The sequence below is a fragment of the Macaca fascicularis genome, chromosome X (genome assembly GCF_037993035.2).
Source record: "Macaca fascicularis isolate 582-1 chromosome X, T2T-MFA8v1.1".
NCBI lineage: Eukaryota > Metazoa > Chordata > Mammalia > Primates > Cercopithecidae > Macaca > Macaca fascicularis.
Genome location: NC_088395.1, coordinates 50,509,961 through 51,086,676, shown reverse-complemented (window position 1 = coordinate 51,086,676; position 576,716 = coordinate 50,509,961). Strand labels below are relative to the sequence as shown.

General features: G+C 39.9%; 2 protein-coding genes, 2 long non-coding RNA genes and 3 pseudogenes across 8 annotated transcripts; 3 read left to right on the top strand and 4 right to left on the bottom strand.

The window, feature by feature from the left end:
• The first annotated feature begins 604 nt into the window (after window positions 1-604).
• LOC123570887 (uncharacterized) lies at window positions 605-963 on the top strand. Its single transcript, XR_006695101.1, has 3 exons — window positions 605-666; window positions 777-812; window positions 913-963. It is a non-coding gene; the product is annotated as an uncharacterized lncRNA (long non-coding RNA).
• Window positions 964-12,445: 11,482 nt separating this feature from the next.
• LOC102124315 (acyl-coenzyme A synthetase ACSM6, mitochondrial-like) lies at window positions 12,446-20,914 on the bottom strand (annotated as a pseudogene).
• Window positions 20,915-126,014: 105,100 nt separating this feature from the next.
• LOC107128440 (uncharacterized) lies at window positions 126,015-129,342 on the bottom strand. The gene is made up of 4 exons (XR_001487623.4): window positions 129,273-129,342; window positions 128,486-128,533; window positions 128,285-128,343; window positions 126,015-126,714 (listed from the first exon to the last, which is right to left on the bottom strand). It is a non-coding gene; the product is annotated as an uncharacterized lncRNA (long non-coding RNA).
• Window positions 129,343-179,866: 50,524 nt separating this feature from the next.
• LOC102123919 (high mobility group protein B1 pseudogene) lies at window positions 179,867-180,647 on the top strand (annotated as a pseudogene).
• Window positions 180,648-195,727: 15,080 nt separating this feature from the next.
• BMP15 (bone morphogenetic protein 15) lies at window positions 195,728-203,098 on the bottom strand. The gene is made up of 2 exons (XM_005593597.5): window positions 202,403-203,098; window positions 195,728-197,779 (listed from the first exon to the last, which is right to left on the bottom strand). Exons 1-2 carry the CDS (start codon window positions 202,728-202,730, stop codon window positions 196,926-196,928), a joined length of 1,182 nt encoding a protein of 393 aa, XP_005593654.3. The 5' UTR covers window positions 202,731-203,098; the 3' UTR covers window positions 195,728-196,925.
• Window positions 203,099-298,516: 95,418 nt separating this feature from the next.
• SHROOM4 (shroom family member 4) lies at window positions 298,517-546,260 on the top strand. Of its 5 annotated transcripts, XR_006695453.3 has the most exons (11): window positions 298,517-298,809; window positions 426,772-426,923; window positions 484,297-484,431; window positions 486,954-489,444; window positions 494,945-495,006; window positions 514,984-515,805; window positions 520,242-520,422; window positions 524,513-524,782; window positions 526,091-527,355; window positions 544,190-544,266; window positions 546,099-546,260. XR_006695453.3 is itself a non-coding variant. In XM_045384065.2 (9 exons), the coding sequence occupies exons 1-9, from the start codon at window positions 298,693-298,695 to the stop codon at window positions 526,358-526,360; spliced, it is 4,500 nt and encodes a 1,499-aa protein (XP_045240000.2). In that variant the 5' UTR covers window positions 298,517-298,692; the 3' UTR covers window positions 526,361-530,070. The 5 variants fall into 5 exon arrangements, 2 of the variants coding, with proteins under 2 accessions (XP_045240000.2, XP_015298960.3); XR_006695454.3 differs by lacking the exon at window positions 544,190-544,266; XM_045384065.2 differs by lacking the exons at window positions 544,190-544,266; window positions 546,099-546,260 and having other exon boundaries at window positions 526,091-530,070.
• On the bottom strand, window positions 472,816-472,916 carry LOC123571444 (U6 spliceosomal RNA; annotated as a pseudogene).
• Window positions 546,261-576,716: the final 30,456 nt, after the last annotated feature.

Genomic DNA, 576,716 nt, shown 5'->3' with positions numbered 1-576,716 from the left:
GATCGTGCCACTGCACTCCAGCCTGGGCGACAGAGTGAGACTCCGTCTCAAATAAATAAATAAATAAATAAATAAATAAATAATAAATAAGATTTACCAATGACCAACAACTGTGAAGTAATAAAACGTTTCCTGACTCCACTGCTGGCAGATTGTGTTGAAACTCAGTTTACACAAACTTCTAAGGATGATTGTCATCATCCTTAGGAAACTGCATTGTTGTAGGATCAGTCACATCCTTAGAAAGGACTATGCCTGTTTATAAGCCCAGTTGTTCTTCCCTGTGAAATACAGTAAGGATATTAGTACAAGGAGAATAGAGATTTATGATAAGTGATGCTCAATGAAGGATAAATTAAGGACATACTGAGAGTAGGTAAGGAAATTGCCAACTCAGAACCCAGCAGGCATTAAATAATAGATGAGGAATCAATATAGCAACAGTTTTTTATCATACTGTATTTTTATAACCATGTGAAATGCGTTTTCTATCTATGGATAGATTGTGTAAGGGTACAGTTGTGAGGATAACAGGAACATGACAGGTTATTTAAAATCATACTTAAAATGGTGCTTTACCTGATAAAAGTGATTCTAAACCATAGGAAAATAATGGAAGACACAGAAGAGCAGCAGAGGTGGGTAGAAGACTACTACAGATGCCAGGTAAGGAGCCTTCTTCCTAGCAGTTGCAGAATCCTTCAGCACTGATGCAAATGATCTCATGGCCCTTAGACTCCTTAAACATATGGTTTCTCATGTGCTGGCTTTTTCAGATCGCCACTTCTGAAAGAAAGGCTCACGACAACTAGGTAAGTTTTATTTTTTTCTTTCTTTCCTTGCTTTTGGACATAATCGGCCAGGTACGGCAGGACGTGGATGTATTTTTCTCCCCACATCTTTGTGTTTAAGCCTTGCAGAGGGAGATGGAAGAAGAGAAGGCTGCCTACAAGCAGCACAGGTAGGTAACTGTGATGGACATTTTTAAGGATGTTTTTGTTTTAAGACAAAGCTTTGAGTGTCTAGTAAAGAACTTATTCAAGTTCATTCTTTCTCTGTCTCCAAGACAGGAAGTGATTGAAAAACAGAGAGTGGTTTCCAGCTGCATCCATGTCCCTACAAAGGACACAAACTCATCCTTTTTTATGGCTGCATAGTATTCCATGGTGTATATGTGCCACATTTTCTTAATCTAGTCTGTCACTGATGGACATTTGGGTTGATTCCAAGTCTTTGCTATTGTGAATAGTGCCGCAATGAACATACGTGTGCATGTGTCTTTATAGCAGCATGATTTATAATCCTTTGGGTATATCCCCAGTAATGGGATGGCTGGGTCATTCTTAGCAAACTATCACAAGAACAGAAAACCAAACACTGCACGTTCTCACTCATAGGTGGGAACTGAACAATGAGATCACTTGGACTCGGGAAGGGGGACATCACACACCGGGGCCTATCATGGGGAGGGGGGAGGGGGGAGGGATTGCATTGGGAGTTATACCTGATGTAAATGACGAGTTGTTGGGTGCTGACGAGTTGATGGGTGCAGCACAGCAACATGGCACAAGTATACATATGTAACAAACCTGCACGTTATGCACATGTACCCTAGAACTTAAAGTATAATAATAATAATTTAAAAAAAAAAAGAAAAGAAAAGAAAAGAAAAACAGAGAGTGCTGGAGAGACACATTAGTCAGAAGCCAGCTAGTGGACAACCAGGCCTGGAGAATCTTCCCCTAAGAGGTAGGAGCTCACTGTGAAGGCAGCCATGTAACTTCTGCTGTACAATCCACACACTCTGCTTCTCCTTTTGGGGGTGAGGGGTAAGGGTGGAGGGTAATTGTTATCTTGCCTGTAAAGAGTTTTAAGCACTTACTAAAGAGAACAGTTGTCTCACTGGGTGTCAGGACACAACTCAGGCCCCTCCACTGACTGTGGATACCACGCCACCCTGAACTTTTGGTTACTTTTAACTGAGGTGATGAGCCTAGAAGGGAAATGGGCCTGCTCCACTTCCCACCTTGAGTCAGTGTGAAGACTTTATTTTTCTTTCATTTGAGAAAAGCAACACCAATAACATTTTAGAATTGGAACTGTATGTCCTAATGAGAGAGGAAATTTTATTGCTATGTCTTCGTGAATCAATATTGTACAATAAGATATGTTTTAGGAAAAGAGGCATTTATTTACTATTTTTGGATCTTCCTTTATTATTTTTGTTTGTTTAAATTGTTTATTGTGAACTATACAATTCCATTAGTAATAAATTTCTATGCAATTTTACTCCTCTAACATTTTAAGTGTAACCCTAAAACTTCACAGTTAATTCCCATAGCTCTTACCTTTTCTCATTACTATTATTAGTCTCTTTAAATCATTTCTGTTCATTAATATTTATAATACCTGATCTGATATGAAAGTTAGATTAAATATGAATCCAGAGAATTGTGAATGTCCCGATGGCTTGAAAAAAAGGAGCAGGGCTATTCTTGTCCAGGGTTTATTGATACTCTTTTTATCCATGAATGCTATTTTAATTTTTAGTCTGTGCTTAATTTATAAGTAGTTCCCTCTGATATGTACTGGGAACTTCTGATTTAGAGTTGATTTCCAGCTAGTTTGAGCCCTACTTGTTCGCAGTTAGTTGATTTGTTAAGACCAGGGCTCTGTGGTGTCTCTCAAGGACAAGGGTCCAGAGAGTTCCAGGGTCCTCTGTGGCATCTGGTTAACAAACTCTGTAACTCTGGTAAGGGACCTGCCTGTGGCAAAGAGAGTGACATGGCAGAGGTGGACATGGAGGGTTTCTTATTCTGCAAAGAGCATGCAAGCCAGAATAAGCCCCGATCCCTTCTCTGGCCCTTAGCAGATTCAGGACCTCATTTAGTTCCCATGAGGAACAGCAGCTGCATCCCAACTGAGAACACAGAGAAGATAAAGGTAAATGCTGTGGTCATTTTCACTGTGCCTACTTCAGGACACTTTTGTCTTTTCATACAGCACCCTCTCCTGGCCTTGTATCTAGTTCGTGTGTTCTGTGGTATCTTCTCTGTCTCTTTACTTTTCAAAAATCAAAATATTCCCCCACAAGGCTTCAGTCTTCTCCATACCAAGCTGGTCATCTTTGGTGGCACTTCCAGAAACCATAAATGCTTAAGGGCCAAGGACTGAAGAGCTTTAACTGTTCTGCTTCCAGAAATAACATGAGAAGATGCCACTTAACTCCAGTGCTGTAGGTCTCATGGCCCAATAGACCCTGACTGATCCTTTTTACTCAAGATGTTGCTGAGTCCCCGCCCCACATATGTGGGGATTTTTTGTTGCTGTTATTTAATTCCTATGGGGTAGGTGACTAACTTTTAGAGTATCTGCTGTAATCCCCATAAGTGAAAAATATGAAAGCTCATTCATCCAGTATTAATATGTGCTTTGTGCAATTCTGAATGCTCTTTGACAAAGCAAATTCCGTAATTCATCACTGTCCCATGTCTGTTGACAACTTTGCTATGCAAAAATGCCCCCCTCCCCATCCAGTGGTGCCTTTGATCGAGTACTCTAGTTGTCAGAGGTTTTATATTTGTAATAGAAAATGTACACTGGATGTGAGATAGTGAAGAGTGAAAGTCACTAATTACCTACAAGGACAATTCCCAACAAAGGCCTTAAATTATGGTCAGCTAAGCTGTTTCTTATGTGGTCCCTGTAACTTTCATAGCTGGTGAGTCCTCCGATCACACATGACAGGATTTCTGCACTTGAAATTAAATCACAGTTGTTTTAATTCTGTTATTTAGAATTCCCATCTCATTTTTCCATGGACAAAATTGTTCTTTATGTCATAGTGTATTTAAAATTTGGTAATACCTGTGAGTTAAAATAAATATTATAGCTGTACTTAACTAACTTCTATAGATTAGATTGTTCTATCAGAAAGCCCTTTCCCAGTTCCCCTGCAGGACGTCAGTAATTCACATCTCCCCAGAGCTCTTTGTGCCCACAGGTTGTATCTCCAGAGAGGAGAAGACCCTTTGTCAGGAAGGGAGACAGAGGGGGACAAGAGGGCCTTGCAGGTAGAGATGGGATCAACTTCCACTCTGTCTCTTGCAATCTGTGTGACCCTTGGTGAATTTTCTCCTTCTTCTGGGATCTTCTTTCCTGTGATTTAGTGCAGAATGGCCACACTGACCTTGCAGCATTCTGAGAATCAGAGATAGGACATAAAAGGCCTGTAAAAAGTTCTCCCAAGAGTAGCTGTGATTTGTGTATGAATAATGGGCTTTTCATTCCTCCTTTTCTCTCTGTTTATCACTTGCCAGGAACCAACTTCAGTGATGGTGGTGAGGGAGGGATGTGAGTACACCTGGGCTAGACACTCATGTGTCTGGACTAATGCTGTTTTATTACTGCATAATGACTCTGTCTTCCCTGGAACAGGACCTAGAGTGCCTGCGTTTACAGACAGACACAGTGGCATGTGGTGACAGCAGGTTATCCTCATGGCTTCCCTTCACACCCCAGCTGTCCTCAGGACTCAGTAGAAGGGAGATTTTTTGGCACTGACACTGCTATTTTGAAACCTGGTGAAAGGAAAGGTGCCAGGGACTGTCACCTGTTACATGGGGTGCAGCTTGCATTGGTGTTGGTGTTTTTGTCCATCATATTAATGCGTTTTGAGACTTTTCTTCCTTCTGCTCTGCAGGTCAATATGGCATCAGAAGGGCCCCTTTCTCAGGATTGCCCTACTTGCTCTACTGCATGGCTGGCCCTTCAGGACCATTCGTGGGCTGCCAGACAACTCCTCTGCCTGGGTGGCCTCTGGGAACACGACCACTGCCTCCATGCACACCACTTGGTATGTTGATCTGAACAGTATGGACTGACTTTTAAAGCGGATTTATCTTTTTTTGTTTTCCTCATTGAGTGAATAGAAAGAAATGTCACAGATGGTACTGCAGGACTTTGCAGTACAAGGGTAACACTGGCTGGGGATGTGGTTACTTTTTTTTTTTTTTTTTTTTTTTTTTGAGATAGAGTTTCACTCTTGTTGCCCAGGCTGGAGCGCAATGGAGCAATCTCGGCTCACTGCAATCTCCACCTCCCAGGTTCAAGTAACTCTCCTGCCTCAGCCTCCCAAGTAGCTGGGATTACAGGCATGTGCCACCATGCCGGGCTAATTTTTTTGTATTTTTAGTAGAGACAGGGTTTATCCATGTTGGTCAGGCTGGTCTCGAACTCCTGACCTCAGATGATCCGCCAGCCTCAGCCTCCCAAAGTGCTGAGATTACAGACATGAGCCACCGCGCCCGGCGACGTGGTTACATTTCTCAAGTTTCTGAGGACTCACAGTGGGTTGCATCATCTCCATCACGAGCAAGGCAGCAGGTATCTCTTGTAGATGAGGAAAGAGATTGCTTATAGAAGCCACAAATACCAATTTTGCAGGCATGTATGGAACCTTGACAAAGTGGCCAGCTCTGTGAGGGATGAGATGCACCCTTGACTTACAGTGCTTCCTATGTCCTGCAGCAGAGAGACACACAGCAAAGGGCAGGGATCCTGTGACCATCCATAATGGAAGCACGAGTGAAGGGCCCCAGAGTGCAAAAGAGGAAAACAGATTCTTCTGAGAATAAAGAGGAGGGTGTGGAAGAGAGCTAAAGTGAGGAGATGTCACATGGGGGGTTGTTGAACTCACTTAGGTGGAGCTGGAAGGCCGCTTCTGGCAAGTACAAGCAGTGTGAGCAGGAGCATAGTGGCTGCGTGAGGGCCACAGCAGAGCCATTATGGGAGAGCTCAGATGGCACAGTGTAGACAAGGGAATTTTCCTCCCAAGAAGTTCCTTGTTGCCCTAAAGCCTTTAGTCCATTATCTGCAGGAAAGATGATTCTTTCCCCGGATGTGTGAAGGCTCTGGATCAGGGTGAATGAATGCCTAGAGGTCTGGGAAATGTAATTTGGTTCTATGAGGGGACCCTGTCTGCCTGAGTTTATTATGACTCAAGGAGACTAACAGTGGTTCAGTGGAGCTGCGGCCTTGGCCTTCAGAATGAGACTAACTCTCGTGGGGAACTGAAGGCCTGGCAGGTTGGGTCTCAGCTCATTCCTGGCACCCTCTGCTTCTCACCTCTGACTCCCAGCTTTGTATCTCCAACATTGTCATGCAAAATTGTCACCCTTCCCTCTGTCGCTGCTGTCTGAGCCCAGACACCAACTTTCAGTGGAGCTCAGAGCCTCAGCTTTCTTATAAATGAGCTGGGGATGATGTGGTTGATGAGGTCATTGTGAAGACGAAGAGACCAAGCCCATAAAGAAAACATCTTGCAAAATAGCTTACAGGTGTTAGACACTCACCCCCTCACTGTTTAAATGAAAATATTCCCACTCAGAAGATCATCAAAAGATGTTCGTTGAAGTTCATTAGATAAACCATAGGCTGTAACAGCTCAGGCCCAGAGATTTCCAATCCCTGTTTCAAAAGATAAGGCATAGCCCCTGTCTCCACGATTAAAATTCAGATTCTACCAGATAAAAGAAAAGATAATTATAAGAATATGTACACAGTTAAATTGTAAGACCTATACCTGAGACCCGTAGATAATTGCTTTCCATGGCATATAGACACAGATGCAGCCACACACAGAAGTATTTATCAGGGGCACAGAAATTTTATAAAGGACAAAGTGTATATAAGGCAAAAGAAGATCACATGGAAATTCTTCTTCTTTTTTTTTTTTTTTTGCCTTACAGGACAAGCTGAAAATTGAAGAGGCCCCTGAGCTGTGACAGCCATGCTGTGGCTCCTACATAATTTGGAAAAAGTATCCAATACATTTTATGCTCCCTGCCCAGTGCTGCCTTGTCTGTCTCTAATCTTCCGTAGTGTTTCTCCTAATAAAGGTTTGCAGTCCTATCTGTCTGGGAATCTGCTTCCTTAGGACCAGATGACCCTCCAGTATACCAGGTGTGATTCCTCATACACTGTTCAAACCCGGGCAGATATTGCAATGCTGGCTGCAGAAGCAGGGTTGCCCTTTGGGTAGTGTTGACTAGGAGGGCCCCAGGGGGGCCTTTTGGGGTTGGGGAACATCCTGTATCAAGCCATGAGTGGCGATTGTGCTCATTCATTTTAGAAATGGTCATTGGGCACCTGGTGGCTGCCAGTCACAGGGGTTCCTTGTGATAAGATAGACAGAAATGTATCCCCATGAGGTGGCTGATTTATCTCAATAGGGAATAGAAGAGGGACCAGCAGCAGCTGTGGAGCCAGTGATGAGACCCTGCAGAAGCTCAGGGTTTGTCAGAGCCCTATCCCCACTGAACCAGCTGCCCCTAGTAGTACCAAATGCAGGTGGGTCTGACAGAAGCTGAGCTGGGAGCAGATATTTCTCAATAAGTTTTGTGTCCCTCCACCATCTTTCTGTAATTTTTAAATTGTGGCATGTACAGAGGTTGATGATGAGAGGCTCCCTCTGAACAGGACTGGAGAGGAGCACAGAGCATGGGGGGTGAGATTTGTAAGAGAAAGGGACACTCAGAGAAAGAATGAGAGTGGGGGAAGAGAAAGGGGGTAGGGGGAAGGACAGAGAGAAAGAAGGAGAAAGAGAGAGAGAAAGGAGGGAAAACGGAGGGAGCAGAGAGAAGCAGAGAAAGAAAGAACTGAGAACAAAGGCCCAGGTGAGGGGATAGGTTGTATCACTATTATTGTTCAGTTCAAAGAATTTTTTAATTTCCATCTTGATTTCATTGTTGACCCAATGATCATTCAGGAGCAGGTTATTTAATTTCCATGTATTTCTATGGTTTTAAGGGTTCCTTTTGTAGTTGATTTCTAATTTTATTCCACTGTGGTCTGAGAGAGTATTTTATATAATTTCGATTTTCTTAAATTTACTGAGACTTGTTTTATGGCCTATTGTATTGGCAGAACCCACCCCCAATATTTCAACGTAGGTTCTTTCTATTTTCCATAAGTGTTGGCCAGTTGAGAAATAAAGAGAAAGAGTACAAACAGAGGAATTTTACAGTTGGGCCTCCAGGAGTGACACCACATATCAGTAGGATGGTGATGCCCACCTGAGCCTTAAAGCCAGCAAGTTTTATTGAGGATTTCAAAAGGGGACGGGGTGCAAGAACAGGGAGTAGGTCACAAAAATCACATGCTTCAAAGGGCAAAAAGGAGAACAAAGATCACATGCTTCTGAGGAAACAGGACAAGGGCAAAACCAGAAACTCCTGATAAGGGCCCAGCAAAGATCGGAAGGCAAAGGGCAAAAGCAGAATTACTGATAAGGGTCTATGTTCAGTGGTGCACGTATTGTCTTGATAAACATCTTAAACAACAGAAAACAGGGTTTGAGAGCAGAGAACTGGTCTGACCTCAAATTTACCAGGGTGGAGTTTCCCAATCCTAGTAAGCCTGAGGGTACTGCAGGAGACCAGGGTGTATTTCAGTCCTTATCTCAACCACATAACACAGACACCCCCTGAGTGGCCATTTATAGACCTCCCCCCAGGAATGCATTCCTTCCCCAGGGAGTTAATTATTAATATTCCTTGCTAGGAAAAGAATTTAGCAATATCATCCCTACTTGCACGTCTGTTTATAGGCTCTCTGCAAGAAGAAAAATATGGCTCCATTTTGCCTGACCCCACAGGCAGTCAGACCTTATGGTTGTCTTCCCTTGTTCCCTAAAATCGCTGTTATTCTGTTCTTTTTCAAGTTGCGCTGGTTTCATATTGTTCAAGCACACGTTTTACAATCAATTCGTACAGTTAATACAATTATCATAGTGGCCCTGGGGTGATGTACATCCTCAGTTTACGAAGATAACAGGATTAGGAGATTAAAGTAAGACAGGCATAAGAAATTATGAAAGTATTATTTGGGAACTGGTAAATGTCCATGAAATCTTCACAATTCATGTTCCTCTGCTGCAGCTCCAGCTGGTCCCTCCATTCAGGGTCCCTGACTTCCTGCAACACTATTATATGGTCTATCTTGGAGAATGTTCCATGTTCTGATGAACAGAATGTATATTCTGCAGCTGTTGGGCAGAATGTTCTGTAAATATCTGTTAAGTCCATTTGTTGTAGGGTATAGTTTAGGTCCTCTTTTACATTGTTGGTGGGAGTATTAGTTCAACCATTGTGGAAGACAGTGTGACAATTCCTCAAAGACCTAGAGACAGAAATACCATTTGATCCAGTAATCCCATTACTGGGTATATACCCAAAGGAATTTAAACCATTCTATTATAAAGATACATGTATATGTATGTTCATTGCAGCACTATTCACAATGGCAAAGACATGGAATCAACCTAAGCACCCATCAATGGCATACTGGATAAAGAAAATGTGGTATATGTACACCATGTAGCCATTAAAAGGAATGAGATCATGTCCTTTGCAGGGACATGGATGGAGTTGGAAGACATTATCCTCAACAAACAAACGAAAGAACAGAAAACCAACCACCACATATTCTCACTTATAAGTGGGAGCTGAGTGATGAGAAAACATGGACACATCGGGGGGAACAACACACAGTCGAGGCTGTCGGAGGAAGGCGTGGCAGGCGGGAGAGCATCAGGAAGAATAGCTAATGGATGCTGGGCTTAATACCTAGGTGAAGGGATGATCCGTGCAGCAAATCACCATGGCACAAGTTTACCTATGTAACGAACCTGCACATCCTGCACATGTACCTCTGAACTTAAAAGTTGAAGAAAAAAAAAGTCACACTTAAACACATAAACATGTATTTATATATTTAATAAATATGAAATATTAAACAATGCATAATATACTTAATAGACAAAATATTAAACAATATATTATATATTTATAAATATAAAATTTTATATATATACGCATATATATGTGTATATATACTTAAATGATCTCTTCTGAAGGTTGAAAGAGGCCAAAGTAGGTAGGGCTTAAAAACAAGGGCTTCTACTGATGGTTTTGGAACCTTATAAATATACTAAAAGCCACTCAGGTATATATTTAAAATGGTGAATTTTACAGTATATGAATAATATCTCACTTAAAACATTTAAGCAAGTAGCTGTGTGACCTTGGCAACTTGTTTAGCTTTTCTACCTTGACTGATTCATTGCACATTCAGCTTATTGTCTTACCATGAGAGAGAAGGCAGGATGAACATTGGGTGACCATGAGCTGTATTGGCTCTAAAGGCCTTGGAAGGTCTGGATCGTCCCCACCTCTCCAGTGACTCCTGCATCCCAGCCCCCTGACCCTCTGTAGTCTGTGCATTAACCCTCGGAGGGTTTCTCTGGTGCAACCTGATCCCTTCCACCCAAGATGCCACCTCCCCCACCTGGTGAACTCTTATTTGTCCTTCAGCTCTCAGAACAGGAATTTCTTAGGGAAGGTTTTCTTAATTCCCTAAAAGAAGTTAGATTATTTGTAATATACCTTCACTGAGTTCTGGTCTTCACTTCAGAGCAATTATTTCTGGTTTTGGCTATACTTCTACTGCACAATTCTTTGATTAAATCTGCTCTGCTACTCTGCATCCCCGTGAAAGTTGTTGTGGCTTGGCTTATCACAATGTCCCCATGCTTAGGAGAGTGTGGGCTTTCCATAAGTGTTCATGGAATGAGTGAGTGAATGAATGAATCAGAAATCAGGCACAGAGAAAGACAGAGGGCCCTCTTACGACTCCTTCAGTTGTTCTATAGCATAGTTGTATTGGAATCTAGGTCATGTGACTTCTAGTCAAAATATCACATTTTGTCTGATATTTTAAAACATAAGAGATGATCACTCCTAGCCATTACTTTTCTGACCCTATGTACAATGCCCCTGTCTTTCTAAGACTCACACCACTTACCTTTACTACCCTCTACTACTCCTGGTTGCTATAATTTCCCAATCTCCCAGTCATTCCTTATTCATTAAAACCTTCATCATGAGGTTCACGATCTTTCCTTTACTCCATGTGCCACCATCATTCTGAGTGCCTCCTACATGTATATGAATGACCAGTCCTACCCTCTGGTCTCTTCATTTATTGACCCTGATCTCTAGGGAGTGTCATGACACTTAATTCACCTGTGGTTATACCCTTGTGTTGGCATCACCTGCAAATGTTCTACCTCTGAAATCTTAAGTCTATGTATCTCACTTTTTGACCACTATTGCTATGGACTAAATTGTATCTCTCCCAAATCCATGTGCTAAAGCCCTTCTCCTCACTGTGATGGTATTTTGAGATGGGGCTTTTGGGAGGTAATTGGCTTTAGATTAGGTCATGAGAGTGATGCCCTCATGATGGGATTCCTTCCCTCATAAGAAGAGACACTGGACGTGGGGGCTCGTGCCTGTCCTAAATACTCTGGGAGGCTGAGGCAGGAGGATCACTTGAGGCCAGGAGTTTGAGACCAGCCTGGGCAACATAGTAAGACTCTGTCTCTACTAAAAAATATAAATAATCTCTCTCTCTCTTTCTCACTCTCTCTCTCTCTTTCTCTCTCTCTCTCTCTTTCTCTCTCTCTCTCTCTCTCTCTCTGTCATGTGAGAATACCACCAGAAGTTGGTAGTCTGCAACGCAGAAGAGGGCCCTCCCCAGAACCTGACCATGTTGGCACTCTGATCTTAGACATCCAGCATCTACAACTGTGAGTGAAATAAGTTTTGGTTGTTGAAGTCACCCAATCTATGATGTTTTGTTACAGCAGCCTAAGCAGCCTAAAACAACTACCTTCAGTCATTCCAGCTCCTTTGACATCCCCAGTGCCTTGCCTTCACAAAACTTATCTGCCTTTTCTTGAATTCTTTTCCTTCCCCAGTCAGCTTAGTTTCTTAGTCTTTCATCTTAACTATTTTCTTTCCAATATCACTAGATCCCTTGCCCATTGCCCTTTTATTGGATCTTCTTGGCACAACTTTAATCCTGCTTCAATCCAACTGTTCACTTTCACAATGCTTATATCTGTGTTTTAGAGTGATATTGGAGAAAATCATGCAACTACATAGATTAGTGACTTTGAAGATTAATGCTCAGCAACCTCAAATGTGCTCTTATAATTACCCATTTCTCCTTTATTTTCACAATCTGCTCTTTCTTCTGTATTCAGCAATGATCATTTTAAACATCTTCCACTCAGAATTCTATCACATCATTTTCTCATTCTCATCAGGTGACATTGCCTCATACTTCACAGAGTAAACAGGAATTGTCAGGTGGAAACTAGCTCAACTACCTGCTGTGAAAACTGTAAGTTTATAAGTTATCTGTACTTGTAATTCTTTGTCTTGCAATGAAAGGCGGGGAGGGGTCCCTTTAGATTAAAACAATTCCTTTTCCCGTGCGTCAGATCCAGTTCTGCATTTCTAGTGTGTGCTAGTGCTCTGAGAATGTGTGTACATAGTGAATGGACAAGTTTGGTTTCTGGCTGAATGGTGAATCAGCATCAACCTACAGTTGCTGTCTTGCCATAGCCTTCATAGATGTTCAATTTAGTGATGTGTTTCCAGTCCTCAGTCACCCCAGGGCTGATGGATCCTCCTACAGCCACACAAAGCTTCGGACTCTTAAATCTGTAGCTGCAGAGGCATCAAAAGTTGTTCTTAGCCTTAGTGAGTATTTCTACCAATAGCAGGTCTGTTGTGAGAAAGAAACTTGCAAAAATGATACAGATATTGCCAAGTATGTAGGAGGTACTCATTAAGTGATAGTTTATGTTCTTATTACTAGTCTTTTAGATTATTCAGACACCCCAGTTACATCAATCTCTATGAAGACTCATTTACTCTTCTGGACAAGTAGTATTCATGTTAAAAGTAAATCAATAAGTATTAACTGATGGCAGGAAGCCAGCCTTCGGTAGAAACCCTTCTGAGTTCTATTACCACCCCAAAAGCCTTGCCTGTGTATAAAGAATGTGTCAGCAATGGTAAGGTAAAGAAAGAACTAATTTTCTGAAGTCTAGAGATGGAGAGACAGCCACCAATTTTACAAACTGAGCTGAAAGTCTGGATATTATGAGAAGTTTCCATAGGGCCCCAGACATAGAATAGTAGTGAACACTTTATGAACCCACAATTCATTTTATGTGTATTTTATTTTGGTAATGGTTGAAGGTTCCAGTGTGGGAAGATGATTAGAGCAAAACTCTTCATGGTCTCAGATAGAGATAGAATGATTATGTATTTTGAACATAATAGTGTCAATTAATTGTTATGTGGTAGCTCATCTGTATTAGATAATACTTGCCCACCCAGTTAGGTCTTGAGACTAAGAAAGATCAGAACTGGAGAACTGTTTCTGAATTAATTCCAAAGGCACCATCTTATCATTGCCTTTTTATTGTTAATTTTAGGGTACAAGTGAGAGTTGACTATTTGTAAAATTTTAAGTCCTTTTCTTTCAAGAGTATAAGAAATAATCTATCTGGGCACAGTGGTTCATGCCTGTAATCCCAGCATTTTGGGAAGCAGAGGTAGGAGACTTGCTTGAGCCCAGGAGTTCAAGACCAGGCAACATAGTGAGACCAGGTCTCTAGAAAAAATGAAAAAAAAATATCCAGGTGTGGTGGCATGCACCTGTAGTCCCAGTTACTTGGGAGGCTGAGATGGGAGGATCCCTTGAGCACCTCAGCAGCCCAGGCAACAGAGCAAGTCCCTGTCTCAAAAAAAAAAAAAAAAAAGAAAGAAAGAAAAGAAAGAATCTGAACATTTTATATGGGATGACATGTTGATGAATAAAGATATACTGTATTTTAACTTTTTTTAATTGCTCCATAAAATGCCAATGAACTAGACATTTGTTTATGTCATCGTAATTTAATATGTTGCTATTGTTTGCTACCACAAATGCTCCCTTCATAGAGTATATGTCCTTGCTCACACAGCTGAAGTAAAATTTAGAGTTAAATTATTATTTAGCAAACTCTAAGGCATGACACAATGCTTTGGAACCTGTGATTTCTCATTAATCTTTAGTGATGATTAATCTGGGCACAGACTCCACAAAACATTGGCAATTCCACTTTTCAGTGGGTACTCTAGAGAATTCTAGGATATGTGCAAAGATTCTTATTTCAGCAGCTTGGAAAAGATTCAAGTATCTTTGATAGGTACTTGGGGCTCATTAACATATAAATCATACTAAGGAATACTATGCAATGATTAAAATATATTGCACATGTTATCATAAATAGAGCTCTAAGGAACAGTGTGGAGTGAAAATGCAGGTTTTACTATGATATATATGGTATGATACCATCTATATAATCTGATCCCAATATTTCAGTATATTGCAATGAAGATAGGTAGATAAAGATAGATATGAATTTATTTTTAAAACATCTAAAAGGATTTACATTCAATAAAGAAGGTGGTCTTCATTTTTAATATTTACCTTATTTACAAGTAATGCATTTGTCTTTAATGTTTATCTTTTTAAAGGGAGGTATAATTCACAAATTGATTAAGCAAACTCAACTTTATGATTATAATTTAGTTTTATATTCTGGACTCCTCTGGAGCCAGAAGATATGGCCTTGAATAGTCACAAGATAATAAAAAAAATCCCACACTCTAACAAAGTTATTGTCATAAATGGCAACAAGATAGGTGTGTTAATGAAAGATAGGATTGGATCTACTTCAACAAATTGAGGGTTTCTAATCTATTTATGATACCATGAGTGGAAATGGACTCTCTCCTGAAAGATCCTCTCTTACCTGGCGAAACACTTGTGCTGAAGCAGTTCCTGGTACATCAGTGGATTTGCAGATAGAGTGTTGGTGGAAGACCTGAACAGAGCCTGGGACCACAAGGAAGAAAAACCAAATCTATATGTTAAATGGGAAAGATAGTGAGACCGTGGTGGGGAAGGTTCAGGGAAGATGGCCACTAACTTTGAGACTCAGCTGGGGCATACCCTTTGTCTTGGAGATTTAGTGATTCTTCACCCTCCAGACCTTGGGAGAGAATTTAGCTTCAGCTGTGTGAACCTAGCAGCTATCATGTTATTCACTGATATCTGAATAGATACACAATGAGGCATTTACTTCTGGATCCTAGAAGCCTTATTTTGATCTTTGTTGCTTCGAATAATAAGCCTGGATATTGTCAGTAAAATTGTGGATTGTGGAGGCACTTAAGAGGTTAGCACAACAGCTTAGAGATTGTGCTGTGGAGTCCAATAGACCATGATTGCTTAATGTCTAATTCCACCTCTGTGATTCCTTGGGCTAGGTATTTATCCTCTATGAGACTCAGTTTACCCAGTTTTTCCCTTACAGGGTTGTTGGGGAGATGAAATGAAATAATGCATATGAAGTACTGGTGAGTAGTCAATGATAGTAACTGATATTAATATTGTCTTCTTCAATATCATTATTGTCTTTTAAAAGTTTTCTTTTCAGGCCAGGAACAGTGGCTCACGCCTGTAACCCCAGCACTTTGGGAGGCCAAGGTGGGTGGATGACCTGAGGTCAGGAGTTCGAGACCAGCCTGGCCAACATGGTGAAACTCTGTCTCTAGTAAAAATACGAAAACTAGCTGGGCATGGTGGCGGAGGACACCTGCAATCCCAGCTACTTGGGAGGCTGAGACAGGAGAATCGCTTGAACCCGGGAAGCGGGAGGTTGAGCTGAGATCACGCCATTGCACTCCAGCCTGGGCGACAGAGCAAGACTCTGTCTCAAAAAAAAAAAAAAAATGTAGTGAGCCGAGATCATGCCATTGCACTCCAGCCTGGGCAACAGAGCAAGACTCTGTCTCAAAAAAAAAAAAAAATTTCCTTTTGAGTGATACAACTGAAGTAGCCAAGTCCTCCCAATTCCAAAGGCCCTAGAGAAGTGAGAGGGCATTGCTCTCAGAAGTAGGGAGAGCATCTTTATGTCAAGATCACACTCCAGATTTAATTCTTGATTTGCCCCATTTGGGGCATGAGCCACTGGGCCATTGCTAATACCTCTTTCTGGCCTTTGCCCCATGTCCCACAACAAGGACCTGGTCTTACATTTAGAACAGTCTCAGGACAGAAAATTGGCATGTGACATAGAAACACACGGGCTCCTTGGAGCTGAGCTCCCAAGGCAGTACTTAGAGATAAAGATCCATCAAAGGCATCACTTAGACCACAAAATACTTGTTAGCTGGAGGTCCATCCACCATCTAAAGAGGAATAGGAAAGCCATTTGGATTTTCTCATGTTAGTACTAGCAACAATAATAATTCTTGCTATTATCAAGCACTAACCTGTGGAGAGAAACAAGGACCACCCGAATGGAAACAAACAAAGGCTATGAGACTAGGAGGCTAATGGAGTCTCCTTAAATTCTGTGGTTATCACTTAACTGGTATGATACTGCCTTCCAGGAATCATGGCTTTCAGGGGTCTCTGAAGTGTCTCTGAAGTGTAATTAATAAAATTGATTAATGATTTGAATAAATGAATGATCTCCTAAACCATTTTAATAAATGAGTTAGAATAGTTTCTCCTATTCTAATTCTCTACCTGATATCCACTGGCCATTATAGCTTGTGAGAGTCAAAGCCTTTGAGGTGAGTATGAACATCACATACACCTATTTCCCCTAAGGGACTTTTGGGTAGAGTTTGTTAAGAGAACTTGAGTGTGGAGTCACAACACACAACCATTTATCTTACACAGAATTGAATGTAAGGTCGGTAAACTTAACCGCAGACAAGCCAAACTAAAACAAATGCCACCCAATTAATTACTTAATTGAGTATTCAACCAAAGAGATTGAAATGAGTTTCAGCATCCCTTGAATTTGCCAAGAGAGGCATTTACTTCTGAACTCCAGAAGCCTTGTTTTGATCATTGTTGCTTTGAGTAATAAGCCTGGATATTGCCAGTAAAATTGTGGCAATTTTACTGATGCTAGAAAGAGGCATTCGCGTTGGCCCAGTGACTCATGCCCAAAAGTATTCGTGAGCTACTTAAATAATGTTTTTAAAGGGGTAGTGTGATGACATGTGATTCTCATCTTAGAATCTGACTCTAGAACCCCAAACCCTCATAAATTGTGACTCTATCTCTGTGTTTATTACTACATATAGTGGTCAACACAATTATTCACCCTGGTGCTGGTAGCACTGAAGAACAAGTAACATCCAACGGTGCGTCTTTGGGGTAATCATCCTGGATCCCTCCTCAGCTGCATGGATTTACTGCTCTTCCTCTTTTTTCCACATACTCTTAGATTTTTTATCTGTAGTAATCTGCTTTTGATCCTTTGGTATACACCCTCCCACCCTGCTTTCAGCCCTGTTCCTTCTCTCAATATTGATGTTTTCTGCAATCTTGAGTAACGAACTCTTTTCTTAGCTTTAGTCTCATGAAACTCTCCCTTTACCACCCCAGAGAAGAGCTTTCAAGCCTGAACAGAGTGTGTGAGGACTATATCTGGAAGCCTAGCTGAATTCCATTCCCAAATCATACTGGGAATACTCGGCCAGTTTAGAAGCTCCCATTGTCCCATTGGTGAAGAATATAGCCATTGGATGTTGACTTTTGGTCCCCATGAAGGTCTGCTTTGGAGGTACAACTCTATAAATTACAAAAGATGCAAGCAAACAGCAAGGTTCTAAATTTAGGTTCTCTGACCTACAGCCTAGGCTCCTGGTTTGGTAATCTTTTATTTTTTAAAATAACAGCTAATATCTTGGTATATTGGGGGACGATTTATTAGAGGTGCAGCTGCCATTTTTTCCCTTAATTTTTTTGCATTAATTTCTGTTGGATAAGTAATATACGATGCCTTTATGTTTCAGCCTTATTTTTCTCAGTAAAATACCCTCTATTTACTCAATTGCTCAAGGCAAAAATCTGTAATAATCCTTATTATCAGTCTTTCTTTATCTATCTACTTATCTACCCAGCTATCTATGCCACATCCTAACCATTGGCAAACTCTGACAACTTTACCTCTACAACATGTCACAAACCTGTGTCTCATCATTATCTGTACTCAGGGCTGGGACTAAGGTGGAGCAAGTGAAACATTTGTGACAGACATGATTTTTAAGGGGATACCAGCAAATTCAGTAGTCAAGATAAATAATATTTTATCAAAATATTTTTAAAATAATCAAAACTAATGTCAAAAATTAATAATAAAATATCCAAATTTAATTTAATTAATTTATTTATTTTTGAGATGGAATCTTGCTCTGTCATCCAGGCTGGAGTGCAATGGTGTGATCTCAGCTCACTGTAACCTCCGCCTCCCGAGTTCAAGCGATTCTCCTGCCTCAGCCTCCCAAGTAGCTGGGACTACAGGGGCCTGCCACCACGCCCAGCTAATTTTTACAATTTTAGTAGAGATGAGGTTTCACCATGTTGGCCAGGCTGGTCTTGAACTCTGACCTCAAGTGATCCGCCTGCCTTGACCTCCCAAAGTGCTGGGATTACAGGTGTGAGCCACCGTGCCTAGCCACAAAATTTAAAATAAGTACATGACAATGAACGCTCCCAAAGTGGTCAAGTATTCCCCATATGGTTTAGGAATGGGATTCAATCAAGCCAGCTTCAAGGTATAGTTCTCACACAGCCTGTAATCCAACCAGGCAGTTGCATGACTCACCTTATTTGGTCACCCTAATCTTGTCTCTGCTTCCAATAAAATTGTATTTATAAAAATAGAAGCAGGTGATCTGTCAGCAGAAGTTTGCCAATATGATTTTTTTAATTAAAAAATTAAATTACTGTATTAAAAACATAAAATTTATAAAATTATAAACAGATGATATACATATATAAAATAAATATGTAAAATTATATACAAATTTTTAAACTTCAATTATGAAAATTATTTTATAATTTGATTTTTAAAATGTATTTAAAAATTAAAATATTATTTATCTTGATCACTGGATTTTTCAGTGCCCCTTTATATTTTGTGCCTGAGGCGAGTTCCTCATTTGCCTTGCAAATTCCCAGTCCTGTCTCCACTGCCACCATCATGGTCTACAACAACACGGCTTCTCAATTGGATGACTGCAATAGCCTTCTACCAGCTCCCTTTACTACCTGTCTTGTCGCTCATTGTTCAGACAGCAGTTGAAGGAGTTTTTTAAATGTCACTCAGATCAAGTCCTTCCCCTCCACGTTCCACAGACCACTCCTACATGACCTACAAGACCCGCTGTAATCTCGCTCTCCCTTGCTATTTAACCTCCTCTCCTCCCACTCTCTTTTCCACTCACCACACTTCAGGCACCCTGGTATTCTTTCTGTTCCTCAAACAAGTCAAGCTCCTTCCCACCTCAGGTCCTTTACCTTAGTATTCTCTCTGATATTATTCCTAGATATTCAAAAGGCTGGCTCTATATTATTCAAATCTCAGCTTGTCCTCTCCTAAGAAGCCACCAAATCTAAAATAATTCCCCCATCTCCACATAAGATCACTCTATTTAATTTGCCTGTTTTGGTTGGGAGTTTCTTTTGGAAACTGTATTACCTTGATGGTTTATGTGTTTTCTTGTTGTCCATTTTGTTGTCTAGAATATAAAATCCATGAGGGTAGGAGCTTTGTCTGTCTTGTTCACTGTTTTTGTTTTGTTTTTTTTTTTTTTTTTACATCTCTGAACACTAAAATATTACTCTCTAAAGACCGCATTTATAATTATCAAACTTAATACAGTAGTCCCACCTTATACTTGGGGGATATGTTCCAAGACTCCCAGTAAGTGCCTGAAACCACAAATAGTACTGAACCCTATATACACTATCTTTTTTCCTAAACATGCATACTTATGATAAAGTTTTATTTATAAATTAGGCACAGTAAGAAATTAAAAACAATAATTAATAAAATAGAACAATTACAACAATATACTGTAATAAAAGTTGTGTGAATGTGATCTCTCTCTCTCTCAAAATATCTTATTGTACTGTAGTCAACTATTTTGGACCATGGTTGACCACAGGTAACTGAAACCACAGAAAACAAAACCACAGATAAGGGGAGACTACTGTATTTGGCTAACGTGAGGATAAATATGGCATCATTTTGTTGTTTTAATATGTATTTTCCCATATCCCAGTGCCAGTGAGTTTTTTTTATTATTATTTGTTTAAATTTAAGGGATACAAGTGTAGTTTTGTTACATAATGGTGAAATCTGGGCTTTTAGTGTAACCGTCACCAAAATAGTGAACATTGTACCCATTAAGTAATTTCCCATTATTCACCCTCTCAAAACCTCCCACCTTTGCGAGTCTCCAGTGTCTATTATTCTACACTCTATATTTGTGTGTACACATTATTTAGTTCCCACTTATAAGTGAGAACATGCAGTATTTGACTTTGCATTTCTGTTATTTCACTGAAGATAATGGCCTCCAGTTCCATTCAGCTTGCTGCAAAAGACATAATTTCATTCCTTTTAATGGCTGAATGGTATTCCATTATATAATTATATATATTTTTATATATAAGCTTTTTATTATGTTTTGATATGTGTTTATATTTTTATCACCTATTTTTTTACCATCTCAGAATGAATGCTCAAGTATGAATCAGAAGATGAGACTTTCACTCAGACTGAGAACTTGTAGGCCAGATCAGGGATTCTTCTGTTGGTGGTGTTGGGGAGTTACTCTGTTTTTTTGTTTTTTGTTTTTTTTTCAGGACTAGAAATTACCATTAAGCTTTTCATTACAACCACTCACACCACCTTCTCATACAACATTCTGTCTTCCAAAATCAGACATTCTGTTGATTTAAGTTTCTCTTTTTCAGTGTCCACTTACTGAATCATCTCCTTGAAAACCAACCACCCATCATAGCACTTATCTGACACCAGGAGCTTGGTCTTCAAGGTAGGGCAGTCGAACATGGCAGAGTCCATGAGTGGAAACATAGCCTCACTGGCCACAAAGTATTGGGCTTTAGACATGTGTAATTGATAGCAAATTTCCTTGGCAGTCAGCTGGAGACTCCCAGGCACAAAGATGATTCCTGAAAAAGTCACAAATAAGGCTTCATACATATCTTTTGAGCAGAGAATATTTCCTCAAACATCCTGGAATGTACAGATGAGGTCTCTGGAATACCCCCTCTCTTGGGAGTTTGTCCTCTGTATTGGGGCAGCAACATGATGGTGGCTGGGGAAGAACTGAGACATGCAGGAGACTGAGCTCATTGAAACAATCCAGTGATCAGTGGCTCTGCTGCTGTTATCCTTTCCCCTGGAGCAGTCCTAAATTTATATGGTTAGGCTTCAGACCACTAGTTACTTGAAATATAGCCTGATTTTGAAACTGTGATGCAAGGGGGTTGTGGAAACTTCCTCTTTGTTGTTTCCTCCTGGCTTGAGAATGGCTTGTGCTATGGATTTCTGTATTTGCATTGGAGACGAAAAACAACAACAAAAACAACTTCCAGCCTTTGGCTGTTTCTGTAGATTCTTTTGCATCCGTCTAACACCTACTGGGGGCCTCCTATGAGACTGGGACATACTGGGTGCATCTGTGTGCCAGAGGCTGTTCTAACAGAGCCTTCTCTTCACTTTTCAAGCTTGGAGAACTAGAATACTTCTAGGAGAAACTGATGATGACGTTGCTTGTCTTTCAATGCTTATACATCCTAATATAGACATACTGATTTTGGAAAAGGATCTAGTTAACCAATGCAGGCGTTTCCCACATACCCCACCTTAACTTCTGCTTCTCAAATGGAAATTCTTGGGCACCATAAAAAAGTCATTGTTCATAGTAGCCCAAATGTGGAAACAATCTAAACAATCTAAAATATCTATTGACTGATGAATTGATACACATTGCTATTGGCCTCCAGCTCCTTGCCCTGGTAACTTTCCTTAGTTATTCTTGTAAGTCCTACATTTTGTAGCTATTGCTATTGGAGCAAAAAATTGTCCAGGACCCCAAATTCTACACCTTACAGCATGGCATAGATGGTTTTGACTTGGAACTTTTTAAAGAAGTTGTCAGTGGTCATCTATCACAGATCCTGAAAAGACTTTATAATGCACTCAGGAAACAGCTAATATGAGCTATGCTATTTTCATACGATCTTACCAGGAAAAAATAGTTACAAAAGATACCCAGAAAAGAAATGAAAATGTACTATATGGTATCACCGAACATGAACTAGTTATATTTTAGAATATATCTGCTCCCAAATTTTTATTTTATTGTTTTAGAAGAGTTCGACGATTTGTAAGTGGATTAATTAGTTGATCCAGACACAGTGTTAGATGCTGGGGACTCAGAGGTGAAGCAAATACTGCCCTGGCCCTCGAGGACTTCACATAAATCACCAATTGTAACTACCTGAGGTATTGGAGATACAAAGCACCCAGACTGGCTTGAGAGAGTAAAGGAAGTCTTCCAGAGCAGGTGATGGTAGAGCCCAACTTGGCAGCAAAGTGAGAGTTTTGCCAGGTAGACAAGGAGGGGAAGGAAGGAATGACAGGAACAGGGAAGCGGATGGGCAGGTAAGTGTAAGGAACCATGATAGGCTTCTTCCACCTGGTACTTTCAGGAGACTATGAGTAGGCCAGGTTTTCTGGAGTGAGGTATAAAGTGACAGGGCAGGGGGAATGCTGAGAGATTTGACCAAATAGAATCATGGTATTTTAAAAGCAAAAAGCCAAAAAAACATCACCACCTGCTGAAAAATACACAAATGTTTTCCTCCAAACTTAGAGAAGAAAATACAAATCCAGCCCCTGCCTCCCTCTCTGCCCTCAGCTGCCTCTTCCTGCTTCCTCTCTCATTCTGCTCCAGTGACACAGGCTTCCCTGCTTGCCAGCTGGATTCCTGACACCAAGGGAACCTCCTCTGGTCTCTAGCAGACTCCAGCATGGACTCAGACTAGATCTTTCTATGACCTTCAGGGTCTTCTTCCCTAATACCCGCTTTCCTTTCTTGAAGCTCTCCTGTACCATGTTTGTCTCAGGCCATGTGAGCTACTACTCCTTTTACTATTTTTCCACATAAACCCAGATGACTAACAGCACACTAGTAATTTCACCATCATTGTAATTTGCAAGGACCTTTTTAAAGGAGGAGAATGATCCTAGAACAAAATGTTTTGTGAGGTAGTGAGCTTCTCATCACCAGTGATGTTCCAGCAGAAGTTAAATGCCCGTTCCCAGGGAAGTTGTAGGAAGGAAGCACTCACTGGGTGGGATCACATAGGGGACCTCTAAAGTCCCATCTGCCTCTTAAGATTTTATTCTGACCGGGCATGGTGGCTCAAGCCTGTAATCCCAGCACTTTGGGAGGCCGAGAGAATGGCGTAAACCCGGCAGGCGGAGCTTGCAGTAAGCTGAGATCCGGCCACTGCACTCCAGCCTGGGTGACAGAGCGAGACTCTGTCAAAAAAAAAAAAAAAGATTTTATTCTAACTGTACACAAACACCTAGACAGACATTTATCTCATAATTAAGCAAAATATATAAAATGTAAGTTTTTCAAATAAACAAATTTTGAGGGGCTGTGTTTTATCAAAGGGATCAGTTTGGGTGACTTTAACTAGAATCGTAAAATATTACAGGTAAAGGGGACTTTGTCCACTTTGTTTCCCAAAACAAGAATTCTTTCTAATAGAACATTTTAGCACAATTACATTTTGTTTAGAATTTGACCTCGGACATAGTAGGAGATAAATATATATTTGTTTAATGAATATATAGCCAAAGAAAAAAATGTGATTTATACAACTTTTCAAAAATACAGCTATTGTTCCAAGGAAGATTCAAGTGTACAGTTTTGGCTGAGAGGACCCAGTTTGAGAAGCTGCTGTTGAGTGCAATAACAATAGTGAAAGGTGCTTGTTTTGTTTAATTTTGGTCTCATTGTTTGGTCGTTGTTAGAGAACAAAAGGTCAACAGTATTTTCTGATGACAATTATACTCCTTTTAAAAATGTGGATCACCAATAAAACTTCCAAAAGAAAACGTCTTCCCACGTCCTTAGGTTATGGAAATACCTATCGAGGTGTTTGAGGGGAGGCATGGGGTCTCATAGTTCCCTTATTCAGAATGTACCTGCCCTTATCCCTTATACATATGACCCATCCCAAGCCTCAGCTGCACTTCACCACCTGGTGAGTGGAGAGGGTGCCAGGCATGGTAAGCACAATCCCCACAGGCAAGCCCAGACAGTAAATGTCAGATCTGTTGGGAGTGGCATGGGGTTGAGATTATGAGGCTCATACCTATTTCTCTAAACTCAACACCCTGGTGGCCAATCTTTTCAAGAAATAGGAGGGAGAATTTTGAATGGACTCTGGATTCATCAGGCAGCTTTTAGGGTCCCTTAGAGACCCTTCCCTGTGGCCTCATCTTCTGCTCCACCTATCCCTTTATCATAGAGATTGCTACCTCTAATACTGGGGTGGGATCTACATTTTCAAGGGACAGTTCCTGGCACACTGACTTGTCAAGTTCCAAATGTCACAGCCTGGGAAAACTCGAGACAACTATAAAGCACGTTAATGCCGGAGCAGTGGGCCCTACGGCTTCAGCAATTTGAATTCATGATTACAAAAACCAGAAAAGCAAAGACGCACTGCGGTGCTCAACATGAACCAAAACAAAAATAGACTCAGCATTTTTAATGTTTTTATGACTAGAAACAGAATCTATGCATACTGTACAAAGTGAACAGAAAACAAACATTAAATTAATGCATAATCTGTGATTTTGTTTTGTGTTCATCTGTATTTTCAATTTTTGTATAATGTCCATGTGTTTGAAATAATAAAATAATGAGGCATTTAAAACTAATTACTTTCAATGTTCACATAATTTTGTACTTATGTTACTTTGTTAGCAACTATTCCTTTAAATTCAGGATTCTGGATCTAGTGGGCCCTATCAGGTGGACAAGAAACCATAGTGAGAGAAGGTGAGGACTCTTCCCTGAGTGTCTAGAAAAGTTACCTGAGCAGACTCAGGGCATCTCGGACTCATCAGTACCTGCTGGTTGCTGCAAGGTGAGTGGGAGGTCTGCTGGCTGAAAGAACCAGAGGAAGGCCGGACACCTTGCCCTTTCTAAGAACACCCTTGTTTTTTTTTTTATTATTATTATACCTTAAGTTCTAGGGTACCTGTGCATAACGTGCAGGTTTGTTACATATGTATACTTGTGCCATGTTGCTGTGCTGCACCCATCAACTCGTCAGCACCCATCAACTCGTCATTTACATCAGGTATAACTCCCAATGCAATCCCTCTCCCCTCCCCCCTCCTCCCTCCCCCTTCCCCATGATAGGCCCCGGTGTGTGATGTTCCCCTTCCCAAGTCCAAGTGATCTCATTGTTCAGTTCCCACCTATGAGTGAGAACATGCGGTGTTTGGTTTTCTGTTCTTGTGATAGTTTGCTAAGAATGATGGTTTCCAGCTGCATCCATGTCCCTACAAAGGACACAAACTCATCCTTTTTGATGGCTGCATAGTATTCCATGGTGTATATGTGCCACATTTTCTTAATCCAGTCTGTCACTGATGGACATTTCGGTTGATTCCAAGTCTTTGCTATTGTGAATAGTGCTGCAATAAACATACATGTGCATGTGTCTTTATAGCAGCATGATTTATAATCCTTTGGGTTTATACCCAGTAATGGGATGGCTGGGTCATATGGTACATCTAGTTCTAGATCCTTGAGGAATCGCCATACTGTTTTCCATAATGGTTGAACTAGTTTACAATCCCACCAACACTGTAAAAGTGTTCCTATTTCTCCACATCCTCTCCAGCACCTGTTGTTTCCTGACTTTTTAATGATTGCCATTCTAACTGGTGTGAGATGGTATCTCATTGTGGTTTTGATTTGCATTTCTCTGATGGCCAGTGATGATGAGCATTTTTTCATGTGTCTGTTGGCTGCATAAATGTTTTCTTTTGAGAAATGTCTGTTCATATCCTTTGCCCACTTTTTGATGGGGTTGTTTGTTTTTTTCTTGTAAATTTGTTTGAGTTCTTTGTAGGTTCTGGATATTAGCCCTTTGTCAGATGAGTAGATTGCAAAAATTTTCTCCCATTCTGTAGGTTGCCTGTTCACTCTGATGGTAGTTTCTTTTGCTGTGCAGAAGCTCTTTAGTTTAATGAGATCCCATTTGTCAATTTTGGCTTTTGCTGCCGTTGCTTTTGGTGTTTTAGACATGAAGTCTTTGCCCATGCCTATGTCCTGAATGGTATTCCCTAGGTTTTCTTCTAAGGTTTTTATGGTATTAGGTCTAACATTTAAGTCTCTAATCCATCTTGAATTAATTTTCGTATAAGGAGTAAGGAAAGGATCCAGTTTCAGCTTTCTACTTATGGCTAGCCAATTTTCCCAGCACCATTTATTAAATAGGGAATCCTTTCCCCATTTCTTGTTTCTCTCAGGTTTGTCAAAGATCAGATGGCTGTAGATGTGTGGTATTATTTCTGAGGACTCTGTTCTGTTCCATTGGTCTAGATCTCTGTTTTGGTACCAGTACCATGCTGTTTTGGTTACTGTAGCCTTGTAGTATAGTTTGAAGTCAGGTAGCATGATGCCTCCAGCTTTGTTCTTTTGACTTAGGATTGTCTTGGCGATGCGGGGTCTTTTTTGGTTCCATATGAACTTTAAAGCAGTTTTTTCCAATTCTGTGAAGAAACTCATTGGTAGCTTGATGGGGATGGCATTGAATCTATAAATTACCTTGGGCAGTATGGCCATTTTCACGATATTGATTCTTCCTATCCATGAGCATGGTATGTTCTTCCATTTGTTTGTGTCCTCTTTTATTTCACTGAGCAGTGGTTTGTAGTTCTCCTTGAAGAGGTCCTTTACATCCCTTGTAAGTTGGATTCCTAGGTATTTTATTCTCTTTGAAGCAATTGTGAATGGAAGTTCATTCATGATTTTGCTCTCTGTTTGTCTGTTACTGGTGTATAAGAATGCTTGTGATTTTTGCACATTAATTTTGTATCCTGAGACTTTGCTGAAGTTGCTTATCAACTTAAGGAGATTTTGGGCTGAGACATGGGGTTTTCTAAATATACAATCATGTCATCTGCAAAGAGGGACAATTTGACTTCTTCTTTTCCTAACTGCATACCGTTGATTTCTTTCTCTTGCCTGATTGCCATAGCCAGAACTTCCAACACGATGTTGAATAGGAGTGGTGAGAGAGGGCATCCCTGTCTTGTGCCAGTTTTCAAAGGGAATTTTTCCAGTTTTTGCCCATTCAGTATGATATTGGCTGTGGATTTGTCATAAATAGCTCTTATTATTTTGAGGTACATTCCATCAATACCGAATTTATTGAGCATTTTTAGCATGAAGGGCTGTTGAATTTTGTCAAAAGCCTTTTCTGCATCTATTGAGATAATCATGTGGTTCTTGTCTTTGGTTCTGTTTATATGCTGGATTACATTTATTGATTTGCGAATGTTGAACCAGCCTTGCATCCCAGGGATGAAGCACACTTGATCATGGTGGATAAGCTTTTTGATGTGCTGCTGAATCCGGTTTGCCAGTATTTTATTGAGGATTTTTGCATTGATGTTCATCAGGGATATTGGTCTAAAATTCTCTTTTTTTGTTGTGTCTCTGCCAGGCTTTGGTATCAGGATGATGTTGGCCTCATAAAATGAGTTAGGGAGGATTCCCTCTTTTTCTATTGATTGGAATCGTTTCAGAAGGAATGGTACCAGCTCCTCCTTGTACCTCTGGTAGAATTCAGCTGTGAATCCATCTGGTCCTGGACTTTTTTTGGTTGGTAGGCTATTAATTATTGCCTCAATTTCAGAGCCTGCTATTGGTCTATTCAGGGAATCAACTTCTTCCTGGTTTAGTCTTGGAAGAGTGTAAGTGTCCAGGAAATTATCCATTTCTTCTAGATTTTCTAGTTTATTTACGTAGAGGTATTTATAGTATTCTCTGATGGTAGTTTGTATTTCTGTGGGGTCAGTGGTGATATCCCCTTTATCATTTTTTATTGCATCTATTTGATTCTTCTCTCTTTTCTTCTTTATTAGTCTTGCTAGCGGTCTATCAATTTTGTTGATCTTTTCAAAAAACCAACTCCTGGATTCATTGATTTTTTGGAGGGTTTTTTGTGTCTCTATCTCCTTCAGTTCTGCTCTGATCTTAGTTATTTCTTGCCTTCTGCTAGCTTTCGAATGTGTTTGCTCTTGCTTCTCTAGTTCTTTTAATTGTGATGTTAGAGTGTCAATTTTAGATCTTTCCAGCTTTCTCTTGTGGGCATTTAGTGCTATAAATTTCCCTCTACACACTGCTTTAAATGTGTCCCAGAGATTCTGGTATGTTGTATCTTTGTTCTCATTGGTTTCAAAGAACATCTTTATTTCTGCCTTCATTTCGTTGTGTACCCAGTAGTCATTCAGGAGCAGGTTATTCAGTTTCCATGTAGTTGAGCGGTTTTGATTGAGTTTCTTAGTCCTGAGGTCTAGTTTCTTTGCACTGTGGTCTGAGAGACAGTTTGTTATAATTTCTGTTCTTGTACATTTGCTGAGGAGTGCTTTACTTCCAATTATGTGGTCAATTTTGGAATAAGTGCGATGTGGTGCTGAGAAGAATGTATATCCTGTTGATTTGGGGTGGAGAGTTCTGTAGATGTCTATTAGGTCTGCTTGCTGCAGAGATGAGTTCAATTCCTGGATATCCTTGTTAACTTTCTGTCTCGTTGATCTGTCTAATGTTGACAGTGGGGTGTTGAAGTCTCCCATTATTATTGTATGGGAGTCTAAGTCTCTTTGTAAGTCTCTAAGGACTTGCTTTATGAATCTGGGTGCTCCTGTATTGGGTGCATATATATTTAGGATAGTTAGCTCTTCCTGTTGAATTGATCCCTTCACCATTATGTAATGGCCTTCTTTGTCTCTTTTGATCTTTGATGGTTTAAAGTCTGTTTTATCAGAGACTAGTCTTGCAACCCCTGCTTTTTTTTTGTTCTCCATTTGCTTGGTAGATCTTCCTCCATCCCTTTATTTTGAGCCTATGTATGTCTCTGCATGTGAGATAGGTCTCCTGAATACAGCAGACTGATGGGTCTTGACTCTTTATCCATTTTGCCAGTCTGTGTCTTTTAATTGGAGCATTTAGTCCATTTACATTTAAGGTTAAGATTGTTATGTGTGAACTTGATCCTGCCATTATGATATTAACTGGTTATTTTGCTCGTTAGTTGATGCAGTTTCTTCCTAGCCTCGATGGTCTTTACATTTTGGCATGTTTTTGCAATGGCTGGTACCAGTTGTTCCTTTCCATGTTTAGTGCTTCCTTCAGGGCCTCTTGTAAGGCAGGCCTGGTCGTGACAAAATCTCTAAGCATTTGCTTGTTTGTAAAGGATTTTATTTCTCCTTCACTTATGAAACTTAGTTTGGCTGGATATGAAATTCTGGGTTTAAAATTCTTTTCTTTAAGAATGTTTAATATTGGCCCCCACTCTCTTCTGGCTTGTAGAGTTTCTGCCGAGAGATCTGCTGTTAGTCTGATGGGCTTCCCTTTGTGGGTAACCCGACCTTTCTCTCTGGCTGCCCTTGAGATTTTTTCCTTCATTTCAACTTTGGTGAATCTGGCAATTATGTGTCTTGGAGTTGCTCTTCTCGAGGAGTATCTTTGTGGCGTTCTCTGTATTTCCTGGATTTGAATGTTGGCCTGCCCTACTAGGTTGGGGAAGTTCTCCTGGATGATATCCTGAAGAGTGTTTTCCAACTTGGTTCCATTTTCCCCCTCACTTTCAGGCACCCCAATCAGACGTAGATTTGGTCTTTTTACATAATCCCATACTTCTTGCAGGCTTTGTTCATTTCTTTTTCTTCTTTTTTCTTTTGATTTCTCTTCTCACTTCATTTCGTTCATTTGATCCTCAATCGCTGATACTCTTTCTTCCAGTTGATCGAGTCGGTTACTGAAGCTTGTGCATTTATCACGTATTTCTCGTGTCATGGTTTTCATCTCTTTCATTTCGTTTATGACCTTCTCTGCATTAATCACTCTAGCTATCAATTCTTCCACTCTTTTTTCAAGATTTTTAGTTTCTTTGCGCTGGGTACGTAATTCCTCCTTTAGTCTGAGAAGTTTGATGGACTGAAGCCTTCTTTTCTCATCTCGTCAAAGTCATTCTCCGTCCAGCTTTGATCCGTTGCTGGCGATGAGCTGCTTTCCTTTGCAGGGGGAGATGCACTCTTATTTTTTGAATTTCCAGCTTTTCTGCCCTGCTTTTTCCCCATCTTTGTGGTTTTATCTGCCTCTGGTCTTTGATGATGGTAATGTACTGATGGGGTTTTGGTGTAGGTGTCCTTCCTGTTTGATAGTTTTCCTTCTAACAGTCAGGACCCTCAGCTATAGGTCTGTTGGAGATTGCTTGAGGTCCACTCCAGACCCTGTTTGCCTGGGTATCAGCAGCAGGGGCTGCAGAAGATAGAATATTGCTGAACAGCGAGTGTACCTGTCTGATTCTTACTGTGGAAGCGTCCTCTCAGGGGTGTACTCCACCCTGTGAGGTGTGGGGTGTCAGACTGCCCCTAGTGGGGGATGTCTCCCAGTTAGGCTACTCAGGGGTCAGGGACCCACTTGAACAGGCAGTCTGTCCCTTCTCAGATCTCAACCTCCGTGTTGGGAGATCCACTGCTCTCTTCAAAGCTGTCAGACAGAGTCGTTTGCATCTGCAGAGGCTTCTGCTTTTTTGTTGTTGTTGTTGTTGTTGTTGTTGTTGTTGTTGTTGTTTAGCTGTGCCCTGTCCCCAGAGGTGGAGTCTACAGAGACAGGCAGGTTTCCTTGAGCTGCTGTGAGCTCCACCCAGTTCGAGCTTCCCAGCGGCTTTGTTTACCTACTTAAGCCTCAGCAATGGTGGGCGCCCCTCCCCCAGCCTCGCTGCTGCCTTGCGGTTAGATCGCAGACTGCTGTGCTAGCAATGAGGGAGGCTCCGTGGGTGTGGGACCCTCCCAGCCAGGTGTGGGATATAATCTCCTGGTGTGCCCGTTTGCTTAAAGCGCAGTATTGGAGTGGGAGTTACCTGATTTTCCAGGTGTTGTGTGTCTCAGTTCCCCTGGCTAGGAAAAGGGATTCCCTTCCCCCTTGCGCTTCCCAGGTGAGGTGATGCCTCGCCCTGCTTCAGCTCTAGCTGGTCGGGCTGCAGCAGCTGACCAGCACCAATTGTCTGGCACTCCGTAGTGAGATGAACCCAGTACCTCAGTTGAAAATGCAGAAATCACTGGTCTTCTGCGTCATTCGCGCTGGGAGTTGGAGACTGCAGCTGTTCCTATTCGGCCATCTTCAACACCCTTGTTTTTATAAGCTTGGGCTTATAAAAAAACACCATTGACTGAGTGGCTTATCAACAACAAATGTACTTCTCACAGTTCTGGAAGCTGGAAGTCTGAGATCAGGATGACAGCGTGGCCGGATTCTGGTGAGGGCCCTCTTCTGGGCTGCAGACAGCTGACTTCTCCTTACTTCTCCTTGTACCGCCACATGGCAGAGAGCAGAGAGAGGAAGCAAGCTCTGTCTTTACTCCCATAAGGACACGAATCCCATCCATGAGGGCTCCACAATTATGACCTCATCTAATCCTAACTAGCTCTCAAAGGCCTCACCAGCTAATATCCTCATACTACGGGGCTAGGTATCAACATATGGGTTTGTGAGGAACAAAAACATCCAGTCCATAAACACCAAGATCACCCAGTCACTGCCACTCTCTAGGATTCTGGGAAACAACATCTTTTGTATCTCCCAATGGTCCAGCATACCAGTACAGGGAGCTATTTATTACTGGCAATGGCCAGGTCTTTCTTATCTACAGTGTATCTCCCTCCTCTGGGGTTAGGGATATGTGGTGGGTGGAGGGGTGAGAAGTGACAGACAGCCGAGGAAGGCCATGAGCAGCAAGGAGCAAGGGAGAAAGTGTACAGCTGCATGAGGTGGATAAATAGAGGGGCAAAACCCTGTGACTGATGACCTCAGTGACTATGCAGATCAAGTTCCTGGGAGATGAGCATAACTTTAGATCCAGTACCAATCAGGTTCCTAGGTTTTTCTGGCTCCCATGGGTGGTTCCCTCATCCTGTCAGAGTGGACTTCATGCTCATCTTTTTCGTATTGCTGGGTATTCAGGACATTTTGTTTGGAGGTCCACAGATCCTGTTGATACAGAAGGATTGCCAGAGTGCAGACCACCATAGCTGCCATGGAATTTTGCTTTAGTGAGAGAGAACAAATAAATGGAGAGCTAGTCCATGTAAATGGCCTGGAAATTTCTATAGCTTTGAAATGCACAGTCTCCCAAAATTGATCTATATACTCAATGCAATCCAAAAACTCTATATTTTAGTGTGTGGAAATTAATCCGATTCTAAAATTTATATAATATTCAAATGTTCATGAAAAAGAAGATTCATTTTAGAAAGAACCAGGTGTGAAGTTGGCATGGTGCTGACATGGACTCATTTGCATATGAAATACTTCATTAATGATAATTCGGCATTGCAGACCACGGGAAATTGACTGTCCAATTTGAATATTAAATGTCCACCAACAGAGGCATAAATAGATGCAGTTTTGGCCTATTATCATAATGGAATGCTAAGGAGCAATAATGAAAATGATTTTTACAACTATAATGATGGGTAGGTGAAGCCAGACACAGAATTATGCATACCTTCTGATAGCTTTCATATATATCTAAGAAACGTGGAAAAATGAAACTCTATTTCTTCAGAGATGCATGTGTAGTTGGAAAATTATACAGCATAGCAAAGAAGTAATTACTAAAAAAGAATAGTGGTCACCTCAAGGAGTGAGGGTGGAAGATGCCAGGAAGAGGCACATGGGGAACTTTGAGAATGCTAGCAGTGTTCTAGTTCTTGACCTTGGTAATGATCTATAGGTGCTCATTTTTACACGCATATTTATATTTCATTCACATGTTGTGTATGAGTGATATATCAGAGGGATAACAACACATTTGAAAATTTTAATGTAGTGAATTAACAAATATTAGAAAAATATAACTCAACAAACTTGACTCATGAAGACACAGAAATTGTGAATAGACCTATAGCCATTAAAATAAATGAGTGGGCAATTTAAAATACTTCCCCCAAACAGCAAAAGCAATAATAAAATACACTAGGCTCACCAAATATTACAGAAGAAAATAATCTCAATTTTATACAAAGTCTCCTAAGGAACATATGAAAGAAAGAACATTTCCCGATTTATATCATGTGATAATGATAATTTTGATAATAAATATGACAATGGACACATAAATAAAGGGCAATAAGAGATCAATCACACTGATGAAAATAAATGGAAAATCCTCAAGAAAACATTGGTAAATTAATTCAGCAATCAATACACGAAAGAATATATCAAGACCAAGATAGCTCTATTAAGAAATAAATTTGTACACTCCACTATATTATTAGAATAAAGCATGGAAATCATTTGATTACCTCAATACATTTAATCATACAGCATAGCAAAGTGTTTGATAAAACTCAAGTATAGCAAATTATACAGCATAGCAAAGTGTATGAAAAAACTCAAACTGCATTTAAAATAAAACATTGCCGATATCTAGTAATAGAAAGAAGCTAATGATGTACGTCCTCAAAAATTAGGTGGAGGAGGAACATACTTCAAAATAATGAAAGCCATATATTAAAACCCACAGCCAACATCACACCAAACAGGAAAAAGTTTAAAGCAGTTCCTAAGTACTGGAACAAGCCAAGGATGCCCACTTTCACCTCTCCTATTCAACATGGCACTGGAAGTCTTAGCCAGCACAATCGGACAAGAGAAAGAAATAAAAGGTATTCAAATTAGAAAAGAGAATGGCATGATGTATTACATATCATGAAGGGTGTTGAATTTTATCAAATGCTTTTTTTGCATCTATTTAGATGATCTTTTTTTCGTTTTTTATTCTGTTTAAAAGTCATGAATTACAATTATGTTTAAGACGATTATTTTGAGTTCTTTTTTAGGCAATTTATAGACTTCAAATTCTTTTAGTAGTTTACTGAAATTTCATTTGTTTCCTTTGGTGCTGTTATATTTGCCTCATTCTTTGTGATCCCTATAGACATTTATTGGTGTCTGTCATTTGAAGGAGCCAACCCCTCTTTCAGTCTTTATGGACTGGTTTTGACTGACAAAGACCATCTCCTCTTGGGTCCTCAGTCTGATGAAATTGCCTCCAGGATCACAGTTGAGTGGGGAGGGAGCCACGACATGTAGCTGCTACAGGTTCTGCAAGCAGGGTCTATGGTTGGTGGGCTTGTTAATTCAAGAGGGCCTGAATCCAGTTTGGTCTCTAGGTGAACTTGACTGCTTTTAGGATCTAGTCAGTAGGGCTGGTGCTGGGACTAGGGTCCACTTCAGGACCCATACACTGAAAGTCTGTAGCCTGGTTACACACAGGGGTGGCTTCCTTCAGATCTGTGGGAGGGCTCCAGCTAGGTCACTGTGTGGGCCCCAGGCAAACAGTACTGGCTTTGGTCTGCAGGTAAGAGAGGCTGGATCTGAGTCATAGAGCTGCTTCAGACTACTGCCTACATTGAAAATAGCCCTCCTTGGTTGTTTCTGTGTTATAAAAATCAACTAAATATCATGTGAACATTGATCAGGAGACAATACCTGAGGAAATGTTTTTAGAAGTCTCTTAGTAATTTACTGGCGCCTCCCCATGGAGAAAACAATGAATGCAACACCCTTGCTCAGATGTCAGTTGTGTGAGTCTCTGAGACAGGCCTTTTGCCTCCCATATGCCAGGTAATAGCTGGTTCTGATTGGCAGCTCTTTTTCAGGAATAGACGCCAATGAAAGGGAGATAGGAAGGGAGGCCGGCCAAGTGTCAAAACCCTTCCCAATGGGTAAGGCATCCATCTAGTCTCAAAGGGGCTTCTGATGTTGCTGTCATTTTCCAAAGTGCCTACTGTAGATTTTTTTGTTAATAGTCATCTCCTGAAAACAAAATGTAAAAACTAGATGGATTCTGAATTTTGACTAATAATTGTTCATATGAAACCCAAAATGAAATTTAGTTACGTTAGACTAGATTTTTTTTTTATCACTCTCCCTATCAGGTAGTACTATGCATTCCAAAAATTATTGCATGTACAATGTGGTCACACTGGAATTAGAGCTTCATTTCCTGAAGTAAACAGTGTTGCAATAACTTGTATAGGTATTTATAGGTCCAAGTTATTGCTGTTTTCCTTGATAAAGACATTACCTCCTCTTTACTGAAGAGCATCATCAAGTATATTTTATCAAATATTTTGCAATCTTGCTTCCTTTCTTATGTTTATATGTTATTTATCTTGAAAAAATGTAAGACTCACAGGAATTTGCAAAAATAATACAGAGAATTCACTTGTACCTTTCACCCTTCACCCAACTTCCCCAAAATATAACATAACCATGACAGATAATCTTGGTGTATTATAAAAGTCAGAAAATCTATAATGGCACCATACCATCAATTCACTTACAGGCCTTATTCTGATTTCACATTCCTGTATTTACTTTCTTATGGTATATATGTGTATGAGATGTCATTTGTACATATTTGTGTAACCATCATCACAGTCATGATATAGAAGTGTTTTATCACAACAAAGACTGTTCTGGTTGTTCCTCTTTTACAGCCAAACTCTCCCTCCAACACTAACCTTTGGAACCTAGCGATATCTTTTTAATCAGTATAATTTTGTCACTTCAAGAATAATTACAAAAATGGAATAACACAGAGTGTGATCACTTGAGATGGACTTCTCTCACTCGGCGTAATGCCTTTGAGATTGTTCTAAGTGTTGCGTGTATCAAATAGTTTACTATTACTGTTGAGTAGTATTCCATTCTATGGATGTGCCACAATTCACTTATCCAATAACATTTGAAAGGCATTTGGGCTATAATTTTTAAGTGTAACATTCTGTAGCATTAGTAATATTCACAATGCTGTACAACCATCACTACTATTTATTTTCAAAACTTTTCCATCATTCCAAGCAGAAACTCCATACCCATTAATTAGTAACACCCCGTTGCCTTCTCTCCCTAGACCTTGAAAACCACAAATTTACTTTCTGTCTCTATCAATTTGCCCATTCTAGAGAATTCATAGCAGTAGAATCATAAAATATTTGTCCTTTTGTGTCTGACTTATTTCACTTGGGAAATTGTTTTTAAGCTTCATCCATGTTGTGACATGTATCAATCAGAAATGTATTCCTTTTTATGGTTGAATTCTATTCCATTGTATGTGTATGCTACATTTTGTTATGCATTCATTCGTTGATGAACATGGGTTTCTACCATTTGACTTTTTGGAATAATGTTATAATGAACACGGACATATAAGTATCTGTTCAAGTTACTGTTTACCTTTTTTTTCCCCACTAATTACCTGGGAGTGAAATTGTTGGATCATGTAGCTCTACGCTTACCTATTTGAGGAACCACCCAATTTTTTTCCACAGTGTCTGCACCATTTTACACACCCACCAGCACTGAATGAGCATTCCAATTTCTCCAAATCCTCACCAACACTGGTTATTTTCAGTTTTGTTTTTTTTTTAATTGTGGACATCCTAGAAGGTGCAGTGATATCCCTGCACGTTTGGTTTCAGCTTGCATTTCACTAATGATTAATGATGTTGAGGTTTTATCATGTGTATATGAGTCATTTCTGTATCTGCCTTGAAAAATGTTTATCGAAGTCCTATGTCATTTTTAAAAATCGGGTTGCTTGTTTGTTGTTGAGTTGCAGGAGTCCTTTACATCTTCTGGATAATAAATGCTTGTATGAAATGTATGATTTGCAAATATTTTCTCGCATTTTACAGATTTTCTTTTCACTTTCTTGATAATAACCTTTGATGCACAAAAGTTTTAATTTTAATGAAGTACAATATATCTGTTTTTCTTTCGTTGCTCATTCTTTTTGTGTCATGTCTAAGGAGCCTTTGCTGAATCCTAGGCCATGAATATTTACCCATATGTTTCCTTCGAAATTTTTTTTTTATATATACTTTAAGTTCTAGGGTACATGTGCATAACGTGCAGGTTTGTTACATATGTATACTTGTGCCATGTTGGTGTGGTGCACCCATCAACTCATCAGCACCCATCAACTCGTCATTTACATCAGGTATAACTCCCAGTGCAATCCCTCCCCCCTCCCCCCTCTCCGTAATAGGCCCCGGTGTGTGATGTTCCCCTTCCCGAGTCCAAGTGATCTCATTGTTCAGTTCCCACCTATGAGTGAGAACATGCGGTGTTTGGTTTTCTGTTCTTGTGATAGTTTGCTAAGAATGATGGTTTCCAGCTGCATCCATGTCCCTACAAAGGACACAAACTCATCCTTTTTGATGGCTGCATAGTATTCCATGGTGTATATGTGCCACATTTTCTTAATCCAGTCTGTCACTGATGGACATTTCGGTTGATTCCAAGTCTTTGCTATTGTGAATAGTGCCGCAATAAACATACGTGTGCATGTGTCTTTATAGCAGCATGATTTATAATCCTTTGGGTATATACCCAGTAATGGGATGGCTGGGTCATATGGTACTATGTGCTGCTGAATCCGGTTTGCCAGTATTTTATTGAGGATTTTTGCATCGATGTTCATCAGGGATATTGGTCTAAAATTTTCTTTTTTTGTTGTGTCTCTGCCAGGCTTTGGTATCAGGATGATGTTGGCCTCATAAAATGAGTTAGGGAGGATTCCCTCTTTTTCTATTGATTGGAATCGTTTCAGAAGGAATGGTACCAACTCCTCCTTGTACCTCTTGTAGAATTCAGCTGTGAATCCATCTGGTCCTGGACATTTTTTGGTTGGTGGGCTATTAATTATTGCCTCAATTTCAGAGCCTGCTATTGGTCTATTCAGGGATTCAGCTTCTTCTTGGTTTAGTCTTGGGAGAGTGTAAGTGTCCAGGAAATTATCCATTTCTTCTAGATTTTCTAGTTTATTTGCATAGAGGTGTTTATAGTATTCTCTGATGGTAGTTTGTATTTCTGTGGGGTCGGTGGTGATATCCTCTTTATCATTTTTTATTGCATCTATTTGATTCTTCTCTCTTTTCTTCTTTATTAGTCTTGCTAGCAGTCTATCAATTTTGTTGATCTTTCCAAAAAACCAACTCCTGGATTCATTGATTTTTTGGAGAGTTTTTGTGTCTCTATCTCCTTCAGTTCTGCTCTGATCTTAGTTATTTCTTGCCTTCTGCTAGCTTTTGACTGTGTTTGCTCTTGCTTCTCTAGTTCTTTTTTTTTTTTTTTTTTTTTGTTGTTGTTGTTGTTGTTGTTGCCTTGATTTTATTGTATTAGGCTATGAAGAGCACTGGCTGTGATGAATATATAATCTGGAACAAGAGTTTGCATTTGGGACTTGGAACTTTGGTAGGGTAGACAGAAAGATGAAAAGAAAGATTTTTAAAAAGGCATGTAGAGGGTGGAGAGAGAGAAGTGTTAAGAGAGACCACATTCTCTGTCTAAGCAAGATACTAGTTTTTATACATCAGAGAATACTGAAGACCCATAGATGGTTCTAAGGCTAATCTAGTCATTTGGCACTAGAAAGTGGTTTCTAGACTGTGCTAAAACTGTTGACCCAAGACGTTCTTTTATTATTATTATTATTATTATACTTTAAGTTCTAGGGTACATGTGCATAACGTGCAGGTTTGTTACATATGTATACCTGTGCATGGGAGGGGGGAGGGATTGCATTGGGAGCTTCTCTAGTTCTTTTAATTGTGATGTTAGAGTGTCAATTTTAGATCTTTCCAGCTTTCTCTTGTGGGCATTTAGTGCTATAAATTTCCCTCTACACACTGCTTTAAATGTGTCCCAGAGATTCTGGTATGTTGTATCTTTGTTCTCATTGGTTTCAAAGAACATCTTTATTTCTGCCTTCATTTCGTTGTGTACCCAGTAGTCATTCAGGAGCAGGTTATTCAGTTTCCATGTAGTTGAGCGGTTTTGATTGAGTTTCTTAGTCCTGAGGTCTAGTTTGATTGCACTGTGGTCTGAGAGACAGTTTGTTATAATTTCTGTTCTTGTACATTTGCTGAGGAGTGCTTTACTTCCAATTATGTGGTCAATTTTGGAATAAGTGCGATGTGGTGCTGAGAAGAATGTATATCCTGTTGATTTGGGGTGGAGAGTTCTGTAGATGTCTATTAGGTCTGCTTGCTGCAGAGATGAGTTCAATTCCTGGATATCCTTGTTAACTTTCTGTCTCGTTGATCTGTCTAATGTTGACAGTGGGGTGTTGAAGTCTCCCATTATTATTGTATGGGAGTCTAAGTCTCTTTGTAAGTCTCTAAGGACTTGCTTTATGAATCTGGGTGCTCCTGTATTGGGTGCATATATATTTAGGATAGTTAGCTCTTCCTGTTGAATTGATCCCTTTACCATTATGTAATGGCCTTCTTTGTCTCTTTTGATCTTTGATGGTTTAAAGTCTGTTTTATCAGAGACTAGAATTGCAACCCCTGCTTTTTTTTGTTCTCCATTTGCTTGGTAGATCTTCCTCCATCCCTTTATTTTGAGCCTATGTATGTCTCTGCATGTGAGATGGGTCTCCTGAATACAGCAGACTGATGGGTCTTGACTCTTTATCCAGTTTGCCAGTCTGTGTCTTTTAATTGGAGTATTTAGTCCATTTACATTTAAGGTTAAGATTGTTATGTGTGAACTTGATCCTGCCATTATGATATTAACTGGTTATTTTGCTCGTTAGTTGATGCAGTTTCTTCCTAGCCTCGATGGTCTTTACATTTTGGCATGTTTTTGCAATGGCTGGTACCAGTTGTTCCTTTCCATGTTTAGTGCTTCCTTCAGGGCCTCTTGTAAGGCAGGCCTGGTGGTGACAAAATCTCTAAGCATTTGCTTGTCTGTAAAGGATTTTATTTCTCCTTCACTTATGAAACTTCGTTAGGCTGGATATGAAATTCTGGGATTAAAATTCTTTTCTTTAAGAATGTTTAATATTGGCCCCCACTCTCTTCTGGCTTGTAGAGTTTCTGCCGAGAGATCTGCTGTTAGTCTGATGGGCTTCCCTTTGTGGGTAACCCGACCTTTCTCTCTGGCTGCCCTTAAGATTTTTTCCTTCATTTCAACTTTGGTGAATCTGGCAATTATGTGTCTTGGAGTTGCTCTTCTGGAAGAGTATCTTTGTGGCGTTCTCTGTATTTCGTGGATTTGAATGTTGGCCTGCCCTGGTAGGTTGGGGAAGTTCTCCTGGATGATATCCTGAAGAGTGTTTTCCAACTTGGTTCCATTTTCCCCCTCACTTTCAGGCACCCCAATCAGACGTAGATTTGGTCTTTTTACATAATCCCATACTTCTTGCAGGCTTTGTTCATTTCTTTTTCTTCTTTTTTCTTTTGGTTTCTCTTCTCACCTCATTTCATTCATTTGATCCTCAATCGCTGATACTCTTTCTTCCAGTTGATCGAGTCGGTTACTGAAGCTTGTGCATTTGTCATGTATTTCTCGTGTCATGGTTTTCATCTCTGCCCATTCGTTTATGGCCTTCTCTGCATTAATTATTCTGGTTATCAATTCTTCCACTCTTTTTTCAAGATTTTTAGTTTCTTTGCGCTGGGTACATAATTCCTCCTTTAGCTCTGAGAAGTTTGATGGACTGAAGCCTTCTTCTCTCATCTCGTCAAAGTCATTCTCCGTCCAGCTTTGATCCGTTGCTGGCGATGAGCTGCGTTCCTTTGGAGGGGGCGATGCACTCTTATTTTTTGAATTTCCAGCTTTTCTGCCCTGCTTTTTCCCCCATCTTTGTGGTTTTATCTGCCTCTGGTCTTTGATGATGGTGACGTACTGATGGGGTTTTGGTGTGGGTGTCCTTCCTCTTTGTTAGTTTTCCTTCTAACAGTCAGGACCCTCAGCTGTAGGTCTGTTGGAGATTGCTTGAGGTCCACTCCAGACCCTGTTTGCCTGGGTGTCAGCAGCAGAGGCTGCAGAAGATAGAATATTGCTGAACAGCGAGTGTACCTGTCTGATTCTTGCTTTGGAAGCTTCCTCTCAGGGGTGTACTCCACCGTGTGAGATGTGGCATGTCGGTCTGCCCCTAGTGGAGGATGTCTCCCAGTTAGGCTACTCAGGGGTCAGGGACCCACCTGAGCAGGCAGTCTGTCCTTTCTCAGATCTCATCCTCCGTGTTGGGAGATCCACTGCTCTCTTCAAAGCTGTCAGACAGAGTCGCTTGCATCTGCAGAGGTTTCTGCTGCTTTTTGTTGTTGTTGTTTAGCTGTGCCCTGTCCCCAGAGGTGGAGTCTACAGAGACTTGGCAGGCCTCCTTGAACTGCTGTGATCTCCACCCAGTTCGAGCTTCAGAGGGCTTTGTTTACCTACTTAAGCCTCAGCAATGGTGGGCGCCCCTCCCCCAGCCTCGCTGCTGCCTTGCGGTTAGATCGCAGACTGCTGTGCTAGCAATGAGGAAGGCTCCATGGGCGTGGGACCCTCCCGGCCAGGTGTGGGATATAATCTCCTGGTGTGCCCGTTTGCTTAAAGCACAGTATTGGGGTGGGAGTTACGCGATTTTCCAGGTGTTGTGTGTCTCAGTTCCCCTGGCTAGGAAAAAGGATTCCCTTCCCCCTTGCGCTTCCCAGGTGAGACGATGCCTCGCCCTGCTTCAGCTCTCGCTGGTCGGGCTGCAACAGCTGACCAGCACCGATTGTCTGGCACTGCCCAGTGCGATGAACCCAATACCTCAGTTGATAATGCAGAAATCACCTGTCTTCTGTGTCGCTGGCGCTGGGAGCTGGAGGCTGGAGCTGTTCCTATTCAGCCATCTTTCCGAAATTTTTAATAACTTTAGCTCTCATATTAAGGCTGTTGGTCCCTTTTTAGTTATCTTTTATACATAGTGTGGTGTAGGGGTCCAATTTCATTCTTTTACATGTGGTTATCCAGTTGTATCAGCACCATTTGTTAAAAAGAGTATTATTTTTCCACTGAATGGACTTGACACACTCGTCAAAAATCAGTTGTCTGTAGATGTCTGTGTTTATTTCTGGAACCTCAACTCTATTCTATTGATTTATATGTCTATGCATATGCCAGTACCACACTGTTTTGATTACTGTAGATTTCTATTAAGTTTCCAAATCAGGAAATATGAGTCTTCTAATTATTTTACTTTTGCTCAAGAATATTTGGGAGAATTGGGATTCCCTTACAGTTCAATGGGAATTTTAGGATTGGCTTTTCCATTTCTGAAAAAATAAAAAATCCTATTGCTACTTTGATAGCTATTGCATTGAATCTGTAGATTGCCTTGGGTAGTAATGTTTTGTTTTGTTTTGTTTTTCTCTGCCTCCCCCCTCTGCCCCCCAAGATGCAGTTTTGCTCTTGTTGCCTAGGCTGGAATGTAATGGCGCCATCTCGGCTCACTGCAACCTCTTCCTTCTGGGTTCCAGCGATTCTCCTGCCTCAGCCTCCCGAGTAGCTGGGATTATAGGTGCCTGCCACCATGCCCGGCTAATTTTTTGTATTTTTGGTAGAGACTGGGTTTCACCATGTTAGCCAGGCTGGTCTCAAATTTCTGGCCCCAAGTGATCCACCCACCTCAGTCTCCCAAGATGTTGGGATTATAGGCGTGAGCCACCCTGCCCGACCTATATTGTCATCTTTACAATATTAAGTCTTCCAGTCCATACACATGAGATAGTTTTCCATTTATTTAGGTTTTCTTTTGTTGTTTTCAGTAATCTTCTGTAGTTTTCAGTGTGCAAGTCTTTCACCTCCTTGATTAAATTTATTTGTAAGTATTGTATTCTTTTGGATGCTATTTTAAATGGAATTGGTTTACTAATTTCCTTTTCAGATTCTGATACTAGTGTGCAAACACAAAAGTGATTTTTGTGTGTTTTTCTCGTATCCTCAACTTTCCTGAATTTATTAGCCTTACAATTTTGTGGACTTTTCTTAGGAATTTCTCTATATAAGACCTTATCATCTGTGAATACAGATAATTTGACTTGCTCTTTTGGAATTTGGATTACTTACTCTTGTATCTTACCTGATTGCTCTTCCTGGAACTTCCAGTAGTATGTTGAATAGAAGTGGTTAAAGTGGGTATCCCTGTCTTGTTCCTAATCTTAGGGGAAACAATCTTTCACCCTTGGGTATGATCCTAGCTGTGAGTTTGTCATAAATGCCCTTTATAATATTGAGGAAGCTTCCATTATTTTCTAGTTTGCTGCATGTTTTTATCATAAAAGCATGATAGATTTTTAATGCATTTTCTGAATCCATTGACATGATCGTGGTTTTGCCAAGACCAGCTTGGTCAGGAAGACCCTAACCCAGTGGTGGCACTAGAGGAATTAAAGACACACACACAGAAATATAGAGGTGTGAAGTGGGAAATCAGGGGTCTCACAGCCTTCAGAGCTGAGAGCCCCAAACAGAGATTTACTCACGTATTTATTAACAGCAAGCTAGTCATTAGCATTGTTTCTATAGATATTAGATTAACTAAAAGTATCCCTTACGGGAAGGGCCGAAATAAAGGGATGGGTTGGGCTAGTTATCTGCAGCAGGAGCATGTCCTTGAGGTACAAATTGGTCATGCTATTGCTTATGGTTTAAGTACGCCTTTAAGCTGTTTTATGCCCTGAGTGGGCCAGGTATTCCTTGCCCTCATTCCAGTAAACCCACAACCTTCCAGCATGGGCGTTATGGCCATCATGAACATGTCACAGTGCTGCAGAGATTTTGTTTATGGCCAGCTTTGGGGCCAGTTTATGGCCAGATTTTGGGGGGCCTGTTCCCAACGTGGTTTTTCTTCATTATATAAATGTCGTGCATTATGTTGATTGATTTTTGTATGTTGAAATACCCTTGAATTTCTGGAACACATTCAATTTAGTCATGGTATACAATTCCTTTAATACTCTGTTGGATTCAATTTGCTACTCTTTGCTGACTTTTTTTCATCCATATTAATAAAGGATATTGGTCTATAGTTTTCTTTTTTATGATCCCTGTATCTGCTTTTGGTGTCAGGGTAATGCAGGCTGGCCTCATAGAATGAGTTAAGAAGTGTTCTGTCATCTTCCAATGTTTTGAAAAATTTTTAAAGAATTGGTGTTAACTATGTTTTAAATATTTGGTAGAATTCATGAGTGAAGCCATCTTGGCTTGGAGTTTTCTTTCTTGAGAGGTTTTTGATTACTGATTCAATGTTTATACTTGTTACAGGTCTTTTGAGGTTTTCTCGTTCTCTGTGAGTCAGTTTAAGTAATTTATGTGCTTCTGGGGTTTCTCTAATCCAGATTATCTAATTTGTTGACATACAATTGTTCATAGTGTTCTCTTATAATCATTTTTATTTCTGTAATGTCTGTAGTGATGTTCTCACTTTCATTTCAATTTATGGTTATTTGTGTCTTTTCTTAAGTTGTAAGTTGAGCTACAATTCTGTTGTTTTTTTAACTTTCTATTTCATTTCTCTCCATTCTATTCTTGGTTATTTCTTTCCTTCTACTAGCTTTAGATTTAGTTTTCTCTTCATTTTATAGTTTCTCAATGTATAAAGTTAGGTTGTTCACTTGAAATCTTTCTTTTTTGTAATGTAGACATTTATATTACATATCACATAAATTTCCCTCTGAGCATTGACTTCATGGCAACCTATGCTTTTTATCATGATTTTTTCTCATTTTCATTTCTTCCTATTTTCTAATATGCTTTGTGATTTCTTATTTAATCCATTTATTGTTTCAGCATGTGTTGTTTACTTTCCAAATATTTGTGATTTTTTCCAGTTTTCCTTTAGTTACTGATTTTTACTTTCAGTTGTGGTCAGATAAGACATTTTGTATGAGATCATTCTTTTTAAATTCATTGAGGTCCAGTGAAATAAAAGAGGACACAAACAAATGGAAGAACATACCACGCTCATGGATAGGAAGAATCAATATCATGAAAATGGCCAGACTGCCCAAGGTTATTTATAGATTCAATGCCATCCCCATCAAGCTACCAATGAGTTTCTTCACAGAATTGGAAAAAACTGCTTTAAAGTTCATATGGAACCAAAGAAGAGCCCGCATCTCCAAGACAATCCTAAGTCAAAAGAACAAAGCTGGAGGCATCACGCTACCTGACTTCAAACTATACTACAAGGCTACAGTAACCAAAACAGCATGGTACTGGTACCAAAACAGAGATCTAGACCAATGGAACAGAACAGAGTCCTCAGAAATAATACCACACATCTACAGCCATCTGATCTTTGACAAACCTGAGAGAAACAAGAAATGGGGAAAGGATTCCCTATTTAATAAATGGTGCTGGGAAAATTGGCTAGCCATAAGTAGAAAGCTGAAACTGGATCCTTTCCTTACTCCTTATACGAAAATTAATTCAAGATGGATTAGAGACTTAAATGTTAGACCTAATACCATAAAAACCCTAGAGGAAAACCTAGGTAGTACCATTCAGGACATAGGCATGGGCAAAGACTTCATGTCTAAAACACCAAAAGCAACAGCAGCAAAAGCCAAAATTGACAAATGGGATCTCATTAAACTAAAGAGCTTCTGCACAGCAAAAGAAACTACCATCAGAGTGAACAGGCAACCTACAGAATGGGAGAAAATTTTTGCAATCTACTCATCTGACAAAGGGCTAATATCCAGAACCTACAAAGAACTCAAACAAATTTACAAGAAAAAAACAAACAACCTCATCAAAAAGTGGGCAAAGGATATGAACAGACATTTCTCAAAAGAAGACATTCATACAGCCAACAGACACATGAAAAAATGCTCATCATCACTGGCCATCAGAGAAATGCAAATCAAAACCACAATGAGATACCATCTCACACCAGTTAGAATGGCAATCATTAAAAAGTCAGGAAACAACAGGTGCTGGAGAGGATGTGGAGAAATAGGAACACTTTTACACTGTTGGTGGGATTGTAAACTAGTTCAACCATTATGGAAAACAGTATGGCGATTCCTCAAGGATCTAGAACTAGATGTACCATATGACCCAGCCATCCCATTACTGGTTATATACCCAAAGGATTATAAATCATGCTGCTATAAAGACACATGCACACGTATGTTTATTGCGGCACTATTCACAATAGCAAAGACTTGGAATCAACCGAAATGTCCATCAGTGACAGACTGGATTAAGAAAATGTGGCACATATACACCATGGAATACTATGCAGCCATCAAAAAGGATGAGTTTGTGTCCTTTGTAGGGACATGGATGCAGCTGGAAACCATCATTCTTAGCAAACTATCACAAGAACAGAAAACCAAACACCGCATGTTCTCACTCATAGGTGGGAACTGAACAATGAGATCACTTGGACTCGGGAAGGGGAACATCACACACCGGGGCCTATCATGGGGAGGGGGGAGGGGGGAGGGGGGAGGGGAGAGGGATTGCATTGGGAGTTATACCTGATGTAAATGATGAGTTGATGGGTGCTGACGAGTTGATGGGTGCAGCACACCAACATGGCACAAGTATACATATGTAACAAACCTGCACATTATGCACATGTACCCTAGAACTTAAAGCATAATAAAAAATAAAAATAAATAAAAAATAATAAAAAATAATAAAAAAAAATTCATTGAGGTCTACCATAGTCCTATGCCATAGGTCTTGTGGCTTAACATATGTCCTATGCTTGAGAACACTGCATATGTACTTGAAAATAATGTGCATTGTGTGGCTATTGGGTGGATTATTTTGTATATATCTGTTATATCTAGTCGGTTTATGCTGTTATGTGTTTTCCATTTAATAATTGAACATGAGGTTTGAAACCTTCAACTATTGTTTTAGAACACTCTATATTTTTTTCTTTTAAAATGGTCAATTTTTGCTTCATATATCATGGATCTTTGTTATTAAGTACACCTATGTTTGTCAATGGCATAGTTTCCAGATAAATTTATCCTTTGATCACTGTATAATGTCCCTCCATGTCTCTTGTGACAATTTTTTACTCAGTTCCAAAATGCTTGATATTAGTATAGCTACCCCAGCTCTCTTTTCTTTGCTGTTTGCTTGGAATCACTTTTTGCTTCATTTCACCTTCAACTTGTTTGTGTTTTGGAATCTACAGTGCGTCTTTTGTTGGAAGCATATAATTCATCATGGCTTTAAAAAAAATTATTCTGGCAATCTCTTTTGGTTAGAGAACTTAATCCATTTTTACATTTTTTTCATATTTTTAATTTTCAAATAAAAATTGCCTACATTTATGGGGTACAATGTGATGCTTCCATCCATGCAGGTATATATTGTGGAATGATCTAATTAAATGATCTAATTAAATATCCATCACTTCACATATTTATTATTTCTTCCTAATGAGATCATTTAAGTTCAGTCCTTAAATAATTTTCAAGTAGGTAATACATTATTATTAACTATAGTTACCATTCTGTGCAATAGATCACCAGAGCTTAATCCTCATGTCTAACTGAAATTTTGCACCCTTTGACCAACGTTTCCCTTTCCCCATACACCCACTTCAAGCCTCTTGTAACTACCATTCTACTCTCTACTTCCATGAGTTTGCCTTTTTGAGATTCCACATATAAAAGAAACTGTGCCATATTTGTCTTTCTCCTCCTGACATATTGCACTTAGCATACCATCTTATAGAGTCATTCATGTTCTTACAACTGACAAGATTTCCTTCTTTTTTATGGCTGAATACTATTTCATGGTATATACATACCACACTTTAAAAATTTATTCATGTGCTGATGGGCACTGAAGTTTCCTTTCCTTGGCTATTGTGAATAATAATGCAACGAACATGGTAGTGCAGTCATCTCTTTGACATACTGACTTCATTTGCTTGGCTATAGATCCAGAAGGGGATAGCAAGATCATTCAATAATTCTATATTTCATTTTTGGGGGCACCTCCATACTATTTCCCAAAATGGCGGTGCTAATTTACATTCCCACCAGCAGCATACAATTTTTCCCTTTTCTTCACATCCTCATCAACTCTTATCTTTCAATTTTTTGATAATAGGCATTCTAACATGTATGAGATCATATCTTATTACACTTTTAATTGCATTTATCTGATGATTTGTGATGTTGAACATTATTTGATATATCTGTTGGCCATGTGTATGTCTTCTTTTGAGAAATGTCAACTCAAGTCCCTTGCCCATTTTTCAATTCAATGATTTGTTTTCTTGTTAATGAGTAGATTTTCATATATATTTTGGATATAAACCCCCCCTTTTTTTCCTTCAATCCAATGCCCTAACTTTTCAAACAGGCTCTCCCTAACTTTTTCTGTGAGTCTTTAGGAAGTCTACTGTATGTCTCAACCATAGCATTTTGCCCAAAGAAGCTTCAGGTTTTAGTTATCTGCACATTGTTTTTCAGCAACGACTGCTGCTTTCCCACTCTTAGTGGATTCTACGTTAGTGAAACAGAGATGGGTGCCTGTGTCACTCCTTAAGGCAGCTCCCAGAAGGTTGGGACGGACAAATGGAATGATTTGTGAGTATGATCTATTCTGCTCCTTCTAGAATCTGGAATCAGGGTTTCACACTAGCAACACAGGCTACCATCTTTAAAATGGCTGCAGAGCCATGGAGAGGGTGGGGCAATGTGAAGTAAACACTACAAAGCTTTCCTACCATTTCAAGTTTGCTTACTTTTTGATTCACCACATTTTGTTTTTATTGCTATAAAACTTTGGCTGTTTGCCAGTGTCTGACAAACTTTGTTTTAACAACTTCTGCTTAATTTTCAGTGTTACTGTGGAGAGACAGGTGCTTGGAGCTGCCTACTTCACCATTTTTTGATGCTTTATCCTCAACATCTTGAAAAAATCTTGTCTAGAGTTCCACCCTTCTGTTTTTCATTCACTCTCTCATTAATACATAAGACTTCCTTATTCTCCATATCTTCACTGTCATACCCACTCAGCAACACAGAACCTTAAATGAACCCAAACATCTATCCTGTCTTACCTTCGTTGGAACTTTCTTACCCACCTGGATAAAATTACACAGCCAGTCATACTGGTTCCAGTCTAGATTTGTGATCACCAATTGCAAGTGGATTTTCCACTATGCTAAACAATCATACAATATGGATCACATGTCAGCAAATCTTTTCAATTTATGCAAGAACTCTTCTGAGCCTGTTCATTTCTCCTGAAACTTTTGACCATGGGCTCCTGTTTGCCTCTTCACTCTTAAAAGATCACTCTATCTCATATCTCAAGGATCAGTAAAGGTCATTGTATGGGAAATCTCTTAACATCCTCTAGGATGTAGGAATTACACTTCATCTGAAACATCTTCTTATCCTTCTCTCCCATTGCAATGGAAGAGGATTTCTCACTCTGACCAAAGGCCAATGCCTACAACTCTGTACCAGATCCCATTTTTCTCTACCTTATCAGGAAATGTCTTCTATCATTCATCTCTTTGCGCTTCACTATTCTCTGTCTCTTTTCTATACCTGTTCCCTCTAATCAGCACTTAAAGAAGCTCAATTCTCTCTCATCATTTAAATAAATAACAAAGATCAATAAGCAAGATCGTGCCATTATAAGAACATCTTTTATCAGGTGTGGTGGCCAAGTGGTAAGGCATTGGTCTCGTATAATCACATCTTTCTCCTCCACTGTTTCAAAAATGTTACCTAGGTTTGGATTTTCTACTTTAAAAATATTTATATTTTTCCTTCTACAATTAATACATGAGTCAATATAATTTTATGTTTAAATTTTAAACAGAACAATTAAATCTGTTAATCCTTCGGGACTATCCATTATGCATGCCACCTTCCACCCCTCCAACCATATGTAACCACTCTTGTTAGTTTAGTATGTCTCCTACACACCTTTTTTCCCATGCCTGTACATACATTTAGATGTATAATTAGAAATAGCCGTATTTTTCTGAAGAGTATTTTTAACAGTAATAGCATCCTTGGGAGTACACATGTAATGGCCACAATAATGCTCCTTGCAAAACTCTGCCTATAGAGAGTGTAATTGACAAAAGACGTCAGCTGCTGTGCTTGTAAATGCATTTCTGTGTTGGTGTCGAAGGCAAATGTCCCATTGGCTTATCTGAGCCAATGACCAAGTGTGGCAGGGACTTGTTCTTTTTTTCTTATTTTTTACATCTTTATGTATTTACTTTTATAGATTTAGGGGGTACAAGTGCAGTTTTGTTACATGGATATGTTGCATAGTGATGAAGTATGGACTTTTAGTGTAAACGTCATCTGAATAATGTATGCTGTACTCAGTAGGTAATTAATCATACCACACTCTGCTTTCACCTTCCAATCTTTCTGAGTCTCCAGTGTCTAGTATTCCAGGCTTTATGTCCATGTGTACACATTTTTTAGCTCCCACTAATATATGGACATTTGGTATTTGACTTTCTGAGTTATTTCACTTAAGATAATGGCATCCATTTCCATCCAGGTTTACATAAAAGACATAATTTTATGTTTTCTCATGGCTGAGTGGTATTCCATCACATTTTCTTCATCCAGTTGTCCACTGATGGACAAGTTAGGTTGATTTCATGTCTTTGCTATTGTAAATAGTGCTGTCAAAAACATACGTGTGCAGATGTCTTTTTTAATATAATAACTTATCTTCCTTTGAGTAGATATCCAGTAGTGGGCTTGCTAGATTGAATGGCAGTTCTATTTTTAGCTCTTTGAGGAATCGCCATACTGCTTTCCTTAGAGATTGTACAAATTTACATTCCCACCAACAGTGTATAAATGTTCCCTTTTCTCCCCATCCTCACAAACATCTGTTATTTGTTGACTTTTTAATAATAGCCATTCTGACTAGTGTCAGATGGTATCTTATAGTTTTAATTTGTGTTTCTCTGATAATTAGTGATGCTGGGCTTTTTCATATACTTGTTAGCCACTTGTATGTCTTCTTTTGTAAAAGGTCTGCTCACATTTTAATGGATTTTTTTCATTGTTGAATTGTCAAAGTTCCTTGTAGATAATGGATATTAGTCCTTTGTCAAATGCATGGTTTGCAAATATTTTCCCCCATTCTATAGGTTGTCTGTTCACTCTGATCATTATTTCTTTTGCTTGGTTTAGCTATTTGGCTTAATTAAATCTCACGTGCCTATTTTTCTTATGGCTTCATTTGCTTCTGGGGTCTCAGTCATGAATTATTTGCCTAGGCCAAAGTCCAGAAGAGTTTTTCCTAGATTTTCTTCTAGAGTTTTCTTAGTTTCATGTTGTACATTTAAGCCTTTAATCCATCTTGGTTAATTTTTGTATATGTTGAGAGATAGAAGTCCAGTTTTATTCTTCTGCATGTGGCAATCTAACTTTTCCAGCACCATTTATTGAATAGGGTGTCCTTTCCCTAGTGTATGTTTTTGTCAACTTTGTCAAAGATGAGTTGGCTGAGGGTATGTGGTTTTATTTCTGAGTTATCCATTCTGTTCCACTGATCAATGTATCTATTTTTATATCAGTACCATACTGTTTTTGTTACTATAGCTTGTATTATAATTTGAAGTCATGTAATATGATGCCTCCAGCTTTGTCCTTGTTGCTTAGGATTGCTCTGGCTATGCAGACTATGTTTTGGTCCCATATACATTTTAGAGTAATTTTTTCCAATTCTATGAAAAATGACATTGGTATTTTGATAGGAATTGCACTGAATCTGTAGATTGCTTTAGGAAGTATGATCACTGTAACAATATTGATTCTTTCAATTCAGGAACATGGGATATTTTTCCACTTGTTTGTGTCATCTACAAGTTCTTTCATCAGTGTTTTATACTTTTCCTTGTAGAGATCTTTCACCTTTTTGGTTAAATGTATTCCTAGGTATTTTATTTTTTTGTAGCCAATGTAAATGGAATTGACTTCTTAATTTGGTTCTCCGCTTGATTTTTATTGGTGTTTAGAAATGCTACAGATTTTTGTATGTTTATTTTGTATCCTAAAACTTTACTAAGTTCATTAATCAAATCAAGGAGTTTTTTGGAGGCGCCCTTAGGGTTTTCTAGGCATAAGATTCTACTTTGGGAAATTCTAAAATTCAAATGGACTGGTATAAATTTTAAGAAAAAAAGGAGGCACAAAGAGGGAGCTTTAGATTAAAAGTGACTGAAACATATACATTTTAATATGGGCCAATTACACTATAATATTTAATGATGCACACTTAGGTGATAAAAGCTTTTAAAATGCACGGAAGTGATAACTTTATAAAATTTAAGATAGTTGTTATTTTTTAAGGGAAAGAGAGTGCTGTAATTGGGATGGGGCACATGTAAAGGCTTCTGGGGTGGCTGGTAAACTTGAATTTCTTGACTTATGTTGGTCACAAGAATGTTCACATTAAAGTAATTCAATAAGCTAATAAAAATAAGATTTGAAAACAAAAGATTATATCATCAGCAAGCAGAGATCATTTGCCATTATCTTTTCCAATTTGGATACTTTTTATTTCTTTCTCTTGCCTGATTGTGTTGGCTAGGACTTCCAGTGCCATGTTGAATAGGGGGGTGAAAGTAGGCATCCTTGCCTTGTTCCAGTTCTTAGCAAGGATGCTTTCAACCTTTCCCTCTTCAGTGTGATATGTGGTGTTTGCTGTGGGTTTTCATATACAGCTTTCATTACTTTGAGCTATATTCCTCCTATGCCTAGTTTGTTGAGGATGTATATTATGAAGGGATGTTGAATTTTATCAAATGTTTTCTGGCATCCATTGAGATGCTTACATGATTTTTGTCTTTAATTTTATTTAAGTCATGAATTACAATTATTGATTTCCATATGTTGAGCATTGTTCATCTCTGGAATAAAATCCACTTGGTTGTTGTATATTATCTTTTTAATGTGCTGTTGGATTCAGTTTGCTAGTCTTTTGTTGAAGATTTTTGCATCTAGCTTCATGAGGGATATTGGTCTGTAGTTTTGTTGTTTTTGTTGCATCCTGGTCTCACTTTGGTATCAGGGTGATACTGGAATCATAAAATGAATTAGGGATATTCCTCTTCCTCATATTTTTAGCACAGTTTCCATAGGATTGGTACCAGTTATTCTTCATATGTCAGGTTGAATTTGGCTGTGGTTCCAGAAAATGGTCCTGTACCATTTTTTGCTGGAAGATTCTTTATGACTGATTCAATCTCAATCTCACTAGATATTAGTCTGTTAAGGATTCATATTTCTTCCTAGTTTTATCTTGTAAGGTTGTATGTTTCCAGGACTTAACCATTTCCTCTAGGTTTTCTAGTTTGTGAGAATAGAGATGTTCTTTGATCATCTTTTGTATTTCTGTGATATGAGTGGTAATGTCTCATTTTACATTTCTGATTGTGCCAATTTGAATCTTCTTTCTTCTTGGTTAGCCTATCAATTTTGTTTACCTTTACAAACAACCAATTTCTCATTTTGTTGACCCTTGGTATATTAGTTGGTTATCTCATTGCTCTAAAGGAATACCTAAGACTGAGTAATTTACAAACAAAGTAGTTTTAATTGGCTCATAATTTTGTAGGCTGTATGGGAAACATAGCAGCATCTGCTTTTGGAGAAGCCTCAGGGAGCTTTTACTCATGGCATTTTAGGCAAAGCAGGAACTGGCATCTTGCATGGCAGGAACAGGACCAAGGGGGTGGGGAGGTGCTATGTACTTTTTAACGACCAGATCTCATGAGAATATGCCCACTATTATAAGAACAGCACCAAAGGGGAAATCTGCCCCCATGATCCAATCACCTCCCACCAGGCCCCACCTCCAACATTGGGGTAACAATTTGACATGAGATTTGGGCAGGGACACAGATCCAAACCACATCACCTCACCTCTAGCCCTTCCCAAATCTCATGTCCTTCTACATTGTGAAATACAATTATGCCTTCCCAACAGTCCCCCAAAGTCTTAACTTACTCCAGCATTAACTCAAAAATCCACAGTTCGAAGTCTCATCTGAGAGAAAGCTAATACCTTCCACTTATGAGCCTGTAAAATAAAAAACAAGTTAGTTACTGCCAAAATGCAATGTCATTGGGTAAATATTCCCATTCCAAAAGGGAGAAATTGGCCAGAAGAAAGGGGCTACAGGCTCCATGCAAGTTTGAAACTCAGCAGGGAAGTCACTAAATCTTAAAATTCCAGAATAATTTCCATTGACTCCATGTCTCACATCCAGGGCATCCTGGTGTAAGGGGTAGACTCCCAAAGCCTTGGGCAGTTCTACCCTTGGAGCTTCCAAGGATTCAGTCCCCACAGCTGCTTTCACAGGCTGGTTTGAGTGCCTACAACATTTCCAGGTACAGGGTGCAAGCTGTTGGTGGATGTACCATTCTGAGGTGTGGAGGACAGTGGTCCTCTTCTCACAGCCCATTAGGCAGTGCCCCATTGGGGACTTTGTGGGGAGGTGACTTCAACCCCACATGCATTTTTCCTCCATACTCCCCTAGCATAGGTTCTCCATGAAGGCTCTGCCCCTGCCACAGGCTTCTCCCTGGACATCCAAGCTTTTCCATACATCCTCTGAAATCTAGGCGGAGGCTCCCAAGCCTTATGTCTTGCACTGTGTGCACCCACAGGCTTAACACCACATGGAAGCTGTCAAGGCTTATGGCGTACACCCTATGAAGTAGCAGCTTGAGGTGTACCTGGGCCCCTTTGAGTCACAGCTGGAGCTGGAGCTGGAGCTGGAGCAGCTGGGACACAAGGAGCAGTGTCCCAAGGCTGCACAGGATGGTGGGGCCCTGGGCCTGGCCCACAAAACCATTCAGTACTCTTGAGCTTCCAGATTTATGATGAGAGAGGCTGCTGTGAAGGTCTCTGAATTGCCTTCCAGGTCTTTTCCCCATTGTTTTTGGTATCAGTACTTGACTCCTCTTTACTTATGCAAATTCCCACAGCCTGCTCCTGCCCTGAAAGTGGGCTTTTCTTTTCTGCAACATGGCCAGGCTGCCAATTTTTCTAACTTTTATGCTCTACTTCCCTTTTAAATGTAAGTTCAAGTTTGAGATCGTTTCTTTGCTCACACATATGAACATACGTTGTTAGTAGCAGCCAGGCCATACCTTGAATGCTTTGCTGCTTACAAATTTATTCTAACAGATACCCTAAGTCATCATTCTCAAGTTCAAAGTTCCACAGATCCCTAGGGCAAAGGCACAATGCCTCCAAATTCTTTGCTAAAACATAACAAAAGTGACTTTTGTTCCAGTTCCCAATATATTCCTCATTTCCATCTGAGACCTTCTAAGCCAGGACACTGTCCATATCGCTATCAGCATTTTCGTCATAACCATTCAACAAGTCTCTAGGAAGTACCAAACTTTCCATCATCTTCTTCTGAGCCCTCCAAGCTGTTCCAATCTCTGCTCATTACCCAATTACAAAGCTGCTTCCACATTTTCAGGTATCTTTATAGCAATGCCCTTCTCCTTAGTGCCAATTTTCTGCATTAGTCCATTTTCACATTGCTATAAAGAAATAGCTGAGACTGAGCAATTTATAAAGAAAAGAAGTTTAATTGGCTCATGATTCTGCAGGCTGTACAGGAAGCATGGCAGCATCTGCTTCTGGGAAGGCCTCAGGGAGCCTTTTACTCATGGTGAAAGGAAAAGTGGGAGCAGGCATCTTACATGGCAGGAGCAGGACCAGGGGAGAGAGGGGAGATGCTACACACTTTAAACAACCAGATTTCACAAGAACTCACTCACTATAATCAGAACAGCACCAAAAGAGAAATCTTCCCCCATGATCCAATCACCTCCCACCAGACCCCACCTCCAACATTGGGGATTAAAATTTGACATGAGATTTTGGCAGGGATGCAGATCCAAATCATATCACTTCGTATTTTTATTGTTTTCATTTTCATTTCATTCTGCTCTGATCTTTTTATTTCTTCTGCTAGCGTTGGGTTTGGTTTGTTTCTTTTTTCTTGATGAGCATTATTCTGGATGAGTGATATCAGATTGTTGAGCTGTGACTTTCCTATTATTTTAATGTAGATGTTCAGCACTGCTTTTGCTTTATCCCAGAGGTTTTGTTATACTGTGCCTCTATTTTCATTCATTACAAAACATTTCAAATTTCTGTCTTAATTTGATCATTGGCCCAAAGATCATGCAGAAGCAGGTTGTTTAGTTTTGATGTATTTGTAGAGTTTTTCCAGGTCTAGTAGCATTTGCTTTATGAATCTGGGTACTCCAGCATTGAGTGCATATATATTTAGGACTGTTATATCTTCTTCTTGAATTGATCCCTTTATCATTACGTAATGAACTTTGTTTTCCTTAGTAACTGTTCCTAATTTAAAGTCCATCTATCTCTAGGCTGCAGTGTAGTTGAGAGCCATGAACAATACCTGTCCCAGAGCTCACTGCCAAAATGGCTGTGATGAACTTATTCCGTCAGACCAAAACACACAGCCACCAGCTCTCCTGCTCTCCCTGCATGAATGCTGCCACCACATGTAAGAGGTTGGGAGGCACCTTTCATGCAGCTTGGTGGCCACACTGCCAGTAGGAGCACGTATCTTTCATAGGAGGAGCAGGACCTAGCATTTGCCCCTAGCAGCCCCAGAAATGCTGTCCCCCAGCATGCCCAGGTCAATTTCCCATGGAAGCAGCCATGGTTCTGTCTGTACCAGTAGCGGGGAGGAGAGGAGAAGTGCCCCTCTCCCTGCCTTGGCTTGAGCACTGAGGCCACTTGGCAGCTGCAATGAAACTACACTCCTCCTTTGCAGAGTGTAGCACAGCCCCTGTGTCTCTGCTGGAAGTGACACCATCCCTGAGAGCTCACAAGCAAGGAGCTCTTGTGCACTGGAAAACGCATGAGCTGCTTTCCTTTGTCCCAAAAATTGTTCCCTCACTGCATTACACTCTCCCTTCCTTTATAAGCACCAGTCCAAAGGCTAGACCACTGAAAATTCTGTAGCTCCCCTGGGTCTGGCCACCCCTGTGCAACTGTGGCAATCCGTGTGGGCCCTGGGGAATGGCTGTGAAAGGGGGTGGTTCCTGTAATGTGGACAGACAGAGGCTGAGGTTCCCTGGGCAGAAAATGCTCCCCTGAGGACTACGCCTGTAGTATGGCACCCGCAGCCACAGTTCTGGTCCTGGGGAGGGAGAGCAATGGGGAGGGAGTTGGTAGTGTGGTATAAAGACCTCAAGCAATCCCTAAATCACCACCAACATTAGTGTTTGGGTCTATATGGGCAGAGGAACTCTCTTACAGTTTGGATACCAGTGGTCTGCCACAGAGCCAAGAGGACCCAGATCATTCCAACCTACCACTTTGATGAAATGTCAAGTCGCTTGGGATGCCTAGACAATCCCTTCCAGCCTCTTGCTACCTTCTTTTTCTGTGCCCCAGCTTATTCCCATTAGTTTTCCACTAGGCTACAATACTTTCCCCTTGATAGTTTATTCAAGTTATGATTATTCACGTGTGACTTTGGTTCTTCTTTCTGAGGATAACTGTTGTCCAGCATTTCTAGTAAGCCATCTTGGACCTATCCTGGAACTTGTTCTTGAGGAATAATTATTCTTGAGAGACATAGAACTTAGTTCTGAGAACCAACTAATGACTGAAGACTTCCTGAGGACTTTTCCAAACGTTTCATAGACTACAGGGTAGTCTAATACACTTCCACTCAAATTTCTCTCTATCCTCTCAGGCTCAGATTTGCTTCATGATTGATGATTTCCTCAGTTTTACATTAACCCCTCCATATTTTCCTCATACAAACATCTCCCCTTTTAAATACTTGCATGTTTAATACAGCCTTCATGTCTGCTTCTTGAAAAATTCAAATAGTACAAGGACTGGTTTGGAAAACAGGTGCAAAGATAGGATTTGGAACTGGCTCATCTACTTCTTTGCAGGCAAAGAGGATGGCATCTTTATTCATGGGTGGGGCACATAACAAAAGATGATGCCTCAAAGCACAAATGGTTCTAAAGATTTCGACTGTGGTGACTCGGGCACATATTCCTATTCAGGGGAACACTGTGATAGGTACAGTGGTGCTGATATCTGGAAACTATTGGTAGGAATATGTCTACGAAGAAAGTGTAATTGGCTGGTAATTGCTCAGTTGTATTGATGCTTGCAAAAGAAAAATGAAAGACTGAGAGCTGGTAACCGTCAGTTAATAGTAAATGTGAGAACCAGAGAGCCTCATTATAGGATATAAAGAGGTCTTTATCACCTATATTGGAAGAGAAGACACTGTTAATAGGCAGTCTGAAGATGCAATTATGAGATTATAGAGCTCCAGAAATGTTTGAATGCCAATCCAAGGCAAGATTGAGATTCTAAAAACTCTGAAGAGGTCATCAAGATGGTCACCCTGGAGGAAGTTGCCTCTGTAACCACCTTGGACCCTCTGAGCATGCAGAAGTGGCCCATCCTCTCCTTGTAAGGACTAGAAATTCCACTTTGTGGAAAATGCTGTAGGATTTTCACCCGCATGAGGCAGCAGGTGACCACTCATAAGCTACCCTTACCTCTGACCTTGGATACCAGGATGAAAAATAAGGTTGAATCTCAGCATAATGCAAATGGTGACATTCTGGGCCTAATATGGAAAGAAAGAGACTATAGACCTCACAAATTACAAAGATTAGCTGGCATATACTGGCAGAAAGCAGAGGAGTGTCCTTGGAAGTGTGTCTTGTGAGGGATTAGTTAAGCAGATTAAAATATAAGGCTGAATATGCAAGAATTCTTTGACTTAGGGGTGCTTCCTCAAGGTATGGGAGTAAATACACCAGCAAGAGCCCCAGGAAATGGTGAAAATTTACAGCTGGATGGTTCTAAAAACCCTGAAGAAAATGGCCAAATCTCAGTGAAATAGAAATGCCTGAGTTCCCCTGGAAAGAAGATATAAGAAAGAATAAAGAAGCTGAAGGAGGTGAGAATGCTGGAATGGATAGATTATTTAAAGCTAAAAGACACTTGAGAGGATTGTGTTTCTTCAGCGGGCCTAGAGAACAACTGATTCACCAAAGCCATGAGGAATGCACTAGTGGGAGGAGCACTTAAATCACTAGGAAATTTGAGGGTAGCTCTTTCCTGTAGGCCAGGGATGGTGATGGGAGAAATGGTCACATATTAATGAGCACAGCTCAGTATTGATAGTGTTTTTTGAATACCTGGAGTAACAGAACTATGTTGTGGCACTTTGCTGCTATAGGCCCAGAGACCACAATTACTATAATGATGAAAAAGTTCAGAAGGGCAGTGAATATGGCTTAATCTGCAGGGAATTGTAAAGATGACTAATAGATAATGGTATTCCTAGGGGCAAAATAAACAGGTGGTGTTTAGCATGTATAACAGAAAAAAAGAAAAAATGGGGAAGCAGAGGGCGAAATGCAGTCACTCCAATAAAAAGTCATAATTCCTTGCTCAGTTTCCAGTTCTGAGCCAACTTTCTGATTTGAAACCGACTGACTGAAGAGGTGATTAGCTTTGTAGGAGTAAGGACACTGCAAACCATGATAAGTATATGCTATAATGATTCTTCTCTTCTACAGAGGGATCTATGGCCATATAGGACACTGGATGGAATGACCAAATAGTTCAAGGAATTTTAGACACAGGTTCAAAGTTGACACTGATACCCAGAAACCCAAAATGTGTATAATGCCTATTTCTTAAAGTAGGAGTTCATGGGAAATAGGTAATAAATGGAATCCTGGCTAAAGTCAGCTCACAATGTACCCAATGTAAATCCAGATTTATCCAATACTAATTTCCTGGCCATTTGCTCAGTTCCTGAGTTCATAGTTGGAATCCAAATAATTGGCACCTAGAATTAACCCTACCAATCAATATATAAGAGCAAATTTATTAGGAAGATTATATCACATTATCATGTAGGCTGGGAAGTCCAGAGACAGGCTGTCGGGAAGCTGGAAACCCTGGGATGCTGGTAGCATGCCTCACTCCAGGTGCCAATGCCTCAGGACCAGGGAAATTGATGATGTAACTCTTAGTCTCAGTCTGAGGCCAAAGGCCTGAGAACCTGGGGCTCCACTGGTGTCAATCCTAGCATTTAAGGACCCCAGAGTCTGGAGTTGTCAAGGACAGAAGAGGAAGTGTGTATACCAGTTCCAGAAGATAGAATGACACATTGGTCTTTTCCATGTTGGTTTTTCCCCCTCTCTGGGCCCCTGACAAATTGGATGATGCCTACTCACATTAAGGATGGATCTTCTCCAGCTAGGCCACTCAGACACACATTCTAATCTTCTATTGAAATGCCCTCCATTTCAATAGGCACACTCCAAAAGAATTTTTCATGATGCTTCTAGGTGTTTCTTAGTCCTGTCAAATTGACATCTAAAATTAATGATTTATACAGATTTCTGGGGAGTGGACAATACCCTAGCTGTCTAGCTTGGGGCCTAGAAAGAAAATGATTGAAAAATCAGAGACAACGAGGTGTGAAATAGAAGCATGTGGTTTGCCATGTTGGAATGGAAACCACGTATGAAGATTTTTGGACCATACATTAACATCCATCACAAAGTATATACCATGGGAAAGGAATTGAAAATCAAATAAATAAAATGATTCAACCAGTTGACATTAGTCAGCCCTTGTCAGCCACTGCCAAACCAGCAATGGGCACATGAATAAAGTGTGCATGGTGGCAGAAATGGAAGCTTCATACAGGTCCAATGGTATGGACCCCCACTTACCAAGACCAATATATAGTCTACTGCCTCTGGGTGTTCAACTTGCCAGCAACTAGGACCAACTCTGAGTCCCAAGTGTTACACTATTCCTTGTTGTGGACACTTGAAAACGTTGGGCCTCATCTATCCTGGAAGGGCCAGTGGTTCATGTTCACAGGGATTAATCCCTATCCCAGCTATAGATTTGCCTTCCTTGCCTGCAGCACTTCACCCAGCAGAAATACTCAGGAGCTTATGAAATACCCCGATAGACAGGCATGGGATTTCTCATGGCATAGCATCTGATGAGGGGGCCCATTATATGAAAAAGTAGGCACAGCATTGACTATGGGATCCACTGGTCATATCACATGCTACAAAATCCAGAGACAGACATTCTCAGAGAATGCTAGAATAATCTCAATGCGCAACTGAAGCACAATTCAGAGGAAACACTCTGGGAGGATGGGCTGCCATCTTTCAGGAACCAGTGTATTTATTAAATCAGACAACTTATAAGGTGACTTTACCTCAGTAAGGAGGACACATGGGTCCAGGAACCTAGCGGTAGGGGCAAGAGTGGCCCCACTTACCATCACTTCTGATCACCCATTGTGGATTTTGTACTCACAACTCTGTGTTCTGCACTGTTGGAGGTCTTGGCTCTAAAGAGACTTTCTGGTTCACTCTTCTTGGGGAACACAGAAAATGCCCCATTGAACTACACGTTATAACTTCCCTATACCTCCTATCATCATTTGGGACTGGTACTCAGCAGCTAGCAGGTGCGAAGAGGAGTCACCATACTGGCAGGCTCCAATCAGGAGGGAATAAGGTTACCACAACACAATGAGGGCAGGGAGAAATATGTGTGAAGCCCGGATGATTCACTTTGGTGCCTCCTAGTACTCTCTTCCCCCTTGTAACTATGAATGCACATGTACAGTCATCCTGAACTGAGGATGTTCCCCAAACCTTAGTAGAGAAGTTGATCTGTGTGTGTAAGTAGTGGACAGTGGTGGCCAGGAGAATATGTGTCACAGACCTCCTACAGGGAGCATAAATGACCTTTAATCTTATCTTGTCATCCACTTCTCAGAGTACACAGGACAACACAACATATCATTGAACAATTTGCTTTGTTTCACTGAACAATGTGTCTTGGAGAATAATTCAAGACAATGTGTAGAGATAGCACATTCTTTAAACAACCACATATTATTCTCTGATTGATAGACACCTAGGATGTTTAGAAATTTCCACTTTTTACAAACAAAGCTGCAGTGGATATTCTTATACATGCTTCTTTGTGCACATGTTTTATTGAGACATAATGTACATATTTGTGGGATACATGTGGCAATTTGATATATGCAACGTGCAATAATCACATCAGGGTAATTGAAATATCCATCTCCTCAAACATTTATCATTTCTTTCTGCTGGGAACTTTCTCTTCTAGCTATTTTGAAATATACAATAAATTACTGCTCTGTAGTTACCCTCATGTGCTATGGATCACTAGAGATTATTCCTTCTTTCTAACTGTATTTTTGTGCCTGAATACAACCTCTTTTCATTCCCCTTCCCCCTACCTTGCCCAAACTCTGATAATCACCATTCTACTCTCTACTTCCATGAGATTAATTTGTTAGCCCCTACATTTGAGTGAGAACATGCAATAGTTGTCTTTCTGTGCATGTTTTATTTCACTTAAAATACTGTTTGTCTTCCAGGCTCATCCATGTTGCTACACATGACAGGATTTCATCTTTTTATACAGCTAATGATATTCCATTGTGACTGAAGGAGGTGGAGCAATATGGCAAAATAGAAAGATCCACTGATTGTCCCCCCCCCCACGAAGACACCAAATTAACAACTATCTACAAAGTAAAAACACCTTACAAGAACCAAAAATCACGTAAGCACTCACAATTTTAATTTCATATCGCTGGCTTTAACTTCATATCACTGAAAGAGGCACTGAAGAGATAGAAAAAACAGTCCTGAATCACTGATGCGACCCCTCCTTAAACCCCCAGAAGCAGCAGCGTGGTATTGACAGCATCTTTGGGTGTGGGGGGAGGGAGAACTCAACAACTGTGAGGCATTGAACTCAGTGCTGTTCTGTTAAAGCAGGAAAAAAAAAAAAAAAAAAAACTGGACCAAGCTCAGCTGACACCTACTCATCACAGAGGGAGCATTTCAATCTGTCCTAACCAGAGTGGAATCACGGTCTGCCTGCAGACCTAACCACTGAGGGCCAAAAGTGCTCTCGGTCTCTAAGTAAAGTTGATAGGCAGTCCAGGCCATAAGAACTGAGACTCATAGGTGGGTCCTAGGGCTGAACGAGGCCCAGAGACAGTGGACTAGGGGCGGGGGGCATGGCACAGCTGGGGCAGCCAAGAAAGTGCTGGAATCACCTCTCCCCTAAACTCAGGCTGCACAGCTCGGGACTCCAAAAGAGACCCTCTCCTTCTGCTTGAGGAGAGGAGAGGGAAGGTGGGGAGGACTTTGTCATGCATCTTGGATACCAGCTCAGCCACAGCAGTATAGTGCACTGGTCAGTCAAGAGGCCCCCCTTCCAGGCCCCAGCTCCCAGATGACATTTCTAGACACACCCTGGGCCAGAAGGGAATTGCTGCCTTGAGTAAAAAGATCCAGTCCTGTCAGCATTCATCAACTGCTAACGGAAGAGTCCTTGGGCCCTTAATAACCAGTAGTGACACCCGAGTACTACGTCAAGGGCTGCAGGCGAGCCTCTGAGACTTGCTGGCTTCAGGTGAGACTCAGCACATTACCAGCTATGGTAGCTATGGAGCAAACCTCCTTTTTCTTGAAACAAGCAGAGGGAAAAGTAAAGGGGACTTTACCTTGCACCTTAGGTACCAGCTCAGCCATAGCGGGGTAGAGCACCAAGTGGGTTCTTGGGGTCCCCGATTCCAGGACTTGACCCTGGTATGGCATTTCTGGACATGCCCTGGGCTAGAGGGGAGCCCACTGTCCTGAAGGGTGAGTCCCAGGCCAGGCTGCATTCAACACAAGCTGATTTAAGAGGCCTTGGGCCTGAAGAGAACATCAATGGTAGTCTAGTAAGTAGTACTCCTCGTGGCCAGGGGTGTCAGTGGCTATGGGGTGAGGCTCCTCTGCCTTTAAAAAGGGTAGCGAAGAGTGGCAAGGACTTTGTCTTGTGGTTTGAGTGCCAGCTCAGCTGCAATACAATAGAATACCAGGTAGACTTGTAAAGTTTTTGACTCTAGTCCCAAAATGTTGTCATAGCTATTATTTTTGTGAGGTTTGTCTTTTAGTCTTCCTATTCAAAATATAAGTGGTATCCACATTGCAATTACAGTGTTAGAGTATTCTGGATTTGTCTGTGTACTCACTATTAGCAGTATGTTTTATACTTTCAGATGATTTGTTGTTCATTAATGTCCTTTTCTTTCAGACGTAAGAACTTCCTTCATTTCTGGTAGGATAGACCTGGTGTTGACAAAAATCCCTCAGCTTTTGTTTGTCTGAAAAAATCTTTATTTCTCCTTTACGTTTGAAGGATATTTTGCTGGATATAATACTCTAGGATGGAAGGTTTTTTTGTTTGTTTGTTTGTTTTGTTTTGTTTTTTTTCCTGCGTCACTTTGCATGTCATCCTGCTCTCTGCTGGCCTGTAATGTTTCAGCTCAGAAGTCTACTGCCAGACATCAGAGCTCCTTTATAGTTTGTTTCTTTTGTCTTGCTGCTTTTAGAATCCTTCTTGATCTTTGACTTTTGAGAGTGTGATTATTAAATACCTTGAGCTAGTTTTATTTGGGTTGGATCTGCTTGACATTCTATGATTTTCTCACACCTGGATATTGATATCTTGCTCTGAGTCAGAAAATTTGTCTGTTGTTATTTCTTTGAATAAACTTTTTTACCCCAATCTCTCTCTACCTCCTCTTTAAGGCCAATGACTCTTAAATTGACTGTTTTGTGACTGTTTTATATATTGGAGACATGCTTTATTATTTTGTATTACTTTCTCCTCTGAGTGTGTTTTTATATGACCTTTCTTCAAGCTCACTAATTCTTTCCTCTGCTTGATCAATTCTGCTGTTGAGAGTCTAATGCATTTTTCAGTTTGTCAATTGAATTTTCAGCTGCCTTATTTCTGCTTGATTTTTACAAATTATTTCAATCTCTTTGATAATTTTATTTGCTAGAATTCTGAAATCATTCTTTGTGTGGTCTTTAACATTCATTGAACTTCCTCAAGACACCAATTTTGAATTGTCTGTCTGAAAGTTAACATATGTCCATCATTCTTGGATGGGTCACTGGAGCCTTATGTAATTAGTCCTGTGAGGTCGTATTTTCCTAGATATTCTTGATGCTTGTGGATATTCATTGATGTCTGGGCATTGAAGATCTAGGTATTCATTCCATTCTCAGCAGTCTGGGCTTATTTGTACCCATTATTGGTGAGAAGACTTTCCAGGTATTCAAAGGGAATTGAGTGTCATAATGTAAGCCTCTAGTCACTGCAGTCATATTAGCACTAGGGGGCTCCTCAAGCCCAGTAACGCTATGACTCTTCCGGACTCCTAAAGGCACCCTCTTGGTGGGTTTGGGTAAGATCAGGGAGAATTCCCTGAGCTATCAAAGTCTCTCCCTCCTTCCCTTTTCTCATCAAAAGGAGTCTGTCTCCATCCTGGGCTCCCTGGAGTAGGGGATGGGGTGATGACAGCACTCCCTTGGCCACTGCTGCTGGCACTGTGCTGAATCACATCTGAAGTCAGTATAGTACTGGATCTCACTCAAGACCTGTGGCAACTACTACCTGGCTAACACTGATGTTGATTCAAGGCCCAAGGGCTCTTTAGTCAGCAGGTGGTGAATTCTACCAGGACTGGGTCTGTCCCAACAAGGCAGCAGATTCCCTTCTGGCCCAGAGTAGGACTAGAAATGCCATCTAGGATCTAAAACCTGGAATCAGGCGCTTCAGGAAGCTGCTTGGTACTTTACATTACAGTGACTGAGCTGGTACCCAAGTTGCAAGACAACATCCTCTGGACTCTTCTTTCTCCTTTCCCAAAGCAGAAAACAATCTTGTCTCAAGCTGCACTGCCTGGAGTTTGGGGAGGGGAGACATAGGTACTCCCGTGGTCACCAAAGCTGGTGTCTCACTGGGTGGTGTGTGTGCACCCCAAGTCCGCTGCCTCTGAGTCCAGTGCAAAGAATTTGCCTCTGGCTGGGGCTGGTCTAATTGCTTTCTCTGTGGGCACCAGCAGAATTATGTCCTTTTTTGTGTTCCACTGTGACAGAACAGCACTGAATTCCAAAGCAAAGTCCCATAATCACTTCACTCTCTTTCTCCAAAGCACAGATTATCTCTCTGCATGACACTGCAGGGGCATTAAGGACTGGTGGTATATTCAATGCAAAACTATGTTTCCTAAATTCTTAAAACCTCATTCCTTGATATTATGTTAAAAACAGGTGCTGTGATTACTAACTTGATTTTTTTGGTTCTTATAAAGTGTTACATTAAACGGAGAGTTGTGTAATTGGTGTTCCTGCATGGAGACAATCACTGGAGGGTTCTATTTGGCCATGATGCTTTCACCACTCTCAATTTTTTTCTTTATCTAAAAGTTTGTCAATTTTGTTTATCTTTTCAAAAAAAGTAATTTTTTGCTTTATTGATATTTTGTATTTTTTAGTCTAAATTTTATTTATGTTTTGCTCTAATCTTTATTATTCTTTTCTTTCTACTAATTTTGGGTTTGGCAGGTCCTTGCCTTCTAATTCCTTGAGGTCCATAATTAGGTTGTCAATTTGAAGTCTTTCTACTTTTTTGATGCAAGCATTTATTGCTATAAACATCCCTATTAGTGCTGCCTCTGCTGCTTACTATAGGTTTTGGTATGTTGTTTCTCCAATTTTAATTGTTTCAAGAAATTTTAAAAATGTTCTTTTTAGTTTTGTCATTGACCCTTTGGTTGTTTAAGAGCATCTTGTTTAATTTTCATGTATTTGTGAATTTTCCAAATTCCTCCTGTTTTTGATTTCTAGTTTCCTAGTGTTGTGGTAAGAAAAAATACTTGATATGATTTTAATGTTTCTGTACTTATTAAGGCTTACTTTTTGGAATAACATATGGTCCATCTTGCAGAATATTTCATGTGCTCATGAGAAGAATGTGAATTCTGTAGCAGTTAGATGAAACATTCTGGAAAAGTCAGTTAGATCCATTTGGTTTAGAGTATAGTTTAACTCTGACGTTTTGTCAATTTTCTGTCTGGATGATCTGACCAATGCTGAAAATGGGGTGTTGAATTCCACTACTATTATTGTATTTCAATCTATCAATATTTACTTTATATATTTGGGTGCTCTGGTATTGGGTGCATATATATCAATGTATCTTATTGCTGAACTGACCACTTCACCATTACATATTGAACCTTCTTTGTCACATTTTACTGCTTTTGGCTTCATGTGTATTTTATCTGATAGCAGCATAGTTACTACTGCTCTTTTTGTGTTTCTATTTTAATGGAATTTTTTTTTTCTGTTTCTTCACTTCAAGTCTATGTATGTCTTTATAGGTGAAGTAACATTGAGCATATAATTAGGTGCTGGTTTTACCTATTCATTCACACTGCCTTTTAATTGGATAATTCAGTCCATTTACATTCAATGTAATTATTGATAGGTAAGGACCTTCTACTGCCATTTTATTACTTGTTTTCTGGTCATTTTATAACTCTTCTCTTCCTTTCTGTCTTTTTTTTTTAACTGTCTTCCTGTATGGTTAGGTGTTTTTCACTGGCGGTGTGTTTTAATTCCTTTTTTTTTTTTTTTTACTTTTAAGCATATCTGTTATAGATTCTTGCTTGTGGTTACCATGAGGCTCACAAAAATATCTCTATAGATTTATTACAGTTATTTCAAATTGATGATAACTTTGATCACAAGGAAAAAAACTCAGCAACAACTAAACAATTCTACACTTTAACTCTATTAACCCACATATTTGCGGTTGCCTCAATTCTTTTTATGTTATATCTATTAAGCAATAGATTTAGTAGGTATCATCAGTTTTGAAAGATTCGTGTTTTACTCTTCACACTAAAATAATGTGGTTTACACATCACAATTACAGTATTAGAGTATTCTAAATTTGCCTGTGTACTTACTTTTATTATTGAGTTTTATAGTTTCAGATGATTTCTTGTTTCACATTAGCATCTTTCTCTTGCTAATTGAAGACTCCCTTTAGCACTTATTTTAAGACAGGTCTAGTGGTGATGAATTCCCTCAGCTTTTGTTGGTCCTGGAAGGTCTTTGTCTCTTTCATGTTTGAAAGGTAGCTTTGCTGGGTATAGTATTTTTAGTTGTTGTTGTTGTTGTTTTTCCTTCAGCATTTTGAGTATGTAATTCCATTCACTCTTAGCCTGCAGGGTTTCTGCTGAGAAATTCACTGTCAGATCAATCAAAGCTCATTCTTATATTATTTGCTTGTTTTCTCTTGCTGCTTTTAGGATCCTCGCTTTGTCCTTGACCTTTGAGATTTTGCTTATTATATGCCTTGGGGTAGGCTTCCTTTGGCTGAATCTGTTTGGTGATACTTAACCTTCCTGTACCTGGATATTTATATATTTCTGTAAACCAAAAATAAAATTCTAAGCACCCCCCCAACCATCCGATTGGACTTCCTCCTCAGCCACAGCTCTTAAAATTTAACCTGAGAGACTGTTTCAGGCCACGATGGGACATGGGAGTCAAACATGCCTCATTATACCTCTCCCGCATTACCATAAACATAGACTTTAAGTCTGATAAGAAACATTTTACAACCTATTCCCTCTGAAGCCTGCTAGCTAAAAGCTTCATCTTCATGGAAAACTTTGGTCTCCGCAACCTCTTATCACAACCCAGACATTCCCCGGACCAAATCAATGTATTTATTAAATGTATTTGATTGCTGTTTCATGCCTTCCTAAAACGTATAAAAGCAAGCTGCACTCCAATCACCTTGGGCACATGTTCTCAGGACCTCCTGAGGGCTGTGTCACCGGCCAAAGTAACTCATATTTGGCTCAGAATAAATCTCTTCAAATATTTTTACAAAATTTAACTCTTTTCGTCGACATTTCTCTCTGTTTGAAAAGTTTTCTGTTATATCTCTTCGAATAAGCTTTCTACCCCTTGCTCTTTCTCAACTCTCCCTTAGAGGCCTATGACTCTCAGATTGTTTCTTTTGAGGCTATTCTCTTGATCTCATATGCATTATTTGTTTCTTTTCAATTCCTTCTTTCCTCTGACGGTGTATTTTTCACTTAGCCTGTCTTCAAGCTCGCTGATTTGTTCTTCTGCTTGACCAGTTCTGCTATTGAGACCCTCCACGTATTTTTCAATTTGGTGATTGTATTTCTCAGTTCCAGAATTTCTGTGTGTTTTTAAAATTATTTTAATATCTTTGTTAAATTTCTCTGATAGATTCATTAGTTGCTTTTCTGTGTTATCTTGGCGTTCAGAGTTTCCCTAAAAGTGCTGCATCAAATTTGTGATCTTAGAGCTCACACATTATCATCTCATTAGAGTCATTAGCTGTCTCCTTTTCTTGACCATTTGGGGAGGTCATGGTTCCCTGTTTGCTCATGTTTCTGATGGACGTATGCCTATGTGTTCGTGTCAAGGGAATAGTTTTTTATTCCAGCCTTCACTCTCTGGCTTGGTTTGCTTTTTCTAGAGATTTTGTGTCAATTGACCACTGAGTTCCCTTAGTTTGAGACTGCCGCCTTCTTTTCGACACTAGATGGCACGCTAAGCCCAGGATTCCTTGGGTTGTTGCAAAATTTGGAGCACTGACTGTCCTGGACAGGGGTTCACTAAGAAGATACCATGGGTCTGTGGGAAGGCTGCCTAGCAGTCTGTGCCCAAAGGATCTCTGTATTGTGCCACCCACTGTGTGGTGCTGTTAAACAGCCTCTCTGATTTGATGTCTGTTTTGTTGGGATGAAGAGTAGCCGGTGATTTTCGTGTGCAGGTTGGTGCTAGCCACACCTCCACCCTTTCTCTAATTGACCTCAGGATTTTCCACCCGGTAGGCATTTGTGATGCAGGAATCATTTTCTTGTGAAGGAACCCAACTTTGTAGGGAAGCTGGCTATCTACTTCAATCTCACTTTTTCCAGTATAGAAATCATGAGTCCAAGAGACTTTTCTGCATAGTGCTTGAGGGAAGAACATTGAAGTTACAGAGCTCATTTCTTTTACCTTCTGCTCATGATTTTTCACTTATCTGTGGCCCTAGGAATCATCACAGCCTTGGTTTTTAGTTTTAAGGTATTCCTAGTGTTCATCTTGCACATTTATCATTATAATTAACGCTTTTGAGCATATTCTGTGTTTATCCCTAGACATTTTAGTATTGCTTTCATTGAATTCACTAAAGAGTTTGCATAAAATCCTTACGTATTCCATATATTTATCTTTGGCTTTTACCAATAGTTTAAATATTTTCTTCCAATTTTTCTCAACTATTATCTTTACTTGTAAGATATTTCAAGTCTTATGCTGTCAAATTTATTAGTTTTCTTTATAAATACTTTTATCTTCTTTAAGCAATCCTTTTCTATCTTTAGGTAATAAAACTACACTCATTTATTTTATAAAATGTTTATAGCTTTGAATTCACATCTAGGTATTTATCTGGCCTTGTCCATAAATATTTTCCAAAATGGATAGCCTATTTTCCCAACACCATTAAAAGAAACTATGCCACATTTCCCCCACTAACTTACAATGGCATGTCTCTTTACAGCTTTAAGTGATGTTTTATGCTTTTTTTCTATAGTTCTTGCATGTATATGCTTATAAAGAAAATTGATTACTTTGGGGCTATTGCCAGTGTATGGTACAACAATTGCTATTTGTAGAATGATACAGAAGTCTGCCTAGATTATTTAATAAGTTAAATAGAACTTATTAGCTCTGAAATCTTAATGGTTGATTTCTTCAGATTACCTAGGTAGGAAAATAATCCAAACTTTTATTTATAGTCTCATTAACTGACAAGATCTTTATTGTACTAATGAATGTCAGTGGCAATTGATATTACAATTGTTTTAAATGTTAAGTATAGTGATTCCTATAGCTTTTTGATACATATAGTTTTTATATAGTTAAGGACACACCCCTATTTTATTATTTTTTTTACCAGTAATAAAGGTTCAATGTTTCAATACTTACTTCAATACTAAGAATATTAAGTCCACTATTTGTATTTTCTCACCTCGTATTAGGCATAGGGTTTCAGCTGACATGGACACCTGGAGATCTATAGTGTCATGGCAGTTGGAAAGGGTTTAAGAGTGTAAAAACTGCCTTAGGTCTAGAAATTGTGAAAGGGTTTGTGCTTTTTTATTTGAGCAGCTTCCCTCAGACCCCTGGTTATTTCCACTTAATTTTTTTTTTCTGGTACAAGCAAAGTATTATCCTTGTAATCTGTCTTTCTACTTTTTGCATAGGGACACTATGTTCTATTAATCATCTCCATGACTCTCTATACCTCCAACCTCCTTGGCCGTTAATTTGCATATCATTATGACAATGTGAACCTTTGGTTTCTGGTAGTTAAGAGCTGCCACTTCACTATTGTTTCAGGGTCTTATATTCCCAAATCCTGCAACAAGCCAAGATCTTCAGCAGCATCTCCTATACTCAGCTCCTACATTTAGTACAGAAGAGGCAAGTCACTATTGAATGTCTCCAAGATTCTAGTATCTCCCTCAGCAGTGCATTCTTTATGGCTTCAGTAGATGGTGTGTGTCCTCTGGTCTTTTGAATGGAATGTACTCATCTGGAGGGGCTTCTGTTCACACACAGTTTATCAATTGCAGCACGTACATATCCCTGAGTCCTTTCATCCCTTCCAGCACAATATGCCACAACAATTCTTGCATTTCAATCTCACTTAGCATGGGCCATTACATTTTCAATGCTCCTATGAGTCATTCTACTAATGAGTTTGTACCATCTACTGGTGTCATTAGCAGTGTATTAAATCCTACATCTTAGGAGACTGCTCCCAAGTCAACAAACTCTTGCTTACAGAGTTTTAAGTTATGACACCCAAATCAAACATTCTTACAATATACCCCTCAGCTCCTTTCAGTACATACAGCCTAGGTTTTAAGTAAGCCAGAATGACCTTCAAATAATAAAAATCTAACTGTGGCATCCCAGTGCTGAATCCCTTCCTGCCTCCCCATTAATCTCAAGATAAAGTCCAAAACATTTCTCATATCAAACATGGTTTTGAATGGTCATAACTGATCTATCTCTCATTTCATCTTTCACTGGTCTCCTTCCTGCTCACTATGCTGTAATCACACTAGAAGTATTGCTTTTTATTTTGATTCCAATAGGCCCAGTTCCTCACTCAAGCCTTCCAAAGAGTTATTCTCTCGGTCTGAGGAACACCTCCCAACTTCTCCCACTGTCCTTTGCCTGACTAATTCATGTTCACCCTTCCAATTTCAACTTAATCACCACTGACTCAAGCAAGCTTCCCCCTGATCTGATCTCCCCTACAGTATGTCAAGACCTTGTGATATTCTCCCATAGCTTCCTGGACTTTCATTGTGTATGTGAATCCCAATTTTACTTACTATGACTAGTTTAATGCCTGCTAAACTGAAAGCTCCATGAAGGTAGAGATTCTGTCTGCTTGTTTACTTCTGTGTCATTAAGCTTTCTCTTCCTAAAATATGCCTGCATTCTTTGACAGAAAAGTCTCTTTGCAGGTTTTTCAGACTTCTAATCCTGGTTCTTACTCTCATGTGATTCACTCTGGGTTTTCTTCCATTCTGTCCTATAGTTGCCTAAAGAAAACAACAATTACTATTAACATCACAATAAAAATGATCACCAACAATGATTGTAACATCTAAACTAAAAGTTCCATTCCCTCCCTCCACAGAACAATGACCAAAAGATAGTTGCAAAACTCACAGTGGTCCACTGTCACCTTGCTCTGATTCTATTCCAATGCATACTCAATCAAATCTTCTGTATGTCAGCCTCTTTTCCAATTTAAGCAAAAACAGGAAACACCAGAAATTACCCAGAGCCATTCTGTTAATATTCCTCAAAAAGTACTGTTGCAACTTATATGCAAATACCCAAATGGAGAAAACATCATTTGCCCAACTGCCTAATTTTACATTCTGTGATGCCCATACCCACAAAGTGCATGAAATTTTACTGTGATAATAATATCAAACAACAAAAATGACACATTAACAAGAGCAAGTAAGTAAATCTTTTACAAGGAAATAAATCTTGTTAGAATTATTTCCATATAATACTATCTTTTCACCATTCTTTCTTATTTAAACTTTCCATTGGTTTTAAACATGTTAACTCCAAAATACACTTAGTTATTCACACCTAATTGCAGTTTCATTCTCACTTGAATTGAACAGCTTCCTTACTGTGGCATTTTGTCAGCTGTGCACAGCTGCTCAGTTTTTCTCTTTCCTGAAGGATCCTCTCTTGAAAAACTAAGCAATTCCCAGGAGAAATGAGATTCCACGCGCTTGTAAATACCAGGAAGATAAAGCATCCCTGCTGGTCTGCAGCCATCCTGAATCCAGCAAAGCTTCGTCTTCCACCCTCCCACTCCTGCACCTAAGATGGCACAATAAGTGGTGAGTGAGAACATTCCATCTCTCATCCTGAAATGTTACAGGGGTCAGGAAAACATTTTCTGTTTGTGGATAATAATATGAAGGATTACCTAATAAAGGATGGAACCTAAAACATTATGTCAGGTGTTCCATCATATCCCAACTATCCCATCAAAGTGAAAATGGTCATTTCTGCAAAACACACACTTAGAAACACACACTTAAAATAATATGCCCAACATTTAGACACTTACCTATATCTTAATAAAGACCCAATTCCTAAGAGCATTTTGTATTAGAACAGTTGTGATGTTGCCTTATCATGCCGATAGAAATATTATAGTCATGAAAAACCATGGACACATTTCTATGGTTTTGAACTGTTTAAATTCCCATGAAGGAGGAGACAAAAAAAAGGGATGAGAAAGCCATATTTCACAGCAATTTCTCACCATATATTCACACTGAAATATTCATCTCTTGCCAGTGTGGACACAGCCACACATTCAAAATCTCTTGGAATTTACTCAACAGGGGCTCATCCATCCAGTCAGCACTATATTTTTGGTTTTGTTTTTATTTGCCTAAGAAAAAAAAAAAAAATCTTCACTGAGCTCCCAGGTTAACAAGTAAAATTCGTAAAGCAGTTCCCAGGATGCATTATAGTCATCTGCTGTAGTCCTGCTTCCCACATCAGCCAGAGAGACTCTGTAGTAAAGAGGCCATGATTACACTCTCCTGTATCTTTAGCCTCAAGGACAGGTTCTGGACCAATGTACCTATTTCCTCTGCCTGTCTTTAAGGCAGGGGCTCCTCAAGTGTGGTCCGCTGGCCAGCAGCACTAACATCACCTAGGACTTTGTTAGAGATGCAGATTATCGGGCCTCACCCTAACCTTCTGCATCAGAAACCCTGGGCTTTGCAGGGCAGACATCTGTTTTTTAATAAGCCCTCTACATAGAAAGTGTATTCTGATGCACGCTCAAGTGTGAGAACCAGCGTTTTCAGGAATGAACACCAAATCACAAGATAATGAAAAATACGTATAATAAAGACTCTGATTTACCTACATGTTAGTGATATTGCTATAGTTTGTGCACTGCAGGAATATTCTGTATCAATTACGGTAAGCGTAATCATATGGGGCTACCAAATACTCTGAACAAATGGAGCATATACTATATTCGTGGATTGCAAGTGTCATTATTGCTAAAATATAAATTCTCCTGATGTTAATATACAATTGTAATACGGTCCCGTCCAAAACTGACACATTTTTGTGGAATTTGACAACAGCTTCTAAAAGTGATAAAGAAATTCAACACATAAAGTGTAGGCAAAGCAATATTTAAGAAGATGAACAAAGCTAAAGAACACACACTACCAGATGTCATAAACTTTCCAGGGATATCATGATTGAGAGTGCATGGTATTGGTATAAAGAGGCACACAACCTCATTAATCCCCAGGGCAACAGAAATTGAAGTAACCACTGACACCACCAGAATGCTGTCTCATAACACGTGTTGGGGAGAATGGGAGGCAACCTGAAGAATCATATATTGCTGGTGGGAGGGAAAGTTTGTAAAAGTACTTCAGAAAACTGTTGTGCAGAATCTACTAAAACTGAGTATATATATGAACTGTGACTGAGCTTTTCCAATCTAGAAGGAGGAGATGGGGTAGTGGAGAAAAGTCTGTCTGATTCCAGCCCAGAATAATAAATTGCACAGTAGAAGATGGGGATTTCAAATTGTCCCAGTGAGAAAGGATTAACCTCAAACACTTAAAACGCATCCTTGTCATCCGGGTTTTTGGAAGGATCAGTACACAATCTTACCGTGGGAACCTGCTCTGAAAGGCTGTAATCTGGCAAAACCCTTGCCAAGAGAAAGGTCCTCATGGGGTTGTGAAAAAAAAATTGCAGTTATTCTCTCCTACGGATTGCTCCTTGCTCCAACACAGACCACCCTTCAGTCTGACACAGCATTAGAAAGCCCCTTTGATATGGTTTGGCTGTGTCCCCACCCAAATATCATCTTGAATTCCCACGTGTTGTGGGAGGGACCTGGTAGGAGGTAATTGAATCATGGGGGTAGTGTTTTCCTGTGCTGTCCTTGACATAGTGAATAAGTCTCATGAGTTCTTACAGTTTTATTTATTTATTTATTTATTTATTGAGATGGAGTCTTGCTCTGTTGCCCAGACTGGAGTGCAGTGGCACGATCTCTGCTCACTGCAAGCTCTGCCTCCCTGGTTCACGCCATTCTCCTGCCTCAGGCTCCCGAGTAGCTGGGACTACAGGCACCTGACACTATGCCCGGCTAATTTTTTTTGCATTTTTAGTAGAGACGGGGTTTCACTGTGTTAGCCAGGATGTTCTCCATCTCCTGACCTCGTGATCCACCTGCCTGGGCTTCCCAAAGTGCTGGGATTACAGTAGTGAGCCACCACGCCCTGCCGAGATCTTACAGTTTTATAGAGGGGAGTTTCCCTGCACAAGCGTTCTTCTCTTGTCTGCCGCCATGTGAGAGGTGTCTTTCACCCTCCGCCATGATTGTGAGGCCTCCCCAGACACAGGAAACTGTGAGTCTATGAAATCTCTTTCTTTTGTAAATTGCCCAGTCTCAGGTATGCCTTTATCAGCAGTGTGAAAACGGACTAAAACACCCCCCTAGAACAAAGTCCTCATCTCAGCCACTCACATGTTGCAGCCCACCCTGCCCAGAAACACGTGCTCACTCTCCTCTGAGTGTGGACTCAGGGTCAAGTGGAAGACATCACACAAAATCTCCTCCAATGAATACCACTCCAACCTCAGCATCCTAGAGAGGTGGATAACACAGCCCTAGTTCTCATCATAGACTTCAGAGACTCCAGACCAGGTGATTTAGAGTGCAGGGGGCTTATGGGTGTTCCTGAGCACTGGGCCTGTCCTCTGCATGACATAACAGCCTGCATATCCTCATTTATGAGCACTGCAGAAAATGGATACCCTGTCTCATGCACATGTTTTTTTCTCATTGATGCCACCTTGTGACCTACTTCAGCTGCTACTGCCCACTGGCCCTTATCCAGCCTAGCTGGCAAGAACTGTTGTGCATGTGTTTCAGCTGCTTAGGAAGGGGCCTGAGTCATCTTTGTACCTGAGGTCCTTGTGCAGTGCCTGGCGCACAGCATAAGTGATTGGGGGTGACTGGAGAATCCAGCATGCACCCATCATTTACCGGGTCATCACAGTGGGAATAGAGAGAGTGTTGTGAACTGCAGTTATGCTTCGTTATTATCTGGTCATTTAAGAAGGAACACTAATTGTTTCCACTTCAGCTTGCTTGCTGAGCAACTGAGCTGTTTAACTTTAGAGGGTCCTATCACCAGGCTTCATGCTGATTTGCGAAAAAACTGCTAAGGTCCCTCTGTCCTGTCTCCCTCTGGGTTCAATGCAAAGTACACAACATTGAAAACAACTGGAGATTGTATATGATATCAGGAAGGCAAAAACATGGAAGTAAGAGGCACCAAGCCCCCTAGTCATGTAGATAGTCTGACTGATAAAGGAATAAAATCCACCTACCAGGAAGACCCTAACCTGAGAATGGTTTTGAAGCTAGGAAAGCAAATGTGTTGAGACAGAGAACCCCTTGTGTTGTAAGATGCTGAGAAGCTTCCAGGTAAGGGCAGTAACAAAGATCCCTTTCCTAGAGGACAATCTGGAGCTGGGCCTGGAAGGAGGGCAGAGACATGGCTTTGGGAAGAGTGGAAAGTCAGGGCCTGTGAACAATCCCGAGTGGAATGAGGAAATGCAGGGAATGGCAGGGGGTCCGCAACCTGCCTGTTGAGAGCAGGAGAGATGAGTGGACTAATGCAGAGTGTGTATTTGTGTGTATATAGGAAGCAATTAAGGATAGATAAGTCGACAAAACAAGAAAGATGATTGTGAGATGTAGTTGGGTTGGCGTGGGGGAGGTGTAAGTATTTGACAGTGCTTGAAAGCCAAGCACAAAATTGCAGTCTGTGCAGACAGATGCCTGTGTAGAAATACGATGGGGAGGCCTGCATCCGAGGAAGGCTCTCCTGACAGAGGGCTTTGCAAAGAGTTTATAAGGAAGCCCTAGGATTGTGGGGGTGAGTGTCCAAGCTCACTAGGCTGAGAAGGAAGAAGAGGTACTGAGTGGGCCAGAGCCCAGGCTCACAGCCCCCTGCTCAATTACAGCTCCTCTGCCATCCTAGTCTTCATGGTCTGGGAATTACGCAGAGTAAAATAATTGCTACCATTTTTTAAAGAAATTATTCAGGTGGATAAAAGAATTATGCCAACGAAATATCTAGAAACAACAGTTTAATGTTTTTATGTGGATACTGGACTTGAAGGAACATGGACCAAGTTCAGTCATGGGCTATCTAGTGCAGATGGCGTGAGAACCTTTAAGGTACTTAAAGAGTGATGGCAGAGAGTGGCGGAGTAGTTTAGGGAATGGAAATGGGTACTCTCAGCCTTGGACAAAAGGGGCCAGGTGGGGGTCCAGGAAGGAGGACTTGTCTTCAGACAAGCAATGGATAGAGCAGACACAATAGGATATGTAGGCCATGAAACTTCAGTGTGCATGGTGGGATAGGGTTGAGGCAAAACAGGGGATTAAAAAGTGCCGTTTGGGTACAAGTAGGGTCCAGGATTGGGACGTTGGGTGCCCCACAGTTATAGAAGGGTGAGTAATAAATGAGTAGAGGTATGACTCTCTAATGAGCTGATTTGGTGTTTGGGCAACCTAACTACCTTACTTGTAGCAACTTGAATACTAATGTGGGAAGGGCATAAGACAATAGTTTGTCTCTGAGCATATCAGGGTGGCTGTTACTGGGGTTGTGATGATCTTGTGTCAGTTCCAGGGTTTATAGTGAAGATGGCGAATCCAGTGGCATTCTGAATTTAATGTTAAATTCTGACATTATGAAATAGACAGTAAACATATAAAAACACTAATCATTAATCATTAGCAATATGAAAAGACTCATCAATTCATCATATGAAAAGATACTAATCATTGATTCGTTAATCATTAGGGAACTGTGAAATAAAACCACAGTGTAAAACAATTACACAAACATTGACATTCGCAATGTGAAACCACATTACACAGTTTTCACAATGTGAAACCATTACACAAACACCAGAATGGCTAAAATAACATTGAAGAAAAACAGCTCATTTTGGAGAAAATATAGAGCACTCAGGACTTTCTCATATGGCTAGTGAAAGTAGAAGTTGGTATAACCACATGAGAAAATCTTTTCCCTGTAACTATTAAAGCTGAGCAAATGCATATCCTATGACTCAGCAATTCAACTCCTAGGTATATACTCAACAGTAGTGAGGGTGTATGTTCAGGAAAGGACATGTAAAGGGGTATTCATAGCAGCATTATTCATAATGGTCATAAACTGGCAATAACTCAAGTGTCCATCAACAGTGGAGTGGATAAATAAACCACCTCACAGTGACATTGAGCAACTTGTGTTGCTCTCCTTTTCAACAAGTTGCCTACTTAAGACTCTTCTATATTTTGTCAGCTTTCCACGATTAAATTTGTATTGCTTTAAAACAATGCTGAAAGAAAAACTAAAGGAAAAAAGCCATATAAACCCCATATTTATTATTTCTACTGAAACAAAGTGTCTGGGGCTCCAGACAAGGCCATTTGAACATTTGATCTTTCCAAGCCACACTGCTCGGTCAATCCAATGGCCTTGTGTCAAAGCACTCGACCTTCAGAGCTCCCCTCACAGGGTTCAGGTAATCCCTTGTGCCTCTCCCATCATTCACAGATGTTTCAAGTTCACTCACTAGACGAGATGTGGGTTAGAAGTCTCTAATTAGACATTCCTCTTTCTGAAGACAACCTCCTCTCCCACCAGCCTTCCTAGAGAACTGTTCCTGTTCTTCATCCACGTAGGAACCTCCATCTGTCCTGTTGTCCTTCACCTGAGCGAATGGCTCAAGCAGGTTGGGCCCTAAGTGTTCAGAATGACTTGCTGTAAGGATTCTGGGAGTCTGAGATTACCTTGAGGTTAACCTTGGGCTACCTGGGGCACTCCTGTGTTCTGTATTCCTCCCACTAGGTCAGGCTTACAGCTGACCTCTGAGATGTTAATCCCTCACAACACACACACACTGCTTAATGCTATTCACTGTCTTGTGATGTCTTAGGCCATCTGTGGAAGTGAGGAAGCTCTGTCGTTCTGAGGAAGTGGTAAGAGAGCTACCTCAGCATCCCTGAGTGGGTTCAGGAGACTGGCTGATCCTGAGCTTGTAAAAGTGCCAGGTGAACCTGGCTAACACGGTGAAACCCCGTCTCTACTAAAAAATACAAAAAAACTAGCCGGGTGAGGTGGCAGGCGCCTGTAGTCCCAGCTACTTGGGAGGCTGAGACAGGAGAATGGCATGAACCCGGGAGGCTGAGCTTGCAGTGAGCTGAGATCCGGCCACTGCACTCCAGCCTGGGTGACAGAGCGAGACTCCGTCTCAAAAAAAAAAAAAAAAAGTGCCAGGTGATACCAACATGATAGGAGTGCAGTCCTCAAGGCACTTGCTGACTTTATCCCTCCTGCTCATCCCTTCTCCACCTTCTGCCCATATCCCATTGCCCAAGTTGTTTTGCAAATCTTGCTTTTGGGAGCGGGCAATGTGTGGCATGGGTCAAGACCCACTCTATGGGGACTATGAACTGAGAGAAGGCAGAAACAAACTTTCCTTGCTGATGTCAGCCGTTCTCTGAAAATGGATGAAGGGTGTGAATTTGAACAAATTCCAGGGAGGAGAGAGTGAGGACGACTGTCCCCTAGATTATCCTCCGGTATTTGGAAATCTTCCTTCACCTGGGAACTGAACGGGGCTATCTTTTCTTTTTTTCTTCTTTTTCTTTTTCTTTTTTTTTTTTTTTTTTTTGGGAAACAGGGTTTCTCTCTGTCCCCCAGGCTGGGGTGCAGTGGCATGATCATGGCTCACTGCAACCTCAACCTCTCAGGCTCAAGCAATCCTCCCACCTCTCAGAGGCTTTTAGAGAAGCAAAACCTCTTCTCTGCAAAAAACACAAAATCCTTGCACTGAAGGCAGTTCTCCATTCTTTGCCCCACATCCACAATATGTCCACAACTTTTGCACAGCATATCAAGTGGCTGTTGAACTGCTTTTATTCCTTCCAGTTGCCTGCAGCAGTTTCTAAAATTGCTTTCATTCTCAAAGAACTACAAATAGAACTATCTTTTGATCCAGCAGTTCCATTACTGAGGATATACCCAAAGGAAAATGAATCATTCTACCAAAAAGACACAAGCACCCATATGTTCATGGCAGCACTATTCACAACAGCAAAGACATGAAATCAACCTAAATGCCCATCAATGGTAGACTGGATAAAGAAAATGTAGTACATAAACACCATAGAATATGACATAGCCATAAAAAAGAATGAAATCATGTCCTTTGCAGCAACATGGATGCAGCTGGAGGCCATTCCCCTTAGCAAACTAATGCAGGAACAGGAAACCAATTATCACATGTTTTCATTTACAAATGGGAGCTTAACATTGGGTGCACATGAACTTTAATGGAAACAGTAGACACTGGGGACTATAAGAACGGGGAGGGTAGGAGAGGGGCAACGGTGGAAAAACTACCCATTGGGAACTATGCTCACTAGCTGGGTGACAAGTTCAATCATATCCCAAACCTCAGCAGCACACAATATACCTGTGTAACAAACCTGCATGAGTACCCCCGAACGTAAACTAAAAGTTGAAAGAAAAACAACCAAAAATGCTTTTATTGCTAAATATGTTCATCCTGCCTCAACACTTCATTTCATTTTCCAAAAAGTGAAAAGTACCGAGCTCTGATTTTCATATAACTTTCTTTCCTCACCTTTCTTAAGTGGTTTATCGCTGACAGATTCCACAAAATTGTTCTTCACCCCAAAATTCAAACATCTATAAATATTTGAGTGAAGTACTCAAGGAGCCATTAGGCTTAGCACATTTCCGTAAGTACAGAGAGTAAGGAGACAATTAGTTCAAACAGATTTGGACACTTTATTATGCATTACATGGCAGGCCACACGAGCTTCATGTTTACATCAGTTGCTGTGGTTCCCCAAGTCCTGCCTTATGGTCTGTGTCACTGCTGAGGAATTCTGAGCTTAGAAATCACCCAATCTTATAAGCGCACTGCTAGCAAACCTGACCCAATGTTGCCCTGGAGGAAGTCATTATCATTATTATTCTGGTTTGGAAACAAATCTGTCCTTTGACTGAGAGAGTGACATTAACTTTATCTCCTTGAAATGTCTCTGGGTTGGGGAGGAGACTCAAGCATTATTACACTGGAATGTAAGCAAATACAATTCCTGACCTGGAACAGCTTTGCAAATATCCTCAAACAAAGCTGTAAATGCCATTTGTTCAGAAGATGTGCAGAAACACCAGACTCATGCCTTTGGGTGCGGGGGCGGGGAATGCCACTTGGCTCAATGAAAAAAAAAAGTCATTTAAAAATTCAACATTCAATCTAGAAATTTCATTAAGATTGAATGTTGAATTTTTTAAATGAATTTTTAAATGACTTTCTTATGTAAATTAGGAACAAAACAAAGCATGTTTAACTTGATAGGCATGAGAATTAAAAGGCAACAGTGTATTAGATGGTGAAACACCAGGATAATTCCAACAAAGGCAAGCAACCTACATGCCTGATATCACCACTTCGGTCAAGACTTTACTGCAGATTCTACCAAATTCGCTAAGAAAGGAACAAAAAGAATAGATATGAATAATGAATAGAAGAGCAAAATTTTATCACCATTTTCAGAAAATTTCATCATCCACCAAGAGAAATAAAATGTAGGAGAATCAATGGAAAAATATCAAGAGTTTATTGAGTGGGAATTATATCAAATAACTATACAAAATTTTACAGTTTTCTATATGCAACCTATCACAAATTAGAATAGAGTAAAAAAATGAGTGCATCCCAAACAGTAATTTTAAATAATAATATATCTGCAAATAAACATAGGTTAAATGGTTCCATTGTTAAACAGATGAAAATGAAAAACTTTAACGAAGACCAAGAAAATTCTGAACACATGAATATGTCATATTCTAATAAAAACTGTATGAGATATGAGAAAATGTTTAGGATTATAATTGAACTTAAAAGTGACCTGGACAAATAAATACACAGCTATGTAACAGCTATAAAACCAAGACCAGCCAGGCGCAGTGGCTCATGCCTGTAATCCCAGCACTTTGGGAGGCCAAGGCAGGAGGATCACCTGAGGTCGGGAGTTCGAGACCAGCCTGACAAACATGGTGAAACCTCATCTATACTAAAAATACAAAAATTAGCTGGGTGTGGTGGCTTGCGCCTGTAGTCCCAGCTACTCGGGAGGCTGAGGCAGAAGAATCGCTTGAACCTGGGAGGTGGAGGTTGCAGTGAGCCAAGATCATGCTACTGCACTTCAGCCTGGGTGACAGAGCGAGACACTGTCTCAAAAAAAAAAAAACAAACAAACAACAACAACAAAAAAAACAAAAAAATCAACAACAACAAAAAAAACCAAGACCGGACTGAAGAAAAGCAAATAATGAACAAGGAATTGGCTTAAGTGAGAGCAAAGTTAATGCAGCAGTTAAGCAGTGTGGTTCTGGATTAGGAACTGACAAATTGTTTAATGGAAAAGGATAGCAGGTCCAGAAATCAATCCCCGTATACATGAAAATGTCACACACACACACACATGCTATAGGGGAAGGGAAAGGAAACGAGACACAACAAGTCTGACCGCATTCTGGAGAAGCAGCAGAACTCATTCCTGCAGAAAATTTTCTTACCTTCAGAACAAATGAGGCTCTATAGAGCTCCGTCACCACCAGCCCTGCTGTCAGCCCTAGAAGATCCCAGAAAGGGGAGGCCAACTGACACAGGCAATGAATGCATCCTCACTCCTCCTCAGGAGACTGGGAGGTAAGGGTGTTGGTTTTAGGAGCAGAAGCCTCAGATCAGCAATGGATCCCGGGCCCTGATTGCAGCCAAGCGGTTGACCCCGGCATGAGAACCCATGCTGTACTAAAGCCAGACATAGCGGGTCCTGGAGTCTGGCTGGCCCCTGCTGTCATCCCCTGGAGACCCCAGGCAGGATGAGATTCCTCAACTTCCCCAACAGAGGTCTCCTGGAGGTGAGAGCCATGGTCTGAGGGGCCAGGCCTCAGATCAGTAGGAAAGAGAAAGTCTATTCTATTCCAGAAGTCACGGTGAGGACCCCGAGTGAGTATTCAGGGGATCAGTCACTCTGGAGCAGAGAGGATGCCAGAGTCCCACTCCTGCTGTCGGCTCTGGAAGGCCCGGGCAGGGGTAGCAAGATGAAATGTTTCCTTTCTTCCCTGCAGGTGTCTCAGGATGGTGAGGCCTTGGGTAAGTGCTGGTGGAGGACTCAGTTCAGCAGAAGGGAGGTTACCCATTTCCTGCCAGATATCAAGGCACAGACCCTGGGTGAGGATGAAAGGCACAACCCACCCCAGAACAGAGGTGGTCCCACAAAATCTGACTTCTGTGGTCAGCCATGCGAGGCCGCCAGTAGGGCTATCTCACTGAGGCCTCCGCTGGTTTTCTCCTAAAGAGGCTCTCTGTGTGGCTCGGACTGGATCTAAGGGGTTGGCCTCAAGTGAACAGAAAGAGGAGACCCAGGTCCTGCTAGGAGTCTAGCTGAGGAGTCTGAGGGAGGATGGAGGAGACCAAGCAAACCAGAAGGTGCAGAGATCCTCACCTGTGCTATCTGCTCTCAGAGGCCCAGGGTCGAGGTTACTGGAAGACAGGCATGATCACTTCCTGCTCGGTGTTTTCTCTGAGGTGGGGCCTGACAGCAAAGGCATCAGGTCAACACAGGAAGGAATCCCAGATCCTACCAGGAGTCACAGTGGAGACCTGCAAAGTTCAGCAGCCCCCAAGACCACCCCCACATCTTACACCAACTGCAAGTTCAGGTGTCCCCAAGCCCCACATCAGGTTTGATAATGTGCTAGAAGGACTCACTGAACTCACTGAAAGCTGGCATGCTCATGGTTATGGATTAGTACAGTGAAAGGATACAGATTAAAATCAGCCAGAGGAAGAGGCACATAGGGCAGAGCCCAGGGAGTTCCAGGCACAGAGCTTCCAGCATTCCTCTCTGCGTGGAGTCCCAGCCAACACTAACTTCTAGGTAAGACAGTACACATGGAGTATTGCTAACTCCAGAAGCTCACCTGAGCCTTTGTGCCCATTGTTTTTACTGAGGCTCAGTCAGGTCGATGTGGTTGAAAACTGAGGTGATGAGGTTAGGTGACTAACCTCAGTTGTTAGCCCCTCTGGAGGTCAAGCTAATACCATGTGACCCAAGACTGCCATCATAAGTCATTTGCAGCATAGACTATCCAGCACGGTCCAAGGTTTCCAAATAAACATGGACACGATGATCAGGCAGGACATCCCGAGGGCTTAGCGACTGCATCCCGGGAGCCACAGCCAGACCTCTCTTTGGTCAAGAATTTTTCTGTAGGCATTTCCTTGGACAATGTAATCTTTTACCACATGGTACAATAGAAGAACTAAGGGGGCCACACATGTCTGACCAGAGGGGTCTCTGCATAACTCCAGCCCTGGCCTCAGCCCTGGGAGGCCCTGATCAGAGCTGTTTAGCTGAGACCCCTGTTGCTTCCTTTTCTGGACTCTCATGGAGTTGAAGGCTTGGTTTGAAGGGGTTGTTCTTAGATCAGTAGATTGGATGGAGCTCAGGCCCTGCCTTGAGTTGAGGTAAGGACCCTTATTGAGGATTGAGGGGACCACCACTCCAGAGTAGAAGAGAACCAGCACAATCTGGCCCCTGATGTTCACCCTGGGAGTCCCCTACCTTCACTCTCTCCTCAGAGATATACAGGAAGTGACAGCCTTAGTCTAAGGGGACAGTCCTCAGGTCAGGAGATGGCAGGGAGTGCAGGCCCTGCCTGGTGTCAAAGTGAAGACCCTGAGTGAGAACCAAGGGGACTGCTCACCCCATCACACAGTGGACCCCATGGAGTCCCACCCCTGCTGATCCCCATCAGCTGATCCTTATCAGCTCCTGGGAATGGCTTCCTTGAGCCTGAGGCATCCGCCCAACTCCTCCTTGGGGTCTCAGGTCTCAGGATATAGGCCAACAATGTATGCAGGGCATTTCTCACTGTGAACACCTTCAGAGCCCAGGAATAGAGCTCAGGTATTCCATGGATCCTACCAAGTACAGCCTCAGTGTCCAGGAGTATGAGAGATTTAGGTAGCTTCGATCCATGAGACTGAGGTGCACCCCAGAAGGATAAATCCACTTCAGTCCTCCTGGATATTCCCACCCCTCCACAGAAGGAAGAGATGGTTTCAAGTTCTCTCTTAATTCTACTGCTGGTATTTGGGGGTTTTCGGTTGAAGGGTAAAATTGAGTTTTCTCTATTGAGGGTGAAGACTGTGGTGGTTTGACGGGGGCAGCCTCAGATTGAGCAGGACACGCCCTTCCAGCCACCAAGGCGAAGACCCCTGAATACAGGCTGAATGTGCCACCATCTGATGCTCTTCTGTCAAAGCTGGGAAGCCCAGAGAATGACTGCTTGCTACTGAGGAGCTAGTTCACTGTATCTTCTAGGGTCTCAGGGAATAGAGGGATCAGAAGGACGAAAGTCTGGGTCAGTATTCTAAAGTACAAACAGCAGAGGCAGCCTTCCTCCCATCCATGGGAGAGCTTGCTTGCTGAGGCCCCTCACACTACCAGGCCTGAGGTGAGAACCAGGCTCTTGAGGCTGAGCAGGAGGCCTTCTCCTTACTCTCCTGTTATCAGATCACAGGCCACTAAGGGGAAACCTGCTGGTGGGACACTCAATGCTCCTCCATGTCCTTGGAATCCCCATTTCACCTCCACTGCCACCTTACCTCCCTCAGGGAACCTCTCAGTTGAGGGAGAAAGGAGCCATGAGGAAAAGCAAGGGCCATGTGCCCCATAGGCCCCAACACTTGCTAAGTTCAGGCCCAGGGACTTCTTGAGCAGTAATGTGGCTGAGTTGGAGGTGCTCCTGCTGCTCAAGAACCAGAAGAAGGAGCCCACCCAAAAGGCAGAAATGCTGAGGCACATCATCCAACAGCACATGGATCACTTCCCTGAGGTCCTCAGCAAAGCCTCTGAGAGCCTGGAGTACTCTTTGGCCTCGAGTTAAGGAAGTGAACATGGATGCCAGGAAGCAATGTGACACCCTCATCAACAAAGTGCAACTTTCCTCTACTGAGGGACTGAGTGAGTAAAGGCTGGGGCTTGCTCCAAACTGGTATTCTAGACCTAATTTTCATGGAGGGCAATTTTGCTCCTGAAGAGGACATCTGGAATTTGCTGAGAGAGCTGAAGATGCTGAGGGGAAGCATATCACTTTTGAAAGGCCCAGAAAGCTTTTCATTGAAGATGTTTTGCAGCAACAATATCTGAATTTGAGGTAGATGCCCAACAGGGATCCTATATGCTACAAATTCCTGTGGGGCCCTCACGACCACACTGAACCCAGAACAGTGTACATTTTGGGGTTTGCGGACAAGATTATTCACGTTGACTTCTGGTCCTACAAGTTCAGTGTGCAAAGAGGCACTGAGAGAAGATCAGGACAGAGTCCAAGCCAGGATTTCAGGGAATAGGGGTATTAATGCCATGGAGTGTGCAAGGGCCAGGGCCATTGCCAGTGGTACAACTGGTGCCAGTGCTATGGCCAGCAGCAAACATAAGTCTGGCTGAGGCAGGTAATTCACTCTGTGTTTAAAGTAGGCACTCAAATATGCTGTAGTGAGAAGTAGTGAAGGGCTGCATGTGTGAGGGGAACACACATGGTATTCCATCGCTGTTTGCTATGGACTGAATTGTGTCTCCCCGGCATTTATATGTTGAAGCCCTAACCCCCAAAGTGACTTGGAGGTAGAGCCTGGAAGAAGGTAATTAAGGTTAAATGAGGTTGTAAGGGTGGAGCGTTAATTCAGTAGGATCATTGCCCTTCTAAAAGGGTAGTAAAGTTGCCAAACGGCTGACAAGATGCCAAGTGGCAATGCCTTCTGGAGTGGAGATCATGTGTTCTAGAGGAAAGAGATTTAGGGACCATGAATAGGGTTGGGCAAGGAAGGTTTACAGGTATCTAAATATGCGAATACGTGGAATTCCTTTCATGTGACGTAAAATGTCTGCTATACATAAGATTCCTACACTTCTATCATTAACAGAATTATTAAATATGCAAAATGACTAGGCATATTAGGTTTAAATAAGCAAAGCAAAGGTATGTGTCCTGTTTTACATAAGCTAGTAACACCTCTGAAAACTCCTAAAGCAATGAGTGTGATAACCACCATGAGGGGAGTATAAGCTTTCATCTGGATTCAGGTCTGGTCCGGAGTCTTGGGGGAAGCAGTTTCCCTCAACCATGGACTTCTTCTCATCCTGGTATTGGGGCTCCAGCCACCTTACATTTGGTATTAGGTATTGGGGCCGAATTCCAGACCTGTGCAAGTGCCTTTTGTAGGTGGGATATGTGGATCCAACAGTCAATGACCCGTAACCTAGCAATACATGGTTTAGTCAGGAGTACCAGGAATGGGCCTTTTCTGCAGGGCTTGAGGAAGTCTTTTAGCTGGCGTCTTTTCTAGTAAATGAAGTCTCCTAGCTAGAGGTCATGATATCAGAGTTCGTCTTTTGATGGATGGCCTAGAAGGATTCCACAACCAGTTTATGGTTAGTCGTTGAAGCCTTAACAAGTCCTTGGCAGTAGGTCAGGAGGTCTCCTTGTAACAGTAGAGTAAAACATTCCCTCAGTTAAATGCATGGACTGGCCTGTAACAATCTCAACAGGGGGAAGTGGTGTTTTCCAGAGAGGGTAGACAGCAGGATCAACAGAGCTAGAGGGAGAGCCCTAGGCCAGGGCAGATTAAGAGTGTTCGTAATCTCAGGCAATGGGCTCTTTATTATCCCAGTGACTCATTCTGCAAGCCCAGAAGACTGTAGGCGCTGGATACAATGGAAGTGTTGCAGAAAAGGCCAGACATCATAAACTTATTTTAACACTTGGCTAGTAAACTGGGGTCCACAATCACTGTGGAGTTCAGTGGGAACTCCCCAAGTGGGGATAATTCTCTCAAAAAGAATTTTGGCTAATATCGTGGCCATGGCTTTTCTGCAAGGAAAGGCCTCTACCCAATGGGAATACATATTTATCATCTCAAGTACATACTTGCATAGAAGTAAGGAGGGGTACTAGTTTGCAAAAGGGCCATTTGGCAATGGGAATTCTCTGGGGGTAGCCTTTGGGGGCTTCAAATAACAGATTCTGCATCATTTATAGACTTGAGAAGCAACCACTTGGAAAGGACCCCAACTGTGCTGTTTTCCCCACTGGATTATTTTGCAAGGCTCCAATGGGTGAGGTTATGTTTAAAGGCAAGGGTGGCTTTTTGTAAATTTTGCAGATTTTCTGGAAGCACGGGATGAAATTTAAGTCCTTTCCATAACTGGGATTATAATTTGTAAGTATAACCCTGTTTTGCCTATTTTTCCTTTTTTGCCATCTGCGGACATCTTTTGAGACCTAGAGAGTCTGGAGACAAGTTTTTTGGAAGAAACAATGGGTAAGGGTAGGGTTTGAATGGAAACAGGGATAGCAGAAGTGGTACCGTTTAGGGCTACAGTCTTGGCTATAGCATCAGCAGGTGGTTGCCCCTACTATCTTTGGTATTCTCAGAGGAGTGACCTTGGATTTCAATAATAGGGCTCTAAGAGCCAAAATGGCATCAAGAAGTGCCCAAACATGATCCTTATTTTTGGTAGGCTGTCTAGAAGAGGTCAGAAAGTTTCTCTGTTTCCAAAGTCATGAACAACCCCAACAGCGTATCTGCTGTCTGTGTAAATGTCTGCAGTTTTATCTCTGGCTAACAGGCAAGCTGGGGTAAGCACATGTTATTCTGCCTGTCAGCTTGACCAGGTAGTAACACGCCCCCCTCATTCATGAATGAGAAGGGAAACAGGAAGGTCATAATTAGGGTGTCCCAACATGAGAGGCAAGGACAGCTGATGCCTGAAATTCTTAAAGGCTTTTTGGCCATCGGTAGTACAAGTGAGGGAGTCTGGGGAGAAGCCTCAGGCAAAGTATATCAAGATTGTGTCATCAAAGAGAAATTAGGGATCCAAGCTCTACGGCAGACCACAAGTCCCCAGAAACCCCTAAGTTATCTTTTACTATTGGGCAAGGGAAAAGAATATATGCCTTGAAAGCTGGTGAAGTCAATGTTTACTCCTGATGCTCAAGGAACTTGATGGAGTCCCAGCAAAAATGTCATTTGTCTTAGAGCCTTGTGTGCCTTAAGGGCTAACTGGTGAAGTAAGAGGCGAGTGTCAGTGTGGCAAGCCTTTTGAGAGAGGGAGCATAAAAGCAAGTCATCAATATATTGTAATGGAGTCAAATTATCTGGGAAGGTTATTTCTTTTAGGTCAGCCTGCAGAATCTGGGAATGGTGGGAAGGGCTTTGGGTATATCCTTGGGAAAGCACCATCCATGTAAATTGTTAGCCTTTCCAAGGAAAGGCAAAAAGAAACTGACTTTTGGGGCTGACAGGAGGACTGAAGAAGGCGCTGCAGAGATCAATAGTGGAGAAACAGTGAGTGTCAGGAGGAATCTTGTGTAAGCGTAGTTATGGATTAACACAACAGGGTGTCAGGGACAGACAATGTTGTGGATAGCCCTAAGATCCTGGATGCATCTCCATTCACTCACATTAGGCTTACAGACTGGCACAACGGATGTATTACGGGGACTGGTGTAGAGGACTATGAGTCCCTGGGAAATGAAACCGCTGACTATAGATTCTGTATCAGCTCAAGCTTCAGAATTGAGGGGACATTGTTTTCAAATTGGAAGAGGACTGTTAGTGTCTATCTGTATAGAAATAAGTGATGCTGAATGGATCAGGCCAACATCTGTATCCACTTTCACCCAAAGGGTTTCAGGCAGTTGTTTCAGAACTGGCTGTTCAGTAACAACTGCATAGCTAGAAACTAGCAGGGAGAAGATATGGGTGACACTGGAGGCTGAAACCTTGGCGGGGGAGAATTCTAAGATGATATCTCCCTTGTGGGTGAAAGAAATGTGGGCTTGGTGTTTTTGAGAACGTCTCTCAGGTGGATTGGGGTAGAGAGGACAACAGCAAACTGTGTTGGCCGGCAAGGGGCCCTAATTGATAAGAAACTAGCTCAGACTTAAAGACAGTCATAGTTTGGTTAGCAACCCTCACTATTTCAATTGTTTGATTACTCTGAGGCGGGGGATCTGAAAAGGAGTTGAGGTAAGCACCAAGAGCAGAGCTCCAGTGTTGACTAGAGCTTGGATTAATTTGCTATTGATTTTAAGACCAGCTTCTCCTACTTAGTTATCTGAAAGGAAAGAAAAAAATCCCCCTAATTTCCCCCAGAGAGTCCTCAGTTTTACCCAACAAAAACTTCTCTTATAAGTTCTCGCGAGTAGGAGGGGTTCCTTGCCTTACTTGGGAACTTCTGAAGCCATTGTTTGTATTTTTCCCAATCTCATTTTAGATAGCCAGGACCTTTACAGGAAAAGCAAATCATGCCCTTTAAAGTAGACAAGGTTACTGTTTTCTGTCTATTTTGTGGGACTTGCCGATGTGAGGCTTTGAGTTGTTGAATATGTAAGGCCACAAGTTTAGCAGTCTTTTCCTCATTTCTGCTTTAGCCTCTTTTTCTTTTTGCATGGTTTTTAAGAGGCATTCAGCCAGGGAAGCTTTTCCTGGGGTCTCTTAGAAGCTTAACAGGGATTATGTTGTTTAGCTAAAGCACTAAGGGCTTCATTGAGACCTGAAAGGAAAAGTGAATTAAAAAGATTTATGGTATTATCAGTTAGACCTTTGATACTATGGTTTTGTTGGAAAGTTTTAAAAACTCAGTCAAAGTAGTCACAACATAGGCTCACTTTCTTTCTGAATGCATCACTGAATAGCCTTCCAGTCAATTTTTTTTCTGGAAGGAGCATCAGAATGGATTTAATGAATTTAGCAGGGATTTTGCTCGCTGTCTTGCAGGCCCTTTCCCCAGTAACATGAAAATCTTCTTGGGGCCTATCCCAGTTACATAATCCAGTCTTCAGACCCACTTCACTCGCTGCCTGGACTGAAAGACAAATGTCTCTTTTTATTCAGATCCAGCTTTTTCTGGAACTGTTCTTGGGACTGTCCCTTCATTTCGCAACCTTGGCAGATCTGAAGAGCAGAGGTGACTCCGAGCTGAGTCTACCCACCGTCTTCTCCTGGACAGATGCAGACCCATCGTTCACCACAGGATCACCCTGGGCTGATGTGGTGCTCTCTCCTCAGTGCAGCCCACCAGGGACAGCACAGATCCCCCCACTCACCTCTGGTGATTTCAACCTGATAGTGGTTAAATACTCCTTGACAAACACAAATCCTGTCATGTCACTCTTCTGACTTAACTTTGCCAATCGTTTCCCACTGGCCTTAGAATAAGGATCACAGTGCTGATCATGGCCTCCAGACACTGAGTGCTCCTGTTGGCTCCCCTTTCCCGTCCGGTCCACCCCAGTTGCCTGCCATCTAGTCTGCTCTCTTGGGGACGCAGCAGACACTAGGGTGTCTGGGGGATTGCATACACATTCTCTCAACTCATCTACACAAAGCCCACTCTTATCACATTTTCTAAGACTTTGTGCAGCTAAATCCTTAAAGGTCATGTAATTTCATATTATGAAAATTTCATAACTTCATTCTTCAAAAGACAAAAATAAAATGTTATTTGGCAAGTCATCTGTGAGAATAACCCTCAATTTATAAATCAAGAAAATAGTAGCTAAATACAGAGTCCATATTTAGGATAATTAGTGGAGAAAAATGAAATCTCAATGCTAAGTGAAAGCCTAATTGAAACAAAATTTATCATTAAAATTTCTTAAGAATTAAATGGATAGCATATTGCCTTGCTATATTCTTATCTGTGTGTATGTATATATGTGTGTATATATGTGTATATGTGCATATACGTAGACAAGTTGCAAGATATTTCAGGTTTAAACACTGATGTTTACATAATCAGTCGATATAGTTAATTGATAAAAAGTCCCAGTACACATCCTGACAATCTATATAAATATTTAAAACAGCTTTTTTATACAGTGAACAAGCAGTACAGGAAACAGATAATTGTTCAGATGACTTATTAATATTTATGGATATTGAAATGCAGTGAGTAGGTGTAATTATTATGTCAAAGTTTTTACAGGACTTAGGGCAAGTACACATCCAACAATAAAATTTCACCTCATCTCAATGAACCAAATGACTGGCTCTGTCACCCACTGTGGGATGGCAAATTCTTGGCCCCATGGACCTTCCCCAGAAACTCTAGTTCAGCAGGAAAGTTCCCATAATTTAGAATATCATAAGGAAGGAAAAAAAATACCCTAAAATATATTTCTTTGACATATTTGGAGATTATATAAACAGAGCCAGCAAGAAGAGGTAGTCCTGCAAACCTGTCTTTTGTGGAGGAAATTTGCATGTGTAAGCAATTTGCATAAACTCAGCCAAGCCTTCCCTAGTTGGGTCCTAAGAAAGAGGAACTAAGATTCTGACACCTTAAAGATTGGAAAGCAACACTTACAGTCTATTTTCCCTGAGGGCTGCTACCTGTGAGGGTTCTTCTACATAACAAGACCACCCTTGCCAGCCAGGCCTCATTTTCTCTCCCTCCCATAACCTGTCTTGCCACTATAACCTGTTTTACCACTATAACCTGTTTGTGGCCATTCCCTAAACCCACATTTTCTCTATAACCTCTGTGATGCCCCTGTGTACACATCAATAAAGTTCCTATGCCTTTGCTGCAATTAATCTGCCATTTGTGAGCTGATTTTTTAGCAAACCTTCCGAGGGCGAAGGGGACACTTTCCCTTGGCTCCTATAGCTTGACGCTGTGAGCAGGCTCTGCTCTCCTGAAACCCGCAGCCAAGTCAATCCAGGTCCCAATGAGCCATCAAAAGGGTAAGGATTTCTTACCAGTCAGGCTCCAGACCTCTGTGTCTCTGTGGAATCTGGTCAAGCAGACAGTCAATATTGTTGTTTATTTCTTTTTCTTCTCCAAAATCTTGATTAATAGGAGGAAAGGATTTGTTTGACTAGTCTTGGTCCAATGACTCTGATATACTTTTTGGTACTTTGTGGTTTGAATATTCATAATGTTTGATCCCTTTTCTCCCAGAAATAGTATTTTCCTTTGTCTTTGTCTTTGTGTGTCCTTCTGTCATAAACAGGGGTATCATTTTAGGTTCTCTATCATCTTGTTTGATGTCCTTGAAAACTTAACTTGTGACCAAGTGGAAGGGCTCGCTTTTGGTATCTGCCATCTGGGCAGCGTGATTTTCAAGTCGCATTGGGTAGCCAGTCTCAAAAAGGCTCCAAAATTGAGATGTTTTGTTCCAAATATGTCAAGCTCTCAGAAGAGTTTGTCTTAAGAAGTTCCATTTCTACACCACTTTTGTCATCTCAATGCTTGTTGCCTGGTTAGTGCTGAAGAAGTGCAAGCCTAGGCAGGCCTATGCAGTTTCACAGATTAAAAGGTCTGTGAGTAGAACCCTCCCTCACAAATTTTGGGTTGCCAAAGGTATACACCAATCTATAGTAACAAGAGTCCTTTGCTATCTGAACCTATTACTGGGAGAGTTTTTCCGGGTGGGAGTCTTTGGGTTCGCTTCTCTTATGCCATCTCCAGGAAACATCTTTTTTTTTGAACCTGGGCTCTCCATGAAGAGGCTTTTGGATTGAGTCACTATTGAAGTAAGTATGCCATTGGAAATTCAATGGCCAGAAGGTGAATCTTTTAAATTAGATTCCTACATATTTTTAAAAAGACTTTTGAGATCTCTCATTCTAAACAGTTAATGGGAAGATCAAATTCAAAGAAAGACATGCAATAGTGTCATGACCAGCCCTAGAAATCCTCTTGACATAATTAAGAGTAAAAATCTAACCTAAACAAATTTAAAATCTTTGTCAGCTCAAACTGCCTGCTTCGGATTCCCTGCAGGATTAAAATGAATGTTGCTCCTCCTGTTGTCCGGTAGTTCCAATTCCACACTTTCACAGCCATGGCCTGGGTGTGATTTCTGCTCAGGGAACCAGTCCCTATTCATTTAATATTTGTGTGACTTTTAATTTCAGAGGTACCCACTTACATGTTTGGAGATGTCTTGTGAATCCTTGGTTAAGTCACAACCGTGGTCAAGGCTTATTGCTTTCATTTGGGAGGGTACTTCTGTTGCAAAAAAAAAAAAAAAAAAAAAAAAAAAGTCAGAACTCAGAAATGCCAGCTACAATTTATTAACAAGAGATTTTAAAAGATTTTTTTAAGAGCTCTATAGTCAAAAGTTGACTTAATTAAAACTGATATTTAGGCTCTGTGTTTATACATACATATTGTTTAAGGCCTCTATTCTCTCTCTGTAAAACTTCTCAGTCAATTGAATTCCTGTCTTCTTAAACCTCGGCTAACCATATTTGCTCCCTCTGTCTGCTTCTCCATCTATTCTGTGTGTCCCTCCTTCCCCTTGCCACTTTCAGTGCCACAGGAGGGGACCTAAAAACAATTCTAACTGCCTGGGATCCCTTAAGGGAAACAGAAAAGGCAACACAGGCTTCTCTTTTGGGGAGGAAACTTTGTTTATCCTCATGGAATCCCAAGAATTGTAAGTGGAGAGATTCAAGTCTGAAGCTCTACTCTCTTTTGCACTAAACTACTTGATCTCTTTGGCTATTAGGTACATACATGTGCACATATAAATGTTATATGTTGTGTCTACATATATGTATATGGTCATACATATCTTTACATATTATCTACACATGGTATCACAATAACCTGAATGAGTACTCATAAATTAAATGCATAAGACCAAATATTTTTTCAACTTTACGTGACTTGAATAAATGTTTTGGTAAATAAAACTAGATTGTTATTGTTGGTTTAATAAAAACAACTATGTCTTCTGAGCTAACAACAAAATATACATGTACTTAACTTTAAGGTTCTTACTTTCATGATACTTGCCTAACATACACTAATATAAAAATGGCTAATAGAAAATTTCACTTGTGATGACTAGGTTTTTCTAATGTCTCCTAAAACTGCCTAAACATAATTGTTAAAATTAAATGAATAAAATAGATGTAAATGAGATAAAAGTTTATAAACGAACTTTTCACAAGAAAGATTTATGATATGCTTACTTAGGTTTTTTCAATGCTTTTTGTAACCACACCCTTAGAGTTTTGCTAAACTAAATTAAATGATGGGTTAGGGCTCCCAGACGCCATGGAGACTTTGGAACAAACTGTCCCTTCATCAGAGACTAGTCCAGCAAGAAAGTTCCCATAGTTCATAATATCATATTGAAGGAAATAAAAATGTATACCACAAACATTGGCCAGATCTAGGCAAGATTAACTGAGAGTCTGACTCTTCCCTTCACCCCTGCAATATGACGCTAGGTATTTTCTTTTCTCATCCAAGAAAACCTGCTCCAGGGATTCCCGAGCAAGATGGCCAAATAGGAATAGCTCCATTCTGCAGCTCCCAGTAAAACCAATGCAGAAGGCAGGTGATTTCTCCATTTCCAACTGAGATACTCGGTTCATCTCACTGGGACTGGTTAGACAGCAGGTGCAGCCCACAGAGGGCAAGCAGAAGCAGGGTGAAGTGTCACCTCACCTGGGAAGTGCAAGGGGTCAGGGAACTCCCTCCGCTAGCCAAGGCAAGCCGTGAGGGACTGTGCTGTGAGGAACAGTGCTATCCCGCCCATATACTATGCTTTTCCCATGGTCTTCACAACCCACAGACCAGGAGATTCCCTTGGGTGCCTACATCACAAAGGCCCTAGGTTTCAAGCACAAAACTGGGCAGCTGTTTGAGCAGACACCAAGCTAGCTGCAGGTTTTTTTCATACCCCAGTGGTGCCTGGAATGTCAGTGAGACAGAACCATTCACTCCCCTGGAAGGGGGGCTGAAGCCAGTGATCCAAGTGGTCTTGCTCAGTGGATTCCCCCTGCCTATAGAGCCTAGCAAACTAAGATACACTGGCTTGAAATTCTCCCTGCCAGCACAGCAGTCTGAAGTCCACCTGGGAGGCTCCAGCTTGGTGGGGGAAGGGGCATCCTCCATTACTGAGGCTTAAGTAGCTGGTTTTCCCCTCACGGTGTAAACAAAGCCACCAGGAAGTTCAGACTGGGTGGAGCCCACCACAGCACCACAAAGCCACTGTAGCCCGACTGCCTCTCTAGATTCCTTCTCTCTGGGCAGGGCATCTCTGAAAGAAAGGCAGCAGCCTCAGTCAGGGACTCGTAGATATAATTCCCATCTCCCTGGGATAGAGCACCTGGGGGAAGGAGTGGCTATGGGCACAGCTACAGCAGACTTAAACGTTCCTGCCTGCTGGCTCTGAAGAAAGCAGCAGATCTCCCAGCACAGCGCCTGAGCTCTGCTAAGGGTCAGACTGCCTCCTAAAGTGCGTCCCTGACCCCTGAGCCTCCTGACTGGGAGACACCTCTGAGCAGGGGTCAAAAGACACCTCATACAGGAGAGCTCTGCCTGGCATCTGGTGGGTGCCCCTCTGGGACAAAGCTTCCAGAGGAAGGAGCAGGCAGCAATCTTTGCTGTTCTGCAGCCTCCACTGGTGATACTCAGGCAAACAGGGTCTGGAGTGGACCCCCAGCAAACTCCAGCAGACCTGCAGAAGAGGGGCCTGACTCTTAGAAAAAAAACTAATCAACAGAAAGCAATAGCATCAACATGGAAAAAAAAAAGGACAACCAAGCAAAACCTCTATCCAAAGGTCACCAATGGCAAAGACCAAAGGTAAATCCATGAAGATGAGGAAAAACCAGTGCAAAAAGGCTGAAAATGCCAAAAACCAGAAAGCTTCTTCTCCTCCAAAGGATCACAACTCCTTGACAGCAAGGGAACAAAACTGGATGGAGAATGAGTTTGACAAATTAACAGAAGTGGGCTTCAGAAGTTGGCTAATAACATACTCCTCCAAGGAGCATATTCTAACCCAATGCAAGGAAGCTAAGAACCTTGATAAAAGGTTAGAGGAACTGCTAACTAGAATAACCAGTTTAGAGAAGAACATAAATTACCTAATAGAGCTGAAAAACACAGCACAAGAACTTCATGAAGGATACACAAGTATCAATAGCCAAATCGATCAAGTGGAAGAAAGGATATCAGAGATTGAAGATCAACTTAATGAAATAAAGTGTGAAGACAAGATTAGAAAAAAGAATGAAAAGGAACAAACAAAGCCTCCAAGAAATATGGGACTATGTGAAAAGACCAAACCTATGTTTGATTGGTGCACCTGAAAGTGACAGGGAGAATGTAACCAAGTTGGAAAAGACACTTCAGGATATTATCCAAGAGAGCTTCCCCAACCTAGCAAGACAGGCCAACATTCAAATTCAGGAAATACAGAGAACACCACAAAGATACTCCTCATGAAGAGCAACCCCAAGACACATAAGCATCACATTCACCAAGATTGAAATGAAGGAAAAAATGTTAAGGGCAGCCAGAGAGAAAGGTCGGGTTACCCACAAAGGGAAGCCCATCAGACTAACAGCGGATCTCCCTGCAGAAATTCTGCAAGCCTAAAGAGAGTGGGGGCCAATATTCAACATTCTTAAAGAAAAGAATTTTCAACCCAGAAATTCATATCCAGCCAAACTAAGCTTCATAAGTGAAGGAGAAATAAAATCCTTTACAGACAACCAAATGCTGAGGGATTTTATCACCACCAGGCCCACCTTACAGGAGCTCCGGAAGGAAGCACTAAATATGGAAAGGAAAAATTGGTACCAGCCACTGCAAAAACATCCCAAAATGTAAAGACCATTGACACTATGAAGAAACTGCATCAACTAATGGGCAAAATAACCAGCTAGCATCATAATGACAGGACCAAATTCACACATAACAATATTAACCTGAAATGTAAATGGGTTAAATGCCCCAATTAAAAGGCACAGACTGGCAAATTGGATAGGTGTCAAGACCTATCAGTGTGCAGGAGACCCATCTCACGTGCAAAGACACACATAGCTTCAAAATAAAGGAGTGGAGGAAGATTTTCCTAGGAAATGGGAAGGAAAAAAAAAAAGCAAGGGTTGCAATCCTAGTCTCTGATAAAACAGACTTTAAACTGACAAAGATCAAAAAAGACACAGAAGGGCATTCCATAATGGTAAAGAGATCAATTCCACAAGAAGAGCTAGCTATCCTAAATATATATGCACCCAATACAGGAGCACCCAGATTCATAAAGCAAGTTCTTAGAGACCTACAAAGAGACTTAGACTCCTACACAATAATAATGGGAGACTTTAACACCCCACTGTCAATATTAGACAGATCAACAAGACAGAAAATTAACAGAGATATTCAGGACTTGAACTCATCTCTGGACTAAGCAGAACTAATAGACATCTACAGAACTGTCCACCCCAAATCAACAGAATATACGTTCTTCTGAGTACCACATTACACTTAAATTCTAAAATTGAACACATAATTGGAAGTAAAACACTCCTCAGCAAATGCAAAAGAATGGAAATCATAATAAACAGTCTCTCAGACCACAGTGCAATCAAATTAGAACTTAGGATTAAGAAAGTCACTCAAAACCACACAACTACATGGAAACTGAACAACCTGCTCCTGAATGACTGCTGGGTAAATAACAAAATTAAGGCAGAAATAAATAAGTTCTTTGAAACCAATGAAAACAAAGACACAATGTACCAGAATCTCTGGGACACAGCTAAAGCCGTGTTTACAGGGAAATTTATAGCACTAAATGCCCACAGGAGAAAGTGGGAAAGATCTAACATCGATACCCTAACATCACAATTAAAAGAACTAGCAAGAGCAAACAAATTCAAAAGCTAACAGAAGACAAGAAATAACTAAATTCGGCCGGGCGCGGTGGCTCAAGCCTGTAATCCCAGCACTTTGGGAGGCCGAGATGGGCGGATCACGAGGTCAGGAGATCGAGACCATCCTGGCTAACACGGTGAAACCCCGTCTCTACTAAGAAATACAAAAAATAGCCGGGCGAGGTGGCAGCGCCTGTAGTCCCAGCTACTCGGGAGGCTGAGGCCGGAGAATGGCGTGAACCCGGGAGGCGGAGCTTGCAGTGAGCTGAGATCTGGCCACTGCACTCCAGCCTGGGCTACAGAGCGAGATTCCGTCTCAAAAAAAAAAAAAAAGAAAAAGAAATAACTAAATTCAGAACAGAACTGAAGGAGATAGAGACTCGAGAAACTATTCAAAACATCAATGAATCCAGGAGCTGGTTTTTTTGAAAAGTTTAACAAAATAAATAGACTGTTAGCCAGACTAATAAAGAAGAAAAGAGAGAAGAATCAAATAGACACAATAAAAAATGTTGAAGGGGAGATCACCACTGATTCCACAGAAATACAAACTACCATCAGAGCATAGTATAAACACTTCTACACTAATAACTAGAAAAATCTAGAAGAAATGAATAAATTCCTGGATACATACACCCTCCCAAGACTAAATCAAGAAAAAGTCAAATCCCTGAATAGACTAATAACAAGCTCTGAAATTGAGGCAGTAATTAATAGCCTACCAACAACAACAAAAAAAGCCCAGGACCAGACGATTCACAGCCAAGTTCTACCAGAGTTACAAAGAGGAGCTGGTACTATTCCTTCTGAAACTTTTCCAAACAATAGGAAAAGAAGGAGTCCTCCCTAACTCATTTTATGAGGCCAGTATCATCCTGATAAAACCGGGCAGAGACACAACAAAAAAGGAAAATTTCAGGCCAATATCCCTGATGAACATCTATGCAAAAATCTTCAATAAAATACTGGCAAACTGAATCCAGCAGCATACTGGAAAACTTATCCACCACAGTTAAGTCGGCTTCATCCCTGGGATGCAAGGCTGGTTCAACATACACAAATCAATAAACATAATCCATCACATAAACAGAACCAATGAGAAAAACCACATGATTATCTCAATAGATGCAGAAAAGGCCTTCGATAAAATTCAATACCCCTTCATGCTAAAAACACTCAATAAACTAGGTATTGGTGGAACATATCTCAAAATAGTAAGAGCTATTTATGACAAACCCACAGCCAGTATCATACTGAATGGAAGCATTCTTTTTGAAAACCAGCACAGGACAAGGATGCCCTCTCTCACCACTCCTATTCAACATAGTATGGGAAGTTCTGGCCAGGGCAATCAGGCAAGAGAAAGAAATAAAGGGTATTCAAATAGGAAGAGAGGAAGTCAAATTATCTCTGTTTGCAGATGACATGATTGTATATTTAGAAAACCCCATTGTCTCAGCCCAAAAACTCCTTAAGCTGATAAATAACTTCAGCATAGTCTCAGGATACAAAATCCAAGTGCAAAAATCACAAGCATTCCTATACACCAATAATAGACAAACAGAGAGCCAAATCATGAGCAAACGCCCATTCACAATTGCTACAAATAGAATAAAATACCTAGGAATACAACTTACAAGGGATGTGAAGGACCTCTTCAAGGAGAACTACAAATCACTGCTTGAGAATATAAGAGAGGACACAAACAAATGGAAAAATATTCCATGCTCATAGATAGGAAGAATCAATATTGTGAAAATGGTCATATTGCCCAAAGTAATTTATAGATTCAGTGCTATTCCCATCAAGCTACCACTGACTTTCTTCACAGAATTATAAAAGCTATTTTAAATTTCATATGGAACTCAAAAAGAGTCCATATAGCCAAGACAATCCTAAGCAAAAAGAACAAAGCTGGAGGCATCACACTACTTGACTTCAAACTATACTACAAGGCATACTACACTACATGTATACTATACTACAACTATACTACAGTAACCAAAACAGTATGGTACCGGTACCAAAACAGATATATAGACCAATGGAACAGAAGAGAGGCCTCGGAAATAATAACAGAAGAGAGGCCTCAGAAATAATAAACAGTATGGTACTGGTACCAAAACAGATATATAGACCCATGGAACAGAAGAGAGACCTCAGAAATAATACAACCATCTGATCTTAGACAAACCTGACACAAACAAGCAATGGGGAAAGGATTCCCTATTTAATAAAAGTTGTTGGGAAAATCCGCTAACCATATGCAGAAAACTGAAACCGGACCCCTTCCTTACACCTTATACAAAAAGTAACTCAGGATGGACTAAATATTTAAATGTAAGACCTAAACAATTGCAACAAAAGCCAAAATTGACAAATGGGATCTAATTAAACTAAAGAGCTTCTGCACAGCAAAAGAAACTATCATCAAAATGAACAGGCAACCTACAGAATGGGAGAAAATTTTTGCAATCTATCCATCTGACAAGGGGCTAATATCCAGAATCTACAAGGAACTTAAACAAATTTACAAGAAAAAAACAACCCCATCAAAAAGTGGGCGAAGGATATGAACAGACACTTCTCAAAAGAAGACATTTATGCGGCCGACAAACATATGAAAAAAAGCTCATCACTCGTCTTTGGAGAAACGCAAATCAAAACCACAATGAGATACCATCTCACACCAGTTAGAATGGCGATCATTAAAAAGTCAGGAAACAACAGATGCTGGAGAGGATGTGGAGAAATAGGAATGCTTTTACACTGTTGGTGTGAGTGTAAATTAGTTCAACCATTGTGGAAGACAGTGTGGCAATTCCTCATGGATCTAGAACTAGAAATAGCATTTGATCCAGCAAGCCCATTACTGGGTATATACCCAAAGGATTATAAATCATTTTACTATAAAGACACATGCACACATATGTTTATTGCAGCACTATTCACAATAGCAAAGACTTGGAACCAACCCAAATGCCCATCAGCGTTAGACTGGATAAAGAAAATGTGGCACATATACACCATGGAATACTATGCAGCCATAAGAAAAGAATGAGTTCATATCCTTTGCAGCGACATGGATGAAGCTGGAAACCATAATTCTCAGCAGACTAACACAGGAACAGAAAACCAAACACCGCATATTGTCATTCATAAGTGGGAGGTGAACAGTGAGAACATATGGGCACAGGGAGGGGAACATCACACACCAGGGCCTGTCGAGGGGTGGGGAGCAAGGGGAGGGATAGCCTTAGGAGAAACACGTAATGTAGATGACGGGTTGATGGGTGCAGCAAACCACCATGACACGTGTATACCTATGTCACAAACCTGCACGTTCTGCACATGCATCCCAGAACTTATAGTATATATATATATAAACCTGCTCCAAAGTAGCATTGTTAACCTAGCTATTCCTCAGGTAGGAGTGGAACTACAAAAAACAGGAACATCTGTACAACATGAAACGTTGTGAATATCATAAAAGATAAAATATGGAACACTTGGTAAAAAAAAACCTTATGTATTAAATATGCTCATTCGTATGCAAATATATGTAAATATTAATTGAAATGCTGGCCGCACAATGGAATCTTAAATCAAGAGGGCCTAATAATACGCCATGAAAATGATGAGAACTGATATGGTTTGGCTATTTGTCCCCTCCAAATCTCATGTTGAAACGTGATCCCCAATGTTGGAAGTGGCCCCTTACAGGAGGGGTTTGGGTCATGAGGGCGGATCCCTCCTGAATGGCTTGGTGCCCTCTGCATGACAATGAGTTCACAAGAAATCTAGTTGTTAAAAAGACTCGCAGATCTTCCCCCACTCTCTTGCTATCTCTCTCCTCATGAGACACACTGGTTTCCCTTGCCTTCCACAATGAGTAAAAGCTTCCACAGGCCTCACCAGACAGAGATGCTGGAGTCATGCTTTTTGTAGTCTGCAAAACCATGAGCCAAATAAAGCTTTTTCCTTTTTTAATTTATCAATTACCCTCATCAAGTATTCCTTTACAGCAACACAAAATGGACAAACACAACAGCTGAGCAATATTTCAGTTCAGATCCCAGCTAAGCCCTGCTGTCACCCTATGATCTTGGGCCATAGACTTGGGTCATAGCATTACACTCTTTTTCTCTAACACAGGCATTTAGAGAAGAACTTTCCCAGGTGGCCCAGGATTCAGTGAGATGAATTATGCAAACCTGTCACTTACATGGGCATATGCTCCAAAGAACTAAATGCAGGGATGGGTATATATAGGTATAGACTCAAAAAGACTAAAAACACCCATATGTATAGCAGCAGTAATCACAATAGCCAGAAGTTGGAGGCAACACAAGTGCCCACCAATAGATGAGTAGATAAACAAAATGTGGTATATAATATTATTCTGCCTTAAAAACAAAGGGAATTCTGACACATACTGCAACATGGATGAAACGTCAGACATTATGCAAAGAGAAATAACCAAGGCACAGAAGGACAAATATTGTATTGTTCCGCTTATCTGATCTACCTAGAGTAATCAATTCACTAGGACATAAAGTAGAGAGGTAGTTTCCAGTGGCTGGAGGAGAGAGGAATAAGGAGTTAGTGTTTAATGAACACAGAATTCCTGTTGGGGATGATGAAAAAAGTTCTGGAGATGGATGGGAGTGATGGTACATGACCACTGTAAATGTGGTTAATGCCATAGGACTGTATAATTAAGATGATTTAAATGGTAAATGTTAAGTGTATTCAATCAGAAAGAACACAGGAATGAAGTACTGATGTATGTTGTAACATGGATGAACCTTGAAAACACCTTAAGTGAAAGAAACCAGACCCAAAAGCCACATACTGTATGAGCCAATTTATATGGAATGTCCAGAACAGCAAATGCATAGAGTCAGGAGGAAATTAGTAGCTTCCAGGGACTGAAGGAGGGGGAAATAGGAAAGGACTTCATAATGGGTACTGAGTTCCCTTTGGAGGTGATAAAAATGCTCTGGAACTAGACAGGTGGCTGTACAACACTGTCAGGTGTTAAATTTCACCAAGTTGTGTACTTAAAAATGGAAGCCATCATTCTCAGCAAAGCAACACAGGAACAGAAAATCAAACAGTGCATGTTCTCACTCATAAGTGGGAGTTGAACAATGAGAACACATGGACACAGGGAGGGGAACAACACACACCAGGGCCTGTCAGAGGATGAGGGGCAAAGGGAGGGAGGGCGTTAGCACAAATATCTCATGCATGCGGGGCTTAAAACCTAGATGACGGGTTGATAGGTGCAGCAAATCACCATGACACATGTATACCTATGTAACAAACCTACACATTCTGCACATATATCCTGGAACTTAAAGTGAAAAAAAAAGGTTACAATGTTGAAATGGTGAAATTCATGTCAAGTAAATTTAGCTCAAACATACTCATCTCTTATATTTATTTCACTGTGCATAGGATTTGTTCCTCAAAGGACATGGTGCAAAGTTGCAGCCTTCCTGAGCCCTGGCCACAGCCCAAAGTCATAAGAGATAGAACTCTTTATTATGAACTAGTGGCTTTCATGGCTGGACAACAAAGCGCAAAATAGTGCCTTGAGACTGACTTTTTGATTGACAGGCAGGCATCCCTGCCCCTGTCCTCTGCCACCTGCCCTGACAGTTGGGTACACATCCCCAGGACCTATTTCCCCTTCTGCAAGAAAATGATTTGCAAGGACCTTATGGTATAAACCAACCAGTGAGCTCTCCTGGGCATACCCACTCCTGGAGTATTCCCACAGGGCTTTCTTCCCTCCCACTCTGCTCCCCTCCACCTACCCATCAATGCTGCACAGCCCCCGAGTCCTTGGCACTCAGTCAGGCAGAAGGCATCAGGCTATGCCAGAAACAGCCAGTGAAGGCTGGTCACTGCTGGTCATGGCCAGTTCAGACTGGTGAAGCCTGGTCAATACCAAACAAGACTGATCAAAGCTGGGCACAGTCAGTCAAAGCCAGTCAAATACGGTCAATTCTGGTCACAGCCAGTGAAAGCTGGTCATGGCTAGTCAAGACCAGTTCATTGCAGTCATGGCTGGTATAATGAGTCCCAGACAGTCAAGACTGGTCTAGACTGATCAGAACCTGTCATGCCCTGTCACAGCCTGTCAAAGCCAGTCAAGACCAGTTGATATCAGTCAAGGCTGGTCACAGGTCACATTGGGAGTCAGTGTCAGGTTCAGAATCTGGTTTAGGGTTTAGGGTTAGGGTTAGGGTTTAGGGCTAGGTTTAGTGTAGGGCTTGTTATGGGGTTGTATTTAGAGTTAGGGTTGTGGTTATAGTTAGGACTAAGGCTAGGGCTAGGGCTAATTACATGGTAATCAGCAAAAATAAATCACCAATAAATAGTTGGTTTCCAGAAAAATAAAATAGCAAAGTATAAAGATGATTATATCCTGGCTTTTGCCTTCTCTTTCAGTCTGGTTTTCTACAAAATTGAGCGATATACACATGGATTTCCTTAACTTTGCAAGGATGGAGAAAGAATAAATGCCTGATAGATGACATAACGCCCATTTCATCATTTATTCATCAGACATTGATTGAATACCTGCTGTGTGTGAATTGATGTGCTAAGTGTTGGAGTTTGTGCATTTCCCCCCTTATACTACATACACTCAACACAGGACAGTTCTGGCCACCAAATGAGAGAATTTTTCACACATTAACAAATTTTCCTATTATCTGCAGACACCGGCTGGACGTCCTACAATTCAGTCCAATTCCATCACTAACTGGAGTTAGCATAGATCCCGCACTTTAAGGGTGCAGTCCCACAAGACTGCCTCCCACCCTAGATGCCAATCTTAAGCCCCAGGTTTTCACCTGTACTTCTAACTGACTGGCTATCATTCAAGGTTCCTATGACTAGGCTTTGATAATTTGCTAGGACAACTTACTGAACTCAGGAAAACACTTGTTACATTTACCAGTTTATTATATAATGAAGAATATAATGATATAGATGAACAGCCCTTGAAGAGATACATAGGGGTGAGGTCTGGAAGGGTCCTGAGTGAAGGAGCTTCTGTCCCTATGGAGTTGAGGTGTGCCACCCTCCTCGTTCATAGGTGTGTTCACCGACCTGGAAGCATTCTGAACCCATAGTTTAGGGACTTTTATGGAGGCTTCATCACGCAGGTATGGTCTATTATTAACTCAATTTCTAGCTTGTGTCCCTTTCCCCGAGGATAGGAAGTGGAGCTGAAAGTTCCAAGCCCTCTAACCACGGCTTGGCTTTTCTGGTGACCGGTTCCATGCAGGAGTCCACCAAAAGTTGCCTCATTAGAACAAAAGACATTCCTATTACCCAGAAAATTCAGGCTCTGTGTCAGAAATGGGGATCAGAGATCAAATATTAGAACAAGAGATGTTCTGTACACTCCTATTGCTCAGGAAATTACAAGGGTTTTAGGAGCTCTATTCCAGGAACTGGAGACAGGAGACGAAACATATATTCCTTGTTATATCACAATATCACAAAGGTATAAGGGTATATGTCATCAAAGAGAAAGATAGAAAATTATAAATCTGAAATTACTAATATGGGTTAAAGGGGATAAAAAGGGACAGTGGAGGAAGAAGGTTAAGAAGAAGCAAGGCAAATTGTTTTAATTGTTCACAAAAACCCAATGTACATGTTAATCACACATATATATTGGGTGCATTTGTGTTCGTGTGTGCATATATGGAAGAAGAGATGCATTAAATGATGGTCACTGTATTTGTTAGCGCTGCCAAACCATATTACCGTCAACTTAGTGTCTTAAAGCAAAACTCATTTATTAACTCGCAGTTTTTCATGGCTCAGAAGGCCAGGAATATCGTGGCTTAGCTGGGCTCTCTGCTTAGGGTCTCGCAAGGTTGAGATGAAAATGTAGGCACGGATGCATTCCTTTCTGCAGGCTCTGGGGAAGAATCTACTTCCAGGCTCACTCAGGTTGTTGGCAGAATTTAAAATTTCTTGTGGTTGTAGGACTCGGGTTTCCATTGCTCACCCACGGTCAGCTGGGTCCTTTTTCTGAGGAACTTCGGACTGCTGCATTCCTTTTCACACGGCACCCCCACCTTCAAACCAGCAACGACCTGTTGAGGCCTCACGCTTCAGATCTCTGATTTCCTTTTCTGTTCCTACTTGCTACTTTTAAGGGCTCAAGCGGCTACATCAGGTCCACCTGTATAATCCAGTATAATAGCCCTATCTTAAGCTCAGCTGCTCAGTAACCTTAATTGCATGTGTAAAGTCCTTTTTGCCATGTAATAAAACGTATTTCTGGGAGTGAGCCCTGGGATTGAGGATCTAGGGGCCAAATTTCTGCCTGCCACAGTCAGCAGAAAATTAATTGCAGTCACCTCCAGGCAGAACAATTTCAAATGGTCTCTAATTTTAACCACACGCATCCCTGAGTTGTTTCACTTTTGAAAATAATTCATATGTACTCATTATAATCAGGAAAAGTAGCAATTTATTCCAAAGAAAAACAAAGGGCACGGGAGCAAGAGCTTGGCTCTTCATTATAGATTAGAGTTTGGTAGGCAGGGAGAGGGCGTGTTCTGTAGGTCCCCTGTGGCCTTGTGTCTAGAGGAAAGGATCCCATCCCTTTCTCGCTTAAGACTATCCAAGCACTTCCCTTACTTTCACAATCTGGGAAATGATAAGATTCATTTTTGTGAATTTAAGTCTAGGTGGAGATCTGTGTGTCGCTCCATACCAGGTGCCCAAGATGATATACTGGGCCTTTGAAGCAGGTTGGAGGACTTGAATTTTTCAAGGCATTTCCAGGAGACCACTTCCAGCAGAGTCCTAAGGAAACAAGCAGCCCCCAAAAAGCTCCAGTTTTTCACAGTCCTTTGGGAGACGTCAGGAGGACTAACTCCCAGGTATCACATGTCTGGTTTACAGGCTGGTAAACTTCCTCCCCTGGCCACTCTCAGGCCCAACTAGAGGGAGAGAAAAACAAGCCCACTGGTCTGCTGGTGTTTTCTGGGCTACAGGTTACTATTTCCTGGAATTCAGTCTTCCAGGTCAAAAAAATCCCTTATGTTTTCCCATAAGGGATTGTTGTAAATCAGGTGTGTGAGGGATGGCAGGAGTCCTCCACATCCTTTTCAGTGACCAGTGAAGTGACTGACTTGAATATTCTGTGTGAAGGAAGGGGTAGTCTATATTCTATCAGGAGCTCCCTAGGGTTGACAGTGGGGAGTGTCCCTTGAAGTTCAGTACTGTGCAGGGATGAGCAGAGCAGCAAGGGCTATGCCTGGCCACCTTTGAGCAGGGGCCACACCGAGCAGAGGCCTCTGTTTAGGCGAGACTTTACAGAGACACTGTCAATGTTCCTGATATGGAAGGAGCCTGCTATAGGACCGTCCTTACGTGTAGGGTAGAACATAAATTTATACAAGGAAAATGAAAAGGAAAACATGTTCTCATGTGTCTATACTTCCTCATCTAAATATCTATCTCTACAGGGAGCATAGGCTGGAGTGTGTATAGCAGTGACAGCTCTTGCAGGGGTGTGTAGGGTCAGGAGATATTCCTCATTTTACACCCATTTGCCATCTGAATGTTTTTCAGCTGGTGCTTATATTATGGCAGAGAATGACCATGGCATGAATGTCAGGGCCTAGCAGCCTATCTTTCAGTTTTGTCTCTTCCCTGGTCTCTGGTCATGACCACAGGCTTAGCAGTCTCCCAGCCTTTGGCTGTCCTCTCAGTCCTAGGCTCAGCAGCCTCTGCTGTTCTAAACATATTGTTTGCTCCACCTCAGGGGAAAGAGTGAAGGGCCATGAAGTGGTCATGAGGCTCCTCTCCACCTGACATTGACCCTCAGCTGGATTCCACAGGCATGTGAGGCAACTGGGCTTTTGAATTCACATAGTAGTCTTCTTCAAAATCCCTGGCTTCTTTTCCCCAGAGGATCTGGGAATGATGAGAAATGAGTGGAACCAGCCAAGGAGGGGAAAGGCATCTTCATTGTGAAGTATGAGACTGAAAGTGAGTGGAAGGTCAGTGGAATAGCACATATGATACTGAGGCTCTGGGTGGAAAGCAAGTGGTTACAATTGAGTGTGTGTTTCCTGGAGCCACAGTCCCTTAGTTTCTGCGCAGTCCAACTGCTAAAACACTGTGTGTGTTCCTTCTTTGCTCCTAAGTTGACCCCACTGTCATAGCAGTCTTTTTCTTAAATAGATTTATACTCATTGTGGCATTGTCGAGAAAACTATTCAGACGCAAGCAGAGCTCTATTGCATAAAAGATACAGATTCATAAGGAAAATTAGATTCATGTCTCTTTTCACCACCACATCCACAGTCCCCACTCATTTCTGTATTAAATCATTCCAGTCAGAGCAGCCCACTATGTAAATTCATCCTGCATTCTAATCAGCACGGCCCAAAAAGCAAAGTGGAAGGAAAAAGTACAGCCCTAAGGCATAGGATCACAGAGTAACAGGGACAAGTATGTTCTTATGCTCATCCACCCACAACCTCTACACCTCCAGATCACCCAGCCCACATCCACCACGTCTCAAGCAAGCACATATCCTTCTGAAAAGATGCAATAAAATATGTGGAGCCAAAAGAATCATTTAAGTATTGACTTCCAATATTTAAAAGGGAGGCTGGAGGGCAGTCGACTGGCTAGGCAGAGATAGCTTTATTACTCTTCACATTTTTCTGTTTTACCACTGCCCCAATCTCAGGATTTGAAGGTTTCAAGAGGGCCAAATTCCAAAGCAGAGGGTGAGCCGACCTCTGGAGAACTGCAGCAGCCAGAGTTCTCCAGAGGGACGAAGACAGGACCAATAAGATATATTTGTATATATATAGCAGGGAGTTTAATAGGGAGAAATGGCTCACACGATTATAAAGATGAAGTCCCATAATGCACCCTCTGCAATCTGGGGAATAAGAAAAACCAGCAGTATAGCTCAGTCCAAGTCCAACCACTTTAAACCCAGGGAAGCTAATTTGCAGTCCCCAGTCTGAGGCTAAAGGCTTGAGATCTCCCGGGAGGCTGCTGGTGCAAGTCCCAGAGTCCAAAGGCCATGGATCCTAGAGACCATTGTCCAAGGAAAGGAGGAGAAAATGATACCCCATTCCCAAATGTGGGAGAGAGAGAGAGAGAGAGAGACAGAGACACACACAGAGAGAGAAAGAGACACAGAGAGAGAGAGAGAGAAAGAGAGAGACAGAGACACAGAGAGAGAGAGAGACAGAGACAGAGAGAGAGAGAGAGAAAGAGAGAGACAGAGACAGAGAGAGAGAGAGATAGGAAGTCCCCTTCTTCTGCTTGATTTGTTCTAACTGCACCAGCAGCTGATTGGATGATAACCACTCACATTAAGGGGGCTCTTCCCCTCCCAGTCCACTGTTTCACGTCAATCGCCTCTGGCTACACCCTCACAGGTACACCCAGAGACAATGCATCACCAGGCATGGAGGCATCCCTCAACCCAGTCAAGGTGACACTAATATTGGGTGTGCTCCCGCCTTAGCAAGAAGGAGAGATGGGTTGAAAGTGAGGCTGAGGCTTGGGGTAACACTCTCACCTCCTGAAAGCAGCGAAACATGACAATAATCTCTAGAACAGCAGTCATTCAAGACACACAAGGATGACAGATGGGCAAAGACTCATTCAGCAAAACTCCCTGAAACAGTAAATTTTCCATGGAGCCCACCACACCAACTGAGAACTGAGGGATTAGGTGAGGTTGCTTCATCCCACAAACAAGAGAACACAGACTCCTCCCACTGATCCTTCCTTGGGAGGTCTGGGCAATCAGGTTTGCTATACGGGAAGCAGCAGCGACATCACCAGGTCATGTAGGTCATGCTTCCAGGAAGACGTGATGAGCTAGTAGTTCCAGAAAGGAATCCCTGGCAATCACCATTTGAGCTTCTTGCCATGCAGGCTGCAATGCAGTGAGCAGTCCAGGCTTTTCTATAAGGTGCCTTTGCCACCCTTAGTCTTCATACTGGACCTTAAAGGTGATGCACTGCTGGCCAGTACCATGTCTGTGTTCATTTCTCTGAACTTATCCCCATCTTTCCAGCTCTAGTTTTCCCTTTTGCTGGTCCTCCCAGCCTTGTCTGGAAGTTTTAGACTCAACACCATGTTTTAGTTTGCTGAACAGAACAGGAACAACAACAAAAGCCCAAACTGAGGAGAGGATATTGAAAATTCTTCCAATTCATTTTGTTGTGCTAAAGCCTACACTGTTTTTCAAACATTTCACAACCTCTCTCATGATTTGTAGAAGAAAACATACGAGAAACAAGCATGTGAATATCATGAGATTTTTATCATGCAATATAAAGGAGTGTAATACACACATATATGTTAATATATACACACAAGTGTGTACGTGTCAAGAAATAGAACATTACAGCTTCCCAGGTGCTTCCTGAGGTCTCTTCACACTGGCTGCTCCTTCTAAGTCTGTCTGCATTTTTATTTTAACCATATTATTAAATATGTATCAGTAACATAACATATAAAGTATATGCACACTTAAAACAGTAACTATAGGGCACACATCACTACCTAAAGAACAGAATATTTCCTGTAATTTACAAACCGCTAGTATGTCCCTTCCTGAACACATCCCATTCAATCAAATCTAAACATACCCACTTCCTGACTTTTGTAAAACTCTCTACCCTGCTTTCATTGATACTTTCTACCATCTTCATTTGCACCCTGAAACACTATAGTTTTGCCTGTTCTTAAACTTTTTAATGCGCAATTATACTGTTAACTTCTTTCGATTTGCAACTTTTGCTCACTCTAATTAGGGTCGTTTATCTTGATGCTAGCAACCATAATTTCTTTATTTTTTACTGCTGCGTATATTTCATTCCATGAACATTCCATAATTTACTAACCACTTCTAATAATGAGGAATATTTGTATTGTTTCCAGCTTCAGACTATTATCAAGGGATGCTATGAACATAGCAAAAAACCTTCATATTAAAGGATCTCCATAGGTATTTGGAATTTTAATTCTCAATGTGTCTAATGTTTTGAATGACACTTAGCTTTACTACTTTTTAAATTCTCCTATACATGTATAACCAAAAGTAAGAGAGTTTTAATATTTTGACAAAAATATTTAAAAGTCACAGAATGAGCACAACTTTTCCTTTGGTTATTGAGATCGCGTGGTATGGTTGCAGTTTGCACAGTGATTTGCATGGTCCTCCGCTAGGTTCAAAGCAAGGACTGCCTGTACTAGTAAAACTCCTCCTACCTTTTTCTTAATCTTTGGAATTTGTGGCCTGCACATCACTGTATCATAGTTAGAATCACCTTGTCAAAGGTCACACAAAAACGATCGCTTGGGATTTTGTTTGTGGTCACATCGAATCTTTAAAATGATTCAGAGAAAACTGACACTAATACAACATTAAGTTTCACTGTCAGTGAACAAAGTACATCTCTCTATTAACTGAAGTTATCATTTATTACTATCTGTATTAGTTTGCATGGGCTGCTGTAACAAAGCACCACATCCTGGGTGGCTTAAACAACAGAAATGTGTTCTTTCACAGTTCTGGAAGCTACACGTTCAAGATCAAGGTGTCGGCAGGGTGGGTTTCTTCTGAGGGCTGTGAGGGAGGATCTGTCCCATGCCTCTCTCGTAGCTTCTGGTGGTTCCCTGCCTTGTGGCAACTTAACTCCATTCTTCACGTACCATTCTCTCCGTGTGTATGCCTGCCTGTGTCCAAATGTCCCCTTTGGATAACAACACTAGTCCTTGGACTTAGGAGCCCACCCTGCTCTAGTATTAACCAACATCATGTGCATATTTCTAGGTATTTGTTACAGCAGCACCTCACTTCTCAGTACAAGAATCCATTCATTTGCTATGACTGCCATAACAAAGTACCACAATTGATTGGCTTAAACAACACAAATATATTGTCTCACAGTTCTGGAGGCTAGAAGTCCAAAATAAAGGTGCCAACAGACTTGGTTCCTTCTAAGGGGTATGAGAGAAGGATCTGTTCGAGACCTCTCTCCTTGGCTTGTAGATGGCTGTCTTCTTCGCATGTCTCTTCATGGGGTCTTTCCTCTATGTGTGTCTGTCTCTGTGTACAAATTTCACCTTTTAATGAGGACTCTGGCCATACTGGAGTAGGGTCTGTCTTAATGACTTCATCTTGCTAATTACACCTGCAATGACTCCATCTCCAAATAACGCCACATTCTGAGGTACTAGGTGTTACAACTTCAACATAGGAATGGTGGCCGGGAGGGGCACAATTCAACCTATAGCAGGAGTATCTCTTAAAAAAGGGTTATAGGTTTTTTGGGTTTTTTTTTTTCCCCCATATAGGTCTTCACTGTGTTGGATTTATTCCATGTACTTTCATCCGTTATCATTTTATTGCCTCTCCGCTTAGACTGCATCCTTACATATACGCTCTTTGATAAACAACGTGATTCCATTAAGCATTTCTTTTTTCAAGTGAACACGATAAAAGTGAGCTTTCTCAGTAGAGGCTGGTGGAGGAACAATGAAGGGGGAAGAGACATTCCTTCCATTTCCAGCAGAAGCAGGGTGAGTGGTATGGGTGAGGCCATTAGGAGGAGCTATAACACAACCACCGGCCCAAACTACAACTTATGCCATGAGGTATCCTTCCAAGTGTTTCTTTCCTTGTGTACTTTCCCCTAGCCCTATGTGTCATATCAAGTTTCCATAAATCTCATAGCTACTCTTGATCACAGTTGAATAATTATTTCTATTAAACTAATATGTTTAACCTGCTATGTAGTTTCTATCTTTTGATTAGAACCACGCTGATTTCTGATATTATTGTTAGTATATTTTAATTTATTCATTCTCTATCACTCTTTTGCCTATGTATTGATTTGTAAATTTTATGTGTGTATGTATATGCATACACATATATCATCTAGTAGTGATACTTTTGTCTAACAATTTATGTATAAGTTATTTTGATTTTTCTAGTCCATTACCAAATCACTTATGAATAATGACAGATTTGCTTCTTCATTTGTAATCCTTACACTTTTATTATTCTTGCCTTTGCTAAGTAAATTAAGATCTCCGATAGAATCATCAAGGGTTACTATTTCTCAATCTCAAAAAGAAAGCTTTAAATATTTCAAAATGTAGTAGGATACTTACTTATTAAAGTTATTTTTTAAAGATATCCTTAATCTGGTTAAGTAACTTTCTCTTCATAGATATCTGAAAAGTTTTATTATGAATGCAGCTTGAGTTTATCGAACACTTTTTTACTACATGTACTGAAATAATTACATGATTTCCATGCTTTGGATTAATATGGTGGAGAACACTAATTTATTTCTAAATGATAAACCATCTTGGTCTTGATATGTTATTTTGTACATACATTGCTGAATTTAGTTTGCTAATATTTTCTTGAGGATTTTCCATCTATTTTCATGGGTGTGATTGATCTCTTATTGCCTTTTATTTTTGTGTCCATCATCGTATTCACTATTAAAATTTTACCACATGATATAAATTGGAAAATGTTCTTTTTATCATATGTTCCCTAGAACACTTTGTATAATATTGGGATCATTTTCTCCTTTAATGTTTGAATAGCCTAGAGTATTTCATTTTTGCTTTTAATTCTTGGGACAATTTTTAATTACCCATTTATTTATTTTAATATTTATATACCTCTTCATGATTTCTGTATCATCTTGTGTCAAGTTTAAGTAAGATTTTTCAAACATTTGTTAATACATTCAAATTTTAAAAACTATTGCCATAAGATAGTGCATATTTTCTCATTATGTTTCTTTATCCCTGTGATATATTATGCATATACAAATATGAATGAAATATAAATACACATATAAAAGATGAACATACAGTCTTATATTTCAAAATACATATGCTTTTCCTTTAAAATTTAAGACCATCCAAAATGAATTTTCGTTTCTAATGTGAGGGAGAGGCCTAGTTTTCTCAAGACTAATTATGGAAAAGATAGTCAATTTCCCATGGTCTGCAGTGCCATAATTATCATTAATTAAGTTTTTCATATGCAAATGAGTTTGTATCAGCACCAAGCTGATTCATACCTTGTTCTTTCTCAAATTAATCTTCTTTTTCATGCACATTTGGATTTTACATAAATTTTAGAATCAGTTTATCAATTTCCACACATTAAAATATAGAGTTTTTTTGAATTGCACTGAATAATATGTAGATCAATTTTGGGAGACTACGCATGTAAAAACTATAATTTTCCAGGCCATTTACGTGGACTATCTCTCCACTTATTTATCCTCTTTTTCACTCTCAGTAACATTCTATTATTTCTACTCAAATTGATTTATGTATTTTATGAGCTTTTCAAATAAGTGTGCGTTTTAATGTAAGAGTATATTATTTTTCCTGCTTACATTACTGAAGTATAATTTTAAATCACTAAAGTTCACTTTTCTTGTGTACAGTTCTGTGAGACCTGACAAACACATACGACAGTAGGCCCACCACCACAATCAAAAAGTAGAACAGCTCCTTCACCATCAAAAACTTCCTCTGTAGAAAAAATGCCTCTATAGACAAATCCTGCCTCATCCCCTGGTCCTAGCAAACTGGCTGCTCCCAAGAGAAGCCCATGGCCAAGAAGTTGTCCTGCTGAAATCAAAATTCAAGTGGAAGGAAGTGGCTTACTTGGTGTCATAGGCGACTTTGTCAGCAGAAGGGGGAAACCATGACTGATGACCTCTGGGTTTGGAGCTGACATATTCTCTCTCCTCATTTAGCATTCCTAACAGTCCCTTCAGTGCTCTCATCCTACCTCTGTGGTAGCTTCTTCTGAGGAGCCTTCACTGGCTCCTTTCTTCTTCCTGCAAGAGATTCTCTCTCTTCCCATTGCCTTGTCAACAGCTACTTCTCCTTGAATTTTCAACCTACTTTCTCAGAGAAAGCATTTTTACCTTTCCTCGAATCCCCGCCCACCGAGATTTGGTAAGTCCATACTGTTCTACACTCCCAACAGCATCCTATATTTTCCTTGACAATAAACTTTTTCTACTTAGAATTGCTAGGTAAACATTTTGTAACAATTTGTTTCATTGTAAAATGTGTTTAATGTCTAAGTCTGAAGCACTAAGCTCTATGTTGCTGTTCTGTGGACCACAGTTGTCAGAATCCACTACAGGATCTGGCACATGGGCATTGTTTAAGGATGTGTTTTAACTGGCTGACTCTGATATATCCATAATGATGTTACCCAAGGTGCCATTCTTGGCAATGCCTCTTTTTTTTCCCCTGCTATATTCCCTTTTCTATTTTTCACTAATCTCTTCTTCATCTTTCCATTTCATTAGACTTATACTTGTTCAGTTCAGCTCAACTATGTCCATGATGTTAGGCAACAACTGTGGATCACTCCTCTACCTGATCCTTGCCCAGCCCCTCTCCAGATTTAGGTATTTGACTGTCTCTAGAAATCCCCATTTGGAAGGCTGATAGCACCCATTGGAGACCATTGAACTGTTTCCCTAACTCCACTCCTGCTCTACGTCCTATCCAAATTTCCTCCTTCCCCTTGTGTGCCTAAAATCTCAGTTCATGATACCATCATGCAACCTGTCTCCTGAGCTGGAACCTGGAACTCATTTTACATCTTACCTTCTCACTACTATCTGTTCACCAACTTTGGTCATTCCTACCTTTCTTTTTTTTTTTTAAGAGATGGAGTCTCACTGTGTTTCTCAGTCTGGTCTTGAACTCCTGGCCTCAAGTGATCCTTCTGCCTCAGCCTCCCAAAATGCTGAAATTACAGGTGGGAGCCCAGCCCATCCCTAAATGTAACACTCTCTCAACTCTATTTCCACTCCTCCATCCATCTCCACTACTACAGCTGCACTCTGGCAATCTTTCTGTATCAACAGGATCTGTGGACCTCCAAACACGATGTCCTGAATACCCAGAAATACACAAAGGATCAGCATGAAGCCCACTCTGACAGGATGAGGGAACCACCCATGGGAGCCAGAAAAACCTAGGAACCAGATAGGTACTGGATCTGAAGTAACTTATTTAGACATTCATTGCAGATTCCCCACCTTCTCTCACTGTGGTTTCTGGTCCAGCTGATAGGGCCCACTAGATCCAGAATCCAGAATTTAATGACATAGTTGCTTACAAAGTAACATAAGTACAAAATGATGTGAAGGTTGAAAGTAAATAGTTTTAAATGCCTTATTATTTTATTACTACAAACACATGGACGTTATACAAACATTGAAAATACAGATTAACACAAAACAATAAAAACTGCAGATTATGCATTATTCTTATTTAATGTTTCTTTTCTGTTCACTTTTTACAATATGTGAAGGTTCCATTTCTAGTCATTAAAACATTAAAAATGCTGAGTCTATTTGTGTTTTGGTTCATGTTGAGCACTGCCAAGGGTCTTTCCTTTTCTAGTCTTTTGTAATCAGAATCTCAAATTGCAGAAGCCATAGGGCCCACTGCTCCGGCATTTGCTTTGTAGTTGTCTCGAGTTTTCACAGGTCGTGACATTTGGAACTTGACAAGTCAATGTACCAGGCAATGAAGATGGCTTATCTGATGGGAGACTGGTGTTCTTTTCCAAGTAGCTGATATTATGCTAGAGTCAGCATCATTTAAAAAGCAGGTACAACAGGAACTGTCCCTTGAAAATGCAGATCCCATCCCAGTATTAGAGGCAGCAATCTCTATGATAAAGGGATAGGTGGAGCAGAAGATGAGGCCACAGGGAAGGGTCTCTAAGGGACCCTAAAAGCTGCCTGATGAATCCAGAGTCCATTCAAAGCTCTCCCTCCTATTTCTTGAAAAGATTGGCCACCAGGGTGTTGAGTTTAGAGAAATAGGTATGAGCCTCATAATCTCAACCCCATGCCACTCCCAACAGATCTGACATTTACTGTCTGGGCTTGCCATGTGGGGACTGTGCTTACCATACCTGGCACCCTCTCCACTCACCAGGTGGTGAAGTGCAGCTGAGGCTTGGGATGGGTCATATGTATAAGGGGTAGGGGCAGGTACATTCTGAATAAGGGAACTGTGAGACAACATGCCTCCCCTCAAACACCTCGATAGGTATTTACATAACCTAAGGACATGGGAAGACGTTTTCTTTTGGAAGTTTTATTGGTGATCCACATTTTTAAAAGGAGTATAATTGTCATCAGAAAATACTGTTGACCTTTTGTTCTCCAACAACGACCAAACAATGAGACCACAATTAAACAAAACAAGCACCTTTCACTATTGTTATTGCACTCAACAGCAGCTTCTCAAACTGGGTCCTCTCAGCACTTGAATCTTCCTTGGAACAATAGCTGTATTTTTGAAAAGTTGTATAAATCACATTTTTTTCTTTGGTTATGCATTCATTAAACAAATATGTATTTGTCTCCTACTATGTACCAGGTCAAATTCTAAACAAATGTAATTGGGCTAAAATGCTCTATTAGAAAGAATTATTGTTTTAGGAAACAAAATGAGTAAAGTCCCTTTTACCTGTGATATTTTAGGATTCTAGTTAAAGTCACCCAGAAGGATCCCTTTTATAAAACACAGCCCCTCAAAATTTATTTGAAAAATTTACATTTTATATATTTTGCTTAATTATGGAACACTTATATCACATTCTTTTAATAAAATTTTAATGTCTGTCTAGGTGTTTGTGTACAGTTAGAATAAAATCTTAAGAGGCAGATGGGACTTTAGAGGCCCCCTATGTGATCCCACCCAGTGAGTGCTTCCTTCCTACAACTTCCCTGGGAACGGGCATTTAACTTCTGCTGGAACATCACTGGTGATGAGAAGCTCACTACCTCACAAAACATTTTGTTCTAGGATCATTCTCCTCCTTTAAGAAGGTCCTTGCAAATTACAGTGAGGATGAAATTACTAGTGTGCTGTCAGTCATCTGGGTTTATGTGGAAAAATAGTAAAAAGAGTAGTAGCTCATATGGTCTGAGACAAACATGGTACAGGAGAGCTTCAAGAAAGGAAAGCGGGTATTGGGGAAGAAGACCCTGAAGGTTATAGAAAGATCTGAGTCTGAGTCCATGCTGGAGCCTGCTAGAGACCAGAGGAGGTTCCCTTGGTTTCAGAAATCCAGCTGGCAAGCAGGGAAGAAGACCCTGAAGGTTATAGAAAGATCTGAGTCTGAGTCCATGGTGGAGCCTGCTAGAGACCAGAGGAGGTTCCCTTGGTTTCAGAAATCCAGCTGGCAAGCAGGGAAGCCTGTGTGACTGGAGCAGAATAAGAGAGGAAGTAGGAAGAGGCAGCTGAGGGCAGAGAGGCGTTGGATTTGGATTTTCTTCCCCAAGTTTGGAGGGAAACATTTGTGTATTTTGTAGCAGGCGGTGATTTCTTTTTTTTTTTTTTCTTTTTTCTTTTTGCTTTTAAAATACCATGATTCTATTTGGTCAAATCTCTCAGCATTCCCCCTGCCCTGTCACTTTATACCTCACTCCAGAAAACCTGGCCTACTCATAGTCTCCTGAATGTACCAGGCGGAAGAAGCCTATCATGGTTCCTTACACTTACCTGCCCATCCGCTTCCCTGTTCCTGTCATTCCTTCCTTCCCCTCCTTGTCTACCCGGCAAAACTCTCACTTTGCTGCCAAGTTGGGCTCTACCATCACCTGCTCTGGAAGACTTCCTTTACTCTCTCAAGCCAATCTGGGTGCTTTGTATCTCCATTACCTCAGGTACATGGAGTTAACATGTATGCAGCTGAACAGGTAAAGCCAGAAGACCACAGTGCTCTCTGATGAACATTCCAGATATTACCCTCAAGTCTTCCACCTAAATGGATTCATTCACTTATTCAGCAAACATTTATTGAGCACCTGATAAGTGCCAGTTAAATGGTCAGAATCCATAAGTGAAAAAAGACAGCGGAAGGTATTTGTGCATTGGAGGAAAAAGTCAGTTAGCAGATTCCATTTGAAGGCTCTCCCTCGGACTTCAAGATGTGCTGAAGGGCCTCTTGTTTGGCCCATGGTTTCTCCAAACACTGATTAACAGCTGGAGTGGCATCGCTGCTGGGTGAGGAGGGGAAGTTGTAGGCTCAGTAGCCTTAACTGAAGGAAAAAAGGGAGTTCTGAGTAGAGCATGTCTGTGAGTTAGTAAGTGAATTCCATGGGTCAGGCTAGGTGGACCAGAAGCACAGGCTACACTGAACATGCTACTCAATGCATTCCAGAGATTTGAATGTTCCCAGGCAGTGGGCTGCTGGGTACCAGAATGGTGAGAGTGCTTTGCAAAATAGGGTTTTGATGGGTTTTTACAAAATAGGGTTTTGATAGTCCTAAAGATGATTGCATATATATTAGGAAGCAAGGAGTGTGGAGGCAACTCCAGTCTATTCTTCAAAGGGCGGCAGCCACAATGAAAAGAGGGGTGTCCCAACTGGGTCATGAAACAAAAGTTCCCATGGACAGTGAAAGCCTGCCTCTGCGAGGCAGTTCTGTGAAAACTGAATGTGAGACAGAAGTGAGAAAGAGAAATAGGGACAGAATGTCACAAACTGCAAACTACTTTGACAACTTTTTCATCACTTCCAGCATGCATTTGTATGACAGACCCAGAAACACTTTAAAGAGCAAGAAGTGGAGTGAAATGAATGATTAGTGTAGACCTACAACACTCTTGGGGAAAATACTATGTACGAAGCAAGAAAAACAAAACAAAAACGCAAGGACTTGCCTCACTGGAGCTCAGCCTGGTCAGATATACCACAAAGCAATTCACCTAAGTGCAATTCAGGCTATGCTAAAGGGACATACCCCATTCCAGGGCAGCCCAGAGGAGGAAAGGCTGACTGCTGGGTTGGTTGGGAAGGCTTCTTAAAGAGAGGACATCTGGGTTAGAGCTTGAAAGATTGGTAGAAGGCTTTCCAGGAAAGGAATGATTCATGGAGAAAGGTTTTAAGATAACCTAAGCTGAAACTTTGAATGTTTCTTCATCTCCAAGTGGGGGATGAAGGGGAAGCCCATATTAAAGATTCCTTTTCTTGGGTATTCAATTAATTATATCCCAGCCTTCTATTTTGCTCATCAGCTGGATGGCCATTAGGTGGCAGCACAAAGTTAGAAATTGTGTACCCCTGAGCCATTGCATGCCTTTGCCTACAACTCTAATAAATCAGGATGCTTTTAATTAACATAGTACAGAAGCCAGGTTTAGCTCTCTAAAAAAATTAGCAAAATCCTGCTTTACAAGATTATGCAGGGTGTCGCAGAACCCAGATTATGTCTGCAGAGGCCCGTGATGGAATTCAAAGCGCTGACATCTATTCTGAAGATCTCACAGAGCCCATGAGGTGCAAGTGTAAGCTTCAAGCAGGATGAGAGATTGGGCCTGCCAGTCAAGGTCTATTGGGTATTCAGAGCAGCAGGTAGCCATGTAAGAAACAGCATCCCAGGGCAACACTGCCACAGGGGCACTCACTACACTTAGGATATCTGCTTGACAGAGTGGACAACAGTGACATTACCAGTCCCCTACAGTCATAAGATTGTAGGATGTGGTATCTGGACAGGGTGCCATAGATAAAGAGTCCAGTCTTTCTGTAATGGATGCTGTGATGTATCATCCAAATCCCTCTTGAGGACTAAATAACTTATTTCCCCTAACTGCTGGAAGTGCTGCCTGAAAATAGCTCTTTGGGAATTTCCATTCTTTGAAGACAGCTGTCTTGCACAGGGCAGCACTAACCAATGACCGCCTTATGGGAGAGGGTGTAAAAACCTTATCCCTGATCCTCTGGCTCCAATTTAGCATGACCATCTCAATTCCAGAGGGCTCTATGAGGTGACCTGCAGCCTTTGTTGAGGCTGTATCACAGTTCAGCTTCTCCCTCTAGCCAGTCTAGCTTCTTTCCTCCCTCAACGGGTGTCAGTTCTGATAGCACTCCCAATAAACTTCCTACACACTAAGCTCTGGCTCAGAAGCCGCTTCCCTGGGGAGTTTAATCCCACCTTTGTTTTACTTGTGGGGAAACTGAGGCAATTTGGAGGGTCATATTTCAAGGAAAATTATAATTCTAATAAGAATAATACTTAAAGACATGTCGAATCTTAAATGAGGATATCCCCAAGGGCAGGGGGTTGCCTGTTTTCTTCCCTACCATAACCCTACCACCTCCATATAGCAGGCACTCAAGAGATATTAAATAAATATGAGACTAGGTTATACTTCTCAATGTCTCTGGTCAGGTGTTTTCTTGTTGAAATCCCATAGCTGTCTTCAAAGGATACATTCCTCTCTATCTCCACAGAGAATGAAAGGAAGCCTCAGAGCACCATGACCCACTCTATGCCAGTCTTTGGGTGCATAGACTATATTGCCTTCATAAGACTGTCAAACTGAGAATAGATGCCCAAACTATATTCTATTCATGGACATTGGCTGGAAGAATGCAAATATTAAGACAGACCATGTCTGCATTATTGAGGCCAGGAGAACTTAGTTGTATCTCTTAATTAGTGCAGAGAGCATTCCTCTGACTTTCACAGAGATTGACCTTGTTAGCACACTCTTAAAACTGCCAATTAAAAAAATCTGATACAGCTAGAAAAAAGAATGGTGTAGGAAAAGCAAAGTGTTACAGCCCATAGCAGATTAAGCATAGTTTCTGCAATAAATGATGATTTGTTCAAATCTAAGTACTGCTGCTTTATCAGCAGACTGACCCTGGGAAACTTACTTAACCTCTGCCTTAGTTTTTTCATCTAGAAAATGGGGAGTGAAAATAATAGTATCTCCTTGAAAGTTTTGCTGTGAGGATTAAATAAGTTAATATATGTAATGTGTGTAGACAGTACCCAGTGTATAGTATTTATGGGCTGTTATTTATTTATAGAATCCTATATATCACATTCCAAAGAGAATATAGGTACTGGATTATGTATTCAAGGAGCCTGCAGAGTCTTGGATGTCCTTTGCTTTAGGATTATCTGACTCTGTGGCTCTGAGTGTGTGGCCCAAGAATTTGTATTTTCAATATGCCCGCTGAAATTTGAGAATCACTGCTTTGCCATTTCAGTAGCCTAATATAGTATCCTTTAAATAAAAATTATCTTACAGCCTTTGTGTTAATGCTTAACCCCAGGAATGCTAACCAGGGCCTTCCTAATTAAGCAGTAAGTTATTTTACTATCTGTATGTGTAAGAATCCCTGAGGAGACCTGAATTGGATTGGCTTGGCCCTAACTGAATTCTAAGTAAGGGCAGATAACTAATAGCTGACAGTTGGTAGCACCAAAGTTCCAGCAGTGTTCTTTACACTGGTCAGTAGGTCATAGAGATGACCGCCATGATAGCATCTTCCTTTGCAAAAGTTTTCAACAGTTGCTTAGGAGAATTCTTTCATGGAAATCCATCTATGAACTCATAATGGAAGTCAATAGGTGTCATGGAATTCACTTTAAATGCTGTTTAGAGTCTTCCATATGAGCATTTGTAGGAAGTAATATATCCCACAAAACAAAGTATATATGTTTTAAACCTCAAGGTTTTTGAAAGCAAATGTAAATAATATTGATTCTATGACCAAGTACCCCATTCCTACTGGCAAAGAAATCAGATGGCTACAGGTTTATCTTTTACCCTTGTGAAAGTGATTTGAGACAGACTAGCTTCTTGATTGATATTTGTACAGTTTAAACCATGTTTCTTATTTTATTGTCAGTTTCATACAAGACCAAATCTAAAGCTAGATAAAAATTTAATCTATCTAACATTTACTCACTCTGGAGTGAAAGTCTATGTTCCTAGCAGCCACTTGCTTCTGGATGAACCCCAAAGATTTGGACTAAAATTAGACTTTGGGATTTTACTGGAAGAAAAATTACTAAAAAATGTCCCTTAGTGTTTCCAGGAGACAGATTTCAGGACTTTTAGTCTCAAAAACTGACCCCAAGCCTGAATTCCTTCTAAGTAGTCCAAAGGTCCTCAAGGAAAGCAAGTTGGTTCAGCAATCCTCTAGTTAGGTTCTGAGCCTGGAGATGGTTTTAAGAATGCTACAATCTGGGGGTATTTAGAACAGGTCTAACTTCTTCAGGCGTAGTTGTCAGCTATCTGAACCCCAGGGCATCTCTGGAATGAGCAAATTTCTGACCAAGTCACAAGGCATCTGCACAATTCAATTGTGTAAGCCTCTTCCATGTCAAGGCTCTTGGAGGCTTCCATGATTTTATAACATCTTCTCTTCTACATAGCTGCAAATTGATGGATGATTTGGCTCTAAGAGCTTTTCTTCACTTTTAGTGTGATTGTCTTTAACATTGCCTACATATAGAACTTTGTTAAACATGTGCACTGCAGCAGTGTAAAAGACACAGTCCTGGTTTCCAGAATTTAGACTTCTATGAATTACGTTTACCTGTTTAGCTCCCACCGCTCCAGAACTCTGCTCCAGGGGACTTTTTATTTCATTGTTTTCCACTTTGATCAGAACATGTGCTTTGATACATGATTCACATACCGAACAATTTATTCATTTACAGTCTACGAGTCAATGTTTTTTTAGTATATTTACAGAGTTTTACAGTCATTGGCACAACCAATTTTGTAACATTTTCATCACCCCATAAAGAAAGCTCATACCCATTAGCAGTCACTCTCCATTCCCCCTGCCCTCCAGCCACTAGCAGTGACTACTAATCTATTTTCTGACTCCGTAGATTGGCTTATTCTTGACACTTCACATGAATGGCACCATATATGTGATTTTCTGACTGGCTTCTTTCATGAAATGTAGTATTTTTAAGGTTCATCCATGTTGTGCCATGTACCTCAGTACTTCATTCCTTTTTATAGCCAAATGACATTTGAATGTATGGTTATACCACATTTTATTTATTCATTCATTAGTTGAACATTTGGGTTGTTTCTACCTTTAGATACTATAAATAATACTGCTATAAGCATTTGAGTACAAGTTTTTGTGAAGACATACGCTTTCATTTTTCTTAGCTATATACCGAGGAATTGCTAGGCCATATGATAATTCTAGATTTAACCCTTTGAGAAACGGCTGGACTGTCTTCCAAAGTGACTGCACCATTTTATATTCCTGTCAGCAGTGTTTTAGGGTTCAAATTTCTCTACGTCCTCACCAGTGCTTCTTATGATCTTTTTGATTATAGGCATTGTAGTATGTGTAAAGTTGTATTTCATTGTGGTTTTTATTTGTATTTCCCTAATGACTAATAACATTGAGAATCTTTTCTTGTGTCTGTTGGCCATTTGTGCATCTTCTTTTGAGAAATGTTGATTTTGACCCTTTTCCCATTTTTTTCTTTTTGTTATTGAGTTGTGGGTACTTTATAGATTCTGGGTGCTAGGCCATTACTCAGTGTATAATTTATAAACCACTTCTTCCATTGTGTGAGTTGTATTTTCACTTTCTTGATAGTGTCCTTTAAAGAACAAAAACTCACAATTTTGATTTTGATAAAGTTCAATGTATCTATGTTTTTCTTTTGTTGCTTGTGCTTTTGGTATCACATGTAAGAAACTATTGCCAAATCTAAGGCCACGAGGATTTACCCCTATGTTTTCTTCTAACAGTTTTATAGTTTTAGCTATTACACGAAGGCATTGATCCATTTTGCATTAATTATTGTATCTGATGTTGTTGCACGACTTTTCCTTATTTCAGCTAAAGATGGGGTCCTCTGTCCATGGCCACAAAAATTCAGGTTTGAATGGTGAGTAAGACAGGGTTTTATTGGATGTAAAGAAAGAAAGGGGGGAAACAGGGACTCTCACAAGGCCAGAGTCCCTGCTAGAGCGCTTGCCGCTCAAAACTTGAATCCCAGGTTCCACACAGAGAGAGAAGGAGCCAGGCTCCTCCCTGCTGCAAATGGCATGAACTTCCCAAGGCTCCACCCCAGTGTGCAGGCTGGTTGGAGATTTTCCTGGGACCGCCTCCCACTTGGCTGTCTCATTCCCCCCTCTAAAGAAGCACATCCAAGTGCCCTTGAATAAGGGTAAGTATGAAGACCTATCTTAACTGCTTCCTGCTGACAGGGGTGCTGTTTTGGGGAAACGGCAGTCAAAGCTCCCTCAGAGGCCTATGTAAGGTTCTGAGCAGAAGGGGCCATCATCAGAGGCTCTGGTTGCATGGCCACTTCGAGTTTGATGACCTGAAGGAAGAAGAGACAAACCAGTTTATTAGAAAACATGTATCAAGTTGAAACAAGGGAAGGGGTAAGGGCAGCTCAGAAATCCTGAGGCCTTTTACCAGTTTGCACATGGAGAGGGAGGCCAAAAGCCTGACTGGTAAAAAACACTTTACCCTTTTGCTGGCATATTGGTCTTCTGGGTTCTCTTCCCCTAAGCCCAATCCTAAGCCAACCAGTTTAAGGTTTGGGAAATTAACTCTTTCCAGTTTGGAGGATGTATCTGAGGGGAGTGTCCCATATTACAGAGACACAATTACCTATCTGTGAAGAGGACAGAAGAGGAGAAAGGAAAAAAGAAGGTGCCTTTTAAAGGAGTCCCAGGGGTTCGTGATGCATTCAAAAGGGGTACAGACTGCAGATGAATGGCTACCCTTCTAGAAAGAGTGAAGCAGGTATCCCTGGTTCCCTTCTCCTCCTAACTGATACCTGGGGTACGTGAGGGAAAGAGGGAAAAGCATCGTCTTTCCCTCTTCCATCCTTGCATCCCTGAGTCCTGGCGACCATGGCAGGTCCCACCATGAATGTCACAGTGGCTTGCACCAATGAAGCAGGGGACGGGTGGGTAGGGGGTGGGAATCACCCACTCTTACCCACATATGCCTTATCTCCCCTGCTTTTCAGTAGCCATGGATTCTCTACACCTCATTTTTGCCATGGATACTAACGTGGCCTTTATCCATGAAACAGGAAGCTTGGGCTTGGCTTGATGGGCAGGCATCAGTCATGCTCACCTGCCCTGTGCCTTTTAACTTCCATTATCATCTGCCTCTGGATCCTTCAGATCCAGTTTTCTTTCCTAGGACTTTAACCCAAAGCTTGGAATTGAGTTTGGGACAAAAATGTGTCTCAGGGTGGGGGATTGCATGGACTCCTTATTATAAGCTGAATGCTAAAGTGAAACTGTGGAATTGAGTCCTCCTCCAGCAAAGGAGAGAAAAGGATGTCTTGTGACATGCCCAGATAACTGGTGGCTATAGTCATGCTTGCTAGGATTTCGGTGCATGGTGCTTGGCTTGGTTAGCTCCTTTGGTCTTACTTTCCCAAAAGGAAACCCCTGAGTGATGGGCACCCTATTTATTCCAGTCGCCTGGCAGGATTTGTAGGATAAGTTCTCAGAATTAGAATATTGATCCAGATTTCTACATTACCCATCCCTTTTGTTCTTTCTGAGCTGAAGTTGGAGATTGCTGGTTGGTTCACAGGAACAATCAGGGTTAGTCAAACATGTAGGCAAAAACTTAAAAACAACTAGTGAGTTTAGAATTTGGTGACAAATGTGTAAGTGTTGAAACATAATTTTTCTCTCTCTCCAGTCCTCATTTTTGTTAAAAAACCAAATCATCCTGGGACTGAGTGGTTTGCAAAATAGACTTTAGTCTTATACTTGGCCTGATTATTTGCATAAAGTGAAGCAAGAAAAATTATTTCTACAAAGGCCTTTTAGATTGTCTGTGTTGGAACTCTGTTCCCCAAGGGATCTCATACAAGACCTTTTAAAGCCAAGTCCAGCCATGGGTTTATCCTGAAATACCTGTGAGTTGGATGATCCTCTCCTCTTAAGGTCCCAAGATAAACTCGGAGCTCTTGGACCTGTTAGAAAGTGACATTCTTTATTGACCACAGGTCAGGAACCCTGTACAGGGACTGTGTAGATGAGGGTATGAGGCCAGTCACCCCATTGGGCTTCTATCAGCTCTGCAAGTCAAGCTTGACTCCTTAAAGGGAAGCATACCCTTCCAGTCCAAGCCTTGGTAAAATTACCACCTTCTCCAGTTGTGCTCTGTGCAAAAGAAAAATGGATTCTTACTGCACTGATACAAACAACTATATTGCCACAAGAACACTCCAGATAGTTTTCAAATTTAGAGGAACCAGGCAGAGAGAAACAAACATGCTCTAAATTTTGCTCACAGTGGGTATTACCTTACTCAATTATTAAAAGGCTATAAATAGTTTAACATAAGTTTCCTTGACTCTGAAAAACAAAACATGGATCAGCAATATTCCAAGCAAGTCTTAGAAAGATTGCTTCAGATTTCTGAGTTCAGTCCAGTTAGTTAACTCTTGTTTCTCTTGATATTCATGAACATTTCAGCTCTTCCTGAATCCTGTACATTTTCCTTTATTCCAATGCTACAATCTCCAAAGTTATCAGAAACCCAATTGTCTCAATCAAAAATTGTATTTGAGAGCACCTGTCAGAGTCCTATAGCTTATTATAAACCATCTTTTGAAAGGATTAAAACAAGACAACAATTGTCTGTGAATAGCAAAATGTCTAGAGCAGTTATAGTTAGAAACACAATTGACAAAGAAGTTTGGTTATCTCCATGGTTTACAATAACGACATAGCAACCTTAATTATGATTGATAGCATATACTTAGACGTTAGAATTTTAGAAATCCCATACAATTTTGGAACATATATTAGCATTATTCACCAAGATATAACCTAAAGAAGATTCAACATCACCTTTGGCAATCCCATGTACCTAAACATGTCAAATAATCCTGTTTACCTCTCTTTCCTGGACATTCCAAGGGTCCTCTGGACTATCTGAAAATTGTCAAGAAAGACAATTTGAAACTGAAATCTGATTTTGGGAAGACTTAAATATGTTGAAAGTACTTGACATTATGAAATAGAATTCCAGATTACCACAAGTTATTTATTTTTCCAAGATGATGACTCATAAATTTTAAAGAAGCAAAAACCTTTTATAACCCTTTTGAATTTAGTCAACACGTTCACACAGAGAACTTCTTCTGCGAGATCAGTTTCTACAATTCTTCCACCACTTGTTTGAACCCTCAGTTTTTTCCTAATTTAAAACCATCTTTTAACCCTAGGCAAAAATTTACATTTCTATGCCTTTTTGTAACCTTTTACTAAAAAACACATTTTACTGTGCTTACACTTCTTGCATGCAAATTTATTTTCAGTAGTTTCAATTACATGTTATAATGGTAACTCCTAGCGATTTTTAACTTTAAGGTAAAACTTGTTAGTTTGCTTTAATTGTGCACTATGGGCAGTCAAGGTCTGACTCCAGCATAATGAAGGGCGCAGTTAGTTCCTTATGTCCCCAGGCCTTACCAATTGTGAAGCAGGCAAGGCAGATAGTTCTCAAAGGCCAAAAAGCAGTTTGTAACCTTAAAACATTTGGCAAACCTCGCATCTGACCTGCATAGTTTGTTTCATCTATTTACATTTTAATGATACCTGCATTTTACCAATAATCTTTAAGGCTGTTTTTATTTCTCAAAGATTAAAGTCACATGAACTGAAAAGTACCCCAGTTTTTATCTTCCCTTTTAAAAATATTTAATCCAAGTGCTTGTCTTTCTTTAGGCCAAATTAATTAGCGCTCATTTTACAGAAATCATATACAGTACATACACAGACAGGCAGAAAAAAACCCAGTAGCTGGATGGGGCCCTTTAAGAGACAGAGCTAGGAAAATATGCAGATATGGAACCAGAAAGGGCTCATTCCCTGAGGCAGGATTGCTAAACAAAGCCTTGCCCCCAGAGTTGTAAGTCCTGCCCCCAGAATTACAAGCCATGCCCTCAGGCTGTAAAACAAGATGGAGGCTTGATTTCACAACCTAAACTTTGCAGAGAATACCAACAGTGATAGTTGGGTTGGGGTTGGCCTATCTTCTAAAAGAAAAAGAAAACTTTAAAGGTTAACTTGTTGATAGGGTAGAGAAGGGGAAAGAAAAAGGGTTTAAAAATGCCTGGGGAAGAACCTTTTATTCTCATGCAAGTGGTTCCTCCACCGGGGAGAGAAGCTTAAGCTTAATTACTGTCCAGTGGAACCAGCCAGCCGGCTGTGTGGGACCCTTGGGCCATGCATCCCAGCCCCAGCACGGAGTGGGGAGCGGCAGGCAGCTGCGGCTCACCAGTCCATCTGGAAAAAGGAAGGAAAAGGCCATGAAAAGGTCCCCTGCCCGGGAGGGCCGGGGGTGGGGGCACTGTTTCCCATAAGCTCAGAAGTCCCAAGATGAAAAGGTTTAGGAGCAACTGTAAGAGGTTTTGAGTCCCCACGTTGCACGCCAAAAATGTTACAGGACTTTTTCCTTAGTTCAGCTAAAGATGGGGTCCTTTGTCCCACAGCCATGAAAATTCAGGCTTGCAGACACTTTGAAGGGTAAGACAGCTTTTATTGGGTGTAAAGGAAGGAAGGGAGGAAAAGGGACTCTCACAAGGCCAGAGTCCCTGCTAGAGCACTTTCTGCCCACAGCTTGAATCCTAGGTTCCACACAAGAGGAGGGGCCAGGCTCCTCTCAACTGCAAAAGGCACAAAATTCCTGAGGCTCTACCCCAGTGCTCAGGCCAGTTGGAGTTTTTCCCAGGGACACGCTCCCATCTAGCTGTCTCAAGGTGAGTTAGAGTCTGACCTTATTCTTTTGTATGTGGCTATTCAGTTGTCCCCGCACCACTTGTTGAAAAGGATATTCTTTCTCCCATTGAATTGTTTTGGAACCTTTGTCAAAAATCAGTTGATTGTAAATGTGAGAGTTCATTTCCGGACTCTCAATTTTATTCCATTTATCTTTATTTTATCCTTATGCCAGTGCCACATTGTTTTGATTATTCTTGCTTTGTAGTAACTTTTGAAATCAAAATGTGTGAATCCTTCAACTTTGTTCTCCTTTTTCTAGATTTTTTTGGCTATTCTGGGTCCCTTGAGTTTCCATAAGAATTTTAGGATCACCTTGCCAATTTCTACAAAGAAACATACTATTATTGTGACAAAGACTACATTGAATCTGTAGACCACTTTGGAGAATATTACCATCCTAATAATATTAAGTATTCTGATCCATGATGTGGGATATGATGAGGTTTCTCTTCAAATAGCCTGATCAATCCTTTATTCTTTAATTCATAGTACCCACCCCTTTCTCCTTTTTCTCTTTTCTGCCTTTGTTACATACCAGGACACGGACACGCCACAGTACCAGGCTTATCAGTACCAGCTCACATTCCTTTCCTTATCTGGAAGGGAGACTAGCTCTCTAGCTCATTGCAAACACTCCTTCCCCTCTTTTTTCCCTCTCTCCCTTATATGCCCACCTTATCTTTAAAAAGTTCAAATATCTAGCCAACTGGGATTAGTTCAGGTTGTGCGACCCGACCCTGGCCAGTGGGTAAAGGGTACAGGGGCAGGACTTGCATCAGGAATAAAGGCTCTCGTGCCCCTTTGTTCAGGTGTGCTCTCACGGCGACTGGCCAAGGAGAAGCACCCCTTTACACAGAAGTAAAATTGCTTTGCTAAGAATTCTTTGTTTGAGTGTTCAATCTTCTTAGGATTTTGAGCTTTATTCCCAACAATGAGCATGGGATGTTTTGCCATTTATTTATATATTCTTTAAATTTTTTAAACGAAGTGTTGCAGTTTTCAGTTTACAAGGCTTGCACTTCCTTGGTTAAATGTATTCTTAAATATTTTATTCTTTTCGATGCTATAATAAGTGGAATTACTTAATTTTGTTTTAAATGTATTAATTGCAAATGTATAGAAATTCAGTTGAGTTTCGTACATTGTTCTTGTATCTCAGGGAATTTTAAGGGTTAAGCTTACAAATTATATATCCATGTAAGACAAGCTGCATTTATGTGTATTGGTTGCTTAGAAAATTTAAGATAGAAAATTTTTTATCTTGACTTGACCAGAATAATTATTATACAACAATAACTTCTGGGGAAATACATAGAAATGGAAGAAGAAAAGGAAATCAATATTTTTACTGCTCTATTTTGGGCCATTTTAGATGCATTTTCATATCCAAAATTTTCAACAGCCCTACGAAGTACTGTTAGCTTCATTTTGAAAATGAGACTGGGGCTCAAAGGGAATTAATAACCTTCCCAAGGTCACATGGCCAAGATGTAGCTAACAAGATCATGGTTTATCTGGGAGACTGTGTCTTCACAGAATAAACTCATTATCTCATCACAGATTGTGTTGACCTGATAAAATTCTATATTCTCCCCAGGTTCTGTCTTCTGAAACTTCAACAATTCAATCAAAAGTTCAAGACATGTATGCTGAAAACTTATAGTGTTGAAAGAAATTAAAGAACACCTAAACTAATGGGAAGACATCCAGTGCTCATAGATAGAAAAACTTGATAACGTTAAGACGATAATACTCTTTAGAGTGATCTATGAATTCAATGGAAATTCTATCAAAATGTCAGTTGACTCCTTTATAGAAATTAACAACATAATAATTAAATTCATATCGAAACTCAAGAAACACAGAATAGTCAAAACAATCATTATAAAGGAAAACAAATTTGGAGGGCTCATAATTCCCAACTTCAAGTCTACAGGAAGCAGGACATATGATGCCCTGCTTATTGGCATAATGATAGACATCTAAAACAATAAAATATAACTGAGAGTCTTGAAATGAGCTCTCATGTTTACAATCAATCCAGTTTGACAAGGGTGCTGAAACAATACAATGAGAAAATAATAGTCTTTTCAACAAATGGTGCTAGAACAACTGAATATCTACATTTAAACAAACAAACTTGAGCCTCAATCTCACACTATATGCAAAAATTAACTCAAAATGAATAAAGGTCTAAATACCAGTGTTTACATTATACAAATATTAGAAGAAAACATAGGGGTAAATCATAGGGCAATGGTTTCTTAGACATGAAACCAAAAGTACAAGCAACAAAAGAAAAAAAATAGATAAATTGGACTTTATCAAAATTAAAATTTTTTAATGTTTCAAAGGACACTATTAAGAAAGTGAAAAGAGGTCAGGCGCGGTGGCTCACGCCTGTAATCCCATCACTTTGGGAGGCCAAGGTGAGCAGATCACCTGAGGTTCGGAGTTTGAGAACAGCCTGACCAACATGGAGAAATCCCATCTCTACTAAAAATACAAAAATTAGCTGGGTGTGGTGGCACATGCCTATAATCCCAGCTACTTGGGAGGCTGAGGCAGGAGAATCGCCTGAACCCAGGTGGCAGAGGTTGCAATGAGCCGAGATGGTGCCATTGCACTCCAGCCTGGGCAATAAGAGTGAAAGTCCATCGAAAGAAAGGAAGGAAGGAAGGAAGGAAGGGAGGGAGGGAGGGAGGGAGGGAAAAGAAAAGAAAAGAAAGAAGAAAATTCAAATAATGAAAGATGATATATACAAACTATATATTGGACACGGGACTTATCTCTAAAATGTACCTAAAATGTATAAAGAATGCTTGCAACTCAATGATAAGAAGACAAATCACCCAACTGAAAAAATAGTAAAATGATTTGAAAGAAGATATACAAATGGTCTATAGGTACATGCAAAGATGTTTAACATTAGTCATCATAAAAATGCAAATCTAAACCATAATAAGATACTACCAGTGTCCATGAGGATATAGAGAAATTGAACCCTTATAAACTGCTGGTGGGAATGTAAAATAGTACAGACACTCTGGAAAACAGTCTGGCAGTTCCTCAAAAAGTTATACCTAGAGTTGCCATTTGACCTAGCAACCAAGAGAAATGAAAGCACATGTCCACACAAAAACTTGCATTAGGATGTTTATAGCAGCAGCATTCACAAAAGCCAAAATATAGAACTAACCCAAATATTCATCAACTGATTAATAAACAAAATATGATTTTCTTTATAAAACCATATGATTGAATATTACTCACCCATAAAAAGGATTGAAGGACTGATACATACTACAACATGGATGGACCTTGAAAACATTATGCTATGGGAAAGAAGCCAATCACAGAGGACTGCATATTGTATGATTCCATTTACATTAAATGTGCAGAATAGGCAAACCTATAGAGACAGAAAGTATATCAGTAATGGCCTAGAGCTGATGGGAATGGGGATTTAGGGGTTATGGATAAAGAATACAGGATTTCTTCATGGGGTTATGAACGGGATCTAAAATTGATTGTCCTGATGGTTACACACTCTATGCATATACTAAAACCACCTAATTGTACAGTTTAAATGGGGAAATTGTCTGGCATATAAATTATATTGCAATACAGCTTTTATAATCAGGGAAGTGCTAGATGGATAAGGTATGTTCCAAACTAGCCATGGCTGATAATACTGAATTACTAGCTCTTGACAGGGCTGTGATACGTGATTTTGCAAATTGTATACTCTGCAACTACAGGAAACACCATTTTATGGACTACAATGTAAATGGTGCCCCCTGAAGTTGTGCAGTATACAATACACACAGCCTTAAGCTTCAGTTCTGGCACTTAGGAGAAAAATTCTGAGGCTGATCATTATGGGTGACCAAAGCTCATTTCCAAAAATTCAAAAGAAAACTAGTTTTCAAGTAAGTGGCACAGAAAGTAATTTTCCCCACACAGCTCTTTAACTCAGCATTCAGGCAACCATTATGCTCCCTATCTTTTATTCTTTTTATCCTTTTGAGGCTTTTTGGCTTTCAGCTTAAATAATGTATAATTAGCACAGCATCAAAGGATATTTTACAAGTAAATAGGTATACCCATAATCCCCCATCCTGAACACAATTGCTTTTATTTCTCTAGATCTCCTTTCAATCTTTATTCATATGTGCATATACTTTCTTACATAGCTGTAATTATAGTGTATACACAGTTTGGTTCCCCTTTTACCATTATTTTATAAACACTGATCTGTGTTGCTTTATAGTTTTGCATTTATTGTTTTAATGGATGTATAACATTCTTTCCAGTTAATGTACCATAATGCACTCAATCTTCTCATTCCCTGAATGCAGGACAATTAGTGCAATTACACAACAGCCACAATATGGAAATGACTACATGCAAGGACTCTGATCTATTTTTTTCTTTTCTGCAAAGCTCTTATCATCATCTGTGCATATGACCTCATTTACTTAGTTATTTTTATTATTATCAATTAGTCCTATTTTGAAGTTAATCAAGAAGAGCAAGGCCCCTTGTCTCATTTGTTCACTGATGTAGCCCAGGTCCTAGAATAGTAACTAGCACATAATAGATGCTCAATGAATATTTGTCAAATAAATGAATATTAAACCATTCTCTTAGGCTCAATTCCTAGCAGAGAACTGTCTTAGTCAAAGAGCATAAATCTTGGATTTTTAGCAAGAAATTATAGGAGAATTTTTCCCAACTCTGTACTGTCCAATTGGACCTTCAATTAGAGTCAAGAACACATGATTCTGGAGAGAGTACTTGGGTCTTTCACCTACAGCCCTGTGGTCCACATTCAGCGCCCTAGTTTGTACACAATGCACATATCTTGAAAAGATTAAATGGGTTGGTTGAAAGAGAAAATGACTCTTTCTCTATTGAACATAAGAGTTTGAACTAAGGCCAGGCTGATAGCAGATGTATCATATGTCATTTAAAAGCCATCTTTGAAAAACAGACCCTCTTTTTCATGGGAATAGGCTCAGCACCAATCACAGGAACCATACACATTGTGGCTCCAATATTTTTGGGGTTGACAAGTCATCTAAACTCCAGAAGAGTTTTCATGAAGAAGTGGACCTTAGCACATAATTTGGATACCTGAGCACAGGTCCATTCTTTGGAGCAAAATGGTGATTTATCTACCAAAAAAGGGTCTTGCCCCCACTCCACACTATGATCCCACTCTTACACTTGCCATTCTTGCATTTGCCATGTTGTCTGTCACAAGGAAACACAAAGACTCCATGTATCTGGAAACTGGCATGAGATGCCAGTAGAATTAGAGAAGGAGCACTGGATGAGGAAAGAAAAGCATCAACATTACTGAGTCATTACTATCTGCCACACCCTTCCATCCTTTATTGTTCAATACAACCCTATGAAGTAGGAATTATTTTTGTACCTATTTTAAAATTGAAGAAACTAAGGAACAGAGAGGTGAGGTAACCTGTCTAAGGTCACAGGGCGAGTGCAAGAATAGGGATTCAAACCCAGGTTTGACTTACTTCAAAGTCATGTTTTTTCTGTGGTAGCATTAAGAGATCATAATGCCACTCATAGGAGTGACCCTGAATGGCTTAAAGACCATGAGCATTTCCCTTTTCTCTTGGGGGCCTCAGTTTCCCTTTCTATACAAAGAGGAAGTTGGACTAGGTGATTTGCTAAATGTTCTTTTTGGTATCTAGTCCCATTTGATTATCACAATATCCTATGATAGAAATTGGGAAACTCTTATTTTCATAGTCTCCATTTTATAAATGAACAAATGGGGGTTCAGAGAGGTTTTGTGTCTTGTGTATAGTCACATAACTAGTTTCTGGGAGAGTCAGATGAACCTAGGTTTCTGAACTTCTAGATTGAAGTATCACAGGTCACCTGGCCCATGTTATATCACTCTCTTTTTATTTCTTCTCTTCATTGTGGGAAAATTCCCCATTTTCACAAACTAGAGTTCACATTAATAAAATGTTTATACATTGCAGTATGATTTGTAACCCTCATGCACTTTCTCTTAATCTGAGTGTGTCATCAGTTAGAGGTTTGTTCTTGTTCCAGGGATGAAATAACTAATTAAGTCACACCTTGTCCCAAAGGGTTTTGATGGATAGAAGTGATTTCTAAAATGTATTGGGAACCTACCATGTATATTCGACCCTGGACATCATTTCAGTATCTTCCAGGCTTTTTCAATAAGGAGAATCTCTGGAGAACTCATTAAAAATACACATCCCTACAATCTACCAAGAACTATACATTTGGAATAAGAATATAAGTTTGTTGGGAAGCTGAGGCAGGTGGATCACCTGAGGTCAGGAGTGCAAGACTAGCCTGGGCAACATGGTGAAACCCCATCTCTACTAAAAATACAAAAATTAGCTGGGCGTGGTGGCTTGCGCCTGTAATCCCAGCTACTCCAGAGGCTAAGGTGGGAGAATTGCTTGAACCTGGGAGGCAGAGGTTGCAGTGAGTCGAGATCACACCATTGCACTCTAGCCTGGGCAACAGAGCGAGACTCTGTCTCAAAAAAAAAAAAAAAAAAAAAAAAAGAATATGAGTTTGTGAGTTTGTAAGACATACCCACACACAATGCATCCTCATCATGAGCTAGGGCTGATTTTTAATTAGTATGGCTGACCAGTTGTTTTTTTTTTTTTTACCAGAATACATTCTGATTGATTGGAGACCATGCCGTACCATTTATCATGTTTTCTGAATATCAGCAAGTAAGGTAGGGATCAAATACATTCATTTGACAGAAGAGGAACTAAGGTCCCAAGTGACTCAATAGCTTGCTCCACATCACACATATTAAGCAGGTGGCAGGGGGAGGGCCATGCTCATTTTCAAACTGCAATAAGTAGTCACTGCCAAAGAGAGCAGGCCATGTGGTATGTATCAATTAGAGTTTTTCCAAGAAACAGAACTAATAAGAAATATATACATAAATAGATTTATTTTAAGGAATTAACTCACATGATTGTGGTGGCTGGCAAATTCAAAATCTAAAAGGCAGGCCAGAAGGCTGGAAACTCAGGCAGAATTTCTATGTCACAGTCTCAAAGCACAATTCCTTCTTTGTGAAGAGACCTCAGTTTTTACTCTTAAGGTGTTCAACTGATAGAATCAGGTTCATGCACATTATCAAGGGTAATTTCCTTTACCTAAAGTCAACTGACGGCAAATATTAATCACATCTGCAAAAACCCTCCATAGCAAAGTCTAGATTAGTATCTGACAAACAACTGGGCACCGTAGTACAGTAGTCCCCCTGCTTATCTACAATTTCACTTTCTGTGGTTTCCATTACCTGTGGTCAACCATGTTCTGAAAATATTAAATGGAAAATTCCAGAAATAAACAATTCATAAGTTTTAAGTCATGGGTCATTCTGAGTAGTGTGATGAAATTTCTTGCCATTCCGCTCCATGCCGCCCAGGCCATGAATCATCCCTTTGACACTGCTTGCCCATTAGTCACTTAGTAACTGGCTTGGTTATTAGATGACTATCGTGGTATTAGAGTGCTTATATTCAAGTCACCCCTATTTTACTTAATCATGGCCCCAAAGTAAAAGAGTAGTGATGCTAGCAATTTGGACGTGCCAAGGAAAAGTCATAAAATGCTTTTTTAAGTGAAAAGCTGAAAGTTTTTCACTTAAGGAACAAAAGAAAAACTGTATGCTGAGGTTGCTAAGATCTGGAGTAACAGCAAATCTTCTATCTGTGAAATTGTGAAAAAGGAGAAAGAAATTCATTTAGTTCTGTTGTCCTGTCCCACCTCAAACTGCAAACGTGATGGCCATAGTGTTTCACAAGTGCTTAGGGTAAAAAAGGCATTACATTTGTGGGTGAAGGACATGAACAGAAACATGTTCCAATTGATGGCAATTGAGTTCAGTACTAACCACTGTTTCAAGCATCTAATGGGGGTCTTGAACATATCCCCTGAGGATAAGTGAGAACTACCGTATAGCCAAATTGACACATAAAATTAACAACCACGGGGTATTTGAGGGAGTGGAATGATCTGAGACAGCATGGATTTGAGCCCCAGAGACAAATTCTGCTGCTCCCTCACTAAACTGCTGGCCCTATCCCTATTTGTTTGGGCTTTTCTATATATCCAGTTTCCCATGGCTGGAGCCTTCAGACTTAGTGACTCAGCTAGATTTAAAATGCAGCGGCTGTTATACCAGACTGTATACTGTTACTAGAAAGGCAACTGCTAAGGTTGGGAGCAAAGAGACAGATCAAAGTCCTGCTTCTAAAGGACCCGAAAAATATGAGATTCCCTGTCTTCATCACATCTCTGTCATCTAATAGTTTCCTCATTTGTAAAATGTAGATAATAGTCATATCTGCCTCTTAGGGGTTTCATAATGATGAAATGGAATTTATATACGTAAAGTGCTTAGAACAGTACCTCACATGAAATAAACACTACATAGATGTCAGGCTTTTTTTTGTTGTTGTTATCATTAGCAGCATCCTAGGTAGGGCCCTCTATAGAAGTATAAATTCAGCAAGTTTGTGTTCAAGGACCTCTTTAGGCATTGGCCTCTTCATGAGCTCCAGTGGCAGCACCTACAGGTAGCTTCAAGGGCTTTAGCTCTATTCCTCCATATCAGCATTAGCTACCCTCAATGAATATATCAGATGAGTGAAAATGGTGTGATGGCCACATTAAAACAGCACAAATAAATCCTCTAGCCTATGCCCACTTCCTATTGCTCTTTCCACCCTATTACCAATCTCTGATAAAGCTTGGAATCTCCAAAGCTGGCCACCCAATGTCTATACATTACTCACATAAACTGGACCTCTCCTTGCCAAAACTCTATGAATTAAGAAACATTATCCTTCGGAAACTGAGGCCCAAATAATAAAAGGGATTTGACCAAGGTCACAGTGCTAATAAATGGAAGAGAAGGAGTTTGAACTCAGATATATGACTTCACAACCATGTTCTAACCCCCAAACCACATGAACTCATCCTAAGACGCTCATGGATTAAAATGGCTTAACTCCTTTCTTTTTTTTCTTTTTTCTTTTCTTTCTTTCTTTCTTTCTTTTTTTTTTCTTTTTTTTTAAGACAGAGTCTCGCTTTGTCACCCAGATTGGAGTGCAGTGGCACGATCTCGGCTTACTGCAACCTACGCCTCCTGGGTTCAAGCAATTCTCTGCCTCAGCCTCCTGAGTAGCTAGGATTATAGGCTCCCGCCACCATGCCCAGCTAATTTTTTGTATTTTTAGTAGAGATGGGGTTTCACCATCTTGGCCAGGCTAGTCTTGAACTCCTGACCTCATGATCCACCCACCTCAGTCTCCCAAAGTACTGGGATTACAGGTGCGAGCCACCGTGCCCAGCCTAACACCTTTCTTATAAAGAATTTGTGGGCCAGGTGTAGTAGCTCACACCTATAATCCTAGTACTTTGAGAGGCTGAGGCAAAACGATGGCTTGAGCCCAGGAGTTTAAGACCAGACTGGGCAACATAGCGAGACTGGCAGGCCAGATCTCACTAACATAGGCCTCCATTACAACTGTTCCAGCACTGACTGAGTAGCTAGGTTAAACATTAAAAGCTGATTGAGCCAGTGCTCTTATACAAAGGCTGGAATGTAACAAATAGCCCACCAAGAGTTTTCCCTAGGCTTTTCCTGGGCCTTCAAGCATGACAAAATAATGAAGGAATTCTTAACAGGACCCTTTTAGAATTAAACAAGTTTTACTGTGGGTCTGAAGAAACTCCCCAGGCCTCCACAAACAAGTTTATTGAGGTCTAAAGGAACTCCCCAAACCTTTATGATTTAACAGGAGACAAGATAAGGGTAATCGCCCTAGCACCTAGACCCATTTAGATTAAATATACTTACTCAGGCTCCAGAAGAAGGTCTTCAGGACTCAGACCTTAGTTATAGATTAAAAGAAGTTAATCACTTATTGTCTTTAGATGAATGCACACTTACACATAGACATACAGCTTAGAAGGTATATAAGCTCTGGAAAACATTGTACTTTTGAGTTGATCTAGCAATAATTTCCAGGCCTTCTCCTTGTAACTGGCTGCAGAAATAAAAACCCTCTTTCTCCCCAGTTTATCTGCATCTCGTTATTGGGCCACGAGAAATAGCAGCCTGACTCTCAGTTTGGTTTGGAAACAACATCACATTTAGCATATGTTCTTGGTAATATCGTACATAAATTCATTTATAATGAACTTGTCATATACAAATTCATTATAAAAGTTTAATTTTTTTTTTTTTTTAAAAACGAATTTGCACCAGGCATGGTGGTTTAGGCTTGTAATCCTAGCACTTTAGAAGGCTGAGGCAGGAGGACTGCTTGAGCCCAGGAGTTCGAGACCAGCCTGGGCAACATGGTGAAACCTCATTTCTACTACAAATACAAAAATTAGCCAGGCATGGTGGTGCAGGCCTGTAGTCTCAGCTACTCAAGAGGCTGAAGTGGGAGAATCACCTGAGCCCAGGAAGTCAAGGCTGCAGTGAGCTGTGATGGCACCACTGCACTTCAGCCTGGGTGATAGGAGTGAGACCCTGTCTCAAAATAAAAAAAAAGAATTTGCATTTTTAAAAGAGGAATCATGTAGATGTAGAAGGCATGAATCTGAAGGAAGGAATTTCTTTTAATTAAATTACAGATTGTTTAAGGTATGGGAAGAATCTTGATAAGGTGGATTCAAAAAATAGACAAAAAATGGATGACTTCAAGAATTTGACAGTTACTTTGATCTTTATCATAAATAATTTTAGCATATGTTCTTGGTAATATCTTATATAAATTCATTTATAAAAGTTTAAATGTTTAGGCAGTGGGAAGAGATTTGGAGGCAGTAGGTCTTTTAAGGGTGCCCTTAAACAGTCATATACTGTATATATATATACAGTATGTAAGGTGCCCTTTCCAGTTATATAAAGTCTAGACCTTAGACTTAAGGTGCTCATTGTACTGACAAACCAGCTCAACTGGAGGCAGAATATAAAGAAAATTTCCTTATAACCCGTGGCTTGGGAGAGGAGTGATAGCAGAGACTACTGGAGATTCTAGTGTTAAGGTTGGTCTCTGTAATGTTCTTTCTAGGCACGTACTCTGCCAGTCTGCAAAGAACTCGAAAGTACTTTGAATTACTTTGGGACTTGCCATATCTTAGCTAAGCTGTCAATGTGGAAAATCACAAAGTAATTACGAGTGCTTTCACTGTCCTTCTAAATTAGGCAATAAATAGGATGAATCACTGAATGAGACATCAGTACTTTCCAAGCTCTCTGCAGCATACTGAGAAAGGTAATTATTGAATGAAAAGCAAAGAGCCACCCAAGCAGACGTAGCCTCAAAGAGTGTGTATGAAGGGGAGGGGCTTTAGAACACATACTAGCTTTAAAGTATTGGCATTTCACAGGTCAAGAAACATAACAAAATATTCTCAATATCCAAATACAGCTATAAAAAAATGTCCCTCATAACTACCTTCCACTGCCCCAGTCAAACACAGCTTCTGGGAAGCCTTTGCCAATACTGAAGATCCCACAAAGAATCCACCTACCAGTCTTAGTCAGATCTCACTGCCATAACAAAATACCATAGACTAGATGGCTTAAACAACAGAAGTCTATTTTTTCACAGTTCTAGAGTCTGGAAGTCTGAGATCAGGGTGCCAGGATGATTGAGTTCCTGGTGAGGACTCTATTCCTGACATGCAGATGGCCTGTCCTCTGTGCTCATACAAGGGAGCTCTCTTGCTCTCTCTCATATGTATATATATACTCGAGACAGGGTCTTGCTCTGTTGTCCAGGCCTGAGTGCAATGGCACAATCACAGCTCACTGCAGCCTCAAACTCCTAGGCTCAAGTGATCCTCTGGCCTCAGCCTCCCGAGTAGCTGGGACCACAGGCATGTACCACCATGCTCGGCTAATTTTTTCTATTTTTTGTAAAGACAAGGTCTGGCTATGTTGTCAGGCTGGTCTAAAACTCCTGGGCTCAAGTGATCCTCCCACCTCAGCCTCCTAAAGTGCTGGGATTATGCACATGAGCTACTATGCCCAGCCATTCTCTTCTTTAAGGACACTAATCTCATCATGAGAACCTCACCTTCATGACCCAATCTAACACGAATCACCTCTCAAAGACCTAATCTGCAAATATCATCACATTGGGGGTTAGAGGTTCGATTTATGAATTTGAGTGGGACACAAATATCCAATCCATAACACAACTCTTCTCATTTACCAGACCCAAAACACCACCAAAACTAATAGCATTGAACAGTTGGGGGTCTCTCTTTGCAGTGAAAAATAGACTCACATGCAAACCTCATTTTTATCACACTGCCTCCCTGTTCAGAAATTTCAAATTGTTTCCTTTACCTGTCAAATCAAGTCAAGTTCTGCAATTCCTCAACTTTTGTAATGAGATGTTTCATGATCTATTTTACTTCTATTTCCCATCTAAAAAATTCCTTTAGGGGATTCATTACCTTTCCATGGAGTTGAAATGTGGCACTTTTAATGATTTGCAGTTTGAACTATATAAGTGCAATGCCAGTGTTCTACTTCAGATGGTAGTTTGCAATTTTTCTGAAACAGATATTTGATTTAGCATCATTGTGGAAGCTGGTGTGCAGGACTCAGACTCGCAGCTAGTCAAGGCATCTCATTTGCCCTTTAGTATCCACACCATGATATAGCTCTACTGCTCTCCCCAACATTCATTCACATAAGTATCACCATCTCCATTTTACAAATGAGGCAATTAAATAAATTAAATATGATGTGTTCACTCAACAAACATTTATAGAGTGCCTGTTCTGGAAATTGGGGATACAGCAGTGGACAAAACAGCTATTCTAGAACTTCTGTTCTTAAGGGGGAAATAGTCAAGTAATACAATAAATAAGATAGTTGCAGTGAAGAAGTGCTTTATGAAAATCCAATGTCTAAAATCTTAAGGCCGGGCACGGTGGCTCAAGCCTGTAATCCCAGCACTTTGGGAGGCCGAGACGGGCGGATCACAAGGTCAGGAGATCGAGACCATCCTGGCTAACCCGGTGAAACCCCGTCTCTACTAAAAAATACAAAAAACTAGCCGGGCGAGGTGGCGGGCGCCTGTAGTCCCAGCTACTGGGGAAGCTGAGGCAGGAGAATAGCGTAAACCCGGGAGGCGGAGCTTGCAGTAAGCTGAGATCCGGCCACTGCACTCCAGCCTGGGCGACAGAGCGAGACTCCATATCAAAAAAAAAAAAAAAAAGTCTTAAAAGAAATAAAGGATGAGAAAATGACAAGGTGAACAAAGACAAAATTACAATTTCAGCCCAAAACAAATCAGATATCAGAGATGCAAACTGTTAGACTACATCACACAAAAGCACCCAGTGCAATGAAGCAATTCTTGAGGTGATGTTGTTGAAGTATATTTAACGAAACAGAATATAAAACCCTATTAAACATAGCTTTTACAAAAAATGTTTTATGGTTTTAAAATATGCACATGAAAATAAGACTGGAAAGATATTCATTGAACAATTATTTTTTATCATCTATTATGTGTAAAATACTATTCTAGTCACATTGGGGATATAGTGGTGCACAAGAAAGACAAGGTCCCTGCCCTCAGAGAGCTGAAATTTCAGTGGTAAAAGGAAAACAAACAAGTGAACAAATGTAGGGATTACATAATAAGAAGTGGTAAGTGCTCTGAAGGTAATAGAACAAAGCAATGGAAAGGGTTAAGCTACTTTAGATTAAGTTGTCTGAAAAGGACTATCTGAGGAAGTGGCATTTGAGCTGAGACCTAAATTAAAAAAAAAAAAAAGTGGGCAGTCATGCAAAGATCTTAGAGAAGAGCATCCCAGAAAGACAGCACGTCACAAATGCAAATCTCTAAGGAGTAATTGCATTTGCCTTACCCTAAGAACTGAAAGACGATGCATGGGGCTAGGATGATACAAGTGAGGGATAAGGATATGATATAAGTTTGAAGAGAGAGGCAGGGGTCAGATCATGTAGGATTTTGTAGGCCATCTTAAGGAGTTGGTTTTGTTTTAAGTAAAATGAGAAACCCACTCAGAGGTGTTTTGTTTGTTTGTTTGTTTTGAGACGGGAGTCTTGCTCTGTCGCCCAGGCTGGAGTGCAGAGGCACCATCTCGGCTCACTGCAAGCTCCGCCTCCCGGGTTCACGCCATTCTCCTGCCTCAGCCTCCCGAGTAGCTGGGACTACAGACGCCCGCCACCACGCCCAGCCAATTTTTTGTATTTTTAATAGAGACGAGGTTTTCCCGTGTTAACCAGGATGGTCTCGATCTCCTGACCTCGTGATCCGCCCACCTCGGCCACCCAAAGTGCTGGGATTACAGGCACGAGCCACCGTGCCTGGCCCCCACTCAGAGGTTTTTTTTTTTTTTTTTTTTTTTTTTTTGAGACGGAGTCTCGCTCTGCTGCCCAGGCTGGAGTGCAGTGGCCGGATCTCAGCTCACTGCAAGCTCCGCCTCCTGGGTTTATGCCATTCTCCTGCCTCAGCCTCCCGAGTAGCTGGGAATACAGGCGCCCGCCACGTCGCCCGGCTAGTTTTTTGTATTTTTTAGTAGAGACGGGGTTTCACCGTGTTAGCCAGGATGGTCTTGATCTCCTGACTTCGTGATCCGCCCGTCTCGGCCCACTCAGAGGTTTTAAGTAAGGGAGTGATATAATCTTATTGAGGGTTTTTATGATCACTCCAGTTGCTATGTAGAGAATGGTTTGCAAGAAGGGCTACACTAGAAGAAGCAACATGAGCAGTAAAGAATCTACTGCAGGAGTTCTGATCCTGGGTAAGATAGAGTGAGCATGCTTCACCCTGTCTGCCCCCAGAACACAACTATCAAACCAGGACAGAATACATGGGCAGCTATTTGACGCGTCTGAAAGGTAAACAGTAGCAAGACAGAGAAGGAAAGACACCAGTTAGTAGAATTACCAGTGTATCAGCAGTGAGTTTACTTTTTATTTTACCCCTTTTCCCTTTAATATTCCCTATCCTGAACTCAGTACAGACCAAAACGCAGAAGTGGGCACCGGGTAGACAGAGAGCTCCAGGAGAAGCCCTCTAGTACTGTCTCGAGGGTCAAAAATGGTAGCTCCTAATGCTCAGAGAGAGTGCAGAATTCCCATTTTTCCCCTCTTTCTTTTTTGTTCTCTCATGTCTCAGACCCCAGGAAATCTTGTGGTATAAATGACAAAACCTCAAGAACCAAACCTCAGAGGGAAGGGAGCCAATCCTGTCCATTTGATGGAACTGTGGTCCTAAGAGGGTGGGGGTAAACACGTGTTAACCTTTTCCTCTCTCTGCCCCTCCTTTATTGGGCCAGGAAATGAGCCCAATCACAAAAGTGAATGACAGAGAATCATAAACCAAGGTTATGAGAGAACTACATTTCTGGCTGAAGGGCCAAATAAAGGAGACTCAAGGAAGCAAAAAGCACCAGAAAGGTAGCTTGGGAAAACAACCTATGAAGTTTTTTTCATATGAGTTCCAGGGCTCACATGTGAGCTGTGCATGCATGAATCTGATCTTAATTAGCCTACCAAATATTTTGAGAACTGAAGTAACTGATAGACCACTCCCTAAGACTCAGACTGGCTACGGAGAGTGGTGCACTCACAAGACAGATTTGAATAGCACCACAAAGTCTATGAAAGCTTAACTGCAATAGGAACGATGAGCAACAGAAGGCAAATTGGTACCTGGGGCCAGAAGTTAATCAGGTTGATTGCCTACTATAGCAAAACATCAACATTCTCCATAGAGTTTAGGAGAGACCCAGAGTTTCATAGCAATTTTCAAAATGACAAGATAAATCTGAAGTTACTAGACGATTAAAAACCTCAAAAATTCCAAGTGTTGTGGGAAATAAACATGAAAACAGAAATGACACAAATGTTTGAAGTATCTGACAAATACAACTATTATAAAAGTGCTCATAAAAGCAATCTTATTCTTGCAACAAATGTAAAAATAGAGTGTTGGTGTGGCGAACAGACTTTAAGGTGGACTCCATGATCCCCACCTCCTGTTATGTATGCTTTTGTATAACATAATCCCCTTGAATGTGAGAAAGATCTGTGACTTTGCTTCTAATTAATAGAATATAGCAAAGATAATCGAATGTCATTCCCATGGTTATGCTATGCTATATGAAAGAGGTGATGGGATGCTACTCCTGTGATGAAAGACCCCATCTTGCTAGATTTGCTCTCTTTCTCTCTTGCTGGCTTTGAAGAAGCAAGTTTCCATGTTTTGAGGCAGCCTATGGAGAGGGCTATGTGGTAAGGAATTCCAGAGCAGCTTGTAGGAGCTGAGCATGTCCTCTAACTGGTAATCAATAAGAATCATGACCCTCAACCTAAGAGACACAAGGAAGTAGATCCTAACAACCAGGGTAAACTCAGACCTAACACCAGTCAAGCCTCCAAAGGAAAACTGGGCCCTGGCCAACATCTTTCACAACAGTTCGCCTTTCACTACTTACAAAAGAATAAGGAAATATAAACTTACGAGTTTACAAAGATTGTTTTGCCAACATCTATTTGCTGGGTTTTTTTAAACGTTTATTTTAGGTTTAAGGGTACATGTGCAGGTTTGCTGTGTAGGTAAATTGTATGTCACAGGGGTTTGGTGTACAGATTATTTCATCACCCAGGTAATAAGCATAGTACCCGATAAGCAGTTTTTCCATCCTCACCCCTCTTCCACCCTCCACCCTCAAGTAGGCCCCAGTGTCTGCTGTTCCCTTCTTTGTGTCCATATGTACTCAAATTTTAGCTCCCACTTATAAGTGAGAACATGAGGTATTTGATTTTCTTTTCTTGTGTTAGTTTGCTTAGGACAATGGCCTCTAGCTCCATCCATGTTGCTTCCAAGCACATGATCTTGTTCTTTTTGATGACTGTATAGCATTCTATGGTATATATGTATCAGATTTTCATTATCTAGTCTACCATTGGTGGGTGTTGACTCTACGTCTTTGCTGTTGTGAATAGTGCTGTAAGGAACACGCACATGCGTGTGGCTTTGTGGTATTTATATTCCTTTGGATATGTACCCAATAATGGAGTTGCTGGGTAGAATGGTAATTCTGCTTTGAGTTCTTTGAGAAATTACTAAACTGCTTTCCACAATGGCTGAGCTATTTACAATTCCCACCAGCAAGGTATAAGTGTTCCCTTTTCTCTGCAACCTTGCCAGCACCTGTTATTTTTTGACTTTTTAATAGTAGCCATTCTGCCTGGTGTGAGACGGTATCTCATTGTGGTTTTCATTTGCATTTCCCTAATGATTAGCAACGTTGAGCGTTCTTTTCATATGCTCGTTGGCTGCATGTAGGTCTTCTTTTGAAAAGCGTATGTTCATGTCCTTTGCCCACTTTTTAAACATTTGCATTCTCAGAGCCTTACAAAGAGAGAAGAAAGAGAGTGCTGCTGAAAAAACATTTTTGAATAAATAATGGAATAAATTTTCCCAAGTTTGGCAAAGATATAAACCTGCCCATTCAAGAACCTGAGCAAATCTCAAACAAGATAAACCAAGAGAAATTCATGCCAAGAAATATCCTAATCAAATTGCCAAAAACCAAAGACACACAAAAAAGTCTTGAAAATAGCCAGAGAAAAATGGTCCATCGCATATGGGGAAGAAAGGATTCAAATGACTTTGGACTTGTCATCAGAAACCACAGGAGACAGAAGGAAGTGGCACAACATTTTTCAAATGCAAGAAGAAAATATTTATCAATTCCAAATTTATATCCAGTGAAATAATGTTCAGGGGAAAGATGTGAAATAAAGATGTTCCCAGATAAAATAAATCTAAGAGAATTTATAGCCAGCAGATATGCTTTAAGAGAATTGTGAAAAAGCCTTTTCAGACAGGAAGAAAATGTTACCTTGAAAGAAATGTGGAACATCAGGGATGAAGGAAGAATAAAAGAAACAGCAATCAATTGGGTAAACATGATAGGCCACTTTTCTTGCATTTTAAAAAATTGTATTTAACAGCAAGAATCATAAAAATGTCTGATGAGTTTTCAGTATATTTATATATATGACAATTAGCATAAAGACAGCAGAGTAAAGGAACCTATACAATAACAGCTTCAACATTCCAAATAGAATAGTAAAACATTGCATCTAGGTAGATTGTGAAAGTCAAGTATACATTTTTAAATACCTAGAGCAAGGGTCATCAAGTTTGGGACTATAGGCCAAAACCACCCTTGGTTTTTCTTATTGTGATAAGCTACACATAACAGAAAATTTACCATTTTAAAGTGTACAATTCAGTGGTATTTAGCAAATTCAAAAGGTTGTGCAGCCATCACTACTCCCATTACAGAGCATATTCATTACCTCAAAAGGAAACCCCATACCCATTAAAGCCATTTCCCTTTCTCTTTTTGCCCCAGTTCAGTACCTGGCAACCACTAATATGCTTTATATCTCTACGGATTTCCCGTTGTAATATTATAATGTATAATAAATTTATGTTAGGTCTTCATTCCCATTTCCTGGCTCACTGGTCCTAAAATCCTTGGAATCTCCAAAGTGATCTCCAGGAAGATAGGAAGGGTGAAGTTTGAATTGATTACCAATGACCAACGATTTAATCAACCATGCCTGTGTAATGAGGTCCCCATAAAAACACAAAAGGACTGGGTTCAGGGAGCTTTTGGGGTCATAAACACATCCACATACCAAGCGGGTGGCATGAAAACAGAAGATCCTGTGCTCAGGACTCTTCTGAACCTTGCCCTGTATATCTCTTCATCTAGCTATTCATTTGTATCCTTTTAAATACCCTTTGTAACAAATTATTTTGTAATAAATTATTAAGTGTTTCCCCGATTTCTGTGAGCCACTATAGCAAATGATTGAACCTGAGAAGGGAATTGTAGGAATCCCCAATTTACAGCCAGTATGTTAGCAGTTCCAGAAGCCCAGAATTGCAATTGGCCTCTAAAGTGAAGACAGTTTTGTGGGAATGAGCTCTTAAGCGATGGGATATAACTCCAGGTAGATAATGTCAGAATTGAATTGTAGAGTACCCAGTTGGTGTCCACTGGAGAATTGCTTAGTATAGGAAACATATACATGGTGTCAAAACTACTGAGAGTATTGTGAGAATAGTAGAACAGACAGTTTGTGTATACACCTATTCTGGATATTTCGTACAAATGGAATTGTACACTATGTGCCCATTTTGTGTACAGTTTCTTTCAATTAGAATGTTTTCAAGGTTTATCCATGTTGTAAATGCATCCATACTTCATGTTTATGGCTGAATATCCCATTGTAGGATATGCCATATTTTGTTCATCCACATATCAGTTGATGGCCATTTGTGTTGCTTCCACGTTTTGCTTATTGCACACAGAACTACCATGAACATTTGTGTACATGTTTCCTTTGAATACTTGTTTTCAAGTATTATGGGTGTAACACCAGGAGTGGAATTTGTGGATTATGTGGTAATTTTATGTTGTACTTATTGAGAAAACTCTACACTGTTTCTCATAGCAGTTGAACCATTTTATATTCTCACCAGCAGTGGTATAAAGGTTCCAATTTACTCCACATCCTTGCCAAAACTTAAGATTTCCCTCTTTGTATTATACCCATCCTAGAGAGTATAAAGTGGTATCTCACTGTGGTTTTGATTTGCATTTCTATAATGATTAACGATGTTGAGTATATTTTGATAGGCTCGTTGGCCTTTTATATGTCTTAGAATTCTCCAGAGATACAGAGTAGTGCATACCCTATTAGTATATACATACAGTATATATCATACATTAAAACATTCTTTCTCAATTTAATGATAATGGCATCCTTCTCAAAAAAATGAATTGATATAGGTGTATGGGTTTAACTTTTGAACTCTCAATTCTATTCCATTGATCTATATGTTTATTCTTATGCTAGTATCACACTGTTTTGATTACTGTAGTCTGCAGTAAGCTTAGAAATTGGGAACTGTGGGTCCTCCTACTTCGGTTTTTTTTTTTTTTCCCCAAGATTGCTTTGACTATTTAGGGTCCTTTGCAATTACATATGAATTTTAAGATGAGATTTTCCATTGCTGCAAAAGAGGTCATAGAGATTTCGATAAGATTGCCTTGCATCTGTAGATCGCTTTGGGGAGTATTGCCATCTTAACAATATTAAGCCTTCAAACCCATTAACACAGGATTAGTTTCCATTTTTTGTATGTCTTTAATTTCTCATCAATATTTGTAGTTTTCTATGTACAAGTCTTGTACATTTTAAAAACTTATTCTTAAATATTTGTTATGATGCCACTTCAAGTGGAATTATTTTCTTAATTTCCTATTTGTATTGTTGATTGCTAGAGTATAGAAATACTGATTATAGTGTGATTTATTATACCGCAACTTTGCTGTATTTTTATTAGCTCTAATCATATTTTGAGGATTCATCACAATTTTCTATATATAAGATCATGTCATCTGTGAATAGAGATAGTTTAAACTTTTTCTATACAATTTGGATGCCTTTTATTTCTCTGTGTTGCCTGATTGCCCTGGCTAGAACTTCCAGTATGACATTGAATAGAAGTGGCAAATGCAGGCATGCTTGTCTTAGCTCTAACATTAAAGGAAAAGCTTTCATACTTTCACTACTGAGTTTGATGTTAGCTGTGGGTTTTTCATAAATGCTCTATGTTGAGGAAATTGTCCTCCTTGTTTTTTGAGTGTTTTGTTTTTTACCATGAAACAGTGCAGGATTCTGTCAAATACATTTTTTCCATCAATTGAAATAATGTGTTTTTCCCCCATTATTCTCTTAATGTGGTTTAATTGATTTTTGTATATTGAACCACCCCTGCATTTGTGGGATGTATCCCATTTGGTCATGGTAATAATCCTTTAAATATGTTGTTGGATTTGGTTTGCTAGTATTTTGTTGAAGAGTTTTGCATCTGTATTCGTTTGGGATATTGACTTGCACTTTTTTTTTTTTATTATACTGTCTTTGTCTTGTTCTGGTTTCAGGTAAATGCTGGCCTCACATAATGAATTAGAAACTGTTTTCTCCTCTATAGGTTGGAAGAGTTAGAGAAGGATTGGTGTTAATTCTTCTTTAAATGTTTGGTAGAACTCACCAGTGAAGCCATTTATTTCTGGGCTTTTACTTCTTGATTGGTGATTCAATTTGTTCACTTGGTATAGGTCTGTTCAGATTTTCTATTTCTTTTTTTTTAATTATTATTATACTTTAAGTTCTAGGGTACATGTGCATAACGTGCAGCTTTGTTACATATGTATACTTGTGCCATGTTGCTGTGCTGCACCCATCAACTCATCAGCACCCATCAACTCGTCATTTACATCAGGTATAACTCCCAATGCAATCCCTCCCCCCTCCCCCTCCCCCGTGATAGGCCCCGGTGTGTGATGTTCCCCTTCCTGAGTCCAAGTGATCTCATTGTTCAGTTCCCACCTATGAGTGAGAACATGTGGTGTTTGGTTTTCTGTTCTTGTGAAAGTTTGCTAAGAATGATGGTTTCCAGCTGCATCCATGTCCCTACAAAGGACACAAACTCATCCTTTTTTATGGCTGCATAGTATTCCATGGTGTATATGTGCCACATTTTCTTAATCCAGTTTATCATTGATGGACATTTGAGTTGATTCCAAGTCTTTGCTACTGGGAATAGTGCTGCAATAAACATACATGTACATGTGTCTTTACAGTAGCATGATTTATAATCCTTTGGGTAAATACACAGTAATGGGATCACTAGGTCAAATGGTATTTCTAGTTCTAGATCCTTGAGGAATTGCCACACTGTCTTCCACAATGGTTGTACTAATTTACACTCTCGCTAACAATGTAAAAGCATTCCTATTTCTCCACATCCTCTCCAGCATCTGTTGTTTCCTGATTTTTTAATGATTGTCATTCTAACTGGCGTGAGATGGTATCTCATTGTGGTTTTGATTTGCATTTCTCCTATGACCCGTGAAGATGAGCATTTTGTCATATGTCTGTTGGTACAGCTAGACATTTTCTACTGAGAACTGCTTCAGTGAATTCTTATCATTTTAGGTCGTCTGGGCATTTATTTTAAATATAAATTTAACTTTTCCTTACCAGAATCAGGGCTCAGTCACCCTTCACACGATTTCCAGTTTTTTTTTGTTTTTTTGTTTGTTTGTTTTTTGAGACGGAGTCTCACTTTGTCACTCAGGCTGGAATGCGGTGGTGTGATCTCAGCTCACTCCATCTTCTGCCTCCCGAGTTCAAGCGATTCTTCTGCCTCAGCCTCCGGAGTAACTGGGACTACAGGCGCGTGCCACCACACCCAGCTAATTTTTGTATTTTTAGTAGAGACGGGGTTTCATCATATTGGCCAGGCTGGTCTCGAACTCCTGACCTCGTAATCTGTCCACCTCGGCCTCCCAAAGTGTTGGGGTTACAGGTGTAAGCCATCGCGCCTGGCCACAGTTTCCAGTTCTATATCCTCCCCACCCCCAGTTTCATAATGTGGTTGATCCAGATATGTGTCTTAGACAACTTCCTCTTCGTGATCACTTCTCTGTAAGACAGCTAGATACAATCTCTTGACTGGCTCTGCTGACCCCCACATCCTGCATGCACTGTGCAGGTATGCCACAGTGACCACCTCTCAGACACAGCATTACCTATTGGAATTCATGCCTGATTGCTTTAAACCCACCAATTAAAACTTCCCGAGGGAAACCTGTTTGGATACTGCCCTGGATCAATAAAGGTATTGGCCTACCACTCATGGTCTTTCTCTTAAAATCTTTATTTTCATCTTATGTCTCTCCTAATCATTGAAGGGATTCTTTCCATCTTAAAGAACCTAAATTAAAACATCTGCTTTTGCAGGATCCCATGAGTTTTGGTATGTTGCCTTTTCATTTTCATTTATGTTTAATTCTCGAATTCCTCTTGTGATTACTTCTTTGACCCATTAGTTGTTCAGATACATGTTAATTTCAACATATTTGTGATTTTTCCGTTTTTCTTCTGTTAATGATTTCTATTTTTATTTCATTGTGGTTAGAAAATATACTTTGCATGATTTCAGTAATTTTAAAAGTATTGAAACTAATTTTGTGTTCTAAAATCTTATCTATCCTGGAGAATATTTCATGTGCACTTAAGTATTCAGCTGTTGTTTGGTATAGTCTGTTAGGTCTAGTCGGTATATAGTGTTATTCAAAATCTCTATTCCTTATTGACTTTTTTCCAATTGCTCTATCCTTAATTGAAAGTGTGGTATTGAAGTCTCCAACTATTATTGTAGAACTGTTTATTCTTAGACAAGCATATAAATTGCACATCTTCTTGATGAATTGACCTGTTTAAAAATATATACTATCCTTTTATGTCTTTTTAACAATTTTTACTTAAAGTCTATTTTATCTGATATAGTACTATAGCCATCCCAGCCCTCTTTTGGTTACTATTTGCATGGAATAGCTATTTCAATCCTTTTACTTCAACCTATTTTTTCCTTTATATTTAAAGTATACATTTTATAGACAATACACAGTTGGATCATGTTTCATTTATCCATTCTGTCAATCTCTGCCTTTAATTGAGGAGAATAATGCATTTACATTTAAAGTAATTATAAGTACTTATTTCTATTATTTTGCTATTTGTTTTCTGCATATCTTAGACTTTTTGCCCTTCATTTTCTCCATTACTACCATCTTTTGTGTTTGATTTTTTTCATAGAGTGACATTTTTCTTCTCAATTCCTTTTCTGTACATTCTAAAGTTATTTTCTTAGATACCTTGGGGATTATAGTTAACATCTTAAATGTATAACCATTTAGTTTGAATTAATACCAATTTAGGTTTGCTATTACACAAGATCTGTTTCCATAGAGCTCCATCTATACCCCTTTATGTTGTTATTGTCACAAATTGCATCTTTATATATTGCGTTCTTATCAACATATATTTATAGTTATTGTTTTATACATTTAATTTTGTAATAAGATAGAAAAAAGAGGAATTACAAACTAACAATATAGGCTCACGCCTGTAATCCCAGCACTTTGGGAGGCCAAGGCAGGTGGATCATTTGAGGTCAGGAGTTCAAGATCAGCCTGGCCAACATGGTGAAACCTCATCTTTACTAAAAATACAAAAATTAGCAAGGTGGTAGTGATGTGCGCCTGTAATCCCAGCTACTCAGGAGGCTGAGGCAGGAGAATTGCTTGAGCCTGGTAGCTGGAGGCTGCGATGAGCAGAGATTACACCACTGCACTCCAGTCTGGGTGACAGTGAGACTCTGTCTCAAAAAGCAAAAACAAAATTTAAAGAACCTAACAATATAATAATACTAGCTTTTATATCTACCTATTAAACATAAATAGATTGCTATGACAAATTGCCAGACACTGTGTGGCCATAACAAATTACCATAAATTGGGTGGCTTAAAACAACAGAAATTTATTCTCTGTTCATTTTCTTCAAAGTTTTGGAGGCTAGAAGTCTGATATCTAGGTGTCATCCATGTTGGTTTTTTCTGAGGACTCTGAGACAGAATCTGTCTGATGTCTGTCTTCTAGCTTCTGGTGACAGCTTGTAATCCTTAGTGTTCCTTGTCTTGTAGATGCATTACTCCATTTCCTGCCTTCACCTTCACATAGCACTCTCCCTGTGTGCTCACACAACATTTTCTTATAAGAACACCACTCATTGCATTAAAGCCCACACTGTACCAGTAGAATCTTTTCTTAACTAATCACATCTGCGATGATGTTACTTCCAAATAAGGTCACATTCTAATATATTAGGAGTTAGGACTGCAATATAACTTTTGAGAGGACACCAGCAACCCAAAATATGTATGCAGCTACCTTTACTGGTTTTCTTTATTTCTTCTTATGGTTTAAAGTTACTGTCCAATGTCCTTTCCATTCAGCCTAACAGACTTACATTATGATTTCTTGTAGGGCAAGTGGCAAACTTTTATAAAAATCTTGCAATGTCCTGATTTCTCCCTCATTTTTGAAGGATATTTTTGCTAGATGTAGAACTCTTGGTTGACAGACTTATCTTTTAACACTTTAATATATCATCCACTGCTTTCTGACCTCCATGGTTCCTGAAGAAAAATTGGCAGTTAATCTTATTAAGGATACCTTATATGCAAGGAGTCACTTCTCTCTTGATGCTTTCAGGATTCTTTGCTATTGCTTTCAACATTTTTACTATAATGTATTTTAGTATGGTCTCTTTAAATTTATGGTACTTGAAGTTTGTGGAGCTTCTTGAATGTGTAGATTCATGTTCTTTATCAAATTTGGAAAACTTTTGGCCATTATGTCTTCAAACATATGTATGTTGGTATGCTTTATATTATCCTGCAGTTCCCTTTACAACTATTCATATTTCTTCATTTTTTTTTCTGCTTCTCAGACTGGAAAATTCCAAATGACTCATCTTCATATTCACTGGTTCATTTGACTATTCAAATCTTGTACTGAATGCCTGTAGTAAATTTTTCATTTCAGTTATACTTTTTGTTCCAGAATTTCTATTTACTTTGTATAATCTCTATCCCTTTACTAAAAATTCTCTAATTGGTGAGATCTTGTTCTCCTGATTTCCTTTAGTTCTTTGCCAATGCTTTCCTTTAACTCAATGAGCTTAATTAAGATAGTTGATTTAAAGTGTAAGTCTAGGAAACTCAATGCATGGGCTTCCTCATGGACAGTTTCTGTCCATTTATTTTTTCATGGTGAATGGGTCATGCTCCCTTGCTTTCTTGCATACCTCATAATTTTTTTTAATAAAAAAATGGGTATTTTGTATATTATTACATGAAAATCTGATTCTTCTTCCTTTACCAGGGTTAGTTTTGCTTCGTTTTGTGGGTTCTGGTTATTCATTTGATGAGTTTCCCAAACTATTCTAGTCTTTGTCAAGTGTGATTTTCTAAATTCTCTGTTCTTCTGGCTTAGTGATCAGCTAGTGATTTGATAGAGAGGTCTTTAAATTTCTGAAGCCAAAAACCAAATTTCCAATCTCGAAGCTAGATTGTGTGTGTGTGTGTGTGTGTGTGTGTGTGTGTGTGTGTGTGTGTTTGCATGTGTGCATGTGCGCACTGAGGCATGCTTGCCACATTCTCCCAGGCAGTTTACAACATTTCTCACACCTTCACTTCCCGCTTGTGTAGAACTTGAAGAGAGAGCTCAAAGCTTAGTGCCTTCTTCCCAAGCCCCCCCAGCAGTCTGCCATGGGCATGTATATGACCTCCTAAATTCTGAGGAACATGTGGAAGCTTCTCAAAGCCTTTATTCTCCAAGACATCTTCCTTCCTAGATTGTTCTCACAGGATTCTTAATATGTTTATTATTTGGCCCTAATTGATGTCTTTTGCCCCAGGTCACAGCAGCCAGTTCATTTATTTTTAAATGCTTTAAACAAATTCTTCTTTTATAGTTGCTTCTCTTCCCTGAGAGAATTCCTGGTTAGGTTCCATAAAGATAAGGCATTTGTGTTACTCCTTCAGAGAATCACCAAACAGGTCAAAACAGAAAACCATAGTTCTTTAGAACAAGTTCATACTGCTTCCTCTGGCACCAGAAACCCACCACAGGAATGTGGGCTGACATCTTCCAGACTGTCACTAAGCCAGGGAAAGGGGGATCAGGCAAGGGTAAGTGAAAATGCCACAAAGCTCTCCTACTGGGTTTTCAGTCACCTTTTCCTTAAAAGACAAAGATTATCAGATTAGATTTCTTTAAATGACTGAAGTATATATTATATACAAGAAATTCACTTCAATTACAGGTAGGTTAAGTATTAAAGGATGGAAAAAGATATAGCATGAAAACAAAAATCAAGAAAGCTGGAGTGACTGTATTAATATCTGACAAAGTAGACATAGACTGCAAAACAAATACTATTTTACAAGAGTAAAGAAGAACACTATGCATTAATAAAATGGTTTTTCATTAAGAAGTTATGGTAAATAAAATGTGCATGCATTAATGACAGAATTTCAAATAAAGCAATAACAGAACTAAAAAGAGAATGAGACAAATCAATCTACACAGTAAATTAAATGTGTATGCCAGTAATAACATAATTTCAAATAAAGCAAGAACTAGCAGAATTAAAAGGAGAAATAGGCAAATTAATCCACAATTATGCCTGGAAATTTCAACATGCTTTTCTTAGTGATAGACAGAAAATCAGCAATGATGTAGAATAAATGAATGATGTTTCAAACTGGATCTAATCAACATTCATAGAATTTTTCACTCAACAATAGAATGTAAGTTCAAGTGTACGTGCAATACTCATCAAAACAGACAATATTTTAGGTAATGAGACAAAATTTAGCACACATAATGCAATTGAAATATATGAAGTATGTTCTCAGGCATAAATTTAAGATAATTAAATTTAAAATCAGTGACAAAATGATAACAGGAAAACTTCCAAACATGTGAAAATTAAATGACATGCTTATATGGGACAAAAAGAAAGTCTCAATCAAAATCAGAAAATATTTTGCATTGAACAAAAATAAAATTACAACATATAAAATGTGCACCATGCAGCTAGAGTATTACTTAGATGGAAAGCTACGGCATTAAATTTCTGTTAGAAAAAAAGGAAAATCTGAAAATTGTAATCTAAAGCTTCCCCCTTACATAAGCAGAAATCAAGAAACAAAATTAAAGCTGAGTTTAAAAAATAATAACTGTAAGGGCAGAAATCAATACAATATGAAAAGAAAATTAACAAAGAATCAATTAAAGCAGAAGCAGTCTTTCTGAAAAGATTAATAAAATCATCAAGTCTGTAGCAAGAATAAAATAAAGAGAACACAAATTATCATCATCAAGAATGAGAGAATATTACTTCAGGTCATACAGATTTAATTGTTTTATTGTTTATATAATATTTGTACATATTTATGGGGCACATGTGCTATTTTGTTACATGCATAGAATGTATAATGATCAAATCAGGATATTTAGGATACCTATCATCTCAAGCACTTATCGTTTCTATGTGTTGGCAACATTTCAAGTTCTCTCTTCTAGCTATTTTGAAATATACAATACATTGTTGTTAACTATAGTTACTCTACTCTGCTATCGAACATAAGGACATATTCCTTTTACCTACCTGTATGTTTGTTTCCATTAACCAACCTTTCTTCGTGCCCCACCCCACCACACATTTTTCCCAGCCTCTGGTAACTATCACTATACTCTCTACCTCCATGACATTAACTTTTTTAGCTCCCATGTAAGAGTGAGAACATGCAGTATTTATCTTTCTGTGCCTGGTTTATTCAGCTTAACATAATGACCTCCAGTTCCATCCGTGATGCTGCAAATTACAAAACTTTGCTCTTTCTTATGGCTGAACACTATTCCATTGAGAATATATGCCTAGTTTTCTTTATCCATTCATCCATCGATGGACACTTAGGTTCATTTCATATCTTGCTTATTATAAATAGTGCTGCAATAAACATGAGGGTGCAGGTATCCCTCTGATACACTGATTTCCTTTTCTTTGGATAAATAACCCATAGTGGGATTGTTGGATTGTATGGTAGTTCTATTTTTAGTTTAAAAGGATAATAATGGAATAGTATGCACAAATATACACATGTAAAGTGACAACTTAGATGTAATGGGCCAATTTCTAAAAAAAGAACACAAACTATATAAACTCCCTCAAGAATAAATAGGTAGTTGAAATACTCTGTGACTATTTAAAAAATTGAATACTTAGTTAAAAATCTGAAAACAAAAATTCAGGGAAATTCATTAAATTTGTAGAGAAAAGTAACACCAATTCTACATAGTATCATTCAGATAACAGAGAAGGGAACACTTCTCAACTAATTTTATGAAGCCAGCATGACTCAAGTCCCAAAATCAAATTGATTACAAGAAAAGAAAACTTCAGAAAATGTATTATTTATGAATGTCAAATTTTTCTAAATGAACTTTTAGAAAATGAAATCTCAACATTAAAATGATAATATAACTTTAACAAGCTTTTTAATGCACACAATGACTTAATAGATTCATTTCTTCATATTTATTTTACTAGGTACAGCCAAATAACATAGACAATGGCAGAACTTCCATAATGGTGGAATAGGAACCTCCGTAAATCTGCTCTTCTAGCAAAGCAATGAAAATATTGCCAATTTATGAAAATCAACATTTTCCAAAGTCTCGTCGTTCATAAAAGGTTTGAAACAATTTGAAGATCATTTATTCAAGAAAACCTATTGAACCTTAATGAGAACAGCAGTGTTTGGGGTGTGTAACCTGGCATCCTTAATTGTGAGAAGGAAGACTTGGAGAAAAACAGGTCTGTTGAGTAACAGCACCAGAATTCTACTTTGGCCATGATGAATATTTGATGTTTATTATATATCCAATTGCTTACTTGATATTTCTACTCACATGTCTATGTCTAAAGTTGAGTGGAAGATCAGAGCTATGGATATAAAATGTGGAGTCACGCAAATGTTATTTAAAACCACTGTGCTAAGCAAGGATTTTCTTATTCAAGGCCTTCCTGGTTGCTTCATCTATGTCATCCACAAAGCTCTGTGAGAGGTATAGAACTTAAAACTGCCTACTATTGCCCTGAGAAATCTATATTTTACTTCAGTGAATTTCCAGGAATGTAATTCTAGCTGAGGAGGTGGCATTAAGTGAACAACTAACAAAGCAGAATGTCTATATATGATGACAAGGTGGGAATTAAGAAGCAGAAATATAAAGCAGGTGCAACATACTAATGAAAGCAGCCTATCTGAGCCACAGGCCTAGCAAAGTGGCCTCTTGGGTATAGCAGAGACTATCATATGTCAAACTATTGGAGAAGCAGAGGAATCATACCTGTATGCTTGACTATGTACCTTTAGATTTTTCTATGCCCTTTACTGTAGCTATTGGCCTCAGTCTTTCTGGTCACGTTTGCTATTGATGTAGAGATTGCTGAAGGTCCAATAAGCAGAGCAAGTGGGACAGTCAAAAAAATGGAGGTGATGGCTAGGCCTAGACTAGAAGATGCCAATGTCTATAGTTGATCCCAGTTCTATTGCCTTTGGGATGTTATTTATTGGGTCCTTCAATCTTTCCATACTGTGGAAGGGCTGGACCAGCAAAACACCATGTATTGTACAATTTTACCAAAATACTGTTATAATACAAAAGTATTTCTGTAATAGACCCATTTACCATGTCTGGGAATTTTCTACCTTTTGAATCTAGATGGAAAGCAAAATTTGCCTACTATCATGGAAGTTACAATTATGAGAAATTTACTTTCCCATCTTCCCTCTGAGGATGTGGGCACATACTCCAGACTGGGTCAATCAGACGCACCCATTCTAGACCCTGAATCAGAAATCAGTGACACAAAGAGAAAGAAGAGAGAATAATATTTTATTTCATGAGCCAGTAGGACAAATGGCAAGAACATTCAATTTCAAGAATATCAGTACTGGGGTCAAAGGTATTGGCAGTGAAACACTGACAATCACTTTGTAGCAGTGAAGATGGCAGCAGGATATGCACAAAATTAGTTCTGTGGAATGACTTTTGACTTTGCTTTTGTGAATCTGTTTTGTTCAGCCACTTTCTCCAAGTCTGTTTCTCTAGCCTTCTTTGAGATTCCATAAGGTTCAGTATGTTTTCATAACTTTTTTTCTATTCAAAATAGCCAGAGTTGATTTTTGTTGCTTGCCATCAAGAACCCTGATTGATATATCTTACTTCCATTCGAATATATAAAATATATTTAATAAATGGAGTTTTACAAAAAAAGAAATCCTACATACTCTAGGATGGCAGTCTCCTACACTGGAAGGCAACAATTTTGTTTCTGGTGGATGATCATAACTGGAAAGTTTGGACAAAATTTCACATTAAAAACAACTGTAAAAATGAATAGGGCTTATTTTATTATTATTATTATTATTATTATTTTGAGACGGAGTCTTGCTCTGTCGCCCAGGGAGTGGCACGATCTCGGCTCACTGCAAGCTCTGTCTCCCGGGTTCACGCCATCCTCCTGCCTCAGCCTCCCGAGTAGCTGGGACTACAGGCACCCACCACCACGCCTGGCTAATTTTTTTCTTTTCTTTTTTGTATTTTTAGTAGAGACAGGGTTTCACCATGTTAGCCAGGATGGTCTCGATCTCCTGACCTCGTGATCCGCCCGCCTCGGCCTCCCAAAGTGCCGTGATTACAGACGTAAGCCACTGCGTCCAGGCGAATGGGGTTTCTTTTTTAAAGTTTTCTTAACACAACAAATAACTGACAATACGGAAAGAAAATTAACAGTAAAAATGGAAGGGAAACTAAGAATTCAGAGAGGTAAATGATTATGAAAACTGTTTTATTTAGAAGTTTCAGGTAAAATAAATCAAAACACAGGGCCCACATAAGATAGGAAATCTAACAGTAGTGCTTTTGCACAATAATCTAGGACTTCAAAAGGCTTCAATATCTGGGTGAAGGTGAAGTGGAAGTCGGTCAAACTTCATTTGGAATCGCATCCACAGTTTGATTTGACTGGGCCATCTGGGAAAAATCAGAGCTTTAACCTTATTAACATGGTCCTGAACTGGGACTATCCCTCTAATAGAAGCACATGTGAATCCTTTTTGAAGGAAGATACTTTCATTCTATGATTTAAATTATGCCTATAAATAATATAATATAGTGATTGGCTATAAGCATAGATAACCAAGAACTAGGAAACAAGATACCACAATAAAGAACCAGTAAAAACAACAGACAGAAAAGCCCAGATACACAAAGACTGCTTTAGGAATTGGAGTAATGAGAATTTACAGATGCGAAGCACATGCTTAATTTTTTGAAAAGAAATTTTTAAGCTTAAAGATTTCTGCCCAGAAAAGGAAACCATAAAAAATTGAGGTAATAAATTTGAAAAATAACAAAATAGGATTTATGGAAATCAAAATAACAATAACTAAGAGTTAAAACATTCACGGGATACTAGATCCAGCTGAAGAAAGAATTAGTGAATTAGGAGATAAGTCAAAGATACTGTTTAGAATGCAGAATAGAGAGACAAAAGATGGGTACTACATAATAGATAAAAAAAGACAAAGAGTCCAGTAAAAAGACTAAAATATATTTAATCAAAGTTTGAGAAAGAGAATAAAAAAGGAAAAAATCAGAGGCTGCACATGGGGTATATGTTCCAAGACTGTCAGGGGATGCCTGAAACTGGCTGGTACTGAGCCCTATATATACAAATATATATGTATTTACATATGTATAAATAACACATACAAAATACGCATATAAATGCATATACGTCTTTATAGAGAGTATTATTTATTATGCTTTATTATATTCTATATAAATAGCAATATATATTTATTTGTATTATTAATTAAAATATATTAATAATTAATATAGATTATACATATAAGTATATTATATATTATATACACATAGGTAAATATGTATTTATATTTATATATAAATGTATATTATATACACTTATAAATATATATTATTTATATATAATATATATCTATTATATATAATGCATATATACATTTATGTATAATACATTTATAGATAAAATATAAATGTATATACAAATATATATGTATATTCACATATATACACATATATATATATTTGTCTATATATACATACTCATGACAAAGTTTAATTTATAAATTAGGCACAGTAAGAGATTAACAGCAATAGCTACTAATAAAATACAACAACTATAGCAATATGCCAGCATCACTACTCTTCTACTTTGGGGCCACTAATACATAAAATAAGGGTTACTTGAACACAAGCATTATATCATGCCAGTCAATCTGATAACCAAGATGGCTATTAAGCAAGTAATGAATGTGTAGCATGTACAATGTGGATATACTGGACAAAGTAATGTTCCCTTGCTAAGTAGGATGGAATGGGATGGCATTAAATTTTATTATGCTACTTGAAAAAGCATGCAATTTGAAACTTAGGAATTGTTTGTTTCTGGAATTTTGTCATTTAATATTTTTGGATCATGGTTTTGACCACAGGTGAGTGAAACCATGGAAAAACGGCACATAATGGGGTGACTACTGTATTTGAACAGGTTATTACTGAGAATTTTCCAGAATTGATGAAAACACCAATCTACATAATCCAGGAAAATTAATTTTTATAGCAGAAGCCTGATTAAAGACTCTCTGTTGCATATGTTGTAAGTCAGAAGAAATTTCTTAACACATATGCAAGAGATCTACGCAAATATTTTTTAACCAATATATCAGTAAGAGAAAGAAACACAAAAAGCCAGCGTAGGAAATATTAACAAGGGGGCAGAGAAAGAGGAGCCTGCAAAAGAGAAAAATTATCCTAGGGATGTAATAATCAAGAGAGCAGTGTCATAAAAGAAGAGAGGAATGAGGAGAGTTTCAAGAAGAGAATTTCTTGCATAGTTAACAAGACCAAATAGTATTGATTAGTCCAGCCAGACAAGGAGATAAAAGCACTCATTAGATTTAGAAACAAGGAGGTCATTTTTTGACCCTGTCAGAGCAGAGCCAATGGAATGAGAGAAGAAAGCTGACTGTGAGATTTTGAGTGGGAGGCAAAAAATTAGAGGCAGTGTGAGTTGAAATCTCTAAGAAACTTGGTTTTGAACAGGATAATGGAGAAGGGGGAGGCAAGTTGTTATGAAAGTTTATATTTTTTTAGGATGAGATTCAAAATGGAAGCCCATGAGGAGTCACATTAGAGTAGGAGGCTGATTGTACAGAAAAAAATAAGGAATAAATTAAAGTGCTAAATAGCTGATAAACTGGAAGTGAATAGCATAGAAAGAATAAGGCACAATAGTGAGCAGATAAAGAGATAGAAGTGACAAAATCCAGTAACACTGAGCACACCCAGTACCAAGATCTTGGTTGTTAGTAACATTTTCCAACAAAAAGGGATCCTTAGATGAATGGCTGATTCTAGGTCTTGGTCAGAGTATACATAAGACAAGCATCTTATAAAGCCAAAAAGCAAGGAAATGCTCAAAATTTTTAAAAACCCACATATCTATGGATGAGTGTCAAAGGGACACAGGAGCCAACTGAAAGAGTTCCCAATATCCAAATCTGAAGCAATTTGGGCAACAATATAAATAACATAGTATATAACAAGTAGAAAATAAATACCTATTAGCCCACACTTACATATATAAATATATAAATGGAGGACAACAGACAAATTTCCTGTGGAGAACTCTAAATAATTTATGTTGTTATTACCCTCTCAAGAAAATGGAGACTTGTTTCCAAAGAGTACAGAATGAAAATGGGGCAGGAAGAGTAATTTTGCAGTGGAGAAAGGTGTCAAATGCTCTCTCAGCCAGGTGATCAAGTAATTAGGAGATCCACAGTAATAAGTCACATTGATAGCATGTATGCTTGATATATGAGAACTGCACTTTACCTTTGTTATCTTCCTCCCTGAAATCCATAACCCCAGTGTAATCATAAGAAGCATATCACACAAATCCCAGTTGAGGAACATTCTCCAAAATTCCTAACCAGTGCATCTCAAAATTGTCAGCATCATCAGAAACAAGGAAAGTCTGAGAACCTGTCACAGCCAAAAGGAGCCCCAGCAGACATGATGACTAAAGGCAATGTATTGTCTTGGATGGGATCCTGGAACAGAAAAAAAAAACATTCAGTCAAAACTAAGACAATCTGAATAAAGTATGGATGGTAGTAAATAATAATGTATCAATAAGGGTTAATTACTTTTAAATGTATCATACTAATGTCAGATATTAATAGGGAAAACTGAAACAGCGTTATATGGGAACCCTTTTTGTACTATCTTCACAACTTTTCTATAAATCTAATACTATATAAAACTAAAGTTTTGTTATTAAAATCATAGTAAAACTAAAAATAATGGAGAAACTAAGATAAACAAAAGCTGAAAGAATTATTTACTAGAAGATCTGCTGTATAAGAAGTACTAAAAATAATCTTTCTGGGCTGAAATGGAAAACGCTAAATAGTAACTCAAATTGACAAGAAGAAATGACAAGCACCAGTAAAGGTAGGTAAATATAAAACAGTATAAATGTATTTCGGTTTGTAACCCTATACTTCTCCTATCTGATTAAAGAGACAATTGCATATGTAAAGTACAATTCTAAAACTGTTCATGTGTTTATAACGTATAAAAATGTCTTTTGTATGACAAAAGTAGCACAAAAAGTAGAAAATAGAGCTATACCGAACCAAAGTTTTTGTAAACCTTTGAACTTAAGTTAGCATTAACCAAATTAGATTGTTTAAGATGCTAACTGTAAATTCCAGAGCAAGTGTTAACAAAATAACTCAAAAATGTAACACAGGAAATCACAAGGAAATTAAAATGGCATGGTAGAAAATATCTATTTAATACAAAAAAGGAATAATGCAGGAAATCATACAAAAAATGTCTCTAACCACAATGCAATGAAATCAGATATCAAGAACAGAAAGAAATTTAGAGACATTGTCAAACATGTAAAAATTAAACAACCCAGTCCTAAAAAACTAATGGATCAAGAAGAAATCACAAAGGATATTTAAAACTACTTTGAGATAAGTGAAGATGAAAACACCATGTTTCAAAACTAATGGGATGCAGCTAAACCATAGTTTAGAGATGAATTTATCACTCTGAATGCCTATATTTAAACAGAAGAGGCTGGGCACAATGGCTCATTCCCGTAATCCCAGTAATTTGGAAGCTGAAGTAGGAGGATCGCTTGAGCCCAGGGGTTCCAGACTGGCTTGAGCAACATAGCAAGACCCCATATCTCTACACAAAATTTAAAAATTAGCCAGGCATAGTGGCACACACCTATAGTCCTAGCTACTCGGGAGGCTGAGGTAGGAGGATCCCTTGAGCCCAGGACACTGAGGCTACAGTGATCTGTGATCACACCACTGCACTCCAGCCTGAGCAACAGAGTGAGACTCATATTTCAGAAAAAAGGAAAGAAGAGAAAAAGAAATCTCAAACCAATAGCATACCATACCACCTTTAAGAAATTAAAGAAAGAGGAGCCATAAACCCAAAGCAAGCAGATGGAAGGAAATAATAAAGATTAGAATGGAAACAAATGAAAGAGATAACAGAAAACAACAGAGAAAAAAATGAAACCAAAAGTTTGTTCTTTGATAAAATTTAAGAAAATTGACAAGCCTTTAGATAACAACGTTATTATACCAGTAGGACCTCATGTGGCAGGGTGAGGCCAACCTGTGGTATTGATCTTGATTATGCCCTTTAGGGGTTCTGGATTTAACCAGTTAAAAAGAAATCCCATTCACCACAAAGGTCTATCTTAGAAAGTCATGTGACTTTTTACTTGTTTTCATACTTTAAAAAAACTAATTCAGGCACAGCACAACTCTGGCCACTTAGTTTAAGCTGACCTGAAATCCTTTTGGGACTCAGCCAGTGTCATGATAGCATGAGGACACACAAGAAGTACAGTCCCAGAAGGCTCATGTAGTACCCCTAGAAACAAAGAGTTTATAATTATTAGGGTACCTCAAGTAGGACATACATTAGGCAGTACAGCTTATCAGGACCCCAATGTAGCCTCCATAATGGGAATTCCTGCCCTAAGGTTCCCAGTCCAGTCCAAAAAATTAGAATTAGTCTTGATTTCAGAGAAAATGACTAAAGTACTCTGTTCCAAACAGGTTTGCTTGCACATGACGTCAGTTTATCAACTTTAAAAGTATGGACGGCATTTGGAGGTATTCTACACAGAAGGTACAGGATCTGGGGCCACCCATTGCTATCTGAGTCAGCATACCAACAGATATGATCTTAGGCATTGAAGTTTACATACAAAGCACTTGCAGCTGTTTGGAAAGACAGCATGAGGAGTTTTCCTTCAAGACAAAGGGAAAGCTTCAAGGAATGGTTCTGAAAAACAGAGATCATTAATATCTCCCCTCCCCACTCCTTCTCATGTCTCCACAGGTGGCAGGGTTTTGATTTTTTCCCCACTTTTACAAAATCAGTGTGTTCCATTCAATTATCAAAACTTTACATTTTCCTCAAACATATTTTTACTTCTCACTCAGACCTTTTTGATAGAGGCAGGAGGCAGACAAATGCCTAGGCAGACAGGGTAGGGTCCCTGGTGAGACCCCACCTCCAAGCCAAAGACAGCTTAAAGCCTGAAAGCCAAGCTACAAGTCAAATTCACAGACTGGATTGAGAACCTGTTTTCCCATTTGGTGCACTTTCCTCTGATTGATCTCCCCAACGCTTCTCCTATTTTACCTATACCTACACTTCCCTAATTGTTTTTTACACTGATATGCCCACCTTTGAGTGGTACCTTTAACATTTTTTGCATACTCACAAATCCATCAGCGCTCACTCCTTTATTGTAAGCCCATAAAAGCTGTGGACTCAGCCACAGTGAGAGAGAAAGCACCTGACTCCAGGTGGGGGATCACCCGTATGTCCCCTCTCCACTGAGAGCTATTTCCTCGCTCAATAAAATTATTCTCTGCCCTTCTCACTCTTTGATTGTCAGTGTATTCTCATTCTTCTTGGACACAAGACAAGAGCTCAGGACCCACCAAACATGGGTACAGAGAAGGCTGTAACACTGTGGCCTGCTGCCCTCCACCAGCAGAGGGCAGCTGCCCCATGTGACAGAAACAGTGGCAGGGCCGAGCCAGCCCCAAAGCTGTGGGTCGAGGCAGGGCAAGGGCGTTGCCAACTGGGTATCTCTGGATGGCAAAAGTGATCAAGAAAAATTCTGTGTCATTTTCATCCGGGCAGGTTGTATGCAGGAAGGACAAAAGCATTTTCACAGGAAAAAAATATATACAACATAACCAGAAAGATACATGTCATGACAAAATTTTGAGTTTCAACACTTTTCAAGATGGTTTTACATAACCTCACACCCCTTTTTGTCCTGACCACTTATCCAAGTGGGCAGCCTAGAAAAGCAAAATCTCTTTCTGGGGAGAGCTGCGTTAAATAAACTGCCTTACTGAGATGTGTGCACCAGGCAAACAGTAAGGGAAGTAAAGTTAGGCCATCAGTTTATTGTTGCAAACTGTAATTACTCAAGAAAGTAAAACAAATCAACATCAGTGAAACACCCCTAAGAACGGGTCAAGTGTCCAATCTGTCATGAGTGGGCAGAGGATTCATATTCCTTGTAATATGTCCATCCCTAACTTATAATTTGAGGCAGGAATCACAGGTTAGGAACACAACTATCCTCTGCATCAGAAATGTAAGTCAATCAGCAACTCAATCTTAGATGGTTTCATCAGAGAACAAGCCCTTCCTCATGGGCATCTGCAAGTGATCCAGATAGTCCATCCAGCATCAATGATGTTTTCATAGACTAGGATCCCGCAGAAGGGTGTTTAAAATATACAATAGAGTCCCAGAATCAGAGTTCTGCTAATTGAACCTATGTCTGCTTTCAGTTACGCACAGCTCCTGCTCAGGCTGAAACTGTCCGTAAAAGGCACTATCAGCTTAGAGTCAGGTTCAGGTAATTAAGATCTGTGAATTAAGAATTCCAAAAACAGCCAGTGGTTTTTCTTCAACAGCAGCAAAGTCAAAATGTTGCAAAAACAGATAACCATGTTCCAAGTCCAAGGGACAAGCAAGGATCCCATAAACCCTTAGCGTCTATTTGACTCACTCAAATATAGGCAGTGGGAAATCATTAGCCTTTAAGTATCAGACTCTGACAGTCCATTTGCAACATAAAAATTTCTTTTTAAAACTCTAAAAGTATATCTCCATCTAAAAATTGTCTCTTATTTCGTGTTGTTTGCCCTTTCCCAGAGGTTCCAATAGACAAAAATCATAGCAAATAGCATCAGCTAGAGAGATTTATTCTGTTTGCAATACTCAAAGCATTTAAGTTATAATATTCTCACTGGGGCAAAAAGAAAGCAAATTATGTCCCATCAACACTTTCTTATATTGAGGAAATGTCTCTAGAATTTATGAAATTATAAGAATTTTATTATACATCTTTCTATGAACTGAATATTTGTGTCTCTCCACCCATCAAAAGTCTGGTTTTGAATCCCTAATTCCCAACGTGATGGTATTTGGAACTGGGGCCTTTGGGACGGGCTTAGGTTTACATGAGATCATAAGGATGGACCGCCCCTCCCCATGATGAGATTAGTGCCCTAATTAGAAAAGGAAGAGACCAGAGCTTGCTCTCACTCCTTGCCATGTGAAGATACAGCACAAAAGTAGCTGTCTGCAAACCAGGAAGTGAGCCCACCACACTAGACACAGAATCTTCCAGCACCTTGATCTGGGACCTCCCAGCCTCTGAAACTGTGAGATATTAATGTTTGTTGTTAAATCTGAATCAATGGTATTTTGTCATAGCAATGTAAACTGATTGAGACACATTTAAATGCAATAGTCACAAAAATACAATGTGAATTTTTACAATTCTCTCCTTTTTTTCTCACTGCAAACCCCTGGCAGTAAACTCAGCATGTACATTGTTAACATGGTTGCTTGGAGATCATTACCAGGATTCAAGATGTGTGTATTTGGGGGAGTCGAGGAAGAAGCTGTTCCGATATCTCACTGGTTTGCTCCCCGGCCCCCGCCTTTTTTTTTTTTCTCTCTGGCTTATCTAAAGCTTTGCTCTAGCCATGGGAACAGATTAAACTTCTTGTCCTGCCACTTGAAGGATAGAGCAATGTAAGTTTTTAACATTTTTGACCCACCCAAAGCTTACCTTTGGAAATGTTTGGGCTGTTTTTCCTTCCACCTGGAGGCAAAAAAACAAAACCAAAGCCATTACCTGGTTGCATTTCTTTTTTGCCCTTTAGGATGACTAAAAGCAGCTAAGGAATCCAGCAAATCAACTCTCAATATAATATACCCCAGTAATAAAACAAATGACAAATCACATGAACATCTCAATAGACACAGCAAACGCTTTCAACAAAATTTATCACCTTTTTTTTTTTTTTGAGACGGAGTCTCACTCTGTCACCCAGGTTGGAGAGCAGTGGTGTAATCTCAGCTCACTGCAACCACTGCCTCCTGAGTTCAAACAGTTCTCCTGCCTCAGCCTTCCAGGTAGTTGGGATTACAGGCACCCGCCACAGTGCCCAGCTAATTTTTGTATTTTCAGTAGAGACGGGGTTTCACCATGTTGGCCAGGCTGGTCTCGAACTCTTGACCTCAGGTAATCTGCCTGCCTCAGCCTCCCAAAGTTTACAGGCGTGAGCCACCGCGCCTGGCCCCATTTTTATGATTTTTAAAAAACTCATCAAACTAGGAATAGAAGGAGATACCCTCACTCTAAAAAGGACATTATGAAAAAAGTATTTCTAACATAATACTTAGTTGTGAAAGACTTGATACTTTCCCCTTAAGATCAGGAACAGACAAGAATGTCTGCCTCCAGCAATTCTATTTAATATTGTACTGGAGGTTCTAGCCAGGGTAATCAAGAAAAGAGAAATAAAAGACATCCAGATTGTAAATGAAGAAATAAAACTATATTCACAGATGAGATGAACTTGTATATAGACAATCCTAAGAAATCCACAAAATATTTGGAGCTAATAATTGAGTTTAACAAAGTTGTAGGATGCAAAACCAAAGAGGGTTGGGCACAGTGGCTCATGCCTGTAATCCCAGCAGTTTGGGAGGCTGAGGCGAGCAGATCACCTGAGGTCAGGAGTTCAAGACTAGCCTGGTCAACATAGCAAAACCCCATCTCTACTAAAAAGTACCAAAAAATGAGCCAGACATGGTGGCATGTTCCTGTAGTACCAGCTACTCGAGGGGCTGAGGCAGGAGAATTGTTTGAATCCAGGAGGCGGAGGCTTCACTGAGCCAAAATGTTGCCACTGTACTCCAGCCTGAGCAACAGAACAAGACTCTGTCTAAAAATAAATAAATAATAAATTTTTTTTTTAAGTGAAAAAAATTAATTGTTTTTCTATTACTAGCAACGAACAATCTGAAGATAATTTTTAAGAATCCATTTCAATACCATCAAAAACAATAAAATATTTGGGAATAAATTTAACAAAAGAAAGCACATGACTTCTACACTGAAAACTATAAAAAAAACTTTGAAATATAGATCTAAATAAATCAAAAGATACTCCATTTTCATGGATTGGAACACTTAATATTGTTAAGATGGTGCTACTTCTCAAATTGATCTATAGATTTAACACAATCCCTATCAAAATAGCAGCTGGCTTTTTGTTTTTTTGTTTTTTTTTTTGTAGAAACTGTCAAACTGTTTTGAAAACTCTTATGGAAATGCAGGGGAATCTAAGTATTTTTAAAAATCATGAAAAAGAAGAACAAAATTGGAAGACAACACTTCCCAATTTTAAAACTTACTACAAAGCTACAATATTCAAAATTGTATGCTAATGGAATATGGATAGACATATAGATAATGTAATACAATTGAAAGTCCAGAAATAAACCCTTATAGTCAACTGATTTTCAACGAGGGTGACCTGACCATTCAATGTGTGAAAGATCTGTCTTTTTGGCCAGGCACAGTGCCTCATGTCTGTAATCCCAGCACTTTGGGAGGCTGAGGTGGGCGGATCACAAGGTCAGGAGATCGAGACCATCCTGACTAACACGGTGAAACCCCGTCTCTACTAAAAATACAAAATTAGCTGGGCATGGTGGTGGGCGCCTGTAGTCCCAGCGACTGGGGAGGCTGAGGCAGGAGAATGGCATAAACCCGGGAGGCAGAGCTTGCAGTGAACAGAGATCGTGCCACTACACTCCAGCCTGGGCAACAGAGCCACACTCCGTCTCAAAAAAAAAAAAAAAATCTGTGTTTTCAAAAAATAGTGCTGGGACAACTAGATATCCATATGGAAAGAGTGAATTTGGACCCCTACCTTACACTCTATGTAAAAATTAACTGAAAGTGGATCATAAACCTAGATATTGAACCTAAAACTATACAACTTAGAAAAAACATAGTGGTAAACCTTTGTAACCTTAGATAAGGTAATAGATTTTTAGATATGACATAAAAATACAAGCAACAAAAGAAAAAATAGGTTGGATAGACTTCATTACATTAAAAATTTGCATGCCATAAAGATACACAAGACAAAAACCCACGGAATGAGAGAAAATATTTATAAATAATATTCGATAATGATCTAGTATATAATTTATGTAAAGAGTTCTTACAACTCAATAATAAAAGATAAATAACCCAATTAAAAATGGACAAAGGATCTGTATAGATTTTTCTCAAAAGAAGTTATACAGATGACCAATAAGCACAGGGAAAGAAACTCAGCTTCATTATTCATTTGGGAAATGTGAACCAAAAATCACAATAAAATACTACTTCACCTCCACCAGTACAGCTAAAATAAAAAGACAGACAACAAGAAAATTGGTGAGGATATGGAGAAATAAGGATCTTCATGCATTTCTATTGGGAATGTATAATGATGCAGCTGCTTTGGAATACGTTTTTATAGTTCCTCATAATTTAAGAATAGAGTTACCATACGGCCTAGCAGTTCTGTTATTAGGTATATAGTATATACTCAGGAGAAATAAATGCATATTTTAACACAAATACTAATACGTGAATTTTTATAGCAGATTGATTTGCAATAGCCAAAAAGTAGAAAAAAAAGTCCATCAACCAATGAATGGATTAAAAAATGTGGCATATCTATACAATGGAATCTTGTTCAGTAACCAAAAGGAATAAAGTACTGATACAAGCTTAAACGTAAATGAATCTTAAAAATATTATGCTAAGTAAAAGAAACTAGAAACAAAAGGCAACACAGTTTATGTGATTCCATATATATGAAATAACCAGAACAGGCAAATCCATAGAGACTAAAAACATAATAGTATTTGCCAGGGGCTGAGGGGAAGGGGAAATGGGGATTGACTACCAATTGGTATGAGTTTCCTTTTGGGGTAACAAAAATGTTCTGGAAATAGTGGTGATGGTTGCGCAACTCTGTGAATACACTAAAAAACACTAAATTATGCATTTCAGTGTTGATGAATTTTAAGATATGTGAACCTTTATAAAATAAGAACCAAAAAAAACACTTTCTAAATCATGGTATATTATATATGTTAATAGGGCCTTGAGTTACAGAGGTGTATGTATTTGTTAAAATTTGCCAATAGTAGAGTTGTGAGTTGTGCATCTCACTTGACATAAATTTTACCTCAAGAAAGAATAAAGCACATATAAATATTGATCTCTAGTTAACTACATGCATATCAGAATATCCAGAGTTAAAGTATTCTGATGTGCAACTTTCTTTGAAACGAATCAAAATAAGTTCGACTGTTGAATGGACAGAAGGATGAATAGAGAGATGGATATCTAATAAACCAAATATTGCTAAACATTGTTGGTAGAATCTAGGTAGTGAGCTTATGGATATTCAATTTATCATTCTTTCAACTTTTCTGTATGTTTAAGATGGTTCATATTAGTCAAGATAGGAGGATCATTTGAGGCCAGGAGTTCAAGACCAGTCTGGGCAACATAGCAAGACCCCATCTCTTCCAAAAATTAAAAAAAAAAAATAACCAAGCATGGTGACACATGTGTGTAGTCCCAGATACTTGGGAGGCTGAGGCAGGAGGATTGCTTGAGACCAAGAAATCGAGGCCACGATCACGCCATTGCACTTCAGCCTGGATGACAGAGTGAGACCCTGTCTCCAAAAAGGAAAAATATTCATATTAAAATGTTGGCCAAAAATGACTCTGTTTTATCTATAACACATGTTAATTACTGCATTTCTTATCTACCAAACTTACTACATTCATTCACCAGATATCTATTGAGGGCTCTATCTATTTGCCAGGAACTGTTCTAGATATACTGGATACATTTATGAACGAAACAGACAAAACTCCCTGCCTTAGTTGCTAGTGGGATTCAAACAACAAACAAATAGAAGTATAACTTGTCAGGTATGGGCAAATACTATGAAGATAATTAGAGTATCAGGAAAGAATTATCCATACTAATGCATCTACTTCCACATCTTCCTCACTCTTCAATGTCTCATAATCTACGTTTTATTCCCACCATGTTAAACTTCTTTTTTTTATTTTTTTATTTTTTATTTTTTTAATTTTTTTCCTTTTTTTAATTTTTTAATTTTTTAATTTTTTATTATTATTATACTTTAAGTTCTAGGGTACATGTGCATAACGTGCAGGTTTGTTACATATGTATACTTGTGCCATGTTGGTGTGCTGCACCCATCAACTCGTCAGCACCCATCAACTCGTCATTTACATCAGGTATAACTCCCAATGCAATCCCTCCCCCCTCCCCCCTCCCCCCTCCCCATGATAGGCCCCGGTGTGTGATGTTCCCCTTCCCGAGTCCAAGTGATCTCATTGTTCAGTTCCCACCTATGAGTGAGAACATGCGGTGTTTGGTTTTCTGTTCTTGTGATAGTTTGCTAAGAATGATGGTTTCCAGCTGCATTGGCGATCATTAAAAAGTCAGGAAACAACAGGTGCTGGAGAGGATGTGGAGAAATAGGAACACTTTTACACTGTTGGCGGGATTGTAAACTAGTTCAACCATTATGGAAAACAGTATGGCGATTCCTCAAGGATCTAGAACTAGATGTACCATATGACCCAGCCATCCCATTACTGGGTATATACCCAAAGGATTATAAATCATGCTGCTATAAAGATACATGCACACGTATGTTTATTGCGGCACTATTCACAATAGCAAAGACTTGGAATCAACCCAAATGTCCATCAGTGACAGTCTGGATTAAGAAAATGTGGCACATATACACCATGGAATACTATGCAGCCATAAAAAAGGATGAGTTTGTGTCCTTTGTAGGGACATTTTAAACTTCTTAATAAAACATAATCATTTTTCTTCAGTCCTCACTGCTCTTCTCCACAACCCGTCAGTAGCATTCAACATTGTTACCCACTCCCTTCTTAAATGTAGACCCCCCTCTGATGCTCCACATTTAGCTGCCTTCTTATAACTCTCTTTAACTATGGTTTCATATACCTCCACAGCTTCATTTATCAGATATTTCCAGTTCTGACTTATCTTCTACATCCTAGATTGGTATTTTAACCACCAGAAACACCTTTATTTCTAGACATCTACCAGTACCTGAAACTTCATATGAACAAAGACAAATTCATCATTGACCCCACAGGACCATTTTGTTCTCTGGGTTTAATATATTTAGAGATGGTACTACTCAGGGTACAAAATTCAATTCTACCTTGGTCTTATTTTCTCCCTCAGAACCAACAAGTCATGGAAGGCTGCCCTTTATTTCTTAGTGATATCACTCAAGGACCCAGGCATCCTAGTAACATAGGAATACAGGAATCTGAACAATAACCTCATAGCCTGTACTTATTTCTCAGCTTTTCTGGTACCCATTTGGGACTTGCAGCCCTCCCAAAAGTGATACTATAATCCCTTTGGATTGGAAGAGGATGTTCTACCAGACAGAGATGTAAAGAGCATGGTCAGCAACAGCTCACATAGAAGGAATCTTGATGAAAGCCCAATAAAGTACCATCTCTTCCAACTTGGCATGGTGATCACAGCTGGTCACTCTGTATCTCAGTTTTCTCATCTGTAAAGTGAGAAAGATCGAATTTACCACATAGGGTGGTTATGAGGATTTAAAGTCTTAATACAGGCCTACCTTGGAGATATTACAGGTTTGGTTCCAGACCACCACAATAAAGTGAATATTTTAGTAAAGCAAGTCACACAAACTTTTTGGCTTCCCTGCCCATATAAAAGGTATGTTTACACTAATACTGTAGTCAGTTAAGTATACAGTAGCATTATGTCTAACAAACAATGTACATACCTTAATTAAGAAATACTTTATTGCCTTAAAAAATGTTTACAGTTGTCTGAGCCTTGAGTAAGTTGTAATCATTGCGGAGATGAAGGGTCTTGCCTCAATGTTGATGGCTGCTGACTGATCAGTGTGGTGGTTGCTGAAGGCTGGGGTGCCTGTGGCAATTTCTTACAATAAACAATAAAGAAGTTTGCCACATCGACTATTTCTTTTTTATATATATTATTATTATTATTATTATTATTATTATACTTTAAGTTCTAGGGTATATGTGCATAACGTGCAGGTTTGTTACATATGTATACTTGTGCCATCAGTGACAGACTGGATTAAGAAAATGTGGCACATATACACCATGGAATACTATGCAGCCATAAAAAAGGATGAGTTTGTGTCCTTTGTAGGGACATGGATGCAGCTGGAAACCATCATTCTTAGCAAACTATCACAAGAACAGAAAACCAAACACATAGACTATTTCTTTCACAGAAGATTTCTCTGTAGCATGAGATGGTGTTTGATAGCATTTTACCCACATTCTTTCCAAAATTTGGAGTGAATCCTCTGAAATCCTCCTATTGCTATATCAACTAGGTTTATATAATATTCTAAATCATTTTCTGTTATTTTAATAATGTTCACTGGATCTTCACCAGGAGTAGATTCCACTTCTCAAGAAACCACTTTATTTGCTTCTCCATAAAAAGCGACTCCTTATCCATTCAAGTTTGATCATGAGATTGTGGCAATTCAATGACATCTTCAGGCTCCATTTTTAATTCTAATCTCTTGCTGTTTTGCTACATCTTCAGTTACTTTCTCCACAGAAGTCTTAAACTGCTCAAAGTCATCCACAAGGGTTGAAATCAACTTCTTCCAAACTCCTGTTAATGTTAATATTTTGACCTCCTCCAATGAACCATGAATGTTCTTAATGGCATCTAAAACGGTGAATTCTTTCCAGAAGGTTTTCAATTTACTTTGCTCAGACCCATCAGAGGAATCACTATCTATGGTAGCTATATGTGTTTCTTAAATAATAAGACTGAAAGTCAAAATTACTGCTGATCTATGGGCCGCAGAATCACATTGTGTTAGCAGGCATGACAATAACATTAATCCCCTTGTACATCTCCATATAGCCCTTGCATGACCAGGTGCATTGTCAATGAGCACTAATATTTTGAAAGGAATCTTTTTTTCTGAGCAGAAGTTCTTAACAGTAGGCTTAAAATATTCAGTAAACTATGCTATAAACAGATGTGCTATCATCCAGGCTTTGTTGTTCCATTTATAGAGCACAGGCAAAGTAGATTTTGCATAATTCTCAAGGGCCCTAGGATTTTTGGAATGGAAAATAAGCACTGGCTTCAGCTTGAAGTCACCAGCTGCATTAGCCCCTAATGAAAGAGTCAGCCTGTCCTTTGAAGCTTTGAAGCCAGGCATTGATTCCTCTCCAGCTATGAAAAACCTAGATGACATCTTCCAGTATAAGGCTTTTTGGTTAGGCTTTGGCTTAAGAGAATGTTGTGGCTTGTTTGATCTTCGATCCAGACACTCAAACTTTCTTCATATCAGCAATAAAGCTGTTTTGCTTTTTTATCATTCATATGTTCACTGGAGTAGTACTTTTAATGTTCTTCAATAACTTTTCCTTTGCATTCATTACTTGACTAATTCTTTGATGCCAGAGACCTAGTTTTTGGCCTATCTTGGCTTTTGATATGCCTCCTTCACTAATCTTAATCATGTCTAGCTTTTGATTTAAAGTAAGAAACATGTGATTCTCTTTCTTCCGCTTGAACACTTGGGGGCCACTGTAGGGCTATTCATTGGCTTAATTTTAATATCATTGTGTCTCAGGAAGTAGGGAGTCCTGAGAAGAGGAAGATAGATGGGGAAATGATCAGTTGGAGCACTCAGAATACATACAACATTTATTAAGTTGACTGTCTTATATGGGTACGGTTTATGGTGCTCTGAATCAATTACAATAGTAACATCAAGGATCATCATAACTGACATAATAATGAAAAACTTCGAAATATTCCAAGAATCACCAAATTGTGACAGAGACATGAAGTAAGCACATGCTACTGGAAAAATGACACCAATATATTTGCTTGATACAGAGTTCCCACAAACATTCAATATGTAGAAAACACAGTATCTGTGACATGCAATAAAGTAAAGGGCTATAAAATGAGGTATGTTTGCACACACAAAGATTTTATAACAACTCATGGCATATATTGTGCCATATAAGTGTTAGCTGCTGCTATTATCACTATTATAATATCTGGATTTGACTCATTATTTTTAAATGTGAGTTAGTCTCATTCCTTGGATTGTAAGGTTAAAAAAACTAACAAGAAATGTCAATACTTATTTCATGCTTACTATACGTGAGACACCATTCTAAATACCTTACATGCATTGGTTTAATCTTCATAACAGTGTTATTAACAAACTTAAGGTTTGTTATTTTTCTCATTGCATAAATGAGGAAAGTGAGTTCCAACTCTAGCTATCTTCTTTGTTTAGGCCTCAGGAAAAAGCAATCAATGGAACAGCTACGGAATAAGGTGAGCCTATATGTATTGAACATGTTGTTAATGAACAAGTTAAGAAGAGACTGTGCAAAGCAACATGAGCGATTCCATTGGTTTTAAGAAAAAGTTCAGGTTACAGAGTGGAGAGAGCGAGGAGGCTGCATCTGGCTCCCACTCTCACAGCCACTGCAGTACATTGAGCTCCATAGAGACTGCTCCAGGGCAGGTGAGAGCCAAACAGGCACTGAGTGATTCTGCCTTGCTGAGGAAAAATAATGTAGGCAAAGGAGATCCTAAGAAGCTGAAAGGCAAAATGTCATCACATCATATGCAATCTTTGTGTAAACTTCCTGGGAGGAGCACAAGAAGCAGCAGCCAGATGCTTCAGTCAACTTCTCAGAGTTTCCTAAGAAGTGCTTAGAGAGGTGGAAGACCATGTCTGCTCAAAAGAAATGAAAATTTGAAGACTCAGCAAGGGTGAAGACTCAATGGACATGGCCCATTATGAAAGAGAAATGAAAATCTATATCCCTCCAAAAGCGGAGACCAAAATGAAGTTCAAAGATCCCAATGCACCCAGGAGGCCTCCTTTGGCCTTTTTCATGTTCTCTTCTGAGGATTGCCCCAAAATCAAAGAACATCCTGGCCTATCAGTTAGTGATGTTGCAAAAAAACTGGGAGAGATGTGGAATTACACTGCTGAAGATGACAAGCACCCTTATGAAAAGAAGGCTGTGAAGCTGAAGGAAAAATACGAAAAGGATATTGCTGCATTTGGAGGTAAAGGAAAGCCTGATGCTGCAAAAAAGGCAGTCATCAAGGCTGAAAAAAGCAAGAAAAAGAAGGAAGAGGATAAAAAAGAGGAATATGAAAATTAAAAAGGTAATAATGAATAAGTTGGTTCTAGCAGTTTTCTTATTGTCTATAAAACATGTAAGTCCCCTGTCCACAACTCACTCCTGTTAAAGGAAAAAATTAAAATATAAGCTGTACATGATTTGTTTTTAAACCTTACAGTGTCCGTGTGTGTGTGTGTGTGTGTGTGTGTGTGTGTGTGTGTGTGTGTGTGTGTAGTTATCCCACTACTGAATGTGTCTTTAGATGGCCACAGACTGCCTGGTATGATATGGGAGTTGTAAATTGGCATGGGAATTTAAAGCAGGTTCTTGTTGGTGCACAGCACAAATTAGTTATATATGGGGATGGTAGTTTTTTCATTTCAGTTGTCTCTGGTACAGCTTATATGAAATAGTTGTCCTGTTAACTGAATACCACTTTAATTGCAAAAAAAAAAAAAAACCTGTAGCAATTTTGTTGACATTATGAATGCTTCTAATACAATTTTAAAAATTAGTATTGTAGTCCTTTTCATAGGTCTGAACTTTTTCTTCTTGAAGGGAAACTAGTCTTTTGCTTTTGCCCATTTTGGATCACATGAATTATTACAGTGTTGATCCTGTCATATAGATAGCTGATAAAATGCTTTTGTCTACACACCCTGCATATCATGATGGGGGTAAATAAAGTTAAATTGAGATAGTTTTCATCTATAACTGAAGCTCAAAAACCTTAATCAGTTGATAAATTTCACATAGCCCACTTATATTTACAAACTGAAGAGGAATCAGTCTACTTATAGCATGGGATTATTAAGATCAAACATTTTGAAAGTCCATCCTTTGAAGCACTAAATAGAAAAGTGCATTCTAATCTTTACATGAGGACTCTATGTTCTTTAATTCCCATTACCATATAACAGCAATTATATTTTGCAGTTCTGACATTAAAGAAGACTTGAGACCGTATCCCCAAAAGGCGTGAGCTTAAAATATAAGACTGCCCTATTACATTTTTACTTGATATTTGTAAAGACTATGAAAATGCTGACTGTAGATGTCTTTTCCCATTTATCTAAATATGAACTGCTCAGGAAACTCAAAACTCTCCATTAAAAGTATTTTTAATTAATTGGATCAGCTTTTAAAATGAAGATGCCATGTTTAAAATAGGTTACATTTTCCTATATTACGGCTTGCCCCTTTATAAATCAAATAGGAGGAAAGAAGATACAACCTTTGCAACTCAGTATGAATTATGTGATTTATTTAAATAATTTTTCTTTACAAAACCCAAACTCATTCATTAGTCATATTTATCTGTTTAGCAGTTTAGGGAACAATTTGGAAATTTTGTTTATTTTGATATTATCATTTTCTTAAAGTGCCAGTATGTTAAAATAGCATTCTTGTAATTTTACATGCTTTTGTGATGGAGTGCTATTTTGTTATTAATTTCGACTTGGATTCTTCTCATTTACATTTGTTTGTGTAATTTCAGTAGGGATAATGAACATCTGAGCCCTAGATGATACTAATAAACTACTAATTACAGAGTTAAAAAACAGTTCACCTACATATCTGTAAGTTTATACAAGAGTTCTGGAAGGATACACAATAAATTGGTAACAGAGACTGCCTCTGGACAGTAGGATTTCATATTTTTAGTACTATTGGGATATTTAACTAGGCATATGCATTACTTTTATTATTTTGAAACTAATTTATTTTTTAATGCACCCTTGTTAGGGACCCAAAGCCAGAGGCACCTTGCTCAGCTGTGCCCAGATTCTTGATCTGTAGAAACTAAGATAATAAACACTGTTTCAAGCCACTAGGTCTTGGGGTAATTCATTAGGTAGCAATAGACAACTAATACAGATTATGTCTCATCATTGCATGTAGTCATTCCATAGAGTCAGAGACAGTGTACACTTTAGGGAACAATTTTACAACAGATAACAATTGTAAAACAACTCTGTGTCCAGCTATGGGAGGCATAATAGTATCGTGGCTAAGAGCAGGGACTCTGAAGTCAGACCACTGGAACTCAAATTCTGGTTCCAGCCCTTATCAGCTAGATGAACTTGTGCCATCTATGTGACCTCTGGGCTTCAGTTTTACATCTGCAAAACAGAGGTAATAATAAGAGCCACTTTATAAAGTGGCTGCAGGGAATAAACAATATAATACTTGTAAATTATTTAAAATATTACCTGATTAATAAGTATTTGATACATACTGCCTATTATCATTCTTATGAGGATGATAAGAGAAGGTAGAATTTTTGGTTTTGGACCACCAGGATAAAAGAAAATAGTAAGAAGTAAGAAATTCATACACAGGGATCCTTCCTAGTAACTCGCTCACTCCTAGTTTATGAGGGGATATAAAAGATGAGAAGACCGCAGTGTGTGTATACTCTAGAAAGAGAAAAAAAAATCCTTATGTTATTGGAGAATGTAAGACCTGTGGTGAATGGAGAAAGGCAGGGAGATGCAGCATATGATGCAAGGGTTCTGCATTCCTGTGGGATAGGAAAATTTGTGAACTGATGTTAAATGTACAGGTCTAGAGAATGTCCATAAGAAGCACAGTCCTTCTTCTCAGCACTGCCCAGCTGTTGACAGACACAATGCATGTATGTCTATCAAGTGGAAGCATGAGATGAAGTAACAAAAGAAAACCATTTCTTCTACCTTGTTACACTGAACTCTTCTCAAAATCAGAGCCTCCTCCTCCTTCATTTCTTCTTTCTTCTTCCTTCTTCTTTTTTATGACAGGGTCTTGCTCTATTACTCACACTGGATTGTAGTGGTGTGATCATAGCTCACTTTGGCCTCAAACTTCTGGGCTCAAGCAATCTCCTCACCTCAGCTGCCTGAATATCTGCGACTACAGGCATGCAATACCACACCCAGATAACATTTAAAAATTATTTTGTAGATATGGGATCATATTCCCCCCAAGGCTGATACATGACCCAGGCTGGGAGAGCCATCTTCTAAGTAAAATAATTCCCCATTTATTGTAATGCTGTCTTGACAAGTCCTACTGCTACTAAGAAGTATACAGGACAGACCTAGGGAACAATGAACACATAGTAACAGCACTGATGGTTTTGTCTCTCCTGATGGTTATGTCTCACGTATTACTTTCAGCCATACCCAGCTTGATATAAAGTGTATATCCTTTTAGTAATATACAATAAAATATGCTATAACCAAAAAAATCAATTATGCCAATACTTACTTAGGCCTACTTGTACAGAAACAAGAGACAACAAATGAATTGCTCAACACAAGTGGTTTATCACCCTTCATGGTTCTGTCTACTTTCCCCATGGTCTCAGCCCCGAAGTTTTTGACTACACAATATCCATTCCTAAAAACAAAAAGCAGAAAGTCATATGAACCCTGGGAATCCTAGAGTAAGGTACTTAAGCTGTCAATAGCAAGAGAGAGGCCAAGACAAAGTTCTCACCTGCAATATTTGGTTACACACTCTATGATCCAAATGTGGAAAACTCAACAAATTTTTCCATAAAAGATTCTCTATAACAGGTCATCCTAGACAGCTAGAGATGCTTGGCAGTCCCATGCCATCTAATGGTTTTGCCACAGATTCAAAGACAATAGTATCTTCAGTTGGGTTTGTCAATATCTGAATAAAAAAGGGATAAAGGAGAAAGCAGGCTCAATCTGATGCTTATCTCCCATCTCACCTACCTCCCAAGCCTTAGCATTGTGAAGTTCTATCAGACTTAACAGCTGAGGCTCCAGAAGCAGCAGCAAAACATGGCATGACTCCAGTAAGGTACAGTGTGTAGGTAGTGCTGGAAAATAATCTTGGCAGATATCAGCTGACCTTTTGTCATCTCAATAAAAAGTACTTAGTGAGTCTCTTTGTACTTGGTAGCCCATTCCCACACCTGCTCTTGAGATTGATTCTTCCATCTAACAGATATTATTCAAGTATTTAATTCATTGCTGGTGTCTGGAAATCTGTTTGCCCCTGCCTCTCTGACCCCAACTCCCCCCCATCTTGCTTTCTGATATTTTTCCATTGACCCTTCCAGGCCAGGTAAAAGCAGTAGGTTCAAGGTTAGTTTTCTGTTTGCTGAGAGAAAACCACTTGAATCCACAAAGATGAGAAAGAGATTTTTAAAAAACCATTGTATTGGGAAAAGTCCACTGTAGGGAGACCATCTACTCCCTTCACATTAACACTAGCAATGAACTCTATTTTCAAATGAAATTGCACATGTGATAGATAGTATTCAATCTGTGTGTGTGGAAAGTGGGACTGTATGTATGCCTATATGCATATAAGTAGATAAACACTCTAGTCTCTAAGGCTGTTTAAAACTTTATAGGATAAAAAATAGCCTATTATCTGGGGAAATCCAGTTATGTCTGTTAAATGAATGAATACAGAAGACATGGAGATATGAATCTTCAGGGCAAGTTGCAGTGGGGCTAATAGAAGAATGCTTCAGGAATGGTGGAGCAAGAAACACCAAAAATCTGCTCCTCAACAAAAACAATGAGAGACCTGGCAAAAATTATCAAAACCAACATTTTACGAACACTAGAATTAATCAAAGGCTTGCAACAATACAATGAGCATTTGTTCAAGAAAAATGGCCAAACCTCTATAAGAACAGTCAGCTTTATGGCATTTTAACTTGTTCTATTCCAATCCCCCTGTCCTTAGCTCTACAGTAGCCTTGAGAACCGATAGCCTGACAACTCCAGTAGTTGTGAAAATCAGTAGGCTAGCAGCCACTGGAGGGGACAGACTAGCTTGGAGGTCTCAAAACAAGTCCCATTCCCAGAAAATTGTCAGTATTTGACCCATCACTATTTAACAATTCCTTGGAAACACCACTCACATGATTCATCTTTCTTTGACATGCCTCAGAGCTTGTCCCATGCAAAGAGCCTTTTTTGTTTATTTGTTTAATAGACTTATTTTTAGAGCAGCTTTAGGTTTAGAGAAAAACTGAGCAAAAGTACAGAGAGTCGAAGGAGGAGTGAAGAAAGATGCCAGAATAGGACTCTTTAGTGATCATGCTCCTAACAGAAACATCAATTCAACCAACTACCCACGCTCAAAAATACCTTCACAATTGCTAAGAAAACCAGGTGAGATATCACAACACCTAGAGGTAACACACAAATAAGAAAATACACATTGAAGATGGTAGAAAGGACAGTTTTACATTACCTGAGTCACCCCTTTCCCAACCACAGGCATCAGAGTGTGGAAAGAGATACCCTTTGCTTGGGTGAAAGAGAGAAAAGTGAGCATCAGACTTAACTTTGGATGCCAACACTAGATCTGCCACAGTAAAACCCTGCAACGGGCAGACCCCACAGCCCCAGGCCCCAGGCAAATACCCATGGACTAAGTTTGTAGACTTGCCCCAGCACCAGGCTGGACATTACAACTCCAGACTCCAGGCCAGTATGGTAGACTGAATCTCTGGTTTTCCCTACTGCCAGGCCAACCTCAGTGGCTCCAGGCTCTGGACCACCCTCAGTGCCAAGCCAGCACCAGGCTTTGGGCCCACACCAGTGCCAGGCAAGCGCCCCTCAGACCCAGTCTCCAGGACATCCAGGGCCAAGCCAACCCCAGGACTCTTGGCCTCAAACTTCACCCAGCACCCAGCTGACCTTAATGTCCCTAGCACAGGACAGCACCCACAACCCTAGTCATCAGGCCAGCACCAATAGACCCATCCTCCAGGCCAGCCCCTGAATATATAGGCCCCAAACCTGTTCCATGTTTTAGACCAGCCCAGAGCTGTGTCAGCCCCCACACTGCCAGGATATAGGCCTGCTCCAATCCATATATCTGATAAGAGGATAATATTCAAAATATACAAGGAACACAATTCAACAGCAAGAAAACAAATAACCTGATTAAAAAGTGGGCAAAGAGCCTGAATAGACATTTCTCCAAAGAAGACATAAAATGGCCAAAAGGTATATGAAAAAATTCTCAATATCACTATTATCAGCAAAATGCAAATCAAAACCATAGTAAGATATCACATGTGTCAAGATGGCTATTATCAAAATGACAAAAGATAGAGTGTTGGCAAGGGAGTGAAGAAAAGAAAATACTTGTACATGGTTGGTGGGAATATAAATTAGTATAGTCACTATGGAAAACTGTATGGAGGTTCTTCGAAAAACTAAAAGTAGAAGAAGTACCATATGACATGGTTGGGCTCTGTGTCTCCACCAAAATCTCATGTTGAATTGTAATCCCCAGTGTTGGGGGAGGGACCTGGTGGGAGGTGATTGGATCATGGCGGCAGATTTCCCCCTTGTTCTTCTTGTGATAGTGAGTCCTCATGAGATTTGGTTGTTTAAAAGTGTGTAGCACTTCTCCCTTAGCTCTCTCTTGCTGTCATGTGAAAACGTGCTGGCTTCCCCTTCACCCTTCTGCCACGATTGTGAGTTTCTGGAGGCCTCCCCAGCCATGCCTCCTGTAATGCCTGTGGAACTGTGAGTCAATTAAACATTTTTTAAAATAAATTGCACAGTCTCAGGTAGTTCTTTATAGCAGTGTAGACCATACTAATACACTGTCTGATCCAGCAATCCCACTTCTAGGTATTTATCCAAAATATTTGAAATCAGTTTGTGAAAGATGTCTGTATTCCCATGTTCATTGGCTATTTACAATAGCCAAGTTATGGAATCAACCTAAGTGTCCATCAACAGATGAATGGATAAAGAAAATGTAGTATATGTACACAATGGAATACTATTCAGTCTTTAAAAATAAGGAAATTGTCATTTGCAACAATGTGGACGAGATTGGAGAAAATTATGCTAAGTGAAATAAGCCAGGTACAGAAAGATAAACACCATATGATTACACTTGTATGTAGAATCTAAAACAATTGAACTCATAGATACAAAGTAGAATGGTGGTTGCCAAGACTCAGGGGTGGGGATGCTGGAGAGATGATAGTCAAAGGCTACACAATATCAGGCAAAAGAAATAAGGTGTTTGATATCTATTGCACAGCATGGTGAATATATTTAATAAAGTATCGTTAATAAAGTTAATATTCACTATGCATGGTACTGTACATTTCAAAATTTCTAGGAGAGTAAATGTAATGTTCTCACCACAAAAAGTGGTATTTGTGATAACAGAGATGCTAATTAGCTTGATTTAATCATTTCACATTATACTTATAAATTATACCATATTGTACCCCATAAATATATGCAGCAATCAATTTTCAATTCACAATTTTTTTTAAAAGACAAAGGATGAAGTGTTGACAAGGATGTGGGCAAAAAGTAACCATTGCACACTGTTGGTGGTAATGTAAATTATTACAGTCATTATGGAAAATAGTATGGTGGTCCCTCAAAATATTAAAAAGAGAATGACCATATGATCCAAAAATTCCACTACTGGATATATATCCAAATGAAATGAACTCAGTATGTTCAAGAAATATCTGCACTCCCATATTTATTGCAGTGTTATTCACAATAGCCAAAATATGGAATCAACCTAAGTGTCCATCAACGGATGAATAGATAAAGAAAATGTGGATATGCTCTAACCTTTTTTCAACAACAGATGCTGGAGAGATGTGGAGAAATAGGAATGCTTTTACACTGTTGGTGGGAGTATAAATTAGTTCAAACCTTGTGGAAGACAGTGTGGCAATTTCTCAAGGATCTAGAACTAGAAATACCATTTGATCCAGCCATCCCATTACTGGGTATATACCCAAAGGATTATAAATCATTCTGTTATAAAGACACATGCACACGTATGTTTATTTCTGCACTGTTTGCAATAGCAAAGACTTGGAACCAAACCAAATGCCCATCAATGATAGACTGGATAAAGAAAATGTGGCACATATACACCATGGAATACTATGCAGCCACAAAAAAAGGATGAGTTCATGTCCTTTGCAGGGACATGGATGAAGCTGGAAACCATCATTCTCAGCAAACTAACACAAGAACAGAATACCAAACACCGCATGTTCTCACTTGTAAACGGGAGTTGAACAATGAGAACACATGGACACAGGGAGGGGAACATCACATGCCAGGGACTGTTGGGGGTTGGGGGGCTAGGAGAGGGATAGCATTAGAAGAAATACCTAATGTAGATGACAGGTTGATGGGTGCAGCAAACCACCATGGCATGTGTATACCTATGTAACAAGCCTCCACGTTGTGCACATGTACCCCAGTACTTAAAGTATAATATAAAAAAAAAAAATGTGGTATATATACACAATGGAATACTATTCAGCCATTAAAAAAAGAAATCTCGTCATTTTTGACAATGCAGATGAACCTGGAGGATGGAAAACATTATGCTAAGTGAAATAAGCCAGGTAAGAAAGCCAAATACTGCATGATCTCACTTACACATGGAATCTAAAAAAGGAGTTGAACTTACAGAAACAGAGAATAAAATAGTGGTTACCAGGTGCTGGGGTGGGGAAGTGTTGAACAAAGAATAAAAAATTTCAGTTAGATAGCAGTAATTTTAGGAGAGCTATTCCATAACATGCTGACTATAGTTAATAGCAATACATTGTATTCTTGAAAATGCTAAGAGACTTTGTATTCTCACCACAAAAGTGTTATGTGAGGTAATACATGTTTTTTTTTTAATTTATTTTTTATTTTTTATTTTTTTGAGACGGAGTCTCACTGTGTCACCCAGACTGGAGTGCAATGGCATCATCTCGGCTCACTGCAACCTCCACCTCCTGGGTTCAAGAGATTCTCCTGCCTCAGCCTCCCAAGCAGCTGGGATTACAGGTGTGCGCCACCATGCCTGGCTAATTTTTTTGTATTTTTTAGTAGAGATGGGGTTTCATCATGTGGGCCAGGCTGGTCTCGAACTCCTGACCTTGTAATCCACCCGCCTTAGCCTCCCAAAGTGCTGGGATTACAGGCGTGAGCCACCACGCCTGGCCGGTAATACACGTTAAATTAGCTTGATTTAGTTCTTCCACAGTGTATATTTCAAGTCATGTCGTACATGGTATATTGCATGCAACTTTGTCAATTTAAGAATAAAAACTTAAAAGTACAGAGCATTCCCATATACCTTTTTCTCCCCAACACATCTTTCAGCTTTCTCCTGTTATTAACATATTTCACTGGTGTGGCACATTTGTTATAATTGATGAACCAGTATTGACACATTATTAACTGAAGGCCATAGTTTACATTAGGGTTCATTCTTCCAGTTGTACAGTTATATGGGTCTCGACAAATATATAACATGGATCTATTATGGAATCATGCAGAAAAGTTTCACTGCCCTAAATATGCCCCATGCTCCATGCCTCCCTCCCAGCAAACCCATGGAAACCATTAATCTTTTTACTGTCTCTATAGCTTTGCCTTTTTTCTGAATGTCATATGAACGGAACCATATAGTATGTAGCCTTTTCAAACTGGCTTCTTCTGTTTAGCAATATCCAGTCAAGGCTCTTCCATGTCTTCTCATGGCTTGATAGCCATGTTGTTTTTATTGCTGAATAATATCCCATTGTATACATGTGCCACAGTTTGTTTTTCATTTACCCATTGAAGAATATCTTGGTTACTTCCAAGTTTTGGCAATTATGAATAAATCTGCTATAAACATTTGTGTGCAGGTTTTTGTGTGAACATAAGTTTAACACAAATAAGTATCAAGAAGTGTGATTGCCAGATTGTATGATGAGACTGTAGTTTTATAAAACTGCCAGACTGTCTGCCAAAGTGGCTATACCATTCTGTATTCCCACCAGCAATGAATGAGAGTTCCTGTTTCTCCACATCCTCTTCATCATTTGATATCAGTGTTTTGGGTTTTAGCTATTCTAATAGGTATGCAGTGGTACCTCATCGTTTTAATGATATATGTTGTTGAGCATCTTTTCATATGCTTATTGCCACATATATGCCTTTTTTTTTTTTTTTTTTTTTTTTTGAGATGGAGTCTCTCTCTGTCACGTAGGCTGGAGTGCAGTGGCATGATCTCAGCTCACTGCCACCTCCACCTCCTGGGTTCAAGCAATTCTTCTGCCTCAGCCTCCCAATTAGCTGGGACTACAGGCACGTGCCACCATACCCGGCTAATTTTTGTATTTTTAGTAGAGATGGGGTTTCACCATATTGGCCAGGCTGGTCTTGAACTCCTGACCTCGTGATCCACCCACCTCGGCCTCCCAAAGTGCTGGGATTACAGGCGTGAGCCACCATGCCCAGCCCATGCCTTCTTTTTTGAGGTGTTTTTTCATGTTTTCCCCATTTTTAATTGATTTTCTTACTGTTGAGTTTTCAGAGTTCTTTATATATTTTAGATACAAGTCCCTTATCTAATATGTTTTGCAATTTTTTTCAGTCTGTGGCTTTTCATATTCTTAACAGTCTTTCACACAACAGAAGCTTTAATTTTAACAAAGCCCAACTTATTTTTTCTTTTTTAGATAATGCTTTTGGTTTTGTCTCTGAAAAGTCATCACGTAACTCAGTTATTTATATTTTATCCTACGTTATCTTGTAGAAGTTTTAAAATTGTGTTTGACATTTATATCTATGATCTATTTTCAATAGATTCTTATTGAAACTATAAGGTCTTTGTCTAGATTTGTTTTTGTTCTAGCACCATTTGTTGAAAAAATTACTCTTTATCTGTTGAATTGCCTTTGCTCCTTTGTCAAAGATTAATTCACTGCATTTGTGTGGATCTATTTTTGGGGTTTTCTATTCTGTTCCATTGATCTATTTGTTTATTCTTTCCCCAATACTACAATGCCTTGATTACTGTAACTTTAAAGTAAGTATTAAAGTCAGGTATCTATAGTAAACCACAGCTAACATCATAATTAATGATGAAAGACTGAATGCTTTCACTCAAGATCGAGAACAAGAAAAGAATGTCTGCTGTCACAACTTCTATTCAATGTTGTATTGGAAGTTCTAGCCAAAGCAATTAGGCAAGAATAAAATGCATCTAGTTTGGAAAGAAAGAAAGTAATACTATCCACATTCCCAGATGATATAAACTTGTTTACAGAAACTCCTAAGAAATCTACACAAACTATTAGATGTAATAAATGAGTTCAGCAGGTCTGCAGGGTATAAATTCAACACCAAAAAAAAAAAAAATGAATTGTATTTCTACACATTAGTAATAAACAGTCTGATTTAACAAAATGTAGAAAACAATTCCATTTATAATATCATCAAAAATAATTTTTAAAGCTTAGGAATAAATTTAAGTATGACATATACTAAAAATGTTAAAACATCATTGAAAAAGTTAGAGTCCCTAAATAAAAAGATATCTCATGTTTATAGATCAGAAGACTTAACATCAAAATGGCAATACTATTCAAATTTGTCTGTAGATTCAGTGTAGTCCCCATTGAAGAAATCCGGTTGGTATTTTTGCAGAAATTGAAAAGCTGACCCTAAAATTAATATGGAAATGCAAGTGACTCAGAAAAGCCAAAACAATCTTGCTAAAGAATAAAATATTTGGAAGAATCACACTTTCCAATTTTTTTTGTTTTGTTTTTGAGACAGGGTCTCACTCCACTACCCTGGCTAGAGTGCAGTGGCCTGACCTCAGCTCACTGCAACCTCTGCCTCCCAGGTTCAAGCCATTCTCATGCCTCAGCCTCCCCAGTAGCTGCGATTACAGGTGTATGCCATCATACTTGGCTAATTTTTGTATTTTTTTTGAGTAGAGACAAGGTTTCACCATGTTGGCCAGGCTGGTCTTGAACTCCTGGCCTCAAGTGATCCACCTGCCTTGGCCTCCCTAAGTGCTGGGATTACAGGCATGAGCCACCACGCTCAGCCCACACTTTCCAATTTCACAATTTATGACATATCTACAGTTATAAAGACAGTATTGTCCTGGCATAATAGACATATAGATCAACGGAATAAACTTGAGAGTACAGAAATAAACTTATATTTATGTTTTTTGGTTTTTTTTTTACACAGGTGCCAAGACAATTCAATGGAGAAAGATTAATCTTTTCAATAAATGATGCTGGGACAACTGTATAACCACATGCAAAAGAATGAAGTTGGACCTTTACCTCACACAGTATGCAAAAATTAACTAATATAGATTTAAAACCTAAATATAACAGCAAAAACTATAAAACACTTAGAAAAAAATAGGTGTAAATTTTCATGACCCTTGGATTATTCCATTTTTCTCCAATGATACCAGAAGCACAAGCAGCAATAGATAAAAATAGATAAACTGGGCTTCTTCCAAATTAAAACCTTTTGTGTTCAAAGAACACCATCAGGAAAATTAAATAATCCACAGAATCAGAAAATATTTGTATATCATACCTCTGATAAGAGATTAATATCCAAAACATATGAAGAACTTTTACAACACAACAAAAGACAACACAATTTTAAACTGGGCAAATGATTTGAATTAGACATTTATCCAAAGATGATGTGCCAGTTGCCAATAAGCACATGAAAAGATGCTCAACATCATTAATCCTTAGGGAAATGCAAATCAAAACCACAAGGAGGCACCATTTCACTTCCACCAATATGGCTAGACTATAAAACACAGACAATAATGAGTATTGATGAGGATGTGGAGAAATTGGAACTCTCATACATTGTTGGATTATAAAAGGGTACAGCCACTTTGAAAATAGTTTTACAGTTCCTCAAAATGTTAAATATACCAGATAATTCACCATTTCTACTCCTAGGTGTATACACAAGAGGAATGAAAATATGTGTCTACACAAAAACTTCCCATGAACATTCATGGCAAGATTATTCATAATAGCCAAAACATAGAAACTTGAACTTCCATCAGACTGGTGGATAAAAGTTTGGTATATCCTACAATAGAATATTATTTAGTAACAAAAAGAAACAAAGTATGGATATATGCTATAACACAGGTGAATCTTGAAAACATACTAAAGCAGCCAGTTACAAAAACTAAATATCATGCAATTCTATTTATTTAAATGTCCATAATCCAGAGAAAAAGAAAGTAGACTAGTGGTTGTCAGGAGCTGTTGGTAAGGGTTGGGGGAATGGGGACTGACCACTAAAAGGCATGAAGTTCCTTTTGTGGTAAAATTAGATTGTGGTGATATTTGCCCAAGTCTGTAAATATACTAAACACCACTGAATTGTACACCTTAAATAGTAGCTTTTACAGTAAATTACACCTCAATGAGTCAGTTTTTAAAAAATAAGACTAATACCTCCTACTTCATAGTGCTCTTGGGAGAATTAACTGAAGACATGAAATGTGTTACAAGATTAGGCCAAATATTTTATGTAACTGAAGTTCTGCCTGCTTCCCAACTTTGCCCAGAATTGGTTGTGACATACTACCAAGGTAAATGCAAAAGAGATCCACAATCAGACACAAGTTTAAATGCCTGCTACTGCTCCTTTTGCACCCATACATTAAATGAAGTTCCAGCTTACTCATTGGGACTGTTGGGACAAGGTGGACTTGCTTCCTACTTTCCCTTTCCAGATCAAGTAACAATTTCTCCCTACCTACATATGGGCAGACGGGCCCCACCCCCACCCACACACCCTCCTCCACTAGCAAGCATGTATTCTTCCTTTCAGAGGAAGGTTTGAGGTACGGAACCCTAACTTTGGATTGGATTTGAGAAAAAGTACTGAACTGAAGCAATACTTCAAAGAAAAGAAAGAATCCATAACATCATCCTAAGTAACCAAGTAACCCCATCCAGACAGTGTTTTCCTTGGGTATTCTGATAACTCAGGGCTTAATAGATAATAAGGCCAATTAATCCTGAACCCTCCATAAACAGATTAAGTTTCCTATGTACTCAGCACTCACAAGGCTAGGAGATCGTGACTTTCTGAAAATCCTTAAGAACCAAGATGCTGAACTCAGGATCTGGTCCTATAATCAAAGGTCCATCTTCAGGCCTGTTAGATATTTGTGTCTACCCCAAGTAGGCTGGGGAAATGCCTAGACTGGAAGCCCATAGTTCCCCTCCCAGATAAATTTGCAGCATATGTAATGATGACAAGAACTGCCTTACTTAACGTAGCTATTACATTCTATTGTAATTTAAATCATGATTTTGAAATAGTGGGATACAATAATCATCTTACTTGATATACAAAGTATTTTATATTATGTTGATTCCCATGGAAAAATAAAATATGTGAAAAATTGAGATGTTCCATGTCAGGAAGAATGCATTGCTCACAAAAAAATGTCATAATTGTGTGTTTGTATTCATTAAGGACCTACTAGGTGCCAGGCTCTTATAGAAAAGGGTAAGATGCAGTTGAAACTCAAAAGGGGCTCCATCTTTTTGCAAGGACATATATACTAGAGCATATTAAAGGCAGGTACAAAGTGCTATATGACCACAGAGGGACACTTAAGAGACTTGCAAGATATTCAGTCTAGCTGAAGATGGACCTTGATTATAAGACCAGATCCTAAGTTTAGCATCTTGGATCTTAGGGATTTTCAATAAGTCATGATCTCCTAGCTTTGTGAGATCTGAATACATAGGAAACTTAATACACACCTGAGGCTGGTGTGTCAAGGGGACATTGAGAAGATGAGAAATACCTGAGTTGATTCTTAACAATACAGTAAAGAAGGTAGACAGGCAAACGGATGTTAAGGAATAGCTCCTCAGTCACAAGAATAAGACTTGTATTTATACACTTGCAAGATATTCAGCCTAGCTGGAACCAGCTTTTGAAGGGAATGGTAAAACAAGTTAGTTTACAATGAATAGGTAAGAAACATAGGGATTTGACAAACACACAAACCTACCCTAAATCAGTCCCATCCCATGAGAATTGCCATAAGACTAGTCAAGAGCAATTGGGTGGGGAAAGACTTACTGGGTTTCAGGGGCTTCCCTAAAGGGGCACCTTGGCGAGGGCTGATGGCTAGCAGTGTTTCCTTAAGAGAGAAGAACTTCAGAGGATGTTCCAGCCCTGCCCCTCAGGGATTAGGGTTGAAGTCCTAGCCATAGCTAAAGAGAACAAAGGAAATAAATTCCTTCCACTCTCTCTCAATTCTAAAAACAGTCAAGATTTTCTTCAACAACAAAATGATTTATTTGCAACAAAACCCAGTCCCATCATTTAAATACAGTATAGGAGTAGAAAGGAGTCACACTACAAGCATCATTTATTTCAAGGCATCATTCCATGTCTCCCAAAGACAACAAGCCCTTCTCCCTCAGAGACCCAGGTCCAGATTCAAACTGAACACATGAAACAGGCAAGCCCAGAATAAAGTCAGCTGCAGGCCTTCGCAGGTTTCACCCTTATCCCATAGTCCTTCCTTCACAGCCCTCAAATCCCCTGCACTCCCAATCAGGCCAACTCCCAGCCTCTGAGCCACCAGGGAACTTTCTTTGTGGGGTAATTTACAGGGGTTTAAGCATCACATAAGGAAAATACTCTGAACTCTATTGTTTCATAGAATACTTAAAAATAACTCCCCCATTCATAATGCTAATCAGCAATGACAGATTTTCTCTTCTTCACCATAAATGCAGGTTTGAAGTAGATTATCTCAGACAGCTCCATAGTCTAGTTTCCTTATGGGCTTCATTAAAGGCTACTGTACTCACCTAGGACAGGAAAGAATCCCAGGTACTTTTCCCAGATTCAGAGGCTAAGAGGAAAAGCCCTGCTTGTTTAGAAAAAGATTTCCTTCCTTCCATCCCCTCAAAACATTTCTATAAAGACTGTTACCTGAAAATTTTCCAGTCTGTCTGAGAAAAGTTTTAGAAGGTATTACAAACACGGAAGCAGGCAATTTGTCTGATTAGCTACTAGTAGTTTCTAGGACATAGGAGGCAAGAAGGGCAGTATAAAATCCCAAGCTATTTTCACCACCCCAAATCTTCCAGAGCTTCAGAATATGGACACTAGGAAAAACCCACCTTTCCCAAGCTGGGAAAAGTTGGAAAATTTCTGAAGTTCTACCACTACTGACTGCTGACTTTTGACAAAGCCCCAAGGAAAATAAAATAGAGGACATTTTACCCAAGCATTAAGGGCTCTGATTAGTGGTCAAACTGTACTGATTCATGCTAGGGGACTGGTATCAGAACTGTTTCTATAAACTGACTAGCTCACAAGTGGGGGAAGAGACTTAAGTAACACTTAAGGCAAGAAATATAATGTACAGATTGGTACAGGATTACTTGCAGCTTTAACACTGATATTTTAAACTCTCCTCTAATTTCCTGGGAAACTTGAGCTAGCTGTACTTTTGCTGTCATCTGCATGTACAAGACTGAGCAATCATACCCTCATATTCCTTGTACAAAATACTCCCATTTGCCTCAATCATAAGGACGCTAATTGGAACATACTTATACGGGACACAGGAGGGCCGAGGGACACTCTGGTCCACCAACTGATTGACAAGGTTCTGAATAATGGCATGATTGGGGGAATTGAGATCATCGCGTAGTACTCGGAGACAAGTTCCTTTACAGTAGTTTGGGGTGTAGAAAGGGGGAGCAATGATCCAGTGATCCCAACCCAGCTGGCGGAAGCTGACTTGGAAAGGGTGGAGGGAACACTGGTTATTTTCAGGCCCACTACGTTTTGAGGAAGAGGCAGTAACCTCAGCTGAGATACCATCTGCTTGTCGGGTTCTCCGGAGAAGAAGAGATTCCCTTTCCATGAACTCCTCCATGCCCCTGGGAAGAAGTTTAGCCTTCTGAATGCTTTTATGAGTATCATTGAAATACAGTAACAAGAAGGCAATGTCCAAGGACGAAGTGCCATGCCAGAGCTCAAGACCATCACTATATTTTTGCTGCTGACACATAAAACGGAGTCGTAGGATCCTGCGTCCCTTGTTATTCCAGAATCTTTGCTGAACATGTTGTGTGATATCCATCTCTTTCCAAGCATTAGACATCAGGGAAGATTTTGGCAAATCTCCTTCTGAGGAAGGAAAGTGCTTGGTTGGGCTTTTCTGCACCCAGGGCTCCACATGGCACGAGAGATTGAAGCGAGATAGTTGGAGATGACGGCGGTAAACCACAGTGGCTCTAACTAGTTGGTATATTCCTCGGTTTGGTCTGAGAGGAAAGCCCAGGATCTGTATATGCCAGGTACCTGCAGAAGTAAGAGGGAACAAGAGCAGAGGTTTAGCTTCTTACCTCCTAACCTGAATCTTCCTCACAAACTGGCTTGATATAGACTGATAGCTATAATCAGCTCTAAAATTAACTCAAGGTAATGATACTATCATTTATTGAGCACTTACTAATATACTAGATGCTTTACATGTATTAGTTCTTTAATCCTCAATAGTCTTATGAGATAGTTACTGTCCCCATTTTGTAGATAAGGAAATTGAGGCTCAGAGAAGCTATGACAAAGGACACACAGCCGGTATCTGGTAGAGTTAAGATTTGAACCCAAGTCTGTTTTTCTTTAGAGAAACTATCTCACTGTTAGATTACTTACCATGCTGGGCTCAGGGGGAAAAAACTCAAATATAGAATTATCTTATGTGCATACTGTATGTAGGGGAGAAGATCAATATTATTATTAGTTGACTATTAAATGTGTCCATTTAGAATTGTTGAAACATACATGGATTAAGAAAGAGTCTCATGTCACATCAGTATACAGATGCAGCTTTGGGACAACAATTCAGTATTGGGTGGTATGGCCTGCTATAATTACAAACTCAGGACCAAGGCACTACAAAATAATTTTTTCTATCATCTTCTAGTACAGACAGCTATCTTACCACTTCTGCCTTTCATCTACTTCAAGAATTGCTTCTTAAGCATCTTTTCCTCCTTTGGCCCTTAATCTCTCTCTTTACCATTCCTTGCTTGAAATTGTTCTCCATTTACCTCATTCATTTTACCACTATTCCTCTAAATACTATTTTCAACAGAGTCTTGATCACATAAATATTTTGTTTGCTGAGAAGTCTACTAAAAGCTGGATGCTGCTTCGTGAATAAGAGCTTTAATCCAAACTGTAGTGCTGACACCCAACGGCCAAAGGATTGAAAGGTTGCATCCATGCTGCTCCAAACTTCTGCGCCCCCTCCTGGCAAACGTCAAGAGCAAAGATTACAAAAGCCTTGCACCTCAGGAAAAAGCCACCTCTCATCTTCCGACATCTAATCAGTAAATAATTCCATGTTAATTTGTATATTATTCACCTAGTCCTTCTCCACAGAATCCACAAACCTGGAATTCTTCATTAGTTGTGGCATTTTTAACACAGAAGTTCTTTTACATCTTGATGTTCCAGATTTTTTTTTTTTTTCAGTCTCACTCTGTCACCCAGGCTGGAGTGCAGTGGCACAATCATGGCTCACTACAGCCTTGACTTCCCAGGTTCAAGAGATCCTCTCACCTCAGCCCCCATGAATAGCAAGGACTACAGGTATGTGCCACCATGCCCAGCTTTTTCTGTTTGTTTTTTGTAGAGACAGAGTTTTGCCATGTTGCCAGGCTGGTCTCAAACTCCTGGGTTCAAGCGATCTGCCCGCTTTGGCCTCCCAAAGTGCTGGGATTAGCTGCCCTTTGAGTCACTGCACCCAGCCCCAGAATATCTTTAATAGTTCAAATTCCGGCTGGGTGCAGTGGCTCAAGCCTGTAATCCCAGCACTTTGGGAGGCCGAGGCAGGCGGATCACCTGAGGTCAGGAGTTTGAGACTAGCCTGGCCAACATGGCGACACCCCATCTCTACTAAAAATACAAAAAATTAGCTGGGTGTGGTGGCAGGCACCTGTAATCCCAGCTACTCGGGAGGCTGAGGCAGGAGAATGGCATGAACCCGGGAGGCAGAGGTTGCAGTGAGCCGAGTTCATGCCACTGCACTCCAGCCTGCCACTGCACTCCAGCCTGGACGATAAGAGTGAAACTCCATCTCAAAAAAATAAATAAAAGTTCAAATTCCAACTCATGCTTAATATACCCTTGGGTTTGGGGCACTAGACATTATTCACACAAATCCAAGTCAGGCTTGTATTTGCTTTCTCAAGTTATTCCACACTCCCATCTTACAGTAATCTTTCTTAGAGGCCCACCCTTAAACCTGCTCCACCCTGGCTATAAAGGAACCCAACCCAAACCTCTAGCAGTCTGTCTGGGGAGGAACTGCCCTTTTCTTTGAGACCTTGACATCACATGTTTCCTGAAGCAGGATGGGGTTGCTAAGAATCAGAGCCAGGAAGGGTCTGGTCAGAGCTTTTCAGGGAAAGGGCTGACTCACACATCCTGTGTGATTGAATCTGTCATCTGTCTCTGGATCCTTTCCAGAGTCCCTAGATACCAGTATATTCCACAGTGAGACCAGGATACATGCCTAATTCTAGGCATCCTCCTCTCTAGTCTCACATCATCTGTACAAGCCTATTTTTTTCTTAATTTTTGGGTTTTTTTTTTTTTTTCCTTGAGACAGGGCCTCACTGTCACCCAGGCTGGAGTGCAGTGGCGCAATCATGGCTCACTGCAATCTCAACCTCCCAGGCTCAAATGATCCTCTGATCTCAGCCTCCTGAGTAGCTGGGACCACAGGTGTGTACCACTACCCCCAGCTAATGTATTTTTATTTTTTGTAGAGACATGTCTCCCTATGTTGCCCAGGCTGGTCTCAGACTCCTGGGCTCAAGTGATCTTCCCATCTTGGCCTCCCAAAGTGCTTGATGTTTTGCAACTTTCTGCTGCACTTAGGATCCAGATCCCTTATCACAGCCTAGAAGTCCCTGCTTCTCATTAGCCTCATATCCTGCCATTTCCCACAGTGTTCATGAGGATCCAGCCATACTGATTTTCCTCTGTTCTTCAATTGGAACAAACTTGTTTTCACCCTCTAGGCATTTGCACCTGTTGTTCCTCTGCCTAAATCAGGCTTCTCCCTACTCTTCTTATACCTAGTTTATCTTGTAGATCTGAGCTCAAATGGCACTTCTTCAAAGATACATTCCCTGACAACTCCATGGAAAGGGAAGGTTTTGTTGCCATTCTCTACCTTAACAACCTACTTCATCCTTTGAGAGCACTTAACCACAATTTACGATTTAACTGTATGTGCTTATTTGTCTCCCCTATGAGAACATATGCTTCATGAGAGTAGGGGTTTTACCTATCTTGATCACATCTGTATGCCTAGTACTCAGTAGATGCCAAATGAATATTTTTCAGTGAATCTCTACCCACACCATTTTCTCTTTCCTAAATCAGAATGCACTTATCTGCCTCAATGCATGGCCTCTTTGCTCCTTCTGCAAGGTCAATTTCAAGTACTATCTCCTTCATGAGGCCTTCCCACAGTCTCTTCACTTCAAGCAATGAACCATTTCTTCTCAAAAGTCCTGGGAGCCCTACTGTTTATCCTTTCCAAAGCTCTTGGCATACTGTAACATTATTATGTAATTATCTATCCATTCCACTATACTGGGAACTTCTAGAGGTCGGGAAAGTATTTGCTTCTATATACCCAACCCAAACACACTGCCTGGCACTCAATTAAAATCCAATGGGGAGTCAGAACAGCATGATGATTAACACACAGGCTTTAGTCCTGACAGCCTGGGTTTGATGCCTGGCTCTAGCAATTACTAGTTGTATGACATGGGTAAGTGACTCTGATCCTCAGTTTCTTCACCGATCAAGTAGGTATGCTAATACTACCTACCTAATCTGGTAGTTGTGAGGATTAAGATAAGTTTATAAAACATTTTCTGCAATGCCTGGCACACAGTAATCTCACAGTAAGGGTTAGGTACAAGAATATTTATTGTTTTGCTTGGGGAGGGGGTTAAGTCCTGTCTCTTTTCATCTCTGAGACTAGTGAAGGCCACTGATTGATCTCACTAGGTTCCCAAGAATTCCTTGAAGTTGATGACTGTTTGCATTCCCTAGAGAGTCCTACACTTCAATAGCCCACTGCTGTCCTGGAACAATATCTGATGCAAATGTTAAAAGCAAAATCAATCATGATGGGGACAAAAAAAAGTTCCAAAGTACACAGTACCAGAATCCCAAAGTAGCAGTATGGCCCAAGTACAAAAACTGCTGGGGGTACAAGGATATTGGAATACTACATTTAAAGACTTAAGAAGTTACTGACAGACTTTAGAATCAGACAGACTTGAGCTGAAATCCCATCTCTGTGACCCACTATCTGTGTACCATTTGCAAGTTACTTAACCTCTCCATGCCTTAGTTTTAAAATTAGGCTAATTGCCTCAAGACAGCTAAGATAGTAGCATTCATTAAGAATTAAATACAGTAGCAGATGCTCACAGAGCCAGGTACACAGACCCTCAGATGTTAGCTTATTTATGTCCTTCCTGAGGTCTTAGAAGTTTCCCCAACTCAGCAACCTGTACTCTAAGAGCAAAACGCCACTTAAATTGCCCTCCACAAGAATATAACTGGATATGTCTCAATTACAGTTTTCAGAACTATCACAAGCAATAAAAGTTTCTGTGAAAGATAGGTGATGACACATCACTCAGTTGTCCTGGGGCCTGGGAAAGATTTCTCAGTAGGCACCAAGGCAATCTGTTAAGTTGATGCCCTAAAGGGAAGTAGGCTTGGCTCTGGCTTCTCCCAAGCTTACCATCCTTTGAAAACCAAGCCTAAAGAAACAATCTGCGCACAAGGCAACAAAGCCTGACAGTAAATCCACCAATTCCCTTTTCTCTAAGCTCTTCTCCACTTCTCTCCCTTCCAGGGCAGTATGGGGGCATAACAACTCACCTCTGCGAGGCCTTGCCACATTGGTCAAAGGCTTCACCAGCCTCACCATGGTGGCCCCAATGGTGCGGTTCTCTCTAGGGTGCCCATGTGAGTCAGCTGAACGCCGGTACAACTCCAGCATGTACTGCAGTGAATGCCCTAGGAGCCGGGGCTTCGTTGGCTGTTCGTCAGGGGATTCTTCTAGCAGCTCCTCAATCAGGGGCAAAGTAGGGGCCTCAGCCAGGAGGGTAATAGAGGACTGCCGTCCTTCTGCCATTTGGGCCCTGTGTTCCATGAAAAGGACCAGCTCACAAAGAAAAAGAATTCTAAGAATACTGCGGAGGACCATCTTGAAAGGCTTAGTGTTCAACAACAGGCCCCAACACAAGCCCAAGGGACGTCACTCTGACCGTTTCCTTTCATGCAGATAACTGCATCCTGGCTCCACAACCAAGGATGGGGCAAGAAAAAGAAAGGCAGGCAGACCCTATGTTGCTTTCTCTAAGAGGATCTCCTGGGCCAAAGTTTCCTCATAACTTGGCCTGTTTGCATCAGAAGAAACAGAAACAGAAGGTGGGACAAGGCAGCACGTCCCTCCCACTCTCCCGGGCTGAGAACAAGATAGTACCTATTGAGAGGCTGAGGTAACCTAAAAGGAGAGGTCCATTTCAGGACCCACTTCCTTAACTTATCCACTAGAGTGAAAAAAAGCAGCCTGATCCTACTTGCCCCTACAGCCTTAAAAGTAGTCCCTTAATCCATCCTTAAAGGGCCAGAGGCCTCCTGTTCCCATCCTACTTCCATGCCTCTAATGCAGCATTTCTCAAAATACTGTCTGCTAATAATCTGCAGTGAAACTATCTGGGGTGATTATTAAGAATGACTCCTGGGTCTGAACCAGGATTCTCTGGGGTGGCGTCCAGAAATCTGGGTCTTTATGAGTCCTCCAAGAAGTTCCTATGAAAACCCAAAATGTGGAAACTACTGAGTATGGCTGCTGGAGCTTGAAGAAGATGCCATAACAGTGGTTCCCAATCTTGGCTGTAGATTCAAATCATCTGGGAAGCTTTAACTATTATGAATGCCTGGGTACCATTCTGATGTAATGGGCCTGGGTTGTAACTAGTGCATCAGGATTTTTTTAAGTTCACAAGTGATTTTAATGTGCAGCCACATTTAAAGACTCTGACTTACAATTTTCTGGTTTACCATGGAAGGCGTTGAGATCCTGATTGGGCTTCATTAGAGAAGCCTGAGGAAGTGGAAGAGTAATCTATGGGAGCTAACCTAGCCCAGATGGTTAATGTGAAGCAGCAGGGCTCAGCCAGTTTTAAGGTTGCCTCAGACCAGGATTCCGCAGAAAGATAGTAGGTATAGTCCTGGCCATACCGAAGTAGAAACATATGGGGATCTGGAGAGAAACTGGGGAAGCAGGTCAAGACCTGGCTGTAGGAGATGATGAGTCAGGCTTGATTTGTGGGAGGTCTTTACCTTACACCAGGAATATCTATGGACAGACATTATCGTGAAACAGGCATGGACTTGGTAATCAGGCAGATCTGTGTTTGAGTTGCAATTCTGTCCCTAACTGTAATTTAACCCTTCCAAGGCAAATTTCTTCACTACTCTACACCTTAGTTTTCTCATCTGTAGAAATGGAGATAACAGGTTTTACCTCACAGGTTGTTGTGAGGACACAAGGAAATAATCTATGTTAATTGCACAAGGCCTAATTAGACACAAGACATAGGGTTACATGTTCAAATTTATTTGTTCTCTCATCTGTTTTTTTTTTTCTAACGTGACCTTGGGCCCTGGCATGTAGTGTAAAACAAAAGGCATAGGATTAGGGGTCTTCTACACCTGGACTCAAATTTCAGCTCAAAAACTCGTTAGCTGGGTTACTTTAAGCAAGGTTTCTCCCATACTTAGTTTCTTCATCTATACTGCTGGCTCTTTCAGAGAGTTGTTGTAAGGGTTGTATTGTATAATATACAAGTAAGGGATATAAACAGATGATTCACAATAAGCAAAATTTAAATGGTCAAATGTATGAAAAGATGTACTGGAAATCGGAAAAATGCAACTGAAAACCACATTAAGACACTATTCACACCCAGTATTGATAGCACAATAAATGGATTGATAGTACATTAAAAGTCTGGCACTATTAAGTTCAGGTGAGGATATGGAGCGTAAGTATAATATATAGAATACCTACATAGAGAGATATGGAACATCTCACACTGCTGTTGAGAGTGTGATTGGGTATAATCATTTTGGAGAGCAATCTGGCATCACCTCTGTTAAGGTTGAAGATATAAAATTCAGCAATGCTATTGCTAGAGCAGTAGTGCTTTTAGATATTTTTGTCTGTGACTTACAAAGATGAATACATTTTACATTGCTACCCATTACAAACACAAGCACACACCCATATATACCTTGAAGTAAATCTTTTCTGAAACAATACTTATTCTTACAACATATTGGAAGAGGCAATACAATTGACCCTTGAACAACATGGGGGTTAGGGGTGCTAACCCCCCCCATCTCCCATGCAGTCAGAATTTGGTATAACTTGACCCCCCAAAAACTTAACTACACTTCAACCTTGGACAACATGGGTTTGAACTTCCTGAGCCCACTTAAACACGGATTTTTTTCCCACCAAACATGGATCAAAAATACAGTATTCGCAGGATGCAAAACCCACTTACATGGAGGACTGACTTTTTGTATGCGTGGATTTTGAAAAACAGACTGCATGTGACTTGAATATGTGCAGACTTTGGTATCTGCAGGAGGTCCTGGAATCAATCTCATGTATACAGAGAGGAGGGATGACTATACCAATAGCCAGCTGTTGGCTAGAAGTCTTATGGATAACAATCAATTAACATATTTTCTATGTCCTATGTTTTATATACTGTATTCCTACAATAAAGTAAGCCATAGAAAAGAAAATGATTTTAAGGCCAGGGGCAGTGGCTCACACCTGTAATCCCAGCACTTTGGGAGGTCAAGGAGGGAGGATTGCTTGAGCCCAGGAATTCGAGATCAGCCTGGGCAACATGCTGAAACAACATCTCTATGAAAAATACAAAAATTAGCCAGGATGGTGCATGCACCTGTGGTCCTAGCTACTCAGAAGGCTGAAGTGGAAGAATTGCTTGAGCCATAATGGTGTCACTGAATTCCAGCCAGTCTGAGTGACAGAGTAGGACCCTGTCTCAAAAAAAAAAAAGATTTAAAAACATAAAATACATGTACAGTATTGTACTGTATTTATCAATACTCTAAGTTTTACATCGTCTGTCTGAAATGGCAGGTAACCACAGCTGCAGATCTCAATCTATAATACATATTAAGCAATTCAACTTTTTGTTGGAATGTCATGACTTTGCTTTTTAGAAGCACTTCTGGCAGCAGTAGTGGCACTTCATGTGAGTCACACGGTGTTATTCATGGTTTACAATATTGCATTAAACACGATGAAACGTACACGGTGAAACGTACAGGAGAACTAACAGAGATGGCTTTTTTTTTCTTTTTTGAGCCAGAATCCCACTCTTTTGCCCAAGCTGGAATGCAGAGGCACGATCACGGCTCACTACAGCCTCAAGAGGGATCACTTTTTATCTCCATATGCAAGTTATTGTTAAAGCGGACCGCTCAAGGGGAGATGATTAGCATCACATGGTGGCATTTTAAGCAGATACTCTCAACACTTGAGCTCACCACCATGGCCACAGGAGGTGGGTACATAATTTTATGCAGTTATGATTTAATACTGAATCTCTACATTTGTTTACATTTCCCTTGACTGTGAATGGCATCATGTATGGTCTGTGGGTGTGCAAATTTTGATAAATTTTAACTTTTTATAATAGATTTGTGTGTATTTTATGGTAGAAAATAATAAAGTAGACTAGTCTGTACATATATTTATGCATTCATAACATATGTAACTTTTTCTTAAGTTTTTTTATATTTACAGGCTACACAGTTCATCTGCAATTTTTACCAATTGTTGAAAATCTCCAAAAATGTTCTAACATATTTATGGAAAAATATCTGCAGTTCAAACTCATGTTGCTCAAGGGTTAACTCTATATCATGGCGGGTGAGAACACAGCTGTGGAGGCAGAATCCTAAATTTAAACTCCAACTCCACCACTTGTTAGCTTGATCTTGGATAAACTACTCAATTTTTCTGTGCCTCAGTTTCCTCATCTGTAAAATGAAAATCATAGCCTCTCTGTGCTACAATGTTCTAACATGTAAAATGGGATTTTTGTGAGGATTAAATGAGTTAATAGAGGTAAAGCATTTAAAAGAGTGCCTGGCACAAAGTAAGTACTAGATGTAGGTTAGTTATTATTACATTTTATGCAAGCTGAATTCCCCAGAAAGCTGGGGCTCAACCTGCTATGCCACTTCTAGCCTCAGGAGTTGTAGAACGGCAGCCAAGAAGATGCTGTACTCTATTTCCACACAACTCCCTCATTTCCTAACCCCTTCTCTGCTTCCCAACATTTTCTTTGTTCTTTAACCTCTGTTACCAATTTGAACTTCCTATCTTGCTTTTTTTTTTATAGTTTAATGTATTTTAATAGCAAACTTACAGGAACAGCACAGAAGACAGACAGCATTAAAAACATGTACTTGCATGTAGGACAACTCAGAAAAGTATAGTGAATGGATGGAATCTACTGTATGATAAAAATGCTACAAACATCATTTAGTTGTCGTCGATAAGAAATTAACCTGTTTTAAAAAAATCCAAATGCTGGCATTGTCCACAAAAATTTAACAGGTTTATTTATAATTATTATAAAGTTGAACCGCCGAAACTTGTTCACTGAAACATTTTAACTTGGATTAATGCTTTACGTCTCCACACTTATATTAAAAATGAAAATGGAAAAACTGCTGATACCTGGTTTCTGTCCCCTATTTTTCCACTCGCAATCATATAGTTAGGCACATTTTGACCCCATGGGGGAAAAAAAAAAAAAAAAAAAAAAAAAAAAACTAACGTTCAGAACTACCAATAACAGGAATAAGCGATTTTTAAAAAATTTTTGTTAATGAAATGCTTCCCATCATAGTGGACTGTGAAACACGTTCTCCACGTATGCGGCGTGCTAGCTGGATGTCTTTTGGCATAATTGTTACACGTGTGGCATCCATAGCACACAGGTTGGTGTCTTCAAAAAGGCCAACCAGACAGGCCTCACTTGGCTCTTGCAAAGTACCGATAGCTGCGCTCTGGAAGCACAAATCTGTTTTAAAGTCCTGAGCAATTTCTCGCACCAGACGCTGGAAGGGAAGTTTGCGAATTAGAAGTTCAGAGGACTTCTGATAACGTCTAATTTCACGGAGTGCCACAGTACCAGGTCTGTAACGATGAGGTTTCTTCACTCCTCCAGTAGAGGGCGCACTCCTGCGAGCGGCTTTTGTAGCCGGTTGCTCCCTGGATGCTATACCACCGGTAGATTTGCTGGCAGTCCGCTCTGTAAGAGCCACGGCGTAGAGACCTCCTTACTTACCCGCCTTGTCCTTCGGCTGCAGCTCAGCAAGCAAGAGGCGGCGCTGGTGTTGGAGAGCGACAATGGCGCGGCTGCGAACACCACTCCTATCTGTATTTATTTATTTATTTTATTTGAGACGGAGTTTCGCTCTTATTGCCCAGGCTGGAGTGCAATGGCACGATCTCGGCTCACCGCAACCTCCGCCTCCCTGGTTGAAGCGATTCTCCTGCCTCAGCCTCCCAAGTAGCTGGGATTACAGGCACGTACCACCACGCCCGGCTAATTTTGTATTTTTAGTGGAGACTGGGTTTCTCCACGTTAATCAGGCTGGTCCCGACCTCAGGTGATCCGCCTGCCTCGGCCTCCCAAAGTGCTGGGATTATAGACGTGAGCCACCGTGCCCGGCCCACTTCCTATCTTTCTATTCAAAACAACTACATTAAAAAAGAATTCAACACAACTACATAAAAAAAAACAAACAAAAAAAGATGTCAGAACAACTAGCAAGAGGTCCATATAGAGGTTTGGGGCATGGTTTTCTTTGATGTTTCAGTGATGTTGGATTGGGTTTTACATATGTCAAAAACATTTCCTTGCCATCTCTTTTTGTAGTGGGATTTTGATACAGGATCATAAGAAGTAGAAAGAGAAAACATATTACACTGGAAAGAGCATGATTTGGGTTTAAATTCCTGGTTCTGTTATTTTTTGGCCAATGCTTAACCTCTCTGCTTCTCAGTTTTCTCAACTGTAAATTGGGGATATTGTTTGCACTTCTATTAAATGAGGTAATGTATCTAAAGTATCTAGCAAGTAGATAATCCTCAAGTGCTCAATTTTATCATTAATAGCGTGTGATTTTAAAGTATACATAAAATATATCTGACTGAGGCCGAGTGTGGTGGCTCAGGCCTATAATCCCAACACTTTGGGAGGCTGAGGCAGGTGGATCACTTGAGGCCAGGAGTTTGAGACCAACCTGGGCAACATGGTGAAACCCTGTCTCCACTAAAAATACAAAAAATTAGCTGGACATGATGGCACGTGCCTGTAATCCCAGCTACTCGGGAGGCTGAGGCAGGAGAATTGCTTGAACCTGGGAGGCGGAGGTTGCAGTGAGCCGAGATCGAGCCACCTCCCTCCAGCTTGGGTGACAGAGTGAGACTCTGTCTCAAAATAAATAAATAAATAAATAAAATATATCTAACTGAAGGAAGCATCTTCTCAGCACCACAGTGGAATTCCATCCCTCTACCCAACAGGGCTTCAGGAGACTCGCCTGGCTGAGTCTCCTATTATTATCTATTTTCATTTTCTAAAATGGATATTAATAGCACCATTTTAGAGGGTTGTTGTGAGAATGAAATAGATTTATGCATGTAATATGCATACTTCGTTCTGGACACTACAGTCAACTTTCTTATTTTCGGAAAGATACAATTTATTTCAAAGAAAGAATAAAAATCCAACCCTATTCTTATCATCAGACTTGAAAAGTAGTTGACAATTGTTTTCTGGAAATGCCCCGTGGTGGGCCCAATGTATGCAACAGCCCTAAACCCCCAGAAGAGGGCACCAGCTGTCTCTCTAGCCTTCTAGTTGATGGGGGATAGGGAGCAGCTGTTTAAGAGGTGATCGGAATAAGAGCTACAAAAGGATAGATACCAGCCCTTCCTGCTTTCTTAGAAAAGGCCAGTATGTGAAAAAAACTAATTATAAATCAGACAGTTTAGGAGGTGATTACTGACTTGACAAAAGGACACAACAAAATGGATCACCGCAATTTGCTCTGAATAGCAGGAACCCTTAAAGCTCAGTATGGGTTTCTTTTTCAAACTACAATGTGCTGGGCACACTAGTGAAATGCATGAAATTTACAAAGAATTGATTTTTATCTAACTTTTCAGAATACGGCTATTGTATTAAGCACACATGTATAATGGAATTCTTCCTTTAAATGATCATGATTTACATTTTCTTGCAATTGCATTTATTCAGCAAATATCTAGTAATCACTTCCTATGTGATTGTGTTAGGTGTTACCATGCAGGCTAAGAGCTAGGCTACTTGGTTTAAATTCCAGCTCTATCACTCTTAGCTTGGTAATTTAGGACAATTGACTTAATCTCTCTGTGCCTTAGCTTCCTCATCTAATAATAAGGATAATAATGGCATCATTTTAGAGGGTTGTTGTGAGAATGAAATAAGCTAATACAGCTATTAAGTTGGCGCAAAAGTACATGGCGCAAAAGTAAGAATGAAATAAGCTTATACCGCTATTAAGTTGGCGCAAAAGTAAGCTTATACAGCTATTAAGTTTTGCCATTGAAAGTAATGGCAAAAACTGCACTTACTTTTGCACCAACTGAATAATATGCATACTTTGTTCTAGACACTATACCAGACCCTCAGAGTACAGAAATTAACAGGACAAGTCCTCTATCTGCAGTGCTCCCAGGCACCATGCTAGGCACTGGGGTTGGTTGAGGGACACCAAGATAAAGGTTTCTATCTCAAGAAAATAACAACCTGGATCAGGACATAACAGGTAGGAAACATTCCCATAGCCATGGCATTTCCTCTGATTACTATTCTGAGTTCCCGAGAAATGGACCTATTTCCTGGATAAGTTTTATCTTAAAAGTAATTTTCATTTTCCATAAAACAAAAGGGTATGAGGGTATGTTGTATTATATAGAAGTGTTTATTGATTTGACACTAGGCTACATTATTTTACATATTATACTTTGTTTAATCTTTATATAAATTCTATGAGGTTAAAGCATTATTATTCTCATTTACAAGTGAGAAAATTGAAAATAAGAAGAAGTAACTTGCCCAAGGTAGTAGCACAGCTCTCAAATGGTAGAATCCACTAGGATTTGGACCCAAGGAAGGCTGACTCTTCTTGTACCTGATTAGTTGCTATATAAGCTGTCAATGAGCATTTGGCACCTTAAGAAAGCACATTTCCCCTGTAAAATAATCCCACAGAGATTTCTGAACATGGTACCAAAATCTAAGTTCTGTGAAGTCAAAGATCATGCCTATTTTATTAATTATTGTAGGTGCTCAATAAATATTTGTTGAACAAACGGTTGCAGTAGGAGCTTATCATTCTTTCAGAAATCTAGGCTGATGGGCAGACTCTTGTTGAATATGTTGTAATGTATACTTAGAGAAAGCTCTTCTGAGTTTTGAAGTGCAGGAAAGTCTGAAACAACCACATTTCTCAATTCTTTCAATCCCATTTAGAAAAAAAGTTAATATTGCCTGTATTAAGAAGCCCTTGTGACTCTCTCAATCTCTAAAGATTCTAGCAGCCCCAAGACAAAAAGTGCCCCCTTTGCCATGCCTAGGTAGGAAGATTCACTGCTCCCAGCACTTCGAAATGGGCATTGCACCAGCCTCGCTAGCACGAAGACCAGAGCAGTTCTAACCCAATTGGAGTTGGTTCAGGTCCAGACTCGGATGGAGCCAAATCAGCCTCAGGTCCTGGACTCAACGCTAAAACACGCTCATCAGGCCTCAATAGTATGCCAGGCATTGTACTGGGTAGATGCTAGTGAAACCCAATATAACAAGCAAAACAAGTGCAAAGTCCTGAGGATGCAGAAGACCTGTGTGGATGGAGCACAAAGAAGAGAATGGGGGAAAGAGTTCCAGGTAAGAATGGTGTGATAGATAGGAGCAAGAACATGCATGGCCTCGTAAGAGATGCTGCTAACTTTTGTTTATCTTTCTGAAAATTAAAACAAGGGTGGACAAAGTAGAAAAAGGCACTCCTTCTGGGTAGATAGAGCCCTATAAATGCATGGTTTAGCAAGGAGAACACAGGCTGGGTTTCTGTCCTCACATGCCCCTTTGACAGGGTACGTTTGTGTTTTGCTCCAACTGCACAGCCATGCATAACTACTCTATTTATAAGGCTTTTGGCCTTCCCTGTGCTTTAGCCTCACTGGCCTTCTGGTTTTCTTTCAGTTTTTCCAACAAACTAGATTATCTTTTGCCTGAAGATCTTTACATATATTGTCTCCTTTACCCAGAATATAATCTCCTCTCGCCTTCCCTAGGGTACTCTCACTCAGCTTTCATCTCTCAGCTCAAGCATCTCTTCCTTGAGGAACTCTTCCCTTAGTCCCTAGGTAGGATCTAAAAAGTATTTGAGGAATATGTGCAATAAAGTTGACACTTGAATTGGGTCCACAGTTACTAATTGGGTTTTGATAGGTGGAGAAAAGAAAGTTGCCATTCCAGGATCAGTTCAGAATTTTTCAAATATTGCCTTGAAAATTCTAAGACGGACCTGAAGAGCAGTGTCATCTCTACCATAGGTCTCTTATGGAGAGTTGGGCAGCATTTGTAAGGCACAGCAGTTGTAAGAAATAAGTTCTGATACAAGTCACTGATACTGATCATCTACTGTATATTGGATCCTTTGCGCATTTGTTTGTTCATTAATTACAACTGTGAAGTAGGTACTGTAATTGTATTCCTGTTTTACAGAAAGAGGAATTGAAGTTCAAAGCAGTTAAGTGATTTAAGTGGGATCAAACAGTTATAATGAAAGGCAGATTTGCACACAGGTCTCTTGACTTCCAAGTCCTCGGCCTTTGTTACACCTTTGAGGAGTCTGTACTTATCTTCTGCAGCACGTCTCAGGCTTGGATTCCCATGCTGGATCTCCAGAATCTGGTCTTCAGTGTGGCAACAGAGTTGCTTCTATCCAACAGTTCCTACGAGAGCTCCTCATGATGTTTCTGGGATCTTTAGGCTGAAGGGGGTGTCCAAGTAGAGAATCTCCAGGAAGAGAAATCTAGAAACAGAACCTTGTAAACCTTAGCATGAAAGTGCAGAATTTTAACTGTTATCTTGCTTATAAGCCATAATAACTCCCAGGGAAACCAGGAGAGTATTTATTTTTTAGCCAAGTAAACAAGCAAGAGCTAAGCATGATGATCTCTGAAGATCCTTTCAGCCTTCTCATGGACAGCATTAGCTGGTGTAGCCATTGGAGTTTTTGGTCATCGCTGGATAATCAAGTCATCAGGAAAACATCGACCATATTCCCATCCTCTGGCCTCCCTCCCTCTGGTCTCAGTAGCCATTTATATATATAAAATATATATATAAATTTTATACTAAAGCAAATGACTAGGCAACTAACTTCCTAAGAAGACTGTTCTTCCCCTAAAAGTCCTACAGAGACTGGCTGCATAATTATCACTCCATTTTCTATTGTATGTCAGCTTCCCAGGGATTGGGCATGGCTGAATAATAATGGAGCCTGGTCCAGAACAACTCAGTATAGGGAAGATGTTCTGGATACTTGGGCAGAGAAAAGGGAGGTTTATAACGGGCTCTTCAAGCACTCAGCGGCTATTCTGCTGTTCTGCAGATCTATAACCCCTGTCTTCATCTCAAAAACCAGTGTAGAGTTTGGTGTTGAAATGAAAAAGACCTAGGGCTTGGACCTAAACCATGTACTTGAGACCAACAGTGGGGAGCATAAGGATTTTTTTTTTTTTTAAAGGATGGTCACTTTCTCTCTCTAAACAAATCCTGACACTGTCCTACTGAGTCAGACAAGGTCAGAAATGTCTCTGTCTTACTTTTCACTTCTGATGTCTGGAAGAAAGTAGACAGGTTAGTGTTTCCCTTTCACTGTTCATAAGAAGTGTTCCTTTCCCCTACTACTATGACAAAACTTTTGGAAAGACCAGAGCTTACAGCTCCCATGGACCCAGGAGCCAGAATCTGGAACATAACTACCAGGTGTCACGAGGTTTGGAAGCATATATTCCTTATGTCAGATTTTCCAACTTGGGCCCTGAGTTTAACTGCTCCATTTGAACCACGAAGAGGGTAACTCCAGCTCTCATGTTGAAACTGAAAGTTGAAGAAAAAAACAACCTTGTGAACAACTGATTTCGCCCCAGATAAATTGATTGCCAAAATTGGAGACAATCCAAAGCTTCAGCCAAGTCTCTAAGCAAACTTCAAATGTTTTAGATTCTCAGGAAAATATAGTGAATATTTTTATTGTGTTTTTCCTTTTGACTCTTCTCAGGTTAAAGAAAAGCTGGTGAAAACCCTAGGGAGAGGACTGTGGGCAAAAGAGAACAACTTAGTATAATGCTTAGCTCAAACTTGGAGGATAAAAATGACTTGGAACATTGTTGAGAACTTTACTGAGTTCTGAAAGATAGCTTTTTTTTTTTTTTGAGACAATCTTGCTCTGTTGCCCAGGCTGGAGTGCAGTGGCACAATCTCAGTTCACTGCACCCTCTGCCTCCAAGGTTCAAGCGATTCTCCTTCCTCAGCCTCCTGAAAAGCTGGGACTACAGGCGTGTGCCACCACACCTGGCTAATTTTTGTATTTACCTTTTAGTAGAGACAGGGTTTCACCATGTTGGCCAGGCTGGTCTGGAACTCCTGACTCCTGACCTCAGTTGATCCACCCACTTCGGCCTCCCAAAGTGCTGTGATTACAGGCGTGAGCCACCATGCCCGGCCATCAAAGATAGCTCTTAATCTTTCAGAGTATCTATTCATCAGACCCTGAAGTAGGCTCCCAAACTGAGAAAGCCCTTCCTCTTTAAGAGAGGAATATATGCTTTTTGAGAAAAACTTGTATTCATTCACTCATTTATACATATATTCACTGAACAAATATTTATTAACTGCCTGCTATGTGTCAGTTCTCAGTGTTGAGGGCATAAACAAGAGCAATAAACAAGAGCAATACTTGTTTATTTACAGTCAAGTGGTGAAGACAGACATTATGTAAACAATCTCACAAATAAATACTTAAAATTGTGATAGAGTGTGTAAAGGAAAATTTTAAATCCTCAGGACCCCCCAAACTTCTAATGCAAAAGGGAAGGTCATTGCAACACACTCTTCCAAATGAATAGCTGTTCCTAACATATTATGCATCATCTAGATCTCCACGGAAAGGTAAAAGGTCTCAGATATCTGGGAAGGACTGCCCGCCCCCATGACTAAGTTATTTGCTGGCCTTCCATAAACAAGGATATGCCACATGTGACTTTAGGTCTACCATCTAAGTCTAGCTCCTAATACTAAAGTCTGTTTGATTCTACACTGATAATGTCATTACAAGCTTATCCTCCCAGGTGTAGAACAAAGTCAAGACTCCTTCCTCCACCTACCTAGAGACTTCTGCATAATTGATTTATCTTTTACTCCTTTTTTCTTTCCAGACATTCACTTTATCTTACATAAAATGTAGATTTACTGATCATTAACTAATGTCTCACAGGAATGCAACTATTCGCCCAAACACCTACCTGCCTCTCTTCCTACATGCCTTCCCTGCTTTAAGGAAGTATACAAATACAAAATCTCCTGAGAACCTCTTTGGAAAAACAGCCACGGATGTATCTGTGATTCGTGTTCTTCGCAGACATGCCCTAAAATAAACCGCAGTGATTGAGACTTATACCTCAGTCACTCATTTCAGTTGTCAAGAGCTATGAAGGGAAATTATGGGCTCCCCTGGGAAAATAAACCAGCAGGATATGAAGGTGGGATGGAAGAGAGAATTTACTCAGGTGGGTCCAGGAAGATTCACTCAAAGAAGAAATATTTAAGCTGGTATGTAAAGGTTAAGTAGGAACTCACCAGGTAAAGATTTGGAGGAAGAATATTCCAGGAAGAGGATACCCCAATATAAAGACTCTGAGGCCAAACTTTTGGGTGTCCTGGGTGTCCCAAAGGAATTGAAAGAAGGCAAATTTGGCATGAGCACACAACATGAGATAAGGCTAGAGAATTAATCAGTGGTCAAAGTATACAGCGACCATTTAGACAACACAAACAATTTTGGATTTGGGAGAGCAAGTTATCAAGAATGATCAAATTTTGATATGTTGCACTGGAGGAATGGGGTTCCATGTTATTGAGTTGTTGAGCACTGGGAGAAATACATGTTTGGGGACAAAAAGAGATAATGATTCACACAGGAGATGGAAACACTGGGTAGGAGAGGGTGGTTCCCTGACAAAGGCCCCACCCACCCTCAAGCCTGAGACCCATGGCCCTAAGTGAGAATAGGCATTTCTGCTTTCATGCCCGAAAAATTGCCTTTTGGCCCATCATACCCCCCATCCTGTATCCGTATGAACCCTGAACCCCAGGCTCCAGAAGCAGATGAGCAGACAAGAAGACAAGGAGACAAGCAGATGAATGGCAGAACAATGCAGCAGAGAAAGAAGAGGAGGAATGCCTGAACGTCAAGAGGAGTTCAGCTAAGGGCCGTCATCAGAAAGGAGTTTGGCCACTGGACAGCCAAACTCCAGTGGAAGATCATCTTCCCACTGCATCCCCCCTGCTGGCTCCCCATTCATCTCACTGACAGCCACCTCCACCACTCAATAAAACCCCTGCATTCATCCTTCAAGTTCATGTGTGACCCGATTCTTCCAGGAAGCTGGACAAGAGCTCAGGATACAGAGAGCTGTCACACCGACCCTCTGCCCTTGCAGAAAGGCAGAGTGTCCACTGAGCTGGTTAACACTCAAGCTGTCCATGTACAGCAAGGCTAAAAGGGCACACTGTAACACACACCCATTTGGGCTTCTGCACCTGTCTGTCTGCTCCCCCTCCCATAAGGGGTTTGAGCAGTGGCAGTGACAGAACAGATGAGTCGCACCCCTGTTGCATGGCCTGTGAGGAGTGTCAAGGAACTCTCCTGTTTCATCTATGAGTTTGATTTTGGTTATTTTGATTTCAAGAATATTGTTAAATAGGTGACTGGATACACAGGCGTACCTCATTTTATTGTGCTTCTCTTTATTGCTCTTTATTACACTTCACAGATATTGTGGTGTTTTTTGTTGTTGTTGTTTTGTTTTGTTTTTACAAATTGAAGGTTTCTGGCAACCCTGCGTCATGCAAGTTTATCTTGCAGTTTTTTTTTCAACAGCACATGCTCACTTCATGTCTTGTATCACATTTTGGCAACTCTCACAATATTTCAAACTTTTTCATTATCATTGTATCTGTAATGATGATCTGTGATCAGTGATATTTGATGTTACTATTGCAATTGTTTTGAGATGCCATGAACCACACCCACATGAGGTGGCAGACTTAATCAATGTTGTCAGTTCTGTGTGCTCCACCAACAGGCCATTTCCCTGTCTCTCTCCCTTGCCTCCAACCTCCTTATTCCCTGAGACACAACAATATGGAAATTAAGCCAATCAATAACCATACACTGGCCTCTAAGTGTTCAAATTAAAGAAAGAGTTACACATCTCTCACTTTAAATCAAAAGCTTGATTAAGCTTAGTGAGAAAGTCGTGTCTAAAGCGAAATAGAATGCCACATTAGGCCTCTTATGCAAGTTAGCCAAGTCGTGAATGTAAAGAAAAAGTTCTTTTATTGATACATAATTGTTCATATTTATGGGGTACATGTTTTTTTTATGCATGTATACAATATGTAATGATCAAACCAGTGTACTAAGGATATCCATCACCTCAAACATTTATCATTTCTTCATGTTGGGAACATTTTAAACTCTCTCTTCTAGCTATTTTGAAATATAGAATAAATTACTGTTAACGGTAGTTACCCCACTGTGCTATCAAACATTAGAATTTATTCCTGTTATCTAACTGTATGTTTGTACCCATTAACCAATTTCTCTTCATCCCCTCCTTTTCCAAGCCTCTGGCAACCACCATTCTACTCTCTATGTCCATGAGGTCAACTTTTGTAGCTCCCACATATGAGAGAGAACATGTAATATTTATCTTTCTGTGCCTGGCTTATTTCACTTACCATAGTGATCTCCAGTTAAATCCATGTTGCCACAAATGACAGGATTCCATTTTTTTATGGCTGAATAGTATGCCATTGTGTATATATGCCTCATTTTCTTTAACCATTCATCCATTGATAGACACTTAGGTTGATTGCATATCTTTGTTATTGAGAATAGTGCTACAATCAACACGGAGAAGCAGGTATCCCTTTGGTATACTGATTTCTTTTCCTTTGGATAAATACCCAGTAGAGGGATTGCTGGATTATATGGTGGTTTTACTTTTAGCTTTTTGGGAAACCTCCAGACTGTTTTTCATAATGGCTGTACTAATTTACATTCCCATCAACAATGTGTAATTGATCCCTTTTGTCCACATCCTCACCAGAATTTACTATTTTTTGTCTTTTTGATAATAGTTATTCTAACTGAGGTGAGAAGATATCTTATTTCGGTTTTGATTTGTATTTCTGTGATGATTAGTGATATTGAGCATTTTTTTCAAACACCTGTTGGCCATTTTTATGTCATCATTTGAGAAACGTCTATTCACATTCTTTGCTCTTTTTTTAATTAAAAAAATTGTGGGTACATAGTAGATGTATATATTTATGATATTCATGGGTTATGTGAGATGTTTTGATGCAGGCATGCAATGTGAAATAAGCACATTATGGAGAATGGGGTATCCATCCCCTCAAGCATTTATCCTTTGAGTTATAAACACTCCAATTACATTTTAAAGTTATTTTAAAATGTTCAATTAAGTTACTATTGACTACAATCGTCCTGTTATGTATCAAATAGTAAGTATTATAAATTCTTTCTATTTATTTGTACCCATTAACCATCCCTGCCTCCCTGCCCACCCCCACTACCCTTCTCAAACTCTAGTAACCATCCTTCTACTCTCTATGTCCATGAATTCAACTGTTTGGGGTTTTAGATCCCACACATAAGTGAGAACATGCGATGTTTGTCTTTCTGTGCCTGACTTATTTCACTTAACATAATGATCTCCAGTTCCATCCATGTTGTTGCAAACGACAGGATCTCATTCTTTTTATGGCTGAACAGCACTCCATTGTGTATAAGTAGCACATTTTCTTTATCCAGTTATCTCTTAATGGACACTTAGGTTGCTTCCAAATCTTAGCTATTGTGAACAGTGTTGTAACATACAAGGGAGTACAGTATGTCTCTTCGGTATACTGGTTTCCTTTCTTTTGGGCAAATACCCAGCAGTGGGATTGCTGGATTATATGGTAGCCCTATTTTGAGTTTTTTCCAAACTGTTCTCCATAGTAGTTATATTAATTTACATTCCTACCAACAGCATATAAGGGTTCCCTTTTCTCCACATCCTCACTGGCATTTGTTTTTGTTTGTTTGTGTTTTGAGATGGAGTCTCGCTCTGTTGCCCAGGCTGGAGTGCAGTGGTGCAATCTTGGCTCACTGGAACCTCCACCTCCCGGGTTCAAGCAATTCTCCTGCCTCAACCTCCCGAGTATCTGGGATCACAGGCACCCCCCACCATGCCTGGCTAATTTTGGTACTTTTAGTAGAGACAGGGTTTCACCAGGCTGGACTCGAACTCCTGACCTCAGGTGATCCACCTACCTCAGCTTCCCAAAGTGCTGGGATTACAGGCATGAGCTACTGTGTCTGGCTGCCAGCATTTGTTATTCCTTGACTTTTGGATCTAAGCCATTTTAACTGGCATCAGACTATATCTCATTGTAGTTTTGATTTGCATTTCTCTGATGATCAGTGATGTTGAGCACCTTTTCATATGCCTTTTTGCCATTTATATGACTTTTTTGATAAATGTTTATTCAAATACTTTGCCCATCTTTTTATTGAATTATTAGATTTTTTTCCTATAGAGTTGTTGAGCTCCTTATATATTCTGGTTATTAATCCTTTGTCAGAGGGTTAGTTTGCAAATATTTCTCCCATTTTATGAGTTGTCTCTTCCCTTTGTTGATTGTATCCTTTGCTGTGAAGAAGCTTTTTAATTTGGTATGATCCCATTTGTCCATGTGTACTTCGGTTGCCTGTGCTTGTGAGGTATTGCTTAAGATGTCTTTGCCCAGACTAATGTCCCGGAGATTTTTCCCAATGTTTTATTACAGTAGTTTCATAGTTTGAGGTCTTTTGCTCACTTTTTAATGGGATTATTTGAGATTTTTTTGGTTTTGTTTTGGTTTTTGCTTTTGAGATGTTCTATTTCCTTGTATATTCTGTTTATTAGTCCCTTGTTGAATGAATAGTTTGCAAGTATTTTCTCCCATCTACAGGTTGTCTCTTCTCTCTGTCAGTCATGTCAATTGAAGAATGATGAGGTTCCTAAATTTGGAAAGGAGGGCTTTATTTCTCATAAAAGAATGAAGCCTGCAGGCTGACCATCCCACAGGCTGGGACATGTAGCCTCTGGCCAGAAGCCAAGAGCAAGCACTCTGAGGGAGGGAAGCATAGGACTAAAATTTATGCTGAATGGGTTGGCTAAGTATACATATTGAATAAGCTATAGGAAGAGTCATGAATAATTTTTAAAGGAGATGCATGCACATGTGCAATTGAGCTTCATGCCTCTTCATCAGTCACATGTACAAAAAATGGAAGTGTTAGCATTATCCAAGGGTGGAGTTTTTGGACCTCTGACATCAAATGGTAAAGCAGAGGACATGAAAACCCTCATTGCACATCCTCTGTAAACTGGCCAGAACCACTCCCTGGTCAGTGGTCTTTTATTAGGAAGAGATGCATTATGAAGCTGGTGAGCTGTCATATTGAAACTGCAAAGGCAGGGAGTCTGGTCGTGGCCTCAGATGATTGGTTAAAGATGATAAAGGAATGAGTCATCCTTTTCTCATTTTCCAGAGCTAGTTTCTGCTCAGTCCCTAGGAAAGAATTCTAGTTAAAGGTTAATAAAGAAGGGGCATACTCAGATATATCCAACCCCCCATCCATCATGGCCAGGAACACAGTTTTTAAGGTTTATCTGGAGTGCCCTTGGCTGAGAGGGGGTCTTTTCAGTTAGTTGGGGGACTTGGGATTTTATTTTTATTTCTCAATTATTTATTTTGCTGTGCAGAAGCTTTTTAGTTTACTATACTCCCATTTTATCTGTTTTTGTTACCTATACTTTTGAAGTCTTACCCATAAAATCTTGGCCTAGACCACTGTGCAGAATTGTTTTCTTGTATTTTCTTCTAGTCATTTTATAGTTTCTGGTCTTACGTTTAAGTCTTTAATCTATTTGGAGTCAATTTTTGCATATAGCGTTAGATAGGGGTCTTGCTTTATGCTTCGGTATATTAATAGGCAGTTTTCCCAGTGATATTTATTGAAGAGGGTATCCTTTTCCCAATGTATGTTCTTGGTGCCTTTGTTGAAAATCAGTTGATTGTAAATGCATAGATTTATATCTGGATTCTCTATTCTGTTCCATTGGTCGATGTGTCTGTTTTTATGCTGATACCATGCTGTTTTGATTACTATAACTTTGTAATATTTTTTGAAGTCAGGTAGTGTGATGCCTTCGGCTTTGTTCTTTTTGCTCAATATTGCTTTGGCTATTGTGGTCTTTTGTGCTTCCATATTAATTTTAGTATTTCCCTTTCTATTTCTTTGCAGAATGTCATTGGTATTTTGATAGGAATTGCATTGAATCTGTAAATCACATTGGGTAGTATGGTCATTTTAACAATATAAATTCTTGCAATCCATGAGTATAGGATATCTTTCCATTTGTTTGTGTCCTCAAGTTACTTTCATCAGTGTTTTATAGTTTTTATTGCTGAGGTCCTTCACTTCCTTGGTTAAATTTATTCTGAAGTATTTGTCTTTAGCCGTTGTAAATGGGATTGTTTTCTTAATTCCTTTTTGAGCTAGTTCATTGTTGGTGTGTGGAAATGCTACTGAACTTTGTATGTTAATTTTGTATCTGGCAACTTTACTGAATTTGTTTATCAGTTCCAAGAGTTTTTTTGGTGGAGTCTTCAGGTTTTTCCAAATATAAAATCATTTCATCTGCAAAGAGAAACAATTTGAGTTTCTTTTGTCCAACTTGGATGCCTTTTCTTTCTCTTGCCTGATTGCTCTAGCTAGGACTTCCAGTACTATGTTGAATAAGAATGATGAAAGTAAGCATCCTTGTCTTGATTCAGTTTTAGAGGAAAGGCTTTCAGCTTTTCCTCATTCAGTATAATATTAGCTATGGATTTGTCATATATAGCCTTTATTATGTTGAGGTATGTTCTTTCTATGCCTAATTAGTTGAGAGCTTTTATCATTAAGAGATTCTGAATTATATCAGATGCTTTTTCTGAATCTATTCAGATGATCATATGGTTTTCATCTTTCATTTTGTTGATGTGATATATCACGTTTCTTGATTTGCATATGTTAAGCCATCCTTGCATCACTGGGATAAATTCCACTTAATCATAGTATATTATCTTTTTAATGAAATTAGATTTCATTTGCTAGTATTTTGTTTAGGATTTTTACATCTATATTCATCAGGGATATTGACCTGAGGTTTTCTTTTGTTGTTGATTCCTTGTCTAGTTTTGATATCAGAGTGATGCTGGCCTTGTAGAATGAATTAGGAAGAATTCTCTCCTTATCATGTTTTAGACTAGTTTTAGTATTGATGCTAGTTCCTTATAAGTTTATCTGTGTTCTCTTGTATTTCACTGAGTTACTTTAATATTATTATTTTTAATTCTTTTTCAGGCATTTTATAAATTTCTTTTTCTTTTTTAAATTTCTTTTTCTTTAAGACCTGTTACTAGAGTATAACTGTGTTGCTTTGGAGGTGTCATATTTCCTTCTTTTTTCATGTTTTTTGTGTACTTACATTGATACCTGGTGTAACAGTCACTGCTTCTAATTTTATGAATTATCTTTCATAGGAAAATCTTTTTTCATATAGATGTGTTTGTAGTGTTGATTGGATAGGGTTCTTTGGCTGTGATTCTGGGTGGGCACAGTTTGTATTTTCTGTATGATTTCTTTGGCTCTAATCAGTGTCAGTGGTGTCTGTGGGTTGGCTGCAGTTATTAATGGAGGCTATGATGAGGTTTTTCTGTGGATGGGCATGCCAGGCAGGCCAGTCCTTAGATACTAGTGGTATTGGCAGCAGGCCAGGCATGCCAGTCTTCAGACCTCCAGGTGGTGTGCTCAGGTGCCAGGATTGGCAGCAGTGGGCCAGGTGGGCAGAGCCTCAGGCCCTCAGGTGGTGTCTGTGGTATCAGTGGTGGTAGTGGCAGTGACGGGCCAACCCTCAAGCCTCTGAGTGGCTGCTGTAAATGTCAGCGGTGGTTGAGGGCTGAGCAGGGAAGTTACCATGCCCCCAGGCAGCATACACATATGGGTGCTGGTGGCAGTAGTGGCAGACTGGACAAGCCAGTTCCCAGGCCCGGAGGAGGCATGCATGGCCACTGGTGGTGGGGTGGAGTGGGGTGGTCTCACCCTCATGCCTCTAAATGATGTGCATGTGTGTCCATAGAAGTAGGCAAGGCGAGCCTATCCCCAGGCACTGGGACTACATGCATGGGTTCTGGTGGCAGCAGCAATGTGGGTGGGCAGGGAAGACCTGTCTTCAGGTCCCTGAATGGCATGCATGGGCACTGGTGGTTGCAAACGGGGTGGTTCCATCCTCAGACCCAAGGACAACATGTGGTGGTGCCAACAGTGGTGGTGGCAGGTGTGTTGAACCTGTACTAAGGCCTCTCAGTGGTGCTCACGAGCACCAGCTGTGGTGGGCAGGGCAAGTCAATCCCCACGTCTCAGACACTGCATTCGTGCACCTGCAGTGGTGATGGTGGGAGGGGAGGTCTGTGCTCCGAAAAGTGCATGCGCAAACTGGTCTCTAGGCACCTTGAAGGCACATGCAGGTGCATGGTGGCCCTGCCACTGTAGGGGGCAGTGTTTCTGGCAGTAGCAGTAGCCCCAAATAAGCAACTCTCAGGCTATGGTTAGCACGTATTTCAGCTCCCTTTGTTTGAGGGGCAGCCGCCCTGGTACACTGCACTGCCCATTCCCTGGGTTTTAGAACACTGTGTGGGCTAGAATGCTGGTGCCTCTGCTGCACCACTGGGTCTAGCCAGCATCAGGAGGCTGCAACCCTCTGGGTGGGTGTGGAGGGATGTCAGGAGGGCTCCAGAGATGTAGGATATAGGAGCTGTTGGGTCCCAAGGCAGAATGTTGTCTATGGGGGCTGGGCTGTCAAAATGGTGCCACGCTGCAGCTGCACTTCTGGAGGTGTGTAGGACCCAGCTTAAACAACCTCTCGAAAACAATGCTGCTACATGGACTCCAGGCAGCTTCCTATACTAGTTTCAGGGCCTGCAAGGGCCAAGGGGCTCTCCTGTGGCTGAGATTACAGGAGGCTGGAGGAAATGCAGACTGCTGAGGATCTCTCCCTTACTTTTTTTCTGCAATGCTCAGTTCCTCCTGGCTGTGAGCCAATTCTAGCCAGGCAAGATGCTTTACTTCCCTCTCCTTCCATGGCTTAGAGGTTTCCTGTCACTTCTCTGCTGAATTCCAGTGTTCTCTTTTAGAATCTCTATTTGATGTGTTCTTATCTACGTACTGTTTTGGTCCTTCTTTGCAGGTGAAGTGAGCGTCTGGTGCCTCTAGTCAGCCATTTTGAAGCACACCTCCCAGGAAAAGTTCTTGAAGGACATTAAAAGTGCTACTTCAGTAAACACATGAATTATAAGAAAGAAAAACAACCTTTGTGCTGATAAGAAGAAAGTTTTTGTAGTCTGGATAGAAGATCAAATGAAAAAAAAAAAAAGAAGAAGAGCAAATCACCCACAACATCCCTTTAAGCCAAAGCCTAATCCAGAGCAAGGCCTGGACTCTTCAATTCTCTGAAGGCTGAGAGAGGTGAGGAAGCTTGCAAAAGAAAAGTTTGAAGTTAGCAGAGGGTGACTAATGAGATTTAAGGAAAGAAGCCATCTCCATAACATAAAAGTGCAAGGTAAAGCAGCAAGGACTAATGAAGAACCAGCTGAAAGTTATCCAAAAGATCTAGCTAAGATCATTAATGAAGATGGCTACACTAAATATCAGACTTCCAATATATACCAAAAAGCCTTATATTGGAAGTAGATGCCATCTAGGGCTTTCATAGATAAAAAGAAGTCAATTCCTGGCTTCAAAGCTTCAAAAGACAGGCTGACTCTCTTGTTAGGGGTTAATGCAGCTTGTGACTTTAAGTTGAAGGTAGTGCTCACTTACCTTTCTGAAAATCCTAGAACCCTTAAAAATTATGTTATATTTACCCCACCTGTGCTCTGTAAACGGAACAACAAAGCCTAGATTACAGCACATCTGTTTACAGCATGGTTTGCTGAATATTTTTAAGCCCACTGTTGAGAACTACTGCTCAGAAACAAGAAGATTCCTTTCAAAATACTAGTGCTCATTGACAATGCAACTGGTCGTGCAAGGGCTCTATGGAGATGTACAAGGGGATTCATGTTATTTTCATGCCTGCTAACACAATATGATTCTTCAGCCTATAGATCAGGGAGTGATTCTGACTTTCAAGGTATTATTTAAGAAATACATTTCATAAGGCTATAGCTGCCAGTGATTCATCTGGCGGATCTGGGTAAAGTAAATTGAAAACCTTCTGGAAATGATTCACTGTTCTAAATGTCATTAAGAACATTCATGGCCAGGTGTGGTTGCTCACACCTGTAATCCCAGCACTTTGGGAGGCTGAGGCAGGCAGATCACTTGAGGTCAGGAGTTTGAGATCAGGCTGGCCAATGTGGTGAAACCCCAACTCTACTAAAGCTACAAAAAAAAAAAAAAAAAAAAAGACCATGCATTGTGGCATGCACCTGTACTCTCAGCTACTTGGGAGGCTGAGGTAAGAGAATTGCTTGAACCCAGGAGGCAGAGGTTGCAGTGAGCCGAAATCGTGCCACTGCACTCCAGCCTGGGCGACAGAGCGAGACTCCATCTCAAAAGAAAAAAAAAAAAAAAAAAAAGAACATTCATGATTAATAGGGGAAGGTAAAAATATCCACATTAACAGGAGTTTGGAAGAAGTTGATTCCAACCCTCATGCGTGACTTTGAGAGATTCAAGACTTCAGTGGAGGGAGTGACTGTAGATGTGGTGAAAATAGCAAGACAACAAGAATTAGAAATGGAGCCTGAAGATTTGACTGAATTACTGCAATTTCATGATCAAACTTGAATGGATGAGGAGTTGCTTCTTATGGATCAGCAAATAAAGTAGTTTATTGAGAAGTGGAACCTACTCCTGGAGAAGATGCTGTGAACATTGCTAAAATGGCAACAAAGGATTTAGAATATTACATAATCTTAGTTGATAGAGCAGTGGCAGGGTTTGAGAGGACTGACCCTAATTTTGATAGAAGTTGTACTCCGAGTAAAATGCTATCAAACAGCATGGCATGCGACAGAGAAATATTTCATGAAATAAAGAGTCAGTAAATGTAGCAAACTGCCTTGTTGTCTTATCTTAAGAAATTGCCACAGCCACCCCAGCCTTCAGCAACCACCACCCTGATCAATCAGCAGCCATACACTTCAAGGCAAGACCCTCCACCAGCAAAAAGATTAGGACTCACTAAAGGCTCAGATGATCGTCAGCACTTTTAGCAGTGAAGTATTTTTAATTAACGTATGTACTTTTTTAGACATAATGCTATTGCATACTTAATAGACTACATTATGGCATAAAGATGACTTTTATTTGCACTGAAATCTAAAGAATTCATGTGACTTGCTTTATTGCGATATTCACTTTATTGCAGTGGTCTGGAACCAAATCTGCAATATCTCTGAGGTATGCCTATACCATTCTGAAGCTCAGAAGAGAAATCTAGAAGTATAAAACTGGTATTCATTGACATATACACTGTTATTGAAGACATGAGAATGGTTGAGTTCATGTAGATAAAGTACAGGGTGAGAAAATGAGAGAGCCTAGGGTGAAACTGGATGATGCCAACATTTGAAAATTGGATAAAGATAAGAGGGACAAAGAGGCAGGACAAGAGCTAGGAGGGTGCCGAGCCCAGAAGCTAAAGAAAGACAGTGTTTCAGGAAGAAGAAAATGATGAACTGTATTGAATTACGCACAGCAGTAAAGAAAATGAGAGCTAACAAGTAACCATTAGATTTAGTATCAAGGTCATAGAAAACTGGTGATAGTTCTGTCTGGTGAAGTGAAGTAGCACTAATGTGATTGTTTTGCTTTTGAAAGTGAATAGGAGGAAAGGCAATGGAAAAAGGCTAGAAAATCCTTATAGAAGTGTTGTTATAAGGAGAGAAAAGCGGTAGCTGAAGGAAAATGTGGGGTCCAGAAAATTTTTTAGTGGGAGAAACTTGTAAGTGCTCATGGGAATGTGTCATGTACCAATTCTATTTTTCAAGATCCAAAAACCAGAAATTGGTTAAGGTTAGGCCATAGACAGAAAGCTTGGGTCCATAGCCAACAAAAGCAGATTTCCTTGGGGTGCCCTGATCAGACTCAAATAGACTGCTCTCGATTGCTTTTAAATAAGCTATACTTAGTTTCTCTAGTGTCCCCTAAAGAAAGAGGTGTTTATCTGTAAGTTTAATAGGCTAAGGCCCTGTTTTTCACTTGGATGATATCTTAAAGCTGTCCTTAGTTTTGTTCAAGATCGTCTATACTGTGACTCTAAGAGTAAGCTTTCTAAAGCACATGTCTTATTATGTCACTGTCCTGCTTAACACATTTCAGTTGTTTTCCACTACCTTCAGGATGACATCGCAAACTTTTCAGAAAAACAAACAAGGCCTTTCTGATCTGATCTGATTCATAAATATTTATCAGACTTCATCTATGTTCATATCCACATTTGCATCCTATTCTCCATTCGAACCAAAGTACTAACTAACTGTTCTTTCAACCAGCCAATCTCTCCCTTAATCCTCCCTGCCATTTTTCATGCTGTTTGCCTTGCCTAGAACGCCTTCAGCTGAGGTGCTCAACGAAAATTGGTAAATAAATGAATAAACAAATGAATGAATGAGATGACTTTACCTCAGTTTCCTTGGCACTTTTTGAGAGGAGCTATACATAGTAATGAGTGCAGTGTTTATTTTGGGAAGCTGAAGGATACTTAAGTGGTGGGACTTCTGGAAATCATTGAGGTCCTCACTGCATTAAACCATCACTCCTGTTAGACTGTCTCTGGATCATATCCCATGAGAGTTTCGTTTTCCTGAGCAAGGGATTGGTATTACTAGAAGTCCCTGAGGGAGGAAGAAGTGCTAAAAAAGGAAGAAAGGCCCAGGCAGAGAAACTGGAAGTGGGAGGTAGGTGATGGGAAACAGTTAACAGTACAATTTTGCTCAGAACTGATGTTGTTGTGATGGCACGGGAACAGAAACAAGCCAATTTAAAATATAAGTAACTACAGGGTAAAGGTTGATTTGCAGCTTAAAACATACTTTAAGCAATTTTAATCATCCTGCTGTTGAGCTAAAAAGCAATTAAAATCACCTTTACTCTCCATTCCAGATGCCCAAGATAAAGAACTAAGTAGAATACAGCAGGAGGGTTCAGACCATTTCCAAAGATAGACCCCTTCCAGGAGATCCCTTTGGGTTTGAGACACAGTGGCGTGGGTATGTTAGGATCCCCCAGCAGAGACAAGTCCATGAGATAAACAGATCCAGAAAGTCACAAGCTTTTCATAGTCCTCGTGGAGGGCCAAAAGGAGATCTGGCTCACAAGTATCACAAACCTGGTGAACAAGCCAAGAGGCTTCCTCCTCTGGTCACTTTCAGGCCTACCTAGAAGGAGATCAAACTCACCCAGTCCTATGGGCTTTTTGGAGCTGACTAGGTTTGATATTTCTGGGATTTCAGTACCCCAGATCAAAAGATTCCCACTCTTCTGTAAGAACTGTAACAGGAGACAGGAAGTAAGAAAACAAAACTCCATTATACTTTCCCTCTGAAACTCTACTCCTTGTCAACTACTAAACATACCTTCCTTCCACTGGCCAATTTTATTAGTTATTTGAGGAAAAGGAAATTCGAGGATTGGATAGGAAACAGAACTTGAGAAGACATATGATACAAATAAGCTTTACGGTCCTGTTTAAAACAATCAGTTCCCATAGAAGTTGTTGAAGGGTGGTGGTGGAAAAAGTATGGACCTTGAACTTACTTTATTCCCATTCCACTTATGCCAACTTATTACCTACATGACTTTGAAAATGTCCCTCACTGGGTCTCAGTTTCCCCACCTGTAAGATGAAGTTATAGTGCCAATTTCACTTATATGAGGGTTAAATTCCTGGTACCCAGGAGGTAGTCAATCAATGCTAGTTAATTTTTCCCCTATTTATGGAAAATGATGGGGTGGTAGGTAAATCCTGTTCTGAGGGACAAGGATTTTGAAGTCCTGAGGTCTGAGTTGAGCAGAAAGGGCTTGGGTAAGTACTTAGATGGGATTTGTAGAGGGGAGGGTCATTGAATTGATAAAGTACAACTCTAGTTGGGAATTATTGTATGGGCACCTTCTATATAAACAAGCTAAGTTTGGAGGGTAATATGTAAGTGAGTGATGTAACAGGGTCTGTGACAGCAAAAATTCGGGATTTTTTACCCTGCCTGGCTCAACTTTGCACGTATGCTGTCTTGTATATACCATTCTGTTTTCTCAACTCTAGTAGCTTTCTAAACAGACCCAGAACCCTCCTGCCCCAACTCCCACCATCAAACCAAGCTTTTATATAGACTAATAATTATTTGCAAACTATGAATCTCTGGATACTCCGTGGGGAAAGGAAGAGGAGGGTGAAAATTGAGAGAGAGATAGAAAGACAGGGTGTCATTAGCAGGAGAACGAGATTTAGAAAACAGCACTGGAGAGGTGCTCTAAAAAGATGTTTTGCATAAGAAAGGATATGCTTTGGCATTTAACTTGTGGAATTTGAGACCAGAAATCATAGCTATCTATTTGCCAAGAGTGGAAGCTGGTTGAATGGTCCAATTGGAGAAACTTGCTTTGAGCCACCTAACATACAGATTGAAAACATGAGTTTATATTGTATGACATGGACATGTTTACAGGATTATTAATGGTTTTGTAGCTATGAGTACAGCTAGGAGCATTTGAAAATGATTGTTGCCCTGCCATCAATTGAGTGATACTTAAATTGCTCAACTGCTTATGTAAGAAACTCTACAAGTAACCATCTTAAACATGCTTTCCTCTTAATGTTTCTGCTCCCTGGAGATCTATTTTTATCTCTTTCTTTCATTTCACCATCAAACATCTGGCTTCATAATTACTTGTTCAGTGACTTCGGCTCCTGCCATTCAACCTGTACTATATCTCAGAGGTTTCAGTGACCTCCACATGGTCTAAATCTCTGTCTGCCTCCTTCTTGATCCCCTAACTTTGCTGATTTCTTCTTCTTTGAAACTTCTTTTTCCCCTGGGCCTGGGGAGGGGCGGGGAGGGCAATAAGTGTAGATGTTCACTTGGCATGGGTGGGTCAAGAGGGTATTCTAAGCATGAGCAAGAGCATGGGAGAAAAAGCGAGCCCACACTCCATTTAGGGAAATGCAGGTTATGAGAGATAACTAGAGTATAGCAGGAGAAGTGTGGCAGGAAGCCAGAGAGGTTGGTAGAGGTAAGATCATGAAAAGCCTAGTATCTTTGCTGAGGAGTTTAGGAGCCTAGGAAGCCATTAAAATATTTTAATCAAGAGAGCAACAGATGTAATTTGTACTTGAAGAAGTATTCCCTGGCAGTGGTGAGGAGGTTGAATTGGAGAAAGGCAATTCCAATGAAAATCTAATAATAATTTCTTGAAGCCTGAAAAAATAACATATACTATGAAAGTAAACAGGCAAAATAATTAAGAAAATTGTACAAAAGGCCAATTAATAAGGGTCAAGAAAGGCAGACACTAGAAAAATAACCCTGTGGTTAAACCCACTATGATGGTTACTTTTATACATCAACTTGAATGGGCCACACAGTACCCATACATTTGGTCAAACATTCTGATTGTGTCTATGAGGATGTTTCTCGGTTAGATCAACATTTAAATTAATAGACCGAGTAGAGCAGATTGCTCTCCCTAATGTTGGTGGACTTCATCCCATGAATTAAAGGCCTGAATAGAACAAAAAAGCTGACCTTCCTGCAAGTAAGATGGAACTCCTCCTGCCTTCCTTCTTGAACAGGGACATCTCCTCGTTCTGCCTTATGACCCAAACACTGAAACATCTGCTCTTCCTGGATCTTGAACCTGCCAATTCTCAGACTGGAACTTACACCATTGGCTCTCCTGGTTCTTACGTCTTTGGACTTGGACTAGAATTACACCATTGGCTCTCCTGGGTCTGTAGCTTGCCAACTGCAGACCTTGGGATGTCTCAGACTCCATAATCACAGGAGCCAAATATATATATGCATATATATGTATATATGTATATGTGTATATATATACACAATATATATACAATACATATATGTATGTATATGTTTATATGTTTATATACATATATGTATGTGTATTTATATATAAATGCATTCTTGTTAGTTCTGTTTCTCTAAATAACTCTAATACAAATTTTGGTACCAAGAAGTAGGGTGCTGCTGTAACAAATATCTAAAAATGTGGGAGCAGCTTTGGAACTGGATAATGGGTGGCGGCTGGAAGAGTTTTGAGGTGCATGCTAGAAAAATGGATGTTAAAGGCAATTCTGGTGAGGTCCTGGATGAAAATGAGGAAAAGGTTATTGGAGACTGGAAGTAAAGCAGTCTTTGTTTGCTTTACTTGGCAAGGAACGTGGCTTCATTGTGTTCTGGTGTTTTGTGTAAAGTAGAACTTGTGAATGATGAAATGGATATTTAGCAGAGAAGATTTCTAAGCAAAGGTAAAGCCTGGATCCTCCTTACTGCTTATAGTAAAATATGAGAGTAGAGAGATGAATTGAAGAAGGAATTGTTAGGCAAAAGGCACCTTTTGCCTAACACTCTACCCACTATCCAATTCTAAATAACTTAGAGAATAGAAAAATTTTCAATTTTTCCATATTATAAAAAAAGAGAAAGCTGTTTCTGAAGAGGACACTAAGGGTGTGGCTGAATAATCATTTGATAAAGAGATTATGGGTACAACACATGGATTTAACCAACTATCTCAGCAGAATCCAGGAATAGAGATGGGATTATACTGGGAGAAACATACCAGCTGGAACTAAAGAAGACAGAAAAAAAAATGAGACTAAATGAAGGAAGGCTGTTGGATTTCTTAGGTCCTACAAGACCAGACCATAGAGTCATTCACATTCAAACTGCGAACATGCACTATTCTTCAAGAAAAGGGAAGAATGACCTACCCCAAAGGTGATTCAGAGATCATCATGTCTGCCTCTTTGGTTTCAAAGGGTGGTGCCATTGTCTCAGTTTCAACTGAAGCTAAACAGCTTCTAAACAGAGACATGGGGGTGAAGCCACTGCCCCATTGGGTCTGGAAGGTGGATATCAAGCCAAAAAGGATGATTCTTGATTCTTAAGATCTAATAAAACTTGTCCTGCTAGGCTTCGGATTTGATTGGGACCCTGCACCCCTTCCTTCTTTCCTACTTATTTTTATCTTGTGCCTGTCTCATCATTGTATTTTGGAAGCACATGACTTGTCTGGTTTCACAGGTTCACAGCTGGAGAGGAATTTTGCCTCAGGATCAATCATACCTAATTTCTCACCCATCTCTGATTTAGGCGATATTTAGATGAAACTTTGGACTTTAGAATTTAGAGTTGATACTAAAATTAATTAAGAGTTTTAGGGCTGTTGGGATAATATAGAGGTAGTTTGCCTGCTATAAGGACATGAATTTCAGAGGCCCAGAGATAAAATGCTATGAACTGAATGTGTCTCCCCAAAATTTATATGTTGAAGCCCTAATACCCCACGTATTGCCTTTAAGGAGGTGATTAAGGTTAAATGAGGTCATCAGGGTAGAACACTGATGTGATAACTTGCATCATTATAAAACAGGAAGAGACACCAAGTATCTCTATTTCTCTCTCCTTCTCTCTCTCTCTCGCTCTCTCCCTCTCCATCTCTCTCTCTCTCTCTCTCTCTCTATCTCCCCTCACGTCCCACCATGTGAGGACATAGACTTGCTATGTCTATGCCCTCATAGACATGCTATGTCTATGCTATGTCACAGGCAGCCATCTGTAAGCCAGGAAGAATTTCAGTCTTGGACTTTCCAGCTTCCAGAACTGTGAGAAAATAAATTTCTGTTGTTTAAGCCACCCAGTCTATGGTGTATTATTATGACAGCCCGAGCAGACTAAGGCACCCACAAACCCTGATGCTGCATTGCTTTGGTTCAAGTCCCAGCTTTATCATTTGTTGAGCAATTGAACTCAGATTATTGATTTGGCTTTCCTCTGCATCAGTTTTCTCACCTCTGACATATATTTCCATGTTTCTGCACAGTTTTTGTAACTATCCTTTTAATTTTGTATAGCCTTTACCCTGTTGTTTTGTTTTAGATGTTTTTCCGTATTTTTACTATTATAAAAATATCCATAGATAAAGTCTTTTTTTTCTATTAAATTTTTACTTTAGAATTGACTTTCAGGAGTGAGTTTGCTAGATCAAGGAGTGAGATTATTAGGCCTGGGGAGGAATTGGCTTTTTCCCATGGTCATAAACCATCCAAACCACCCCACATGACAAATGTCATTACTAGCCCTTTCAGGCCAATGTTTGAAAGTCAGTTTCTGGCAGGGTTATTAACTTGGAACTATCAGGCCTAGATCAGCAGGTTTTCCTCTGTTCTAGGAGTAGAATCCAGAATTGCTATCTGAGAGGATCAGGGTTGGATCTCCCTAAATTGCTTCTTTGAGCCTAGATGGAAAAAAATTGGAACCAGTAGTAACCATTTTGATTAGGATGGCTGGTTGTATCAGCTACCCATAGTCTCTGGGAAATGAATTTCAGTTTTCAGAATTGGTCCCTTCTTATCCATAAAAGGGAAGCCTCCCACACAAGAATGCTATGCAGACAAGTAAATATCTGCCCATAATGTAAAAAGATACAAGTGTCTAAAAATATCTTATTTGTATAGTGATATTCCATTAGAGCACAGTTCAATAGGACCTGAACTCAGACATACCACTTGGCAAGTGCACACAGCCTCAGAATTTATAAAGCACTTCTACTTCCATTATTCCATTGATCCTTACAACAAATCTGTGAAATAGAGACCATTAACCTCTATATTGGTTAGGATATAATAGGTTATGCTGAGATGACAAACAACTCCAGAATTTTAGTGGCTTAAACCAATGAAAGTGTGTGTGTATGTGTGTGTGTGTGCATGTGTGTGTAATACACTCATTCATATCCATTGCCAGCCAGTGGAGGACTCTGGTATATGTCACTTTTACACAGAAACCCAGGCCGGTGGAGGTACTATCATTCGGAATGTTGTCTAGTAGTAGCGTTAAGAGAAGACAGAGAATCACACGATCTCTTAAATGCTTCCACCCTAAAGTGACACATGTCACTTCTACTCATATTTCATTGGTCAGAGCAAGCCATATGGCCATATCTAGCTTCAAGGAAGAAAAGAGGTATAACATCCCTGTATTACTAAAAGTAGAAAGGAACTGAATATTGATGAACAGTAGTATTTTCTACCACAGTCTTCCTTTACAGCTGATAAATCTAAGGCTCAAAGGACTGACATGTTGAGGGAAGCAGTTTGAAATTATAGACTGAGCTTGCAATAAATGATTTTTAGCTATTGTTACTAAAAGACATCATGCTTTCAAGGGAGAGAAGGTTTTCAGAAGCTGAGAACATGGGAACACAGGTTTTGGAGCCAAACTTTCCTGAGTTCAAACCCCAAATCATGCCACTTACTAACAGAGTTACTTCAAGCAGGTGACATCACCTCTCTGACCTTCCGTTTCCTCATTTATAAAATAGGAATAAAGGATCAAAAGGAAAAATTTGCAAGGTTGATGTGATGATTCCCTCACATATCGGTCTTTCGAGCCTTAGAGTTAAATGGAGTTTATGTGGATGAAGTGCCTGAGCCCAAATTCAGTTATTCTAACCCCAAATTTATCCCTTTACCCCCTTTCCTCTGCTAGGTATGCCAGAACATAAGCATCCTGTGGAGCAACTCTTGGTCTGATTCTTCGCTGGCTTTCTATCTCCCATTGTGACATGTGAATAGGTGAGAGGATAGAAAGAAGAGGACAATTTGAGACAAGAAGGACAACCATTATTACCATGAGTTCAGAAATGCCTTTGCATACTCTGTTCCCTCTCTTTGCAATGCCCTTTCATGTCTCCTTTGCCTAGCCAACCTCTACTTATCCTTTAAGGCTTAGGTCAATTCAATCACTTTTTTGGGATGTGTTTCCAGATTCCCTCATGCTGAGTTCGATGCCCCTTCTCTGGACCACCCTTCCAAAAAAAAAAAAAAAAAAAACTATGTGCCTAGATCTATCTCCTTAGCATGATGCTTTGTAAAGGTTTAGCACACAGCAAGTGCTTAATAAATGTTTATTTAATGAATGGATAAGTGCTTTGCATGCCATGCAAGTCCTTGTTGATTTTTCTGTCTGGCCTCAATTTCTTGTTTCTTTCTTTCTCTTTCTTTCTTTCTTTCTTTCTTTCTTTCTTTCTTTCTTTCTTTCTTTCTTTCTTTCTTTCTTTCTTTCTTTCTTTCTTTCTTTCTTTCTTTCTTTCTTTCTTTTGAGACAGGTTCTCGCAGTGTCAACCAGACTGGAGTGCAGTGGCATGATCAAGGCTCACTGGAGTCTCGACCTCCCAGGCTCAAGGGATCCTCCCAGATCAGACTCTCGAGTAGCTGGGACAAGTGTGCACCACTGCGCCCAGCTAATTTTTTTCTATTTATTTTTATTTTTGTAGAAACAGGGTCTCACTATGTTGCCCCTACTGGTCTCGAACTCCTAGGCTCAAGCAATCCTCTTGCCTCGGCCTCCTAAAGTACTGGAATTACAGGTATGAGCCTCTCTGCCTAACCTCTGACCTCATTTCTCTCCGTCTATCTCCTGATCTTGCTCCACCCATTCCCCCATTACCTCAAAACACACACTTGCTATTCCAGAAATACTACAATTTTTAAGGACCCTGGAATCCGTCAGTCTCTTTAGGCCTCCGCCTTTGCAGATGCTGCTTCCTCTGCGTGACATGTTCTCTCGCTATCTGGCTGCCTTTCAAACGCTTAGTCATTTTTTAGCAGAGGCTGAGGACATGGTAGTCTGCCACATGGGCTGTGAACCCAGGCTGCCTAAGTTTGAATTCCAGCTGCGGTCATTAGCTGTGTGATGTCAGGCAAGTTGTCGAACTTCTCTAGGCCTCTATTTCCTCATCTATAAAACAAGGCTAATTAATGTACCTACCTAATAGGCTTGTTATGGAGATTAAATGAGTTAATACATTTAACTGTTTACAAGAGTACCTGGTACACAGTAACCTCTATATAAGTGTTTGCTATTATCATTTAAATCTCAGCACAAACACTACCTCCTTTGTCTAAGCTGGGGTCGTAAATTGGCAGCTTCCAGGGCATGTTTTATTAGGACCACATGGTGTTTAATTTTTTTTTTTATTACAATGCCCTCCAGTTTGGTACAAACCCTACCACTCCCTGCATCCACCTGTTTGATTCATTGGCCTGGTCCTGAAGGCTTTGGGTTTGCAATCTGGAGCAAGCACATATCTTTCCTAACCGCATCAGATAGAGTCCCTACGCTCAGAGCATACCTTCATTAAAGCAATTCTATAGCCTTGTAATCGCTTTCTTGTCTGAGTCTTCAATCCACCGTGAGCTTCTTGCTTATGAGGATGGTGGTCTCAGTATGGCTATTACCTAGAATGCTGTCTTGCACAAAGAAGTGCTCAGTAAATGCTTGCTGACTGACTGAATGAAATAGTTAAGGTAGCCTCTATTGTCAGTGAAGAGCAGGCATCTGGAGAGAGCTGTAGGGCTTCTTTGCAGGCGTGCCTAAACTCAGAAGCCATCCTCAGAGAGCTTTCTGTCCTTGGCTGAGAGATTTAAAGAACTCTCTTTAACCCCTTTCCTCCGAGGCCATATCTTCTCTGACAGTCATTAATAGGATCAAAATAATGAGACTTAGCCACAAAAGCTAAAGAAGCAAAACACAGCACGACTTCCTTTGCCTTTGTAAGTAATTTGGAAGTTGTCAGGATAAGAGTTTAAGTCTCCTAAATGAGAAAGACACGCATTCTTTTTTGAAGATAATAAGCTCAGGGTTTGCAAGAAGTTGTCCCAAAACAACATTCCATCTTTGGAAGTGATAAAATTTTTTTTTTCTGAGTTAGGAGAGTCAGGGTGTATTCATAAGTTAGTCAGTTAGGATTCTTGGCTGTGTAACCCAGGACACGGGTTAAAGGGGAAGAGCAGGCTTCTTAGATTTACTCCACTCTGTGCTGGGCAAAAGTATCTTTGAATGGGTGTATGTACATTTGAGAGTGGTGATAATGTATGTCACACATCCTTAATGGCAACAGTGAGATCCAGTGGAAAGACCACTTGATTTGGAGTCAGACAAAGCTGGGTTGGAGTCTATGGCAAATAGACTTTAAGGTGGCAACCACTGTCTCCATCTCCTGGTGCTCCTGCCCCTGTGTAAGCCTTTTCCCTTGAATGTGATTGGAACCTATGTCCTGCTTCAAACCAATAGAATATGACAAAAGTAACGGAATATCACTTCTATGATTATATTCTGTTTTATAAGATACAATCTTGCTAGCAGACTCACTCTCTCCCCCTTGGTGACTGTCAATAAATGAGCTGCCCTGAATCCTGCAGCCACAAAGAACTGAACGCTGCCAACAACCACACAATGAAGACACAGATTGTTCCTTAATCAAGCCTCCAGATGAGCCCCCAAACCTGGCCAATACCTTGGTTGTGACTTTGTAAGGCTCTAAGCAGAGGACTTTGCTAAGCCATGCCCAGACTTCTGAGCAAAGAAACTCTGAAATAATAAATATGTAAAGGTTTAAGCTGCTAAATTTGTGGTGATTTATTATACAGCATAGAAAACTGACACAGAGTCCTAGCTCTACCGCTCCCTGGAAGTGTAACTCTGGGCGTGTGATTTCCCCTCTCTTTGCCTTGATTTGCTCATCTGTAACATAGGAAATGATGACAATGTAATTGCTCGTTCTGGCTCCCTTCTAGAAGTACTGTAAAATCCAATGAATGTGGGGTTTCTTTGTAAATCATAAAGCATTGTACTGATATGAGAAATAATTATTGCTTTTCTTTATAGACTCTCTAGGGTCTAGCAGTTAAAGCAGGTCACCTGGAAAAAAACAAAGAGAAGATGGGGAATAAATAACCAAAAACTATAGTGGCCATAAAACTGACACTGGTTTGTCTGGCCCAAGTTGTAAAATACACTTTTATAAAAAAAACAGTCCCTGGGGGGCAGACTGAATCATCACAAGCTGTTTGAAAGTCATCCTAGCAGATCCTGAAGGTGCCTGGCTCCTTTGGCCACACACTATCCAATGGTTCGGTGCAATGCCTCACCCTCTTTCTCGCCATCCACCTCTCTTCCAAATCCTCACGTAAAAGTCAGCTCCAAAAGCCATTATCCAATAGCCTCATTCTTCCCAGCTGTTGCCAGGTGGAGTACAAGGCTGCTGACAGCTAAGGGAGGGTTGAGCGTCTTTCAGAGACAGACCAGCAGTTCATATGGCCACTCACAGCGATTCAATCTGCATACCCGAGTTAAGGAAAAAATGTTTGTTGCATGCTAGGGTCACCAGACCACTTACACACGTTGGTCATCAGCCTGCTCTTCCTTGAAAGTGGTAGAAATGTAGGTGTTATTCAACTGACCCAAGCCCATTCTGCTTCTTAGCTTGGCATTGTGCATGGTTTTCAAAGCTCTACATGCTCAAGCCCACACTTCCCTCTTCTGCATCCTCCATCCAGGCATCTTCTGTCTCTTCCTCAAACACTGGCTTAGGACCTACTCTTAGCCAGTGGCACGCTATCATAAAACAGAGAAACCTATAATAATAATAATAGTGTCTACATGCTGGGTACCTTTCTAAGTTTATAGGATATATTAATTCATCCAGTCTTCACTATGACAATCCTATTAGGAATGAACTGATACTATAATTTCCATTCTGTGGGTGAGACTATCAAGTTTCATATATCACTGGAAAAATATAGTAGTGTTCTGATTTGAACTCAGATACATTGAGGATGAAGGCCATGCTCTCAGTCATCACGCTATGGTTTGCTTTCTGTTTTCTTGTCTATCTCTCCCTTTAGACTTTGAGCTCCTTTTGAGCATTAATTTTATGCCCAGTGCATAGTACAATCCTTGGCACATAGTAGTGCTTAATAAATGTTGATTGAATGAGTGAAAACATGAATGTATAGTGAAAAGTGTACAGAACTTGGGGTCAGAGAGCCTACTGTACAGTCTGGAATCTATCATTGAATGATTCCTGTGGCTTTGAGTGTGTGAGTTAACCTTTCAACCTTTCTGTGTCCAAGTGGCATAGTGTTAGCTGAACACAGTGGCTCATGGCTGTGATCCCAGCACTTTGGGAGGCTGAGGCAGGAGAATTGCTTGAGTCCAGGAGTTTGAAACTAGCTGAGGCAACATAGGGAGACCCCATCTCTAGAAAAAATAAACAAAATTAGCCAGGTGTTGTGGCATGTGCTTGTAGTCCCAGCTACTCGGGAGGCTGAGGTGGGAGGATCGTTTGAGCCCTGCAGTGAGCCGAGATCACGCCACTGCACTCCAGCCTGGGTAACAGAGTGAGGCCCTGTCTTTGTCTCAAAAAAAAAAAAAAAAAAAAAAAAAAAAAAGCAGGGAGTGGTGACTCACAACTATAATGCCAGCACTTCAGGAGGCTGAGGCAGGCAGATCACAAGGTCAGGAAATCGAGACCATCCTGGCTAACATGGTGAAACCCTGTCTCTACTAAAAATACACACAATTAGCCGGGCATGGTGGCAGGCACCTGTAGTCCCAGCTATGCAGGAGGCTGAGGCAGGAGAATCTCTTGAACCCGGGAGGTGGAGCTTGCAGTGAGCCGAGATTGCGCCACTGCACTCCAGCCTGGGTGACAGAGCCAGACTCCATCTTAAAAAAAAAAAAAAAAAAAAAAAAGCAAAAGCAGCAACAACAACAACAACAAAAAACAAATAACAGTGTTTACATATTTAGGTTTACATAGGAACCAGGCTGCCTATGTTCAAAATAAGGCTCTACCACTACTGGCTGTGTGACCCTGAGCCGGACTTTTAACCTTTCTGGGCTTCAGCTGCCTATTCTGAAAAATTAAGCTGATTGTAATAACCAGATAATGGGTTTGCTGTGAGGAAAAATATGAGTTAATACATACATAGTGCTTAGAACACTGTCTGGTACATAGTGCCTCATGAATGTTAGTCATTAACGTTATTATCGTGCTTTAGCATGCTCACAAATAAAAATCAGGATAAGAATAATTATCTCACCAGGCTGTTGTGAGGATTCAGTGAGGCAACAGTTGTGGAAATGCCCTGTCGTGTGAACAGCACAGTGTAGATGCTAAAGCTAAACTTAGTAACTGTCCCAAAACATTTGCTCAGGTCCTGAAGCTTTGGTTCAGTGTAGCTTAGCTTCATACTCACAAAGGAGAGGCAAACTCCCAAGAGTCTGGAGAAAGCCAGTAGGGATGGCATTGCCAAGGCTAAGAGGTCCACAACTTCTAGATTATGTGTGATCATGGTGTTATACCTCATGTAGGCCATGGGCTACAGAGTCTGCTGGTTGTCTGGCATTTGTCCCTTTAAAAGGCCAGGAGGTGGTTAGGACTTGGTAGAAAGAGTGCCCAGGAACAAAAAGGAACAGGCTATATCAAGCAACATGTCAAGGAGAGAGGATCTGTGAAGCCTTAGGAAAAGGCTCCGCCCTACGCATCTTAGGTCTCCACTGAGAGAGGGGAATGACCAAGGCAGAGAGCAAATGGGGGGCTTGGACACTGTGAGCAAGAGAGAGCAGTGGGGAGGAGGACAACGAGTCAAACAGCAGTCCAGCAACTCTGGTTCTCAAGAAGGAAGGGAGTAGGCAGGAAAATAACCACACATTGCTCTAACATCTTGGGCTAATATGTAGGCAGTACCTGAGGAGATTACCATACATGCTAGGATTTCCAGAGACAATGACAGCTAAATTTTGTTTAGAATGTAGACCCGTTTTGATCTTCTTAGGACAAGTGTCTCATTCACCCAGCCTCACTGAGGGCAAGAGGAATCCAGTCACTTTAAGCAAGCAAAACACATTTTTTCACAGTGAGGAAAATGTGAAGTGTCTGGAAAATCCCCACTTGGGTTCTCAGAGCCCCTTACTGCTGGCAGCTGCTGACTGGGGTTTGAGATGGACGGTACAAAGGAGACAGAGAAGGAAGGGAGGGAGAGATTTATGGACAGGCCAGAACAAGAAACTGATCCAAAGAAGGCTGGGTTGAGTATAAGAACGTACAATGCCTGGACTGGAACCAGAGATAACAGTGAGTGCAGGATGCAACCATTCTTCCCATGTGGAAGCTGGAGCAGAACTTGCAGTATTTTCTTTTTATTTTGTAATACCCACAGTGACTAGCATAGGGATGGCCATGCAAACACTCCACTGACAGTTTAATAGCAAAAGCGCTGCTGAGCAAGGACTTAGTGCAGTTTGGAAAGCCTAGGAGACCTCAAACTAGGTGTGAGAGCTGTGTTCTACATCTTGTATAATTTTGATATGATTACAACAAAAATATATCGCTAGAGCTATGTGGCTAGATGCTTGGCTGGCTGAATCTGTTGCTCAACAACTGGATTTTAATATGGATATTCTGAGCCCCTAACTGGGGCCTAGCCTCAGGAGAAGGGGATTATAGCAGATAAAAAGAGGTTGAAATCTAGTCCTTGCTACCTAATTGGGAACAGAAAACAAACTCTCTGGCTCCATTACAAAATATACTGAAGGTCCATATGAGTGGGCTCAGAGACCACAGGAAGGTGAGAGTGGACTGGTGCTGGACCTTGAAGGATGGTTAGATTTGTGAAGGTGGGAGAGAGAAAAAGTAGGGAAGGAGGGGAAGAGGGTACTTCAGTAAAGCCATGGAAGCTAGGACGAGCATAGTCTGTTCTAGATACATGATCTTCATGCAATGTAACATTTAATGCTTATTCAAAACACTTTCTTCACTCTTTGATCTAACAAAGGATTTGGCTAGATAGTTAGGAGAGTAGTCCTGGGTCGGGAAACAGCACCATGGTTCATTATTCTGGGTTTACCACTACACTAATTACCTATACGACCTTAGACAGTTCATTTACTCTCTGTGTTCTCTGCTTTCCAATCTGTAACAATAGAGGATGGAGGGCAAAAGTAAGATAGTTCCTACAGTCTATTTCGGCTTCAATCATCACAGAAGTGTTTTCCATAGGTTAGTATTCTCTAGAAACAACTAGAGAAGCTTGTAAAGAATGCAGATTTCTAGAGATTCCGGTTTATTAGACCTATGATGGGGCCTGGGAAAATGTATTTCTCACAAGGAACACAGAAGATCCTGCTGCATGTGACTCATATGTGACTGTGAGGCCAACATCTTATAGGTTAGTATTCAAACAGATGTTAAAGACTGTTCCTGGGGTTCTGGGTGGCTGTAACAGGAGTCTCAGATCTCCTCTCCCCCACCCTTGGTCTAGTTCAGAATAAGCTGTCACTCACCATTTAGGGACACCAACGTGGACCACTCAGCTATAATGTGTCAAGGAAGAGTGATGCCTCTTTTCTACACTTGTAGGGGCCTGGTGCTGACTGGCCATAGTCAGTCCAAGAAAGACTATGAATGCCTGGGCGGAATGGCCTGAGCTGCCACAGAATGGGGCCAGGCACCCAGACTCTTAACCTGAAGGAAATTTCACGCTCTTACCTATCCCTCCCTCATCCACATGCTCCTAACAATGCTGACCACCCCAAGGAACACATATAATAGCCCTATGAAGTGAACAGGGTTTCCTAGATCTAATCAGAGGCAGTAACACCAAGAGCTAAAGCCCATGACAGCCTGAGCCCATTCTGCTTAAAGGATTAAAGCTCAGATTCAGGATGGTGGGCAGGGGAAGGGGCCACAGTGTGGACTTGGGACCTTGACTGCTGCTGGAGAAGTAGCCCGTGTGTCTTTGGGAGGCAGAGGTTCCAGACTCCCATCCTGTACCCCATAGGCTTCCCTTGGCCACCCAGGGAAGAGGTAGAGCTGGACCTGGGCAGCCAAGAGACAGACAGAGCTGACCCAAGGCACGAGAGTGTCAGGTGCAGAAGAAACCTGCAGACCACCTGTCCTCCTTGGTCAGCCCTTCTCCCTCCAGGCCCTCACCAGTCTCAGGCTAGAAAAGCTTTCGGATCACCTGTTGCCACCCTCTTTCCCTGCTGCCAGCCTTCCCTCCCCAGCCTTCCTGCCAAGGGCTCCCCATATATCTTCCAAATGAACTGGGATGGACCTGGAAGCTCCCTGCCTCTCTCTGTAGGCACAGAATTCCACTTGTCAGAGCATTCTTCCTGCTGATGAACCAAGCCTGCTCCCCTGTGACTTCCTCCTACTCACCCAAGTTTTGTCCTCGGACTACCACCCAGACAGGACTGCTCCTTATTCTCAGGCATGCCCTTCACATATTAGAACACAGCAACCTCTGCCAATCTTGCTCCACAGCTAGGCTTCTCTTTCCTAAACAAAATACTCTGAACTTTTTCAGCCAGTCTTTATCAATGCCAAAGGAGCTGATGCTTCTACTGATGTCTGAGAAGTACTACAGTGAGGTATATAAATGTCCAACTTGGGCAACTTGGGTTTGATTCAGACCCGTAAAACTTTGGGTAAGTCATTTTGCCTCTCTAAGACTCACTTTCCCATGTATGTGATGTTTTTCTTTTTGGTAATGAAATGTGTTTACATGCTATGCTACCTTGGAGGACATAATGGCAAGCGCTTATATGGCTAATTATGATTTTTTCTAGAAATCCCAACATGGCCTTAATAGGCTTTCAATTCCTTTAGATAGGTACCCAATGCATTCCTTGTATATGTATGCATATTACATACATGTGCATATACAAGGAATGCACTGGGTACCTATCTAAAGGAATTGAAATCAGTATGTTGAAGAGATACCTGCACACCCATATTTATTGCAGCACTATTCATAATAGACAAGATATGGAATCAATATAAGTGTCCATTAATGGATGAAAGGATAGAGAAAATGTGGTACCTATACACAACGGAGTAGTATTCAACTATAAAAAGAATGAGATCTTGTCATTTGCAACATGTATGGAACTGGAGATCATCATGTTAAGTGAAATAAGCCAGGCACAGAAAGACAAACATCATATGTTCTCAGTTATCTGTGGGATCTAAAAATCAAAACAATAGGACTCATGGACATAGAGAGTAGAAGCATGGTTACCAGAGACTGGGAAGGGTAGTGGGGAACTGGGAGGAAGGTGGGGATGGTTAATGCGTACAAAAAATAGTTAGAAAGAATGAATAAGGCCTACTATTTGGCAGCACAACAAGGTGGCTATAGTCAACGATAAATTGTACATTTTAAAATAACTAAAAATGGTGTAATTGGATTGCTTACAACACAAAGAATAAATGGCTGGGTGCAGTGGCTCACACCTGTAATCCCAGTGCTTTGGGAGGCCGAGGCAGAAGCATCACTTGATCCAAAGAGTTTGAGACTAGCACGGGCAACATAGGGAGACCCTATCTCTACAAAAAACCAATGCTTGAAGGAATGAATACCCCATTCTAGATGATGTGATTATTTTACATTGCATGCTTGAATCCAAACATCGCATGTTCCCCATAAATATATACACCTACTACTAACAAAAATTAAAATTGAAAACTTTTACGAAAGAAAATGTGGTATATGTATACAATTAAATACTAAAGCCTTTCTTAAAAAGGAAATCCTGTCATTTGCAACAAAATGAATGAATCTAGACAATATTACGCTAAGTGAAATCAGCCAGCCACAGAAAGACAAATACCACATGATCTCACTCATATGTGGAATTTTAAAAAGTCAAACTCATAGAAGTAGAGAGTAGAATGGTGATTATCAGAGGCTGGGAGTGGGGGATAGATAGGGAAAGGGGAAATGCAAATCAAAGGGTACAAACTTCCATTAGACAGAAAGAATAAGTTCTAGTGATCTATTGCACAAAATGACTATAGTTAATAATAATGTGTATTTCAAAATTGTGAAAAGAGTAGATTTTAAATGTTCTCACCGCAAAGTAATGATAAGTATGTGAGGTTATGGATATGACTGGCTCATCTGGGGTAACATTTAGCTAACAAGATGTCATTCATGTTGTAACATTTGCTCTTGTCATTGGTTATATCCTTAATTTTGCATGTTTCATGGTTACCGTTTTTTTATCCCTAATTTCCTAATTTTATCCCTAATTTCCTAATTAGGGATAAAATTTCCTAATTAGGGATAAAATTTCCTAATTTTATCCCTAATTTCCCAAATGTATCAATGGCTCCAAAGTGGTTCATTCAAGTACAAATGCAGTTATGAAAATCAGTAGTAAATAAAGGTAACATTAGAAACATAATGAACTTGACTTTGGGGTAAATATAGAATGTGAAGATATATGCATGGGGACTGGTAAATGTGCAAATATTATGACAATATAACAACTTTAAAATGCCTCAGAAATTAAGGAGAAATTAAAACAATGAATATCTAAACACTGACTTTTATTGGGTGGAGATTATGTCTGTTATAAAACTTTATCCAACGATGCCACCATAGCTTTCATAACATTTTCATACAAAGCACAGGGACCTCTCTGGTAGTCAGCCAAATGTTTCCAGAAAAAGCAGAAATAATGCTTTTCCATACTACATTGATGCATATTATTACTAAAGGGAGATAACAGGCCCAAACCACAATGATATCAACCAAAATTTCACTGCTTAGAGTATATGCACTAGTTCTAACAGTATTTCCAAGAATTTATAATGCTAATGAAAGAGTTTATGGCTACTATTATATTCAGAAAAAGTTCAGAATGAATTTTTGGCACAATTCCTTTATCGCTATCTTATGTTGGATAATATTATTGGATTAAAGAACAATACATGAATGTGAACATGCTATGGGATATTTTCAATTGGCATATGTGATACACATATGCAACGGAAATGCTAGTGAACATTTATTCCATTTATCATTCAGAAACAATCCTTCAAGAGAAGATAATATTTACTTACTTAAAGATCATCTGTGATATGTGAATCAAGACTGGAAAAAATCAGGCTGAAATTAATATTGACAAAGCAGCAGCTATGCATACAATAAGGAAGGATGCTGCAGCCACATGAATAAAGAAGTTGTGCCTGAATGTCAATTCATACTTAGTTGTAGTCAAAGAAACATTAATGGTTGATAATATCTCTCATGACTTTGATTCAGTGTTGAAGAAAAGAGTCAATATTGGAGTTATGACAATGTATCTCCTATCAAGTGTTCATCTTTTCACGATGCTAAGTGAAGAAATGGGTAGCATAGCAGATGTCTATTTTTTTCACACTGATTTATGAGAGCTATCAAGGGGAAAGATATTCTCCCAAGTTTTGTGAGGGGTGAAGCATAAAGCACTTCTTCACAACAGTGATAACACCAGAAAAGATTATCTGTATGATTTCAATTGAATTGTTCATGAGGTGTAACTTGGCATATATTCTGTATTTTCAACAGCCTGAACTTATCCCTTCAGGGCTTAAATATTAAATGTTATGATATCAGGATTTCTTTGGATTACTGAAATGTGATACAAATGGTTTAATCAGCAAGAGTTTGATTTGGTGATTATCTTCCCTTAATGAATAAGATAATTTGGCATATTTTAAAAACTTCATCCACATGCTGTAATGAAATGTAAAAAAACACCTTTCAGAGCTATACGCAATCAAAGAAATAATTAGATTCATCTTCCAAGTTGAAACATTTCAACCTTTCAGCTTTTAATTGTGAAATGCTTATCATTTTCATGTCTAATGAAGTATTGAAAGTAGTCTTTAGAGAGAAATCATTCTATAATTTCTATGTTAATGTTCCATTCAAATATAAATATCAAAAACTGTCTGTCAAAGCCACCAAATACTCACTGCCATTCTCAACAACTTAAATTCATGGATCAAAATTTTCTTTTTTAGTGAAAATACAGCTAAGAAAAGAACCCAAAGGGATATCAAATCTAACCTATAACTCAGTCATTATTTATCTAGATATAACTGTCTTGGTGAAATATTGCAAAGAAATTATCATTATAATAAAATTATTATCATTAATTTTTAAAAGTCAGTTTCCTTGTTCTTTGTTAAAGCTTGTAATGAATATTTGTGTGTGTGCGTGTGTGTGTGTGTATCAAAAGCATGGAAAATACTAACCTATATAATATGAATTGGGGACTGGGAAACCTCCAACCCAAAAATATCCCCGCATGCCTGAATTTCTGCCGTAAGAGTTTAAAAAAAAAATTTATAATCAAAATGAAAATCCCACTGACACACTGGCACATTAAGCTTCTATCATTTTCAATGCCATTTTGCAGGTGAATTGATTAGATCTTTTTCCAAGTAATTGATAGATTAGAACAAATTTTTGTAGGGAAAAAGATGGGGTGGGAAAGACAGGCTAGACCACAGGATTATAGTCATCATCTAGGATGCTTTGAAACAATACTGATATCCAGTCTCCACCAGAGACAATTGATTTTCCTAAGTCCCCAGATGATTCTGTCATGCAATCAGAGTTGAGAATCACCGGCCGCTGGTCTACATGCTTCCAGCCAGTTTTGTTTTAACGTCGAGGTGGGGTTAGGGGTAGGGGCTCTTGGGCTCCTGTCAGAGCTGCAGGGGAAAAAACACCTAGCAACAGAAAAGGGGAGACGCTGGGAAGAGAAGAGGACACTAATAAAAGGGAAGATAGAAGGGGCCTTGTAATAAAACTGGTTTAATTTTCAGTTCAAATTTTATCCTAATTACTTAGTTCAGATAGAATACATATGGTCTCTTTCAATTTTCTAGAGCAGTTTGTAAATATGTCAGTTGTTTCTAGGGGGAACTAGCTAAGAAATTTAGCAGTAACCTCAGCAATGTATGTAAGCAACTCCCTCCTTGAGGCACTCTTGTGGAAGGATGGAATGCGAAGTGAACTCTAATAGGGAAGCGGGGGTGGAAATACACACACACAAGGAAAACTGTCCCGGCAAAACAGCTATAAAACTTTGTATGACTGGAGTAAACCTAATAAGTGGGGCATTTTTTCTTTTACTCATGGAAAGGAAGAAGGAAGAAATGTTAGAAGAGAGAAATCACCTTTCTCTCCTTTACCTCCTTGCCTCCACTTAAGGTGTTCTTTCAGGCTATGAGAGGGAGAGACAAAATAGAAAGGAAAATTCTATCTGACAGCAGAGATGAAGGCTGAAGAGATTTTGAGGCTGAAAAAGAAGTGCAGGTTAGCCTGCCAGGAAAGGCGTTCCTTTCCAAAATATGGCAAGGAAAGGAAATTAAGGATAAGAGAAAGGAAATAAATATACCTAATTGTATCCAATGGCTTGCTTCAAAGTTGCCCTAAAGTATCAGCTTTTAAAGGGAGGTATTTGTTTAAAGTTCTCTTAAGATTGGCCATATGTTTGATATAAGGAGGCGGGGCACTGAATTGTGCTTTTAAATCTTATGGCCCTGAATTCAGAATTCTCATGTGACTCTCCAGAAAGACACATGCCTTTCTATTTATCCTTTGATATTGTGCACAGACCACCCACTGTCCAAGACCAGCCTCCTGAAATGGAGAGGGCTCTTCAAGCAGCATGGCATAGTGCAAAAGCCTGGGAGACTTGGGTTTCAGACAAACCTGGCTTCAAATCTCAGCTCTTCTCTCATAAGCTGTGTGATATTGGGCAAGGTATTTGGCCTTCCCGATTTGCAACTTCCTCATTTATAAGATGGGGAAATGATAGTGTCCACCTGTTGGTTTTTGTTTTCAGGATTAAATGAGATGATGTACAATAACAAGCTTAATATGTAGTAGGTGCTTTTATAATTACAATACCCCAGGTATTGAGCTGTATTTCCTTTTTGTTCTTTTCAGTACTAAAAATGTCCTGTGAGGACGGAACCCAAAATTAAGGAAGATCAAAAATATAATGTTGAAATGAGGAACCAGTAATATGCCCAATTCACCACAAAGGCCACTTGAGTTTGCAAAGGTGAGACTTTTCTGGCAGAGTATAATTGCTACCACCTTTTTCTTGTATGCATCAAATCTGAACCCGAGTCCATTTTCTCTATTTGGTTAAAAGAAGAGTATTTAGGCTGGTCACAGTGGCTCACATCAGTAATCCCAGCACTTTGGGAGGCCGAGGAGAGTGGATCACCTGAAGTCAGCAGTTCCAGACCAGCCTGGCCAACATGGCAAAACCCTAACTCTACTAAAAATACATAAATTAGCCAGGTGTGGTGGCTTTGCGCCTGTAATCCCAACTACTTGGGAGGCTGAGGCAGGAGAATCGCTTGAACCTGGGAGGCGGAGGTTGCAGTGAGCCGAGATTGTGCCACTGCACTCCAGACTGGGCAGCAGAGCCAGACTCTGTCTTAAAAAAAAAAAGGAAGAGTATTTATTATTTATAAACTGGACACTTTATAAAGAAGGTCAAATTGTTGATTTCACAAATATCAGACAGTATGGCTCTCAACATAGCTCTATAAAGACCATGTTGGTCCAGGGATATCCAGCTCTTAACAGAACAAGCTGTTTTTCTCACCAGTTCAAAGTGAATTATGAAGATAATTTTTAGCAGTAAGGAAGATTATACAATGAATCAGAGGCATTCTGTTTTGGGGCTATCTAGTGCTTGAGGCCACCAGGTAGAGTTTCTCTCCGGGGAACCATGAAATCACCTAGCAGTCCTAAATCCTCTTGATCATATTACAGCTACAGTTGACCAGCAATCCTTATCTCACCTTGTTATACCTATTCAGGCTGCTTCTGAGTCACCAAGTAGTCCACAGATAGAGCTACCTGCAGTGATATGCTACAGGCCCACACCTGCTCATAAAAGCTGGTACTTATATTTTCAGGAAGATTGCAAGGAAGCTATTAAATACAACCATTATTCAAAATTAAATTATATAAACTTACAATCAAATAAAGAGAATAAATACCCACTCATCATTTATTAATTATTTTACTACATTTGCTATTATCTATGATTTTGAAGTTGTTTGTATCTGTTTTTATCTATGTGGTGGAAATCCTATACGAAGGCTTGCATCTCTTCTCAACTCTGCATTCAGTGATGCCACATTGATAGCTTGAAACTGGCCATGGTGGGAGTATTTACAAGAAGGAAAATGACAAATGCCACAAATTACAGCCCTTTTCCCCAGAGAGCTGGTTGTTAAATATTTGCCAGCATACCATTGGACTTATCTCCCTCAAGTCTCTAGGGAGTATAATGGCCATCATCTCAAGGGGAATACTAAGACCTCTCTGCATATCTCTATGACCCAAATGGTATTTCCTGTACAGCCTTGTAATTGACTGTTACTCTTTGCTGCCCTCTTCACATTCTCTCTGTCTCCTCCCCTCCCCTCATAATGTCCTTCTGTCATTTCTGTCTCCTGCCTTTATAAAAGTATCTCTTTGTATCTCCTCTTACTGGGAGCATATGTTGGATTCATTTCTCCCCTTTAAACCCTTAAGGAGCTCCAAACCCTTTTACATGCAAAGAAAGAAAGAACTCTGGCTTGTACTATAATTGAACGGAGATATGCTGGCTATATTATCCATTTATTTATTCATACATTCATACAAATGTTTTAATAAGCATTTACTATGTGCCAAGCAGCTAGGTACTGAGAATCCTCAGTAAAAAATAAGACATGGTCCTGCTCTTAACCTCACGGTCTAGAAGGGAGACAGACAGGCGAACATAAAATAATTCAATATGATAAGTACTGAAACAGAAATATGCATCGAGTGTCATGGGAAACTAGAGGAGATAAGCGCTAAACTTTTCTTGAGAAGATAGGGACTGGGAAAGATTTCACAGAAGTTATATCTGGATTGGGTATTGAATGATGAGTAGACATTCTTAAGGCCACAGAGACATATAAGGGCATTCTGAGGATCGTAAACAAGGACTTGGTGTACGGGGGCATGGCAAACATTGTAGTTCAAACTTTTCAGACTTAAGAAAACTTGGGCTAAGTCAATAAAGGCTTGAGGAGGGATAAAATACAAACTAGAGTGTCTCTGGGGATCTAGCTATATAGGAAAAGAGGCATGGTCTTTTCAAGGTACCACAGTATGGCTGAAACAGTTCCAATATTTTTCTATTCTTATTCTCAAGATTCAAAAAAATTCCTGAGAGAGGGTGTGTTTGACATACTTTGTATTATATGCCCACCCATGCCTTGGCTAGGGTTGGACATAGCACTGATTGACAGTACTACTAAAACTGTACCCAACTCCAGGAAGAGTTCCCTGGAAAGGAAAATCATGGCGTAGGTATCACAAGAAGCGGGAATGGATGCTGGTTGGTCAAAATCAAAAGGTATCCAGTAGTGTCGTCTAATTCAAGTGGCATCTCCAGCTGTGGCTGTGTCTACTCCTAAGTTCTAGTTTCTGATGACAAACTTTCCCTCCATTGTTATAGCTTTTACCTGGAAGTCTCTGCAATGAACTTGGCACCTGAGCTATAGTAACACTACCTCCTTCCTGTCTTCTTGCAGCCCTAGTGGTAGTAAGCAGGTTTCTACTATTGCTAATCTCTGAGTTGCCTCGCTTTCTCTTCTTTGGCCTTTCAGCCCTCCCAACATGTTTTCTCTATTGAATTTCATCTACTGAACATGTGATACGGGCTCTACTTTTTTAACTGGTATAGTTCCTATTCCCTTTGCCAGGCTAACAACTGACAAAAATCAACAAAAGGGGCCACTAGGCTCAGAAGAGCCCACATACCAAGGCTGCAAATAGGGCTATTCCATTTACATACCTGGACTTTAACCTGAGAACCACTAGTGCTGAGCAAGATTGGCAGAGAAAGCTGAAAAATCACAGTAGTGTATCAAGGGCAAAAGAAATAGCTATGAACTGTAACCAAACATTCACTAAGCTGTTGTTTTGTCCTAAAACTCCATGGGGGGTATTTTAAAAATGAGTTTTCCATTGACTTAGTTAATTATTACAGGCCTTTTCTTGTGACCTTGTCCCTTTTTTTGGAAATAAATGCTTTGTTGTTGTTGTTTTAGAGTAGAATAATGCTGTGTCTCAGCTCAAAGCCTGTGTGTGGGGTGTGGTATGTGGTCTCTTAGGGAACCACGTGAGTGCAGCGGTCTGGGTGTACACACTTTCAAGCCTGGTGACTCCAGTTTAGACTTTTCATCTCTGACTTTTATATAGGAGAACTCTGACCCTAGACAGTGAGGCTGGAGATTTTTGCTGTCTCATCAGGCTAGTTCTTTCCTCAACCCAATCGAGTCCATTTCTGCATGATTTGTCATTATTGGCCAAGAGAATTTAGGGCCAGCTAGGGGAGAAACACCTGGGTTGGCATTAGGGCAGGATTGGGACTTTAAACTCCTTATGATCTCCATTAGTCACCCTCAGAGTCCCCAGAAAAACATACAACCTAATTCAAAATAGTATGCTTGCTATGCAAAAGCTTCAGAACAAATTCCCTAGTTTGCTCTCACCCTGCACATTTACAAACAGAACGATTATCCAAGCTTCTTCTACTTGGAAACTCGGGTATCTCCATTTCCCCAGAACATCATTTATTTGAGAATTACTTGAATTTCTTTCAATCTCTGTATTCGGGGTCTATGGCCTTTTATATGACTATTATTATCAGCAACCCTGTCTCTGTAGAGTGGGGTTAAGCCAAGATCTGTGTCCATCCATAGCTGGTCTGGCTTTCTTTACTTAGATGTTGATTCACCTAGGTAAAAGTCCACTAATATAAGGGTTGTGGAGCCACTGGTGAATGGCATGACTGTCTTCTCCACTTGGGAGCAGTAGGAAAGGGAGACATGAGTGGAGGTCGACTCACTACTGGACACCTGTTCTGGATTTCTCAAAGAATCCTGGTATAGTGCTGCCAGATGTTGCCACAAAGTTTCTAGCTATGCCATTTGGAAAATGAGCCACATATTATAGGCCACATGGCAGGTCAGACCAGAGGTTCTCAAACAAGACCTTGCATCAGAATCACCTAGACGGCTTATGGGAGTGTCTGTCCTTCAACAAAAATATTGTAAAGCAAGCAAAAACTATCAGAATCAATAGGGTGACTACAGTCAACAATAATTTATTATACACTTTAAGATAACTAAAAGAGTATAATGGGATTGTTTGTAACACAAGGAAAGGATAAATACTTGAGGTGATGGATGCCACATTTACCCTGATGTGACTGTGTTAGGCCATTCTTGCATTGTTATAAAGAAATGTTTGGGATGGGATAATTTATTTTAAAAAGAGATTTAATTGATTCACTGTTCTGCAGGCTGTAAAATCATGGCACTGACATCACGTGGCTTCTGAGAGGCCTCAGGGAGCTTATACTCAAGGTAAAGCAGCAACAGGCACATCACATGGCAAAAGCAGAAGCAAGAGGGAAAGAGTGGTGGGGTTGGGGGAGCGGGGGAGAGGTGCCACACACTTTTAAATGACCAGATCTCACAAGAACTCACTCACTATAGCGAGGACAGCACCAAGCCATGAGGGATCTGCCCCCATGATCCAATCACCTTCCACCAGGCCCCACCTCCTACATTGGGGATTATAAATCAACATGAGGCTTGGGTGGGGACAAATGTCCAAACTATAACAGTTATTATTATGCATTGTATGCCTATATCAAAATATCTCATGTACCCTATAAATATATACACCTATTATGTACCCAAAAATACTAATTTTTTTGAAAGAAGAACAAATTTATCAGAATTCTGTAAAACAATTAAGGGTTTACAGCAACCAATCAAGTGAATGCTTAATTATGAAAAATGCAACTTCAAAGTGGTAGGGAAGCTTTGTGGCACTTTTACTTGCCCTCCCTCACCTTCTCCTCTGTGCAGCAGTAGTCTTAACTCGCATTCCCAGTGTGGGATCTTGGTCCCTGGTTCCCGAAAGAGAAGAGGAGACCTTATTTCCAAGCTACTGGGTATGTCTATTCTAACCTGTCTAGGGGCTACCTGAAGGATAGACACAAGGTGCTCATCTCTGTTTCACTTGGTTTGAAATTCAGGTTGAAAAAGCATTTCTCATTTCTTGCAAACACTGAAAGTTGAACTGACAATGAGTTTGGCTCAATGCCTGAGCCAAAAGATTACTTTTAAAATTTACAATTAGCCAGGTACAATGACTCACACTTGTAACCCTAGCATTTTGAGAAGTGGAGGTGGGAGGTTTGCTTGAACCCAGGAGTTCAAGACCACTCTGAGCAACATAGTGAGACCCTATCTCTGCAAAAATAAATAAATAAGAAAATGCATAGCTGGGTGTGGTAGTGTGCATCTGTAGATTCAGCTACATGGGAGGGTGAGGCAGGAGAATCACTTGAGAATCGCTTGAGCCCAGGAGTTCAAGGACCCAGTAAGCTATTGTACTCTAGCCTGAGTGACAGAGTGAGACCCTGGCTCTAAATATATATATATATATTAGATTGTTTAAGGCCTGGGAATAAAAGCTGGGGAGAGTTTCTTTGGGAAATTCAAACATTCAAAACGCCACTCATACAGGGGAATTAAGAAGGCCACATGCATGCCTAGGGAGAGGCACATGCTCAGAAAAGAGCTGAGATACCCTTAAACTTTCACCTTGGGCTGATCATTAGCCAGTCTGCAAAGACTGGGAAAGGTATTTCTTTATTTGTTTGTTTGTTTGTTTGTTTTAAGCTATGGACGTTCAAGGAAATCGCTGTCAAAACACTAGTAGCTGAATATAAGCTAGGGAGCAGACACTTCAGTGAACACACACAACATACCAAAACGTATGGGATGCAGCAAATGCAGTGCCTAGAGGGAAATTTATAGCTGTAAATGCTTACGCTAAAAAAGAAAGACTATCTCAAATCAATAAAGTAATTCTATACCTTGAAGAACTAGAAAAAGAAGAGAAAACTAAAACAAAAGCTAACAGAAGCAAGGAAATAAGACGAGAGTGGAGAAAAAAAAAACAGAATAGAAAAACAAAAAGAGAGAATAAATGAAACCAAAAGTTAATTCTTTAAAAAGGTCAATAAAATTAACACATATTTAGCTATCTGATGGAGAAAAAGAGAGAAGACAAAAATAAATAAAATATCAAGTGGGGACATTACTACTAATCTTATAAAAATAAAAATGGATTATAAAAGAATACTGTGAACAATTGTACACTAAAGTATTTAATAACCTAGATGAAGTAGATAAATTATTTGAAACACACAAACTACCTAAACTGATTTATCCCAGGAATGGAAGAGTAGCACAATGTAGAGAAAAATCAATCAATGTAATAAAACACATTAATAGGTGGGAGAAAAAATCCACATGATTGTCTCCAATGATGCAGAGAAAGCATTTGCAAAATCCAATACTCTTTTATGATAAAAATCACTCAGAACTAGGAATAGAGGAGAACTTCCTCAACATGTTATAGGGCATTTACACAAAACCATAATGAATTCCATACTGAACTGTGAGAGACCGAAAGCTTTCCCTTTAAGATCAGGAACGAGACAAAGATACCCACTCCCACTACTGCTATTCAACATTGTATTGAAAATTCTAGCCAGATAAATTAAACAAGAAAAAAATTAAAGGCATCTAAATTGAAAAGAAATAAGTAAAACTATCTCTACTTGGAGATAATATGATCCAATGTATATGAAATGCCAAGGAAACCAGAAGAAAACTATTAAAGCTAATTAAAGAATTCAGCAAAGTTGCCAGGTACAAAACCAACACACAAAAATCAGTTGTGTTTCTATATACCTGCAATGGACAATCTGAAAAAGAAATTAAGAAGGCAATTTCACTTACAGTGGCATCTAAAAGAATAAAATACCTAGGACTAAATTTAACCAAGCAGGTGAAAGACATGTGCAGTGAAAATTATAAAACATAACTGAAAGAAATTAAAGACCTAAATAAATGGAAAGACACCTCATGTTCATGGGTAAGAAGACTTAATATTTTTATGATGCCAGTACTACCCAAAGAGACTTACGGATTCAACACAATATTTACCAAAATCCCAAAAGCTCCCCTTTTTTTGCAGAAATGGGAAAGCATATCCTCAAATTCATATGGAGCTGCAAGGGCCCTGAATAGCCAAAATAATCTTCTAAAAGAACAAAGTTGGAGGACTCACACACCAGACTTCAAATCTAACTAAAAGTCTACAGTAATCAAAACAGTGTGCTACTGGCATAATGAGAGAAATATAGATCAGTGGAATAGAATTGAGAGCCCATAAATAAACCTGTACATCTATACCCAGTTAATTTTTGACAAGGTTGTCAAGCCTATTCAATGGCGAAAGAAATAGTATCTTCAATACATGGTGTTGAGACAACTAGATTTCTACATGCCAAAAAAAAAGGGGGGGGCTTTACACTCCTACCTCAAACCATGTACAAAAATTAACTCAAAATTGATCAATGACTTAAATACAAGAGTAAAAATCATAAAATACTTAAAAGAAAACATTGAAGTAAATCTTCATAACCTCAGATTTGGTAATGGATTCTTAGATATGCCACCAAAAGCATGAGCAACAAAAGAAAAAATAACTAAATTGGATTTCATCAAAATTCAAAACTTTTGTGCATTAAAGGGTGTTATTAAGAAAGTAAAGCCAGGCGCAGTGGCTCACACCTGTAATCCCAGCACTTTGGGAGGCCGAGGTGGGTGGATCACCATTGGTCAGGAGTTCAAGACCAGCCTGGGCAAGATGGTAAAATCTCATCTCTACTAAGAATACAAAAATTAACTGGGCACAGTGGTGCATGCCTGTAATCCCAGCTACTCGGGAGGCTGAGGCAGGAGAATCACTTGAGCCCAGGAGGCAGAGGTTGCAGTGAGCCAAGATTGTGCCATTGCATTCCAGCCAGCCTGGGTGACAGAGCGAGACTCCATCTCAAAAAAAAAAAAAAGCAAAAAGACAACCTACAGGATGAGAGAAAATATTTGAAAATCATATATCTGAGAAGTGTTTAATATTCAGAATATACAAAGAAAACCTACAACTTAACAACATAAACAACCCAATTGAAAAATGTGAGAAGGACTTGAGTAGATATTTCCTCAGAGAAGATATATAAATAGCAATAAACATATAAAAAATGTTCAATATCATTAGTCATTAGGAAAATGCAAATAAAAGTCACAATGAGATGCCTCTTTATACCTACTAGGGTGACTGTAATTTAAGAAAATGGAAAATATTCAGTGTTGGCAAGAATGCGGATAAATTGGAACTCTCATACATTGCTGGTGGGAATGTGAAATGGTTCAATTACCATATAAAATAATTTGATGCTTCCTCAAACATCTAAACGTAGAATTACCATATGACTCAATAATTCTATTTCTAGATATATATCCAAAATAATTGAAAATTGTTTTCAAACAGACACTTATACACTACTATCCACTGCAGCATTTTTCACAATAGTCAAAAGGTGGAAGTGGCCGGGCGCAGTGGCTCATGCCTGCAATCCCAGCACTTTGGGAGGCTGACGCGAGCAGATTACCTGAGGTCAGGGGTTCGAGACCAGCCTGGCCAACATGGTGAAACCCCGTGTCTACTAAAAATACAAAAATTAGCCGGGAGTGGTGGTGTGTGCCTGTAATCCCAGCTACTTGGGAGTCTGAGACAGGAGAATCGCTTGAACCTGGGAGGCAGAAGTTGCAGTGAGCTGAGATAGTGCCACTGCACTCCATCATCCTAGGTGACAGAGCAAGACTCCATCTCAAAAAAAAAAAAAAAAAAAAAGAAAAGAAAGAAAAAGAAAAGGTGGAAGCAACCCCAGTGTCCATCAGCAATGAATAAATAAACAAAATATAGTATATATATATGATAGAATATTATTCAGCAATGAAAAAGGAATGAAGTTCTGATACAGGCTTCCACATGGGTGCACACTGAAAACACTATGCTGAGTGAAATAAGCCTGACACAAAGGACAAATATTTTATGATCCCACTTATGTGAAATATCTACAAAAGGCAAATTCACCGAGACAGAAAGTAAATTAGTAATTACCAGCATCTGGGGTGCAGGAGAATGCGGAGTTAGTTGCTTAATGCTTATAGAGTACCTACTTGGATTGATAAGAATGTTTTGGAAATAGATAGTGATGATGATTGTACAACATTGTGAATATAATTAATGTCACTGAATTGTACACTTAAAATAATTAAAATGGCAAATTTTATGCTATATATATTTTACCATAACAAAGAAGAGAGGTGAGGAGGTGGTTAAATTGGATGAGAAAGAAATGAAAACAATGAAAGTAACTTCCCAGTTGCAAAAACAAACCCCAAAACTTGAAAATGCAAACTGATCTATTGTGACATGAGGAAATTTTGAGGGGTGATGAACATAATCATTATGTTGATTATGATGATGTTATATATACATATACAGACACACACGTGTATATATGTATATATGTGTATATGTATATATACACACACACGAGAGAGAGAGAGAGAGTCATCCCTTGGTATCCACAGAATATTGGTTCCAGGATCTCCCACAAATACCAAATCCACCGATGCTCAATTCCTTATGTAAAATGGCATAATATTTGCATATAACCTATGCACATCCTCCCATATACTTTAAATCATTTCTAAATTACTTGTAATACCTAATACAAGGTAAATGCTGTGTAAATAGTTGTTATACTTTATTTTTTATCTGCATTATTTGTATTGTTGCATTGTAACTTTTAAATTTTATTCTTTTCAATATATTTAATTTGAAGTCAATTGAATTTTTGGATGTGGAACCCACAGATACAGATGACTAACTGTATATATATGTATATATTTCCAAATTATTAAATTCTACATTTTTAATATATGTAGCTTATTATACACCAATTATACTCCCAACAAAATATTTTTTTAAATTAAGCTTATTACAAATCAGTTTTATTAAAGGTTTCGGGTCTATGTTAATAACAAGGTAGAAGATAGACCCAGTCTCTGCTATCACGGAGCTTACATCCTAGTAGGGGAAATAGGCTTTAATCAAATACTCACATGAACCACAGCATATTATAAATTGGGATATGTTCTAGGAAGAAAAATTATGTGGAGCTCTGAAAGCATATTTATGTGGGGCATCTTCTAGTCTGGGACTGAGTAGGGAAGGCTTTCCTAAGCAAATGTCCTTTGAATTGAGGATTGATAGATGAATAGGCATTCATTCTATGTGGATTAATGGAAATGAAGGGATGGGGAAGGGGGCAGATTTTTAGTACAGGGAATAGTTTATGCAAAGGCCCTGAGGTATAAAAGTGCTTGGCATGTCTGAAGAACTAAATGAAGGCCCGTGTGGATAAGGCATAGTCATCAAGAAAGGGTGGTAAAAGGAAAGACTGAAAAAGTAGGCCTACTCTGGTCATGCAGTATCATATAAACCATATAAAGATTTGAGTCTTTATCTTAAGAAAAGTATGAAGCCATTGAATGGTTTTAAATAGAAATGAAATGTTAACTTTGAAAGGAACACTCCGGCTGCTATGTGAACTGTAGGACAAAAGTAGAGTGAAAGAAACCAATCAGGAAAATACTGCAATGAACGGTTCAGGCATGAGATGACAGTGGCTTGATCCATGGTGGAAGTAGCAGAGTTGGCAAGAAGTGGACAAATTGAAGATATTTTTATGAACTAGATGAGAGAATGGGTTTTGAGGAAAAAGTTATGCCTTGCAATAATTATTGTCAAACTATAGCCTGCAGGCCGAACTGGCCCACTGCCTGTGTTTGCAGAAGAGTTTTATTATAACACAGCCACATCCATTCATTTATATATTGGCTATGGCTATTTTTGCGCCACAACAGCAGAGTTGAGTAGTTGTGACAGAGATTATATGTGGCCCTCAAAGTCTTAAGTATTTACTGTCTGACTCTTTACAGGAAAATATTTGCTGATCCCTGATCTAGGATGATGACTCTAGGTAACCAGCTTGTATGACTGGATGATGGGTAGGCGGTGCAGGTAGAAAGAGAAGAAGGTAGAGAGGGAGGGAGAAAATATGGAAGGAGCAGCCTCCTGGGGGAAGAAGTGTAGTAATACAAGGAGAATAAAGGATGTGAGGAGTGGTCCTCAGAAAGAGAAGGAAAAGGGCGGAGTTGCAGCTTCTGTTTTTGCTCAACTGTGGTGGTTGAGTGTTGTCAGGGGTGCTGGTATTCAGGAGACCCTAAGATGCTCTTTGCAGACCTCAGAGATGATGCTCACTGATGCTGATTCCAATCACAAAATCTCTCTCAAACACTGCTGTGAACACTAGTTAATGAAAATCCTGTACTGAATAGCAGGGCAAGGGGGTGTTTCTTAGGTAAAACCCCTGAGTATAGTTTGGATCATCTGAGTGCAACAGAGGTAAGGGGTGAGACCTTAGGAGCCACAGTGCATATACATGTATGTGCCCGAAGTGTTCAGACAGCTCAGAGAACTGAATGGGAGGCTGGTAAGAAAGGAAGAGAGATTTATTTTCATGCCAACATTATTTTTATTCAGTGGCTTGGTTAGGGACATTTACAGAAGACATAAAGCAGGAAGGGCAATAACTAAGGTGGAGAATGACTCAAAATCCAAGTTATAATGTTTATTGAGTTCTTAGTACATGCTAAACTCTGTTCTAAGCATTTGACCTGTGTTATGATTCCTTATAATAATGCAATGAGGACAGGTGCAGTGGCTCACACCTGTAATCCCAGCACTGTGGGAGGCTGAGGCGAGTGGATTGCTGGAGCCCAGGAGTTCAAGACCAACTTGGGTACCAGGGCGAAACCCCATCTCTACTAAAAAATTTTTAAATGGCCGGGTGTGGTGGTTCACGCCTGTAATCCCAGCACTTTGGGAGGCCAAGGCAGGTGGATCACTCGGGGCCAAGAGTTAGAGACTAGCCTGGTCAACATGGCGAAACCCTGTCTCCACTAAAAATTCAAAAAATTAGCCGGCCATAGTGGTGCATGCCTGTAGTCCCAGCTACTCGGGAGACCAAGGCAGGAGAATTGCCTGAACCCAGGAGGCAGAGGTTGCAGTGAGCCAAGATCATGACACTGCACCCCAGCCTAGGCAACAGAGCAAGACTCCATCTCAAAAATAAATAAATTAAATAAATAAATAAATAAATAAATATTAGCCAGGTGTAGTGGTGTGCACCTGTGGTCCTAGCTATTTGGGAGGCTGAGGTGGGAAGATCACTTGAGCCCAGGAGGTCAAGGCTGCAGTGAGCTGTGATTGTAAAACTGCACTTTAGTCTGGGTGACAGAGCAAAACCCTGCCTCAAAAAAAATGCAATGAGGCAGGTGCTCTCACTATAGCCATTCTACAGATGAGGAAACTGAGTCATAGAGTGATGATGTAACTTGCTTAGGATGACACAGCTAGTAAGTAGTAGGAGTAGAATTGGAACTCAGACAGAGAAAGCATCTGCTCTTAGTCACAACATTATGAACCCAGATAAAGTCAAAGAGACACCTAGCCTTGGGGACAGGAAGACATTCTAGAGAAAAATATCCCAACTACACTTGGAAGTTTTACCTAAGAAACACACCCTTGCCCTGCTAGACAGCACAGAGTTTTCATTAGCAAGTATTCATAGCACAGAGTTTGAGATTTTATTATTGGAATCAGCATCAGTGGGCATCAGCTCTGAGGTCTGCAGAGAGCGTTTTAGGGTCTCTTGAATTCCAGTACCCCACCCCAACACTCAGCTTCCAGAGTTGAGCAAAAACAGAAGCTGCAATTCTACCTTTTTCCTTCTTTTTCCAAGCTGCTCCATTGCCTTTCTGAGGACATGCTTTTCTTTCATCAGGTGCCCAGATGCCATCAGTTATCTTCCTCTGCATACTGAAACCACCTTTGCAAATTATGACTTGAGATAACGAAAGAGATCTAACCTAACTAACTTCATCTTGCTTCTAACCTCCAAATTGTCCTTATTCATTCCTGGGCGTAGGCTGAACTAACTTTGGGAGGAACTTCATTTACACTTTTATAATAGTTTATAGTTTAAAACAAAGATGATAACAGCCATTTCTCAAAACAAACCTTCTTGCCTGGGGACTAGATTGCCTTTGTAGGACTAGCATTAGCCACAAGATTAGAAATTATGATTTAGGAGTCGTGCAGCTAGAGGCTACAAGATTCTGACCCCCCCTAAACTGCTCCTAAGATCAGTGCTTGAGATATTTTGCAGACCCTGCACTTGATGGATCAGATCAGCTGCCAACACCCAGATTGATAAACTGGCTCTTCTGATCTTGAGGCCCCCACCCAGGAACTGACTCAGCGCAAGAAGACAGCTTGGACTCTCTATGATTTAATCTCTGACCTGACCAATCAGTACTGCCAGCTCACTGGCTTCCCCCACCCACCAAGTTGTCCTTAAAAAGTCTGATCCCTGAATGCTCTGGATTTGAGTAATATGCTCCAGACTGGTTTGAGTAATAATGAAATTCCAGTCTCCTGCACAGCTGGCTCTGAGCGAATTACTTTTTCTCTATTGCAATTTTCCTATCTTGATAAATCAGCTCTGTCTAGGCAGTGGGCAAGGTGAACCCACTGGATGGTTACAAACTTGGGAGCTTATCTGGGATTGCCCTTGTGGCTACCTGCCCATGGTTCAGTAGCCCCCCTCTGGCGATTGATCCGGAGGCCAGCCCAAGTGGCCACCTAGCTCTCTTGGACTAGGATCTGACTCTGGTTCTCTACTGGTGGGGTGCTGCCAACCCAATGTGCATTGGATTTAATTGCAATGGAGAAATAGTCCTAGGAAGGCATCCCATAACTGTAGCCCCATATAGAGGGTGTCTGTCTGTAGCCCCATTGCGGGGTGACTGGGTTGGTAAGTATCCTAGGCATTGCCAACGCCTCTTTCCTTCTCCTGACTGGCTCTGTAGCCCTATGGTGGGGTGTCAGTAGCCCCATTGCAGGGTGTCAGTTTGCAGCTCCACCTCAGGGTGTGTGTCTTGGTTTGGCTCCTTCAGGGGTCTCGGTTTGTCTGTAGCTCCATTGCATGGTGTCTGTCTTGGTTCAGCTCCTGGGGGGGTCTTGTTTGGCTTTCCCTAACTAGTAGGAAGAGTCTTGGTTCAGGAGGCTTCTCAATCAGGAAAATTTGGGGAAGATTTCTCAGACAGAGAAGAGGAGGATAGTTTGGAAGGGATACTGTTGGAGTTCTTGGTTAAGGATCTGATTTGGAAGGCCTTCTGTCTGTCTTGTCTTTGCGTGCGTTTGTATATGCGGAGGGAATCTCAGAAGGAATTGCTGATGGAAGTCCAGCAGGCCTAACACAGGGAACACTCTTATTTGTCTGGTCACATTCAAAGCCCTAAAAAAAGCTCAACAGGCTTGTCTCAGGGTGACTATCTGGTCTTTGCCTTGCCCAAAGATCACCCATTGTGAATTATTATTTGGAAGTCATCCCTCCCCACCTGGAGTGGATCAAAGACAACAGGGACCAACAGAAGAAAGTCTGAACTTTGCCAGGTTGATACTGGGTGCTGAATGAGGTGACTAGTGTCTGTTTTGTTATATGTATTTTGTTGGGATGGAAAATGTTAATTTGGTTCCCCATGCAACCTGTTGGGCAACATCTTGCAAAACTGACAATCTTTTGCCTATGTTTCCATAAAACAGAAAAGGGTGATTTTCTTTTGTAAAGTGGCTCAACTCCTACAGCTACAGTACAGTGAGCAGGGTCATGAAAAGCCACTCCATTTTTCTGGAAGCTACAGAGAAAGGGAACCTGGAAACCCTGTATATCAGCAAAAAGGGTAAGAAATTCTTACCAGTCTACCAAAACAGAGATATAGACCAATGGAACAGAACAGAGCCATCGGAAATAATACCACACATCTACAGCCATCTGATCTTTGACAAACCTGACAAAAACAAGAAATGGGGAAAGGATTCCCTATTTAATAAATGGTGCTGGGAAAATTGGCTAGCCATAAGTAGAAAGCTGAAACTGGATCCTTTCCTTACTCCTTATACGAAAATTAATTCAAGATGGATTAGAGACTTAAATGTTAGACCTAAAACCATAAAAGGCCTAGAAGAAAACCTAGGTAATACCATTCAGGACATAGGCATGGGCAAGGACTTCATGTCTAAAACACCAAAAGCAATGAAAACAAAAGCCAAAATTGACAACTGGGATCTAATTAAACTAAAGAACTTCTGCACAGCAAAAGAAACTACCATCAGAGTGAACAGGCAACCTACAGAATGGGAGAACATTTTTGCAATCTACTCATCTGACAAAGGGCTAATATCCAGAACCTATAAAGAACTCAATCAAATTTACAAGAAAAAAACAAACAACTCCATCAAAAAGTGGGTGAAGGATATGAACAGACACTTCTCAAAAGAAGACATTCATACAGCCAACAGACACATGAAAAAATGCTCATCATCACTCACCATCAGAGAAATGCAAATCAAAACCACAATGAGATACCATCTCACACCAGTTAGAATGGCAATCATTAAAAAACAGGTGCTGGAGAGGATGTGGAGAAATAGGAACACTTTTACACTGTTGGTGGGACTGTAAACTGGTTCAACCATTGTAGAAAACAGTGTGGCGATTCCTCAAGGATCTAGAACTAGAAATATCATTTGACCCAGCCATCCCATTACTGGGGATACACCCAAAGGATTGTAAGTCATGCTGCTATAAAGACACATGCACATGTATGTTTATTGCGGCACTATTCACAATAGCAAAGACTTGGAATCAACCCAAATGTCCATCAGTGACAGACTGGATTAAGAAAATGTGGCACATATACACCATGGAATACTATGCAGCCATAAAAAAGGATGAGTTCGTGTCCTTTGTAGGGACATGGATGCAGCTGGAAACCATCTTTCTCAGCAAACTATCGAAAGAACAGAAAACCAAATACCGCATGTTCTCACTCATAGGTGGGAATTGAACAATGAGATCACTTGGACATAGGAAGGGGAACATCACACACCGGGTCCTATTGTGGGGAGGGGTAGGGGGGAGGGATAGCATTAGGAGATATACCTAATGTAAATGACGAGTTAATGGGTGCAGCACACCAACATGGCACATGTGTACATATGTAACAAAACTGCATGTTGTGCACATGTACCCTAGAATTTAAAGTATAATTAAAAAAAAAAAAAAAAGAAATTTTACCAGCCAAGTTTCTGGTCTCTCTTTCTTTCTCTCTCTCTCTCTCTGTGAGTGTGTGTGTGTGTATAAATGGTAAACATCAATATTTGTTTTCTCTGCAAGAGTTTGATTGACAGAAAAAAGGATTTGTGAGACTAGTCTTAGGCTGTAGTAAATCTGGTGCACTTTGTGCTAAGAATTCATCTTTCCGTAATGGAAAGAGAGGTATCACAGGATAGAATGTGGGCTTAGGGCCCATATAAACCCGCTTTTCAAGCCAGCCTAGCAGTCTGGTCAGTTACAAACTTTACAATGGGTTCCTGAAACCAATACAGGATGAAATATCTCTGTCTTGTTTTGTATCCTTAAGAGCTTAGCCTTGTGACCATGTGAGGATATTTTCTCTTGGCTTCTGCCATCCAGAGGACAGGAATTTGGGGGTTCATGTCATAGCCCTAAAAATTATCTTGAGCAGTTAAAAGCCTTTGCAAGCTTGAAATTGGCTGCTCTAGACTTCTTCTGGGAAAAACAATGGAAACTGCTCAATGCTGTATAGCTCAGTAGCTAAGCCTTTGTCTTTTTGACAATGGCAGCCTGGATTCAATTCTTGGCTTCTGGAATAATTCATTTCTGGTTTGTTATTTGTGTAATTTTGCCGTTTATTGAGGATTTTTTATTAATCCATCGATAGCTTCTGTTCTTGTCTTGGTAAAAACAAACAAACAAGCAAACAAACAAAAAACTGCTTACCATCCCTTTGAGACACTGTATGTGTCCATGGTTAAGTCATAACCTCAGTTAAAACTTATTAATTTCACATGGGAGGTTGCCTGTGGTAAAGTTCAAAAGCCAGAAATATTGACTGACTGTCCTGGCTAGAGTCTGGTAATAAAAGTTTTTAATTTTTTTTTTTTTAACAAAAGGAGCTTTGTGGTTAAAATCTTCTTAATTAAAAATGGATATCTGGCTGGGTGCAGTGGCTCACGCCTGTAATCTCAGCACTTTGGGAGGCTGAGGCGGGTGGATCACTTGAGGTCGGGAGTTCGAGACCAGCCTGGCCAATATGGTGAAACCCCGTCTCTACTAAAAATACAAAAATTAGCTGTGCGTGGTGGCACATGCCCATAATCCCAGCTACTTGGGAGGCTGCAGCATGAGAATTGCTTGAACTTTGGAGACAGAGGTTGCAGTGAGCCGAGATCACACCACTGCTCTCCATACTGGGTGGCAGAGCAAGATTCCATTCCACCCACCCCCCAAAAAAGGAACTAATTTACAAGCTATATGTATTTAAAAGGGCTTTATCTTTTTCCTCTTCTTGGATTCTGTTTTTCTGGAAAAAAAGTTTTGTTCTTCTTGGTAGACTGAATTGTTATTCTCCATTTTGTCTTCTTGCCGCTCTTGATGCCTGCATGAGAGAACCTAAGATAATTCTAACAGCCTGAGACTCCTGGGGAAAGCAGAGCAGGCACCACAGAGACCATTCTGGGAAAAACCTCTGTTTTCCTCACAGCAGACCAGGAAGTGAAAGAGAATAGATCCCTCTCAAAATATAAGGTTCTGTTCTGTTTTTCATTGCCTTAGTTGATGGTTTTGACTTTTGCGGGTGTCAGAAATTACTTTGCATTATGAAAGAAGCTTGGTATGTAATAACTAGGTAGGAAATAGTTTTGGGGATGGTTAATGGCAGTTAATGGGGGGGATACTTGGCTCTTTGATGTTTCGATTAGAGAAGCACACTCTTGGCCACCTGGCATATATGGAAACATCCCCAACCCCCACTAAGAGATGAGACTTCCATGGGGGATGAGCTGATTACAAAATGGGCTGATTGCCTTGCAATGAAAGGCATGGTAGAAGCACTGCACTGTCTTCTCCCATAGTTTTCCCTCCTTTTTGGGGATCTAGGATCCAGTAAAAAAAATGGCACCCTTAATTTTGGGGATCTGTCTTTGCCTTTCACCTGTGTGTCTTTATTAGGCCCTAGAAACTGCATGGTTTCCTAGCCCTGTTTCTCCAAGAGCTCCACCCTGAAACCAGTAATCCAGTAAAGAAACTGGCAAATGAAAAATCTTACAACTACTGGATCTTCTGTCTGTTTATTTATATGTGTTGTGTGTGTGATGTTTATATAAAAGAGCTCTAATTAATTGGCTTAGGAAAATAAGCACTTAAGTCAAATATTTTCTCATAAAAATAGAAAATTTAGGACTGGGCATGGTGGCTCATGTCTGTAATCCCAGCACCTTGGGAGACCAAGGCAGGTGGATCACCTGAGGTTGGGGGTTTGAGACCAGCCTGACCAATATGGAGAAACCCCATTTCAACTAAAAATACAAAATTAGCTGGGTGTGGTGGGGCATGCCTGTAATCCCAGCTGCTCAGGAGGCTGAGGCAGGAGAATTGCTGAACCCAGGAGACGGAGGTTGCAGTGAGCCAAGGCCTCACCATTGCACTCCAGCCCATACTTAATTGTAAAATATGCGATTTTCTGACCTAATTAATCCTCTAGACATTAGGCCCTCTGAAGTTCAAAAATGACACATTTGGCTTATTTGGTATAAAAATCATACAGGAAGCATTGCCAAATATGAAATGGTGTTTGGCTTTCTGTGGGCTATATTTGTGTAAATGTGTTATTGTTATATGTTCCAAAATTATGTGAAACTCCTATTATTCTGATATGAATTAGTGTATGTTATCAGTAATAATTATAATTGTTAGGTTAAATTATTGTGTGCCACAGAGGTAACAAATTTCCTTGTCAATTATATTTAACTGTGGCTGCCCTAATCTTTTTGTCTTGTTTTGATCCTGTTTAAATGATGGTTTTATTTTATTTTATTTTATTTTGAGATGGCATCTCACTCTGTTGCCCAGGCTGGAGTGCAGTGGTGGGATCTTGGCTCACTGCAATCTCCGCCTCTCAAGTTCAAGCAATTCTCCTGCCTCGGCCTCTAGAGTAGCTGGGACTACAGGTGCATGCCACCACGCCCAGCTATTTTTTTTTTTTGTATTTTTAGTAGAGACGGGGTTTCACCATGTTGGCCAGGATGGTCTCAATCTCTTGACCTCGTGACCTGCCCACCTCGGCCTCCCAGAGTGGTGGGATTACAGGCGTGAGCCACCACACCCAGCCTAAATGATGGTTTTATAATCAGCTATGAAACTCAATCAGGTGCTCTTAAATGCAAGTTTCTGATTGATAACTCTGGAAATCATCACATTAGAATAGAGGAAAAACTTTCAAATAGAAGGCTGAAGTAATCTTTTTTGACTTTTCCCTTAAAACATTGCTAATCGTTTTATGTTTTCCAGAGTCAAGAAAGTTTTCTTTTGAACTATTTACAGCTTTTAACAATTAAGTAAAATATACTCCTGCAAACAAAATTTGGAGCATATTTGTTTCTCTCCACCTGATTTCTTCAGAATTTGGAAACTATTTGTGAGTATTCTCAACTTATGGCAGTATAGTTATTTACATATATGCAATAAAAATCTGTTTTCTTTTGTAACAGACACATTTGGAGAAACTGGTTATTTTACCAAGGCTTTCATTGGAATGGTATGGTTTCTTTAAAGAATCAAAGTTGGCTGGGCACGGTGGCTCACACCTGTAATCCCAGCACTTTAGGAGGCTGAGGTGGGCGAATCACCTGAGGTTGGGAGTTTGAGACCAGCCTGGAAAACATGAAGAAACCCTGTCTCTACTAAAAATACAAAATTAGCCAGGCATGGTGGTGCATGCCTGCAATCCCAGCTACTTGGGAGGGTGAGGCAGGAGAATCGCTTGAACCTGGGAGGCAGATGTTGCCATAAGCTGAGATCGTGCCATTGCACTCCAGCCAGGGCAACAAGAATGAAACTCCATCTCAAAAAAAAAAAAAAGAAAAGAAAAAAGAATCAAAGTTGATTTACAGAACCAATAATAGCCCCTTGGGGAATCTGGCCTCATACCTTGTCTACACAGTCCCTGTACAAGTTTCCTCACCTGTGGTAAGTAAAGAATGTCACTTTCTGAGAGGCCCAGGAGCCCCAAGTTATCTTGGGACCTCAAAAGGAGGGGAATTCACCCAAATCATAGGTATTTGAGGGTACAAACTCATGGTTGGGCTCAGCTTTAAAAAAGTTTTATATGAGATTCCTTATGGAACAGAGTTCCATCAAAGCCAATTTTAAAAGTCTATGTGAAAAATAATTATTCTTGCTGAACTTTATGCAAATAATCAGGCCAAGTACAATAAGACTAAAGTTTATTTTATAAACAAATCAATTATATCATGATTTGTTTTTAATAAAAATGGGGACAAGGGAGAGAAAAATGATGCTTCAAAAGAAAAACTATAGTACACCTCTTGTTAGCTGTTCTTGAGTTTTTTCTGCAGTTTGGACTAAATCCTAAATTCTTTGTGGGCTACAAGTCCCCAAACTAATGCTTTCAGATCTTTACTTTCAAAACTGGGAATTGCACTACTTACCCTAGTACACATTATTTACCTTATAGTATGCTGTTTCCTTAAATGTGGTACTAAAACTATAGATGACAATACTAATACCTTCAAGATGCAAGCCTTGGAACCCCAGCCAGGCCTGCATGAGTACACTCAGACAGTTGCAAAGTGGTTCTAATCTTCTCACCTTGGGGTCAATACCTACCTCCACTACACCCCTGATCAGCAGGAAGAAGTTGGAGCAGTCTTTGCTCTTTTTCCATCTTCATTAGCCAACACCTTAAGATTAAGGTGTTGTAAAACCCAACGGGAGGGATTGAAACCACCTTTGCAAAATTATGCCTGAGACAGTGAAAGAGATTTAACCTAACTGACTCCGTCTTGCTTCTAACCTCCAAGCTGTCCTTGTTCATTCTTGGGCGTAGGCTGAGCTAACTTTGGGAGGAACTTAGTTTATACTTTATAGTTTAAAACAAAGATGATAACAACCATTTCCCAAAACAAAACTCCTTCTTGCCTGGGAACTAGACTGCCTTTGTAGGACTAACATTAGCCAGAAGATTAGAAATTATGGTCTGGAGGCTACAAGATTCTGACCCTCCCTAAATTGCTCCTAAGATCAGTGCTTGAGATATTTTGCAGACCCTGCACTTGATGGATCAGCTGGCATGACCCAGATTTGATAAACTGGCTCATCTGATCTTGTGGCCCCACCCAGGAACTGACTCAGTGCAAGATGACAGCTTGGACTCCCTGTGATTTCATCTCTGACCTGACCAATCAGTACTCCCAGCTTATTGGCTTCCTCCCACCCACCAAGTTGCCCTTAAAAACTTTGATCCCCGAATGTTCAGGGAGACTGATTTGTGTAATAATAAAACTCTGGTCTCCTGCACAGCTAGCTCTGAGTGAATTACTTTTTCTCTATTGCAATTTCCCTGTCTTGATAAATCGGTTCTGTCTAGGCAGCAGGCAAGGTGAACCCACTGGACAGTTACAATACCAGCTGCTTAGCTAGAAAAAGCCTCTCCCTTCCTCACTAGACAGGCTACACAAATCACCACACTGGCTCATCAGATCGTCTGCCCTCAGCCCTGATAAAGCCATGCCCTGGCGGTTTGCACTGGCTGCCTTTTCTCCTCACTTGCTATATCGTTGAAAGGCCAGCCAGACCAACAGCAAAAAACGAAAACAAACAAACAACAACAACAAACAAAACCCAACCCTCCCAATAACAAGATTTGAAATACCTTGCCTTGCCTGGGCCCCAGGAAACAAGTTCCAGACACCACCTCCACCCCATTTACCTGTCCCTGCTGTCACCCCCTACAATACCTCACACACTACCATCCGTTCAGAAGCCCATATGGTGTCTTCATTTCAAGGTCATTTTCCTAGTCACCTTGCTCTTCTTTTCAGTTAAATTTCCTGGAATGTCTCTGCTTTGCCTGAAGCTCATTCTGCTTGCATTTCTGAAGCCTCCTTCCTGGTTGCTATTTTCAAATCAACCTATACCTGAAGAACTGCTTGGAACTAGAATTGGTATGGCTTTGCCACATCTCTACGTAGATCAGAGATTTTATCCTTTTTAATAGTCTTTCATCTCCTTCTTTTCCCTCAGGCCTTGTCCTGTTTTCTCAATGTGTAGCATATTTGAATTTCATGGTGAAGGGCAAGGTTAAACAGAGTCCCTTCCACTTCTGAGGAGTCAAAGAACATAGGTGTCATTGCTGCCACTGCCAGTTCTGCCTGCCTGCCCGGAAGCCTTAAAGCCTGTTTATTGTGTCTGGTATAAAGTACATACCCTAATTCAAGGAGCTTAACAATCAACATGAATCACATTTAGAAATCTAAGATTCTGAACATAGGCCCAAAACACAACCTAGCAGGGGTTATTAAGGGATGATGAAACTTAGCATCAGCCTGAATAGAAAAGGCTTGAGGGCTTCAACCTCAGGCCTCAGTGCAGTGTAGTGTAGCTGCCAAAAGAACAGTGAGGATGTAGTTTTATAACCAAAAGTATGGTGTCCATAGCAAGGAAGATGACGGTCTTACACAAGCCCAATGTACAGCCAGTATATGATGGCATGGTCATACTGAGTGTTAAAATATTAAAATCCTTCCATGCCCATTAGTAAATGGCAGCAGCTGAGAACCCTCCAAGTTCCTCCTCTGTCACCCTAGTGATCTCCTGGACCCTTGACTTTTCTACAGATCAGAAATTAGTGGGTTAGTGCCAGACCCAACAGAAATACCGTGGGACTTTCATCAGTGCTCACCCATTCTGATGCATTATGTCCATGCTTTAATCAGTAGGGGTGTCCAATCTCTTGGCTTCCCTGGGCCACATTGGACAAAGAAGAATTGTCTTGGTCCACGCATAAAATACACTAACACTAATGATAGCTGATGAGCTAAAAAAAAAAAAATCACAAAAAAGTTCTTAATGTTTTAAGAAAGTTTACCAATTTGTTTTGGGCCACATTCAAAGCCATCCTGGGTCACATGTAGCCCATGGGCAGTGGTTTAAACAAACCTGCTTTAATGCATTATTAAATAAGTTGAATATAATCTAAATACTTGCATTATCACCCCATGTCCTACTTTACCCCATCCCAATGAAAGTACACCAGTTGAGGATGACAGCAGTAACCAGGAAAATCACTTTATAAAAAGCAGTAATAAAAGCAAACCCTCTGCTAAGTGTTTTATATGCATGAGCTTACTTAATCCTCATTATGACCCTATGAGGTAGAAACCAATATTTCTGCTTTTATGCTTGGAAAACTGCATCACAGAGAGGTGAAGTGACTTACCCAAAGTTTCACAGAGAAGGTGGATCAAACCCATGCTACCCAACTCCATTTATATGAAGTTTCCAGAAGAGAAAAAATCAATAGAGACACAAAGTAGAAAAGTAGCTGCCTAGGGCTTAGGTGGTGGGGAGGAATGGGTTACAAATAAGTACAGGATTCCTTTTTGGGTTCATGAAAATTTTCTAAAATTGATTGTGGTGATGGTTGGGCAACTGTAAATAAATGGAAAAAACTAAATTGTGCATTGTAAGCAGGAAACTTGTATGGTATGTGAATTATATATCAATAAAATTGTGTGGGAGAGGGAGGCAGGGAGCAGGCTTGGCTCACCAGCAGGAAGAACGTTCTGACAAGTGGAATTCTGTGGCTGCAGAGAGAGGGAGGGAGCTTCCAGGTCCATCCTATTTCATGTGGAAGATACATGGGGAGCACTGGGCAGGAAGGCTGGGGAGGGAAGGCTGGCAGCAGGGAGAGAGGGTGGCAACAGGTGATCTGAAAGCTTTTCTAGCCTGAACCTGGTGAGGGTCTGGAGGGAGAAGGACTGACCAAGGAAGACAGGTAGCCTGCAAGTCTCTTCTTCACCTGACACTCTGGTGCCTTGAGTCAGCTCTGTCTGTCTCTTGGCTGTCCAGCTCTAGTCCTGCCTGATCCCTGGGTGGCCAAGGGAAGCCTGCGGGGTCCAGGATTGGAGACTGGAACCTCTGTCTTCCCAAAGACACATGGAATGCTTCTCCAGCAGCAGTCAAGGTCCCAAGTCCACACTGTGGCCCCTTCCCCTGCCCACCATCGTGAATCTGAGCTTTAATCCTAAGAGCAGAGGAGCAGAATGGACTTAGGATACCATTTACTCTTGGCAGCCAAAGCTGTATAAATGTGAGCTACTGGGATGAGACTAACTTTTACCCTTGGCCATTCTCAAACTATAGGACACCTTCTACTTGAAGAATAGAATTGGAAACTCCCTAACTTAACTCCAGCAAGCTGTGTAATCCCTGTATCCAATAAGCCCCACCTTGACTTTAGCATAAATGTAGTAGCAAGAGCATGACTTAAGGAAAAGGCCAAGAATACAGGTTATCACCTGGTTTGCAATGTGACCAAAATACCAGTGTTACTAGTGTCATTGATATACTTTTCCAAGGGCAATGATAGAAGATTTTAGAGACTTAGTTAAATCATCTCTTTGCAATGCTATGGTATTGGCTGTCCGCCTAATTATCGCTGGCAGGAAGATCTCAAGGAATTCAAGAATTTTCTGTGGCAGCATTAGAGGTGGACATGGAATTGTTAGCTAAGAATGCTTTCCTAGGCCGAGGACTGATACGCTCTGCACAGTGATTAAAAACCTGGAGTTAAAAATATCAACATGCTTCTGTGATGGTTTGTGAATAATCACTGCCCCGAGCCCCTCATGGACTCCCTTGGTCCTGGCCACTCAGCCTCTCCCTCCTTAAGTTCCTCCTACTCCCCAACTTGATCCAGTGACTACAGGACCATGACTAACAGAAAGGGGCCTTCCAAAACCCAGCTCCTACTGAGACCAAGGGTGGTTAAAAATTTTGAATATTACCACCTAATTAGGTCTCAGGTCTTTTGTCTGGCAGAGGAAACACGAGACTTGTGGTCAAGCATTTCCATGGCAAAAAGCCAAATTTAGAAGAATTCTATTGTACTGTACATAGAGAGGAAATATGGAGTTATTTCTGTCAGGAAGAAAAGTCAATGAAGGGCTAGGTCCTAATTCCCAGCATCGTGACCTGAAGTGAGACACTTAAGCTCTTTGTAACAAGGTGAATTTAATATTATAAAGCTTAATTAATATGTTCCAAGAGTTTATGATGAAGGACAGGAAAAGTTTTTAAAAAGTCTTTCAGTTGGGATTTGTTAATTACTGTTATTATTCCTCTGATAGGCTTTAGTACAGTATATTATGCCAGTTTTTTCATAATACAAGGATCCTCCTTGAAATACCTGTCAAACTTAATGATAATAGTTAAGCATTTATTGAGCACTTACTCAGCCAGACACTATTTTAAGCACTTTACACATAGAACCTAATTTAATACAACAATTGAGGTAGACACCACTATCGTCACTATCTGATGTTGAAGAAATTGAAACCCGGAGATGCTTTAACTTGCCCACATTGCTCACCTGGTAAGTGGCTAAACGAGGGTTTGAACTGAGGCAGTCTGACTTCAGAGCCCACGTGTTTACCCACTATGCTGTACTTATATGGTCGAACAGGCCGTACTACGATATGCCAGAGTACTTTCACATAAATTACCACCATGTACTCCTCCAACATCTACCTTATTAAGGCATTCATCATCACCTTCGTGTTACAAATAAAAAAAACTGAAGCTCAGAGATGAAGCCACTGCCCCTAAGGTTACCCAATCAATAATCATCAGAACAAAAATGCTGTAAAGGACAGTTTATTGCCACAATTGGAATATGGAATATTCCATAAATGAAATGTAGACTGTAGGTTATATTAAAGTAGCATATAAATGTTAAATTTAATGATATTGATAATGGTATGAGGATATGTAAGAGAATAGTGAAGTATTTATGATTAAAAGGGCTATGATACTTACAACATACTCTCAATAGTTGGTTCAGGAAAAATCAACTATGTGTGTGTAGATAGATAGATAGACAGATGATAGAGTGAGTGGCAAATAATAAAGGAAATGGGGAAAATGTTAGCAATAGGTGAGTCTGTGTAAAAAACATATGAGTACTCTTTTTTGTTCTTATTCTCATATTTTTTTCTGTAAACGTGAAAATATATTCAAATAAAGTATTAACAAATACAGCTCACAATCTATCCCATCCTATTTAGAAGCCCTCTCTGCTTAGTTTTGTAGAGGCTCTCATGGCTCCAGAATAGCGAAAGATGTCACCTGTGGATTTATAAGTTTTGACAAATAGAAACTCACCACAATTATTAGTGGGAGATCATCCAGAAGAATAGTTACTCAGGAAGCATTTATTGTGTTCCAGGCACTGTGCTGCATACATGTTGGGATAAAAGGCAACTAAGGCAAACTTCTTGCTCTCAAGAAGTTTGTGAACAGACACGTAAGCTATGTGTCAAGTGCTATAATTAGAGGTATGCACAGGTTCTAGGAGAAGCCAGAAGAGAGATACCTTATTCAGCCACGGGCGAGGATCAGAGGTAGTAAGGAATGTGGAGAAGTCAGGAAACATTTCCCAAAGAAGACTCTCAAATTAAGCCTTGAAGGGTTTTGCCTGGTGAACAGTAGGATGGGAAAAAGGACATTCTTGGCAGATTGTAAGAAACGAAAGAGGCAGGGTAGTAATTAAGAACACAGACTGTCTGGTTCAAATCCCAAATCTACCACTTATTTTACTGCATGACTTTAGGTAAGTTCGTTTGTCTCTCTCTGTCTCAGTTTTCTCATCGGCCACATGGGGACGATGACAGTGCCTACCATATAGGATAGTTGTTGATGATTAAATTACAAGATATGATACATTTGGGCCACTACCTGGCACATAACAGGTGTCCAATAAATATTAGCTCAGTTCATGTCCCTTTCAGGAAACTAAAAGTTTCAATCAGTGAAGTGCAGGGTTCATAGCAGGGAAGGTAGAGAGACAGGAGGGAGGATGTGATGCCAAGTTAAAGAATTTGTGCTTTAGCCTAAAGGTGATGTGAATTTATTGAAGAGTTTTAATGACTTGCTCTATTAATAATTTAGAAATGCTTTAGAAACGTCCCTCTGGGCTGGCCGCGGTGGCTCATGCCTGTAATTCCAGCACTTTGGGCAGCTGTGGTAGGCAGATCACTTGAGATCAGGAGTTCGAGACCAGCCTAACCAACATGGTGAAACCCTGTCTCTACTAAAAACACAAAAATTAGCTGGATGTCACAGCGGGCACCTGTAATTCCAGCTGCTTGGGAGGCTGAGGCATGAGAATCACTTGAACACGGGAGGCAGAGGTTGTAGTGAGCCAAGATTGCTCCACTGTACTCCAGCCTGGGCGACAGAGTAAGACCCTGTCTCAAACAAAAACAAAAACAAAAAAAAAAAAGAAAAAGGAAGAAAGAAAAAGAAAAGAAAAGAAAAGAAATGTCCCCCTGGTGTGGAGAATGAAGAAGTATAAGAATGCAGGCATGGAAGGGTCATTGCATCAACTCAGATGAGAGGAATTGAGGGTCTAAGATAGGAGAGTGGGGCAGAGTAGTTACTAAAGAGAGAACATTTTCAAGAGACATCATGAGAGTAAAAGTCAATGTTAACTCCCAGGTGGAAAGGGGCTCCATCCTTTGAGATAAGGAACAGAAAAGTAGCGGGATTTTGGAAGTCAGGGGGCAGAGATGATGAATTGAGTTTTAGCCGTGGTAAGTTTGAAGGGCTTGATGTACAGATGTCTAATACACGACAGGATACACAAGGTTGGGGTTTGCTATCATTTAAGATTCACAAAGCAAATTTTACTATTTTCTACCTGTGTGACCTTCAGTTAGCTATATACCTTTGCTCCATTTCCTCAATTATAAAATGATTGTGATGATTAAAATGCCCTAGTGTAAGTGAAAAGCACTCAATAAAGTGTGATGTATGATACAGATGCCAGATATTTCTCTTTTGGGGAGAACTGACACAGAGGAAAAAAAAACCTTGATTCTTGGGTCATCTTTTAGGAAACTTTTCCCCTCTGGAGGAATAAAACAGCCAAGAATCCATAGGAACAGACCTGCCTGTCCTAAGCCTGTGTTTTCCTCCCTTCCTAATCTATCTAGACTAAAAATAGTCAGATCAGAGACTTGGAAATAAGTCTCAAATGAAGCAGAAGAATCCAGAACTGAAATGAGGGGAATACAGAAGGCAAAACTTGAGGTAGAATTCAAAGATTCTGAGGGTATGTCACCTTTATTGAGATTTGACCAACTCCCAGAAAATAATGGTTAAACTCCAGACTCTGACTTTTGCAAAGTGCTTGGTTCTCATCTACCCTTATCAAGGTAGGTATGGTTTGTGACTATAGAGGCCACACAAGAGGTATCCTAACTCTCAGTACCACAAACTAACTTTTCTCTGTAAATCCTTAAGGGCTTGTCTACAAAAATTGTACCTTCGCTCCAATGACCTTGCCTCCTAGTTTTCCTATGGCAGTCCTCACAAGCCCCCAGTTTCTTTAAGAATAACAGAAAGAAAAATAACTATTTACGTTTCAAAACTGACTCTATCTGTAGAATGTGAAATATCTGGGGGAAAGAGTACACAGTGTTTCTTTTCAGTTCAGCTTGGCAGAGATTCACTCATTAATTGGTATTTTTATTGGACTCACATTTTTGTTGTATCCTCGATATGGGGATATGTGACTCTGATCTTTGAATCAATCATCTTTGAATCTATAGGCTCAATATATATACACCCGTTTCTCAAAACTTCTGTTCTTTTTTGTATAGGTGATGAGGAGCTTTCCTTTCCTTACCTCTAAAACACAAACATTAATACTTATCTTGGGAAGACTAAATAAGATTATATGTTGAAAGTCCATACCTACCACATTCATTCAAAAAATATTTACTGAGAACGTACTATGTGCCAGGCCCTGCATATGCATTGAGGATTGTCAGTGGACAAAGACAAATATTCCTACCTTTATGGAATTGATACTGTAGTGTGAGAAGTCTGATGAACAACTCAATAAATAAAAGTATAATATGACAAACAATGATAAGTGCCATGGAGAAAAATAAGACAAGGTATGGGGCTAAGTGAGTGCTGATCAGAGTTGGAGGCCACCACACAGCAGATGTTTCCGAAATAGTAGTTATTTCTGTTAGGGCTCTTCAGTGTCTACACCTCAAGCATTCCTTGGATCCAGGTCCTAAGTGCTTGCAACAGTTCAAAAACATGTATCAAAACCTAAGTATGGCTCAAGCACGTGATAGGTTTTAGGGGGTATAAAGATGAACAAAGCATGACCCATGGCCAGAAGTATCTTTTCAACATATTGTAGTAAGTGATCAAACATGGGATGTGGAGTACAGAGGGTAAAGGAAAGTCATTTAGCACAGGCAAGAATCAGGAAAGGTTTTCAGGAGGTGCTGATGCCTAAGCTTAGACTCAAAGTTTAGGCATCCTGAGAGAAAAGGAATTGGAAGGGTGACCTTGGCAGAAAATAAAACACAACCAAAGTTACAGGCGAGGTGAGTAAGAAGGAACTACATGAAGTTCATGGAATGGAGAGTGGCAGGAGATGAAACCAAAGAAGTAGGCATAAGTCAGGGCATGGAAAGTAACGTCATAGACATCACTCAGAGGTATAGAAAAACACTTTTTTTCTACAAAGCAATCTTTGTAGGATAGATTACAAGGAAGTCAAAACTAGAGGCAGAGAATCCAGATAGGACACTACTAGCATACTCCAGGTGGGGGAAGATGAGAATGCTACAGAAGATAGAGAAGAAAAGATGGATTTGAGAAGTATTAATATTTAGAAAGAAAAATTGGAAGGCCTTAGTGACTGGTTTACCTAAAAAATGAAAACTCAGTAGTGACTCCCAAGTTTCTGACATAGGTGACTGAGTGGATAGTAGTGCTATGATGGCAAGTACAGAGCAAATGATGGATTCCTTGGTGAAAGATGATGAATTTAATTTTGGACCCTCTAAACCACATTCAATGACTTATTTTCAGAAGCCACTCTTTTGGGACTTGGTGTAATATAAGGTTTTATAGTCAGGTATATGTGGGCCTAGACTATACTATAGAGGTAATAATAAAAATTTACCTCATAGGATAAGGAAGACAAAGCTTTATAATGCACATGAATTGCTTAGCACAATGCCTGGCAAATAGTAAGTGCTAAAAAAATGTAGATTTTGTATTAGCTATTATCATTAGGCCCATTCTTCTCTTCTCTTCTCTTCTTTTCTTTTCTTTTTTGAGATGGAGTTTTGCCCTTGTTGCCCAGGCTAGAGTGTAATAGCGCAATCTTGGCTCACTGCAAACTCCACCTCCCGTGTTCAAGTGATTCTCTTGCCTCAGCCTCCCAAGTAGCTGGGATTACAAGCATGCACCACCACGCCCAGATAATTTTTTGTATTTAGTAGAGACGGGGTTTCACCATGTTGGTCAGGCTGGACTCAACCTCTTGACTTACAGTGATCCACCAGCCTAGGCCTCCCAAAGTTCTGGGATTACAGGCATGAGACACTGCACCCGGCTAGCCCTGTTCTTTTCTAGCCTCAAATCATACCTCCCACTTTTGCTCAACTCTCCTAAAATTGCTCTTAAGGTTTTCTAGCTGACTTGCCTCTGACCTCTTAGTATACTTCTTTGGGAGCTGCCCCAAGGATTTCTATAATCTGCATTAATTATCCTGTTTACTTTCCAGTTTCTTCGTGGTTTTGAAAAGAGCTTCCTCTCTATTCTGCAAATGTTTTCCCTGCTGAATCACCATCTCATGCTCCCCTTGACCTTCAGATTACTGTGCTTTGTATTGCTTGCTTAGACAAATTTTTAGCAGGTACTTCTCTCCAGGCACCAATCTGATCAGTATCAGCATGATCACTAAATACTCCCTCCATTATCTGATAATTTGTTACCAGAAGAGACTGCCCAGTGCAACATTTTTGATGACGATACTTACCATACATTTAACACCTATTTGGCTAGGGGTGAGACATTTATTCTCCCAATTAATCCCTATAAACCCTCTGAGGTAGGTACTAGTATTATCTCAATTTTATAGCCAGAAACTAACACATATTCAGCATTTGCATGATACCAGGTACTATGTCTTATTCTGTTTGGACTACTATAAAAAACACCATAGGCTGAGTGGCTTATAAACAACAGAAGGCTGGGTGCAGTGGCTCACACTTGTAATACCATCAATTTGGGAGGCAGAGATGGGAGGATAGATTGAACTTAGGAGTTCGAGACCAGCCTGGGAAACATAGTGAGACCCTGTCTCTACACAAATATATAAACAAATTAGCCAGGTGTGTTGATGCGTCCCTGTGGTCCAAGCTGTTCAGGAGGTTGAAGTGGGAGAATCACTTGAGCCCAGAAGGTTGAGGATGCAATGAGCCATGATCACACCACTGCACTCCAGCCTAGAAGATATAGCAAGACTCTGCCTCAAAAACATAAACAAACCCAGAAATTTATTTCTCATAGTTCTGGAGGCAGGGAAGTCCTCCAAGATCAAGGTGATGGCAGGTTCATGTCTCGTAAGGGCCAGCTTTCTGGATCATAGATGGCCATCTTTTTGTTGTGCCCTCACATGGCAGAAGGGGCAAAGGAGCTCTCTGAAGCTTTGTTTATAAGGGCACTAATTCCATTTATGAGGGTTCGCTATGACTTAAATCACCTCCCAAAGGCTCCACCTTTTAATACACTTACATTGGGTTTTGGATTTCAACATATGAATTTTGAGGGGACATGAACATTTAGTCAATAGCATACTATGTTAACATTTTGCATGCATTAACTTATTTAATTCTCATACCAATTCAAAATGTAAGTACCATTATTAGCCCCATTATTCAAATGAACAAACTAGGCCTTAGTGTAGATAAGTTAAAGTAACATGCTTAAGGTCACACAGCTGATAGTGACAGTTCAGGGATGGAAATACGAGCATATTTGCTCCTATGTCCTGCTGTATGCCACAAGGGGACAAGAAAAAGAAGGACTGGGAAGTGGGAGCCTGGCTGAATATGTATGTCTGATTGGATGAGTGGATATGGCTACTGTACATTTTTTTATTTAAAAACAAAATTAGGTCAGTTTCTTAGATGGTGTTACTTCTAAGGTGATGATCAGGATGATGATCAGGAAATAGAGTTAAAAGGCTGGAATTTGAAATTCCTTCTCCAGCTCCTTCCCACTCCTCACCATCTACCCAAACACACATTAAAACTTCTAATTCTGACATCAGTAATCAAAGACATTGAGTGCGGAGGAATAGACTATACTTTGACCCACATCCTAACATAAAAATTTTCATTTTCTGCAGTCCTTTCTAGATTGTATCCATATAATACAATTTTACATTGTTGTAACTGCTTTGTAACATATTCATTTAATATTTTAAAGTAAATCTTTTATCATTCATATTTCATTTACTGATGGGCCCTAATATATATCAAATTGCTCAACATTTAGATTATTTTCCATTTCTCATTAGCAAAAGTAATATTGCACAGACAGTATTTGTGTCTATAGGCTTTTGTTTTACTTCTGCGAAAGTCTGTCCTTAGGACAGAATCCCCAGAGAGGAATTGTAGTATTGAAGGGCAGGACCATAATTATGGTTCGTAAAGCAAGTCACCAAGCCACTTTCCCAAAGGATTGGACCTATTTGCATTGTAGTTGTAAGAATGCAGGCTCATCATGGCAAATGGGTTTTTTAGTAGCCATTTTTCTTTCCATGTTTTTAGTTCAGTTTAATCTTTATTGCTTCTATGATAAGGAATATACTCAAAATAGCAGGAAGGCGTCAATAAAGAAAAAATTACAAATAAGGAATGAAATAACTGGCTACAATTTTAAATCCATTTCAGGTATATTTGTGTCCATGGGGTCTCCCAGCAGTCTAGCATTTCAGTACTTTTCAGATCTACTTTTCCATAATGAGATGGCAGGTGGAAGTACACAAAGCTTGGCAGGAACCCCAGTTGGAAAGCTTAGGTTGACAGTGGGAACGGACATTAGCTAGTGTTGGGGGACCTGGTGAGTGCTGTAACCAAGACACAGAAGGCAAAATAACAGTTTGAGGATGGACTCATAAAGATCTTTGGCATCAAAGTTTTCTCCATTTTGTAATTAACCCAGTAGTATCTCCCTCATACAGAAAATAATTTGTACTCAGACTAATTAGAATCAAGAAGTAGCATTGGCAATAAGGAAGGGAAGTCCAGGCCCCTGCTCCTAGGGACAATGGAGAAACAGAATAATAGCAATGCTTATTTAAAGAGCACCTTCCATGTGTCCAATATTGTGCTCAACGCTTCTCCGAGCTTATCCTGAATCCTCATAGCAACCCTCTGAGATTGGTACAATTAAGTTGATTTTACAGATGAAGAATCTGAGGCTCAGAGAGGTTGAGCTGGCAAACAACATGAAGAGATGGTTAACCCATTTATGCCTGAGGTTGCAATTTTTTAAATTTTTGCGATCAGACCTTGGCAATGACCTTGAGCAGTAGGATATAAATAACTCCCACATGCTTAGCGTTCCAATAATGGAACACTAGGCATAACTCAGTAGCAAAAGCTCCAGGGCTAGAGTGCCCAAGTTGGAAACCTGGCTTCCCTTGTTACTAGTTATGTGACTTTAGGCAAGTTACTTAATTTCTCTGCCCTTCAAGCTCTTCCACCGGTAAAGGAAGATTAATATAAAAACTTACCTTATAAGATTGTTTGCAAGAATTAAAGGAAGTAACACATGAAAAGTGCTTTAAACAGTGACTGGCACACAGTAAGCACTCACACTAAGCTGTAATCATTATTATTACCTAAGATGCCATGGCCAGTAAAGAGAAGGGCTTGGATTCCAGCATAGGTCCGCTGACCTCCAAACGTTATCCTCTCATCATTACATCAAAGACCCCACTTAGAACCAATATACGTTGTTAGCAAAACCTGTTCAGCCACACAAGCTATTTGCTTGTACTCCAATTCTCATAGTAAGCCATATGAAGTGGCAATGTCAGAATTTAAGAAAGTCTTTTCCTAGCTTTTGTGGATCACCAACTCTCCCCCGAGGGAAAAGACCACTTCTTCCTTCTCTGGATTCATGAGGCTTGGATTACTGGCTCACTGCGAAATAATCTTTTCACACTAAGAGATCCAAGATCGTAAGTTCTATGTTAAAATAGAATACACCAGGTCAGAGATGAGCTACCACTCTGTTGAATTTTCTTTTATTGAAGCCCAGAAGGTATATTTAAGCTCAGTTTTAAATCTCTAATCCAGGGCTTTGCCTCAGGTCAAGTGTAATAGGTAAAGTGATATTTAAGTAGGGAGGAGCTGCTGTTAATACCTAACCATAAGAGTTAACACTTATTAAGCACTTAAAAATGTTCTAGGCATGATTCTCAATGCTTCATATCAATTTCTGCATTTAATCCTCACAGCAACCCTCTATGGTAGGTACTATTACCATTTGGCAGAAGAGGAAACTAGGCACAGTGGTTAAGTAACCAGTGTGCGTCACTGAACTATTATAGTAAATGCAGATGTTAGGAGTTCAATCCAGGGCCCTAGAGCCACAACCACTCTACTGTACTGACTTCCATTAATGGTAAGGGGCTAATGAACAGCAAAGGCTAGTCTTAGTGTCTAGTACAGCCCCAACACATAGAAGGCATTTATTATACCATTTTAGAACGTCAAATGAACTGTTTACTATTTATGCCTCTTTACCATGCAATCCAGTAACACTTATGCATATAAGCAAATAAATTAGAGTCATGTTATTAATTTGTCTAATTATCAAATTAAACTATTTGCCTGGACTTGGCCTTCAGTATGGCTCCCTGTAATTTAATCATCTGTTAAAAATGCACAGCAGAGCCATTCATTCATTCTTCATTGATTGAGAGCACCTACTAGAAGCCAAGCCCCCATACTGTTATCTCTAGCAATACAGAGGCAAATAAACATAGGAACTCACAGTCTAGTGGAGGAGACATGTACACACACACACACACACACACACACACACACACAATGATACAGTCTAATCGGAGTTACTGGCAGGGGGAGAGGAATATGGGAGCATAGAAGAGGAAAACTGAGTATGAGCATATAGTGCTTTTGCTGCCCAATATGTCTGCTTTTGGTATCGGGTCTCATCCCACCTAGATTCTGTTTCTTTGGCCATTGTGGTTGGTTCAGACATGGACTCAATTCTGGAACTTTCGCTGGGACTTTTAAGAAAGTGGGTCTGTGTTTCCACTGGGGTTGCTAAATGGTAAGATGCAAATCTATAGTTCTTGACGGCTATCTTGGCCATCATGTGGAGAACTTGCTTGAGAATTTAGTTAACATAGGGGAAATCAGAGCCAAGAGATAGAAGGAGATTGCTGATGACACCATTTGAGCACCTGGATCTAGTTATGCCTAAAATTATGCCTGGATTTTTCTTAGTATCAATAACCCCCTTCTTTTGGCTTAAGCATATTTGTGTTGTATTTCTGTGACTTGCAAGCAAAAGAGTCCTGATTCATAGAGACATCTATCTAGACTCAGTGTCTGTGTGTCTGTGTGTGTGTGTGTGTGTGTGTGTGTGTGTGTGTGTGTGTGTGCATGTTGATTAGTTAGAAATGGCTTCCTGGAAGAAGTGAGGCCCGAGCTAAGTCTCAAAGTGTTAGTAGGAATTACCTAAGCAAAGGAAAAGCTACTCTGGGCAGAAAGACAGCATGAATAAAAACATAGAGGTATGACACATCATGACATAGCAGGTGCTGTAAGCAGTTTGGTGTGGGCAGAGGGTAAAGTGTGAATCAGAGGAGGGAATGACAAAGCTGGAAACCCAGGCAGGGGTCAGTTTGTGGAGCACCTGGAATACACGTTAAGAAGACGACAAATAGTATTCCTTATAGTCCTCGTCTATAATCCAGGCAAATTGTTACATTTTTGTATTAGTTCTCTAGTAGCATGTAACAGTAAACAGCATCAAAGTAGAAAGTTTTCTAGGCCTGGAGCTGGGTTAGTCCCAGGGTCCTTTTTTGGGTTCTGAGTCACTAGAGGAGCCTCTCTGAGGTGTCCCATTTGCTGGCCACTGTAGGTGGGGCAAGCCTCATATTCCACTCCATGATTAAAAGATCTATCAACACAATAACCAGAAAAGTTATTCTTATATAACCAAAAATGTCTTTGGTATTCCAGGCCCAGGTCATGTATGTAGTGATGATTGAACATCGACTATGTCCAGGCCCTGTACTGAGTAACATATTGAGGATCCAGACATGGTTCCTGCCCTCACAGAATATCCAACCCAGGGAAAGAAACAAGTACAATGAAATATAAGCAGCACTGTAATTGAGAGATACAAAGGAGGTAGTAAGAACATCAAGGAAGAACAGCCTAAGGCTGATTAAGGGTGCCAAGGAAGGTTTCCTTCTATAAGCGTGAATTCTGTACTGACTTGAAGAAGGAGTAGAGGTTGACCAGATGGACAAGGATGAAGTGGAGGGTATTCCAGAAAGAAATAATAGCTTATAAGAAGGCTGAGAGTTACAAGAGAACAGGTTGTACTTCAAACCATGCACAATTTGGTACTTCCAGAGAGCCATGTGTGGAGGGGGAAGGGAACAGAGTTGGGGGGCATGGGGGTAGAGTGCTGGGTATTATGTAGGCAGAATCCATGTATTAAGAGTCTTAAGAGTCTTAATCAAGGAAACTCAGAATTTATTCAGTAAGCAATGAGGAACCATTGAAAAAAGTCGGACAGGGGAGTGACATCGTTTGTGCTTGCTTGTGCTTCAGAAAGAGCACCCTGGCTGCAAAGTACAGTTGTCTCTCAGTATACACAGGGGATTGGTTCCACCCACCCCCCATACCAAAATTCGTGCATACTCAGGTCCTACAGTCAGCCCTGTGGAACCCATAGACAAGAAAAATCGGCCCTCTGTATCCAGTGGATACAAAATCCTGAAAAATATGTGGCAAGGGAGTAAAACAAACCAAACGCTCAAGCTTCCCATCCCATTTTCCATCTGTCTACCTCAACTGCACATCACCCATGTCTCACCTCCCATGTCTTGTTGAGTATGTGCATATGTTTGTGTGTGTGTCCCTGACACCACAAATAGTTCTTTCGACTGTCAACTGTGTATTTCTCCAGAGCTTCACCAAAACTGTAGTGATGGGTTTATCTTGCTCCAATGCCCAATGAATTGGTATACTTTCTCTGTCACTATAGGAGGGCAAAATGATGAACAACTTTGGAAAGGGAAAAAGCTAAATCTGAGGTTTGTGTATATATGCATGTGTGACTTTTTTCTTTCCATGGTTGGATCAATTGAGGTTAGAGCTTAATATGCACTGAAAATTTACTTTATGAATTGCCAAGGAGTAATGGCTCACAGAAAACAGTATTTGAGAAATAGAATAAATTGGCTAACACACAGCTCAAAGCCAGGGGTAGCCCCTGTCTGAACTGGGTACCCAGAAGAGGCCATCTTTCAGCCCACATATTGAATCTGAGCAGTTCATCTGATTTTTACATCCTTGCTATGAGGAAGGAGTCAATTGCTGGCTGAAACTTCTCTAAAGCAATGGCAAACATGCATCACATCCCAGCTAAACTTGTACCAAGGGAGTGACTTCCCCAAGGGCAAATGCAGAGTTTCCAGTTGAGCTGACACTACTGTGAGCTTAGGACACAAACAAACCAACTCCTGCTTCAACAAGCCTTCTCTGAGAGCACCAACCACCACAGATGGCAGCCTCTTACACACACACACACACACACACACACACACACACACGAATGCTGTCTAGATTTATTAACTCAAGAATGATGAAGAGGCTTTGAATCTACAGTCTCAAATCTAATACCAAGGCAAGATCCTGAGATTCCATAAGAAAACTGGCATTTTTTTCTGAATGGATAAAAGAACCAGATGACCCAGAAGAGATACTTCAACAATAGAAAGATTTTTTTTATAAAGTTACCCAAGGAGAAACATAAACTCCATATTTCTCCAGAAGTATGTACCTATAAGAATTTATTTAACTCAAATAATGTCTAAGCTGTAACATTTTATACTAACGTTATACTAACTTTGACTCAAAATAAACAGACCTTGACTATAAATCTTTCCGTAGCCCTAGGCAAAATTTCCCAGAAATCAGACACACTCTTCAGTAGGATGGTCTACTTAGAATTCTCCTTTGCTGCACCTGCCCATCCCTTATGTACCTGCACACCCTTAGATGTATAGATAAATGGGAAGGAGAAACTTGGTACTATTTTCATGTAATCTGCATATGAATAATACCTAGAACATTCAACTTTTTTCCCCTCTCCACTGCCTATGATTATTGACTCAGATTCTCTCCCCTGTGAGAAATATCCGGAAGTGTCAGGGTGATTGTTGGGCAGTGTAGGGTAAATGGGGAAGGAGAGTAACAGAAGCCCTAGAAGCCCAAGTGGAATATTCCAAGAGATTCAACTGATGAGACTAAAAATGAACACCTTTTGATACTATTTCTGACAAAATCTGTTTCATTAAAACATGGTCTGGTTCCCCTTTTGCCTGTTAGGCAACTGGCCCAGGAACAGTCGGCCCACCAACACCTGAAATTCCAAGGAAGTGTGGGATTAGTTAAGCAACGAAACTATTCTACTTTTGGTTTCATCTGTAAAAGGGTGACTATAATTCTGACTCTTACCTTATTTTTTCCAAGGGTGTGATGAAATTAAGAAGATGACTTGACACCATTTATCAAGTATGTCAGAAGTATGGGCCACAGAATGCTAGATAACAATCACAAAACACAGGTTAGATTTATCTAGTATTATAATCTGCCTGTGAAAAATGAGAACTTCCTTAGTCTGTAAACAATCTTCAATCTTTGAGTAAGCACAGAAAAGGCTTCTGAAATAGTGACTGCTCTCCCTCTTCTGACACTGCTAGCACAGAGATGAGAAGAGGAAGGTCTGTGGTCGCAGAATGAAACAATAGGAAAAGAAATGGGCTTTAAGCATTCTTTTCTGGTAGAGCCTGCTTCTAATAGAGAAGGACAAAAAACATGATAGTTATGTGAGGGTAGCCCTCAGAGCCAAATTCAAGGAACACACCTTCATTCCCTCTCCCTCTTTCTCCCATGGACATGTAGATCATTTTCCTTAGGACCACATGGAGCTTTGGCCTAATACCCCCACACACTTCCTGTTATAGGTATCTAGGCAATCAGAAGTATATTCACAGACAGGCTCACATAGACACTCAGGAGACAATATGGAATAGAGAAGTGGACAGAAGGACTCAGGCTGGGTAGAAAATGGGTTGAAGAGATACATTTTGAAATAGTAGTGAATAGTAGCACACCTCTCATTCATTCCCAAGTTCAGAACCAACTGATAGACACAGGAAAGAAATAAAGAGAGATTAAAAATATCAGTTTATTATGGTTAAAGTCTGTATTGGAAGATAGGGAATAGAAAGTCTGCCATAATAGGCTTCCTAATACTCCCTACACTTAGCGGTACAGACTTGCCAACTCACCCATCACATGAAGGGTGGGGAGACAGGCCAGGAGCGTTATTCTAACAGAAGTCATCCCAAGTGGAAACATGAGGAGAACAAAACGGAGGACTCCAAACCCCTTCCTTCTCTGCAAAAGAGGGGACTATGACAGAGACATGATAAATAAAGTTATCACAGGATGCTTCTGCAACCTCCCTGCCTTATAATCCTGGTTCTACCACTTCATGGAGCAGTTTCCTCACTTGGAAAACAGACTTAATAATGCCTACTTTGTAGGGCTATTGTAATACTTGCCAATAATATATGGAACATACCTTGCACAGTACCCAGTGCTTAGCAAGCGTGCTCTCAGTCTAGGGCAAATTTAACTTACTTAGTGAATACCTTTTCCTTTTTTTTGTTGTTTATTTTTGTTGTTGTTGTTGTTTGTTTGTTTTTTGTTTTGGGACAGAGTTTCACTCTTGTCGCCCAGACTGGAGTGCAGTGGCACAATCTCTGCTCACTGCAACCTCCACCTCCCTGGTTCAAGTGATTCTCCTACGTCAGCCTCACAGGTAGCTGGATTACAGGTGCCCACCACTATGTCTGGCTAGTTTTTGTATTTTTAGTAGAGACGGGGTTTCACCACGTTGGCCAGGCTGGTCTCGAAATCCTGACCTCAGGATCCACCCGCGTCTGCCTCCCAAAGTGCTGGGATTACAGGTGTGAGCCACCGCACCCTACGGTGAATATTTTTTCCTGTTGAAACATTGTTTCAGTCTGGGCAATATAAAAGACTCCATATCTACAAAAAGTACAAAATTTAGCTATGCATTGTAGTGCATGTGTGTAGTCTCAGCTACTTAGGAGGCTGAAGGGAGGATCACTTGAGCCCAGGAATTAGAGGCTGCAGTGAGCTGTGATCGCAAAACTGCACTCCAGTCTGGGTGACAGAGTGAGATCCTGTCTCAAAAGAAAAGAAAAGAAAAGGAAAGGAAAGAAAAGAAAAGAAAAAAAGGAAAGGAAAAGAAAAGAGAAAGGAAGGAAGAGAGAGAGAAAGAAGGAAGGAAGGAAAGAAGAAAGAAAGAAAGAAAAAGAAAGAAAGAAAGAAAGAAACAAAGAAAGAAAGAAACAAAGAAAGAAAGAAACAAAGAAAGAAAGAAAGAAAGAAAAAGAAAGAAAGAAAGATTAGCTCGGTAAATATGTAAGCTCTTTAAAAGTACCTTACAAAATAATTTCATTTTTTATTGATATATAATAGATGTGTGCTATTTTCAGGGTACATGTGATAATTTAATACATTCATATAATTTGTAGAAATCAAATCTGTATAATTGGGATATCCATCACCTTAATTTGTCTTCTCTTTAAGCAAGGAACATTTGAATTATTCTCTTCTAGCTATTTTGAAATATATAATAGATTATTTTAAACTATAGTCACTCTACTGATCCATGAAACACTAGGACTTATTTCTTTTATCACATTGTATAATCTTACTCATTAGTAAACCTCTCTTCATTTCCCTCTTCCCTCTACCCTTCCCAGCCTCTAGTGACCAAAATGTACTCTCTATCTTCATCAGATACTCCTTCCCTTTTTTTTTTTTTTTTTTTTTTGAGACGGAGTGTCACTCTGTTGCCCAGGCTGGAGTGCAGTGGTTGGATCCTGGCTCACTGCAAGCTCCACCCCCCAGGTTCAAGCGATTCTCCTGCCTCAGCCTCCCAAGTAGCTGGATTACAGGCATGCGCAACCACACGCAACTAATTTTTTTTTATTTTTTATTTTTTATTTTTGGTAGAGACAGGGTTTCACCATGTTGGCCAGGATGGTCTCGATCTCCTGACCTCGCGATCCACCCACCTCATCCTCCCAAAGTGCTGGGATTACAGGTGTGAACCACCACACCCAGCAGAGATACACTTTTTTTTTTAGCTCCCATAAGAGTGATGACATGTGATGTTTGTCTCTCTGCACTTGGCTTATTTCACTTAACATAATGATCTCCAGTTCCATCCATGTGGCTGCAAATGAAAGGATTTCATTCTTTTATTTTTATTTTTTATTTTTGGAGAAAGGTATTGCACTCTGTCGTGGAGGCTGGACTATAGTGGCAGGATCATGGCTCACTGCAGCCTTGACTTCCTAACCTCCTGACCTCCTGGGCTCAAACAATCCTCCCACCTCACCATCTCTAAGTACCTGGGACTAAGGTGTACATCATCATGCCCACCTATTTATTTTATTTTATTTTTTGTAGAGATAGGGTCTCCCTATGTTGCCCAGGCTGGTCTTGAATGCCTGGGCTTAAGCAATCTTTCCACCTTGGCCTCTTGAAGTGCTGGGATTACAGAGATGAGATACCACATCCAACCTCATTCTTTTATTATGATTTAATAATACTCCATTGTGTATATATACCATATTTCCTTTATCCATTCATCTATTGACAGGCACTCAGGTTGATTTCATATTTCGACTATTGTGAATAGCGCTGAAATAAACATGGAAGTGCAGATATCTCTTCGATATATTGGTTTCCTTTCTATCAGACAAATAACCAGTAGTGGGATTGCTGGGTCATATGGTAGTTCTTTTTTAGTTCTTTGAAGAACCTCCATGCTGTTTTCCATACTGGCTGTATTAAATTGTATTCCAACCAACAGTATATGAAGGTTCTCCTTTCTCCCCATCCATTGTTCTCTCCCTTTTTGATAAAAGCGACTTTAGGCCGGGCGCGGTGGCTCAAGCCTGTAATCCCAGAACTTTGGGAGGCCGAGAAGGGCGGATCACGAGGTCAGGAGATCGAGACCATCCTGGCTAACACGGTGAAACCCCGTCTCTACTACAAAAATACAAAAAAACTAGCCGAGCGAGGTGGCAGGCGCCTGTAGTCCCAGCTACTCGGGAGGCTGAGGCAGGAGAATGGCGTGAACCCGGGAGGCGGAGCTTGCAGTGAGCCGAGATCCGGCCACTGCACTCCAGCCTGGGCGACAGAGCCAGACTCTGTCTCAAGAAGAAAAAAAAAAAAAAAGCGACTTTAACTGGGGTGGGGTGATGTGATATCTCATTGTGATCTTGATTTGCATTTCTCTGATAGTGATATTGAGCATTTTTTTCATAAACCTGTTGGCCATTTGTATGTCTTTTGAGAAAAGTCTATTCAGACCTTTAGCCTGTTTTTTAGTTGGAGTATTCGTTTTTTTTTTGTTGTTGTTTTTTGTTTTTTGTTTTTTTTTTTACTATTGAGTTGTTTGAGTTCCTTATATATTCTGGTTATTAATCCCTTGTCAGATGGGTAGTTTACAAATATTTTCTTTTATTCTGTGGGTTGTCTCTTCAATTTGTTGATTGTTAACAAATGTTCTTTTAATATATACCCAGAGTGATCTACAGATTCAATGCAATCTCTATCAAAACTCCAAAGGCTTTATTTATTTATTTATTTTTTTAAGGCGTAGAAAAATCCCTAAAACCGCTAGGCACAGTGGCTCACGCCTCTAATCCCAGCACTTTGGGAGGCCAAGAGGGGGAGATCACAAGGTCAGGAGTTCGAGACCAGCCTGGCAAATATGGTGAAACCCCCATCTCTATTAAAAATACAAAAATTAGCTGGGCGTGGTGGCGGGCGCCTGTAGTCCCAGCTACTCGGGAGGCTGAGGCAGGAGAATCACTTGAACCTGGGAGGCGGAGGTTGCAGTGAGCCTAGATTGCACCACTACACTCCAGGCTGGGCAACAGAGCAAGACTCCATCTCAAAAAAAAAAAAAGAAAGAAAGAAAGAAAAGAAAAAAGAAAAATCCCTAAAATCTGTGTAGAACCACAAGGAAGCCAAATATCCAAAACAATCTTCAGAAAGAAAAACAAAACTAGAGGCCTCACACTTACTGACTTCAAAACATATTACATTCAAGGTTATTATTGATAGGGGAAGATTTACTCCTATCATTGTATTGTTTGTTTTCTGGTTGTTTTGTATATTCTTTTTTTCTTCCTCTTTTATTGTTTATTTTTGCAGTTGGGTGGTTTTCTATAGTGATAACTCTATAGAGATAACAAGTGTTGGCAAGAATGTAAAGAAGGAAATCCTCATACACTGTACACTGTTGGCAGGAATGTAAATTACTGCAGCCATTATGGAAAACAGTATGGAGGTTCCTCAAAAAATAAAAATAGAACTACCATATGATCCAGCAATCCCATTGCTTGGTATATATTTAAAGGAATTGAAATCAGTATTTTGAAAAGATATCTGCACTGCCATGTTCATTGCAGCATTATTCACAGTAGTCAAAATATGGAAATAATCTAAGAATCTGTTGATGGAAGAATGGATTTTAAATGTTTTGTATACACACACATGCACACACACGCATACACAGTTATGTGACACATAATAATATTTTGATCAACAGCTGACTGAATGTACAATGGGAGTCTCATAAGATCATAATGGAGCTGAAAAAGTCCTATCACCTAGTGACATCTTGATGATTCTAATCCTGTGTAGGTCTAGGCTAAATTGAGTGCTTGTGTGTTAGTTTTTAACCAGAAGTTTTAAAATGTAAAAAAATAAAAATAGAAAAATGTTTATGGAATAAGGACATAAAGAAAATATTTTTGTATATCTATAAAATGTGTGATTTAAGCTAGGTGTTATTACAAAATAAAAAAATCTAAAAGTTTATCAGTAAAAAAGTTACAATACATTAAGGTCAATTTATTATTGAAGAAAGAAAAAAATGTTAAATAAATTTAGTGTAGCTCAAGTGTACATTATTTATAGAATCTACAGTAGTGTACAGGAATGTCCTAGGCCTTCACATTCACTCGCCACTCACTCACTGACTAACCCAGAGCAACTTTCAGTTCTGCAAGCTCCCTTCATAAGTGCCCTTTACAGATGTACCATTTTAATCTTTTATACTATATTTTTACTGTACATTTTCTAGGTTTAGATATGTTTAGATACACAAATACTTGCCATTGTGTTACATTTGCCTACAGTATTCAGTATAGCAACATGTCATACAGGTTTATAGCCTAGAAGCAATAGGTTATACTACATAGTCTAGGTGTGTAGTAGACTATACCATAGAGGTTTGTATAAGTACACTCCGTGATGTTCACACGATGATAAAATTGCCTAACAATGCATTTCTCAGCACGTATCCCCATCATTAAGTGATGCATAACTCTATATACACGTGTGTGTACCCCTTCGTTTAAAGAAGAAGGCAATCCTGACACTTTTGACAAAATAGATGAACTGGGAGGATATTATGCTAAATGAGATAAGCCAAAAACAGAAAGACAAATACTGCATTATTGCATGGTCTCACTTATATGACTGGGGGGTGGGAAATGGGAAGATGATGGTCAAATGGTACAAACCTTCACTTATAAAATCAATAAGTTCTGGGAATCCAATGTGCAGCATGGTGACTATAGTTAATAATGCTGTGTTTTATACTTGAAATTTGCTAAGACAGTAGATCTTATGTCTTCTCACCACACACATGCAAAAAATGGCAGCTGTGAGGTGACAGATGTGTTAATTAGCTGATTGTGGTTATCAATTTACAATGTATGCAAATATAAATCATTATATTGTACACCTTAAAAATATACAATTTTATTTTTCAAATATACCTCAATAAAGCTGGAAGAAATGCTCATTGACAGATGGATGAATAAAGAAAAAATGTGTATTTTTATATGAAATTGAATATTATTCAGCCTTTAAAAAAGAGGAAATCCTGTCATACGAGATAACATGCATAAACCTGGAGGACATTATGTTAAGTGAAATAAGGCAGTCACAGAAAGACAAATACTACATGATTTCACTTATATGAGGTATCTAAAATAGTCAAACTCATAGAAGCAGAAGGTAGGATGGTGGTCGCCACAGGCTGGGTGTGAGGCGAGAGTTCTTGTTCAATTTATATAGATTAAATTATGCAATACAAAGAAATTCTAGAGATCTGCTGTACAACAATGTACATAAAGTTATAAATAGTGTTCTGTACAATTAAAAATTTGGTATGAGAGTAGACTTCATGATATGTGTGGTTTTTTGTTCTGTTTTTTGTTTTGTTTTTTGCTTTTACCACACACACAAAAAGAACAAATCTTGTCTTTTTCTAGAGCAAGGATATTTTTGTTTTTGTTTTTCAGATGGAGTGTCACTCTGTTGCCCAGGCTGGCGTGCAGTGGCGCAATCTCAGCTCACTGCAACCTCCACCTCCCGGGTTCAAGTGATTCTCCTGCCTCAGCCTCCCCAAGTAGCTGGAAGTACAGGCACATGCCACCACGCCTGGCTAATTTTTGTATTTTTTTTTTCCTGACCTCAGGTGATCCATCCGCCTCGGCCTCCTAAAGTGCTGGGATTACAGGCGTGAGTCACCACGCCAAGCCTAGAGCAAGGATTCTGAAGCTAGGGTCTATACGTCTCAGCCCAAACTATATACAGCATTGAGTGAACATGTGTAGCTTTCAGGCGGAGAGAGTGCATAAGGTTCTATAGAATCTCAAAAGGCTCCTCATTCAAAAAGGAGCTGGATTAGATCCCACTGGGGAGCAAAAAATAAAAATTAAAAAAAAACTGATAACGACAGCAAAAAAGCTAGAGGCACTGTGATGAGGAAAATTGTATTCAAATTTGAGTTTTTCAAAAAGATTCAGCCAAGGAAGTTTTTTTAAAAAAAGTTCAGAGAAGGACTCCTATTTCAGTCTTCCTTCTTCTAAAAATGTAAACTTGTCAATAGATTTTGAATGAATACAAGACTCCTGAGAGGAATGTTTAATGAGGTGGAAGTACCTAGCCTGGTTTTAATTTATCTGTCCCTGGTTGGCCTTTTGCCCACCTCCTGGGTCTACTCCTTTGTGGGTCTTTTGTTATCCTTCCTGACTTTTGAATATTAGCATAATATTTTAAATATTAGCATAATCCAGGATTCTACTTTGTGGGTGAGATTCTAATTTCTCTGGGTGAGATTATATACTACAAATAATGGCTTCAGTTATCATTCAAATGTGTATTATCAATCACCACCCCTTCCTTGATATGCAGTTTCCTATTTCTACCTGCCTAGTGGACTTTCCACCTTTTCCCCACAGGCAATTTAACATACTTTAGAATGAATTTATCATCTGTCTGATGGCTCCAGCGTGTGCATGCACACTTCACACACACACACACACACACACACACAGAGTAATATACCCCTCAAATGTTCTCCGTTGCTTTATTTTTACTTGGTTCAACTCTATCATCAAGAGTTTGTTTGCACATATACTACGTTTAGGCACTTGCCAGGAAGTAGTCACAGAATTTGCAAACTGTAGAGGAACTTAAGAAATCAAGTCGCTCAACTCCTTCAATTTACAGAGAGGGTGACATCCTTAATATCGCACAGTGAATTAATGGCAGAACTAGCTTAGAATCTAGGCATCTCAAGTTCTACCCTGTACCCTTTCCACTATGCAATCATGCTCCCACTAACTGTATACTTCCAAAGAAGAATGAGATGCCTGCTAGCAGCACTGATTTTTATCAATAAAGAAGCAAGATAATCTAGTCACCTTATGTTCAAAATATCTACTACTTATGCACTGTTTGTACAAGGGGCTAGGTAATTTATGTTCTGCTGTAATGATGAAAAGGATAAACTGAAGAGTGCAACAAGACATCATTGTAGAGTAAGGCTTGGAATGAAAATAGATTAGTTAAAGGCTAGCTCAGTGCTTGCTTTCATAACAAGGTTGCGAGATGATTTTTACTTTTTCCTTACCAAAGTGTTTTCATATGTATTATTTCATCTTAGTCTCTCAACAGGCCTGGGAGGTAGGAAAGTCAGGGCTTATTAGCTAAAGTTTACAGAGGAAGAATAGGAGACTGAAAAGAGTTAGCTCAGTGATTTGCCCAAGGTCACCCATCTAGTTAGTGACAAGACCAGGGCTCAGATGTGTGTCTACTGCTTCCAAATGTCTTTCCTCTAGTCTAGACACATAATTCTAATAGTCCTTGAGTGATGACTATATATCCTGTGAACTGAACTTTACAGATATGCTGGGACTGAAACACGCTGGGTTCTACCAAGTGACATGGAAATATTATCCAAAAAAGAAAAAAATGCTCAGTTTCAAGGTGGGGCAGGGCAAATGAATGTTATAACATAGGTTAACACAAGTAAGAATCAACAAGTTGAGTTGCCATTTTATCAAATTTTCTGCTTTCAAGTAAGGAAAATATAAAACAATAAACATGATCAAGACGGTCTTTGTAGGTATAAAAGCCTAAAAGATCGAGGATGGTTTCCCATGTGAATCATCCCTAAGGACTTTAAAAAGGCAGGCTATAAACACCTAAATTGCCATTTTATTAAAGAAAAGTCAGGGTAATATGCAGACAGTCCAGGGGGCTGAGAAAAAAGGATTGATGCAGGGGGGTGACTTTGAGAGACATTTCAGTGGCATGCTGCAGCACACCGCAGGCTGCAGTCTGTTGAAGAGGCAGTGACAGGTGAGGAAGTAGAAGTAGAGAGTGGAAACCTTGACCGCAGAAAGCTGGCTGTGAAGGAAGGGGCCGCAGTGTGTTTGTTGGCCATGAAGAAGAAGCTGCACAAGAACAGGGGAAGGGACTGAACAGGCGAGACAGAGTGGGAACATCCTGTTGAGTCACAACTGAGTTGTCAACACTTTCTCCGCTAGTGAGAGGCCCTTTAAAAATTCACTGCCCGCATGTGGCTTCAGAGAAAACACCTCAAAGAGAGACGATAACCTGTCCAAGTGAAGGCAGAGAAATCAGCACAAGATTCAGTAACAAACTCGCTTTTCAGGACTATTATTGTGGCTGTTTGGTCTGTTATAAAAGCCCAGCTCAGAAACTACAAGGTCAAGCTCGAACAGATGTGCAGAGATGTTCTGGACCCAGTCTAAAAGCTGATTCTTCCCGAAGGCACAACATTATTAATTGGCCAGCTTATCAATGGATGCTCTTTCCTGTAGGTTTGTTTAGAGACAATACTGCTAGTCATAAAGTTTGCTGATTGCTGGCTTGCTCATCTCAGTGGGGCAAGTGCAAGGCCGTGCCAGGAACTCCAGATGACTGGAACATACACAAGCACAGTGCTACCCATAGACGCCAACACTGAGCCAGGGTGCGGGGAAGCCCGAGCAGGGGGCATCCTCAAAGTGCTTCTTTATTTAAACTATGCTCTGGGGCAAAGTTTCATAATGACCCCACACACCTAGCGCGTACACACAGAGCAGCCTACACACACAGCCTCACTGTGTCCGCTGGCCTGCTTGCTTTGCTTTCCACCCCTCTAGGCAAGGTCCACAAATTAGCAGCCTTTTAACCCTCCCAGATCTCCGTTCTCGGGACCTTCAGAAGAAAAAGGCAGTCAGAGAAACATGAACGCGCTAATCAGGAAACCAGCGTTTCAGCCCACTCAGCCACGCGGGCCGTCCACACTAACGACTTTCACCTCCCCTCGCCTGGACTGGCTGGAGGGGCGGGGAACCCGGCAGTAAAGAGGAGGACCAAAGAGGGGCCCTGCTTGAATGAAACAATGTAACAATTGATGTGAGGCCTCGCCTCGCTCCCACTCCCCAGCGATCCTATAGGCGAGGTCCCAGTGACTGCCCCTCCCCATTGCTCCGTTTTCTTGTCCATTACGCGCTATCCCTCCGCCTCTCCTTCTTTCTTTTCTTTTCTTTTTTTCCCTTCTCCTTTTCCCCCCTCTCTCCCCCTTTCTCCAGCTCCGTGTCATTTCCTCCTTGCGCTCGCTCGCTGCCTGAGCGTCTCCAGCCGGGAGAGTAGGCGGAGCAGGGCGGTAAGGGGTGGCGTAGAGCTGGAGGGCGATGGTGGCGGAGCTGCTGGGGGCGGAGGCAACGTAGCCCCCTCGGAAAAGGAGCCCGGCGGCGCCTGAGCCCAGCCGAGGATGGAGAACCGGCCTGGGTCCTTCCAGTACGTCCCTGTGCAGCTGCAAGGGGGGGCACCCTGGGGCTTCACCCTTAAGGGGGGTCTGGAACACTGCGAGCCGCTCACAGTGTCTAAGGTAAGAACTGGCGGCTCCTGTCCTAACGGCGCCCAACTTTGAATGGACAAGCGGGTGCGAAGGCTGCCGCTGAACGGGGCCCTCAGGCCAACTTTGAAACTTAGTTAGGGCTAGGAGCGAAAGCCCCTCTGAACGGCACGGAGGGGTCTTGCCACCAGTCCAGGTGCAGACATCCCCTAAGGGTGGCTGGAACACAAGCTGGGAGCACAACTAGCCCCCAGCTAGAGCCTTGCGCAGACACACTCGCGAGGGCGCTGGGGCAGCCCTTGCTCCCCCACGTCGGGGCGGCTACTCCCCTCAGTTTGGGCTGGAGGAAGTGGAGGCCGTTGGGGATTTATCCCTGGAGGCCCCTGCGTCCCTACGGGACAGTGAAGGACTGAAGGGACAGTCATCGCGGCTTGGCAGCTCTCTTGGCAGTGTTGGCCCCTCCATCGACGGGCGGGCCGTCCCTCCCAGGCAGGTTGCAGGGCTAGGGGCCGGTGTGGGAACGGAGATGAGGCACTGGTGGCTTTTGCCAGCCTCACTTCCCACGGCCGACGCGCACAGATCCATTCAGCTCTTGGGGCGTTGTTGCCGCCGGTTCGGCTCGGCCTCTCCCTCCCTCCAGAGTCCTGCCCCAGCGCCGGCGAGATTTCCTGCACGTTGAGAAGTGTGGAGGAAACTTTTGCGCCATGGAGCGCAGCTGTGCTGGAGCTGCTGCTGCTGCTGCTGCCGCCGCCGCCGCCACCGCCGCCGCCGCCGCCGCCGCCAGGGTTTGTTTGTTTTAGGAGTCTGTGATCTGCTGGAAACCAAGTTGCAGCTGAGGACAGGAGAGAGGAGCTCTCCTGAGTGCTCCAGAACCCCCAAAGCGAGCCTCCCCCGTAGGGGTGAGGGCGAGGGGAAGGGGCAGCTGGAGCTGTTACCAGGAAGAGTGACTTGTGGGACGACTCACCTTGAGGTGCCAGATTGCCAAGTGAACGGACTTTACGAACTTTATTCCACTTTTTTGTTGTTGTTTCTCTTAAATCCTCAAATCCGAAAAGCCCTCCCCCTTCCAACCCGCTTAAATGGCAATTGAAGTTGTAGATGTGGGTTGAGGCTGGAAATAGAAAGATGTGTCTTTTCAGCAGGGAACAAATATCACTTTTTTTTTTTTTTGCGGGGGGGTGGGGTTCAACATTGGTCACATCTCAGCAGAGGATTCAGCAAATGTATCCCGCAACACACACCCACAATAACCTGTGCGGCATTTTGCGGCATTCGCCTTGCATTGGAGCCGCTGGTTGACTTCCAGTGTATGGGATCCTTCAGGCCTTGGGGCCCACACTCTTAGGAACCCTGGAGTGTTGCCATGGGTGTACCAATCAGATTGAGGAGTCTGAGGTATGCTGAGGCAACATTTTGGGGGGCTGGCAGGGACCCCTGTGATCATTAGCCTCCCCAAACTAGCTCAGATCTTCATATAGCACCCTTTCCCCCATACTTGTCATGTACTTTAACTAGCCTGAGATGCCTTTGTCATCCACCGTCACAACCCCTCCTGAGGCAGTCTCCCTCCAGTGTTCTCTGGAGAAAATTATGTGCTTTTTTTTTTTTTTTTTTTTTTTTTTAACAAAAACACTCAACTCCTTTGGTGAGGGGAATCCTGGCCTTCAGGAATTTCTTCTAATCAAGCTCCTCCTCTCCCCTCTCTTTCCACCAAGGTCACAATGGGATATGCAGCCCTCTATGGTCTGGCAGTTCCTCCCTTTCTTTTTCTCCTCACACCGCCCACAGAATTTCCACAGTCTGCCTAGACAACCTGCCTTGGAGAGGTCATTTTTCAGCTCTGCCCAGAGCTGACCCATCTTGAGAAGTACCCCAGAGAGTGCTTGCTGCTGTGGTCCTGGATTATTTTGTGAGCCAGTGAGAGCATGGCAGGGGGTGTTACTAAGTATGGGGCAGCCAGCAATTTGTGGTCTGGCTGGGGGATTATTTGAGGGTAGATGAGGGTTTCCTTGGCCAAGCTGTAGAGGAAGTGCTCCATGTGTTGAGAGGCAGGGTGCCTTCTAATGATTCCCTTTCCACTGAATGTGCAGTTGACCCCTATTATATGAAGGCTCATTATGACATGCATTTAGATATGCAAGGGGTAAAATTATTTCTCCCATTCCTCCTAAATAGCCTAGTTCTTTTTTTTTTTCTTTTTTTTTTATTATACTTTAAGTTCTAGGGTACATGTGGATAACGTGCAGGTTTGTTACATATGTATACTTGTGCCATGTTGGCGTGCTGCACCCATCAACTCGCCATTTACATCAGGTATAACTCCCAATGCAATCCCTCCCCCCTCCCCGCTCCCTGTGATAGGCCCCGGTGTGTGATGTTCCCCTTCCCGAGTCCAAGTGATCTCATTGTTCAGTTCCCACCTATGAGTGAGAACATGCAGTGTTTGGTTTTCTGTTCTTGCGATAGTTTGCTGAGAATGATGGTTTCCAGCTGCATCCATGTCCCTACAAAGGACACAAACTCATCCTTTTTTATGGCTGCATAACAGTAAAAGTCAGTTATAACTGGGTTGGCCTCAACAGTATAAAAAGGGACCATGGTATTTTTTAAGCACAATGATTGCCTGTATTGTGTTTTTCTTGACAAGACACTGTTTTGGCATATTTCATTAATTCCCTCTTCATTTTTTAACCTTAATTTTATTTCCTTTTATGATTCAGAACAAAATATCTTTCTCCTTGAAAACAGCCTTCTTAGTCTGTACACACTGATTGGGATGGGTGGAAGGGAATAGAAAGATAATTAGGTTAGCAGATTAAAAACTTGGGTTCTAATCCTTTTTCTGCCACTCTCTATTTCTGGAATCCTAGGTATATCACTTGCCTTACCTGGGTCTAGGCATCCCCATGTCTAAAGTGACATTCAAGTGGGTGGTCTTTAAATGATACCCTGACAATCTAGTAGCCATTTTTTTGTTTGTTTGTTTTTGAGACAGGGTCTCACTCTGTGGCTCAGGCTGGAGTACAATGGTGCCAGCTCGGCTCACTGCAACCTGTGCCTCCCAGGCTCAAGCAGTCCTCCCACCTCAGCCTCCCAAGTAGCTGGGACTACAGGCACACACCACCACGCTTGGCTAATTTTTTGTATTTTTGGTAGAGACGGGGTTTCACAATGTCGTCCAGGCTGGTCTCGAACTCCTTCAAGCAATCTGCCCACCTCAGCCTCCCAAAGTGCTGGGATTACAGGCATGAGCCACCACGCGCCTGACCGAATAGCCAATCTTTTATGCTGGCTCTGGCTTTCTTCTCAGAAGTGTTGCTGCAGAGTGAGGAAAATGAAACTTTGCTTCATTTGCATACAGTGTTACTATTTACAATGTGCTTCCTCATCCTTTATTTCATTACTCTTGCAGCCACACTGTGAGGCAGTCAGGAAAGATTGTGGGGAAACTGATGGAAAAACTGAGACTGATGTATTCAGTGGCTTACCTATGTCTATCATATGGAGAGTCAGTGGCAGTCCTACTAAGAGAGTTTCCAATTCCTCTGCTAGTACTGTGGTTTGTGAAGGAGTACAGGGCAATAACTTTCAGGGATGTATCTCATCTTATTAGCCTCCTAATGCAGTGTCCCTTTCCATGCCAGCCTGTAATTCCACACTAAGTGAGGACTGGGTTGTAGGTACACTCTGATGGAGTCTGGGTTCAGGGTAGGAAAGGACTGTTTTGATGACTCCAAATCACTTGTGATGATCTCAGGTCAGGGAGAGACAGAGTTAAGGTGCAGGAACCATGGTGGAAAATGGCAGAGAACCTCCTTTGCAGAAAAAAAAAAACCACAGAAACGGTTTGCATCAGGGATGGTGTGGCATACATGCTCAGAGATATCTTGTGGCACAAGTGGAGATATCTGGGGAGTGGGGGAATTTGAAAAAGTAGTAATTAGTGGGAGAAGAGGGCATGCAGTGTGAAAGTCTAGTTCATAGTTGTCATGGGAGACCCTTTGGACCAGGAAATGATCAAGTTGGGAAAATCATCAATTCCTGCTGGTTCCTATGATTTCCTTGAATATGGGGAATTCAACTGCCTGATTTATGGACACTTGTATAGTCTCTCCCTGACAATCAAGTGGTAAAGAAAGAGAAATTTTTTTAATACTGTTGCTGGATGTGGTGTCTGGCACCTGTAGTCACAGCTACTCAGGAGGCTTAGGTAGGAGGAATCCCTGGAGCCCAGGAATTCCAGGCTGTAGTGTACCATAATTGGGCAACATAGTATGACCCCACCTCTAAAAAATAAAATGCTATTGATTATCCTAAATAATAGGGGATAGTTTATGATGTTTCCCTATATTGTGGTGTTTCGAGTGAGATCATGGTAACAAGTAAAAGATACATGACCGCTAAAGGAATAGGGTCCATGACATTGGCATTATTGATTCCTTTGGTTAACATGTTACAGTACCTCATTGACCCAGGAGTACTGTCTGGATGGAATGGGGATAATTAGATGTGTCTGATGATATGTAGGCTCATGCTACATATTTTCCCTTTCCTTGGCTCATTTATGGTAGATGTTTCTATCTGGCATAGTGAAGCAAGGGGGGCTAGTTACTGCCCTGGAACAAAGCAGGGTGGGATAGGGGAGTAGCCTGGAGGAGAAAGAAGCTTCACCCCCATCCACTTGATGTGCTCTGATATTGCTTTATAATTTTACCCTCTCTAGACCCAAATCGCTATTTGCAGAGTGGAGGCTAGGCTTAACTGCCCCATCTCTATTATCACAGATGATGTGACAATGAATTAGGCAAACTCTAATACTGTTTGCTGTCCTTAGCCTAGGACAGTGGCAGGGTGTGCTCATTAAGTTGTTTTAGTCTGTATCCCATTCCTAGTCTGACCTTATTTCTAGAAGCACACAGAGAGGCAGTTGAGACTTCAAGAGGATCTGGATAAACTCAGATTGAGGTTGTCTTGTGGCTGGAAGTAAATGTAGCTGTGATTTTGAATTCTTGTTGGGTGCAGAGGTGGTATTATATGAACAATGAGAGTTCCTGTGAAATCTTTTGAGCTGTGTTACAGACCAGTGCCTGGCACTCACAAGGGACCTTTGTAGGGTATGCGTCTTTGGAGCTTAGCTCAGCCTGGTTACCTACATGAATTCCCTCCTCATTTCTGCCTCTAGAATCACCAAAGATGTCCACTACCTCAGTTTCCCAGCTGCTGCCCTGTCCCAGAAAGTAGAGGGCATTTTGAGGCATGGATTAGAAATCCATCAGAGAGATACAAAAAAGGTTGGAGGGAGGTGGAGCAAGAAGGATGGGTGGTATAGCTGATAACCCTTGGCTGAGCTTTGAGTCGATACTACTTTTGGCCCTGCTGAGTTTTCATAATACACCTGGTACCCCATTGAGAGCCACATGTATGCTTGCTGAAGTTAAAAAAGGTCAAGCCTATTAGAGGATTTTCCCTCTCCAAAACCTCACACAAAGAAAATAATTCAACTCCAGCTGGAAGACACTTGAACATTGTCCTTTAAAAAAATTAAAATGATTTCCCCCCTTGCCCTCCTCAACCCCCTCCCCAGGAATTTCTTTAAAGAAAAAAGAGAGACTCAGACTTGAGATTGGAGGTTATGGATGATTATCTGGAGGGAACATCATGGCTTTTATAGCTAGGCTTCTTTAGAACTAGGGGAAAAAAAGATGCTGACCCATCTGAGAAAAGTTAATGAAGAACAGCAGGGATTATGGGAAGAGCTGCTCTCACTGCCTGCCCCTCTACCCCTCAAGCACCAAGGGGAGACTTAACTCAGGGCTCCCAGACTAATTCTGTTATTGTTAGAGACCTGGAGTCAAGGAATCTCAGAGTGAGGACAGCCTTTTAGAAGTCACCTAGTCTAATCTTAACCATTTCATGAGCCTCCTGTGCAGTGTCCCTGGGCTTGTTCTACAGTAGTCACAGGGGAGTTCATTCCCTTCTAAGCCTATCCATGCCGTTGTTGAAAAGTTTTGACTGTGGACAGCTTTTCCTTTGTTAAGCTGCAATCATTTTCCTTTTAGCTATCATCCATAGGTCCTAGCTATATCCTCTGGATAGCATCACACAGAACAAGGGTGCTTCCTCTGTCTTGGGACAGCCCTTGGGATATCTGAAGGCAACTATTATATCATCTTGTTTCACTTTTCTAGGAGAGCCCTTGCTCTTTCAGCTGTTCCTTATGGGATGTAGGTTCCAGCCTCTCCTCCTGTTTCCTCCTCCCACTCATGATGCACTTCAGCTTGTCCATGTTCCTCTTAAGTTATGGATCCCACAGCTGAATAGTGTAACTGAGGAGAATCTGACCACAGATGAGTATGAACATTCTTTTAAAAAAAATACAGCTGAAGATCACTTTGGCTGTTTCTGGTGGCCATGTCATACCAAGGCCCCGTGTCAAAATGTTTTAGTGGAAGTAGTTGTGCTGCCATTAAGCCATACCTGCCTAAGGTCTCTATGAAGGCATCTGGGACAGCCACATAATAGATTTGGAAGGGACACATTTCATGTCCTACTATTTATTTATAATTGCCTCTGCCCCTAGCCCTGGCCAGCCTTGGTAAAGGCATTGTAGGGGAGATGAGAGAGAAGACATAAGCCCTGACTTCAAGGAACATATATGTTTAAACAAAGAGATTATTAAGTTACAGAGAAGGAATTTGTGTAATAGAAGAAGGAAATGGCATTCAATGAATAGTGTCAAAGTCAGAATTCCAGATCTTTTTTATTTCCTTTTTACCTCTCTGAACTTAATTTCTTCCCCTTCTGGAAAGAATAGTTGTCTCTAAGATGGAAGATGCTAACCATATGTACCATACACTCTTCAATTCACAGAGCCCCTATGTAGGAATATAGAGACAGCAGTCTCTGTCCCTATCCACTGTCAGATACCTATTTCCCTGCATACTGCCACTGACACTGATTGGAAAAGCGCCTGCTGTTGCTGCCATCCTTCAGCTCTGGGTTCTTCTGTCTGTACCTGGAATACACACACGAGTGATTCCTGCTGGAGGTCTTGCATCCACAGCCTCTTTCTCCCCATCTGCCCACATTTACCAGTTGTCATCTGAGCTGGAAAAATACCTTTCCTTACTACTAAAGCCTTGATCAGGGAGTGGATTGGAGTGGGGCTTAATCTATATTATTACTGAAGGGTAAGGGGTCTAAGGAAGAGAGTGTAGAGGTCTAGGAAACATGTCTTCACTGACACAATGTTATTTATAATGGTTACGTTCAGAACAGTTCTGGAGAAGCCTATTTAATCCATAGTGTATCATTGATTAAATTACACAACCTAACCATCATTTATAATGTCCTGTCTACAGGAAACAGAATTCAAAGCTCCAAGCTGCTTATTTATAGAAGGTATTCTTGGGAAACAATGCATTCGTTAGTTAGGAACAAAAAGTGCTCTAGATAGCTCTGTTACACAGTTCTGGGGGAGTTTGGGATTCTACTACCGTTAGTGCCCAAGGTGTTCATACCTTTGATGCTGGGACCAGATGTATGTACATGGTTACATTTCCCTCTGAAACTGAATTCCGGGTTACTCTGAGAGTTATCTTGTAATCAGCAAGTAACCTTTTTATATTGGTTATGTCAGTATCAAGATCACTTTCACTCAGCTTCTATGAAGCCAAAATTTGTGTCTCCTGGTGCTCCCTGAAATACTCCCTTCACACATAATTCAATAAAATCATTAATGAGTAAGTTGAGTTACTATTTTTTCTGGCTAAAGATTGTGTTCCAAGGACTGGGAAGGGGTAGAGGTTTGTTTCCTTATACCTCTTTGCCCCATACAGTATAAATAGGCTAAGTGGAAAAATTGTCTTATGCATTAATGTTGCAACAGATGATCCATTCTTCCTCACATCACACTGGCATGTTTACTTGGTCAGATAGCCATCCTGACCAGGCACTAAAGTTGCAAAAGTCAAGATGACTTGATCTCTCAAAGTGAACTCTAACCTCTCCCCTTTGACTTCACTTCCACTTCCTCCTCTTTCACTGTGAGTCTCTGACTGTACCATATCACAACACAAGTACTGCCTAGTAGCAACAGAGACACATTTTCCATGCATCTAGGCTGTCCTTCTTTTATGTCAAGTCTTTGGTTCCCATCCCCCACCCAAGAGCACCAGTTACTTGAGGCCTACATTTTGGACTGTCTCATTCAAGTGCCATTGCTCCTTTGTTCATTTATTGACTGCCCTGCCCTCTGTCCAAAACCCAACTTTTTTCTTTTTTGGTCACAGTGAGCCCTTCTAGTCTGCTGTACCAGCTTTTTCCCTCTTGGCTCAGCCATGCTTCCCGTGGTGGGGGTAGGGAGGAGGGAGAGAGAAGCTCACTGAGTTGAGGTTGATAGGTTTGAAAACACTCAGCAAATCATGAGAGAATCAGAGGGAAATTTCCTCACACTGCATCTCTCTCTCTTTTTCAGTGATGGACAGACTCTTTGTCACATTCTTTATATTCTTCTATCAACTTGCTGAACAGTCATGGCATGTTATTCTGGCTCACCACACCCTCCTATTTCTTCTCATACCCTCCATGGGACAAGTTCTTGCTTTACTGAAGGGTTGCTAAGGACCCCAGGATCCTTACTTGGTCTAGGCTGTGGAAGTGTGAAGGCTGACTGACAGCAGGCAGCTCTTGGAGTGCATTGCTTTTCTCCACACTCCTACTTCCTATCTTTCTAGAAGTGGCTGTTTCCTGGTATGTTCTCAGGGAGGACATGGTCTGTTAACTTTCACTCAAGTCTTTTAATGTTACATCTGTGAGGAATGCGGGAGGTGGGACTAATTTGACAGGATCAAGGGTTAACCCAGTTACGAACAGCCCCTTTGTGGTGTCTTCTGTCCCCCACCCTAATGCCACTCAACAGTTTCCTAGCCGTATGGTCTTCTCTCTTTCTTCCTGAGCCTCTGGCAGGGAAGTTTTCAATGGTTCTCCTATACTGCCTTTCACGGTCCATAAGAAACTGATTTTCCTTTTGGGGGAAGGGGTTGGAGGTGAGATGAGGTAGAGCTAGAAGTAAAGCTGGTTTGACTAGTTATTCTGGAAAGGAGTTAGAGTCTCATGGCTGTAGCCCCATCTTTACTTATGAGAGGATGACAAGCTAAAGCCTTGTCTTTGTTGGGCCGCCTTGCTGTTTTCCATTTCTTTTTGTTTGTGTTTGATATAAGTAAAAGCCACCCTGAAAACTTCTACAGGTAGGCGGCTTTGGATGGCATCTTACTCTGACTAAGAGTGTGAGTGATGACATCTTGAAGCTTCAGGGGGTAAGTAGCAGGCTTGACTCTCACATTCTTTTTTTTTTTTTTTTAATTTTTTTTTAAATTTATTTATTATTATTATACTTTAAGTTGTAGGGTACATGTGCATAACGTGCAGGTTTGTTACATATGTATACTTGTGCCATGTTGGTGTGCTGCACCCATCAACTTGTCATTTACATCAGGTATAACTCCCAATGCAATCCCTCCCCCCTCCCCCCTCCCCATGACAGGCCCCTGTGTGTGATGTTCCCCTTCCTGAGTCCAAGTGATCTCATTGTTCAGTTCCCACCTATGAGTGAGAACATGCGGTGTTTGGTTTTCTGTTCTTGTGATAGTTTGCTAAGAATGATGGTTTCCAGCTGCATCCATGTCCCTACAAAGGACACAAACTCATCCTTTTTGATGGCTGCATAGTATTCCATGGTGTATATGTGCCACATTTTCTTACTCCAATCTGTCACTGATGGACATTTGGGTTGATTCCAAGTCTTTGCTATTGTGAATAGTGCTGCAATAAACATACGAGTGCATGTGTCTTTATAGCAGCATAATTTATAATCCTTTGGGTATATACCCAGTAATGGGATGGCTGGGTCATATGGTACAACTAGTTCTAGATCCTTGAGGAATCGCCATACTGTTTTCCATAATGGTTGAACTAGTTTACAATCCCACCAACAGTGTAAAAGTGTTCCTATTTCTCCACATCCTCTCCAGCACCTGTTGTTTCCTGACTTTTTAATGATCGCCATTCTAACTGGTGTGAGATGGTATCTCATTGTGGTTTTGATTTGCATTTCTCTGATGGCCAGTGATGATGAGCATTTTTTCATGTGTCTGTTGGCTGTATGAATGTCTTCTTTTGAGAAATGTCTGTTCATATCCTTTGCCCACTTTTTGATGGGGTTGTTTGTTTTTTTCTTGTAAATTTGTTTGAGTTCTTTGTAGGTTCTGGATATTAGCCCTTTGTCAGATGAGTAGATTGCAAAAATTTTCTCCCATTCTGTAGGTTGCCTGTTCACTCTGATGGTAGTTTCTTTTACTGTGCAGAAGCTCTTTAGTTTAATGAGATCCCATTTGTCAATTTTGGCTTTTGCTGCCGTTGCTTTTGGTGTTTTAGACATGAAGTCTTTGCCCATGCCTATGTCCTGAATGGTACTACCTAGGTTTTCCTCTAGGATTTTTATGGTATTAGGTCTAACATTTAAGTCTCTAATCCATCTTGAATTAATTTTCGTATAAGGAGTAAGGAAAGGATCCAGTTTCAGCTTTCTACTTATGGCTAGCCAATTTTCCCAGCCCCATTTATTAAATAGGGAATCCTTTCCCCATTTCTTGTTTCTCTCAGGTTTGTCAAAGATCAGATGGCTGTAGATGTGTGGTATTATTTCTGAGGACTCTGTTCTGTTCCATTGGTCTATATCTCTGTTTTGGTAACAGTACCATGCTGGTTTGGTTACTGTAGCCTTGTAGTATAGTTTGAAGTCAGGTAGCGTGATGCCTCCAGCTTTGTTCTTTTGACTTAGGATTGTCTTGGAGATGCGGGCTCTTTTTTGGTTCCATATGAACTTTAAAGCAGTTTTTTCCAATTCTGTGAAGAAATTCATTGGTAGCTTGATGGGGATGGCATTGAATCTATAAATTACCTTGGGCAGTATGGCCATTTTCACAATATTGATTCTTCCTATCCATGAGCATGGTATGTTCTTCCATTTGTTTGTGTCCTCTTTTATTTCACTGAGCAGTGATTTGTAGTTCTCCTTGAAGAGGTCCTTTACATCCCTTGTAAGTTGGATTCCTAGGTATTTTATTCTCTTTGAAGCAATTGTGAATGGAAGTTCATTCATGATTTGGCTCTCTGTTTGTCTGTTACTGGTATATAAGAATGCTTGTGATTTTTGCACATTAATTTTGTATCCTGAGACTTTGCTGAAGTTGCTTATCAGCTTAAGGAGATTTTGGGCTGAGACAATGGGGTTTTCTAAATATACAATCATGTCATCTGCAAAGAGGGACAGTTTGACTTCTTCTTTTCCTAACTGAATACCCTTGATTTCTTTCTCTTGCCTAATTGCCCTAGCCAGAACTTCCAACACTATGTTGAATAGGAGTGGTGAGAGAGGGCATCCCTGTCTTGTGCCAGTTTTCAAAGGGAATTTTTCCAGTTTTTGCCCATTCAGTAGGATATTGGCTGTGGGTTTGTCATAAATAGCTCTTATTATTTTGAGGTACGTTCCATCAATACCGAATTTATTGAGCGTTTTTAGCATGAAGGGCTGTTGAATTTTGTCAAAAGCCTTTTCTGCATCTATTGAGATAATCATGTGGTTCTTGTCTTTGGTTCTGTTTATATGCTGGATTATGTTTATTGATTTGCGAATGTTGAACCAGCCTTGCATCCCAGGGATGAAGCCCACTTGATCATGGTGGATAAGCTTTTTGATGTGTTGCTGAATCCGGTTTGCCAGTATTTTATTGAGGATTTTTGCATCGATGTTCATCAGGGATATTGGTCTAAAATTCTCTTTTTTTGTTGTGTCTCTGCCAGGCTTTGGTATCAGGATGATGTTGGCCTCATAAAATGAGTTAGGGAGGATTCCCTCTTTTTCTATTGATTGGAATAGTTTCAGAAGGAATGGTACCAACTCCTCCTTGTACCTCTGGTAGAATTCAGCTGTGAATCCATCTGGTCCTGGACTTTTTTTGGTTGGTAGGCTATTAATTGTTGCCTCAATTTCAGAGCCTGCTATTGGTCTATTCAGGGATTCAACTTCTTCCTGGTTTAGTCTTGGAAGAGTGAAAGTGTCTAGGAAATTATCCATTTCTTCTAGATTTTCCAGTTTATTTGCGTAGAGGTGTTTATAGTATTCTCCGATGGTAGTTTGTATTTCTGTGGGGTCGGTGGTGATATCCCCTTTATCATTTTTAATTGCGTCGATTTGATTCTTCTCTCTTTTCTTGTTTATTAGTCTTGCTAGTGGTCTGTCAATTTTGTTGATCTTTTCAAAAAACCAACTCCTGGATTCATTGATTTTTTGGAGAGTTTTTTGTGTCTCTATCTCCTTCAGTTCTGCTCTGATCTTAGTTATTTCTTGCCTTCTGCTAGCTTTCGAATGTGTTTGCTCTTGCTTCTCTAGTTCTTTTAATTGCGATGTTAGAGTGTCAATTTTAGATCTTTCCTGCTTTCTCTTGTGGGCATTTAGTGCTATAAATTTCCCTCTACACACTGCTTTAAATGTGTCCCAGAGATTCTGGTATGTTGTATCTTTGTTCTCATTGGTTTCAAAGAACATCTTTATTTCTGCCTTCATTTCGTTATGTACCCAGTAGTCATTCAGGAGCAGGTTGTTCAGTTTCCATGTAGTTGAGCGGTTTTGATTGAGTTTCTTAGTCCTGAGTTCTAGTTTGATTGCACTGTGGTCTGAGAGACAGTTTGTTATAATTTCTGTTCTTGTACATTTGCTGAGGAGTGCTTTACTTCCAATTACGTGGTCGATTTTGGAGTAAGTACGATGTGGTGCTGAGAAGAATGTATATTCTGTTGATTTGGGGTGGAGAGTTCTATAGATGTCTATTAGGTCTGCTTGCTGCAGAGATGAGTTCAATTCCTGGATATCCTTGTTAACTTTCTGTCTCGTTGATCTGTCTAATGTTGACAGTGGAGTGTTGAAGTCTCCCATTATTATTGTATGGGAGTCTAAGTCTCTTTGTAAGTCTCTAAGGACTTGCTTTATGAATCTGGGTGCTCCTGTATTGGGTGCATATATATTTAGGATAGTTAGCTCTTCCTGTTGAATTGATCCCTTTACCATTATGTAATGGCCTTCTTTGTCTCTTTTGATCTTTGATGGTTTAAAGTCTGTTTTATCAACCCCCGCTTTTTTTTGTTCTCCATTTGCTTGGTAAATCTTCCTCCATCCTTTTATTTTGAGCCTATGTATGTCTCTGCGTGTGAGATGGGTCTCCTGAATACAGCAGACTGATGGGTCTTGACTCTTTATCCAGTTTACCAGTCTGTGTCTTTTAATTGGAGCATTTAGTCCATTTACATTTAAGGTTAAGATTGTTATGTGTGAACTTGATCCTGCCATTATGATATTAACTGGTTATTTTGCTCGTTAGTTGATGCAGTTTCTTCCTAGCCTCGATGGTCTTTACATTTTGGCATGTTTTTGCAATGGCTGGTACCGGTTGTTCCTTTCCATGTTTAGTGCTTCCTTCAGGGTCTCTTGTAAGGCAGGCCTAGTGGTGACAAAATCTCTAAGCATTTGCTTATCTGTAAAGGATTTTATTTCTCCTTCACTTATGAAACTTAGTTTGGCTGGATATGAAATTCTGGGTTTAAAATTCTTTTCTTTAAGAATGTTGAATATTGGCCCCCACTCTCTTCTGGCTTGGAGAGTTTCTGCCGAGAGATCTGCTGTTAGTCTGATGGGCTTCCCTTTGTGGGTAACCCGACCTTTCTCTCTAGCTGCCCTTAAGATTTTTTCCTTCATTTCAACTTTGGTGAATCTGGCAATTATGTGTCTTGGAGTTGCTCTTCTCGAGGAGTATCTTTGTGGCGTTCTCTGTATTTCCTGGATTTGAATGTTGGCCTGCCCTACTAGGTTGGGGAAGTTCTCCTGGATGATATCCTGAAGAGTGTTTTCCAACTTGGTTCCATTTTCCCCCTCACTTTCAGGCACCCCAATCAGACGTAGATTTGGTCTTTTTACATAATCCCATACTTCTTGCAGGCTTTGTTCATTTCTTTTTCTTCTTTTTTCTTTTGGTTTCTCTTCTCGCTTCATTTCATTCATTTGATCCTCAATCGCAGATACTCTTTCTTCCAGTTGATCGAGTCGGTTACTGAAGCTTGTGCATTTGTCACGTATTTCTCGTGTCATGGTTTTCATCTCTTTCATTTCGTTTATGACCTTCTCTGCATTAATTACTCTAGCCATCAATTCTTCCACTTTTTTTTCAAGATTTTTAGTTTCTTTGCGCTGGGTACGTAATTCCTCCTTTAGCTCTGAGAAATTTGATGGACTGAAGCCTTCTTCTCTCATCTCGTCAAAGTCATTCTCCGTCCAGCTTTGATCCGTTGCTGGCGATGAGCTGCGCTCCTTTGCCGGGGGAGATGCGCTCTTATTTTTTGAATTTCCAGCTTTTCTGCCCTGCTTTTTCCCCATCTTTGTGGTTTTATCTGCCTCTGGTCTTTGATGATGGTGATGTACTGATGGGGTTTTGGTGTAGGTGTCCTTCCTGTTTGATAGTTTTCCTTCTAACAGTCAGGACCCTCAGCTGTAGGTCTGTTGGAGATTGCTTGAGGTCCACTCCAGACCCTGTTTGCCTGGGTATCAGCAGCAGAGGCTGCAGAAGATAGAATATTTCTGAACAGCGAGTGTACCTGTCTGATTCTTGCTTTGGAAGCTTCCTCTCAGGGGTGTACTCCACCCTGTGAGGTGTGGGGTGTCTGACTGCCCCTAGTGGGGGATGTCTCCCAGTTAGGCTACTCAGGGGTCAGGGACCCACTTGAGCAGGGAGTCTGTCCCTTCTCAGATCTCAACCTCCGTGTTGGGAGATCCACTGCTCTCTTCAAAGCTGTCAGACAGAGTCGTTTGCGTCTGCAGAGGTGTCTGCTGCGTTTGTTTAGTTTACTGTGCCCTGTCCCAGAGGTGGAGTCTACAGAGACAGGCAGGTTTCCTTGAGCTGCTGTGAGCTCCACCCAGTTCGAGCTTCCCAGCAGCTTTGTTTACCTACTTAAGCCTCAGCAATGGCGGGCGCCCCTCCCCCAGCCTCGCTGCTGCCTTGCCGGTAGATCACAGACTGCTGCGCTAGCAATGAGGGAGGCTCCGTGGGTGTGGGACCCTCCCGGCCAGGTGTGGGATATGATCTCCTGGTGTGCCTGTTTGCTTAAAGCGCAGTATTGGGGTGGGAGTTACCCGATTTTCCAGGTGTTGTGTGTCTCAGTTCCCCTGGCTAGGAAAAGGGATTCCCTTCCCCCTTGCGCTTCCCAGGTGAGGCAATGCCTCGCCCTGCTTCAGCTCTCGCTGGTCGGGCTGCAGCAGCTGACCAGCACCGATCGTCCGGCACTCCCCAGTGAGATGAACCCAGTACCTCAGTTGAAAATGCAGAAATCACCGGTCTTCTGTGTCGCTCGCGCTGGGAGTTGGAGACTGGAGCTGTTACTATTCGGCCATCTTGCTCCGCCCCCAACTTATTTATGGCTCTCACATTCTTTAGAGGACTTGACAGAGTTTGGAGCTCTGTATTAACTTAAATTGGCAGTCAGGAAGGATCAAGACAACAAGCAAAAGTAGACCAGGCAAGGATCTGGATACTTCAGTTGTGTGGCTGTGCCTCACTGAGTTCAGCAACCTCTTGAACCCAAAGGTGGTCAAAGCCTAGACATGGTGGGATCGCAGAGGTAGTGGACCGCTGTATAGCAAATACTGCTATTTTCTAGGTGTTTTACATGTATTTTCATTTAACTTTTACAGTGACTTTTTGAGGCCAGATGTTAGTGTTTCCATTGTGCAGATGAAGAACTGAGGCTCAGGAGAAGTTAAGTAAAAGACTCTAAGTCATATAGTAAGTGGGACAGCTGACATTCAAATTTACTTCTGTTCAACTTCAAATCCCATGGTCTTTCTAAAATAGCGTGTTTACACAGGTGAAAGACAGAGAAATAAAAGAGAACTGGATAAGAATGAGGGGTTGGGGGAGGGAGGGAGGGAAATGAGGGAAATGAAGTTTGATGCAGAAACTGATAATATTATGAGTATCTGCTCCTCAGAGGTCAGGGTCAAAGGAAGATCTTTGTTTTGTTTTAAATCTCAAATCAGGGTAAGGGGACTGGGTCAGTATTCAGAAAGCCTAAAGTTTAGTCCTAACTCTGCCACTCATCATTTGTGTGACCCTGGGAAGTCATTTTCCTCTCTGTATCTCAATTGCCATATTTGCAAAATGAGAGTAATACAACCTGCACTGTTGTCCAGTAGGGAGATTCATTTTATCATGTATTTCATACTATTATTAGCAGTATATGTGATTTAAGAAAGCAAGCAAGCGCATTCCACAGGTGTCCCTTATTAAACAGGAATTCTCTTAAGAAAATTTTGAGCCTAAAAATTGAAGTGTATGAAGTTACCTAATCATTGGGAGTTGTGTGAAAAGGCAGGGCACCTTTAGTGTAATGTCTGCTACTGCGAGAAGTTGGAAGACCAGACATGATTTCTGCTAATGTCTGAACAGCCAGCACTTTGAAAGGCTAACATCCTAAGAGTTCTCAATTAGGACTCCAATCAGTCAATCAATCAATCAACTGATCAACTAACCAACCAACCAGTCAACGCAGATTTGTTGAGCACTTTGTAAAGTGCCTAACCCTAAACTAGAGAATACAAGAGTTAGCCACCATAGAATACCTGGTCCCTGGATTCTCAAAAGAGATGACAGTTTTGTTGAAGAGCTGCATTACCACAAGCCCAGGAAACAAAAAGCTTTAAGTACTGAAACTGTGGGGTAGGATCTAAGAGCAGCATTTATTCAGTGGGAAGATAGTTCATTGTGGGCTGATGTAGCTGGGTGTTTTGTGGAAAAAGGAAGAATTGGAGCTAGGCCTTGAGGGATAATACAGGATTTAGGTAGGTAGGCCTGGGAGGAAGAAGGACATTGATTCCAGTTAGTACAAGCCCTGCATGTCCTAAAGACACAGACAGAAGACTGAGACCAGTTTGTTCACTCCACAGTGTGTTGACTAACGGAATAAGGGCAGAGCATGTAGTGTTTGTTCATTTATCCACTGATTAATTCATTAATTAAATTTTATTGAGTGCCTGTTCTAGGAGCTGAGCCTTCCTATGGCCAATGAAACTAGCACAGAGCTCCATAGGTGTCATTTTTATTTGTTTTCTAACAAATACTTTATAGTACATATTCTGGGCACTAGTTTTCTAACTTAACACATATTAGGTCTTTTATTTTATTGTACTTTATTTTCCTTTATTTTATTTTATTTTATTTTATTTTTGAGACAGAGTCTCACTCTGTTGCCAGGCTGGAGTGCAGTGGCGTGATCTCGGCTCACTGCAACCTCCGCCTCCTGGGTTCAAGCGATTCTCCTACCTCAGCCTCCCGAGTAGCTGGGACTACAGGCACGTGCCACCACACCCGGCTAATTTTTGTATTTTTAGTAGAGATAGGGTTTCACCATGTTAGCTAATTTATTAACTCCATTTTACACATGAGGAAATTGAAGAAAGATTAAGTAACTTGCCCAATGTCATTGCTTGTGTGGATGGCTACATAAGTGAGTCAGTGGAGATCTTCTTGATTCTTGCAGAGTAATGGGATATAAAGGTGAGTGGATTTGAGCCAGGTATTCTGGATTCCCCAGAAAACTGGGCTATAGAATGGATGCAAGTTGGAAGTAGGTAGCCATTTTGTTGTTTGGATAATCAGTGTATTAAGAATAAGGCACCTAGTCTATGGTCATACCACCTTGAACGTGCCCGATCTCATCTGATCTCAGAAGAATAAAGCACTTAACACAGTACCAGTCACATAATTGCTTCCATGAGGAAAGACCTGAACTGAACAATAGATAGGTAAGGGCATTTTGAAGGAATCAGCCATCTTGGCAATTTGCTGACTTGTCATACATTAGTGAGTTGCCAGAGGTTAGTGATAATGCATACCATTGAAGAAATGAAGAAGAGGTAGGAGTCAGGGATTAATCTAATATTTAAAATCTAGAAGGCTCTGAGAGATGACGGGAATTGGGAAGACCAATCAGGTTTAGTTCGGTTTTGGATCTTCTGAGACTGAGGTGTCTGTAGGCCAATCAAGAAGTCCCTAGGCAGTTGGGGAACATGTTTATTTAAGGCCACTGATCAGTGAAAACAACAAAACATTATTTTAGGAACATAATGATCAACACAGACAATTTACTAATCTACTGGTTGTTGTGGAAACAAGTTAATTGCCAGACAATCTTATGCCCCAAAGATAGTAGAACAGACCTGCATTGTTATTTAATGGGCTTTCCTGGCCATAGCTTTGTCTCGCTATCTCCTCCAATCTGTGGGATGCCTTGTCAACTGAGGTGTTACTGGCTGAAGTTCATTTTGTATAACTTAGAACTTGAAGTGATATGAAAGTCCAAATAGCAAACAAACAAACAAAATAGAAGAAGCTGTCAAAAGGCCAAACTTCAGACTGGAATGTTAAAATGGTTTGGGGCTGTTAAAAAACATCAGTTAACTTGCCAAGATGTTTAAGGACTGTTTTCTCTATATGAAAACCAAAATGTGGTGGCTTGGTAAGGCAAACCTCAAAGCACTAGTTTCAAGTCTGTATTGCATTCTTGTTGTTAGCAGTTTTATACTCTCCCCATAGTGTAGTATTATTAATCCATAGATATCATTGTTAATGTTCTACAGTAGTATTGGTTCTTAAATTTGACTTTTTAAAAGCATTGTTAAACTTTCAAGAGTGATTTCATTGCCTACAGTGGTGTCTTAACCACACTAAAATAAACGGTAAATAGGGATCTACTTCACAAATTCATTTGTTGCAAATGTTGTTGGGAAATATTGCTTTATTATTAAGAGACTTTTGCAAGTTGGCGTGGTTATCTGACCCCAAACCCTGGCACTGCTGTCCTTTATACTTACGTGAAATTCCCAGGAAAGATTCCTTTTATGTGCAGATAGACTTGTCAATGTTAGGACCAATCCAGTCCTCCCCACATCCCCTTTATCCTTCTTGGATTGCCTTTCCGTTGCCACTTTTATGCAACATCACCTGGTTTTCTACATGGTGAAGAACTGAAAATCTGAATGTTGTAAAGATGCTTATGCTATGGAACCTGGTCTAAATTAACTCCTTCCCTACCTTCTTGTAGACTAAACTCAGTTCTTGCTAAAAGGCTAATGACCACATGGGTTCCTTTACCTAGCTCCTCTCTCTGACAGGATGAAATAGCTTGTAATTTATAATTGAAATTGATTTGAATCTGTAGCTGCTGGGGAGATTTTTGTGTAAAAAATTGCCCAAGTGCTCTGGTTTTCACAAGCGTCTGCTTGCTAACTTCCCTCTGTTGCATGAGCCCTGGTGGGAGGGTGATACTCTCCTTTTCTAGAAGTAAGGGGCTCAAGATGTAATTTGCATGTTTTTCCCATGCCTTTGGCTGAGGAAATGTGCAGTGTTCTGAAACCTGTCCAGACCTTGCACATACTGTATCTGCTTAAAAAGGGTTTTGGCTCTTAGCCCTTCTCAGCTGCATTAGGGTTCAGGTTACATCCCTCTCCCCATCTAGCCACTAGTAAAAGCCAAAATAATTAAGGATCAGGGAGAGTTAATTCCCAGGTGGGGCCCTTCCATCTCCTATCCCCTAGGTTGGAGCCCTAATTTAAGGCTGAACTTTAGTCTAAGTCTATAAGTGACAGTGATCTGGAACAGGCCCCAGAAAAGCACTTGACAATCAGGTTTTGCCCCATGCTGGCAGTACATTCTCTCTCTCTCTCTTTCTCTCTCTCTCTCTGTCTCTCTCTCTCTCTCTCCCCCTCTCTCCCCCTCTCTCCCCCCCTCTCCCTTTTCCTCTCCCCTTCCCTCCCTTCCCCACCACGTTGGCATCTTAGGGGAGACCAGTGACCCCAGGGATCAAGCCACCTGATTGTGTTGCAGCAATGGAAATAATGCATCATACTTCCCTTTCATCTAAACTGGGAGATTCAGATGTAGCTTCTGTTTTTTTTCAAGCCCTTGACCCAACTTCAATACAACATTGGGAGCCTCATTCAGAATAAGAAACGTCGTTGATATATCTCTCAACTCAAAAGAGATGCATAGTAATGAGCTCTGAGATAGTGAGCTCAGATGGGAAAGGGCAGCTTTGAAGGAGGATCTTGCAAGAGCTGGCACAGGCAGGAAGAAGCCTCATTTTGGAACAACTACACTACTGTAGTGGCCTCCTCAATGGTTTCTTTCCCTTTGATCATCCCCTCCTCCCTCCCTTAAAATTATTTAATGGTTCCCTGCTGCCTGTAGAATAGAGCCCAAACTACTTTTGCCTGGTGTTACAGACCATTCTCCATCTGGCTCTAGTCTTAGCAATCCTTCCAGGCCCCAGGTTTTCAGGCAGAATGGTTATCTCTCTGTTCCCCAAACCCACCTGGGAAATTCTGGCCTCCAATTTTCTCATCATGATGTTCTTTCCAGTGGCTAGACTTCACACTACATCCTTGGAAGGACTTCTCACTTCTCTGGCCCTCTCCATAGGACCTAACCTTCAAGCCCTACCTCTAAGCCTCTAGGGCATCATCTCTGATTGCTCCTGGGTGGAAGCAATCAGAAACTCCCCTTTGAAATGCCAGAGTTCTGATTTTCCAGTAGTCATCTTTGGGTACTTTGGCTGTCTTATGTTTGGTTTGCTGGATCAAGATCTCTTAGATGACAATGGCTGTATCTTCTATATATTTTCCATCATCAGCACAGAGTAGACTCTCCAGCATGGTTTGCTGGTTTAGATATAATATATAAGAAGAGTCAAGCAAAAATTTTTTACTCAGTGATTGGTAATCTTTCCCCTTTCCACTTCCAAGCCTAAATTAGAGAATATGACTAGATGATCTGGACACACTGGCCAAGTTTCCCAAACTTTGTGTGACACCCCACCTAAGTGGGGTGAGCCTTGAATGACACACACATGTGAACTAGAGGCAGAGGGAACACTTAGAAGAAAATATTGGTGGGGACAGAAGTTGAGAAGGATCCCAGAGGCAACCCAGGATAAGAAGGAGCAATAGAGGATGGGGTTGGCTACCTGCTTGTCCCCAGGCTGCCTGAAGTTTGGTTTGTAACAGTTGAATTTCATGCTGCTGCTGTAGTTCCTGCGTGTAAGCTGTGTTCCGAAGTTTGCATGTGGGAGAGGCCAGCTGGCTGATGATTGCAGCATTTCCCATGCTGTTGGGACGCGTTGCTGTGAGACTCTTAAAACAACAGCCATCCCACTTGTTGCTATGTGTTTAAGGTGAGTGTAGTGTGTGTCTTCTGCCCGACTCAAGTGTTTCACTGCTTTAGCTGAGAGGCAGTAGCTTTGGGTGAACACACTCTGTGTGTTTATGTGTGAATGTGTATGTGTGTGTTTTCACTTTTTCTTAAGCAAGCTCTAACGTGTTGTGTCTGACTGGCCTTGGATGTGAGTCACTGTCTGGTATTTATACACAGTGTCTTAAGTGTCCTTATTATTTGACCATGACATTGCTATTCTCCCTATTTTACTCAAAGCTGAGAATGCTGAGAAGGGCCAAAGGGAACTCACTCTGTCTTCCTTCCAAATGGGGTCTAATCTCATTGGTGGTTAACTGTCTCTGTGGCAGTCAATTAAGTTATGTAAGGGCACTAAAGGGAACAGGTTGAAATTCACAGTAGTAGTACTGTGACAGTTTAAAAGACACACTATAGGGCTTCTCTTAGTTTGTTCCTGTCCAGGGTACTGTTGGAGAGTTCACCCACTGGAATGACTTTAGGAACAGGCCTCAAAAGGGGCCCTAGGAAGTGTTTGTCCTTATCACGATCACAATAAGTATGAAAGGAGTACAAACAAACTGAGAAAGCCTTAGAGAGGAGATGATCCAGCCTTTGCAGGCATTGGTGAGAGAAGCAGATAATGTTAGCTTCTTCCTTACTGTTGTTTGTATTAAGTCCTTCCAAGATTGAAAATTTTGTCTTAGAAGCAGGCTCGTAGAGTGTGGGAATGGTAAACCCCATCAGAGGCACTGTTGTTATCAAAGGGACAGAGCCTCAGATAGGAAGGACATGGCTGCTAGCATGGTCATTTGGAGGCCAGGCAGCCAGTAAATCATTTGAGAATGAATTAACGGTTCAAAGGGCAGGAGGGAATTCTTTGGGTGACCTCATAGGTGCTTGAAAAATCAAAGGGATAGCTGGTGTGCTTTTATGTTTTCAGGCCTGGTTCGGAGGGTCAAGGGAATGGAAAAGCACAGTAGAAAATTGGCATTGCTGTTTTCATGTGCTTGGGAACCCTAACTCCAGGCTGGTGATGGTCAGAGTTACCATTAATTAAATGCATATTTTCTTCTGGGAATTTTATATGCATACTCTCTAATCTTCTCATTTCTACTTACTGTAAATTAAGTAGTAATATTCATATTTTACAGATGAAATAATGAGGTTCAGAGGGACAAAGTAATGTTCTCCAAGTAACCAAGCCAGTAAGTGGTAGAGCTGTGATTTGAACCCAGCTCTACCTGACCCCAAATCCTATGCTTGTCCCACTATACCTTAAAATTTTACTTCAGCCCCAAAGCCCCTTTCTGTGTTTCATAGTGTCTTTTTAATACCACTGTTAACTATTGTTATGACTATATTCTGTGTTTCATAGCATTGGGAAAAGGTGGGTTTCACAGATCAGTCATTTTACAACTTTTCTGGGAAGCTTGTTAAAAAACACAGATTAGACTCCCAGGATGAAATAATATAATGCACCAAGAGATACTTAGTAGTTTCCCTATTCTAAGATTCTGAAATTGAGGCTAAGAGGGTTAAGTAACTTTCCAGAATTCATTGGACCAGTAACTGGCAGAGCTGGTATTCAAAATCCAGTTTATCTGATTTTAGAGTGCCTGTTCTTTCCCATGCTCCGGTTGCCTCCCAAACTAGAAGGGGAGTAAGCAATAAAGAAAAAACCAGACTTGACCCTCTTGGCCTCTACAAACCTACCCTTCTTACTTGCCCTCTCTGTCAATAAATTTTTTTTTAAGTGAGGGGTGGCTTCCCTCTCTCCCTCTCCCCTCCTTCCTTCTCTTCTAGCACAATTTATTTGTTTAAATGTTTATTTTGGGGATAGATGATAAATGTTCATGGAACAAAATTTTAAAAACTATATAAATGGGTACATCTTTCTTCATTCATTTCCCTAAACCACCTAATTTCCCTTCCCAGTGGCAATCACTGTTACCAATTCCTTCTGTACTCTTCCAAAGACACCCTTCCAAAGATACATTATATGTAGGCATGTTGTTTATGCTCATATACATTCATGCTCAGTGTCTCTATTTCCTCACTGCCTGTCTTTCTGAATCCTCTCCAATCTGGCTTCCAATGAGGTCTTCCTGAGGGCCAAATATACTGGCCTTTTCACTGTTTTCATCATCCTTGTTTTCTCTATAGAATTATTGTTTTTTAATTATTCATTGAATAGGTAACGTAGTTATGTGGTTTAAAAGCTAGTTAGTATGAAAAGGCAGAGAATAGTTTCCCAGTCATCCTTGTCTCTCATCTGTCCAGTTTCACCACTACCTCCAACTGTGCTTAGGTATTTCTGTGTGTCTTTTCAGAGCCTCTCTATACATACACAAGCAAATGTCAATATAGATTCTTTATTTTGCCTTTTATACAAAAGGTAGCATACTAAAACAATCTTTTGCACTTCGCTTTTTTCACTTACATATCCTAGAGATCTTTCCCTATCAAGCATACAGAGGGTTATCTCTATTTTTTAACAGCCATATTGTATTTAATTATTTAAACAGTCCTTAGTATTGCTAGTCATTGGCATTGTTTCCAAACCATTCAGACTCGACCTTCTCCAAACTCTGCTGCCAGTATAGCTCCTGTAATACTGAACTCTCTTGTTTCTGCATCTTCTCTTGCTGTTTCTCCATTCTCCTCTGTGAATCGACTGCCTCTCTTATCTCCATCCTGTGGAGCCTCAAGGCTCAGTGCTCAGCCCCTCCCCGCTCACTCTTTTCTCTGTTTCTTCTTTGCCTATTCTGCCTCCCACTGTCCTTTCTCCCTCTCCTCTTTTCCTCAAGAAAGCAACGATAAGATCTCATAACTCCTGAATCTCTAGTCTTAATCTTTTCCACTGTCTGATAGTATCCACTGGAATTTTTTTTTTTTTACCTCATACCCCAGTATATCTAAAATGGAACTTGTCTTCCCCTTGTAAAATGGGCTCTTTCCTTGGCCTCTCCACCGCCCACTCAGCTAGCATTAAAATCATGGAGTCATTGCTTACTCATCCCATATCCCACATTCTGTCAGTCTTGCTTCCTTTACAATAACCCTTATATCCACCCGCTTCTTTTCAATTCCTGCTACTCCCACCCTCTTCCAAGCTCTTATTACTTTATGTCTGGTTTCTGGATTCCTGGCTGGCTTCCCTCCTTCTAAGATCACTCCTGTTAAATTTATCTTATAAGACACTTCTTCTATCCAAGAATGTTAGTTTCCCTGTCTATACAATGAGGAAGCTGGACTGACTGGTTGGTCTCAGAGGTGGGTTAAAATCCTAACCCTACCATTCCTTCCACCTCCGACATTCTAGACCAGAACTGTATCCTTTCCACCTCTAACATTCTAGACCAGAAATCTTCCCAGTGTCTCCCCACCTCCCACCATTTCCACTCTCTCTACTGTTCTCTCTCACTTGAATTGTCGCTATGGCTGCATGCTCCCAGCAGTGCCTTGAAAAAATCTTTCTTCCATATTGGTCCCAGAGTCTTTATCATAAATTAACTCACAGTTGAAAGGAATCTTAGAGGCACGCCATCCAAGCTGACCAACACTAACCTGCTGCCTGAGTGCCATTAATAACACCCTTGAATTTGTTTGGTCAGATTGTGCTGTTGAATGCTTCCATTGATGGAGGACATTATCTCATAAGCCAGCCCTTTGTATTGTCAGATAGCAAGAGTTGTTCAATGTCTCCTACCACAAACTGACACCAACTGATCTGCCTTTATGATACTCTATTGTTAAAAACTTGCTTCATCTTGATTTAAGTTCAAACCCCTCAGGTTTGGCATCCGAAGTTCTCCAGAAACATGGCTCCTATCTTCCCCTGTAGACTGAAATCATGGATACTTCCTTTGCACTTCATCCACATTTTTAAAAATAGCTAATATTTATTCAGCACTTATTGCATGTCAGACACTGTTCTAAATGATTTTACATGTATTATTTAATCCACATAGCAACTATATAAGTTTCTATTATTCTTCCCCATTTTATAGAGAAAGAAAATGAGGCATATGGAAATCCAAATTGTTTACCCAGAGTCTCACAGTTAGTAAATGGTAGAGCTAGGATTTTAAACCAGAAAGGCTATCTCCAGAGCACATACCCATAATCACTGCCATACACAGTCAGCCTCAAATCTGACAACAATTTTCTGAATATGCCCAGTGACTTGTTTTCATGGTTTCTTAAAATGCATTTCTAGTCCCAGCTACCTGACTAAATCTTGCCTATTCCTTGAAGCCCATCAGAAATTACCCTTCCTTCTGGTCCCATTCTACCCCATCTTCCATCTGGTGCTCATCATGTTCTTTCTAATGAGCTGGGCATGCTTGTTTTATATACTTCATGGGATGTGCTCATCGAGGGCAGGGCCCACAGATATAAACTGCTGGATTAGGCTTTTAACCCCAAATATGTTCCATAGAGCATTTAACAAGTGGAGCTAGGCTTTAGGAACTTCTGAAAGACTTGAGATTTCTTTTTTTTAAGTTGTATGAATCTCCTCTTTCTAAATCTGGCTCTAAATTCTTTCTTCCTTAGGCTATTAATTCATTTCTGTTTATTGCCCCATAGTTTTGTACATTTGTTCCCAGGTACTGTCAGTGACAGGGCCAGAAAACAAGTGTTGTTATCCATAGTTTTATATATATAGATAGATAGATAGATAGATATTATATATAGATATAGATATATATTATATATAGATATAGATATAGATGTTGTTATCAACATATATATCATATATATGACATATATATTTATAGACACATACACATATATATACACATTTATATACATATTCATACATATATATATACTGGGAACCAAATGAGGAACAATATAAAAAAGAAATTTCATTACATCCCTTATCTGCGATCTGACTTCCTTAATATTTATTACTTCTGATCTCCCCTCTTCCTTGTCCTTAACATGTATTACTATGCTAGATAGATAAATAGGTAGATAGGTAGATAGATAGATACCTCAACACACAATCTAGAGATTGCAAATCTGGAGACCGTGAATGTGTGTGTGTGTGTCAGAGAGAGAGAATGACGGAAGGTGGTTGGGTAGTTGGAGGGACAGTTTTCTGAGTGCAAAGCTTCCTTGTCTTCTGTGCTAAGAAAGCCTCTTTAAAATGCTGCATCCTACAGAACGTCCCTCCCCCAACCTCCTCCTTCTCTTCTTTCTATTTCTTCTCTTCATTTCATAGTGATTGTAGTTTTCCGTGTGTATCTTGTAAATGAGTTCTGTCTAAAATTTGCCAAGCTCTCTGGTTGAGTGAGATATGCTCATCTAGCATGTTAGACAAGAACATGATTTACTACCCAGACAGGCTAATTCGGGGGGTAACACATCATTCTCTGAAGGATCACGGTACTGCTAATTCCATGTGTACCAATTTAATTATCTTTCAGAAGTTAAAAAAATTAAATAGTTATAGTTTCAGTGTTCTAGTTCACTAAGTATTGACTATAAATCATTAGTGGGTACTTTACAAATTTATGTTGATGCATTGGCTGGTATTTTACATAAGTATAAGCCACCTACCTCAAGGTGTCTAACTTGGTTTTGTAAAGTACAAAATGTGCTCTTGATTTCTCTCTCCGGCCCCATAATATCTTCATCAACCCCCACCCCAACCCATACAACTTTCACAGGGCCCCTTTTTTTCTCCCTTCACATATTTCATCAGACTCTTTAAGGAAGTCATAGACTGGTTGTGATTATTACTGAACCATATGGGAACCACACATCTTTTTTTTTTCCTTCTATTTTCTTGTATAATGGTTATGACTTCTTAAATGAGTTTAAAAGCCCCAAGATTAGTTTTTAACTATTGAAAGACTTTAGGCCAGGTAGCCCTGCTTTAATTTCATCATTCAACAAAGCCAAAGTTAGTAACCCCTCTTTTTTCTTTTCTTTCAGATATCACCTGAAATCTGTTCTCCAAAAGGGTGATACTAGTTACTGCAATATACATTAGTGTTCAGCATTCATGACCCCTTATTGTTTTTACTAAAATCTTCGGGATTAGAAGGGTCTGGGAGTCATTAAATAGTCTCCTCTTCCAAAATGGGTTGTGCCTACTGGATAAAATTTGATTAAAAAGCAATGATACTGATTTTTTCCCCTAGTCTTTACTTTTGTATTTTTGATGTCAGAAAGTGTATTCATATGGCTTGTTAAAATTTTACATTCATCTAACTTACTTTTTATTGTAGTGAGAACATTTAACATGAGAGCTACAATTTTAACAGGATTTTAAATTCACAATACCACACTGTTAACTATAGGCACGATGTTGTAGAGCAGATTTGTAGAACATCTTCATCTTGTATTACTGAAACTTTATACTCCTTGAATAGCAACTCCCCATTTCCCTCTCCCCCTGGCTCCTGGCAACCAACATTCTACCCTCTGCTTCCGAGTTTGACTATTTTAGATACATCATATAAGCAAAATTATGCAATATTTGTCCTTCTGTGACTGGCTTATTTCATTTAGCATAATGTCCTCGAGACTTATCTATGTTGTTGCATATTGGAAGATTTCCTCTGGAATGATATTTCACTGTGTCTTATGCCACATTTTCTTTATTCTTTCATTGATGGACGTTTAGGTTGATTCTACATCTTGGTTATTATAAACAATGCTCCAGTGAACATGTGGTTTTAAATATGTCTTCAAGATCCTGATTTCAATTCTTTTAGATGAATACCCAGAAATGGGAATGCTGGATCTAGTATGTAGTTCCAGTATTAATTTTTTGAGTAACCTCCATACTGTTTTCCATAGCAGCAGCACCATTTTACATTCCTACCCACAGTGTATGAGTGTTGCAGTTTCTCCATATCCAACACTTACCTTTTTTTTAAAAAAAAATGGCCATCCTAACAGGTATCAGGTGATATCTCATTGTGGTTTTGACTTGCATTTCCTTAATGATTAGTGATGTTGAGCATCTTTTCATGGGCCTATTGGCTGTTTATATGTCTTATTTGGAGAAATGTTTACTCAAGTCCTTTGCCCATTTTTAACTGGATTTTGTTATTACACTGTTGAGTTGTATAAGTTCCTTATATGTTTTGGATATTAACCCCTTATCAGATAATTTCTTTGCAAATATTTTCTTCCATTTCATAGGCTGCCTTTTCTTTCTTTCTTTCTTTCTTTTTCCCCTGAGAGGGAGTCTTGCTCTGTCACCCAGACTGGAGTGCAGTGGCGTGATCTCAGCTCACTGTAACCTCTGCTGCCCAGGTTCAAGCGATTCTCCTGCCTCAGCCTCCCGAGTAGCTGGGATTACAGATGCTCACCACCACGATCGGCTAATTTTCTTTTCTTTTTCGTATTTTTAGTAGAGATGGGGTTTCACCATGTTGGCCAGACTGGTCTTGAACTCCTGACCTCAGGTGATCCACCTGCCTCGGCCTCCCAAAGTGCTAGGATTACAGGCGTGAGCCACCACCCCCGGCCTACCTCTTCACTGTGTTAAAAAATTCATTTGTTGTGCAGAAGCCTTTTAGTTTGATGTTGTCCCACTTGTTTATTTTTGCTTTTGTTGCCTGTGCTTTTAGTGTCATATTCAAGAACCCATGGCCAAGACTAATGTCAAGAGCCTTTTCCCTCACATTTTCTTCTACTACGAGTTTTGCACTTTCAGGTCTTATGCTTATGCATATGGTGTAAGAAAGTGGTTTGAGATCCAGTTTTCCTATACCATTCATTGAAGAGACTATCCTTCCCCCATTTTGTAATCTTGATTCCCTTCTCAAAGATTACTTAGCCATATATGGGTGAGTTTATTTTGGGCCTCTCTCTTCTGTGCTCTTGCTCTATGTATCTGTCTTTATGTTAGTACATACTGTTGATTACTATAACTTTGCAATATAAATTGAAATCAGGGAATCCAGCTTTTTCTTTTATAAGATTGTTTTGGCTATTTGAAGTTCTTTGCAATTCCCTGTGAATTGCAGATATTTTTTTTTCCTGTTTCTGTAAAAAAAATGCCATTAGGGTCCCAGCACTTTTGAAGATTGAGGGAAGAGGATTGCTTGAGCCTAGGATTTCAAGACCAGCCTGGACAACATAGTGAGACCTTGTTTCTAAACAACAACAACAAAAAAAGTCAGGCATGGTAGCACATGCCTGTAGTCCCAGCTACTCAGGAGGCTGAGGTGGGAGGATTACTTGAGCCTGGGCAATCAAGGCTGCAGTGAGTCTTGATCATGCTACTGCACTCCAACTTGGGTAAAAGAGCAAGACCCTGTCTCAAAAAAAAAGTGCCATTAAGATTTTGATAGGGATTACACTGATTCTAGATCACTTTGGGTAGTATGGACATTTTTTAACAATAAGTGTTGCATTCAATAGCATGAATGTCTTATTTATTTGTGTCTTCTTTGATTTCTTTCATCAATGTTTTACAGTTTTCAGTATACAAGTGTTTTGCCTTCTTAGTTACATTTATTCCTAAGTATTTTATTCTTTTAGGTGCTATAGTAAATGGGATTGTTTTCTTATTTTTTTGAGATAGTACATTGTTAGAGTATAGAAACACTGCTGATTTTTGCATGTTGATTTTGTATCCTGTAACTTTACTGAATTTATTAGTTCTAACAGTTTTTTTATGGAGTGTCTAGGATTTTCTCCATATAAGATCATGTTATCTGATAAGTAAAAAATAATTTTACTTGTTTCTTTCTTATTTTGATGCCTTTACTTTTTTTTTTCTTGCCTAATTATGCTGGGTAAGGATTCCAGCACTATGTTGAACAGAAGTGGCAAGAGTGGGCATTTTTGCCTTGTTCCTGATCTTAGAGGAAAAACTTAGCTTTTCACCATCGAGTGTGACATTAGCTGTGGGGTTTTCTTATATGGCCTTTATTTTGTCGAGGTAATTTCATTCTATTTCTAGTTTGTTGAGAGCTTTTTGTGAAAGGCTGTTGAATTTGTCAAATGCTTTTTTTTTGTATCTCAAAATGATCATGTGCTTTTTATCCCTTATTCTGCTAATGTGTTGTATCACATTTATTGATCTGCATATGTTGAACCATCTTTGCATACCAGAGATAAATCCCACTTGGTCACAGGGTATCATCCTTTTCCTGTGCCATTGAATTCCGTTTTCTGGCATTTTGTTGAGGATTTTCGCATCCATTTTCATTGGGGATATTGGCCTTTAGTTTTCTTTTTTTTTAGTGTCCTTATCTGTATCAGGTATAATGCTGGTCTCATAAAATGAGTTTGGAAATGTTCCCTTCTCTTCAATTTTTGGGAGAGTTTGAGAAGGATTGGCATTAATTCTTTTTCAAATATTTCATAGAATTCACCAGTAAAGTAATCTGTTCCTGGGTTTTTCTTTGTTGGGAGATTTTTAATTTACTAATTCAATCTCCTTACTAGTTACAGGTCTGTTCGGATTTTTTTCTATTTCTTTGTGACTCAGTCTTGGTCAGTCGTATGTTTCTAAAAATTTTTCCGTTTCTTCTAAGTTTTCCACTTTGTTGGCATATACAGTCATGCATCTCATAATGATGTTTCAATCAATGACAGACCACATATATGACAGTGGTCCCATAAAATTTTAGTACCATATTTTTACTATACCTTTTCTATGTTTAGCTATATTTAGATTCACAAATACTTACTATTGTGGTATAATTGCATAAAGTATTCAATACAGTAACATACTGTATAGGTTTGTAGACTAGGAGCAATAGGCTCTACCATATAGCCTAAGTGTAATAGGCTATACCATCTAGGTTTGTGTAAGTACACTCTGTGATGTCACACAGTGATGAAATCACCTTGTGACACATTTCTCAGAACATAATCCTGTCGTTAGGTGATGCATGATTGTAATTGTGGTATCAGTTGTAATGTCTTCTCTTTCATTGATGATTTAATTTATTTGTGTCTTTCTCTTTTTTCTTAACCTAGCCAAAGGTTTTCGATTTTGTTGATTGTTTCAAAAAGTTAACACTTCATTTTGTTGATCTTTTCTATTATTTTTCTATTTTCTATTGTTTATTTCTGCTCTAATCTTTATTATTTCTTTCCTTTAAGTAACTTTAGGATTAGCTTTTTTTTCCTTATTTTTCTAATTTCTTGAGGTGTAAAGGTGGGTTATTTGAGATTTTTCTTTTTTAATGTAGGCATTTATCACTCTAATTTTCCTCTTAGTCCTGATTTTGCTGCATTCCATAGGTTTTGTACATTCCATTTTATTTTTTATTTATCTCAAAATATTTTCTAATTTCCCTTTTGATTTTTTGTTTCACCCATTGGTTATTTAGGAGTGTATTGTTTAATTTTCACGTATTTTTGAATTTGCCAGTTTTTTTTTTTTTTTTCTGATACTGATTTCTAGTTTCATTCCATTGTGGTCAGAAAATATACATGGTATGATTTCAAACTTCTTCAGTTTGTTTTGTGACCTAGCATGTGATCTATCTTGGAGAATGTTCTGTGTGTACTTGAAAAGAATGTATATTTTGTTGCTTTGGGTGGAATGTTCTGTGTTTCTGTTAGGTCCGTTTGATCTATAGCGTTTTTCAAGTTCACTGTTTCCTTTTGATCATCTGTCTGGATGTTCCATCCATTAGTGAAAGTAGAATATTGAAGTCTCCTACTATTATAGTATTGCTAACTATTTCTCCCTTCAGTTCTGTCAATGTTTGCTTTATATATTTAGGTGATTTAATGTTGTGTACATATATATATGCACAATTCTTATACCATCCTGTGAATTGGCCTTTTTTCATTACACATTGTCCTTTGTCTCTTGTGACAGGTTTTGGCCTATTTTGTCTGATATAAGTGTAGCCACCTTGCTCTTTTTTGGTTAGCATTTGCGTGGAATATCTTTGTCCATTCCTTTACTTTCAGCCCGTGTGTCCTTAAAACTTAAGTGAATCTCTTATAGACAGCATATAGTTGGATCTTGTTTTTTGATCTATTCACTCACTCTATAGCTTTCAATTTGGGAGTCAACCCATTTATATTTAAAGTAGTTATTAATAGAGAAGAACTTAGGCTTATCAATTTTGCTTATTATTTTCTGTCATATAATTCTTTTTTCTTGTTTTGTAATGTCTTCCTTTGTGTTTTGATTTTTGTATTGAGTGATTTCTCTTTTTCTTTTGTGTATATTTTCAATAGGTATGTTCTTTGTAGTTACCAAGAGTTTACATTAAAATATCTTGTAGTTATTGTAGTCTATTTTAAGCTGATTAACAACCTAAAATCAATCACATACAAAAACTACAGTTTCCCCTTCACACACTTTATGCTATTGATGTCACAATTTACCTATCATTTTATTTTGTATCCATTAACATTAACATATTTTATATTTACAATCTAATACTTTTTTGCCTTTTAACTTTTATACTAGAATTAAAAATGTTTTACCTACCGCTGTCACAGCATTGCATTATTCTGTATTTGGTTATATATTTAACTTTGCCAGTGAATTTTACACTTGTCTGTATTTTTTATATTATTATTTTATGTTCTTTCATTTCAGCACAAAGAACTCCCTTTAACTCTTTAACATTTCTTTTAAGGCAAGTCTGGTGGTGATGAACTCTCTTGGGTTTTTTTGTTTGTTTGTTTTTTTGGTCTGGCAAAAGCTTAATCTCTTCATCATTTTGAAGGATGGTTTTGACAGATATAGTAGTCTTGGTTGCTGGTGGGTTGTTTTTTTTTTTTTTAACACTTTGAATATATGATCCTACTCCCTTCTGGTCTGCAAGGTTTCAGCTGAGAAATCCACTGATAGTCTTTTGGAGGTTTCTTTTATGTGACAGGTTATTTTTCTTTTGCTACTTTCAAACTTCTCTTTTCATCTTTGTTTATGGACAATTTGATTATAATGTGTCTTAGTATAGATTTCTTTGAGTTTATCTTATTTGCCATCCATTGAGCCTGATGGATCTGGATGTTCGTTTCCTTTCCTAGATTTGCAAAGTATTTTGCAATTATTTATTTGAATAAGCTTTTTGGAACCCTTTCTCTTTTTAATCTCCTTCTGGAACTTCCCTAATGCATGTATTGGTCTACTTGGTCATGGCCTTTAAGTCTCTTCAGCTTTCTTCACTCTCTGTAATTCTTTTCCTCCTGTGACTGTATAATTTCCAATGCCTTATCTTCAAGTTTGCTGATCCTTTCTTTTGCTTGAGTCTCATGTTGAACCCCTCTAGTGAATTTTTTGGTTCAGTTATTATATTCTTCAGCTCCAAGATTTCTGTTTTTTTTTTTTTTTCTTTTTTTGAGACAGGGTCTTGCTCTGTTGCCCAAACTGGCATGCAGTGGCAAAATCATAGCTCACTGTTGACTCAAAATCCTGGGCTCACGTGATCTCCCATCTTAGCCTCCCATGTAGCTGGGACTACAGGCGAGTGCCACCATGCAAGGCTTTTTAAAAATTTTTCTGTAGAGACAAGGTCTTACTGTGTTGCCAAGGCTGGTCTCAAACTCCTAGCCTCAAGCAATCCTCCTGCTTCAGCCTCCCAAAGTGCTGAGATTACAGGCATGAGCCACCATGCCCAGCCTGAATTTTCAATATATATTTTTATATCTCTTTTTTGAATTTTTACTTTGTTCATGTGTTGTTCTTCTGACCTCCTTGAACATCTTTATGTTAGTTTTGACTGTCAGGTAAATCATATATCTCCATTTCATTAGGATTGATCCCAGTACATTTATTTTGTCCCTTTGTTTGGGATATATTTCCCTGTTTCTTCATGTCCCTTGGCTCTTCATGTGAGTATCTGTTCATTAAATAAATGTCTTCCTATCCCAGTTTTCATGGCCTAGCCTTTTACAGGAGAAGACCCTCATCAGTCAGGCCAACTAGAGATTTAGGGGGCCTTTTAAAGCTTTGTGCTATTCCAACCTACTTTCTTTGGCTCTTAGCAGGGAAACTGCAAGGCCAAACCGCCATCTCTGATCACACTGGTCCTGAAACAGAGTGTGCTGGGTTCTGTCAGTACTTCAATACAAACAAGACATAAGCCAGTCCTTTGTGCATCCCCGACAAAAAAGGTTGGAGCACCGGACCCGTGGTCCAACTCCTTTCCTCACCAGAGAGAAGATAGGAGCTAGGGATTTTCATCTGCTGGCTCTGTGCTAAGCTGGGGAGAGGGGTTATAGCAACTGCGAGCCTAAAATACTGTCTCTGATCTCAATGGTTCCAAGGTGGCTAGATGCTAGATCCCATCATCACTCTGAGACAGGCAAAACTGAAGCCAATTTTCTGAACAACTCCTGGAAAAGTTGGGGCACTGAACATGTGTGGTCTAACTCCTTCCCTTCCTAGGGAGAAGTTAGAATCTGGTGAGGGAGTCTTCCCAATTGTATGACTCTGTACAGGGGGGAGTTATTATGTTGACAGGGTCTCTTAGATTTCCCTACTGGCTTTAATGTGGCTAGTCTCATCGTACAGGAGTCTCTTATGTAGTTTCTGGATTTTTCAAAAAGGAATTTGTCCATGTTTTATTGTTGAATTTGTGTGTTCATGTGGTTAGGAGAGTTGAGGGTTTTCTATTCCATCTTGCTAATGTCACTCAGGATACTGATTTTTATTTGTTTGGAAAATTCGTCCTATTTTATTAATATATTCACTATGACATTGAGGCAAATTGACTTAATTTTACATTTTATTGAGATATAATTGATATACAATAACATACACATGTATAAATACGTATATAAATTGATGAGTTTTGACAATGTGTGTGAAACTATTACCATAATTAAGATAATAAGCATGTTCATCACACCCAAAAGTTTCCTTGTGCCCCTTTGTAATCCAGCTCCACAACCCCCAGGCAACCACTGATGTGCTTTCTATCACTACAGTAGCTTGTATTTTCTAGAATTTTATGCCAATCGAATCATATAGTGTGTATTTTTCTTTGCCTTCTTTTACTCAGCATAATTATATTTATATCTGTCTATGTCGTTGCATATATCAACAGTTTGTTCTTTAATATCACTGAGTAATACTCAATTGCATAGATATATCATAGTTTGTTTATTCATTCACCTGGTGAACATTTGCATTATTTCTGGCTATTATTAATAGTTATTCATAGCTATTATGAATAAAGCTGCTATGAACAGTCACATATAAGTCTGTGTGAACATATACTTTCATTTTTCTTGGTTAAATCTATGAATAGAATGGCTCATCATGGTTAAATCTGTGAGTAGAATGACTGGATCATATGGTAGGTATATCATTATCATTTTTTAAAGCTGTCAAATCATTTTCCCAAGTGATTGTAAACATCTTAAATCAATATTGTAGGAGGGTTCCATTCCTCCACATTCTCACCAACACTTATTATGGTAAGTATTTTTTTTTAATTTAGCCGGTGTAATAGGTATGTATTAGAATTTCTTTGTAGTTTTAATGTATATTTTTCTAATGGCTAATCATGTTGAGCATCTTTTCATGTCTGTATTTGCCATATGTATATCATCTTTAGTAAAGTGTCCTATTTAAATCTTTTGTACATTTTTATTGCTTTTAATACTAATATTGAATTGTAAGAGTTATTTTTTATTCAAGATATAAGTCCTTTGTTGGATATATGAGACTTGCCAATATTTTCTCCCAGTCTGTGGCTTGCCTTTCCATTTCTTAATAGTGACTTTTGAATAGTAAAATGTTTTAATTTTGAATTTTCATAAAATCCAGTTTAATGATTTTTTCTTTTCTTTTATAATTTCTGCATTTGTGTCCTACTTAAGAAATTTTTCCTTGCCTAATGTAACTATGATTTTTATTTTATATTTTCTTCTAGAAGTTATATAATTTTAGCTCTTACACTTGAGTTTAGGATCCATTTTGGGTTAATGTATGTTTTGTGAAATAAGGGCTATGGGATTTTGGGGTTTTGTTTGTTTTTTGCATATGGACGTCTAGTTATTCCAACACTATTTGTTGCAGATGAACATCCAATTGTACCAGCACTATTTGATTAAAAGTGCCTTTTCCAGGCCAGGTGCATTGACTGACACTTGTATTCCCAGCACTTTGGGAGGCTGAGGCAGGAGGATTGCTTGAGGCCAGGAGTTTGAGACTAGCCTAGGCAACATAGCAAGACCCCATCTCTACAAAACAAACAAACAAACAAACAAACAAAACAAAACAAAACCACTTTTTAAAATTAGCTGGGTGTGGTAGTGCCCACCTGTAGTCCCACTACGCAGGAGGCTGAGATGAGAGGATAACTTGAGCTTAGGAGTTTAAGGCTGCAGTGAGCTAGAATCACACCACTACACCTCAGTCTGGGCAACAGAGAAAGACCCCATCTTTAAACAAAACAAAACAAAAAGATTATCCTTTTTCCACTTAATTGCTTTGGTACCTTTGTCAAAAATCAATTGGCCTTTTACATATGGATCTATTTTTGGAGACTCTGTTGTGTAACATTAACCTATATGTTTATCTTTATACCAAAACCACACTGTCTTGATTACTGTAGCTTTATAATATGTTTTGAAATCAAGTAGTGTAAGTCCTCCAACTTTGTTCTTTTTAAAGGTGTTATGGTTATTCCTTGTTTGAATTTTTATATAAAGTTTAGAATCTGGCCAGGCGTGGTGGCTTACGCCTGTAATCCCAGCACTTTGGGTGGCTGAGGTGGGTGGATCACCTGAGGTCAGGAGTTTGAGACCAGACTGGCCAACATGGCAAAACCCCATCTCTACTAAAAATACAAAAGTTAGCTGGGCATGGTGGTGCCTGTCTCTAGTCCCAGTTACTTGGGAGGCTGAGGCAGGAGAATCACTTGAACCTGGGAGGTGGAGGTTGCAGTGAGCTGAGATCACGCCACTGCACTCCAGGCTGGGCAACAGATCAAGACTCTGTCTAAAAAAAAATTTAGAATTAACTTGTCAATTTGTATTTAAAATGGCTGCTGGCATTATGATTTGGTTTGTGCTGTATTTATAGATCAGTTTGGGGGAGAATTAATGCCTGAACAATACTGATTTTTCTAATCTAGCAACAATGTATATCTCTCCATTTATTTAGATCTTATTTGGTTTGTCTCAGCCATGTTTTGTAGTTTCACTCTAGGTCATGTACATCTTTTGCCAAATTTATCTCTAAGTACTTTCATATTGATGATATTATTATAAATGGTTTATATTTTAAAATTTCACCTTCTGATGGTTGCCTACTACAATGTAGAAATATGTTTGATTTATATACATTAATTTTGTGTCCTGCAACCCTACCAACCTCTCTTATTGGTTCTAGTAAACATTTTCTAGATTCCTTAAAATTTTCTGCCTAGCTGATCATGTCATCTACAAATAAACATGATTTCACTTCCTTTCCAATCTGTATCCAAACCTCATTTTAACCAGCTGTATGTGACTTGGATGTTATATGAATTCTCATTTTATTTTATTATTTTATCATCTTTATTGTGGTAAGAACATTTAATGTGAGATCTATTCACTAAACAGATTTTTAAATGTACAATATGGTATTGTTATTTATGGGCACAATGTTGAACAGCAGAACTCTAGAACTCATTCATCTTGCATAACTGAAATTTTATTCCTGTTGTTTATCAACTCCCCATTTCCCCTTCTTCCCAGCCCCTGATAGTTACCATTCTATTCTTTGCTTCTATAAGTTTGACTATTTTAGATATTCCATATAAATAGAATCACGTAGTATTTATTTCACTTAGCATAGTATACTTAAGATTCATCCATATTATTGCATATGGCAAGATTTCCTTACTTTTTAAGGGTGAATACTATCCCATTGTATGTATCCATTGTATGTATACACCACTTTTTGTTTTCCACTCATTCATCTATTGTAGGATATTTACATTGTTTTCACTATGTAACTTCTCTTAAACCTGAGTTTCCTTATCAACAATATGGAGACTGTAACAGTACATACTCAGAGGGTTATTTTGAGCATTAAATGAGATAATGTGAATAATATTTCTAGTACAGGACCTTGCAGAATTATAGCCCCTATATGGGAGTGATGTGCTTTCTGTTTACTAATTATATACAGTTGGACTTAATTTTATTAGGTTTTTTAAATTTGTTTGTTTTTTGTTTTTTGAGATGGATTCTCACTCTGTTACCCAGGCTGGAGTGCAGTGGCATGATCTCAGTTCACTACAACCTCTGCCTCCAAGTTCATGCTATTCTCCCACCTTAGCTTTCCAAGTAGCTGGGATTACAGACGTGTGCCACCACACCCAGCTAATTTTTGCATTTTTAGTATAGACAGGGTTTTACCATGTTGGCCAGGCTGGCCTCGATCTCCTGACCTCAATTGATCTGCCTGCCTTGGCCTCCCAAAGTGCTGGGATTACAGGCATGAGCCGCTGCACTCGGCCCATTTTATTTGTTATAAATTGACCATTTTTAAGCCTTTTCTTTGAACATCTGCAGCTTGATGCTATTGTCCCTGAGATGTGGTAACCAGACCTGTACACAATATCCCAGGTGAGAGCAAACCATGAAGAAGGAATTTAGGGGCAGGATGAGGTGAGGGAGCGAGGGAAGAGAGTATTTTCTGTCTTTATTTATTTTTTCTTTCTGTTTCTGATCTAACTAGACCGATAATTGTTTTGGCTGAAATAGCAATTTGGGCTGGTGTGTTCAGGAAACAGTCTACAGTGACTTTCATATCTCTTTCCTTGTTCAGAGCTGATAGCTTGGAGCCCATATTCCCAGCGACAGAATCTGCATCCCCCCACTCCCCATCCTAAAAAAAATAGCATTAATTATCTTGTAATTGTCCCTGCTAAGCCTCTGAGTCTGTATCTGGAATAGCTGGGAGGCCTCTTGGTCTCAGCATATATGCATAAGTAGTCAGGGTCAGACAAAAGCCTCCCTGGAAGTGTCCTGTGGACCCTTTCAGCCTTAAAAATTCTGGTTCCAACATTTGTTTTCCCTTTGTGAGTGTAATATGGAGCTTAACGAATAATGTTGGATGGTGGTTATGATGTTTAATTTTGTGTCAACTTGACTGGGCTAAGGGATGCCCAGATAGCTGGTACAACATTATTTCTGGGTGTGTCTGTGAGGGTGTTTCTGGAAGAGATTAGCATTTGAATCAGTAGACTGAGTAAAGAAGATCACCCTCACCATTATGGGCAGTCATCATGGGATCTGTCAGGGTCCCATCCAAATAGGAAAAAAAAAAAAAGGCAAAGGAAGGGCAAATTCTCTCTCTTTCTTTTTTAGTTGGGGCATCCATCTTCTCCTGCCCTTGGACATTGGTGCATCCATCTTCTCCTGCCCTTGGACATTGGTGCTTTTACTTCTCAGGCCTTCAGACTCAGACTGGGACTTACACCTTTGACTGTCGTAGTTCTCAGTCCTTTGGCTTGGACTGGAACCACACCACTGGCTTTCCCCCTAGCTTATAGAGGGCATATGGTGGAACTTTTTAGCCTCTATAATCAGTGAGCCAATCCCACATAATATCTCTCTTCCTATATTTGTCTTTATATCCTTTTAGTTCTGTTTCTCTGGAAAACTCTGATTAACCAAAGACCATAACTCTGCTGGGGGTTTTGGATTTTTAGGTAACCAAATGAAACTCTTATGTCCAGCTATGAGTACTTAAAAAGAGAGAGAGTGAGTTCGAAATGAAAGATAAAATATCTGGATCTATTTGGGGCCAAAAGTTTAATATTTGTCTCTATAGTCCTAGTTTTTATCAATATGAAATCCCCCGAAGACATAGACTACAGGGCTGCTACTAATCCATATAGTTCTTTTATGCCAATTACAAAAAGACTTTCTTTTCTGCAGGTGGATTCAGCCCTGTTTTGAGGCATGAGACTTGGCAGGTGGAGCTTAGGTTCTCATTTACTCCCTCAGCCTGGGGACTTTATGCACTGTTTACATGCCATGTGATTTCATTAATACCACTTTTCATGATTTCCTTTTCAGATAGAACTCACCTTTGTTTCTCCAACTCCTTAAATTTGAATTTTCCAATTGTATCTTATCACTGCCATCGCTGACTCACTTTCAGCTGCAGCATCCTTTGAGGTTGCAATGCAATTTTCCTTTTTCCCTACTTTCTTACCCTTTGCTTGGCATACCATATTGTTGATTCTAGATCCCATGAACTCTGGCTACTACTTAGTTGGCTTTTAAAAATTATCTTATTAATTTAGGTAGCTAAAATCTCTCATATGTATGCATAGAGAATTCAGTGTCTATTTCTATTCCTTTCATGTAATACATGGTACTGACTGACTCAAGACTCTTTTGCATACTTTTTACCCAAGGGATTTATTACCTAACAGCCACACAAAGAGGTTCTCACTGATATGCCAAACACCATGCTGGGAGCTTCAGCTGTGCCTCTGGCCCCTGGGCCTATTCTCTCCACTAGATGCTGCCACTGCTTGCTATGAATTTGGAAGAATCCCAAAGGCCACCATTCCCCACATTCCCCTTCCAGGAATGTCCTTCCAGGAAGAGGACTATTTTCCTAGCTCTGGCCCTAATCCCAAGCATTATCCCCCTCTGACTTCTCTTAAGAGCAGTGTATGTTTTGCGGATGGTGACTGGGTGAATTCCCAGGGCAGGAAGGAAGAACCAGAGATAGCAGTGTCCAGGAGAGGAGTGTTGGAGGCACATTGTGAGACTCTTCTTCTTCCTGCATGTTCCAAATTCCCTAATTCTAGCTTAGGAATATCTGTACCTACTTCCTGTCCAGGGGCAGTCTATGTAGCTAGGGATGTAGACAGGTTTCCATTAACCATTTCTTGGCCTAGAATCCTGATGGAGAAAGTCCCACAAACCCGTATGATTATCCTTGGCTTGCTCTTTACAAACTGTTCACTTCATGTTTAAGTCACTGAATGCAATATCCACAGTACTATTTTAATTGTTTGTATCACTAAGCTTGTGAGTTCTTACAAAGCTAATCCTGCTTTTCCAAAATCTGGGCACCCAAAATAGTCAAACCATCAACTTTTACCTCATTCTATATTATATCTTTGAATCAAACTGTTTTTTTTTCTCTGTTGTCTATAAAGCCCTCTTCTTATAAAGAACATGGACTCTGAAATCCCTCAGACCTGAAGTCAAGTCAAGCTATGTAAACTTTGCCTTCTGTAAAATAAGGTTACCATCAATCTCGCTGAGGAGTTGTGAGAATTCAGTAAGACTATGCAGACACCAGAGACTTAAATTTCAGGCACACAGTCTGTCGTGTAACAATTCTATAGTTATGATTATTAGTGGCCTAAGTTTTGAAATACTTATTATAATTACCTTCTAAAAACATTTAGTACCTAAAACTTATACAGTGGTAACTCTACCAGATGCTGTTCTAAGAGTTTCCCATCTTTCTACTCATTTAACTCTTACAACAACCTTTTGATGCAGATATTATTAGTATCTTCATTTCACAGACGAGGCAATTGAGGCACATATAGGCCAAGTAATGTGCCTAAGGTCATGTAGCTGGGAAGTGTCGGAAAGTGATTCTTGATCTCAGGCTGGCAAGCTCCAGATTCCTTTTATTAAAACCACTATGCTATAATAAGTTTTATCATGGTTACTTTTAAAACTATTTTTAGTTGATGAGCACTTATTGAGAGCATGGATGGTAGAAGTTGAGACAAAGGAAGATGAAGATATAAGTTAATACTTTTTAATGATCTTACATCTAAGAAAGGGGATGAATAAACATGTGAAAGACACAAGGACAGCTTGGAATGAGTCAATGAATCTGTGAAAAAGCTGTGAACACTTTGCTTCATCTGCCAACTTTAGGGCCTTCTAGACTAGTGCTTCTGAAATATTACTATGTATATAAATCACCTAGGGATTACTCTTTGATTCAATAGGTCTGGGTGGAGTCAGAGATAATGTCTGTCTAAGAAACTCCCAGGTGAGTCTGATGATACTGGTCCAGAGATCACACAAGGTGCCACATTGCCACTTACCAATAGATAACTTGCACTGAGGGTCTACTATGTAATGCAGTGCTTTCTAGTTAAGCAAAACATGTTGAACACTTTTAGCTGATTATATGGGAACTTGGATGATAATTGAAGAATGTCATAGAATAATTGGCTAAAAAATTAGTGTGACATGTGAAGGGTACTCAAGAGTCTGCAGTAGTCTGAGCAAAGGATTAACAGAAAGCTAATTATTGATACATTGTGGAGGGTGGATAGAGGAGACCAGAAGACTGGGGTATGTCCAGCTGGAAGACTGGTATGGAAGTTCAGGCAATGGGAGGGTAAAGGCCTGAAGTGTGATGATGGTAGTAGAAATGAGCAGCAAGTCCTGGCTTTAAGAAAGATTGATTACTACAGAACACCAAAAAATCACACACATAGGATTTCCTCAGCAATATAGCTCAGAAGTGAATAGCACCCTAAAGTTTGAAAAAAATCACTTCCACATCCATCATCTTATTTCATCAACACAGAAACTGTGGGGGATTAGTAGTTACTTTCACCCCCATTTTACAAATGAAAGCAGCAAATTCAACCATTTATGAGAAAAAGCAAACCTAATTGCAAGAGCAAAAACATTGTGGAAAGGGTCAGAATTATTCATCTTGGTTTTTATAAAATTGACTTTTTTTTCATTAACAGAGTAATGTATTTTGATTATAAAAGTAATATATATTTGAGATCATACTCCCGGTCATATTGTCTGTATCCTTCCCTCCAATTCTTCCACTTAACTTATTATGGTTCTTTTCCCTTGTCATTATAAGTGTTTTGAAAATTTAATTTAAAATTACTGCATAATAATAACCCATTATATGAATGCATTATAGTTTAATTTATTAGTTCCATGTAATCGGCCATTTAGGTTTTCATTTTTTGCTATTATAAATAACATTGTAGAAAACATCTTTGTATATACATACTCATTTGAGCATCTGATAATTTACTTAAAAATTTACCAACTCTTTAAAAAGTCTTCTTATCTATTTACAACCATCTGATTTAATGCTTGATAAAGGATCCCCTCAGCCTCTGGCTTGAGGTGATTACCTAAGCATCTCATTGTCCCAGATTATACAGTGAACTCCCACTGGGCCCCCGGGCTCAGGAAGTAATGTCTTGGAAAATTCTCCTGCATTCTAGTGTCATCACTCTTCTTGGGTCTCCTCATTCTGGTCCTTCAGCAACAGGTGTGACTACCCATTGGGGGAAAACAGTGCGGGGAAACTAAATAAATGCCTAGTTCTTGCCTTATCAGCTCTTTGGGGAAAGAGCTGTGGGATTTTTTTTTTTTTTAATTTATTTATTATTATTATACTTTAAGTTGTAGGGTACATGTGCATAACGTGCAGGTTTGTTACATATGTATACTTGTGCCATGTTGCTGTGCTGCACCCATCAACTCGTCATTTACATCAGGTATAACTCCCAATGCAATCCCTCCCCCCTCCCCCCTCCCCCCTCCCCCCTCCCCATGATAGGCCCCGGTGTGTGATGTTCCCCTTCCTGAGTCCGAGTGATCTCATTGTTCCTGAGTCCGAGTGATCTCATTGTTCAGTTCCCACCTATGAGTGAGAACATGCGGTGTTTGGTTTTCTGTTCTTGTGATAGTTTGCTAAGAATGATGGATTCCAGCTGCATCCAAGTCCCTACAAAGGACTCAAACTCAATGAGATACCATCTCACACCAGTTAGAATGGCAATCATTAAAAAGTCAGGAAACAACAGGTGCTGGAGAGGATGTGGAGAAATAGGAACACTTTTACACTGTTGGTGGGATTGTAAACTAGTTCAACCATTATGGAAAACAGTATGGCGATTCCTCAAGGATCTAGAAATAGATGTACCATATGACCCAGCCATCCCATTACTGGGTATATACCCAAAGGATTATAAATTATGCTGCTATAAAGACACATGCACACGTATGTTTATTGCGGCACTATTCACAATAGCAAAGACTTGGAATCAACCCAAATGTCCATCAGTGACAGATTGGATTAAGAAAATGTGGCACATATACACCATGGAATACTATGCAGCCATAAAAAAGAGCTGTGGGATTATTAAGGAACAGGTCAAATCAAAACACTAGTTTATGTAACTTGAAAGTCTATAGAGAGGCCGGGTGCAGTGGCTCACACCTGTAATCCTAGCACTTTGGGAGGCTGAGGCAGGAGGATCACTTGAGCCCAGGAGTTTGAGACAGCCTGGGCAATATAGTAAAACCCATCACTACAAAAAAATACAAAAATTAGCCGGGGGTGGTGGTGTGCACCTGTAGTCTCAGCTCCTTGGGAGCTCGGGGTAGGAGGATGGCTTGAGCCCAGGAGGTCGAGGCTGCAGTGAGCCATGATCATGCCACTGCATTCCAGTCTGGGCGACAGAGCCAGACCCGTTCTCAAAAAAAAAAAAAACAAAAAATCTTTAGAGAAAGGCAAATATGTTAATGATATTGTGGATGCTTTTGTTTTCTTCTTTCTGCTAATTTATATATTTGTGGTATCTATATCAAAGAGGTAGGAAGGCAGTGTAGCATGGATCTGGAGGCAGACAGAGTTAAACTGAAATTCTGTCATTTATTTTCCATGCGACCCTGTGCAAGTTATTCACCCTCATTCTTCATCTGTGAATTGCAGATAGTGTTATTTATATGTAGATTTTCTGATGTGAATAAATGATCTAAGCCACTAAGCATTTAGTGCTATGTCTGGCACACAGTAATGCTCAATACTACCTTGTATTATTATTATCAGATATTATCTAAATAAAAGGTTAAAATATACATATATATAATGTGTATATATAGTTATATTTAGAAAGAACACAATAGGTAGGATTTTAACAAAGCCTAGAAAGCCAATTTTGATTGGCCCTACTTCAGGAAAGCAGCTTTTCTCTGGTACTAGGCTGCCAGGGGAAAGGTGCTGCTGCCTCTCGCCCCAGTGCTGGGGGCCTTGTTCCTTAGTTTAGCAGCCATTGAGTTGAAAGACTACAAGATTTGGAGCCACAGACATCTGGCTCAAAGGCTGGAAGTGCTCTTTCCTAGTCAGGTGCCCCTGAGCAATTTCTGGGAAGCAACTCCCTGTATCTCTGTTTCCTCACATGTCATAATGGCAATCATACTTAAGTCACAGGACTGTCATAAGGAGAATTAAATGGAATGATGCCAGTATTTGGCCCATGGCTGAGTGCAAATTTTTTTCTTATTGGAATTTCCTCCTGGCTTTTGCCATATCACACCTTCCACTGCTTCTCTAGCCTTGGTTAAGCACCAGTTCCCTCATATCTCACACCTGGGTGAGACTTTGGATGTTAACAATATCCCCTTTTGAACATCACACACCGGGGCCTATCACGGGGAGGGGGGAGGGGGGAGGGGTTGCATTGGGAGTTATACCTGATGTAAATGACGAGTTGATGGGTGCTGACGAGTTGATGGGTGCAGCACACCAACATGGCACAAGTATACATATGTAACAAACCTGCACGTTGTGCACATGTACCCTAGAACTTAAAGTATAATAATAATTAAAAAAAAAAAACAAAAAAAACCCAATATCCCCTTTTATTTGTCACCCAAGTCAGATGTTGGGCTCTTAACATGAGTATGTAAAAATGTCCTGTTCATCAGGCAATTCAGAATTTTACTTCCCAGACTCTGTTCCTTCAACATCCCCCTTACCTGCCCTTGTGAGCATGCCATTTCTTTCTCTTTGCTTGCCTCAGAGCACCCCACCTCTTGGTCACTTGGGTGGGTGTTAAGGGCTTTCCATATCAAAGCCAAACATTCTTTCCAGCCTTATAGTTCTTACCCCAGTACTCTTTCTGGAAGCTGGACTGTCTACTGGTTAACCCTTCCCCCAGACCTCCCTCTTTGTACTCACACCTAGGATTCTTCACTCCTGAGTATGATCTTTGATCCAAACTGAGCCTGACTCTGACTTGGCTTGCTGGGTGCTGATTATTTTTTTACCTCTGATCCATTAGGCACGTGAGCTGTAGTGGAAAGAGCCCTTTAGATACCATTGACTGTCCTACCCAGTCAATGGGAAAAAAAAAAAACAGAAAATGCCATAATTTTATTTAAAAAGAAAACCTTTTGTTTATATATATGTTCATTGAATGTTCAAATGGGTAGGACTGATATACCCAGAGCCCAATATCAGTCATTTCTAAGAAGCTAGGCTGCTAGTTAAGGTAGTTGACACTGACACAGCCCTAAAAATATTCCGGACCCAAACTGGTATCTGCTGTCTAAACTCAGCATTTTGGAGGTCCCAACCAAGTATCCAGGAACTTGGAACAGATCCAAAGCAGCAGCATCAGGAGGGTGTTGGCACCACTTGCTGTCACAGGCCCTTCATCAGGAGTACTGGGAAGCAAGTGAGGAAAAACAAAAAGATTGTTCACATGGGGAGGGTGATTGAAGACATGAGGGTCAATTTAAGGAATGATTATATGACAAAAGTATATTCTGGCAAAAGAATGTTAGAAATGTTAGTTTTTGTGTTTTTAAAATTTTTTCCTTTTATAGTTTGCATGTAGAATCCAGTGCTCATAAATAGTTTGCCTCCTGATAAATTAGCTTGTTCCCTTTTATCAGATTAAGGTTCTGAAACCTATAGTGTTTACCTTTGTGTCTTGGCTGCTGGGAAGCTCAGAGCAAATTTGAACATTCAATGAACATATATATAAACAAAGGGTTTTCTTTTTAAATAAAATTATGGCATTTTCTGTTTTCTTTTTTCCCTAAATCTTTCTTTTAATTTTATGACCCTGTGACATCAGAATTTTTTTGTGAGGTGCTTCAAATCTTTTTGAATATAAATGGCCACCTGGTGGGTGAGGATTATAATCCTTAATTTTTGGCCATCCTGAGAAGTAAGCAAAAGTATTTGAGAAACTCCCCAGTCTCCCTTGAACAGGGCAACATGCCCTGTGGGGAGAAGTACTTCTGCAAGCTTAGTTTAGGTGAGATAGAGGGAACTGTTCATATTCCTTGGTATTTTGCTTTTCAAGAGACGTATTCTGAAGTCCCAAGGTGTTTTTTCCTGAGATTAGATGTAGATGGTTTAAGTGAAAAACAGCACATTTTGGACATGTCAACAAGAGTGTTGTTGCTGCCCAGCACCATACTGAGGCCCTAGAAAGGCTGGAGTGTCTTCTTCAGTGTGAACTCTGTAACCAATACATTTGTACATCTGATGAAAGGGAACCAGGCCCTAACTTCCTTGATCACCTCCAAAAATGTAGCTCTTAAATCCTCAGTTTGGGAATTCAAGGAGACAAGCGATGTTCACGTGAATGCCTTAGCACCTTGGAGACCTCCACCAGCAAAAGTGGCTTATTTTGTAGGCTAGCCCTTCTTGCCTGTATTCAACTCAAAAGAGAGATGACATTGCTTCAGGGAAAAGGTGTCACCACCATCAGGTTAATTTTTCCAAAGCCCACATTTGATAATGTCATTTTTCCGTTCATCACTCTTCTTTGGATCTGCGTTCATGTTCATCTCCTCTGATCGATTTCACCGATGGTACCCTGGTCATTGCTTTTAGCTCAAACATAATTCATTCGCCAAAAAGAAAGTACCTTTCATAAAGCTGTGCAAGAATCATAGCCTTTAGTGTCAGTCAGACCTGGTTTAAACGTTGGCTTTTTCACACTGAAGCAATGGGGGCCAAACCTCCGTGAACTTGTTTCCTTACCTATACAATGGGTATTTCTCTGATATGATTATTGTTAAAATTAGTATATTAAGGCATCATTTATAATTTATTGGTCATATACTATTTATAGCATCATTATTATCTCATGTATTCTCTAAATCAGTTACTCAAATTTAGCACATAAGACAAAAATCATGAATCATTGAAACTCTTCCTGGAAATCTTTTGTATTGCAATAGAATACTGTATCTGTGTGTAGAACTCTATACAGTAATTCTTTAAGTTTATTAACCTGTGAGGTGAACTAGAAAAAAGAACAAATGGGAAATATTTATGTAGGTGTCTGAATATTTAAACCATTCTACCTCTAAGATGACCATCAAATTCCTCATGGTGAATAAGGGAACAGTGGAGAATTCTAGATGCTTTGTTTGTTGATTTGTTTCATTTTGATTTCATATTAGGCCTCAACCTTAAACCATGTTAATAGGTTTGTGGTTATGAAAACTTACATTGTATGTAAAGCATTTAGCCTGGTTTCTGTCACTACCAGTAAGGATTTAATAAAATGTTAGTTGTTATTTTTTGTAATGGTAGTATGAATAGTAGTAATAGTAGTGCTCATAAGATATGTGACAGCACCTAACACAGAGCCTGGTACGTAGTCATTGCTCAATAATATTTGCTAGATTTGGTTAATTGGATCTATATATCCATATTCTTTGTCAGTGTAGTAAAGAAGAATTTGGCAAACTGTTTTCTGTCTTCCCAAGTTTCCTGCTGTGGCCCCTTGCTCAGTGGTCACATTTCAACTTGGAGTTTGTTTTCAAGTAAGCCTCTCAAGTGAATGGGCCTGTGATGCTACCCCACTAAGGATCAGATTGCACATTATCTGCAGGCAGGGAGTCTGCCTTATTTATCTTTGTATGCCCACAGTTCCTAGCATATGATAGGTATTCAATGAAGGAATGGATGGATGGAGGAAGAAAAAGTTTGAATCAAACATAAACTGTCTTTGCCTTTGTGAGATTTAAGTGACGAAGGTTCAATTTGAGCTATTGCTGATTTTGGTCACCTGAGTTTTTGGCATCAGGCTCTAATAGTCCTGCATATTCCTTGAAACCTTGCTCTGAACTAGAAACAGTTATGCTCTTAATGGGGTCTCTCTGGCATAAGTAATCAAAAGTATAATAACTGGCTTTGATACATTGTTTTGAGCACTTCAAGGGAGAATGGGCCCTTGAAGAGGAAGGTGGTAGAGCATCAAATAAGAGAATGAGATTTGGAGTCAACAGAAACCTTAATTCACATCCTAGTTTTGTCACTTTCTAGCTGTGTGTCCTTGGGAAGTCCCTTAAACTCTCTTAAGCCTCAGTGTTTTCTCATCTCTAAGATGGGAACAGTATTATATACCTCATAAGTATTGTTATGAGATCAAAATATAAGTGTACTTAAAACCAACGTACATAGTAACTGCTCAGTAAATGTTAGCTACTATTATTGTTGTTACCAGATAACATATTTTCTCTCCTTTCCAAAATGACTGTAGCTTTATTGTTTTCCACATCATCAAAAGCAATAATGTTTGTTGTTTTAATATTAACTTAGAAAATACATAACCGTTTAAAGAAGAAAATTAAAATTAGCCGCATTCCTACCTCCTAAAGATAATACGCATTGATATTTAGGTGTATGCATATCTCACACTTCATTCTTCCATGTTTATACACACACACAAAAAAAACAAGGTCATATCATATGTAATGTTTTTTAGCCTATGTTTTTACAACTAACAATACGTTGCAGACATCTTTTCAGATCTATAGAATCACTTTAATGGCATCACAGTATTACACTTTATGACTATATAAATACTACAGGTATTTTCACCAGTACCATATTAATTACATTTAATTTGCTTCTAACATTTTGCTAATATAAACAGTGCATCAGTGGCCATTTGTGTACGTACACCTTTGCACACTTATCTGATTATTTTACTAAGAGATATTTATAGAAAAAGCAGAATTGCTAGGTCAAAGGGAATTAGTCACACCACATAATGAATTAATCTTTATTAAATGGGATAATGAATGGGAGGATGCTGTGTAAACTGTCAAGTGCTATGTAAGTATGAGTTATTGTATTGCAACTGTTATTGCAGGAGGTATGGCAGACGGATGACCTTATGGGCTGGAAGAAGGCAGAAGGCTTGATTTCTCCCAGATTTCCATGAATACACCTAGATGAACACATACACACAAATGGGTGATTACTGTTTATTCTAATGGATCTACATTTCCACTCCCTCTCCCAAACTGCCAAAATGAAGAAAGGTTCTTGCAATCTTGAAATTAAACAATAGTTTTTAAACATGGCTGCTTCCAGCCAAATGTTCAGACCTATTTTTTGCCAACCGCAAATTTTAGGAAAGCACTCGAATAGAGAAGCACAAGGTTTCCCAAGCTGCTTCTGCCTGAGTTGTTCTGCTACGCTCCAGAGAACCAAGACTGAAGGCCTGGATACTTTCTTTGTGTGTGAAGCGGGGAGGGTGGAGAAGGCAGATTTGGGGAGAAATACCTTTTTATTAAGACAAGGGTGGTTGGTCAGTTCCATCTTAAGGATACCTTGATCACACCTTCAGTGGAGGCATTCAACTTTCTAGTGAGCCTGACATTCCACAGCGTTCAGGCCAGTCTAGAGAGCCTAACTGACCTACCCACTCCTCTGGCTTCCTGTTTTTCTAGCAGCCAGAGTGCCTCTTGAGTGTAACTTTATTGTAAGCATTGTTGAGTAGGGGGAAGTGTGTGTTGAGAAGTCTTGAATCTGGATCTCCTCATCTAACAGCCTGCATTCTCTCTGACTTCAAAGGCTGGGCATTCATCCAGGAATGATGCTCTTGGCCTCTGCTAGAAGGTGGGGCCAGGTGTGGGAATGCAAACAGACTGGGGGCCTATATGAGGGTGGAAGGCAGCAGGAGACTATGTGACCATGGAGAGGAGCAGACGCCTGGTACTTGGCCAGGCTCCACCTTACAAAGGGTACTCCTTGCAGGAATGTTTTCAATGATGTCTGTCAGGGAGCTAGGGCTATTTGAACCTCTAAGTCTGAATTGGGTGATGTTTGCCATAAGCAGTAATAAGCATGGAAATGATTTACTCTGGGACCTTGACTGCATTAGTATGAAATCACTGGCATACTGATGGGGCCTATTGATCCTCAAACTGTTTCCTGAATTCTCTCTACAAATCCATGCTTTCCAGTCCCAGCAAATCAGTTGTCACTGCTGACTGTGTATGTGTGCCGCTGCCTTGAAACATAGTATGTTGGACTTATTCATTCTCCTTTCTACCCAGGTCTTCAGCTCACTGAGCTGTGAAATTTGCCCCTCCCAATCTGTTTACTTTTCTTCTGACTTTGTTTGTAAGCAAACCTGTGTACATACCTTTTCATGTGTTTACATGTATTTCTGGGAATGCATGCTGGCTCCCCGAGGCTATTTGTAAGTCTTTGGCTCTTGTATATAAAGGGATTTGTCTCCTCTGGGTGTACCTAGTCAGGCACTTCAATTGAGTGCAGTGGGGGTAGGCCTTGGGGCAGTGGAGTTGCTGTGCTGGAGGGGAGTTGCTCTGCTGGAGGAGAGTGATTGACCCTTCTCTTGGACAGGAAGGCTTTGGTAAGACCTTAATTGAATTGTACTCTGGAGAATATGGAAGCTTATCCACCATCATTGGGGAAAAGATAGAAGCTTACACTGACTCTGGAAGTAAACATCTTTTTTTTTTTTTTTTTTCCCCAGAACATGTGGGATGAACTCAGATGACTAATGCAGTGTCCAGATTCAAAAGGGCCCTTCTGTTCAGGAAAGTCCAGGGCTTGAGATATGCAAGTGGGCTTAAGCAGAGGTTTTGAATGGTTCTTATGTTCCCCACCCTACCCCTAGACTCTAAGCCCTTCGGGAGTACGTTGTTATTTTTGCATTTCCTCACTGGGCCTTGTACAACACAGACACTTAATTGGTGAGTGGATTATTAAGGCAGAAGGGTAGACTGGTTGGCCTACTGAGACTATTGATGGCCCTGCAGACTCCCACAGAACTCCACAGGAAGGAAGGCTTAAGCCCAGGAGGTCTTGTTTCCAGAGCAGGCCTTAGACAAGAGTCCCGCCCAACCCTACTCATGAAGTAATTGGCAGAATGGCAAGAACAAGTGAATGATTGTGCCATAATTAGTTTATGACCTGAGGGCATGCCAGTTTGTAGCCCTGCCAGTCTGCTAGCTGCCACCAGCACAGATATGCCTCATAAAAGCTCAAGCAACAAAGCTGTGGTACTACTGGGCCTGCGACGCCTAATGATTCAGGCCTGTGAACTGAGAGAAACTGAACCAGTGTGTTAACATTTCCTGAACTGACCTTTTCTATTTTCATTTTATGCAAAAGTAACCTTTATGTTTATTACAGCTGTTAATTCTTGCTTTAATTGTAATGCTTTTCTTTTTCCCATTCTTTCCTTTTTTCCTTCTTTCCTTCCCCCCTCCTTCCCTCCTTCCCCTTTCTTCCCTCCCTCCCTTTTTTCACTCCTTCATTCCCTTCCTCCTCTCCCCTTCCTTTCCTCTTTTTTTCCCCTCCTTCTTTTCCTCTTTGTTTTGGAGCTGGGAGAATAGTTAGAATAGGGCAAGAGGGAGCATCTGGCTCGTTGTATGACAATAATTGAAATCATTTCCTTCGGATCTGCTCAGGAAATGGCTCAGCCAACATCTCCTTCAAGTCTCACCCTCCTGGCCTGCTGCTGGTATGATTGTTTTCCAAATATTCTCTTCTAGTTTCCTGAGAGTTCAAGAAACCCAGCCTTGGTAATGAGAAATCTATCAACCTGCCAACCTAATTCCTATAAATGTATACAAGACTGTTGATGCCAGACCTCAGCAGATCTGGATTCTGAAACTAGGTTTTGCTTCTGAGGTTCCATGAATTCCTCTTTCCTTTCCTGCCTATCAACCTGCTTTATATTTTTACTTTAGATGCTCAGCATATGTAATCTTTGGACCCATTAAAGTTGAATTAATAATGTATACACTATTTGTTGCTGACAAAAGCACTAAGCAATTCATGTTCATAGGTGGGGGAAAAGATTTACAAATTCATGAATACAGGTTTTATGTATAAGAAATAAAGCAATTTACAGAATGACCAAACTCAAAGAATGGATCCCATTTAGTGATTTCTTTCAGAACTATAAAGATTATTATTTCCAACATCATACAAGCAGACTTAACGCCCTTTGCCCCATCCAGGGAATAGACCTATGGTGGGAAATTCTTCACTTTTTTTATCTTCTTCTCATCACAGCCAAGTTTTCACAGCTTAAATTTCTTCTGAGTGTTTTGTTTTGTTGGTTTTGTGGCTCAAAATGAAGGTATCCTTCTCTTTTAACATTGCCAGCAATTGCTTTACCCACCCAGAATGTTCTTATTTCTATTTCTTTTGAATTGCCTTTAATGTGTCCACTGACTTCTTTGGTAGGAATGGTATCCAGGTCTTTCACAAAAGGGCTCTAATATGTTTATGTTAGCATCTATATCTGGGGACTACTTTGATTTCATTTTTGAAGGCTAATCATGTATGGCCTTAAGTAAAACCTCCAACTTAGAACCAACAGTTTGTTTTTAAAAATAAGTTTGAGATTGAGTCCTTGATGAGAATTATGACTGTGTAATTTTCACATATTTATGAAATTTAAGCACATTATTATTGTGAAGCAGTAATAAGCTGTAATGAACCAAAAAGACCTCAGTTTTAAGAAACGTATTTTAGTTGACAATAGGCATATTACCACGACTCTAATAGATGTATTTGTTATTACTGTCCCCAGATTTCTTTTTTTGTCACAACATAGCCAAATCTATTCACAGAACTTATAATTTATAGAGTTTTAAGGCTATCTTTCTTGATCAAAGGTGTTTCCATGTTTCCATATGAAAATATTTCTATTATGGACTAGAGGAGTTTTGCTCAATACATAGCATTCATGAAATGCAAACAGTTTTATTAAGAGCCTATAATTAAAGCAAAACCATTTTTTAGTAATACCCCACTTATCCTGAAGCTCAGAGAACAGCCTGGACTCTGGTAATAAGTTTAAAAAGATAAAAGAAGCCTTCGAGATTTTTCAAACAGCTGCCAGAAAGCCCATGGTGCAGGAGAAGAGGCCCTCATGTCTTGATCTCAGAGAGACCCACTGATCCTTAATTTAATGGGAGCCTGATATTTCCTCAGTTATAGCAGCAAATTAGAATTTGGGGTGGTAGGTTGGGTGGGTTTGAAGAGGTAGTTTACTCTAGAAATAGCCACAGTGACAGTTGAGTACCAGACACCTAGGATGCAGAAATCATAAAAGCAAAGACCTGGCAATATGGAATAGGTAGATACCCTTACACACGAAAATATAAGATTATGTGGTAATGATATGCCAGATTTTGCTTAGCCATTCTATTATTGGAGATTTAAGTTATTTTAAAATTTTCACTGTTATAAAAAGGGATGCTGTGAATGGTTTCTGTACAAATTGCATTTCTTCTGTTTAGAGTTATTGCTTTCTGGTATCTTACCAAATGTATAATAACCAGGCCAAAAGGTATGAGCTGTTTTATAGCTGCTGTTACATGTTGCCAGATTGTACTCCCAAAAGATTAAACTGTATAAGTGTGCCTATTTTCACAGATCCCTGCAGCACTGAATGTTATCATTTTTAACCTTTTTGCTAGTTTAGTAGGTATATAAGTATACTATCCATTTGTTTTAATTTTATGTAATGAGGCTTTTCATTTTTTAATGTCATAATTTGCTGTTTCCTCATTCATCTTCTTTCACCACTTCTCAAGTAAAATCTGGGTATTGACCTTATATATTTTTATCCATTCTCTATATTTTGGATAGTCAGCTTCATCCTTTATATTTGTCACATATTTTTCCAATTTTATTGCTTTCATTTTTATGTATGCTTTATCATATTTCACTATGCAAAACTATTCCTTTTTACATTTATATATTCAAATCCGACCATCCTGTCTCTAATGTTTCTTTCATTTTTCGATATTCAGAAATTTACCACTCCTCAACAGCTGGGACAAATATGTGATTCTGTCTTCCCCACTCCCCCAGGGTGTTTTTTCTTTTTTGTGTTTAATTTTTGGGCCCATCTGGAATTTATTCAAGTGTATGGTATGAGGTATGGATCTAAAGTAAAATCTCCATACTGATATCCAAATGTTTTAGCAATTCAATTTGGCAAATATTTCTTGAACTCCTCCTGTGTCTCCTATGTGATAAGCATTGTGTTAAGTTCCACAAGGAAGTTTTTTTTTTAAATGAGGCAAAGTTCATGCTCTTTAAGACTGTGATCCTGTGTGTGTGTGTGTGTGTGTGTGTGTGTGTGTGTGTGTGTCTGTCTGTCTCTTGTTCTCCCTCTTTCTCTGAAGAGGAAAAAAGCAGCGGTGGCAGTAATAATGTAGATATTTAAATAATTATAACAAAGCACAAGGAAAAGTATGATAGGTATCATTAAAGATGTTAGAAGCAAGAAGCTGTGGGAATTTGAACAAGTGAGAGACCAGGAAAAGCGTCAAGGTGGAGGTGACATTTAAGGGTTCAGATGGCAGAATTTCATTCATTAAAAAAACATGTACTGAATATTCTGACAGGCCTTGTGGTGGGTCCTAGGGGCAGAGATGGACAAAACACAATCCCTTCTCTTAAGGAACTCTCAGACTAGCAAGACAGGGTGATGAGGGTAAAGGAAACATACCAGGTGAAGGTAGTAGAAAGGGAAATAAATGTGGTTGGAGAAAGTTACAAATTGGGGAGCAGTAGAGATTGAGTCTGGAAAGAAAGGTTGGGGCTAGTTTAAAGTAGACTTTATTTATTTATTTTTTTTTCTTTTTTTTTTAAATTTATTTATTATTATTATACTTTAAGTTGTAGGGTACATGTGCATAACATGCAGGTTTGTTACATATGTATACTTGTGCCATGTTGGTGTGCTGCACCCATCAACTCGTCATTTACATCAGGTATAACTCCCAATGCAATCCCTCCCCCCTCCCCCCTCCCCATGATAGGCCCCGGTGTGTGATGTTCCCCTTCCTGAGTCCAAGTGATCTCATTGTTCAGTTCCCACCTATGAGTGAGAACATGCGGTGTTTGGTTTTCTGTTCTTGTGATAGTTTCCTAAGAATGATGGTTTCCAGCTGCATCCATGTCCCTACAAAGGACACAAACTCATCCTTTTTGATGGCTGCATAGTATTCCATGGTGTATATGTGCCACATTCTCTTAATCCAATCTGTCACTGATGGACATTTGGGTTGATTCCAATTCTTTGCTATTGTGAATAGTGCTGCAATAAACATACGTGTGCATGTGTCTTTATAGCAGCATAATTTATAATCCTTTGGGTATATACCCAGTAATGGGATGGCTGGGTCATATGGTACATCTAGTTCTAGATCTTTGAGGAATCGCCATACTGTTTTCCATAATGGTTGAACTAGTTTACAATCCCACCAACAGTGTAAAAGTGTTCCTATTTCTCCACATCCTCTCCAGCACCTGTTGTTTCCTGACTTTTTAATGATCGCCATTCTAACTGGTGTGAGATGGTATCTCATTGTGGTTTTGATTTGCATTTCTCTGATGGCCAGTGATGATGAGCATTTTTTCATGTGTCTGTTGGCTGTATGAATGTCTTCTTTTGAGAAATGTCTGTTCATATCCTTTGCCCACTTTTTGATGGGGTTGTTTGTTTTTTTCTTGTAAATTTGTTTGAGTTCTTTGTAGGTTCTGGATATTAGCCCTTTGTCAGATGAGTAGATTGCAGAAATGTTCTCCCATTCTGTAGGTTGCCTGTTCACTCTGATGGTAGTTTCTTTTACTGTGCAGAAGCTCTTTAGTTTAATGAGATCCCATTTGTCAATTTTGGCTTTTGCTGCCGTTGCTTTTGGTGTTTTAGACATGAAGTCTTTGCCCATGCCTATGTCCTGAATGGTACTACCTAGGTTTTCCTCTAGGATTTTTATGGTATTAGGTCTAACATTTAAGTCTCTAATCCATCTTGAATTAATTTTCGTATAAGGAGTAAGGAAAGGATCCAGTTTCAGCTTTCTACTTATGGCTAGCCAATTTTCCCAGCCCCATTTATTAAATAGGGAATCCTTTCCCCATTTCTTGTTTCTCTCAGGTTTGTCAAAGATCAGATGGCTGTAGATGTGTGGTATTATTTCTGAGGACTCTGTTCTGTTCCATTGGTCTATATCTCTGTTTTGGTACCAGTACCATGCTGTTTTAGTTACTGTAGCCTTGTAGTACAGTTTGAAGTCAGGTAGCGTGATGCCTCCAGCTTTGTTCTTTTGACTTAGGATTGTCTTGGAGATGCGGGCTCTTTTTTGGTTCCATATGAACTTTAAAGCAGTTTTTTCCAATTCTGTGAAGAAACTCATTGGTAGCTTGATGGGGATGGCATTGAATCTATAAATTACCTTGGGCAGTATGGCCATTTTCACGATATTGATTCTTAAAGTAGACTTTAAATGTTAGGAGGAGGCATTGGTTCTTTCATTGTTTGGGCCTGCAGAAGATTTAAGGGTATGACAGTGCCATGATCAGAATAGATTTCTAGGCCAGTTCATGTCATTTGGAAGGCTGTTGTTTATCTGTTTGCCAGACATTTCACTGAAATGTGAATGAGGTAGACATGTGCACCATTTTGATATTTGGGATCCTTGGCAGTATCAATTCTACTCTTTACAGTGTCTATCAATGTGTCTGACTTCTCTCTATAATTGGCAACGTTTGTGATATCTTTCATATATTGTAACTGGTTCCTTTTTAGCAATCCTTCATTCTCCTTTTCAAGTAGTTAGGATTACCTGCCTTTGTGTAAGTTACTAAGGAGATATTTTAGAGTGAGTTCATCAAGATGACTAAAATGAAATGTCTGATACTTGACGGAATAAAGTTTGGGTGTCTTGGATATTCAGTTAAAGGAAAACAACTCATTCTCACTTTCTGCTGGAAAATGGGGAGGCTATATGCATGAGACACAAAATTAACTTGAATGTAGCCACTCACATGAGCATACAGCTAATGAATTTGTGAAATGTTTTCTTTCTTGTTATGGGCATTGTGTTTGTTGCTCTATGTATATATGTATATAAAGCCTACACTGCAGAAATTAAACCATTGGTAAGCAGATCCAACTCATCTGCAAATCTGAAAATGGATTGTGATATGTTCTGGCTGTGTCCCCACCCAAATCTCATCTTGAATTGTAGCTCCCATAATTGCCATGTATTGTGGGAGGGACCCAGTGGGAGGTAGTTGAATCATGGGAGCTGGTTTTTCCTGTGCTACTGTTCTCGTGACAGTGAATAAGTCTCATGAGGATCTGATGGTTTTATAAAGGGAAGCTCCCTTGCACATGCTCTCTTGCCTGCTGCCATGTAAGTAATGCCTTTGCTTCTCCGTCACCTTCTGCCATGATTGTGGGGCCTCTCCAGCCATGTGGAACTGTGAGTCCACCAAATCTTTTTTTCCTTATAAATTATCCAGTCTCATGTATTTCTTCATAGCAGTATGAAAATGGACTAATACAAATTGGTTTCCAAAAGCCAAGAAAAGCGTAATAAAAGACTTAAAAATCAGTGGTTTGGGAGCAGGACTTCCAGAATGACTGTGTGAGTAGCTAAACATATTATCTTCCCATTGAAACAACCACTTAACTGGTGAAAATTATTGAAAACAACTATTTAAAGTCTCTGGAAATTGACCTCAGGGAATTCAGTATATTGAGATGAATTTATTCAAGAAAATCTACTAGGTCTCAATAAGAACAAAGGAAGTCCAGCCAGCCATCATTACCTCTCCCCAACCCAGCTCTGTGTCATGGAAGCTATACTTCGGGCAGGTATAGCCAAGAAGATGGGGCTTCCTTTATGCCAAGCTGCTAGTCATAAGGCTACAGTTTCACCTGAGAGAGACAGGCTGCCAGCCGTCTTCTTCCCCTGACTTGCAGCTTCATGTTTTAGAAGCTCTATTTTGGGTTGGCGTAGTCAAGAAGACTGAGGTTCCTTCCCCACCCCAGATCCCACTTGTAGGGTAGAAGTTCCATATCAGGAGGGACAGATCAAAAAGATGGGGCTACCATCCCCATCCTCCAGCTCCTGCTTATAGGGTGATGTCACTTAGGTACAATCAGACTATCACCAGATCTTCATTCCAGTAAGGAACCACAAAAATTCTGCTCAGGGTGTTAGGAAAGACCGGAAGTCTGGCAGGTCAGCAGCGCTGTTGAGGGCTGACTATATTTGGAACAGAGAATGGAAAAACTCACTCCTAAAGGTGTTTCAAGAACATTAGAGATCTTTATGTTGAACAACTAGTAGGAAGCTAATAGTTAATGTGACTAGAAGCAACAAATTAAATGGCAGACCAGCCAGAAGTTTAACAGACAGAATCAAGGTTTGGTGGACTCACAGTTCCATGTGACTGGAGAGGCCCCACAATCATGGCGGAAGGTGAAGGAGAAGCAAAGGCATGACTTACATGGCAGCAGGCAAGAGAGCATGTGCAAGGGAACTTCCCTTTACAAAATCATCAGATCCTCATGAGACTTTTTCAATGTCATGAGAACAGCACAGGAAAAACCAGCTCCCATGATTCAACTGAAATCAAAGAGAGAGACAGCTAAAAAGAGTCCTGTTAAGATCACTGGGGGTCAGGATGGCATGCACATGTGCTACACTGCATTGACTCAAAAGCAACCAGAAAGTGTACTTGAGAGCTACTAGTCACTGCTTGAACATAGAGCCAATTTATAAATATTCCCCAAGCCACACAGAAATCCATCATCAAAGTTCTATATCATTAAGGCTTAAGGGGCATAAGCACAACTCTGACCAATCACTAGGTAAATATTAAGGTAAACTGACCCAGTACTCTGAGGTAACAAAGAAACAAACAAACCGAAGACAAAAAAACTGAGCAGTAACATTAGAGATTTCACAGTGCAGGGAAATTAGACTTCACAAGATTAGTCCCAGCAAACCACCAAACAGCAAGCCCCATGGTAGTGGTGGGAAAGCTAATCAGAATCTAGATTTGTTACAGTATACCATCTAAAATGCCCAGTTCTCAAACAATTATGAAACATGCAATGAAACAGAATAGTGTGACCATTGTACAGAAAAAAGCAGGCAATATAAACAACGTGTGAGGGTGTAGGGGTAGATAATGTATCAGACAGACAAAAACACTTCAAAACAGCTATTATAAATATGTTCAAAGAGCTAAAGGAACCAGCCTAAAATGAGAAAATAACAAGTCAAAGAGATAATAAAGAGAGAAATTACAAAAGAACAATCAAATGAAAATTCTCGAGTTGTAAAGTACAACAATGGAAAGGAGCAATTTACTAGAGGGGCTCTGCAGTAAATAAGGCTGGAAGAAGAAAGAATGAATTTGAAGATAAATAATTAGAGATTATACACTCTGAAGAACAGAAGACAAGAATAAAGAAAATGAACAGAGCTCCAGAAATCTGAGACACCATTAAGAGCTTCAACATACACATGATAAGAGTACTGCAAGGAGAAGAGTATAAGTAGGGCAGGAAAAAAAAATGAATGCCTAATAACTGAAAATTTCCAAAACATGATGAAAAAATGTTAATCTACACATGGAAAATCCTCAAGAAATTCCAAGAAGGATAAAGGCATAAAGATATACACCTAAGTATATTATAGTTAAAATGTCAGAAGTCAAAGACAAAAGGAAAAGTCATAAGAGCAGCAAGAAAATAAATGACTCATCATGTACAAGTGAACTCCAATAAAATGAATAGCTGACTTCTCATCAGAAAGAAAATGGAGAGCAGAAGGCAAAGGGATGACATAATAAAAGTGCTTGAAGGATAAAGATATCAACCAAGAATCCTGTATCTGGCAAAAGTACCTTTCAGAACTATAGGCAAAATGAAGGCATTTTCAGATAAACAAAGATGGAGATAATTTGTTGATGTCAGACTTTCCTTACAAGAAATATCGAAGGAAGTTCTTCAAGCTGAAAGGAAGTGACACTACACAGTAATTCATATTCACATGAAAAGAAAACTAAGAGTGCTGATAAATGTAATTATGTAGAAACTATAAAAGACAGCATAATTACATATTCTCATCTTCCCTTAATTGATTTAAAAATAATAGCACAAAACAATAGCAGTATAATTGAATTGGGGGCCTGTAACATATAGAGATATATTTAACAATGACAGCACAGAGTAGGGTGAAGGGAAGGAAGCTGCAGTAGGGCAAGACAATGACATCAGATAGTCTCTCAAATCCACAGGAAGAAACAAAGAGTACCAGAAATCATAAATAAGAAGCTCAACATAAAACTTTATAAGTATAGTTTTATTTCTTTTTTGTTCCTTCAAACAGCATAAGATTATTTAAAGCAACAATTATAACACTGCACTGTTGAGTTTGTACTGTATATAGACAAAGTATATATGAAAATAAAAACACAAAGGAAGAAGGAGAAAATGGAGCTATAGTAGAGCAAATTTGTAACTATCTTACTGTAATTAAGTTAGTATAAAACTGAAGTAGGGTATAAGATGTATATTATAATTCCTAGAGCAATAAATAAGAATATAACTTTAAAAATAAAGTTGAAACAACTCCATTAAAAGGTAGGCAAAGGACATGAGCAGATACTTTTGAAAAGAAGACATACATGTGGGCCAGGCATAGTGGCTCACACCTGTAATCCCAGCACTTTGGGAGGCCAAGGTGGGTGGATCACTTAAGGTCAGGAGATCGAGACCAGCCTGGCCAACATGGTGAAACCCCATCTCTACTAAAAACACAAAAATTAGCCAGGTGTGGTGGCACAGTCCTGTAGTCCCAGCTACTCAGGAGGCTGAGGCAAGAGAATCTCTTGAACTCGGGAGGTGGAGGTTGCAGTGAGCCGAGGTCACGCCACTGCACTCCAGCTTGGGTGACAGAGCGAGATTCCGTTTCAAAAAAAAAAAAGATATACATGTGGCCAACAAGCAAGCAGATGAATGAAAAGCTCAATATCACTGAACATTAGAAAAATGCAAATCAAAACCACAGTGAGATACCATCTTAACCAGTCAGAATGGCTATTATTAAAAAGTAAAAATATAACAGACGCTGGCAAGGTTGTAGAGAAAAGGGGACACCTATACACTGTTGGTGGGAGTGTGAATTAGTATCATAGCTTTTGAGGAAACGTAGATGGAGCTGGAGGCTATTATCCTTAGCAAACTAACGCAGGAACAGAAAACCAAATACTGCATGTTCTCACTTGTAAGTGGGAGGTGAATGATGAGAACTCATGAACACAAGGGAACAAGAGACACTGGGGTCTGCTTGAGGATGGAGGGTTAGAGGAGGGAAAAACAAGAAAAAATAACTATTGGGTACTAGGCTTAATACCTGAGTAATGAAATAATCTGTATAACAAACCCCCATGGCATGAGTTTACCTATATAACAAACCTTCACATGTATCCCTGAACCTAAAATAAACGTCAAAAAAATACAGTTTAAAATTTAATAAAGAAATTAAAATGCTACATTGGAAAATACCTATTTCATACAAAACAAGGAGATAAAGAAGGGATAGAAAATATTTTGTAAAATATGACCTATGGAAAACAAATAGCAAATGGCACATATTAATTCAACTGTATTAATAATAATGTTAATGTGAATGGAGTAAATAACCTGATAAAAAGGCAGAAATTCTCAGACTAGATAAAAAACTGAGGTCTAACTGTATGCTGTCTAAAAGAGATGTACCTTTAATTCAAAGATACAAATAGGTTAAAACTAAAATAACAGAGAAAGATATACCATGTAAACTGCAACCATCGGACAGCTGGAGTAGCTATTTGTATTATCACACAAAATACATATTAAAACAAAAAAATGTCAGGTATGCTGGTTCATGTCTGTAATCCCAGCTACTTGAAAGGCTGAGGGAGGAGGATTGCTTGAGGCCAGGAGTTCAAGACCAGCCTAAGCAATATAGTAAGACTCCTTCCCTAAAGAAAGATAGAAAATTAGCTAGACATGGTGGTGTGAACCTGTAGTCCCAGCTACTTGTGAGGCTGATGTAGGAGGATTGCTTGAGCCCACAAGTTTGAGGCTGTAGTGAGCTATGTTTGTGCCACTATACTCCATGTACTCTAGCCTGGGTGACAGAGACCTGTCTCTTAAAAAAAAAAAAAAAATCTTTCTAGAGATAAAAAATAAATATTTTATAATGATAAAAGGGTCAATTAATCAGGAAAATATAACAACCATATTAAATATTTATATACTTAACAGGTCCCAAAAATACATGAAGCAAAAATTAACAGAATTGAAGAGAAAATAGACAATTCAACAATAACAGCTAGATATTTCAATACTCATTTTCAATAATGGATAAAATGATTAGAACATCAACAAGAAAATAGAGGACTTGAACAACACAATAAATTAAGTAGACCTAACAGACATCTGCAGACCACTCCACCCAACCACAGAAGAATATACATTCTTCTCAAGTGTATATGGAACAATCTCCAGGATAGACCCATATGCTAGGCCATAAAACAAGTCTCAAGAAACTTAAAAGAATAGAAGTCATATGCAGTAAATTTGCAGATCACAATATAATTAAATTAGAAATCAACAACAGATGGAAATTTGGGAAATTCACAAATATGTGGGAATTAAACAATATCCTCCTAAATAACCAGTGGGTCAAAGAATAAATCACAGGAGAAATAAGAAAATAAGATTAATGAAAATGAAAACACAACACATCAAAACTTACAGGCTGCAGGAAAAATAGTACTTACAGAGAAATTTGAAGCTGTAAATTCCTGTATTAAAAAGAAGAAAAAATATAAAACCAATGACCTAATCTGCCTTAAGAAACTAGGAGATGCAGAAGGAATTTTGCGAAGTAAATGCAAAACCAGTGGAAGGAAAGCAATAATATAATTACCAGAGTTGAAATAAATGAAATAGCAGAAAAACAACATAGAAAATCTATGAGACCAAAAGTTGGTTGTCTGAAAATATCAACAAAATGGATCGTTTACTAGCGCTGCCATAGCAAAATACCACAGACTTGGTGGCTTAAATAACAGAAATCAATTTTCTCACAGTTCTGGAGACTGAAAGTACAAGATCAAGATATCAGTTGGTTTGGCTTCTCCTGAGGCCTCTCTTTTTGGCTTGCAGGTGGCTCACCTTTTCAATATGTTTTCACCTGGTCTTTCCTTTCTGTATGTGCATGTGTCTAGTGTCTCACTATGTGTTGTAATTTTCTGTTCTTATAAGGATGCCTTTCAGATTGGATTAGAGCCCATTTTAACAGCCTCATTTTAATGTAACTATCTCTTTAAAGGATTTGTCTCCAAATTCATTCATATTCTGAGATACTCTTGAGTTAAGGCTTCAACATATGAGGTTTGGATGGACATAGTTCAGCCCATAACAATCAACAAAATTTAAATATATCGACAAAGAGAAGACTCAAATTACAGATTTCAAGAATTGATGAAGGAACATCACTTCAGAACTTACAGAAAAATTAATTAAAAATTATAAAGGAGCACTCTAAACAACTGTACGCAAACAAATTAGATAACTTAGATAAAATGGATACATTCCTGGAAAATGCAAATTATGAAAACTGATCAAGAAAAAATAGAAAACCCGAATAGACTTATAATAAGTATGAAGATTGCATTAGTAGTTTAAAAATCTTTCCATAAAGAAAAGCCCAGGTCCAAAGAGTTTTACTAATAAATTCTACCAAACATTTAAAGAAGAGTTAATACCAATGCCTCACAAACTCTCCGAGAAAATAGAGGAGGAAATAAGCTTCAACTCATTCTACAAGAAAAGAAAACTATAGACCAATATTCTTTATGAAAATAGATGCAAAATCTAGAACAAAATACTTGCAAACTGAATCTAACAATATATAAAAATAATTATACACCATGACCAAGTGGAATTTACCCTAGGAATGCAAGGCTGTTTTAACATGCAAAAAATCAATGAATATAAACATTGCATTAGTAGAATAAAGTACAAAAACAGCATGATAAACTACATAGATGCAGAAAAATAATTTGACACAATCCAACACCTTTTCTTGACAAAAACTCTCAACAAGTTAGGAATACAAGGGAATTTCCTTAAGCTGATAAAGGGCATATACAAAAACCCTACAGGTGGCATCATGCTTAATAGAGAAAGACTGAATTCTTTTGCTTTAAGATGGGAACAAGACAAATATGTCTGCACTTACTAGTTTTATTCAGCATTGTATTACAGATTCTATCCAAGGCAATTAGACCAAAAAAAAAGCTAATTTGTCTTTATTCATAGATGACATGATATTTTATACAGGAAAACATAATTGTTTGTCATGTCTGTAGGATATGACATCAACATAAAAAATCAATTCTATGTCTTTATAGTAATAATCTGAAAATGAAATTAAGAAAACATTTTCATTCACAATAGCATCAAAAAAATGGAATAATTAAGAATACATTTGACAAAAAAAGTATAAGATTTATACACTGAAAACTATAAGACACCAGTGAAAGAAAGGAAAGATTTAAATAAGTAAAAAGACATCCCATGTTTGTGAATTAGAAGATATAATATTATTAAAATGGCCGTACTTCCCAGATGGGTCTACAAATTCAATGCAATCCCTAGAAAAATCTCAGATGACTTTTTTTTTTCTTTTTTTTGAGATAGAGTCTTGCTCTGTTACCCAGGCTGGAGTGCAGTGGTGTGACCTTGGCTCACTGCAACCTCCACCTCCCGAGTTCAAGAGATTCTCTTGCCTCAGCCTCCTGAGTAGCTGGGACTACAGGACTGTGCCACCACACCTGGCTAATTTTTGTGTTTTTAGTAGAGATGGGGTTTCACCATGTTGGCCAGGCTGGTCTCGATCTCCTGACCTTAAGTGATCCACCCACCTTGGCCTCCCAAAGTGCTGGGATTACAGGCATGAGCCACTGCACCTGGCCTGAGATGAGATGACTTTTTTATTTCAGACAATTACAAGCTGATTCTAAAATACACAGAAAAATGCAAGAGACCCAGAGTGGCCAAAACAGTCTTTAAAAAGATCAAACTTGGAGGACCCACAGTTTCCAATTTCAAAATTTATGACAAGGCCACAATAGTCAAGCCAGTGTGCTCCTGGCATAAGGAAAGACATATAGATAATGGCAATCAATTGAGATCCCAGAAATAAGCCTTTACATGTATGATCAACTGATTTTGGGCAAACTTGCCAAGAAAATTCAAAGGGAAAGAAATAGTTTTTTCAACAACTGGTGTTCAGGCAGTAGAATATTCACATGCAAAATAATGAATTTGATCTTTGGCTTCACACCATACCACAAATTAACTCAAAAATGTATCGTATACCTAAGTATAAGAGCTTAAACTATACAACTCTTAGAAGAAAACATAGAAGTAAATCTAAGATACAACAACAAAACCACAAGTCATAAAAACATGATAAACTGGATTTAAGCTGGACTTAAAATTTAAAACCTTCACACTTTAAAGATACCATCAAGAAAGTGAAATAACACCTCAAAGACTGAGAGACTATACCTATAAATCATATATCTTATAAAGTCTTTAGATTCAGAAAATATAAAGGCCTCTTACAACTCAGTAACAAGACAGATTATACATTAAAAAGCAGGATAAGAATTTGAATAGACATTTATCCAAAGAATATATATAAATGGCAAATAAACATGCGAATAGATACTCAACATCATTAGTCATTAGGGAAATGAAAATCAAAATCATGATGAGATAACATTTCTCATCCACTGGAATGGCTATTTATTAGACAAAAATAAGTGTTGTCAAGGATGTGGCATATTGGAACATTCTCATGCATTGCTGGTAGGAATGCAAAATGGTATAGTTCTTTGGAAAACACTTTAGCAGTTTCTAAAAATGTTAAACATAGAGCTATTGTATGACTCAGAATTTTCACTCATAGGTATATACCCAAGATAAACGAAAACATATGTCTGCACAAAAAGTTGTACCTGAATGTTCATATCATAGCATCATGACTCACACAAGCCAAAAGGCAGAAGCACCCCAAACATCCTCAACTGCTGAGTGGATAAATAATATGTGGTATAATCATACAATGGAATATTGTTCAGCAGTGAAAAGAAATGAAGCAGTGTTATATGCTACTATATGAATGAACCTCAGAAACATGCTCAGTGAAAGAAGACACATAAGGCCACATATTGTATGATTCCATTTATTGTGTATGAAATGTTCAAAAAAGACAAATCTATGGAGGCAGAAAGTGATTAGTGGTTGCTTGGGGCTGGGTGTTAGGAATGGGGACTGAATATAAATTGCACAAGGTTTCTGTTTAGGATAATGGATATATTCCAAAATTAGATTGTGGTGATGGTTGCACAGCTCCATAAATGCTAAAATTCATTATATTTTATGCTTTAGATGGGTGAACTTTATCATATGTAAATTATGTATTAATAAAGCTGTTAAAATGCAGTGGTTTCAGAAGATAAAAACTTTGATAATTTTATAAAGAATATCTCCACCAAAACAAATTCTAAAATTCCTTCCCAGATAAAGTATAGCTCATGAATTTCTATTTCTATTTCAGGACCTTGTTCCATTTGTCAATTTCCCCTATGTACCTCTCCTGTACCCTACCATGGACCCATTTCTCTGGATTCTGTGCTCCACCTTTCCCTTGCCTTGAGCCTGTTCACCCTTCCAGAACTTTCTCATTCAGCATTCTGGCTTGTGCTCTCACCCCTATCCTAAAGTTGTTTTCTCCTGAGTCTCATTTCATTTGTTTTCAAACCACTGCTTCTATTTCATTGATGAAAAGTGGCAGATAATTTATCCTGGGCTTGTTTGTGTATTTGATAGGTGTTTACTGAGCACCTACTGTGTACATGGCCCTGTGATGATACTTGTCGTGGCGTATGTTGCTGATTTTTAAATTTAAGGGGCAATAAGTATGTTTAATGTGCCACATAAACGATTCTATAGAGAAGGACTGAGTAGCTATATTTCATGGCAATTTTTGCCCAGTCCATTGAAGGGTCTCTGTTTCAAAATGACAAGTGTTAATTGCCTTATCTTTGTACCTGAGTTGTCCATGTGTCTTGGGGTTAAAGCTAGTGGAATGCTGGCAAACCAGCTCTCCAGAAAAACAGTAAATAAGTAAAACCAAATTTGTAGCACTTGTGGTTTCTATAGTGGATATACTCCCACCATGGCCAGTTTCAAGTTACTAACATGATATTACTGAATACGTCTTTGGAAAGCTAGCCAGTGGGAGCCCTCCACTAAGAGGCAACTGCTTAGTCCTAATCCATACAAGAATAGCTTTCATGCTGTTTCTAAAATACCACCCAACTTGGAAGGAATGTGGGAAGAAAACTAATGCTTCTGGAATACTAACTCTATGCCAGGCACTGTGTCTGTTAGGTATTCATTCCCATAATCATGTGAGGAAGATAGCTTTTTCACAGGAGAGCAGATGAAGGAACAAAGAGTTAAAACGATCTGCCTGAAGTCACAGTGCACTGCAGAACTAGGATTTGAAGCCTGGTCATTTTGGTGCCAAAGCCCATGCTACTTTCATTGCACCTCCTGGGGCAAAACTAGTAGTGGAGACAGTGAGATAATGTACTTTTCTGGTGGTAGTGCTCTGGATATTGTTTGCTTTCTGAGGGTTTGGCATGTCACTTGTAGCCTATTTGACATACTAGAGGATACTGGGTTAATCTCTTTGTGGCAGCAGGTAAGAAATCAGTGAAGACTGATGCATGGTATGTGGAGGGAGCCTACAAACCTTTTAATTGATTTGAGCCTAAGGAGGGGACTGCATTGATTGGCTAGTAATTCTTGACTATTCTGGGGAGTGGCAGAGATGCTGGAGCAACACATACCAACACATACAGGCTCTAGGTGAGACCTAGAATGACCATTTGAGAGGTCAGTGCTGTCTCTGGAGATAGTGGTTTCCGAATCAAGTCACAGAATATAAATGATTGGAGTGAGCTTTTGAAAACAAGTCTATGAGTTACTTTTACCAGAAAGAAAAGTCTATAAGGGCAGGAATCTTTGCCTGTTTTGTTTATTGTTATATTCCCATTGTCTATAGAACAGTGCTTGAGACTCAATAAATTAACTGTTGAATGATTGGATAGATGAATACATGGACGAATACATTCTTTGCCTCCAGTTCTGTAGCTCCTTCCTAAGCCTGGCTACTGCTTAAAACCAAGCATCATCTCAGAGATCCATGAGGAACCAACACTGAGGCTTCTCACATTTTTCTCAGCTAAGGATCTCATTAGCAGTTATGTAAAGAAAAGTGATGTTACCTGGGTTAAGGTAAGATGTATAACATTTCTTTGGAAAGCCCTTTTCACTATCTTTGGGCAGAATACCTGTCAATTGTTGAGTTTTTACTATGTGCCAGGTACAGAGTGCAGAGATAAGCGTTATATATGCATTAGCCCATTAAATCCTTATGAAATTAATAACCTTATGAAATAGACAATTAGCCCCATTTGGCCTGGAGAGCTTAAGTAGACTTCCCAAGGCTGCACAGCTAGCTTTTCTTGGGAGCATCTCAAATACTGAAAGCAAAAAGAAAAACTTTAGGAGTTAGGTATGACAAAATTCATAAACATAAAACAATATAACAATACATATATGCCATTTTAAATTTTCAAGTAATCACATTAAAAAGGTAAAAAGAAACAGGGGAGACAAATATTAATAACATATTTTACTTAACTACTCAATATATCTAAAATATTAACATTTCAACATGGAATCAGTATAAAAGTTACTACTGAGGTATTTTATGTTCTTTTTAAATATTAAGTCTTTGAAATCTGGTGTGATATTAAACTTAATAAGTGTGTGTCAGTTTACACCAATCACATTTAAGTGCTCATTAGTCACACGTGGCTACTGGATGGCTACTGTACTGGACAGCTCAGTGCTAGGCCTTGCTCCCAGGGATACTGAAATGTATTAGAAACCTTTCTGTGAAGTGATGAGGAAAGGTACATAAACTGCAATGAGCCCAATAATAATTCATTTTGCAGAAAGCTGTTCTTTAAATTATTACCTATATAGGTTGCAAATTATGAGATTAAAACCCGATGTAACATTAACAGTCCTTTAAGCTCCTTCAGAGTCTCCTCCACTGGATTTGGGAGAGTAACCCTCTTAAAGCAGGACATCATTTTGATTCTGTAAATATTCTCCAAGGCAAGGAGATTACATATCTCTGCAGAGTGTCTGTGAACTGAGGCATGAAGCAATTTAAGGTAGGGACTTCAGGGTCATCAAAGAAGAAGCACCTGCCACTCAAGTCCTTTACATAATCTAGAGGAAAGACCAACAAAGAACTAGCTACTAGTCTCGGAATTATTTCTCTTTTCCCTGTTCTCTGCCCTTGTTCACCATGCAGTCTCTTCTCCCGAGACACTCCATCTCTCAGAGGTTCCCTATCTCTGTCTATAGTCTAGGGGATGTATAACTATATAAGTGAGGGTATGTGACCCTATGTGGGATTATGTGTGTGCTGTTGTGGGTCAGCTATGTAAAGTGTGGAGAGTGAGTTGGCAGCCCCAAAAGCATAGCTATGAATAATCAAGTAAAAAGATTCTCCCTAATTCATGTCCTCTCAGAAGAAGGAGATATAAATTAATGGGGCCTGTAGGCGCTGAGCTGACCTGACAATTTTCATCACAGAATTTCCCTGTAGTTGCAGGGGCTGTCTGGCATAAATGAGGATTCCAACCTGGAATTTGATTTTTCTCCTTTGGAGCACAATATTTGAAATCCATTTACTCACATAAAGGGCTTTTAAAGTTGTCTTACGCTTTAGGTAGGCTTCCTTGATTAGAGACTTAGAAATATGTTTCAAAGAGGGTCCTCGTAGAAGGCAAGTTTCTTTTTTTTAACCTTTTGAGGTAGAAAGGAAAAGAGAGATGGGAGAGTAGTAGTATTTTTCATGAAGAACCCCTCCCAGCAGCCTTTAAGCTGTATCAGGCATACCCTCAGTCTGATTGTAATGGCAATCTGACTAATGGGATTAATCATCTGAAAAGTAAGGCAGGTGGCCATCTCAGATTGTGTGTTGTCTGTTTTCCCCGGAGATATGTGACTGTAAGCTAGTGTATCAAAAAAGAAGAAAATAGGCACATTCCTTAGGATTAAGATGTGGGTGAAACTTACCGTGTCTTCTCTGTCAGAATAGGAAGTGCTTATGGACCACATTTCCCAGAGGACTCAGTCTTCCGTTGAAGAACCATGTGCAGTCAGGAATGACTAAACCTGGCTTTAAAGCTGGAGGGAGATCAGGACAGGGAATCCTTATAATATTGGGCACAAAAAAACATGGAATAAAATGTTTCTTCTCTTTGTTTAGTCAATATTTGGTGAACACCTGATCAGAAAATCCTGTATTGTATTATCAGATGTAGAGATGGTAGAGAGGAAAGGGGAAAGTTACTTTCGTTTACAGAAATGTGCCAAGCACTCTTACCTACTTTATAGATGAGGGGACTAAAACTCACAGGACTTATGTGACTTACATAGCTAGTTGGGGAGTGTGGTTCAAACTTGGATATGTCTTATTCCAAAGTGTGTTCTTCCCACTGCCCTATACTACTGTCTTAGATCTTACTGTTTAGCTAAAAACACATGACTTGTACTCTCAAGTAACAACCAAAGAAATAACTGTATTAATTATAATTAAACACTGCTAATATGAAGTCAGGACAAAATGTATTTTGCATGATCAGGAACAGTTCTAAGGTCAGAGCAGACTTTGTATTTCCCTGATGGTGTTGGTCAGTGTCATGATGGATAGTAAGAAATGTAGACAAGGAGCTGTCAACAACACAGCTGCATGTTGCAAAATACCGTTATTATAGAAACCTTCCCCACAAAGGACCAAATATCTGACAGTGAACCCCAGATCTTCCTGATGTACAGAATGTCATTAGCTCCTTAGCTAATTTTTTTTTTTTTGCCATAGTGATAGAGAAATGCCATTTTGACAAGGCTATGTCTGAGTTGTACTGGTAGGTGAAGAAATACTAGTCCTCTGTTGTTCCCCTAGGAGCTATAGCTGAAGATTCAATGCCTTGATAGTTCTGGAAGATAAAGTTTCCATTGTTTTGTTGTTTTATTGTCACATCACCCTAGGAGCAATAATTTCACAGTTGACCAAAGTGGTGGTATCACATGGGTTCATCTACATTGCGGACTCTGTTTGGCATAGACTCCATGATTTCTATTAGAGTGGTAGGATTCTATCATTGTTTCATAGCTCTTGACAAAACTAACTGCCCTAACAAAAATGGATAAAGATAGGTGTAAGTTAATACTGCTTTTAAAAATGCATTTTCTATATGTATGTCTTTATGAAACCTTGAGTTAAAGATGGTGAAGGCAAGCCTTGTAATTTCATCCCATTTTTACTGAGCAAGACAAACTCCCATTGTTAAATATGGAGTGACATATTAAGTGATATGTTAATGTTTTGTCAAATCTTAATGGCCAGCATCTTCTAGTAGCCCATTTTAGGACAACCTTAATCAAACTATGGTTAGATAACTTTTGTTAAATGCCCAGCACTGTACTACTGTCTAGCATTTTCCACCCTGATTGTTTGCTTGAGGATGATGAAGGATAATAAATATTATAAATAAGATTGCTTCCCAAATAGATCTTAAAATCAGCTGAGGTCAATGCAGATCTACTGCTAGAAATGATTTGGAGTTTTGACTGCTTCAGGAGAAGCACAGCAGTAGAAACAGGAGATCATTGAACCATTTTAAGAAGGAGGCTACCCGCAAATTCAGAAGTTCATCCCTTTAGGAAGGGTCTGTAATAATAGTAGTAAGGGACCCGGCACAGTGGCTCACGCCTGTAATCCCAGCACTTTGGGAGGCCAAGGTGAGTGGATCACATGAGGTCAGGAGTTCGAGACCAGCCTGGCTAACATGGGGAAACCCCATCTCTACTAAAAATACAAAAATTAGCCAGGCATGGTGGCAGGCACCTGTAATCCCAGCTACTCGGGGGAGGCTGAGGCATGAGAATCGCTTGAACCTAGGAGGCGAAGGTTGCAGTGAGTTGAGATTGCACCACAGCACTCCAGCCTGGGCAATAGAGTCAGACTCCGTATCAAAAAAATAATAGGAGTAAAGATTCCTGACTGAAGCCCTTTGGACACTTCCTGCTGGAAATGTGTGGGCCTTTAGTAACTGATGTTGGCCAGGTGAGCTGGCACATATGGCATTCTTTTGTGGTCTCAGGATTTCATGGCAAGAAGATCTGGGCATAGCTTATAGCAAAGACCTCCATATCAATCATTCCATTCCTATAAGTGCCACCTGGAAGAGGCCAAGATAATAAGAGGTCTGTCCTCTTGTGTCAGTGGCTGTGGTCAAGTTGAGGTCCTCAAGAAGCTTCCCTGTTGTCCAATTCCAGTTCACTCTGGCTTTGGTAATCCTCAAGAGGTAGATAGTAGATGGAGGTCTTCTAAAAACTAGATTTTTAGTGGCAAGTATACAGCCCAGTCTGTGGTCATCAGTGGAAGCCAGTTCAGGGTATCAGCAGTTGGTAAGCTTGCTGAACATGCCATTTTAGAGAGAATCTCTCCATAACAAGAGTATGAAGAAATTGATTCACCACTTTCTCATACATCTTATGCCCTAGCCAACACATACCTGACAAACTAACTATCTTCCTTAAATATCCCAAGATCTTCCGTACCTCTTTTTCTTTGCACATGTTGTACCCTTTGCTAGAATGCACCCTTCCTCTTTCTACATGGTGAACTCTCATCTATTTTTTAAGGTCTAGTTCAAATGATATATTCTCTGTATAACCTTTCCTTCATTTCATCCCTAGTACTTCTGTGGTTCCACAACCTGTTGTATAGATCTCTATCCTCCGAATGCTCTATACAGGGAGTAAATTATCTATGAAGATATCTCTCTACTACTAAACTGTAACCCTTTTAAAGGTGGTAATTGTTTCTAACTTCTCTCTGTTATCTCCATTAGTCAGAACAAAGCCTGGCATATAATAAGATGAACCAGGTAAATGCTGATGAGTGATTGACTTATTTATTCTGATATGGCTAGGGTTAGATTCTTTAGATTCCATCATCATTAGGCTTTATTTGGTATCATATTTTATAAGTGTGTATTTCAGTGGCCTCTTCTCTTTTTTTCTTTTTTTGGACACAGGGTATCACTGTGGCACCCATGCTGAAGTGCAATGGTGTGATCACGGCTCACTGCAGCCTCCATCTCCTGGGCTCAAGCAATCCTCCCACCTCATCCTCCCCAGTAGCTAGGACTACAGGTGTGCACCACCACACTCAGCTATTTTTTTTGTATTTTTTGTAGAGATGGGGTTTCACATGCCCAGGCTGGTCTTGAACTGCAGAGCTCAAGCAATCCACCAGCCTTGGCCTCCCAAAATGCTGGGATCACAGGTGTGAGCCATTGTGCCCAACCTCTTCTTTAATGAAATGGTTAAACTTTTTGACTGTGTTTATTTGTTTCTTTGAATAAAAGGTACACTTGTAGTCTTTAATTGGTCCAATGTACAGATTACAGTGGAACAGCAATGGCTCCCTCTTGTGAGGCAGTCTCGGAATTTCTCCTGTAATTTCTTTGGAGATGTGTGGATAAGATCCTCTTAGGAGAATTATTCCAATGGTCTGAATACTTTGGCTCCTATGTATGGGGGACCAACTAGTTCTTTCTTGGAAAGTTTTAAGAACTTCACTTGACAAGAGTAAAGAAGCCATCCTGGGAGACCTGATCAACACCAAAATCTGAACTTCCTGGAGTTGGAAGGGTTCCTGGAGGTCATCTTTACAACTGAATCTCAGACAGCAACTCATGTCAGTTTTGAGTTGCTCTCTCTCTTAGAGTTTTATGTTTTTTAGTAGATTATTCCTTTTAAGAAACTAAAATCTCCCTCCAGCTGATCTAGGTCCTAGCCTTTGGAACCACACAAAACAGTATGTACCTTCTTGATAACTAACTGCCCTTTAGGTAGTTAAAAGACAATGTTAGGTTTCTCATGATGTATTTTCTACATTTAGTTTTTCCAACACGTATGAACACCTCCCTAGTGCCAGGCATCCTGGTCTAATCTTCTCCAAGTCTCTCAGCTGTTTCCCATATGTCAGTTTTCCAATCCTCTGAACCACTTCTTGTAGATTATTTCCACCTTGTCACTGGCTCTGAAGTTTATAATTTTTACATGTTATCTTTGTTAAATGTTTTCCATTGTTCCAGCCAGCCTCGATCTTTCAAGATACCACCATATATGGGACCTACTCTATCCTAGGAGACTCTCCTTTTTAAGTTCATCAGTATAAGCTCCCAGTTTTGACACTTTAGAATAAAGCAGTGCTTTTCAGGCAACAGCGTGGTATGGTTGAACTAGATGGCACCAGATCTGCGTTCAATTCATTTAACCTCTTTGAGGCTAAAATGGTGCCAATAATCCTTCCTTTATAGGGTAATTGTCATGATTCATGAGATACTATCTGTAAAGCATTAAGCACTGTATCTGAGCACTTGGGGGAATACCACAGAAATTAATGTTCCCCCCTTCTCCTCCTGCCTGCCTTGCCCTGCCCACCACTGCCCTCTACTGAGGAGAGTCAGTAACTGCTTTAAACTTGAATTCTTTCTGGTTTGAGCCAAGTAGCCCTATTCCATTTAATCTCTTTTTAGCCTTTTAATGAATGACAAACCTGCATGAGATGCAGCACAAACTGGAAGATGGCATACTGGCCTCAATTTTGTAAGATAGCCCTTGTAAAAATATTGCAATAAGCATCTTCGCCAATATCTGACACAGCATAAATGAGTTAGAGTTCTACATTCCATGGATAGCTATTTGTGAGAACTTTTTTTTTTTTTAATATTACAAGATTCCAAGGTGCTAAACACAGATGCTTGGAATGTAATCCAGCATTTGTGGTTCACTGTCATGTAAACAGTCAAAAGTCACAGCCTGAATCTGAATTCATTCATGGGTTTTCTGGATATTTCCCATGCTCTTTTTGAAGAGGGGCATTTATGTGAATTAACACTTTTAATTCTTTTGACAGAGTGATGTAGGCTTGTATAAAAGCAATAAAAATACAGGGTCCCAGGTGGCATTCATTGCCACACTGATGAAAGGCCATATAGTTGGGATTCTCCTCTTATGAGAGGGTTTTGGGATGTGGAGGGAAGTCCCTAAGCTTAGCGATCTGACATAATAGTATGGTGGATAGAGGGTAACTTAAGTGTCAGATCTGAGTTTCAGTTTCTCCTCTGCTAGTCACTATGAATATGATCTGGGACAAGTCCTTTCACCTCCTTTTACCTCAGCTTTACCTTGTGTGCAGTGGGAAACAATTATACTAACTTTGTGGATTGGTTGTATTATAAATGAGATTAACAATTCTATACCACCTAGCCCAGTGCTTGATATATGGTAGGCAAGCAATAAACCATTGCTCTTAGGATCAGTTCTAGTTGATAACAGCTAAGCCTGTTGGAGTTGCCATATCATTTTCCTATTGAAGAGTGAAAGGAGTAATAGCATGTGTTTAGTTTGGGGATTCAATTCCTGGGTCTCTGTAGAAACTGGACCACCCTGAGTCCCTCAGACTGTGCTGGGAGTTTACAATCATTCATGTGAAGGACAATGGGAAAACACTGGGTTGCTTAATAGCCCTTGGTGGTACATAAGCAAAGACAGTGAGAAGAACCCTGGTGACTTCTCAACCCTTCTCCACTGTAAGGGAAGAATCCTAAGGCTCTTCTTATGCTGTAGCCTATAACTCCTTAAATTCAAGGACTTGAATTTACCAGCTCAAACAGGAGTGAAATGCTGTTGCCTTTTTTGGAGGTCTGGAAACATATACTTGGGAATCTGGTGAGCTGGTCACTAAAACTCCCTTTGTGGAGATGGCGGTGGCTGGAATCTTTGTTTTCTCTTGAGTAATTTTGACCTAGAGGCAAAAAGAAAACCTCTAAAATGTTCTGCTCATAAGAAAAGAGCAATTGGGCTGAGGGTGGTCCCCTGGTAAAAGAGAAACTTCATCACCAATCAGCTTTGTAAATTAAAAACAGGTGCAAAAACTAATCTATAGTGACAGAAGCTAATTACTGGTTACCAGAGGGAGGGGGCAGGGAAAACTGGGTGGCAATACAAAGGGCACAAGAAATCTTTTGGAATTAATGGGTAAGTTCACCATCTTGATTATAGTAACAGAATGTACATATGTCAAAGATAATAAAATTGTATACTTTAAATATGTGCAGTTTAATGTATGTCAACTATACATTAATAAATCTGTTAATTCAAACAAATGCCATGTATATAACACCTAGTACTTAGTAGGTGTGCACTAAACATGTGTTGAATTAACAATTGCAACAGACCAACTTCTAGTGTGAGGAGCTCAACAAGCCCTCTCACCAGTAAAACCACCATTAAAATGGTAGAAGACGATGTAAAACAACCATTCAAAATATCTGGAAACTGGCTTAAGGTCATGTAACAAATTGAAAATCATTTTTTAAAGAAAAATCTATGGAACCTTGGTAAGAACAATTAGCGTTTGAGCAAGGAACTGCTTCCATTCCTCCTCCCAACTTTATGTAGTAGAAGATTTATTCCAGGTGAGTACAGCCGAGAAGACGAGGGGTCTCTTTCTTACCAACTGTTGATTATAGAGCTATAGTTTCACTCCAGAATGAGCAGGCTGCTAGTGACTCTCATTCTTCCATCTCCAGTTCTCTGTTGTACAAGATTTATTCTTGGCTACAAAAAACAAAAAGATTGGGGGTTCCCATCCCGTGCTCAGTTCCCACTCTTAAGATGAAGGCATTACCCTACACAGGTGCAGCAAACTGTGAATGGCAGTTGGAGAAGACCAGGGATCCTATTTCCCTGCTTCCAAGTCGAGGGCCCAGTTTTTTTTTTTTTTTTTTTTTTTTTTTTTCAGACAAGGACTTCAGGGGGCTCATAGAGCAGATATGTCACTGTAGAAGAAGCAGGCTGCCATATCATTCTCTCCTCATCCAGCTCCAAATAGTAACACAGCCTATGGGGACTGACTGACTTTAGAACAGAGCATGAAGGAACTCATGCCTAAATTTGATGTTGAAAACAGTAGAGATTATAGTAATGAACATTAGAGAATTACATATTAGTAGCAGCTAGAAGAAAACAGACTAGCCAGACATTTCAGAGAGAGACCTGTTGAAAGACACAGTTTAAAAATGCCCTGCTAAGATAACATTCATCTATTGGTCTGGAAGGCTGTACACGCACTAGGCTAAACCTGTGTGGGAGCTACCAGAGATATGATATTTATGAGCTGCTAAACGCTACTTGAATGCAGGATAAAATTAAAGACTTCCTGAAGTATGAAAGCATTTTCCAAGTCATACAAAGATACATCGGCAAAGGATAGAAGCTTTACTGGATCTAGGAACTTAAGAAAAACTTGTGACCTTTTGGTATAAGATGACTCCTAGAAAGCCAGACTTAAAAAAAAGAAGAGAAATAAACATGACATCAGAGACTGTGCACTACAGATGAAATAGACTTCAGAGAGAATTAGTCCAGGCAAGACACTGATAAGAAATAGAGAAAAAACAGAAACAAAAACAAAGCCCAGGTTATGGGGATGGGGTAGGTAAACAGAATTCAGAGTTACTACAATATATTATTTAAAATGTCAAATCTTCAACAAAAATTATGAGCACTGCCAAAAAATAAGTTAAGTGTGACCATGGACAGGAAATAGGCAATAAAAATCACCTTTGAGGGAGCTCAGATGTTGTACATGACAGACAAGGACTTCAAAGCAGCTATTATAAATATATCCAAAAAACTAAAGAAAACTGTTTTATGAACTAAAGGAAAGTGTGATGATAACAACTCATCAAATAAAGAATATCAATGAAGTGATAGAACTTATTTTTCAAAAAGAACCACATGCAAATTCTGGACTTGAAAATAAAATAAGCAAAACAAACATTCTTAAGAGAAGGCCAACAATATTTTTTTTCGTGGCAGAAGAGAGATTACTGAAGCAGAAGACATATTAATAGAAAGAGAAAGAAAAACAGAATGAAGAAAAGTGAACAGAGCTTCATATATGTGTGGGAAACAATTAAGCATATCAACATATATGTAATGAGAGTACCAGAAGGGGAGAAGAGAAAAAGGCAGAAATGTAGTCACAGAAATTATGGCTTAAAATCCCCAAATATGATGAAAGACATTAATCTAAACATCAAAGAAGATCAGTGAACTCCAAGTAAGATAAACTCAAACAGATCCATACCTAGATGTATCATAGTCAAAATGCTGAAATTCAAAGCCAAAGGGAAAATCCTGAAAGTAGCAAGAGGAAAATGACTTATCACATATGAAGGAATCACAGTAATTTCAACAGCTGACTTCTCATCAGAAAAAGTGGGTAACAGGAGACAAGGGGAGGACATACTCCAAGTCATAAAAGAAAAAAAAAATCAACCAATATGTCTATATCTGGAAAAACTAGCCATCAAAAATGTAGGTGAAATAAAGATGTTTCCAGATAAACAAGGATTAGGAGAATATGTTGCTAGCACCTGCCTTATGAAAAAAACTAAAAGAAATCTTTCAGGCGGTCTGGGGGCAGTAACTCGCGCCTGTAATCCCAGCACTTTGGGAGGCCAAGACAAGAAGATTGCTTGAGCCCAGGAGTTCCAGACCAGCCTGGGCAGCATAGTGGGCCCCATCTCTACAAAAAGTTCTAAAATTAGCTGGGTGTGGTGGCACGTGCCTGTAGTCCCAGCTATTCAGGAAGCTGAGGTGAGGTGTGGGGGTCGCTTGAGCCCAGGTCAAGGCTGCAGTGAGCCATGATGGCACCACTGCACTCTAGCCTGGGTGACAGAGTGAGGCCCTGTCTCAAAAACATAAATAAATAAAAAGAAATCCTTCAACCTGAAAGAAAGTGACAACAGACAATAATTTGAATCCATAAAGAGCACTGGTAAAGGTAATTGTGTAGTGATTAAGACAGTGTAATTACATATTCCTTCTTTCTCTTCTCTTAGTTGATTTGAAAAACAAAACCATACTGAAGCAGCAGTGAACACAACTAGTGCCCAGAACTTGGATTCTAATACCATTTTTCAATGAAAGGAACCAGGGATCCTTGAAAAAAATGGCTGGTTCTAGGACTGGATCAGGAACTGCATGAGTCTGGAGAATCTTGTAGTGCCAGGAAGTAAGGAAGTACTAAAACACACACACACACACACACACACACACACACACACACACACACGCCACTGTTATGTCAAAAGGACACTGGAGTCAACTGAAAGAGGTTCCAATGGCCAAAGCTGGAACAACTTGAGAAAAAAACATCAATAAAGTACGAATAGATTATAATCCAAGATATTTATTTTATATCCATGAGTCCATATGGGTTAAATAAAGAAATAAATGGGGTGAACCAGACAAACATTTTATGCAGAAGAATTCCAAAAGATTTATGTTGCTACTTTGTCTTCAAGGACATAGAGCATAACTTCTCACTGTTTAGGTGGGGCCTGTGCATAGTGACTTCCTTGAAAGAATACAGTATGGAAAGGAAAAAATTGTAATTTATAGTGAAGCAAGCCAGCAAACACTACCTCAGCCAGAAAACTAAGGTTAACATCAATAAGATAAGTCATGTTGGTAGTGCGTTCCTTGATATGCTGTTATGAAAATGGTATTTTACTTCTGTGATTGCCCCCCCCTGAAAAATCCATAACCCCAATCCAATTATAAAGAAACCAGCAGAGAAATACTAATCGAAGATTATTCTACAAAATACCTGACCAGTACTACTGGAAACTGTCATGGTCATCAAAAACAAGGAAAGTCAAAAACTGTCACTGCAAAGAAGAGCCTAAAGAGATATGCCAACTAAATGTAATGTCATATGCTGGTTGGGATCCTGGAACCAAAGAAAAGGGACGTGAGGAAAAAACTAAGGAAAACTGAATGATGTATGGAGTTTGGTTAATGATATCAGTGTATCAGTATTAGTTAATTAATTATTACAAATGTACCATATTAATATAAGTTATTAATAACATATAGGGCATTGTGTGTGAGGTGTATGGTAAATCTCTATAATATCTTTGAAATTTTTCTTAAATCTAAAACTATTTGAAAATATAAGCATATATTTAAAAAGCAATAGCATAAAATAGTATAATATTGACAATAATAGCACAAAGCAGGGGGGAAGTGAAAGAAGGTATAATAGAGTAAGGAAATGAAACCAGAGGGTAACTTCATACACAAAAATAATATTGGAAATGGCAAATAAGAATGTTTATAATTGTATATATTTTTCTTAAAAATTATTTTATGTATTTTTCTCTCATCTTCTTTTAGCTTTTTCTAAAGACACTAGATTAGAAAGCAATCATAAAACTGTATTAGCATATAAAATATGTTTATAACATGTAAATAGGATTGAAAATTTGGTTTAACATTTAAAAATTAATTAATGTAACACATTAATGGAATAAAAGGCAAAAACGTGATCATTTTGCTAGATGAAGTAATATAAAAAACCTGGGAAACACTCAGGTAACAACCTACAACAAATCAGGAAGATAAGAAAATGTCTTTGACATGATAAAGAGCATCTAGTAAAATCCCACAGCTAGCATCCTACCAAAGGTGTTATACAAACGGCCAAAAGCACATGAAAAGGTGCTCAATAGCATTAGTCATTAGGGAAATGCAAGTCAAAACCATAATGAGATACTATTTCACAGTCTAAGAATGCCCTTAATTTTTATTTATTTTTAAGGGCAAATCATAATTGTATACACTTATGGGATACAATGTGATGTTTTCATATATGTAGAATGATTAAAGAAAACAAATTAACATATATATCACCTCATTTACCTACTATTTTTATCATGAGATATTTGAAATTTACTCTTATTTTGAAATATATAATATTATTATTGACTCTAGTCACCCTGCTATGCATAGATCTCAACACTTATTTCTCCTATCTGAAACTTTGTAACACCCCAGTGCCCCCTTCCCCACTCTTCCCTTCCCCTTCTCAGCCTCTAGTAACCACCATTCTACTCTCTATTTCTATGAATTCAAGTTTTTAGATTCCACATGTGAGAGCCGGTATTGTAAAGTGATTATAATCAAAACAGCAAGGTACTGGCATAAAAACAGACACATGGACCAACTGTAGGGACAGAAAGCCCAGAAATACACCCATACATTTACAATCAATTGATTTTCAACAAAGGCATTAAGGACACACAATGAAGAAAGGACAGTCTCTTCAATAAATGCTGTTGGGAAAACTGGTTGTCCACATAGGGAAGAATGAAATTGGATTCTTGTGTCACACCATCTACAGAAATCAACTCAAAGTAGATCAAAGATTTAAATATAAGACCTGAAACTATAAAATATAGGGGAAAAGCTGTACAACACTGGTCTGGGTAACAATTTTTTGGATATGACCCCAAAAGAGCAGACAATAAAAGCAAAAAGTGTGTTTAATTTTGCATATTTGCATGTTTCCAAATTTCTTTGTTATTGTTTTCTCATTTAATTTTATTGCTGATATCACACATTTTGATTGTTTTACATTTTTTGAAACTTATTTTATAGGCTAACATACGGCCTATCTTAGTGATATTCCATGTGCGCTTTAGAAGAATGTATTCTACAGTTCTAGGCTAAGGTGCTCTATAAATGTCTGTTAGGTCTGACAGGAATAAGTCAAGACTGTTGTTCAAATATCCTATATCTTTGTTAGTTTTCTGCCTAGTTATTCTATCTTTTATTGAAAGTGGAGCATTGGAGTCCCCTGCTATTATTGTTGAGTTGCCTATACTTCCTTTTAATTTTGTCAGTTTTTGCGTCATATCTTTTGTGGTTTTTTGTTTGGATGTTCATGTAATTGTTTTATCTTCCCAATTGATTGACCCTTTTATCATTATAAAATATGCTTATCTCTCATAACAGTTTTTGTCGTAAAGTCTGTTTTGTCTAATATTAGTATAGCCACTTCAACTCTCCTATGGTTACTCTGCATGGTATATCTTTCTCCATTTTTTTAAACTTCCAATCTGTTTGTATTTTAATATATAAATATGTGTCTTGTAGATAGCATGCAGTTATATCTTGTTTTCTTATCCAATCTGACAATCTATGCCTTTTGACTGGGTTATTTAATCCACTTAAATTGAATGTCATTGATATGGTGGAATTTATTTTTTTTTTCTGTATGTATCATGACTACTTTGTTCTTCTGTACCTCCTTTACTATCCCCTTTTGTATTTAATGAATATTTTCTGGGGTACCATTTTAATTTTTCAATGATTTTCAACTATTTTCAAGTTATTCTCATTGTGGTTGTTTTGGTGCTTATGATATACATCATAAGTTATCAGAATATACTTCATATTTATAGTAAGTTAATTCCTATTAAGATATATTACATTTGTAAAGTTCCATTCATTTCCCTGTTTTCTATTATTTTTGTAATACTATGTTTACATATGGTGCAAACACAACAAAATATTCTTTTGAAAATCCAAGATACAAATTTAGTACATATTTCATTCTACAGAATACTTACATACTTCATCATTTTCCAAAGTACATTTTGCAAGACATACTGGTCTTCACCAGTAACTACTGTTACTTCCTCTTTTTAAAACAGATTTATTGCTTTTATACTGTTGGTGGGAATGTAAACTAATTCAACCATTGTGGAAGACAGTGTGGCAATTCCTCAAAGACCTAAAAGCAGAAGTACCATTTGACCCAGCAATCCCATTACTGGGAATATACCCAAAGGAATATAAATCATTCTGCTATAGAGACACATGCACGTGAATGTTTATTGCAGCACTATTCACAATAGCAAAGATGTAGAATCAACCTAAATGCCCATCAACGATAGACTGGATAAAGAAAATGTGGTACATATACACCATGGAATACTATGCAACCATAAAAAGAAATGACATCATGTCCTTTGCAGAGACATGGATGGAGCTGGAAGCCATTATCCTCAGCAAACTAATGCAGGAACAGAAATCCAAACACTGCATGTTCTCACTTATAAGTGGGAACTGAACAATGAGAACACATGGACACAGGGAGGGGAACAACACACATTGGGGCTTGTTGGGGGGTGGGCTGAGGGGAGGGAGAGCATTAGGAAAACCAGCTAATGCATGCTGGGCTTAATACCTAGGTGATGGGTTGATAGGTACAGCAAACCACCATGGCACACATCTACATTTATGTAAGAAACCTGTATGTCCTGCACATGAATCCCAGAACTTAAAATAAAAATAAAAATAAAAATTAGACTGTTTTCCACAGTGGTTGGGTTATTTTACATTCCTAGCATGTATGGAGATATGGAGAAATAAAAACCCTGTTTATGAGGGTTTTTATTGTGTATGAGTAAATACCCTCATACACAGGGTTTTTATTTCTCCATATCTTCACTAATGCTTGTTGTTACCTAATTCTTTGATTCTAGCCATGAAGTGGTATCTCATTGTGGTTTTGATAAACATTTTTCCCTGATGGCTAATTATGTCAACCAACTTTTCTCTTTCTCTCTCTCTTTTTTTTTTTTTTTTTTTTTTTTTAAGACAGAGTCTCGTTCTGTCACCCAGGCTGGAGTGCAGTGGTGCGGTCTCAGCTCACTGCAACCTCCACCTCCCGGGTTCAAGCTATTCTCCTGCCTCAGCCTCCCAAGTAGCTGGGACTACAGGCACACGCCATCATACCTGGCTAATTTTTGTATTTTTTAGTAGAGACAGGTTTCACTGTATTGGCCAAGCTGATCTCAAACTCCTGACCTCATGATCTGCCCACCTGAGCCTCCCAAAGTGCTGGGATTACAGGCGTGAGCCACTGCGCCCGGCCACATCAACTATCTTTCCATGTGTTTCTTGGCCGTTTATATGTATTGTTTGGATAAATGTCTATTCATATCCTTTGTCTGTTTTTTCATTGACTTGTTTTTCTCTTTATCATTGAGTTCTAATTTTCTTTACATACCTAGATACTATCACTTATCAGATATATGGTTTTTCAATATCTTCTCCTGTTCCGTGGGTTGCCTTTTCACTTTATAGTGTCTTTTGAAGCTCAAAACTTTTGCATTTTATGCAGTCTAATTGATCTATTTTTTCTTTTGCTACTCATGCTTTTGGTATCATACCTAAGAATCCTTTACCAAATCCAAAGTCATTAAAGTTTACCTGCTTTTTCTTCTAGTAGTTTTATTGTTCAACATTTAAGTCTTTGATAATTTTGAGTTAATTTTTGTATACAGTGTGACATAGGGATCCAGTTTAAGTCTTTTTGCATATGGGTATCCTATTGTCCCTGCAACATTTGTTTAAAAGATGGTTCATTTTCTATTGAATTGTCTTGGCACCCTTGTCAAACACCAGTTAAACATAGGTTTATTGGTCTATTTCTGAACTCTCAATGCCATTCCATTGCTTTGTATGTCTGTCCTTGTGTCATTACCAGACTGTCTTGCTTTCTGTTGTTTTTAAATAAGCTTTAAATTGGGAAGTATATTAGTCTGTTCTCACACTGCTAATAAAGACATACCCGAGACTGGGTAATTTATAAAGGAAGGAGGTTTAATTGACTCACAGTTTCACATAGCTGGGGAGGCCTCACAATCATGGCAGAAGATGAAGGAAGAGCAAAGGGACTCCTTACATGGTGGCGGGCAAGAGAGAATGAGAGCCAAGCAAAAGAGGAAGCCTATAAAATCATCAGAATTCATGAGACTTATTCACTAGCACAACAACAGTATGGGGGAAACTAGCCCCATGATTCAGTTATCTCCCATGGGGTCCCTCCCACAACACATGGGAATTATGGGAGCAACAATTCAAGATGAGATTGGGGCCGGGCACAGTGGCTTATGCCTGTAATTCCAGCACTTTGGGAGGCTGAGGCAGGCAGATCACTTGAGGTCAGGAGTTTGAGACCAGCCTGGCCAACGTGGTAAAACCCCGTCTGTACTAAAAATTACAAAAATTGGCCAGGCGTGGTGGTGGGTACCTGTAGTCCCAGCTACTCGGGAGGCTGAGGCAGGAGAATCGCTTGAACCTGGGAGGCAGAGGTTACAGTGAACCGAGACTGCACCACTGCACTTCAGCCTGGGCGACAGAGTGAGACTCCATCTCAAAAAAAATAAATTAATTTAGAAAAAAGAAAAAAAGAAAAAAAAAGATGAGATTGGGTGGGGACACAGCCAAACCATATCAAGAAGTGTGAGCCCTCATACTTTATTCTTCTTTTTCTGGATTGTTTTTAGTATTCTGGGTCCCATATGAATTTTAGAATCAGCTTGTCAATTTGTACAAACAAATCAGCTGAGATTCTAGTAGGAATTGCTTCGAATGTATAGCTCAGTTTGGGAAGTATTGCCATCTTAAAAATGTTAGGTCTTTCAATTTATGAGTGTAGCATAGTTTTTCATTTATTTAGACCTTTCATTTCTTTCAACAATATTTAGTAGTTTTCAGAGTGTGAGTTTTGTACTTCATTTGTAAAAATTTATTCCAAAGTATGTTATTCTTTTTATGGTATTGAAAATAGAATTGTTATTCTCAATTTCATTTTCAGATTGTTTATTGCAAGCAGATAAAAATACAATTGATTTCAGTATATTGATCTTATACCTTGCAAACTTTTTGACCTTATTTATTATTTTATAGATTTTTAGTGGATTCCTTAGCATTTTCTATATATAAGATCATGCCATCCTTGAAAAGAGAAAGTTTTATTTCTTCCTTTCCAATTTGGATGTCTTAAATTTCCTTTCTTGGCTAATTTCTCTGACTAGAATATCTAGTACAATGTTGAGCGGATTTGATGAAAGTGGACATTCTTATCTTTTTTCTAATCTTAAAAGGAAAGCTTGTAGTCTTTCATTGTATGTGTCTTAGCCAGTTTTGTGTGACTGTAACAGAATAGCAGAGACTAGGTAATTTATAACAAACAAATTTATTGGCTCACAGTTCTTGAGGCTGGGAAGTTCAAGATTGAGGGGCAGCATCTGGTGAGGGCTTTCTTGCTGTGTCATTCCATGGTGGAAGGGCAAAGAGAGGGCATGCATGAGAGACAGCAAGAGTTGGATGAACTCATTCTTTTATAAGGAACCCAATCTGGTGATAACAGCATTAATTTATTCATAAGGGCAATGCCCTCATGGCCTAATCACTTCCTTTTAGGCCCCACATCAGAGCACTCTTGCACTGGGATTAAGTTTCCAAAACTTAATGCTCTGGGGGTACACATTTAAACCATGGCAGTGTGGGTTTTTCATAGATGATCTTATCAAATTGAGGAAATTCTCTTCTATTCCATACTATTGAGTGTTTTATCATGAAGAAGTATGGGATTTTGTCAAATGCCCTTTCTGTGTTGATTAAGGTGGTCATTGATTATTGGTTTTTATTCTGTTGATACGATGTATTACATTAATTGATTTTGTGATGTTCAACCAACTCTTCATCTCTCAGATAAATACCACTTTTCATGTTTTATAATTCTTTTTATATGTTGCTACATTCAGTTTGCTAGAATTTTCTTGAAGATTTTTACATCTATATAAATAAGACATTGTTCTATAGGTTTCTTGTGAAGTCTTTGTTAGCTTTGGAGTCAGGGTAATACTGGCCTCATGAAATGATTTGGAAAATATTTCTTCCTCGTCTGCTTTTTTTCTTGAAGAGTTTGTTAAGAATTTATATTAATTCTTCTTTGAATGTTTAGTACAATTCGACAGTGAATATCTGGGCCTAGGCTTATCTTTGTGGGTAGTCTTTTTATTACTGATTCAATCTCTTCAGTTGTTGTCTATTACCTCTTGGGTCAGTGCTGGTAGTTTATGTCTTCCTAGAAATTTGTCCATTTCATCTAAGTTATCTAATCTGTTGGTATATAATTGTCCTTAGTATTCCTTTATAAGCTTTTTAGTTCTGTAAAGTCAGTAATAATTTTCTCTTCAATTTTTGATTCTAATAATTGAGTCTTGCTTTTTTTCTGGTCAAACTAGCCAAAGAGTTGTCAGTTTTCTGATCTTTTCAAAGAACTACCTTTTGGTTTTATTGATTTTCTCTATTGTTTTTCCATTCTCTGTTTTATTAATTTCTGTTGTAATTTATATTATTTCCTTCTTTCTACTTTATTTTAGCGTGCTCTTGTTTTTCTGTACCAACTCTGGATACTAGCCCTTCCCTTCTGGAGCTTGTTATTGTTATTTGCTTACCTGTTTAGTAATTGGCTGGATTATTTTAGTGAAGTATACCCCTCCAGCACACACATAGTCTTAAGTCTTTGATGTTGCCCCTCATTTAGGCACAACTTTGGGTGTGCCCACAATCACCCTGGAATGACTATGGTGGTACTGGCAGGGCTGTTATCCTCTTTCCTTGGCCACACCCAGCTGTTAAGTTCTACCAATTGAAGGCCAATTATTCTATTGTTTACAACAACTCCCTAGGACAAGAATTATTCTATAAATTTATCTAATCAGAGTGTGGCTCTTTTCATGAAATAGTTTCTGGGGTCAGTGTTTGATAATTTTTTTGGGCCCCAGGAAAGCTCCTACCAGCTGTCTTATTCTCCAATTCTCTCCTGCAAACTAGCCAGCCTATAGTCTTGGCTGTATCGTCATTAGATTCATAAGTCTACTCCCAATTTTCTTTATCATAACCTCCGGTGTTTTTTGGAGTGTTCTTAGGTTTACACTTCTCCATGCAGTCTTGCAAATGAAGTCAGCCTCTCTGAAAAGAGATTAGTAGCTGTCCATTTTTATAGCCTGCTTCTCCCCTTAGATAAAATTTCTGGGCTCTGGTAGGGACAATGACAATTGTAGGAGCTGACCTGACTTTGTGCGTGACTTCCACAACTGTAGGAGCTGAGTGCTAGGCGGGAGAGGTGTCAGTAGCCTGAGGTCCTCTTGGTTTGCCTTTTCTGGTGTGGAACTACCATCTCAGAACTGAGAGAAGGGCTATTGGAACTCTCTGGTATTCATAACACACCATGACCATGGTAGATCCTCTCTTCCGTGAATGGGGATTGGATGGAAGACAGGATCCCCATCTTTTGATCTCAGTCACCTGGAACCTATTCCCAGCCACAGACAGCTTAGGGACAAATGAGAAATGCTGAAGTCCTGTTCCCTTCAGAAGAAAGCCTGCTGGCTGGGAGCTGAGGGGAGAAGGAGTTCTGTGTTCTTAGCTGCAGCAGTGTGGAGTGGAGTCCCCAGATCACTAAGCTGGGTGGAAGAAGGAGAGAGGGAAAGAGGGGAGAGAGGAGGCAGTTTTTGTTCAGATACCACAGACTTGCTTTTCTTTTTTAACCAAATTTCTATAGATTTTCTTCAGTAAGTATTTCTTCATTTTCTGTTTTGCCCTTAGGACCATTTCCAGAGGCTTTAAATGGTCCACCTGTTTTACTGGGACACAGAGTCAACAGAGCACCTCATATTGTAATGCCAGAACTCAAACTCCCAACAATATATTTTATACTTACTATTTTATATGACCTTGTATCTTTTAAAGAAGAGAGAAAAAGAGAACATAAATATCTGTATGGCTTTTAACAAATAACCTTCTCATTTACCATTTTGTATTCTCACCTTTCTTTCTGTGAACTTGAGTGACCATTGGATATCGTTTTCTTACTCCAATACAGCTTCATTCTGATGTCCCTCCTATGTGGTGTTATTGTCATATGTACTAAATTTTTTTTTTTTTTTAGACAGTGTCTTGCTTTATCACCCAGGCTGGAGTGCAGTGGCACAGTCTTGGCTCACTGCAACCTCTGTCTCCTGGGTTCAAGCAATTCTTCTGCCTTAGCCTCCAGAGTAGCTGGGACTACAGGCATGCACCACCATGCCTGGCTAATTTTTGTATTTTTGTAGAGATGGAGTTTTGCCATGTTGGCCAGGCTGGTCTTGAACGCCTGACCTCAGGTGATCCACAAACCTCGGCCTCCCAAAATGCTGGGATTACAGGCTTGAGCCACTGTGCCAGGCCTGTAGTTAATGTTCTATGCAATTGCTTTTTATTTTTTTTATTTGATTTATTTTATTATTAGTTTGGAAGATGGAGTTTTGCTCTTGTTGCCCAGGCTGGAGTGCAATGGGGCAATCTCAGCTCACTGCAACCTCCACCTCCTGGGTTCAAGCGATTCTCCTGCCTCAGCCTCCTGAGTAGCTGGGATTACAGGCATGTGCCACCACTCCCGGCTAATTTTGTATTTTTAGTAGAGATGGGGTTTCTCCATGTTGGTCAGGCTGGTCTCGAACTCCCGACCTCAAGTGATCTGCCCACCGCGGCCTCCCAAAGTGCTGAGATTATAGGCATGAACCACTGCGCCCAGCCTGCAATTGCTTTTTAAATCAGTTAAGAGATAAAAGACAAATAAATATATTCCTTGTCACTACCTACATAATTAACCTTTAACACAATGCTTTTTCATGAAAATTCAAATTACTCTTGGTGTCACTTTGATTTAGCCTGAAGAATTTCCTGTAGATTTTCTCGTAAGTCAGGTCTACTAACAATGAAGTCTTTCAGGTTTTTATAATATGGGAAGTCATTATTTTGCCTTCATTTTTGAAAGATAGTTACTGAATATATGATACTTGGTTGATGTATTTTTTTTTTCATTCAGCACTTTAAATTTGTTATCCCACTGATTTTGTTATCCATATTTTTCTATTGAGAGTTCACTGTTAGTCTTATTGGGGTTTCCTTTAGATATGATTAGTAGTGTTTTGCTTGATGCTCTCAAGATTTTTTCTTTATCTTTAGTTTTAATATTTTAAATATGATGTATCTGGGTGTGGATCATTGAGTTTCTTCTCCTGGAGTTTGTTGAACCTTTTGGATTTGTAAATTAGCCTCGTTCATCAAATATGAGAAGGTCGTTGTCATTATTTTTCTAATGTTTTTGAGTCTCTTTATTTCCTCTCCTTGTGGTACTTGTAATATATGTATGTTTGTGTGCTTAATGGTGTACCATATTTCTCTGAGACTCTGTTTCTCTTTATTTTTTTTCTGTTCATTTTCTATAATCTCCATTCATCTGTATTCAAGTTTATTGATTCTTTCTTCTGCCAACTTAAATCTACTCTTGAATTGCTCTAGTGAATATTTCATTTGGGTTATTCTGTTTTCAACTCCAGAATGCTCTCTTGTTCTCTTTATAATTTCTGTCTCTTTTTCTATTCTCTATGTGATGGATTTTTATCATACTTTTCTTTCATTCTTTAAGCATGCTTTCTTTCAGCTGTTTAGATGTATTTATAATAGTTGCTTTATAGTCTTGGGTAAGTCCAACATTTGGACTCCGTCAAAAGCAGTTTCTTTTGCCTGCTTTTCTTCCTATGTATGGGCTGTGCTTTCCTCTTTGTTTCATATGTTGTAATTTCTTTTGAAAACTGGACATTTAAAATAATATGTGATCTCTTTGCCACATCAGTGATATGTGTAGCAGCTTTAAGTAATGACCATCTCCCACCCCCACCCCCAATTTCTGGGAGTTGTTGTTATTTGTTTGGTTGTCTGTTTATTTTTTGACTTGTCTAGGCTAATTCTGTGAAGTCTATTTCCACCAGTGTATGCAGCCTCTAATGTCCATGCCCCAATTTTTTTTTCTTTGTTCTTATTTTTTATCCTGTCTTCTTAGGGGTCACTCTTGGGCCCACATGAACCATTTAATCACCAAAGATTGTGATTACTCCCCTTAGCCAGTTAGACTCTTTACTTTTGAATGTATGCGTAGGTTTGAGTTTGTTTTCACAGTTGAGGGTGTTTATGATTTTTTTTACATTTAGCCAGATGTTCTCTCTCTGGTCTCTTCTATGAGGGTGCAGCCTTGGGCATGCACACAATGTTCCAGACCACTAGGGGTTAGTTTTACTTTGTTTTTAGACCTGAATTCCTAGAAGCAGCCCCTGGGTCAGAATAGCCTATTGTTCAGCCAGTGTTTCATCAGGAGTTGTACATAAGCCCCTTGATCTAATGGATCTGTGTGCGGCTTGGAGAACACTTTCAAGTCTGCCTTCCTTCTAACTCTGATTGCTTCTGAGTAGGTGTAGCCTAGCATATGCACACAGGCTTTCAGACTTCCAGTGATGTTGGTGACCCCAGGAGGTCTCTGCTTGGCTATTTCTTTCTTTTTTTTTTTTTTTTTTGGAGATGGAGTCTCACTCTGTTGCCCAGGCTGGAGTGCAGTGGCTCAATCTTGGCTCACTGCAAGCTCTGCCTCTCGGGTTCACGCCATTCTCCTGCCTCAGTCTCCTGAGTAGCTGGGACTACAGGCACCCGCCACCACGCCCGGCTAATTTTTTGTATTTTCAGTAGAGATGGGGTTTCACTGTGTTAGCCAGGATGGTCTGGATCTCCTGACTTCGTGATCTGCCCGCCTCAGCCTCCCAAAGTGCTCAGATTTTGGCTATTTCCATGGCTCTGTCTTTTAAACTTCTGATCAGTTTGCATTTCACTAGTATCATGGAGCTACCAACCTTCTTGAAATTGCTCACCAAGATCTCCATTGATGTGATAACATCATCGACATAAACTTCTCCATATTCTGTTCCAAATAAAGTCAATCCCCTCAGGCAGAACTGCTAAAGCTTCCTGTTTTTATTACCTGTCTCTCCCTCTGGGCAGAAGCTGTGGATCATTGCACTGGAGCTGAATGCAGCAAGAGTGGCCTGTTTCTTCTAGATTGACACCCCTGATATATGAGCAAGTTCTAGTATAGGGTATATTAGTTCATTTTCACACTGCTATAAAGAACTACCTGAGACTGGGTAATTTATGAAGAAAAAAGGTTTAATTGACTCACAGTTTCACATGGCTGGGGAGGCCTCAGGAAACTTAAAATCATCCAGAAGGTGAAGCGAAAGCAAGGAACATCTTACATGGCAGCAGAAGAGAGAGAGAGAGAGTGAGGAAGTGCCACACTTTAAAACCACGAGCTCTTGTGAGAACTGACTCACTCTCATGAGAACAGCATGGGGGAGACTGCCCCCATGATTCAGTCACCTCCCACCAGGTCCCTCCCTTGACAGATGGGGATTACAATTCAAGATGAGTTTTGGGTGGGACACAGAGCCAAACCATATCATTCTGCCCTGGCCCCTCCCAAATCTCATGTCCTTTTCACATTTCAAAACCAATTATGCCTTCCTAACAATTCCCCAAAGTCTTAACTCATTCTAGCATTAACTCAAAAGCCCAATTCCAAAGTCCCATGCTAGACCAGGCAAGTTCCCTCTGCCTATGAGCCTGTAAAATCAAATACAAGCTAGTTACTCTCAAGATACAATGGGAGTATGGGCATTAGGTAAATGTTCCCATTCCAAATAGTAGAAACTGGCCGAAACAAAGGGGCCACAGGCCCCATGCAAATCTGAAACCCAGAAGGGTATTCATTAAATCTTAAAGCTCCAAAACAATCTCCTTTGACTCCATGTCTCACATCCACGGCATAGTGATACAGGAGGTGCTCCCAAGGCCTTGGGCAGCTCCACCCCTGTGGCTCTGTAGGGTACAGCCCCCATGGCTGCTTTCATGGGCTGACATTGAATGCCTGTGGCTTTTCCAGGTTGTATAGTGCAAGCTGTCAGTGAATCTACCATTCTGGGGTCTGGATGACAGTGGCTCTCTTCTCACAGCTCCAATAGGCAGTGCCCCAGTGGGGACTCTGTGTGGGATCTCTGACCCCACGTTTCCCTTCCACACTGCCCTAGTAGAGGTTCTGCCCCACAGCAGAATTCTGCCTGGACATCCAGGCATTTTCATACATCCTCTGAAATCTAGGCAGAGGTTCCAGAACCTCATCTCTTGTCTTCTGTGCACTTATAGGCCCAACATCATGTGGAAGCCACCAAGGTTTGGGGCTTGCACCCTCTGAAGCAATGGCCTGAGCTGTACGTTTTTTCCTTTTAGCCATGCCTGGAGCTGGAGTGGCTGGGATGCAGGGCACCATGTCCTGAGGCTGCATAATGCAGTGGGGCCCTGGGCCCGGCCCATGAAGCCATTTTTCCCTCCTACGCCTCCAGGCTTGTAATGGGAGGGGCTGCCATGAAGATCTTTGAAATGCCTTGGAGACATTTTCTCCATTGTCTTGGTGATCAGCATTTGGCTCCTTGTTACTTATGCAAATTTCTATAGCACACTTGAATTTCTCCCCAGAAAATGGGTTTTTCTTTTCTACTGCATGCTCAGGCTGCAAATTTTCCAAACTTTTATGCTCTACTTCCCTTTTAAACATAAGTTCCAATTTCAAATCATCTCTTTGTGAATGCGTATACTGTACGCTTTTAGAAAAAGCCAGGTCACTTCTTTAACACTTTGCTGCTCAGAAGTTTCTTCTGCCAGATACACTAAATCATCCCTTAAGTTCAAAGTTCCACAGACCTCTAGGGCAGGGGCAATGCCACCAGTCTCTTTGCTAAAGCATAGCAAGAGTGACCTTCGCTCCAGTTCCCAATAAGTTTTTCATTCTATCTGAGACCACTGCAGCCTGGACTTCATTGTCCATAAACCATCAATCAGCATGTTGGTCAAAACAATTCAACAAGTCTCTAGGAAGTTCCAAACTTTCCCACATCTTCCTGTCTCTTCTGAGCCCTCCAAACTGTTCCAAACTCTGCCTGTTACCCAGTTCCAAAGTCACTTCCACATTTTCAGGTTATCTTCATAGCGGTGCCCCATTCCCAGGACCAATTTTCTATATTAGTTTGTTTTCACACTGCTATAAAGAACTACCTGAGACTGGGTAATTTATGAAGAAAAGAGGTTTAATTGACTCACAGTTCCACATGGCTGGGGAGGCCTTAGGAAACTTACAATCATGGCAGAAGGTGAAGGAAAAGCAAGGCACATCTTACATAGCAGCAGGAAAGAGAGAGAGGAAGTGCCCCACTTTAAACTTGTCAGCTCTTGTGAGAACTCATTCACTATCACGAGAACGTCATGGGAAAGACTGCCCTCATGGTCCAATTACCTCCCACCAGGTTCCTACTTAAGACGTGGGGATTACAATTTGAGATGAGATTTGGGTGGGAACACAGAGCCAAACCGTATCAGAGGGAGATATGGCCCTGATATTCTCTGCTTGCACCTCCCACCATGGAACCTATGCCCTATGAGCAAGTTGTGGTGAGGTGATTGGGGCCCTAGTATTCTTGGCCTGCTTTGCCAGAGCAGAGCCCTTGGCTTTTGAGTGGAGCTAGGTGGGGGAAAGAGACCCAGTCCACTCAGCTACACCTTCCTAGAATAGCACTTTCATAACAAGGGCCTACTGAGGATAAGAGGTGCCAGTGGATTTCCCCTTCTGGGGTAAAACCCTAGAATAAACTTAGCCTGGGTCTTAGCCTTGACTATGAGCTGGGGATAAAGGGAGCCTTCCTCTTTTTTAGCCACATCTATCTGCCTTGTATCCATAAAACTGGGATAGAGATGGGTTAGGAACAGGTCATGTCTCAGATGCCACTGATTCCTGTTGTTCTTACCAAAATTCACTTAGTTTACTTGAATAAACGTTTCTTCACTTTCCATAAGCCATTAGAACAATTTCCAGAGACTTTAAATAGTTGGGTTTTTGTGTAATTTTTACTAGCTAAATGTTTCTCTGGAGAGAGGATCCACCGAGCTCCTCATATCCCTATTCTGGAAGTTCTACTGGCAGTGATTTCTTATATACAATACCAAAGGCATAAGTGATGAAAAGATGGATAAATACTGGACTTAGTCAAAATTAGAAACTTTTGTTCTTTAAAAGACACTGTCAAGAAACTGAAAGGGGGTCAGGCACAGTGGCTCACGCCTGTAACCCCAGCACTTTGGGAGGCCTAGAGGGTGGATCACCTGAGGTCAGGAGTTCGAGACCAGCCTGACCAACATGGAGAAACCCCGTCTCTACTAAAAATACCCCCCCCAAAAAAAATTAGTTGGGCGTGGTGGCACATGCCTGTCATCCCAGCTACTCGGGAGGCTGAGGCAGGAGAATCGCTTGAACCCAGGAGGTGGAGGTTGCGGTGAGCCAAGATCACGCCATTGCACTCCAGCCTGGGCAACAAGAGCGAAACTCCGTCTTTAAAAAAAAAAAAAGAAAGAAAAGAAAAAGAAAGGAAGGAAGAAAGAAAGAAACTGAAAGGACAATTTATATTAGTTTTCTATTGCTGTTATAGTAAATTACCACAAACTTAGTAGCTTAAAACAATACAAATTTATCATTTTACAGTTCTGTACATTAGAAATATGACATGGGTCTCATTGAGCTAAAACTAACATGTCAGCAGGGCTCATTTTTTTCTGGAGGCTCAAGGAGAGAACTTCCTTGCCTTTTTTAGCTTCTAGAGGTTGCCCCATATTCCTTGGCTCCTGGCTGTCTTCTTCCATCTTCAAAACCAGTAACTTTGCATTTCTCTGGACCTTTTTTTGTAGTCACATTTCCCTATGACCACAGCCAGTAAGGGTTCTCCCTTTTTAAGAGTTTGTGTGATCAGACTCTCCCCATTTCAAGATCCTTAACATAATCACATCTGCAAAGTCTCTTTTACCATGTAAAGTAACACATTCACAGGTTCCAGGGACTAGAATGTAGACATCAATGGAGGTCATTGCCCTGACTATCACAGCAACCAACAGAATAGGAGAAAATATTTGCAAAACATCTAATAAGGAACTTGTATCCTTAATATAAAGAACTTTTGCAACTCAATAATAAAAAGACAAATAACCCATTAAAATGAGCCAAGGATGTGAATAAACATCTCTCCAAAGAAAATGTACAAATGACCAATATGCACAGGAAAAGATGCTGAACATAATTATTCACTAAGGAAATGGAAGCAAAATCAAAATGACATACTATTTCTCACCCACTGGAATGGCTATAATAAAAAAGATGGATGATAGAAAATGCTGGTGAGGATGTGACCAAAAATGCAACCTTCATATATGTTGGTGAAGAGGTGTCATTGTCTGCAATAAATACCCAGGGTTTGTCATCTCGTGCCAATAAAATGTAGGACATGGACACACATGAGGAGTTTAGGAGCGGAGGTTTAATAAGCAAAAAAAAAAAAAAGAAAGGAGAAGAGCTCTCTCTCTAGGGAGTGAGAGGGGCTTCCAAAAGGAAAAGACCAGCTGGTGGTGGAGTGCGCCAGATTTTATAGGCAGGCTTGAGGAGGTGGTGTCTGATTTACCTAGGGCCCACAAATTGGTTCAATCAAGTGTGACATTTACATAGAACATGGGGAAGGCTGGCTACCCTACCCTAATCTTATGCAAATTGGCATTCCACTTGACCGGCACCATCTTGTCTGCTCCTTACTGTACGTGTGGCTAGCAAAGGGGGAAGGGAAGTTGGAGCTGCCATTTTGAACAAGCCTAGTCCCAGGTAGCTTTTTCCTGCTGGCATTCACCCGTGCAAGCTTCCAGCTTGCTTGTCTATGTCTGCAGCTCGATTTTACAGGCTGCTCTTTGTTAGAAAATGATTTTGGGGCTACTTTTCTTTAAAAAGGAAAACCTTTCCGAGGACTCCCATACCCTCATTATCTGCCTAAGTAATTTCTTCTTAACTCCTATCTCATTGGTAGGAATATAAAATGATCCCCTTTGGAAAACATGTTGGCAGTTCCTTGTCATTTTAGCTTAAATTGTTCTATGACCCAGCAATTCCACTCCTGGATATTTACCCAAAAGAAATGAAAACATTTGACCACACAGAAATTTGTCCAAAAATGTACATAGCAGCATTATTTGTAATAGTCAAAATGTGGAAATATACAAATGCCCATCAACTGGCAAATGGATAACAAAATGTGGTATACCCACACCATACAATGGCATATTTGTCAGCAATAAAAAGAATAAAACTACATGCAATGACATGGATGAAACTTAAAAACATTATGCTACATTAAATAAATCAGACACAAAATACCACATACAGTACTATATGATTCCATTTATAGTAAAAGGCAAATCTACAGAGGCAAAAAGTGATTTGTGGTTGCTTAGGGCTGGGAGTGGGAACATGGACTGACAGTATGTGAGCTCAAAGCTCTGGTCATCAGCACCTGCTACAGCCCCAGCATACCCTCAAGGTGTGGACTCTCCCCTCTAACCAAGGAAATTAAAGCATCAGAATGAACCAAAAGCATTTAGTGGGTAAAGGCAGCCAGCAGTACACTCATAGGAAGCCCACACTCCTAAAGAACAGGAGGGTCTTGCAGAAACCACCCAGGCCTGTTTGTTTCTCCCTCTGTTTCTCTCTCTGTTTCTGTCTCTCGCTCGCTCGCTCTCTCCCTCCCTCCCCCCACACATTTCTGAAATAGAGCCCAGATGAGAAACTGCTCATGTGTATGCCTGTCCCATTTGAGAATAGTAGATTGAGACTCATGGGAGTTTTATTCCTGAAATCCCAATTGCAGAAAAAAAGATTAGCAGAACAGGTTTTATTTCATTTTCTATCCCCCTCCCTTTCCATCATTTCCCTTGAGATCACATATGTTAATAAGTAGCATGTAGGGAAGCACTGATTATTTCTTAATTAATACCTTTACAGTTTCTTTTTGAGGACAATGGAGATGTTCTAAAATTAGGTTGTGGTGATGGTTGTACAACTCTTTAAATATACTAAAAAATCATTGCATTTCACTTAAATGGATAAATTTTATGGTATGGTAACTTTATTGTGTGTAAATTATATCTCAATAGAGCTATAAATTAAGAAACAATCAGTACTTCCCTACATGCTACTTATTGATGTATGCTATCTCAAGGGAAATGATGGAAAGGGAGGGAGATAGAAAATAAAATAAAACCTGCTCTTCTAATCTTTTTTCTGCAATTGAGATTTCTGGAATGAAATTGCCCATGAGTCAGAATCTACTGTTCTCAGATGGGACAGACATACACATGAACTGGTTTTTCATCTGGGTTCTATTTCAGAAATTCATGGAGAGAGAGAGAGAGAGATGAAAGGAAGGATGGACGGAAGGAAGGAAGCAAGCCTGGAAGGCTTTTGCAAGACCCTCCTGTTATTTAGGAGTGTGGGATTCCCATGAGTGTACTGCTGGTTGCCTTTACCCATTAAATGCTTTTGGTTCATTTTAATGCTTTAATTTCCTTGGTTAAAGGGAGAGTCCACACCTTAGGGCTGTGCTGAGGTTTTAGCAGGTACTGATAACCAGAGGAAAATCTACTGAGTGCTAAATGCAGACAAGTCAAGGACTGAAGCAGGCCTGAGAGTCAGGGGGCCCCTTCCCTTAGCTAGGTTTTTGCCTAACTTCTATACACTTGCTTTAGCTGAAGCCCCACCCCCAGCAGCCACATTCCCTGGCCTTCCCATAATACTGCTGTGGCCCCCCATGCTAGATTTCCCTCCTTCCTCTGGACTTCTCTAGAAACATCTTTTCTGCATTGCTGCAAGCTTTCATTTTAACTCCCTCTCTGCTATTACTTAACTCAAGGACAGAGGAAATAGCTGCAGTCCAGAAACAGAATAAAGCAAAGAAGAAAGAAAGAGAAGAAGCCCCAAACTCCTCCCAAATATTTAAGAAAACAATCCTGTAGGATTTGGTTGGGAATTGCCATGCAATGTGGGGAATGTGAAACATGTGCTAATCATGGCCCTTTCTGCTTGGATCCTACCTGACTTCTCTCCACCACCCCCAGCCAGCTGGGCTAGGCTAGGCCCAGGGGAGCCACAAAGCCGCCAGCTTAGAAAATGGAGACAAATGAGGAGGCCCCAGAGGACAAAGCAAGACTTGTTACTAGTTTTTAGGCCAAAGCAACACATGCAGTATTTAAGGGCTATGGGGGTACATGTTACAAAGTCTGGAATCCTAGCTTTGAGGTTAAAGATTGAGGCTGATTTGCAGTGACTGTGTCAGAGGTGTTTGAACCAGAGCTACTCTATCTTGAATAGAAGCTGGGTAAAATGAGGCTGAGACCTGCTGGGCTGCATTCCCAGGAGGTTAAGGCATTCTTAGCACAGGATGAGGCAGGAGGTCGGCACAAGATACAGGTCCTAAAGACCTTGCTGATAAAACAGTTTGCATTAAAGAAGCCAGCCAAAACCAAGATGGCGACCAGAGTGACCTCTGGTTGTCCTCACTGTTACACTCCCACCAGCACCATGACAGTTTACAAATGCCATGCAACATCGGAAAGTTACCCTATATAGTCTAAAAAGGGGAGGCATGAATAATCCACCCGTTGTTTAGCATATCATTAAGAAATAACCATAAAAATGGGCAACCAGCAGCCCTCGGGTCTGCTCTGCCTACAGATTAACCATTCCTTATTCTTTTACTTCCTTAATAAACTTGCTTTCACTTTATGGACTCACTCTGAATTCTTTGTTGTGCGAGATCCAAGAACCCTCTCTTGGGGTCTGGATCCAGACTCCTTTCTGGTAGCGACTGTTCTGGAGTCAGTAGTTTCTGAGCTAGGCCTCACTTGGTTCATCCCCATGACTCTTGCCTTGATTATTGCCAGATTTTCCTGGCTCAGTGCCCCTACATGCAGTCAGTGCCACAGTGATCTTTTCAAAACAGAGATCAGAGATCGATATCAATACTCTCTTCTAGTCTGTCTCATCTCCAGGAGAAAATCCACATTCCCTAACATGGCATATGAAAAGAAACCCTTTATAATCTGGCCTTAGTTGCTCTTGCTTCGTATTCTATCACCTGTCCTCACCCTCAGGTGATCCCACAAAACTATTTATATTTTCTTGAACTTTTTTTTTCTTGCCCACATCAGTGCCTTTCCATCTGCTATTCCTTCAGCCGGGAATGAATGCGCTTTCCTTCTTTTTCTCCGTTAGGCTATAATCCCACTCTTCATTTAAGACTAAGTGCCTCTATGAAACCTTAGGCTTGCTAGCGAGGGGTTTTCAGCTTTCTTCTTGTTGCCAGATCTCACTGAACATACCTTGGGAAGGCAGAGTTGTGCAATGGAAAGAACCTACATGATAGAGTCAGACAGACTATGGGATGATGAGTAAAAGACTTAGTCTCTCAGTTTCTTCATCTGTAAAATGGGAGTATGAATCACTACAAGGCAAAAAGGTTTATATTGGTAAGTGCCAAGCACAGTACTTGATACATAGTAGTATCTTGGCAATATTGCCCAGTAGTACTTGGGCAATATTGTATGTTGTAGAACAAACAGAAAAATGATTCCTTTACTCTCAGCTGGGGACTCTAAGGAGGAGTTTCTCACCAGACAACTAAGTGGATGGTGTTCCCTAGGGCCTGTTTACCTGTCTTCTTGGGGTTCACCTGCCTTTGGTTACCCTCATGTCTAAATGATATTTTGCAATTATCCTGCCTTGTTGGGAGCAGCCATCAGCTGCTTTCCCTTTCATGTCCCTTAAAAATCTGTGTAGGCAATCACTAGAGGAGAGGGAAGAAATTTTTGCATCCCCTTCTTTTCTTCCCCATGTCCTTGTCTTGCCCCCAAGCCTCAAACAGATTGTTTAGCAGTCACTTCATGTCAGCCTTACTCCTTCCTGCGAACATGCTCCCCTTAATCTTTTTTCTGCAATTGAGATTTCAGAAATGAAATTGCCTATGAGTGGGAATCTACTGTTCTCATATTGGAATGGACATACACATTAGCTGGTTTCTCATCTGGACTCTATTTCAGAAATGTACACAAGATGTCAAAAATATACCACTTGGAACCAGAGCAATATTTATTTTGAAAAAATTAGGGAGAAAAGTTTCCTTGCTTTAATTCCTACTGGAATGTAAAATAACTATGTGCTGATGCTGCATCTTGACAGCATTGAGTTAGTTACCCTCGGGGTCACTAGATGAGTGGTGCATAGACACGCATGCACACACATGTGTGCACACACACAAACACACATATTCAGAGTGCTTTGTTGTTGACTGGAAATTGCAGGCAGTCTGATGCCAGAGTTAGGCTTTAATGGATCAAGCCATCCATTAACAACACTTTAGTAAGTGTTCCCTTATGTGCCAAATCTTGTGCTAGGCGGGGAGAAGAAAAGGACAAGTCACAGATGGAGTAATCTGAACACAACATGAGAGTATAAAGCACTAACACATTAATACTGAGAGTAAATATTTAGAGAAGGGGTTGAGGTTACTGAACTATAGTTACCAGGGAAAATTTCCTGGAGGGAATGGTGAGACCTGAGCAAGGACTTGGAAGATAAAATTGGTGACTCTGAGTTATCCACAGAATTCTCTTAGAAATGAGTATTAGAATAGATAGAATGAATATTATTTTGCAACAGAAATGATCTGAAATTGTATCTGAAGGAGGTTATGTGGAAGATTGAGAGGAACATGGGACCAAGAAGTAGAAGGCATCTTAGTCCTAGAGTCACTACTGACTCATTGTGAATGACCTTAGGCAAGTCCTTTCTCTTTGAAGGACTTTTCCTGTCTCTACATTGGAGCTAAATAATATCAGCCTTACTGACCTCCTAGAACTATTGTTAAGAGAACAAATGAGATAATTGTGTGACTGTGCTTGGAAAAATAGAGAAGACTATCCAAAAATATAGTTTGGGTTTATGAAGGCAGAGTTTATACCATAGCCATTCTCTTGCAGCTGGGAATAGGATGACCTCAGTATTTGAATGAATTTTTCTTGGCAGGCCTCTTGCCTGCCATAATTACAGCCTGCCAGCCACTAGTTGAGTATACATACTGAAGCAGGATCTGCACACAAGCATGCATGTGTGTGTGTAAGTTTGCATTGGGCTAGGAGATTGTAGCCATGAGAATAAAAAGACTGGAGAATTCTTAGAAACAAAGAAGATCTATAGAAATGGAGATTTATGTAATCATCTTTGGGCCTGCCACTTCAGTAATTCGGGACATCATCCATCTTCCTTGGTGTATTACAAAGCCTTCCTGCTTATCTGTCTGACTTCATGCTGCCCCAATCTAGCCCATCTTCCACACTGTTGCTAAAGTGTGTTTCCAACCCAATGACATTTTGGGGCTCCTGGATGACCACAAAGTAGCACTCATGCTCATTCACATGACATAGAAGCAGGGCTGTATTTAACTAGTATTCACTGATATGACCACGCTTCTTGTTAAAATTATGGGATCCTTTGATACCAGCTGCTTCTTTGAGCCCCTTCAAGACCCCTCCTGCTGCCCCAGCTGCTTCTCCCCACTCTTGGACCCAGCCACTAAAGGGTTAGTGCCCAGCACAGCAAGGGACCTGGAGGACATTGTTCCATGCACTAACCTGCATATATTCTGCCTTGTTGGTGCTGCTGCTGCTATACTGGTTTTTATATATGTTTAGGATTACTTTTGCATTCATGATTCATCTCATCCCAGCACATGTTTCCAGCTTATCTCTCACAACTTTTCCACACAGATATCAGCAACGTTGAAATTATTATATTCCATATCTGGATTTATGCGCCTGTCTCTACCACAATATTGGGAACTCTTTGAGAGTAGGGACAAGTGGCTTCCTCACCAATGTAGCCCCAAAGCCAAGCTCCGGACCCAGCACATAGTGGACACCCAGTATATGTTTGTTGCTTATCATAGAGGTTGTTGTTAGATGGAGCCATTCTGTTTGTAATCTTTTAAAAACCTCCAGGACCTAGGCCTGAACCTGGTGCAGGGCACTTTCTTGGTCTTCATGCAGACCTCATGAATGTTATTCACATTTCCAGTGTTCTTGGAAGGGAGGGAAAGAGGAAGTATTATTTCCATTCTATTACTGGGGAAATGGAAGTATTCCAAGAGTACATCTCAGCCACACAATGAATGTTTAATGGAACTGAGACATAAAGTCATCTCTCTGGAACTTTTCCTTACCCACAGTGCCGGAAAGCCTTTTGGGATTTGGGGTGAAAACTGCTGCCCTAATGTGAGTAATTGAAGACTGCTGCCTTCTGGGGAGATGCTGGCTTGCAGTCTTTTTAAGGGGGCTGAAGGACTATCTGGTGGAAGTGATGTAAATGTTCTTGCCCCTTCTCTCCCAGCATTGCCAAGAGAGACATTGGTGTGTGGGGTTGAGGTGGAGAATACATTAAATCTCTTCTGATTTGTTGCTGGCTTCTGCTGCAACCAATTAACATGGCTTCAAGCCAGGCACGGCGGCTCAGGCATGTAATCCCATCACTTTGGGAGGCCGAGGTGGGCGGATCACGAGGTCAAGAGATAGATCGAGACCATCTTGGCCAACATGGTAAAACCCCATCTCTGCTAAAAATACAAAAAATCAGCTGGGTGTGGTGGCATGCGCCTGTAGTCCCAGCTACTCGGGAGACTGAGGCAGGAGAATCACTTGAACCCGGGAGGTGGAGGTTGCAGTGAACTGAGATCGCACCAACGCACTCCAGCCTGGTGACGGAGTGAGACTCTGTCTCAAACAAACAAACAAACAAACAAAAAGCATGGCTTTATAACTGGTGATCCCTTCAGCAACAAGTTAACTTTTATTTCAGGAAACCCTCTGGCACCCTTTCTCTGAGATGGATCCTCCTTACCCCTACAAGAATAGTCCCTTGTAGTGAGCCAGCCTGGAAGTGCTGTAGAGAAGACTAGACTGGGAGAATGTCTGGAGCCCTATCTTTATGAAATTTAGTCTTCCTGGGAAGCAGGCATCATACGTCAGGTATGACTCAGGCTGCAAGTAACTGAAACCCAGATTCTAACTGGCTTAAACAATTAGGAGATGTATTATCTCACATAACGAGAATTCTAGGGAAGAGGCAGGCTTTAAGATTGGTTGATTCAACTGTTCATGATGACTGCCGGCGGGTATCAGGGTACATCATTACTTTGTTCTTCTCTAGCTGAAGTGAGAGGAACCTAACAACAAGTCCGGGAAACCATATAGGTATCAAAGTTTCTCAGTTCTATCTTTATAAAAAGGAGAGAAACATGGGCACTGGAAAACAATAGGGTAGATTCAAAGTATCCACTGAATTCATATTAGCTGTGTGGCCTTAGACAGTCAGTTAATTGCTCCAAGCCAATTCCCTTATGTGTCAAATGGCAGTTGTTATAATATCTGACTTGCTTCTAAACAGGCTGTTGATAGGGATCATGTGAAATAATGTGAAGACATTTGGTAAGTCACATAAGGTGCCATATACCTTTGAAACCTTTGTACAAAATTAATTATTTTTAATTGACATAAAAATTATATATATTTATGGTGTACAACAGGATGTATTGAAATATGTAGACACTGTGGAATGGCTAAATTGAACGAATTAACATATACATTACCTCACATACCTATCATTTTTTTGGTGAGAGCACTTAAAATCTCTGTGATTTTCAAGAATATGATACATTGTTCTAATTATAGTCACTATGTTGTACAATACATCTCTTGAACTTATTCCTCCTATCTAACTGAAATTTTGTATCCTTTGACCAACATCTTCCCCAAACCCCTTCCCCCTGCTTCTCTGCCCCCACCACTGGTAAACACTATTCTACTCTTTGATTCTAATAGTTCTAATAAGCTCTCACATATGAGTGAAATCATGCAGTATTTGTCTTTCTGTACCTGGCTTATTTCACCTAACATAATGTCCTCCAGGTTCATCCATGTTGCCACAAATGATGGATTTCCTTCATTTTTAAGGTTGAATAGTGTTTCATTGTATATATTTACCACATTTTATTTATCCATTCATCCATTGATGGACACTTAATATCTTGGCTATTGTGAATAATGCTGCCATGAATATGGGTGTGCAGATATCTCTTCAAGATACTGGTTTCCTTTTTTTTTTTTTTTTTTTTTTTGGAATATATACCCAGAAGTAGGATGGTTGGATCATAGGGTAGTTTTATTTTAATTTTTTGAGGAACCTTGATACCGTTTTTCATAATGGCTGCACTAATTTACATTCCCACCACCGCTGTGCAAGCCTCACCACAGCACCTCACCACCACCTTTCCTCCACAGCCTCACCAACACTTCGCTCTTGTCTTTTTGATAATAGCCATCCTAACAGGTATGAAGTGATATCTCATTGTGATTTTGATTTGTATTTCCCTGATGATTGGTGATGTTGAGCATATTTTTATATGCCTGCTGGCCATTTGCCGTGTCTTCTTTTGAGGAATGTTTTGGCAGTTCTTTTGCCCATTTTTAATCAGGTTATTTGTTTTCTGAGGCCTTTTAAAAGTTACTATCATCAGAGAGGATGTGTAGACATAACACCTACTGTGTACAAGGCACTGTTAGATTGAAAGTTTAAAATAAAACCTGAGTACTAACCTTAAGTTTCCCCAAACAGTGCAACACACATCTACTAAGCACCCATAGGTGTTGGGAACACAGGTATGAGAGAGACCCCCTGCCCAGTAGAGTAGGGGAGACAGACTTATGAACAGACAACTTCAGTACTACTTAGTAAGTGAACACAAGAGTAGAGGTGTGTGCAGAGTGCTCCAGGAGTACACAGGCATTACTAACCTATTCAGGCTTCACAGGGAAGGGGTAGGCAGAATGTCAGGAGCATATCAAGCGATAAGAGGGATTTGAGAAAACCTGTATAACATAGATACATATATAAGCAAAACCCCCAAACAGCCTTCTTATTTTGTATTTTATGGACACAGTAAGGGGTAGAGTCTATAGAAAACAATGAGTAAATAACAGTGTAATGAACTTTTTTCTCCCTCCTCTCCATCTGTTTTGGTTGACTGGCACATATTCCCTAGCACTTCTGATCAACAGTCTGAAAACTAAGACTCTCCATGTAACAGGGTCTCAAAATGTCACTGAACATGGACCTTCACTGGAAGAACAGTATTCTCTGAAGCTTCATGATCTTCTGTAGCATATCCTCTGGGAATTGCAGAAGATTGGGCCTCTAATAACTGGTTGGGAAAGTGTATCAACTTTTTCAGGAAGGATTATTTGACTGCAGAGTCTCACATATCCTATCATTAAAAGTTGCACTCTCCTATCCTGTGTTGCTATCTTAACATACTGTAAATTAAAGTTATAATTTAAAAGGGTTGAAGTGCATTTTTAAAATAGCAAATATTATTTAAATATAAAGGAATCTCCCACCCCATTGTCCAGTTTTTCCCTTTTTTTCTTTTATTGATACATAATATTCTACATATTTAAGAGGTACATGTGAATATTTGTTACATGCATGCCAAGACTAGCTCAGTTGGGGAGACCCTAACCCAGTGGTGCTAGAGGAATTAAAGACACACACACAGAAATATAGAGGTGTGAAGTGGGAAATTAAGGGTCTCACAGCCTTCAGAGCTGAGAGCCCTGAACAGAGATTTATCCACATATTTATTAATAGCAAACCAGTCATTAGAATTGTTTCTATAGATAATAAATTAAAAGTATACCTTATGGGAAATGAAGGGATGGGCCAAATTAAAGGAATAGGTTGGGCTAGTTAACTGCAGCAGGAACATGCCCTTAAGACACAGATGCTCATGCTATTGTTTGTGGCTTAAGAATGCCTTTTAAGCGGTTTTCTGCCTTGGGTGGGCCAGGTGTTCCTTGCCCTCATTCCTGTAAACCCACAACCTTCCAGCTTGGGCATTAGGGTTATTATGAACATGTCACAGTGCTACAGAGATTTTGTTTATGGCCAGTTTTGGGGGCCAGTTTATGGCCGATTTTGGGGGGCTTGCTCCCAATGTGTCTCCCTTCTTTGATTTGCAAAGAGATAAAAGCAAGGGCAGCTTTGTCACAGTGAGCTACTTCTCGCAGGAGTCAGGATCCACATCTGCAGACTATACACAGACAAACAACATAGATTAAAAGCATAGTCATCATTGAAATCACAGAGCTTCCAAGTGTTTTTATCCATTTAAATGGGTTACTAGCTGCTAATTTGTCTGCAGCTCCTTTAAGCACTCTAGTTCCTGGCATTAAGGTCAGGTGTGCCTGGGATGCTTTAAATATATATATTTTAAATTTTGCTATACCCAAAAACAAGTTTGTAGAGTGTCCTTCTAGATGCTTTTTTATTCTTTCCCAAATTTTGATCTTATTAAGAGCATTTAATAGTTTCCACAAATCCTTATGTTTAGCTCCTAGAGTGGGCCATATCATTTGAGGTTGAGGTGCCACTATACTGCCATGGTTCCAGATAATAGAAACTTTTGCCATACTTCTTATCATTTCTACCATCTGACCATTTTGTTCAGATCATCTGAACATAATGTGACCATGCTTCCCACAGTTAAAACAAGCTCTAGGAAATGGAGTATTTCCTTTATCCACTCTCAGTCCTGCCATTGCCTGTGCCAACAAGGTAGCTTTATGCAGATTACCTCTGATACCATCACAGGCCTTGATATAATCAACTAAATGTGCTTTCCCTCTGATAGGTCACAGAGCAGCCTGGCAATCGGGATTAGCATTGTCGAAAGCTAATAACTGCAGTACTATATCCTAAGCAGCCAAATCTGCAATCATCTTTTTAAGAGACTCCTGTAACCGAGCTATAAAATCAACATATGGTTCTCTGGGTCCCTATTTTATAGCACTAAAGGAAGGGTATTGTTCTCCACCTGAAGTGATTTTTTCCCAAGCTCTAATGCATACTCCTCTTAGCTGTTCTATGGCATCATCCTGCATGACCAGTTTTGCATCCAAACCAGCCCAGCTGCCAACCCCCAAAAGTTGGTCTGCAGTTATATTAATTTGAGGTTGGGCCTGGGCATTGCGAGCAGCCTGAATGGAAGCTTCATCTGCCCACCAAGTTTTAAATTGTAAGAACTAAGCAGCAGTTGGACAAGCTCCAGTAAGAGTGTCCCAGTTAGTAGGAATCATCCGACTGGAAACAGCAACATTCTTTAACAGTCCCATTACAAAAGGAGAACCTGGTCTGTACTGATTTATTGCTTGTTTTAATTCTTTGAGTAATTTAAAAGGAAAAGACTCAAATGTAGCTATAATATTTCCCTCTTGATCTGGGGGGTGTATTCTAACAGGGAACTGCCAAGCCTCTAAATCACCCTCTCGTCTAGCTTGCTGAATTCCTGCCTGAATAGAACTAAGAGTGGTCACTTGAGGTGCTGCTCGAACAGTCACTGGGGCAACTAGTTTTCGCCCAGTGTCCTCTGGAAAAGAAAGATCTGGGGGGGCATTTTCTTCAAAATAATGATGAGGGGGTGCAGAAGGGTAGTGATGAACCTCTCCTTCCTTTGCTGCTTTAGCTTTAGCTGGTAAATAAACATGCTCTGTAACCTCTTCTGTTACTTCGCTATACTCTCCTTCCTCCTCCTCATTAGTGTGAAAAAGTTCCAAGGTGGAATGAACCAGACCCCATACCTGTCCCATTATTACCCTGACGCTTCCGAGCTCCCCTTCTTACTCACCACAGGGATTGCTTTAAGAGTACTCGGGTGTCCTCCAGCTAGTTTTCCATTCCAACCATTGCTCCAGCGACCTTTCGATCTGGATTCGAGCCCCCATGAATGGACGCCACTTGCCGAGACCAGCTCGGTCAGGGAGACCCTAACCCAGTGGCGCTAGAGGAATTAAAGACACACACACAGAAATATAGAGGTGTGAAGTGAGAAATCAGGGATCTCACAGCCTTCAGAGCTGAGAGCCCTGAACAGAGATTTACCTACATATTTATTAACAGCAAACCAGTCATTAGCATTGTTTCTATAGATATTAAATTAACTAAAAGCATCCCTTATGGGAAACGAAGGGATGGGCCAAATTAAATGAATAGGTTGGGCTAGTTAACTGCAGCAGGAACATGCTCTTAAGACACAGATGCGCATGCTATTGTTTGTGGCTTAAGAATGCCTTTAAGCGGTTTTCCGCCTTGGGTGGGCCAGGTGTTCCTTGCCCTCATTCCGGTAAACCCACAACGTTCCAGCTTGGGCATTAGGGCCATTATGAACATGACACAGTGCTACAGAGATTTTGTTTCTGGCCAGTGTTTGGGGCCAGTTTATGGTCGGATTTTGGGGGGCTTTCTCACAACACAGGCATATAATGTGTAATGATCAAGTCAGTGTATTTGGGGTATCCATACCTTGAGTATTTATTATTTCTGTGTTGGTAACATCTCAAGTCCTTTCTTCTAGATACTTTGAAATATACAATATATTGTCCATTGTTGGATGAATAGTTTGCAAATATTTTTCACAGAATTGGAAAAAATAATCCTAAAGTTTGTATGAAAGCGAAAAAAAGCCCAAATAGCTAAAACAATGCTTAGCAAAAAGAGCAAAGCTTCAGGCATCACCTCCTAACTTCAAAATATATTACAAGGCTGTAATAACCAAAACAGCATGCTGTTGGTATGAAAACAGACACATAGGCCAATGGAAAAGAATAAAGAACTCAGAAATAAAGCCATGTAAGTAAATAAATAAAGCCAACAGATTTTTGACAAAGGCACTAACAGCATACAGTGAGGAAAGGAAACCCTTTTCAATAAATGGTGCTTGGAAAGCTCAATGAGCAAATGCAGAAGAATGAAATGATTTTTATATCTCTCACCATATACAAAAATCAAATCAAGATAATTAAAGACTTAAACATAAGACCTAAAAGTATAAAATAACTGGAGAAAAACCTAGGGAAAACTCTTCAGGACATTGGTCTGGGCAAAGATTTTATGGCTGAGACCTCAAAAGTACAGGCAACAAAAACAATAGACAAATGGGACCATACTAAATTTAAAAGCTTCTGCACAAAAAAGGAAGCAATAAACAGTGAAGAGACAACTTGTTGAATGGAAGAAAATAAAGCAATCTTTTCATGTTTTCAAGTGCTACTTTAATCAATCCCATCAGTATGGTGGGTGGCACTGTGAGGACAGGGTGAACCTTAGGGTTATTTTTAAATTTATTTTTATTTCTGTTTTTTGAGACAAGTCACCCAGGTGGGAGTGCAGTGGGGCAATCATGGCTTACTGCAGCTTCAACCTCCTAGGTAGGTTCAAGCAATCCTCCCACTTCAGCCTCCTGAGTAGCTGGGACCATAGGCACAAGACACCATGCCCAGCTAATTAAAAACATTTTTAGAGACAGGGCCTCCCTATGTTGCCCAGGCTGGTCTTGAACTCCTGGGCTCAAGCAATCCCTCCACCTAGGCCTCCCAAAGTGCTGTGATTACAGGCATAAGCTACTGTGCCTGGCCCAAATCTTTGGGCTAGATGTTGAGTCTCAGTGACAAATAATTGCTTGACATCACTCTCTTGTGTAGACATCATTGCTGCCAAAGACTTTTTGCCTCCTAAAATGCCTTAATTATAGCCTGATTAGGTCTGACCACTATAAAGTCTGCTGCACTTTGGGTGCATGATTTCCTGTGCTACACAGAGCTCTGCTGTTAAACAGGCTCATAAAGAACCCTCCTGGACAGCTTCTCAGGCCTAGGTTTCTGCTCTGCTGTGCTTTATTATCTCCTGGGGTGGATACCCACTTGCCTGCTCTCAAGTTGTTTCCTCAGACCCAGAGTTTGGCAGTGCTTTCCTGGCAGAACAGTCAACCTTCCTGTTGCCTCAAACCAGGTAGGGGACTCAGGAAAGCCAGAGGCCACCCCTTGCAGAGGAGCATAAACCTACCCTTGAAAAGCAGACTGTTTCACCTCTCTCATACCAATAAGTGAATGATGGGATATGCATCAAGGGGAAGAGTGCTGAGAGAATCCTCTCAGGAAATGAACTGAAAAGGAAACCAACAAGGATTGAGCTTGTTTTCCAAATGATAGGATCCCTTTTTGCGGGGAGTCATCCCAGAACTGGAAAAGATGTCAGAACTATGAGAAGAGGTGAGCAAGAGAATGAGTTAATGATCAAGTATTTTGACCATGGGTTCAAATGAATGTAGGCAGACCTACCTTAGACCACACTCCAGCTTTAATCTCTTGCTTAAATTTTGCTTTATACTCCTTTCAGAAAGTTTCTATTTTTCAGTTAATTTGGGGGTACATAATAGGTGTTTATGGGTTACCTGAGATGTTTTGATACAGGCATGCAATGTGAAATAATCACATCATGGAGAATGGGGTAGCTATCCTTTCAAGCATTTACCCTTTGAGTTACAAATAATGCAATTACACTATTTTAGTTATTTTAACATTTACAATGAAGTTACTATTTACTATAGTCACCCTGTTGTAGAAGGATGGTTACCAGAGGCTGTGAAGGGTAATCTTTCTTATTTCTTGTTTGCAAAGGGGAGTTTGAAAACCAAAACTCAATTGAATGTCAGGGAGTCAGTTGAAACATATGAACACTATATACCCACCATAATATAAGGCCATGGCCCAGGCTGCAATTTTCATGAAACAAAAAGTGCTTAGCAATCAAGCTGAAGCTGACACAAAAGAATTTCCATAGTTGAGACCCTACAGATCCCACAGGGGAGAGGAACAAGTAGCACTTAATTGAAAGTTCCCTACTCAATATAGCTCTCAATAGGTGGTCAGCAATTGAAGTGTAATTTCAACAATAACCACCCTGTGAGGTAGGTGTTATTATTCTTACCATTAAACAAATAAGGAAACAGGTTTCAGAGAGGTGAATTGACTTGCCCAAGGTCACACTGCCACTAAATGGCAGAACCAGGATTTGAACTAGTGCCTCGCACATAGTACAATTTCAGTTAATGCGTATTGGAATGCATACATCAATGAAAGGTCTGTGGGACAATAAAAATCCAAATTTTTACTTGTTTTTGTGTGTTTCTGACATTTTATAACAGAATGTTTTAAATGTACAGAAAAACTGAATTTTACATTAAACACTTAAATATACCCATCACCTAGATTCTACTAATCTATTCCTGCTATACTTGTTTCATATCTACTCGTGTATTGATTTTCTCTATTCACTCATCTATATTATTTTCTGATACATTTCCAAGTAAGTTGAGGACATCAGTACAGGTCCCCCTAAAATTTCAGCATGTGTATTATTTACTAGAGTTCAATGTTTGTTTACACGTGTTCTTTTCCTTTAAAGGTAAAATTTACAGACAGTGAAATACAAAATCTGACGTGTACCATTGGGTGAGTTTTGACATCCCATGCACTTGTGTATCCAAAATTTCTATTAATGTATAGAACACTACCATCACCCCAGAAATTTCCCTCATGTGTGTTGGTTTTAACCATGCTGTGTAACTTCCTTCCCTGAACCATCATCTCTGTTGGTGGTTAGAAGTCAATGATTCTAACTGGGAGGCTGTGTTGAGATCTCTTTTCTTTCCTTGACTGATGCTTTGGGAGAAAACCAGGTGGCATACAATAAGATTTGGTCCTCAGTGCCCTTCAGTTTGATAAGTTTCACCTGGAAGCATTTCTTTTCCTTTTAAGCAAATGCTTGTGAAAGGTTGCCCATTGATTGCAGCAGTTAACTTTGTCAGCTTAAACTGATGTGAAACAATGATTATTTGTTGTAATTTATTTTAATTTAATGTTACTAAGGTATAAGGGCTAGCATTAAGTGGTGGTTCTTTTCAGCAGGGACTCTTTCATCTGTGTTTGTTTAAAAGTAAAAATAAGTCTGGTAAACATAAAATGTTTCTGGCTTGGTCCTCAGAGTGAGCTCTAGTCAGTTCCTTGAGACTTAGATCAAGGCTGAGGGCAAAAATAGTCACAGAATACTCAAAGGAGTGTGTCTGCCTGAGTAGGATTTAGATGAAAAACCCAAAGGGCCTTTGGCTTATTTGAAAGAAGCTTATCAAAGCAGACAGGCTGATTTGTTGAAACCCAGGCTTCAAGGAATTGGGTATGTAGTAAGATTCAGACTATTCCATGACCCAGGGATTGTGAGATATTTTTTATTTGATTTTTATACGTGTATACATTTTTTAAAATAATTTCAACTTTTTAGATTCAGGAGGTACGTGTGCAGGTTTGTTACGTGGGTGTATTTCATGATGCTGAGGTTCAGGGTACAAATGATCTCGTCACCTAGGTACTAAGCATAGTATCCAATAGTTTTTCAACCCTCATCCCTCTCCCTCTCCCTTCTGGTAGTCCCCAGTGTTTATTACTGCCATTTTTATGTCCATGAGTACCCGTTGTTTAGCTCCCACTTATAAGTGAGAATATGTGGTATTTGGTTTTCTGTTCCTGTGTTAATTTGCTTAGGATAATGACTTCCAGCTGCATCCATGTTGCTACAAAGGACACGATCTCATTCTTTTTATGGCTGCGTAGTATTCCATGGTATATATTTACCACATTTTCTTTATCTGATCCACCATTGATGGGCACTTAGGTGGTTTTCATGTCTTAGCTATTGTGAATAGTGCTGCAATGAACATACAAGTGTGTCTTTTTGGTAGATCAATTTATTTTCTTTTGGATACTCAGTAGTAGGATTTCTGGGTCAAATGGTAGTTTTAAGTTGTTTGAGAAATCTGTGAGAGTTATTATAGGTTAAATTAGCAGAGATACTGATGGGCTAGTGCCTGCCCCTACCAAACATGCCTGTGACTTTGATTCTTTTGGTTAATATTATTGTTGCTTGTTGGCAATGTGAACATCACATTGCTTTCTTTCTTGGGATTTTGGGGGCCAGGGCAAAAGCTTGGCTCATTGTGAGGGATAGAAAGTTGGGGAAAATCTAAATGTTTGAGATGACCAGCAAGCTTCTCGTTGCTTCCTTCTTTTCAAGTGTCCCAGTTACCCTGTTACAGATCCTGGAATGTTGCAAATAAGAGATTCTGAGTGCTGAAAGGGACTAAATTGGACCTCTGGCTGCCTCTCTTTCCTCCATCCCCGACCCCGCTGGAAGGACCACACAGAAATAGCAAAGAGAGAAGAGCCACTCCAAAGAAGGAAATTCCATAACCTTCATTGACTGACCACTCGGTCTAATATTTACCTATTTTGCCTGGCAGGAAGTTCTTCCTCCTTGCTAATATCAGTCCCTCTCATTGCAATATCAGTTTCTTTTCCTTTGCTCTGCTTTCAATCAAAATTGAGAACAGCTGGTCCTTCCCTCTAAATTTTTTTATGTGCTTAGAAGTCATATTAAACCATTCTTCCTGGGTCCAGGTTTAACCATCCTTGGAGCTCCTTTATCCTTCCTGCATGTATCTGACTTGCCAACCATTTAATCATTTTGCCATAGGAAAGCAGCTTAGGCAGCCTGGGCGAACAGTGCAGCAAAGCCTAAAGCTTTATGGCTTGTGCTAATGGGCGTGCTAAATGTTTAGTAGAGACTATTTTTGAGCACACAATTGTGAACACTTTAAAGTGGACTGTACATGGAACCCATTTCCTCTCCTGGCTCCCCCAACAGGGCCTCCCCTTAGCAGCTGAAATGAGTTAGTGGCAATCAGCGCAAAGTAGGAATCCTGTGGTTTCTGCCCTTCCCTCCTGCTGCTTCTATGGCAGCTAGTCTCTTAAAATGAGCATTCTCTCTAGAATAGCCAGTAAATGTGACATTGGAATCAGTTGGACAAAGGGTCCAGGAGTCACTTTAGCTAAATAGCGGGAGGTGCTAGTGCTGAAGCACCACTGGAGGTTTTAGGAGAGGTTGAGGGGACAGGGTTGAACAGCGATTGATGAAAGAGTTTGGACCCAGAATATTTGCTATCCACAGAATGGTTCTACCTCAGAGTTGTACATGCCTTTTTTGCAAGTTTGTAGAGGACGTTTCTGGCCTTTGTTCACTTGGCCTTTGTCCACTGTCTCAACTATGTGAAAGTGATGCCAGAAATCTGTGGCAGAATCCCAGCTTCAGGGCCAGTTGGGTTCCTAAAAGAGAGGAGGGTAACTTGCCATGCATGGGATTCTTCTGTCAGGCAGGCTATCTGCCTTTGATGGGATATGTTCTTCGATTACTCAAGTGATTTGGGAGGGCTGCTGCCTTAAGTTGGCCTGCAGGGTGGGGCTAGGGCCCATGTTAGGGTGAACTGGATATATCTGATGGCACTGCAGAGAAAAAGGAATATTGTCCTGTTCTCCTGACTGTTGGCTTCTCTGTTTTAATCAAACCTTAAAAGCTGTTCTCTTTATAAACACCAGCCAGGCAGTTTGTCTCGGCAAAGCTACAGGAGCACTTAATATACGCAGCCATAAAGAAGAAGGAAGAGAAAGAGAGAAAAAAAAACCCTTTGGCATTTGTATGAGAGTGTCATTGAAGGCTTCATCACAGATCCACTCAGGAGTTAGAAACTGAAATTGTCTTGGGGTGGGGGTGGGGAGAGCAGTTTGATTGAAGCATTAGCTGCCTTGGCCCTGAGCCAAGGCAAATTGCCAGAGAACCATTAAACTCTGTGTAATTCCATATAACTCACAGCAGCCACAGGTAATCTGAATCAGACCTGACAAAACTTCACTATCACTTATTGTCCATTAGCACTGAATGCACGCTACAGATATTAAACTTTTTAAAGCCATATCATGGTGGTCATATTTTCTAAATCCCAATCAGAAAACCTGGCTTGACAAAGGATTTATTTTCTAACTTGTGAATTTCTTTATATGAAAAGCCTCACAAAAGGTATAATGACTAACTCACAGAGGTATAAAATACTAAACCCACTGAACAAATGGTATTTAAGGAAGGAACTATAGTCGCATGAAATTGGGTCAGGGCAAACTCTCGTTTGGACATTGATGAGGGTTCCCCCCACCCCACACATACTTTCTAGGGGTCTGAGGGCACTGGTTAACGAAGCACTAAATCAAATTAGAATCTGGTTTATGCCCATCATCTGGATTTGCTCTTAAATTTTTCAGGGATGGTGAACTGAAAGAGCCTGTTGTAATGTCCGTACACATGAAGGTGGAGTCGATGTTACTTTGAATTCCCAGATGCTGGGAGTAGTTAAATATCCCACTGTTCATGGTCTGTTTGTGAGGGCTTGTGTGTGTTTTAAATTAACTTCCTAAGGCAGAGAATGTTAAAAACTGAGGAGAATCATATCTGTATACAAGTTATTATTGCCATACACCTCAGTTTCCTTAAAGGCTCCATTCCTTCCACTAAATTGAGAGTCTAACATTCACCTTGGGGCACCTTGTGACAAATAGGATATTTAGCGCAAAGGATAATTATTCTGGAATATTCTGAGCCAATAATAATAATGTCTTTTACAAAGTTTATAGTGTCTCTTTAGCAAGAACTCTTTGTATTGCTAGTTAACGATCATGAATAGCAATATACCCATGAAAACAAAAAGGTTTTGTCACAACCTTGCAGAAGAAAGTATCTTAAACCTAATAGATGCTCTATCCTGGGCAATCATATAATATCCCTGAACCTCAGTTATATGTAAAACAAAGTTAAAATATTGTTACTTCTCCAGAACCAGTCAAATGAATAAGGTGATATCTTGAGATCCCTTTTAATTCTAATTTCAACAAATATTTATTGAGCAACTACAATGTGTTCAACACAGACATATATTTTCCTAGGTGACAGTGACAGAGCTGTATAAAGTCGTTGACTATCTCCCACACTATAATGTATCTTGACATCCAGTAAACATACACAGAAATAAATGAGATCATGAAAGATGGTGGTAAATTCTATGAAGACAATAAAACAGGTAATGTGATAGAGAGTGATGAGATGTGGGTAGAGAAGACAAGGAACATTCTTTATGTGGGTGGTCAGGAAAGGCCTCTCTGAGGAGGCAAGATCTGAGCTGACACCTCAATGATAAAAGGAGCTATGTAGGATCTAGAAGAAGAATGTTCTCAACAGATAGAACAGTAAGTACGAAGATCTTGAGATAGGGATGGGCTTGACCTCTCTAAAGAACAGAAAGTTTGGTATGACGTGTGTGTGTGTGTGTGTGTGAGTGTGTGTAGAGGATAAGAGGTTATGGGAAATAAGGTCAAAAAGGCATGCATGGCCAGATCATGTAGAGCTTCTGATCTGTTACTATTTACATTGTAAAAATCATTCTTTGGTCTGTCTGATTTAATTAATGAATGTTCATACCAGATGTTAATGACACAAGGGCTTGAAGTTTGCCCATAGGAAACCCAAGGAGAGGGTCTGGGTGTGGGATAGGGGGGCAGAAGGGGAAGATGAAGTAGAGAAGGCGAGCTCAAATGCCTGGTTGGCGGGGCAGGGAGAGGTGGGAGTGGAAAAGAGAATGTGTAGGGAGGGTTGGAAAAAGTTTGAGGGAGGAAGAAAAGCACCAGAGTGACCTTGGCTGTGAGGAATACCCTCAGTGCCAAGGTTGTGGAGTCTGCTATCAGAAGGGGTCAACCTTTATAGGAGAAGGGGCAGGAATGTACTCTTGTTTAAAGTTAGAAAAGTGACAATGAGCAGGAACTGAAGCTAAAAATCTGGTCCTCTCTTTTTATCCAGCCTTAACTTAAAGAGCAGGTCTGATAGCAGAGAGAATGGCGTTCACATTGCTTGCCGTATTGATTTTCCAGGTCTTGAACTCAAATGCCTGTCACTTCCTCCTTCATTTTCTTCTCAACCTAATCCTGTCACTGCAAAAGGAAATAATCTCTGATGCAAGAGTCCCTTCCCGCCACTAACACATAAGCAACTGAGTGCATTTTTTTCTCTTTTTTTTCCAGTTGTGAAAACTCAGTTTTGTTTTATGTTATTTGGCACATTTTGTTGAGCAGGAAAGAGATGGTGTGTCATTTCTCAGTCATGATGTGAACAGGACAGTAGCTTGGAACAGACTGTGTGATGGCTGACTTATTCCCAGATTTGCAGCACTATGTGAAAGCAGCAGCAAGTGTGCTGATTTAATATAAAGTGGGATCTATCCTAGGCTCAGTAAAGGATGTTATTATTATTGCTTTTGCAACATACATGTATGCCTTGGTAGGTTATTTATTTGGGAGCTGTTTGCTTTGGTAGCAGTTATTCACAAGGATAAGAGGAAGTTAAATTTCTTTTCTCCTCTTTCACCTCCCACTTGTCAGAGGTCTAAGTGGAGACCAGAGATTAAAATTACTGCCAAGGAAAGGGGGCCTGGGCAGGGTCAAACAATGTTCTGGGAGTGGCATGCAGGTGCCCACCTCTGGGAAATAGAAAGCAAACCTCCTCTCCCTTCGTCCACATCTGCTGGAGGGTATACAGGCTCCTAGTAAGCTGGACAAGTGGTTTCCAGGCAGGCCTAGTAGTTTCCAGAGGCAGCCTTTTGTCCCTACCCTGAAGGGTGTTTAGTCCCTGGGTCCTTTTCCAGTCAGAAATGACTAATATTGGGTATGTGTACTCTTTAGAAACTGTCTTTGGCTTTTTGCATAATGGATTATAAATAAATGGCTTCAGGGAACCAGCAATGAGTTATTGAGTGAACTTGGCTTTGGGATGGTTCAGATTCCAGATAGTTAATCACATCCTCTTGGGCTGGAAGACTGTATCTAACTCATTCACATTCAGTAGGCAAGTTGAAAAGGCATTTTTGATCAACTTGAAAATAGTTTTCACATCAACAATGACTTGATACTGAAGAAATAAAGATTATATTAATCCAAGTAGAATTATTCCCATCACTCACTAGCAATCTGGTGGAATTTAACACACCTCTTGTTTTAATTTGGGCATTTCTTACAAGTATTAATGCATAATTTGAAAATGACAATTAATTGATATGTCATCTTTACAGTGTTTTTATATTAGGCAGTAGGTAAAAGACCATTGGTCTTTCCAGCTTCCTAAGGCTCGCTAGATTTGTACACAGTGCTCTCTTAATGCTGGAGGACATTATGGACTTTCTGGTTTGTCCTAGACTGTTTTAATGCTATACAAGGGAAAACTCTGTTGCTGACAACTGCTTCTGGAAGTCCGGAGCAAATTCGCTTGCACTCTACCATATTCTTTCCTCCAGTTTGTTCCACCCTGGTTCTCTCTGAACTCTCTCCACCACATCAGCTTTGCAAGGTTCTCTGATCATTTGTATCACTGAAAGTCGTATCTTATTAGACAGTCAAGAAACATAGGCAATCTAACAAAGAGACTGAATTAGTTCATTCTCACATTGCTATAAACATACTACCTGAGACTGGGTAATTTATAAACAAAAAAGGTTTAATTGACTCACAGTTCCACATGGCTGGCTCGGGAGGCCTCAGGAAACTTACAATCATGGCAGAAGGTGAAGTGGAAGCAAGGCACGTCTTACATGGCATCAGGTGAGAGAGAGAGAGAGAGAGAGAGAGAGAGAGAGAGAGAGAGAGAGAGAAGTGCCACACTTAAAACCATCAGCTCTCATGAGAATTCCCTCACTATCACAAGAACAGCACTGGGGAAACCACCCCCATAATCTAATCACCTCCCACCAGGTCACTCCCTCCACATGTGGGGATTACAATTCAATATGAGATTTGGGTGGGAACACAGAGCCTAACCATATCAGGGACAGTAATGGTGCCTGAGGAAAGGCTAGTTGCCTGTGTGGCAATGGCCTGATGAAGTTCAGCTTCTAGGAGTAGGTGTCATGAACTCTGGGGACCATAAGAAAAAAACATGTCTGAGATTGACAAAAGGAGTAGCAGTAGATGGCTCCAACATTGGATGAGGAATTGATTCTATTTTTGTAATATGTCAAGACAAAAATTGGCTAGAGATTAAAAATGGAATCAAATCATTAAGACTTTTCACCTTTACCTGTCAACTGGTAAAATAGTGTTGGTCTTTATTTTCATTTTTTACTGAAATCCTCTACCTTCTAAGAGGTAGGGAGGATGAATACTATCTCAAAGCAGACAGGAACAATGGGCAGATTCATAGATTATAGCCCTATTGTGAAGGCTAACGTTTTTAAGAGAAATGTTTTGCCTTGATTAAAACTGTGAGTATGTGAAAATGATGCTGGAGTCTTGGTGCCTACCTCAGAAATATAAGCTGAATAGTCTGGAGGACTTTATTCTTTTAATTCTTTCTTAAATTAAGGAATAATTTACATATAGTAAAATGTACAAATCTTAATGAATGTTTAGTTATGTATATTCCCATATGATCTGGAGCCACATAAATATGTAGAACATTTCTAGCACCCCCCAAAAATTATGCTCATGTGCCTTTACAATCAGTAGTACAGAGTTAACCATTTTTTCAAATTATCACCTCTCTTCTTTACCTTCGTATAAAATGAAGTCATACAGTATGTATTGTTTTTGTCTGATCTCTTTCATGCAACATAATCTTTTTGACATTCATTTTATTACATTTTTTTTAATTGTTGTATAGCATGTCATTTTTTGTATGTTTTGAAGGACATTTGGGTTGTTCCTACTTTCTGTCTATTATTAATAAAGCTGCTGTGAACAATCAAATCTTTTTATGGGCACGTGCACTTATTTCTCTTGGGGGTCTCTAGGTATGGAATTGCTGGATCTGAGAGTAGGCATACAGATTTCCAAAATGGTTTACATTTTTATACTCCTGCCAGCAATGTAGAGAGATCAAATTGCTATACATTCTCACCAATACTTAAGTCTTTTTAATTTTAGCCATTCTGGTGGATATGTAGTGACCTTTTACTATAATTTTAAATCACATTTCCCTAATGAAGAATTATATTGAGCACCTTTTCAGATGCTTATTGGGTATTTGGCTATCTTTTGTAGTGAAGTGCTTGTTCAAGCCTTGCCAACTGTTAACTGGCTATTTGCCTTTTTCTTATTGATTTGTAGTTCTTTTAATATTCTGGATATAAGTTATTTGTCAGATAATATGTATTATGAATATTTTCCCAGTCTGTGGCTTGTCTTTTCCCTTTTTTAGTGCTAAAGTTTTTTTTTATTTTGATGAACTCCAATGTATCACTCTTTCCTTTATGATTACTACCTTTTGTATCCTGCTCAAAAAATCTTTGCCCACCTCAAGGTCACAAAGATATGCCCCATGTTTTTCTCTAAAAGCCTTATGATTTTAGTCCTCTCATTAGGTCTGTAATCCAGCTAACATTTTTAGTAAAAATGTACATCAGTAAAAATGTTTTGAGTATGTGTCTCCAGTATACACAATTTTATTTACGGATGATCTAATTTATTACCACCAATATTATATATTAATAAAGCTTGATTTTTGAATTTTTTAGATATATAAACAGAAGTTCCAGTGGATCATCTTGTACACAGCCTGGGATATATGTACCCCACTCTGAACACTATTGTTCTATACCACCAAAGACTAACATTTGTGACAAACACTGATAGCATTAATGTCAGAAGAACACTTCAGTGTAAACAAATGGCTAGAGTTGACAGAGCCCCAGTGAGCATATCTGCCAGCAATGTAAGAAACCCTCAGTTTACTCTTGTGCTGTCATGTTTGTCTCCGCTTACCGGGCTTATAGAGACAGCAGGACGATCTGACTTGGTAGGAGCAAAGACAAATTTGCCTTTGGTTGCTGACACAGGGGACAGTGCTCTTGAGTCTTCTTCCCCTGTCCTCATCACCAAATTCCTAGAGCTGAGCTTGGCACTGGGCTGAGTTTTTGGCAAAGGTGCTTAGAATTTGACTGGAGCTAATCCCCAGGGAAATTTAATGATTTGGAGCTTAGACGGCCTTTGTTGTGAGGATTAGTAAACTAGATGGTGATTAAGCAGCTGGGGAGGAAGAAGCTGTCTGTTGGGCTAGGTCATGCTGTGGGGCACAGCATAGTTCCGTTGACTCAAGGTCAGGGGAGCCCTTGGGCCTGATTCACAGAACTTTACACTCTGGGGCAGCTCCTTGTAGGATTTGGGCATCTGCTTATTAGCTGGTAGAGGTAAAGAATGGCTTCTCCCTTGGTGTCCACCTCTTCCCTCTGTCCACATATAGGGATTACTCCTTTGAATCAGGGCTACTTACAGCTTTTTAATTGGTTATTGTTTTCCAATTCTCATTGAAGAGAAAAGTTTTTGTTGTCTGTTTTGCCTTTTGGAAAACTGGTGTAAAGTATGGAAGATGAAATTAGGAACAGAGTTTCTTGTTTTTCTAATCTAGACTGCTTCAGAAATTTGAGAGCAGTTTTTAAGGGAAGAAGTTGCTGAGAGAGACAAGTTAGGTGTTGAAAGCCATGGCAAGAAGACTGCCGAGGTTTGAAAGCCTGTATCTCCCATGTCCAGGGAACGCTGATTAATTTCTCCTAGCATGATCAGATTCTAAGAGATACCAACAAGGAAAAAGAGGGTAGATTAGAAACAGACAGCCCCCAACCTGTGGTTTGCTTAAGATTTCAAACTAAGTTTCAGAATGAGCAAGGACTTTATTCATTCTTTGATATTCCTACTTCTTAATAGTTAAACTTCCCAAAGCCAGCTTAACCCTAGCTCTGTATTTTCTATTCTTTCTCAGAAAGGGCCAAATTCATGAACGGATGCCTAGAGTGTTACTAAAAACTTGAAAATCTTTCTAAGATGCTAAAAAGGTATTCAGAGGGTATATTATTTCTTTAAACAACTGGATTACAGTATTCTGAGTGGACCTTTTCTATTTGCAAAACGAAACAAAAAAACAAAAACAAAAAACAAACACTTCAATTTAAACAATTATGTTGTTTGTCTTCTTTAGACGATAAACAAGCTGGTGGAGGTAGCAGTATGGGCTGGTAATTTGGCCAGAAGCTCTTGGACCAAGAGCTGACCAAGAAAGTTTCAGTTGATGCTCATTTTTTCCAATAAATTTCCTGTAGCAGGCAGAGGTATTCACAATGTCATTGATTTTTAATGCTGCTCTTACACTAACATAATAGGTGTTCAGTACCCATCAGTTATTGTTGCAGATGGTGTTTCTCCTTTGAATGCATTTTTAAATTATAAACCTGATTTAATACTTCTTTTCTTCCCTTTTTCATCTCCTAAATTTATTCAAAAGACCCAAGCAAGTATCTCTTAGCATGATTAAATAAAAGCTACTAGGAAGCCAGCAAGTGCTGTTAAGTCAATTGTTCTTTGCCTTTACTCACAAGGGGCCAACTTGTCACTTTGTTGACAGCTATCAGAGCACTTCATGCTTCATTGAAGACCCATCAAAAATTTCCAAATTGCTAGCTCATTAGCACAAAATAGGGTTTCAGGAATCTCTCTCAGTGTCCTGACTGGGCCTTATTAAGTGTTCCAACCTTGGTGGACCACTCTGAAACAGTGGATAAAGACCAGGGGAATTGAGAGATGGATGTTAATTAGTCAATTTTGAAGGAGTGAAACATGGGTGAAGGCAGAGTACAATGGGACAAAAAGCTGAGATTATCTGTGTCAGCAGAAGGATAATGCATGACTTTGCTAACTGTTCACAGGTCACTGAATGTCAGAACTGAAAAGGCCCAGAGCTGTCAGAGCCCCAAGAGATCATCTAGTCAGGCCCTCTTACACATTTTACCAGTAGGAGAAGAGAGGCTGCAAGAAGGGAAAGGGACTTGTCCAAAGTCAATCAGCTTTTCCTAGCTTTCCAGGCACCACCTGGCTTTTGGTTATATGACCTCTATGTAATCAATTTTCAATTACTTGGGCCACTCACTGCTAGCCCAGCAATCACTTGGGTAATCCAAAATGACACATAAGTTAACCATCGTTTACACTGAGCTTTGTGATGTGTGTTTATACCGACATTCCAATGCATCTGGGTCTAATCTGAGGATTCACAACACTTCAACTGAAACAAGAAAGCCACCCTGAAGGTCTGATTCAGGAAGAGCTGGAAAGCTGACAGCCTTACTGAATGGATAGCATCATATATTGTTATACAGTCCCTCAAACAGGGTATGTTAATTTCAACAAGTTTGTTGATTCACACCTTTCCAGGGCCCCAGCCAGAGTTAGGAGGAGGGTGGTGGGAAGGGGAAAGCAAAACCTTTTGTAGAAGAATATACATATCATCTTTTCCCCCTCCATCCCCCTTCTCCCTTCCTCTCATTCATCTTCCCTTCCTTCCTTTCCTTTTTTTATTGATAGAAACATGAACATCTGCTTTGTCTTCCATATAAACAAATATGTGGCTGAGACATTGACCTGTAGAACTGGCTGTAAGGAGGCCAAACAATAAATAGAAGACATACTAGATCTCAGAAATCTAGAGGTAGCGTGGGGAGGAGAAAGGCCAGTGAGCAGTAATTTAAAAAGGACCAAAAAGTCTGGAAGAGTATGGAATCCATTGCACAGCTCAGAAAATACCCTGGGTCTGGAAAAGGGCTAGTCTGGGATATAGTTGAAGGGATCTTCAACCAAATGGAGTCTTACTTCCTGATCTGGACCCTTCTGAACTCTTAGATTATGCTGGCGACCCAAAATTTGCTAGGTATTTGTCTGAGCATCTTCAGACTTATACTAATTTAGGATTATTTCACTTAACATATCTCCTAAGGAGGAGGATGCTGGTGACTGAGAAGGGGCATGGAACAGAAAAAAGGGGCATGAACAGTTGGCCTGATGCTGTAGTCCAAGAAACAGTCTGTGCAAGGACTCAGAAAGTGGCAGCTGAAGGAGCAGTAAGGAATGCCAAATGCCTGAGCTTTTGCTACAGCAATAATTAAGCATTTTAGTTTAAAAGGTTTCTCCCTTTTATCTTTTGTCCTAGAATAAACAGAGATCTTGCTGCTGTAACAGTGTTTAATTAACCAAAGATGGTACTTAATATCAATACATATTGAGGGGAAGACTTGCTATGGGTAACAGTAATATGGATAATTAAGTTGTATGAATTAAAAACAATGGGTAGAGTGAATTAAGACTAATGTACATCAACAGGGAAAATCTATTAGCATTCATTAGTTAGACTTCTGTTTGTGGTTCTTTGTTAGCCTCGGGAAACCCTTTCAAATGGCTGATCCCTGTTGAAAGTTCTGCCTGGTGCTAAGGGCCTTCTATGGATGCCAAAGGAATGAGTCATTCAAATAGAACTTCTGAAATTCAAGTACAGCACTTTCCTTTTCTCTCTCTCTCTCTTTTTTCTTGGCGGCAGGCAGCAGTGACTGTGAAGTAATAATGATAATGACAATGGAAATAAGAGTATAATCCTGATTAATTTGCTGAGAGTTGTTCCCCATTTACCAATATTGGCTTGTTTGGTGTTGAATGTGGCCCGGGTACCAGAACAAAGGTATATATATTCAATGTCACTTGGCTAACCTATGATTTGTTAGACAAAGGTTAATTTTTTTTTAAAAAGTTGAGTTAGCAGCAATAAATATAATAACATTCTGTGATTTAACTCAGAAGTTCAATTTATTTGATGGAGTTTAAAAAATCCTGAACTTAAATTTTTCTCTGCACCCAGGAGGTCTCATCTGCGAAATTGCACGTGAGCTGGCCAACCTAAAGCTCAACAATATTATAACTTCCATGGTGTGGGGATAGATTGAGGGGACATTATAAAAGACTGAGAGAAAGATTGGAACAAGAGTAGAAGTGTAAAAATACCTCCAGTGAATACCAGCCCTTAATTGCCCCATTTAGAATCTTCCATCCCCTAAGGACTATACAATTTAATTATCCTTACATTCCCTTTCCCTGGAAACAAACAAAAACAACTCCTGATTACATCAGTGAGTTGGAGCCTTTTTTACCTGACCATCTCAGTTGATAAATAAGCTGTAGGCAGTAACCTGTCCCTGAGGCTAGAAATTAGGAACGTTGTTCATTTTTATATCTCTAGCATGTTGTCCTATGCATAATAGAAATGTGCTTAAATACTTAAAGAATGATTAATGGATGGATGAGATGACTCCTTTCATGGATTATCATGGATAGAATTTATGTTCCAATAGGTAGAACTCACCTTCATGGTAAAATGAATGTATAATATTAGCCATAAGCAAAGACCCCCAGGGACATTCTGCTTTGCTTTGCTTTGCTTTTGCCTGCCCCAGTGGCTATTATTTCTGCCTTTGCTTTCAATACCCCTCAGTCTGACAATCTTCTTCCCCAGATTGCCCTGGTTAATGGAAATTCTATAGGTCGTGTTGTAACAGTAAATACCCATATTTCCAGCTTTCTCTGAATGCTCACTGTGTGTCAGACACTAGAAGCACTGTGCTGGGCACATGTTGAAGAGACATAGATAAAGAAGCAGCTACATTGTACCTACCTGTATCTTTTGAATTTGCCATTCCACTCCCAGAATGTTGAGCTGGAAGCCATTTTCCTGGTCTTCAGAGTCAACCCCCTTGTTATAATAATCAGAGCTTATATTAATTGAGGACTTACTGTTCTTGGATATTTACTATACTAACAACCCTGTGAGGTAGCTAGTCTTGTTATCTACATGTCACATAGGAGGGAATTGAGACACAGAGATGTTAAGTAACTTCCTAAGGATCACACAGCTAGGAAGTAGCGGAGCCAGGATTCAAACTTAGTTTGTCAGACTTCAAAGCCTGCCCAAAGATAGGAAAGAGCTTGCCAAAGGTCATTTTGGTGGAGCCTAGCTCTTCTGGCTCTAATTTGCCTGCACGTTTTGGTAGGCTGTGCTGCTGCTTTAGCCACACACTAGGGTTCCTTCCAAGCATCAGTTTCTTGTTTAGAAGTGCTAGTCTTCCTAGTTGGACTGCTGATTCCTCCAGTCAGGGATTGCATTATTTCCATGTTGCCTCCTTCCTCAAAGGTTTGCTCAAGCTTTGCCTTCAGTAAATAATGACTTGTGATCAGCTCCTGAGCTATTCCAAGGAGCTGCCTGGAGCCATTCCCTAGTACTACTTGTGGCTCCAGGGGTGGAAGAAACAAGTAGAATTTTGGGGAGAAAGTCGCCTCACTGCCTGCTTTCTGTTTTGTTCTCTGCAACACAGATTGAAGATGGAGGCAAGGCAGCTTTGTCCCAGAAGATGAGGACTGGTGATGAGCTGGTGAATATCAATGGCACTCCATTATATGGCTCCCGCCAAGAGGCCCTCATTCTCATCAAAGGCTCCTTCCGGATTCTCAAGCTGATTGTCAGGAGGTAAGGTACAGGGAGAGTCTCTGTAAGAAGCAGAGGCCACTGAAACTTGGTTGGTAATAAAGCTCAATAGAGTCATGTCTCTATCAATATTATAAAGGAAAGAGGTGTTTCACTTAAATAGAATTTTGCAGACAACTGAAGCAGAATAGCACAGGAGAAAGAGCCTTTGGTTCAAATCCTGGCACTGCCACATAGACACATAATCTTGGATAAATTTATTTGTCCTCTGCAAGACTGTTTCATTATTTGCTATAAAGAGGACTAAATTACTCATTATATACCAAAGGGCTATCTAATCCAGTGTTTTTCCATCTCCTTCTTTATAATACACTGTCATTCCTGAACCACATATCAATGGAGACTTAAAGAGCCCCTACTACAGCCATGGAGGCTGTAGCAAACTCTTAGAAACCCTTTCCTTGAGGATTGCACAGTCTAGCAGGGGAGAAAAGATACACATGTGACTAAGTAGCTATATATTTTTAAAGAAGGCAATAAAGGCTTGTGTGTGATTATCAAATGGAACGTTCAGACAGAAATTGCTATTAGAGAAAGAGATCACTGCAGAAGGGAATGATAGGGTAAGACTTCATAGAGGAAGTAGAATTTAAGCTAAAGGGTGAGTATAATTTGAAAAATAAAGCATCAGAAGAGGAAGGCATTGCAGGTAAGTGCAGTGGCATAAGCAGAAGGAAGGGAAGGACATATTTGGGCACAGTTATTCTGCTACCACCAAAAGCATCTACCTATTGGTGAACTTTCCACATGGCTTTTCTTTCATTTTGCTGCTGCGTCTTTGCTTTGTATTATTGGAGCTCAGCCTTCTCCCTTTCTATTGTGTGTTTTTTTTTTTCCTTTATCTTAAGTTTGCACCTTCCCACAATCTCACTTGTCCCTCTGGCTCCTGCCCCGTCTTTCTCCTTTTGTTCATACTCAGTCTCAAAGGAAGAGTCTATACTCACTGTCCCTACTTCTCCACCTGCCATTTAGCTTTCTACTCTCTGCAGCCAGAATTTGACCCTCAGAACTCCACTGAAACTACTCTGTCAAAAGCTACAAATTATCACCTAATTGTCAAAGTCAATGGGTTATTTTTAGTATTCATCATATATGGCATTTAACATTATAGCTCTAGATTTTGCCCCCTACCTTCCTTTATGAAACTCAATACCAAAAATCTCACACAACAACTCAATAGCAAAAAAACAAACAAACAAAAAAACCCCAAAATAATCCAGCTTAAAAAGTGGGCAAAGTATTGAATAGACATTTCTTAAAAGAAGACACAAAAGTGGCCAACAGGCATATGAAAAAATGCTCAACATCACTAATCTTCAGGGAAATGAAAATAAAAACCACAATGAGATATTATGTCACCCCAGTTAAAATGGTTTTTATAAAAACAAAACAAACAAATTAAAAAAAACCAGATTCTGGAAGGATGTGGGAAAATGGGGAATCCCGGTACACTGTTGGTAGGACTGTGAAATAGTACAGCCACCGTAGAACAGTATGGAGGTTTAGTAAAAAACTGAAAATAGAATTATCATATGACCTAGCAGTCCCCCTGCTGGGTACATATTCAAAAGAAAGGAAATCAGCATATAAAAGAGATATCTGCACCCCCATGTTTATTGCAGCACTATTCACAATAAACAAGACATGGAATCAACCTAATCCATCAGTAGATGAATGGATAAGGAAAATGGGGAATATATATATATAAAGGAATACTATCAGCCATAAAAAGAATGAAATCCTGTCATTTACAACAACACAGATGGAACTGGAGGTCATTAAGTAAAATAAGGCAGGCCCAGAAAGACAAATATTACATGTTCTCACTCATATGTAAAGGGTGAAAAGAGAGATCTCATGGAGATAGAGAGTAGACTGGTGGTTACTAGAGGCTGGGAAGTGGGGAGGTTGAAGAGAGGTTGACTGATGGGTATAAAAATACAGTTAGATAGAAAGAATAAGATCTAGTATTCAATAGTTTGGGTAGGGTAACTATAGTTAACAATCTATTGTATATTTCAGAATAACTGGTAGAGAAGAATTCATATGTTCTCAACATAAAGAAAAGATAAATGTTTGAAGTGATGGATATCCCAATTTTCCAAATTTCATTGTTACACTTTATATGTATCAGAATGATACATGTACCCCCAAAACATGTGTAACTATTATGTTAATAAAAAAAAAAAAAACCTTTTTTTTTTTTTTGAAATGGAGTTTTGCTCTGTCGCCCAGGCTGGAGTGCAGTGGCGTGATCTCAGCTCACTGCAACCTCCACCTCCCAGGTTCAAGCAATTCCCCTGCCTCAGCCTTGCGAGTAGCTGGATTACAGGCGTGTACCAGTAGTACACCTGGCTACTTTTTGTATTTTTAGTAGAGACGGAGTTTCACTATGTTGGCCAGGCTGGTTGCAAACCTCAGACCTCAAGTAATCCGGCCTGCTTCAGCCTCCCAAAGTGCTGGGATTACAGGAATAAGGCACCGCGCCTGGCCACACCTCTTACTTTCAAGATAATCAGTTTCCTTGTTCTTTTCCTACATCCTTGTCCATTTTTTAAAAACCAGGCTCGTTATTACCTGCTCTTCCTCTGACCATTCCTTAAATGTTGGTGTTCCCCATAGTTCCACCATTTTTAACTTAATATACCCTGGAAAATCTCACCCAGCCCTTTAGCTTCACCTTATTTTCTGTATCTCCTATGCTCTAGACCATATAACCAACTTCCCATTAAACATTTATACTTAAATGTGTCAGAGGTATTGCAAACACAACATGCCCATGCCTAACACATCATCATCTTCTCTCAAAATAACTATCTATGACCAGGACCACCACGTATGTATTCAGCCAACTAAGCCAGAAACACAGAAGCCATCTTTAATTCTTCCATTGTCCTCATGTTCTATATCCAAATGATTTATCCTGAAGAGAGAATATTTAAGGGGAAAGTCTTTGGACCTAGGAAGAATGAGGTTATATAGGATCCCCTTGACTTCTATTACCTGCTGGCACCTAAGATTAATCCATACCTGCCCATGTACATGGATAGGAGGTGACATGTTAAGTAATGCCTTACATAATAGATACATTATCACTGATTAAATCTTGGATTGGTCAAGATTTAGGTCTTAAATAAGGCTTCTTGGAGGGGTAATTTGGTGAATTTGGAAGCATTTTTGTTTTGGAGCTAGATATTCCCATGTTTGCAACTTCGTAGGTCTCTTATATGACAAATAATAATTCGTATATAATGGCATTGTTGCGATGATTAAATAAGATAATTTATGTAAAATGACTTTCACATAATGGGTTGTCAGTGAATTTCATTCCCATTTCTTTCCTTAGGGTCTAAAAGAAGCATAATTGGAATAACCAAACACTGTTAAATTGGGAGAGCATCAGAATGGTGATGTGCTTTGCAGCCTAACCTGCAGAGAATGATGTGCTAAGGAATCATTAGGGGTGGCAATGATCTGAATAGGAAATAAAGGCCCCTGTGAGATGCTGGTTGTACAGAGACACCAGCACTTAGAGGGAGTGTGAACACTATCTAGAGTATCTTCTGAATCAGTCACAAGAATGAGAGGGTTCAGGTGTTTCACCCACTCATCTTGACAGGGTGAGTTCCATGTCCTCTTTCGTAGCAACATCTGCCACCATCAGTCACTTAGGAGTGGTTATAATTATGGGCTTGAACTAGCAGGGCCCTTTGGTTTTCGTGGTGTGACAGGTCCTATGGCTCCCAGAACCTGTATTTTCTACCCTTTTAACCTCCCCATCTCAGCCCCTATTGGTGAAGGCTTTCAATGACATAATTTATTAGGTGATGCTGCCCTCTTGTGGAAAACTTAACCTTCACAGGTGGACTACCCTGGGCACAGTATAGGAAATTAATTCCCTCTCGTTTAGTCCAAATTTTCCATCAACTTTATGAAAGAGCTCTTAACATGTAAAAGAAGTGTGATTACCCTAAAATTTGTGAGTATTCAGCCTAGTGTTTTATACAGGTAGAAAGACTTTGGTTTGAGTAAACAATCAGCTGACAAAGATCCAACACTTAGCTTTAGGTCTAGGCTTGAGTCCTTTTGGTATGAATATAAACAGAAGGAACTTTAGAATATAGCCAATTCTGAAAAGCCAACCCAGCTCTTCCTCCTATATTGCTGTCTAGATAATGGTCAGCTCAGTCAGAAATGTAGGTGTCACCCTCAACTCCTCTCTCACCCCACCCAACTTCCAATCCAATTAATTCCAAGTCTTGATGTTTTTAACCTGCTAAAGACCTCTTGGTTGCCTTTGTCTTAATCCAGCCACTCATGATTTCTCACCTGCACTATTCTAAGAGCCTTCCCACTGGCTTCTCAGCTTTCAGTCTCACCTTTTCCTAATCAATCCATTCTCTAAATAGGTATTTGAACATGTCACTACTCTATTAGGAAAAAAAAAATCAGGAACAATGACCACGCAACCATGTTGATCCCAAGATGTTCATTTTATATTGATTGATGATACAAACCGTATTGAAGATATTATATTTATGAACCTTTTTTTGCAAAAAACATGGCATCCAAATATATAAAGAAAAAAACTGTCAACTATACAAAAAGTGATGGAAACATCTGTATGGGAGGCTTTAACATAATTTAATTGACAATAAAGTAGACTAAAATAAACTACTTAGAAGATATGAAAAACAATTCATTAGATCTAATTAATACATTTTGAAAATTGTTTATAGACTGCATATACTCTTTTCAAATATTGAGAGAATATTTTTAAATGATCATAGGTATGTCACAAAGAAAAGCTTTGCAAGTTTTTTTTTTTTTTTTTTTTGAGATAGAGCCTTGCTCTGTTGCCCAGGCTAGAGTGCAATGGCACGATCTTGGCTCACTGCAACCTCTGCCTCCCGGGTTCAAGCAATTCTCCTGCCTCAGCCTCCCAAGCAGCTGGGACTACAGGTGTGTACCACCACACCCAGATAATTTTTGTATTTTTAGTAGAGACAAGGCTTCACTATGTTGGCCAGGCTGTCTTGAACTCCTGACCTCAAGTGATCTGCCCGCCTTGGCCTCCCAGAGTGCTGGGATTACAGGCGTGAGCCACCAAGCCCAGCCTGCACACTCTTAAGAGTAGCAATCTCTGATGATAATGTACAATGTTTACAATTTAAAAACAAATTTTAAAGTCTTCAATTACTTGAATATTTTAGATCACATTTATATGTGAATATTAGCACAAAGAAACACTAGCAGACTAACAATAATAAAAATGAGATCATGACTTACCAAAACTTTGAAAATATTCAGAAGTAAATTCATAACCTTAAATATTTTATTGTTAAAAATGAAGAATGGAATTAAATGACTAATAATCCAATATAATATGAAACCGAGGACTAGGTTTCTTTTCAGATGGATGAATTAAATAGATAAGCCTTTAGCAAATTTAATCAAGAAAACAAAGATGAATTATAAATAAAATTTAAATGACAAATGGAATACAACAACAAAGGTTTTTTAAATTAAAGGCGCACTACTATAATTGTACCTTAATATATTTGAGAATCTCAAAGAAATTAAAAATATCTAATAAAATATTAAATGCCAGAAATTACTGAGAAGTTGAAAACTAAATGAACATGTAACAGTAGAAACTTTGAAAACAATTATCAAAGAGAAACTTCCAAAAATACTTTAGGGACATCCAAAAATACTTTAGGACTTTAAGGGACAGATATTTTTATCTGTGAATTCCTTTAAATTTTCTAGAAATAACCACGTTGAATTCTATAGATATGTTATAGTATTGAAAATGTTGCAGAATTATTCACATTGTTTTTGAAGCCAGCATTACTCTGATACCAAAACCTGACAGACTGCTCTAAGAAAGAATATTCTATCCAATTTGTAAATTTAGATGCAAAATATATACATGGAATTCTATGAAATCTAATACAATAATATAGGACAGTAACAATTCATTACAAATATTAAAATAATTTTTAAAAGGCAAAATTTTGACTCTTATGTAGACAAAAAGTGAACATATGTTAAATATTGTATTTCACTCCTTAATGAGGAAAATGTAAAGTGTTACAATCAGTTCAAAGGAGAAGTCAAAGAATAACAAATTTAAAGGTAACAACAGACACAATAATCAATTAGAAGCTATATGGAGAAATATATGCCATTCTTAATGGGAACAAACCCATAAGCAATCAGGAATGCCCTTAAGAAATATGTATGAAAGAAAGAGGTTTTATATGGAGGAAATTACAAAAATGTACAGACAGAAAATGTACACAAGTCATTTTTGATGATGTGGGTAAAGTCTTAGGGTACTGTATTTTTTTTTTTCTTACAAAAAGGCAAGATACAATTGAATGTACATTATTGACATATTCTGGTTTAGCCATGCTCTCCGTAGACAACTTCTGAACCATCATTCCTCCACCCTCATGCAAGATTCCCTTCATTTTTGAAGCTCAAACAAGCAGGGATTATCACTCTCATTTCCTTACCAATGTCATTTATCAGCCTCCAGGTTATTCTTTCACTTCTATTTTTAAATTTATTTTAACTGATACATAGTACATATTTATGGGGTACATAGTGGTTTTCCAATGTGCAACGTATAGTGATCAGATCAGAGTAATTAGCATATCCATTATCTCAAACATTTATTGTTTCTTTATGTTGGGAGCATCCTTTCTTCTAGTTACTTGAAATATATAATACATTAATATTGACTATAGTCATCCTATAGTGCTATAGAGCACTAGAACTTATTCTTCCTATCTACTGAATTTTTGTATTATTTAGCAAATCTTTATATATCCTTCCCTTCCTCCTCCCTTCTCACCCTCTAGTAACCTGTTCTACTCTTTACTTCTTTGAGATCAATATTTTTAGCTTCTACATATGAGTGAGAACATGTGGTGTTCAACTTTCTGTTCCTGGCTTATTTCACTTAACATAACGTCCTCCATGTTGCTGCAAATAACAGGATTTCATTCTTTTTATGGCTGAATAACACTCCATTGTGTATATATACACCACATTTTCTTTATCCATTCATCTGTTTTTGAACACTTAGATTGATTTCATATCTCAGCTATTGTGGATACTGCTGCAAAAGATATGGGGTGTAGATATCTCTTTGATATATGTATATACACACACATACATATGTATATATTTTAAACGGTTGGTGGAAAAAATCGTATTTCATGATATGTGAAATTATATGAAACTCAAATTAAGTGTCCATAAATAAAATTTTATTGGAACAGAACTACACATTTATGTACTATTCATGCTTCTTTCATACTAAAATGGCAAAATTGAGTTGTGGCAGACTGTGTGATACAAAAAGCCTAAAATATTTATTATTTGGCTCTATGCAGAAAAAAAAAAAATGGCCCTTAGACTAGAAACATGAGGACAGGTGCTGCGTATTCATTGTTGCATTCTCAGTACCTAGTACACTCTATGACACATGGGAAGGACTCAGGATTTTTTTTTTAACATCCTTATTTAGGGAAGTAGGAACTATGAGTAACTGGTTTTCTTGATAGTTATATTTTTCATGGTCACTTAAATTGGCACATGACATTCCATTCAGTTTATTATGATTATGGATATTTGTAAGACTGTTTTAAAATAACTGATCAATTTTGGGTACACTGATCAAAAAGCAAACAATCTAGTTTTTATTATATGAACCTGGTATCCAGATCTTGGACCAGCATTAAGATTATATAAAGGAATGAACTGCCATATCTTTGAGCCTTGTGTAGGCCACCTGCCAGCCTCCCTAGCTGTCCTGTCTTTGTTGTTGTCATAATACTCCTGCCATCTATAATTAAATGGAAGGGGTTACAACTGTTGAAACTTGTTAAAACTGAAGTTGTCCTGCCATGTATTAATATACCAGGGATAGGAAGATGTTTACAGTTGGCACCGTGTTAGAGAAGTCCTGGAAAGGCAAGAGAGAGAAAAATAAAAATAATATAAAACAGAGGTGGGCTAAACTATGGTCTGTGGCCAAATCTGTCCTGCTAACCAGTTTTCCAATTAACATTTTATTGGAATAAAAGCAATTGGAGCAGGCATGCTCATCTATCTATGTGTTGTCTATAGCTGTGGTTTTGTTTTTTTTTTTTAAACACCAAAATGGCAAAGTCGAATAGTTGCAACAGACACTATATGGTCTACAAAACCTAAAATACTTACTACCTGGCCCTTTACAGACTAAGTTTGCTGGCCCCTGGTATAAAGCATTCTCCAAAAAGAAGACCTTGAGGCTCTCTCTAAAGCTTAAAAAGACTGAAAGAGAACCATCGTAGTCTACAAGTGAGAATGAATAAAAAATCACAGACTATTTAAGCCAACAAACATGGTAGGCAAACTGCTGGATTCTTGAGATTCAATATTCTTTTGAATTTGGGCAATGATGTGGTTGGTATAGGGTAAAATGAATGGTATGTGGGTTCACACAAGTGTGTGTTTGCTTGCCTGCTTCCTTCTATTCACAAGATATTTATTAAATGCTACTTCCATCTAGATATGGAGTTAGCTGTTGGGGATACCGTGGAGAACATAGACACATTCCCTGCCCACATGGAGCTTATAAATCTGTTGTGTTTGACTCTGGCACAACACCTACAGGTTGTGTGACTTTGAGTAAGTTTATATAACCTCTTTTAGCCATTCTTTTCCCGTCCATATAAGAACACTAATGTCTCTTTTGCAAGTTTGTTATAATGATCAAATGACATTATATACACACATATATGAAATATATGTATATATAAAATATATTCATATATTTTTCAGGTCATTCAAACAATATTGAGTGCTATGTGCTAAGCACTATTTTAGGTATTAGTGATATGTCAGTTAATACAACAGATTTAAAAGAAAATCTTGTCTTCATATAAATTACCTTTTAGGTAAATATATGAAAGTACCTGAAACAGAGTAGCCATTTGGTAACTGCTCTTTTCTTTTTCCTAAGTAAAAGGAAGGCAGTACTTATCCTTCAGTACTGATTTTAGCAGACAGTACAATACTGGCTAAAACTTCATCCGGCCGGGTGGGGGTACTCGTGCCTGTAATCCCAGCACTTTGGGAGGCTGAGACGGGCAGATCACGAGGTCAGGAGATTGAGACCATCCTGGCTAACACGGTGAAACCCCATCTCTACTAAAAATACAAAAAAATTAGCTGGGTGTGGTGGTGGGCGCCTGTAGTCCCAGCTACTCGGGAGGCTGAGGCAGGAGAATGGCGTGAACCCTGGAGGTGGAGCTTGCAGTGAGCTGAGATCTCACGCTCTGCTCTCCAGCCTGGGCGACAGAGCGAGACTCTGTCTCAAAACAAACAAACAAACAAACAAAAACTTCATTACACAACTCATAGACCAGGTGTTATTATCAATCACATAGTACCCTAATAATTGTCAATCAGAATGATCATTAGGTTGGATAGCTCAAGTTGTGAAAATGACTAGTTCTGAATTCATTCATTTCTCTTTTCTTAAATGTGCCTCTTTGCCTTTGTATACTATTTCTTGATCTAGAAAGTTATGTACCCCTCTTGCCAAAACAAAGGCCAAAGTCAAGCTCCAATCAAAGGAAAATGTACTGCTAGAGCTAAAAGAGGTTTCTGTAATCACTGTATTCAGTGACCTCATTTTATAGGTGAGAAGACTGAGGACTGGAATGAGTAAGGACTTTCCTAAGGCCACACAGCCACAGAGGTAGATTAGACTAGAACCAGCAACTTCTTCTTACCAGTCAAGGTTTCTTTACATGGTTTCTGGGATGTTTCACATTTGCTACCTCCTCTAGGAAGCCTTTCTGTACTTGAGGGAAATGTCTCCTTTCTATACCTAAAGTAAGTTTGTGATTCTATCCTTTGCCTTAACTTTTTCCTCTGCCAATTCATCTTTTATGAATTTATCCACTTCCAAAGGTTTCACCTCTCTCCTAGATATAGAAGACTGCCAGATCTCTCTCCCCAGCTTTCCCTTCTTCCTGAGCTCCAGACTTCCATTCCAAGGTGTACATTAACCCTTACCCAACCACCCCCTTCCGGTGTCCTAATATCTCTATTTCAGTCTATGGCATCTTTCCCATCCTTGTCAATCAAGCTCACAATAGTAGAATCCTCTTAAATTCCCTCTTTTATTCCCAACAGTCCCCAAGTCCTTTCTGAGCTCCCTCTGCAGCGTTTCTAATATCCATCTCATCTATTTCCTTTGCTTTCGTCCTGCTACTGCCAGGGACTCATTACCTCTTGTCTGGATGCCCTCCAACCCATTCTCTGCACTTCTGCCAAATTAATCTTCCTAAAGTACATCTCTGTATTTATTTCAATCAGCAGTAATTGTGCTTTGGGTAAATCTCATGAGTTATGAGGTCTCTATTGTGCTTAGCCTGGCTCATGTCATTCCCTTTCTCAAAAAAACCCCAACTGCCTCCACAAATAAGTCTAAATACTTCATCCCAGCATTTAAGACCCTGTATAGATGGATCTACATGACTTTTTTCTATCCTTATCTTTCTGAAACCCAAAGGGGTATATCTTAAAAGAGTTTGCCTCCTCACTTGGACATACCCAATTTTTTCACAGGTGTCCTGGACCTCATTCTCCTACACTTTTTAAAGAAATCTTGCTCCTTTAATTTCTGCTCTCCCTTTTTCAGGCATTTCAACCTGTTATCCTTCTCTTGTCCTAGTTTTTTCCCCTAAGTCTACAAACCAGCTCAGGTCTCCTATTTTGAAAACACCTTTCCAAGACCTATAGTCATCTTTAGGTATTGTGCCTTTTTTTTCTTTCACAGGTAAACTATTTTGAAAACCTGTTTTCGCTCACTATTTCTACTCCTTCACCTTCCATTCACAAGCACAACCCATAACAATCTAACTTGGTCTCCCACCATATCCCTCAAGTGACTCTGGTCAGAATTACCAGTGACCTCTTAATTATTTAAAGCAATGAACTCCTTTTGGTTCCTGTGTTACTTCACCTCTGTATTAGTGTCCTAGGGCTGTCACAACAAAGTGACACAAACTAGGTACCTTAAAATAGCAGAGATTACATAGCTCAGGATACTGGAAGTCTGAAATCCAAGTGTTGGTAGGGCCACGCTCTCTCTGAAGGCTCTAGGGGAGGGTCCTTTCTTGATTCTTCCTAGCTTCTGGTGTTTACCAGCAACCCTAGGCATTCCTTGGCTTGTAGACATAGCACTCCAACCTCTGCCTCTATCTTCACATGGCCTTTTCCCCTGTGTCTTTGTGTGTCTGTGTCTATGTGGCCTTCTTATAAGGTCACCAGTCATTGGACTTAGGTCCTACCTAAGTCCAGTATGATTTCATAATAACTAATTACATCTGCAAAGGCTCTGTCTCCAAACAGGGTTGCATTCAAAGGTTCTGGGTGAACATGAATTTTGCAGGGGCACCATTCAACTCAGTACAACTTCTCATCAGAGCTTAACATTGTTGAACATTACTGTCTTCTAAAAATTTTATCTTCCTTTGGCTCCAGTAACACTATGCTTCCCCTGGTTTTTCTTTGCTTTCTCTTGTCTATTCCTTTTTTATGGTTCCTCTTCCTCTACTTGACCCTTATGTATTAATATTCTCCAAAGTTCTACACAAGTTTCTCTACTCTTCTAACATGATACATTCTGGGTGATTTTAATTCATTCCATGATTTAATTTAGCAAATAAGACTTCTAAATCTCTCACTCCGTCCCATACTTCTCTCCCATTTATACCACTTCTTTCTAGGTATCTTCATTTTTATACCCCACATGTATCTCCAAAACTCTATATGTTAAAGTCATTAACTTCTACCTCCAAACCCTGATAAAATCTGCTTCTCCTCCTGTGTGCCTCTATAAAGGTGAACAATTCACAGTGAACCCAGTTTTTTCAGCTCCTTATTGCTATATCTAATTGAGCAAGTCTTGGCCATTTTTATATATGCTGAAAATTTCTCAAACTTCTTCTCTCTTGTTGGCTCACTGCAACTCTCTCAATTTGTTTACCTACCTCCAGTTTTGCCATGCTCCCGACCTCGTGAATTTATTCTCCACAGTGCAACCAGAGTCATCTTTTAAAATGCAAACCTCATTGTGAAATCTTTACTCACCAAAACCCTTCAAAGTTCCCTATTGTGTTCAGGTTAAAATCCAAACTCCTTAATTTGGTGAACAGGCCCCTTAAAATAGAACACCTGTTTATCTCTGCCATCTCTGCCCAAGCCTGCACTTTATGTTATGGCCACATTCAACTGCTTATATTTCTCCAATGTGTTCGTCAGGGTTCTCTAGAGGGACAGAACTAATAGGATATATATATATACACACACACACACACACACACATATATATATAAAGGGGAGCTTAGTAAGTATTAACTTACATGATCACAAGGTCTCACAATAGGCTATCTGCAAGCTGAGGAGGAAGGAGAGCCAGTCTGAGTCCCCAAACTGAAGAAATTGGAGTCTGATATTCGAGGGCAGGAAGCATCCAGCATGGCAGAAAGATGTAGGCTGGGAGGCTAGGCCAGTCTCTCCTTTTCATGTTTTTCTGTCTGCTTTATATTCACTGGCAACTGATTAGATTGTGCCCACCAGATGAAGGGTGGTTCTGCCTTCCCCAGTCCACTGACTCAAATGTTATTGTCTTTGGCAACACCCACACAGACACACCCAGGATCAACACTTTGTATCCTTCAATCCAATCAAGTCGACACTCAGTATTAACCATCACATCCAACTACAACATATTCTCTCATATCTCTGTGCCTTTTCACATTCTGCTCCTTCTTCCCAAAATGATGACTGCTCCTTCCTCTTCTTTGTTTAGCTAAGTCTTATTCAACACTCAAGACTTTACCACTTCTAAGAAGTGTTAGGGTTGATATCCCCAGACTGTATTAAGCTTCCTCCTATAAACAACACCCTTTAATTTCCTCTATCTAGAATCGTAACAGCCTGTTTACTTGTCTATTTCCCACCTGTAAATTTTGGGCAGCGTCCATGTGTGGTTTTTACTCGTATCTTTAGTATAGTGATCATAGTGCTTAGCAGGGTTACATGCTCAATACTCATTGAATAGCTAATTGAATGGAATGAATGTATGCCAGGCAAGGGCAGTAAGGGTTATTGCAGTGAGGATTAGAGGCTGAGACTTTTAGGGGTATTGGCTTGTCAAGCATCCAAATACTTGAAAGCTGAGATGGTGGATTCGGCAAAGGAAAGAGATAGAGTCAAAGATGAGTGCAAGGTTTCTTGCCAAATTGGATGGAGTTAAAAGATACTAGTTACAAATGCTATTTATAAGAACTAGCATTTATTGAGTGCCTCTTAGACACTGAGCATTTGACTCGGTACTTTATATGCTTTATATCAAAAAGAAACAAAATAATGAGCTAGTTTTAGACATGTGGAATTTGAAGCATATGTAAGACGTCCAAATATAAAGGACCAGTAGGCAGTTGTAACTATGGTTCTTGGGTACACAAAGAAAAAAAGGACTCAATAATTAAATTGAAAGTTATTTGGGTCGATGATAATTGAAGCCATTGGGATGGTATCTTCCAGAAACTGTAATGTAGAGAAGAAAAGAAGATGATCAGGGACCAGATTCTGGGGGACATATGTGAGCCAAATGCAAAGAGAGGAACCATTCATTCATTCATCTAACAAATATTTACTAGGGCCATAGTCTGTGTTGGGTACTATTTCAGGAACTGGGGGTATATCAGTGAACAAAATAGCCCTTTCCCTCTTGGAGTTGCTATTCTAACAGGAATGGGAGAAGTAGACAATAATCAAAAATAGGCAAACATATTATATCCATTAGTGGTAAGTGCTATAAAGGAAAATAAAGCAATGCAAAGGCATATAAAATGACTAAATGTGGGTGTGGTAGGAGCAGCAGGGGCAGGGGAGACTTCAGCTCATTCAGGGAAGACCTCTACCTCTATGAAGATATTTGAACCAAGAATTAAATGGTAAGAAAGAGGCAGCCATATAAAGATCTGGGGAGAAGAGCTTTCCAGCCAGAAGAATATCAAGTAAAAGAGAGCTTAAATGGAAAAAATACATGATGTATTCAAAGGTCAGAAAGAAGGCTTTAAAACTGTAGTGTGGTAAGCAAAGGAAGCATGAAAGGAGAATAAGTCAAGGATTATAATCACACAGGGCCTTGGAGGCTCTGGTAAGAAGTTCAAATGTGTTCTATTTGCAGAGAGAAGCTGTTAGAGAGTTCTAAGCAGAACAGTGGTATGATTAGTTTTGGATTGGTAGACGATCACTGTGGCTGCTGTATGGGAAACAGACTGTAGGGGGCAGAGAGGAAGCAGGAAAACTTGTTAGGAGGCTACTGGGAATAATTTAAGCAAGATAAGGTAATGAGTTGGATTTGGATTTTAGTGATGGAGATGGTAAAAAGTTGTTAGATTTAGGATTCGTTTTGGAAGACTTGCTGATGGCTGAAGTATGAATTGTGCAGGGTTGTGGTAGGAAATGGCTAGGCAAGGAATAAATGGTTCCTTGGGTTTTGACCTGAATAACTGGGTGGTATCAGTTACTGAGGTGAGAAAGACTGGAGGAGGAACACGTTTTATGGGTAATCAGAAGAAGTAGGAAAGAAGTAGCTTGGTTTTATACACATTAACTTTGTACATGTAATGACATGTCTGTTGGACAGCTACATGCTAATGTTAACTAAGAAATTAGAAGAGTCTAGAATTGAGAAAACAGGTCAAGGTTAAATATTTAAATTTTGGAGTCACCCTCTGATAAAGCTTTGACACCAGGTGAGAACATTAATGGGTTGAGTATATTGTAAAATGGTATTATATTAATGTAAAAATTCTTGAATATGGTAATAATACTGTAATTGTATAAGATAATTTCTGTCCTTAGGAAAGACAAACTAAAGTATTTAGAGGTAAAGGGGCATGAGGTCTGAAACTAACTCTGAAATAGATGAGTAAATACATACATGCATATTAATTTATATGTCTAGAGAGAGAGGGAGTGACAAAGCAAATGTGACAAAATGTAATCAGTTGGTGATTCTGGATAAAGGCTACACAGGAATTCCTTGTACTGTTCTTGCAACTCTATCATACATTTTAAATTATTTCAAGGTAAAAAATATTTTTAAATCTAAATTGGACCAGTTGAGGAGGCAGCCTCTAATTTTGGCAGAAGCTAAAAACATGGACATTAAGAGGAAATTAAATCTTGATAAAATAAAGTCACCTTTAATTTTTTAAGTGTAGGCAGCAAAGAGGAGAAGTCCTTGTATTGAGCGCTGGGATACTCCAATATTTAGAGATAGGGCAGATGAAGAAAAACCCAAAGAATAAGCTGAGGAGAAGTGACCAGTGAGGTAGGAGAAAAACCAAATGAGAGTGGTATCCCACAATGCAAGTGAAGAAACTGATTCAAGAAAGAGGGAGTAGTCAGCTGTGTCAAATGTTGATGAGACATTGATTCTGAGAATTACCTACTGATTTTGGCAACGTGAAAGTCATTGGCAACCCAGAGACAAAAGCCTGAATGAATTGTTTCATAAAAGAACGGACAGTGAAGAAGTGAAGGTAGTAAGTCTTTTTAGGGGTTTAGTTGTAAAAGGAGTACAGAAAAATAGAGTGTTAGCTTGAGAAGCAATTGGGATAAATATATGGTGATTTTTGTCAGTTAATAAAATTAATTTTTAAAAGAAAGGAATAAGTTCCAGTGTCTGATAGCATAGTAGGGTGACTATAGTTATCAATAACTTACTGTATATTTCAAAATAGCTTTAAGAGAAGATTTGGAATATTCTTAACATGAAGAAATGATAAATGTTTGGGTGATAGATATTCCAGTTACTCTGATTTGATCACTACGTATTATATGCATGTATCACAATATCACGTACCCCAAAGTATGTATAATTATTATTTATCTATAAAAATACATGCACATAAAACAATATATATGTTAAAGGGACATATTCAATAAAAGTATATTAGACATAAGAGGGGAAATTTGAAAATCACAAATATTAAATATCTGACTGCTAATGGAAATAATTCAGTAGCAAGGGAGAAATTGATGGCATAGAAAAGAAATGGACAGTATAGACAAAAATAATTGCAGAGGTAAGGTCCTTGGGAAGATCAGAGCAGAAGTGGGGAGTTGAACTTCGTTAAGAATAAGGATAATTCACCCATATTAAGAGGAGATAAGGCAAGGTAGGTTGGTGATGCAGTGGTGGAAAGAAGAGGAAGTTATTTTCTCAATGCTTATCTTTTTAAATCAAATATAAGGAGAAGCTGTCTGCTGAGAGGAAACAGAGAAAGTGGTGTAAAGAAGAGAAAGAAAGGGCACTCAGAAATGTAGGAGGAGATGTGGGAGAGTGGTGTCATGGAAACCAAGGACAGGGAGAGGATTTCAAGAAAAAGCAGTCCAGCAATCAATAGTGCTAAATATTCTTGCATTCGAGTTGGATGAATATTGAAAAGAGACCATTGAGTTTGCTAATTCAGAGGTTACTGGTTGACTTTGGCAGAAAAGGCTTTATTAAAACATTATGAGCAGAGACCCAATTTCAGTGAAGAGTGAATGGGAGGTAAGGAATTGTATATGTAAACAATTTTCTTTAGAAAAGGAGAGTGGCAGGGTATAAATTGAGGAGAGGGACCTATTTATCTCCTGTATTAGACTCTGAATTCCTTGAGAAAGAACATGTCAGATTCACTAGGGTATGACACTGCTAGTTTTCAACAAAAGTTGAGTGTGAGAGTGAATGAATAAGTTCTGCACCCAGATAGAGTCAACAAAATCTTCTAAGATGTTCTTCTGAATTGGATCTGTTCTGCCACCCTCAAAACATGTGGTTAGAAAAAAATCACTGAAGAAGTACTTCTGTGCCCTAGAGAAGTAGAAGAGTGGAAGTGACAGGATGTCATTGAAATGTAATTTGTGGTCTCTGCACACCTGCCCCACTGCCCAGTGTATAGGCAGAGACCTGGAAGGTCTGACCCCAGAACTATAAGAAATTAGTGTTTTCTGCATAGGGTAGAAAATACTGAGATGACTAGAAGTTATGGTGGGGTTGCAGTTTTGTCTGCTGAGTTTAGCTTAAGATTAAGTCAGCCATGGTGGAGAGGGGAGAGAATTCGGTATGATAGGCATATAGCTATATTTGAAGGATATAAATACAGCAGCAAAAGAGGAACTGAATAGAATGAGATCAGGGTAGATCAGAGCATAATTAGATGAAATCAGGACAAGGGCTGTTTGGGCTGACTATCAGAAAAACCATCTTGATGCTGAAAATTACCAGAGCGTGGGCTAACCTTTGAGAGGAAATAGTGGAAACGTTGTCACTGAGTCATTTATAATTATTTACAATTAGGCAGGACAATTTCATTGAAAAATAATGTAGCATAATGCAAGGAGTGGTTTTACTCTGTTCCCAGGATGGACTGGATGTGACCTAATAACTTTTTCCTATGCTAATTTGGTTGATTGTGTCAGAGAAAAGATAGGTTGGTCATTTTGTTTTTCCTCTTTTGAGTGACTCATACTTGAGTTGATCACAGCCATACAACCAAAAGAATACCCACTGATTAGGTAGATAACAGAATGTAGAATGGGAAGTCAATAGGTTGACTTATAGAGAACTCAGACTTACCTAAAACTTGGAGAACTGGTCAGGAACCGGTAAGGTTCCATAAAGCTAAGGGCTTGTGTTTTTCACCATTAATCTCCAGGACATGGCTTCAGAGCCTGGATACAGTATTTGATGAATAAACAAATAGTCGATGAATGAATGCATGAATGACACTTTGGGAAGAACACCTAGGATCACCAATATAAGATTAGCAGTGGACTGATAAGTTGGATGTCTGCCTTAATATCGCTGAGTCCCTTTTCTCATCTCTTTTTCAATGATTTCTACTGAGGACTAAATGAGAGCATGCAGATACTTAGAATTTAGCATCTTTAGAAGTATTAGCTGTCTTTTCCCCTTTATTTTTCTAGACTCAATCTCACCAGTCAAGTCAAATTTCATGTTTTACTACATTAGGAAGAGAGAAAATTATGTCTTTTATCTATTAAAAATCCTAGATATTGGTGGTGAGACAGATTAACATTAACCAACACCACTGGCAACTGTAGAACAATTTTTAAAAACAATAAACAGCTGAACTATGTTGGCCATTGATATGTTCCCCTAGCCTTGACTATTGGAGCTTACCAGTGGGAAACTCCCAACTTTACCTGTTAAACATCTTTGCTTTCAGATTTCCTTCCACCATTCTTTGTACTTCCACACCAGATAGAATTTATAGAAAAAGGAATAGCTTCATTAAGGAAGTGATGCCACTAGGTATGTAAAAATCCCCTGTCTCTCTTTCTTTAAGCAGGAAATATTTTCTATCTTTATTCTTTGCATTTATTCCTTCCACTTTGCTGCTTTTCAAGCTGGAATTAAGAGACACCAGTTTAATTTGGATACAATAACTGGACTTAATTAATATTCCGGTACAGCTCACTTCCTTTAACAACAGGGCCTGACACTTTTTTTTCTCTGAAATGTTTTTTTCAAGGGCTTATATCCCTTGCACAGAACAGAATGTTTTGAACAATATTTAAATGCAGTTTTTGATCAGAGAGTTAAAGTGATCCTATCATAATAGCTAAAGATGGGTACAAAGAATTTGGTGAGCAATCAAGGAAGTGCTATAAAATAATTAATGGATTGAAAAGTCATTCAAGTGAAGGCTTTGTAAAAGAATCAAGATTATTCAACCCAGAGAAGATAAAATTTTCAAGCCCTTAGAAATAGCCACTTGCCATGGATGGTTTCAAACACAAAAACAAAACAAAATCAAAGCAAAACTGCCGACTGGACTCATTTCACAGCCAATTTAATGTCCATAGGGGAGTTTTGCCTTGCAAAATAAATAAACTGTGTATTTGATTCTTCATATATTTGTTTTGTAAGACAAGAAGAAGTGATTTAATACCTGCTTTTAAGGACTAGAAAAAAAATCTACTTTTCTAGAATACCAAGAATTGAATCCCATAATCTTATCTACATCTTTTTCCCTGTCAACCCAGGGCCTCCCATCAGCCACTTTATTTGTCTTGAAAAATCTACTTCCCCATGCTGTCCAGACTGGAAAACATAATTCCATGATACATACAATGGGGTATCTAACCCTTTTCTTTTTCCATTAAGACAGAACATGAAGAAACAGTATTATTTGTAGCAGGAAGGATTTTAGCTAGGTCTTCTAGAGAACTAAATCACTTTCTGCAGTCAGTAATAATTCACCAAAGAAAGTTATGGAATTTTCTTTACTGACTTCAGCAGATCCTTACCTCCCCAGAGATGCTATGTGGAGATAGAAGAGAAGAGAGTTGGCAGCAATGGCTGAGAAATGGCAGCCTTTTCATCTCTTTGTCTTATTCAAGCCAGAGTTCTCTAAATGTTAATGCAATGAGGGGAATCTAAACTAGTTTTGTGAAGACCAATGGCAAATAGTCAAAAAGGAACACTGGACTTTGCTCTATCAATTTTTTTTTTTTTTTTTTTTTTTTTGGTCTCTCAGACACTCAGCTTCTCAGTGTGCCCTTTCAGTATGTAACATAATTTACTACCATAGCATCAACTACTTGAATACCAATGCCTCACACATCACATTTACATCTCTAGTTCAGAACTATTTTCTCAATACTAACCTCATATTTCCAGTTGTCTGGAGGACATTTTTGCCAAGAAACACAGGTACCTCAAACTCAATATGTTTTAATACTTTCCCCCCTCCAGAAACAAGAATGCCCTCTCCTCCTTTCCTGTTCCTGATCACATTTAATGGTCCTAGTCCTTTAAAGTACGAATTCAAGAAGTATCTTGATCCCCTCTTCTCTCAGCTACCCACTTCGCCTTTATCAAATCAGGTTACCAAATCCTGTTGATTCTACCTCAGATATGTATTCATTCAAATCCCATTTTTTAAAACTTTTATTGTAAGTTCAGGGGTACAAGTGAAGGTTTGTTACATAGGTAAAAATTTAATAGGTAAACTTGTGTTATGGTGGTTTGTTATACAGATTATTTCATCACCTAGTTATTAAGCCTAGTGCCCATTAGTTGTTTTTGTTGACTTCTCCCTCCTCCCACCCTCCACCTTCCAAAAGTCCCAAGTGTGTGTTGTTCCCCTCTCTAAATGATGAGAACACATGGACAAATCTCATGCACTTAGCCTCCTTGAACATATTAACCATTCCCTCAATACAGTGTCCTCTCATGACTCTGCCTTTGCAGATACTGTTCTCTGCTTGGCATAGTGTTCCACTCCGTTACCTGCTAAGTCTTTGCTCATTGTTAAATGTTTCTGCTATGTATTACAAACTGTTCCTCATCCCTACAGTACAACTCTATCCTCTGTGCACTTAACCACATCTCATCATAACTGTTTAGATATTGCTTTTCTCTACTAAACTATGATTTCCTTGAAGACAGGGGCTGCATTTTAATTATCTGTAAAGTCTCAGTATCTACAACGTAATAGTCTATGTTAACAATTAATGAAAGAATGAATGATGTAACTCAAATCCAATTTATCAGTTTTTCCTTTGATGAATTAATATATACTTTTGGTGTCAAGTCTAAAAACTATTTTCAATGTCCTAGATCCCAAATATTTTCTCCTGTTTTTTTCTAAAATATTTATAGTTTTACATTTACATTACATCTACATAAGTCTATGATCCATTCTGAGGTTTTGTGTGCATGTGTAAGTATAAGACTTAGGTCGAGGTTTGTTTTTAGACCCGTTGTTGTCTCATTGTTACAGTACCGTATGTTGAAAAGGCTATCCTTTTTCCATTGAATTGCTTTTGTAACTTTGTCAAAAATAAGTTGGGCATATTTGTGTGGGTCTATTTCTGTGTTTTCTATTTGATTCCATTGATAATATGTGTCTGACCCTCTACTGATACCATACAGTCTTGACTGCTATAGTTATCAAAGTCTTGAAATTGGGTAGATTGATTCTTACTGTATTCTTGTTTTTCAAAATTACTTTATCCTAGTTGCTCTGCCTTTCTGGAACAATTGTATCTATATCAAGAAAATATCTTGATGAGATTTTGATAGGAACTGCATTAAATATGTATAAAATTTAGAGAGTATTAACATGTTTACTATATTGAGTCTCCTAATCCATGAACACACTGTGTCTTCCTATTTGTGTTTTTTTCTTTTTTCAGTATTATGTGGTTTTTAGCATGCATATCCTATACATGTTCTGTTAGATTTATATCTAAGCATTTCATTTTTTTGCAGCAACTGTAAATGGTATTGTTTTTAATTTTTCACGTCTATTATTTGTATACAGAAATGTGATTGCTTTTGGTATATTGATCTTGTATGCTTCATACTTGCAGAACTTGTTTTATTTGTTTGACTGATTTTGTTGTTTTAGATTCTTTCGGATCTTCAACATATGTTATCTCCAAAAAGGGACAGTTTTATTTTATCCTTTCCAAATCTGAATGCCTTTTCTTTCTTTTGTTGCTTACTTTGTATGCTATTAATATAGCCATTCTCTCTTTCTTTTCATTCGTATTTACATGGCATATTTTTTGTTCTTGTACTTTCAACTTGCTTGTATTATTTGAAGTAAATTACTATTGACAGCATATAGTTGAATCGTGTTTTTATGCACTCTGCCAATCTCTGTCCTTTCATTGGTGTGTTTAGACCACTTACATTTCTCATAATTATTAATATGTTAGGGCTTAAATACTGTTTTGTTTTCTCTTTGTTCTCTTTTTTACTTTCTTTACTTTCTTTTTTTCTCTGCCTTACTGTGGGTTACTTAAACATTAATTAGAATCCCATTTTGATTTATCTTTAGAGATTTTGAGTATATCTCTTCATACTGATTTTTTAGTGGTTGCTATAGGTATTAGATATACATCATGTATCACAGTTTATTGATGTTGTCATTTTACCAATTTGAAGTATAGTAACTTTACCTTTCTTTACATCTCTTTATGCTCCTCCTTTTATAGTAAAATTGTCTTAAATATTTCCTTTACATACATTTAGAGCCACATCAGACAATGTTATAATTTTTGCTTTCACCATCAAACATAACTTAGATAATTCAAGAGAAAAAGGAAATCTATTTTATTTACCCATATACATATATACATATTCTCTATGTCATTTCTTCTTTCTTAATATTCCAGGAATCCTTCTTTTGTCATGTCCTTTCCATTTACAGAACTTCCTTTAGCCATACTTTTAAAATAGGTCCACCAGTGGTGAATGCTGTTAGTTTTGCCTCATCTGAGAATGTCCTGGTGACTCCTTCATTCCTGAAGGATATTTTCTCTTGACATAGGATTCTGGATTGAAAGTTCTTTTCCTTCAGTAGTTGAAAAAAATATTGTGCCACTTCCTCTGGCTCCATTGATTTCTGATGAGAAATATGATGTCATTCAAATTATTTTTCGCATATCAGTAATGTGTCACTTCTTTCTCTCTGCTTTCAAGATTTTTTCTTTGTCTTTAGCTTTCAGACTTTTGACTAAGATGTGTCTTGGTATGGATTTATTTGGGTTTATCCTGTTGGGATTTTCTTACCTTCTTGAATCTTCAGGTTTATGTCTTTTGCCAAATTTGGGGAGGTTTTAGGTATTATTTGTTCAAGTATATTTTTAGCCTCGCTCTGCTTCTTCTCTCCTTCTAGTACTTCAGTACTATGAATATTAGATCTTTTGTTATAGTCCCAAAGATCCCTGAGGCTCTGTTTATTTTTTCAGTCTATTTGATTTCTGTTGTTCATATTGGGTAATTTATATTTTTCTATATTCAAGTGTACTGATTCTTTTGTCTTCTCCATTCTACTGTTGAGAGTACAGGCATACTTCATTTTATTGCACTTTGCTTCATTGCACTTTGCAGATAATTGTGGGTTTTACAAATTGAAGGCAACCTGTGTCAAGCAAGTCTATTGGCACCATTTTTCTAATAGCATGTTCTCACTTCATGTCTCTGTGTCACATTTTAGTAATTCTCACAATATTTCAAACTTTTTCATTATTATCATATTTGTTATGATGGTCTGTAATCAATGATTTTTTGATGGTACTATTGTAATTGTTTGGGGCACCACAAATTGTGCCCATATAAGATGGCAAAGTGAATTGATGTCAAACTGTCAAATTGATGGCAAACTGAATTGATAAATGTCGTGTGTACTGACAGGCCATTCCTCTGTCACTCCTCCTCTCCTCAGACCTTCCTATTCCCTGAGACACAACATTGAAATTATACCAATTAATAACCCTACAATGCCCTCTGAGTCTTCAAGTGAAAGGAAGTGTCACATAGCTCTCCCTTTAAGTAAAAAGTTAGAAATGCTTAAGCTTAGTGAGGAAGGCATGTGAAAAGCCAAGATGGGCTGAAAGCCAGGCCTCTTGCACCAAACAGTTAGCCAAGTTGTGAATGCAAAGGAAAGTTCTTAAAGGAAATTAAAAGTGCTACTCCAATGAACACATGAATTATAAAAAAAAGTGAAACAGCCTTATTGCTGATATAGAGAAAGTTTTAGTGATCTGCATAGAAGAGCAAACCAGCCACAACATTCCCTTAGCCAAACCCTAATTCAAACCCTAATTGAAGAAAGTTCGAGCAAGGCTTATAACCCAAAGGATTATAAATCATTCTGCTATAAAGACACGTGTACACGTATGTTTATTGCAGCACTGTTCACAAGCAAGGCTCGAACTTTCTTCAATTCCATGAAGGCTGAGAGAGCTGAGGAAGCTGCAGAAGAAAAGTTTGAAGCTAGCAGAGGTTGGTTCATGAGACTTAAGGAAAGAAGCTGTCTCTATAACATAAAAGTGCAAGGTGAAGCACCAAGTGCTGATATAGAAGCTGCAGCAAATTATCCAGAAGATCTAGCTAAGATCGTTGACAAAGGTGGCTACAATAAACAACAGATTTTTAATGTAGACCAAACAGCGTTATATTGGAAGAAGATGCCATCTAGGACTTTCGTAGCTAAAAAGGAGAAGTCAGTGCCTCAATTTAAAACTTCATGGGATAGGCTGACTCTCTTGTTAGAGGCTAATGCAGCTGATGACTTTTAAGTTGAAGTCATTGATCATTTACCATTCCAAAAATCCTAGGGCCTTTAAGAATTATACCAAATCTACTCTATCTGTGCTCTATAAATGGAACCAAGCCTGGATGACAGCACATCTGTTTACAGTATGGTTACTGGATATTTTAAACCCATTGTTGATAATTACTGCTCAGAAAATTCCTTTCAAATAGTACTGCTCATTAACAATGCACCTGGTCACCCAAGCACCCTGATGGATATGTACAAGGAGGTTCATGTTATTTTCATGCCTGCTAACTCATCCATTCCACAGTCCATAGATTGGGGAGTAATTTTGACTTTCAAGTCTTATTATTTATCAGAAAGTGGGCAAAGGATATGAACAGACATGTCTCAAGACATTTATGTGGCCAAAAAACATATGAAGAAAAGCTCACCATCACTGGTCATTAGAGAAATGCAAAGCAAAACCACAATGAGATACCATCTCATGCCAGTTAGAATGGCAATCATTAAAAACTCAGGAAACAACAGATGCTGGAGAGGATGTGGAGAAATAGGAATGCTTTTACACTGTTGGTGGGAGTGTAAATTAGTTCAACCATTGTGGAAGACAGTGTGGCAATTCCTTAAGGATCTAGAACCAGAAATACCATTTAACCCAGTGATCTGATTACTGGGTATATACCCAAAGGATTATAAATCATTCTGCTATAAAGACACGTGTACACGTATGTTTATTGCAGCACTGTTCACAATAGCAAAGACTTGGAACCAACCCAAATGCCTATCAATGATAGACTGGGTAAAGAAAATGTGGCACATATACACCATGGAGTACTATGCAGCCTTAAAAAAGGATGAGTGCATGTCCTTTGCAGGGACATGGATAAAGCTGGAAACCATCATTCTCAGAAAACTAACACAAGAACAGAAAACAAAACACTACATGTTCTCACTCATAAGTGGGAGTTGAACAATGAGAACATATGGACTCATGGAGGGGAACATCACACACGGGGGCCTGTCAGAGAGCGGGGGGCTAGGGGAGGGATAGCATTAGGAGAAATACTTAATGTAGATGACGGGTTGATGGATGCAGCAAACCACCATGGCTCGTGTATACCTATGTAACAAACCTCCACATTCTGCACATGTACCCCAGAACTTAAAGTATAATAATAATTTTAAAAAGCAAAAAAAAATGCATTTTGTAAGGCTATAGCTGCTGTAGATAGTTAATCCTCTGATGAATGTGGCCAAAGCAAATTGAAAATCTTCTGGAAGGGATTCACCGTTTTGATGTCATTAAAATATTCATGATTCAAGGGAGGAGATCAAAATATCCATATTAGCAGGAGTTTAGAAGAAGTTCATTCTACCCCTCATAAATGACTTTGAGGGGTTCAAGACTTCTGTGGAAGAAGTTACTGCAAAGGTGGTAGGAATAACAAGAGAACTAGAATTACAAGTGGAACCTGAAGGTGTGACTGAATTGCTGCAATCTCATAAAACCTTAACAGACAAGGAGTTGCTTCTTATGTGTGAGCAAAGAAAGTGGTTTCTTGAGATGGAATCTACTCCTGGTGAAGATACTGTGAACACTGTTGAAATGACAACAAAGGATTTAGAATATTCTGTAAACTTAGTTGATAAAGTAGTGGCAGAGTTTGAGAGGATTGACTCCAATTTTGAAAGAAGTCAGGCCAGGCACGGTGGCTCATGCCTATAATCCCAGCACTTTGGGAGGCCAAGGCATTTGGATTGCTTGATCCCAGGAGTTCAGGACCACCTGGGCACCATAGTGAAACCCCAACTCTACAAAAAAAATTTTAGTTGGGTGTGGTGGCATGTGTCTGAAGTCCCAGCTACTTAAGAGACTGAGGTAGGAGGATTGCTTGAGCCCAGGGAGGTAGAGACCGCAGTAAAGCTGTGATCATGCCACTGCACTCCAGCCTGGGTGACAGAGTGATTCTGTCTGAAAGAGAAGAGAGGAGAGAGGAGAGGGAAATCCTACTGTCAGTATATGCTGTCAAACAGCATGGCATGCAGCAGATAAATCTCTCATGAAAGGAAGGGTCAATTGATGCAGCAAACTTTATTGTTGTCTTATTTTAAGAAATTGCCACACCTACTCCAATCTTCAACAACCATCACCCTGAGAAGCCAGTAACCATCAACATCAAGGCAAGACCCTCCACCAGCAAAAAGATTATGACTCACCGAAGGCACAGATGATCATTAACATTTTTTAGCAATAAAGTATTCTTTCATCAAGGTTTGTACATTGTTTTTAGACATAATGCTATTCTACACTTAATAAACTACAGTGTAGTGTAAACATGACTTTTATATGCACTGAGAAACCAAAACAATTCATGTTACTTTATTTCAGTATTTGCTTTATTGCAATGGTCTGGAAGCAAAGCAATATCTCCAAGGTATGCCTGTATTCATTTTGTTTTTTATTTTGAATGTTGTATTTTTAAGTTCTAAGATTTCCAGTTGGTTCTTCTTTATATATTCTACATCTTTGCCAAGACTTGCTAATTCTTTGTAAGTCTTTCTGTTTTTTCATTTGTTTCATGCATGTCTGTCATTACTCATTAAAGCATTTTTATGATGGGTGCTTTATCATATTCTAACATTTCTGTGATCTTCTGGTGTCTCATGATTATCTCTCTTTCATTCAGTTTGAGATCTTCCTGGTTCCAGCATGATGAATGATTTTTTTATTGAAATCTGGATATTTAGGATATTATGTTTTGAGACTCTGAATCATATTTAAACTTTCTGTTTTAGCTGGCTTCCTCTGACACCGCTCTGGCAAGCGATGGGGGTCGCTGCCACGTGGGATTACTGCCATGTGGAGGTAGAAAGTCCGGGCTCTCCACTTGGTCTCTATTGATACCTGAGGAGGGGAGGCTGCTTGTTCCTGCTAGGCTTCCACTGATACCTCCTTTGCTGGGAGCGCCTCCTCTGACACCACAGAGAAGGGGAGTGGCTTGCTTACTGCTGGTCGGTGGTGGAGGTTCTAACACTCCAGTAGGCTGCCTCTGAACACAACCTCAGCTGGGAGGAGGGGCTCCTTATTACTGCCAAGCGGGGAGTGGATGCCTGTGCTCCCCATGTGTTCTCCATTAACATCATGAGTAGGAGACTTGTTATCACCTGGCATGGATGAAAGTCCTGTCTCTGTATTTGGTCTTTCCTACCAACACCTGAAGGAGAAGATTTGTGACACCTTATTAATAGCCTAGTCAGAGTGGAAGTCTAGGTTCCCCACTCAGCCTTCGTTGGCATGAGGGCTGCTGGGGCCACAGTTTTCCTGTGCTGTTTGGATGGAGTAGAGCAGTTATTATCTAAAAGTTTTATGTCTTGGTGTCTACCCCTGTCCCAGTCCTCTGGATAGTGAGAGCAGGCTCTTTCTAGGGCTTATTTGATCTGTGCCCCCAAGTATTTCCAAGTTGTTGCTTCTCAGCTCCTAATCTGGGCTATAGAAGGTAAAAAGAAAAGCCAGGGACCTTATCACTGTGTCATTCCTTGGAACTCAAGGTCCCTCACTGGTTTGCCTTCTTAATGTAATATAAATCATTTTCATTACATTAAGACCCTTCTAACTGGATTATTCTTTTACTCCTAAGTTTTAAAATTTCTTTTCATGTTCTAGATACTAGTCCTTTGTCAGAAATATGTTTTGCAAATATTTTCTCCTAATGAATGATATCAGAGGCAGTCAGCCGAGAGTCGTCTTATGTTTGTTTTATACATAATGTCCAAGGGTTCTAGTTATATTAGTGAAAGGAATGGGAGAAAGTTCATCTCCATTTACCCAGAAGCAGAAGTCTCAATAAATAATGTTTTTGCCCCCAATCCTAAGATTTATAAGTATTACCTCCCCATATCTTTAATAAATTTTAAAGTTAAATAAATATGTTTTTTAAAACCCAATATCTTTATTAAAACAGCTAAATGAAGCAAACCTTAAGTACCTAAGCTGTTTGTTTCAGCTGATGAAATAAACGTGTGAATTTTGAAGATGTTGAATATGCCTCACCAGTCTATTAACAACCTCTTCAAGCCTGTCTTAAACTTGGGTTCTGATGAGCATGCCAACTCTGGGTCTTAACGCAAATATCAAGATCCCTTCTGGGGATTAGTCTCTGAACTGCCGACTTTTTGGACATCAGGCCAGTTTCTATTTTGAGTGAAAGCTCCAATCTAACAAGAGTGCATTGATTGCTTTCCAGCTAATCAAAGGGAAAGCATGGGTTGGCTGTTCTGGCACCCTTGTTCAGCTAAAAATGATTGTCTCTGGCTCCTAATGCAGAAATATATTCTTCCTTTTTTCTGTGATGAAGGTGTAGAATATCCCTCAATTTTGTTAAGTATAAAGTTAATGAATGCCTTTGAATAGTCTTTGAGAAATTATACATGGTAGTTTTCTTTTCCTTTGGGGGAAAGAGTAGAACATCACCTGCCCTTCTCTCAGTCATAAAAAAAGGCATGATTTAAATTTACACACATTGAAGGTTACTTACCTGAGGTTTTCCCTCTTTGCACTTCAGAAAGATATTTCTTAAAGCACCCATGGCCCTTCCAAAAGAATGGAATATTTTGAACAAAAATTAAAAACTTGTTTTGGTGTATGCATTTTGTATGAGATTAAGAAATGTTTCTCTTGTTATATTCCTGCCTCCCCACCTCCTCTCTCTCTCGTCTCTCTCAGTATGTGTACCTGTGTATGATTCTTTTCTACTTCCTATTTCCTGAGAAAGGCTTGGAGTCGAGTAAAGGAAAAGTTTAAGGATGAGTAGGAGAGGTCGCTCATGAAGTGATGGAGAGTATGGCTGGTCTATTATATGTGATTCAGAATCACTATTATGATGAATTTCCTAGAACAAGAAGAATTGCTAGAGGCCCCTTTCATGCCGCAGTAAATTATCACCATAAAAATAATTTCTTTTCCTCTCCCCATAACTCATCAGGGTAAAAGCTTGCAATGACCATTGGTTTGTCACAGATAGACTGGGAAAGTAGCTCTGTGTTGCCTGTATGTTATATCCCAGGATCTGAGTAGCTTGCTTGGCCTGAGACCTCATGCCATCATGGAATACAGTAGTGATAGCAAACCAAGGCTCAAATGGACACATCAGTTGTCTAAGACCACGAAGCTAATAAGTGTCAGAGCTGGAACTCAAATTCAGTCTCTGTGTTTGACTTCAGATCCCATCTGTTTTCCCTATATAAATGGGGCTGAGTTTTGGAGAATTCCATTCATTAGTAGTATCATAATTCTTCAGCTCACTGTGATAGTGCTGTATCGGTCCTTGGCCCAACAGTTGGCCTGAAAATGTTAAGACCAGGAAAAGATAAACAAAATTCTCCTTAGGGATTTCAATCCAGAATGAAGAGTTCTTCCATGGTGCCTTCCCACCTAACTTAGAGGCTTGGCCAGAACTATGATTACTTTCAGGTTTAATAGACACTCTGTAAATGTTAGTTCTGTCCTTCTATCCCAGCACATATGGTGGGCGAAATACAGTGCTGGCAGCTAACAAATGCATCATGTCATTTAATTGGCACAGCTCTCTTATAAGGTGTAGGGATAAATATATCCCCACATTACAGATAAGGAGACTGAGGTACGAAGAAATGAAGTAACTGACATGTCCACTGTCTCACAGCCAGATCTATCTGACTTCATATCTAGTTTGCTCTCTGTAGCACCTCAGCTGGTTGCTACTGATGTGCCTACCTACCTCTGTCTCAGTGATATTTTCAGAGGCTTTAAATGAAATATTTTAACTGGGTTCTTCAGAAATCCTTGTGTGAGTTTAAAAATCAAGCTGTGCGTGCTTTCTCCTTTGCCTCTCCCTGTGTTATCCTCAGTAGTAACCTTGACGCCCCAGTAGAGCCCAGAGAAAAATTGTAAATTGGTCTGAGAGGATAATTGAGGATTTCTTAGTTACCCAGGCTTTAACTTTGCCTCGACCTGAGATGCTCACCAGTCTTCACAGAAGAATAAACTGAGTTAATTAGCTTTTAGATTGGATGAGGGTTAAGGTTCTAGGTGTGGGTCTGCTTGCAACTGAAGTGATGATTTTTGGCTCCTTACGTTAAGACATTAGTAGCCAGAAAACCAAACACTGCATGTTCTCACTCATAGGTGGGAACTGAACAATGAGATCACTTGGACTCGGGAAGGGGAACATCACACACCGGGGCCTATCATGGGGAGAGGGGAGGGGGGAGGGGTTGCATTGGGAGTTATACCTGATGTAAATGACGAGTTGATGGGTGCTGACGAGTTGATGGGTGCAGCACAGCAACATGGCACAAGTATACATATGTAACAAACCTGCACGTTATGCACATGTACCCTAGAACTTAAAGTATAATAATAAAAAATAATTAAAAAAAAAAAGACATTAGTAGCCATCTGTTGGGTGAAGGCATCCTCTTTTCTGATTTGAAGCTAGATCTCAGTCAGTGGAAAAATGTTGTCATCTGTATTCTCCATTCCTCCTGTTTCTTTGGGGTGTGCTATGTTTAATAATGTATGCATTAGGAGATACTGAAAAGTGAGTTTTTAATCTAGTCTTTTTCTCCCAATAGGTTTAAATTGTCCCCAAAGTGTGTGTATGTGTATTTGTGTGTGTGGGGGGGTGTATGGTGTGGTGTGTGTGTGTTTTAGACCAAGTATTGCTGGAGAACACCTCATTATGTGTAGGTTATTGCGTTTGTGGAGCAAAATCTCCCTTAAGTAATATATCTACTATGTGTCATTAAAAATGTATTCACTTTATATGTGCATGTTTTCAATTCAGGCATCTTTAATAGGGAAATATATTCTAGTAGATTAATTTACAGTGTTTCTAAATAGTAAATCATAAACACCAATAAAAGAAAACATCCAAAATGTGCATATTTGAGAGTCGATTATATATTGATTAACCTTATGTGCTTTTGCTATAATTCTTACTATTGTCATTTCCCTTCCTGTCAAACAACAATTCATTTTTGGAACATATGATGCATAATTATGAATGTTAATACAGCACCCAGCTGCATCTCATCTCCCTTTGCATTATGGTACAAGTTTACTTTGGGGACACAAAGGTACTTTCTCTCATTAGTCACAGAAACTGTAATTAGACACTAAACTCGAGATAAAAATATACTCATTATTTACCTATTTTCTTAATTAGAATTTTCATATCAAAAGTACAGAAAAATAATCTTTTTAATTCAAGTAAGAACAATGTGGCCCTGTTTAAAAAATAAAAATGAAAGAAAAAAGTCTGTGTTGTAGAGAATAGAACAATGGATTTGGGGTTTTTGAATGCGGGCTATACGTACTCTGTAGAAGTAGTGGAAATACTGGGCAGGTCTTTAAACATCTCATAGTTTTGTCTTGATGGTAATTCAGAGTAATAACTTTCACCTGACAGGGATCTGGTAAGCATTAAATAGGTACTTCAAGAGAAAATACCTGATACTGGCTACATATTCAGTGAATGTGTATTGTTGTTCTTAATATGGCATTTGAGAGTTTTTTAAAAAGGCATTTTCCAAAATTAATTCACCAATGATCTCTTCAAATGGCAAGGTCCCATGATACAATTTCATTGATTTAACAAATATTTTTGAGTGCTGAGCATGTATGTTAAGCAATGTGGTGGTGATCATAGGAGTATGCTCTAACCCTGTACTCTAGTTGAGAGAGATAAGACATACATAGGCAAAATGCTTGAGCAAGGAAGTACGTGATTATCAAAATGAGTGATGCCAGCAGCAAGTGATTTTGAAGATTAGAGGCAGAAAACATAACACTATGTTTGCAAACAAGAGGGGGAGCTTGACTTAATTCCTAAATAGTTTATAGGAATGCATAAAAAAGGGATGAAAAGAAATGTAGTTTTGGGAAACATAAAGGAGGTCCATCCAACTTAAGATTTATATGGGGGCTCAGTGAGAGATAAATGTGAACAATCTATAGAAGGCCCAGAAAAAGCAAGCTTTACTTAGTAGGCAATGGGGAACCATTGCAGGATTGCAAGCAGTTGAATAAGTATGAGATTGGTGTTTGTGGAAAATTGGTGTGGGTTGGATTGGATGTAAGGAGCTCACACTACACGATTGCTTATGTAGTACAGGGAGCAGTGACAGTAGGAATAGGCAGGGCAAGTTAATAGGGGAAGATATTTCAAAGCCAGCACTTGGTGACTAATTCAGTATAAAGGCCGAAGAAGAGGAGGAATACATAATGATTACCAAGTTTGAGCCAGTCAGACCTTTAAGAATTTAAAATGAACAAACAAAACAAAAATAGAAAGAGCTAGGCTTGGTATCAATTTTTGTTTGGTTTTTGTTGTTTTTAGTTTGAGGTGATAGAAAATATAGAAAGCCAATGGGCAGTTGTAGGGAATAGGTAGAACTGGTGTGGTATTTAAGTGAGAGGTCAGTACTAGAGATTGTCCTGGAGCCTTAGAATGAAATTTCTAATCTAAATTAATCAAAATTCTACATAAATATTTGCAGATGGTCTCTTCATCCTAAAAACATAATCTGCCCTTAACTTTTATCCTCATCCAACTACCAATTTCTTTTCCTTCACAGCCAAACATCTTAGACATTGGCTCTATTTTCTCACCTCCCATTTCCTCACTGCAGTCTGCCTTCTACTCCTACCACTACTATGCCACTCTCCTCTGTATGGTTCCAAGGTGAATTAATGTCTTCCAGATTGAAAAAAAAATCAAGGAGCATAGTTTCTTCTCCTTTTCTAATGAGCAATTTTTCAGTAAGTTTTTAAGCCATTATTATATGGTAGAACTGGTGTCAAATCACATATCAGCTAGATGACCTTTGGTAAGTTACTTAATCATAGTTTTCTTATCTATAAAATGGGGATAATGATATTTACTTTATTACATGAGTAAATGAGCTGATATACATAAGCCCTTTGGAAATAGTAGTTGCTTAATAAATATTATTTTGCTTCATCATTGCAGCTTTGGGCACTGTTGAGCACTTCTTTCTAGAAATTTGTATTCTTTTATTATCGTAACACTTTTTGTTTTTTTTGAGATGGAGTCTCACATTGTCACCCAGGCTGGAGTGCAATGGCGCAATCTCCACTCACTGCAACCTCTGCCTCCCAGGTTCACGTGATTCTCCTGCCTCAGCCTCCCGAGTAGCTGGGATTACAGGTGCACCCCACCACACCTGGCTAATTTTTTTGTGTTTTTAGTAGAGACGGGTTTTCACTATGTTGACCAGGCTGGTCTTGAACTCTTGACCTCATGATCCGCCTGCTTTGGCCTCCCAAAGTGCTGGGATTACAGGCATGAGCCACCACGCCCAGTGCATAACACTTCTTTTTCCTTGTTTTCCTACTGCTAGTTGAGCTCTTTTTCCTTAATTTGTCTTTTATGCACAGATATACCCTAGAACAGTAATTCTCAAACTTGAATGTACATTAAATTCCTCTGGAGAGTTTATATTAAAGAACATACTGCTCCTCCCCTCTCTCCAGAGTTTCTGATCTAGTAGGAGCTCAAGAAGTTCTCAGATAATGCTGATGCTGCTGGTGTGGGAACTGAATTTTGAGAACCATTAACCTAGAGTTCTATCTCAGCCTCATTTTCTTATTCTATGAACTTTTATCGAGGGGCTTCAGGTACCACTGATGACTCCCAGATTTCTATATCTAGGGAAGACCACATGCCCAGATTCCAGATGATCATTTTCAACTGCATGTTAGAGTTCTACACACAGAGTTGTGCTCCAGACACACTACAATCCAACATGCCCAAACTGATTCTGAAGTACATATGTAAGATTAGTCAAGAAAGGTCTGAATAAAAGAGAAATAAAAGACAAAGCGGCTAGTCCTGTTAAAGCATATTATAAAATTACAGTAATTAAAATACTTTGGCACTAGCACATGAATAGACTGATCAGTAAACCCTAATGAAGTCTAACCATAATGATTCAAAGACATTGTTTAGTATACAACTTTTAGTATATGATTTTATCTTTAAATATGAAAAGTCTTTCTAAGCAAAACACAAAACCTGGGAGCTGGCCAGGTGCGGTGGCTCACGCCTGTATTCCCAGCACTTTGGGAGGCCAAGGTGGGCAGATTACCTGAGCTCAGGAGTTTGAGACCAGCCTGGGCAACATGGCAAAACCCCGTCTCTCTACAAAAAATACAAAAATTAGCCAGGTGTGGTGGTGCATGCCTGTAATCCCAGCTACTCAGGAGACTGAGGCATGAGAATCACTTGAATCCGGGAGGTAGAGGTTGCAGTGAGTGGAGATCGCACCATTGCACTGCAGCCTGGGCGATAGAATGAGACCCTGTCTCAAACAAAAACAAAAAACAACCAAAAAAAAAAAAAAAAAAAACCTGGAAGCCATAAAACAGAAAACTGTTAAATCTGACAGCACAAAAGTTAAAATTTAAAGCACCAGAAAAATACAAAAATAAAATCCAAAGAAAAAAACTGGGGAAAAGATTTTGCATCTGATATGGCAAGAGGCTGGCTCCCTTAATATATAATATATAAAGAGCTCTTGAGAATAACGGGAAAATGCCAACAAACCACTCAAAAAGGAAAAAAGAACCTGAACAGGCAGTTCAGACAAAAAGAAAGTGGGCTTTTAACAACAAATGAAAAGATACTATGTTGGCACAGTGTCTCATGCCTGTAATCCCAACATTTGGGGGTAGCCAAGGCAGGAGGATTGCTTGTGGCCAGGAGTTCAAGACAAGCCTGAGAAACATAGTGAGACCCTGTCTTGACAAAAAGACTAAAAGTTAGCCAGGCATGGTGGTGCACGCCCTATAGTCCCAGCTACTCAGAGAAGGCTGAGGCGAGAGCATCACTTGAGCCAGAGTTTAAGGTTGCAGTGAGCCGTGATCACACCCTTGCACTCCAGCCTGGGCAACAGTGCAAGACCCTAACTCAGGGAAAGAGAGGGAGAGATGGAAAGAGGGAGAGGAGAGAGAGAGAAAGAGAGAGAGACGCTCAACACTTACAATTAAAGCAGTATAGATTAATTTACGCAATGAGACATAACTTTCACCTATCAGAATGGGAAAAATCAGAGCGTTTAATATACATTTTTTTGGGGGGGGCAAACATGTGGAGAAATACGTGTGCTCTTATACCTTGCTACTCAAAGTGTGGTCCTTGGATCAGCAGCATCTGCATCAACTGAGAACTTTTTAGAAATTCAGCTCCATCTCAGATCTACTAAATCAGAATCTGCCTTTTAATCAGATCCCCAGGTGACTTGTAGGCGTATGAAAGTTTGTAAAGCACTGCTCTAATACATTGTTGGAAGTGTAAATTAGCATAACCTCTTTGGATCTTAGTATATTTTATCACAATTAAACATTTATGTACTTTTTGACCCATAGTTCCACTTGTAGGACTTTCTATAAAATATATAATGATGTATGTGTGTGAAGACATGTAAAAAGGTATTAATCACATTATTTGTATTAGCAAAAACAGCTTCATGTTCATTACTTGAGTAAAGGCTAAATAAACTATAAAAATAATCACTTGGTAAAATACTATTCAGTTATTTAAAATTTATTTAAGAAAAGTGTATGTGGATATGGAATTATCTCCAATATATGTTGTTAAGCACCAATGGCAAAGTTCCAAGCAGTATATTAATTTGCCTTTTCTGTGTCCCATTATTATAATTCCCATTTTAGAGATAATGTAAGTGAGGTAGAGAGGTTAAATAACTAGCCCAAGGACATACAGCTGGAAATGGTAGACTCAAATCCAGACAGTCTTATTCTAGAGCTTGTGTTCACACTCTGTCATATTGCTGCTCAGGGATAAACAAACTGTTAAAAGTGGTTTCCCTTGGAGTATGGGGCATTCCTTTTTCATTGTATATGCCTTTGTACTATTTGAATGGTTTGCCTTCTGCAAGTATTGCTTTAAATAATTTAAAAATACTTAAAAATCTGCAGTTTTTCTAAAACTGAACTAATTCTCCTCCCTACTCTTCTGCTGATGCTAGTGACAGGCTGAATCACAAACTAGAGTGAAAAATCTGATAGACACTCTATACTCCCTCTTATTTATCCCTCACATCTGTCTCAGCTACCAAGACTAACTGATTTTACCTCTAGACCAGACATTTCTCAAACTTGCCCCTCTACTCTATCCCTGAATTATACATCACTTGGAGTATAGTGCTCATTTCCTATCTGATCCACCTGCATCTTTTCTCCCTACAAAATGCCAATGGACACAACTTTCCAAAATGTGAATCTGATTTTACCATTCTCCATGTTCTGGCCCAGTTTGCCTCTCTGGCCTTACTGTTCACCACTTCTCCTCCTCATATATCCTACCCTCAAGACACCATTGTTCCCCTTTCATTTCCATGATTTTAATATGCTATCAATATTCCTTCTCTAGAAGTACCTTTCATCTGGGTCAATTTATACCCTTCCTTGACAACCAGATCTCAATTTGGATTTCCCCCTGGATGCAGACTATTAGTAGACATTATGTATTATGTCAGAATACCTAAAGTTTCATGGTCCTTCAGTGTTCCACAGGAAATGTCCCCAGCGTCAAAGCACTCCTGCCTGAATGCTGTGCATTCACATTCCTTATAGACTCCTCTGCTCCCCAACATGGATGCAGTATCCTGCAGACTGCTCCTCCAGATCTCCCCCACGACTAATTCATGGTTTTTCTTTGTCCTAAGTTCTCTCCTGGCCCTCAGCACTCTTCCTGGTCACAAAGGATTTCTGGGAGGCTTTCCCTTTTATTATCAATTTCTGGTTCATCATGTTCCCTTCCTATCCCTCTACCTGTACCTGTAAAGGAGGGAGGTTAGAATAGTGGTTAAGAACAAGGAAGGTCTAGGCTACCATGCTAATGAATTTGGACTTTTCACATAAGTACTAGGAATCCAGTGAAGAATTTTAAGCATGAGAGTGGCAAGACCGGATTTGCGATTTGAAAAGATGTATTCATTTGCATTTTGCAGGGAGAAAAGAGGCAGGTCAACCAGTTAGAAAATGAATGCTATAGTTAAAAGTGATTTAGGGATAGAGTGGAGGGGCAGATTTGAGAATTATCTAGTCTAGGAGGTAGAATCAATAAGTCTTGGTGCCTGATTAGACAGATGTGAGGGGTAAATAAGAGGAGGGAGTCCAGAGTGTCTACCAGATTTATCACCTTAGTAAATGATTCAGGCTGTCACCAGCACCAGCAGAAGAGTGGGAAGGTATCTTAGTTCATTTATGCTACTACAACAAAATACCTTAGAGTGGGTAATTTGTGAAGAACAGAAATTTGTTTCTCACAGTTCTAGAGGCTGGGAAATCAAGACCAAGGCACCAGCAGATTTAATATCCAGTGAGGGCTATTCTCTGCTTCAAAGGTGGTGCCTTGTTGCTGTGTCCTCACATAGAGGGAGAGCAAAGGGGAAAAATGCTGTGTCCTCACATAGCAGAAGAAGTAGAAGGGCAAAAGAGGCAAACTCTTCCTCAAACCCTTTTATAAGGGCACTAATACTATCCCTGAGGGCAGAGCCCTCAATGCCTAATCCCCTCCCAAGGGCCTTATCTCTTAATACCATCAACTTGTCCCAATATGAATGCTGAAAAGACATATATATTTAAACCATAGCAAAAAAGAATTAGTTTGGTTTGTAAAAGTTAATTTTTAAGTGTTTCTTTTTTTTTTTTTTCAAAGCAATACTTGCAGAAGGCATATACAATGAAAAATGAGTCCTCTACACTTCAGGAGAACATTGTAAACATACCATAATGCTATATTATTTTCCTTCTGAGGAACATAGATTCACCTACCCCCACCTTCCCAACCCACTCCCCACTGAATTTCCTCATTTCCTTACTGCAAAGATAGTTCAACATACACAAATCAATAAATGTGATATACCACATTAGCAGAAGGATAAAAGTCATATGATCATCTCAATAGATACAAAAAAAGAATTTCACAAAGTGCAACATGCTTTCATGATTAAAAAAAAAAAAACTGTTCAAAAATTAGGTGTAGAAGGAATGTGCCTCAACACAATAAAGCTATATATGAGAAGCCCACAGCTAACATTATATTCCATGGTGGAACGCTGAAAGCTTTTCCTTAAAAATAGGAAAAAGACAAGGGTGCCCATTTTCCCCACTTCTACTCAACATAGTACTGAAAGTCCTACCAGAGCAATTAGGCAAGAAAAAGAAATAAAAGCCATATCAATTGAAAAGGAAGAAGTTAAACTGTCTTTATTTGTAGGTGACATGATCTTATACAGAAAACCCTAGAACTTCACCAAAAGGCTCTTAGAAATAATAAAAGAATTCGGTAAAGTTGCAGGATACAAAATTACCCTGTAAAAAATCAATAACATTTCTATACACCAACAATAAACTTAGAAAGAAATTTTTAAAACTATCCCATTTACAATAGCATCAAAATAAATCTAAAATACTTAGGAGTAAATGTAATCAATGAGATAAAAATCTGTATACTAAAAACTGTAAAATATTGATGAAATAAATTAAAGAGGACACAATAAATAAGACATAAATAAAAATAAGATATTCCATGCTCATGGGTTAGAAGAATTACTATCATTAAAATGTCCATACTGCCAAAAACAATCTACAGATTGAATGCAATCTCTATCAAAATTCCAACTACATTTTTTCACAGGAATAAAAAATTCTAAAATTTGTAAGGAACCACAAAAGACCTCAAACAGCTAATGAGATCTTGAGAAAAAAAAAAAAGCTGGAGGCATCATACTACCTGATCCCAAATATACTATAAAACTATAGTAATCAAAGCAGTATGGTACTGGCATAAAAACGGAAATACAGTTCTATGGAACAGAAGAGAGAGCCCAAAAATAAATCCACACATTTACAGCCAACTGATCTTTAACAAAAGTGTCAAGAATGCATAATGAGGAAAGCACAGTCTCTTCAATAAATGGTGTTGTGAAAACTGGATATTCACATGTAGAATGAAATTGGACTCTTATCCTATACCATATATAAAAACCAATTCAAAATTGATTAAAGACTTAAACATAAGACCTTATACTCTAAAACTACTACAAGAAAACATATGGAAAAGCTTTTTGACATTTGGCTTTGGCAAAGATTTTTTGGCTATGGCCCTAAAAGCACAGGCAACAAAAGCAAAAATAGGTTGGATTGCATCAAATTAAAAAGCTTCTGTACAGCCAAGGAAACAATCCACAGAGCAAAGAGACAACAAACCTACAGGATTGGAGTAAATATTTGCAAATCATATTTGATAAGGAATATCCAAAACATATAAGGAAATCAAACAAGTCAATAGTAAGAAAACAAATAACTTGATTGAAAAATGTTCCAAAGATCTGTAGAGACATTGCTCAAAAGAATATATATAAATGGTCAACAGGTATATTTAAAAAATGTTCAGCATCACTAATCATCAGTGAAATGCAAATCAAAACCACAATGACATATCACCTCACATCTGTTAGACTGTCTATTATCAAAAAGACAACTGTTGGTGAGGGTGTGAAGAAAAAGGAACCCTTATACACTATTGGTAGAAATGTAAATTAGTATAGCCATTATGGAAAACAGTATGAGGGTCTCTCAAAAAGCTAAAAATAGAACTATAATATAATCCAGCAGTCCCACTTCTGGGTATATATCTAAAGCAAATGAAATCAGTATGTTAAAGAGATATTTGCACTCCCATGTTTATTACAGTATTATTCACAATAGCCAAGATATGGACTAAATCTAAGTGTCCAACAACAAATGACTGAATAAAGAAAATGTTATATATATGTGTATATATATATGTGTGTGTGTGTGTGAGAGAGAAATAAATATATATACACACACACATACATATATACAATGAAATACTATTCAGCCATAAAAAAGAAGGAAATCCTGCATTTGTACAACATGTATGTGTATGATACTGGAGGACATTATGCTAAGGAAATAAACCAGGCGTGGAAAGACAAATACCACATGATCCCATATGTGAAATGTAAAAAAGCTGAACTCTGGCCCAGCAATCCCATTACTTGGTATATATACAAAAGAAAATAAATAGTTCTACCAAAAAAGACACCTGCACTTGTTTGTTCATTGCAGCACTATTCACAATAGCAAAGACATGGAATCAACCTAGGTGCCCATCAGTGGTGTACTGGATAAATAAAATGTGGTATATATACACCATGGAATACTATGCAGCCATAAAAAAGAACAAAATCATGTCCTTTGCAGCAACATAGATATAGCTGGATGTCATTATCCTAAGCAAATTAATGCAGGAACAGAAAGCCAAATACCACATGTTTAACTCCCACTTATAAGTAAGAACAATGGGTACTCATGGACATAAAGATGGCAACAATGGACACTGGGGCCTACTAGATAGGGGAGGGAAGGACAGAGGGGGACAAGGACTGGAAAGCTATTGGGTACTGTGGTTAGTACCCAGGTGATGGGATCATTCATACCCCAAACTTCAGAATCACACAATATACCCATGTAACAAACCTGCACATGCACCCCCTGAATCAAACATAGAAGTCGAAATTATATTAAAAATAATAATGATAATAATAAAACGTCAAACTCATAGAAGCAGAGAGTAGAATGGTGGTCACCAGGGATGGAGGGGTGGGGCAGGAAATGAGCTGTTGATCAAAGGATACAAAGCTTCAGTTGAACAAGAGGAGTACATTCTGGAAATCTAATATACAGAATAGTGACTGTAGTTAATAATAATGTATTGTATACTTAAATTGCTAAGAGAGTAGATCTTAAATGTTCTCACCACAAAAAATGATAAGTATGTGAGGCTATGGATATGTAAATTAGCTTTATTTAATCATTTCACAATGTTTACATATATGAAAAAATGTGTATTATAAATATGTACAATTTTGTCAACTAAACCTTAATAAAGGTATAGAAAATGAAGTGAACAGCTTGATGAACTCGAGGTTTGTGAATATAAATACCTCAGAAAGAGAAATTTCCCAAGGGCTTATGTGGAACATTGTGGAACCATACAAAAGCCTTAATGAAAAGAGGCCTTACCAGGGAAGTACATATATGGCAACTGCTCACCAGCACTTATCTCCCCCTGACAAGGGCAGCTGTGATTCAAGAATTGCTCTCTTGGTCCCGGGAGCTTCCTCACCCTAAAGAAGAACATTCCTGTCCCTGGAACCTACATACTTTTTAAGCAGCTGCCCTCTATTATACACATAGCACTGACAGCTAAAGGTAGGTTTCCAGCCTACCTTGGAAAGCAGCACCCCACAAGAACCAAAATAGCAGCAGCCAGTATTTAGAAGAAGTCACTTGAAAATCTGTTTTAAAAAGTATGGTACAGTAATGGTTCTCAAACTTATGAGCATGCATTAGAATCATCTAGAGGATCCACCACGATCAAGTCGGCTTCATCCTTGGGATGCAAGGCTGACTCAGCATACGTAAATCAATAAATGTAATCCATCACATAAACAGAACCAATGACAAAAAACACATGACTATCTCAATAGATGCAGAGAAGGCCTTCGATAAAACTCAACACCCCTTCATGTTAAAAACTCTCAATAAACTAGGTATTGATGAAATGTATCTCAAAATAATAAGAGCTGTTTATGACAGACCCACAGCCAACATCATACTGAATGGACAAAAGCTGGAAACATTTCCTTTGAAAACCGGCACAAGACAAGGATGGCCTCTCTCACCACTCCCATTCGACATAGTATTGGAAGTTCTGGCCAGGGCAATCAGGCAAGAGAAAGAAATAAAGGGTATTCAAATAGAAAGAGAGGAAGTCAAATTGTCTCTGTTTGCTGATGACATGATTGTATATTTAGGAAACCCCATCATCTCAGCCCAAAATCTCTGTAAGCTGATAAGCAACTTCAGCAAAATCTCAGGATACAAAATCAATGTGCAAAAATCACAAGCATTCCTATATACTAATAATAGACAAATACAGCAAAATCATGAGTGAACTCCCATTCACAATTGCTACAAAGAGAATAAAATACCTAGGAATACAACTTACAAGGGATGCGAAGGACCTCAAGGAGAACTACACCACTCAAGGAAATAAGAGAGGACACAAGCAGATGGAAAAACATTCCATGATCATGGATAGGAAGAATCAATATCGTGAAAATGGCCATACAGCCTAAGGCAATTTTTAGATTGATTGCTTTCCCTATCAAGTTACCATTGACTTTCTTCACAGAATTAGAAAAAAGTACTTTAAATTTCATGTGGAACCAAAAAAGAGCCCAGATAGCCAAGACAATCCTAAGCCAAAAGAACAAAGCTGGAGGCATCACACTACCTGACTTCAAACTATACTACAAGGCCACAGTAACCAAAACAGCATAATACTGTACCAAAACAGATATATAGACCAATGGAATAGAACTAAGGTCTCAGAAGTAATGCCACACATCTACAACCATCAGATCTTTGACAAACCTGACAAAAACAAGCAATGGGGAAAGGATTCCCTATTTAATAAATGGTGTTGGGAAAACTGGCTAGCCATATGCAGAAAACTGAAACTGGACCCCTTCCTTACACCTTATACAAAAATTAAGATGAATTAAAGACTTAAATGTAAGACCTAAAACCATAAAAACCCTAGAAGAAAACCTAGGCAATACCATTCAGGACATAGCCATGGGCAAAGACTTCATGACTAAAACACCAAAAGCAATGGAAACACAAGCCAAAATTGACAAACAGGATCTAATTAAACTAAAGAGCTTCTGCACAGCAAAAGAAACTATCATCATAGTGAACAGGCAACCTACAGAATGGGAGAAAATTTTTGCAATCTATCCATCTGACAAAGGGCTAATATCCAGAATCTACAAGGAACTTAAACAAATTTACAAGAAAAAAAAACAACCCCATTAAAAAGTGGGTGAAGGATATGAACAGACACTTCTCAAAAGAAGATATTTATGTGGCCAACAAGCATGAAAAAAAGCTTATCATCACTGGCCGTTAGAGAAATGCAAATCAAAACCACAATGAGATACCATCTCATGCCAGTTAGAATGGCAATCATTAAAAAGTCAGGAAACAACAGATGCTGGAAAGGATTTGGAGAAATAGGAACACTTTTACGCTGTTGTTGGGAATGTAAATTAGTTCAACCATTGTGGAAGACAGTGTGGCGATTCCTCAAGGATCTAGAACTAGAAATACCATTTGACCTAGCAATCCCATTACTGGGTATATACCCAAAGGATTATAAATCATTCTACTGTAAAGACACATGTACACATATGTTTATTGTAGCACTATTCACAATAGCAAAGACTTGGAACCAACGCAAGTGCCCATCAATGATAGACTGGATAAAGAAAATGTGGCACATATACACCATGGAATACTATGCAGCCATAAAAATGGATGAGTTCATGTCCTTTTCGGGGACATGGATGAAGCTGGAAACCATCATTCTAGGCAAACTAACACAGGAACAGAAAACCAAACACCACATGTTCTCACTCATAAGTGGGAGTTGAACAATGAAAACACATGGACACAGTGAGGGAAATATCACACACTGGGGCCTGTCAGGGGTGGAGGGCTAGGGGAGGGATAGCATTAGGAGAAATACTTAATGTAGATGATGGGTTGATGGGTGCAACAAACCACCATGACACGTGTATACCTATGTAAAAAACCTGCATGTTCTGCCCATGTATTCCAGAACATAAAGTATAAAAACAAAACAAAACAAAACTCAGATTGCTGGGCCCCACCCCCAGAGTTTTCTGATTCAAAAGGTCGAGGATGGGTCCCCAGAATTTTCTTTCCTACAAGTTCTCAGGTGATGCTGATGCTGGTCTATAGTACAACTTAAGAGAACCACTATTTGGGGGTTGGGGGGACATAGAAATTTGGAAGCAAAAAACTTGTGTTCAAACCTTATGTGATATATTTCACCTCCCTAAGCCTGAGTTTCTTCTTTTCTGAGTGGAGTTAGTAAGGTTATGATAATGAAATGGAGTGGTGTATATGAAAGTTCTTTATGAACTGTAAATGTTGCATAAAAATATTAGCAGTTAGACGGCTTTACAAATGGTACTTGCTGCCACACCTCCACCACCACCACTAAATTTTCTTGTACTTTTGGTTCCTCTCTAGCCAACTGTGTCCCACCAAGTCTATCAGGCAACTGGAAAAGAACTAAAGCCAGGAAGACCCTGAGTAGTGTATTTTGTTTGTTTGTTTGTTTTTTTATCCAACACACTGGGCATGGCCTTGATACTGACCTTGACTTGACTTCCCTTTTCCTTTGCCTGGCCTCCTCTCAAACTTGCTCCTGGTTCTCCCAGCCCTGGTCTACTCTCACAGCAAAGAATAGCTCCCAGTGCTAATATTAAGGGTAAAAAGCTGTCAGATGGAATTTTTATAAAGTAGTAAGACAAAAGAATCCACTGCCAAGCAGCAAAATTATGTGGAAAAAAAGCATTTTGCTAGGTTGGTGGACTCTAGGCTGATTTCTCTGAGGGAAAAATCTATATCTTTGAAATAGTTAAGTGGAATCACAAGTATAATTGCAGATTCCTAATTTAACAATATGTCAGACAGCTATATCAGACAGTTGCCTGGATAAATGATATGTCCATGTAGAATGGTGACATTTTTCTTTAGAAACCTCTTTTTATGGCCGGTTGTGGTGGCTCACGCCTATAATCCCAGCACTTTGGGAGATCAAGGTGGGCGTATCATAAGGTCAGGAGATGGAGATCATCCTGGCCAACATGGTGAAACCCTGTGTCTACTAAAATACAAAAAAAAAAAAAAAAAAATTAACCGGGTGTGGTGGTGCGTGCCTGTAGTCCCGGCTACTTGGGAGGCTGAGGCAGGGGAATCTCTTGAACCCGGGAGCCAGGGGTTGCAGTGAGCCAAGATCACACCACTGCACTTTAGTCTGGCAACAGAGCAAGACTCTGTCTCAAAAAAAGAAACCTCTTTTTATTTAAAAGGTAATACACGTGTAGTGTATAAAATCTAGGCATGATTTAAAAGTATGAAAAATAAAAATAACCCTTAATTCCACCACACAAAGGTAAATACCCACTGGTACAATATTAGTACATTTATATCCAGCCTTTCAATATGTGCATGTCTGTGTAAGAATATAGATATATATGCATATACATTTCTTGAATTGGACTTGTAATATGTTCAGGTTTGTATATAATTTTTAAATTTACCATTATATTGTGAGCCTTTTTCAGGATCATTAAGTAGTCTTCAAAAACGTGGTTTTTAATGACAAACTATTATTCCTCCATGTAAATACACAATATGTTCTAACTCTTGCTAAATGTGGGACAGCTAGGATATTTCAAATTTTACCATTATGAATAACCCTGCAGTGGAAGACACTTCAAGTACGTAAATCAGTGTGTACATCTTTAATGGCTTTCTTAGAATAAAATCCTAGGAGTGGAAAAACTGGATCAAAGGATATGAAATTTCTTAAATATAATTCACATACCATAAAATTTACTACTTCAAGTGTGTAATTCAATGGGTTTTAGTATATTCACAAGGTTGTGAAACCATTACCACTAATTGCAGTAAAAATATGGAGCATTTCACAAATTTGCACATTATCCTTGTGCAGGAACCACGCTAATCTCTGTATCATTGCAATTTTAGTATATGTCAGCCAAAGCAAGCACAGTAGGAACATTTTAAGTCTCCTGATAACATATGCCAAAATTCCCTTTAGCAAGTGTGTACCTATTTCCATTCCCACCCAACAATGTATATCTATTTCCCCACAACTTTGTCAGCACTTATCTTTAAAAAGTATTGCCAATATCATTGAAAATGGCATTTCATTGTTTTGTCTCTATTACCAGCCCTTCTTCCTCTTCTCCCTGAACTGTAGACCTGCAAAGATCTATCATCCCCTGTCTCCTTTGCATACGTTAGCCATGGGCAGTCACATCCACTGCAACAGCCTTTCTGGATAGTGACCACATGTCCATACCGTGCCCTAACCTCTTTCTAGTACTGCAGTCCACACATTAAGCTGCTCGCTGGGCACACCTACCTACAGAATTTGCTAGCATAACAAACTAATATCTGAAATCAAACTCATGTTTCCTGAAGTTTGTTCTTGCCTGTGACTTTGCTATTTAGATTAGTGAAATCAGCCTTCTACGTGCTTCACAGCCATCTGTTCTCTCTGCTTATGTAATCAGTAGTCCAACCCTATCGATTCTCTGTCACATTCTTCCTTTCTGCTCCATCCCCACTGCCATTGCTCTGATTTTACCTTTTATTGTGTTTATTCCGTTAGCCTACTCACTTCTCTATGCTTCCAGTATCTATCCACATAATTTATCCTACACAAGGTTACCATAATAACTTTCCTATAATACCGCTTGTACCATATTGCTCTCCTACTCTGGAACTTCCAAGGGCTCTCTCTTGCCTATTGGATTATGTGAAGTAAAGGCTCTAACTTGACTCTTAAGGTCCACCATGCTCTTGTATCATTCTAATTTCACTTCCTCTGTGCCCTATAAAAACTGTGTTTTCTTCTTTCATGGTATTCCTGTGCTTCCTACTTCTGTTCATGCAAATCTGGCATGGCCTCTCTCCCAGTCATCTTCAGTGGTGATCGTATTGACTCTTCCAAAATCAGCTCAGAGGTTCTGTGATGCTGTTCTTGATTCAAGCAGCAGTGCTCTCTCCTTCTTTTGACTCTCATTTTGTTAGCATTTCCTTTCTGATACTTCTGACATTCCATCCTTCTTAATGGTCTTCTAGGTATTTTTTGTCCATCCTCTACCACACTAAATTCCTTGAGCACAGGGATTATTTCTTTTTCATTTTGGCATGTTGCCTAGTACCTCTCCAAACGCCTTAAATGTAGATAGAGGAGCTCTGTAAATGCTTGGACAAAACAATAGTGAAGACTGCCAATTTTCTTTTGAGAGCCACTAATGACTCAGTTTCGGGAAGGAATACTGTGCTAAGAAGGTACAGATGCCAGGTGACTCGAGCGTCATAGCTCATTCTTTTTTCTTCATTCTCCATATTTAGTCCATCACCAAATACTGTCAGCCCTACCTCTCCAAAATACCTCTAATCAAATCTCTTGTTCTTGTCCAGACTGCTACTTTCCTAGAACAAACCACCATTATCTCTTACCTATAATAGTCCCTTTAAATGGTTCTCTCTTCTACTCTTGACCCACCCCGCTAAATCCATCAGCCAAGTCAAACCTTTAAAAAACTTACGTCATGTTAGTCTTCTGCTTAACTACCTCTTACAATTTCCCATTTCACTGAGAATAAAATTCAAACTGTTTCAGCCTTTGGAAACTCCATGATCTGGCCTATGCACCTCCCCAATATCATCTCCCACTACAGTCCACCTTGCTCACTGTGCTCTAGCCCTGCTGGGTGTTGGCTCCTCCTGGTTGTCAAGTTGTATCAAAGCAGAGTGACTGGGTGTTCTTGTTTCTATTGGGGTCCTAACTGTTTTTGGCTATTGTCCTAGAGCTCCGTGTCTTTAGTAGTAGAGATGACTTGGGGAGTGGCCAGAAGTAGTTCTGAGGCCTTTGAGACTTGACTCTGGGGAAAACCTTTATGGATTCCATCAGACCTCTGAAAAGTGGTAGGTCGAACAGTGAGTTTGGACTGAGAGAGATAATGGGCTTCAAGGAGGAAGAAAGAAAAACTGGTATTATTCCTGCAGCCTCTTTCCCAAGGGATGCTATAAATGTTACTGATAGAAACCAGAGCTGGAGGACAAACATCCTCCACCTTCTTTATCGCTTTGGGTGTTGGTTTAGGAAACTGGGCATCATGGCAAAAACTTTAAGGCTATCCGTTGAGTCAGATGGTGCACTGTGAACTTGATGCCATTTTCCCTATGTGCTCCTCTGAAGTCTCCCTTAGCCCTCTGGTGTTGCACCCTTAACTTTTGTACATAGAAGGGAGAGGGAAAAAACCTCTTTTCATTATTCAGATTCTGGACTTGCTTCCCTTGCTTCTAGAAGCTTCGAAATATTCACTATCCACCTCTTTGCCTTTAGGATCATTGACAAGATTAACCAGCGTTTTCCCTCTTCCATCAGTTAAACAAGTCTATGATTGGTATGTTTTATGACACTATATATATAAAAACTAGAAATTTCTCTCCAGCCCTTTCTGAAAGAAAATCCTGAGTACTGCATTTCTAAAGTACTAAGCATTTCCTACCCGCTGCCATGTGCAGAGCTTTCCCGAGTCATCTGTATGGTTACTTCCTGCCAACCTTCTTTGGAAAAAGAGGTGTTCCCCTGTGTCTTAAAGATTTCAATGTGAAAATGGAGAAATGGAAGCAGAGGGTCAAATGTAATGCCCTAGCCAGATGAAGTTATCACTCCCTATGCAGAAAGACAAAGAGCACCCCTGACACACACCACAGCATTTGGGAGGAGTCTTTATTTCCACTCGAACATTCCCTTCTTTTCTTATTCCCTACCCTGGGTTTCTTTTTAGCCAGGGATGGATTCTGAGGTGGAGGGTGTGGAGGGGGACCCAGCAGATTTACATGGAAGAACTTGAACTGGCTATTCAAAGGAGTGGGGGAGAGGAGGGGAGGCGGGGAGGCAGAGCTGGGTACCAAAAGCCCCTTCTCCAGAAAGTATTCATCTCTCAGATGACCCAGATTATAGCTTTCCCAGACTGATGAGAAAGCCATTGTCCTGAAAGTTCTCTTTCAAATTACACACACACACACACACACACACACACACACACACACACACACACACACACACACACACTTCCCCCCTTGGTTGGGTCTATAATAAGGAAGGGTTTCCTGATTACCAGGCTGTAAGGACCCCAGCCAACAGTGGGTGGGGGTGGGCCTTCAGAGCTCTGTGTCCCTCCATGGCGACCAGGCAGCTTTTCCCCTCTTCTGTCAGATAAACAAGCCATGCATTGTTCTGTCCCCCGGCTTGTCTGTGGGCTTCCCTTCCTGCTGAGCTTGCCAGAATGAGCTTGGGCTTCTTCGTGTGGGGCAGGTGGAATGTGCTGTTTGGAGGGAGGCTGGAAGAGCCACAGAAAATAAACAGAGCTAATCAAGGACGTTATTTTGTGCTTCTATTTATACAAATACTTTAAAAAGAGGAAAGTACCCACACTCCGTTATGGTCCAGGCCTCAGGTTGAGCACAACCACAAGCAACAGGGGTCACATTTTCCTTTTTCCCCTAACGTTAGAGCAGAGCCATGGTTCTCTTTCTGCTCATCTTCTCCCAAGTATCTCTTCAGGGGTCTGCTGGGAGCCAGGCTCAAAGACAGATAGTGCTATCAGAAGATATGGGATGACAGCTGACTAGGGCAGCTGGAGACTGACTCCTTTCAGAATTGGTCCACCTCCACCCCTCACCGCTCACAAGAGCCTTTATAAGGCCTCTCCTGGGAGCCAGCTTCTGGCTTTTCTGCTGCATGTGCCCACCTTCCTGTGCCCCCATGCCAAGTTCACGTCTCCTGAGTACTTGGAAAAGATCTTTACCGTCCCCTGAGCATAGGAGGTCATACTTGATCATGTTATCTGGAACTCAGCTCTGCTAAGTGGGAGAGTATGCCCTTTTCCCTCCACCACATCTCCCAAGCTCTTCCCCAAATCCCAAACTGGCTGAACCTTTCAAGTTTCTCTCTCATCTTCCCTCAATGAAGGACTTCTTGAGTATACACTGTCTGTGCCCACCTGCCTACTCCTCATCTGATGACATCCCAACTCTCATCTTCACACCCTTTCTCCCTACCTCAGCCAGCCCCAGGAACATGCTTGCACCTCTAGTCACAATTTCTTCAGCCTCACCTGGCCACTGGCAGGGTCACACTGATAACAAACCAGTTGCTCTTTATTTTGTTAGGAAGTGGGGATTGGCAAGCTTCTTCAGGCAAGCGTTTGCATGGGCTGGGTCGCTGAGCAAAAGGAGAAAGACATTTGGTGACCAGAAGAGCAAGGGAGGCTGGACACCCAGGCCTGAGGAATGAAATGAGAAGAGATTTTAACCTGACGCATTTTTTGGACCAGATTATGCCCTGGTATATTGCCACTGAAAATGTGGTTATCACACCAGGAGCATCAGTATCACTCTGGAGCTTATTAGAAAGTCAGAACCTGGGCCTCGCTGAATCAAAATCTGCATTTTAACAAGATCCCCAGGTGATGAGTATGCCCACTACAATTTGAGACGTGCTGTTCCAGAGCATACTGGGTTTGGCGTTTGAGCCTTCTTAGACTAGTCCTTTCTCTTTTATCTTCATTTGGATCGAAGAAATCAGTTTTCTTATTGCTACTGGTACCTTGCTCATTATTGTTTTGCATACGGGTAATATTAAAAACAGCATTTACTGAGTGCCTGTCACATGCCAGTCATGTTTTATAGATGAGGAAACCAAGGTTCTGTGACATGCCTAAGGCCAAACAACTAGTGAGTGGTAGAGCTGAGACTGTAAGCCAGATCCATATGCTCCTCAAAGCTCCCAAACTTTCCCCTTTGTAATGAGGCCATTACAGTTGATAAAACTGTACAACTGTAAAGTTGTACATTACAACTGTAATGAGGCCATTATAGTTGATAAAAGTCAACCCAGACTCTCCTGTGAGATACAGAGGGAAGAAAGGGGAAGGGGCCTCCAGGCATGATTTACCCAGAGAGGAAAGGCCCTAGCATACTTCATGTCCTAAGGGAGTTTGCATAGCCCTCTCAGGAGTCAGAAATTACTGGAATTGAGGCCAGAGGCCAAGGGAAACTGGAGTAGGGAATTAGGAGTGTTAATGAAAGAAAAACCCTGACTCTAATTCCCCAAGATAAATTAAATCCTGGTGTCGGAGCCTGGGCTTAGGGGGCTCAGGATTCTGGGCAAATCCACATAGGGCTGCTCTGGATTCTGGCTACTACGCTAATCACTTAGGGCATCATTTGGAGCCTCAGTCTGGGGCCTAGGACTACTACATCATAGCATGCTAGAGCGGGAAGGGTCATTTGTGACGACTGAATTCAATGTTTTATTTTGCAGGGAGGAAACAGAAGCCCAGAGAGTGGGAGTAAGTCGCCAGAGGTCAGAGTAAATTCATGGCAGATCCAGGGATACTAAACCCAAACACCACATTTCCAGCATTGGCACCTTTTCTAGAGTTGAAGTCTGTGGTGTGAAATTGGGTTTTCTTTGGATCTGCTCAAGTCCCCATAGGAAGTGCAGACCCCTGTAAATACATCCCAAAATGTTTGTGAGCCTTCGTATCTTACCAGGACCTTCACCTTGGAAAATCTCTCAGTCACTTGCCCCCAGCTATATAAAATCAGCTGGAGTGCTACTCCTCTGGACCTGGAGGCTGCTGGTCCTGGCTTATCTGTACTTTTCTGGGGCCCAGAGGACCTGCAGAGATGGCTGGGTGGGGTCAACTCAGTCCAGGAAGCACAGGAATTCTTTTAAGAGTATGTGTCTGGGGTATTTTTCTCTCTCACTTACGTGTATTTTTAAAAATTCTTTTTAGACACCCGCTTTATCTTTCCCAAACATCATTTCCTTGCTCCTTTCCTGAGTTCTAGCAGTGGCTGGGGGCCCAGCTTCCTTATTGGCCTCTGAGCTGCCAAGGGGGTGGGCCAGGGCACAGAGGAGGTTGGAGTAGGGAGCAGGGGGGCTGTTTATGCTGCTGGAAGTGCCTTTCGTCCTTCCCTTTGCCACCAGGGTGGCTGGTTCCTAGAGCAGTGTCTTCACTCCTATCCAGCTCTTGACACTGGCTTTCATTCCCTAAGGCTGTGGCCATATCTAGGTCCACCCAGGCTGATGGTCATACCTTGCCTTCAGTACTACTCCTTCCTGTTCTTAGAACTGGAATCTGACTGTGCCTGAGCCCCTTGGATCACACTCAGCATCTTGGGCTGATGGTCCCTCGCCCCAGAAGGTCTTAACTGGAGGGCAGATGGGTCCCAGCTAAGGGAGGACGCTGGCTGGAGGGTTTGTCAACGAGAGTCTGAGCTAGCCGGATACCCCGCTCTCTCCCAAGCCATCTCTCCACCCTGGGCAACTTCCATGGTAGGTACAGCCAGTAGCCATGGCTGCTGCCACTCTTCCCCCTCTTGCTTTCTTCCTTCAATATTTCTTTCTTTTTCTTCCTAAGAAAAGCATTTTGGAGTAATGAAGGATGGGATGAGGTGTGTGCTTATTGATAGTGCCTGAGCCAGCCTTAGGAGAAAGGGCAAGCACTGGGGTCATTGCCTTCACATCTTGGCCTAGAGCTGCATGGTTGGTCATAGGCATTTTCTTACTTTTCTGTTTGTTTCTCCTCCTCTCCCTCTCCACTGCCTATGGAAGGAATGGTTTCAGCTCTAGGACTAATGAGACCTCCCTTTTCTGAGTGCTTCTTGAGGGAATTGCTATGGGAAACCTCAGGAATACAGGCTTTTTCAGACAGACTCTTCCTTGGAGAGGAGGGGTCATGTGGTCTCCTAGGAAGAAACTGGAGGATCTGAGTTTCATTCCCAATTCTGCTGGTTATTAGCTATGTGCTCTTGGCAAATCACTTAAGCTTTATGCGTCTCTTGTTCTCCATTTGTAAAGTGGGGATAATAATAACTTTTACCCGCTGGACATGGTGGCTCATGCCTGTAATCCCAGCACTTTGGGAGGCTCAGGCAGGAAGATTGCTTGAGGCCAGGAGTTCAAGACCAGCCTGGCCAACATGGTGAAAACCCCATCTCTACAAAAAAAAAACAAAAAAAATTAGCCAGACACAGCAGCATGTACCTGTAGCCTGTAGTCCTAGCTACTCAGGAGGCTGAGACAGAAGGATAACTTATGCCCAGGAGTTTGAGGTTGCAGTGAGCTATGATTGTGCCATTGCACTCCACCCTGGGCAACAGAGCCAGAGAGGCCCTGTCTTAATAATAATAACAATAATAATAACTGTTTCACATAAGGTTAGAGAGATGATTAAATCAGTTAATGCATGTGAAGTGCTTAGTGCCTGGCACATCTTAAGTGTTCAATAAGTGGTCCTTGCTGTGTGTTTTCTTTAAGTTTATACCGTATGTCAGGCACTATGCTGATTGATTTCACACATGGGACTGCATTTAATCCAAAACATAACTCATGAAAAACAGATGGTGATCTTCCCCATTTTGCAGATAAAAAATCTTCAACTCACAGAAGTGACTTGCCCGTGGCAACACAACTACAATTTGAATGCAAGTGTGCACTGACTTCAAGTCTAGGGCTATTCAGGACTAATAATAGGCCAAATAGTAGAACATATAGACAGTTTATTCTCCTGTCCCAAACTAGGGTTAGAAGGCTGTAGGTCTGGCTCCAGCTCCCTCTGTTTGGATTTTTGTTCTTCTAGCCTTTAGTTTTCTCTGTGCCCCAAAAGCCCCCACTTCCCGCTTCTGTCTACTTTGGGATTATTTCCTACTCCTGGAGAAACCCTAGAAAGAGTAAGGGGTCAACCAGGCATGGCGGCTCATGCCTGTAATCCCAGCACTTTGGGAGGCTGAAGTGGGTGGATCACGTGAGGTCAGGAGTTCGAGACAAACCTGGCCAACCTGGTGAAACCCTGTCTCTACTAAAAATACAAAATTAGCCGGGCATGGTGGCGCTTGCCTGTAATCCTAGCTACTCAGGAGGCTGAGGCAGGAGAATTGCTTGAACCAGGGAGGTGGAGGTTGCAGTCAGCCGAGATCGTGCCATTGCACTCCAGGCTTGGCGACAAGAATGAGACTCGTCAAAAAAAAAAAAAGAGTAAGAGTCTTTGTAAGGTATGTTTCACAGTGTGGCAAGTGGATGGTACCCTAGGTGTGGGTACTCTTGAACCATCAAAAAGTACAAGTCTGAGCTAATAACCGTTATTATAGTAGCTGCTATTTACTGACCACTGGCTGTGCATCAGGTTGTGTCCCAGATGCTTTGAGAATACTATCTCTAATCCCCACAGTCACCTAGCCAGATAGGAATTGTTTCCTTTCTCAGATAAGAAAACTAAAGTTCAGATGGGTTAAGCGACTTACAGATACACACATCTAAAGTGACAGAGGGGATTTGAACCTACATCTGTCTCACTCATTTTTCACTCATTGCCTACTGGCTTGGCATGGTTAGTGAGATGAGACTGACACGCATGAAATGATGATGGGCAATATCAGCTATCATATTATTATAGACCCAATGTGAGGGCTAGATTACCCAGAGCAAGCTTCCTGGAGGAGATGGTACTTGAGCAGTACCTTGAAGAACAGGTAGGTTTTAGGTTAACAAAAGGAAAGGGGGCATTCCTGGCAGAGGGAACAGTCATAGTCATAACTATGATTGGTCGAGGCCTTGCCAGGCCTGATTCAAAGCACTTGCATTGTCTCATTTGATCTTTCAACAACCCCATTTGGTACTATTGTCCCCATTTTACTGCCATGAAAATTAGGGCTCTGAGAAGTGAAGTCACCATCTAAAGCAACAGAGCTAAGGAGTGGCAGAGCTGGGATTCAAACAAAGGTGGTCTGGCCCCAGAGCCTGTGTTAGATCGACAGGAATATCAACAGCAAAGGCACAGAATCAGAAAGGGACAGAGCTGGTTGCAGGGTGTGATTGGAGCAGAGACATGAGAGATTGAGCTGATGGGTAAAGGTACCTTATTGAAGACTTTGAAACTCTGATCTAGTTTATGTTTGATGTGGGACAGAGTAAGAAATAGGGAGCCAGTGAAGATTCTTGAATAGGAAAGTACCCCAATTCAGTTGGTGTTTAACGTGATATGACCTAAAAGTGGTGACTGGAGGTAGAACAACGGAGATAGGCTGGCAGACTCCTGCAGTATTTGGGGCATAAAGGGCCTGGACTAGAACAGGAGCTGCTGGTGGTGGGTTCTGGGAGAAGAGCTGTGGTTCTGTCTAATGGCAACAGTGAAAATGGACGTGGGGGGCAGGGAAGAGAGAGAGAGAGAGAGAGAGAGAGAGAGAGAGAGAGAGAGAGTGCAAACCAGGGCCAGAGAAACATCATAACAAAAGACTCAATGGAATTCAGTGTGGGATTGGATGGTTAGGGAGAAGGTGGCACCAAGGCTGACTGCCCGCACTTTAAACTCAGAACTCAAGAATCCTAAATATGGTAAAAGGCTTGAAATAGGAAAGATATCCTGCTTTCCACTATATCATCAGTGCCTAAAAACGCAGGACATAGTAGATACCCATGGTACATAGTACTACTACTGGTAGATGCTTGATAAATAGTTGTTGACCAGATAACTACCTGGTAGGAGCAGCTGGAGAGATTTCCTGGCAGTGTGGCTTTGTGTGTAGGACTCCAGAGCAAGCATAGCCCCCAAGGTCTCCTTGTGCCTTCAGCCTCCCCTCTGGGCACTCTGAAATCAATAGTAGAACAATGTGATTACAAAGCTAGGGGCTTCACCTGGCTTTCCTCTGCTTAAATCTTAGCCACTGTTGCTGACCTGTGGCTCTGCTTCCTGGCCTTTGACAAACAGCTTCCCCTGTCCTTCCTCCTATACTTCCTGGTCTATGTCTGGCCTATTACCACTCAATCCTTGTTTTCCCCAGCAAGGCCATTCTTCCGAGGACTATCCTTTTAGGCCTTAGCCCTCTAGAGCCTTGTACTACTGAGATCTTCTGTGCTTCTGCTGGGGTGAAGGGCATTTCCAGCTAGGATGGAATCTTCCAGCTTGAATGTGATCATGAATGCTCCTGGGAGATGGAGAGCTGCTTTATCTCACGATATAGCAAGCTTGTTGAAGGCAGGGGCCCTTATCCTATTCAACCCTGTACTACCAGTGCCTAGTCTGGACCCTGGCACAGTAAATATGAATAAATCAATGAAAAAATAATTTATCTATTTACTTCTGTATCATCTACTTATTTATCATGTTTCTTGTACTCTGCCATTCATCTCTTTCTCTCTCATCCATTTCTCTCTACTATGTATTTCTCTACAATCTTTCTCAGAGTTTTCTCTTTTTCTGTCATTTATTTTCCCCTCTGTCATCTTTCCCTCTTATCTCTATCATTTGCCTGGCCCTTCCACCATCTCTCTCCATTCTCTCTCTACTCTCCCTCCTTCTGTCATTCTCCCTCCCATCAATCACCTTTTTATCTCCTGGCATTATCCATGCCCCACATGTACTCCACCACAGAACTCTTCCCCACTTGCAAGGGTGGCAACTGCTCATGCAAAGTACGCCAGGGGACAGGGATGGGTCCTGTATGTGGCAGTCAGTGCAAAAGTTGTGGCTGCATTCAGGGCCGTGGCGTTAGACCTATTTCTCTTTATATACTCCTGACCTGCTGAGCAGTCAGTCTCCTCTGTCAGCGTAACATGGTGCCATTTGCCACTTTGTTCTATCTTCCCTCACAGGAGTTGGGGCTTCCTGCCACCACTTTGCCTACCAACTCAGGTGTCTCACCTCTGTACCCATCTTATCTTTCACTCTGTCACTACCTATCCCATGCTTTGTTTGAACCAGCTCTGTCTCTCCCATTAATCTGTAAACTCTCGAGGGCAAAGACTGTATTGGATTCATCTCTGTAATCCCAGAGTTACCCATAGAGGACACACAGTAAACATACAACAAAAGCTTATTCAATGAATGGCTAAAAATTGGAGAATTGACAACCCAGTTTTGACCTGTTCAAACTTTTCAATCACTTGCCCATTCCTTTCTCAGAGAAAAAATGGGAAGATTGACCAGATTGATTTTCTTTCTCAAAGAGAAGTGAGGATGTGCTCACTGTTCATTGGGCAGCAGCACTCATTTATTCCACAAATATTTATTGAACACCTACTGTGTGTCCAGCACTGTGATACATGCTTGGGATACTGTTGTGAACAAAGCAGCCCTATTAAGCTGACATTCCATATCTCTAGAATGAAGAAGATTTGAGAAGAAGGCGCTCAGGAGAGCCACTAAGATTCCCACACCAGTTCCTTGCAAGATGTTCTACTTTACTGAAAGAAAAGAGGGGGTGGGGCGGAAGCTGCCTGGGAAGTGATTTCAGCTCTGGTTCCTTAAGCCCACTTCCTGTCCCATTCTTGCTGTAGGAGGAACGCCCCTGTCAGTAGGCCGCACTCATGGCATGTGGCCAAGCTGCTGGAGGGATGCCCTGAAGCAGCCACCACCATGCATTTCCCTTCCGAAGCCTTCAGCTTGTCCTGGCATTCTGGCTGCAACACAAGGTGAGTCTAGAGCCCTCCCCTCAAGACAGGCTGGAGGGTAGACAACTTGGACACTCCTCCTCCTCTGCTGTAGTCCCTGTTGGATGTTAGAGCCTCAAGTACTATAACGGAAAAACAAGTGGGAGTCCAGAGTACCTGAGTTCAAGTCCCAGTCTCTTGCTAACTCGCTGTGATTTTGGGCTAGTCCCTTTCCTTCTGGACAACGTTTCCTTGAAATACCTCATTGGGCTTACAAGACACCACACTGTCCTGCTTTTCATCCTAATTCACTAGCTGTTCTTTCTCCGTATCTCTTTTCCTAATTCCTTTCATTCTCCTGTCTCTTAATATAGGAGGACCCCAGGGCTCAGTTCTGGCCTCTTCTCTATCAATGGTGACTCACTGGTGCCCTTATCTGGTCTTTATTACCTCTGTCACATAGCCAAAGTCTTCAAAATAGGGACCTCCCTGAATAACCATTGTTGAAACAGTTGCCCAAGAGGCAGACAACGTTTTCTTTAGGCTGAGAGCCAGCAAAGGTGCTGCCCTTCACTGCCTTTTCCCTTCCACAAGATCTTCCCTCCAAGAAGAGATTTCTGTTGGAGGTTCAGAGAAACTAAGGGTTGAGTTTACCCCAATTTGGTGACTTTATTTGGAAACCAAGGGCTCAGGGCAGAGGCAGTTTTGTTGTGGAAGAATATGCAGAAATACACTTTGACATTCTTGAGCTTGGCTCCTGTTTGAGTGAGGATTTGTTTTTGTTTTTGTTTTCTTCAGCAAGAATAGTGGTGGAGTGGGTAGCAGGTTCCCTTGCCAACAAGAAATTGATGGATTCCTTGCCCAGAGAACAAGTGAGCCGACTGGCTAAGGGGCAAGGCAGGGAGCAAGAATGAGCAGAAGCTGACCTGAGGGTCTCATGGGCTGCTGCCACAGTTCAACTCTGGCTTTCTAGACTATGGCCTTTCTGAGAGCAGCCTGCAACCTCTGGGGTTCTAGTCAAAGGGAGTTACTGGCATGACTTGGCTCAGTTTGGCTTTGTGTGTGGGAAATGGTACTTAAAATTGAAGATTGCATCTGATCCTAGCCATTCCCTTGGTCTTCCAGGTTTGGCTTTGCTGTGGGAGTTGGGGGAGGCGTGGGTGGGCAGAGGTCCCTATACTGTCAATACTAGTATTAGAGAGGATCCTGATGACAAAAGCTAATAATCAAGAGAGTAGCAGCTGCTATGTATTGAACCCTTGGTAGGTACCTGGGCTGTGGTAAGGACTTTACATTTACTATCTGCTTTCATCTACACATCAACCCTCTGATATAGCTATTACTATTATTCCTATTTAAAAGGCCATATGGCAGTAGTGCTAAGACACTGGACTCAGGCCTGATTCAAATTCCAGCTGTGCTTCTTTAGCAGCGTAGTGTTTGTCAGTTTACTTTACCTCTCTAAGCTTAAGTTTCTTCCATTGTAAAGTGTAGATAATAATCTGTCCCATAAAGATGGGAACAATAGACACTGGGGAATACAAAAGCTGGGAGAAAGGAAGTGGGACAAGGGTCGGAAAAACTACCTATTGGATACTCTGCTCACTTCCCAGGTGATGAGTTCAATTGTACTCCACACCTCAGCATCATGTGATATACCTTTGTAACAAACCTGTACGTGTACCCCCAGAATCTAAAATAAAGGTTGGAAAAGAAAAAAAAAAAAAAGATCTGTCCTCTTCAGCTTGGAATGAAACCTTGTAAAGTGTCCGGCACATTGTAGGTCCTCAGTAAATAGTCAGGATTGCTATTATCAAGAAAAGAATAGGGGAACACCTGAATTACAGCCCTGTCTGTGCCAGTAGTTAGAGCTGGGTGTTCTTGAGTAAATCACCACCTCAAAATCACTTCCCTTTGCTGGGCTTGCTTTACACCAGTGGTTCTCAAAAGTGTGATTGTTGGATGAGCAAGCGGCACCAGCAGCACCTGGGAAGTTGTTGGAAGTACAAATTCTCAGGATTCACCGAGACCTAAAGCTCTAGGATGAGGACTAGTGACCCGTGTTTTAACAAGCCCTCCATGTGATTCTAATGCACATGCTCAAGTTTGAGAATCGCTGATTTATTTACAAAATGGTCTGGCTACAATTGAATCAGCCCTTTAGGGCACCTCTCGAATGCTGATATTCTGTGATTGTCTTTTTTGGCAGGGAGCCACATGCTGACTCCCTAGGGACAGGGACAGCCTAGAAGCAATTTCAGACTTGGTAATGTCAAAGAAATAGAGGATAACCCCCATAGAGTTCTCCCATTTTTAGTCTTTGGGGTGTTTGCCCATCTTTTTTCCATATATCATCTTGTGTCCCATTTTACTAAGCCCCTGAGGCACCCCAATGTCCATCTTCTTCCCTGTTTCCCTTTCTTCCCTTTTTTTGGCCTACCCTCCTCTCATTTGTGGCATGGGTACCTCTGGGCTGGCCTGCCCTCTCCTATGGTAGGGCTGGCCATGAAGGGAAAGTGATCTGGTGACTTTGCTAACTAACCAGTATGCCCTGTGTCTTACAGTGACGTGTGTGTGCAGTGGTGTCCACTCTCCCGGCATTGCAGCACCGAGAAAAGCAGCTCCATTGGCAGCATGGAGAGCCTGGAGCAACCAGGCCAAGCCACCTATGAGAGCCATCTGTTGCCTATTGACCAGAACATGTACCCTAACCAGCGTGACTCTGCCTACAGCTCCTTCTCGGCCAGCTCAAATGCTTCTGACTGTGCCCTTTCCCTCAGGCCAGAGGAGGCAGCCTCTACAGACTGCATCATGCAAGGCCCAGGGCCAACTAAGGCCCCCAATGGCCGGCCTAATGTGGCTGAGACCTCAGGAGGTAGTCGGCGCACCAATGGGGGCCACCTGACCCCCAGCTCTCAGATGTCATCCCGTCCACAGGAGGGACACCAGTCAGGGCCTGCCAAGGCAGTCAGGGGCCCACCACAACCTCCAGTGAGGCGGGACAGCCTTCAGGCCTCCAGAGCCCAACTCCTCAATGGAGAGCAGCGCAGGGCATCTGAGCCTGTGGTCCCCTTGCCACAGAAGGAGAAACTGAGCTTAGAGACTGTGCTACCCGCAAGGAACCCTAATAGGTTCTGTTGCCTCAGTGGGCATGACCAAGTGACAAGTGAGGGCCATCAGAACTGTGAGTTCAGTCAGCCTCCTGAATCCAGCCAGCAGGGCTCTGAGCATCTACTGATGCAGGCCTCAACCAAAGCTGTTGGATCCCCAAAAGCCTGTGACAAAGCTTCCAGCACGGATTCCAACCCACTCAATGAGGCTTCCGCAGAGCTAGCTAAGGCTTCTTTTGGCAGACCTCCACATCTCATAGGACCCACAGGGCATCGCCATAGTGCCCCTGAACAGCTGCTGGCATCCCACCTGCAGCACGTGCACCTTGATACCAGGGGCAGCAAAGGGATGGAGCTTCCACCCGGACAGGATGGGCAGCAGTGGACTCTGTCCCCTTTGCACAGCAGCCACAAAGGGAAGAAAAGTCCATGTCCCCCTGCAGGAGGAACCCATGACCAGTCCAGCAAAGAAAGAAAGACCAGACAAATGGATGACAGGTCTTTGGTTTTGGGACACCAGAGCCAAAGCAGTCCCCCACATGGAGAGGCTGATGGACACCCCTCAGAAAAAGGTTTACTGGACCCAAACAGAACAAGCAGAGCAGGCAATGAATTGGCCAACCAGCAACCCTCTGCCTCTGGCTCCCTTGTTCAAAAAGCCAGAGACTGTTCTTCAACCACTAAAGTAGCTGGTGGCACAGAGGCAGGTGAAGAAGGGGACAGTGAGCACAAGGAGTGCAGCCGGATGGGTGGTAGGCGAAGTGGAGGGACCCGGGGCCGCTCAATCCAAAACCGGCGGAAGAGTGAGCGTTTTGCTACCAATCTGCGTAATGAAATTCAGAGGAGGAAGGCCCAGCTCCAGAAAAGCAAGGGTCCCTTGTCACAGCTGTGTGACACTAAGGAGCCAGTGGAAGAGACCCGGGAGCCCCCAGAAAGTCCTCCACTCACTGCCTCTAACACATCTCTTCTATCTTCATGTAAAAAACCTCCTAGCCCCAGAGACAAGCTCTTCAACAAAAGCATGATGCTCAGAGCTAGGTCTTCTGAGTGCCTCAGCCAAGCCCCTGAGAGCCATGAATCTAGGACAGGCTTAGAGGGACGAATAAGCCCTGGCCAGAGGCTTGGCCAGTCCTCTTTGGTCCTGAACACCTGGTGGAAAGCACCCGACCCATCCTCCTCAGACCCTGAGAAAGCACGTGCTCACTGTGGAGTCCATGGAGGTCATTGGAGATGGTCTCGAGAGCATAATTCACAGCCACTTGTGGCAGTAGCCATGGAAGGCCCTTCCAACCCAGGTGACAACAAGGAATTGAAGGCTTCTACTGCTCAAGCTGGGGAGGATGCCGTCCTCTTGCCTTTCGCAGACAGAAGAAAGTTCTTTGAAGAGAGTAGCAAATCCTTATCTACATCTCATTTGCCAGGTTTAACCACTCATAGCAACAAGACTTTTACCCAGAGACCAAAACCTATAGACCAAAACTTCCAGCCAGTGAGCTCCAACTATAGGGAATTGAGGCGCCATCCCATGGACCAATCATATCATTCTGCAGACCAACCATATCATGCCACAGACCAATCATATCATTCCATGTCACCCCTTCAGTCAGAAACTCCCACTTACTCAGAATGTTTTGCAAGTAGAGGTCTAGAAAATTCCATGTGTTGTAAGCCACTACACTGTGGTGATTTTGATTACCACAGGACCTGCTCTTACTCCTGCAGCGTTCAGGGAGCTCTAGTCCATGATCCTTGCATTTATTGTTCTGGGGAAATCTGCCCTGCCTTGCTAAAGAGAAATATGATGCCAAATTGCTACAACTGCCGGTGCCACCACCACCAGTGCATTCGGTGTTCAGTTTGCTATCATAATCCTCAGCACAGTACCCTCGAGGACAGCAGCTTGGCACCTGGCAACACTTGGAAACCCAGGAAGCCGACAGTGCAGGTGAGGACTTGGTTCTTGGGTGGGTAACTTTCATCATTCTCTTTGCGAGGAGAAAGCTAGATAAATCATTTAAAAATATAACAATTATAATTCCTTGAAACTGTACAGCACTGGCTCCAGTAGTTGTTAGCTTAGTAACCATGAACAAGATACTCAGCCACCAAAATTGCAGTTGTCTCATCTTTAGAGTTAGATAAAAGTAACTTTTGCTTCATAAAATGGACACAACCGAGATTTATATCCTGACTATAAAATTGATATCTGAGTGACCCAAAGCAAGTCATTCAACCACACAAATTTGAAGTATGTGATTCTAAAAGGAAAAAATAATTTTCCCTCATAAAATAGCCAGTATTAAGAAGAGTCTCACTACCTCATCTCTAAAATAGAGGAATACCATGGCTGCCTCATGGATCAGTTGTGAGAGTCAAATGAGATTGTGTTTATGGAGTTCTAGGCCCAGTGCATGATACAAATATCACTTATTGCCTCCCATTTTCTGCTTCAGAAGTATTTAGAGATGCAAAATTTGCAAATATCCCCAGGCTTTGCTTTCAGAGATCTGACTAGTTGGGTTTTTAAAAAGACAAATCCTTTCCCCTTTCTCCATCCTGTCTCTGTTGGAGACCCAGGTCTAAACTGGCTGCTCTGATATCCCAGTTATGACCTATCACCATAACACAAGCCACCACTATCCTCCAGGCTACTTCTGGGAGGACTCCCTAGGTCCTTGCCCACTCACTGCCAAATTACTTCCCCATGGCATCCCTGATGCCATCTTTTGGCCGGTGCATTCAAACCAGAAGTTAATTCCTGTGTTCAGCTGTTGCATACACAGACACTTTTGAAATGACTTAGTATCTGAATTTGCTCAGTATATATCCTTGGTTAAAAGGAACTTCAAGAGTGAAAAGAGCCTTACACAAAAGACTATGAACTCTACAATTCCTTTTACATGAAATTCTAAAACAGCTCTTCTATGGGGGGAAAAAAATCCGAACACTGCTTGCCAATGGGAGGTGGCGCAAAGATTGACTGGAAAAGGGCATGAGGGAATTTGTGGGGTGGTGACAATGTTCTGTATCTTGGTAAAAGTTTGAGTTAAACATATGTACCTGTTAGAACTCAACAAATGTATAGCAAGGCTCCTAGGCAGCCAATGCACTTAGTATTTGTGCATTTCACTGGAAGTAAATTTTGCCTAAAAATGTTGTAAACAAATATCAAACTTTATTTAATATGTATGCTGAAGTGTTTTTGAAGTATACTGCTGCTGTATTCAACTTATTTTATGTTTTCAGCATACAAATCTTGTACATATTTTGTTATATTTGACCCTGAGATTTTATGAAAGCACCGAATCCTAGCCACTCAACCACCAGGGATATTTGTCCCTTAGATTTTATGTTTTTAGATGACATTATAAAGAGTATTATTTTCTTAATGTCAAGTTGAAATTCTTGATTACCACTGTATAGAAATATAATTGAATTTTGTATATTGACATTGTATCCTGCAACCTTGCCAAACTCACTTATTAGTTCTAATAGCTTTTTGGTGGATTATAAAACATTTTCTACATACACAATCATGCCATCTGCAAAAAGAATTTTGTATCTTCCTTTCTCCTGTACATGCCCTTTTCTGGGAGAGAGAAGAGCCTTATTGCACTGTCTCACCTTCAATACAATGTTTGGAGGAAATGGTAAGAGTGGACGTTGTTGCTTTTTTCTTAATCTTTCACTATAAAGTTTGATGTTAGCTGTAGGATTTTTGTGTAGGTGCCCTTTAATTGAGGAACATCTCTTTTATTCTTAATTTGCTGAGCGTTTTCATCAGAAGTGGATGTTGTATTTTTTTCAAATGCTTTTTCTGTATCTGTTGAGATGATCATATAGTTTTTCTCTTTTAGTCTACTGATATGGGGAATGACACTGATTGATTTTTAAAATAAATAGAAGCCTAGCATTGCCAGGATAAATCCCACTTGGTCATGATGTGTTATCCTTTTATATGTTACTAGATTTGCTAATATTTTGTTGAGGATTTTGCCTTTACGTTTATCAAGGATTTTAGTCTATGGTTTTATTATAACATCTTTTTCTGTTTGTTTGTTTGTTTGTATCAAGGTAATGCTAGCCTTAAAAAATGAGTTGGGATGTATTCCCTTCTCTTTTATTCAGGAGGAGTTTGTATAAAAATGTCTTCCTTAAAGGTTTGCTTGAATTCATCATTGAAGCCATCTGGGCCTGGAAGTTTTTTGGTAGAAAGCTTTTTAACTACAAATTCAATTTCTTTATTAGATATGGGGACATTTAGGTCATCTATTTCTTCTTGAGTAAGCTTTAGTAGTTTGTGTCTTTCAAGAAATTTGTCCATTTCATTTACATTTTAAAATTTATGAGGATATAGTTGTTTTCAACTTACTTTAAAATGCACCAAGAATTTAAGATGGATTGGTAGATGGATAGAGGGGTAAATAGATATATGATAAGGCAAATATATCAAAATGTTAATTGTGGAATGTAGGTGCTGGGTATATGGGTGATCACTGTGAACTTCTTTCAACATTTTTTATGTCTGAATATATTCATAATGTTGAAAAAAAGAGGAGAGGAAATATAAAATAATGGTTTTAAGGGCACCAGACTGCCTGGTTTTGAATTTCTTCCCCCGAACTTACAATGCCTAAGCTTTCCCATCTAAAAGCATGGGGGTAGTAACAACACCTACTTCATAAGTTGGTTCTGGGGATTAAGTGATGTAACACGTGTAAGACTCACAGCAGTGACTGCCAGATTGTAATCATCTTATAAATGAGTTATCATCCCTTAAAGGGACATTTTGGCTTAGCTTGAGAGACTTTTGCTGGAAGAAGGACTCACAGATAGACAGTAGAAAAAGTGGGCTGAGATTGGGGGTGAGTGGGGTGGGGGAAGTGAGGAGATGACGGCTGCAGTGATGTCAGCCCAGGACCAGCAACTCTATAAGAAAAGGAGGTACGATTTGCAGGTTGCAGCAATTGGCAGCAGTAATGCATGCAGATGAGGCTGTGCTTATACCATGCCTCTATTTTTTGTACTCTGAGGGAGGGATACCTTGGGTTCCTAATGCTTGTTAGACCAGCTAAGCAGGTCTGCTTAGAAACTAGGCATTCAGACATGTGGATAGCTGCCTAGGAGACAACACATGCCCATTTCTGCCCCTGTCATCTGAACCTTCCACTCCCACTCCACCCCCTCAAGAAATGAGAAAAACTTGCAGCATGGGTTAAGATGCTCTAGCTCTGATGACTAAGGTACTTGTGGTGGTAGCTATCTGAAGTAGGGCTGAGATCCTGCTCCTAATGCCCCTGGATGAGGTTAGTGAGCTAATTGGCTCCTGTTCAGTGCTGTGAAGACTGAAATCAGCATGCACTCACATCCTTCATACTTCATGCCAGCTTGTTTTGCATTCATCGTCAAATTATTTCACCTACCAATTGTATGAGATAAGTTATAATAGAATCTCCCACTTTACAACTGAGTAAGCTGAGAAAGCCAAGGCTCAGAGAGGTCACACATTTAGCAAGTGGCAGAGCCAGAATTTGAGTAACATGACAGTAACTAGCATCTGAGTGTCTACTGGGCACCAGGTACTATTCTAGGTGCTTTACATGTATCAAGTCATTGAGTTCTCAAGCAATATTATTATCGTGATTATACTATGATATAGTTGGGGAAACTGAGGTAAAGAGAAGTTGAGTGGCTTGCCTGAGGCTGCAAGTGAAAGGCAGGTGTGCAATTGGAATCCATGCTATCAAGCTCCAGAGGCCAAGCTCCTGATTGTGCTACACTGCCTCTCCATAAGCTGATTGAAAAGCCCAGGCCCTGTCTAGTGTGGCAGGGTGCCCTCTAGCAGTATCAATTCCACTGGGGCAGCAAGTTCCCATCGCAATCTCCATTTGCAGCAAGCCGTGGGGATAACTGCCTCCTTGGTTCAAAGGATGCAAGCAATGTACCAGGAACTTATGTGGCCTAGGAAAAAAAAAGTAGAGTAATACTGTGAACCTCGGAACGTGGTTGGGAGTTGGTGCAGGACTCTGTTTGGTTTGGCCACTGCGATTTACTGAGCATGTCCACAGGGCTAGACAGGGCATGGACAGGAAATCCTGGCCCCCACTGTGGTTGAACAAGTAATGGTGTCTTTGCAGGCAGGAACATCTCACAAGGGCATCGAGGCAGAGTCTAAAGTACAAGTGGTTAGAGCTGTTCTGACATGCCAGATATAGGTAGGGACTGCTCTGGTCCTTTAAATGCTGAAGCCAAGAAATAAACCTCAACTTTTCCATTGCTGCTAACATCCAGAGCCTCTTATGTGCCAAACAATGTGCTAGGAGTTCTGTCTGCATATCTTATTTATCATCACTACTGGTCACCAGATAGGAAACTGAGGTGAGGTTCAGGGAGGTAATATGAATAACCTCAAATAACACCACTATTAAGTGTCTTAGCCAGTATGACTGCACCAAGGATCTGTTTATTCTGCTTCACCAGGTGTCTTACTTCTAGTAGGGAGACCTACTGGGGCAAAGGTAATAACATTTTGAATGGGGCTAATAATAGCAGCATTGGAGAAAGATGGAATTTGGAAGATCGGTGAATTTTAGGAAAAAGTGTGCATTCCCATTGAGCTAAACTCTGAGTCTCTAGGTACGGAGTGTTGGATACAAAGTCAGAGAGAATCTGAAAGGCTAATTTGCATTCAGTTTGGAGCTAAAACAGGAAGGCAGGGACGGTTTTACAAATGGCACATATGGCTTGGTCTAGAAAAAAAAAGAGTTGCTTGGACATGGCCCTTAAGGAAAAAATGCCCAGGGTAGAGAGTCTACTCTTGTAATGTAGGGACTGTGGCACCATGCACTCATATTCCCCAGAGATGGGCCCACCTCATCCCCTGCCAGCAGATGTGGGCAGAGAAGGAGGAGCCACTGCAGTTGGAGGCGTGCCGACATACCTGCTATCCCTCTGCCTCACCTGGGGAGAGGGTTGCTGCAGCAGGAGCTTCTGCCCTCAAAGCCCCCTCAAGTACCAGGGCTCCCAAGAAGATGCTTTCTATGTTGGAAGAGGCAGGAGGAATGAGCAGGTTCACCCAGCAGAACAAACAAAAAGACCTCCATCCCTCCATGCAGGCAAGAGCCAGGGCAAACAGCAAACATACTAAACTGGTTTTTAATGTGGTTTGGGAGGGGAGTGGAGAAAGAGGGAAACAGCATTTCTAGACCACGGTGTCCGGGTCACTAAGTGCTCCCTTAGTCTCTGCATGCCTGCGGCAGTTTAGCAAGCCTCCCGACAGAAAGGCAGCCACTCCAGGTACACGTTTATCAGCCTGCATAGCAGAGTAGAAGGAACAAGCTGGGGGGCTAGGCCAGACACCAGCTCCTGACCTCTTCACATTTTTTAGGTCATCTAGATACCTGGCTGCTCAAAGCTTTCTAACTTATCAGGATTTTGCTTTACAGGAATTTCCTGGGGACAAGTGGAATCCAATAACAGGAAACAGGAAGACCAGCCAGTCAGGGAGGTAAGTGAGTGCTCAGGGAGTTGGGGTGAGTTGGTGCCTCTGGAGCTTCTATAGAAATTGCTAAGGTCTTTGGTTTGCTTAGTTTCCTTTGAGGAAACTGGCCTGGTATCTAGACTAAGGGCTTGATGCCATAGATATAATTCAGCCTGTCCCCCCGCCCCCTGCACTCCTAGATAGGTGGGTACAGACCAAACTGATTGCTAGGACATTTTGGAATGTGCAAGTTTCCTCTATTAGACTGAGACCCTTGAGAGAGGACACCATACCTTGGTCATAGCTTTATTCTCTGTACCCAGCGCAGTGCCTGATACAGAGAAGTTGTTCAAGAGGTATTTGTCATTTGCTTGCCAAATGAAGAAATGGAACCTCCTCCACCATTAAATGGGTGAAATGACACAAAAGTAATAATGCTAGCTAACGTTTCTTGAACATAGTGCTCTATTCTAGACCCCATTCAAATCATTTTACAAGTATGTATTTGTCGCTATGACCTTATGGAGTTGGTAATATTCGTCTTTCCGTTTGACAGAGAGAAGAAATTGAGACACACACAGAGATACATTCATTTGCCTAAAGTCCCACAGCTAATCAGTTGACTAGACCCAGGTGGTCTCGCTTCAGGGACACTATACTACATTACAGTGTTTCTCTGAGATGGTTCTTTCACTGATTAGTCAGTGAAATAAGAGGACTTTATTGAAAACCTAGTATAGGTTCTGCCTTTTTCTGGGCAAGGTGAGAAATACGAGCAAGAGAGCAGCAGGAAGCACAGTGCCTGCCCACAGCTTGAGCAGGGAAGACTAACCCACACAAAGCTAAATGGCAGTAATAATAAATTACCACTTGCCAAACAACCTATGTGCTGCAAGCCGAGTTATACGTACTATGTTATGCTTTATCGTCCCAACAACTCTGTCAGGTAGATATGATTATAACTGGGGCGGTGGGTCTCAAACTTGAGTGTGCAATTGAAACACAGATAAACAGTTGGACCCACCCTGCGCCCTGAGAGTGATTCAGTAAGGGGGGAGTGGAGCTCAAAACCTGTAACTCTAATAGGTTCTAAGAGCATCTGGGTGATGCTGATGCAGCTGGTCCTGGGATCCAGTTTGAGAATTGGTAACTCAGATAAAGGATCACAGTCAGAGAGCCTAAGGAATCTACTCAAGGTCTCACAGCTAGTAAAGGGATAAGCTATGAATTAAGCCCAGCTTTTTCTTTCTCACACAAGTTGACAGAAGATGAAACCCTGTCAAATACAGGGCTTAAGAAGCACCTGGCACCTGGTAAGGGGCAGTATGTGGTAACTATTATTGTACACTATTTAAGTTCATTGGAGGGTAAAAACAGCTGGAGGTTGGTAGCTGCAGGAGGAAAGGCCCATAGAGGAAACTAAGAAGGGTGTGTTGGAGGAATAATCCCCACCAGTTAAGTTCTGGCCTTGGAGTCACTTCTGCCTGGGTTCAAAGCCAGGTTCTTCTATTCACTAACCATGTGACTTTGGCAAGTGCCTACCTGCCTGCCTCTCTCCCTCTCTCTCTTTCCCTTCCCCCCTTATTTATAAAATGGGATAAGAGTATCTATCTCAAATGTTTGTTGTTATGAGGACTAAATGAATTAATATATATGTAAAGCATTTAGAGCAAAACCTGACATCATAAACTCTCAGGAAATGTTATCTGTAATGAGGAGGAAGAAGAACAGCAGCAGCAGAGAAGAAAGGTGAGTAGTGAAGCACTGGACCAGCCTAGGCAGGCCTTGACCAGCCTAGGTAGACCAGCCTAGGTAAACCTAGGTAGGATCATAAACATGGGAGCAATGAAAGGTTACTATCAGGTAAGTGACATGAAAAATGTGGCCCTTTAGGCAACTTTGCAGTGTTTGCAGCCTAAGTGGGTTGAAGAGAGACCAGTTAGGGAAGGTGATCTGGGCATGACAGAATGTGGCCCTGGATTGGGGAGGTAGAGGTGCGATAGAAATGGAGCAGAAGGAATAGATAAATATGTGTGATATTTGGGGGAGGGGAGTTTGTTTATTGTGAAAACAATATTACAGGAAATTAAAAATAGAAGAAAAAAATAACCTTACTGTTACCACCGTAACACCCTGGTTATTTTCATTTCCCTGTCAGCTTTATCTGTAGGTATAGAGATTTTTCTAAGCATGATTATAATAACCATGTAGATGTAATTTTGTGTGCCCTACTTCTTTTTCCTCTCTAAGCATTACTTGGTAAACAATTTTTCATGTTGCTATGCAGGCTTCCTTAAGTCATAATTTTTAGTGGCTGTATAATATTTCACCAGCTTAATGTGCTCGAATTTGCTTAATCATTCCCAAATTGTTGGGTAAATAGGTTGTTTCCAATTTCTTGCTATTATAAAGTAATGCAGCAGAAACATTTTGAGTCACTATAGCTTTTTTTCTCATTTTGAATTATCTCATTAAAAACAATTATGTGGAGTTGGGATTACTAGTGCAAAGAATATGAACATTCTTATGGTTCTTCATAGATTTTACCAATCTGTTTTCCCCACGAGATGTTTCACATGCCATTAGCAATATATGAGAATACCAGTTTTCCAAAATTATGTCACCATTGAAAATTTTCTTTTTCTAATGCCATACAGTTTAATGGGACCTATTATAGTTTTAATTTGCTTACTTTGATCATTCTAGTTTGAATATTTTGTGTGTCTAATTAATATATTAATATCTGAATATTTTGTGTGTCTAATTAATATATTAATATCTGTATTGCTTCTCATGTGAATTATCTGTTCAGATTATTTGCTCACAAATATGTGACACCTTTTAAGGGTAAAGTAGAGAAAACTTGGTGACTAGAACTTGAGGAGAAAAAAGGAAATATATCTTAGCCAAGCATGATAGTGCACACCTGTAGTCCTACTGCTCAGGAGGCTGAGGTGGGAGGATCACTTGAGCCCAGGAGTTCGAGGCGGTAGTGAGCTGTGATCACACGACTGCATTGCATCCTGGGTGACAGAGCAAGACCCAGTCTCAAAAAAAAAAAAAAAAAAAAGATAAAAAACAACTCTGAGCCCCAGTGACTTGGAGAAAGTTATTGGCATATATGGGGCAGTTGAGAAGGGGAGCTGGTTTGGTGAAGATGCTGCTAAGTTTGAATTGGGATATGTTGTATTTGAAGTTAGTGGAAGATACAAGTTGAGGCTTTCAAGGCTTGTCAAGCACCCAGCCAGGGGACAGGATGAGGAAGAAGAATCAACAAAGGAAACTGAAGGGTCAAGCAGCTAACGTAGTAGAAGGAGAAATCTGCCAGTGTAGAAGATAAGCAGATGACTGTTAATGTCCTTAACAGTTTGGAATTACAAGTGACCTTCAAGAAAGCAAATTCAGTAAAGCTGTGGGCATAGAAAATAGATGGCATGGTGGTCTGTAAGGGGGAAGCATTAAGAGAAGAAATGCAAGCAGTTTTACACATCACAAATTTACCTGTTTTAAGTGTACAATTCAATGATCTTTACTAAATTTACAGTGATGTATAATCATCACCACAATCTAGTTTTAGAGCATTTCTATCACCCTTAAAAAGACCCCTCATGCCCTTTAGCCGTTGCTTTCCATTCCCACTCTCAACCTCAAGCAACCACTAATCTACTTTCTGTCTTTATAGATCTTCCTTTTCTGTGCACTCCATATGACTCAAATCACACAATATGTGATCTTTTAATGCCTGACTCCTTTCACTTAGCATAATGTTTAGCAGTTCATCCATGTATCAGTACTTCATTCCTTTTTATTTCCAAATAATATTCCATTGTATGGATGCATCATATTTTGTTTACTAGTCCTTCCACTAATGGATTGTTGGGTTGTTTTAACTTTTTGGCTATTGTGAATATTACTGCCATGAACATTCATGTACAAGTTTCTGTGTAGATTTATGTTTTTAATTCTCTTCGGTACATATTTAAGAGTGAAATTGCTGGGCCAAGCGGTAACTTTATTGTTTAACTTTTTGAGGAACTGCCCATTCTCTAAAGCAACTGCACCATTTTACATTCCCACCAGCAAAAGAGAGTTCCAGTTTCTTTTGGCGAATTTTAATACAATGATTAATTGTTACTGTGTGATTTTTAAAATGTTTAAAAAGGGGCCTTGCACTGTGGCTCACACCTGTAATCTCAACACTTTGGGAGACTGAAGCGGGCAGATTCCTTGAGGTCAGGAATTCAAGACCAGCTTGGCCAACATGGTGAAACCCTGTCTCTACTAAAACTATAAAAATTAGCCGGGCATGGTGGCAGGCGCCTGTAATCCCAGCTACTCAGGAGGCTGAGGCAGGAGAATTGCTTGAATCCGGGAGGTGGACGTTGCAGTGAGCCAAGATTGTGATACTGCACTCCAGCCTGGGCAACAGAGCGAGACTCTGTCTCAAAAGAAAAAAAAAATGTTTAAAAAGGAAGATGTTTAAAAATAATAAATTAGCTAGGAAAAGTAAAGAGAGAAATAGGATGATAGAGGGAGCAATTGGGTTTAATTTAGTGGTTCTCAAAATGTGGTCCCAGGCCCAGAAACCTCCGTATCACCTGAGAACTTGTTAGAAATGCACATTCTCAGGCTATACTCAGACCTACTGATTCAGAAAGTGAGGATGTGGCCCAGCAATCTCTGTTTTAACAAGCCCTCCAGGCAATTCTGACACAAGCTAAGTTTCAGAACCACCAGTTTGAATGAAGCTTCAGTCAGGATCTAGAAAACTGAATTAAGTTTAAAACAGAAAGGAAAGCGCAGCAGAAAAGGAAGAAGTATTGACACTGAAGATGGAAGAGGCAGGTCCCAATTGAAGATCTCAGGAAACATGAGAAGGACTAGGAAATGTCCAGGGCATAGATGACATCTGCGAGGAGAAATCCTGATAGAGTTTCCCCTCACACCTTCCCCCACCACCACACACACAAATTTTAACATTTACTATGTTATTTCTGTCACAACTGGAATCATGGGTGTAGGTGGAAAAATCAAATGTATATTCTTAAGCCACTCTCTTTGCCTGGAAGCCTGCAATGAATTGATAATTTCAGGTAGTTATACTCTTAGTCGTCTTCCTCCACTGTTATTTGGTTTTCTGCGAAGAGAATGTAAAAATTTTAATATTAGCAGGAGGGAGAAAAATGGTGAGTAGATCTACTGGGAGAAAAAGCTACATTACTGTGATATATTTAAAAGCCAAAATAAGTTATCTTCTGGATTATCTCTCTTGGTTTTCTGTACCTATGATTGCCTGCTGTGACCCTTTCTCTTTTTTTCACTTTGCACAGAACTTTAGAATGTGTAGGGTGTTTTTATATGCATGACCACGGTTAATCCTCACAACAACACTGAGGTTAAGCCTTATTTTTCCCATTTTACTGATGAGGAAGCCAAGACTCAGGAAAGGTATTATACTATTAACAGCAGCAACAACAGGTATAATAGCTAACATTTATTGAGTGTGTTTATTCTGTGTCAGACACTGTTGTAAGCATTTCACATGAATTATTTTATTTATTATTTATAATGACCCCATGAGAGCATTACTGTTTATTGACCCAGTTTTGCAGTTGAGGAAATTGACTCACAAAGAGATTAAAGTAACTTGCCCCAGGTCAAACAGGCATCTGACTTCAGAGCCCATTACTACAGGGATTATACAGCAAGTAAGTGACCAAACTAGAGCTCTACTTAGGATTTTCCATTCTCAGCCTAGGGTTCTCTTCCTTCCCTTTGTCACATCACATCATGAGCAGAGTGTGAAATACCCAGTACAGATTTCCTATGTACTGATTGAGTGGAAGAATATGGGTAATTCAGAGTTGAATCTGATTTCATTAGGAAGAGTACACTTTTCAGGAAGCCTTTACTACCTAAGAAGAATGCAACCTTCAGGGGCTCAGAAGGATTTGTCACAAGTATAACTAAGTGAATTTAAATACTTAGGTATTAATTTAACACCAGGCACACAAAACTTATTCAAAGAAAATTATAAAACTCTAACGGGAGAAATAATATGAATAAATGCATAGCATATACTTTGCCTTAATTTAGGAAGACTAAATATAGTAATGATTACAATTATCCCTAAGTTTAATGTGTAGACATAATGTACTCCAATTAGAGTCACCATGGGATACTTTATAGAACTTGTCAAATTTATAGTAAAATTTATCTGGAAGAATAAGTAAGTGGGCAGAAATACCAAAGAGTACATTTATTTTAAAAGTTAATGATGGTAGACTTACCCTATCAGATTTTAAAACCTGTCATAAAGCAACAATTATCAAAACCACATGATAGTGGGTTAAAAAAAGTCAAACAGTGAAATTTAAAAAGAGCTTCTAGAAACAGACTCAAGCTATTTTAAGAATATAAAACACATTGGAAGCAACCCTGAACTGGGGAAAGCAATTACTATTTCTTTAAAAACTGTTGGGAATTTTAGATATCAACATGGAGAATAATTAACTTAGATTCATAGCACATACTGTACAGAAAGTGGACCAGTAGAATCGCATATTTATTCCAGCTGTGGATGGAAGATAAATTTATGTCTGTTAAATGGAGGATATCATCAGAGACAAGATCGATGGATTCAAATATTTAAAAGTTGGTGGTTGGGGGAAAGCCTTTGTACAACAAAATGTAATAAAAAGCTAAGCAACAGAATGAGGAAAATGTCTGGGATCAGCATCACTCACAACAGTTGCCTGTCCAAAAAATATATATAAAAAATGGGTAGAGATGTAGAAGGTCAGCTTTCAGATTTAGCTTCATAAGTGGGTAAGGAAAATGAACAGGCAATTTACACATAAGACAATAAAGGGAGTGAAATCATTGCATGGAAAAGTACCACCTCTCTAGCAATTAAAGAAGTACAAATAGAAGCAACTTCAAGGCATCATAATCTGCTTATTAAACTATCAACAATAAAAAAATCAATAAATAGAAATTGTAAAATGCTACCCTTGGCAAGGCTGTGAGGAAACATGTGTTTCTGGAAACAGTATAAATTGGTTTAGTCTTCCTAGAGGGCAATCTAGAAAAATGTGACAAGAGTATGTGTTTCTGGGTTTAGTCTTACTAGAGGACAATCTGGAAATATGTGTTCGTATTATTTGGCCTAGAATATCCCCAAGGAAATAACCTAAAAGGGAAAAAATAATTTATTTAAAGATGTTCATAGTAGTGCTTATATAATCATGGAAAGAGTTTACCAATCTAATATATCATCATCTTGGAACAAAATAGAATAGCCACTAACAGTGACAGGTATGCAAATGTTGGATCTTTCCCAGGAATGAGTGGCTGTAATATTAACAAAAAATAAATAATAAATATGGCTGGGCGCGGTGGCTCACGCCTGTAATCCCAGCACTTTGGGAAGCCGAGGCGGGCGGATCACAAGGTTAGGAGATCCAGGCCATTCTGGCTAACACGGTGAAACCGCGTCTCTACTAAAAACACAAAAAATTAGCCGGGTGTGGTGGCGGGCGCCTGTAGTCCCAGCTACTCGGGAGGCTGAGGCAGGAGAATGGCATGAACCTGGGAGGCGGAGCTTCCAGTGAGCCGAGATCGCGCCACTGCACTCCAGCCTGGGTGACAGAGCGAGACTCCATATAATAATAATAATAATAATAATAATAAAATATGAAACGACATGTTGAATCTGATAGTAGCCATACACAAAGAAAATTCAGGAAGGAATCTGGTAAAATGTAAATAGCTAGATATGAATGTACATGGTGTTCTTTTTTTTTTTTTTTTGACAGAGTCTCGCTCTGTCGCCCGGGCTGGAGTGCAGTGGCCGGATCTCAGCTCACTGCAAGCTCCGCCTCCCGGGTTCACGCCATTCTCCTGCCTCAGCCTCCCGAGTAGCTGGGACTACAGGCGCCCACCACCGCGCCCGGCTAATTTTTTGTATTTTTTAGTAGAGACGGGGTTTCACCGTGTTAACCAGGATGGTCTCGATCTCCTGACCTCGTGATCCGCCCGTCTCGGCCTCCCAAAGTGCTGGGATTACAGGCTTGAGCCACCGCGCCCGGCCGTACATGGTGTTCTTTAGGTACATGTCAAGTTGTTGGAATTTATAATTAAAAAGAAAATCTGAAGAAGAGGCGGCCCATGTTGGTTTGATATAGGCCTGAGAAGTTAAAGATCAAGGGCTTTGTAAAAAATTCCTGTACCAATGACAGACAATGTTACTTACCAGACATGCTTAATCTCACTGCTAGCTAGAATTTGGTTTGCTGGAATTCTCCATCCACTAGCACTTTTGCTTACTTAAATCCACGAGAACTTTGACATCACCAGACCTCTACGAATCTCCAAATTTGTCACCACCACTACAACATAGTACCCCCTCGCACACACCCCCACCAATAAAAATTTTATTATCTGCCTCAGAAGCATCCCTTTCTTAAGGCTTTTCCATTTCCCTTCATTTCTGTCACTAGCACTAGTTTGCATTTCAGTGCCATTATTAACAAAGAAGCACATTTTCTCTCTACCACAGTGACTGCATATGTATGTATTACTTGACAACAAATATAGATTGAGGTCACTGGAGAGAAGGAGCTAAGCTTCACCTGGGCCAGCCCCAATAAAGCAAGGACTTCTCTGATTTCTTCACAGTACACTTTGCATCAGCCTCCTGAGGACTAGAGAAGGTTCAGGGCAAGTACTGCCACTTGCGTTTGTTGTTGCTAAGCTAATTGTTCATTACTTGAATTTCTGTGGACCCAGGGGCAAGCAGGGGTGGCAGCAACAAGCTCTCTGGGTCCTTCTCCCCTCCCGGTATATCCTCCTTGTGTCTTACATCCTGGATCTTGCAAATATTTCCTTCGGCAATAACCTGGGAGTGTCTGTTTCTCTTGGAGCAGTCTTACACGGCTGCTGAGGGAAGGGAAAGGTGAGAGGCTTTGGACCTGTGTGCTGTTGCTACTGAGATTCTGGAATGCCAAGCTATTGTGGTGAGCTTAAAAATAAAGTTTCCAAACAAGAAACTTCAAAAGGGTGGAGGAAGAGGTGGGAGGAGACTTTTCAATCTCTGCAAATACTGGTTTTCATTTTCAATTCCTATTAGGCAAAAAAAATATATATATATATATATTTTTTTTTTAACAAAAAGGCAAAATCTATTCTTCAGAAGAAAAGGCAACCCATGGAAGAGGAAAAGAGATGAACAACCCTCGTCTTGGCAGGCAATTTGCTTTTGTTTTTGAGATATAGTCTCCTTGCTGATGTCAACAAACCCCTTTCTCATAGTTTGCTTTTATGCTTCCTCTCCTTTCCTCAGTGAGGAGCTAAAGCCTTCATGGACGCCTGAGGATGAATGTAGCGCAAGTACCTTTTGCTCTACCCCAAGAGTCCTTGCTTCCCTGCGATTATCTCTCAGAGACAGACAAGGCAGGTCTGGACACTGCACTTTTTACTAGCTGGGAAAATGATTTATCCTTTTTAAGCCTCAGGAGTCTCATCTGCAAACTGATAATAATGGTTGTTGTGAAGATTAATGGAAATACATACATGAAAGTACCTAGCACGGGGCCCAACACTTAGCAAGAAGTAAGAAACCAGAGTAGTCGGCTGGGTATGGTGGCTCACGCCTGTAATCCCAGCACTTTGGGAGGCCAAGGTGGATAGATCACTTGAGGTCAGGAGTTTGAGACCAACCTGGCCAACATAGCAAAAACCAGTTTCTACTAAAAATACAAAAATTAGCCGGGCATGGTGGCACACGGGAGGCTGAGGCATGAGAATCACTTGAACCTGGGAGGCGGAGGTTGCAATCAGCCAAGATGGTACCACTACACTCCAGACTGGGCAAGATACTGTCTCAGGAAAAAAAAAAAAAAAAAAAAAGGAAAGAAACCGAGTAGTTGCTTTTCCTTAATGAAGGTCCTTGCCGTCCACTCCAAGGAAAGAATCCTTACTTGGTCTCAAAGCAGAGTTGCAAATTTCTGTACATTTAGGAGGCCTGATACCCTTGAAAATAGGACTTCTAGAGGCCAACGAATATCCTTGGCTTGAGGCTGACACCCTTCAGTGGAAGCCTCCCTTTCACCATCACCATTTTGCTTCAATTGTTAAAGCCAGGAAGACAGGAGCAATATCAGTTTTGCTCCCCTTTGATCTGGTTATCTTGCACAGTGTAATATTCAGCAAGGATTTGTTGAAGGAATGACTAATACACACATTGGCCCAGACGATCCCATTAAGGGTAGCCCTTCCCCTTCTGGAGTTGGTCTCCTTCTGCCCGCTCAAAGTAAGTGACTCTGCAAGTCTCAGGCTGCCCCAACACAGGGCAGGTGAGTTGGGAGGGCAGTGCTTTTAAAATGAGGGCTGACACAGAGAATAGCAATTCCCAAGTTGCCTTGTGCCCAGTACCTCCAGATAGGGTCACAGTTCCATGACTTGGGGCACCAGATGTCCCTAGAAGGGCATGTTCTTTTCTTCCAGCTGTTTCTGGAGTTTATTACCGGGGTGGGGTGGGTGGGAGGGATTTTTTAAGGCTAACACACGTAGTTAGTACTTAAACAAGACACTTTGAGTATCCAGTCCTTTTGATTGTCACACTGCTCTTAAGCCTAAACTTGCCTTTTATTATATCTGCCTTTTTAGTAGATAAGAAAAGTGAGTGAATGAGTCCAGGCTGAAAATCCTTAGTAAACTAGGGCCTCCTGGCTAGTCAGCCATGTGGTTGGGCTGGGACTTGAGGTCTCCTGGTTTCTTGGCTATTGAGCAGGGTTGAACATTCATCAGGGAGTGCAGTCCAATTCTTTTGATGGGAACAAGGAGCAGGGCTAAAGCATACAGCTGTGAAGGCAACTTTCCATGTTCCTAGCATCATTTCTAGGTCCTTTTTACATAGTTCATCTTCATGACTGCTTATTTGTAAGACAGGTATTTTGTTGAAAGTGAGGTAAGTGAAATGCCTTGCTCAAGGTTATACAGCTTTTGAGTTATAGAGCCAGATTTTTAAATTTTATTGAAATTCAGACCCAAGTCTTTCTAACACTGTGTTCTTTCTGCTTTGCTCTATTGCCTGTCCTGTGCCCTGGTTAGGGAAGAAGAAAATGTGGTAAATTTGATTGTTATCATGGAGCAGGGTTGTTTTCATCACAGCTGCAATACATTAGCCCAACTGTTGCCTTTGAGGATATTGCTGCATTTCATAAAATCTAGATTGGAGATGAAGGTCGGGGGAGAGGCAGGGACAGGAGATAGAAATGGGCAACCAAGTGTGTGTGGTGAGGGGTGGGGGACAGAATGTATAGTTTGGAAACCAACCTAATTGGAACAAATAACTGCCCCCAAATCATAGCACTCCCAACCCTTTTACTCTGAACCTTTGTTTCCATGATATGGTCCCTGAACCACCTGTGTTAGAATCCTTTAGGTGAATTGCTTAAAATGCTGATTCCTGGAGCCCACCACAGAGGTATGAAATCCCAGTTTTAGGGTTGGGGCCTATGAATTTGCATTTTAAACAACTTCCTGGGTAATTCTGATGAGGAGCCACTTTGATTATGAGCTGTTTTCCCAGACTAGTGGTTTCCAATAAAAGTTGGATCATGTACCCTTCTCAGAAAGATTTTTTAAGCATGTACCCTCAACATATGTTGGCAGTATATTTATTAATTTCTTATATGTGCTAATGTCCTCATATTTATACTTTGAAATGCAAGAAATAGAAAAAAAACAAATATAAATGAAATTCTGTGAAGACAACTACCCTAGACTAAAAAATAAATGACCTGTCAAAAAAAAAAAAAAAAAGGGTAGGTGGTTGAAATCCCATTTCAGGGAGAAGGAAAAAAGAATGGTAAGAGCCCAGTAGAGTGGAAACTTGACCTCATTTTTCTACAAACCCAGCACTCCTCCAGAATGAAGGAAAAGGGAACTGACCATAAAGGTTTCAAGGTAAATATCAATAACCCATTAATCCTTAATCTTTGGATACCAAAAAGTGAAAAAATGATTGGACAAGGCTGAAGGGCGTTGGCCAGGCACCCAGTTGAAGTAGAAAGCAGCATTTTATGAAAGCACCTACATGAGACAAGCACCTCATCTTTTGAGATGTGCAGCTAAGGACGGCATTGACAAGGCACCAGCTTTGATCAAAGCAGCAAAGCTCCATGCAGCTCATGAAGTGTGGTGCTCTTTAAGCACCGTAGGGTAAATCAGCCCAGTAATAGAATTAGGAAGCTTGATAAGGTTGAGCAAAACAAATAATTTCCATTAGCTTGCGCTACCCCCAAAGAAATATGCAATTTAGGTAAAAACAACAGACTTGCTATGCAAACACAGCCTCGAGATAAATCCCAGCCCGCTCCCCCTCCCTCCACCACACAAAAACCCCAATCAGATTCTGGAGCAATTGGACAGCTGCCGACTGCTTTACCTGCTCTGCTACTCATTGTTCCCATTGCCTAGCAACCTGGGCTGCGAGATTACAGTAAAAGAGATCTAACTTTTCTTCTTTTCCATAGTCACACAAACCTGCATTTATTTCACACTGAAGAAATACGTACTGAGCACCCACTGTGTGCCAGGCACTGTGCTGGATACTGGTGACATAGTGGTGAACTTTACATGGCCTTCACCCTCAATATGGTTATGTGGAAGGGGCAGACAAGTAAGGAGTAGTGTGCTAGGAAAATTAATGGGTGCCGTTAAAGGAGAGTCTGGGCACCTATCCCATCCTTTGGGGGAATCAGGGAAGGCTTCCTGAAGGAAATGATATCTCAGTGGAAATCTGAAAGTAAGTCAGATAAAGACGGGGAAAGAGAGGATAAAGAGGAAACAGAGCATGTAAAGGCAAAAAGAAGTGTGGGCGGTGTAGGAAAGGCAGAATTTTAAGGAACCTTACAAATCCTAGTAAGGGGTCTGTATTTTATGAATAATGTAGGCTTCAAGCAGAAAAATGTATGACAAAATCAGATTTATGCTTTTTCTGTTTACTAATTGAAAAAAGTAATAAATGCATTTAGTGTACACACACATACACACACACAATAAGAGAATCTCACCCCAAACCATCAGTACAACTCTTCTTCACAAGAGACATTACTGGCAGTTTGTTGTGTATCCTTCCAGAAAAGTAACGTGTGTGTATGTATATACATTCTTTTTTACAAAAATGGGAACATATTGCACATCTTTTCTATTCTACATCCTGCTTTTTTATTCTAGTGATTATTCTATGTTACACATAGATCTATTGCATCACCTTTAACAGCTACATAGTGTTCCATATATAGATATTCCCTATTTTATTTAACTAGTCCCATTGAAGGGCATTTAGATGGTTTCCAGTCTTTTGTGATTACATACAAATCTACAGTGAATATCCTTATGGATGTCTCTTTGTGTTCTTGTTGGAATGTGTCTGTAGGATAAATCCCTAGAAGTAGAACTACTGGGTCAAAGGAAATGCACATTTTACCTTCTTTGCCTTCCAAATTGCCCTCCCTAGGAGTTATGCTAATTTCAACTCCCACCAACAGCATATAAGATCACCTGTTTCCTTATATCCTCATTAATTATTTAACTTTTTTTATTTAAAAAAGTTTCATTATTGTTTGGATTTGCATTTTTAAAATTTTAAGTGAGATCAAACACCTTTTGGTAAATTGATAAGTCATTTGTATTTTTCTGTGAACTATACGTTTTTTTCCCTATGGAGTTATTGGTCCCTTTTATTGATTGGTAAGCATACTTCACATATTAAGGATATTTAGTCTTAGTTGTATATGTTACAAATATTTTTCCCAGTATATCTTCACTTTTAGACTTTATGATGTTTTTTCTGGACATAATTTTTTAAGTTTTAGGAAGTCAAATTTATCAACTTTCCCTTATTACTTTTATGTTTTGTGTCTTACTTAGAAAGAACTTGTTCTGCCAAGATTATTTTATAGTTTTTAAAATGTTTTCTTCTAGTACCTTTATGGTATTTTTTTGACGGTTGAGTCTTGATACATCTAAACTTTATTTCAGTGTAAAAAGTGATATGATGATTCAGCTTTATTTTTGTCTCAATGGCTATCCAGTTGTTCTAAAACTATGTATTGAATAATTCATCCTTCCCCCACTATTTGAAATGCTTCATCACAAGCTAACTTCCCTTATGCATTTGAGTTGACTTCAGTGTTCTAGTGTTCTCTGTTTTGTGCCATGGATCTCCCTTTCTATTTGTGAGACTGCCTTATTTACTGCTGACTTTAGAAATTATTTCAATAATTGTTAGGGCTGGTCTTCCCTCTTTCATTACTCTACTTTTTCCATACTGTTCATAATAATAGTTACGATTTTATTTTTCCCATATGAAATTTACAATAATGTTCCAAAATGCAATCTGTTGACAATTTTATTGAGTTTCTATTAATTTTATAGATTCACTTAGAGTTGGCATCTTAACAATGTTGAGTCATCATCACTAGGAAATTGTGAGTCCTTTCATTTATGTGCATCTAGTTTTATGTTTCTCAATAAGTTTTAAAGTTTTTGCATATAGATCCTGCATATATCTTGTTAGGTTTATTTCTACGCATCTTATCTTTATAATTGCTGCAGTAAATGTGATTTTCCCCTCCATTATATATTCTAACTAATTGTTGCATCTATATAGAAAAGATGATTTCTATATATGAATTTTGTACCCTGACACCTTACTGAATTTTCCTGTTGTTGGTATTCGTTTTTAAATCGTTTATGATGAGGCTGCGCTCAGGGGTGCATGCCCGTAATCCTAGCACTTTGCGAGGCTGAAGTGGGTGGATTGCTTAAGGCCAGGAGTTTGAGACCAGCCTGGGCAACATGACAAAACCTGTCTCTACTAAAAACACAAAAATTAGCTGGGTATGGTGGTGCATGCCTATAGTCCTAGCTACTTGGGAGGCTGAGGCACGAGTATCGCTTGAACCTGGGAGGCAGAGGTTGCAGTGAGCGGAGATCATGCCACTGCACTCCAGCCTAGGTGACAGAGCTGGACTCTGTCTCAAAAAAAAAGTTTCTGATGAATTTTCCAGATAAATAATTGTGTCATCTATACATAATGAGAAGATATACCCTTCTTCCAATGCGTACATCTTTATTTTGTCAAATTGCACTATTGCTTTCAGAAGAGTATTAAATATTAGTGGGGAAAGTGGGCACCTTTGCCTTGTTCTTGTTTTTAATGGGTATACCTCTAGTGTTTTGCCATTAAGCACAATATTGACTTTTGACTTAAAAAAAAAAAGTCTGATGATAATGATGGTATTATGGAAATAGACATCTTTTTCTGTTAGGTTTTTTTTTAATCTGGAAATGATGTTGAATTGCTATCAAATACATTTTAGCATTAGGGAAATTGTTATGTACCTTTTATCCTTTGATTTATTAATGTTGTCAATTATATCAGTAGATTTTTTATTACTGAACCAGTCTTACATTTCTAGGATGAACCCCACTTGATCATGGTGTATTGTATTTCTTAACATCCTCTTAGATTCTGTTTGCTAATGTTTTATTTAAGATTTTTGCATCTGTATTCTCAGATGAGATTGGTCTCTAGTTTGCTTTTCTGTTCTGTTTGCTGGGTTTTAGTATTAATGTAATGCAAGAATCTTTTCTTCTCTCTCTATTCTCTAGATTTCCAGATTCTAGAAAGTGTAAATAACATTGGTTTGATTTTTTTCCTTGAAGGTTGGTAGAATTAACACAAGACTGTGTGATTGAGCTATTTTTTGGTCAAATTTATACTTTTTTTCCCTATGGTAACTGGTGGGTTTATATATTCTCATTTTTCTGCAATCAGTTTTGGTAATATTTGTTTTGTAGAGAAATACCTTAAGTTTTCAAATTTGTTTTATGGGATACAACAAAGTATTTTCTTACCCTTTTCATTTACTCTGTAACTGTGGTTATTTCTCAATTTCTAATTTTGTGCAATTGGGTGTTTTTTAAATTAGATTAGCAAGTGGTTAACCTGTTTCATTGTTTTCTATTTTCTTTTCAGGAAATGGTTTTGGCTTTAATTATTCTATCATTTGTTTTCTAGTATATTAATTTCTGCAATTAGTTTTATTATCTTTCTGCTTTGTTTTAGGTTTATTTTTATGATTCTTTTCTTCTTTTGTTAAATGCTTAATTCATTTATTTTAATTCGTTCTTACATACTAATATAAGTATTTAAGGCTACAAGTTTCTCTTTTCTTTTTTTTTTTTTTTTTGAGACAGAGTCTCACTCTGTCAACCCGGCTAGAGCACTGGAGTACATTGGCACGATCTCAGTTCACTGCAGCCTCCGCCTCCCAGGTTCAAGCAATTCCCCTGCCTCAGCCTCCCGAGTAGCTGGGATTACAAGCGCATGCCACTACATCTGGCTAATTTTTCTATTCTTAGTGGAGACAGGGTTTTATCATGTTGGACAGCCTGGTCTGGAACTCCTGGCCTCAAGTGATCCACCCACCTCAGCCTCCCAAAGTGCTGGGATTACAGGAGTGAGCTGCCACACCCGGTCTACAAGCTTTTCTTTAACTACTGCTTTAGTCAACCATATCCTCTAGCTTCTGATATTTCCATTGTTGTCATTTTCTAGGTATTCAACAATTTCAAATTAGATTTTCTCTTTGACTAAAGTGGAAGAATTTTTTCCCTCTTTATTCTCTACATGCTAAAGATTTTAATTTTCATTTTGTTATTAATTTCTAGTGTTACCATATTGTCATTAGAAAATATGGTCTGTACTACTTCCATTTTCTGGCTCAGTATATAGCCAATTAAAAATATACTCAATGGACCCTTGATTAAAAAAATATAGTCTGTTTCAGTATATGAAGAAATTTAGACTTTCTCATTATCTTAGTTTTTGACTGTCATGATCTGTCATCAGCTGAAACAGTCTCATATTTTGTTTCTACTTGTTTTCTACCTTTGCATTTCCTGTAGATTTTGCTTTCAGAATTTTTATGCTATGTTTTTTGGTGCATAAAAGATCAGAGGAGGTAGATCTTCATCATGTGTTCTAGTTGTTAACATTATAGTGCCCTTCTTTGTCTTATTTGTTGTATTTTGCCTTTAATTCAACTTATGTATTAAATGGGTATCATAATTTATTTTTTCTTTAATTTTGACCATAATTCCTTTGTTAAACATATTTATTGAACACCTACTGTGAGCCAGGCACTAGAAACCTATGAATGAGACAGACAAGATCCTGCCCTCATGGAGCTTACATTTTAGTTAGAGATTGGAACAGAAAATAATCAAGTAAAAATAGGTATGTGATATGATATTAGGTGGGGATGAAGATGAATACTCAAAAAATGAAGTAGAATAAGGATAATTAAATATAAGTTGCCTGTATTTTTGATAAACTAGTCAGGAAAGGCTTCTCTGCCCGGTACACGTTTGTCATTTTTTTACTTTCCATTTGTCCATCACCTTTGTGTGTGTGTGTGTGTGTGTGTGTGTGTGTGTCAGAGAGAGAGAGAGAGAATATGCCAGGTGGAACAGTTTGCACAAAAGGGATTGTTACAATCTTAATGATCTATAGGTTTGCAAAGGCCCAAATAAGAAAATAGTGGGTATGTCTGGATATGAATTTCTGATCCACATGAGTGGTGAGCTGACCAGAATGGGGGCGGGATAAGAGGAGAATCAAGGACATTTTGCCTTCCATTCTGTGTGAGTTTGGCTATCATTATGTGTATTCTTATTTTTTAAAGAAATATTTCCAATCTTCATCATGATTATTGAATGGATATTCTGTATGATGATTTAATTGAACCCCTGGAATTTCCTGTCACTGGGCAGGACTTAGCATGATGCTGATTGCTCACAGGCTACAGCAGGAAACCAGATCTTGTGGCTTAGAGGGCTTAACTCTTTATACTCTGAGACTAAAGAGATGTCTTTTAACTTTAGTCAGTCTTTATAATACAGAAGTTTGAATTTTTATGTATATTCCAATAAACCTGGACTTATTTGGAGATTTTCTTCTATTGCTTATGAGAATCTTATTTCACTTCAAATGATAGTCTTTTTAATTTTCTGATAGGTTTTTCTTATGTTATGTATGTGCATAATATATACACATATAACATATATAATATATTAAAATTATATATACACACACACACACATATCCATGACTCTTGATCTGGAATTTATTTTGGTATATAAGATATGATGTAGCTCAAAAAAGCACTGCTTTGCAGTTATCTCAAAAAGATTTATTAAGTAATATTTCTTTATCTCCTTTTTGGGGGAAGATTATGTATATGACATTTTTATAGGTAGTCTGCTTTGTTTCTGAACTTTCTATTCTGTTTTGTTGATCAATAACACACTGTTTTAATTACAATTATTTTATGATATACTTTATCCCTTACTTACCTCCTCACCCATTTCTTCTGAAGCAGAATACTCTTTAATATTATATCCTGCTTTCATTACAAGTTAATTTTCTAAAAATTCTGTAGTCAAATGTAGTTTAAAAATTCCTATTGAGAATTCTGATTGGAATTACATTAGAAGGAGTTTTTTGTTGTTGTTGTTGTTTGAGACAAGATCTTACTCTGTCACCCCAGCTGGAGTACAGTGGTGCAATGATGGCTCACTGTAGCCTCAACCTCCCAGGCTCAAGCTGTCTTCCCATCTCAGCCTCCCGTGTAGCTGGGACTAGAGGCACACACCATCATGCCCAGCTAATTACAAGAAGAAAAAAAAATTAGAGACAGGGTCTTGCTATGTTGCCCAGGGTAGTCTTGAACGCCTAGACACAAGTGATCCACCCACCTCAGCCTCTCAAAGTGCTGGGATTATAGGCATAAGCCACTGTGTCTGGCCAGAAAGAGATATTTTAAATCCAAAATAGCAGATAACTATGAATGACCTGTTTGGTGTTTTTTGTTACAAGTATAAAAACATGGAAAGTGTATATATCTAATTCATAATACAGGTTGCATCTAGAGAGACAGTAGGGGAATGGAAGTGGAGAGTTATGTGAAGGGTAGGTATTATTTCTTTTTTCTTAAGAAAAATTCATGAAACATAAATGGCAAGGTGTTCAAACTTACTAAGTCTGGGTGATAGGTAGGAACATGGGTATTATAGCAATCAATCTCTGTACATTTCTAAATATTCGATTTTTTTTTTTTTTTTCCGAGACGGAGTCTTGCTCTGTCATCCAGGCTGGAGTGCAGTGGTGCGATCTCAGCTCACTGCAAGCTCCACCTCCCGGGTTCACGCCTTTCTCCTGCCTCAGCTTCCCAAGTAGCTGGGACTACAGGCGCCCGCCACCACGCCCGGCTAATTTTTTTTTTTTTTTTTTGTATTTTTAGTAGAGATGGGGTTTCACCTTGTTAGACATGATGGTCTCGATCTCCTGACCTAGTGATTCGCCCACCTCGGCCTCTCAAAGTGCTGGAATTACAGTGGTGAGCCACCACGCCCGGCCAAATATTCGAAATTTTTATAATGAAAAACAAACAAAAACAACAGATGAGGCAGGATAACCAGACTTGTACGCCCCAGAAAACAGCATATGCAATCTGACTCCTATAAACAGACTGGGGTAGTATGTGTATATCCAGACTTTGGAGCAAACTGTTCAAGTTCAAATCCAAGCTCTACCATGTACTAGCTTTATGACCCCAGGCAAGTTACTTAAATGCTCTATGCCTCAATTTCCCCAACTGTAAAATCAGTGCAATAGTAATAGCTACCTCCTAGGGTTATTGTAAGGATTAGATAAGTGAAGACATGGAAAACACTTAAACAGTGCCTAGTATTTAGTATATGCTCAGTAAGTGTTAGCTATCATTATTATTACTATTATTATTACATTTACTACACATACTACATTGTTTTGTGGACATTTTAAATTTTATATAAATGTTGTCATCCAAACTATGGGCCTATCTGCAACTTGCTTGTTTTTCTCAGTACTCGTCTGATGTTTTGCAGGGAAATGGCTCATTCCAAGAATAGCTTTTCATGGGCAACCCCTTTCCATCCTTGCCTTGAGAACCCAGCACTGGACTTGTCAAGCTACCGAGCAATTTCTTCTCTTGACCTCCTTGGAGACTTCAAACATGCTTTGAAAAAATCAGAGGAAACTTCAGTTTATGAGGAGGGGAGCTCCCTTGCCTCCATGCCCCACCCACTGCGCAGCCGTGCCTTCTCAGAGAGTCACATCAGCTTGGATCCCCAAAGCACCCGGGCCTGGGGGCAGCATAGGAGGGAGCTCTTTAGCAAAGGCGATGAGACCCAGTCAGATCTTCTCGGAGCCAGGAAGAAGGCCTTTCCTCCTCCTCGCCCTCCTCCTCCCAACTGGGAGAAGTACAGGCTCTTTCGTGCAGCCCAGCAGCAAAAGCAGCAACAGCAGCAGCAACAGCAGCAGCAGAAGCAACAGGAAGAGGAGGAGGAGGAGGAGGAGGAGGAAGAAGAAGAAGAAGAAGAGGAAGAGGAGGAGGAGGAGGCAGAGGAGGAGGAAGAGGAGCTGCCACCCCAGTATTTCAGTTCAGAAACTTCTGGTTCCTGTGCTCTCAATCCCGAGGAGGTCCTGGAGCAGCCACAACCCCTCAGCCTTGGCCACCTGGAGGGCTCGGGACAGGGTTCACAAAGTGTCCCAGCAGAGCAAGAATCCTTTGCACTCCATTCCAGTGACTTCCTGCCTCCAATAAGGGGTCACTTGGGATCTCAACCTGAGCAGGCTCAGCCCCCTTGCTACTATGGCATTGGTGGGCTTTGGAGGACATCGGAACAGGAAGCCGCTGAATCCGCCAAGTAAGTACATATGAAAGATATGAGGCCCCTGAAGAGGCAGGCAACACAAGTTTGAATTTCACCTCCACCATTTCCTAACTGGATGACCTCAGGCTGGCCAATTAAACTGCTCCCAGCCTCAGTTTTCTTACCTGGAAAATGGGTATAATGATACTTGCATCACATGATTGTTGTGAATATTAAGATAATCTACATAAAGGATATAGCTCCATGCTTAGCACATAGCAGATACTCAGTAAATATCATGTTCTTATCCCTAAATATCTTTATTAAAATACTCTACTTTTCCTTAGTGTGTCTTCACGGTATCCATCACCATCAATTTCTGGCCCCTGATCCCAAAGGCATTGAACACTTGTTTCCTGTACTAGGTCTTTCCCAGAAACCTGGCTTGGGCATTTTTTCTGTCTTCTCTTCTGACTGCCCTCCAGAATAAGAGGCCAGCTCGCAACCTGACCTGCCTCTGCTCTAGGACAAGTAGCCTGGGCTTCTAAACTCTTCCCCCAACAACCGCCAGCATCACAGGTATTCCTGGGACTGGGTGCTTTATGCCTTGATAATTCCTTACAATAGTTAAGGACGTTCTTTTTCTCTTCCACTTTCTCCCCCTCCTTGTTTACCTGCCTCTTTGCATTCACGTGGGTGGGTAATAGGTGGTATTTGACAGGGTGAGCTGCCTGGGCAGGGAGGCCAAAGCAAGAGTGTGTTCTGGCAGCAGAACTGCCAGTGTTTGTTCACTCCACTGAGCCAGTTGTCATCTGCATGCCCTATAGTGCATGACTGGTTTTTTTTTAAATTTATTTTGCTCCAAAGCAAAAGCTCCAGGACCATCATTGCTATTATTGCTCAGCGCTCTGGCTGTCACCGGCTCCGCCTGCTCTCCTGTGGAGAGCTCAGCCCACTCTCTGCTAGGGCTGAGGTTCGGGAGGCAGGTGGCTTATGAGTGCTTTCTTTAACTCTCTTTATAGCAGGAATTTGCCTGAGACTTGTTGTGGTTAGAAGTACCTTGTTATCATGTCTTTTATTGACAGACAAATCTGTGAATTGGCTATCTGGAGCTAGTTGATCAGTTTTCCAGCCCAAGATGCCATAAGCACAGCATTTACAGGGCCTGGCTCCCAGGCACTGTAAGAATCCGTCCTTAGATCCCATGTGGCTGCTTCTCAAGCTGTTCTTCTACCTGGGGAGCATTCTCATTGTAATTAGAAAACATTTTGTGAAAAATACCTGTGATTGTTATCTATCATAGCAGGGAAAAGGGAAAATGACCTCCAAATAGTAGGCACTTAACAAATATTTAAGAAGACAGACCAAATAAATGAATGGATGAACATTTATTAAGTATTTATTATATACCAGATACTGCTAGATGTTATGTGTCCATTATTTCATTTAATCCTCCCAATAGCCCTATTAGCCATTATTATCCCCATTTGACAGATGAGGAAACTAATTCCAAGTTACACAGCAAAGATTCAAAGCCAGGGCTGTCTGACTCCAAAGCCAATGCTTACTTTGCCTTCCTAGGCAGCCTCTCCCAGAGAGATCTTGTTCTTCCCATAGGCCAGGAGTCACAGGGTCCTCTTCTCTACTGTAGGGCAAGGTGTGCCAGAGGCAGCAGTTACAGGCCCTGGTTCTTCCTTCTTTATGTAGCTCACTTTGCCTTAGCACCTTGGTCAGACAGAAAGAAATCACTATTACTAGAGATCTTGTAACTTGCTCCAGAGATTTATTTTAAATGACTATGGGATGTAAGGGAAAACATTTGTTTGCACACAGCTCTGCTTGTAGCTACAAAATCAATTAGATGCTCCTTTGAGTGACGGAAATTTAAGGAACAGCATCATTCCCAACATAGCTAATATTTTTTTGATTGCTTACTATGTGCCATGCATTGTTCTAAGCACTTTGTGTATTAATTGATTTAATCATCAAAGTAAACCTGTGAAATAGTTACCATTCATCTTCTCCATTTCTTAGATGAGAAAGGTGAGGCCTAGGGAGATAAAGTAACTTTATCACAAGATCTCAGGTAGCTCACTATGCTTGCTGTATCATCCCAGGATCTCTGGGCTCTTGAAGAAGATTCTGTTCCAGACCCTAGGAGAGGACAGTGTCCTAGCCAGAAAGAAGCAGCTTTAAGATTTTGTAAGGGACATATAGATGCATAATATTTTGAATCTAAAATGCAAACAAAGACATCCTAATTTCAGCCAAGTTAAACTCTAGTACCTATATAACCTATATACTATTCTATTAAAAAATGCTGGGTACACACAGAAGCCAGTTAGTGGAATAATCAAGTATTATTTAAGTCTAATAACTCTGATTCAGGTATAGGTATAGCTTGCTTTATGGACTCTATGCATTTCCTCTCAGTGCCCTGTGAAAGGAATCCGATTTTTGCTTTGATGTTTACTATCAAATTCCAATTATGTTCTCATAGATCACCTATAATCCGTTCCTTGTTAATGGAAGTGATAAGGAAAGGATCCCTAGAACATAGTGCCTAATATGATATATTATAATATGATGCAGGGATGTTTATGCTGGGGAACTGAGTCTCCAAGTAGCACATCCTTTTTTTTCCTTTATAACACCTTCTGACACAGAACTTTCACACGCACCCTAGATATTTTTCTTGTAGATAGGAATTCCCTAAGTTCAGACCTTCATATTCCCTCCAGAATATTCTCTGTTATCTGCTAACATAGATATACTCCAGCCAGAAAATTCCTTACATGTAGGCTTTTATATGATCTCAAGTTGTCCCTTTGGCAGGATGGCATAGTGGCTTGAAGCACAGATTCTAGAGTCGGGTTGTCCAGGTGCAAATCGCAGGTCTGTCATTTAATGTCTGGTGACCTTGGGGAAGTCACTTTACCTCTTGTTGCCTCATGTTCCTTATCTGTATAATGGTTTTCATGAACATTCAATTGTATATTTATATACCTGTGTGTGTGTGTATCTATCTTAGGATGGTTTCTGGGGCATGGTAAGTATGGTGTGCATGTTAACTAGTATTGTTCTTTTATCAATGTTACAAGCTTGAAACTTACATATAAATGAATTTACCTAGGATAAAGAATATTGGTGTGCCAAACTTTCTTTTGTGTGATGAATTAGGAGACAGCATAACATGAATCAGTAAATAGCTGTGGAGCCTTTTAACCATTATTTTTGACCTTTATCTAAGAATTGCAAATAGCTGCAAAAATGACTAATGAGTTTCTCCTATTTTCCCTTTCAAACAGCTAGAGGTTAGTGAAGGGGTAGTGACACAAACAGGTGGAGGATGGGAGTGGCTAGCAGGCAGTGAGAATATAGTGAGGGTGGACCACTCCCTAGCATAAACCATGGGCGAAATGATTTGCCCCTCCGTCGCTGAGACCTGACATTGTAGCATTTCTCTCTACTTCCTTCCTCATACCAGACCGGAAGCTTTGATGGTAGAAGAGGCCAAACCCAAGCCAGTATGGAACCAGAACTACTTTTTTTCCTGAGGAGAAGTTCTATTTCATGAGCTGGGGCTCTGAGAAGCAATGCCTCAGCCCCACAGGCTTTGGTGAACCCAAGACAACAGGGTCTGCTGCTACACTTGTCAAGCCCCTGGGTGCCAACTGGTTCCATTTTTTTCCCCATTTCATTCTACAACCATGGAGGAGGCAGGAGCCATTGGGAATATGCCAGAAGTGGAGAGATGCTATCCCTTTTCAGGCTGAAGGCCTTCCCTACAGCAGGCAGTGTCAGAAGAGCTCATGAGATATGTGCTGGGCGGTGACAAGTCCCTGGCAGGGTGCTAACCACAGCTTCCAACATGGTGGCCACTGTTGAGGTCATGGGTGACCTCTTTGCTATGGGAGATCTGCAGCAGAGGGTCCATTTCAAGTAGGAGTGGCATTGGAAAAGAGAAAATGATGCGAGTGTCCAGGAAAGCCACAGGGTGCCTTTGTATGCAAGACGACTAGATAGAGCCAGGATGGGTTGAGATCCAGGCGTAGGTCTGAGGGAGGCCAACAGGCTTGGAGAACCAATAGCTAAAGTCTCAAATACTTCTCTACCACCTAGCCCCTACTTTGGGATCCACATACTGGGGCCATGCACCAAAGGGATGGTGATCAGAAGTCCAGAACTTTTAGGGCCTGCCAGTTTTTCTGGATTTTAATTGAGTGTTAATGACCAAACCATATGATCTCGAAAGAAGTCCCCCTAGCCGATGAAGTCAGGAGCATGGAAATAGCCTTCTAAGTTCTTAAAACTTGCCTTAACTCCAGTTTGCCTTCATGTGGCCTGTTTACGTTTGAACAGTGCCTTCTCCATTTTTCTCAGCTCCTTGGTGAAGCAGGGTTCCATTTTTCAGATGGAGTAAGTAAAAAGCAGAAATGTCAGCAATCTCTCAGCAGAGGTGCTCAAATGGTCATTCTTTCTTTCCACAGACAAGAGTTTCAGCCCTTTTCGCCTCCTCCAGGGGCCCCAGCAATCCCTACCTCTTACTCGGCTTATTACAATATTTCTGTGGCCAAGGCAGAGCTGCTGAACAAACTGAAAGACCAACCTGAGATGGCAGAGATTGGCCTAGGAGAGGAGGAAGTTGACCATGAACTGGCTCAAAAAAAGGTAAAGTGTTTTGATGTGCCCTAGAGATTTTCAGAATTTAGCTTGAATGTGTCTGGAGGATGACCAGCCTTCTACACTCTCTAGAACATCTTGCATTCCCATATTTTCAGTATGGAAATCATACAGCCTCTCTGGGTTTCTCACAGATCCAATTCCAGTCTATTTTTGATCCAGTCAATAATAATAATAACAGTCATAATCATCATTATTATCTCTGTGATCCTTAGAACAACCCAACAAGGGCTGGGTGCGGTGGCTCATGCCTGTAATCCCAGAATTTTGGGAGGCCAAGGCGGGTGGATCACCTGAGGTCAGGAGTTTGAGAACAGCCTGGCCAACATGGTGAAACCCCATCTCTACTAAAAATACAAAAATTAGCCAGGCATGGTGGCGGGCACCTGTAATCCCAGCTACTCGGGAGGCTGAGACAGGAGAATTGCTTGAACCCGGGAGGCAGAGATTGCAGTGAGCTGAGATCGCGCCACTGCACTCCAGCCTGGGCAACAAAGAGTGAAACTCCGTCTCAAAAAAAAAAAAGAACAGCCCAACAAGGCAGATATTATTATCCCTTTTTTACTAGTTGAAGGGACTAATTTGCCCAGGGGTTACAGACTAAATGGTAGATCCAGCACTTAAAGTCAAGACGGTCTGAATTTCTACTCTGCAGTACATGCTGTCTCTCTGAATTAAGCCAGCCTTGTAAGTAATTCACTACCCAGGGCACATCAGAGTTTCTGCCAGTGGGCTCTTCTAACCAATGGCAGTGCCATTGGTTTTTGTTCTTTGTGCAACTTTCTGGGAGACAGAAGAGACTAAAATAAGGACAAATTATAGGCTGGCAAACTTTGGTATTTATTTGCAAGGATAGTCAATTATGTCTTAAAAGTACAAAATAGTTAAGTGGAGATGATGATGTTGTTGTTGTTCCAAAGCTTTCCTTTCTTTGTCTAAGTACCACTAGTCTGGTTTTCTAATGGAATTCTTGGAATCACTTTGCCCTCCCTGCACTTACCTATTGTATTTCATAAGTAAATAGGGTTGTCATGGCAACCTCAAAGGCTCAATTTACCTCTTTGTGGACATCTGAACTCATTGTAAATTGTTCTTCTGCCCATATTTCTTTCAGGACATGACCCGTAGAAAGGTAAAGGGCCATTTGCAAGAGTCCTTCCTCCAATTTTCCATCTGAAGCAAAATGTCAGGGGAAGAATTGGAAGCACGGTGGTGTTAAAGTTTTATTGATGCAGATGTCTGCTTCCTTGGATTCCATGTTCCCTGAGCAGGGGTACTCCTAGCTTACTCAGGGCCTGGCGTCTACGGGGACAAACCTAACAAAAGAAGTCTGACCAGGAAAAGAGAAAGATGATCAGAAATGGCAGAGCACAGAACAATAGAAAGTGAACTCAAGTGATTGTGGGTGGGCTATGACAGTTTTTGTCTCTGAGGAAGAAAGGTGAGGAATGTCACCAATTTGCAATGTCCCAGAAAAAAAACAACTCAGCTCTGGCTGAATCTGTGATGACTCCACAACTCTATCTACCATACTTCCCCAGGATTGAGGTTCAGGTTGTAGAGCACAAGTTCCAAGAAATAAAGGGCTCTCTCCACTTTTATCCTTCCATCTATCCCTGGAGCCTGGGAACTGGGATGGGAAGGTGATTTTCCAAGTGGATCATTTTCCAGATGGCCCCCAGCCATCCTTTGTCCCCAGCATTGACTTTTATTTGGGAGAGCAGATGGTGGGAATATAACTGGCAGCCTCTTGGCATCTAATTGTGTTGCCTTATTCATATCACTGATCCCCAGTTCCCAGTGGGTTTTGGAATTTTCCCCAGATGCAAACCTATTATACTTCAGACTGGGATCATGGTGATCTCCTGACTTTTGAAGAGTTCTGAAATATGACAACAGGTCTTGGAACCTGGAGGAGGCTTTCTTAGTCTTGGTCACTTTGGACATCTCTAAATGAACTACTAGAGAGGAATACATTCCAGAAAACTACAAGCCTGTGGTCCCAGTGCTTGGGCTAGAATAAGATTAAAACATACGCTGAAGCATACTCCTATGTACAAGATAATTTAATTTAATTCTCATAACAACTCTATGAGGTAGGTCCTCTTGTTTTCCTAGTTTTTAGATGTGGAAATTGATGTGCAGAGAGGTTGAGTAATTTGCTCAAGGTTGTATATAATACCACTGCTTTGCGGCAGAGCAGGAGTTCAAACTCTGGTAGTCTGGCACTGGAGTCTCTGTGCTCTTAACCACAAAGCAATACTGGCTACAGAGGCTATGGGCAGCCTAGGACAGGGCCATTCTTGTCATAACCTTGCAGCTAGACGAGTATCTATTAGCTTGGAGTATGTTGTAGAACTAATTTAATAATAATAATAGCATTAGTAAACATGCATTGTGCATTTAAGTGCCAGTCATAATACTAAGTCTTTTACTTATGTGGTTTCATTTAACCATCAGAAAATCTCTGGAGTTGGGGAGGTGTCCACTTTACAGATGAGGAAACAGAAGTCTTAGTGGGATTAGGTATCTATCCTAAGGCCATAGGGTTTGGAGGTGGAATTGGAATTCAGATGTCCCTGATTCTAAAACTCCACTGTACTTCCCTGTGACTGTACTCACCTATAGGGGAGACAAATCAGAAGACACAGACAGCACTTCCCTTAAGAAACTTACAATCAATAGCAGATGAGGGATCAGACACACACACAGAATAGAAAGTGAGGAACTTCAAGTTACACTGTAGAGTTCTAATTCTAAAATACTTAAAAGCGCAGACAAAAAAAGATCACTGAGAGAAGACTTACAGAGGAGGGCTTCCTGTGGGGGAGGGGAGGGGAGGGGAGGGGAGGGGCAGAGCTGTCCCCTGAAGAAATTTAGGAGTAACTAAAATGAAGAAAGAGATAAAGAGTAGGTGGAACTGCATAAGCTACTCAGGAACACAAAAATGAGCGTTGTGAACACAGAGGAGAGTGGGGAGCTAATTCTGAAAGGCTCTGAGGAGGGACATTAGAATGGCAAGGTGGGGCCAGACTGAGTAATAAATAATAGCAGCCTAGCTTTTATGCAGCACTTACTATAGGCCAAGCACTTTGCATGCGTAATCACATTGACTCCTTATTATGACTCAAGGCAGTGGGTAAAGCAATTATCCCCATCCTACAGATAAAGAAAGTGAAGCTCAATAATGTCAAGTTACCCAAAGTCCCACAGCTATGAAGTGGCAAAGCTATAAGTCAAACCCAGTCGTTTTAACTCCAGAACTCACAGTCCTACCAAAAGGCCTCAAAAGCCGAGCTAAGGAAGCAAAGATCTAGCAAAGTGCCATGAACTTGAGAGGTACTTAAATGGATTGAAGGAGAATGAATGAAGTGATAGGCAAATACCTTAGGGCAAATGCTTTTCTATCCTAGGCTCTCACAAGTACTGTAGGTCCTATTTATTAAATAGTCCCAGGAAGGGACTGGGTGCAGAGGCTCACACCTGTGATCCCAGCATTTTGGGAGGCTGAGGGGGGCTGATCACTTGAGGTCAGCCTGGCCAACATCATGAAACCGCATCTCTACTAAAAATACACACACACACACACACACACACACACACACAATTAGCCCTGGCATCCATGACATGCACTTGTAACCTCAGCTACTTAGAAGACTGAGACACAAGAATCGCTTGAACCTGGGAGGCAGAGGTTGCAGTGAGCTGAGATGGTGCCACTGCACTCCAGCCTGTGCAACAGAGCAAGACTCAATCTCAAAAAAAAAAAAAAAAAAAAAAAAAAGTCCCAGCAAGTATTTATTAAGTTGCATTTGGTAAATGAAGCTTAGTGCATGGGTACCACTTACCCAATGCCAAAAACTTTGGTGGTGACATGGAGATCCCTGCCAGATGGATAGAAGGCGCTTGCCCAAAAGACTGGAGTTGCTCATGACTTGCCCAAGTTTCCTTTGTTTCCAGTGACTAGGATAGAGCCCACCATCTGTTCCTTGGATTCCAAAACAGAGGTTACAGGCACAAATCAGTTTCTGTTGATTCCCATTCTCATCCTTTGTCTTCTCCTATTTAATTCCCCTAGATACAGCTTATTGAAAGCATCAGCAGAAAACTTTCTGTCTTGCGGGAGGCCCAGCGAGGGCTGCTAGAGGACATCAATGCCAATTCTGCCCTTGGGGAGGAGGTGGAGGCCAACTTAAAAGCCGTCTGCAAATCCAATGAATTTGAAAAGTACCGCTCGTTTGTTGGGGACCTGGACAAAGTGGTCAACCTGTTGCTGTCACTCTCTGGACGACTGGCCCGGGTGGAGAATGCTCTCAACAGCATCGATTCAGAAGCCAACCAGGAGAAGGTAGAGTTGGGGTCTCTGGGGTGTGGGTAGAGGGAAATGCCATTTATTTCTTCTCAAGGCTCCCTCTTTCAAGTTGGGCTACTATGGGAAACAGTAGAACATAGGGTTAAAAGCGTGTGAGCACTGAGGAGGGGCATGGTGGCTCATGCCTATAATCCCAGCACTTTGGGAAGCCAAAGCAGGCAGGTTGCTTCAGTCCAGGAGTTTGAGACCAACCTGGGCAACTTAGTGAATCCCCATCTCTACTAAAAATACAGAAATTAGCCTGACATGGTGGTGCATGCCTATAATCCCAGCTACTCCGGAGGCTGAGGTGGAAGGCTTGCCTGAGCCTGGGAGGCGGAGGCTGCCGTGAGCAAAGATTGTGCCACTGCACTCCAGCCTGGGTGACAGAGCAAGACCCTGTCTCAAAAAAAAAAAAAAAAAAAAGAAAAGAAAAGAAAAAACACGAGTGTGAACACTGGCTTTTAAGTGCCCTGAAATTCTTGCCCTACCATTTATTAGCTGTGTGACTGTGGACGATTCACGTAATGTCACTCTGCCTCAATCTCTTCATCTATAAAATGAGGTGAACATACTACCTGCCTTATGGGATTATTGTGAGAATTAAATTAGTTTATGTTAATTACATAAAACAGAGCCTGGGACAGGGTAAACACTGAATCAATGCTAACTCCCAGTAGTAGTAGTAGCAGCAGCAGTTTTGCCTCACTCTAGAGTTGGAGGGGGAGGTCTCATCAAGTAGTTGAGATTGGAAAGCTGTCAGTTTCACAGGTTGGGTCACTATGCATATACTCCTGAAACAAAATTGCCTCACCTTTCCCTATACAAGTGGCTCTGGATATACCTTTGAATCCACAACAAAAGGCACATATCCACATACATATACATACATACATGGACACATATACTCACACATATCCACTCACACAGACACACACACCATACAGAAAGTACCTCCACAGTGACAGCTGTTCACCAGATGAAAGGGACACAGGCTGGCTTTGTCAGAGCCTTCCTCTACCCCAAGCCCAGTGGTGGTCCCTACATTGAAGACAGCCTTAAAGGGATGGAAAGAGGTGATTTCACATCCCCTATCCAGAATTGCTGTCATGTTTACCCTCCTGCTACAGGAAACAAAGGCTTTTGCATGGAGGTGGACTTCAGGGCAGAAAATCTAGGACTGACTAATTAGCAGAATGTATAGCCACTTTGTGGCAGCATCTCTGGTGGAGTACTACTAGGCAGCACTGTTGGACAGATGTCTGGTAATTGGGAGAGCCCTTAATTGGTCCTCTGCTTCCCCAGTTGGTGCTGATAGAGAAGAAGCAGCAGCTGACGGGGCAGTTGGCAGATGCCAAGGAGCTGAAGGAGCACGTGGACCGCCGGGAGAAGTTGGTGTTTGGCATGGTCTCCCGCTACCTGCCTCAGGACCAGCTCCAAGATTACCAGCACTTTGTCAAGATGAAATCTGCTCTCATCATTGAACAGCGAGAGCTGGAGGAGAAGATCAAGCTTGGGGAAGAGCAGCTCAAATGTCTCAGGGAGAGTCTACTCCTGGGGCCCAGCAATTTCTAATTCTACCAGCACTCTGCCACAGCATCCCTGCCCAGCCACAGTGGGAAGTGCTTTCAATCTTTGTTAGCAGTTTCTCAGCAAGTAGATAGCAATTAGCAGTTTGTTCCAGCCCTCTACCCTGGATGTCTCTCACTGCCCCTTCCCTAGCAGTGGTCCTAACCAGCTAGGAGACCCTGGGGAAGCCACAAGCTTCTACCCAAGGGAGCTGCAGCAAGGTGTGATCTTACAACCACACTCTCCTTCCCACAGTTGCCAAGGGCAAGTACTTGCTGCACAGAGAACCAAGGAAGTGCCTTCATTCTGCTTTGTACTAGGACACCAAAGACACCAAGTGCTCATCACCCACCCATATCATCAACAGCCTCTAAAGGCTCAAAGGGAAGCTGCCTTGCAGCTCTACTCTGCCCCAGGGCTTGTGGCCCAGCCATTTCTCACGGAGAGCTGGCTACCTTGAGGGCATTCACCTGGCACCAGTTTCAGGGCCTCACCCAAGCTTTGCAGGGGAAAGCACAGAGGGAGGAATTACACTGAAAAAACAAAGCAAAGGTTGAGTACCCCCAGGTGCTCCTTAGGAAGGAACCAGTTTTAAATCAGCTCTACCCTTACCTTTCCCAGCAGCAAGTTCAGGGGAAGAGGCCTAGTCTTAGCCCTGGCTAATGTGACCCTCTTCCTGTCCTAAGACTTTGGTCCTACCACCTCTTGTTTCATCTTTCCTTTACATTGCTGGGGGTTAGCCCAGGTGCCTACCCCAGGGCTTCACCATATGGGCCATTAATAGCTCTACTAAAATTGACTTCTAGATATAGGTTTCATTATTGGGGGAGGGGGTTCTTATTGTTATATTTTAAATGGCCTTTTGATTTTATTTATTTTTGTGTTTTGATTATTATTTTTCTTTTTTAACTAATAAGGCGAGAAGAGGGGAGTTGGAGAGGGAAAAGTTAGCCCAGAAGGAAAGCATTTTCTGCAGATCAGCCTGAATCCACCGTGGCTAGGTAAGCAAGTGCCAAGGCATTGAATTGTTCCCACCATAGCCATCAATGTCTAGGAAGGAGTTCTCCCCTTGAACTCAGAGCCTCCCTACTGTGGCCTGGTCTTGTGCTTCCTTTAAAGTCTAAGTGACTGTGAGTTTAGCATTCCCCAGCAGGGTTCAAGTTTTTCTTACTGATTTCTTTTTGAAACCAAAGAAATCTCCTGAAATGGAGAAAGATTCAGCCATTTCTCTACCATCTCCAAGCTATGGGATGAGTAGAGGTGAGCTCAGGAGGAACTCCTCTAACCATTGCTTTCTCAGCCTGTGGCCTGGCTCAAGGGAACCAAAACTCAAGGTAGCTGGGAGCTCCAGCCAGAGCCAGCTCCCCAGAGCAACTGATGACCCAGCCAGGATCTTAGGCATACAAACAACTAAAACTGCTGCTGTTGCCAAGGCCTTGACACCAGTAGCTAGTTTCTATGCTGGAAAAGCAGCCCTTAGGTGGATGATAGCAAGAAGGGGGTTATGGCCAAATGCTGCCCTGTTATCCAGCTCAGCTCCCTGTTCCTCACTAACTGGGGCCAATCCTTGGTATCACACAACCTAGCCAAGGCCTGGCATCCCTTCTAGTTACTGCTGAGTTCCTCAGGGTCCTTGAAGGTCAACTGTAGCAGCAGGGATGTCTCATTCAACCAAAGAATTTGCCAAGGAACTTTTGCTGCTGTTACAAATACTTGTCATTAGCTTCCATTTCCTCTTCATTGTGTTTGAAAACAATGGGAGAATCTTGGCCAGCAGGGTGTCCTGGGGTGGGGGGTGGGGTAAGTAAGCCTTTCTGTGGAGCCCTGGGTTTGCTCTTAGTACTGCTGCCAGAAACACTGTTAGAATGGCAACCCTGCCATTCTCCCCTCCAGTGGAAGATTCTACTTTATTCAGGAAGGCTGGTGGCTTGCAAGGGCGAGGCTTACACAAGCCAGCCAAGATTGAGAAGGCAGAGGAGTGCTTTCAATGGAGGCCATAGTTGTCATCTTTTCTTCTGAGCAGGCTCTAGGACAAAGAATGAGCAAATTGAGATGTCCTCTATTGGGAGGATGAGGCTGATATGTTTCATCATTCTCCGATTTGTTGGCTAGAACACCTTTTTGGGAATATGGGTCTAGGGAAAAGAATGGTCACTTACCTGGACACTATGGCCGTAGTCTGAGTTTTTCTAGTCAGCATGTGATTGGTTGCACCTTAAGTTTATGACACCAAAAATACTATTAACTCCAGGCCGGGTGCGGTGGCTCACGCCTGTAATCCCAGCACTTTGGGAGGCTGAGGCGGGTGGATCACCTGAGGTCAGGAGTTCAAGACCCGCCTGGCCAACATGGTGAAACCCTGTCTCTACTAAAAATACAAAAATAAGCCAGGCGTGCTGGCAGGCACCTGTAATCCCAGCTACTCGGGAGGCTGAGGCAGGAGAATCGCTTGAACCCGGGAGGCAGAGGTTGCAGTAAGCCGAGATCATGCAATTGCACTCTAGTCTGGGGGACAAGAGTGAGACTTCATCTCAAAAAAAAAAAAAAAAAAACTATTAACTCTATTATTTTTGTTCTTAATTCCATCTCAAATTACTTTCTAGAGTAGGAATCAGAACACAAGGATGCTCATTTTCACATGGAGGGAAAGTTGCCAAAGCACTTAAAAAATAACCCCAAAAGTATACCTTGCAGTGAAGCTTGGTAGATAAAGGTGAACTGCGAAACAGACACTGGCGTGCCACACTCCTGCCAGGGCAATCTCATTGTGTGTGATAGTGCTGCAAAGCTGCCAGTATTACTTGAGATGCAGTGTCTCTCCCCTGTTCTCAGTTCCTGGGCTCAGCCCTCCTCCACAGCCTGCCGGTGAGTAGCAGTTTGGAAGGCAGGCCAAGGGAGGTCCCCAAAGACAGTTATTGGTCTTGACTTCTGCTCTTTCCCTTCAAATACTTATATAGGTCCCATGGGTAATAGGCAAGCATGATGGTTGATCGATAGAGAAGTCAATGCGTGAGTTACTATCACATGTCCCCCCAACCCCTCCTGCCACCTCCCGGGGCTCTGGATAATTGAATCTCCCTGAGTCCCACAGCTGGAGACTCAGCCAGGATATAGTCGTAAATGCCCAAGTAGAATCTGACATAATAAGACAGAGACACTGAAAATAAAGCCCTAGAAAGGAAGAAATTGGAAGCAGAGAAAAGGAGAGGTGAAAAGATAAAAAGCCTCTTTCAAGGTTAGGTTCAGGTTCTGTTTTCCATTTAACCTCGTGTGCCAAAAAGCTGCCCAGGCACACCAGAGCCACATCCTGAACCCAACCCTCCCTGACAGTGCTGCTCTGCCAGTAGCAGGCCCCAGATGGAGGAACCTGGGCCCATTTCTGGCCACTTGCACCCATTTGGAGCTTGGTGACTCCCACTGTCTTTGCCAGAGGAGTTGTCTATGCCAATAATATTTCTGCAACAGCATATTATATTATTTGAAGATTAGTAGATCTTTTGTGGGGGGTGGGACGGGGGCAGTTTCTATAGATGAAGAACCAATGTTGGTTGTACAGCTGTTGGGGGTCATCTATCCCATGTGAAGCTATTCTTTTTCCGAATCTTATTGTTTCTGCATTTGTGTCCTCCACCACTCCCTTCTTGGCTGACATAGATATGCCTGCCAGATTGTCATCAAGGGTCATATTTCAATAAAAGGTGCTAAGGACAAAAAAATATATATCCTGTGTTTTGACTCAGGTGATGGAAGTCTAAAGATTCTGCTGAAAAATACTGGAAAGGAATTTGGTCACCTATCCATAGTCCTTCACAGATAAACATATGACCAGACCATTACCCACATCCCTAAACCCTTTCCCTGGCCTCTGAGGGATGGTATTGATGCTGTACCATTCATCATCCCCAATTAAATAGCAGAATCTGCCATAGCCTTTTTAGGCGACCAGCTTTTAGACATCTATTTCAAGAGCATCCTGAGTAGAGGGCACAGAGTTCAAGCCATTGGATATTTCTGTTGTTTTATCACAGTATTGAAACATGGTATTTTTCTACTTAGAAGGACCTCAGGATCACAGCTCTGCCCTTTAGCTTACGGATATATTTCTTCCTCTCTGGTTACTCAGTGACAACATCACAACCAGTCTAACCCCATGTTTAGAATGCAGAAAAAGTCAACAATGGGTGTAATCTCAGGTATAGACCTAAGCAGTATACAGAGTCCAGTTCTGGAGTCTAGCCTGATCGAAGGTAAGCCATGTTCTTTCTAGACTTCTTCCAATCTTGAATTCTATCTAATAGTTTCATCTTACTTCTAGCTGATAGTCCAATCTCACACCTTCACGCTTGGCTCCCTGGAAAGCAAGGGCCTTGCTGATCTGCTCTCCAAGGCAACCTCAAAGATTAGACTCAAATGTATTCCAGGTAGCAACTCTGACATTGAAAAGCTTTCTTTTTTCCTGATCCATATTCTGTTCACATTCCAACTATCCTCCTCCTCCTCAAGATATCCAGTGTGGTAGAGTAGAAAGAGTCCAGCTTTGGCATTGGAATGAACTGTGTTCAAATCCTGGTTCTGCCACTTATCCAATGAACCTGGGCTACTAGCTCAACTTCTGAGGTCATTTTCTTATCTGTAAAATGGGAACAGTATTATTTTGCTTGCAGAGTTATTGTAACTTGAAAATAATAAATAAAAGCCACTAACAATCCAATAAGTTATTAGGCAGAATCCCAGGCCCACCCCAAACCCAGTGATAGCAGTCTGAATTTTAACTAGACTTCCAGGAGATTCATGAACATATTAGAGCGTGGAAAGTACTGACTTGTTGAAAACATATTCAGTACGTGGTAACCATTATTATAGTCCTGATCTACTCGATTCATTTTCTCCTTATCCCAGGCATATTCTTGCTCTTCTCATGTTGCTCACAACTACCTGCCTGGATGAATTCAGGAAAGTTGCAGGATACAAGGTTAAAAAACGAGATCAAATGAACAATCCTAAAATGTTATTAAGAAAACAGTTCTGGCCAGCCACGGTGGCTCACGCCTGAAATTCCAGCACTTTGGGAGGCTAAGGCAGGTGGATCACGAGGTCAGGAGATCGAGACCATCCTGGCTAACACGGTGAAACCCTACCTCTACTAAAAATACAAAAACTTAGCCAGGCGTGGTGGCACGCACCTGTAGTCCCAGCTACTCAGGAGGCTGAGGCAGGAGAATTGCTTGAACCTGGGAGGCAGAGATTGCAGTGAGCTGAGACCGCACCACTGCACTCCAGCCTGGGCAACAGAGCGAGACTCTGTCTCAAAAAAAAAAAAAAAGAAAGGAAGGAAGGAAGGAAGGAAGGAAGGAAAGAAGGAAGGAAGGAAGGAAGAAAGAAGGCAAGCAAGTAAGCAGTTCCATTTACAATAGCATCAAAAAGAAAAAAAAACAGGAATAATTTAACAAAAGAAGTACAAAACTTTTACACTGAAAACTATGAAACATTGTTGAAAGAGATTAGAGAAGATCAAAATAAATGGAAAGACACTCCATGTTCATGGATTGGAAGACTTAGGATTGTTAAGATGAAATGTGCCCCCAAATTGATCTACGGATTCAATCCAATGCTTATCAGAATTCCAGTGGCTTCCTTGCATAAGTTGACAAGCTGATTCTAAAATTCATATGGAATTACAAGGGACCCAGAGCAGTCAAAACAATCTTTAAAAAGAACAGAGTTGGAGGGCTTATACATCTCAACTTCAAAACTTACTGCAAAACTACAGTAATCAAGACAGTGTGGTGCAGACACAAGGATAGATGTATAAATAAATGGAATTAAATTGAGAGTCCAGAAGTAAATCCTCATGTATATGGCTAGTTAATTTCAACAAGGGTCCCAAGAGAAATTGAGGAGAGAATAAATCGTTTTTTAACAAATGGTGCTGAGACAACTGGGTATCTACATGGGAAAAAATGAAGTTTTCCTTGAATCACATGCAAGAATCAACTCAAAATGGATCACAGAATATAAGAGTCAAAATTACAAAATTCTTAGAAGAAAACATTGTAGTGAGTCTTCCTAATGTTAAGACAATTTGCACCAGTGATACAAGAAATAGAAATAAATTGGAGTAAATCAAAATTAAAAACTTTTGTGCTAAAGATATACCATATTAAAAGAGTGAAAAGATAAGCAACAGAATGGGAGAAAATATTTGCATATCAGATATTTCAAAATACAAAAGGACTCCTACAACTCAATGATAAAAATAACCAATTAAAAATGGGTTAACAGATTGTAATAGACATTTCTTCAAAGAAAATATGTGTTTTAGTATGCTTGGGTTGCTATAACATACTACCATAGATTGACTGGCTTAAATAACAAATATTTATCTCTCACAGTCCTGGAGACTGGGAAATCTGAGATCAAGATGCCAGCAGATTCAATGCCTTGTGAGGGCCCACTTTCTGGTTTGCAGATGGCTACCTTGTGGCTGTGTCCTCAGCAAAGACAGAAAGGGATCTGGTCTCTTCCCCTTCTTATAACGGCATTATAATTTCATTATGAATGCCTACTCTTGTGACTTCATCTAAACCAATTTACCTCTCAAAGGCCCCACCTCTATATACCATCACATTGGGGATTAGGGCTTCAGCATATGAGTTTGGATAGGACACAAACATTCAGCTTATAGCAGTATGCAACTGGCTAGCAAGCACAGGGAAAGATTCTCAAGCATTACTATTCATTAGGGAAATGCAAATCAGACCACAGTGAGTTACCACTTCATACCCACTAGAATAGCTATAATCAAAAAGCCAAACAATAACAAGTGTTGGTGAGGAAATGAAGAAATTGGAAAACTCATACATTGCTGATGGGGATGTAAATTGATGAACCTCATTGAAAAATAGTTTGGCAGTTTCTCCAAATGTTAAACGTAGAATTTCCACGTGACTTAGCAATTCCATTCCTAGTTATATACCCAAGAGGACCGAAAACAGGTGTTCAAACAAAAGCATGAACATGAATGTTTAAAGCGGCATTACTCATAATAGCCAAAAAGTGGAAATGACCCAAATGTCCATCTACTGAGGAATGGATAAACAAACTTTGATATTCCATACAGTAGGGTATTATTTAGCCATAAAAATTGGTAAAATACTGATACATGCAATGTTGATGAACCTTGAAAATATGCTAAGTGAAAGGATCCAATCACAAAAGACCACATATTATATGATTTAATTTATATGAAATGTCCCAAACAGGCAAGCCTATAAAGGTGGAAAGCAGATTAGTGGTTGTCAAGGCTGGAGGCTCAGGGACAATAGGCATGGGGTTTCTTTTGGGGATGATGAAAATATTATAAAATTAGATTGTCATCATGGTTGTCCAACTCTGTGAATGTACTGGAAACCATTGAAGTATACATTTTAAATGGGTGCACTAAATGGTATATGAATTATTTCTCAATAAGTGTTTGGTTTTTTTTTAAAAAGCTATTGATTATTTCCATCAGTCTCATTCCTCTTGACAAAAATCTGAGTTGATGGTGAGCATGTACTTCATTCCTGACTCCAAAGGGTACAATATTTACACCATTTGAATTTGGGAGTGACTTTACTATTACAACCTTCCCCTTGAAGACCTGGAAGACCCAGCAACATAAGGAGAAAGAGTAGTCTCAGCCTTGTACTAAGACTTCAGTGAAAATAAGAGAGATGGGAGGGACTACTATTGGGAAGGAGGGGCAATCTTTCTAGGCAAATATTGTGGTAGAATGAATAAGAGCTTCAGCTCATTGGGCAAATAAACCAAGTTTTAAATCCTGATTCTACCAATTTACTTTGTCACCTTAATAAGTTACTTGACTCCTCTCAACCTTAATGCCTTCATCTACAGAAGGGGGCTAATAAAAGCCCCACCTCAGAGTGTTACTATGATGATTAAATGAGATAATTCACATGAAGCACTTAAAATAATATCTGCCATGTAGTAAGTATTTGATAAATGTTAGCTGCTAGATTTATTTTTATTGAGGTGAGATTGAAGTAGAACAATATAAGGAAAAGTAAAGCATCTTCATCTTTGGAGTCAGACAACTCTGTTAATGTGACCTTGGAAGTCACTTTATTTGTTGAGCCTTAGTAAATAATGAGGATAGTAACCCTTCTCTTATGGAGGCAGTTCCAAGCCTGGACACTGGAACCCACACCATGTAAGTTTTCACACTGGCTCCACCACTTACACATTGTGTAACATTGAGCATGTTTAACTTCCCTGTGCCTGGATGTCCTCTTCTGTCAAATGGTGGAAACAAAAATACATCCTTGTGTTGATGTGAGCAATTATTGAGTTAATCCATGCAAAGTACTTAGGACAGTAAGTACTCAATGAATGTTAACTTTTATTATAAAGCTAAAGTAGGAATCAAATGCAGTCTCTGGTAGAGCTGTTCATATGGTAGGTTCTCTATAGATGATGGTTCCTTTCCTTACCTACCCTGCTGTGTGCACCAGGTCAAGATATTTTTGGACCTGCAGATAAAATGTTTCAGCCTTAGGAGTTCCCCACTGAAGTAAAATTTTCTGGCAAGCTCAATACTACCATCTGATGAGAACAATGTAGTCTGTTGGCTGCCTGCAAGATGACTGTCTATACTCCCAAGAAAACACCCCATTCAGAGCAGTAGAGAAAGAACTATTTTGCATGTGGACCACTTAAGGTCCAATTTGAGGCTGGTTTAGGTAAAACATCTACTCCTCCTCAAACCTATCTTTAGACTTAAAGTCAACTTAAATGTTATTGAGTTTCCTATCCTGGGTTAAGCACTTTCACGTATCTTTGCTTACACTATTTTTCTATCTAAATGTACGTTTTAAAAGCAGAAATCCTCATTTAATCTTTAAAACAGGTCTGTGATTTTTAAGCACTATTTTATCAAAATTCAGAATCGTGGTAGCATTTTTGCTGTTTGTAAATTAAACCAAATGGATTTTAAGTGCCCACTGCCATTCATTCATTTAACTAATGTGCCAATAATTTGTTTTGTGCTCCAGAGATTCAGAATTGGACAAGATAGACAAAGTCCCCACTCTTGTGGGGCTTTTATCCTAATGGAATAGATAGATAAGTATAAATATACAATTATATAATACTTTATATGCAGAAATACACACACAATCACTTTTTACCCTGGTACAGCAATGCAAAACATCTTGATTTCCTCAGGTATGTGCAATAGGCTAAACTCATGAATCTCTTTGCTACTGCAGTAACTAAAATATTTTTTGCATTAATTTTTGCCAGAGAATAACGTTTCTGTGAACATGAGAGTGTAGATATCTCTTCAAGATACTGATTTCATTTCCTTTGGGTATTTACCCAGAAGAATCTCTGCATCATATGGTCTTTGTATTTTTAATATTTTGAGTAATATACACTCTTTTCCAAAATGGGGTACTAATTTACATTCCCACCAACAATGTACCAGGGTTTCCTTTTCTCCATACCCTCATCAACATTTGTTATCCCTTGTCTTTTTGATAAAAGCCTATTTATGACAAAATGGATGAACCCGGAGGGTATTATGCTAAGTGAAATAAAACAGACACAGAAAGAAAAATACTGCATTATCTCATATGTGGAAGCTAAAAAGTCAAACACACAGGGGCATGGAGGTGGAAGAAATAAGGATGTTGGTCAAAGCATACAAAGTTGCAGTTACATAAGATGTATAAATCTAGAGATCTCATGTACAGCATAAGTTCTATAGTTAATAATGCTGTATTGTATACTGGAAATTTTCTAAGAGTAGATTTCAGGTGCTCTTACTGCAAAAGAGGGTAATTATGTGAGGAAATGCATATTTAACTTGCATGACTGTAGCAATCATTTCACTATGTATATGGATGTCAAAACATCATTTGTACACGTTAAATACATACAATAAAAGATTTTCACCAAAGATATTTTCTCAATAGGATTTGCAATGAGATTTTTTAAAAATTGTCTAACAAAAGATGACAAACTATCACTGAAGAGGTAGGATTTGAAAGTAGTTTAGACAGAAAGGTTGAATTCCACTGTTGATAGAGAAATCAGTTCATGTCACATGGAAATCTTGCCCATTCTGTGCAACGTTCAAACATGGCCAAAGACTAAGGGTTTCTGGCAAAAACTCCTCTCCTCCTGAGCAGTGTAAACCTTAACAGACCACATTCTGTTTGTAAACTGCTTAAGTTTCTTCAATATGACCCTTCATTCTGGAGTTGCTTACTGCCATTAACAGAGTAACATAACATGGCTTTGAATTCCCATTTTCCTCCTAGCTACTTATTTTCTATCTGAAAAGGATAATTAATGAAACTCACCTCCCTGGGTGTTGAGTTGATTCTATTTTTTGCAAAGGAAAAAATCTGGGAAAAGGCCATGGGTGAAAAATCTTTCCAGCTTGAAAATGCATTAGATTAAATGTGAATAAGTCAAAGTGCTGAAAAAACAACAATTTGTTCCCTGATTTCTCCTCATTTTTAAATTTGATAAAGATGAAAAAGCAGACCAACCTCAGCAGATACAATAAATGATAACTTATAATTGAGAGAAAACTCTTATTTGGACTAAATTTAAACAGCTACTATTTAGAAGTCTCATAAATGACTATATATTTAAGCACCTTTTACAAATATGGAACCTTTGGTTTTAGAAAAGTGGGCAGTGGTAAGAGTGAGGAGAGGCAGATAGAAGAGACGGGTGGATCAGGTGGTCAGGAGATCGAGACCATCCTGGCTAACACGCTGAAACCCCGTCTCTACTAAAAAAAAAATACAAAAAACTAGCCGGGCGTGGTGGCGGGCGCGTGTAGTCCCAGCTACTCGGGAGGCTGAGGCAGGAGAATGGCATGAACCCGGGAGGCGGAGCTAGCAGTGAGCTGAGATCCGGCCACTGCACTCCAGCCTGGGCGACAGAGCAAGACTCTGTCTTGAAAAAAAAAAAAAAAAAAAAGAGAAGAGTAATGAGATTGTAGATAAATTAGATAATACTATGCATTTAGAACATACTTTTGGCCACTTTCTCACAGGCTGGTAGATATTTTGTTCTATCAAATAAGCCTGTCATAAAACTCAGACCGTTACTAAAACCTTTTATTAAAAAAAAAATCCAGTTTTGACAAAAGATAACCCAAACCACGTCTGTTATTGAAACAATCTCTGAGTGAGAAAAACCATGTGTCTTTGGGAGCTTGCTGGAATGGCACTCAAAACTCTTAGACGTGGATGCAGCTCTGCCCTCCTCACTCTGTGACCTCGTGCTCTTTTATCAGTTCTGTGAAGAGGATATTTTGGTGGTTATTAAACTGAAAAACAAACACCCTGCCTAGCTGCATAACACCATGCTCCAAACTTCACCTCCAAATTGCACACTGGCCCACCTCCCTCTAATTGGCTTGGCTGCCCAGAGGATGAAGTCCTGATTCTTGCATATAAGGCCCTTCATGTTCTGTCTCCTGTGTGCTTCTCCAGCCATGACCCCTGACACCTTCTCACAGTCATCCTTAGCTCTAGCTAGTTCTGCAAACGTGTCATGCAGTCTCATCCCTCTATGCACTCACAAAGGCTAGTCCCTCTGCCTGAAAATCCACCGCCCCACTCCCCACTCCCTGAGTTCTATTTAGCCAATTCCAGCGGGTCCTTTGGTGTCAACTCAGATTTCACCTCCTTCAGAAACATCCTGTTGATATACTAATAACAGTGTATAGTATTCGGATATGATCATTGTTTATACTTTCTGTCTCTCCTTTTACGCTGTGGGCTTCTTGAGGGCAGAAACTAATTTATACCACTAACACTTAGCACAGTGCCCCAAGCTCATAGTAAACACTTCAGAAATACAGGGTAGTAACAATTCATGGAGGCTTTGCTGTAGGCTTCATATTTCTGGTGATATCTTACACTGGCTCATCCTCCTCAAAACAATTATTAAATGTTGGACTTTCTTGAAACTTGGTCCTAGACCCCTCTTCTCTTCTTGCTGTATGCTCTTGCCCAACCCTCTCTCTTTCTTAATCATACATACCCATGGTTAGTTTATCTCCTATATAAAGCTGGCCCCCAAATTTATATCTCCAGTTCATATTTTTTCTTAGCTCCAAAACTTTATATCTGTTTGGTTGGCTCAATGACACCCCAAAACCCAAATATTCATGTATCCAAAATTAAACATTTGATTTTCCCCTCCCAAACCTGGTTCCCCCTAGTGTTCTTTATATCTTAGTGATTAATACTCCTCTCCAACCAACTAGGAAAGCTAGAAGTCTTAGAGTAATCCCAGACATCCTCCTCTTTCTCACCCCTTCCATATAGAATTGATCACCAAGTCCTATCAATTCTGTCTCCTAAATATGTCTCAAATCTATTCACTTGTTTTTCCACAACTATTATCCTCTGACCTACATCATTAGCCTAACTATTCTTATGCCATTTCTTGCTTTGTGTAGACTGTTGTTCATACTGTAGCCAGGGCGATCTTGCCAAAACTCAAATATGATTATATCACCCTTTCTCCTGTTTAGGTCATTTTAATGAGTTTCAAAGCCCTTTCCATTGCCTATGAGGCTGTGCATGCCCATCTATGCCTAATGATGTACCAACATCAGCTTCAACCTCATTATCTGGGCAAACCTGCTTTTCAGATTCATTTATAGCTTTGGCTTTAATATTTGAAGACTGAATAGCCAAATATCTTCTTCAACATTGAATTACTTCGCTTTTGCTGCAGCAGCCAATGACCCTCCGTTTTCAGTGGTTTGCAACAACAAACATTTTCTTTGCATCTCACATGAAGGCTAATGGCTAGCTACAACTTTGCTGGCCTTGGCTGGATTCAGGTAGCATCATGAATCTTCTGATTCAGGGACTGAAGATGAAAGAACTGCTACTCTCTTGGGCACATGTTTCTACTTTTGGAAATCAAAAGCTCAAGAGAGAGAGCCAAACCATGAAAGGGTATTTAAATGGCTGCTCTTATGTAGGGTATGTCATGCCCATTGTATTAGTTTTCTATTGCAACATTACCACAAACTCAGTAGCTTACAACAACACTTATTTATTACCTAACAGTTTCTGTGGGTCAGAAATCTGGGCATGACTTAACTGTGTCCTCTACTTAACAGTTTCACAAAGCTGCAGTCAAGGTGTCAGCCAGGCTGCAATCTCATATGAAGGCTTGACTGTGGAAGAATCCACTTCCAAGCTCATTCATATTGTTGGCAGATACATTTTCTTGTGACTGTAGAGCTGAGGGCACTGCTTTCTGACTATCAGCTGAAGATTACCTTCAGATCCTAAAGGCCACCCTCACCTCCTAGTGGCTGCCTGCAGTTCCTAGATGCTGCTCAGAGTTCCTAGAAGCCTTGCCATGGTTTCTTATAATATGGCAACATGGCTGCTTACTTCATCAAGCTAGTAAGGAGAGTCTCTAAAGTGAGTCTGATAGTAAGACTATATCTTACAGAATGTAATATAATCACAAATTAGACATTTTATCACCTTTGCCATATTCTATCACTTAGAAGCATGTCACAGGTCCCGTCACACTCAAGGGGAGAGGATTGTACCAGGGCATGAATACCAGGAGGTGAGGAACATGGAGACCATCCTAGAGTCTGCACATCACATCTACTTACATTCTATTGACTAAAGCAAGTCACTGACTAGCCAGTCCTAAGGACAATTGGACAGTAAGGTATACTCTACCTATAGGGTGGGGAAGAAATGAATAATTTTTAACAAATAATACAGTCTACCAAAACCATTATTTCTGATATTCTTAAACTTGTGCATGATCAATGATCAGGTGATCACCTAGGCTACTGCATAATAATGACAGTAATATGAATAATGGAAGTCATTTGGAGTTATTAATATTTTAATATTCACTTTAAAACATAGTTAAGCATTCTAGATAAAACTGGAGAGAAAATCTCTTACGTTCTATATATTTTAGTTATATCAATCCGTTGAAAAATAAATGTATATCCTTGCAAGAATAAAATACAGTAATGCTGATTGTAAGAACTGTTAAATTTATCTCCACAAAACTTAACTTCCAGATAGTTAAATATGGAAGTAGATTGGTAGTTAATATAAATTATGAGAGCACACACTCACTAAATAACCTTAGGGAGAATGTTATATCAATTTTGAGACAGTCTTTTAAAACTTTAAATAATAGAGATTCAAGTATATTATCATTTTAAACTATAGACTTGATTGAGGTGTTAGCATTCATGACAGTAACCAAAATAACCTTTACGTGCATATTAAATTTTAGTTAATCATTTCATGATTCCTTTAGGAAAAAAATCTTATGTGGGAATTTTTCACATCTTATGAGGATGACTTAAAACCAGTGTGTCTACTTTGTCAATCCAAATTTTTCAAGGAAGAAAAATCTCCAAAATGGAGGTTAAGATAATCTTTCCAAAGGAAGTAACAATTCAGTTAAAACCTGAAAGAGTTAGCTAGGCAAAAGTGAAGTGAAGAAGGAGAGGGAACAATCCAGGTAGAGGGAGTGACATATGGGAGACCAAGAATGCTGAATACAAGTGAAAGGGGTTGAAGTGCTGAGGAGGTGTATTCCTTTACTATGCTGCCACAACTAAATGGCTTAAAATGACTCACATTTACTATCTCATAGTTTTTCATGTCAAGGCACAGTTTAGCAGGGTCTTCTTAAGACTGCAATCAAGGTCTTGGTCAGGGCTGGGCTCTCATTTAGAGGCTTGACTGGGGAAGGGTCCACTTTCAAGCTCACTCCAGTTCTCAGCAGTTCCTTTCCTTGTGGCTTTAAGACTTATGGCAGGCTGCAGCTGGCCGCAGTGGCTCACACCTGTAATCCCAGCACTTTGGGAAGCCTAAGTGGGCGGATCACGAGGTCAAGAGATTGAGACCATCCTGGCTAACACAGTGAAACCCCGTCTCTACTAAAAATACAAAAAAATTAGCCAGGCGTGGTGGCAGGCACCTGTAGTCCCAGCTACTTGGGAGGCTGAGGCAGGAGAATGGCGTGAACCAGGGAGGTGGAGCTTGCAGTGATCCGAGATCGCACCACTGCACTCCAGCCTGGGTGACAAAGTGAGACTCCATCTCAAAAAAACAAAAAAAGACTTACGGCAGGCTGCTTTTTCCAAACCAGCAATGGAGAGAGAAAGACTCTAAAATTAGCTAGCAAGATGGAGTCATATATTATAATCACAGGAGTGACATCCCATCACCTTTGCCATATTCTATTATTTAGAATCAAGCCACACTGCCCACTTACACTCAAGGGGAGGGGATTATACAGGGGTGTGAATACCAGGAGGTGGGGATCAGAAAGACCACCTGAAAAATTGTCCCCCACAGAGAGGCAAAGTGGTATAAGATAGGTGGTAGAGGTTCACTTAATCTGCAGTTTAGCCAAATGATGCTTGGCTAGGTGTGGAGGTTCAGTCAGGATGGTGGGTGAAATTGTAAAATTATAGGAAATAAACACAAACCCTCTTGGAAGGCCTGGGAGTTTGCATGGTTTCAGTAAAGTGTTTGGCTGAAGGCAGCTGAATTCTCTTAAAAACTTAGGGCATAGATACATAGGAATGTAGAGGAGTTTATCTAAATAACTTGTTTACTCATGTGGTCCTAATACTAACCTTTGATCATTCAAGGGCAGGATGGCTCTCTCAGGGAGAAGGCTACCAGGTTAATTACCCTCTAATGGTGTTGACTCAAAGCCTTTGTCATTTAATGTGTGCTAAATAAATGCCAGTAGCACCAGCAAGTGAGGGCCGCAGCTGCAACTCTTTACACCACCCTCCTGGTGTCTATAAGTGGCCCAGACCCTCAGCCAGACTGATAGGCAAAATATCTGTGTCAGTATATGTTATTCATCCATCGTTAAGTCAAAGTCTGCAGAACACACCCCCACAACTAGGTATCAAAATCAATATTCAGCAAAAACTAAGGCCAAATCCAAAGATCCTCATTATATATTGAAATTCTAGTATACAGGCATAAATTTGAAAATATGTCAAAATATTAATCATAATAAATTTATTATTAAAATGTTAGTAGCCAATTTTTAAAAGTTTATTATTACAATCTTGGAACAAAATTCCCAAGTACTATCATGCGGCCTACCACACTGTTGATCTTTCCTTCAAAGCATTTTTACATCCACAACTCTATATTTACTTGTATGAATAGCTGATTAATATTTGAATCCTGTGCTAGGTTGTAATCTCCAAGAGAGCAGGAGCCTGTGTCCAGTTTTGCTCACAGTAGTACTTTTGGTGGAACAGGGTTTTTGGCTCCCATATTCCCTTTGATCCTACCCATCCTCACCTAGGAGACTTTAGCATCATTAAATTGCATCAAAGTTATTCTATCAATGGTATTCAGGAAATGACAAGAGAAGAGTTTGGAACAAGAGGCTTAACTTTAAATTTTTTTAATAATTGTGAAAATTTGGAAACAACCTAAATGTTCAACAGTAAGAGAATTGGGTGTTTTTGTGTTTGTTTGTTTGTTTGAGGTGGGGTCTTACTCTGTGGCCCAGACTGGAGTGCACTGCAGCTTCAAACTCCTAGGCTCAAGCGATCCTCCTGCCTTGGCCTCCCAATGTGTTAGGATTACAGGCATGAGGCACTGTGCCTGGCACTGGAATTGTTACATATACCATAGTATATTCAATCTATACAGGGAGAATGGATGCTACTTCTTTCTTTATTTAGTGGTTACCTCGTCCAGGTTAAAGAAAACAAGTGAGGCTGTTGCCCAAGCAGTACTACATGCATATCCTAATAATAAGGTAGCAAAAAATTAATTCAAACATGTTTGTGTTCAAACTCTAATTCTACCAATCTTGCATGACCAAATGGAGGTCTACCTATCCTAAAAAAGATTTGTCTAAAGCAGTGGTTCTCAAAGTGTGGTCCTTGAAGCAACAATGGCAGCATCATCTGGGAACATGTTAGAAATACAAGTTGAGTCCCACCGCAGACCTACTAAATCAGCAAATATGGGATCCAGGCCCAGCACTCTGTTTTAACAAGCCCTGTAGCTGATTCTGATGTACACTCAAGTTGGTGACCCAAGACCCTTGGTTATTTTTGCCTCTGACCACAAGGTGGCAACCTTTGTCTAAAGTCCTATGAGTTGTCCAATAAGGTTACGGTAGGTGTAATCTTGTCTAGCCACTGAACTGTCCAAAGGCAGTAAGTAGTGATGTGATATGGGGATGTGAGGGAGAAGTGAGAGGTGGGAGAGGAAGAAAAGAGATGAAAGGAAGAATGAGGACTGGAGGAGGCTTTATCTCTGCTTTGAATACAGCAAGTAAACTACAGTGAGGAGGTGGGACAGTGTTAGGGGCGCTGGTTGTTTATCCTCTAACAATGCAGCTCATTCTGGGTATAAAACAATGTGAAGTAATATTGGGGAGTTTGTGAGCAGCCAATTTCACCTATGCTTTTTATCCTTGTAATCCCTAGACACCACCCAAAGGCAAGCACCTCCTCACACTATCACCTATCCTCTTCCTACTCTCATAATATAATCATGAATTCCTTCCCCAGCTATCTTCCATCACAGAATCCCCTCTTTTTAACCCTTTCCACAATTCTCCCTGATGCCCTGTTGCACAGTAAAATAAGCTCAGCCTATGAAAATATACAGAAATGTTGTCCCTCATATTTGAACATTTCCTGCACATCTGTAATTGAGACCTGGCACTCCACTGAAGATTCTATTTCCCGTACAGCCCTCTCCGATTAAAATTGTTAATTTTCTCGTTCCCCATAAATTACAGGGTTTTACCAAAAGGATAGACGGGAGGAAAATCCAAAGACAGAAGTCTTAAAGGAGGATAAACTTTTCTCAGCTCTGGTAATGGTATCCATGCAGACATGTCACCCAACACCTTAACTTCTCAGTTCTGTTGAATGCCTCAATTCTATTTCGCTTCAACCACTGTCACCCAGGACACACGGTGGATGTTTTCAACATTTAGAGAAGATCCACATTGTAAATCATTTTTGAATCATTTGTCTTTTTCTTCTTTCCTATTTTCTACAAAATAGAATGAATTTTCTTTTTCTGGTTTACAAGTTATACCTGCCATTTTAGTTCTTATTGTAGTTGCCCTTAACTAACAAACACCCATGTTAACTATATTAGTTTCTTAAATTTATCAGTATCTATATTTTTCTCTTAACAAGTACTTGAAAATGTTCTCATGTCCTTTGAGTCCCACCACACTTTCCCCATCACTTTGATAATGTTTAAAAATATCTGTTCTGAGTTACTGTGGATATACACTTTTTCTTCTTTCTGCTCAGTATTTAGTTATCAAGTCAGCAATAAACTAGACTACCATTGTATACTTGCCCTTACTCCCCATGTCTCTTGCAGCATCTCCTGTATTTTTTTCCTTTCTAATTTGAACACCTCCTCCAAAATTGTCTTCGATGAGGGTTTTTGTGTGACAAACCTTCTGAGACAGTGTATGCCACAGAATATCTTTATTACTATGCTACATTTAAATTTAAAAATGGGCTGGGCACAGTGGCTTATGCCTGTAATTCCAGCACTTTGGGAGGCTGAGGCAGGTGGTGGATCACTTGAGGTCAGGGGTTCAACACCAGCTTGGCCAACATGGTGAAACCCTGTCTCTACTAAAAATACAAAAATTAGCCGGGCGCGGTGGCTCACTCCTGTAACCCCAGCACTTTGAGAGGCTGAGGCGGGTGGATCACGAGGTCAGGAGATGGAGACCATCTTGGCTAACACGGTGAAACCCTGTCTCTACTAAAGATACAAGAAAATAGCTGGGCCTGGTGGCACATGCCTGTAGTCCCAGCTACTCGAGAGTCTGAGGCAGGAGAATCGCTTGAACCTGGGAGGTGGAGGTGGCAATGAGTCGAGATCATGCCACTGTACTCTACCCTGTGCAAAAGGGTGAGACTCCGTCTCAAAAAATTTATGAAAATAAATAATATATTAATTTTAAAATGACTGAATATAAAAGTATAGGTGCAAAGTCATTTTAAACATTATAGGTCCAGTCCTTTAAAAATATTAGTTGTCTTCTTGTATTCAATGTTGCTAAAAGTCTGTTGTCAATTTAATTCCTTTCTTTGTAGAGGACTTGATTTTTCTCTCTGAAAACTTTGAGAAGTTTGTGTTTAAATTCTGTGATTGTGTGTGTGCGTGTATATGTGCATGCACTTTACCTTCTCTGTATTAGTCTGTGTCAGCCTCATTGTGTTTGAAGAGTGAGGAAAGAAGAGCCCCAGGTAGCGCAGAACATGTTAATAATTCCCATTTGCTGCCACTCTATAAGTAACTGCTATGATCAAGGCTTCATCTTAAAACCTGTTTGAAAGAAGCAGTGCTGGGAGGTATCAGTGTCCCAGGTTGTAATCCTTCAACTTTGGGGATTTGAAAAGGGTGGAGGAGTGAATGAACAATGGAGCAGGGGAGTCCCTATCTGTTTTCAACAGCCTCCCACTCAACCAAGCAGGGCTCTTTTGCTGCCCTGATATACTCTGATATACGCTCCATACGCTGGTAACTGTGGTTGGAGATAATTCTGCTGATTTCTGTAGTGAAGGGTACATAATGTAGGTAGGCAATTGGAAGAGAGACAGTAACAAAGTTTTTTAAGCTTTCCTTAAATTTATTCTCTCACTGCTGCCTCCAACTACCCTTTATTTCAGGCTACAAAAGAAAACCACCCAGCTATGCAGATTGAAGCCACTACAAAGAGATGGCTTGTTTTCTCAGCTGGACCCTCAACATCACTCAGCCATCATTTTACTTGTCAGTTCCCTCTCCCATTCTTTCAGTGCCTATTAAAATCTCCAGTTGTATTCCTCAAACCTCTCCAATTCCTCTTATATTCAGCAGTTGGCTGTTTCTTTTGCACAACTTCAGAGGCACCCTCTCATATGTGAATAACAGCTCTAAAATAAAACATACAATAGTGAGAATTACAAATCTAGTGTTCTGCTAGACTGCAGCCCTGCAAGGGCTTTAAGTCTTACTTCAAAGGAAAATGAAGACAACAAAATGACAAAAAAGAAAATTATAGGCTAATCTGTATATCCAGTGAAAATATTTCTCAGGAAAGAAGTGGAAATCAAGACATTCTCAGACAAAGGAAAACTAAGAGAATTTGTCACCAATATACCTTTGCTATGGCTAAAGTAAGTTCTTGAAGCATAAAAAACTGATAAAAGAACAAATTTGGGGACATCAGGAAAGAAGAAAGAACAGTGGAAGAGTTAAAATATGGGTAAATGCAATAGACTTTCCTTCTCCACTTAAGTTTTCTAAATTCCATTTGATAGTTTAAATAAAAATTATAATATTGTCTGATGTGGTTCTTAATGTATACAGAGGAAATATTTGAGAAAAGTATATTATAAATGGGGGAAAGAATAGAAATTTAAGGGGATATGCGATTTGTATACCTCACTCAAACCGCTAAAATGTCTGTAGACGTTGATAAGTTATGTATGTATAATGTAATGCCTACAACAACCACCAAAAAATTTATATGAAAAGATACACTCAAGAACACTACAGATGAATCAAAACCAATTTTTAAAAAATATCGAAGTGATCCAAAGGAAAAATAAAACAGAAATGAAAAGCAGAGGGAACAAACAGAACACACACACACACACATATACACACACAACAAAATGGAAGACTTAAATCCTGACACATATAGTTCCATTAAAATGTAAATGATCTAGGGACTTTGATCCAGACAAGAGGACATAAACTGATCTCTTTCTGCTTCTCTTTGCTAAGTATAACTATAACATAACACAAGAAGCAACCATAAGAGGACTCTGAATGGTGGAAAGAGGAAGATGGACTGGCTGGGGACCCCAGTACTGGAAGAACAACATAGCAATTGTGTCTTACCACCCCTCACCCAGCAACAGAAGGCAATTAGGCCTGGCATCTTCTGACCCTGACATATCAGATAAAGACTACTCAGGCAGGCTCATGCCTTCTCCAGATCGGATGGGAGTCCTGCTAATTACTCCAGTTAGGCCCAGTGGCCCTGGTGATCAAGTAGGAGCTCCAGTAATGATAAGTGACCAGAGAAAGTGCATTTCATTCTTATGGGCCAGAGAGTTTCTTTTCTCACCTAGAGACACCCAGTGGCCCCAGTGGCACAAACAGGGTGACCCCACCACAGCAAGTGGTCCTGCCTGGAAAGCGTTTTTTGTACTCTGTGGATTGGAAACTCTATTCGCCCACCTAAAGACACTGGAAGGCCTAGCGGCACTGAAAGGGGGTGATTCCTCCACAAAAAGTGACCAAATACCGGAATACAAGGCAGTGTTTTCCTTCTTATATAAAATGTCCAGGAAAAGACAATGAAAGCAGATTTCCTGGGATTGAGGATTCATGGAACTGGGAGTAGGGGAAAATGTTCTAAAACTGGATTTGATGGTTTCATAACTCTATAAATTTACTAGAAATTATTTAAATAGGTAAATTTTATGGAATGTAAATTATACCTCAATCAAACTGTTTCTTAAAATGACTCACAGCTAACTAGGAGTAGAAGGAACCTCCTTAATCTAATAAAGTATATCTACAACTAACATCATACTTAATATGCAAGATTGAATGCTTTTTCTTTAAGACTATGGAAAAGACAAGCATCTCTATTCTCACCACTCCTATTTAATATCATATTGGAAATCTTACCTGGTGCAATAACACAAGAAAAAGAAATAAAAGGCATACAGAATATAAAAGAAGGAATAAAACTATTTATACACAACAAAATTGTCTCGTGGAAAATTCCATGGAATCTACAAAAGAACTATTAAAGCTAATAAATGAGTTTATCAAGGTCTCTGAATAAAAGGTCAATATACAAAAATTAATTACATTTCTATATACTAGCAATGAACAATTAGAAATCAAAAATTTTTTTTAAGTACAATTTTCAATTGTACCAAAAAAAATGAAATACTTAGGTAGAAAACTAACAAAATTGTTCAAGATATGTATACTAAAAACTATGAAACATATAGGAAAGATATGAAAAACTAAATAAATGGAGATATGAACCATGTTCATATATTGGAAGACTCAATATTGTTAAGATATTAATTATCCCAAAATTGATCTATAAATTCAATGCAAACTCAATTAAAATCCCAGCAGGATTTTTTTCTAGATATTAACCAGGTGATTCTTAAATTCATATTGAAAGGCAAAGGAACTAGGCGATCCAAAATAATTTTCAAAAAGAATAAAGTTGGAGGACTCATAGTATCTTATTTCAAGACTTAGACTATTAACTGTATCAACACAGTGGGGTATTTGGAGGAATTACTCTATTGGATGTTAAGGCTTATTATTCAGCTATAAAAAATCAAGGTAATTATTGTATTGGCAGAAGAATAGACACATAGATCAACTGAAAAAATACAGACCAAGAAGTAGTTCAACACAAATAGAGTCAACTGATTTTTGACAAAAATTCAAAGGAAACTTAAGAGAAAAGGTAGTCTTTCAACAAATGGTGCTGGAATATTTGGACATCCATATATTTTTTAAATGAACCCGAATTATTTTTACACAAAAATAAACTCAAAATGGTTCCTAAGGCTAAATTTAAAATGTAAAATTTATAATATTTTGAGAAGAAAAAATAGAATATCTGTGACCTTAGGTTAGACCAAGAGTTCTTAGATACCACACTGAAAGCACATTATAAAAGAAAAAATTTGATAAATTGGGCCTCATCAAAATTAAAAACTTCTTCCCTGTGAAAGACAATATTAAAATAATGAAAAGACAGGATACATAAAATATTTGCAAAACTCATATTTGATAAAGGACTTGTATCCAAACATATAAAGAACTCTTAAAACTCATCAATAAGAAAACAAATGACTCAATTTAAAAATGGACAAAAGATCTTAACAGACAAATCATCATAGAAGATATACAGATGACAAGTAAGCATAAGAAAAGATGCTCAACATAATATGTCATCAGGGAATTTCAAATTAAAATGATAATGAGATTATTTATACAAAAATAAACTCAAAATGGTTCACTGCACACCTTTTAGAATGGCTAAAATCCAGAACACTGACAGCACCAAATGCTGGCAAGGATGTGGAACAACAGGAATTCTCATTTGTTGCTGTTGGGAATGCAAAATGATACAGCTACTTTGGAAGACAGTTTGGTAGTTTCCTACAATGATAAAAATAGTCTTGCCATACGATCCAGCAATCTTGTTCCTAGGTACTAGCCAACTGACTTGAAAATTTATGTCCACACAAAAATCTCAATGCAAATGTTTATAGCAACTTTATTCCTAGTTACAAAAAACTGGAAGCAACCAAGATGTCATTCAAGGCGAACGGATAAACAAACTGTAGTGCATTTATACTATGGAAAACTATTTAGCAATTAAAAGGTATGAGATATCATGCAATAGCATGGATGAATCTTAAATGCATATGCTAAGTTTAAAAAGCCAGTCAGAGAAAACTATATACTACACAACATTTATATGACATTCTGGAAAAGGGAAAACTGTAGAGACTGAAAACAGATGGGTGGTTTCCAGGGGTTTGGGGAGGAGAAAAGGTTAATTAGGTGAATCACAGGAGATTTATGTACCGTATAAATATATTATATATGGTACTGTACTGATGGATTCATGACACTACCCTTTTGACAAAATTCACAGAACTTTACAACATAAAGAGTAAACTTAATGTATACAAATTTTAAAACTCAACTGGGAAGTTAGGGATCCTAGGATGGAATGTAGACTGTAACAAAATAATATAACTGTATTACAAATATATGACACAATTTAACCGAAGTGTTGGGGAAAAGGAAGTACTGACCTCAGTAACTTTGAATATGGCCAAAAACTGCAAAGCTAAAGACCACGGAAACTATACATAAGCACTTTACCACAAGTCATTTTTTTCACAGGGGCACAGGTTAACAATTCTGGAACCACTGTACATGTACACCAGGATTGAACAAATAAGTGGATGGTGGCAAACAGGTTTCTCACTGTTGGAGTGAGATATTACAGATAAGCAAGAGAGAAAGGCTAGAATGAACCATGTAGTATTGCTATTAGTGTCCACAACATCAGTATGAATTCATGTTTGGCTTAGCATAGAAACTGATATAGAAAGAATTGTGGGTATCCATGGTTAGTATACATACATGTATTTCCTAGCTCCGTGAGAGGGCCTAGAAACAATGACACTGTAGTAGCAATAGGCACACCTAGAACCCAGATATTAGTCTTAAAAATCATTTTCCAATAAAAGGAACCAAGGCTCCCTGGAGAAATGGCTGATTCTAGGACTGGGACAGGAAAGACATAAGACAAGCCTGGAGCATCTTGTAGTTCCAAAAAATAAGGAAGTGCTCAAAAAAGTCACAATGATAGGGGCATGCTAAAGGGACACACATACCAACTGAAAGAGTTTTAAATGACCAAAGCTGGAACAATTTGAGCAACAAAATAAAGTAATATTGATCTATAAGCCAAAGTATAAAATAAATATCCATAAGTCTATAGTGATATAAATGACCAAATAAACAAATGGGGGAAGACATCTTTTATGCATAAGAATTCAAAATAATTTCTGCAGATACTCCACCCCTAAGGAGATGGAACATAACTCTCCACTTAAGTATGGGCTGTGCATAGAGACTTCTTTCCAAAGAGCATGATCTAAAAAGGAGGAAAAAAGAATATAGTAGAGAAACCTGGCAAACACTAACTTTAGCCAAGTAATCAAGGTTAACATCAACTGTCAAAGATTGTGTTGACAGTATGTACTCTTGATATGATGTTATGAGAATGGCACTTTACCTTTGTGGTCTTCTGTAGAAACCAGTAACTCTAGTGTAGTCATTAGAAAAGTACTGGACAAATCTCAGTTGAGGGGCATTCTATAAAATACCTGACCAGTGCTCCTCAAAACTGTCAAAATCATCAAAAACAAGAGAAACTGTCAGAGCCAAGAGGAGCCTACAGAGAAATGATGACAAAATGTAATGTGGTTTCCTAGATGGGATCCTGGATCAGGAGAAGCACAATCAGTAAAAACTAAGGAAATCTGAATAAATTACAGACTTAAAAAAATGTGTCAATATTGGCTCAATAATTGTAACAAATATACCTTATTAATTTAAAATATTAATAATAGGCAAAACTGGGTGTGGGGGATATGGTAACTTTCTGTACCATCTTTGTAACTTGTCTGTAAATCTAAAACTATTCTAAAAGTAAAGTTTATTTAAAATGTAAAGGTGCTTGGCAAAGTGCAAAAATTCTCAATATTATTAGACATTAGGGAAATGCAAGTTAAAACCACATTAAGATAACACTATACCACTATTAGAATGGCTAAAACTTTTTTTAAAAAGCTGACAATACCAAGTGCTGACAAGGATGCAGAGCAACTGGAACTCTTACAAATTGTTAGTGGGGATGAAAAATGGTACAGAAACTTTGAAAAACAATTTGGCAATTACTTTTTTTTTGTTATTGTACTTTAAGTTTTGGGATACATGTGCAGAACGTGCAGGTTTGTTACATGGGTATAAATGTGCCATGGTGATTTGCTGCACCCATCAAACCATCATCTACATTGGGTATTTCTCCAGATGCTATTCCTCCCCTACCCCTCCCCACCCCCGGACAGGCCCTGGTGTGTGACGTTCCCCTCCCTGTGTCCATGTGTTCCCATTGTTCAGCTCCCAGTTATGAGTGAGAACACGTGGTGTTTGGTTTTCTGTTTCTGTGTTAGTTTGCCCAGAATGATGGTTTCTAGCTTCATCCATGTCCCTGCAAAGGACATGAACTCATTTGTTTTTATGGTTGCATAGTATTCCATGGTGTGTATGTGCCACATTTTCTTTATCCAGTCTATCAATGATGGGCATTTGGGTTGGTTCCAAGTCTTTGCTATTGTGAATAGTGCTGCAATAAACATATGTATGCATGTGTCTTTATAGTAGAATGATTTATAATCCTTTGGGTATGTATCCAGTAATAAGATTGCTAGGTCAAATGGTATTTCTGGTTCTAGATCCTTGAGGAATCGCCACAATCGCCAACAATGGTTGAACTAATTTACACTCACACCAACAGTGTAAAAGCATTCCTATTTCTCCACATCCTTTCCAGCATCTGTTGTTTCCTGACTTTTTAATGATTGCCATTCTAACTGGCATGAGATGGTATCTCATTGTGGTTTTGATTTGCATTTCTCTAATGGCCAGTAATGATGAGCTTTTCTTCATATGCTTGTTGGCCGCATAAATGTCTTCTTTGAGAAGTGTCTGTTCATATCCTTTGCCTACTTTTTTTCTTATAAATTTGTTTAAGTTCTTTGTAGATTCTGGATATTAGCCCTTTGTCAGATGGATAGATTGCAACAATTTTCTCCCATTATGTAGGTTGCCTGTTCACTCTGATGAGTTTCTTTTGCTGTGCAGAAGTTCTTTCGTTTAATTAGATCCCATTTGTCAATTTTGGCTTTTATTGCCATTGCTTTTGATGTTTTAGTCATGAAGTCTTTGCCCATGGCTATGTCCTGAATGGTATTGCCTAGGTTTTCTTCTAGGGTTTTTGTGGTTTTAGGTCTTACATTTAAGTCTTTAATCCATCTTGAGTTAATTTTTGTGTAAGGTGTAAGGAAGGGGTCCAGTTCCAGTTTTCTGCATATGGCTAGCCAGTTTTCCCAACACCATTTATTAAATAGGGAATCCTTTTTCCATTGCTTGTTTTTGTCAGGTTTGTCAAAGATCAGATGGTTGTAGATATGTGGCATTATTTCTGAGGCCTCTGTTCTGTTCCATTGGTCTATATATCTGTTTTGGTACCAGTACCTTGCTGTTTTGGTTACTGTAGCCTTGTAGTATAGTTTGAAATCAGGTAGCATGAATTACGAGTAAATCTGCAATAATTATTTTTTTTAAAGTTAAATATATACTTACCATGTGACCCCATAATCCCACTTCTGGGTAACTACCCAAGTTAAATGAAAACCTATGTTCACACAACAGTCTGTATATAAATGTTTGTTGCAGATTTATTTGTAATTGTCCCAACCTGGAAAGCAACCCAAATATCCCTCAAATGATGAATGGTACATCATTCATCATTTGAACAGTAGTACAGCCATATAATGGAATACTACTCATCAATGAAAAAGAAAGAATTATTGATACGTAAACAACTTGGATGAATCTCAAATGAATTACACTAAATGAAAGAAGTGAAACTCAAAAGACTACAGACTGTATGATTCCATGTATATGACTTTCTGGAAAAGGCAAAATTCTAGGAATAGAGAACAGATCAGTTAGTGACAGAGGTTAAGGGTTGCTGGGGAAGGCAATACTATGCATTTGTCAAAACTCATAGAACTTCACACCAAAAAGAGTAACTTTTACTGTATCCAAATCAAAAATAAAACCTAAAACTTGCTTACATATCTATATTCCATCAGAAAACCGTTAGAAAACAAAATTCTTAAAAGCCACTCTTTCAAAAAATATTGAAGACCTAACATCAATCTAACAAAAGATGTGCAATAACACTTTGGGGAATATTATGAAAATTAATTGAGAGGCATAATGAAGATCTTTATAAGGGAGAGATATGCCATATTCATGAATTGGATCACTCAATACAATGTGGAAGAAAGAAGATTTTTTTCTAATAAGTGGTGCTGGAACAATGGGGCATCCATATGGGAGACAAAATTAGATTTGAACACTACTTCACACCAACACCAGGTAGATTATAGACCTAAAATTGAGTAGCAAGCTTATAAAGCTGCAGAAGATAATATAGAAGAATATTTTCATAACCTTGGAGTGAGAAGAAAATATTTGCAAAACATATAAAGACATTTGCATCCTATAAAGGACTCATATCCAGAATATACATATACACAAATCTTACACACCAATAGGAGACAAACAACCCAATAGAAAAATAAGGAAAAGACTTGAAAAGTCACCTCACAAAAGAGGAAATCCAAATGATGAATAAACATAAAAATACACCGACTTATATATGTCTACATTTAAAAGTATGACAAATGACAAACATAGGAGAGGATGTGGATCAAAAATAACCTTCATACACTATTGGTGGGAATGTAAATTGATACAAGCACTTTGTAAAACAGTTTGGCATTATTGATTAAATTTAAAAATATGCTTATGCTATGACACAGCAGGTATATCATGGGTAATAAAGAGAACAGAAATGTGTGTACATATACACCAAACGATATGTAGCTTTATTCATAACAGGCAAAAGCTAGATACAATCCAAATTTCCTTCAATGTTGGATGACAACTTTTTCTGTATTCATATAATAAACCACTATACAGCAGCAAAAATAAAGATATTACAGTACATAAAACAACATGGATGAATCCCACAAACGTAATCTTGCACAAGAGAAGTCAGGTACAAAAAAAGACATAGTATGCTACTGAAGTCTTATAAATTTCAAAACAGACAAAATTTAACTGTAGTGTTTAGAGATGCACACCTAGGTGGTAAAGGTATAAAGAAATGCTAGGAGGTGATTACCACAAAAGTCACATTACTGTTACCTTTTATCAGGGTGGAAGAGTATGTGATAGAAAGAGACACTGGTAGAGGGCTTTCCTGGGTGCTGACATTGTTTTATTTCTTGAGCGATGGTTACATATGTGTATTTATTTTGTGATCATTCATGAAGCTATACACTCATGATGTATATACCTTTCTGTATGACACTTACATTTCACAATTTTAAAAATCCCTCAGAAGAAAAAATGGAGGCTATTGGACATAAAAAGTCTCTCAGCTTGCCACCCCTTTGCTGGCCTCTGCATGTACACCCATCCTTGCATTTTCCCCCCTACCCTCAAACGTAAGGGTTCTCTTCTGTCTCCTCTGAGCCCTTTTGCCACCAATTATTCTCTTTCTCCAACATCTTCAACTTGTTTTATTCCACTGCTTCATCCTATCAATACGCTGAAATGATCTAGTCTGGGCCATTTTTCTTTTTTTCTTCTTTTCCCCATATCTCCTCAGCCTTCTCCTTTTATAGTTAAACTTTAAGAGATAAATGTGCACACACACTACCTCCGTTTCACTCTTCAATCAGTTGAAATCTGGTTTCCATACTTCCTCTCACTGCCTCCCACCCTCTTTAAGTTCATTGATGATCTCCTTTCTCATTGTTAAAGCCAGTGGTCAAGTTTCAGGTGTCATCTTTGTGGCCCTTTCTCTTGTATTTGATACTAGTTATCAAATTCTTTGAAATGCTCACCATTGGCTTCCACAATACTCCTTTCCTGGATTTCCTTTTGCTACTATTAGTACTGCCACTAAGAAGAAGAAATTTGTCTTATAGCTAACAATGACAGTTTTTTCTGTTTTTGGCAACATTCTAAGTACTTACATATAGTAACTTGTTTAAACATCATATAATCCCATACAATAGATACCTTTGCTATCATACTCATTTTACATGTAAAGAAATAGAGGCAACAAAAAGGTCACCAAGAAAAGTGGCAGAGGTGGGATTTGAACCTAGGCAGTCTAGATCCAAAATTTGTTCTCTTCCACCTCTTTTGCCTGCACACCACTGAGAGCTCTTTCCTGTTTATTCTTATACTGCTGGTGTTCCCTGGAGTTTATCTTCAACCTCCTCTGCTTTTCTCACTCTACAAGGTCTCCTTACATAATCTCCTCTACTCTCATGATGTAAAAGACCATCTACATGCCAGTGACTCCCAAATCCACACCTACCACCCTGACCTCTCTGCTAAGTTCCAGACTGTCATCATGGGCATGTGACCTGTGCAGTCTCACAGGGCCCCAAGCCTAGAAGGGCCTTGCACCTGGTTTAATGTGCTGCTGTAGCTGCCTTGAAATTTCTTTATAATTTTTGAAAAAGTGGCCAAAATGTCACCTATACCCCAATAACTTATGGAAAAATAAAATAAATATAAATATAAAAATAAATCTTTCATCCATCTTGAGTTAATTTTTGTGTATGGTGAAAGGTAGGGGGTTCAGTTTCATTCTTCTGCATATGGCTAGCCAGTTTCAAATAAAATTTTTATGTACATGGCAGGGTGACATACTACTAATTTAATGCCCAAATACCTTGCTCTTTATTTTTTCAGTGAAGTGGATTAATAAACAAAGGCACCAGGAGGTTTGGGGCAGGTCCTAGGTTGTAGCATATTTAACAAGCTCTTGGGTGATCGTGATACACACTGAAGTTTCATATAAGCTCATCATGGGGATGGGGCTGAGTTGCCAAGATAGAGGAGTGGGGAGTTGGTAAGTTGTACAGCTTCCCTCAGGGGAAGAAACAAACTAGAACCACCAGGTTTCTAGTTTTGCTTCTGTTCATACAGAACACGTTGGTGGTGACAGGCCTGGGATGGTGGGTAGCTCTGTGAAGACTTGGTTATTAGGCAAGCCTGAAGTACCCCAGTGAAAGTCTCCATTGCAGAACTCAGCATAGAGGGAGTTTAGCAGGGAATTACAAATTTCACCTTTGAATGAATGGACCACACCAGCCTAGAAGAGGAGCAATGAGATTTTTGTTGCCACAGCGTAATAACCACGGCCTTTCCTCTTTTCTTCCCGTACTGCCTAAACCCCAAGATTCGGGTATAATCAAATGAAAATGAAAGAATCCCACAAAGCAATTGATATTAGACTTCTAGCCAACTCTGCTGAGTGAGAGCTTATATAGGATTTATTTGTTTTCTAATTGAATCCACATAGATTTTAGTGCACTTTTAAAAATGGATATACATGGCAGTTTATTTCTAATAATTGGTAAGTCTAATATATGGAGTTAAAAGCCAACATTGTTCTAGCTTTTAAATGCACTGATTCTGAAGCTGCAGTAAGTCCTGCAATTAAACTTCAGGTTCCACACCTCAAAATTGCCCCGAAATGTAACTTTCAAAAATATGTATATACTAACAAAGCTTATGTTTTACAAATTTATGCCAACACTAGCACTTACATAAAACAAAGCAAAGCCATAGTTCACAATAAAATACTATTTTCTCTATTTCTTGAATCAGAGAATCGATTTTATTTTAATTAAGCACTTAAAATGTAGATTAATTTTTAATTAAATTTTGATTTGAGATATAGATTCATATGGAGTTGCAAGAAGTCATACAGAGCATGGACGCTTATTCAGTTTCCCCCAGTGGGAAATAGTACAGTATCACAGCCATGATATTGACATTGATACAATCTACTGATCTCATTCAGATTTCTCTGGTATTACTCCTTTCTATGTATGTGTAAGTGTGTGTGTGTATTTAGCTCTATACAATTTAATACATATGTAAGTTTGTTTATCCTCCACAATAGTCAAGATATAGAACAGTTCCATCCCACAGGATCTCTCATTTTGCCCTTTTATAACCACATACATTTCCCTCTCCTGAACCAAAACTCTAAATCCTGACAACCACTAAATTGTTCTCAGGTTCAATGATTTTGTCATTTCAACAATTTTATATAAATGGAATCATACAGTATATAACCTTTTGAAATTGGTTTATTTCACTCAGCATAATTACTTGGGTGTGTTTTTTCCCATTAATGTATTTTTGAGTTTGCATTTGGTTCTTTTTTTATATAGTTTCTATTTCTTTGCTGAAATTTTCATTTTTTAATTTATTTCTACCATGTTCATAATTGCCCATTAAGGCATTTTTATGCTGACTGCTTTAAAACTTTTGTCAGATAATTCCAGCATATGATCCACCTCCATATTGGCATCATTTGGTTATCTTTTCTCATTCAACTTATTTTCCTGGTTCTTGGTATGACAGGTGATTTTTAAATATATTCTACAAAATATCCACACTTTTGTTATTGAGTTAGGAAATCTGAGAGTCCTATGTCAATATTCTATTTTAGGAAGTCTCCTTGTTTAGGTTTAGCATGCAAGTCCTGGCCTACTCTTGTGTGCTGTGGTTCCAATGACAGTTTAATTTTCAGAACTTTTACTGTGTTTTCATCTGCTTGGTTTACATGGTGTCTTTGAGGCTTTCACTGGTCTGTGCTGATTCAGCCTGTGGAGGCAGAAGGTGCTTCCCCAGGCTAGGTTATTATGATGCCTCTAGGTGGGAAAAGGGAGTCTCCAGGAAGAAGGGTTCCTGCAGTTGGCCATATGTTGTGCAGGATCCACTCTCCCTACCACAAGGGCAACCTGGCTTGTCTCTGTGGGAGAGGATCTTCTCAGGCCCAAGGACACAAAGAAGCTTCCAGGCTGGGTCACTTGTTCTGAAGGGATTCTTCTTAGAGGTGACCTGCTAACCACCAAGTACAGTAGGGAAGGGAGTCTCCAGGCCCACAGGAACAAAAAGGTTTATTATCAGAATTTATAGTTGTACCTAGTGGAGAGGAGCAATGAGAAACGAGTCTATGTATGTCATCTTACCCGAACTAGAAGACCTCTCTGATCTCTTTTCTGCTGGTTAAGATGTCTTAGTATTGAACTAATTTCTTTCCCTTTCTAAATTGTATAGGGCATTTAAAAAATATATTGTTTTTGTTTTACATTTAAGAAACTTATCATCTCTAATTTCTATAGCCAACTGGATCATTCACCAATAACTTAACTGGAACAGTCACTGGTGTTTTATGCAATGTCATTACTTAAAAAAAAACCTGTTTCTTTTTGTTTGTTTGTTTGTTTGTTTTTTGAGATGGAGTCTCGCTCTGTCGCCCAGGCTGGAGTGCAGTGGCCAGATCTCAGCTCACTGCAAGCTCCGCCTCCCGGATTTACGCCATTCTCCTGCCTTAGCCTCCCGAGTAGCTGGGACTACAGGCGCCCGCCACCTCGCCCGGCTAGTTTTTTGTATTTTTTAGTAGAGACGGGGTTTCACCATATTAGCCAGGATGGTCTCGATCTCCTGACCTTGTGATCCGCCCGTCTCGGCCTCCCAAAGTGCTGGGATTACAGGCTTGAGCCGCCACGCCCGGCCAAAAAAACCTGTTTCTTAAAGTACGACATAACTACAGAAAAAAATTAACAAATCTTAGACTTTTATGTGATGATGTATTTTTTTTTAACCACAATAAATAAAAAACAAAAATAGAATATCAGGAGACAAAGCAGCCAAATTCTGGAAGACACCAATAATGCCTCCAGACCCTCAGGCTAGTAGAGGTCACTGGGGCACATTCTCAGCATATAGGCCCTATGTCTTCAGCTATTTTTTCTCTCCCAGAGTCAGGAAAACAGTTCTTGATGTTTTCTCATCTATGAAGAAATAATAAAGAAATGTGGAATTCATTGTACCTTAAGCATTGTGGAGCCAAAGCATAGCTGCTCTAGTTGAAGTTAAGATAGCATTAACAACGCTGCCCTTTTCACTGGACTTTTCACTGCACAGTCTTCCTGTCATCAGGGCCCTTGTGCAAATTAAGTAAAATAAAATAGGCAAAAGGCCTGCTACATGGCAGATGTTTTTTAAAAGTTTATTGAATATAGAGATAAAATGAGAGAGTAATACAGATTGACTCATATTATAAACACACACTGCTGACAAGAGATAGGCTCTTTTTTTCTGCCAGGGAAGAACAGACAAGAAGTGGGACTTACTTTGTGTGCCAAGCACCATGAAAAATGATTTATAAATGAGATCTCATTTAACCTCCTACACTTAATGCTAAGAAAGGTATCTATTAATTTTCCACTTGAGAGATGAGAAAACTGAAGCTAAGAAAGGTTAGGCAACTTGCCCACTGACACACAGTAAAAAAAAAAAAAAAAAAAAAAAAAAAGTGCTAAAACTAGGATATGAATATTAACCCTCTAACCCAGATATAAAGTCAAGCCTGTTCAGAGAATAAAGCTCAAACCCTTGTTCTTGGAGTGCAATAATCCAATTCAGGCAGATCTTTCTGGCCTTTTCTCTCCTCACTTCCCTGCCTTGTATGTTTTGCTCTAGTAATTGAATACTCCCTTCTTCACTCCTCCCCCAAGTCAACCATTACATCTTTACACCCTGCTGCTTCTCACTTCTGTGCGTTGTTCCTACTGTCCTCAGCCTGACATCATCTTTTCCTCCCTCTCCCTTTTACATGACCAGTCACCTTTTCTTGGAAATATTCCTAAATCCCCACTGTTTCTGTCTCCATAACCTGCCCGCTCCATACACTCCCACCATACCCTGTGCTTATTTATACTGAATTGCCATTGTATATTTTCTTTTCTGTGAGATCCTTGAAGGCAAGAACCATTTCTTACTCTTTACTCGTCTCTCCATTGTGTCTAACATAATATCTGTCACATAATCATTATCCAGTAAATGTTTATTGAATGAATAAATGATTGAATGAAAAAATGAATGACTTCAGATAGTGTTTATTCCTCTTCAGCCATTCATATATCCTATTCTGAATTTTTGGAGCTGTGTTCTTATGTCAACTTATTATTATTTATTTCATATATTTCTTTAACTCAAGTCACTTTTCAATATTTTAAATCAATTTAGCGTTGTTTAAGCAATGTTTGTGAAATCATGGGCTGTATGTATTGTAGATAGATGTATATTTCTAATACACATCAAGATGAACACATAACTATTGACATTCAAAATGCTCACCTGTTTATCTCCTAAATCATTTTGTGTACAGCCAGTGGTACGCATACCATGGTTAAAGAAATAATGGTCTAATGTCACTGCTGTTGCTGCATTAAGCCTAGATCTGGTGAACAGAGGGTTCTCAACCCTGGCTACACATTATAATTATCTGGGGAGATTAAATTTTTTTTGCTAGACATTCTGATTTAATTGGTGCAGTGGAGCCAGAGCACTGATTTCTTTCAAGTTTGTCCAACGTATAGCTAAAGTTGAGAACTACTGAGTTCACTGAGAATTAAATGAAAGCACGTACAAAGCATTTGGTACACAATATATTCAAAAGAAATGTAAGTTGTTATTAATATTCTTATCATTTTATTAGGCTTTTTTATTGGTTACTGTTTCTAGTTTCCATTCCAGTAACCTATCCACATCCTGCCTTACTCTGGCAAGCCCACGCATCTCTGGCCCCAAAGACCTGGCCAGCTGTCTGAATCACGTCTGCTGCTGATGGCTTTGAACATCATCCTTTGCCCTCCTAGTAGAACGTCTGTGATGGGCCTCTGCCACTGGAACAACATGTATTCTACACACTCTGGTTGAAGGCACCCATGGCCAGGTTTGTGGGTGATTGTGAATAAGCCCCCATGCCCTGCTTCTCTGTGGAACTTGAAATGCAGCGGGTGGCCATGGCAATCACACGTTGCCTCTCTCCCCCTCCCGCTTATCCAGGGACATCAGGTTACAAGAGAACAGGCTGTTCTTCTGTCTTAGTAATGGGGTGGAGGAAGGGGGAAAGGCCAGCTGTATGCATATGAGTCGCATATGAGCTGCATATGAACCTCAGGTGAATTTGTTGTTATGGAAGTTGTTTTGCTTTTTTTTTTCATACCATCAGCAACTGAAGCTGGTTTTGAGCCTAAGCAAGGCTGCTAACGTGGCTACTTGCTAATGATCACCCTAAAAGCAATAGTTAGTGTTTATTAAACACTATGCACTGTGTTAAAGTTCTTATATATGGATGATCTTATTTAATCTCCAGAGCAACCCTTTGAGACAGGGTCTATTTTTATCATCTTTACTTTTCAGATATAAAAACGAGGCCCAGAGAGATGAAGTAACCTGTCTCAAGGCAGCAGGGGGAGAAGTCCAAGAAATCTGGCTCCAGAGATTGTACTTTTCACCCGATCTCTAGATTTAGTCCTAGAGCTACAAGAGACCTGAGAGATCACCCAATCCAACTCCCTTATGCTATCAATAGGCGAAACTGAGAGCCAGCTAGGGAAAGGAATGTTTTTCTGAGCCATGAACATTTTTTTTTTTTTTTTTTTTTTTTTTTTTTTTTTTTTTGAGACGGAGTCTTGCTCTGTAGCCCGGGCTGGAGTGCAGTGGCCGGATCTCAGCTCACTGCAAGCTCCGCCTCCCGGGTTTAGGCCATTCTCCTGCCTCAGCCTCCGGAGTAGCTGGGACTACAGGCGCCCGCCACCTCGCCCCGCTAGTTTTTTGTATTTTTAGTAGAGACGGGGTTTCACGGTGTTAGCCAGGATGGTCTCGATCTCCTGACCTCGTGATCCGCCCGTCTCAGCCTCCCAAAGTGCTGGGATTACAGGCTTGAGCCACCACGCCTGGCCGAACATTTTTTAAGAAAATTTATTTAACAAAAAATTTTAAGCATCTACCAACGGGAGACCCTGTGCTAGCTGCTGGGAATATCCAGTGTTTTTTTTTTTTTTTTTTTTTAATATTCAGAGAATTTTATTGAATTATAATTCTTGGAAATTGCTTTTTTTTTTAATTTTTTTAAATTTATTTATTATTATTATACTTTAAGTTGTAGGGTACATGTGCATAACGTGCAGGTTTGTTACATATGTATACTTGTGCCATGTTGCTGTGCTGCACCCCTCAACTCGTCATTTACATCAGGTATAACTCCCAATGCAATCCCTCCCCCCTCCCCCCTCCCCATGATAGGCCCCAGTGTGTGATGTTCCCCTTCCTGAGTCCGAGTGATCTCATTGTTCAGTTCCCACCTATGAGTGAGAACATGCGGTGTTTGGTTTTCTGTTCTTGTGATAGTTTGCTAAGAATGATGGATTCCAGCTGCATCCAAGTCCCTACAAGGACTCAAACTCATCCTTTTTTATGGCTGCATAGTATTCCATGGTGTATATGTGCCACATTTTCTTAATCCAATCTGTCACTGATGGACATTTGGGTTGATTCCAAGTCTTTGCTATTGTGAATAGTGCTGCAATAAACATACGTGTGCATGTGTCTTTATAGCAGCATAATTTATAATCCTTTGGGTATATACCCAGTAATGGGATGGCTGGGTCATATGGTACATCTAGTTCTAGATCCTTGAGGAATCGCCATACTGTTTTCCATAATGGTTGAACTAGTTTACAATCCCACCAACAGTGTAAAAGTGTTCCTATTTCTCCACATCCTCTCCAGCACCTGTTGTTTCCTGACTTTTTAATGATTGCCATTCTAACTGGTGTGAGATGGTATCTCATTGTGGTTTTGATTTGCATTTCTCTGATGGCCAGTGATGATGAGCATTTTTTCATGTGTCTGTTGGCTGTATGAATGTCTTCTTTTGAGAAATGTCTGTTCATATCCTTTGCCCACTTTTTGATGGGGTTGTTTGTTTTTTTCTTGTAAATTTGTTTGAGTTCTTTGTAGGTTCTGGATATTAGCCCTTTGTCAGATGAGTAGATTGCAAAAATTTTCTCCCATTCTGTAGGTTGCCTGTTCACTCTGATGGTAGTTTCTTTTGCTGTGCAGAAGCTCTTTAGTTTAATGAGATCCCATTTGTCAATTTTGGCTTTTGCTGCCGTTGCTTTTGGTGTTTTAGACATGAAGCCTTTGCCCATGTCTATGTCCTGAATGGTACTACCTAGGTTTTCCTCTAGGATTTTTATGGTATTAGGTCTAACATTTAAGTCTCTAATCCATCTTGAATTAATTTTCGTATAAGGAGCAAGGAAAGGATCCAGTTTCAGCTTTCTACTTATGTCTAGCCAATTTTCCCAGCACCATTTATTAAATAGGGAATCCTTTCCCCATTTCTTGTTTCTCTCAGGTTTGTCAAAGATCAAATGGCTGTAGATGTGTGGTATTATTTCTGAGGACTCTGTTCTGTTCCATTGGTCTAGATCTCTGTTTTGGTACCAGTACCATGCTGTTTTGGTTACTGTAGCCTTGTAGTATAGTTTGAAGTCAGGTAGCGTGATGCCTCCAGCTTTGTTCTTTTGCCTTAGGATTGTCTTGGAGATGCGGGCTCTTTTTTGGTTCCATATGAACTTTAAAGCAGTTTTTTCCAATTCTGTGAAGAAACTCATTGGTAGCTTGATGGGGATGGCATTGAATCTATAAATTACCTTGGGCAGTATGGCCATTTTCATGATATTGATTCTTCCTATCCATGAGCATGGTATGTTCTTCCATTTGTTTGTGTCCTCTTTGATTTCACTGAGCAGTGGTTTGTAGTTCTCCTTGAAGAGGTCCTTTACATTCCTTGTAAGTTGGATTCCTAGGTATTTTATTCTCTTTGAAGCAATTGTGAATGGAAGTTCATTCCTGATTTGGCTCTCTATTTGTCTGTTACTGGTGTATAAGAATGCTTGTGATTTTTGCACATTAATTTTGTATCCTGAGACTTTGCTGAAGTTGCTTATCAGCTTAAGGAGATTTTGGGCTGAGACAATGGGGTTTTCTAAATATACAATCATGTCATCTGCAAACAGGGACAATTTGACTTCTTCTTTTCCTAACTGAATACCCTTGATTTCTTTCTCTTGCCTGATTGCCCTAGCCAGAACTTCCAACACTATGTTGAATAGGAGTGGTGAGAGAGGGCATCCCTGTCTTGTGCCAGTTTTCAAAGGGAATTTTTCCAGTTTTTGCCCATTCAGTATGATATTGGCTGTGGGTTTGTCATAAATAGCTCTTATTATTTTGAGGTACGTTCCATCAATACTCAATTTATGGAGCGTTTTTAGCATGAAGGGCTGTTGAATTTTGTCAAAAGCCTTTTCTGCATCTATTGAGATAATCATGTGGTTCTTGTCTTTGGTTCTGTTTATATGCTGGATTATGTTTATTGATTGCGAATGTTGAACCAGCCTTGCATCCCAGGGATGAAGCCCACTTGATCATGGTGGATAAGCTTTTTGATGTGCTGCTGAATCTGGTTTGCCAGTATTTTATTGAGGATTTTTGCATCGATGTTCATCAGGGATATTGGTCTAAAATTCTCTTTTTTTGTTGTGTCTCTGCCAGGCTTTGGTATCAGGATGATGTTGGCCTCATAAAATGAGTTAGGGAGGATTCCCTCTTTTTCTATTGATTGGAATAGTTTCAGAAGGAATGGTACCAACTCCTCCTTGTACCTCTGGTAGAATTCAGCTGTGAATCCTTCTGGTCCTGGACTTTTTTGGGTTGGTAGTCTATTAATTGTTGCCTCAATTTCAGAGCCTGCTATTGGTCTATTCAGGGATTCAACTTCTTCCTGGTTTAGCCTTGGAAGAGTGTAAGTGTCCAGGAAATTATCCATTTCTTCTAGATTTTCCAGTTTATTTGCGTAGAGGTGTTTATACTATTCTCTGATGGTAGTTTGTATTTCTGTGGGGTCGGTGGTGATATCCCCTTTATCATTTTTAATTGCGTCGATTTGATTCTTCTCTCTTTTCTTCTTTATTAGTCTGGCTAGTGGTCTGTCAATTTTGTTGATCTTTTCAAAAAACCAACTCCTGGATTCATTGATTTTTTGGAGGGTTTTTTGTGTCTCTATCTCCTTCAGTTCTGCTCTGATCTTAGTTATTTCTTGCCTTCTGCTAGCTTTCGAATGTGTTTGCTCTTGCTTCTCTAGTTCTTTTAATTGTGATGTTAGAGTGTCAATTTTAGATCTTTCCTGCTTTCTCTTGTGGGCATTTAGTGCTATAAATTTCCCTCTACACACTGCTTTAAATGTGTCCCAGAGATTCTGGCATGTTGTATCTTTGTTCTCATTGGTTTCAAAGAACATCTTTATTTCTGCCTTCATTTCGTTATGTACCCAGTAGTCATTCAGGAGCAGGTTGTTCAGTTTCCATGTAGTTGAGCGGTTTTGATTGAGTTTCTTAGTCCTGAGTTCTAGTTTGATTGCACTGTGGTCTGAGAGACAGTTTGTTATAATTTCTGTTCTTGTACATTTGCTGAGGAGTGCTTTACTTCCAATTACGTGGTCAATTTTGGAGTAAGTATGATGTGGTGCTGAGAAGAATGTATGTTCTGTTGATTTGGGGTGGAGAGTTCTATAGATGTCTATTAGGTCTGCTTGCTGCAGAGATGAGTTCAATTCCTGGATATCCTTGTTAACTTTCTGTCTCGTTGATCTGTCTAATGTTGACAGTGGAGTGTTGAAGTCTCCCATTATTATTGTATGGGAGTCTAAGTCTCTTTGTAAGTCTCTAAGGACTTGCTTTATGAATCTGGGTGCTCCTGTATTGGGTGCATATATATTTAGGATAGTTAGCTCTTCCTGTTGAATTGATCCCTTTACCATTATGTACTGGCCTTCTTTGTCTCTTTTGATCTTTGATGGTTTAAAGTCTGTTTTATCAGAGACTAGTATTGCAACCCCTGCTTTTTTTTTGTTCTCCATTTGCTTGGTAAATCTTCCTCCATCCCTTTATTTTGAGCCTATGTATGTCTCTGCGTGTGAGATGGGTCTCCTGAATACAGCAGACTGATGGGTCTTGACTCTTTATCCAGTTTGCCAGTCTGTGTCTTTTAATTGGAGCATTTAGTCCATTTACATTTAAAGTTAAGATTGTTATGTGTGAACTTGATCCTGCCATTATGATATTAACTGGTTATTTTGCTCGTTAGTTGATGCAGTTTCTTCCTAGCCTCGATGGTCTTTACATTTTGGCATGTTTTTGCAATGGCTGGTACCGGTTGTTCCTTTCCATGTTTAGTGCTTCCTTCAGGGTCTCTTGTAAGGCAGGCCTAGTGGTGACAAAATCTCTAAGCATTTGCTTATCTGTAAAGGATTTTATTTCTCCTTCACTTATGAAACTTAGTTTGGCTGGATATGAAATTCTGGGTTTAAAATTCTTTTCTTTAAGAATGTTGAATATTGGCCCCCACTCTCTTCTGGCTTGTAGAGTTTCTGCTGAGAGATCTGTTGTTAGTCTGATGGGCTTCCCTTTGTGGGTAACCCGACCTTTCTCTCTGGCTGCCCTTAAGATTTTTTCCTTCATTTCAACTTTGGTGAATCTGGCAATTATGTGTCTTGGAGTTGCTCTTCTCGAGGAGTATCTTTGTGGCGTTCTCTGTATTTCCTGGATTTGAATGTTGGCCTGCCCTACTAGGTTGGGGAAGTTCTCCTGGATGATATCCTGAAGAGTGTTTTCCACCTTGGTTCCATTTTCCCCCTCACTTTCAGGCACCCCAATCAGACGTAGATTTGGTCTTTTTACATAATCCCATACTTCTTGCAGGCTTTGTTCATTTCTTTTTCTTCTTTTTTCTTTTTGTTTCTCTTCTCGCTTCATTTCATTCATTTGATCCTCAATCGCTGATACTCTTTCTTCCAGTTGATCGAGTCGGTTACTGAAGCTTGTGCATTTGTCACGTATTTCTCGTGTCATGGTTTTCATCTCTTTCATTTCGTTTAGGACCTTCTCTGCATTAATTACTCTAGCCATCAATTCTTCCACTTTTTTTTCAAGATTTTTAGTTTCTTTGCGCTGGGTACGTAATTCCTCCTTTAGCTCTGAGAAATTTGATGGACTGAAGCCTTCTTCTCTCATCTCGTCAAAGTCATTCTCCGTCCAGCTTTGATCCGTTGCTGGCGATGAGCTGCGCTCCTTTGCCGGGGGAGATGCGCTCTTATTTTTTGAATTTCCAGCTTTTCTGCCCTGCTTTTTCCCCATCTTTGTGGTTTTATCTGCCTCTGGTCTTTGATGATGGTGATGTACTGATGGGGTTTTGGTGTAGGTGTCCTTCCTGTTTGATAGTTTTCCTTCTAACAGTCAGGACCCTCAGCTGTAGGTCTGTTGGAGATTGCTTGAGGTCCACTCCAGACCCTGTTTGCCTGGGTATCAGCAGCAGAGGCTGCAGAAGATAGAATATTTCTGAACAGCGAGTGTACCTGTCTGATTCTTGCTTTGGAAGCTTCCTCTCAGGGGTGTACTCCTCTCTGTGAGGTGTGGGGTGTCAGACTGCCCCTAGTGGGGGATGTCTCCCAGTTAGGCTACTCAGGGGTCAGGGACCCACTTGAGCAGGGAGTCTGTCCCTTCTCAGATCTCAACCTCCGTGTTGGGAGATCCACTGCTCTCTTCAAAGCTGTCAGACAGAGTCGTTTGCGTCTGCAGAGGTGTCTGCTGCGTTTGTTTAGTTTACTGTGCCCTGTCCCCAGAGGTGGAGTCTACAGAGACAGGCAGGTTTCCTTGAGCTGCTGTGAGCTCCACCCAGTTCGAGCTTCCCAGCAGCTTTGTTTACCTACTTAAGCCTCAGCAATGGCGGGCGCCCCTCCCCCAGCCTAGCTGCTGCCTTGCCGGTAGATCACAGACTGCTGCGCTAGCAATGAGGGAGGCTCCGTGGGTGTGGGACCCTCCCGGCCAGGTGTGGGATATGATCTCCTGGTGTGCCTGTTTGCTTAAAGCGCAGTATTGGGGTGGGAGTTACCCGATTTTCCAGGTGTTGTGTGTCTCAGTTCCCCTGGCTAGGAAAAGGGACTCCCTTCCCCCTTGCGCTTCCCAGGTGAGGCAATGCCTCGCCCTGCTTCAGCTCTCGCTGGTCGGGCTGCAGCAGCTGACCAGCACCGATCGTCCGGCACTCCCCAGTGAGATGAACCCAGTACTTCAGTTGAAAATGCAGAAATCACTGGTCTTCTGTGTCGCTCGCGCTGGGAGTTGGAGACTGGAGCTGCTCCTATTCGGCCATCTTCCAGTGTTTTTTTTTAAAGACAAAAATCCTTGCCCTCATGAAGCTTATATTGTAGAGGGAAAGACTATAAGGAAATTAATGAAATAAATGTATTAGATGTTGATGAGTACTATAAGAAAAATGAAATGAGGAAGAGGCATAAGCAGTATGGATAACTTTAATTTTAAATAGGGTAGTCAGGGAAGATCTCACTGAAAAGGGACATATTTTGAATTAAGACCTGAAGGAGGTAAGGGAGTAAATTATTTGAATATTTTGGGGAAGATTTTTCCAGGCAGACACAACAGTGTGGCTGGAACAGAGTGAGCATGAGGAAAAGTCGTAGGATATGACGTTGTAGAGCTAATGAGGGGACAAACCATGCAGGCATTTGTAAGTCATTGTAAGGATGTTTTTTTCATTTTGTTAAATATTTATTGATCAGCCATTTTGCAACAGACACAGTTCTAATTACTCAGGATACTGTGTTGAGTACTTGCATTTTAAACTCCCAGATCTCATTTTTTTTTAACCTATATACATCAAAAGTACATAGCCATCATGCCAAAAACAGTTGATACATTAAAAGGAGACATTCTCCAGACCAATGGAGACAATTCAATAAAATGTATGAGTGAACAAGGAGTCCTAGCTCTCAATTTGTTGTTCCCTGTATGTGAAATATTGGATATACCATTTAGCCTACCAAGGCCTTAACATTTAACTAGATGCTCTTTATATTTATACTTATTTAAGATCTAACTAGCTGCTCTTTAAAGCTTATAACAAACAGAAATTTAACTAGATGATTTTTCAGGTTTCTTTCAAGTAAAAAGAAACCTAAAGTTTTTCTTTTAATCTCTCAAATCAGTGGTTTTCAAAGTGTGGTCTCCTACCAGAAGCCTAGAAATTTGTTAAAATGCAAATTTTAGACCTCACCCTAGACATACTGAACCACATACCCTGGGGCAGGGAGTATAGCAATCTTTGTTTTAACAAGTTCTCACGGGTACTAACGTTTCCCAACTGCTGCCTGGACATATATCATATATTTAATAGTAAATATATGTATGGATAATTTTTATTTTTTATTTTTCCATAAGTTATTGGGGTACATGGGGTATTTGGTTACATGAGTAAGTTCTTTTTTTTTTCTCTTTTTTTTCGAGATAGAGTCTCACCCTGTTGCCCACGCTGGAGTGCAAGTGGTGTGATCTCGGCTCACTGCAACCTCCAACTCCCAGGTTCAAGCGATTCTCCTGCCTTAGCCTCCCAAGTAGCTGGGATTACAGGCGCCCACAATTTTTTAAAAAATATTTTTAGTAGAGAGAGGGTTTCACCAAGTTGGCCAGGCTGCTCTTGAACTCCTGAGCTCAGGTGATCTGGCTGCCTCGACCTCCCAAAGTGCTGGGATTACAGGCGTGAGCCACTGCACCTGGCCGAGTAAATTCTTTAGTGGTGATTTGTGAGATTTTGGTGCACCCATTACCCACGTATACACTGCACCATATTTGTAGTCTTTCATCCCTTGCCCCATTCCCACTCTTCCCCCCAAGTCCCCAAAGTTCATTGTATCATTCTTATGCCTTTGTGTCGTCATAGCTTAGCTCCCACATATCAGTAAGAACATACAAGTTTAGTTTTCCATTCCTGAGTTACGTCACTTAGAATAATAGTCTTGAATCTCATCCAGGTCACTGCAAATGCTGTTAATTCATTCCTTTTTATGGCTGCATAGTATTCCATCATATATATATATACCACACTTTCTTTATCCACTTGTTGATTGATGGGCATTTGGGTTGGTTCCACGATTCTGCAGTTGTGAATTGTGCTGCTATAAAAATGCATGTGCAGGTATATTTTTTAAATAATGGCTTCTTTTCCTCTGGGTAGATACCTAGTAGTGGGATTGATGGATCAAATTGTAGTTCTATTTTTAGTTCTTTAAGAAAACTCCACACTCTTTTCCATAGCGGCTGTACTAGCTTACATTCCCACCAGCAGCCTAGAAGTGTTCCCTGTTCACCCATCCACGCCAACATCTATTGACTTTTGATTTTTGGATTATGGCCATACTTGCAGGAGTAAGGTGGTATCCCATTGTGGTTTTGATTTGCATTTCCCTGATAGTGATGTTGAGCATCTTTTCATTTGTTTGTTCACCATTTGTATATCTTCTTTTGAGGGTTGTCTATTCATGTCCTTAGCCCACTTTTTGATGGGATTGTTTGTTTTTTTCTTACTGATTTGTTTGAGTTCATTGTAGATTCTGGATATTAGTCCTCTGTCAGATGTATAGATGGTAATGATTTTGTCCCACTCTGTGGGTTGTCTGTTTGCTCTGCTGACTCTTCCATTTGCCATGTAAAAGCTCTTTAGTTTAATTAGGTCCCAGCTATTTATCTTCATTTTTATTGCATTTGCTTTTGGGGTCTTGGTCCTGAAATCCTTGCCTAAGCCAATGTCTAGAAGGATTTTTCCAGTGTTCTCTTCTAGAATTTTTATAGTTTCAGGTCTTAGGTTTAAGTTCTTAATCCATGTTGAGTTGATTTTTATATAAGGTGAGAGATGAGGTTCCAGTTTCATTCTCTTACATGTAGCTAGCCAATTATCCCAGCATCATTTGTTGAAAAGGGTATCCTTTCCCCACTTTATGTTTTTGTTTGCTTTGTCAAAGATCAGTTTGCTGTAATTATTTGGGTTTATTTCTGGGTTCTCTATTCTGTTCCATTGGTCTATGTGCCTATTTTTATACCTGTACCATGCTGTTTTGGTGACTATGGCTTTATAGGATAGTTTGAAATCAGGTAGTGTGATGCCTCCAGATTTGTTCTTTTTGCTTAGTCTTGCTTTGTTTATGTGGACTATTTTTTGGTTCCATATGAATTTTAGAATTTTTTTTCTAATTCTATGAAGAATGATAGTGGTATTCTGATGGGGATTGCATTGAATTTGTAGATTGCTTTTGGCAATATGGTCATTTTCACAATATTGATTCTACCCATCCATGAGCATGGGATGTGTTTCCATTTGTTTGTGTCATCTATGATTTTTTTCAGCAGTGTTTTGTAGTTTTCCTTGTAGAGGTCCTTCGACTCCTTTGTTAGGTATATTCTGAAGTTTTGTTTTGGTTTTTTTTTGGCAGCTATTTTATAAGGGGTTGAGCTCTTGATTTGACTCTCTGCTTGGTCGCTGTATAGAAGAGCTACTGATTTGTGTACATTAATCTTGTATCTGAAAACTTTGCTGATTTTTTTTTTTTTATCAGTTCTAGGAGCTCTCTGGAGGAGTCCTTAGGATTTTCAAGGTAAATGATCATATTGTCAGCAAATAGTGACAGTTTGACTTCCTCTTTACCAATTTGGATGCCCTTTATTTCTTTCTCTTGTCTGATTGCTCTGGCTAGGACTTCCAGTACTATGTTGAAGAGCAGTGGTGAGAGTGGGCATCCTCATCTTGTTCCAGTTCTCAGAGGGGATGATTTCAGCTTTTCCCCATTCAGTATTACGTTGGCTGTGGGTTTGTCATAGATGGTTTTTATTACATTAAGGTGTGTCCTTGTATGCCAATTTTGCTAAGAGTTTTAATCATAAAGAGATGCTCAATTTTGTCTAATGTTTTTTCTGCATCTATTGAGATGATCATGTGATTTTTGTTTTTAATTCTGTTTATGTGGTGTATCACATTTATTGACTTGCATATGTTAAACCATCCCTGCATCCCTGGTATGAAACCCACTCAATCATGGTGGATTATCTTTTTGATATGTTGTTGGATTCTGTTAGCTAGTCTTTTGGTAAGGATTTTAGCATCTATGTTCCTCAAGGATATTGGTCTGTAGTTTTCTTTTTTGGTTATGTCCTTTCCTGGTTTTGGTATTTGGGTGATGCTGGCTTCATAAAATGAATTAGTGGGGGTTCCTTCTTTCTCTATCCTGTGGAATAGGTGTCAAAAGGATTCATACCAATTCTTCTTTGAATGTCTGGTAGAATTCTGCTGTGAATCTGTCTGTTCCTGGATTTTTTTATGTTGGTAATTTTTTAATTACCATTTCAATCTCACTGATTGTTATTGGTGTATTCAGAGTATCTAATTCTTCCTGCTTTAAGCGAGGAGGGTTGTATTTTTCCAGGAATTTATCCATCTCTTCTAGGTTTTCTAGTTTATGTGCGTAAAGGTGTTCATATTAGCCTTGAATGATCTTTTGTATTGCAGTGGTGTCAGTTGTAATATCTCCTGTTTTGTTTCTTAGTGAGGTTATTTGGATTTTCTCTCTTCTTTCCTTGGTTAATCTTGCTAATGGTCTATCAATTTTATTTGTCTTGTCAAAGAACCAGCTTTTTGTTTCACTTACCTTTTGTATTTTTTGTTATTGTTGTTTCAATCTCATTTAGTTCTGCTCTGATCTTGGTTATTTCCTTTCTTTTGCTGGGTTTGGGTTTGGTTTGTTCTTGTTTCTGTAGTTCCTTGAGATGTGACCTTAGGTTGTCTGTTTGTGCTCTTTCAGACTTTTTGATGTAGGCATTTAGGGCTATGACTTTCCTCTTTCCTTTTCTTTTCTTTTGCCATATCCCAGAGGTTTTGATAGGTTGTGTCATTATTGTCATTCAGTTTGAAGAATTTTTTAATTTCCATCTTGATTTCATTTTTGACCCAATGCTCATTCAGGAGCAGGTTATTTAATTTCCATGTATTTGCATGGTTTTGAAGGTTCCTTTTGGAGTTGATTTCCAGATTTATTCCACTGTGGTCTGAGAGAGTGCTTGATATAATTTCAATTTTCTTAAATTTGTTGAGTCTAATTTTATGGCCTATCATATGGTCTGTCTTGGAGAAAGCTCCATGCACTGTTGAATAGAATGTGTATTCTGTGGTTGTTGGATGAAATGTTCTGTATACATCTGTTAAGTCCATTTGTTCCAAGGTATAGTTTGAATCTGTTGTTTGTTGATTTTCTGTCTTGATGACCTGCCTAGTGCTGTCAGTGGAGTATTGAAGTCCCCACTATTGTTGTGTTGCTGTCTATCTCATTTCTTAGGTCTATTAGTAATTGTTTTACAAATTTGGCAGCTCCAGTGTTAGGTGCATATATGTTTAGGATTGTGATTTTCCTGTTGCACAAGGCCTTTTATTGTTATATACTGTCCCTCTTTGTCTCTTTTAACCACTCTTGCTTTAAAGTTTGTTTTGTCTGATACAAGAATAGCTACCCTTGCTTGATTTTGGTGTCCATTTGCATGAAATACCTTTTTCCACCACTTTACTTTACGTTTATGTGAGTCCTTATGTGTTAGGTGAGTCTCCTGAAGGCAGCAGATAGTTGGTTGGTGAGTTCTTATCCATTGTGCCGTTCTGTATCTCTTAAGTGGAACATTTAGACCATTTACATTCAATGTTAGTATTAAAATGTGAGGTACCATTGCTTTAATTGTGCTCTTTGTTGCCTGTGTACTTTGGTTTTGCTTTTTTGTTTTTGCCTTTTAACTTGTACTTTTGTTTCGTGGGTCCTGTGTGATTTATGCTTTAAGGAGGTTCTGTTTTGATGTGTTTCCAGGATATGGTTCAAGATTTAGAACTCCTTTTAGCAGTTCTTGTAGTGGTAGTTTGGTAATGGCGAATTCTCTCAGCATTTGTTTGTCTGAAAACGACTGTATTTTTCCTTCATATATGATGTTTAGTTTCACTGGATACAAAGTTATTGGCTGATAATTGTTTTGTTTGAGGAGGCTGAAGATAAGGACCTAATCCCTTCTAGCTCGTAGGGTTTCTACTGAGAAATCTGCTATTAATCTGATAGGTTGTCCTTTATAGGTTACCTGGTGCTTCTGTCTCACAGCTCTTAAGATTCTTTCCTTCGTCTTAAATTTGGATAACCTGTTGACAGTGTGCTTAGGTGAAGATCCTTTTGCAATGAATTTCCCAGGTGTTCTTTGTGCTTCTTGTATTTGGCTGTCTAGGTTTCTCACAAGGCTGGGGAAGTTTTCCTTGATTATTCCCCCAAATATGTTTTCTAGGCTTTTAGAATTCTCTTCTTCATCAGGTACACCAATGATTCTTAGGTTTGGTCATTTAACATAATCCCAGACTTCTTGGAGGCTTTGTTCATATTTTCTTATTCTTTTTTTCTTTGTCTTTGTTGGATTGGGTTAATTTTCTTTGTCTTTGTTGGATTGGGTTAATTTGAAGATCTTGCCTTCGAGCTCTGAATTTCTTTCTTCTACTTGTTCAATTCTATTGCTGAAACTTTCCAGAGCATTTCACATTTCTAAAAGTGTGTCCAAAGCTTCCTGAATTTTTTATTGTTTTTTTCTTTAAGCTGATCTATTTCTGTGAATATTTCTCCCTTCACTTCTTGTATCATTTTTTGGATTTCCTTGGATTGGGCTTGCCTTTCTCTGGTCCCTCCCTGATTAGCTAAATAACTAACCTCTTGAATTCTTTTTCGTGTAAATCTGGGATTTCTTCTTGGTTTGGATCTGTTGCTGGTGTTGAAGAGCCTTGTTTTGTCATATTACCAGGGTTGGTTTTCTGGTTCCTTCTCATTTGGATAGGCTCTGTCAGAGGGAAGGTCTAGGGCTAAAGGCTGTTGTTCAGATTCTTTTGTCCCATGGGGTGTTCCCTTGATGTAGTACTCATCCCCTGTGAATGTGGCTTCCTGTGAGCCCAACTGCAGTAATTGTTGTCTCTCTTCTGGATCTAGCCGCCTAGCAAGTCTACCCAACTAGGGGTTATCTGCACAGAGTCTTGTGATGTGAATTGTCTATGGGTCTCTCAGCCATGGATACCAGTGCCTGTTCTGGTGGAGGTGGCAGAGGGTGCAATGGACTCTGTAGGGTCCTTAGTTTTGGTGGTTTAATGCTCTATTTTTATGCTGGTTGGCCTCCTGCCAGGAGGCGGCACTTTTCAGAAACTATCAGCTGTAGTAGTGTGGAGAGGGACCGGTGGTAGGTGGGGCTCTAGAACTCCCAAGATTATATGCCCTTTGTTTTCCACTACCAAGGAGTATAGGGAAGAACCATCAGGTGGGGGCAGGGCTGGGCATGTCTGAGCTCAGACTCTCCTTGGGTAGGTCTTGCTGCAGCTGCTGTGGGGGATGGGGGTGAGATTCCCAGGTCACTGGGGTTGTGTACCTAGGAGGATTATGGCTGCCTCTACTGAGCCATGAAGGTTGTCAGGGAAGTGGGGGAAAGCCGGCAGTCACAGGCCTCACCCAGCTCCTACGCAAACTGAAGTTTCACTCCCATTGTGCCTGCCCCCAACAGCCCCAAGTCTGTTTCCAGGCTGAGGGGGAGATGGGCTTGAAAATTTGCCCAAGGCTATCCTCCTCCCAGCTGCAAGAGAAAAGGGCTTTAGTTCTTCCCAAGCCTGTGAAGTCTGCACACCTGATTCGCTCCCTCCCCTGAGTTCTGGCCAGGAGGCTTCTCGCCCTGTTCAAATTGTTACAAAGTTCAGCTAGAGAATTTCTTCTTCCTGTGGAGTTTTACCCCCTGCTCCTCTGGACACCCTCTGGATGAATCCCTGTGGTGCCAGGCAGGCATGGGCTGCTTGGGGACCCAGCGAGCTCCCGGGGCCTTTCTGCAGCTTCCTCTACCCCTGTATGTCCCTCGGTTCTCCAAGCTGACTCAACTCCAGGTAAAGTAGGAAACTTCTCCCACAAACAGACTTTCAGCTTCTCCAGTGGGGGGTGTGTTTGGGAGAAGAGGGTGACCCTCTCCCACTTCCAC

What these genes read in the sequence shown, in the direction of transcription:
- BMP15 (XM_005593597.5), bottom strand. Translation starts at nt 202,730, where the DNA reads ATGGTCCTCCGCAGTATTCTTAGAATTCTTTTTCTTTGTGAGCTGGTC. An exon ending in TGTGGCAAGGCCTCGCAGAG is followed by an intron (nt 197,780 to 202,402) that starts GTGAGTTGTTAT and finishes TTACTTCTGCAG; the next exon opens with GTACCTGGCATATACAGATC.
- SHROOM4 (XM_045384065.2), top strand. Translation starts at nt 298,693, where the DNA reads ATGGAGAACCGGCCTGGGTCCTTCCAGTACGTCCCTGTGCAGCTGCAA. An exon ending in CTCAAGCTGATTGTCAGGAG is followed by an intron (nt 426,924 to 484,296) that starts GTAAGGTACAGG and finishes TTCTTGCTGTAG; the next exon opens with GAGGAACGCCCCTGTCAGTA. An exon ending in ATGAACTGGCTCAAAAAAAG is followed by an intron (nt 520,423 to 524,512) that starts GTAAAGTGTTTT and finishes TAATTCCCCTAG; the next exon opens with ATACAGCTTATTGAAAGCAT.